Genomic DNA, 532,397 nt, shown 5'->3' on the forward strand with positions numbered 1-532,397 from the left:
CCTGGGGAGGCACGCAGACTGGGCAGGGAATGAAGTGGTGGAACACAGCGTGTCCCGGGGGTTATAGCAGCGTGGGGTGAGGAGGTGGGCAGTGGCGCAGTGCTCTGGGACGGCCTCGTGGAAGAGATGGCCTGCGTGGTCAGCCAGAGGAGGGAGGTGATCCGGGAGAGGCGCTGGCTCTGGCCAGGCAGGTTTAGTTCACAGTTTGTCCCATCCAGCAAGACTACTCGTCTCTGCCTCTGAATTTCTTTCATCTGAACACTCACCACCACTTTTGAGATAATGTAAAATAATTTTTGTCTATAATGGCCTAATTTAGAGTGTTTTTTGTTTGGTTATGGGGCTTGAACTTGGGACCTGGGCACTTGAGCTCTCAGCTCAAGGTGAGTGCTCCACCACTTTGAGCCACAGTGCTGCTTCCAGTTTTCTGGTGGTTAACGGAAGAGTCTCATAGACATTTCTGCCAAGGTTGGCTTTGAACCATGATCCTCAGATCTCAGCCTCCTGAGTATCTAGGACTATAGTTGTGAGCCACCAGTGCCTGGCTTTGTTTTGTTTTGTTTTTGTCGGTTATGGGGCTTGAACTCCAGGCCTGGGTGCTGCCCTAAGCTCTTCAGCTCAAGGCTAGTGTTCTACCACTTGAGCCACAGCACCACTTACAGTTTTCTTTTGTTGGTTGTGAGGCCTGAACTCTGGGATTGGACACTGTCCCTGAGCTCTTCAGCTCAAGGCAAGTGCTCTACCACTTAAGCCACAGTGCCACTTTGATTTTCTGGTGGTTAATTGGAGATAAAAGTCTCATGGACTAGCCAGTCGCCGGTGGCTCACACCTGTAATCCTAGCTACACAGGATGCTAAGATCTGAGGATTGAGGTTCAAAGCCAGGCCAGGCAAGGAAAGTCTGTGAGACTTATCTCTAATAAACCACCAGAAAACCACAAGTGGCACTGTGGCTCAAGTGATAGAGCACTTGCCTTGAGCTGAAGAGCTGAGGGACAGCACCCAGCCCTACAACCAACAACAAAACAAAAAAGTCTTCACCGACTTTCCTTACCCGGGCTGGCTTTGGACTGCGATTCTCCGATCTCAGCCTCCTGAAAGTTAGGATTACAGATGTGAGCCACCAGTGCCTGGCTTATGTTTTTAATGAATTCCAGTCTCAAGCGGGCAGATAATTCAACAAGGACTTACCATGTTCTTTTCTGGAAAACCTGCCGTTATTGGAAGTGTTGGAGGTGGCAGGGAAGCAAGTGTAAAGACATGGAAGCTCCACCAGCAGCGGAACTGCCCCACAGTCAGGGAGAGCCGCGAGTCAGCCCGCAGAGCTTCCCTTGCCAGCCTGGCCTCCACCCTGGGTAATGGCTTTCTGCAGTAGCTTAGCATTGCTTCTAGAACCTCATGTTGCTCCGAGGCCTGTCCTCATGTCCAGCTGGTCACTCCGTGTGTGTTTACACAGCCAGGTTACGTTGTAATAGTTGTGTGTGCTGAGCCGTGTGCCGTTGCAGATGAACCCTCGGCCATTTGTCCCCTTGTTTGTGGAAATTTGGCTTTCCGGTTTTGAATAAAACTGGAATAAAACCATTTTTGTGTAGAAGTATTTGCTTGCAGGTCTTAGTTGCTCAGAGGAACACCTCCTGCTTTTATTGCTGAGTTACAAATATCTAGTCTACTCATGGCTGTAAGCTGGACCACAGGAACTCCTCCCCCACCTGTGGTGGCTGGGGATGGAGATGGGCAGGAGGCGGCCGAGGTGTCTGGTGGGGCTCTTCCCTGGCAGTGGGGTCCTGCCTGGAGCCTTGCATGGCAGAGGGCCCAGGGAACTTTCTCCTGCCTCTTTTTTTTTTTTTTTTTGTCGGTCGTGGGGCTTGAACTCTGGGCCTGGGCGCTGTCCCTCAGCTCTTCAGCTCAAGGCGAGCGCTCTACCACTTGAGCTACAGCGCCACTTCCGGTTTTCTGGTGATTTATTGGAGATAGGAGTCTCACGGTCTCTCCTGCCCGGGCTGGCTTTGAACCGCGATCCTCAGATCTCAGCCTCCTGAGTAGCTAGGATTACAGGCGTGAGCCACCAGCGCCCGGCTTCTCCTGCCTCTTAAAGCCCTTTGTGAGGGCTCTGTCTTCGTGGTCCTTCCCCTCCCAGAGGCCCACCTAGACCAGCGCCCTGGGGGATAGGTGGGTTTGGGGATATGAATGTTCAGATGTAGTCCATTGGGATCCGTCTATTTCTCACTTTAAAAGGAATCACCACACAGCTGTCTGTGGTGCTGCCATTCTGTATCGCCTGTGTTGATGTGCTCCTGTTGCTTGTCCATGCCACACAGTATTGCCAGTCTAAAGATTCTCTGCATTCTAGACTCTCCCTCCTTCCCCCGCCCCCTCCATCTCTATGTTCTTGAGTCCAGCCTCAAACTTGAGATCCTCTTGTCTTCACTCCCAATTGCTGGAGTGGTGGAATATAGTGTGTGTGTGTGTGTGTGTGTGTGTGTGTGTGTGTGTGTGTGTGTGTGTGTGTGTGTGTGTGTGTGTGTGTGTGTGTGTGTGTGTGTGTGTGTGTGTGTGTGTGTGTGTGCGCGCGTGCGCACTTGCTCACACAAATGTACTTCCTGGTCCTAGGTTTGAACTAAGCCTGGGCACTGTCCCTGAGTTTTCTTTCACTCAAGGCTAGCATTCTACCACTTGAGCACAGCACCACTTCCGGCTTTTTCTGTGTATGTGGTATTGAGGGATGGAACCCAGGGCTTCATGCATGTTAGGCAAGTGCTCTGCCATAAGCCACATTCCCAGCCCTCCTTTTCTTTACATCTCATTGTCTCTTGTCCTTTATTGTGAATATTTTTTTCAGGATGGTCATTTGTCTTCTAACTTGTGGTGTAATTTAAAATTTTTCACATTAGTTTTTCTGTCTTTATAAAAATATTATGCCTTTGAATTTTCTTGTCTGAGATTATGTTTTTTGTTTTTGTCAGTTGTGGGGCTTGAACTCTGGGCTTGGGCACTGTCCATGCACTCTTTAGCTCAAGGTGAGCACTCTACTGTTTGAGCTACAGCACTTCTTTCAGTTGTCTAGTGTTATATTAGAGATAAGAGTTTCATGGACTTTCCTGCCAGGCTGGCTTTGAACCGCAATCTCAGATCTCAGCCTCCTGAATAGCTAGGATTACAGACATGAGCCACCGGCGCCTGGCTGAAATTATGTTTTAAACTATAAAAAGCTAGCCAGGTGCTGGTGGCCTATGCCTATAATCTTACCAACTCAGGTGACTGAGATCTGAGGATTGAGGTTCAGTGCTACTTCTGGCAGGAAAATCTGTGACTCTAATCTCCAGTTAATTACCAAAATGCTGGAAGTGGAGGTGTAGCTCCAAACCAAAGCTCAGGGACAGTAGCTAGGCCCTGGGTTTAAGCCCCAGGACCAGCACCAAAAGAAAACTTTATTTAAATTGATTTTCCCAAGTACTTTGCCACAGTGATGAAAAACTGACAAACACTGCTTGCAGAAATTTGGGCAATTATGAATAAGGTTGCTGTAAACATCTGTGTGGACCTAAGATTTCTTTGGTAAAAATACCAAGGAGCTCAGTTGCTGTATCTCATGGTAAGAGTATGTCTAGTTGGATCTTTTTTTTTTTTTTTTTTTTGGTTGGTCGTGGGGCTTGAACTTTGCTTGGGCGCTGTCCCTCAGCTCTTCAGCTCAAGGCGAGTGCTCTACCACTTGAGCCACAGTGCCACTTCCAGTTTTCTAGTGGCTTATTGGAGATAAGAGTCTCATGGCGGGGGGGGGGGGGGGGGGGGGGAGCTGGGAAGGTGGCTCAGTGGTAGAGCACTTGTCTTGCATGCCTGAGGCCCTGGGTTTGATTCCTCAGCACCACATAAGAAAAAAGCCGGAAGTGGCGCTGTGGCTCAAGTGGTAGAGTGCTAACCTTGAGCTGAAGAGCTGAGGGACAGCGCCCAGGCCCAGAGTTCAGGCCCCATGACTGGACCCCCCAAAAAAAGAGTATCGGACTTTCCTGCCTGGGGTGGCTTTGAACCCCAATCCTCAGATCTCAGCCTCCTAAGTAACTAGGATTACAGGTGTGAGCCACCGGCGCCTGGCTAGTTGGATTTTTATTTTTTTGCCAGTCCTGGAGCTTGAACTCATGTCCTGGGCACTGTCCCTAAGCTTCTTTTGCTCAAGGCTAGTGCTGTGCCACCAGAGCCACAGCACCACTTCCAGCTTTTTCTGTGTATGTGGTACTGAGGAATCGAACCCAGGGCTTCATGCATGCTAGGCAAGCACTCTACCACTGAGCCACCTTTCCAGCCCCAGAATCTAATTTTGTGAGAAACCTTCGAGCTGTGCTCCTAAGGTGTAAGCAATGAGTGCTCATCGGTGCTCGGTTCTCCAGGCCTACTTGGTGGTGATCTACAGTAGTCACCACAACTTAGTGTTTCTGCTCCAGCTTTTGATTAAATTTGCAAAGACACACTTTCTGTACTTGCTGGTGAGGTCCCTGTCTTCCCTTCCACACTGCAGGGGAGTTCTAGAAGGGGTTCTCTGTGGGGTGTGCAGCGGAGTGGGACTCAGACCAAGGCAGGAGATGCCACCCCACATGGCAGTCTGCTTGGGAACACCCCTCCCGGACCCGAGGGCGCGCAAGCTGGGGGCTGGGCACTGTGAAGGGGGAGGCGTGGCCCTCCAGCGCTAGCCACCACCCTTGGCTCAGGGCTGTCAGACCTCAGCTGAGGGACTCTGCACAAGAGCAGCAAAATTCCAGAGACCTCACGAACCAGGAAGGGACACGTGGAAACATCTGCACGTGTGCTTTCCCCACAATGCCTTTCCTGCTTGCATGTACTGCACTACAGAAGAGCCTTCTATTGGGGACACTCAGCTATCTATGGGGATACATGTGTCTGCAATGACACACTCAGCCACCCATGGGGACACAGACATCTCTGGAGACACCCTCACAGCTGTCTATGGGGACACGCACGGCTGTCTTTAGGGATTAGGGGCATTAAGTCTTCGACAGAGTCCCAGGCTAACAAGAGAGCAGGGCCCAGGTTAGCTGCTGGCCATGGGGCCGACCCCGTTCTTGCACCTTTGTCTAAGTTGGAAATCGTATTTTCTAAGTTCCCGCAAAGCTCTCTGCAGGCTCAGAGGACAGCCCCTCCGCGGTGCTGGGGATTGCTCCCCTCTCGCGGGCCTCCCGCGCCACGCAGGCCCAGCTTCCCCGGCCCGGGCAGGCCTGGCTCCCGGGGGGTCGCGGGGACAGAGGAACGGGACACCCAGTCGGGAGCTGGCGCGCAGGCGTCGTGCCGGTGCGGGTAGCCCTTTATTACCTCGGCCCGCACCCACCAGTCCGCGGCCCGCCGCTGCCCCGCCGCACGCTCAACTGGAGACAATGTTGACGGTCTTCCTGGGGCCCGGGGCGGCGGGCTCGCCCTGCTCGCCCTGCTCGCCCTGCTCGCCCTGCTCGCCCTGCCGGGACAGGCTGGAGCGGCCGGACTTGGCGGAGGCGAGCGTGTCCTGTGAGGGCCATCGCAGGGAGGACCGTGTGGAGAACCGCGAGCCCTCGCGGGACTGCGCCACGGACGAGGTGTCCGAGCTCCCGGCCGACGGCGTCAGGGATGGGGTCAGCGACGGCATGCGGGAGCTCCGGCGGGACGGGGCTAGGGACTGGGCCCGGGAGCCGCGCTGGGGGGCGGCCGGCGGCGGGGCCAGCAGGCCCTGAGAAGCCGGGCGCGGCTCCGCAGCCGAAGGGACCCGGGAGGCCGTGCGCGAGGACCTGGCCGACTGGTGCCGGGAGGCGGGGCGCGACGGGCCTTCGGTGGGCGTCGGGGAGGCCGGGTGCGTGGAGGCTGCGGACGGGGTCCTGAGGGCCGGGACGGAGTCGGGCCCCGCCGGCTGGGCCGGGGCGGGGGGCTGCCAGAGCTGGGGCCCGCTGGGGCCCCGGCGCAGCCAGCCGTGCACGCGCTCCAGGTTCCGCGCGTCCTCGTGATTGTGCCGCAGCTGCTCGCGCTGCTCCAGCAGCTGGCGCCGCAGGTTGATGAGCAGCCGGTTCCGGTGCAGCAGCGCCAGCAGCTCCTGGCGGAGGCGCCAGTTGTCAGCCTTGATGGCCTGCGTGTGCGCGATGAGCGCGCGCGCCGCCTCCCGCTCCGCGCGCCGCCCCAGGGACTGCACGCGCTGGCGCGCCTCGCGCTCGAAGGCCGCCTGGTCTTCCATGAAGCGCCGCTTCACGCGGTGCAGCAGCTGCGTGTGCTCCACGCGCATGTGCAGCAGCTCGCGCTCCAGAGTCCGGATCCGCGCCAGCTGTTCCAGCTGCAGCTCCTGCGGCGGGAGCGCGGTCAGCGCCGGGGTGGGGAGCGTGCCCCCCTCGCGTGGGCCCCCGACCCGTCCGAGGGCACGCGCGCACTGGCCTTGTAGGGCTGCAGCTCCTGGACCTTCCGGGCCATCCGCTCTGCGCGGGTCTCCATCTCCAGCAGCTGCGCGCGCACCCCGTCCTCGCGACCCTGGTAGAGCGAAGCGAGCTCAGCTCGCTGCCAGTGGATCTGGGCCAGGTCCACGCGATTCTTCTCGTCCAGCGTTATGACGGCGTTGGCGCAGCGCTGCGCATGCACGGTCAGGTAGTTGGCGTACAGCCGGTTCTCATCGCGCATGCGCAGCGCCTCGCTGTCCAGGAAGGCGTTTTCTCGCAGGACCTGGTCCACGCGGCCGGAGCAGGAGTCCATCAGCTCCGAGAGCAGCTGGCACTCGTGCTGCAGGTACTGGGCGCGCTCCGACAGCTGCGGCTCCGCGCCTCCGCCGGCGCGCCCACCGGTCGCCCCGCGCTTCTTCTTGGGCGCCATGGGCTTGGGGCGCCAGGACTCGTGAGGGCACCGTGCGCCGCCCGCTCCACCTGCTCAGCCCCTCACCTGCGTCCGCCTCCAAATCCTAGGCCCTCGTCCACGGTCGGGATGCTTCTCTGGGGCACAGGCTGGGGGCGGGGGGCAGACACAGGGCCACATCCGGGCGGGCGTCTCCAGACTTCGGCTGCGCCCGGGAGCACCCCACATGGATAATGTTGATGCAGAGCGGGCGCGGTTTCCCGGTTTCTGCGGAAACAGAACGTAGTCGCTTCCCCACCCTGCACTGTTCCTTGGGCAACGCCGGACTGCTTCATTCCGGGCAGTTCTCTCCTCCAAGTCCCGTGCGTGCAGAGGGGCGGGACCCGCGTGGGCGAAGGGGCGTGGCCCGTAGGAGGGGCGGAGACACGCGTGCGGAGGGACGGGGCCCAGTGGAGGGGGCGGAGACGCGGGAGGAGGGCGTGGCCCGCAGGAGGGGCGGAGACGCGGGAGGAGGGCGTGGCCCGCGGGAGGGGCGGAGACGCGGGAGGAGGGCGTGGTCCGCGGGAGGGGCGGAGACGCGCGGGGCTTCGGCTTGGCGCCCTGGCCTTCCTGGCCGCCAGCAGTCCCGCAGACCCTTTTTCTGGGGGCCAGGATCTTAGCGTCCTCGTCTGCTGTCTATCTGGTTCCTTCCGTGCCCGCCCGTGCGGGCCCCAGACGTCCCCACGGCCTTTCCTCTCCCGAGGAGCCCTGGCCCTGCGGCCTCCGTGGGACTGGGGTTAGGCCAGCATTAAGTCCCACACACGCCCCGCCGCGGGCCCGGAGCCCAGTGCGTTCTTTCGGCGGCTCCCAAGCCCGCGCGTGTCCGTCAGTGCGTGGGCCCTTGCGGGGCGAGCCGCTGGGGTCGGAGCGTGCGGGGCCTCCGCGCTTCTCGCCGCTTACTCGGGAACGGGCATGGCCGTCCCGGGCGCGGGAGGCGCGGCGTGGCCCTCGACGGCCCGGGGCCAGCGGCGTGCTGGAGGGGCTGCGGGGTCGAGTCCTGGGCCGAGCCAGCTCTGCCGAGCGCGGTACGGGCCGCCCTGCGGGCCCTGGGGCGGCTGCTGTGTGGGTGACGGTTCTCCCGGCGCGGCGGTCCGCCCGGTGCCGCGCCCGTCGCCAGCCCCTGCCCGGCCCGGGGGCGGGGTTCCGAGGCTCGCGACCGCAGGCCGCCGCCGGGGCCGGGCGCTGCGCTTCCCCCTCGCTGCCCCTTCTTGGGCCGCGCCCGGCCCCGCGCCCGGCCCCGCGCCCTCCCGCGCCGCGCTCGTCCTTGGCCGCGTCCTCCCAGCTGCGCTCCCGGGCTGCGAACCTGCGGAGCGGGCCTGGCCCCAAGTAGACACCGCCGGCCGATGTGGGCCCAAAGCCAGGGCGGTACTAGGGGAGGTGGGGGGCGGACGCAGGGCCGGGGCGGGCCTGCCCGTCTGCGGACCGGAGCCGGTGCCATGTCGTGGCTCGGGAAAGGGGTGAGCCGGGGCGCCCGCGTCCACCCGCGTCCGCTGCCTGCCCATGGGCGGGCCTGGTCGCCCGACGCTGGCGGCTGACTCAGCGGCCTAAACATTTCCTGGAGCCCCCGTGCCTCACTTTCCCCAAGGAAGCTGGCTGGTACTCAGGCCTTGTAACCCCTGCCCTGTCCCCTGCCCTCGGGCAGCCTGGCATGTTACCTGCCCCAGGACACGCTGGGGAGGTAGGGTGTGCCCCTCAGTGTACACTGACTGCAGGAGAAAGGAAGAACATTCTGGAAAGTACAAACAGCCAGCACAAATGCGTTGAGGTGGAAGGAGCTTGGCCCCTGTAGAAGTCACAGCGTGAACGCAGGGAGGAGGGAGACAGCTGGGGCCAGGGTCCATGGGGGAGGCAGCTGCTGCTCAACCTTGAGGTCTTGGGCTCTGGCTAGCACGGGCCTGTGGGGCGGCAGTACAGGCTCCCTGGTCTGCACCCTGGAGGAGGTGTAGCCTTCCAGCAGGAGATACTGGAGGCTTGGACCAAGGCTGGGCCTCGGGCATGGAAGTGTCACACTGGATGCATCTGAAGGGAGAAAGCAAGGAGATTTGATTTGCCAAGCAGATCGGACAGGGTGGAGCAAGGGACAGGCCAGGAAGTGGGGGTGGGGGGACAGGGCGTGAGCAGGGGCGGGGTGCTCGGCTGGCTGGAAGGCGAAGAGCTTGAAGCCTGTCAGGGGCAGGTACCCTAAGTGCTCACCATGGCCTCCCATCCTCCCAGGGCCAGCGGCGCTAGCTCTTCCTCCCCTGGTGGCCTCCTCTAAAGGCCTCACCACACCTCCTCCTCCCAGAACCCAGAGGCTGGACTGTGTAGCTCTCCTCTGCAGGTATGACCTTTGTGGGCAGGGGATGGCTGGGCAGGAGGCTGGCGCCGCTGCTGACCGCGCTGCCCCCAGACCTGTGCCATCGTGTGGAGGGCAGTGGCTGGTGAGGTGGTGGCTATCAAGAAAATTTTCCATGTCTTCAGAGACAAGACAGATGCTCAAGTGAGTGCTGGGCAGGGGTTGGGGGTAGGGGTGGGCAGGGCTGGTGCCTGGCCAGGAGCTCAGACCATCACAGCAGTCCTCCTGGCCGGGCTGGCTGGATGTGTGTTTTTGTCTCTTTCAGAGAATGTTCTGAAAGGTCACACTTCTCCAGGTGAGTGGCTCTGGAAGATGCGAGCTGTCTGGCCTGCATCTATCCTCCCAGCTTCAGATCTCTTGAGACAAGGGGGACGCTGGCCCCTCAATGCCCAGAGCACAGCCCAGGCCTCCCAGCAGCAGCAGCTCTCCACAGCCATTCGGGGGTCATCTCAACATCGTCCGCCTGCTTGCGGTGTCCCAGCTGAGAATGACGAGGACGTTATCTGGTGTTCGAGTCCATGGGGAAGAGGGCCTCATTGGCCTCTTCTCCTCTCTGCCCCACCCTGGGCCTTGCCTGCAGCCTCTCTGTCCTTCTGCCTGCGTCTCTTCTGTGGCTAGTGCCCTTGGCCGTGTCACGTACCCAAGGACACAGGGCTGGCAAGTTGGCCTCTTGAGCCTGGTGGGGACCACTGCTTGCTCCCATGGGGCTCTTGCTCTGTCCCCACTTGCAGCTATGTGTTCTTTTTCCCACTCACTTTGTAACACAAGGGTGACATGCGAGTATGAAAATAGATCTGCATGCTGGGCACAGGTGGCTCATGCCTGTCATCCTAGCTACTCAGGAGGCTGAGATCTGAGGATCATGGTTCAACGCCAACCCGGGCAGGAAAGTCCATGAGACTCTTATCTCCAATAAAGCACTAGAAAACCAGAAGTGGCGTTGTGGCTCAAGCAGTAGAGCGCTCGCTTTAGCAGTAGAGCACTTGCCTTGAGCTGAAGAGTACAGAGACAGCGTCCAAACCCAGAGTTCAAGCCCCACGACTGACAAAAAGAAAAAAGAAAAAGAAGAAAATAGATTGGCAGAACTTTATTGTCTACTGGACAGGGAGCAGAATGGAGACTTGGCAGAGTAGCCAAGCAGGGAGCGCCCAGGACGGGTTGAGGGTCAGGTGGGTTCACCCCCAGGCTGACCTGCATGTCCTGCACCGGCTCCCCTGCCTCCCCAGACACCAACCTGAACGCCGTCATCCAGAAGGGCAGCCTGCCGTGCAATGTCCACAGAGCTGCATCTTCCACCAGCCCCTGCCGCCGCCACACGCATCTCCCCCGGGACGCTCATCCACGGAGACCAGAAGGTTCTGCCTCAAGCTGCCTGCAGGCTCCACCCCCATGTGTGCCCACAGCCCCCTGCCCCCGTGTGCACCCGCAGAACCCTGCCCCCGTGTGCGCCCGGCCCCTACCCAGCAGCGCACCACTCTCTCCAGCCATCCAACGTCCTTGTGGACGCCAGCTGCACCATGAAGCTCTGCTACTTTGGCCTTGCCCGCTCCCTGGGCGACCTCCCCACGGGGCCTAAGGGCCAGGCGCTGACCCAGCATGTGGCCACACAGTGGTACCGAGCCCTGGAGGTGCTGCTCAGCTCAAGATGGTAACAGTGGGTCCCCCAGCACACCCGTCCTCTCCACGCCCATCCCGTGTGGCTGCTTCCACACAGGCCTTCCTGGGCCCCCCTGTCTGTACCCCTGCACCCCTGCTCCCACCCCTGAGCAGCCCTTCGTCCACTCCCCTTCCTGCCCCAGGTACACCCCTGGGGTGGACATGTGGAGCCTGGGCTGCTTGGGAGAGATGCTGGGAGGCTGGCCGCTGTTCCCCTGCTCATCTGCCCTCCGCCAGCTGGAGCTGGTCCTGGAGACCATCCCCCTGCTGGTGGATGGTGCCTGAGCCCAGCTGTGGGGAAGCAGCAATTCACCAGGGAGGGGGACAGGGTGAGGAGGCGGCAGGGGTGGACTCGGAGCCCCAGGAGGACTGGAAATAGCATAGGCCGTGAAGATGGAGGGCCCAGTGTGGGCAGCCTAGCACAGGGCCTCAGGGGCCACACAGCTGGGGTCCAGCTTGCCCAGGAATGTGGGGAGCAGGGGTGCTGCTGAGAGTCCAGCCAGGGACCCAGCACTGTGGGGAGAGGTGGAGGAAGGTGTTGGGGAGCGGGTGCAGCCAGGACTGAGGGCCCTCATAGGGGCCGCTTCAGCACAGCCCCGCCAGACAGCCGATGGCCCTGGGTCCAGAAGGAACAGCTGGCTCCAGGCCCTCAGCAGACAGGCCTGGTCACCCTCCCCTCAGGCCTCTCGGCTCTCCGCTCAGACTACACAGCACCTTGGCTCTGCACTACCTGAGGTCTCGGTGAGGGTGTGGGGGGGGCGGAGGCAGGAATGGGCACCGTTCCATAGCTAGCACAAGAGGCCTGTGCACCTGTGCCCTGCTCTCCTGACACCAGCCCTGAATGCAGCAGGTAACTGGGGAGAGAATCTTTAGAGGGGCGATTCCCCTCCTCCATTGAACAGTCCAGCTCAGGGGCTGTGGGAAGCCTCCAGAAGGTCCTGGTGAGGCCGGAGGAGCAGAGGAAAGGGAGAGGTGGTCAGGGTCTCCCCAGCTCTCTGAAGGTCTTGAGGGTCCATCCGGACAGGAAATGGGGAGGGGGACGGGGACAGGTTGGATGCCAGCCCAGGGGCCACAAGCAGGTCTGCAGACAGCGCAGGGCCTGGAGGGAGACGAGGCCGCTTGCCTGCAGGCCAGGGCACACACTGGGCCCTCCTGCCGTGGGACCCCCCCCCCCCGCCACGCCCTGGCCCTCCTGGGCCGGCTCCTGGTGTTCGCCCCCGACCAGCGCCTGGGCACGGCGCGGCAGAGGCTCCAGCACCCCTACGTGCAGAGGCGGGCGCGGGGGCCGCGCGTGCCTGAGTGCGGGCAGGCTGTGCCCGGCGCGGGGTCCCCGGCAGCCCGTGCACCCCCTGCACCCCTGGTCCCGCAGGTTCCACCGCCCGGACGCAGAGTGGACGTGCGGCTCCCGGTGCCCGGAGAGCGGCCTCCTCTACCGGGCGCTGGGCCTCGACCCCGCCGTCCGCCGCCCCGGGCGCCCCCCGCGCTCGCGGGAGAGCTGGAGCGCGGGGTAGAGGGGGCCCGGGGCGCCCCGTCGGGACCCCAGCCCGAGGGCGGCCCCGCGGGTCGGTGCGCCCCGCCGGGGAGGCACCCGGGCTTGAGCCGGGGCCTGCACTTCCCACCCCGCAGAGGCCCCGGGAGCGGCCCGGAGCGGCCGCTGCTCGCTGCCTGCTCAGGGAGGGCCGAGCCCGGGGAACGCCTCGCGGGCCGCTGCTCAAGTGGACGGCGGGGCCTGGTTGGCAGCTACCCGGCCGGTGCAGCGGGCAGGTGAGCCTGGCGCGCCTGCGCAGGGCCCCGGCCCGGCTCCACTCCCCGGCCCGCCCCTGAGGCCCCGCCCCTCCAGGTCCCTCCTCGGCCCGGCCCCGCCCCCTCCTGCTCCCGCTCCGCGCGGCGCAGGTTGCTCCCTGGCCCGCCCCTCCAGGCCCCGCCCCCGCTCCCTGCCCGCCCCTCCTCCACCCCGGCCCCGCCCCCTCCTGCTCCCGCTCCGCGCGGCGCAGGTTGCTCCCCGGCCCGCCCCTCCAGGCCCCGCCCCCTCCTGCTCCCGCTCCGCGCGCAGGTTGCTCCCTGGCCCGCCCCTCCAGGCCCCGCCCCCACTCCCTGCCCGCCCCTCCTCCACCCCGGCCCCGCCCCCTCCTGCTCCTGCTCCGCGCGCAGGTTGCTCCCCGGCCCGCCCCTCCAGGCCCCGCCCCCACTCCCTGCCCGCCCCTCCTCCACCCTGGCCCCGCCCCCTCCTGCTCCCGCTCCGCGCGGCGCAGGTTGCTCCCAGCCGGCCGGGGCCGCAGGATGCTGAGCTCCTGGGTCTCAGGGGCCCGGGGCGCTGCCAGGGCCGCGCTCAGAGGCTGCGCGCAGGCCTACGGGACCTGAGCCGCGGGCGCCCGGCCCCGGCCTGCGGGCCCTCACCGGCCTCCCCAGCGGACCAGCGCCGCCGGGGCGCCCGGGACACGGGCCTGCGCCCCTGCGCCGGCCTGGGCTCCCTGCGCCCCGGCTCGGCAACCTGTCATCCCAGCGGCTCGGGAAGCCAGCCCAGCAGCAAAGTCTTTGAGATTCTTAATGTCCAGTTAACCACTGAGAACCTCAAGTACAGCGGTGGCTCGGGCCGTGCCTGGGGAGCTCCGCAGTGCTCGGGCCGCGTGGAAGCCCAGGCACAGGACGCGAACGCCGTGGCTTAGGAAGGCTTTCCCTCCCAGCAGGATGTGCAGAGGGGTGCAGGCTGGTCGCAGGGGGTCCCGGCTGGACTGCCCGCCCCCGGCCCCTGTTCTTGAAGGGCTTCCCTCAGTGGGGACCTTACCAGCTCTGAATAGTGACGCGGGGGGCTCCAGGCCACACACGTTCCGACAGCTTTGTCCGTAGGCAAGTCTGACCCAGAGTCCCTGCCGTCACCCCTGCCTGGGCCGAGGTCCTGAGACCCAGGCTCAGCTGTTAAAGGAAAGTGAGGCCATGGCCCACGCCCCCCCGGCTGCCTGTCCAGGGGCCTTGGCTCTCTCACTGTTTTTTCCTTCTTAGCTGGTACTGAGGCTTGAACTCAGGCCTAGGACACTGGTTTTTTGCTTAAGGCTAGTGCTCTACCGTTTGACCCTCAATTTCCCACTCTTTTTGTTACTAATTACAGATAGGAGTGTTACAAGATTTCTTGCCTTAGCTAATAATGAATGTAGCTTGGTGGTAGAGTGCTCGCCTGGCATGCACAAAGCCCTGGGTTCCATTCCACACACACATAATGCTGGAAGTGGTGCTGTGGCTCAAGTGGCAGAGTGCTAGCCAACACAAAAAGAAAACAGAAGAGCAACCTTGGACAGAGGACAGATCCTGTGTGCTGGCAACAAATAGGAAAGGGACCAAGACCAGGCTGGGCTGGAGCGCTAGGCGTTGCAGGAGCATGGGGACCACCCATGCCTCTGGGCCGAGGTGGGGCTCAGCCCCCATAGCCCCTGCCCCCCCCCCCCGTGTCTGCGCCTGTGGGGCATGAATGAGGCTGCGGCACAGGTGTCCATCCAGACTTTTATTGTGCTTGTGTTCCCCTCTTGGCTTCTTAGCGCTGCCCAGGGAATGGCTGGAGGGCAGACTTGGGGGGGGGCTACAGCCTGGGGGCAGGGTGGTGCTTCCAGAGCCCCCGCATCCCTGCCCCAGTGGCCTGTCACCCCAGGAGCACCCCAACACTTCCTCACAGATAGCTTTACCTTTACCACAGCAGGAGGGTGGATGCCAAGAAGGTGGCAGGAAGCTGAGAGCACGCAGAGCCCAAGGAGGGTGGAGGCAAGCACAGCAGGGAGCGAGAGGACAGAGCAGGGCCGGGAGGCAGCGTGCCCGGGAGGCAGCGGGATGCCCTGAGACAGGAGCTCCTGAGAAAACAAAAGGCCCGAGACAGATCAGGAAGTCGAGGCACAAAGTGATGAGGACCCTGAAAGACACGGGACCCAGGCAGAGCCAGGTCCCTGAGGTGAATGGCAGCCCCCAAAGGGACCCGAGCCCAAGATGGCGGAGGGGACAGGCCAAGGGTGCTGAGAGGAGCCCTCGGCGGAGGATAGGCCATGGGTGAGAGACAGGGCAGCTGCCAGGCGAATTCAAGTGGAGTGGGGCTTGGGGGACACTCGTTGGGCCCCAGGAGCAGTCTGTGGAATGCTGGGTTTGAGGAATACTCCCGGGCCCCAGAAGTGGAGTCCAGGGACACTGAGGTTGGGAAACCTCCAGTCAGGCCCCACAGAGCCTTAGCACCAGGGCCTGGTGGTCACTACTCAAACACGGACCAGGGCCACCAGCATGACAGACTCGAGGCCGGTGGCAGGGGCCCGGCCCGGTTCGATCACTTCTTGCCCTTGAATGTACCCAGGATCTTGGGCATGAATTTGCCCACCTTGCTGTCCCTGGTGTCCTCCTCGGCCAGGCTGTCCCCTGCCCCGGCCTCCTCCTTTTTGCAGAAGACCTCGAAGCGGCTGTAGACGCGCTTCTCCTTGCGCATGCTCTCCATGCGGCGCAGCAGCCGGTCCCGCTCCTCGGCACTGGCGGGCAGCGTGCGGCTCAGCCGGGCCTGCGGCCCTGTGCCGTCTGAGCGGAAGATGGCCGAGCACTTGTCCTTGTCGGACATATCTGGGGCCAGGTCTCCGGCCGCTGGCGGGCGCCCCAGTTCCGGGCTGCTGTGGGCGGGGACCCCTCGGTGCTTCTGGCCGTGGGCGCTGATCTGCTCCAGGATGGCCTTGGTGTCGTCCCGCAGGTTGCTGCTGTACAGGGCGTTGGCCGTGGCGGAGGCCAGGCGCACCCGCCCGCCCCGCTCCTCCGCGGCCTCGGCGCTGTCGCCCCGGCTCAGCGATGGCCGCCGGGGACTCTCGGGCTGCCCGTTCTCCTGGGGCGCCGCGGCGCCGCCCTCCTCCTCTCCACGCCGCTCGCTCTTGGGGCTCAGCAGCTGCCGGAGGCGCAGCGAGCCCTTGCGCAGGGCCTCCATGGGGCCGCCCGCCGCCTCCTCCGCGGGGCCGGCCTTCGGAGCCTCTGCGGAAGTGAGGCTGCTCCTGCGCTCGGGCACGGGCGGCACCGGGCTTGCCCTGCGCTCGGGCACGGGCGGCACTGGGCTGCCCCGCCGCTCCGGGCCGCCCTTCTGCTCCATAGGCACCGTGGGGGGGCCGCCCCTGCGGGCGGGACAGCCGGGCGCGGGCGGGCTCCCTCTCCGCTCAGGCCGCGTCGTCGGGTGGGCGCCGGGCCCCTCGGGCGGAGGGCTGTCGAGGCCCCGCGGGGACGCGGGGAGGAAGCGGGAGGGCAGGCGCTCGGCCCCGCGGCCCAGCGTGTCCAGCAGCTGCGCGGCGGTGAGCGAGGCGGCGCCCGGCTGCTGCTCGGCCTCCTGGTGCAGGCGCTGCGCGAAGGAGTCGCGCAGGTCCAGCAGGCAGCTCTCCAGGCTGCGCCGCTCCGCGCCTGCCCCGCCGGGCGCCGCCTCCTCCCGCCAGGCCTGGCACGCGAGCGCCCTGCTGTGGCTGGCGACGGCCACGGCGCAGGCGCCGCCCGGGTCGCGGGCCGGGCCCTTGTACTTCTCCAGCAGCTCGGCCACCTTGGTGGAGGCGGCGGAGCGCACGGCCTCGCCGCCCGGGCCAAGCGTCTCGCTCACCGTTTGCTCGCGGTGCAGCAGCTGCACCTTCTCTGTGGCGGCGGCCGCGGGACCGGCGGTGCCCTCGGCCTGGGACGCGAAGATGAGGGAGGAGCGCAGCCGGGAGCTGCGCTGGATGAGCGGCGTGAGGCGCGAGCGGAACGAGTCCTGCGTGGCGAGGCCCGCGTCCTCCGCGCTGCCGCCGCCGCCTGGCCCCAGCGGCCCGCGCAGGGCGGGCGGGGGCGGGTCGCGGGCCGGGCCCAGCACGTCGTCGTCCGAGGCCTCGGCCTCCAGGGGCAGACCCTCCTCGCCCGCGTCCTCGCCGTGGCAGCCGCTCAGGTAGGAAGCCAGGCGCCAGTGCCGCAGCCCTGCGCGGCCCTCGGGGCCGCCCCTGCGCTCAGGCTCCGCCTCCGCGTGCTCCGGGCCCGGCCGGCCCGAGACCTGGCAGGGGAAGCGCTGGCCCAGGTTGGGGCGCAACGCCCCGCCGGGCTCCAGGCCGCGGGGCCCGGGCCCGAAGGCGGGGTCCGAGCCGTGGCGCACCTCGCGGGACGCGCTGGACGGCACGTATTCCAGCCGCTGGTGCCCGGGCCCGTCCGCGCCCACCTCGGCAAAGCGCGGCCCGGGGCCCAGCTCGGCAAAGCGCGGCCCGGGGCCCAGCTCGGCAAAGCGCGGCCCGGGGCCCAGCGCGAACTCGTCGGGGTCAGCCAGGCCGGGGCGGCCGGCGCGGAGCTTCTCGAAGAGCCCTTGCGGGCGCGCGGGCGCGCACTGCGGGTCCCACTGGTAGCCCTGCTGGTAGAGCTGGTCGCGGTGGAAGTGGCTGGTCTGGAAGCGGAGGTCTTCGCCGTGGCTCAGGAACGTCTGCCGGGACACCTGCCGCGCGAAGTTCTCCACCGCGCCCGCGCCGTCGGCGAAGCTGTGCCGCTTGAAGGCGTCCACCTCCAGGTGCCGGGCCTGGAAGAAGCCGCGCGCGCCCGGCTCCGCGCCCGGCCCCGCGTCCACGTCCAGCCGCCGCGGGAGCCGCAGCCCCGCCAGCCCCGCGTGCGGCTCCTCCCGGCGGAAGGCAGACAGGAAGTGGCGGTCGGGGTCCAGGAAGGAGGGGAAGCCCAGGCCCTCGTCCCGGGGCGGCGGGAACAGGAGGTGCGCGCGCTTGGGGAAGGAGAAGGGCGCTGGCGCCCCGAACCCGGGGACGCCCGCCAGGGGCCCGGCCCCCGCGTACGGTGCGACCGCCATGGCGTCCATGCGGGCCAGAGCCCCGGCCGACGGCACCAGCGGCTCCGACTGCGCGAAGAGAATGCGGAACTCCTCGTCGAAGCTGGCGACCAGCTCGCCCTGGAACACGTGCGCCAGGCTGCGGTGGATCTTCTCGAAGGACCACATGAAGCTGTGGGAGGTGCGGGCCGGGGTCAGGGGAGGCATGCGGCTGCCAGGGCCCGCGGGTGGCCGGGGAAGCAGGGGCTCTGGGCTGGGGGGGGCGTCATCCAGGGAGGGGGGCTGTTGGGGAGGGCGGGCCAGGCTGGGGGACTCCCAGCCATGCAGACCTGTAGCTGCCGCTCATCACAACGGCGCAGTCCACGAGCAGAAACTTCTCCTTCACATGGCCCTTGAAGGACTTCCCTGTGCGGCAGTAGTAGGTTGGGCCCGCCACAGTGCGGACACGCAGGAACTGAGGAGGAGTAGGGTCGGTCAGTCAGGCCCAGGCCCAGGCCGCCCCGCCCCCCACCCCCCACCCCTCCTGGCCACTCACATCCACATGGTGCAGATTGACACGACACTTGTCCGCCATGTCCAGGAAATGCTGCGAGTTCATCTCATCCAGCAGAATGTAGACTGGAACCCTGCGGGCTGCTGCCTCCAGTATTTCGTTGAGCAAATCCACATCGGTGAACATGTCCATCACCACAGCTACCACCTGGGGGCGGTGCCCGGTCAGGAGGGTGGGCTGATCCCTGCTTTCCCACCCAGACCCCTACCAGAGGGCTTCTGCAGATGTGCTTGGCGTGGGTCCCAGGACACAGCAGCCAACAGAAGGGAACCCCAAGGTGCGGCCGCTCTGCCCTTGTGCAGAGGGGTCCACTGGCCAGGCCTGCAGCGTTTTTTTTTTCTGGTCGTCGGGCTTGAACTCTGGGCATGGGCGCTGTCCCTCAGCTCTTCAGCTCAAGGCGTGCGCTCTACCACTTGAGCCAAAGAGCCTTCTGGCTTTCTAGTGGTTTACTGGAGATAAGAGTCTCACGGGCTGGGAAGGTGGCTCAGTGGTAGAGCGCTTGCCCTGCATGCCTGAGGCCCTGGGTTCGATTCCTCAGCACCGCATAAACAAAAAGAAAAAAGCCGGAAGTGGTGCTGTGGCTCAAGTGGTAGAGTGCTAGCCTTGAGCTGAAGAGCTGAGGGACAGCACCCAGACCCAGAGTTCAGACCCCATGACCGGAACCAAAAAAAAAAAAAGAGTCTCATAGACTTTCCTGCCTGGGCTGGCTTTGAACCGTGAGCCTCAGATCCCAGCTTCCTGAGTAGCTGAGTAGCTAGGATGACAGGCATGAGCCACGGTGCCTGGCTGACTGCAGGTATTTCTCTGCACAACTATCCCAGGCTAGCAGGGGCCACACACCCTGTGGACACCAGCCATACACACATGGCACCACAGCCTGCACTAACGGGACCTTTGGTGAACTTCTGACAGACATCTGGCCTGTAGCCCCCCCCCAACTCCCCCCACCTCATGAGTTTCTTCTCCCTGTTTCTCCCCCTGGTCTTCCAGGCTGGCTTAGGTAGGCAGCCCTTTCCACTGCCCACCAAGCCCGTGAGGAGCACCTGCTGGGCAGAGCGGATCATCCTCCGCGCCTCGTCCTTGATGCTGGGGCTGTCTGGGGGTGGAGGCTGCACCAGAGTGGTGACCTCGGTCCCCTGGAAGCCGAAGGTCAGAGGCCAGCCCAGGTCAAGCTCAGGCACAGCCTGGTCCGAGTTTACTGGCCAGTAAGTGCCGGAGGAGCCATCCATGTCCACGTCGGGGGGGCTGCCCTCAGGGGGCTCACGGGCAACATGCTGCGGGGGCTGCAGGTGGCGGCTCACGTGCTCCACCTCCTCTGGGCACAGGAAGTCAGGTGCCCCCTCGGATGCCAAGAAGCGGCTGTAGGCTTCTGGCCCCCCCTCGGCGAGCGCGTCTACGGCCAGGCGGTAGTACTCTCTGTAGTGAGGTGGCAGGTACCCAGGTGCCAGCGGGTTATCCCCCTGCGAGGAGCACTGCGAGCGGCGGGCCATGTTGGGGCCGGGGGCCTGGAGGCGCAGGGAGACACGTTACTGAGCGGGGCAGCGGCCCCCTCTTCCTCCCCTCCTGTGGGCACGGTGCAGGAGCGCCGTCAGGGCCCTTGGGAGGACTGGCATTCCACCCTTGTCTGGTAGACTTCCAGGGTTCCAGGGCCTGGAACCTCTAGCCTCTCCACCCTAGTCAGAACTCAAGGATTGGCGGCACCCCACCGTGGGACAGTGGCTCCAGTCTTAAGCCCTCTCCTCTCTTTCAGGATTTCAACTCACACTCTGGCTTTGGGAATCCCTTTTTCTATAAGAAGATATTTTATTCATTGTTATTTGGGCTTAAAGACAAACATAATGCAGACTCATCCTTTTGAGTTCTGTGACACTGTGCCACTCCCGGGAAAGTCGGGGCAGGCCCTCCACACCACTACACCTGGCCTCCAGTGAGTGAAGCACAAAGGGCCGAGACTGACTCATCTGGGGATGGTGTTGGTAAGCCCCACCCACATAATCTAGCCACACCCCCTTCCCATGCACAGGCTGTAGCCCTAGCCCCCCACAATCCAGCCCCAGCCCTCTGATCACTACGGTTTGTCCCTGCCAATCAGCTCCTCTGCCTTTTGCCTCGCCCACTCATCTTGCCACAGTCCATCATAGTAAAACCTCTCAGGGCTACAGCCTCATCATGCCGGCCTCTCGGCAAAGCTGGCACTAAATATCTCCCACGACTGCAAGAACCTTCCAAGCCTGAGCTAACCCCTACACTTGCCACCAGCGGCACTGAGGATGAGGTCAGAGGCTGTACCAGCAGCCCACGCTCCAGTGGGCCTTCCAGAGCCATCAGGCACAATCACTGAACACCTGATCCCTGCCAGCCTCCATGGGGGATGCAGCACTGGGGATGGCTTCTCAGGTGTAGGAGGTGGGGAGCCTCCTGCCTTATGTAGCACACAGGTTCCCAGAAGTGGCTCTGCCGAGGGGACCTGAGAGACCCGAGACGCCCTCGGCCGACAGATGCCACGGCCCAGTGGAAGGAGACCCCCGCCTCATGTGGAGGGTTGAGGCCTGCTGCGTATGACCCAGAGAACCATGCTGATTTGGTGGAAGGGAGCAGGTCAAAGGGTAACTGCGGCGCTAGGGTGCACCTGCTCCAGCATCTGAGGACAGCCGCCGGCTGCAGGCAGGTTCCCTTCCTTCCCGGTGGTACCAGCCCACCGGGGCTGCCAGACGGGCTCCGTGAACAGGGTCAGCCACGCGCTCAAACTTGCGCAGTATGGGACAGTGTCAACAGGTATTGGGGCACTTCCGGGAGTGGGGAACACGCACCGGAAGGGACTCTGCCCTCCGATCTCTGGGGAGGTGGGGTGTAGGTGAAGAGCATGTGGCCCAGGGGTGAGGAGCTTCCCAGACCCTGCTGCGCCCCCACAACGCTCAGTGGCTTCCTCCCTGGTGCTGGAGCGGCGGCACCCTCAGGCACAGGGGAGGACCTGCCGGCCTGCCCCCCACCCCGGGTCCATCCCACCCAGACCTGTGACTCAGCAGGAGGCCGGCACCTCCGACCTGGAGCCTGCGGGCCTCCGGGACCCCGTCCTTCCGGCCGGCAGGAACCAGGGCTCCTGGCGCAGGGCCGCCGCAGGGCCTGGGGCTTCGGGACCCAGAGAGTGGATGTGGCCGGGTCTGGGGCGGGCGGCAGGGCGCAGGGGCGTAGGCGCGGGGAGGTGGCCGGAGGCCGGCCTCCGCCGGGCGGAAGTGGCGGGCTGGGCGCTGCGGGGTGCGGGGGCGCCCCGGGAGCGGGGCCGCCCGGTACCGCACACGGGCTCGGGAGGGGGCCGCCCTCCTCCGGCCCTCCACACGGGCCCCGGCCGTCTTGGGGCGCGTCCCCAGCCTTCAGGTAGGCTGCGGGGGACGGGCGAGCTGGGACGCGGCCGGCGTGCCCTCCCGCTTCCCGGGGCCCCGCGGCGGGCGCCCCCCGCGCCCCCCGCCCGCCGCCCCGGCCTCGCGCACGAGGGTTCGCCCCGCGCCCCGCCCGCCGGGCCGGGAGGGGGCCCTACCTGGCCAGGTGTGCGGGGTCTCGGCACAGGGGCAGCAGCAGCCGACCGCCGCCCAGCGGCCTCGCGGTCCGGTCGGTCCGGCAGCCACTCCCCGGCGCGGCCCGCCCGCCCGCGCGGCCTGATTCACGCGCCGCCCCGCCCCGCCCGCCCGCGCCCGGCCTGCCCGGGCAGCACCTGGGTGGGGCGGCCCCGCCCCGGCGCGCCCGCATTCCTGCGCCCCCCCCCGCCGCGCGGGACCCCGGCCCGACCCCCCGCCGCGCGGGACCCCGGCCCGACCCCCCGCCGCGCGGGACCCCGCGGACCCCGGCCCGCGCCCCACGCCGGGGACCCCTGGCTCGCGGCCGGGGTCGCCCGAGCCTCCCGGGGCCCTACTTGTTAGACCCCGAGCCCCTGCGCCCATGGCGAGCCGCACACTGGAGGGCCCTGGCCAGACCCCCTAGCCCGACCCCCCAACGCTGACCCCTGACCCCCGCCCCGGAAGTCGGGTCGCCTCGGAAGTTCCGGCTCGGTCGCTAGGAGACGCGGCCTGACGCGAGGCGGGGCGTGTGCCGCCGCGGCCGGGCAGGTGAGGCCGGCGGGGCGAGGCGGGCGGGCGCCGGGCCGGGCCGGGCAGGGCAGGGCCGGGACGCACGGCGGGGGCCCGCCACGCGGCGCCCGCACACCCCGCCGTTCCCAGGCGGGCTCCCGCACGCGCCCCGCACGCCGGGCCGACCGGGCGGACCAAGGGTCCTCGTGCACTCGGAGGGCCAGACTCACGGGAGACGCTCACACGCGGGGACCCTCACACGGGAGGCCTTCATGGGAGACCCTCACACGCGGGGACCCTCACAGAGACGCTCACACATGGAGATGCTCACCTGTGCAAGATGCTCACACAGATCCTCACACCGAGAACCCCTCCAGCTGACCACTCACATCCTGTCCCCAGCAGACGGGTCCCCCACTGATACGGAATGCACGCCCAGACACTGAAGGCACGAGGATGCCTCCCTGACACACACACGGCCATCCAGGTCTCACCAGGTCCCTCACCCGGAGCCTTGCCCATTCCAGCCCTGCTGAGCACACACCAAACACACACGTATCACCCCCAGTTTGCCCGTGGAAGCCTCAGATGCCCCAAGGCTGAGCCTGCCACGTTCCACCAGGCCCTCTGTAGCAGCCACCTGCCCCTCCCCCTTTCCTGCCAGCCAGACTCCAGTCCCCTCCGTGCCCATGCCCTGGCTGTCATGGCCCTGTTTTCAAGAGGTCCTTACACACACACACACACACACACACACACACACACACACACACCGCCCCCATTCCCCACAGGGAGGATCTGACCCAGCCTGGAACAAGTGGAGGTGGGGAGCCCCCGGAGGAAAGGAACTTTGGGGTGATTCTCAACGAGAAGGCTGCTGGTTCAGGACCTGACCACAGCATCTACCAAGGTCAGGGCCAGAGAGAAGCTGAGGTGGGGAGGGGCCGGGCTCCAGGACAGACCCCGTCCTGGGGACTGGGACAGGCACCTCTCCGCAGAGGGATGGCATGCTCTCGCCAAGAGCCCTGGCCCTGCTGCCAGGCACTTGTGGGGCAAATGAGGGCTGGGAGCACGTGTTCCTGCTGATCGCTCAGCCAGGACCACAGCGGCGTGCGTGGACGGTCCTCTGTCCTGCTGAGTGCCTCCTCCCTCTCCCAGGAGGATGAGCAGTAGGAAGGGGGGCCCAAAAGCTGCATCGAAGAAGGGGCAGACAGCACCCGCTGGACCCAAGCCACGAGCTGCAGCCGGTGAGTGCACCTCTGAGCCAACACTGACCGGTGTGCCCACCACGGGCAGGGCGGGGCCCCTCGGAGCACCTCCCTGAGAGCCATCTTCAAGGGGTCTCCCAGTTGGCTGTGGTAGGCTAATGCTTCGGAGCTCTGATTTGGGCTTACGCTGCCCTGGGCCCTGAGCCCTGGGCCCCCGGGGCTGATGTGGCTGCACAGCTTTAGGGCCCCTGAAGGTGGGAAGAGGGTCAGAGGGGCCCAGTAGGTTTGAAAGACGAGGGCTTAGATCCACACTGGGCAGTAGGCTAAGTTGCCATCCACTCAGACCCCCGCTTGCTCTCTGTCTGCTGCGTTGCCCTCAGACCACCTTCTCCAAAGCATGTCAAAGAGCAAATGCCAGGTTGTGTCCTGCTGCGGGCTGGGCCGGGCACCTCCCCCCTCCCTTCAACAGTTATCTCCTCCCTGCATTTGCTTTTGTTGTTGTGGTGGTGGTGGAACTTGAACTCAGGGCCTGGGCGCTGTCCCTGAGCCTCTTCATGCTCAAGGCTAATGCTCTACTACTTGAGCCACAGCTCCACTTGGTTTTTTTTTTTTTTTTTGAGTGGTTAATTGGAGATGAGTCTCAGGGGGACTTTTCTGCCTGGGCCAGCTTTGAACCACGACCCTCAGATCTCAGCCTCCTGAGTAGCTAGGATGACAGGTGTGAGCCACCAGTGCCGGGCCTGAGCTGCATTTCTCCAGTCACAGCTGCACACACCTTCCAGGTGTATCTCTTGAGCTGTCTGCTCAGCCTGCAAAGACCCTGTGCACACCCCATAGGGCATCTGTCTAGGCCCCGGCCCAGTCATGTGGTGGGCCTGGCCTAGGCCGTGAGACCCTGAGCTGGGGGGCGGAGCTGACTGCACACCAAGCTGAGGTTGGCTCCTAATTGCCCAAAATAGCCCCAGCCGCGTCTGAGGCCACCCGTCCTCCTGGAATGAGGATAATGGGCACCAGACATGGCGTGCTGCCTCGGGATCCCAAGCTCTGGGTGCTGCGTGCAGTAAACAGGGCGAGGAGCTGGCCAGGGTGGGAGGCCGCGCTCTTCCGCGTTGCTGCCTCCCTGCTGTGTGTACCAGGCTCACCCCCAGTCCTCACCTGCATCCTCCCTGGACAGCTCCTGTGGCTGCGTGTCCTGGCCCCCTGACCCAGGATGCCTGGGCCCCCTGGCCCCACACAAGTGCCTTCCCTCAGCGGTCTCTGCCCCCATGATCTTCCTGGCAGTCTTGGCAGTGTTCTGGGTGGTGAGTGTCAGCCTCCCTTAGCATGGGTAAACAAAGGCCCACAGAGCTCCTGAAACCATCCTGACCTCAAAGCGCACATCTGCGGGATGCTCCGGTGCCCTGGCCACCCGCGCCCCTCCCCGAGCCCTCTCCAGGCCTTACCTGCGCCTCGAGGCCCTCGGTCCGGAGCTGCCCCAGTGCCACGGCCAGCTGCAACCCCTCCATGCGCACCCAGGCCTGTTCCTCCTGCAGCTGCTGCAGCCACAGCTGCTCCTCCTGCAGCTGCTGCAGCCACAGCTGCTCCTCCTGCAGCTCCTGCAGCCACGGCTGCTGCTCCTGCCACAGCTGCATCTGCAGCTGGACCTGTCGCCGCCGGTCTTCCAGCAGCAGCTGTTCCTGGGCCAGGCACAGCTGGACCTCATGGAGCCGCAGCAGCTCTGGGCCCAGGGCAGGCGTGGGCCCCCCTGCTCCCCAGCCCTCCATGTGTTCAGGCCAGGCCAGCGCCAGCTCAGGTCCTGCAGCGGCCGCCTGCACCGGCCCTGGGGCTGCCTGTGGCTGCTCTGACCTGGCCACTCTGAGGTGTGCCTGGGGGCCTGGCTGGGTGCTGGTCACGTGCTCTGTGGGGGCCACCCCCGTCGGGTCCCGAGGGCCCCCTGTGGCAGGGGGTGGGGGACGGGCCTCAGCGCCCGGTTGCCCAGCCGCCCTCTGGGCTCGGCCTGCCCTTCTGCCCCGGGGTTTGCGAGCTCGACCTCGTTTTCCAGACATGGCCCTGGATCCGGCGCCTCTTTGGCCAGGTGTGTCTGCTTCCCGGGGCCCGGCTCATCCACGGTCACCTCACGCAGCTCAGGGGGCATCCAGAGGCTGCAGTGGGCAACCTGCTCCCTGGCCACGTTCGCGCTCAGCCCCGGCTGTCCTGCGGGCCCGCCCGAGGTGCGGAGGCTCCCGGCCTGGCTCTGCCTCAGGCCTCACGGCCCCGCTCTGTGGGGCTGAGCCACGCCAGGCAGTTTATAGAGACTCGGCGGCCGGTGGCTCACCCGGCCCAGAAGGCTGACTAACGCGCTGACACAGGGCGCCGGACTTTACGGGCCACGGGCCTCACTGGCCAGACTGGGAAGGAGACGGAGAAACCGGAGGCGGCTCTCTCGGCACCTAGACGGCAGCAGCATGCCCAGTCCTGCCCGGGTGGCACCCCCCCACTCCCCGCCCCGCCAGCCCTGCTCCCGCGAAACTCAAACTGGGGCCACAGAGCTAGGAACTTCATCCGGGTCTCACTGGCCATCAGGTTCAGACCCTCACTGGCCGTGGGTGCCACGACCCACCTGGAGCGGGTCTTCAGGCCGCTCCCGGGCATTGCACCAGGAGGGGCCCTGCTGGGGCCCAGTGGGCCAGCACAGCCGAGAGCTCAGGCCGCACAGTGACCAGGCGAAAGCCCCCTGCCCCCGAGGCTCTGAAGGCCGAACAGCATTTTGAGGACGGGTGGGGAAGAAAGGAAAAGTCCAGCCTGCCCCCGAGGGCCCGGGGCGCTTGCTGTGGTCTCATTAGGAGGCCACTCCTCTGCCCACTGAATGGAGGCCCACGGGGCCCTGGCCAGCCTTTGGGTGCCAGGGTAGGGGGCTGGGGCCAGCACCAAGCGAGCCTTCCCAGGCTTCCTGTTGGGAAGCCATGCTCCAGCCCCTGGCCGGGGCTGACTCACATCCACACCCAGGGCCCATCCCAGCCGCACTGGCTGGACTGGTTTGCCCGGCCCGGCCCTGCACAGCGCACACCCCTCTGCTCATCCTGGCCCAGGGGGGAGCACCTACCTGGGAGCACTAGTTGGACAGAGAAGAAGCAGAGTGGGGGCCGGAAGTGAAGATGGACGGGGAGGAGCTGGCTAGCATGGTCATCCCAGCAGGGCCAGCAACATCCCGCCCAAGGGCCTATGTGGCCGGTGGTCCCTCTGGGTGCTCAGGGAAGAGGACCCGCGGCTCATTTGAGCGGCCTGCGTGGGCTGTCTGCTGCCTGGGGAGCTCCCAAGTGGCTGAGGCTCGGTGGCCGCGTTAGTGTCCCAGAAGCCTCCCGGGGTTAATGGGGAGTGGGGGAGTCTGACACCCTGACATGGCTGCCACTTTCTCCCAGGGAGACCAGGAGAGAGCAGCCAGCCCCAGAAGAAGGCAGGCCAGCAGGCAAAGGAGCCCGAGAGCCCCAAGGCTCCTGCAGGTAAGAACCTTGGAACCCTGCTTCTGAGGGGGGAGGGGGGAAGCAAGAAAAGCACCACCCTGGGCCAGGCTAGTACGGAAGCCAGGTGTGCGCACAGAGCGAGAACACGCGTCCACGCTGGGACACATGCGCGAAACTGGAGTGTGCCCAGGCACCGCGATGCCCTCTGCTGGCCTGAAAGAGGCCTGGCCTGGGCCGCCCCGGGCCCCGCTGGTGCCCTGTGCTCAGTGCCCTGTGCTGCCCAGCCCCCCAGTGCTGCGTCCCCCCCCAGCTCTGCCTCTCCCCAACACCTCCTGCCCTCCCTCAGGCTCTGCGTCCTCCCGGCTGGCCTCATCTCTGGTCTTGGCGTCAGGGCACATCCCCATGGACCTCCCAGGGCCTGGGGCAGGCTGGGCCTCGCCTGGGTCTGTGCATCCTGACTTTTGCGCAGCTTCGCTCTGGACAGGGCAGGGTGCAATAGGCCAAGGGGCTGCGGGACCCTCCCTCTTCCTGGTGCTGGAGACAGCCTGGAGGCAGAGAGCGCAGAGACTCAGTGGGGCTGGCCAGAGCACCGGGAAGGGGCAGACTGCAGAGGCTTCTCACCATCTGTTCCTGCTGTGCGGGAAACCCTGGTGGGGGGGGGCCGGCCTCTGGTGGCTCAGGATGGAGCCGTGGGGGCCAGCGGGACACTGCGCACCGCCAGCCCCTGCCTTACAGGTCACTTCTGTGGCCAGGCGGGCCTCCGGGCAGAGCAGCCCTGACTGCTCGGGGTGCCCAGAATCACAGATGCACATGGATTGAGGTAGCTAGTCAGCTGGACTAAAGATGAAGAGATGATCTCGCATCATCCAGGCCATCCATGGTAGCACAGGGCAGGAACAGAGGGGAAGATGGGGGGCAGAGGAGAGGACGTGCAGGATTGCTCAGGGTTATGTGACTCGAGTGTCTGGGGAAGGGTTCCGAAAGCTAACAAAGGCAGAAGCCGGCCCTCGCTGCATCCCCTCACACACCCAGAGTTCCTGGGGAGCTGGTGTCTGTGAGCCAGGCTGTGATGAGGTCCCTAGAGGAGAGCAGGCGCGTGTGGAGGTGAGCAGCTTTTGTCTCCCCAGGCAGGAGGCTGGAGGACAGCACTTGCTACCTCAGCAGCTGCCCAGCGAGCGCCAGGACCGTCTGCCGTCCCCGTCCGCTCTGTCAGTAGGGCCATGCTTGCCACCAGTTTAGTTTCCTGTAGTTCCACTTCCACCATTGGTGATCCGTCCTTGCAAAGGCCGGTCCAGTGTGCGTGATGGAGACGCGCGCACACCAGGCCTCCCCAAGACTTCACGTTGGTGTCCAGGGAAGCTCAGCTCCCACGGGTCACTCTCTGAGGGGAAGGAGGAGGCTACGTCACACACCACTGGCCTCCTTCACAATGACCTCCCTCCGTCGGCCAAGGCACTGGCCTGTACCGTTGGGTCCACCGCAAGGGACCTGGCCACAGCGCTACACTGCTGTCTTCCCGTCTACAGACGGAGACTCCTGCTGTTGACATTTTGCTAAAGCTGTGTATTAGTTCCAGCGCATATTGGTTATATATTTAGAGTTTTCTAGATACAATGGAGATATTTTACTTCTTCTTTTTCCTTTCCTTACTTGATTGTCCCAGCAGAGATTTCCAGTTCTGTGTTAAGCAGAAGAGGTGAAAGCAGCCATCTTCCCCCTTTTATTGGAGGGGATGCTGGGATTTGAACTCAGGGCCTTGTGCTTGCTAGGCTGGCACTCTGTCACTTGAGCCACACCCCCAGCCCATTTGATGCTTGAGTTATGTTTCAGCTCTAGCTGATATGTTTGCCGGGGGCCAGCCTGTCCCTACAGTCTTCCTGTATACACCTCCTACATCCTGGAACCACAGCCCCAGCCTCCATACTGCCTTGTTTGTTGAGATAGGAGTCTCCTTTTGCCAGGAAGGCCTTGAACCAGATCCTTTGATCTGTACCTCCCAGGTAGCTGGGACTATAGTTGTGAGCCACCCCACCCAGCTTTATTTTCCCCCTCAAAGGAAAAGCTTTCAATCTTTCACCCTGGAGTAAGTAATTGCCTTTCATCAGACTGAGGATGTTTCCTGCTAGTGTGTGTGTGTGTGTGTGTGTGTGTGTGTGTGTGTGTGTGTGTGTGTGTGTGTGTGTGTGTGTGTGTGTGTGTGTTGTACTGGGGCTGAACGCTGTCCCTTAGCATTTTTTTTTCACAAGGCTGGAACTCTGAAGATAAGAAATTAATGGACTTTTCTGCCTGGGCTGGCTTTGAACTGTGATCCTCGGATCTCAGCCTCTTGAGTAGCTAGAATTACAGAAGAGAGCCACTAGCACCTGGCCTTTTTGGACTTCTAGTTTGCTGAAATTTGTGTGTGTGTGTGTGTGTGTGTGTGTGTGTGTGTGTGTATGCGCGCGCGTGTGCGTGCACGCAAAAAGTGTTAAATTTTATCAAATGCTCTTTATGTATGAATTGAGGCAATCATTTGGCTTTTTCCTTCATCTATTAATACAGTTTTCACGTTGGTTAATTCTTATATGTTAAACTGTCCTTTCACGCCAGGAATAAATTCTACTTGGTAACGGTGTTGAATTCTTTCAGTGTGCTGCTGAATGTGGTGTGGTAGGTAGTGTCTGTCTGAGGAATTTTCCCCCAGTGCTCGTAAGAGGCCCTGGTCTGTGTGTGGCTTTGGTATCAGATAATGTTGGCCTCAAAGGAGGAGTTAGGACACAGTCCTTCCTCTTCAGCTTATTGGAAAGTTGAGGACAAGGACTGGCATTGCTTCCTTCACTGTTTCCTCAAGATTCTTAGTGAGGGGCCAGTGGCTCACACCTGCGATCCTGCGATCCTAGCGATTCAGGAAGCTGAGCTATGAGGATTGAGGTTCAAAGCCAGCCCTGGGAGGAAAGTCCACGAGAATCTTATCTCCAGTTAATCACCAAATTGCCAGAAATGAAGCTGTGGCTCAAGTGGTAAAGAGCTAGCCTTAAACACAAAAAGCTCAGGGATAGCACCCAAGCCCTGGGTTCAATCCCCAGGACTGGCACAGAACAAAAACAAAAATAATTAAAAACAAAAACAAAGGAAAGAAAGAAAAAGAAAAGAATTTACTGATGAACCATGGTGTTCAGGCTTTCTGTGTTGCGTTTTTTTTGTTTGTTTGTTTTAATGAGGGCGAGGGGGAGGAATAAAGAAAGAAAGCCTTTATTCATTATTGGAGAAGAGGAATTTTTTTTTTTTTGTCGGTCGTGGGGTCTGAACTCTGGGCCTGGGCGCTGTCCCTCAGCTCTTCAGCTCAAGGCTAGCACTCTACCACTTGAGCCATAGTCCCACTTCCGGCTTTTTCTCTTATGTGGTGCTGAGGAATCAAACTTAGGGCTTCATGCATGCAAGGCAAGCACTGTACCACTGAGCCACCTTCCCAGCCCTGAGGAAACTTTCTTTACAAACTAGTTTCTCCACACCCAAGGGTTACAGCTAGAGTAGAAATAGGGAAGGAGCAATGTACACTAATAAAGGCATGAGTATGCATGATTTTCTTTTGTATCAATATACATTAGTTTCACAAAGGGGGTTTCCTTGTGACATTTCCACACAGGTATACAGTGTATCTCAATCAACCTCAACCCCCCCTCCCCTCCTCCTCTTCCTTCTTCTTTTCCTGCTCCTGGGGCTTGAACTCTGGGCCTGGGCGCTGTTCCTCAGTTCAAGGCAAGCGCTCTACCACTTGAGCCACAGCACCACTTCCAGTTTTCTAGTGGTTTATTGGAGATAAGAGTCTAAAGGACTTTTCTGTCTGGGCTGGCTTTGAACCACAATTCTCAGATCTCAGCCTCCTCAGTAGCTAGGATTACAGGTGTGAGCCTCTGTGCCCGGAGTTCTTGTTCTACTTTTGAGACAGGGTCTCACTATGTGGCTTAGGCTGGCCTTGAGCTCAGTCCTTCTGCCTCAGCCTGCCTGGTGCTGGGAATCACAGGTGTGTACCCCACGCATCCCTCGCCCTAATAGTCCTCCTTTCCTGTAAAATCCATGGTACATCTGCACTTTCCTTTCTGATTTTAGTAATTTGTGTCTTTTTCTTTGTCCATTTAGTTAAAAGCTTGTCGATTTTGTTGATCTTTTTAAAGAAACAACTTTTTGTTTCATCAGCCTTATTACTTCTTTTCTTTCTTTGCCCTCAAATTCAGGGCCTCATGTTCTTGCTTAGCTTTTTCACTCAGGACAGTGCTCTGCCACCTGAGTCACACCTCTATTTCTGGCTTTTTACTGGTTAAATGAAGAAAAAGTCTGTCAAATTGCCAGGCGCCGGTGGCTCACACCTGTAATCCTAGCTACTCAGGAGGCTGAGATCTAAGGATCGCGGTTCAAAGCCAGCCCAGGCAGGAAAGTCTGTGAGACTCTTATCTCCAATAAAACCAGTAGGAAACCGGAAGTGGTGCTGTGGCTTAAGCAGTAGAGCACTCGCCTTGAGCTGAAGAGCACAGGGACAGTGCCCAGGCCCAGACTTCAAGCCGTATGACCAACTAAAAAAAAAAAAAGTCTGTCAAATTTGTCTGCTGATCTAGCTGTGGGTGTTAACCTCAGGGCCTGGGTGCTGTCCCTGAGCTTTTTAGTTTGAGACCGGTGCTCTACCACTTGAGCCACAGCTCCACTTCTGGCTTTTTGGTAGTTAAGTGGAGATTAGAATGTCATGGGGCTGGTACTGTGGCTTAGTGGTAGAGTGCTTGCTTAGTTAGCATGTATGAGCCCTGGGTTCAATTTCTCAGTACAATATGCACAGAGGAAGCCAGAAGTGGCTCTGTGGTTCAAGTGGTAGAGCACTAGCCTTGAGCAAAAGCAGCTCAGGGACAGTGCCCAAGCCCTGAGGTCAAGCCCCAGGACTAGAGAAAAAAAAAAAAAAAAAAAGAGTATCATGATCTTTCTTGCCTGGTCTGGTTTCAAGTGTGGGTCCTCAGATCTCAGTCTCCTGAGTGGCTAGACATACAGGAACAAGCCACTGGCATCTGGCTTGATTTTCTGTGTTATTTCTACCCTCTATGTCACTAATCTTTGCTCTAGTCTTTTTCTTCTGATAAATTTGGGCTTTAGCTTTTTCCTTAGTTCCTCAAGTTTTTTGTTTTTTTTGTTTTTTTTGGTCATGGAGCCTGAACTCTGGGCCTGGGTGCTGTCCCTCAGCTCTTCAACTCAAGGCTAGCGCTCTACCATTTGAGCCACAGCACCATTTCCAGTTTTCTGAATGGTTTATTGGAGATAAGAGTCTTACAGTCTTTCCTGCCTGAGCTGGCTTTGAACTGTGATCCTCAGATCTCAGCCTTTTAAGTAGCTAGGATTGCAGGTGTGAGCCACCAGCACCCTGCTCAAGTTCTTGACTAAAGATCTTTTTTGCTTAATGTGAACCTTTGTACCTATAATTTCCCTCTCAACATAGCTTTGCTGTATCCCATAAGGTTTGTTGTATATGGTGTATTGTATTTTTATTCCTAAGTATTTTCTAACTTCTTTTTATCATTTCTTCTTTGATCTAGTTCCACAATTTTAAGTGGGCATGGTGGTGCACACCTGTAATCCCAGCTACTTGGTCAGCAGATGTAGGAAGATTGTAATTCAAGGGCAGCATTAACTTCAGACCCTATTTGAACAAACAAACTAAAAGTTCTTGGGGTGAGTGCAGCACCCAAGCCCTGACTTCAGTCCCTTACAAAACCAAAAACCAAAGCACCACTCTCAAAGCCACAGTTCTGGCCATTTTCCAGTTTTACTTCTGTTTCTGACACCCTTCCCTTTTAGCGATGACATACATGGGTTTTATTTTAATTAATTACTGTGCCAGTCCTGGGGCTTGAACTCAAGGCCTGGGCACTGGCTTTTGGCTCTATTCCTTGAGCTTTTTCACTGAAGGCTAGCACTCTAATTCTTTTTTTTTTTTTTTTTTTTGGTCAGTTGTGGGGCTTGAACTCTGGGCCTGGGCGCTGACCCTCAGTTCTTCAGCTTAAGGCTAGTGCTCTACCACTTGAGCCACAGCGTCACTTCTGGTTTTCTGATGGTTAATTGGAATTTAGTCTCACGGACTTCCCTGCCTGGGCTGGCTTGGAACCACAATCCTCAGATCTCAGCCTCCTGAGTAGCTAGGATTACAGGCGTGAGCCACCGGCGCCCGGCTCCAGCACTCTAATTCTTGAACCACCGCTCTACTTTTGGCTTTTTGGTGGTTAATTGGGGATATGAGTGTCATGGACTTTCCTGCCCTGGTTGGCTCCTGAGTAGCTGGGATTATAGGCATGAGCCCCCAGTGCCTCCATCGACAGATAAACAAACAAACAGGAGAAAATGGAAACAAAAGCAGCAGCAAAGGTACAAAACCTCTCATTTCCTGGAGTCGTTTCGATAAATATTGTTCTATATGAGCGCACACAGTGTGTTTTGTGTTTAAGACAAGTTCCGGCTGTGTAGCTCAGGCGGGCTCAGAACGGGGCGTTAGCCCGTTTTGGCCCCCCATGCGTTTGTGGGGAAGTCTGGATAATCTTATGGAGGTCTCCCGTGTGCAGTCCTCTCTCTCTCTCTTGTGCCACTCTTATTATTTTATTTCAGATGTTTGTGATCTGTTTTAGTGTGTGTCCCTTTCATGATGTTTGTCTTGGTGCTGGCTGTTTATATTCATAGCTTCCACAAAATCTGGGAAATTTTCAGCCACTTTTACTTCAATGCTCTCTCTGCTCCACTCCCCCCTCCCTCTCCCTCTCCTGCCCCTCCCCCTCTCCTCTCCCTCCTGCTCTTTCCCTTCCTTACACCCCTCCTCTCCCTCTCCCCCTCCCCCCTCCAAGCCCTGCAGTGTCCTGCTGGGATGGTGCCACACTGACCAGCAAGGCCACTCTCCGCCCGTCCTTTTTCTCTCCATTCTTCAGACGTGGTCATTTCCATTGTCCCTTCTGTAAGCTCATAGATTCCTCTACTCAAATCTAGGGAATTTTTCATCTCAGTAATTGTAACTTTTAGTTCCAGAGGATTCTTTTTAGGTCTTATATCGTGCTTTTGACCTTTCTGAGGTTTTGTGGGGATTTTTTTTTGCCAGTCCTGGGGCCTGGGCGCTGTCCCTGAGCTTCTTTGTGTTCAGGGCTAGCGCTCTACGACTTGAGCCACAGGACCACATCCAGCTTTCTCTGAGTAGTTTATTGGAGATAAAAGTCTCATGGTTGGCTTTGAACTGCTCAGGTTGGCTTTGAACTGCAGTGCTCAGTTCTTAGCCTCCTGAGTAGCTAGGATCGCAGGCATGAGCCACCAGTGCCCAGCAACCTTTCTATTTTGATCATACACCATTTTCTTGACTTTTCCCACCTTTTCCTTTAGTTCTCTGAATGCATGACACATCACCACACACCAGTCACTGAGACCAGGGCACGCTGATGAGATTGTGGTGCCGGTGGGCCAGGGCCGGGTAGAGCCGACTGGGCTCTACACTCAGAGCCTGTAATCTCCACCTGCGTTGGGGCTGTGGCTCATCTAGTCATTTCTTGAAGTTGCACCAGGTTGCTGAGCATTTTGCAGGAACCAGCCATGCTTGGTCTTAGGGGCTGTGCACGGTTGTGACCCATGAACTCTCCACAGGTCCTCTCCGTCATGGCCTCTGCTTCTGTGAGGCGGGAAGGCAGGGGCTGACAGGCAGTCTCTCCCATGGTGCAGTGCGGCATGATGAGTTCCGGTATCCTGTCACCTCTGCCACACTCACCTCTGCCACACTCTTGGTTGAAGCAGGTGGCACACACTGCAGGGGAGCAGCTGGGGTCCCCACTAATGTTTTGGTAGTTACCCTAGAGTTCAGAATCTTTCTTTTCTTTTTCTCAGTTGTGGGGCTTGAACTCAGGGCCTGGGTGCTGTCCATGAGCTTTTTCCGCTTAAGGCTAGCACTCTACCACTTCGAGCTACAGCTCCACTTCCGGTTTTCTGGCAGTTAATTGGAGATAAGAGTCTCATGGACTTTCCGGGGCTGGCTTTGAACCTCAATCCTCAGATCTCAGCCTCCTGAGTAGGATTACAGGTGTGAACCACCAGCACCCAGCTCTGCCACGGACAGGATTCTGTCGGGACGACGGAGGACACCTAAGGGAGGAACCTGGAATAGGATGGGGAGATGGCAAACAGACAACTCACACACAAGAGGAGTGGATGCTGAGTGCGATTTAATGCAGAGGATAGCAAACTTTTATAACAGAAGTCTCCATGAGAAAGGGCAAAAGGTTACACAATCTTGCTGCATGGCTTCATTCTTGGGTGGTCACCAGCTGGGCACCTGATAGGCATTTGTCTCCGGCTTATCTCTAAGGAATACAATGGGTTTGGGTTTCGATGTTTGTCACCAATTAACCATTACCTATTTTTATAGAGGCCTTAACTTTCCCATAAGATCTTTCCTGTCTCTTCTTTAATAGTAAACTTTAAGGAGACCTAGCAATTCTCTTAGTAAATAGCAGGAAATTCTCTCTCCTAAATAATTATCTCAGCAATTGCCATACATTCTTTCTGTTTTAGCTGAGCCTACTGCTTCTTGTAAGTCCCTTACAAATAATTCCTTCCGCTGAAGTGACTTCGTGAAACCCCCAATACTTTTATATTTACTTATAACTTGTCTACTAGCCTTCATAAGAGGGGTTTCAGGGTAGCACTTAACTATGGTGAGTTAGACATATTTTTAAGACACTCATCAGATATTGGAGTCGTCAACACTCTTAAGAAAGAGCTTTGAATAAGGGAACGTTGACAATGAGTAAGTACAAAGAGCAGTAGAAACAGTAAAAGATCAATAGGCACTCTTATGAGGGAAGAAAGACAGAAACACATCTTTTCCCAGGGGTTTTTCCAGCCTTTTCCCAGGAGTAGGCCTCTTAGAAGCCCTATTCTCCGAGGTACACTTCGGTGAAGTCCCAAAACTTGGAGATAGGTTTCTGTAAAGCCCCATTCTCTGAGGTAGACTTCGGTGAAGTCCCAAAACTCAGAGATAGGTCTCTGAAGCCCCTATCTTGGTCTGATAGATGGTTTCCCATGCTAAGCAGACTCCACTGGGGTCGGCGTGGCACAGCTCCTTGTTTTTGTGTCTTAATGGTACCATGTTTGTGTGTTTGCACATATTTATCTCTTGTGGGAGTTCAATGCATACTGAAGCAGTGACTCCATGCCTTTATTATTTGATTTTTGAGCGAGTATTTAGAGTTTGAACTCAGTGCCTTGAGTCTGCTAAGCTGTCACTCTATCACTTGAGTCATGCCCCCAGCCCTGCTTCTTGCTGGTTGTTCATAAGCAAGGCGCTTACTTCCTGCTCTGGCCTGTGCCTATGCTGTGATCCATCTACTTTAGGCTTCCTGCATGCACCATTGTATCCATCTTTCCCCTGTGGAGACATGGGCTCATGGACTTTTCTGCCTGGGCTTGCCTGGAACTAAGATCCTCCCGAACTCAGTCTCCCAAGTAAATAATAATACGGGCATGAACCACCAGGGGTACCCTACTGGAATGATGTCTTTTGTGAATTTTCAAAAATTATCTTCAAATATTAACATTCCATATGCAACTCCAGTTAACTATGTATTTTTTCTTTTGCTGTTTTTATTCTGGATGTTATCATTTGTGTTATGTCCCAAATTGCCAATTCTGTGTTCAGCTATGTCTACTATGCTGTTAAACACATCCACTGATCTCTTTCTACCAGTTTTGTGTCTTTGCACTGTAGAATTACCATTTGATGATTTATTGTTCCCAACACTTTGCCTCAACTTTTCACTTTTGTGACATCTTAGTCGTATCATGTTAAGACCTTTCTTAGTGTATCTTCCAAATTATGTCCTAGCGGGAGCCACTCTCAGCCTTGCTGAATTCTGATTACAGACTTTGGCCCCTTCCTCCTCAGATCTATCAGTAACTGTCTGTTAGCTGCTCACTGAAGCTTTTGCTTTGGGCCCTGATGCTCAGCCACAGACTAAATCCTCCTGCCCATGCTGGGCCCCTCTCAACAGGTCCCTGTGACCCCCGGACCCTCCCTTCCATAGCTTTGCAGTACCTTAGCCCGGATGCAAAAGTTTACTTTGCCTTTTCCTCTTGCTGCTGCGGCAAAGGCTGTCTGGGCCCCGAATCTGCCTTGTCTGGAAGCAGAGTCCTGTAAATAATGGCCAGCTACTCCCGCCCCTCAGGATCTTGTGGACACCTGGCTTTGGTGCCATTACACGAGGTGTTGCTTCCCGGGCTCGGGCAGAGGCCCAAGTCTCAGCTGCACAGAGCCCAAGGCCTGGTTCACATTTTGCCTCTTTTCTCTTACTGGTGTTTACTTACTAGGCTGGAACCCTGTGACTTGAGCCCTGCCCTCAGCCTCGCGCTTCACTGGTTATTTGTATTGGGCCAGTACTGGGCCGGAGCTCAGGCCTGGGTGCACCCAGCCTTTTCACTCAAGGCTAGCGCTCTACCACCTGAGTCACAGCTCCGCTTTGGATTTTTCTGGTGGTTCATTGGAGATGCGTGTCACGGACGTTCCTGCCGGGGCTGGCTTTGAACGCCGATCCTCGATCTCAGCCTCCTGAGTAGCTGGGATGACAGGCGTGGGCCCCGGTCACGGGCCGGCCGCCAGGTCCAGCTTCCCTCCATAAAGATGGAGCCTCCCCCGGGCTCCGCGCCCGACCTCGGCGGGGGGCCTCCTTCCCTGGGCTCGGGGTCAGTGGGTGGCTTGTGTGGCGGGGCCCGGCGGAGGAGGGCCGGGGCACACGGGTCCTCTCCCCACCGCAGGGCCCACGGCTGAGGACCGGGCAGCCACGCTCATCCAGTGCGCCTTCCGGCAGCACCTGGCCCGGAGGGCGCTGGGCCGCCGTCGGCAGGAGCGCCGGGAGTACCTGGAGGAGATGGAGAAGCTGCAGCGGGAAGTGAGCGGGCGGGCGGCGGGCGGCGGCGGGGGGCGGGCGGGCGGGCGGGCGGCGGGGGGCGGGCCAGCGGGCGGGCGGGCGGCCCGGACCGCCCGGGGGAGGCGGCTGAGCCCCGCGCCGCCCGCACCCCCAGGCCTACCTGGCCGTGGTGCGCCGGGAGCAGGAGGCGGCGCGGCGGCAGCGCGAGCAGGAGGAGGCGGCGGAGCGCGCGCGGCGAGAGGAGCTGCAGCGCCGGCGCCGCCTGCTGGAAGCCGCCTTCGATGGCGACCTGAACGAGATCCAGGCCGTGCTGAAGGAGGTGGGCGGCCGAGGGGGCGCGGCGGCCGGGGGCGGGGCCTGCCGGGGGCGGGGCCGGGGGCGGGGCCGGGGCGGGGCGGAGCCCAGGGTGAGACCCGGGTGTGGTCTGACGCGGGAGTGATGGGGGCGTGGCCAGAGCGGGGCCGGGCCTGACGGGGGCAGGACGGGGACGTGGGCAGGGAGCGGGGGCGGGACGAGGGCGGGGCCCGGGGAGGGACGAGGGCGGGGCCCAGGGAGGGACGAGGGCGGGGCAGGGGCGGGGCCGGGGAGGGACGAGGGCGGGGCCGGGGAGGGACGGGGGCGGGGCCTGCCGGGGGCGGAGCCGGGGCGGGGCGGAGCCCAGGGTGAGACCCGGGTGTGGTCTGACGCGGGAGTGATGGGGGCGTGGCCAGAGCGGGGCCGGGCCTGACGGGGCAGGACGGGGACGTGGGCAGTGAGCGGGGGCGGGACGAGGGCGGGGCCCAGGGAGGGACGAGGGCGGGGCCCAGGGAGGGGACGAGGGCGGGGCCCAGGGAGGGACGAGGGCGGGCCCGGGGCGGGGCCCAGGGAGGGACGAGGGCGGGCCCGGGGCGGGGCCCGGGGAGGGACGTGGGCGGGGCCCAGGGAGGGACGAGGGCGGGGCCGGGGCGGGGCCCGGGGAAGGACGAGGGCGGGCCCGGGGCGGGGCCCGGGGAGGGACGTGGGCGGGGCCCAGGGAGGGACGAGGGCGGGGCCGGGGCGGGGCCGGGGCGGGGCCCGGGGAAGGACGAGGGCGGGCCCGGGGCGGGGCCGGGGCGGGGCCGGGCCCGGGCGTCGGCCAGCGGCCCGCCTTGCAGGTGGAGCAGCTGCTCACCCGCGAGGGCGTGGGCCACGACGAGGCGGGCAAGGCCAAGCGGCTGCTGCGGCGCGTGGCCTTGGTGGAGTGCGAGGACAGCCACGGGAACACGCCGCTGTCCGAGGCGGCCGCGGGCGGGCAGCCCTTGGCCATCCAGCTGCTGGCGGAGCTCGGCGCCAGCCCCAACAGCAAGGTGGGCACCGGGGAGGGGCGGGCGGCGCGGGCCGGGCCCCGCTCACGGAGCTCCGCCTGCAGGGCGCCTTCGGCCGGTCCCCGTTGTACCGCGCGGCCTTCGGGGGCCATCTGGAAGCCGTGGAGGTGCTTCTGAAGCTGGGCGCGGACCCGCGGGTGTACGCTGAGGACGGGAGCACCCCCGCGCAGGTGCGTGATGGCGGGGCGGGGCGGGGCCCCTCGCGGCGCGGGCTCCCCTGCTCCCCTTCCCCGCCCCGCGGGCGCGCTCGCCGGCCGCGCGCTGCCCTCCCCTCCTCCGCCCCGCACCAGCGTGCGGCGCGGGCCGCCTGGCCCCGCTCTGCGGGGACGCGCTCTGAGCTGGCATCCCAGCGCCACGGTGGCCCGGAGCAGGGCCGAGAAGCAGGCTGGGGAAGGCCTCCACTTTCGGGAGGCCCTGCCCGGTAACCGGGTGGGTCTGGCCGCAAGCCGCCCGGCTCTCCCGGTGGCTCGGCTGTCAGCCTAGCTACTCAGGGGGCTGAGACCGAGGATCAGACTGTGATGGCAGCTGGGGCGGGAAAGGCTGAGACTCTTCTCTCCAATAAACTGCTCAAAAACAGAATATGCTGCAGGTAGCCCAGTGGCCCAGGGACAGCGCCCAGGCCTGAGTTCGAGCCTAGGACTGTCCCGCGGCGTGCACACTCACGCGCATGCGCACACAGGGCCGGCGGTAGAACCCCCCCCCACCTCACCCCAAGAGGGAGTGCCAGGGCCTTGCAGAGCCTGGTAGGAAGGCCCTGTGTGCCACCCACTGCTGCTCCTGTGGACACTGCTCTGGACCTGGCCCCCCCTCCCCGCACCTTTGGATTCCAAGTGTCCCTCAGGACAGACAGGTGGAGACCGTGCACTCTGCCAGGCACAGAGGGTGAAGGGCGTAGCCTGGGGCGCCCATTGTGCCTGGCTTGTGGCCAGGGGCCTGGTGGCGGCCACAGAGGCAGCAGCTGGCCTTGGGCGCCACCCCCACCCACCATGCTGTGGATGCCGGACATCCACAGTCCAAGAGATGAACCTTGTCCTTCCACCAACGCAGCTCAACACAGACATAAGATTTACATTTAGACAAACACTGGAGGGAATCTTTGGGGCTTAGAGCAAAGCAAAGCACTCCTAGCTACAACACCAAAGGCACCACAAAAGGAAATGAAGAAATTGGACTTCATCAAAACCCCAAATTTTTGCTGTGGAAGTGATTGTACTGAGAAGGAACAGCACAGACACAGCTATCTGACAAAGGACGCGGCTCCAGATTATCTAAACAGCTCTCGAGTCTCCACAGTAGATAAAATGTACCGTCCAGACACAAAGTGAGCAGAGGACAGGAGAAACGTCACTGCAGAGGATGTGAACGTGCAGGAAAACGCTGTGCTGTTCCCTCGGAGGAAGCTGTGTGCACAGCCAGCACAGAAGGTTCACAGGGTGTGCGTGGCACACAGATGGTGGTTTGGGGGGAGGGGTGACTTGGCCCACCTCACTACAGGCTTCAAATTATACAGCACCCCCAATGGCAACACCTCAAATGAAATAGAACCCATAAATAACATAGCACCCCCAAATGACATACCTCTCACAAATGACAGAATCCTCAAAAGGACATAACAGCCGGGCGCCGGTGGCTTGCCTGTCATCCCAGCTACTCAGGAGGCCGAGGGCTGAGGATCTCAGTCCCAAGCCAGCCTGGGCAGGAAATTCTGAGATTCTTATATGCAATTAAACACCAGAAAATCAGAAGTGAGTGGTGCTGTGGCTAAAAGTGGTAGAGTGCTCCTTGAGCAAAAAAGCTCAGGGACAGTGCCGAATTCAAGGCCCATGACTGAAAAAAAAAAAAAAAAGCTGGGTGCCGGTGGCTCACACCTGTCATCCTAGCTACTCAGGAGGCTGAGATCTGAGGATCGAGGTTCAAAGCCAGCCCAGGCAGGAAAGACTGTGAGACTCCTATCTCCAATAAACCTCCAGAAAACCGGAAGTGGCGCTGTGGCTCAAGCGGTAGAGCACTATCCTTGAGCTGAAGAGCTGATGGACAGCGCCCAGGCCCAGAGTTCAAGCCCCATGACTGACCAAAAAAAAAAAAAAAGATAACACATTCAATGTGAAGATTGTAGAAGGCAGATTGTTGGTTTTCAGTGGAAGCAGGAAAGATGAGTGACAGGAGGAGGAGCAGGAGGCCTGGAGGATCGAACCTTTGATTGCAGGAGAGTTGTGCATGTCTGTGTTTGAGGAAATTGTACACACGCGCACACCACCAGGCACAAATGAGCGTCCGTGAGCTCTCTCCATTGCCCCCATTGGGAGCCTTTCCCCTGGGAACATTGCACTTTTGTTGTTATTGTTGCTACTTGGTGCAACTTCCTGTAGTTAATTCAGAATAAAAATTTAATAAGGGCTGGGAAGGTGGCTCAGTGGTAGAGTGCTTGCCTCACATCCATGAAGTCCTGGGTTCGATTCCTCAGCACCACATACACAGAAAAAGCCGGCTGTGGCTCAAGTAGTAGAGCGCTAGCTTTGAGCTGAAGAGCTGAGGGACAGCGCCCAGACCCAGAGTTCAGGCCCCACAACTGACAAAAAACACACAAAATTCAATAAGATTACCAGGCATGCAAACAAACAGAAAACCACCAGAGTTAAGAGAAACAGCAGCAATTAAATCGGACTCCTGAATGAACTGGTGAAAGGATGCGAGGATCACTGAGCTGAGTCCCAGCAACCCCAGCCCGGACCCCGATCCCTGCCCCGACCCAGCGCCTATCCCTACCCCAACCCCGACCCCCACCCCTGCCCCGACCCAGCCCCTACCCCAACCCCGACCCCCACCCCTGCCCCGACCCAGCCCCTACCCCTACCCCTGCCCCGACCCCAACCCCGACCCCCACCCCTGCCCCGACCCAGCCCCTACCCCAACCCCAACCCCCACCCCTGCCCCGACTCAGCCCCGACCCCAACCCCGACCCCCACCCCTGCCCCGACCCAGCCCCTACCCCAACCCTGACTCCCACCCCTGCCCCGACCCAGCCCCTACCCCGACCCCAACCCCAGCCCTGACCTAGCCCCTACCCCGACCCCAACCCCAGCCCCGACCCCCACCCCTGCCCCGACCCAGCCCCTACCCCGACCCTGACCCCCACCCCTGCCCCGACCCTGACCCCCACCCCTGCCCCGACCCAGCCCCTACCCCGACCCCAACCCCGACCCCAACCCTGACCCCCACCCCTGCCCCAGCCCAGCCCCTACCCCAACCCTGACCCCCACCCCTGCCCCGACCCAGCCCCTACCCCGACCCAGCCCCTACCCCGACTCCAACCCCAGCCCCGACCCCCACCCCTGCCCCGACCCAGCCCCTACCCCGACCCTAACCCCAGCCCCGACCCCCACCCCTGCCCCAACCCCTGCCCCGACCCAGCACCTACCCCGACCCCAGCCGCAACCCCGACCCCTGCCCCGACCCAGCCCCTAACCCGACCCCAGCCCTGACCCCGACCCCTGCCCCGACTCCGAGCATGCCCCGACCCCTGCCCCGACCCAGCCCCTACCCTGACCCCAGCCCTGACCCCGATCCCTGCCCCGACCCAGCCCCTACCCTGACCCCAGCCCTGACCCCGATCCCTGCCCCGACCCAGCCCCTACCTCAACCCCAGCCCCTACCCCAACCCTAGCCCTGACCCCGACCCCTGCCGACCCAGCCCCTACCCCAACCCATGCCCGGCCCTGACCCTGGCCCCCACCCCAGCCCTGGCCCCAGCCCTCTAACTCCCACATCTGAGACGGGCTGAGGTACGCCCAGGACGGTTTGCAGAGGGGCGGGTTTCACGCTGAGAAGGCTAATGAAGACAGCCAGAGAAACATCCCAAAGGAAACAGAAAAGCGGCAGACAGGCTTCCGCTTCCAAGGTGGGCACTGGCGCCTTGCTCCTGCACCACGAGTGGCACCGCCTAGACAAGGCCCTGACAGACAACAGAAAACAATCCCCAAGGGGCGGGGTCCCCTGGCGGGGAGAGCTCTGGTTGTAGCGTGCACAGGCGCTGGCAGGGCCTGGGCTGGGCTGGCCATGAGAAGTCAATCCTGAGACCTGAGGATCGCAGTTCAAAGACAGCACGGGCAGGAAAGTCCCTGAGACTTTGATCATCAATGACGACCAAAAAGCCAGAAAGGGAGCTATGGCTCAAGTAGTAAAGCTTTAACCTTGAGCAGAACAGCTCAGGGATGGCACCCAGGCACTGAGTTCAAGCCTCAGGACTGGCACAAAAATATGTTGAAGAAATAAAGACCTAGCCGTGTCCAGATTTGGTGAAACATGGAAGTGCACCTTCTCACACTCTGAAGTCCACACCTGTGAGCCCAGGGAGCTGGAGATCACACCGAGACCTCGCACACGCGCCTCAGAGCCAGTGTAGAGGCCAGAGAGCGAGCACCCGCTCCCAGCCAGATGCCCACTCAAGATGCCTTGCAGAGTGGAAGTGCAGCGGGGACCCCTCCCGACGCACAGCAGAGGCGGCACGCTGGGCAGACACATGAGCAGATACTGCCCGCGCGCACAGTTTGCCAGCTGGAGGCTTGCCCCACGGCCCCCTCATGCTCGCTCCGCCTAAGTCAGTTGGTTTTGCACTGGTTACTTGGGGGAGAGGGTTTTGCTTCCTGTCCCAGCGTGAGCCTGTTTCTCCTTCCATGGGGTAATTGCTGTATGCAACTATGTCTAGCTGTTGGTGGAGAAGGGGTCTCATGATTTTTGCCAGAGTTGGCTTAAGTTCTCAGTAACTTTTTTTTAGATAAACAATTCAGTTTGAAGATGTGAACGTGGCACCACCTCACCGCAGCTGGTCAGGGAGCAGCCTGTGTACACGCCACAGTTTTTACCCCCAACGATTTCCCATCACTTTGGCTTACTATTCTGGATATTTTCTGCTCCTGAGTCTTCTGGCTCACTAGTTCTCTCTTCAGCTACATCTAGCCTGATGTATACTTTATTTTTTATTTTTTTAATTCATTTTTTGGTCAGTCCTGGGCCTGAACTCTGGGCCTGGGTGCTGTCCCTCAGCTCCTCAGCTCAAGGCTAGCGCTCTACCCCTTGAGCCAAAGTGCCACTTCTGGCTTTTTCTGCTGATGTGGTGCTGAGGAATGGAACCCAGGGCCTCATGCATGCGAGGCAAGCACTCTACCACTGAGCCACCTTCCCAGCCCTTATAGTATATTTTTATTGTAGAAACAATTTGAATCCTGACAAAGATACTCTCCCCTCCCGGTGCTCAGCCCTGCCCTGCCGGGTAGCGGCAGCTGTCTGAGCAGACTGCCAGTCTCAGGCTTGGGAGACTTGAAGCTGAGCCATCCCTGGAGGGCCTAACTCGGAGTCGAGAAGTAAGGGTTAAAGCCATTTATTTCTCTAATTTTCATTTATCGATGAATCTCTCCATTTCTTATTTCTCATCTGGCCATTCATACATTAATACAATCAAATGTTTCGTCATTCCCTCAGACATTGATAAACTGACAATTTGGCCCAGATACTATTTTTTTTTTAATTTTTTTATTGTAAAGATACTATACAGAGGGTTACAGTTACATGAGCAAGGTAATGAGTACACTTCCTATTGGCATTGTTACCCCCTCCATTGTTTTCCCCCTACCATCCCTTCCCTCCCTACCTAGATACTATTTTAGATACATGGGGAGAATCGTGTGTGTGTGTGTGTGTGTGTGTGTGTGTGTGTGTGTGTGTGTGTGTGTGTGTGTGTGTGTGTCTGCCTGTCTGTGTACTGGGGCTTGAACTCAGAACCTGGTGCTCTTGGCTTTTTGTGCTCATGGCTGGCATTTGACATGAGTAACAGTGCTGATGCTGGTTAATTGAAGAGCCTCTTGGATTGGTCTGTCCAGGCTGGCTTAGATCTCAGCCTCCTGAATAGCTGGGATGACAGGCATGCTGGGTGAGTCACTGGGCAGTGAGGCTGCTCCCCGTGGAGACAGCGCAGTTACCGCTGCAGGGGCTGGGAGGAGTGGTGGGGACGGCGGGGACCTGGCACGCAGCAGCGCAGCGTTTTAGGGGAGGTGTCCTGGTGGACTTCCGGGAGGGAGGGGCATGCGGGAGACCAGGTGGGGGCCTCAGTGGAGGAGGAAGGAGACTGGCTGCCAGGGAGGAGGAGGAGCAAGGTGGGGGGTTCCAGAATTGGGGTTCCATCAAGGTAGAGACCAGGATGGCAGTGGCCCACGAACTTTATTCAGACGGCCCTGGGGGGGGGGTGTGTGGGGAGAGCTGGCGGCCGGCAGCGGGCTCAGCTGGCAAGGGCAGCGCAGGCTTGCAGGACGTGCGGTGGGCGGCCTCTGCGGGTCTAAAACTGCTGCTCTGGCCCCACGAGTGTGGCTCTGAGGGGCGCGTGTGGCCGTGCTGAGCAGTCTTCTCTCATTAGTGGGGGGCAGGGGAGGGGCGCTCCCCTCCCCCGCCAGGTCCGCTTGTGGGCGTCCGGGCCCCTTAGATTGCAGAGCCAGGCACCAGTGAGCCTGCCCGCCTGGCAGCCGGTTCTGAACCCAGCTGCTGCACACCCGCTGCTGTCCTGGGGAGAGAACCCTGCTTACCAGGGAGGGGACCTCCTGCCCTGGGGGAGGGGCCTTGCTGCCTGGGGGAGCCTGCTTGGCTCATGGTGGCCTTGGCGAGCAGTGCAGAGGCTGTGGCGTGGGGTGGGGTGGATGGGGGAGGAGGGCGGTGCTGGGGCCTGGGCAGCTCTACACGGGAGCTGTGCCTGCTCTGGGTCCCATTGTGCCCTTGGTCGGGCTGCAGAGCCCAAAGGGCCAGCAGGGGGCGCTGCAGCCCTTTCCTCTAGGGTGGGGAAGTTCTTCCCACGCCAAGCACATGGCTCAGCCCTGGCCCCGTGCTGTCTCAGGTGGCCTCTCTGGACACGGTGGTCAGTGTGCTGCGGTCGTGGGATCTGAGCCTCACAGAAGCCATGCTCCAGAACATGGAGGCCGAGCGGCAGCGCAGGGACCAGGAAGCCCGGAAGCACAAGGAGGCTGAGGCCAAGCGGTCAGTGCGTGCGCACACACGTGTGCATGTGCACAGGGGCACACTTGTCTGTGAGAGCGTGTGTCTGGGACAGGGTGGGAGGGGAGGGCTCCTCTGACTCAGCCCCCGGCCTCCAGAATAAATGTCAAGGTGCAGCAGCTGGCCAAGGAGCAGCAGCGGTGTCACAAGGAGGTGAGTCGGGGCAGGCGGGAGCCCCTGGCTGTAGGGCACTGGCCAGTGCCTGAGGTCTACCTGCGTGTCCAGCTGCAGCAGGCCTACTGTGAACTCAACCGGAGGATCACGGAACACGATAAGTGTGAGCGGAAGCACATGGGCAAGACAGAGCTCACACTGCAGGTAGCACCGCACGCAGGGCCCCTGCTCCACGCAGCTCCAGCCTAGGGCTTTTGTGTTCCCTAGGCCCGGGGTGGTGGCCTTGTTTTTCCCTCCTAAACCTGGCGTGTCACCTTGGAGCAGAGGCTACTCCTGGGGTCAGGGTGGGGCAAGGGCTAGGAGGCCTGGGCGGGCCCTGCGCCCAGGTCAGCATGGCCCCTCCTCCAGGCGATCAAGGACGCGGAGGCCCAGGTGGACTGGCTGCGGCAGGAGGCCCAGAAGGCCGAGGAGACACTGGCCATGGCCAGGCTGGAGCTTCGGGAGCAGACCCAGGAGGGTGGGTGGGGCTCCAGGGAGAAGCTGGGGGCCTGGGGGACAAGGCCAGGGTGGGGGCTGACCCAGGGTGGGCGGGGCTCCAGGGAGAAGCTGGGGACCTGGGGGACAAGGCCAGGGTGGAGGCTGACCCAGGGTGGGCGGGGCCAAGGGTAGATTGAGTGATCTGTGTCACGCCCCCAGAGGAGGAGGAGGTGCCGGGGCTGAGGTGCCGTGTCGGCGAGCTCCACGACGTGCTCATGAAGGACGTGGGTGACCGCATCCTCGCCGATGGCCGGTCAGTGCTCCGGCTGGGCGTGGGTGGTCCCTGTGCCTGCAGAGCTGACTGGCGGCTGCCCACAGGTGGCCTCTCATCATCGACCCTTCAGGACAGGCGGCCACCTTCCTACGCTACCAGGACACCAACTACGTGGACACCGTGAACCCCGAGCACCTGAGGCCCGAGAGGATCCGGCTGGCTCTGCTGGGGGCGCTCAGGTGAGGCGGGACAGGGTGCGGCGCTGGCCCAGCCCCGCCCTCACCGGCGCCGCCCACAGGTACGGGAAGCCGCTGGTGTTTGACCTGCGGGAGATGGACCTGTTCCCCGTGGTGCAGCAGCAGCTGGAGGCCGTGCAGCCGGGGCTGGCGCAGGCGCTGCTGAGCCGGGAGTGGCTGGCGCAGGAGCGGTACCTGGAGCTGCTGCGGCCGGCCGACGGCCCCGAGTACGAGCCCTCTCAGTTCCAGGCGGCGCGCCTGGCCCACTTCCGCCTCTTCGTGGTCACGCGGCTGCAGTGGCCGCCGGCGGAGCAGCTGCAGCTGCTGCTCCCCGTGTGGGTGCAGCTGCCCGGCCCAGGCCTCCTGTTGTCTGGCCAATGAGGCAGCCGGCGGGCACCGTGCCCCTGCTGCCTGGCAAGTCCCCACTCCCTGCCAGCCCCACCCGCCGGAGGCCCGGCCTGGGCAGGGACAGGAGCGTCACCTGGACACTTTCAGGGCCCAAGGGAGCCGGGCTGGTGGGTGGACAGACAGACAGGAGGTAAAATGTAGTTAACTTTATTCTCCTTAAACCACAAAATAGAGTCTTTGGTTGTACAAACGTCACTAGTTACAGTCTTGCCAAGAGGTCCTGGCTCGGGGGAGGGTTAGTCGGAGGTGGAGCTCCTGAGGGATCTCTTTAAAATGCTAACACCCAGGTTAAAAGACTTGGGGCAGGAGTGGCGACGGGGGCCCCCACCCCAAGTCCGGGGAGGCAGCCGCCCCTAGGAGGGCACGGGGCCCAGGCCGCGGCGCCCCGGCCGCACGGCCCGGCGGCTGCTGCACAGTGTCACATCTTCGGGGCTTACAGCACCGGGCGAAGGCCTGCCCAGGAGAGCCAGGGCTACCTCCCCGTCCTCCTCCTGTGGGCCTGGGGGCAGAGACAGCAGCCGTGAGTCGGGGTCGCCAGGCACCCTGGAGCCCGCCCTCAGCCGGCCGCCAGCTCACCGGGGCTGGGAGATGGCTCGAGAGGCCGCAGCTCCTCCACGAAGTCTGGAGACTGTGATGGGAAAAAGCAGTCAGTGCCCGGCCTGTGCCCACCGTGGGCCCGGCCCCTGCCCGGCTCCGACGCCCACGGAGTCTGTATGGGGTCAGGGCCGAGCCCGGCTTTGAAAGGGAGGCGGGCAGAGGAGTGGGGCAGGAAACAGGAAAAGGGCGGGCGGGAGCGTGGGCTGGCGGCGTGCATCTGGGCCGGGAGGCCCGAGTACCTGGATGTCATAGACAGGTCTGGAAGAAGGCAGGGCTGCAAACGCCCTGTAGTCAAACTTCTTTCCAGACAGAGGCTTGGGAGGGCAGCGTGAGGGGGGGAGGTAGAGAGTGTGCAAGGAGGAGGTGAGGGGGGAGGCGCGTGGACCCCCCTCCCCCGGGCTGGGGCTGCCAGCTCCTCACCAGGCGTCCGGGGGAGGTGCTGGTCTGGATGCCAAGGTCTGCAGGATGAAGAGCAGCTGAAGCCCCTGCAGGAGGCCGACCCCGCCATGCCCGGCCCCTCCCCCACCAAGCACAGACCTTCCAGGGGAGGAGGGGACGGGGTGGGAGCTGGCGATGGGGACTCGGCCAGCCGCTCCAGGGGCCCTCGCTTGGCCCTGCCCTCCTGGGACTTGCTAAGAACCATCTGTGCTCGGAGAGCATCCTGCTCCAGAGACTTCATCCTGCAAGGATGGAGCGGTGAGGCCGGGCGGGGCCGGGCGGGGCCAGGCGAGGCCGAAGCGGGGCTCACCTGGCGGCCCTCCACAGCGCCCGCTTCTCAGCCTCCAGGGCTCGGCGCTCTGCGGGTGACAGGGCCCGCTCGGGTGCCCGCAGCTCTGGGCTCTGCATGCGCAGCCGCTCCTGATGGCGCCGCTCTGCTTTGGCTGTCCGCACTGGGGCACCGCCGCTCGGAGGTTGGGGAGATGCCGGGCTGGGCCTGGGGAGCCAGACCGGAGCAGTGAGGGGGGCCTCTGCGGGGGGAGGAGGAGGGCTCGCCCGCCCCGTCTCACCCTCTCGGGGGGCCAGGGTCTGCCCAGGGCGGCTCGTCCTCCGGCAGCTCCTCATCCAGTGCCGCCCGGCCCGGGCTGGGGCCCGCGATGCGCTGCGCGGCGGCCTCTTCCTGCAGCATCTGCGCCCGCTTCTGCTGCAGCTTGCGGGCTGCGGGGCAGCGGAGGCTCAGTCCGTGCGGCCCGGGCCCGCCCGGCCTCACGCAACCCACCCGCGCCTCACCTTCCTCTTCCTGCATCTTCCTCAGGTCATCCGCACCCACCAGGGACACGCGCTTGGGGTGGCCCTCGGCCTGGGGTGCCCGCACATCCAGCTCAAAGTACTTCTGCCGCTCTCGGAAAGACAGCTGCTCGGGGGAGGCCGCCGGCCCGGGCGTGGGGGGCTGGACGGGGGCGGGCTCTCAGACTCGGCGGGCCTTCCTCCCGCGGGCCCCCTGTCCCGGGCAGCCCTGCCCCTGGATGGCCTTACCTGACCGCTGAGGTCCTCGGGGGGGTGTGCAGCGGGCACGGCGGCGAAGGCCCTGTAGGCCTGCTTCACGCGGGCGGGCAGCTCGTCCGGGGAGGGCGGCTGGGGGCAGAGTACCCGTGAGCGGGGCTAGCACAGCGGTCCCCACCCCACCCAGGAGGGACACGCTGCCATCCCACCCCGTGGGACAGGCCACTCACAGAGCAGGGGCCACCTCTGTCCCTGGGGGCCAGGGAGCCCCTGGGCCAGGCCTGAGCCAATGGCTGGATCACCCCTGGCTTGGTCTGCACAGGACAGGGGCGGGGCCAGTGGCAGCAGGAATGGAAGGAAGAGAGAAAGACAGAGATGAGGCCAAGCTGCTAGCAGAGCTGGGAGGACCCGCTTCAGGCGCTGGGATGCCCTGCAGGGCGTGGCAGGTGCTTGCGACCGGACGGTCCACGTAGCCGGGCGGGGGCGGGGGGGGGGGGGGGAGGGAGGAGGGGCAGCTGAGCTCTCCGGCTGGGCCCAGCCTGAGCGCATGAGCAGGGAGGGCAGCCAGCAGGCCTGGGAAGGAGGCGGCCCTCAGCATGGCGCCCGGGGCCTGTGGCAGACACCCACCTGCGGGCTGCCTGGAGAGCAGGGAGCCCCCGCCGCCTTTCCTCCAGGTGTTCCTGGCGGCGCCTGAGGGAAGGGAGTGGGTGGGGGAGGGGTCTGGGCCCGGTGCCTGCACCCCCTGCAGCGAAGGTGCCCTCCTCCGTCCCCAGCCCAAGCAAGCCCGGGCTGCCTCCACAGCGGCCTCCCCCTCGGGCTGGGGGTCCCGCAGCCTTCTGCTCTACTGGAGCCTCAGCTGGGAGGCGAGGCGTCTGTTCACAGCCCCGAGCTCTGCTAGAGCTGGGGACAGGGACAGACCAGGGCGGGGCAGCGATGGGGCCTGGGCAGCACCAGCCCGCGAAGCAAGGCGCTGCACCTTCTCCTGAGGACCCCGAAAGCGCTCCCTCCACCCTGGCCAGGCGGGTCCTCCACGGGCCGCTCCCGCGGGCCTCCCTGTGGGAGGGGCCTCCCCCGGCTCACGGCTCCGGAGGCGCCCTCGCCTAAGCCCCTCCTTCCCCATGGTCAGTTCTCCCACACCGCCTGTGCTGTTCCCCAGTCCACCCGTGACGGCTGTGCATCCCGACCCTCCACAAGCCCAGACGGCGCTGGGGTCCCGGCAGCCCCGCTGCCCCCAGCGAGCTGGGCTCGGGCTCCCCCGGCCCGCCGCCGCCCAGCGGCTCCAGGAAAGGTGGGAGGAGAGGTTAGGTCTCAAGGGGCCTCCACGCCTCACACCCCTCACCCTGTGCGTGCTGCCGGCGCCAGGCACCGCAGCCAGGGACCGGTAGTCCAGCTTTAGGGGCTCCAGACTCGGGGCCTGTGGAGAGCGGACACAGGGCTAGCAGAGCTGTGGGGTCAGGGGCACAGCCACTCAGGCCCCAAGGCGGGCCGAAGGGAGACTCACCGCGGCCTCCGTAGGCACAGGCCCCCAGGGAGGCGTTGGGGCGGGCAGCTCCTCCTGTGGGCATGGCAGACGTGGTCAAGGCTGGCACCAGGGCCCCAGCCTCAGTGCCAGCTGCCACAAGCCTTACCTTGCCCGAGCCCTCGGGGCTCAGCTCCCGGTCAACGGAGGAGATGCTCTCCAGGCTGTTCCTGTGCCCGATGCCCGCGGCGAAGGGGTTGGCAATGACCCCCGGGGACACCTGTGGGAGAGGCGGGGGTGGGTGGCACTTCGGGCCTGGGCCCAGCCCATGACACACAGGGACATGGGACCACGTCCTGCCAGGCTGGCCAGCACACACCCGAGGGAGCCTCGGGGGGCCCCTGCGGGCCGCCCGGCCGCGTCCGCGCTCTCGTGCTCGGTGCCACAGTGCCCTGGCCACCCTGCTTGGCGTGGGAGCCGAATGGGCGGACCGCAGTCATCTGGGGAGGAAGGTGGCCAGCGAGGCGGGCCAGGCCTGGGAAGCGGACTCAGAACCAGGGACCGTGCCGGGAAGGCCTGGTCCATTCTGAAGCTCAGACCCAAGCTGGGGCATCGGGACAGGGGTGAGGGCGGCTGGGAGGGTGTGCCCGGCACACACGTGCTTGAGATGAAGTTTCCCAGGCACACGGACCTCCTGCGGCCTTGCCAGGGAGGCCTAGGAAGAGGCCCACGGAGGCGTGAGCCACTGTTTTACACCACTGCAATAATGGGGGGTCCAGGGGACAAGGAAAGGCGGAGCAGCTGCTGAGACCTAGGAAGATGGGCTGGAAGGGATGGCCGCAGCGGCGGCTTGGGCAGGGCAGGGCCCGGGCCGCGCTCAGCACGCAGGAGCGAACATGCCAACGCATGGACGCGAGGAACGGTGCTGGGCAAGGGCAGGCACGACGGAAACGTAACTGTTCCGCTCAGATTCTGACAACACTGGCAGCTCCACCTTCCTCTCACCCTTTAGAACAACCGAGTGAAAAAGGCACCGGCAGGCTGGGGGAAGGGCGGGAAGGGCGGCCAGGCTGAGGGAAGGGGGCAGGGCTGGGTGGCCTCAGGCTTCCTGGAGCCTTGAACCTGCTGGGACCCGCAGCTCAGACGTCACCGCCCGCACCCAGGCACAGTGACCGCAGGGCAGGAGGGTGAGGCGGCCCCCAAAGGGGCTGGGTGAGGACCCGGGCCAAGCCAAGCCCCCAGCGGCCACCAGAGGCCCGGGAAACCAGTCCTGGCTAGCATGGGCGCAGATGGCACCAGTGGCGCCCGCCGCAATGCCAGGGGCGTCAGGAGGGAGGACTCCGGGACCAGGGGCACTGCTGACAGGGGAGAGGTGCAGGGGGAGCTTCCACTGTGGGCCCTGCCCGCAGGCTCAGCCAGGGCGGGCTGGGCCAGGCCCAACAGCAGCACAGCGGGGAGCGACTCTTCTGGGGAAGTCAGGCCCAGCCCTGGCTCAGCAGGTGTTAAGCCCTCAGGGGGTCATGATGTGTCTGTGGGGTTCACCACGCATCTGCGTCCCCCTGGTCAGACCAAGTCCTCCTGGCATCAAGAACCCAGATCCAAGCCGGGCGCTGGTGGCTCACGCCTGTCATCCTAGCCACTCAGGAGGCTGAGATCTGAGGATCTCGGATCAATGCCAGCCCAGGCAGAAAACTCAAGACTCTAATCTCCAATAAACCACTCAAAAAACCGGAAGTGGTGCTGCGGCTCAAGTGGTAGAGCACTCACCTTGAGCTGAAGAGCTGAGGGACAGCGCCCAGGCCCAGAGTTCAAGCCCCACGACAGACCCAAAAAAAAAAAAAAAAAAAGAACCCAGATCCATTCACGGCCTGCAGGAGTCCTGAATAGCATGCTAGGCCTACCTGCTCCCCACAGCCGGGCAGGACCAGTCCACACCACAGCACTGCGGCCCTGAGCACCAGGTGTGGGGGCCACTCAGGCAGGACAAACGTAAGCAGCAGTAAAAACCAGACAGCACACGTCAGCAGGCTCAGAGCCCTTCACTCGCCACTGTTACTGGGTGTGACTCAAGTGGTAAGTACCTAACAAACGCAAGGCAAGTTCAGAGAGAGGAGAGCGGCCTGGGGGAGCGGGATCGCGAGCAGCTCTCCCAGGTCACACCCGACAGCGGCCCCAGCCACGGACGCAGACGGGGCAGGTGTAACCCCTCGGGAAACCACCGCAGCCGCAGCAGACTGCAGCTCTCCGCTGGAAGAACAGCCCCTTAATTACAACACCAGCAGCAGAGCTTTAAGTGCTAGTCTTGAGCAAAGAAAGCTCAGGGACAGTGCCCAGATCCTGAGTTCAAGACCCAGGACTGGGAAAAAAAAAAAAAAAAAAGTTCTAAGGGCCAGGTACGATGGTGCATGCTGCCCATCACCCAAGCTACTTTCGAGGTAGAATCAAGAGGGCTGGGTTCAAAGCCAGCCTGGGGGAAAGTTAGCATCCATCTCAGTAAGCTGGGCCTGGTGTCAGATGCCTGCCACCAGCTACACAGATGGCACAATAGGATCGTCAGTTTGCCTAGGACCCGAGGCCAGACCTAGGCAAAGACCTACACAAACTCGAGATCATATCTGAATAAAGGGCTAGAGGTGTGTCTGAGTGGAAATGCCAAAGCAGCTGCTCAGTAAGTGCGGGGCCCTGAGTTCAAACCCCAGTTCTGCGTGCAACCCCAGCCCAGCCATGTACAAAAGCGCTAGCGCAATCGTGCTGGGGTCAAACATGCAAGTGTCAACGCGAGGCTAGGTCATTGCCACTAGCGGTGCCGGGGCCCTGCGCACGGGCAGGGCAGGCGCGGGAGGACACGCACGGGAGGCAAACCCCCGCCTGGGGTTTGCCCCAAAGCAGCCAGGCCGGCGACAAGCGTTTTCCAAAACTAGTGAAGGAGCAACTTGGGCATGGACGTGAGAAAATGGGCCAAAAAGATGATGCCAGGCCTCATTCAATGTCTTATTTTGGAACCTGGCACATTTGTTCAAAAGAAGAAACACAAAAGAACAAACCGGAGCGGCCCGGCGGCTGTGAGCCACCGACCTGGAGCCGGCAGCAGCGTCTGGGGCAGCTCCCTGCGACCAACGTGGCCCAGGCCCATGGCCTTGCCCACTCAGCGAGTGACCGGAGGACACACTGCTGTCCACCAGATGGCAGAGCTGTGTTTTAAAGGTACAGCAAGCACGGAAAGAAACCAGAACAGACAGGCTGCTGAAGGCATCAGAAGGGAGACACAGAGCAGAGACCAGAGACCAGGATGTGTGTACCTCAGAAGGGAGACACAGAGCAGAGACCAGCACATCTAAAGGAAGTGTGGGAACTCAATTCATAGAAAGTGGGGATTTTCATGACCCCAAAGATGCCATCTGGCGGTGGACACTGCAGGGCCCCACCCTAGGGGGCTGCCGCAGCCAGGGTCTGGAGGGAACAGTGGTCATGCAAGAAGACTCGGCCCCCAGCAGCAAGGACACAGACACTGCCTGAGCTTTAAGACCTCAGCGTGGACCCTTCTGCGAAGATCCCGCCAAGGGTGGACTTGTGGATCAGCTGGGCACTGCCCAGACATCTGCCTGTCCCGGCAGGGACCAGACACACAGCAGGGGGACGGGGCTGGCCACGAGCATGGGTCATGCCAGCGCCCCCTGCTGGTTGACGCTTGCACCCTTCTCTGGAGTAAAAGTTTGAACTAGGTAATGGGTGGAGCGCAGGACCTTGACCACACACAAGGCAAGCCCTCCTGGGACAGGGCCACCCAGAGCAAAGCCCTCCTGGGACAGGGCCACCCAGAGCAAAGGCCTAAAGGAAATCGTCCCTAGGCCACCAAGGCCCTGGGGGATAAGAGCTAGGGGGAGGCACTCCAGTCCCCGCAGGCCCCAGTCCCCCGTCCAGACAAAGGCAACTGTGTCCCCCGGGGGGGGGGGGGGGGACTGGCCTGGGGAATCTCTCCATGTCTGGTGGGAAGCCACCACACCAAAGACACTCTACCAGAGCGATGCAGGGTGGGTTTGCGTCCCCAAGCCCAGTGTGCACCGCAGAGGCCACGGGCATGCACCGGAGACCCCTGTCTAGCCAGGATGACCTCCACAAAGCTCAGCGGCCGCCGCGGGTGAAGGCCATGGGGGCTCAGTGCGGAGGGGACGCAGGAACAGCCGATGGGAGAGGACGGGGGAGGGAGAGAGCCGGGAGAGCAGCCTCGAGCCCAGCCCCAGACCGGGCAAGCTGGGGGGGCCTGGGCTTGACGCTGGGCGCAGCGGGGGAAGCCAGCGATCAGACAGAGATGGTGGGAGTGAGCGCTGAGGGGCTGCCAGATGCCCCTTGGGGTCGGGCAGAGCCAGGGAGCAACCGGAAGCCCTGAGTGGGGACCCTGAGCGCAACCTGGCTGGGTGCTGGAGCTCCCTCCTGGAGGGGCGGGCGGGTGGCCGTCCGTCCGTCCCGTCCAGCCAGCGGCGGCCCGTCCAAGCGCTGCCTGCCGGAGCCCGGCGCGCGCGCAGCACTCACCTCCAGGCCCGCAGCGGCGCTGGTGTCGAAGCCGTCGCACACGAGCACGGTGAGCGAGTCGCCCACGCTGCGCAGCAGCTGCACGGCCTCTGCGTGGGTGAGGCCCAGCAGGCTCTGCTGGTTCACCTCCAGCAGACGCAGCCCCACGCGCAGACGCCCGTCGCGCCCGGCCGCCCCCGCGAGGCTCACCTGCGGGTGGGGGGCCCGTGAGACGCCGTGGGGGGGCCGGTGCCCAGCGCCACCCAGCACCGGCAGGGAGAGGGGCCTCACCTTGGAGATAAAGATGCCCTCGTCTGTGGGGTCGCAGGGGTTGCCTGCGTGGCCCTTGGCGCCCCCCCGGATGCTGATGCCCAGCTTCTCCCCGGGAGCCTTCTGGATACAGAGCTCCCGCATGCCGGGGGGTGGGGGGTCCCTCCGAACCAGCAGGCACAGCTCCAGGCAGGGCCGGAGCAGAGCACTGACAGCCTCCTGGTGCGTGGCCTCGCGGATGTCCTGCCCGTTCACCGCAAGGATCCGGTCCCCAACTCGAAGGCCGCAGCGAGCCGCGAGGCCCCGAGGAAGCACCTGTGGGGGAGGGCGCGGTCCCGTGGGGCGGGGTGCGCCAACCCCGCCCGGCAGCCCGGAGCCCTGCGCCGCTGCCCACCAGGCCCCCTTACCTTGGAGATGAACACACCGGGCTCCTGGGTACCGAACGGGTGGCTGGAGTGGTCAGAGCCACCGACGATGCTGAGCCCCAGCGGGCCCCCCGCCCTGGGCACACGGACCTCCTGGGGACGCAGAGCAGGCCTCAGCAGGGGAGTGGGCAGGGGGGCACTGACAACTCGTATCTGCCAGGGCCCCCAGACCAGGCCGGGCCCCTGGGGCATGCACGCGGAGCCTGTACCCTGCCCGGCGCCACTGCTCGCGCAAGCGGACGGCGGGCAGCAGCTTACCTCCACGGGGTACGGTCCTTCTAAGGTGGCCGCCAGGAGGCCGGGGGACAGCCTGGGCTCCGCGGGGGCGACGGCGCTCACGGCGGCGGAGGTGGCAGTGGGGAGGGCCGGGGAGGCCGGCGCGGGGGGACTCGGAGGGAGGGGGCCCTCAGCCTCCCTCTCCAGCAGCAGAGCGATGGTGGGGGAGGCGGCGGTCAGCAGGGAGACGGCGTGGTCGTGCCTGGCGTCGGTCATGTCCACTCCGTTGATCTGCAGGTCGCATGGGTCAGGCAGGGCGGCCAGGGCGACGGAGGGCATGGGGCAGGCCTCCTCCTCACTCACCGACAGGACGCGGTCGCCGACCTGTAGCGTGCCAGCCCTGTGGGCCGCGCCCCCCTCGGCGATGCGGGAGATGAAGATGCCCTGCAGGGAGGGGCAGGGGCTGAGGCTGGGGGCGGGGGAGGCCGCGGAGAAGGGCCTGGCCGCCCACCGAGGACGTCCCGCACCGCGGGCGCTGCTCACCCCGTCGCCTGCCCGGTACGGCGTGGAGCCTTTCCCACCGGCGATGCTGAAGCCCAGGCCCTTCTCGCTGCGCACGAGGCAGGCGGTGTGGCGCTGGCGGAGGGGCGCCGGGGTGTCGGGCTGGAGCAGGGCCAGGCGCAGACCCCCTCCCCGCCGCTCCCGAGGGCTGGAGTCGTCCTCGGGGCGCAGCGGCGTGATGGTGACTGCGTTCTCTGGCTCCACCATCCGTTCCCGCCACACCCGCATCTGCACGGCCGCGCCGGCCCCCCGCAGCGCCTCCACCGCCTCGTGGTGCTCGGCCTCGTGCAGGGCCACACCGTTCACCTGCGACCGGGACAGAGCCGGGCGCATGGGCCAGCGCGCTCCCACGGGAGCAGACACACGCCCTCGCAGCCGGGCCGGAGTGGGGTCCCTACTCCTAGACACCCCTGGCGACCCAGTGCCCGCCCCGCCCTCGGAGAAGAGTGCATGAACACCAGAGGATTCCCCCGAGGGCCCCGCCCCCGTGCCCACCCCCGTGCCCCACCCCGTGCCCCTCAGGGGCCAACTGCCCAGACGGGGTCTCCCACGCTCCCCAACAGGGAGCCCACCTGCCACAGTGCCACGCCGTGCTTCATGCCCCCATGGGGGTCTCTGGGGCTGCGGCCTGTGAGCGCCTCAGCCTCACCTGCTGGTGTGGCCCCCCTCCCGAGAGTAGCAACCAAGACCCGACATCTGGGACTGCGGAGCTCAGAGACCTCAGCTGCCCTTCCCGTCAGGGGAGAAGCGCTCACCTCAAGGAGTTTGTCCCCTACACGAACTCCAGCGCGGGCTGCGGGGCCTTCTTCAGACACCCGAGAGATGAAAACACCCTGAGGGCAAGCAGAGGCTGTCGGCAGCGCCAGGCCTCTGTCCCGGCCCTTTGGGAAGTGGCCTATGGTGGCTGCGAAAGGCCTTAAAGCCCCTGGGGGGGGGAAACCCACTCCCTGTAGACCCTGGCCTGACCCCCAAGGGCGGGAAGAGGAGTACTGGGCTAGGGCAGAGGGGATGAGCTCAGGTTGCCAGGGGGCCCCGAGACCAGTGAGCTGTGCAAGTCAGCTTTGGAAGAGGCTCGACCCCGCAGGCATAGGAGAAGGGGAGAGAAAGAAGAGAAGAGATGGAAAGAGAGAAAGGAACGCAGAGACAGAGTACACACGCAAAAGCGTCAACAGCTGGCGCACGCCCTGGGCTCCCCCCTTCCCGGGCCCCTCGGTGCCCTGGCGACCCTGTCTTCCCGTTGGGGAGTGAGCACGCGCAGGCATCGTGGGGTGAGCAGACACATCTGGGTGACAGGAGCTGTCAGCAGGGCGAGGGGCTCCAGCTAGCAGGGCCCCGTGGCTGGCGGGCAGCCGCTCACCTCGTCGTCCCCCTTGTAGGGGGTTGAGCCCTTGCCCCCCGCGATGCTGATGCCCAGGCCCCCAGTCTGCCGGACGATGGTGAGTGTCAGCTGGAAGAGAGCAGACGCGGTGTCTGGGAGGATCGGGGCGGCCCATGTGTCCCCAGCAACGGCAGGCCTGGCCATGCCGATGCCACCTCCGGTGGGTGGCCCGTTCTGCCCCCAGGCTGCCTCAGACTGCGCAGCACTCCTCCCGGGACAGGCTGCCCGGGCTCCAGCCCTGGGGGCGTGGCTAAGGTCCAGCTCTGGGGCTTTCTGGAAGGGGTCTGTGCTCCATCCACGGGGTAGGAAAGTGAAAGCCCGCAGCCCAAGCAGCAGTGAGAGCCCTGGCCCCACAGAGCGGCCCCGCGTACAGACCTCTTCCTCCTCAATGCGGGCGGGCTCTATCAGCAGGTTATTGGCCTGGTCAAACGACACCCCCTGTTAGGACAGGAGCAGCGAAGCATGCAGGTCAGCCACCACGGGGACACCACCACTGCGCAACCCTCACCAGGAGCAGACAGGACAGAGGAGAGAGCCCCAAGCTCCTGCGGGCCCAGCCAGCTCCACCCCAGCTGGGCTTGGTGCTGCCCACACCCAGGCTCCTTCCAGTGTGGAGGTTCGAGGCTGTGGACGCGCTGGGTCCTGCCCGGCGGTCTCAGGGTTTGCGTGTTGAGTGGGGAGGCTGGGTCTCTGAGCATTCCCAAGGGAGGTACCAGGGCACCCTCCATGCTCAGCAGGGTCCTCTGTGAGCCGGCAGTGCAAACTCGAGTGTCCCCCCAATTTGCCTGCAGTCGGGGAGAGCCTGCTAGTCCCTGGGTCAAGCCGCGGGTCAGCGGCAGGGCTGATCAGGACACGAGGGGAGACCCTGCCAGAGCCAGTAGCTGGGGTGGCGGAGGGGACCGTGGCTTGGCACCCTGGGTGGGTGCACCTGGCCCCGTGGAGCAAGGCCCCGCCTGGCCTGCCAGCCCACCAGGTGGCTGTGGGCCCACGAAGCTACCACGAGCTCCAAGCACAGTCAGCGCCAGGGGCCTAAGAGGCAGCAGGGAACGCGCAGGGGTGGACTCGAGTGCGGACATGCCCACTGCCCTTCCCCAGGCAGCTGTGGCTCAAGGCTGGAGAGGCGGCAGGCCCGGGCCTGAGAACTACTCTCTACCATAGCACGGGCAGGGGGCGGGACACCCACCTTGACAGAGGGGGCAGAAGCCGCGGCCTCTTCTTTGTCCTCCTCCTCCGTGGTGGCCTCTCCCTCCTCCTCAGCCCTGTCCTCCTCCTCCTCCTCCTCCTCCTCTTGGGCCTGAGGTGCCCAGGGCGCCCGGGGGCCGTTGTGCCAGCCCCCAGGCCCAAGGGGGCCCTCCCCGACTGGCTGTGTCCCCTGCAGCAGGGCCACCACGGCCTCGGGCTGCGGAAGCCTGGAGATCTTGAAGTGCTTCTTGTAGTGGGGCGTGTCCTTCCGGATGAGACGCTGCCGCCCGCCCGGCAGGGGCCAGGCGGCCTCGGGGTGTCCCTCCTCGCTTTCGCCGTCCTCCCTGGGCAGCAGCGTGTCCTCCGCGAAGTGTACTGTGGGCTGTGCGGTGTAAGGACCAGGGGGTCAGCCAGGCCAGGGCGGCAGGGGCCAAGACCCGGAGCCCCCGTGCCCAAGACTCGGGCGGCCAGGGACACGGAAAGGCCGAGGCTGGCGGGGCCTCTGGCAGGAAGCGCCCACAGTCAGCGGAGGAGGGGAGCAGCTGGGCAGTGGAGGGTGGCAGGTGGCGCCCCCCCACCCCGGGTCCTGCCCCCCACGCGTGCACGACCAGCACCGGCACCGGCACCTCTGCTGTGGCCTCGCGCGCTGGGCTGGGTGTAGGTGCGCAGCCCCGCCCCGGCCTCTTCCCTTTACCTGCCAGTCCTCACCTCCTCGTAGCCCTCCTCCGTGTCCTCCTCCTGCCCTGGCGACATGGCTTCCTGCTGGTCCAGCTCCGGCGCGGGCTCCAGGGGGCCCTCGGGCTCCCCCTCCGAGGCCGTGCTGGTGGCCGGGCCAGAGCCTCCGCTCAAGGCGGACTCTGCGCTCAGCCGCTTCTCCTGTGGGGGAAGCGGCAGCAGGCTGTGTGGAGGCTCCGGCCCGCGGTCCCCTCAGCTCCCCAGCCTGAGAAGCCACGGACACACCAGACCGGGGCCTGCCCCGAGGCACACGGCAGCCAGGGCGGCCTGCGGAAGCCCACCTCGGCCGAGGGCTGGTCGAGACGCAAGGCGTGCATGCCCAGCCCCTCTAGTCCATGGGTCCAGTGGCACCCACACTTCCAAAAGCGCCCCAGGTCCTGATGTCAAAAGCTTCCAAATGAGCAGACTGCCCTGCTCCCCCAGCCAGCCACCGATGGTGTCTGGGGGGGATGCAGAGGCCCTCTGGCCACAGGACAGCCCTGCGTGGTGCCACAGACACAGCGCCCTACAGCCCTCGGCACGCCCTGCCCCTCCCACGTGCGCCGGGCAGCCGGGAAGGAAGGGCGGGACGCAGCCCACCTCCTGGGAAGGCGAGGGAGGCCCCGCGTCGGGCCTGCAGGTGTAGGCCTCGCTCCGGCGCTCCTCCATGCCCCTCTTCATCACTTTGAGCTCACTGGGGTGAGGCGTGGCCCGGCGCTGCAAGCCCTGCAGGGGCACAGGGATGAGAGACGGGAATGGAAGGGGGTGAGGGAGGGGTGGGCGGAGGCGCACCGCCCAGGGGCCCCACCCCTGCGTACCCGCTTCACCGCAGCCTCCTCCGCATCCTCGTCCCCGTCGGGGTCAAGGAACTGGATGACGCTGACCCGCGCAGGCGGGGCCTCGCCACAGCCCTCCGCGGGGCTGCGCTGCGGCCCCGCTTCCTCTGTGCGAAACGGGGGTCAGGAGCGCGTCAACCGCTGCCAACCCCCCCCCGCGGCGCCACCCGGGCCCCGCCCACCCGGGCGCATCCACCGGCCGGATACCCAGACTGGGCAGGGGCTGCTGCGGCAGCAGGTAGCAGGTGAGCACTTTCTCCCCGGTCTGAACATCGTCCTCGGTCTGGAATCGGAGCATGGGCTGCGCCTGGTTCTCGGCCAGCCACAGGGCCTTGAGGTTGAGGTGGGTGAGCGCGAACGGCAGGCTCCGGAGCCTGGGCAGGAGGGCAGGGTCAGCGCGCACCAGCCCCACGGCCAGGTCCCCGACCCTCGGTCGGTGCAGACTCACGCTGGCCACCGCGCTCACCGGTTTCCAGCCACGTCAAGCACGTGCAGCTCGGCCGTGTGGGCGAGCTCGGGCGGCAGCACGGCCAGGCGGTTGTCCCTTAAGGAGAGGACGCTGAGCGCCACACAGCCCCCAATCTCAGGAGGCAGGGCTTCGAGGTGGTTCCGGTCCACGTTGAGGTTGGTGAGCTTGGTCAACCTGCCCAGAGAGTGGGGCAGCGCCTGGCCAGGAGAAAGGGACGGAGGTTGTCAGAAACCCCCGCGGCTGGGGGGGAGGGAGGGGGAGCTGGTGCTGGTCAGGGCTTCCCACAGTGACCCACAGTGACCGCAGCCCGTGTCCTCCCCTGCTCCAAGGCCAAGGCACCCCTGCTGGACAAGATCCCCGCCACGCCATCTCCAGTCTGCTCCTTAGATGCTTCTGGCTTTGACCTCCAGGCCTGGGTGCCCGAGAGCCCCTGATGACCCGCCAGCTCTGGCTCCATGCAATGCACCCTTCTGTCCCCAGGCCCCCCTCTCACGCCGGTGGGTCCCACAGACGCTGCCCACATGCAGAGCCTAGCTCCCTGAAATCACCATGGCCACCCCCAACCCCACAGGCTCTGCTCTCCCTGGCCAGCATGGCCAATGGAAGCACCCCTCCTGCCCCCCCCCCCCCCCCCCCCCCCGCTCACGCTCTCTACACGTGGGCCTGCTCTCCTTGGCTTTCCCGTGCCATCCTACGCACCAGGCCCCGTCCTGGCTCACAGACCCCCACCTTGCCCTCCTTTCCCGAGCAGTCTGCACAGGCCACACCACACCCATGGATGCTTTAGCTCCTGTCCCCACGCCGACTGGAGGCCACCACCCCAGCGCTGCCCACCCACCGTTAGCAAGTTCTCCGTGAGGATCAGCTCAGAGAGGTTTTCACAGTCTCCGATGGCCTCTGTCACCTCACACAGCCGGTTCTGGTCCACCTTCAGGATAGACAGCTGCTTTAGCTGACCTGATGTCAAGAAGACATGACGAACACACTGAGCAGGGCCAGGAGCAGACCCACATTGGGTGGGCCACCCCCGGAGTGGAGATGGGTCTTCAGAGTGGCACACTCCCCCGCCCTGTCCCCCCTGCTGCCACAGATCTGTGCTGCCCAACCCCTGCACATCTGACCCGGGGCCTCCGGCTCTCACAGGCCCAGTATCCAACCTCCCATCCTCAGGATGCCCCCAGCCAGGATGTGCAGCCCCCAGCTCCAGCTCGGAACACTGACCGATGCCATCTGGCAGCCGCTGGAGCAGGTTCTGGGAAAGCAGCAAGTCTGTGAGCAAGGCCAGTCCACCCAGCTCCACAGGAAGCTCCTCCAGACGGTTCTCCGAAACATCCAGGCACACCAGACGCCGCAGGTTCCCGAGCTCCTGTGGGGTTGGACAGGCAGAGGGTCAGGGGGTGGCGGCTGGAGGTGGAGGCGGGCCTGCCCTCACTCACCGGAGGCAGCGAGGACAGCTGGTTACGGTCCAGCCACAGCTCCCGCAGGTTGGGCAGAGCCCCCAGCGTGTCAGGCTGCAGAGAGGAAGGGGGCCAGAGGAACCAGTGTGATGCTCTGCCCTCCGGGAGCAGCGGCCCCGCCTCCTCCCTTCCCCACAGCCCGTGCCTACCAGCACCTCCAGGTCATTGCCTCCCAGATCCAGCTGTTCCAGCTTAACCAGGAACGACAGGGACCTGAGGAGGAGACAGGCTCGATGTGGCCAGGCGGTGCCGGCCCCAGCACAGCTCCACCCTGGGCTAGGCGGAGCCCCACACACTCACGCAGGCAGAGACTTGAGCAGGTTCTCCCGGAGCTCCAGGGTCACCAAGTTAGCCAAGCTGAAAAAAGACCAGGGGCACGGGCTGAGGAAGGAAGGCCTGAGCCAAGCCCTAACCAGACCCTGTCACCAAGCGGGCACCCACTTGCCCACGTCCCCGGGCAAGGCCTGCAGGGACACGTCATTCAGGGCCAGGTGAGCCAGGCTGCGCAGCTGCGTGAAGCCGTCGGGGAGCCTGGGGAAAGAAAGCCAGGCATTTCAGACACCCGGAGAGCGGCTGGCGGACATCCCCTGCCCGCTGCCCACCACCACCCTGGGTCACCACCCACCTGGACAAGGGGTTTCCGCTGAAGTCGGCGATCTCTAGAGCCTTGCAGAACTTGATGCTTTCTGGTATCTCAGGAATATCTGTGGAGAAGCATTGCCACGGAGAGACACTCGTAGCCTTCGAAACTCCTCAGATCCTCCAGCCCTCCTCCCACTTCTCTCCCCTGCCTACCATTTCGGGACACATCCAACTCCACCAGCTGCATGAAGTTGGCGACTTCAGGCGGCAACCGCTGGATCTCATTGTCACTGAGGCCCAGCTTGCGAAGGTTCAGCAGCCGGAAAAAAGGCTGTGGGCATAAGGGGTGAGCAGGGGGCACAGGCTCCCTAAGGAGGGAGAAGAACTGAACACGCAGGGTTGTGGCGTGCAAGTCTCCAGACCTCTGCCTGTCACGTCACACAGGGCCCCAGGGTCCAGCCATGACACCCCAGCCTTGCCAGGTTCAACTCCCCATTTGATGCCACCTTCCACAAGCAAAGTACCTCCCCTGTGACCAACCCCAACCGAGAAGCAGCCAACTCCTGACTGTCCCCTGACCAGTGTAGCGTGTCACCCTCAGGAATTCATCACCACCTGTTTCTACCCTCCAGGGGGCCACATGGGTTTTATCTCTGCACCCAAACAATGGGTGTTAAAAACCTGGCAAAAGCCATCAAGGAAACAGTAATGCCGTGACAGTAATGTCATAGGTTCCAAGGCACACAGGGCCCCACACACACGGTTACGGAGCACACGTGGGTCAGGCGGATGACCAGCAGGTAGAAAGTTGCCATATCAAGGCCGCAAGTAGAGTCACATCCTCTGTCACCCAGCCCCCAAACATCAGGCATCTGCCCCCCCACCCAGTATCAGAAGAGGAAATCTTTCATGACCTGCTTCCTCTGCTCTCCTCTCAAGAGAAAAACAAACTGACCGGAAGGAACACAAGCAAACGAGGTGGCTCCTCCAAGAGCGAGAACACAGAACCGCCCGACACCCAAGGCGTCTTAGGAGGCCCCGCCCAGCCGTCAGACCCCGGCGGTAGGCTTCAACTCCAGAGCAGAGCAGCCCAGCCGACTCTCCACCCACCTCCCGGGTCTGCCTTCCACTCGGGTCCCATCCACCTGCCGCGCCCCCACGGCTTTCCGTCCTCGGCTCGTTCCTAGGTCAGCGTCCGCCCAGTGCCCGGCAGGCCCCCGATGACCGCTGCCACCTGGTGCCAGCGCGGGCGGCGGGGGGGGGGGGGGGGCGGGCGGGGCGGGGCGGGGCTCCGGCCAGCAGGAACCAGCAGAGCCGGCTGGAGGCCGCGGCGCCCCGCCCGGGCAGCGTCTGCGGAGGATCGGATGGGGATCGGCGGGCGCGGGCCGGGCGGCGGGGCACCCCAGCGGCGGGCGGGCGCGGGCCGGGCGGCGGGGCACCCCAGCGGCGGGCGGGCGGGCGCGGGCCGGCAGGTGCGGCGGGCGCTCACCTTGGGCAGCTCGCGCAGCTGGTTGGCGTCGAGCAGCAGCTCCTCCAGGCTGCGGCTGTAGCGGTAGATCTCCTCGGGCACCGCCTGCAGGGAGCAGTGCCGCTTGTCCACCGACTCCACGTGCCGGTTGCAGCGCCAGAGCGGGATGCACTTGAGCATGGTGCGGGCGGGAGGCGCGCGCGCGCGGGCTCCGGCGGCGCTCGGCGGGCTCGGGCCGGGGGGCGGGGCTCGGCCCGCATGAGCGCCGGGCGCGGACGGGGTGGCGCGCGGGAGTGGGGGCGGGCCGCCGGGACCGGGACGGGCCGCGGCGGCGGGCAGCGCTGGACCCGGCCCGTACGGCGCGCTCAGACGGCGGAGCTCGGCAGGGCCGCGGCCCGGCGGCGCTCAGACTCTCAGGCGGCGGGGGCGCGGCGGCGGCTGCGCATCCCGCCCGCTCAGCTCACCGCTCGTCCTTCCGCAGCTCCGCAGCTGGAACCACCGCCGCCGCCGCTGCCGCCGCCGCCGCCGCCGCCCGCGACTACAGCCCGACCGCGCAGCCCGCCGGGAAGCCGAGGCCCGCCCTCGCCGCCCAGAACTACAACACCCAGAAGGCCCCGCGGCACGGAACCTCCGAGGATCCGTAGCGCTCGTGCGCACAGCCCGCCGGGAAGCGCGGCCCCGCCCAGGCGTCGGAGGAGCGGGGCGGCGCGGCCCCGCCCGCTCGGCCCCGCCGAGCCGACCAGTGGCCGGGCGGTTGCCAGGGGGCTGGCCGGACCCGAGCCGCCGCGCGCACGCGCACGCGCACGTGGCCTCCCGCGTAGTGCGTGCGGACACCTCAGAGCCAGACCTCCTCCCACAACTCCCGTGTGACCCTCGGCGCCGAGCCCCCGCGGCCCCACCCCTCCCCAGCCTCCTCCAGAACTGATGGGCGGAGAGACAGACAGACAGACACACAGGCAGGCACGCGCAGAATCTGGGTAAGGGACCAACTGTGAAGTTCAGGACCAGCAGCAGCTGCACCTTTATGCACATTACAGGCTGGGTGGGCAGAGCGCCTGGCCCCGGGGAAGCCACTGTTATCACTATAAAACCCAGGGGAAAAGAGGGGCAAGTGCAAGTCCAGGACACGGGCCGAGGTCACGCAGAGAGGTCACTGTTGTCAAAACGCTCTTGGTCATACACTTCGGCCACCACCTTTCGGCCGGCAAACCAGCGGCCGTTGAGGGCCTGGATGGCCTTGTGAGTCTCTGAGGCCATGGAAAACTCCACAAAGATCTTGACGATGATCTCGGCGTCCTCCTCCTCGCCCTGCTTCTCCTGGTAGATGATGACGCGGTTCACAGCACCAAACTTGCCACACTCCTCCGTCACCTCCCCTTCCAGGTCGTCGTCAATGTCCTTGGGGTCCACCATGTTACGGAGAACCATGACTGTAGACTGTGGGGGAGAGGCCAGCTGAGCACTATGGCATACCCGACCCCCCCCCCGCCCCGCCCCAAGCTCCCACTCAGCACTGGAAACAGGCCTGGCCACCTACCTCCTGCTTCCGGAGTAACTTCTGCATGACCATGTGGCGGGCACTGCTGCCCGAGATGCTCATGTGCTCCTGCTCACTCAACATCTCTGGCCGTTCCGACTCTGGGAACAACTCCTCCTCTTCCTTCTCCTTCTTGGGCTCCAGGAGACCCAGCGTTGGGGGGCTGGCCAGGATGGGGTTCACCACTCCCACAGAAGGGATGGTAACCGGAATGGGAGGACGGGCTGGGGTCACACCTGCAGCAAAACCAGGTCCCACAGTCATTCTCTGACTCCCCCGCCCCGCCCCCCTCCCTCCCCCAAAAAGCTCTTTTTGGAAAGCAACAGATCTTTGGTCAGCCATGGCTGGCCTGCCCCAAGCGCAAAGGGTCACACCCGAGTGAGCGTGAGGCCGGAAGTGGAGAACGGCTGGAGGCGGAGCCTGGAGGCAAGGGTGAAGAAACAGAGGTGCCAGTCCACTCACTCACCCGTGATGACTCCAGGAGCCTGGGCAGCCATGACAGCTTGGGGCAAAGCCCCCAGAGGCTGGGCCAGGGTCAGCGCTGGAGACACCAGTCCAGGCGTGGCCAAGGTACCCAGCACCGCTGCTCCAGCCACTGCTTCCTGCAACCCAAAAGACCCCCACGCTCAGTTCCCAGACTGGCCACCTCCACCCAAGACCACATGAAGAGCCAGTCCCCAAAAGAGCAGCAGGTTGGTCCACCCACTGTCAAACAGCCCTCACCTGAGCTGTAATCTTGGCTGTGGCTGCAGCTGCGGCCACAGCAGCAGCAGGCGGGAGGCCTCCAGGTGTGGCAGGTGTTAGCAGGGGCATGGGGGGGGTGACGGCCTTGCCCACCCGCAAGTACTGGCCACCCAGATCAAAGAGGTTCATGGAGGATACAGCATCCTGGGACGACTGGGCCTTCTCATACTCTGCAGGGTGGGAGCAGCAGTGAGGAGGGCCAGCCCTAGCACCAGGCCGTCCTCTCCCCCCCTTGGGAGCCCCCAACTCACCAATGAAGCCATAGCCCTTATGCTTGCCAGTCGTGGGGTCTCGGGCCAACGTGCAAGACTTGATCTTTCCAAAAGCCTCAAATACACTTTTGATATCGTCGTCCGAGAGGTCCTGGTGCACGGAGGCCACGTAGATGCGGTTGAAGGCCCGCGCCTCCTCAGCCAGCTGGTCTATGATGGGCTGGGCCTGTCCTATGTTGCTGGGCCTGCCCACCTGGTGAAGACGCCGGGATGAAACAAACTCTCAGCCCAGGCGGTCACTGCAGGCGTCTGTGGAGCCGCTCTGTGCGCCGGCGTGGCGGGCAACTCGACAGAGCGCTCCACGTCCTCAACTCAGCCCCAAACCGGACTCCCACGCCCTCACCTTGATGTTTCTGCCACCCAACATCACTGAGTTCATCTGCTCCAAAGCCAGCTGAGCCGCCTCTGGGACTTCATACTCCACGAAGGCAAAGCCCTAGACGAAGGGAAGCAGGATCATGCCGAGACAGTCCAAGGAGGAGGCCTGGCCTGGCCTGGCCTGGCCTGGCGCAGCTAGCACAGACCTGGCCTGCTCACCTTGTGCTTCATGGTGACAGAGTCCCAGGACATGTCAATGCTCTTGATGGGGCCAAAAGGGGCGAAGGCCTGGCGAATGGTGTCCTCTCCTAACTCGTAGTAGATAGAGCCCACGTAGACGCGGCACATGATGGCCAGTGCCCGCTGCCGCTGAGCTGCCATCTGCAGCAGGACAGAAGGAGAGAGAGCCACTGGCTTGTCAGGAGGGCAGGAGGCTCAGTAGCCCTTTCCCCTCCTCGTCCACCCACCCAGCTCTGCTGTGGGGAGGGTTCCCCACACAGCAGCAGAGTGTAGGTTCGGCCCCTGCAGGCAGGGCGCAGGGGTCAACAGGACCCCGCCCTGAAGAAGGCAGGCCGAGCCGAACAGCAGGACACAGACACACCCCAGTCCACCTAGGTCCCAGGCACACTGTGCCAGCAAAGCTGACGGGCGGTCAGGAGGCAGGGCTGAAGCCCTACCCCCCAGTCCACCCTTTCAGTCTGGGGGCCGAGTACCCTGGGCTGGGCTGGGAGATCCTCCCACCATCCCAGCCAAGTATTATGTCAGAAGAGGGAAGGAGGTGCTGTCCAGGCCAAAAGGACCCATTGGTATGGCCAGAAAAGAGGGAGGCAGAAGACAGCAGCCACTGCCCAGAAGAGACCCCAGGGGAGGAGTTCAGGAGCCCAGTGGGTTCCTGGGGAGAATGAGGAGCAGTTGCTCAGGCAGGGCTGACTCAGGCGGGAATCAGTGCCCCGCTCTCCTCATCCCAATACTCTCTACCCAAAAGAGAGCTGCCCGCAGCCCTGCCCATGGCCCTCAGAGCTGGCCCAGGCAAGAGCCACTGGCCTGGCCCCCAGGAACATCATGATCATGAGATGGCAGAGAAGCCAACGGAGACGTTTTGGGGCTCCTGAGGGCAGGGGAGCTGACAGGCCCAGCAGGCGCAGGACCCTGGCTGTGAGCTGGCCACTCTAAGTAACAAAGGTCATCCCCGCGGATAGGCCTCGCAGGAGAGGCGCCAGGCTGGGGCTGCCAGAGCCCTGCCTGCACACCAGTAAGGACTCCTCTCTCCCTAAGGAAGGTCCCAGTGGCCAGAGACCAGCTTGCTTCTCCAGACAATAGCAACCTCAGCAGAGTGGAGCCAAGTGAGGCATCTGCCCTGCCCCAGGACCCCCCACGCTGGGGCCTGGCTTTCCTGAAACTAGGAGCTCCCTGAAGTGGGACTGGCCCCTCCGCAAAGCCAGCTCCTAAGAGACCTCAGGTTCCGGCTCAGCCCAAGGACCCTGACGGCAGAACCGGGCTGCCGCCGCCCGGCAGGCTCTCCAGACGGACAGCACGGCTGCCCGACAGGTCAAGGCCCCAGAGAGGGCCATGTGCTCCTTTCAGGGCGAGAGGCAGGCACCCGGCTCTCCTGGCACACCTCCCGCAGCCCCGTTTCCTCAGAGGCGTCCCCACCACACGAAGGCCCCGCAGAAAGAGCCACTTCTTCCCCTCAGGGTCTCCCTAGGACGGGACTGGCCGCCTCAGCCTGCCGCTGGCGAGGGAGGGCACCTTTCCCAGGCTTCCCTGCTCGCGGTGGCCAGCGCCACAGAGCCTCTACCCCTTGCCAAAAGCCAGGCCCCTGGCCCAAGTCTCTGCGTGTCCTTCCTTCCCTCTCTCGCTTGCTTGGGTCCCCTGCCCCCTCCCCATCCCTCCTCCCTCCCTCCAGGGTCTGATGGGGCCAGTTAGGACCTCTCTCTCCTCAGAGGCCTGACCCCAACCCATGAGCCCAGAGTCTGGAGACGGAGAGCTGGTGGCCCACAGAGTGCCCCTGCGTGTGGCAGCGGGGCACAGAGCCCGGCACTGGCAGCTACCCTCCCTGGCTGGCTGCCGCGGCTGCCCTCCGCAGTTACCTGGCCGGTTAGTTTTAAGACGGGCCCTCAGAGCAGATGGAGGCCTCCCCAGGGGCGGTCCCGGGGTGGGTGCCCACACCATGGCCCCGCCATGCCTGGCGCTCTGCTGCGCTCGTCCAGAGCTGGCGGGCAGGGCCGGCCAGGGGAGCAAGGTCCCCAGCAGTGGGCTGCACTGCCCCCCTCTAGCCCTGACTAAGGACATGAGCCCCGGAAGAAGTGAGCATTTCTATTGACCGATTGCAAAGGTGAGAGAGGATCTCCAAAGCCCATTGTCACTGCTGCCATCTGAAAGACAGTAAAGACAGAGTTCAGTCTGTTGGAGCCGAGCAGTCTCCCGCTCTCGTCAATACCTCACGCAGACAGCGGCAAGGCCCGGAGTCCCCGCCCTGCCAGGGAGGCCCGCCTGTCTTCCCACACGGCCGGCCACTCTGGCTGGCCGCCAGCACCTGCCCAGGGGGGGCCTCAGAGCCCCCGGTGCCCCGCCCGCAGCCTTTGCAGAAGGGCTGTTGAGGGCAGAAGGGAGGGAGAAGGGATGGACGAGCAAGTGCAGTGAACAGCCAGGAACATCTCCTGACAGTATTGATATCTCAGGGCTGGGCCTGGGGGGGGGGGGGGGGGGGGAGGGGGACGCTAAAGAAAAGGCTCAAGGCCCAGGAACCTGTTGGTCTTTTACAGGCCTTTTCCCAGAGATTGCAGCCTCCAGCAGAACCACTGGAGGCACTCCCAGACCGTGCCCTCGGTCCTGGGTCCAGCCCAGATGGTCTGGACTACTGAAGGGGTGGGGGCTGACCTCGGGGCAGGAAGGAACACAGCCCCCGTGCCGCCACCAAGTCTAGCACAGCCCGGGGGGCAAGGACGTGGGGCAGCCCCAGAGGCCGCGGGGGGAGAATGCAAGGACGACTGGGCAGCGTTTCAGAGGAGCAGGAGGAGGGGGAGGAGAAGGCCACAGCGAGCAACAGACAGGAGAGGCTGGGCTGCTTGTGCCTCAGCGAGGACCCTGAGGGTCCCGAAAATGAGCCTTGCGAGTCTGAGTCCTAACACCTGTGGGGGCTGCCAGCTGCAGGCACAGGAGGAGAAGAGAAGAGGAGGAAATGGCGAGGCGGTGGGGAGGGGCAGTGAGGGCTTCCCGGCCCAGGCTGGGTGGACAGCTCCAGCACAGCCGCCCGAGGCGGTGGCAGCCGAGTGGGGGGGCGGCACTCACCTGCAGGTTGGTGAGCTGCTGCTGCTGGTGCGCGATGGTCTGCTTCACCAGCACACTCTTGATGCTCTGCTCCATGGCGTACTTCTTGGCCTGCGAGACACAGTGGTGAGAAGCGCTGGGAGGTCTGGCCTGCAGGGAGAGGCCGGCCCCGCAGACCAGGCCGAGCCGCGTGCCACGGCGCCCGGCGGCGCGCTCACCTTCTGGAGGGCCTCCTGCTGCTCAGGCGTCAGGGGAGGCAGCCCCAGCTTGGCGCCTGTACTCTGCCCATTCTCCATCTTGATGGAATCTGTGCCCTGGATGGGAAGCAGAGGAGTGTTCAGCAGCAAACTCAAGGTCTCCCTCACGTGGCCCTTTTCCCCAGACCACGCACGGACTGTCCCCTGTCGGGATGCTGCTGGGCCCATGGGAGAGAGGCAGACGGAGGCAGGTGCCGTGGAGCCCTGGGCCTGCCCAGGGTGCTCGCAGAGCCTGGACCACATGGTCTCCTCAGAAGCCAGGAGAGGCAGAAGTGGTGGGATGGGATCCGGCCCCCTATGGCCAGCCTGACCCCGTCTCCACCTACTGCTCTAGGAAAGCCAGCCTCTTCCTCCAGGGCAGGAAGAGGAAAGAACAAGTCCTCAGTCCCAAGCCATCTAGCACTCTGGCCTCATGGCTTTAAGGCACAGACGTGGCTTCCCTGAGGGCCCCACATGGCGAGGATGAGCAAGGAGCCGCCCGCCCGCCCGCCCGCCCCATCCCTGGCTGGCAGGCACCAGGCACACCTAGACAACCTGGGTGTGCTCCCAGGCCCCGCAAGGCCTGTGTGGGGATGCTCAGCCCACCCCCACCGAGTGTCTGCTTGGGCTGTGCTCAGCTGACAGAGGGAAGCCAGGGGAAGAGTAGCCTCAGGGGACAGCACAGCAGACACGAGGAGAACAGAAGGTGCTGACCACGGCAGCTGTAGACCTGCCAAAGCCATTTCCAAGCTGCTTACAGGCCATGTAAATGGGTAGAGAAGCCCATGTCAGAGCCAGCAGAGCATGGGGTTGGGGAGGAGGAGAAGACACACCAGTGCGCCAGTGTGTGACCTCAAAAAGACCACTACAGCCTGAGGCTTCCAGATGTATTCTTGAGAGGGATGGCAGAGGAGAAAGGAAGGTCCCAACACAAGAGTAATGAACAAAGACCAAACTACAACAAGAGGCAGGCAGAACCCAGCTGACTCAAACCCCAAGAATCCCTTTCTGTCTGCCCAAGTGCTGAGTTTCCAGCCCAGGTCGAAAGATGAAAACTTTACAAGTCCTCCCCCCCAAATCGGAGGCCCACGTGTGCCCTCAGGGCCCTGCGGGCCAGGCGGGCACAGCCATCCGCAGCCATCCTCGGCCCTCCCAGCTGGCCCCAAGCCCGCTCCTCCTCAGTGGGAGAGGGTCCAAGGGCCGGACCGCCAGAGCAAGCTGTCACCATGGAAATCTATGCCTGTCCCCCTTGGCCCCTAGAAACTTTTCAATCTCTTCTTTGTCTTGGAGAACAAAAGGCCCTTTTCCCATCAATGGCTGTCTGGCAGGCCCTGGCTGGCCAGGAGCTTCAGCCCCCACAGCTTCCCAGGATACAAGCTGCGTGCCATGTTCCTGTCCCTCCCCAGGGTGTCTGGGGACCAGGAGGAGGGCTTACCCCAAGAGGTAAGCCCTAGCCACATCCTTGAGGCCTGCTGGGACTCTGTGGAGATGTGCACTGCCTCAGAAGCGCCACACAACTGACTGCCCAGCAACAACAGCCCAGCACCCCGGCCCAGAGGAGCCACTCCCACAGGCGGCAGGCAGGGGAGGACTTGACCCGTGGGCACCCACCCCGAGGCTGGCGTGAAGAAAAGGTGGGGGCTGAGTCCACCACACCTATGTTTAGACTCCCACGGTCTCTGCTCTGAACTAAAACAGAATAGAAATGGCCCCTTCTGCCTCTAAACACAATGGGTCCCATTTGGTTCTGTGCAGTGCTCATTTGGCTAAAAAGGAGCACAGCTGAGGTCTCCAGTGCCCCCAAGTGGCCAACCCACTGCCAGGTCTGGCCCAGAGCAGATGCATTCACAGGGGAAAGGCTGGGCTGGAGCAGGCAAGGCCGGCAGTCTTGTAGGCAGTCTCTGCCCAAAGGCACAGAAGCACCCTGAACTCCTCACCTGCCCCGGGCCCAGGCCACAAATGCAGGCAGGCAGACAGGTGGTTCTGAGGAGGAGGGTGCACAAGGTCAGTACCTGCGGAGGTTTCCATTTGTCTCCTGCTGCCACCACTGCCGCCGCTGCCGCTGGCTCCGACCCCCCTCCTTGCTGGCCATTGACCTGCTGCAGGCAGGAAGGAGACATTGTAACCAACACTCACACAACCTCGTCCAGGCCCTCTCTCCTCTTCTCTTCCCATGGGTGAGTCAAGGTCAGGCAGAGGCACCGATCAGCCCAGCTCCAGCTCACATCTGAGTATTCCCAGCCTTCACTCCCACCCGGTACTGTCTCTCAAGCCCACCTGAAGCTGACAGAAAACAGAGCAGATTCTAGGGCAGGCGCAAACTAGCAGTGCATTTCCAGGAAAAAACAAAAAAACGAAACAGAGAAGAAAGGGCAAGCTGGGCACTAGTGGCTCACACCTTTCATGCTAGCTACTCAGGAGGCTGAGATCTGAGGATCACAGTTCAAAGCCAGCCCAGGCAGGAAAGCTTGTGAAACTCTTTACTGCCACTAAAAACTACCAAAGAAAAGCCGGAAGTGGAACTGTATCTCAAATGGTGGAGTGCGAGACAGCAAACAGTGCTCTAACCCCACACGCAGGAAATCCTCTGGGCCGAGCCCGATGATACGGACACCAGCTGGCTGCGTCCTCCAGCCTCCCCAGGCGCAGGGGTGGTCTGCCCCTCAGCTCTTGCACACGCGGGCCAGGCCTCCCTCCCCAGCAGGCGCTGTTCAGATTCTTAGGAGGGTAATAGCTCGGCTCTCCACCACCCACCAAGACCAACACTCGGAGAAGAGAGGGAGAATTGCTGCGCAGAGACAGCTCTCAGGGAGTAGCGAGCGGATGGCCAAGGGCAGGACAGACCCAGGTAGAGGTGGACCACTGGTGGGAGTGGGGGGACATGGCCCTCAAACCTACTCTGCACTCACCCTGCTCCTAGCTCAAGGATATGACCCGCAGAGGGCTAAGGGCATGAGAGGATACATGCACAAAGAGGAGGGCCTGGTCAGGGCACACCTCCAAAAGACCTCGGTGACCGAGGATGGCTCTGTTAGCACCCAGCCTTGCCTGCAACACTGCCAACGCAGCAGCAGCACTGCTAGAAACGGCACCCCAGAGTCAAAGGAAAGGGGGCCCCTGTGACACAGCCCACTCACAGAGCAGAGACTGCCGACACTCACAATGAAAGCGCGCTCCAGGCCCTGCCCTGGACTCACCAGCAGCAGGTGAGACTGCAGTGTGCAGACCGTTTCCTGCTTTGCCCGGCCATGTCCTAGCCAACACAAGGACGGGACAGAGCTGGGACGACGCGGCTGAGGTGAGAGCTCTGGGAAAAATTGGTCCACTCTGGGACACGAAACGTCATCACCACTCTCGGCAGGAGCCTGGAACTCCTCTCTAACCAGCCACTGTAGAGCCTGGAGAAAGCTGCCACTTTACCAGACAGCACATGCTGTCACCCTGACAGTGGAATTGTAAGCTGTGCAGTCACAGGACTCCCTAGCACCAGGTGTGGGAACCCCCTGAGGGGCAGTGCTGCTGAGGGACTCGGGGGTGTGGCCAATCCCAGCTGCTACCTTCAGAAGCCCACAACAAAAAGTACTGCAACTGGGAAGAAAAGTTAAGTGACCTGTGATAAACAATGAAATTTTGGGCCCCAGGCTCCTCAGTCCTAAAGGGAAATGGTCTACCTCTAGGACAGTTTATAAAGATTTACTGAATCACACCCACCAAGTCCTCCACACAGAAAGACAGCCACAGGTACTTGTTACTACTACCATCAGTAATACCAGCATGGCTGTAAAATATTGCTTCTCATCTGTTAAGGCCCCTTTACATGCTTAATCCATAGCCAGGATTTTTGCTGAACTCTGCACATGCTGCAAAAACAAGGAACTGCGAAATACAATGGTCAAGTGCTGGTAACGAACGCTCCACCGGGTACCCCCTAAGCTAACCCTGTAGGCAGCAAGCACTAAGTGCGGCATGGGAAGAGTTGACTGGGGCATTCTAGGCTGTGGCACCCAGGGAAGGCCTCCTTTGTGAGAAGACATGAGCAGGAACTTCAGGAGGTAAAGGTGGTGGCTGTATCCATGCAAGGAAAGAAGGAACTCAAGGGAAAATACTCTGGGTGGGAACAGAGTGGGTGGTCAGAAAAAAGAATAAATCAAATAGTGAAGACTGAACTTTTTGATTTTCTTTTTTTTGTGTGTGTGTCCGAGACCAGATCTTAAACTTGATATCTGGCTGGTGTTCTACCATGCCTCCAACCCTGAAAATATTCTTTTTTTTTTTTTTGTCGGTCGTGGGGCTTGAACTCTGGGCCTGGGCGCTGTCCCTCAGCTCTTCAGCTCAAGGCGAGTGCTCTACCACTTGAGCTACAGCGCCACTTCCGTGAAGACTGAACTTTTGATGCAAAAGAGCTGTTATTTCTGCAGCTACCAGGCAGGACAGGTCTGAGGGAGAGGAAGTCCTTCTCTGTCTTCCTGTATCCACAACAGATCTCTGTCAGGCAGGGTCCAGGCACTCCAAGAGGTGAAGCACCAGCACACAGAGAACAAGCTCTCATTATGCTCAATCAGGATAATGGGGACTAGAGAACTTTTCCAGACATCTTTCTACCCAAAAGCTGGGCTAGGGTGTAGCTCAGTGGTAGGGTAGACTCAGCATGGGAAAGGCCCTGGGTTCATCCTCAGATCTGTTCTCCTAAAACAAAGGAGGAAAGGGGGGGGGGGGAGTAGGAGAGAAAGGGACAGGGAAGGGGGGAGGGGAGAGGAAGAGGGGCCAGCCTCTCAAGCTGTATAAGCATGGGCCTGGACAGGCAAAGAACAGGTACTAACCTGGAGAAGGTTTGGAGACAACAAACACCTCCCTGGGAACTACTGCTTCGGGGCAGATTTACACCTGTGTCCATCCTGACCCTGACTTGGTGGTGACCTGTCAGCATGCATAGTGCGGCGGTGCCCGGCTCGGCCTCAGTCCCGGGAGCGCAGGGCTGCTCTGCGGAAGCCATCGCTTTGCTACGCCTTCCCTGACCACATCCCGACCTTGACCCTGAGCTTCCTCTCCTCAACCCCGACTGCCAGGTCCTTCCCTGCGGCTTTCTCCTCCAGTAGACCACTCGGCTCTGCTGTGAGGGCCACGTGGCCACACCCCGAGCTTGTCCCTCACAAGCCTGCACCTCGTGTTCCCTCATCCTGTCCCACTAGAGAAAGGTACGGTTCCCAGCCCAGGGCCCAACGGTGACAGCCTCTGTGCACTCTGACCCGGCAGTCCCGCCTCCAAGTACCCGCCCGGTTCTTAGACCTTCTCGCCGGGAGGTGGCCTGCGGTGGGGGGGGGGGGTTCGGGCACCCCGTCCCCGTCCGGCCCGCGAGGTGGGCGTGGAGCCCTGCGACCCTGGGCCCCACCGCCCCGTCGACTCCCAGCGCAAGGCCCACGCTGCTTCCCCTGGACGCCAAGGCCGCGCCGGAGCTCGGAGCAGAGCGGGAGGGCGGCGTCCAGAGAGCGCGGAGCCACAGCGCGGGTCCGGCCCGGCCGGGCGGAGGGGGCGAGGCGCCGGCCCTGCCCCCCCGGGAGGCCCGGCGGCGGGCGAGCCCCGCGGAGCCCGGCCCCACCCCGCCCGCCGAGCCCGGCCCGGCCCACCCCCGGCCGCCGGAAGCTGCTGTCCACAGGCCGGAAGCTCGGCCGCGGGCCCGCAGCGGCCGTCCCGCCCCCCGCGCGCCCCGCGCTGCGCGGAGGCCGCCGCGGCCCCGGGGGAGGCTCTGCGCCCGGACCGGCGGACGACGCGCCCCGGCCGCCCGGGCCCGCCCCGCGGCCGGAGGGGCTCGCTTACCAGAGCTATGGTCGCCGTCGCCATCTTGCGCCCGTCGCGGCCGCCGCGCGCGCCACACACTCCAGCTCCCTCCGCAGTCTCGCGCGATCTGGGGGCCAGCGACGGAATTCTCGCGATAAAAGGTCTTTTTCGAGCGACGTGGAAGGAGAGAGGAAGTCACTTCCGGGGCGGGGAAAGGTGGTCAACGCCCCCGGGGCGGGGCCGCGCCGGGGCGGACCCGGGAGGTCCCCTCCGTCCTGGCGCATCGCGGCGTCGCTCGCGTCCGCTGCCCAGTGGCTTACAGAGCCACCGAGCCCCTGGGCCGGCTCACCGGGTGCGCCGCTCCCGGGACAGCCCGGAGCCGCCTGCGGGAGGGCCAGAGCTCCGGTCCCCTAGGCCAAGCGCTCTTTCCGAAGGCCCCGGGTGTTGCCAGGCCCCGAGGCTCATGCCTGGCATCCCCGCTACCCCGGCGGCTGGCGTCCAGGCAGGAAAGTCTTTTCTCCAGTTAACTACCCAAAAAGCTGGAAGTGTCCGTGTGACTTAAGTGCTAAAGCGCTAGCCTTGGACGGCACCCTGGCTCTGAGTTCAAGCCCCAGCACTGGCACGTGTGCACATTCATAGTCATGCACACACACACACACACACACACACAAGCTCCAGGTGTTCATCTGTGATGTGGGAAGAGCTACCAGACCGCACAGCCCAGTGCCAAGACCCCAAACCAGGTGTCCGTTTGGAAGAGAAGGACTACGTAAACTCCCACAACTCAGCTTCCTGAGGCTAGTGTCAACCCTGGACAGCAGTCTCTCTTCAACTTTGAGTAACTAGAGTGGAATACAGACATCTCTAGCAATATATGACAGTATTTCTGTCCGTAAGCCCCTCTATAGTGACAGAAAAGATTCACAAAGGCAAAGCCTGTGAGTGCAGAGGTGGAATGTTGTAGAACTGAAGGGGTTAGACAGCAGAGCTGCTCCCATCGCTGGATGGAGGAGGTCCCGTCGCAGCGGCTCACGTGATAGTGCTGCTGGAAAAAGCAGGCCTCTTCCCCCACTGCTGGTGCAGGCAGGCACCGCCCAGGAGTGGGTTCTGGAAGAGGAGCCCTGAGATCTGGCTCTGTTTCAAATGTTGGAACATGAGGGCTGGGAAAGTAGCTTAGTGGAAGAGTGCTTGCCTAGCGCGCATGAGGCCCTGGGGTTGATTCCTCAGTACCACATACACAGAAAAAGCCAGAAGTGGCACGTAACTCATGTGGTAGAGTGCTACCCTTGAGCAAAAGAAGCTGAGGGACAGTGCCCAGGCCCTGAATTCAGGCCCCAGGACTGGCAAAACAAGCAACAAAACAAGTTGGAGCATGAGTGAGACTGCTTCCCCTCCCCCGCTCCCGGAGGCTGACCTCACACCTGCCACCCAGGTTCCTCCAAGAGGAGGTCTCTCTGTACTTCCCAAGTTGGAAGGTAAGACCAGCCGCTGGGGTAGCCTAGAATGGCCCAGCCAGACCCTGGCCTTAAATCTTAGCAGGTGGGAAGTTCCAGCCATGAACTCTCAAGCAGCACTGGACAGCACTGGATCACCAGGCACAAAAGGAGGAGGGAATGAGACTCAGAACTAAGGGCCTGCGTTCCCACAACCCCACTAAGAGACATGTAGGTAGGAAAAGCATGGCTCTAGACTAGCCTGAGCAAAAAGTGAAAGCAGAAAGAGAAGGGGGCATGGCTCAGGTGATTGAGCTCTTGTTTAGCAAGGGTGAGGCCCTGAGTTCAAAACCCCAGGGCTGCCAAAAGACAGAAAGAACCAAAGCAATAAAGAAAGCTGAGGAAAGAAAAAAAAAAGCTAAAGGACATCCTCAGAGCTATCCAAGGTGTTGCATCCAAAAAACAAGAACTGACATATAAAGAATACTCATCAAGTGAGTTTTTCCAAATGAAAAGTTTCACCAAAAGAGTCAGCAATTAGATATGCTTGAAAGATGAACTTGAGACCTTCCAGAATGCAAAACAGCAAAACCAAGTAGCAAGAAAACAGAAGCTAGTCTCTGTGGCTTAAGACCAGCCAGAACGCCACAGCCTCGGGGCCAGGACGGCTGAGGGGTGGGGCTCACCACCACCGCTAGAGGGAGCCCTGCGCATGGTGGCAACTTGATAGAGATGAAGAGCACTGGGCACAGGTCCTCGATTGTCGGTCTTGCTTCATCTCACACCTGGAGCTCATAACCGCTGTTGCAGCTGCCCTCTGCAGTGGGTCCTACTGCCACGGCTCCAGCCACAGCACAGAAAGCAGCAGTTCAGTTCTGGAGTCTAGCCTCTCACCCCCATAACACCTCTAGGAAAGCAAATCCAGCAGGGTACCAGTGGCCGGTGCCTATAATCTTAGCTACTCGGGAGATTGAGATCTGAGGATGTGGCTTGAAGCCAGACCAGGTAAGAAAGTCTTTAAGACTTATCTCCAATAAACCACTCAGAAAAAAGCCAGAAGTGGCGCTGTGGCTCAAGTGGTAGAGCGCTCACCTTGAGGAAAAAAAAAAAAGCGGGGGGTGGGGGATGGGGAGGGATAATGGGACCACAAGGGAAGGGAAGGAGTAACTGATCAACACGTAATATATTCATTGCCTTATGTAACTGTAACCCCTCTGTACAGCATCTTTACACACACACACATCAAAGACAAACAGGCAGACTCCATGACTTTGCATGTATCCTCTCAGGAGACAGCCCCTCTTCAAAGGGATGAGAGGAACGCATGGGGTGTAGAGACAACAGGATGGGCTCCGGGCACCCAGGGAAAGTATCCTAGGATGGCAGCGGGGCGCAGGGCTCACTTGATGAGACTCAGGAAAACAAGAAACTGTTTGATTATGCCCATTGCATGGAGAGGTGGTCCATTTCTCAGAGTATCTAAAGATGAATGGCAGACACACAAAACCAAGTCAAAAAAATTATCCACTCCAGGGATACAACAGTTGTGCAAGAGAGAAAATACAACACAGGACACCTTGTTCTCCGGGGACACCCATGACAATGCAGCTGGATAATGCGCAGGTGGCAGTGACCTGGCCCTGCAGGCAGAGGCTCGCTGGGGAGGCAGACCAGCCCTGCAGATGGCACTGCGGACACCGCTGTCCATCCCCCACAAAGCCCAAGACTAAAACATTCTTTTCATTGTTAATTTATTTGGTATGCCTTGGCAATTTTCTTTTGTTTGGGTTTGGGCTTTTGGTTAAAGCAGCAGTGTTTTTGTTGTTGTTGTTGGTGGTGGTGGTCATGGGGCTTGAACTCTGGGTCTGGGCGTTGTCCGTAAGCTCTTCGGCTCAAGACAAGCACTCTACCACCTGAGCCACAGCAGCACTTTTAGTTTTCTGAGTGATTTATTGGAGATAAGAGTCTCATGGACTTTCTTGCTTGGGCTGACTTTGAACCATGATCCTCAGATCTCAGCCTCCTGAGTAGCGAGGATGACAGGCGTGAGCCACCAGCACTCGGCTAGCAGTGTGGTTTTTGAGAAACACATTCTAAGTGCCTGAAGAAAACATAGGAGAATTGAATTTGGGGATGATCAGAGAACAGACTAAATTTCTTAGCGATTGACCCCAAAAGATGATTCCACTTTTAAGACAGTTTACATGTAATTCCGGAAAGATAACACTTAAAAGGAAACTCAACAAAGACTGAACGAAGTTCGGCACTGGAAATGCTGGTGCTTTCAAGCTCGTTTAATCGCTGCTTCAATTGCTTATGGAAACTGTGTAAGACTAGCCAGCTCCCAGAATTCCCATTATATGAGATGTACAATTTCATACTGGAAAGTAGGAGGATCTGAAGAAGTTTATAAAGTTATTGGAATGTTAAAGATAACCTGAAATCCATTCTAGTTCATTTATTTGATATGCCTGCTTTGCAAGTTTTAATTCTGGCTTTTGGTTACGGTGGTGTGGTAAGCAGAACACCCCCCCCAAAAAAAAAATTGTCAGTTCCTTAACCAGAATTACCAGTTGCCGTTAATCTACAGGGTAGAGCGTGCTTTGTGGATGTGGTGGATTTACAGAGCTTGAGAGGGGTTATTGGGTAGGCCTGATCTCATCACAGGAATCCTCAGGGAGAACCCTCCCTCCGGGAGATGGAGATGATAGGTTTACAGCGGATTCAACTGGGTGCTGCTGGCCTTGATGTAGAGGAAGGAGGGAGCAAGATGGTGGGTGGGCCTAGAAGCTAAGAGTGGCCTTCAGTTGACTTAAGAAACCTGGGCCCTACCATGGCCAGGAAGTGAATTTTGTCAGCACTTGAATGAGCAGGAAGTAGATTCCACCAGAACCTCTGAGAAGACATACGATGAAAGTCAACGTAACACTTGATTTAGTCTGGTAGGACCCTGGGTGTTCTTCCCACCCACAGAATCATCATAAGCGTGTGTTTATCTTGAGTCACTAGGTTTGTGATGTTCGGCAGCTATATACAAGTAGTACAGTGGTGAGCCTTCCTGGTTTGACATTTGAAATGCTTAAAAAGGGAGTCGAATGCATGAAGTTTACGCATACAAGTTAAAACACCTTGACTATTTAACTAAGATGGAAACTGGAAGACAGGCAGTGCCAGAAGCCAAGGTGGTGTGAGCATCCCGCGGGCGGCCAGGGGGCCTGGGCCACAGCTGCCGGGGAGCGGGAGCCGAGTGCGAGAGACAGGCGGCCGGGGGGCCTGGGCCACAGCTGCCGGGGAGCGGGAGGGGCGCTTGTCCTCCGGGGGAGCCGTGGGGTGCAGGAGGCAGTCTGATGTGAATGGAAGATCAGGGACGGGGCTCGGGCCCGTCTGCCCAGAGCCCCGGGGTTTTGCTGACTGCAGGCTCCATCCTGCTTCTCTGGCCAGCTGGCTCCCAGCTCAACGCTGCACTCGCACCGGGCCGGGTCACAGCTTGCTCTCCGGGTTCCCGGCCTGGGTCTGTTGTGCCAATGGTGGGTGCCTGCTCTCCCTGCCAGATGTGGCAGGCTCCCTGGCAGAGGTCTGTCCAGGGCTGACCCCTACCCTCCCTCCACCCCTCACCCATGCTCCCTGGCTCTGCTGCGCTCCACCCCCACCCCGGGGCCCACCAGCAGGCCCAGGATTCATTCACTCAGGGGAGAGCCAGCCGAGGGCAGCTCTGGGGGGCGCCAGCCTCTCCCAAGTGGGGCCACCCTGAGCCGCAGCACCACGCTGGGCTTCCAGGGCTGTGTGGGTCAAGCCTGGGTCCCCCGGTACTTGAGGAACGTGCTCTCCAGGAAAGCGGCCAGCTTCGCCCTGTCGTCCTACAGTGGGGAGCGAGGCGTGGCAGACGGGGCTGCAAGGCGGAAAGCGGCCGCCCCCCCCACTGCCCACCTCGCCCACCCATGCACGAAGCCGTAGTGCACCAGCTCTGCCGCGGGGTCCTGGGCGCCCCTCCCACCCCCCCCCACCCCCCACCCTCCTGCCCCTGCTGCCCACCTCATGCACGAAGCCGTAGTGCACCAGCTCTGCCGCGGGGTCCTGGGCGCCCCTCCCACCCCCCCCACCCCCCACCCTCCTGCCCCTGCTGCCCACCTCATGCACGAAGCCGTAGTGCACCAGCTCGGCCGCAAGGTCCTGGGCGCTGTCAGCTGCAGCAAGGACGGGGCAGAGGGTGCGTGAGGTGGCGGCACTGGGCAGCCTGGGCCCCAGCCACCACCCGTGTCCCCGGCCAGCCTACTTGGGAGCAGGTCATAGGTCAACTGCCTGTGCAGCCTGTCCTCCAGCACCAAAAGCAGCGTGAGCTGGAGGCGGGAGAGTGTGGTTGGGCCGGGCAGCGCAGCCCAGCCCGCCTGCCCGGCCCGGCCCAGGGCCCTGCTCACATGCCAGCGCGCCTTGTCCTCGCTCCTCTCCAGGTTACACTGCATCTGGACCACCTGGGAGCAAGGCCACCATGAGGGCAGCTCAGCAACCAGGCCAGAGGGGACAGCTGAGGCCGCGCGTGAGCGGGCAACGTCTTCAAGAACACCCAGAGAGCCCAGCCTATTGCCTGTGCCCGGGCACGAGGCAAACCTGCACGAGGAGGCATCGGGCCTGGGCGCTGAGGGATGAACGGGAGCTTCACTCGGGCACAGAACACTGGACACGCAGGGGACGATGGGATGTGAAGCCAGGGCCTTGTGGACGGGAGGGAGTGGAGAGGAAGGAGACAGGGTGCCTGGCACATGGTCCAGGTGAGGGCTACAAAAGACTTAGCTCAGGGCCGTAGCAGTGGAACACAACGGAGGCCAAAGCCCCTGGAGCCACGGGGTGTGGGCAGGACCGGGAGGGGAGGGGGCCCGGCCATGCCTTGCAGGAGAGGGTGTGGGGACATGTGGGTTCTGGTGAGTTTTGGGGAAGTCCCAGATGCAGGTATTAGGAATTAGCTGGCTTCAGGGGTGAAATCTGACAGATGAGGTTGATACTGCTAGGGATAGGCCGGTATCTGGCTAGGGAGCAAGCGGTCTCTGAAAAGAAGGGTCCCAGTTTGATTTTCAAGGCCTAAGCCCTCCTGGTGGCGTCAGTGTGGGCCTGACCTGTGGCCCGGAGGAGGGCCAGCAGGGTGTGAGGACTCACCTTCCTGGTCTCTGAGTCGAAGGGCTCTGGTGTGGGGGTCTTGGCCTTCTGGGCTTCCTCCGGCGGCGGGGCTAACACACGCGGCAGCCCTAGGGGCCTCGCAGCCGCGAAATTCATCAGCGGGTAGATCCCATTCCTGGGGACACAGCAGAGGGTGTCTGGGGCCTGGGCCTGGCAGCGTTCATGCCTCAGCCTCCTTCAGCGCTCACCTGACATCCTCTAAGAACTTGTCCAGCTCCAGGAACGAGACCTCCGAGTACCTGGCGTAGGTGGGAGACACATGAGGGGCGGGCGTGGGGGGGCACTGGGGAGCTGCCAGGGAGCCTCCGCCCGGCTCCTCACCGCCACTGTGTCGGGGGCCCGTGGGGCTGAGGCATCTCTGCCAGCACTGCGTGCAGATCCATTGCTTTGGTCTTTTCTTCCACCACATTTTCAGGCATGAGATCTGCGGTCGGTAGGAATGCATAGGGCGGTGGCCTCAGGCGGCGAGCCCACAGGTCCTGCAGGGCCCCGCCCCCACCCAGCCCGCCTCCCCTCACACTGGTGCTGGATGAAGCAGTGGGCGGCCAGCAGCTTCAGCGAGTGCACCTCAAAGAGCACACGGTGGAAGAGGAGGTTGTGAGCAGAGGGTCGGCGGGCGGGGTCTCGGGCCAGGCAGGACAGGATGAACTCCTGGGGTGTGGAGAGGAGAAGCAGTTGGTGGGTGGAGGCTCTAGACCCATAGAGAGGGAAAGGGGTGCTGTGAGGACCCCAGGTCTCTGTAATTTGCCCTTTGCTGGGCCTGAGAACCTGGTCCTCACCAAACTCCCTTCCCCAGAGTCCCAATCCCACAGCCCCTCTCTCCCCCAGAGCCCCAGTCCCACAGCCCTCCCTCCCCCAGAGCCCCAATCCCACAGCCCTCCCTCCCCCAGAGCCCCAATCCCACAGCCCTCCCTCCCCCAGAGCCCCAATCCCACAGCCCTCCCTCCCCCAGAGCCCCAATCCCACAGCCCTCCCTCCCCCAGAGCCCCAATCCCACAGCCCTCCCTCCCCCAGAGCCCCAATCCCACAGCCCTCCCTCCCCCAGAGCCCCAATCCCACAGCCCTCCCTCCCCCAGAGTCCCAATCCCACAGCCCTCCCTCCCCCAGAGCCCCAATCCCACAGCCCTTCCCTTCCCCAGAGCCCCAATCCCACAGCCCTCCCTCCCCCAGAGCCCCAATCCCACAGCCCCTCCCTTCCCCAGAGCCCCAATCCCACAGCCCCTCCCTTCCCCAGAGCCCCAATCCCACAGCCCTCCCTTCCTCAGGGATGCCGCTGAGCACACAGGTGAGCACACAGGGGAAGGCAGTACACTAGCAGCCCAGCCAGGCCCTGACTCGAGGGCCTTGAGGACAGTTAGGGCCTGGGCTCAGCAGCCACACTCTACAATCCTTGACTGGCAGGAGCAATGAGCTCCAGTGAGCCCTCCTCTGGGAGGGAGGGCGGGGGAGAGGGTCCTCCAGGCAGCAGCTGGCTCACCCTTAGCTGTCCTGATTGGCTAATCCTTTTAGCCTGCTCCAAGCACCTGGCCGGCCTCCTTGGCCACCTAGAGCCAGGCTCAAGGGCAGGACGAGCACTCACCCGCATGTTGGGGTCACTCAGCGAGTGCCTGGCTCGAGCAATGGCCTCCTCTGTGACTCGGGTGTCCCCGTTGGCCTGGATCTCCAGAACAGCCATCTGGGGTGCAGCCGGGATGGAGCACAGGTAAGGTGGGGGAGAGCCCACTGGAAAGGGCTGGGAGGGGTGCTACTACCTCCAGGGCACACATCCCAAAGGAGAAGATGTCCACCGCCGTCCCATCGTTGACCTCTGCACGGGGGAGGTGGGGGCAGGTGGGAATGGTGGCTGTGTGAGCAGGGGGCGTGGGCCACCCTGGACTGCCCACCCTGGCCTCACTGCCCCTGGCCTCACTGCCCCTGGCTGCCCACCCTGGACTGTCCGCCCCAGACTCACCACCGTACTCCGGAGGGAAGAAGTGCAGGTTCCGTTGCTCCTCACGCTCGGCCCTGATGGGGCTGCGGAGGTCGTCCGGGAGCACTAGGGAAGAGCGTGGGGCTGAGCACAGCGCTTCCCCACGCACCCTGGGATCCCCCCAGAGGCCCCACGCACCATTGGAAAAGATCCTGTACCACACTGCTCAGGCCACAGCAGAGAGGATGAACGTCAGCAGGCGGCGTCACCAACCACTTCTGCCCTAGGCTCCCTGAGATTCCCTAGACCTACCCCCACCCCTGCCCCCTGCCCCCGCTCCCCCCCCTGCCCCTGCCCCTGCCCCTGTCCCGGCCCTGCCAGCACCGGAGCCGATCTTGATGAGGCCGTTGTGCTGAATGAAGATGGTGTCACTGGTCAGGTTTCCGTGGATAATGGGGGGGCTGCAGGCATGCAGAAAACTGGGGACGCGGTGGGGAGGAGAAGGTGCCAGGTCAGAGGGCGGGGAAGAGATGAGGCCCACTGGGACAAGCCGAGCAAACCCAGGCCTCACCTGAGCGCCGACAGGATCTGCGTGCACCAGCGTTTCCAGGCCTGGTGGTGGACGCATGGCTCCGTTGGGTGGGTGCAGACGCGGCTGGGCCTGTGGAGCCTGCCTGCCGCCCTGGCCCTGGCCCTGTCCCGAGCTGCCCTGAGCCCTCCACTGCCCCGCCCCTGCCCTGGTCCCAGACCTCCCAGGTCCCCTCCTGGCCCACTCCCCATACCCGTGTGTTCATGGCCTTGTGATTCTTCTTGGTCTTTTTGAGGAACTGCTTGAGGCTGCCCGAGGACACGTACTCGGTGATGAAGATGAGCTGCGGGGCAGGTGCGCGGGCTCTGCTGTTTCAGGGGGCAGCCCACGGCCCCGCGCCCCAGGAGCCCCCAGCCCCCTCACACGCGCCCCGGCTCACCCTGGCACGAGCCGTGGAGGAGTCCAGCCAGTACTTGTGCAGTTTCACGATGTTGGGGTGGTCCACCAGCGCCAGCTGCTCGAACATGGTCTGGATCTTCTCCTGGGGAGGGGGACGGTCACCTGGCCGCCTTCGGCCTGGCACGGGGGTGGAGGGGCAGCCATTCTCACCTCGTGGGCCGCGAAGGCCTTCCTGTTGCCGAAGTGGAGCTCATTCCACACCACTTCCACCCCCTCCTCCGTGTCCATGGCCAGGAAGGTGCTCTGGATCCCGGGCATGTTCCCCTGGTTCACCTGCCGGTGGGAGCGGGGTATGTGTGCGGCGGGGTGGGGCACGCGGTCCCTGCCCCCCGCCCACGGGCCCGGTGTGCGCCGCAGGCCCAGACCCGCTCCTCGAGGGGCCGGGGCACCGGAGAGGGGCTGGCCCCGGGCGGCGGGCCGGGAGCGGGCGCAGGCCCCGCGGCCCGGCGGCCCCTCGGCGCCCACCTGCTCCCTCCGCTTCTGCCAGCGGCCGCACGGGCTCTCCTCCAGGATGTCGCTCTCGTCCTCGCTCTCGTCCTCCCGCTCCCGCTCGCGGCCCCGCCTCGGCGCCCGCTCCGGAGCCGCCATGGCTCGGCGGGCCCAGCCACCGCCCTCCGCGCGATCCGCCGCCCGGCGCCGCTCGGCTCCTTCGGCGCTGGACCCGCGCCCGGCCGCGCGGCCCGGAACCCGCGGAGCCGCCGCCTCCAGCCCGGGCTCGGCCAGGGAGTCGGCGGTGCGGGCTGGTGCGGACTGGGGGTGGAGCCGGCCCGCCCCTTCGGAGCCGCCTCGGGGGCGGGGCTGGAGCGCCGCTCCGCTCCGGGAAGGGCCGCCCCGGCCCGGCCCGGCCCGGCCCGCCCCGGCCCGGCCGCACAGTCTGCCCAGGTTGTCCAAGCCCCGCCCTGACGTCCAGGCCCCGCCCCAGTCCCAGACTCTGCTCGACGCCAGGGCCCCGCCCATCCGCACAAGTCCCGCCCATACCGCCCAGGCCACACCTATCACAAGGTACCCGCTCGGGAAGCCACGCCCACTAGAGCACCGCCCCTCGTGAAGCCACGCCTCTCGCAGAGGCCCCGCCCAGGCAGCGGGGTGGGGTTCTTGGGGCTCCTTCGGGACCGACCCAGCCCTGCGCCCGCGGCGCACCGTCTCCGCCCGGGTGGGCCCGGCGGAGCCCCCGCCTCGCTGGCAGTGAACCCCCAGAGTCCAAACGGGAGGGGGGACGGCCGCGTTCCTGCGGGAGCCCCGTGGGCCCCGAAGGGGGACTCGCCGTGCGCGCCAGCTCCCGGGGTCCCCCTCCCGAGCTCCCGGCCCCCCTCCCGAGCTCCCGGGGTCCCCCTCCGCGCTCCCGGCCCCACTCCCGAGCTCCCGGTCCCTCCTCCCGAGCTCCCGGGGTCCCCCTCCCGAGCTCCCGGGGTCCCCCTCCCGAGCTCCCGGCCCCCCTCCCGAGCTCCCGGGGCTCCCCTCCCGAGCTCCCGGCCCTCCTCCCGAGCTCCCGGTCCCTCCTCCTGAGCTCCCGGGGTCCCCCTCCCGAGCTCCCGGCCCCCCTCCCGAGCTCCCGGGGTCCCCCTCCCGAGCTCCCGGGGTCCCCCTCCCGAGCTCCCGGGGCTCCCCTCCCGAGCTCCCGGGGCTCCCCTCCCGAGCTCCCGGGGTTCCCCTCCCGAGCTCCCGGTCCCTCCTCCCGAGCTCCCGGGGTCCCCCTCCCGAGCTCCCGGGGGCCCCCCTCCCGTGCTCCCGGGGTCCCCCTCCCGAGCTCCCGGGGCCCCCTCCCGAGCTCCCGGGGCCCCCTCCCGAGCTCCCGGGGTCCCTCCTCCCGAGCTCCCGGGGCCCCCCTCCCGAGCTCCCGGCCCCCCTCCCGAGCTCCCGGGGTTCCCCTCCCGAGCTCCCGGCCCCTCCTCCCGAGCTCCCGGGGTCCCCCTCCCGAGCTCCCGGCCCCCCTCCCGAGCTCCCGGGGCCCCCCTCCCGAGCTCCCGGCCCCCCTCCCGAGCTCCCGGGGCCCCCCTCCCGAGCTCCCGGCCCCCCTCCCGAGCTCCCGGCCCCTCCTCCCGAGCTCCCGGGGTTCCCCTCCCGAGCTCCCGGGGGCCCCCCTCCCGTGCTCCCGGGGTCCCCCTCCCGAGCTCCCGGCCCCCCTCCCGAGCTCCCGGCCCCCCTCCCGAGCTCCCGGGGCCCCCCTCCCGAGCTCCCGGCCCCCCTCCCGAGCTCCCGGCCCCTCCTCCCGAGCTCCCGGGGTTCCCCTCCCGAGCTCCCGGCCCCCCTCCCGTGCTCCCGGGGTCCCCCTCCCGAGCTCCCAGGGTCCCCCTCCCGAGCTCCCGGGGCCCCCCTCCCGAGCTCCCGGCCCCCCTCCGCGCCAGCATGGGGCGGTGGGCTTGGGTTCGTCACTGCGGGCACTCACCGGCCCGAATGCCTGGCTCCCCCCGACGTGTCCGGCCTGCCCAAGCGTCAGCCCCAGAGTCCGCGCCCCTGCGCCCTCGCCCCACGACCCCCCGTCGCCCCAAGCCCCAGCACCTACGCCCCCGCCCCGCGCCCCCACAGAGCCACCCGGCTGGCCCGGCCTCTCCTCACCGGAAGAGGATGGGCTCCGCAGGGTGGGAGGCTGAAACCCAGCGCGTCCACAGAGCCGGGTTCCGCGCCCCGCGTGATTGGTGTCGTCTTTGCGGGGCCACACACACGAGTGTCCGAGCATGAGTGGGGTCCGCGCCTGCTCGGTGCCACAACCAGGGCACGGCGGGGGCTCGCATCGCCAGCCCTTTGCTTGGCCGTGGCAAATGGAGCCTGCGCCCTCGTGCCTTTCTGAGGCCTAGGAGCCCTAATAATGACTCGCCAGAGCCCAGGCTTGTGCTGGGATGCCGGCCCGGCCTCCCCTTCCTTGGAGGACCAAATCCAGGCCCTCAGAGTTGGCCTGACACCCAGCCTTGCTTCCCCTGCCCTTCCCCGTGGCCTGCCCCGCAGCCTGGGCCTCAGCTGTCTGCCCACCAGGCCAGGGATGACAGCAAGGCCTTCCTCTGCCAGCGCTCCCAGCGCACCCTTGGGTCCTGGTCACCTGTCACCCCTCAGGCAGGCAGCACCCCGCTCCCAAGCCTAGCCTTCCACTTTCTCCATGGTGGCTTGTGGTACTCAAAGGCTTCCTTCTGTGTCCCGATTCCTCCTGGAGCTCCAGGCAGGTGTCTGCTCCTTCAAGACAAGGCCTGGCACACAGCAGACCCTCGCAAACATACTGTCCAGTTCCGTGGGTGGGCAGGGCGCAGGCCTAGGCGGGTTATCTAAGGAGACAGCATCCTCAGCCCTGGGACCTGGGAACATGGCCTTGTTTGAAAGGAGGGAGGGTGAACAGAGGAGGAGCCCACGCCAGACGGCAGAGACGGAGGGCGGCAGAGACGGAGGGTGCACTGCACGAACCGGTGACTGTGGGGTGAGGAGAGCCTACAGCCCTGCCCACGCCATGGCTGAGGAAGGCTAGGAGAGATTTGTGTTGTTTAAAGCCTAGACTCACAAGAAGAACAACGACACATGGCTTCATATTCCCTGAGGGTCATTGGGAGCCTCCCACTGGTGTGGGGAGGAGGGTGACTTGCTCTCTCCATTCCTGCCTTTCTGACCCCGTCACACCTGGAAGGTCAGCTGGCTCCTGGGCTTGGGCAGGTGTCCCAGACGCAGGTAGGAAAAAGCCGGGGGGGGGGGAGCTGGAGTGAGAGGCGCCTAGAGGTCCCTCACCATTCTCTGTCTGCCCCGTGGCCCTACTGCCTGGTAGGCAGCACCTGCTGGGGATGGGGAGACTGGACTTGAAGACTCGCTTCTGCGATGGCGGCAGTGGAAGGGGCTAGCCCCTGTGAGAGGAGGGCACGACCCTGCCCTTTGTTCTCATTCTAAGGAAGCCAACATGGAGGTTGTGGTCTGCCCTGGGGGACCAGGTGGCAAGAAACTGCTGCTGCCAGACAAGAGTCCGTGAGGGCCTCTTGGACCCGTCCCTCCATAGCGTGGTGAGCGGGAGGTAGGTTTGGGTGGCGGTGAGCATGTGTTCAGAAGGACCAATGGGATGTAAATGACCAATTGTTTCAAGAGAGATTTCAGGGGGATGTCACCATTCTTAATGTTGTGAAGTGGAGGCAGAAGATGGCATTGTCTAAACAGAAGGCCAGGGGTGCTCTTGACAGCTGCTCCTGTGTTGAAGGCCCTCTGTGATGGAACATCACCATAGTTACCAAATCGCCTGAGGAATATTAGACTTCATGGTTTTAGTCATGCCAAAAATTTGTCAAAAAGATCAAATTGCACTTTGTCAAGAGAGTGGTAAAATAAAGTTGACATGGCGTCATATCATCTGAGGAGCATTTTTTTCTTCTCAAGGTGAGCGCTCTACCACTTGAACCACAGATGCATTTATGGCTTTTTTTCTGGTGGTTCATTAGAACCACAGGGTTCTCACAGGCTTTCCTGTTCAGTTGGACTTAGGACCGTGATCCTCAGATCTAGGCCCACTGAACAGCAGCTTACGGTGTGAGCCGCCAGCGCCCAGTAGGACACCATATGAAGGCTGTGGATGTCAGAATCCTGGTGGAGTAACCGGGATCACCTAGCACTAGGAGTGCAGGATGCTTGCCAGGCTGAGGCTAGACTTTGAGGAGGAAAAGAAAGACCAGCGTGGCCGCCCGTGTCTACAGGCCCAACAGCCGGAACTGCAGCCGGGAATCCTGCGCTCCCAGCAGCCTGAGCTACACAGGAGGAGGCTGTCTCAGAAACAAAACAAAACCAAACCAAACCCACAAGTGGAAACCAAAACCCTGGTAGGTTCTAGTTCCCCTGATTCTGTGCTGGGTGATTCTGGACTTAATTTGGCCCATCTGTTTGTCTAGGTTAGCTTTAACCTGGGCTTAAGCAACCCTTCGGTCTCAGCCTGCTGAAGACCCGGGACTACTCTGAGCTCTGTCTTCAGATGGCCACAAAGATTCCACAATCCCGGTGCCCCCCCCCCCCCCCACTCCCAGACTCCACATCCCCCCGTGCACTCGATACCTCACACCTGCCTGGGCGTCAGCCCGCTGTGGCTGGCACGAGCTTCCTGACCCCCCCGCGGCTGGTGTGGGCCTCTTGACTGAGGACCTGTTGTGGAGTCGGTGCCTGATGTCCCAGCCTGCCCCAGGAACCTGAGTGGCTGGGCCTCCCGGGCCTCCACTCACCATGTGTCAAGTTGGAATTGTAATCCAGGCCCCACCGAGTGTGGCTCCCTGGCCTGGCCTTCCTCCTCCTCGGGATACAGCTGGAGGCTCCCAGAGGCAGCTGGACGGGTGAGGGGCGGAGCTCAGAGACCCAGGCCAGGTGCATCTGCGGGGCTGCGTGCTCCCTGTCACATCAACAGCTTGGGCCTGAGGACGGCGTCGCCCCAGCCCTGCGGTGGGACGGGAAGCCCAAGTCCAGAGAACTCGCTCGGTCCCCTTCTGAGCTGGACAGTATGAGGAAACGGCCTCTCTGTCCCTTGCACTGTCCCAGGCCTGCCGGAGGAGGCCCCTCTGCTCTGCACGTGGCCACCCAACCCTGGGCCCAGCTCTTGGGATTCGTGGCGCCTGGGGTGGAGTTTGAAAGAGAATGGACATGGGGAAGACTGCCTTGGAAGGTGGCCACACAGTCCAAACCTGACCAGGAGGCGCCCTGGCCCAGGACGCCGTCGGCCACGCAGGGCTGCACCGGAGTCCAGCGCGCCCCGGGAGGCTACAGAAACACACAAATGATTGGCCAACAACGACTCAATGTCCCTAGTACTAGAACAAACAAGTCTGGGGAAAGGAAATTGACCAATGGCAGTGTGTCCATGGCCCACTTCAGGTCCACAGGATCTCTGGGTGCTGTGGGGACCAGGAGTGAGGACCTAGACTCCCACAATGGAACCACAGCCTTGTGAAGACCACACTGACAGAGCTCTGAGTTCCCAAGGCTTGACACTGCTGTTTTCCTCATGTTTTCTTCATGTTAAGAATTCATAGTTTTGGGGCTGGGAAGGTGGCTCAGTGGTAGAGCGCTTGCCTTGCATGCATGAGGCCCTGGGTTCCATTCCCCAGCACCACATAAGCAAAAAGAAAAAAAGGCCAGAAGTGGCACTGTGGCTCAAGTGGAAGAGCACTAGCCTTGAGCTGAAGAGCTGAGGGACAGCGCCCAGGCCCAGAGTTCAGGCCCCACAACTGGACACCCCCCCAAAAAAAATTCACAGTTTTGGAGATGAGCTTTCAAAAAGCTGAAATCAAAGTCAGATGCTGATGGCTCATGCCTGTGACCCCAGCTACTTGTGAGGCTGAGAGGGGGTGGATTTACAGTTCCAGAACAAAGTAGGCAGCAAAGTCTCTGCAGCTGCTTTTCGATGGAAGGAAACCAGAAGTGGCAGCATGTGTCACCGGAGGAGCAAGGGAACCTCCCTGGGGGGGGGAGGGGGGAGGGGGCACGGGGGGAGGGGGACGTAGGGGGGTGGGGGGCTGGGGGGAGGGGCAAGGGAACCGCCCTGGGCTAGGGGGGGCGGGGGGCGGGGGGGGCACACCCAGGCGGGAAGGGAAACCCAGAGGTAAACGCAACCCGTGGAAACCAGGGCTGACCTGGCTATGTTTAGGCCAAGCACTGCCAAAAAAAACTGTAAACAAGAGCCGGGCACCAGTGGCCACGCCTGTCATCCTAGCTACTCAGGAGGCTGAGATCTGAGGATCACGATTCAAAGCCAGCCTGGGCAGGAAAGTCCGTGAGACTCCTATCTCCAATAAATCACTAGAAAACCGGAAGTGGTGCTGTGGCTCAAGTGGAAGAGCCCTCACCTTGAGCTGAAGTGCGCAGGGACAGCGCCCAGGCCCAGAGTTCAAGCCCCACAACCGACAACCCCCCAAAAAAAATTGTAAAAAAAAAATCTAATACTAAAAGCAAGCGATTATTGATTGTGTCCCAGTGTAAAGGTGTGTGGAGATGTAATATGGAGCGCCCCCCCACCCCCGTTAATAATATGAGTTAGTAAAAAAGGGAGCTAAAAGGAAATAGTTCTTGCGCTCTTTCTCTCACAGCATGAGGATGTTTGTCAGACTAAGGCCCTTCCCTCTTCTCCCTTGTCAACCCTGCGCCCAAACACTGCTACTTTATTTTAAATTAAAAACAGGGGCTGGGAAGGTGGCTCAGTGGTAGAGTGCTTGCCTTGCATGCTTGAGGCCCTGGGTTCGATTCCAAAGCACCACAAATCAGAAACCCAGAAGTGGTGCTCTGGCTCAAGTGGCAGAGCGCTAGCCTTGAGCTGAAGAGCTGAGGGACAGCGCCCAGGCCCAGAGTTCAAGCCCCACAACCGACAAAAAAAAAAAAAATTAAAAAGAAAACAAAAACATAAGATTTCTATGTATCCATACACATTTCCCAGCAAATAGATTCCTAAGGCCTGTTCCAAAATGAAGCACATCAACCCCAGGGCTGGGAGCGGGGCGGGGGTGTCGTCCAGCGCTGGGCCGGACACAGGGACCCGGGCAGCTGGGGGGCCACTCTCCAGTGCCAAGTGAGACTCAGAGCAAGTGTCGGCGTGGCACAAGTGCAGGCCAACCATAGCCAAACACAACCACAGCCCAAGCGCAGCCAAACTGCCGACAGGGGCAGCAGGAGACATGATGTCGTTCAAAACGGGGACGTCATTCTATCAAAGAAAGAAATGCATTTACTGAAGATCACGCTCCAACTGGCTGGAATCCCGGGGTGACAGGCGGGGCAGAGAGGCACCCCCACACTGAGATCAGGGAGAAAATCAGGGCACACCAACAGAGAAACAGAAGTGTTCACAGGCACAGGCCACAGCCAGGAGAAAGAACACAAAGAACAAAATTGGACTGAGAAGAGAAAGAGACAAAGTACTGTAAACCAGGATGACTTACAGCTCATAAATATTGATGGCCAACATTAAATGGAATACAAAGATCCAAGAATCAAGATAGGAAGAATGAAAACATTTTTAAAAATGTAGCTTTATTGGCACATTTCATCAAGTGAGAGGGAAAAAAGAAAACACTGCTCAGCGCTGGGATAGACAGAGGAACAGAAGCCCGGTCTCCTGGTCCAAGGTGGCTCTCTGTATGAGCTGCCTGTAGGTCAGGTTCTCGTGCGTGTTGGGGTCGAAGAAGCCCTTGGTGTCGTCGCTCGGGTCCTCCAGGACGCGGTTCATCTCCTCGTCGAAGTAGCCGCGCTGGTAGGCCACGTCCACGGGCACGCGGTGGCTGTGCACCGGGTCGATGACGCCGCCCGTGGCGATCTGGGCCTCCAGCAGGCGGATGCCGTGGTCCCGGACGATGAGGTCCTTCTGCATGGCCTGGAAGAGGGAGATCCGCTCCCCGGAGTAGGGGTCAGTGTAGCCGGTGACCGCGCGCTCGGCCGACAGCAGCTTCTCCCGGATCTCGCCGCCCACCACGCCCGCGGCCACGGCCTCCTCCACCGACAGCCTGCGGTTCTGCACCGGGTCGATGATGAAGCCCGTGGCCGCCTGGGCCTCCAGGAGCACCAGGGCGGTGCCGGGCCGCAGCACGCCCTTCCACATGGCCTGGTAGACGCTCATCTTCTCCTGGCGGCCGGGCTCCCCGGGCACGGGCACCAGGACGCCCGCGATGCAGCCGGTGCCCTCCAGGTAGCGCCTGACTGTGTCCATCTCCGTCACCTCCTGTAGGGTCGCGGTGCCCTGGGCCAGGTCCCGCAGGGTGTCGGGACCCAGGATCCCCGAGGTGTGCAGCTCGGACGCAGACACCTGGCGCCTCAAGCCGCGGAAGCTCACCTTGCTGAGCCGCGCCTCAGTCTCCTCCACCAGCTGGGCCAGGATGGAGGTGAGCTGGGCTGGCTGCAGGGAGCCTGTGGCCAGCTGGGCCAGGAGCTCGTCACGGTGGGTCTGGCTCAGGTATGCAGAGAAGAGGATGTCCCATGCGGACACAGACTGGCCCCGCAGTGGACCTGAGCGGACCTCCACGGTGACTGCCCGCAGAGCCTGCTCCTGCTGCCCGCGGGTGGCCTCAGCCTCGGTCCCTGCTGGGGAAGGCCCCGAGGAACCGGCCCCCTGCCCAGGCTGAGAGCCGGGCTCCTGCCGGCTGGGTCTTGTGCATCCTGTCTTGGGTACGTCCTCCTGGGCCTCCTGAAGGATGGTGGCCAGCCTGCGGGTCAGGGCGGGCAGGCCCAGTGCCCCTGACCTGAACTGGGACAGCAGCTCTTCTCGGGCGGCCTGGCTCACATCGCCAGATGCCAGCACGTCCCACACGCGCACCGCAGGTCCCTGGAGGCGGCCCACCTTGACCTCCATGGTGACCTCGCTCAGGGCTGCCCGTGGGTCCTCGGCCTGGGCCAGCAGCGACGTCAGGCTGGCGCTCGCATCCTGCACGGTCAGCGTGCCAGCCTGCATCCGGAGAAGCAGGTCCTGGCGCACGGCCTCCGGCACCTGGCGGTAGAACAGGAGCTCCCACACCGACACGCTGCGGCCCGAGGCGAGAGTCAGGCGGGCGTCACGCAGGGCGCCCCGCAGCTCCTCGCCCAGCTGGTGCACGGCGGAGCCCTGGCCCGCCAGCTGCAGCATGTACAGCCCGGTCTCCGGGTCCCACACACAGCGCTCCAGCAGCTGCCTGTAGGTCAGGTTCTCGTGCGTGTTGGGGTCGAAGAAGCCCTTGGTGTCGTCGCTTGGGTCCTCCAGGACGCGGTTCATCTCCTCGTCGAAGTAGCCGCGCTGGTAGGCCACGTCCACGGGCACGCGGTGGCTGTGCACCGGGTCGATGACGCCACCCGTGGCGATCTGGGCCTCCAGCAGGCGGATGCCGTGGTCCCGGATGATAAGGTCCTTCTGCATGGCCTGGAAGAGGGAGATCCGCTCCCCGGAGTAGGGGTCGGTGTAGCCGGTGACCGCGCGCTCGGCCGACAGCAGCTTCTCCCGGATCTCGCCGCCCACCACGCCCGCGGCCACGGCCTCCTCCACCGACAGCCTGCGGTTCTGCACCGGGTCGATGATGAAGCCCGTGGCCGCCTGGGCCTCCAGGAGCACCAGGGCGGTGCCGGGCCGCAGCACGCCCTTCCACATGGCCTGGTAGACGCTCATCTTCTCCTGGCGGCCGGGCTCCCCGGGCACGGGCACCAGGACGCCCGCGATGCAGCCGGTGCCCTCCAGGTAGCGCCTGATGTCTGCCTTCTTTTCAATCTCTTGCACTGTGCACTTGCCCTGTTGCAGGTCTGACAGAGTCTGCCTGGAGATGATGGTGGAGTTCAGCAGCTCCCCCGCGGTCACCTGCATTCTGATGCCCCTGAACCACAGTTCTCTTCCTCTGGCTTCCTTCTCACTAATCATTTGGAGGATAATTTGCACGACCTTCTCTAGCGCCCGTGCTGTATCTCCTTTGTACAGCCGAACCAATTCGAGCTTCCTGTCCTCCCTCACATACTCAGAGTTCAGCAGCTGCCACACTGACAGCTGCTGGCCTTTGTATCTCCCCACGGTGATTTCCACCTGCTCGGCCTCCAGTGCCTTCCTGGTGTCCTCATCCACATAGTCTGCGTCCTTCACGTCCTTGACCAGTGGGAACAGCGCCCAGCCGGACTCCTCCCGCTGGCACCTGTCCTGGAGTTCTTTGTACGTGACTTTCTCCTGTGTGTTCGGATCCACAAACCTTCTCCTCATGTGTCTCTGGTCAGTAAGGAGGGCCAGCGTGTCCTTGTGCAGACAGCCACGCCTGTAGGCCGTCTCCAATGGGACCCGGTGGTGGTGCCGTGGGTCAATCACGCCCCCGGTGGCCATCTGCACCTCCAGCAGCCTCAGGGCCTCCTCCTGCTCGACCAACTTCTTCTGCATGGCTTGGAACAGCGGGATTATCTCCCCGGAGGCTGGGTCTTCATAGCCTGTGGCGGCCTTCTCAGCCTTCACCAGCCTTTCCTGAAACTCTTTACCCACAATGCCACGGGCCACGGCCTGGTCCACAGTCAGTCTCTGGTGGGTGCGGGGCTCCATCAGGAAACCAGAGGCCGCCTGGGCCTCGAGCATCTGAGCAGCAAACCCTGCGGGGACAAGCCCGGCCCGGCCGGCCTCCTCAAAGGTCAGGACTTCCTGGGTGAGGGGTACGATCACCCCGGCAATGCAGCCGCAGCCCTCCAGGTATGCTCTCACGTGCTCCAGGGGGCTGAGGTCCTGGTTGTGGAGGGCATCCACACTCTTCTTATCCAGGACCCCAGAGTTGAACAGCTCCGCCGCGGTCACGTCCTGCTGGATGGCTGCCACCGTGATGGCTTGGTTTTGTCTCTCGGTTCCCTCTACTGTCCTGGTGAGAACCTCCACCAGCTCCTCCAGGCTCACCTTCTGGGTCTTGTACTCCTGCAGCAGCTCTTTCTTCCGTCCCTCCGTAAAGTACTGAGAAGAGAGCAGGTCCCACACAGACACGGTCTGCCCGGCGAACCTGCCCACGTGCATGTCCATCCTTCTGGAGCGCAGCGCCTGCCTCGTGGCCTCGTCGATGTGCGCGCAGGCCTCTCCTCTCTTCCCTACTTCCAGCATGTACAGCCCGGTCTCCGGGTCCTCCACGCAGCGCTCCAGCAGCTGCCTGTAGGTCAGGTTCTCGTGCGTGTTGGGGTCGAAGAAGCCCTTGGTGTCGTCGCTCGGGTCCTCCAGGACGCGGTTCATCTCCTCGTCAAAGTAGCCGCGCTGGTAGGCCACGTCCACGGGCACGCGGTGGCTGTGCACCGGGTCGATGATGCCGCCCGTGGCGATCTGGGCCTCCAGCAGGCGGATGCCGTGGTCCCGGACGATGAGGTCCTTCTGCATGGCCTGGAAGAGGGAGATCCGCTCCCCGGAGTAGGGGTCGGTGTAGCCGGTGACCGCGCGCTCCGCCGACAGCAGCTTCACATATGTTTCCCTGCCAAACATCCCTGCTTGGAAAGCCTCCTCCACGGTCAGCTTCCGGTTCTGCACCGGGTCAATGATGAAGCCCGTGGCGGCCTGGGCCTCCAGGAGCACCAGGGCGGTGCCGGGCCGCAGGAGGCCCCTCCGCAGGGCCTCGGCAATGCTCATCTTGTCCCCCGAGCCCTGGACGAGGACTCCGGCGATGAAGTTGCCTCCCTCCAAGGACCGCCGCACGCTCTCCATCGCAGTGACCTCCTGCACCGTCTTCTTCCCCTGGCTCAGCTCATCCAGAGTCTGTTTGTTGATCAGCTGCGATCGGAACAGATCCCTGGCCGACACCTGTTTCCGCAGGCCCGGGAAGGTGGCCTGTGAGGGCTGGGTCTCTGCTGCTTCCACCAGGGCCGTTACAGCGCTGACCACCTGCCGCAGGGCCGTGGCGCGCCCGGAGCAGCAGAGCGCCGCCAGCTCTCGCCGCTTGTCGGTGCTCACGTACTCGGAGCACAGCAGGTCCCAGAGTGCCACGCTGCGGCCCTGGAACCGCCCGCTGCTGACCGGCACCTTCATGGCCCTCAGAGCCACGGCAGTGTGCTCGTCCACCTCCAGCACCGCGTCCTCAGGGAGCGGCAGAAGCCACAGGCCGGTGGCGGCGTCCTGCACACACCGCTCCCGGAGCTGCTGGTACGTGACCTTGTCCCGAGTGTTGGGGTCGAAGAAGAACTTGTTGTCCTCCTCAGGGGCCGTCAGCACCTGGGCAGTGTGCTCATCCAGGAGCCCCAGCCTGCAGGCCGCCGCCTGGGGCAGGTGCACCCCATGCGCCGGGTCCACCGCCCCGCCCGTGGCCAGCTGCACCTGCAGGAGGGGCAGGCCCTCGCTCCGGGGCACGAGCCCCTTGTCCATGGCCTGCCACAAGGAGAGCAAGCTCCCCGAGTAGGGGTCCGTGCACCCCGCCACGGCCCTCTCGGCCTGCTTGAGCAGCTCGCTCAGCTCACGGCCCACCAGGCCCGCCCTCACGGCCTCCTCCACCGGCAGTCTCTGGTTGGTCAGCGGGTCGATCAGGGAGCCGGATGCCACCTGCGCTTCCAGCAGCCTCCGGCCCAGGCCTGTGGGGAGGAGGCCATCTCTAGCGGCCTGGGCAATGCTCACCTTCACGTCAGAGGGCTGGAGCAGGACACCGGCCACGCAGCCCGTACCCCAGAGGCAGGCCTTCACGGCGGGCTGCTCCGCCACCTGGGCGGGCGACTGTGTGCCCTCGGCGAGCGCTTCCAACGCGTCCTGGGTGATGATGCCCGTGTCCCGCAGCCAGACGGCGGGGACCTCACCCCGGGGGCCCGGCAACGCGATGCGGGCACGGGCCAGCAGCTCCGACTCCCTCACCCGGCTGCTCAGGGCGTCCCGCAGCTGCGGCAGGGACAGCTTCCCCACCCGCACCGCCTCCAGGAAGCCCCGGCGCTGCTCCTCCGTGAAGTGGCAGGAGGTGAGCAGGTCCCAGAGGGTCGCGCCGGCCCCGTCTGCGGGGGTGGCCTGAAGGGTCTGCTGGACCTGCGCGTCGGTGGGGACCGGAGGAGCCTCTTCAGGCAGGGGCAGGAGGCGGACACCAGAGCCCTCGTCCCAGGGGCTCTGCTCCAGGAGCCGGGCGTAGCTGGTGAGCCCCCGCCCGTCCGGCGTGGGGAACGTCTCAGGGGAGCTGCACAGAGCCGCCTCCATCTCCTGGTCAAGGCAGCCACGCTGGACAGCCACGGGGGTGGGAAGGTGGTGGCGGCCGGCGGGATCGATGACCCCTCCGGTGGACAGTTGGGCCTCCAGCAAGCGGGTGGCCCGATCCACGGGGACCAGGCCCTTCTTCATGGCCCCGAACAGGGACACTCTCTTCCCAGAGAAGGGATCCCTGAAGCCCGTGAGGGAGTCCTCGGCCCGCCGCAGCCTGCCGTGCACCTCCGGCCCCACCACTCCCCGGCGCACAGCCTCCTCCACTGACAGGACCTCCCGACTGTGGGGGTCCCGGAGGCCGCCGGTGGCCGCCTGGGCCTCCAGCAGGGCCAGGGCCACGCCGGGCGGCAGCAGCTTCTGCTTCATGGCCTGGTAGATGCTGAGCCGCTGGTTGGAGGCCTGGAGCAGCACCCCGCCCACCACGCCCGAGCCCTGCAGGTACCGGCGGACGCCGTCCATGCGGAAGAGGGCGTCGGGGCTGAGTCTGCCATCCAGCACCTGGTCCAGGAGCTCCTGGTCAATGATGCGGGCCTCCAGGAGCTGGTAGGCCGTGACCCGGCCCCGCAGCGCAGGCAGCGTGACGTCGGCCCACCTCCTCGACTCGTCCTGCAGCAGCTGCGCCACCCGCTCCAGCGTCACCCTGCGCTGCCGGAACTGTTGCAGCAGCCGCCGCCGCCAGGCCTCGCCGAAGTACTCGGAGTTGATCAGCTCCCACGCGGACACCCGCTGCCCCTGGAAGCGGCCATGGCGCACGGGCAGCAGCAGGCTCTGGAAGGCCTGGCGCGTGGGGCCGTCCACCAGCGGGGGGCGCGCCCGGCTGAGCGGCAGCAGCCGCAGCCCGGTCTCCGGGTCCTCCACGCAGCGCTCCAGCAGCTGCAGGTAGGTCAGGTTCTCATGCGTGTTGGGGTCAAAGAAGCCCTTGGTGTCGTCAGACGGGTCCAAGAGGATCAAATTCAGCACCTGGTCGAAGTAGCCGCGCTGGTAGGCCACGTCCACGGGCACGCGGTGGCTGTGCACCGGGTCGATGACACCGCCCGTGGCGATCTGGGCCTCCAGCAGGCGGATGCCGTGGTCCCGGACGATGAGGTCCTTCTGCATGGCCTGGAAGAGGGAGATCCGCTCCCCGGAGTAGGGGTCGGTGTAGCCGGTGACCGCGCGCTCGGCCGACAGCAACTTCGCAAACACGTCGGGCCCAATGATGCCGGCCCGCAGCGCTTCCTCCACGGAGTGCTTCTTGTTTCCCCTGGCGTCGATGACGAAGCCCGTGGCCGCCTGGGCCTCCAGGAGGACGAGGGCCGTGCCGGGCCGGAGGAGCCCCCGGCCGCGCGCCTCGTAGATGCTGAGGCGCTCCTGGGAGTCCGGCAGCAGCAGGCCTGCGATGCAGCCCGTGCCCTGCAGGTACCTCTGCACGGTGGCCAGGCTGCCCACGTCCTGGGCGGAGGCCTGCCCCTGCTCCAGCTGCTGGAACAGCTCCTGGTCAATGATCTTGGCTTTTAGAAGCTCTTCAGGCGCCACGGTGCCCCTCAGCCCGGTGAAGGCGACTTTGGCGGTGGCCGCCGCCTGCGTCACAATGGTCTTCAGCTCGGCGGTCAGCTCCTCCTCCACCAGGGTCCCCTCCTGGTGCTGCCGAGCCAGGGCTGCCCTCCGCTCCACGGGCACCGCTTCCGAGAAGAGCAGTTCCCAGAGGGACACGGGCCGGCCCTGGAACCGGCCGGCGGCCACGGTGGTGGTGGCTGCGCTCAGGGCCTGCCGGGTGCGGTGCTCGATGAATGTGGGTCCGCGGGCCCCCCCCCCCGCAGGGCGCCCCCGGGAGGGGCAGGAGGGCGAGCCCCGTCTCGGGGTCGGTGACGGAGCGAGCCAGCAGCTGCCCGTAGTGCAGGCGGCCGTGCGCGCTGGGGTCGCTGGGGTCGGAGAAGCCGGGGGTCTGTGAGAGAGCCTGCTGGGTGTCCTCGTCCAGGCAGCCGAAGCGCAGGGCGGCTGCCAGGGGCACCCGGAGCCTGCGGGCTGGGCACACCAGCCCGCCCGTGGCCAGCTGTGCGTCGAGGAGGCGCAGGGCCAGGGGCCGGTCGATCAGCTCTTTCTTCATGGCCTGGAAGAGAGGGATCTGGGAGCCGCTGAAGGGGTCCTGGTAGCCCGAGACCGCCTGCTCCGCCACCAGGAGCTGCTCGTGGAGCTCGGGGCCCACCAGGCCGGCCCTGACTGCGTCGGGCACCGGCAGCCGCCGGCCCGTGGCTGGGTCCACCAGCGTGCCGGTGGCAGCCTGGGCCTCCAGGAGCTGCAGCGCGGCACCCTCGGGAACCAAGCGCTCGGCGATGGCCTGGTAGAAGCTCTTCTTGAGGCCTTGGGGCAGCAGGACCACTCCCACCAGGCTGCCGGTCCCCTGCAGGTAGCGCTGCACCTCGGGGCGCGTGCTCACCTCCGACGCGGCCAGCGTGCCCTCTCGCAGGCCCTGAGCCAGCTCCTCATCCAGGACCCCGGCCTCCCGCAGCTCAGCCACGCTGGCCGCCCCTGCCAGCGTACGGAAGGCAGTCCTGAGGGGCAGCAAGCGCAGCCCTGCGTGCGGGGCCTGCACACACCTGCCCAGCAGCGTGCGGTAGGGCAGGGGTTCGAGGGTATTGGGGTCTGTGAAAGTGGCGGCATCCAGGGTAGGCTCCGGCTCGGTCAGCTCGTGCCATGTCTCCCGGTCCAGGAGCCCCTGTTGGCAGGCCTGCTCGGGATCCACCCGTCCCTCCCGGGCGGGGTCTACCAGGCCCCCGGTGGCCAGCTGGGCCTCCAGCCAGCTCCTCCCACGGGCCTCGTCTACAACTTCCTTTCTGATGGCCTGGAAAAGGGCCAGCTTCCTGCCCCCGTAGGGGTCGGGATAGCCGGTGACAGCTCGCTCCGCAGCCAGGAGCCTCTCCTTCAGCTCCAGCCCCACCAGGCCCTGCCGCAGGGCCTGAGACACAGGGAGCAGCCGGCCCTGGGCAGGGTCCACGAGGCCCCCGGTAGCCGCCTGAGCCTCCAGCAGAGCCAGCCCAAGCCCCTCGGACAGGAGGCCCTGCTTCATGGCCTCGTAGACGCTCTGGGTCTGCCCCGAGGCCTCCAGGTACACCCCGGCAATGCTCCTTGCCACGGTGGGCGGGGAGGCCCCCCCGGAGGGGGCGCTGGCTCCCGACACGGCCTTCCCATCCTGCGGGGCAGCAGCCCGCTCCGTGCCACCCGAGGCCAGGACGCCGAGAGGAGGAGAGATCTGGCCGTTCATGGCACACGGCGGCTTGTGCAGAACTTTCCTGGGGTCCACTGGTGACCTGAGAGGGACAGAAAGGATCTGTCAGGGCCGAGGCAATGCGCAGAGATTGGGGTGGGGCCCAGCCAGGCCAGCGGAGCCCCAGAATGTCCCTGAGCAGTGCCCCGGCTCTGGGTGACAGAGGGCGTGGACCAGTCCCCCGGGCCACAGGCTTCCGCGCTGGGGGTGCCCTCTCCACCCCACGGGGCCCTAAGGTGCGGCGAGAGGCTGCCCAGCGAGCTCACAAAACACAGGTAGCCGCCCTTCAGGACGAGAGCCGTCTTCCCTGGGAGGCACTGACAGCCTCTACCCCAGCCTCCCAGGGCGGAGGAGCCGGGGTCTCCTGATGCCCCCAGCCCCACTCTCTGTGGAGCGGCTCAGCCAGCCCGGGCTCATAGCCCCCTAGCCTCTGACCCACCCATCTAACCCTGGCTGTCTGGTCCCATGCTGGCCTCCTCCAGCCAAGCCCGTCACCTTCCAAGTCGGGTTGCATGGATTGCCCAAAGAGATAACTCAAAGTCCTAAGTGGCAGGACTGGCAGCCGTGGCCTTATTTGGAAAGAGGATCTGTGAATGTAACAGATGAGCTCACAGGGCGCAGCCTGGCCCCAGGCTGGTGAACTTGGTGTCCTGGTAAGATGGGGGGCGGGCAGCCAGTGCCAGCCCTGGGCCCTGGAGCTGGAGGAGCGGGGGTCCTCCCCAGAGCTGTCGGGGGTGGCCTGCCCCGCCCGCTCCGGGCCCCACGGGTGCCCGCCCTCCCCACAGGGCTCTGAGGCTCTCCACGTTCTCCCTCTGGGCCCAGAGCCTCAGCACCGCTGGAACCTTCTCTTGGCTCAGCGTCGGGCCACACCCCCCAGCCTTGCCTCACATGCAGGGTCCAGCGAGGCCCTGGCCTTCCCTCCCCCGCACAGGCTCCACCAGGAGACTCGAAATGCACTTTGGACCCCACTACCCGGGACCTGGGGACTCCTCCGCCACTGATTTGGCTCTGGCTGTGTAGCCGGTGGATCCGAGCCCCTGGCCCGTCCACGCCTGCCCGGTGGTCCCGGCCTGCCCGTGTCCTCCGCCGGGCACTGGCAATCCGGGTGCCCCACACCTGCGCACACGGTGGCCTGGGGGCTCCAGTGCCCCCTCGCGGCTCACTCCGAAGGGCACAGCTGTGCGCTGGCCGCCCTGTCTACCTCATGCCCCCGAGGGCCCTGTGAGAACCCTTCCCTGACTCCTCAGAGCTTGTCCCGCCCCACGGCCCTCCTGCTTGTACCGCCCAGCCGCCACCTCGCGTGGCACAGCCTTCTCTGACCGCTTGAGGCCACGCTCCAGCCCCTTCCAAACCTCGTGCTCAGGCACAGTCATCCCAGAGCGGGGGGGGGGGGGGGCCGACAGTGGCCTCACCGGCACATTCAACCTGGTGCACGTCGCTGCCTGGCCGGGGACGGGGCAGGCAGCCCCCGGCAGCGCCCTCAGGAATTGCTGCCCTGCCAGCTTCCTGGGGTGCAACGCAACGTGGAGCGACTCAGCCGCCACATCCCAATCCAAATGCTCTTGGGATCTCTTCCCCGACAAAATCCGCCGTCCCTCCCGCCACGGGCCTGCTGCGCACTCTCCGGTGTTCACGAGGATCCAGGAGGGCAGCAGCACCCACCCCGGCCGGCCCAGCCCGGCCCAGAGCAGCGAGCCCTGCTCTGGCAAGGGTGGAGCACTCAGGATGCAGAGCAGCCTGGTGGAAGAACGTAGGGGAGGACGGGAGGATGGGGGGTTGTTGCTAAGCAACCAAATTTCGGGAAAAGATGACCAAGGCCCGAGAATGACCAGCTGGATGGCTGTGGGGCTCTTGTCTCCCCCGGAGCCAGGCCGCAGAGGCCCCGCACACAGGGCGCTGCCCGCAGAAACCCCGGGCACAGGGCGCTGCCCGCGGAGACCCCAGCACAGGGCGCTGCCCGTGGGGCACAGGGTGCTGCCCGCGGAGACCCCCAGCACAGGGCGCTGCCCGCGGAGCCCCCCGGCCTGCTGGGGTGGCAGGCACGGCGGGACACTGCCTCCCAGGTGACCCCTGGCGCCATCTCACGAGCCAGGACCTGCGCAGGCGGCCGCCGCCGTCATGCCCGCTGGGAGCCCAGCTCCAGGCTCTGGAGGAGAAGCCACCAGGAAGGCAGTGCCCACAGCAAGGGGTGGGAGCGGCCACCTGCGGGGAGCCGCACGGATCCTGGCAGCTATCTTACAGTAAACGGAACGCGCAGCCACACTGGCCGGAGAGGACGCTTGGAAGAGGGTCTGGTCACGTCCAGCAAGCCCACGCCAGCAGATATGCCGAAGGTCAAGAATGTCCACTCTGGATCGCCGAGGAAGGGCCATGGGTGGTTAGCACCAAGACCTGAGCCACAGACGGCCTAGCCATCCAGACCTTCCTCCTCTGCACTTCTGAGCAAGGGGCCTGTGTTCTCTGGAGGCCGGCTCAGGGCGTGTGGCCATGAGCCTCGGGGCTGGCACCAGCTCAGCAGGGCAGTGTCCCCCCCCTCCCTCCCTCCTTCCCTCCTTCCCTCCCTCCCTCCCTCCCTCTGTTCCATGAGGCTTCCTGGGCCACTCTCTAGTGACCCATGGAGACCACTTTCTGCTCACCCAGCACCGTGGCCACCCTTCCCACACTGCTGCCTCCCAGGCACACTCGAAAGACGCTGGCCTGGTGGGGCGCTGCGGGCCCTGACCTCTGCTAGGGTGAGGGGTGGAGGACAAGCGGCCACTGCCCAGCCACAACGGAGCTCCACACTGGGACCATAGGAGGGGCCAGGATGGCCAGCTGGGCACAGCGTGGGGTAGCCCTTGACCCGGACCTGGACAATCAGGCCAGACGCACCGTGTGCTGTGGAGCAGGCAATGCCTGGGTGGGAAGCCAGAGCGCCAACCTGAGCTTGGGCAGGGAAGCCACGTGAGTTCCCTGGACAAAGAGGAGATTCAGGGAGGGCAGCCACTGAGCTGGCTGAGCGGGCGAGAGGGAGTCTGGGGCGGGCGGCGGCTGAGCTCTGGCGTGCAGCCGGGCTGGGCTGGCTGGCGCTTTGCTCCGTCAGCTGGCATGTGACCTTGGCCCGGATGTCACGCTCAGGTCCTGCTCTGGCCTGGGCTGCTACAGGAAGGTATAGGAGGAGCCGCCTGCGTCTGGGTCTGCAAGACACAGACAGGTATCCAGAGCAGGCTCCACCAGGAGACTGCTTGAGGAGGGACAGGAGACCAAGGCCAAGAATCTGTGTCCCAGGGAGAGGCTGCTGGAGTGAGTGAACTGTGAAGCAGCTGTGGGTTTCGGGCTGGGGAGGGAGGTGGAGCAGATTCCTGTAGCCCCGGCACCCAGCACAGTGAAGAGCCATTCCCGAGGCCAGTGGGCAGGCCCGGGTGGGCCTGTGGCCGGGTGAGCCCAGTAAGGGCCGGGCAAGGACCCGTGGGCTGTCACCTTGAGCAGATCGGGAGGCCGGGCACACTCAGCTCAGCTTGGCCTCTGCCCCACGGTGAGCAGCTGGCTTAAGAACACAGCTCACCAGGCAGGGCTGGCCTGAGGAGGCTGAGTGGGGTCAAGGGTCAGGCCCCCTCTGGCTCCACCACCCTCCGCCTCGGTCCCAAGGTCGAGATAACAGATGGGCTGGCAGAAGTGGGCAGCTCCTGCCGGCTCAGCCCCGCCCCTGCCCAAGCCGAGCCTCTGGCCCTTGGGTCCCTGGGCCTGTCTGTGCCACAGGTGCCAGCCAGCTCCGCGGAAGGCCTAGTCTTGCGGTGAGGATGGAGGAGTCGCCGGGCAGAGGCCAGGGCCTGCCGTCCTGCTGGGGTCCCAGGCCTGTGGCAGCTGGGATGGGGGCTGCAGCCGCTCCACCCTTCCCTACCTCAGGATGGGAGCTGCAGCCGCCCCCAGTGTAACAGCCAGCGGCCCGGGCTCCAGGGTGCGGCCTCTGGCAGCCCTCAGAGCTTCCTGCGGGGCCTCCCGCCCTGTGCTCCCGTCCTGCCCGCACTGTGGAACCCACAGGTCCCCACCTGCCCTCCAGTCCTCACCTGGGCTCAGCTAGGGTCTCCACCCGGGCAAGCTCAGGTCCGCCTTCCTGGTCTGTCAGCAGCTCCCAAGTTTAAATCCTCCTGGCCCCGCCCTGCGTTGGAGGTGGCAGCCAGGTGGGGTGGGCAGGTGCTGGAACGGCTGGCCCGCCCCAGCCCCCCCCAGGAGCCACAGTCACAGCAGAAGAATGCAGGGTGGGAGCGGAGCGACCTTTGTGTGCCCCGGCTTTGAATGGAGTTTGCAAGGGAAATGCAGACCTGCTGGGAGCTGGGTTTAGTTCCCTAAAGGAGTGTGTGTGTGTGTGTGTGTGTGTGTGTGTGTGTGTGTGTGTGTCTTTCCTGGTGTGTGTGTGTGTGTGTGTGTCTTTCCTGGTGTGTGTGTGTGTGTGTGTGTGTGTGTGTGTGTGTGTTTAGTTCCCTAAAGGAGAATTTCTGTGTGTGTGTGTGTGTGTGTGTGTGTGTGTGTGACTTTCCTGGTGTGTGTGTGTGTGTGTTTAGTTCCCTAAAGGAGACTTTCCTGGTGTGTGTGTGTCCCTTTGGGGGGGGAGCTGCCGGGACCTGCCTGGTTCTTGGGGACAGTGCCCACAGCCTCCTGTCCAGTGCTGGGCTGGGTGACTGGGGGCTCTCCTCGGTGGGCCGTCCCCGGGCCTGGGCCTCTGTGGGCGGCTGGTTAGAAGCTCTCTGGGAGGGATGCCAGGCCTTGCCCGGTCTCTCATCTGGGCTCAGGAAAGCCCCTTCCTGAGGCTGGCCCAGCCTCACCAGTGGAGGCTGGTGTCGAGGTGCTGGAGGCCAGAGCCTCAGGGTGAGGAGCTTGGAGGGCCCCTCCGCCACCAGAGCCCCAGCGTAGCAGAGGAACTAACGGCGGGTCTTCTGGCTGGTCCTCCCCCCTGCTGCCCCGACACCCAGGGGCAGGATGGAGGTGGGCTGCCATTCACCCCGGCAGGCAAGGCCCCCTACCCCAGGACCCTTCCACCCCATCCTCACCTCTGCCTGAATCATTCTTGATCAGTAATTCATCCAGAGCCACCCAGCCGTCTCCAGCCCACACCATCAGGGCCCCCGAGCTGGCCAGCACTGCAGAGGGGTGTCCGGCCCCTGCTGGGAGCTGGGCCCAGCTGCTGAGGTTGGGTGGTCCCGGCCCAGGCCACGCCCACACCTGTTGCTCCGGCCACCTGTGTGAACCGCCCCGTCACCTTCCCACTCCAGCTCGCGTGGCTGCGGCCGTTGGAGAGCCCTGCCCTCGACGCTGTGGGGAGCCTGGACGTCGGCCACACTTCTTCCAGGTGCAGCCATGCAGCCTCACCCGGCCTGCCCTGTTCTCCAGCTGCTAGGACGGGGTCTGTAGGGCCCCGTGGGGTGCAGGTGCTGGGGTACGCTCCATGTCCAGTCACTTCCTCCTGTGGCCAGGCTGAGGCCACAGCACCCAGACAGACCAGGCCACGGAATCCAGGTGCTTGGTGTGAGGCTTGCCATTCCTCTCCCCTGTGTCCAGTGGGCAGCGTCCTGTTCCGTCCTGTTCCGTCCTGTCCTGTCCCGTCCTGTCCTGGCCCATCCTGGCCCATCCTGGCCCGTCTTGGCAGCCCTGCTCCAGCGGCACACATTGGCCCTGTCTTCCAGGTCCCTTTCCCTGGCCTCCAGTGTACTCTGCCCACAGCGGCCTCCGCCCACGGCAGCCTCTGCCCGCGGCGGCCTCTGCCCACGGCGATCTCTGCCCACGGCGATCTCTGCCCACGGCGGCCTCTGCCCACGGCGGCCTCTGCCCACGGCGATCTCTGCCCGCGGCGGCCTCTGCCCACGGCGGCCTCTGCCCACGGCGATCTCTGCCCACGGCGGCCTCTGCCCGTGGCGATCTCTGCCCACGGCGGCCTCTGCCCGTGGCGATCTCTGCCCACGGCGATCTCTGCCCACGGCGGCCTCTGCCCGCGGCGGCCTCTGCCCGTGGCGATCTCTGCCCATGGCGGCCTCTGCCCGTGGCGGCCTCTGCCCACGGCGGCCTCTGCCCACGGCGGCCTCTGCCCATGGCGATCTCTGCCCATGGCGGCCTCTGCCCGCGGCGATCTCTGCCCACGGCGATCTCTGCCCACGGCGGCCTCTGCCCGTGGCGATCTCTGCCCACGGCGATCTCTGCCCACGGCGGCCTCTGCCCACGGCAGCCTCTGCCCGCGGCGGCCTCTGCCCATGGCAATCTCTGCCCACGGCGATCTCTGCCCGCGGCGGCCTCTGCCCACGGCGGCCTCTGCCCACGGCGATCTCTGCCCACGGCGGCCTCTGCCCGTGGCGATCTCTGCCCACGGCGGCCTCTGCCCGTGGCGATCTCTGCCCACGGCGATCTCTGCCCACGGCGGCCTCTGCCCGCGGCGGCCTCTGCCCGTGGCGATCTCTGCCCATGGCGGCCTCTGCCCATGGTGGCCTCTGCCCACGGCGGCCTCTGCCCACGGCGGCCTCTGCCCATGGCGGCCTCTGCCCGTGGCAATCTCTGCCCACGGCGATCTCTGCCCACGGCGGCCTCTGCCCGTGGCGATCTCTGCCCACGGCGATCTCTGCCCACGGCGATCTCTGCCCACGGCGGCCTCTGCCCGCGGCGGCCTCTGCCCGCGGCGGCCTCTGCCTGCTGCAGCCTCCAGCTCAGATCGTCTTGGGACCTGCGGGAGGTAGGGGGATCTGGGCTCTACTCCCTGGGCCGCCACGCTGCCCCTGACCAGTGCTTCAGCCCAGCACCCAGCCCTAGGCCCATGCCAGCCAGGCAGCAGGGAGGGGTGTCAGGAGGGGTGAGCCCCCATACCCAATACTGCCCTCACCCACTTGCTGTTGCGTAGAGAGAGAGAACCCCTCCCCACACTACCCTAGAGCCTGCAGCAGCTTCAACTGCTCTGCAGGCCACTGAGCTCCCCACACGGGGCAGGGCACTCTGAAGGTACAGGTCAGGAGATGGGGACCAGGGTCACCATGCTAACCCCAGGCCGTCCTGAAAGTCACTGTGCAGCCTGGAGCACTGGGCCAGAGCCCCGCTGGCCCTGGCTGTGCTGTCCAGAGAGCGTCTGCCCTAAGCTGGATCAGGGGCCTCAGCAGCCCCTCCATGGAGCAACGCCCGCAGAGATGGACAGAGGGGTGCCGCCCGCAGAGATGTGGAGGTGGCAGGGGTGAGATGGGCAGGGTTGGGTTGAGAGGCCAGCCGACCCTTCCCCGCAGGGCTGTGTCAGCAGCGTGGCCGGCCAGCAGCTCCATCAGCAGGCCCGGGGCCCCGCCACACTCAGGCCGTGTCCCTTGGGAGGGCTGACCGCCCTGCCAGGCCACACCGGGCCCATTTGGTCTCCACGTGGTCTTGAGCCTGGTGTCCAGCTCCCAAATCTGGGGCTGGTGTCCCCCAAGGACTCCACCTCTGCCCATAGAATAGCTGGAGAGAGGTATCTCCGGCCCGGCGCACTGCCTCAGGGTGGCCCCAGCCTGGGCCTGGCTCACCAACCGGTAACAGCTCTGCTGCGGGTCCCAGGGTCCCTGACGAAGGACCCTGTCCCCCGACGGGCACGGTGAGTCCGTCAGCCTGGCCAGGGGCCTCTGCCCACCGTGCTAGCTGCTTGTGCTGCTTGGCCACCTGAGCCAGCTGGACACTCATCCCGGGGAGGAAGCCAGCTTCGTCCCGGCCTGGCTGCCAGGGCGGGGGGCACCAGCTCAGGTCGAGGGCGCGCACGTCTGCTCCGGCCCTCAGGTCCTGCGTGCTGGGAGCTGCCTCCTCCAGCTCCTCCAGCCCCAGGCCAAGGGGCAGGGGACGGGTGGCTGTCCTCAGGGCGTGCAGCGGCTGCCGGGCACAGGCAGCACCAACCTCACCTGCTCCTGAGCTGCTCCAGCCGCCACCCCAACAACTGAGCCTGGTTCTCCCACCCGCGCCAGAGGGAAGAGGCCGGGGTTGGGACGTGGCACTCAGGGGACTTGGGGACGAGGGCAGGGAGGTGGGATCTGGGGCTTGAGGCCCGCACCATCCCCCAGGAACACCCAGTCTGCACCAGGAGGCCCAGCCCGTGAGGCCCAGGGCGGGCTTCCCAGTGGGCACCAAGACGAGCACTGCCAGTGTCGCGGCAGGGGGAGAGGCAGCGGGTGGCTGGCCGCGAGCAGCCCGGCCCACCTCAGGCCAGTCTCCAGAGCCCTCCGAGGCCTTGGCACATGTCCAGGCGCCGTTGCCCACGTGCTGCGGACACACGCTACTGAGCCGGTGCCAGCCTGCTGGTGCCAGCCTGCCAGTGCCCAGCCCACAGGTGCCAGCCCACGGGTGCCAGCCTGCCAGTGCCCAGCCTGCCAGTGCCAGCCTGCCAGTGCCCAGCCCGTGGGTGCCAGCCTGCCAGTGCCCAGCCTGCCAGTGCCAGCCTGCCAGTGCCTAGCCCGCGGGTGCCAGCCTGCCAGTGCCCAGCCTGCCAGTGCCCAGCCTGCCAGTGCCCAGCCTGCCAGTGCCAGCCTGCCAGTGCCCAGCCCACAGGTGCCAGCCTGCCAGTGCCAGCCTGCCAGTGCCCAGCCCACAGGTGCCAGCCCGCGGGTGCCAGCCTGCCAGTGCCCAGCCTGCCAGTGCCCAGCCCACAGGTGCCAGCCTGCCAGTGCCAGCCTGCCAGTGCCCAGCCCACAGGTGCCAGCCTGCCAGTGCCCAGCCTGCCAGTGCCCAGCCTGCCTGTGCTAGCCTGCCAGTGCCCAGCCCACGGGTGCCAGCCTGCCAGTGCCCAGCCTGCGGGTGCCAGCCCGCGGGTGCCCAGCCTGCCAGTGCCCAGCCTGCCAGTGCCAGCCTGCCAGTGCCCAGCCCGCGGGTGCCAGCCTGCCAGTGCCCAGCCCGCGGGTGCCCAGCCCGCGGGTGCCAGCCTGCCAGTGCCCAGCCCGCGGGTGCCAGCCTGCCGGTGCCCAGCCCGCGGGTGCCAGCCTGCCGGTGCCCAGCCTGCCGGTGCCAGCCTGCCGGTGCCAGCCTGCCAGTGCCCAGCCTGCCAGTGCCCAGCCTGTCAGTGCCCAGCCTGCCAGTGCCAGCCTGCCAGGGCCCAGCCTGCCTGTGCCAGCCTGCCAGTGCCCAGCCCACAGGTGCCAGCCTGCCAGTGCCCAGCCTGCCAGTGCCCAGCCTGCCTGTGCTAGCCTGCCAGTGCCCAGCCCGCGGGTGCCAGCCTGCCAGTGCCCAGCCCGCGGGTGCCAGCCCGCGGGTGCCCAGCCTGCCAGTGCCCAGCCTGCCAGTACCCAGCCTGCCAGTGCCCAGCCCGCGGGTGCCCAGCCTGCCAGTGCCCAGCCCGCGGGTGCCCAGCCTGCCGGTGCCAGCCCGCCGGTGCCCAGCCCGCGGGTGCCCAGCCCAGGCCTTGCCCGTCCCTGGGCCCCAGCCGCAGCTCAGCCCATGCTGCCCGCCCGCCTCAGCGGGCCCAGGAGACTCTCACAGGCCGCTTGGAACTCCAGGCCGTGGGGCCAAGCTGCTCCAGGAGCCCCATCTAGGGAGCAAGCCGGGAGGGGAGCGGCATCCGCACACTTCCCGCCACCGCGCTCCCTTGGCAGGCGCTGAGGCTCTGCAGGGGCGCGGGGCCAGCAGATGACCGGCGCGAGAGGTGCGTGTGCCCCAGGGGCAGGCTCCCGCGGCACCCCGCGGGTATGCTGGGGCTTGATCTGAAGCTTGGGGGACAACACCCCCGCAGGGCCCTGTCTCCCTCACCTGTACCTCCTGCTCCTGAGCTGGGCCGCGGCCGCAGCAGCCAGGGGCCTCGGGAGGCCTGCAGCTCCTCCATGCTGCCCGGCCAGCCGCTCAGCTGCCCAGGGGCTCGGGGGGGGGCCTACAGGAGGGACACTCAGCCTGCTGCCCCCCACCCCGGGCAACTCCGCCCTCCTCATCACAGCTCCATCTCTGCGGCCTCCGTGCCCTGGCCTCCGCCCCCACAGCCTCCGTCAACATGGTCTCCATCACCTCTGACACCTGGACGGCGTGGGGCCCCTCCAGGCCTGGGGGTTCTCTGGAGACGTGGCCTCAAGGCCGGGTTTCCACGTGGGTAGGCCCTGGCAGCCCTACAGGGCGGTGTGGCCCAAATCAGGACCAGAGTGCCACGGGCCCGTGGGGTCCCCACACCTGGTCACGCGCTGGGGAGGGGGTCGTGCTCCCCGCCTGGGGGCCTGCACAGGCCAGCTGGGCCCTGGAAGAGCCCAGGACGCCCCGGCCCCGGCCCGCTCCTTCCTTCTTACGAGTTTCCTGGGCACTCTGTGCCTGCCCTCCGCCCTGGGCCAGGGAAGCGGCTCGGGCCAGACCACCTCACCCCATTCCCCATAGGCAAGGACTAAAGGAGGGCCTGGAAGACCAGCTGCCAGGCCTCGCCAGGCCCCCACACCAATGTGGGCAAGGCCAGAGAGGAGGGGCAGCTGGGCCGGGTGCTAGAGGAGGCCGAGGCCATCCTGTGCTCCCGGGAGCCACGGGGCCCCAGGCCGCACCCCTCCCGCCCAGCACCCCGGCCCTCCTCGGGTGCCCACCCTTGGGGCCCACACACCCCACCCAGGACTCCAGGAACCTCCCGCCTGTCAGCCCTGCCCGCCCCCTCCAGGCCTGGAGGTGCCAGGAATTCCAGCCCCACAAGGGGACAGGTGGATGCCGTGTGGTCTGGAGGTGCCCCGGAGCCCCGTGGTGACAAGAGCCCCCGTGGGCCAGCCCCGGCCTTCCCGCAGCAGCCGGAGGAGGGGCGCGGGCAGACGGAGGCGCGCTGGCCCCTGAGAGCCCCTGAGGCCCGACGCCAGCCGCGCCCCTCGCTCTGGCCCCCGCCGCGCCCGCCTCTGTGATGGGTTTGTGTTGCTGTTGCCCTGGGAACTTTCCATCGGAAAATGCCGGGCGGGTGGGGAGGCGGACAGGCCGGGGCAGGCCGCGGCAGACGCGGCGAGAAGGGGGTGGACGCCTCCCGGGAGGGCTCCTGGGGCCCACACCCTGGGCGGCCCACCCATCCCGCCAGCCCTGGTTCTCAGCCCCCACCCCAGGCTCGGGCAGACTCTGTGGGCCGAAAGGGGGCCGGCAATGCAGGCGGGCAGGGGAGCGGCGAGTGGGGGAGCGGCGGGCAAGGGAGTGGGGAGGGCAGGGGAGCGGCAGGCAGGGGAGTGGGGAGGGCAGGGAAGCAGCGGGCAGGGGAGCAGTGGGCGGGGAGCAGCGGGCAGGGGAGCAGCGGGCAGGGGAGTGGGGAGGGCAGGGGAGCAGTGGGCAGGGGAGTGGGGAGGGCAGGGGAGCGGCGGGCGGTGGAGTGGGGAGGGCAGGGGAGCAGCGGGCAGGGGAGCGGCGGGCAGGGGAGCGGTGAGCGGGGGAGCGGGGAGGGCAGGGGAGCAGTGGGCAGGGCAGTGGGGAGGTCAGGGGAGCGGCGGGCAGAGGAGTGGGGAGGGCAGGGGAGCGGTGGGCAGGGCAGTGGGGAGGTCAGGGGAGCGGCGGGCAGAGGAGTGGGGAGGGCAGGGGAGCAGCGGGCAGGGCAGTGGGGAGGTCAGGGGAGTGGCGGGCAGGGGAGCGGCGGGCAGGGGAGTGGGGAGGGCAGGGGAGTGGGGAGGGCAGGGGAGCGGTGAGCGGGGGAGCGGGGAGGGCAGGGGAGCAGTGGGCAGGGCAGTGGGGAGGTCAGGGGAGCGGCGGGCAGAGGAGTGGGGAGGGCAGGGGAGCGGTGGGCAGGGCAGTGGGGAGGTCAGGGGAGCGGCGGGCAGAGGAGTGGGGAGGGCAGGGGAGCAGCGGGCAGGGCAGTGGGGAGGTCAGGGGAGTGGCGGGCAGGGGAGCGGCGGGCAGGGGAGTGGGGAGGGCAGGGGAGTGGGGAGGGCAGGGGAGCGGTGGGCAGGGGAGTGGGGAGGGCAGGGGAGCGGTGGGCAGGGGAGTGGGGAGGGCAGGGGAGCAGCGGGCAGGGGAGTGGGGAGGGCAGGGGAGCGGCGGGCGGTGGAGTGGGGAGGGCAGGGGAGCAGCGGGCAGGGGAGCGGCGGGCAGGGGAGTGGGGAGGGCAGGGGAGCGGTGAGCGGGGGAGCGGGGAGGGCAGGGGAGCAGTGGGCAGGGCAGTGGGGAGGTCAGGGGAGCGGCGGGCAGAGGAGTGGGGAGGGCAGGGGAGCGGTGGGCAGGGCAGTGGGGAGGTCAGGGGAGCGGCGGGCAGAGGAGTGGGGAGGGCAGGGGAGCAGCGGGCAGGGCAGTGGGGAGGTCAGGGGAGTGGCGGGCAGGGGAGTGGGGAGGGCAGGGGAGCAGCGGGCAGGGGAGCGGCCAGCAGCCCCCACGCAGGCCTCAGTCCCACACCCCTGCGCCCACACAGCCGCCAAGGGGCCTCCAGGGGTGCAGAGGCCGTGGGGACGGGCTGCCCTGCCCGGCAGCCAGGGGCGTCCCTCTGCCCTGACCGAGTCACTTCCAGGGAAAGGCGGGCGGAGGGGGTGGGTGTGCCTGCTCCATGCCACCAGCCCGGGCCAGGACCAAGCGGTGTGGGCAGCCCGCAGCTCTCCCCTGCACGAGAGGCCGGGGTCCTGCCCTGTACGGAGCCCTCTCCTCCGGGGCAGGGACAGGGCAGGGACGCCACCCCAGGCTGGGCCCCCCAGCACCCCTGCCCAACCCCACCCCAAGGGCAGCCGGCCACACTGCACCCCGGGGTGGGATGGCCCCAGGCCTCTCCGCGGCCACCGTGGTGGCTGAGCCCCAGCGGTGTGACTTGGGGTGTCCTCAGGACCCCTGGGCCTCCACCGAGGCCCCTCCCCCTGACTTCCTCTGTCTCGTTGCTGGGCAGTCAGGACGGTAGCCTGGGCACCCCACAGAAGGACCTGGTGTTGCCCGCGCTTACAGCCCCGCCACCCCAGGGCAGACCGCACCAAGTGCACGGAGATGACCAGGCCTGCACCCGAGCCCGGAGGAGGCGCAGCCCTTCCCGACTGCCGACTGCCGGGCGGGCGCAGAACGCAGCAGGTCTGCAACAAACAGGTGTGGCGGAAATCAATCAAGCCGGGGGACAAGGGCCCCACTGACCGTGCCAGAGGTCAGCGGCCGGCGCCACCGGGCACCAGGCAGCCAGGCAGGAGGTGGGGAGGCAGCAGCACTGTGGATGGAGGGAAACTGTCACTTCTGCAGGGGCCCTGAGCCCTGGGGGCTGCCTGGAGACGGCAGTCAGGCAGAGGCCCTGGGGGGCAAGACGCAAGGCTTTAGTGGGAAGGGAAATAGAACAGGGGCATATTTAGAAAGGCCCAGACAAGGCAGGTGCTGGTGGCTCCCGCCTGTAATCCTGGCTACTCAGGAGGCTGAGATCTGAGGATCTAGGTTCAGAGATAGACAGGGAAGACAAATCTGAAGGACTTTTATCTCCAATTAACCAGCAAAGAGCCACAAGTAGAGGTGTGGCTCAAGTGGTAGAGTGCTATCCTTGAGCAAAAATCCTCAGGCACAGCGTTAAGGCCCTGAGTTCAGTTCCTAGAATGAGCACACATGAGTGAGCAAATGAGCTCATGTATGTGCACGCACACACACAGCACAGACAATTGGGGAGCTGAGCCTCAGGGTCCCGTGCCCGTGGGGTGGTGGAGACTCTGAGCCCCTTGGGAGACAGGGAGACGCAGGGGGGCAGGTCTGGGGCGTGGGACCCCTAAGAGGCAGGTAGGACTTCGAGCAACTCAAAACAAAAGAGAAGAGGGGACCACACAGGCACCTAGCCACAGGGAGGGACACCGGTGCAGAGGCATAGAGCCTCGCCCCAAAGTTCCGGAAAACTCACGTAGGCTCTGGCTGGCTCTGGCTGAGCCACCTGTCCCCCTAAAAGCTTTGTCCCAATTCCAGGACCTGTGAATGCGATCTTATCTGGACAGGAGCGTTTGCAGATGTCACTCACTAAGATGAGGTCACCAGGCCGGGCCTTCATCCAACACGATGCGTCCCTGGGCAGACGCGCGGTGTGGAGGTTTCTGCTAACGTCCACCGCGTCTGCCGCACAGCGCGGACACGTTTCCATCGTGGCCGAGCCCCATCACGTCCTGTACACGCGCCCGCGAGCCCGGCCAGTCCCCACTCCACCCCATCACTGCGGCCCAGGCGCCAGGCCACGTCACCCGGGCCACGTCACACTCCCTGAACATGACCTGGCACACAGGGGAAAGGCCGCATACAGCAGAGACGGCCGCGGGGCCCGTGGGCCAGGACTCTGCCACAGGCCGAGGGGGGACCGGTGGGGACCGGTGGACAGATACTCCGGCTCACGCCGCGGGGAGGGGAGGAGGCAGCCAGTGTGGGCCGGGCTGTGTGGTCCACAGTGGGCTACAGGGCCCCAGTACCCTCCCCTGGCAAGGCTGCCGTCCAGAAACAGCGGCAGCTCTGGCTCTGAAGTAAACTGGGGTGTGCCTAAGGTGAGCAGCAAGTAAGCCTGGGGGTGCTGGGTGGGTCTGGGGTGCTGGGTGGGTCTGGTGTGCTGGGTGGGTTTAGGGGTGCTGGGTGGGTTTAGGGGTGCCGGGTGGGTCTGGGGTACTGGGTGGGTTTAGGGGTGCTGGGTGGGTTTAGGGGTGCTGGGTGGGTCTGGGGTGCTGGGTGGGTCTGGGGTGCTGGGTGGGTTTAGGGGTGTTGGATGGGTCTGGGGTGCTGGGTGGGTTTAGGGGTGCTGGGTGGGTTTAGGGGTGCTGGGTGGGTCTGGGGTGCTGGGTGGGTCTGGGGTGCTGGGTGGGTTTAGGGGTGCTGGGTGGGTCTGGGGTGCTGGGTGGGTCTGGGGTGCTGGGTGGGTCTGGGGTGCTGGGTGGATTTAGGGGTGCTGGGTGGCTTTAGGGGTGCTGAGTGGGTCTGAGGTGCTGGGTGGGTCTGGGGTGCTGGGTGGGTTTAGGGGTGCTGGGTGGGTCTGGGGTGCTGGGTGGATTTAGGGGTGCTGGGTGGGTTTAGGGGTGCTGAGTGGGTCTGAGGTGCTGGGTGGGCTTAGGGGTGCTGGGTGGGTTTAGGGGTGCTGGGTGGGTCTGGGGTGCTGGGTGGGCTTAGGGGTGCTGGGTGGGTTTAGGGGTGCTGGGTGAGCCTCTGCAGATGCCACCACAGCCCTCAGCTTTCCTGGCACTGCTCCACCTGCCCCTGCGGCGCACTGCGGCCCTGGACCTGCCAGCCCTGTGAGCACGGGCAGGGAGCGTCCACAGACTAAGTCCCCAAGGTTCTGGCTGTGGCTCAGTGCTGTAAAGCGGGCCCAGCCGGCTCAGGGCTGTGGGTTTGATCCCCAGCACAGAAAAACAAGTGCACCCCTGCTCTCCAGGGTAGCTGGGAACAATGGCAGAGGCTGAGGGAGTCAGGCAGCCTGGGGGAGACCCCTGGCTTGCAGGGCTGCCCTGGGCCCCCTCTGGGACCAGGCGGGTCTCTGGCATTTTCTGTCTCTGGGTTCTGCACTGGGACCGGGTATGTACCAGGGGGCCACGGAGGGAAGGGGGTGTCAAGACCGAACTCCACTGCTCACCTGCTGGCCGCCAGGGGCTGGCCTACGCCCCCCAGAATTCTGGGGAGGTCTTGGTGCCTGTACCTCAGAACGCGACCTTATTTGGAAAGGAGCAACTGCAGGTGGGAGTGGTTGAGAGGTCTGGCTGCTCCTCCAAGACAGGTTTCCCCACGGGAAGAGCTGCGTGGGGGCAGGGACCCTGGGGTGAGGAGGCGTGGGGGTGGGGCCCTGGGCCACGTGTGCCAGGGCAAGGCGCGCCTGAGACTGGCCACGGCAGACCCGAGGGCGGCAGACCCGGGTCCGCCCAGAGCCTGGCCGCACCCCACCCCACCCCCCACCCCGCACCCCACCCTGGACCGGCCTGCAGAACCATGAGAGAACAAGTCCGTTGTTTTAGCTGCTTGGCTTGGGGGCCCGGGGGCTCCCCGCCCGTTGTCCTCCGCCTGGCCCTGACTGCCCCTCCGGGAGGAGGCTGCCACGTGGGTCTGATGGCCAGGGCTGTGGCTCTCGGCTCCCATTCCTGACCCCTGCAGAGGGCCGTGCTCCGAGCCCCAGCGGCCCCGTCCCCTGGCTTTGCTTCTGTCTTCCACGACCCCCCCAGATGTTCCCAGAGCCTCCACTCCACAGAGCTGCACTGGGCCAACCTCCCTGGGGTGGGAGCAGATGCGTCCAGAACGCCTGCTGCCCACCCTCACCCACCCAGCCGTGCCCGGGCCGGCCGCCCTGCGGTGCCCGTCCTCACAGCCCCACAGACACGCTCCTGCCACCTTCCAGAACCACCCGCAGCCTACCCGCCATCCTTGCTAGGACACCCGGTATGGAGGGCTGGCACAGCCTGAGAGCACGAGGGGGGGGGAGGAGAGGGGGGAGGGGGAGGGGGAGGAGGGGGGAGGGGGAGGAGGGGGGAGGGGGAGGAGGGGGGAGGGGAAGGGGTCTCCAGCACCGGGGCGGCCTCAGTGCTCCCTCTTTACCTGCAACCCGGGAGATGGCAGCCAGTGCCACAGCCCTGGACAGGTGTGCAGCAAATCAAAGCGGAATTACTTCAAGGAACACAAGCAGAGTTGCCGGGAACAAGACGTGAGCGCAGGAACGGGGCCGCGAGCGCCCGCAGACCTGCAGGTGGGAGGCCGGGCAGGATGCCAGCCTGGGAACGCAGCAGGCCTGCCCTGCCGGCGGCTTGAGAAGGAGAAGGAGACCCGACACCCGCCGGTAACTGAGGTAAGAACCAACAGACAGCGACAGCCTACGTGCACACAAAGAGAACAAAACTAAGTGCGTTGCAGAAAAATGGATGGAACTGGAGAAAATAAGCCAAACTCAAAAAGACAAGTATTCAGACTCATATTTCTAAACCTGGAAGAGATAGGAGGGTTGTGGTTCAAGACCAGCTCAGGAAACATTGCCAATAGCCTATCTCAAAGAATACGCATGCGTGGTGGCAGCCAATCAGGAGGCAGGCATAGGAGGGCTGACCCATGGCTGGCCAGGCTGCACTGGCGCAAGCCCGTGACACACTGAAAACCATTGAACTTGAGCAATCTGAAGGGTAAGTTTTAGGTCACAGGATCTATATCTCAATAAAAAAAGAAATATACCCAGCCTCCAGTGGCTCACACCTGTCATCCTAGCTACTCAGGAGGCTGAGATCTGAGGACCATGGTTCAAAGTCAGCCTGGGCAGAAAAGTCCATGAGACTCTTATCTCTAATAAACTACTCAGAAGAGCCAGAAATGGCACTGTGGCTCAAGTGGTAAAGCACTAGCCTTGAGCTTGAAAGCTCAGGAACAGGGCCTAGGCTCTGGATTTAAACCACAAGACTGGCATAAAAAAAAAAAAGAATTTCTCCTGGCATGGGGACACATGCCTATATTTCCAGGAATACCTGGATTGGACGTAGGAAAATGGTGGTTCAAGGCTAATCAGGACAAAAGTTAATGAGACCCTAGCTCAACAAATAAAATGGGCATGGGTGTATGTGTGTAATCTTTTTTTTTTTTTTTTTTTGTCCGGTTGTGGGGCCTGAACTCTGGGCCTGGGCGCTGTCCCTCAGCTCTACCACTCAAGCCACAGCGCCACTTCCGGCTTTTTTCTTTTTGCTTATGTGGTGCTGAGGAATTGAACCCAGGGCCTCCGGCTTGCAAGGCAAGCGCTCTACCACTGAGCCACCTTCCCAGCCCTATGTGTGTAATCTTGGCTACATATGAAGCAGAAGTAGGAGGGTCACCAGACTGGAAAACAAGTATATAAGTGCAAGACTCTGTCTGAAAAACAAACTAAAAAGAACAAGGCCCTGAGGATGTGGTTGGAGGATGTGATGGGGATGTGATGAGGATGTGATGGAGATGTGATGAGGATATGATGGAGGATGTGATGGAGGATGTGATGAGGATGTGATGGAGGATGTGATGAGGATGTGATGAGGATGTGATGGAGGATGTGATGAGGATGTGATGGAGGATGTGATGAGGATGTGATGAGGATGTGATGAGGATGTGATGAGGATGTGATGAGGATGTGATGAGGATGTGATGGAGGATGTGATGAGGATGTGATGAGGATGTGATGAGGATGTGATGGAGGATGTGATGGAGGATGTGATGAGGATGTGATGGAGGATATGATGGAGGATGTGATGAGGATGTGATGGAGGATGTGATGGAGGATATGATGGAGGATGTGATGAGGATGTGATGGAGGATGTGATGGAGGATGTGATGGAGGATGTGATGAGGATGTGATGAGGATGTGATGGAGGATGTGATGGAGGATGTGATGGAGGATGTGATGGAGGATGTGATGGAGGATGTGATGGAGGATATGATGGAGGATGTGATGAGGATGTGATGAGGATGTGATGAAGATGTGATGAGGATGTGATGGAGGATGTGATGGAGGATGTGATGGAGGATGTGATGAGGATGTGATGAGGATGTGATGAGGATATGATGGAGGATATGATGGAGGATGTGATGAGGATGTGATGAGGATGTGATGAAGATGTGATGAGGATGTGATGAGGATGTGATGGAGGATGTGATGGAGGATGTGATGAGGATGTGATGAGGATGTGATGAAGATGTGATGAGGATATGATGGAGGATATGATGGAGGATGTGATGGAGGATGTGATGGGGATGTGATGAGGATGTGATGGAGGATGTGATGGAGGATGTGATGGGGATGTGATGGAGGATGTGATGGGGATGTGATGAGGATGTGATGGAGGATGTGATGAGGATGTGATGGGGATGTGATGGGGATGTGATGAGGATGTGATGAGGATGTGATGGAGGATGTGATGGGGATGTGATGAGGATGTGATGAGGATGTGATGGAGGATGTGATGGAGGATGTGATGGAGGATATGATGGAAAATGTGATGAGGATGTGATGGAGGATGTGATGGGGATGTGATGAGGATGTGATGAGGATGTGATGGAGGATGTGATGAGGATGTGATGGAGGATGTGGTGGAGGATGTGATGGGGATGTGATGAGGATGTGATGGAGGATGTGATGGATGAGTTAGGGAGTGGTAGAGGATGTGATTGACACGGGGTCTCACATTTTGATGAGGGCTCACGGCGTCAGGAGATGGAAGTGAGCGTCTGGCTTTTCTCAGTGGCCAGTCCCCTCTGGGTGAGGATGTCAGCAGTGTTCTCAGACAGAGGCTCCTGGGTGGGGACTGTTTTGGAGGTGACAGGGGAGGAGGTGCAGATGCGGGCTGGGGCGTTGCCGACCCCAGGCCTGGCTGAGGGTCAAGGCTGGGCACCCCGGATGGGGGCCTGGCGTGGGGAACGGGGCCTGGTAGGAGGCGGGGTTATGTGGCACGGCATGTTGGGGATGCTGGATGTTCACAAAGGGGGGAAAGTGGCCATCTTGGCCGGGCCAGCAGGTGGGCTGGGGCTGGAGTGGAGTCTGGGGCTCAGCACGGGGATGGGTGGCGCCGCGCTGATGGGGACAGCTCTGGTGTCAGATGGCAGACCGCGCCATGGAGTCGCGCCGAGGTCTGCCCTGCCGGGTCACTCTCTCTTACGAGCATTGTTCCAAAATGATGTGAACAAACCTCGGCTTTTTGCCTTAAATGCCGGTGGTCCTCACCCTGGCCTGGCCTCACCCGGGCTTCTGTGGCCGTGGGGAGCCCTGCTGCTCCCATATGAACTCCCCTTCCTCCATCTGTCTCTATTACAGCCCCTGGGGAGGCCACCAAACCAAGGAGGAGCTCGTGCTTGTAATCCCAGCACGTGGAAGGCTGAGCTGAGGAGGATCACGGTTTGAGGCTAGCCCAAGTGTAAAACCCCTTGAAACTTATCTCCCTGGACGGAAGCTGGTCCATGTCTGTGACCCCTGCTTGACCCCATCAACAATGGGATCCCTAAAAGTGGGTGGATCACAGCTTAGGCCATGCATGGCAGGAAACCAGACCCTATCCCCAGCAGGGCTGGGGATGTGGCTCCGCGGTAGAGCGCTTGCCTAGCATACATGAAACTCTGGGTTCCACTCCTCAGCACCACAGACACAGAAAGCTGGAATTGGCACTGTACCTCAAGTGGTAGAGTGCTAGCCTTGAGCAAAAAGAAGCTCAGGGACAGAGTCCAGGCCCTGAGTTCAAGCTCCAGGACTGGCGCACGCACACACACACACACACACACACACACACACACACACACACACACACACACACACACACACACACACACACACACACACACACACACACACACACACACAGCAGTGTTGCCCCAGCCAAGAACAAGGGAAGCCTTGAGTTCAAAACCCTAGTAACCGCCCACCCTAGAAGCAGAGCCGCACCGCAGACCCGGGTGACAAGGCTGGACGGAGACTCAGCCCTCAGCCCGCTGAGCAGCGCCACGTCCCACAGGGACACGGTGCTCACTTTAGAGAAGAGGTCTAAACTGAACAGCAAGACCGCACAGCTCTCTGCCAACCACAATGTGACAAGTGCCTTTCACATAATGCCTAAGCAGCGCCCACGAACCCCTCCTCAGCTGGCAGCAGCCCAGCCAGGGCTGCCTGGCGCACAGCCACCCTGCGGGCGACAAGTGGGGGTCATGTGACTCAATTTGGGCCAGAGAGTTGTTTGTGGCCCCCTGGCCGCCACTGTCCCTTTCCCCTTCCCACTGAGCAGGCTGGGGCCCAGGAAGGCGTCGACGGTGGACAGGAAGAGGCGTCCTGGGGCAGCAGAACAGATCAAGAAGAGGCAGGTCTCTAAGGAGCCCAGGCAGCCGCCCCTCCGTCCACACCCCTGCTGCAGCCTCGGTCCTGCTTGGGCCTCCGCATTCCTGGGTCTCCCAGCCCGAGCCCACACCATGCTCCCGTGAACGTATCACACACACTACACACGGTCTCACCGTTCAGCTTTCATGGATGTAAGCGGTCTGCCTCAGCCAAATTCATCCCACTGCTTTAAGAGAAGAAAGAAGGAAAGAAAGAAAGAAAGAAAGAAAGAAAGAAAGAAAGAAAGAAAGAAAGAAAGAGAAAAGAGAAGAGAAGGAAACAGTACATCAAAACCAATCATGAATAACAAAACCAGACATTTATTCTTTGGAATGGTTAACAAGGTAAATGCAGGCTGCAGGCTAGGGAGCAGCTCAAGGGACAGAGTATCCACCCAGGAAGTATGCTGTCCTGTGTTCAAACCCCAGGACTGCCAAAAATAAATCCATAAATATGATAAACAGCTTTCAAGAATAATAAAAATTAGGAAGCAGTGCTTTGGCTCAAGTAGTGGAGCACTTGTCTTGAGCTGAAGAGCTGAGGAACAGCGCCCAGGCCCAGAGTGCAAGCCCCATGACCGACAAAAAAAAAAAAAAAAAGAGAGAAGAACAGAAATTAGAAAAAAGAAAAACAGTAAGACAGATAAAAATGGAAGAAAATACCATGAGATCCTAAAGTAATCACAAAAAGAGACACAAATGCAGTTATAAACAAAATTGTTAAGACAAGCTAGGTGTCAGTGGCTCACGCTTGCAATCCTAGCTACTGAGGAGGCTGAGATCTGAGGATTGAGGTTCAAGACAAGACATTCAAATTCCTATATACAATGGACACATACCTACACGTACACAAACACAAAATTGGAAAATAAGAAACAGACTTTCAATAGACCAGTAAATAAAATGGTCAGTGAAATATTACTCATAGTAAAATCTTCAGGCTCAGAGAATATAATTACTTACAAACAAACTCTATCAGACTCTCAAAAAAAAAAAAAAAAAAAAACCTAGCCAGGCACCAATGGCTCACGCCTATAATCCTAGCTCCTCAGGAAGCTGAGATATGAGGATCATGGTTCACAGCCAGCCTGGGCAAGAAAGTCTGTGAGACTCTTATCTCCAATAAACCACCAGAAAACTGGAAGTGATGCTGTGGCTCAAGTAGTAGAGCGCTAACCTTGAGCTGAAGAGTGCAGGGACAGTGCTCAGGCCCAGAGTTCAAGCCCCACGACCAACCAATAACAACAACAACAACAACCACCTATTATATTACTAATTTCTATTAGTGTGGTAAAGGTAACAGCTACTATGCTCATTTTACCTGGTAAGTATACTATTGATTCTGAAACCAGCTAAGGATAACACAGGACTGAAAAAAGTGAACCCATGCAGCTTACAAACATAGATGCAAATATGCTGGATAAAATACGTAATAATATGCAACGGTGCATCTCAATGCTTAGAGTGGGGAATTCAAGGATGGTTCCATGTCAGAAATGATCATAGTTCACTTTGTTAACAGACTTTGGGGCAAAGGGAACTGATGATATACATTGACACAGAAAGACTGTGTGATAAAGTTTACTACCATTTACAATTTTAAATGTCACAATGAAACTTCTCCCATATAGCTAATATAAAAATTGTTTTAAAACACTAACCAACAAAACTGTCAGCAAATAAAATACAAGATAAAGCTCTTATCCATGAAGTAAACATTTTAGACTGGGTATAGTGGTACATGCCAGTAATCCCATCCCTCATAAGGAAACAGAGAGGTGGTGAGTTAGAGACCAACCTGAGTTACAAAATGAGGCACTATGATTTATATAATTTATACATATAAATTATATATATTATATAATTATGAGGCCAGTTCTTGCTAGATAGATAGCCCAGTCTGGCTTCAAACTCAGGATCCTCCAGTTTCTGATTCTCAAAGCACTGGGATTACAGATGTGTGCCTCTGTGCCTGGTGCCTGACTTTCTTAACTGCTTTGCTACTTGTTGATCCCCTGCCTAGGGAAAACGTTAGAGGCTTCCCTTTAGAACTGGGAGAAGCTCAAGAACGTTGACAGTCATCACTACAGACTACACTGGAGATCTTGGCCAATTCTGTAAGGAAATAAACGAACGGAACAACAAAAGACTTGGGAGGAAAGAGAAGTAATTTATTGTAAATGGCATCATCATATTCCTAAGGAAAAAAGAAACACAGGTTACAGGAAAGTGTGTACATTCTGGGACTCAGTGAGAAGCCAGTGCCTTTCTGGGGTTCCTCGAGCCCCCCAGGGACCTGGCGTGGAGCCGACCAGCACTGCCTCAGGGCAGCTGACCACTGCCGACTGCGCCCCTCCCTCCCGGGACAGTTCAGGGCAGCACTCAGGCCATGGGACCCCCAGTCCAAAGCCTGAGGTTCGGGGAGCCTGCCAAGGCCCTGTCCCCACCCTCCCGACCCCAAGTCAGTCTCTGGAGGAAGGGACAGTCAGGGACAGACAGCGCTGGCCGCCCACGGGGTCTGGCTGGGCAGCGTGGGCCCCGCACATGCCTGGGAGGTCCTGACAGCTCCGGGGGTCAGTGCCAGAGACCAGCGCCGCACGAGGCCCTGGCATGGGGGCTGATGGTGAGGATCGCCCTGTGCAGAATTAACAGTGCGAATAACCAAACAGAGGAAGCACACGGCACTGACGGTTGGGTGAACAGATTCTCCCACTGTCTCCAAGATATCTGTGAGCCCCCCTGGGAACCTGGCGGGCAGGTGGAGCGGGGAGCACTTTACTTGGGGTGAGTGTCACGTCACCATAACAACGTTGAAGAAGGAGTGAAACCTGGCTCCCTGCCCACCTGATCCATGTCAGCTGTGGCCACGCGTGCTTCCCGGGGGATTTATACACATCTTCACTGTCCAAACACAGAGCTTTCTCCTGACTCCATCGAGAGCTCCAGTCACTCTGGGACCTTTAGTCTCTTTTCCTTGGGCCATTTTTGTTCTTGAAATGATTAATCAGGTGCTGCCCAACCCCCGCAGACTCGGCCGGCCGCTGTGCCACCCAACTCAGCCCCATCCTGGCTTAAGGCTGCTGTTGAAAGGGTGTTTCTGTCTGGGGTTGAGAAACAGTCTTCTACCTCATAGGCTACAGGCGCTCCCGCCGCTCACTCCTTCCTCCAAACACGCCTGCTCTTGTTGGAGCACCCGGCCTGCCGCTCGATACAATCCATTCTCACCACCACACCCCTCAGAGACGCACAATGGGAGACTTCCAGGGTAAAGGCTCCAACCATGACCACGCGCAGCTCAAGACATGCTCTTGAGTTGATCCTCCTTGACTGCCTGCTCCAGACATTGCGTGTGAGTGAAATCATACAAGTTTTGGCGGAACTGCGGCTGCACGCAGAACCTCGCTGCACCTGCAAGAAAGGCACTGCCACGTCCCGAGCCGCCGCCAGCCCCCAAACCCTCCCTGCGTGTGTCTGGCTTTGCGCTGCTGCTGCTGCTGTCCCCTTCCCAAGGTTCGGCCACCATGTCATGCACTGGGGCTTATTCCTTCGTGGGTGCACATACCTTCTCGCGTGTGGAAAAGACCCATTTTTTCCATCCATAAGCCCGTCCTAGACAGTTGGCTGTCCCATTTTAGCTAACGTGACTGGTGCTGCCGCACACGCGTGTTTCTTTGTGTGCGTGCGCTTTGGCCTTGTGGGGACAGCAGGACCTGCATCGGTGGGGTTTCCACACGAGGATCCCGGCACTCTCTGAGGGCACCGCTCTGGCCCCACGCTGTGGATGGCTTCACACTCCCTACATTCTCTCCAAAACTTACTTTCTGTCGGTAAAAACCAATTCAGGGGGCTGGGAGGGGGCTCAGTGGTAGAGCGCTCACCTAGCGCGCATGAAGCCCTGAGTTCGATTCCTCAGCACCACATACACAGAAAAATCCGGAAGTGGTGCTGTGGCTCAAGTGGTAGAGCGCTAGCCTTGAGCAAAAGAAGCTCAGGGACAGTGCCCAGGCCTAAGTTCAAGCCCCAGGACTGGCAAAAACAAAACAAACACGCCATCCATGCATACAAGCAGAGTCTCGTGGTGGCTCTGACCTGCATTTCCTAACAAGCAATGGTGCTGAGAGCCTGTGCGCCCTGGCCACTCCAACCCTGTGTCCATGCCCAGATTAGGCTTTCATTTGTTGAGCTGCGTGTGGCTTTCCTTTTCCTCCCCCTTCTCCCCTCCCCCCTCCCCCTCCCCCTCCCCCTCCTGCTGCTGCTGCTGCTGTCTTTCTGCCAATGTCCTTTGAAGTGCCTAAGTCTTTTGTTTAGATGAAGTCTAATTTATGTGGGCTTTGCTTGTTGCTGGCTACTTCTGGTTTGGGCATCACATGGAAGATGCCTAGTTCAAAGCAACAGAACTCTAGGCCTGTTTTCTTCTGAGAACAGAGAGGCCCAGGCTCTTGTGTGTGTGTGTGGGGGGGGGGAGTGCTCATCTCGGACCTGGCGTGGGTGCTGAGGGGATCTGACTCTGACTTGGCCTGCAGCTGCTCCCTGTCTGGCACCATTCGTTGAAAGATTTTTCTCCTGCCAGCTGGCCTTGGCACTTGGGCCCAAGATCAATGGATCGTAAGTGAACAGTGAGACATGAACAGTGAGCATGGTTCCCTCCCACCACCTTCTTTCCCCACGCCCGTCACCTCCGGTGCTTGAAACCCCTAGCCCACTGTGTGTGTGTGTGTGTGTGTGTGCGCGTGCACGCACATGCCCACGTGCCGGGCCTGGGCGCTGTCCCTCAGCTCTTCAGCTCAAGGCCAGCGCTCTACCACTTGAGCCACAGCGCCACTTCCGGCTTTTTCTGCTTATGTGGTGCTGAGGAATCGAACCCAGGGCCTCATGCGTGCGAGGCAAGCGCTACCGCCGAGCCCCCTTCCCAGCCTTCCTACTGTTTTTTTATCGGCAGCTAAACCCCAGCCAGGAGCTGAGCCCAGGGATCCGAGGAGCCAGCGCCCCACGCGGCCGGGGTCCCGCGGGAAGAGCGGACCGGGCAAGGGGCTCCGAGCCAGGCCACCGGGAGGGGGCGGCGGGGCGGGGGCTGCGGCCTCGGGCTGGGAGCCTGGACCAGGACTCGGCCCAGGCTGTGTCTTCAGTGCTCTGGGCAACAACTGAGATTCTTTCTCCGGGGCGCGGACAGAGCAACCGTGGCTGCCTGGCGAGCGCCCTGCGCGCCCCGCCCCGTCCGCGAGGCCCCGCCCCGTCCGCGAGGCCCCGCCCCGTCCGCGAGGCCCCGCCCCGTCCGCGAGGCCCCGCCCCGTCCGCGAGGCCCCGCCCCGTCCGCGAGGCCCCGCCCCGTCCTCGAGGCCCCGCCCCGTCCGCGAGGCCCCGCCCCGTCCGCGAGGCCCGGTGGGGCCGTCGAGCAGGGCCTCCGCCGCCATCTGCTGGGCAAGTCTGGTAACGCAGCCGAGCGTGGCCCGGAGGCCAGGGAGGCCTGATCACCAGGCGGGACCGGGCTGACGGGCCGGGCGAGGGGGGCCGGGAGGACGAGAGGCCCCGTTTAGGAAGAAAAAATAGGAAAAACGCGCCATTCTACACACGCACGCTCAGACACGCAGGCGCACAGGCGCACACACACGCGCACACACATGCGCACACGCACACATACATACACACACACACACACGCACACACGCACACAGGCACGCACGTGTTTTGACTGTGAAACGCCGTGCGGAGGGCCAGGACCCCACTCCTACCGGTCTACCCTCCCCCCCCACCTCCCCAAACCGCATTGTTTTCCTTCATTCGTTTCCTTCAGTTTTCGTTGTTTCCAGGCTCTCATTAGGATTGCAATTGGAATCTGCCGTTGCTGTTTAACTCACACACCCAGGCAGTCGGTCGAAAACATTGAATTCCAAGCGCTCCTCCAGAATCACGAGGCTTCACCCGGGCGGGAGGGGGCCGGGCTCGGGGTCCCCGCGAGGCGGGCTGGGTGGCGCGCAGCCCGGGTAGCAGGTCTGTAAGAGGAAGTGGGCCTGGGAGGCGGGGCACCCCCCACCTCCGGGGTTCCCACGCGAGGCTCAGGGCAAAGGCCAGAGGGTCTGAAGGAGGGGGGGCCGGGTGGGCCTGGCCCGTCCCAGGGCAGCTTGTGGCTCCAGCCCTGGGTGGGTATGGCTGTGCCAGGCAGTTGTCTGGGGATGTCTGTCCTTCCTGCCCTCAGCCGGGCCCTGGCTTGGGGTCGTTTCCATCCCCTGTCATAAGGATGTTTGTCCATCTGCTATTCCCAGAAATCCCAGGCGAACAGCCAGGAGCAGAGACAGATGTCACTAGCACGTCACTGTCAGGCCGCACCCGCCTTCCCTGAACTTACCCTCCAGGTGAGAGGGAGGGTCTAAGAGCCCCAGGGCCTGGAGACCCTACAGCCGCCAGATCAAGAGTAACACAGGAGTGATACAAGAGGAACATAGAGCAACACCGAGCAACACAGGAGTAACAGCACAGAGTAACACAGAGTAACACGGAGTCTCAGCCTTGGATTTCAAGGACTGGAAAATAAAGTGTAGACTATGATGTTGTTCCCTGAGGCCTTCGCAGAACTAGAAAAATAAGCAGCAGATAACACGCAGGCGAGAGAAAGAACGCACCGGTCCGCCCCACGCAGCAAAGAACGCACCGGTCCGCCCCACGCAGCAAAGAACGCACCGGTCCGCCGCACACAGCAGCCAGCAGCGGCAGGCCACAAGGGCCGCCCCACACCGCAATCAGCCGCTGGCAGGCCGCCCTGCCCCTGCTGAATGAGCCCCTTTGTCCAACTCCACTAACCGCGCCCTGCAGGACGGACGCTGGACACTCCTAAAGCTACGCTCGCAGGTTTAACACGAACATTTGCTCAAGCCCAGAGCCACCCCACATCTTTGTCTTCACCCTGAAGAGCACATGAGCACGACAGCACTTTACCAGACACTGCCTTCCGGCTCACACTCGGATCCTCGCTCACTTTTGCTTTTTTCCTGAGTCCCTGCATGAACAGCAGCCTGCTGGGAGGCTCCAGGCCCCGCTCCTCCCCCCCCCCAACACAGCCAGCGCGGGCCTCCTGGTGGTGGTGTTTGTGCTCAGTGGACGCCGACTTGTGGGCGTGCTAGGTTGTAAAGGTTTTTGTGTTTTTGTTTTGTTTTGTTTTTCTTTGAAGCTTCATCTTTTTTTCCCCCCAAATTCTTTATTGTGATTAAGTGGTTACATAATCCCCCAAATTTCACAGTATTGTGGGATAGTGATGCTCAGTTAAAGTCACAAATACATTCTAACTTTCCTGGGGCAAATTGTCTATCATGGTCCATAACATTGATGAGCTCTATGAGCTTTGTGATAGTTATTTCTTCCACATTGGGTGATATGTACATTTCTTTTGTTTTGCATAGCATCAGCTGTTCCATGTTTCCCACTTGTTCCCTCCCTCCCATCGCTGCCATTGAGTTGCTTAGTTCATTTTGGTCAATGTCCAGTGCAGCTGATGGGTCTCGCTGTTGTACGTTTTTCCCTGATTCCCTCTAGTTCTGTGTCGTCCTCCTGGTTTCCCTCCGGTGTGCACATATATACCATATATGTGATCATCAGCATGGGGTTATTTAGTAGTGATTCAACCAGATGAGTGGAAGTCCTTTGTTTCTTAAGTCTTGTTAATTTTGTCGTATCACATAACATTTTGGATTTAACATCCACTTACCAGGGAGACCATAGGCCATTTGTCTCTTCGTTCTTGGCTTACCTCGCTCAACATGATTCCTTCTAGCTCCATCCATTTTCCTGCAAATGCCATTATTTTGTCATTTCTAATGGCTGCATAATATTCCATTGTGTATGGATACCACAATATTTGGATCCGTTCATCTGTGGTGGGGCATCTGGTTGTTTCCATATCCTGGCTATTGTGAACAGTGCTGCAATAAACATGGAGGTGCACGTGTCCTTGTATATTGGTTCCTGTTGTTCAGGGTAGATGCCTAGAAGTGGTATGACTGGGTCGTAAGGGGGGTCTATATTTAGCTTTCTAAGGACCCTCCAGACTGCTTTCCAAAGCGGTTGTATAAGTGTACATTCCCACCAGCAGTGTAATAGCGTTCCTCTTTCTCTGCATCCCCTCCAGCATTTTCGTTGGTTGACTTTAGGATGTGGGACATTCTGACTGGGGTAAGGTGGTATCTCAGGGTTGTCTTTATTTGCATTTCCTTCACAACCAGGGATGGTGAACATTTCCTCATGTGTTTCTTTGCCATTTTTATCTCTTCTTCTGAGAAGTCTGTCTTTAGTTCCGTTGCCCATTTAGTAATTGGTTAGGTTTGGGAGGGATTTGTTTCTTGAGTTCCTTGTATATACTGGATATTAACCCCTTGTCTGATATATTGCTGGTAAATATGTTTTCCCAATTAGTTGGTTGTCTTTTTAGCTTGATAGCTTTAGCTGTGCAGAAGCTTTTTATTTTAAGGTAGTCCCATTTGTTGAGTCTCTCCCCAATTTGTGGTGACCTTGGGACTCTGTTCAAGAAGTTCCTTCCTGTGCCTATAAGTTCAGGTATCTCTCCTACTCTGTCCTGCAGTAGTTCCTTGCATGAACTATGATATGGTCTATTTTGGAGAAAGTGCTATGAGCTGCTGAGAAGAATGTGTACTGTGTTGTTTTAGGGTAAAATGCTCGTTAGCTGTCAGTTAGTTCCACTTGAAGTATGGCCTCACTTAATTCGGTAGCTTCTTTGCCAATCCTCTGGTTGGTAGACCTGTCCTTTGGTGAGAGTGGGGTGTTAAAGTCTCCTAGTATTATCATGTTGGGATTTATTTTATTCTGTAAGTTTGAGAGTATATACTTATCTGGGTACACCAATGTTTGGGGAATATAAGTTGATGAGGGTGAAATCCTCCTCTAGGATTGTTCCCTGTATTAATATGTAGTGTCCATCCTTGTCTTTCTGAATTGATTTTAATTAAAAGTTTATTTTGTCAGATGTCAGGATAGCTACACCTGCTTTCTTACTGGGGGCATTTGATTGGTAGATCCTTTTCCATCCCTTCACTCTGAGTTTGTTTGTATGTTTGGCTGAGAGGTGGGTCTCCTGAAGGCAACAGATGGATGGGTCATGTTTTCTGATCCAGTCTGCAGTTCTTTTTCTTTTGATTGGTGAATTAAGACCGTTAATATTTAGGGATAATATAGAGAGATGCATTGTGGTCCCTGCCATTCCCTGTTTTCTTAAGTTCTTCTGTACCTTCCTCCTGTATTTGCTCAGTTAGATTTCTATTAATGCCTGTCTGGTGCGGGTCCCTGTTCCTGGTTGCTTTCTTCAGGATGTGTTCCCCCTCAGTATTCTTTGTAATACTGGCTTATTGTTTATGAAATTAGTTTTTCTTTACTATTAAAATTTTTCAGGGGGCTGGGAAGGTGGCTCAGTGGTAGAGTGCTTGCCTTGCATGCATGAGGCCCTGGGTTCGATTCCTCAGCACCACATAAGCAAAAAGAAAAAAGCTGGAAGTGGCGCTGTGGCTCAAGTGGTAGAGCGCTAGCCTTGAGCTGAAGAGCTGAGGAACTGCGCCCAGGCCCAGAGTTCAGGCCCCACGACCGGACCCCCCAAAATAATTTTTTTTTCAGTTCTCCATCGAATGTGAATGCTAGCTTTGCCGGGTATCTCAGTCTGTCCTGGCAGTTATTGGTTCTCAGGGCTCGGATGGTACTTTCCCAGGCCTTTCTTGCATTCACTGTCTGTGTGGAGAGATCTGCAGTGATTCTAATTTTTTCCCATTGTAGTATAGCTCCTTCTTTGTTTTTGCTGCATGCAAGATTGTTTCCTTATTCATATCTATCATTTTTACTATAATGTGTCTAGAAGTATTTCTCCTGGGATCCTGCTTGTTAGGTGTTCTATATGCTTCTGTTATGTAGGTAAGATGTTCTTTTTTGAGATGGGGAAATTTTTACCAATTATCTTGTTGAATAGGTGTTGCATTCCCTTGCTTTGATATTCCTCACCTTCGTCCACTCCAATTATATGAAGGTTAAATTTCTTGGCACTATCCACTTGCTCTTGGATTTCCCTTTGGCATAATTTAAGTGATTTTTCCATATCTGTGATTTTTTTGGTCCAGTTGGTGTATTCTGTCTTCTGTATCTGACACTCTACATTCCATTTCATTCACTCTGTTAACTGTGGCTTCCATTGTGGTTTGCATGGAGGAAATGGACTCATTTATGGATTCGATGTTGGTTCTCAAAGTACTAACCTCATCTCTTAGTGAGGTGTGTACTGCCTCTAGTTTTGCATGCACCTCCTGTTTGAGACCCTGTATCTCTTTCAATAGTTTGTCCCTGTGTTCTTTCCATTTCTGGTCTATTTCTCGCTTTATTTCTTGAGTCATTGCCTCCAGCATCCCTTGGACGTAGCTTTTGTCTTCCATTCCTGCTTTGCTCCCACTGGGGCTCTCCCCTGGGTGGCTGCTGGCTTTTGGGTGTAGCTTGCTATCCTGGGTGTTGATAAACCTTGTCATTTTTCTCTGTGATTTTCGCATGGGGGTTCAGGGATTATTGGAGACTAATCTCAAATTTTGTTTTGGTCAATAGGTGTCTGTCTTTGCTTGGTTGCTGTTTCTGGGCTGGTGGAGAGAGTCTGTACCTGGCCTCGGTTCTGTTGGGAGCCGTCCTCTAGCTCCTGGTCTGACCCACGTAGGCCTCTCTGCTCTTTAGAAAGATTGAGTGGCCTAGACTGCTCCTGTTTGCTCCTACAGGTGCTCTTGGAGAGATCGGATGTGCTGGATGCACTCTCCCAGATGCTGGAGTCTGCTATGGGCTCCTGATGTTGTTTTTTTTTGCCGGTTGTGGGCCTGAACTCTGGGCCTGGGCGCTGTCCCTCAGCCATTCAGCTCAAGGTTGGCGCCCTACCTTTGAGCCACAGCACCACTTCTGGCTCTTTCTGCTTATGTGGTGCTGAGGAATCAGATCCAGGGCCACATGCACACAAGACAAGCACTCTACCGCTGAGCCACTTTACCAGCCTGAGCTCCTGACTATTATCAGGTGCTGGCGGCCTGAGTTGTCCAATTCCCGGCCTGGGATATATGGGTCGGGTTCTGGTGGGGTTTGGGCTTCCGGTTCTCTTGCCCTGGACATCCAGGTCTTTTGCTGTCACAGGCGTGCTTCCCAGGAGGTGCAGTTCCCTGTTTTTCTCCCTTCTGCTGAGGCGTATGCTCAGCTTCTGACTTCAGTTGGGAGGAATTGGCTGTGTTGCTCAGGCACCAGACCTCCAGGCGTGGTCCCGGCCCCCCCCCCCCCCGGCCTCGGGCACACCGGTTGGGCCTGTGCTGCTGTGTATCCTGCCTAGGTTACGTAGCCTGGAGTACACAATTCCAGTTTCTTCTATTGTTGGCTATTGTGACCCAGGGGCGCTGTTCCTGGCTTGGGCATTTAAGCTCCCTTCCAGGGGCACTCTTGCTCTAGCCTGGCCAGCGGAGTGTGCTCCACAGGCTGGTGGAGCTCTCGAACAGTTCCCGGTTTTAGTGGGTCCTGTGGTCCAGGTGTTGGGGTGGGGGGTCTGGGTCAGGGTCTGGGGATTCCCTCCAGCTCTGGTCTCCCTTGAGGGATACACTGTCCCCTGCAGGGTGCTCACCCTGGAGATAGTTGTTGTTTCTGTGTGATGTAGGTCTCTGGTTGCTGCTGCAATCAGAGTTCAGTTGAGATGCTTGTGGGCTGGGCCGGGCGGTGGTGGCTCTGTGTTTCTCCTCGTCTCGGCCTCTGTTGATGCTGTTTGGGTCAGCGCCATGGGATGGGCCTCGGGCCAAGGGGTGGGGGAGGGGTCTCCCTGCAGGTCCTGAGCGCTGGGGATTGTCTCTGCACTCTCCAGATCAGCACCAGTACCTTGCAAGTCTTCTGCTCTGGTGTTTTGTGGGAGACCCGTGCAATTCTGGGATTCTCCCCGTGGGGCCGAGTGGCTTTGGCAGGATGGAGCCCCTCTGCTCAGATGGAAAGTGAGGGGTGGCGGTGGGATCTTTGTGCAGGCTCCCGGCTCGGAGGTTTCTCTGTTCATGGCGATCAGCGGGTCTGAACCTGGTACCCCAGGCGGCTTCTGGGTGGGTGATCTGCAGATGACCCCCTGTAAGAGTTGTTTCCAACTTGAACTAATAGGCACAGGAAGGAACTTCCTGAACAGAGTCCCAGGGTCACAACAAGTTGGAGAGAGACTCGACAAATGGGACTACCTTAAAATAAAAAGCTTCTGCACAGATAAAGCTATCGCAACCAAGCTAGAAAGACAACCAACTAATTGGGAAAAAATATTTACCAGCAATATATCAGACAAGGGGTTAACATCCTGTATATACAGGGAACTCTAGAAACTAATCCCTCCCAAACCTAACAAACCAATTACTAAATGGGCAAGGGAACTAGAGAGGGACTTCTCAAATGAAGAAATAAAAATGGCAAAGAAACACATGAGGAAATGTTCATCATCCCTGGTGGTGAAGGAAATGCAAATAAAGACAACCCTGAGATACCACCTTACCCCAGTCAGAATGTCCCACATCCACAAATCAGCCAATGACAAATGCTGGAGGGGATGTGGAGAACGAGGAACCCTATTACACTGTTGGTGGGAATGTACACTTATACAACCACTTTGGAAAGCAGTCTGGAGGGTCCTCAGAAAGCTAAAGATTGACCTCCCTTACGACCCACTCATACCACTTCTAGGCATCCATCCTGAACAACAGGAACCAATATACAAGGACACGTGCACCTCCATGTTTATTGCAGCACTGTTCACAATAGCTAGGATATGGAAACAACCTAGATGCCCCACCACAGATGAATGGATTCAAAAATTGTGGTATCTATACACAATGGAATATTATGCAGCCATTAGAAATGACAAAATAGCCAGGCGCTGGTGGCTCACGCCTGTAATCCTAGCTACTCAGGAGGCTGAGATCTGAGGATCTCGGTTCAAAGCCAGCCCGGGCAGGAGAGACCGTGAGACTCCTATCTCTAATAAACCACCAGAAAATCAGAAGTGGCGCTGTAGCTCAAGTGGTAGAGTGCTCGCCTTGAGCTGAAGAGCTGAGGGACAGCGCCCAGACCCAGAGTTCAAGTCCCACGACCGACAAAAAAAAAAAAAAGAAATGACAAAATAATGGCATTTGCAGGGAAATGGATGGAGCTAGAAGGAATCATGTTGAGCGAGGTAAGCCAAGTACGAAGAGACAAACAGTACATGGTCTCCCTGATAAGTGGATGCTAAATCCAAAATGTTAGGTGATATGACAAAACTAACAGGACTTAAGAAACAAAGAACTCCCACTCATCTGGTTGAACCACTACCAAATATCCCCATGCTGCTGATCACATATATGGTATATAACATGTGAGCACCGTTATATATTACAGACTGTGATAGACAATTTGCTCCAGGAAAGTTAGAATGAACTTGTGACTTTAAATGAGCATCATTATTCCACAATACTGTGAATTTCCAGAAATTAAGTAATCACTTAATCACAATCAAAAAAAAAAAAAAAAGAACCTCGGGGAAGGGAGGGAGGGAGGGGATGGTAGGGGGAAAACAATGGAGGGGGTAACAATGTTCAAGAGGAAGTGTACTCATTACCTCACTCATGTAACTGTAACCCTCAGTATAGTATCTTTACAATAAAAAAATTAAAAAAAAAGAGTTGTTTCTAAATACTCTCTGTCACTACTGTTTATTCCCCTCCAACAAAAATGAAAATGAATAAATATGTAAAATGGCCCACATCATACCTCACAAAGGGCAAGTACATTTTCTCGGCGTTTTCTACAGGAATCAAGGAAGGAAATCTCCAGACACTACTCACCCTTCCCACCTCCACGTTCTCTTAAAAATAAGGAACAAATTCAATTCCAGTGGGGCAGTGGTGGCTCACGCCTGTAACCCTAGCTACTTAGGAGACTGAGATCTGAAGACTATGATTCAAGGCCAGCCTGGGCAGGAAAGGCTAGGAGACTCTTAATTTATTTATTTATTTTGGTTGGTCGTGGGGCTTGAACTCAGGGCCTGGGCGCTGTCCCTCAGCTCTTCAGCTCAAGGCGAGCGCTCTACTGCTAGAGCCACAGCGCCACTTCCGGTTTTCTGGTGGCTTATTGGAGATAGGAGTCTCACGGCCTCTCCTGCCCGGGCTGGCTTTGAACCGCGATTCTCAGATCTCAGCCTCCTGAGTAGCTAGGATTACAGGCGTGAGCCACCAGCGCCCGGCTCACCCCTGTGTTTTTTAAACCCAACAAAACCCTTCTGATTTCCTACATTTTGGAAGTGATGCTGACGTCACAACAGCCGAGCTGGAGCTGTGACGCATCTCCACTGTGGTTCCGCCAAGCCTGGCCTTCCCGCCATGTGAGGCACCAGCAACTCTCCCTCCGGGCTGGAGCACGCCCGGGCCCGGCACGGGCTCCCGCTCTGCCCTGTTGTTTGCTGCCTCCACCTCCAGCTGGATTTATGAGTGTGAACCTCCATATTTGCAATTTAATACTTTCAATAAATATTTAACATTCCCCTGTCTAGTGGAAATACATATGAGTTATTTTCATCCAGGACAAAAGGATTGATATCTCCCATCACCCTTAAAAATTTATTTTAGAAGCCGGGCGCGGGTGGCTCACGCCTGTCATCCTAGCTACTCAGGAGGCTGAGATCTGAAGACTGAGGCTCAAAGCCAGCCCAAGCAGGAAAGTCCATGAGGCTCATCTCCAATAAACCACTAAAAAACTGGGAGTGGTGCTGTGGCTCAAATGGTAGAGCGCTAGCCTTGAGCTGAAGAGCTGAGGGGACAGCACCCAGGCCCTGAGTTCAGACCCCATGACCAAAAGAGAAAAAAAAAATGTTTCAAGGGCTGGGAAGGTGGCTCAGTGGTAGAGTGCTTGCCTAGCATGCATGAAGCCCTGGGTTCGATTCCTCAGTACCACATACACAGAAAAGGCTAGAAGTGGTGCTGTGGCTCAAGTGGTAGAGAGCTAGCCTTGAGCAAAAGAAGCTCAGGGACAGCACCCAGGCCCTGAGTTCAAGCCCCAGGACTGGCAAAACAAAAATCTGTTTCAAGTAATTACTTGATATTTTGTAACAATGGCCCACTTTACAAAGATCATAGAAAGAGGCAGAGGAGGAAGTTATAAAAAGAATGTTTAGTATTTATAGGATCACCATGAAAATTACCACATGGATTTGCGATCTCCTTTTGTGTCTTTGGGGTGCCTGGGTCATGGCTGGGGTGCTGGCACCACGCAGCCCGGGCCGCGCTGCGCGTGGGTGGCTCCAGGTCGCCACATGAGGGAGGGGCGTGTTCTGTTTTTTTGAGGAGGGGGAGGGGGTTCTATGTCTAAAACTGTATATAGGTACAAATATACAGATATGTATATAGAAACTGCACACAGAGAGTCTCTGTGTGTGTGAATAGTCTCTCTATGTGTGGATAGAGGGAGAGAGTATATATAAAATACACTTTAACTTCTGTGGGCGACAGTGCTTTAGGCCTGGGATTATCTCCAAGTCAGGCGGCCACCTGCAGGACAGCGGGCGACCTGTCCACCCAGGACACACTCGCGCGGAGCACGCCGAGTCCACGTGAGCTGCGTCTGGACAGAAGGCAGCCGCTGGAGCCTTTCACCCCGCCCTCCAGGACTCCAGAACATCTGCCATTCCCAAGGCGGCCAATTCCCACCACGGAGCCTCGCAGGGTGCAAGGGCGGCCCGCCACAATGAAGACCCGCCCAGCCGACCCTGGAAATCGCCTGCCAGGCAGGTGCTCGACCGCCTGCGCCGCTCCCGGCCTCGGGCTGGTCTCTGCCTGGCTGAGCTCGGCGCGGTGCTTGTCTGGTGCTCTGAGCTCAGTGGCTCGGCCGCAGGCAGCGAGGCCGCACGGACGGAGGCCTGCGAGCCGCGCCGGCCTTGCCTGCAGTCCGCCGCACTGTGCAGCGCACACGGCTCCCCTGTCCTGGGCTCGGGAAGACCCCGGAACGCCACCGAGCTGCACTGGCTCAGGCCTTTTGCAGACGCGCTTCTGGTCACAGCGTGTGGCCTCGCGCTTTCTGGGGGAGTTTCCTCAGGGTGGCAGCCTCCCCGACGCGGCCTCAGCTCCCGAGGCTAAGGCAGGAGGATCCTGAGTTCAGGGCGGGCCTGAGTCATGTGAGGGGAGGAGAGGGGAGGGGGGAGGGGACTCTGTTCCCTTTCCCTGGCTGTTGGAGTCACTGGCTTAGAACTCAGGGCTGTCTGAGGGCTCCTCGGGGTGTTGGTAATGTGGTGATTCGGGCTGAGGCAGTCACCGTAGCTGAGCGGTGCCCAGCCTGGCGTCTAGATGCCAGGTGTGGGCTCCTGGGGAAGTCAGGGCAGCCAGAATTTGCCTCTCTCCAGGAGGAGGACAGGGCTTCCTTTGTTGTTGCTCCTTTATCTTCCCCTGGCTTTCCATTTTATTTCTCCTGAGAAGACGGTAATAAACCACACTGTTGTGTGTGTGTGTGTGTGTGTGTGTGTGTGTGTGTGTGTGAGAGAGACAATGCATCCTTCAGATTCACTGACTGATGGTTTTATTTCCTTTTTCACAATTTCTGCTCAGATTGTTATGCCTTTTGAATTTAATTTCCTCTTTTTCTAATTTTGGGGGGGCAATTCTGGAGATGGAAGTCAGGGCCTCTTGCTTGCTAGGCGGGTGCTTAACCACTTCAGCCACACCTCCAGCTCCTTTCCAGGTCGGGTGCTCCTCCTTGTGACTCTGGGTGAGAGGCACCCACTGCCCGCCGCCCGCCGCCCACTGAGACAGACGTGGGTGAGCTGTTGGTTTTTTTTTGTTTTTGTTTTTGCCAGAACTGATCTTGAAACTTAACCCCTTGGTCTCTGCCTCCCAAGTGTCCAGGATTACAGGCCTGGGCCACCAGGCCCACCTAGGGCAACTCATTTTTGACAAAAGTGCTGAGAATACACATCGGAGAAGGAGCATCCTGCAGAGAGGGTGCTGGGGATCTCGCGTCCAGACAGCTGTGGTGCCCGCACCTGTCACCCCAGCACCCTCCGTGAGTTCCAGGCCAGCCTCGGCCACATAGCGAGAGCCAAACTCAAGAAGAGGGAGGAAGAGGAAGAGGTGGAAGAGGAGGAGAGATCACTGATAGTAAGTTCATTCCTTACTCTCACGGGTCACAAAGTCCCTATCGTCATGGGCTGAAGACTGGCACGGGTGCCCTGGTATAACAGGACAGCTAACCTGGAGGCTGAGGCAAAGAGCTGGTCAAGCCAGGAGTTCAAGTCCAGCCTGGGTAGCAGCATCAAGCAATGCCAAGCAAAACAACACACATGGAATTTACCAGAGGAAAATAGAGAGGAAAGGAGTCAAACATGGGAATGGATGAGCAAAAAAGTTTTAGGGAAGACCACAAAAGCACAGACTATAAAACGAACAGGCAGCTGAGACTGCATCAAGCAAACAACGATGGAGTGGAGCGGCGGCTACAGCCTGCACATCTCCCGACTGGCACGGGGAGAATACTGTGGGCTTGTCAGAGCGCGCGCGCACACACACACACACACCCCTGAACAAACAATAACAAAAGCTCTTAATTCGTAAGAACTCAAAACCCCCACTGGGCACCAGCGGCTCACACCAGTAATCCTAACTACCCAGGAGACTCAGATCTGAGGATTGAGGTTTGAAGCCAGCTGGAGCAGAAAAGTCTGTCAGATTAACCACCAAAAGGCCAGAGGTGGAGGTATGGCCCATGTAGTCCAGCACCAGCCTTGAGGGGAAAGGCCAAGCGGGAGCTTGAGGTATTGAGTTCGAGCCCCAGTACAGGCAGACACATAAAAAGGCTCAGAGCTGAGTGTGATGCTGCCCACCTGTAATCCCAGCACTCTGGAAGTGGAGGCAAGAAGATAGGAGTTCCAGGACAGAAGAGGCTGAGGCTGTACAGGGAAGCCTTGTCTCAAAAAAAAGAGTCACTAATCCACAGAGAAATGCAAACAGAAGAGCTGCAGTGTGAGGAAGGAGCCCTCGCCCACTCGGGGAGAGCCCCCAGCGGCATGGCCCGGGAGCGCCCAGACAGCCCAGGCCAGGAAAACGACACAGTACAGAATACACTGAGGAAGTGGAATCAGCAGCACTCTGGGACTCCTGCACCCCGAGATGTCTGCACCCCAGAGACATCTGCACCCAAGACGTCTGAACCCTGAGACGCCTGCACCCTGAGACACCTGCACCTGAGACGTCTGCACCCGAGACACCTGCACCTGAGACATCTGCACCCAAGATACCTGCACCCTGAAATGTCTGTACCCGAGACATCTGCACCCGAGATACCTGCACCCTGAGACGTCTGCACCCGAGATACCTGCACCCTGAGACGTCTGTACCCGAGACGTCCGCACATCATCTACCCACTGCAGCTCCAAGAGCCAGAGCCAGTGATGGGCAGAGGTGAGCATGGCACACACACAGGCATTCTTGCTGGAGCAGTGCAAGGCGGCCACATTGGTCCTTGTGATACCTGGGGCAGAACTAGGCCTTAACCCTGAAGACAACAACCAGGCAGGACAGACAGGTGCTGGGATCACACTGGTGAGGATCTGAGTCACAGGGCTCCCATGGCCCAGTGCACAGTGGCGGCTGGGCAGAGCAGCGGGGCTGCCCCTCTGCCCCTCACCCACGGGTGGCCTCCCCCAGTTCCTTTCCTCTTCTTCCCATCATTTTCTTTCTGGCCTTTCACTTTGCTCACTTTGCTATTTTAACTGACTTGACTTCTGCACTGCCTAACGCTTCCTGGAAGCAGAGGCTGCAGCCAGCCGCCATCCCAGTGCCCTTCCGGACACACACATCATCCCAGACACCATCCCTCCCAGACAGACACCATCCCAGACACCATCCCTCCCAGACAGACACCATCCCAGACAGACACCATCCCAGACAGACACCATCCGAGACATCATCCCAGACAGACACCATCCCAGACATCATCCCAGACAGACACCATCCCAGACACCATCCCAGACAGATACCATCCCAGACAGACATCATCCCAGGCAGACACCATCCCTCCCAGACAGACACCATCCCAGAGACACCATCCCTCCCAGACAGACATCATTCCAGATAGACACCATCCCAGACATCAGCACAGACACCACCCCAGACAGACATCAGCACAGACACCATCCCAGACATCAGCAGACAGACACCATCCCAGACAGACACCATCCCAGACAGACATCAGCACAGACACCATCCCAGACAGACATCAGCAGACAGACTCCATCCCAGACACCGTCCCAGCCAGCAGCCCGGCACTTGGCAGTGGTGACACTCAACAACAATGGGCTGTGATGTGAATTTTTGCTTACTTGCATGCCTTATTATGCACCAGGTGTTACGTATTTTACCTTGGGTGGTAGATACTTTTGTGCCTGATAAATACACACACACATACACATACCCCTACACATACCGTGATCTTTCCGTTTGTACTTTCCATGTCACTGGGATTACAGATGTGTTCCACAATGTCCAGATATATTGACTGAGCTGGGGGGGGGTCTTGCTAACTGTTGCCTGGCTGGCCTCAAACCATCGTCCTCCAGCTCCCCACCTCCCAAGTGGTGGGGACTCTAGGTGTCCCAAGCATTTCTCTGTGAGTAGTTTAACACTGGTTCACCACTGTTCTCACTGGAACTTCTCATCCTGCCAGACTCAACTCCATACCTCTTGTTCCTCCCTGCCTCCCATTCAGAAAATGCCTTTCTGTCTCTGTCAATTTGAATGCTGTGGGTATTTTACATGAATGGACTCACCTGGCGCCGTCCTTTTGTGACAGGCTTATTTCATTTGCATCATGTCCTCAAGATTCACTTGTGCTGGACCATGCGTTAGGATTTCCTTCCTTTTTTCTTTTTAGTGTGGTTTGAACTCTCAGCCTGGGCACTGTCCCTGAGCTTTTTTTTCTCAAGGCTGGTGCTCTACCACTTGAACCATAGCTCCACTTTGGCTTTTTGGTGGTTCATTGGAGATAAGAGTCTCAGAGACCTTTCCTGCCTGGGCTGGCTTTGAACCCCAATCCTCAGCTCTCAGCCTTGGGAGCTAGGATGACAGGTGTGAGCCACCGGCGCCCTTCCCTCACCCCAACTATGAATACATGCTTCTCTAAACAGTATCAGAGGGTCACCGCAAAGCCTGACCCCAACACCAGGACACCAAGAAAGCGAACAAGACACAGGTCCTTGGTGCTAACGCACCCCACACATCGGCTTTAACCGCTCAATGACACCAGCAACTCCCTACCAGCAACCAGCAGACAGCTGTGTATCTGCTATGCAGCAAATTACTACCAATGCCAGTGGCTTCTAAGAACAAGTATTTCTGGTCTCACCGTTTGACGGCAGGGTGGGCTTCAGCCTCTCAGGGTGGCCTTGGCGGTGCAGGCCGGGGCGTGGCCTCTGCCCTGGGCTGGCGGGAGGAGAGTGTGTTGGTAGTCAGTGCCCAGTGGGCTGCCCGGTGTGTGCACCCCTCCTCCCGGGGGCCACTGCCCCCCTGGCCTTCCCAACATGGCGGCTCTCAGTGAGAAGCGTCATCAGAGCAGCCACCGAGAGAGCCTCTGGCTCTCTGGCTGCACCAGGCTCCCCTGGGGTTGCTAACCAATCGCCTGGGGTTGCTAGCCAATCGCCTGGGGTTGCTAGCCAATCGCCTGGGGTTGCTAACCAATCACCGCCCGGGGCGGGGGCGGGGCGGGCTGCTCTCGGGCAGCCAGAGGCCTGAGGGAGGAAGCCATATTCCGTCCACGCCCCAGGCGGCGGGTAGGCCGACGCTGGCTGTGATCCGTGCAGCCTGCTGGGGGACATCCACGTTGTCATTTCTCCTGGGCCAGGCCCGCCCGTGAGGAGTCACGTGCTGACTCTGTATGTAACTTCCGAATGTTCGTTTCCAGCAGCCCGCTCTCCGGGAAAGCTTCACCCCGCAGGTTTGCGTGAGCGAGGCATGCAAGCCCAGCCGCTCGTCTGGGCTGAAGGCCGCCGCATGGACGTCTGCGCGGCTCCTGCGCTGTCACTCGTGTGACACTGCCCACGCAAGACTGCTGGCACTTCCCTCTCCAGGGCGGGGTGGGACGCTGCAGTTCACCCCTCCGGCCATGCCAGGTTTCACGGTGCCGGGAATGGCCCTCCCCTCACCGCGCGGCCCACACCCGCGCGGCCCACACCCGGCCCACACCCGCGCGGCCCACACCCGCGCGGCCCACACCCGCGCGGCCCACACCCGGCCCACACCCGGCCCACACCCGCGCGGCCCTCACCTCACCGCAGGGCCCACACCCGCGCGGCCCTCACCTCACCGCAGGGCCCACACCCGCGCGGCCCACACCCGGCCCACACCCGCGCGGCCCACACCCGCGCGGCCCACACCTCACTGCACGGCCCACACCCGGCCCACACCCGCGCGGCCCACACCTCACTGCACGGCCCACACCCGGCCCACACCCGCGCGGCCCACACCCGGCCCACACCCGCGCGGCCCACACCCGGCCCACACCCGCGCGGCCCACACCCGGCCCACACCCGCGCGGCCCACACCCGGCCCACACCCGCGCGGCCCTCACCTCACCGCAGGGCCCACACCCGCGCGGCCCTCACCTCACCGCAGGGCCCACACCCGCGCGGCCCTCACCTCACCGCAGGGCCCACACCCGCGCGGCCCTCACCTCACCGCAGGGCCCACACCCGCGCGGCCCACACCGGCGACTCCCGGCCTCCAGCACTGTAAGTCCCTGCATTGCTAGTGCTTGCAAATTATTGAGCCCGTTTCATTTTGTTAGAGGCAAGACCAGACTACACCATGTAGCGTGTAGCTCAGCAGCAGTCTGTTAAGTTTAGCAAACCCAAGGCTGGGTTTCATCTAGCCGCAAAAAAAGAAAAACACCCCAAAATAACTTTTATTAAAAATGGTCAACTTAGTCGGGCGCTGGTGGCTCACACCTGTCATCCTAGCTACTCAGGAGGCTCAGATCTGAGGATCGTGGTTCAGAGCCAGCCGGGGCAGGAAAGTCCATGGGACTCTTATCTCCAATAAACCACTCGAAAAACCGGAAGCGGCACTGTGGCTCAAGCAGTAGAGTGCTCACCTTGAGCTGAAGAGCTGAGGGACAGCACCCAGGCCCAGAGTTCAAGCCCCACAACTGACAAAAAAAAAAGTCAACTTGTTGGACACAGTGTCTCATGCTTGTAATCTTAGCTACTCAGGAGGCTGAGATCTAAGTTCAAAGCCAGCCCGGAAAAGAAAGTCTATGAGACTTATCTCCAAAAATGACCAAAAAAGCTGGAAGTAGAGTCCAAGTGGCAGAGTGCTAGCCTTGAGCAAAAGAAGCTCAGGGGACAGTACAAAGGCCCTGAGTTCAAGCCCTAGAATGGGCAAAAACAAAAAATCAAAGCACTACACCTTTTCATGTGATAACTGATCACCAGTCTGAAGAAATGTCTAGTCAGACTCATAAGTGATTTTAAATTCTGCTTTAAAACACAACGTGCCGGGCACCAGTGGCTCATGCTTGTAATCCTAGCTACTCAGGAGGTTAAGATCTGAGGATCCCAGTTCAAAGCCAGCCCAGGTCAGGGAAGTCCATGAAACTCTTATTTCCAATAAACCACCAGAAACTGGAAATGGCACTGTGGCTCAAGTGGTAGAGCGCTAGCTTTGAGCTGAAGAGCTGAGGAACAGCACCCAAGCCCAGAGTTCAAGCCCCACAACAGACAAAAAAAAAATTTTTTTTTTTTTTGCTTTAAAACAAGATGAATGGGATCTTATTAAAATGCAGGTTTCTGATTCTACTTCCGCTGGGCCTCGAGCCTCCGCGTTCACCCCGGGCTGAGGCCATTGCCTTTGGGGGGAAGTTTCCAGGTTTGCGTAGTCTCCTGCTGCCAGTCCAACTACTGTCCTTGAACGTGCACTCTGCCTTTCCTCTGGCTGAAGGCTTCTATTCTTTGTCTTTGATTTTCTGCACGTTTGCTACAATGTGTTTTGAAGTAGATACTTTACTTGCTATACTTGAATTATACTGTGCTTTTTAAAAAGTAATAATCCATGCTTTTTATCTACTTGGGAAATAATTACCACCTATTATTTCTTCAAAATGAACCTTTCCTGTCCACAGGGCCTTCGGCTAGAACCAATTAGACTTCACGTATGTGCTGACCTTAGCTTTTCACTCAAGGCTGGCGCTTTACCACTTGAGCCTCAGCTCCTTCTGGCTTTTTGTTAGTTAGCTGAAGAGTCTCAAAGACTTTCTGCCTGGGCTGGCTCCAGACCATGCTCCTTACATCTCAGCCTCCAGGGAGCACCGAGGACAGCTGTGTCTGTGGGCCTGGGCCCCTCTTCCTGCCTCCTCCCTTTTTGCATGTCTTTCTGGGTGGATTCAGAACGGGTTCTTCCGATCCACACGTTCTTCAGGACTCTGGTTTGACTCTGGTTTTCTGAGGGGCCATGGAGCCAGATCTGGCCTGGAATCCACACCCTGCCTCACGGGTCTTTTTTTTTTGGGGGGGGGGTCCGGTCGTGGGGCCTGAACTCTGGGCTTGGGCACTGTCCCTCAGCTCTTCAGCTCAAGGCTAGTGCTCTACCACTTGAGCCACAGCGCCACTTCCAGCTTTTTTCTTTTTGCTTATGTGGTGCTGAGGAATTGAACCCAGGGCCTCAGGCATGCAAGGCAAGCGCTCTACCATTGAGCCAACTTCCCAGCCCCCTCACAGGTCTTATGATGTCACTGTTCCATGGCTAGGCTTAGGACATTCCTTCCTCTCTCTTCTTGGGTTTTTCTGCTTTATTTTGGAAATCCTCCCGGTCCTGGTTCTGCTTTTGTTTATTTGTACTCATGATGCTTGGACCCTACTGTGTTATCATTTGGATTCCCTGATCGGATTTGAAAGCATGGTTGTCGCTCCAAGAACCCTGTCAGGCCTTGTTTGGCAGCAAGGCCTCCCATGAGGATTCTGGGGCACCACACCAAAGCCAGTCTGAATATCTGAATTAAGTCCGAAATTCTACAGGGACTTAATCTTGTGAATAAGATTCTGTTGACTTTGTAGAAAAGGACTTCAGTGAGCCCCTCCAGCCAAGAGTGTGTGCTGACTTCAGTGTTGTCCTGACTGCAGTGTCCTGACTGCAGTGTGTGCTGACTGCAGTGTTGTCCTGACTGCAGTGTGTGCTGACTGCAGTGTTGTCCTGACTGCAGCGGGTGCTGACTGCAGTGTGTGCTGACTGCAGCATTGTCCTGACTGCAGCGGGTGCTGACTGCAGTGTGTGCTGACTGCAGTGGGTGCTGACTGCAGCAGGTGCTGACTGCAGTGGGTGCTGACTGCAGCATTGTCCTGACTGCAGCAGGTGCTGACTGCAGCGGGTGCTGACTGCAGCGGGTGCTGACTGCAGCATTGTCCTGACTGCAGCGGGTGCTGACTGCAGCATTGTCCTGACTGCAGCGTTGTCCTGACTGCAGCGGGTGCTGACTACAAGGTTTGTTGACTGTGGCAGTGTCCTGTCACGGATGTTGACTCTGTCCTCTCTTCCCACATGTATTCCTCAGACCGCCCTGGCACCCCCTGCGTCTGTAAATGCCCTCGCTCAGGTGGAGTTCAGTGTGTGTCCTGTCACCCCATGCCTGTGGGTGGGGTTTCCGGAACACACTGCCAGCTGTGGTCATGTGAGGACCTGCAAGTCACACAGTCCCTGCCGATGCCCAGCCCCCGAGCATCTGGCCTGGCCTGAGGGGGTGGGCAGCACGCTGCCGTGCGTGCAGGCAGACGGAGGCAGGGCTTGCAGAGCAGCCTCCAGTGCCAGCCCTGCGCCGGGCTGTCACAGGCAAAGCCGCGGCCTGGCAGCATCTGGACGCCATGGCCCGCCCTTCCCCCCACCAAGCTGCTGTCCAGGGTGGCCGTCGGCTCTCCAGCCATGGCCTGAGTTTCTCCCCCATGGTTGCCAGCCCTAGCACGGGGCCCAGGCCTCCATTCCAACCAAGACACAGTGGCTGAGCCCGCGTTTCCACCCTGCGCCACCACGGCTCAGCCAGACTCAAGAACCAGGCAAGACCCGGGCGAAGGTTGGAATTGCTTTTATTGAGGGCGGGCGCGGCAAGGCTCCGCCGTGGTCAGGTTAGTGTTCGGCCGGGCGCCCGCCGGCACCAGCTGGGTTAGTGGAACATGCAAAGCTCGCTCAGAGAGTGGGGGCAGGGCTAGCTTCAAAGCCAGGGGGCGGCCGGACCAGGCGTGGGCCCACTGCCTGCCGAGCGCAGACGGCCTGTCCCTGAGCCGCAGGCAGGCTGGGCCCCCGGGGCAGGGCAGCCGGCGGCACCCAGGCTCCAAGGCCACTGGAGCCCTGGGGGAAGGTGAGATCTCCAGAGCCCCACCCCTGCCTGGCCCGAACACCTGACTGTCACGCAGGCTGGGGCTCGGGGCCTGGGCACAAGGGAGGACACAGAAGGCACTTACAAGGAGAGCAGAGACTGGAGGCGAAAGCCGGGGGCTGGGGTCTGAGAGTGGGTGGGGGGCACTGAGCAAGGATGCGCAGCAGCAGTGGCAGAAGCCAGGAAGGGGGCTGGGGTGGGACTCCACTCCCACGGGGAAGCAGCCTCTCTGGGCAGTCTGGGAGCGATGGCCGGTCCAGGACCTTCTCTCCCCAGAAAGAGCCACCGAGCGAGCAGGCCAGGCCAGGAACCAAGCTGGGGAGCAGAGGCTAGGCCGGGAGAGAACCTGAGCGGAGCAAGGACCAGGCCTGACCCTCACAGCGAGGGCTGGCGGCGAGGTGTCCAGTGTGACGGGTGTATGGGGCCGAGAGGCTTGCACACACAGAGCGTTCTCGAGGGAGACAGGAGGGGCAGGCTGGGAGCCGGCTCTGGACCCCCGCAAGGCACCTGGCTGTGGTGAGTGGCAGGTAGAAGGAACGAGAAGCCCCAAGGAGGATGGGGTGGTCAGTGGGCCTGGCCAACCCGTCTCCCAGCACACGGCTGCCTGGGCAGCGCGCGTGCGTACTACATGTTAGTCTGGTCTTTTTGGTTACACTTTAGGCACCGCTTGGGAGGAACACAGCTGCACACGTTAGAGGAAGACCCCAGCGCCTCGGCAGGGAGCCTGGCCACATGCAGAGCGGGAAGTGGGGTGCAGGCAGGGGGTCAGGCCACTGCAGACTCTGGGCCCCCCAGGGAAGAGGAGGACCCTGAGGCATAGCGCCGGCCATAGCCCGAGGAAGAGTAGGAGGAGGACGAGAAAGTCATGGAGAAGCCGGAGCCGGTGGCATCAAAGCTGCCTCGGCGGGAGCCGGCCCGCGAGCCGGTGCGCGAGCCGGCCCGAGAGCCGGCCGCGGAGCCGGAGCCGCTGACGCTGTAGGGGCTGTAGTAGCCCTTGCTGGACTGGGCAGCAGCCTCGAGCAGCCGCAGCCCGGTCCCCTCTTCCACCATGCTGCGGTCCAGCGCGTCCTTGTAAGAGATCCTGAGCTTGGTCTTCGGGCAGGTGAGGTACTTGGAGTACGCGCTGACGTCACGCAGCTTCTGAGCTGTGCGGGCATCCACAGTGCCGCGCTGCAGGGCCTCGTCGAGAGACACTCGGCCCGGCGTGTCGGGCTCGATCAGGCCCCCCGTCAGGTACTGCACCTCCAGGAACCGCTGGCCCGCCTCGTAATACAGCCAGCCCTTCTTCAGGGCCTGGGCAGCCGACATCTTTGTCTTGGTGCGTGGGTCCTCGAAGCCGCAGAAGGCCTTCTGGGCCAGGTTGATGCGGTCCACCATGACCCTGTCCACCAGACCCTTGTTGAGCGCCTCGGTGACGGGGAAGCGCTCCCCGGTGCTGGGGTCGATGATGCCCCCGGTGCAGGCCTGGGCCTCCAGCAGCCGCTGCCCGGTGATGTTGTCCACCAGGCTGCGGTGCATGGCCTCGGTGATGGACACTTTCTCCAGCGTCTCCGTGTCGAGGATGCCGGCCACCGGGCCCGTCTCCTCGGTGGGGTCTGACCAGGAGGCCAGCTGGGTCCTGGAGGCGGCGGGGCTGATGGGGTAGGAGGAGGACGAGCCCACGGAGGAGGAGCGGGAGCGGAAGCCGCCGGCATTGCCGGACAACATGTCGGCGAACTCGGTGATGGAGAGCGTGCCGGCCCGATACTGGTCGAGCGCCGAGCGGTCGATGAGGTTCTTGGTGATGGCGTCGTCGATGTCATACTGGCGGCCGGAGCGGCGGTCGATGATCATAGACTTGACGACGCCGTCCGAGGAGGAGATGGTGATCTCCTCCCACTCGCACTCTTGCTCCGACAGCTCCAGGTACGTCTGGTTGTCGATGAGGCCCTTGCGGTAGGCCTCGTACACCGACATCTCCTTGCCCGTCTCGGGGTCCACGATCACCACGCGCCGCTTGCGCACCGACGACTTGGAGGACGTCTTCCGCTCCCGCTTCCTCTCCTTCAGCGGCAGCAGGCACAGGCCGGTCTGCGGGTCGGTGATGCAGCGCTCCATGAGCTGCAGGTAGGTGAGGTTCTCCTCCGTGTTGGGGTCGAAGAAGCCCTTGGTGTCGTCTGAGGGGTCCGTCAGGATCTCATTCATCTCCTCGTCGAACAGGCCCCGCTTGTAGGCCACCTCCACGGGCAGCCGGTGGCTCTCCTCGGGGTCGATGATGCCGCCCGTGGCGATCTGGGCCTCCAGCAGGCGGATGCCGTGGTCTTTCAGGATGAGCCCCTTCTTCATGGCCTGGAACAGGGAGATGAGCTTCCCCGAGTAAGGGTCCTTGTAGCCGGTGACGGCGCGCTCTGCGGACAGCAGCTTGTCCTTGAACTCGGGGCCCACGATGCCCATGCGCACGGCCTCCTCCACGGTCAGCTTGAGTCCTTTGATGGGGTCGATGACGTAGCCTGTGGCCGCCTGGGCCTCCAGGAGCTCGAAGGCCGTCCCCGGGCGGATGATGCCCTTCTTCATGGCCTGGTACACGGAGAGCCGCTCTTTGGTGGCGTCCACGAAGACGCCCGCGATGCAGCTGGTGCCCTCGAGGAACTTCTGAAGGTTCTTGGTGACCTCCTCGACGGAGGTCAGGCCTTCCTGCAGCTGCAGTGCCGTGGCCTCATCCAGGACCTGGGAGCGCACCAGCTCCTCCACCGTGATCTGCTTGCGGAGGCCGCGGAAGGTCAGCTTCCGCGAGGCCGACAGCGGCAGGAGCATCTGGCCGCTCTGCTCGTGGCGGTGGCAGCGCCGGAGCAGCTGCGTGTAGCTGAGGCGCTCATCCGTGGAGGGGTCCACGTAGCCACGCACCTCGCTGGGCTCCGACAGCTGGTCGTGCGTGTCCTTGTTGATGTAGCCGCGCTGGTAGGCCACCTCCAGCGGGAGGTGGAAACCCAGGCGGGGGTCCACGATGCCCCCGGTGGCCAGCTGGGCGTCCAGCAGCCGCAGGGCCTCCTCGGCGGGGATCAGCTCCTTCTTCATGGCCTGGAAGAGCGAGATGGTCTGCTCGGTGTAGGGGTCGCGGTAGCCGGTGACGGCCCGCTCCGCGGACAGCAGGCGGTCGTGCAGCTCGGGTCCCACCAGCCCCTTCCGCACGGCCTCGTCCACCGTCAGCCGCTCGCCCTTCACCGGATCCAGCAGGAAGCCCGTGGCCGCCTGGGCCTCCAGAAGCAAGCGAGCCACCTCCACGCTCAGCAGCCCCTTCCTCAGCGCCTGGTAGATGGTCAGCGCCTGCCTCGAGCCGGGCAGGTACACGCCAGCCACCGCGCCCGTGCCGTAGAGGAAGCGCCAGGCAGACTCCGCCTCCAAGACCTCGTGCAGGCTCCGGGCGCCCTCGCGGAGCAGGTTGTAGGCCTCGAGGGAGATGATGCGGGCCTCGTGAAGGTCCTCGGCGGTGAGGCGGCGCCGCACGTAGTCGTAGGAGGAGCGGCTCTGCTGCCGGATGATCTCGGTCTTCTCGATGATCTCGATGATGATGATGATCATGCGCTCCTTCGTCACGCGGCCGGCCTGGAAGTCAGCCATCAGGCGTTCCCGCTGTTCCTCGGGGATCAGGTCCGACTGCATCACCTCCCACAGGGACATGGTGGAGCCGCCCCGGCTGCCCCCGGTGGGGATGTCGATCTGCGTCTCCTGGAAGGCCCTGCGGGTCTCCTCCTCTGTGTACACCTGCGTGGTCTCCACCACCTCTGCCTTCTCTGCAGCCTTCAGCGGCAGCAGCCGCAGCCCGGTCTCCGGGTCCTCCACGCAGCGCTCCAGCAGCTGCCTGTAGGTCAGGTTCTCGTGCGTGTTGGGGTCGAAGAAGCCCTTGGTGTCGTCGCTCGGGTCCTCCAGGACGCGGCTCATCTCCTCGTCGAAGTAGCCGCGCTGGTAGGCCACGTCCACGGGCAGGCGGTGGCTGTGCACCGGGTCGATGATGCCACCCGTGGCGATCTGGGCCTCCAGCAGGCGGATGCCGTGGTCCCTCAGAACGAGGCCCTTCTTCATGGCCTGGAAGAGCGAGATGGTGGAGCCCGAGTAGGGGTCCTTGTAGCCGGTGACCGCCTTCTCCGCCGACAGCAGCTTCTCGTGCAGCTCGGGGCCCACGACGCCCGCCTTCACAGCCTCGTGGACGTACAGGCGCTGATTGCGCACGGGGTCCACCAGAAAACCCGTGGCCGCCTGGGCCTCCAGCAGGAGCGTTCCTGTGCTGGGCCGGAGCAGGCCCCGGCGCATGGCCTCGTAGACGCTCACCTTCTCTCCAGCGTCCTCCAGGTAGATGCCGGCCAGACAGCCGCTGCCCTGCAGCAGCGTGCGCACAGAGCCCACCTCCGAGAGATCTCTGACCGAAGTCTTGCCGTCCTTGAGCTGCTCAAACTGGGCCCTGCTGAGGACGCCGGCGGCCAGGAGCTGGCTGGCGGGCACCGGGGCGCGGAGGCCGCTGAACGTGAGCCCTTCCTGCCGCCGGGTCTCCACCTCCTCTATGATGGTGATGAGGATCTTGATGACCTTCTCCACGGTGACCTTGCCCGTGCGGAACTGCCGCAGCAGCTCCTGGCGCTGCTCCTCGGTGAAGTACTCGGAGCGGATCAGCTCCCACACGCTCACCGTCCTGCCTTGCAGGCTGCCCACGGGGACCTCGACCGTGGCCTTCTCGAAGCTCTCTCGGGCCTGCAGCTCCGAATAGACCTCCTCCAGGTGGGCCCGGGCCGCCTTCTCCGACACAGGCAGCAGGCTCAGTCCGGTCAGCTGGTCGGGCCGGCACCGCTGCTGGAGCTGGCCATAGGTAACCGGCTCCCGCGTGGTGGGGTCTAGGTAGAGCTTGGAATCGTCCGCGGGTGCCGACAGGGCCCTGCTGGTCTCCTCATCCAGGTAACCCCGGGCGTAGGCGACCTCCAGAGGCACACGGTGGCTCTTGCTGGGGTCTATGATGCCCCCTGTGCACAGCTGGGCATCCAGCAGGCGCAGACCCTGCTCCCGGGGAATGAGCCCTTTCTTGAGGGCCTGGAACAAGGAGACGCTCTGTGCCGAGTAGGGGTCCCGGTAGCCTGTCACAGCCTTCTCGGCCGACAGCAGCTTCTCGTGCAGCTCGGGGCCCACCAGGCCGGCACGGACCGCTTCGTCCACCGTCAGCCGGGCGCTCGTGGCGGGGTCGATGACATGGCCTGTGCCGGCCTGGGCCTCCAGCAAGGCCACGGCCACCTCTGGCGGAAGCAAGTCTTTCTTCAAGGCCTCGTAGATGCTCAGCCTCTGCGCCGCCTCCTCCAGCCACAGCCCTGCAATCACGTCGGCGCCCCGCAGGGCCCGGCGCACTGCGTCCACCTCGGCCGCCTCCCGTACCGAGCGCTCGCCCCGCTGCAACTGCTGGTAGAGCTCGCGGTCGATGACCTTGCTTTCCAGCAGCTCCGCGGCGGGCACGAGGGTACGCAGACCCTCAAAGCAGAGCTGGCCCTTGCGCTCCTGCTCCTCCACCACGGTGATGACGATCTTGATGATCTTCTCCACCGTGATGCGGCCCGTGCGGAACTGCCGCAGCAGATCCCGCCGCTGCTCGGCCGTGAAGTACTCCGAGTTGATGATCTCCCAGATGGTCACTGGCTTGCCCTGGAACTTGCCAAACGGCGCAGAGACAGTGGCCTTCTCGAACACGTCCCGGGCCTCCGCATCCGTGTAAACCAGCTCACGGCCCTTGGCGGCCTTGTCGGTGAGCGGCAGCAGCCGCAGCCCGGTCTCCGGGTCCTCCACGCAGCGCTCCAGCAGCTGCCTGTAGGTCAGGTTCTCGTGCGTGTTGGGGTCGAAGAAGCCCTTGGTGTCGTCGCTCGGGTCCTCCAGGACGCGGTTCATCTCCTCGTCGAAGTAGCCGCGCTGGTAGGCCACGTCCACGGGCACGCGGTGGCTGTGCACCGGGTCGATGACGCCGCCCGTGGCGATCTGGGCCTCCAGCAGGCGGATGCCGTGGTCCCGGACGATGAGGTCCTTCTGCATGGCCTGGAAGAGGGAGATCCGCTCCCCGGAGTAGGGGTCGGTGTAGCCGGTGACCGCGCGCTCGGCCGACAGCAGCTTGTGGTGCAGCTCCGGGCCCACGATGCCCTCCTTCACCGCTTCGTTCACCGTCAGCCGCCGGTTCCGCACAGGGTCCAGCAGGAAGCCTGACGCAGCCTGGGCCTCGAGCAGGATGAGGGCGGTGCCCGGGCTCAGCAGCCGCCTCTGCAGGGCAGTGTAGATGCTCAGCTTCTCGTTGGCGGGCTTCAGCAGCAACCCTGCGATGCTGCTGCTGCCCTGCAGGTACTGGCGCACATCCGCCCGGCGCGAGAGCTCGTCCACCGTGGTGCGGCCCTCCACCAGCCGCCGCAGCTCCTCTGCACTCAGCACGCCCGCTTCCTGCAGCCGCTGGGCTGCCACCCTCTGCCGCAGGCCCTCGAAGCTGTGCTGTGGCTGGGCCTCCACGGCCGGGCCGTCGGGCGCATCTCGGCCGTTAGGCAGGACCTTCACGGCGGCCACCTCCTCTGAGTGAGCCAGGGCAGCTTGGTGCGCTTCCTCCAGGCGCTGCAGCCGCTCCCGCAGCCTCCGGTTCTCCTCCGCCAGCAGCTTCTCCTGCTGCTCCCGCTGCTGCTCCAGGCGCTGCAGCTCCTCCTGCTTACGCCGCACGCCCTCCTCCGCCTCACGCTGCCGCCGCCGGGCCTCCTCCATGCTGGCCACCAGCTGCTGCTTCTCCTGCTCCATCTGCTGCTGCTGCCGCTGCTGCTCCTCACGCAGCTTCTGGGCCTTGGCCACCTCGTCCTGGAAAAGCTGCTCCAGTTTGGCCTTCTCCTGTTCGATGAAGTGCTCCCGCTGCAGCAGGCTGTCCTTCTCCGAGAGGAAGCTCTGCTGCAGGGCCTGCGTCTCCTGCACCATCTGCTCCTGCTGCACCATCTGCATCTAGTGGAGGTGGGGGAGGAGAGCAGTCAGAGGGGAGGAGAGTCCGGGAGAGCCCGCCTCACCACCCGAGGGTGCCCCGCCCGGCCCGGCCCCCATGAGGACGGAAGGTACCTCCTCGGACTTGAGCTGCAGCAACCTAGCCTCCTGCTTGAGCTTGTCCTTCTCACGCTCCAGCTCCGCGATGGCCTCCCGGAGGCGCTCGGCATCCTGGTCACTCTGCTGCCGCTGGATCTCCAGCGTCTGCACCAGCGTCACCTTCTCCTGCGTGGCGAGCTCCGTGCGGTGCAGCTTCTCCCCGATCTCCTCCGCCTGCTTCCGGAAGCGCTGTGCCTCCTCCTCGGCCCGGGCCTGGGCCCGGCTCATCTCCGCCACGCGCAGCTTCAGGCGCTCGGCCTCGGCGCTCATCTCCAGCTGCCGCTGCCGCTCCGCCTCCAGCGTCCGCTGAAAGCCCTGAGTCTCCTGCTCCAGCTGCTGTGCCATCTGCTCCTTGTCCTCCTGCAGCCTCCGCGCCTGCTCCTGCGCCAGCTCCTTCTGCTGCTGCAGCAGCTCTGCCTCTGCCTTCAGCCGTGTGGCCTCCTGCACCGCCTGCATCTTCTCCTTGAGCATCTTCTCCGCCAGGGCCCGCTGCTGCGCCAGGTCCTCCTCGGCCAGCTGCCGCAGCCGCGCGGCCTCCTGGGCCGCCACGCTCAGCCGCGCGGCCTCCTCAGCCACCTGCTTCATCTTCTCCGCCTCCTCCTCCAGGAAGCGCTGTGTGTTGTCTTTGTCGCGGAGGATGAGCGCGCGGTTCTCGGCCTCAATGCGGGCCTTCAGCTTGCCCAGCTCCTCCATCTGCACGCGCACGGAGAAGAGCTCCTCCTCCACCTGGCCGCGCTGGCGCGCCGCCTCCGTGACCTCGGCCTTCAGCCGCTGCAGCTCCTCGTCCAGGATGGCCTTCTGGTGGTCGGTCTCCTCCAGCTGCAGCCTCAGGGCGGTCAGCTCCTGCTCCACCTGCGCCTTCTGCCGCAGAGTCTGCTCGGCAAACTTCTTGTGTTTCTCCATCTCCGCATCCGCGGCCTGCTTCTGCCGCAGAGCCGCCTGCTCCGCCTGCGCCCGCCGTGCCGCCTCCTGCTCCGCTTCCTTACGCAGCTTCTCCGCGGCCGCCTGGGCCTGCGCCCGCGCCTGGGCCTCCTCCTCCGCCGCCTGCTTCAGCCGCTCGGCCTCCTCTACCTGCCGCCGGGACTGCGCGGCCTCCCGCTCCGCCTGCTCCCGGGCCTCCTCGGCCTCCTCGGCGGCGCGCCGGGCTGCCTCGGCCTCCCCACGCAGGCGCTCCAGCATGCTCTGTTCCTGCTGCAGGGTCTGCTGCAGCTCCTGCTCCCGCTGCTGCACCACAAAGGCATGTGCCTTCTCCTCGGCCTGCAGCCGCTTCTGGGCAGCCTCCTGGGCCAGCTGCAGCTGCCGGGCCGACTCCTGCTCCGCGCGCTCCCGCAGGCGCCGCGCCTCTTCCACCTTGGCCTTGAGCCGGTCCACCTCCTCCAGGGCGGCCTTGCGCTGGCGCCCGGCCTCTTCCTCGGCGGCCAGGCTCTTCTGCACACGCTCCTCCGCCTCCCGGCGCCGCTGCTCCTCCTCGGCTGCCAGCTGCCGCTGCCGCGCAGCCTCCACCTCTGCCTGCTCCTTGCTGCGCAGTGTGTCCTCGGCGTTGCTGCGAATGCGCCCCAGCTCCAGCTCCAGCTCTGCCTTGCCGGCAGCTGCCTTCTCGAAGCTCACCTTCAGCGCCAGGATCTCCTCCTCCACCTGCCGCCGCTGCCGCAGCGTGTCCTCCACCAGCCCCTTCTGCCGCTCCAGCTCGCTCTCCGACGCCTTGCGCAGCTGGGCCAGGCGCTCCTCGATGTCCGCCTTGTGCTGCGCGGCCTGCTCCTCCAGCCGCCGCCGCTGGAAGGCCTCGTCCTCGGCCAGGCGCCGCAGACGCTCGTTCTCCGCCTCCTTCTCTTTGAGCGCGATCTCGGCCTCTGTCTTGAGCCGCGTGGCCTCCCCGATGGCAGCCAGCTTCTCGGCCAGCACGCGCTCCGCCTCGGCCCGCTGCCGCGCCGCGTCCTCCTCGGCCAGCTGCCGCTGCCGCTTGGCCTCCTCGGCCAGCGCACGCAGGCGGGCGGCCTCCTCCGCGAGCTCCCGGAACCGGCCGGCCTCGGCCTCCAGCCTCTGCTTGGACTTCTCGCTGCTGGAACGAGACTCCTCCTCTGCCCTCGCCTTGCTGGCCAGCAGCACCTCCATCTCCGCCCGCACCTTGGCCAGCTCGGCCTCCAGCTCCTGGCGCTTCTGGGTGGCGGCCGCAGCCTCGCGCTGCAGCCGGGCCAGCTCCTCCTCCAGCAGCTGCCGCTGCTGCTCGCCCTGCTCCGTCTCGGCCCGCAGGCGGATCAGCTCCTGCTCGGCCGCCAGGCGCTGCTGCGCGGTGCCCTCTGCCAGCTGGCGCTGCTTCTCCAGCTCCTGCTCGGCCAGCTCCCGCTGCCGCACGGCCTGCTCTTCCGCCTTGCCGCGCCGCCGGGCCTCGCGCTCCGCCTCCTCCTTCTGCTTCTCCGCCTCGGCCTGGGCCAAGCTCTTCTGCTGCGCCACCTCCTCCGCCTGCAGCCGCAGCCGCAGCGCCTCGTTGGCCTTCAGCTGCCAGCGCTCCAGCTCCCGCTCCGCCTCCTCCCGGGCCCGCTCCGCCGCGGCCTGCTGCTGCGCCCGGCGCTCCGCCTCCTCCCGCAGCTGCGCCACCGCCACGTGCTCCTCCTGCAGCGTGCGCTCCAGCTGCGCCGTCTTCTCAGCAAACGAGGCGCGCTTGCTCTGCAGCTCCGCCTCCATGCTGCGCTGTGCCGTCTCCTGGGCCACCTGCACCTGGCGGGCCCGCTCTGCCTCGGCCTGCCGCAGCTGCCGCTCCGCCTCCTCCGCCTGCAGCTTCAGCTCCTCCAGCGCCTGCAGGGCCCGCTGCTTCTCCCGGGCGGCCTCGGCCTCGGCCTTCACGCGCACGGCCAGCTCCGCCTCCGCCTGCCGCTTGCGCTGGCTCTCCTCCTGCACCTGCCTGCGCAGGCGCTCGGCCTCCTCCTGGGCCTGCCGCTTCTGTGCCTCGGCCTCCTCCGCGCGCACGCGCAGCGCCTGCAGCTCCCCCTCCGCCCCGCCACGCTGGCGCTCCGTGCTCTCCAGCTGCAGGCGCACCACGCGGATCTCTTCCTCGACGCGCAGCCGGCTCCGCTCGGCCGCCTCCACCTGTTGGGCCTTGGCTTGGATCTCGGCCTCTGAGCTCTGCCGCAGGTGCTGCAGCTCCTCCTGGATGCTGCGCTTCTGCTGCTGGGCATCCACGGCCGCCTCCTCCCGGCGGGCTACCTCCTCCTGCATGCGCCGTTGCAGCTCCTGCGCCTCCCGCTCCGCCTGGGCCTTGGCCTGGGCGTGAGCCTCGGCCAACTGCCGCTGCTTCTCCAACGCGGCCTCCACCTCGGCCAGCCGCTCCCGCTCCTCTGCCCGCTGTTGCTCAGCCAACCTCTGTGGCCGCGGCGGAGAGGAAGAGAACCAGAGAGAGTGTGAGTGTGGGGCAGGCGGCGGGCGCGCACGGGACACAGTGCCACCAGTTCCCGCAGGCAGCGCGGGGCAGGGGGCAGGGAAGACAGAGGTCCAGCCAAGGAGGGAGACCGCGTGCACCCACCCAGGGCACTCAGCAAGCACCGCCGGCCGCACCGTGCTCACCAGCCCGGGGAAGGAGGCCCAGGCAGCCTCCCCTCTTCCCGCAGACAGGCGACAGAGACGGACAGGGAGAGAGAGCAAAGCAGAAGGTGGCAGGGCCTGCACGCTGCCGCACCACAGTCCTGCCTGCGCTCTGCCCACCCCCGTGGGCTGGCTTCCCGCCCCAAGGCCCCTCTCCCCAATAAGGGGCCATTTTCAAAGCCACGTGGGGTGGGCAGGTGAGGCAGTCAGAGCAGGGAGAAGGCGGACCTGCGCCAGCTCGGAGCAGGTACTCAGAAGCCGGCAGACCCGAGCAGTGGAGGCAGCGGGAGGAACGGATGGCTGCACCCTGCGTGGCAGAGGCACCTCAGAGGTTCCTCCCCAGCCCCCCAGCTCTCCCAGACCAAAGGGCAGAGCGGAACAAACCAGAATCCCCCGGAAGGACACGCACGAGCGAGAGGATGCGGGTGGGGATGGTTGCCAGTGGAGAGAGAGGAGGCGCCAGCGCCGTGGGGAGCGCAGCGCAGTGCCAGGCCAAGGTGCAGCCCAGGCCAGGCCAGCCGGGCAGCCGTGGCGCACAGTGGGCGGCCTCAGGTTGCCATGGAGCTGCCTGTGGGGTACGACAGGAGGGCACCCCCGGCCACACCGCCAACCCTACCTCCTCCTCCTCCATGCGGCGCAGGGTCTCGCTGATGAACTTGATATACTGGCTCGTCAGGGTGGTCAGCTCGCTGTAGCGTGTGCGCAGATCCACGTACTGCGGGGGAGGCGTGGTCAGCCCTGCACAGCAGCCCCCACACGCCCGCCTCAGCCTGCTGCGCTCGGCCGCCCCGGCCTACCTCTTGGATGATGCTCTCCGACCCCGACTGGACCTTGGGCTTCTTGGCTGGAGAGGCCACCGGCTCAAGCTGCGCCTTGTATGTGACCAGCTGGAGCTCATAGTCCTGTAAGAATACAGTGCAGTCGGCGGCCGGCGCTGCCCCGATTGCCTGTGCCTAACTTCCCTGCACCCCGACAGGCCTCCCCCGAGTCCTAACTTCCCTGCACCCCGACAGGCCTCCCCCGAGTCCCGGACCCCAGGCCGGGCAGCGTGGCCTGCGACGCGGCCTCACCTTGATGGCGTTGATGTACTGCTTGGCGAACCTCTGGCACTCCTCGACCTTCTCTCCATAGCGCTCGATCTCCTCCAGCAGGGCCTGAGAGGGCAGAGTGGTCAGCACCGGCGGTCCCGGGCGCCTGCTCCCCCCCCGCCCGTCCCCCGCCCAGGCCCACCTTCTCCTGCCGCAGCTGCTCCCGCGCGGCCTGGCTGTGGGCCATGGGCACGGCCTGGATCTGCTCCTGCCGCTGCTTGGCGTCCCGCAGCCAGGCGCTCAGGGGCTCGGCGCTCTCGCGGTAGTAGCGCAGCTGGCGGCCCAGCTGCTCGAGCTCGCGCTGCCGCAGGTCGTTCTGGGCCAGCACGGCCTGCCAGCGCTCCAGCAGCTGGGCCACCCGCTCCCGCCAGCGCTCCACCTCCACGTCCCGCTCGCCGTGCCGCTGCTGCAGCCGCTCCCCCACCGCCTGCGCGCCCCGCAGCTCCTCCCTCAGCGCGTCAAACACGGGCTGCTGAGCCTCGGCCTGTGCACGCAGTTTCTGTGGGGCACAAGGCGGGCGCCGTTGAGCTGGGCTCCGACCGTCCTCGCCCCGGGAGGCCTGAGCCCTGCTGCCGTACCTTTAGGGAGGCCTTGGTGGCGTCCAGCTCCGGAAGGGTGGCAGGCACGGCCTGGGCCTCCTTGAGCTGCTCCTCATGTCGTTTGAGCACCTCCTCCGCGCCCTCCGTGCTGCGGATCACCAGGCTGATGGTCTTCAGCCTGGGGGAGGGGGGGGCAGGGCACCGTGAGCGCAAGGGCTGGAGGGTCCAAGCCAGACAAGCCCTGGCCTGAGTGGCCTGGTGACCGTGGTGGGCGCGGCCACCAGCTTCGAAGAAGAGGTTAGGGCGGTGTTCGGGGTCTCAGACCCAGCCTGCCGCCAGGCGCCAGCAGCTCACGGCCGGAACCCTAACTACTCGGGAGACCAAGATCTGAGGATCTCCGTTCAAGCCAGCCCTGGCAGAAAAATCTGAGAGACGTTCACCTCTCATTTTTAAAAAGTGGGAAGTACAATTGTGGCTCCAGACTTGAACTAAATGCTAAACACAAATGAGAGGCCCTGAGCTCAAATGCGAGCACCAGGAAATGAAAATAAAGACCCATCCTTTAGACCCAAAGGGAGAGTTCTCTGGCAGAAGCAGCAGGTTCCAAAGTCCTGAGGCAGATGGCAGTGTGCACAGTGCGTCCTCAGCCGTGGGCTCTGGACGGGCCGAGGGCCTGAGGTGGGAATGGCGCTGTGCACCAAGCATTTGCCTGTCCCCGGGGAAACTGCCCACACTACAGCACGCAATCAACACAGACACCAACGCTGACACCTGAACTTCAGGCAGGAATGAGGGCTCTTAGTGGGCTTCTGGAAAAATCCTTCTGAATGCCTTTCGTGCCTCTGAATTGAAAAAGGCTGAAGTAAATAGCCAAGAGCAGAAGAGGCCTTACAGGGCGTGGGGGAGAGGGGGGCAGAGAGGCTAGGCGTGGGGGGCAGGCCGGGGGCTGGTGTTGGTGGCTGGTCTGGGGGGCTGGCAGAGAGATGGACAGCGGGGGCCGTGGGGGGCAGCGGAGCAGGCAGAGGGCTGGTCTCTGAAAGGAAGCTAAGGTCGTCACTGAGAACTCGGAAGGGCTGCTCTCTCCTCCACCGTCTCGTTCAGTGGTTCTCACCCCTGCTCCTCCAGGTCTTCCTCCTCCCCTTCTCTCCTCCCAGGAAGCCATTCTGAATGGTGCCACGCCTTCCACATGCAGATCCCTCCCTCAGAGCCTGCCAGCCTGGCGGGGGCGTTCCTCGCCCCTGGCCCATGCTCTCCCCTCCTCACCCCTGCCCCCATGCTCTCCCCTCCCTCCTCACCCCTGCCCCCATGCTCTCCCCTCCCTCCTCACCCCTGCCCCCGTGCTCTCCCCTCCCTCCTCACCCCTGCCCCCATGCTCTCCCCTCCTCACCCCTGCCCCCCACGCTCTCCCCTCACTCCTCACCCCTGCCCCCATGCTCTCCCCTCCTCACCCCTGCCCCCCACGCTCTCCCCTCACTCCTCACCCCTGCCCCCCACGCTCTCCCCTCACTCCTCACCCCTGCCCCCATGCTCTCCCCTCCTCACCCCTGCCCCCCACGCTCTCCCCTCACTCCTCACCCCTGCCCCCCCACGCTCTCCCCTCACTCCTCACCCCTGCCCCCATGCTCTCATCTCCTCACCCCTGCCCCCCACGCTCTCATCTCCTCACCCCTGCCCCCCACGCTCTCCTCACTCCTCACCCCTGCCCCCATGCTCTCCCCTCACTCCTCACCCCTGCCCCCCATGCTCTCCCCTCACCCCTCACAGGATGGCTCCCCACTGCTACTCTTGCATCCCCGAGACCCCTGTCTGCTCCCACATCTTCAGGACCGCCGTCACAAAGCTCCACTCCAGCTCGGTGGGTCAGACCCACCAGCTCTGGGCCACGTTACCTAACCCCGCACCCACGCCCCGTGCCTCTTCCCACAGACAGGACACTCACTTCTCCAGGTAGATGGCTGACAGGCTGCGGACCTGCTCCAGCTTGCCCAGGGTCAGCTCCAGCTCAGAGCGCAGAACGGGGGCAGCGGGTGAGGGCTCGGGCAGGGCCAGGACCTCGCCGGCTTCAGCCGAGAGCCGGGAGACGCCCTGGCCCAGCCCCTCCACCTCGGCCTGCGTTTTCTGAAGAGAGACAGAGGAGGCGGGCTGACCACCTGGGCGGCTGGGGAGGAGGGGGTGTGCGGGTCCCAGCGCTGGTGTCTACCTGCTGCTCGGCGATGCGCTGGGCACACTCCCGAGCGGGCTCCTTGTCCAGTGGCAGCCGCAGGCGGTGTACCAGACGTGTCTCACAGGCCTCCAGCTGCAGACGGATGTCCTTGAGCTCCGAGATGCAGCGCTGACAGCGGCTCTCTTCCTGCTCCCCTGTGGCAGGCTCCGAAACTCAGTGTCTGGCCCCGCCCCCGGCCCCGCCCCGGCCCTCCAGGCCTGCCTGCAGCATACCCTGCTCCAGGCTCTGCAGGAGCTGCTGGTAATGGTGGCTGCAGGAGCTGTAGTCCCGCTCTGCCGCCAGCCGGTCCTCCGGCCCGAAGCCCCCAGCATCCTGGCTGTCCCTCAGGAAGGCCTGGTAGTGCAGCTCCAGGCTGCGCAGGGCCTGCCGCTGCTCCTCAGGCTTCAGCGTTCGGAACTAGGGGTGGGTGGCACAGAGAGCTAAGCGCAGGCCGGGCCAGTACGGCCTACAGGACAGCATCCACCGCCATCCTCCCCCAGGGCCTCCAGCCAGTGCCCAGCTGTACCGTGACCAGGGACCAGGAGCGGATGAGCTGCACGTCACGGCTGAGGCTCTGCCAGGCCAGGAGGCTCTTCATGTCCACGTGTAGCTGGTGCCACAGCGAGACCAGGGCCTGGTGCTGGGCCTCCAGCCTGGCAGGTCAGAGCCACAGTCAGGGGTGTATGGGACCCTGCCTGCTGCCCACAGACGCCCCCCCACCCCCGCGGCCCTCTCCCACCCCGCTCCAGCCACAGACCCCCTCCCCTGGCTACCAACCTGGAGACAGCCTCCTGGGCCTCCTGGTTGGGCGGGGGCACGAGGAAGCACACCGAGGGCACGGCAGCAGCCTCGCCACCAGAGCTGCCCACCACCTTCCAGTGCGCTGGCTGTGCAGGGCCGGCCAGCTGGTACTGGTCACCCTTGTGCACGGTCACCTGGGACAGTGGAAGGGGAGACGACGTGGCTGTGGTCACACCCCGCCCAGCCCCGCCCAGTCCCCCCAGCCCCGCCCAGGCCACTGGCCCACTCACCTCCACCTGCTTGTAGTCACACACAGCCTGCAGGAGCACAGGGCCCCGCACGGGGTGGGCCGGGTTGCGGGGCTTCAGCTGCACCACGGCCCTGGCCCGCTTGGCCAGGCCAGACAGGTGCCCCTTGTACTCATTCAGCTGCTCCCTCTCCTCCTGGGGGAAGGGCGGCTCGGGGTCAGTACAGCCAGCACCCCAGGATCAGGTCTGGGGTTCTGGTGGGGACACCTGAAGGCAGGCTGCAGGGCTTGGGCCTGGTGACACTCGGCCCGTAGTGTGGCGTCCTCACCCCTTCTTCCCTCCCTTGGCCTCCCCTCCCGACACCCTGCGGGGCAAACCCTGGAGGCCATCCAAGCTCAGGCCAGGCCTGCCCTCACCTCTCCCACCTGCCCACCCTTACGCAAGAGCTGCAGCCACGCCAACCGTAGCTCCACCTCCTCTGCTCCCTTCCCCCTCACGCCCCACACAGCACTACAGCCCGCCTGGACGCCCCAAGCCCATCCCCGGGGTGTGGGGACCACAGCCAGTTGCCCCTCAGCCCTCTACAGCCCTAAAGGCAGAGCCCACTCTAGACCTCAGACCCTAGATGGGCTGGCGGCCTGGGCTGGGGCGGCCCCCGTGCAGGTGACGTGGCGGCAGGGCCAGGGCGCACCCCAGCGCGCCAGCCCGGTCCTGCCCGAGCGCCGGGCGGGTCTGCAGCCCGCTGGCCGGCAGGCCTCACCTGCGCGTCCTGCAGCAGGTCCTCCAGCCGCGTGGTGGTGATGGAGCGGCCGCAGCTGTACTTCCTGCGCAAGGTCTCCTGAAGCTTCCGCAGCTGCTCTTCCGCCTCCCGCACATCTGAGAAGAACTGAGGTGGCAGAACAGGTCACACACTGACCGGCCCGAGTCCCAGGAAAGCCACGCTCATGCAGACCGAAGAGGTCAGGCCTGAAGCAAGGGTGGCGGAGACCCCAGGATCACAGCGACCAGAGCGCGTGCGTGGGTGCTCACCCGGAAGTAGGCCGCATACTCTGCACGTGCACGGGTGCTCACCTGGAAGTAGGCCGTGTTCTCCTTCAGGTGCGCCTCCACACAGCAGCAGAGTTGCAGCATCCAGCTCCACTGCGTCTGCAGGGCCGCCTGGAAGGACTGGGGGAACGCGCTCCTTCAGCGGGGGCCTACCCCACCCAGGGGCCCCCGGGCCCCCCGAGCCCCGCCCTGCTCACCTCCACCGTGGGCCTGGCCGGGTGGTCGTCCCGCAGCAGCCGGTCCCCGGTGCTCTGAATCTCCTTGATCTTCTTTTCCTTCAGCTCCAGCTCCCGCATCAGGGCCTGACCAGGGGCAGCAACAGGAAGTCTGGCCAACCCAAGTCCCAGACCATCTCTGTGGGGCCCGGGCAGAACCTGGGAGGGCAGCTAAGAGGATTCTGACACCCACTTGGACACTCTAAGCCCATCCCTGGGTTTGGGGGGGGCCCACAGCCAACTCCCCCTTAGCCAGCACAGCCCTAAAGACAGCCTACTCTAGACCTCAGAGCAAGAAGTCAGTGTCCACAACCAAGGGGCTGGTGGCCCCCACTCACAGTGGAAGACTACACAGACACCGAGAGGGGTCTGGGGAGGGGGGAGAAGGTTCTAGAAGGCTGGGCTGCCTCACCGAGTAGCTCTCCTTCTTGGCAGCCATGTTGGCGTTGCGGTCACTCCAGTCGAAGCCCACCTCCTCCTCCTCCTTCTCACTGAGCCACATCAGCTCCTTGGTGGCACCTGCCACAAAGCCATGCAGGCTCTCCAGGGACCGGAGGCGGGCCTTGGACGAGTTCTGTGGGCAGGCAGGGAGCAGCTGCAGACCGCGGCGCGCCTGCCTCCTCCCTCCCCCCATGTCTCCACCCCCACTCACCAGAAGCTTTGCGTACTGCAGATCTAGTCTGCCCAGGCAGTCTCGGCAAGCACCCCGAGTGGCGGGAGAGAGCTGGCCCTACAAGAGACAAGAAGGGGGAGGCCTGAGGATAGGCCTGGGAGGAGGAAAGGCCTGGGAGGAGGGTGAGGCCTGGGAGGAGGAAAGGCCTGGGAGGAGGGTGAGGCCTGGGAGGAGGGGTGAGGCCTGCAGGAGGGATGAGGCCTGGGAGGAGGATAGGCCTGGGAGGAGGGATGAGGCCTGGGAGGAGGGGTGAGGCCTGGAGGAAGGGTGAGGCCTGGAGGAGGATGAGGCCTGGAAGGAGGGGTGAGGCCTGGGAGGAGGGGTGAGGCCTGGGAGGAGGGGTGAGGCCTGGAGGAAGGGTGAGGCCTGGAGGAGGATGAGGCCTGGAAGGAGGATGAGGCCTGGGAGGAGGGGTGAGGCCTGGGAGGAGGGGTGAGGCCTGCAGGAGGGATGAGGCCTAGGAGGAGGATAGGCCTGGGAGGAGGGGTGAGGCCTGGAGGAGGATGAGGCCTGGAAGGAGGATGAGGCCTGGAGGAGGGATGAGGCCTGGGAGGAGGGTGAGGCCTGGAGGAGGGTGAGGCCTGGAGGAGGGATGAGGCCTGGGAGGAGGGTGAGGCCTGGGAGGAGGGTGAGGCCTGGGAGGAGGGTGAGGCCTGGAGGAGGGTGAGGCCTGGAGGAGGGTGAGGCCTGGAGGAGGGGTGAGGCCTGGGAGGAGGGTGAGGCCTGGGAGGAGGGTGAGGCCTGGAGGAGGGTGAGGCCTGGAGGAGGGGTGAGGCCTGGGAGGAGGGTGAGGCCTGGGAGGAGGGTGAGGCCTGGAGGAGGGGTGAGGCCTGGGAGGAGGGTGAGGCCTGGGAGGAGGGTGAGGCCTGGAGGAGGGTGAGGCCTGGAGGAGGGGTGAGGCCTGGGAGGAGGGTGAGGCCTGGGGGAGGAGGGGTGAGGCCTGGGAGGAGGGGTGAGGCCTGGGAGGAGGATAGGCCTGGAGGAGGGTGAGGCCTGGAGGAGGGATGAGGCCTGGGAGGAGGAGTGAGGCCTGGAGAAGGGTGAGGCCTGGAGGAGGGTGAGGCCTGGAGGAGGGGTGAGGCCTGGGAGGAGGGGTGAGGCCTGGAGGAGGGTGAGGCCTGGGAGGAGGGATGAGGCCTGGGAGGAGGGTGAGGCGTGGGAGGAGGGTGAGGCCTGGGAGGAGGGATGAGGCGTGGGAGGAGGGTGAGGCCTGCAGGAGGGTGAGGCCTGGAGGAGGGGTGAGGCCTGGGAGGAGGGATGAGGCCTGGAGAATAGGCCTGGGAGGAGGGGTGAGGCCTGGGGGAGGAGGGGTGAGGCCTGGGAGGAGGGTGAGGCCTGGGAGGAGGATAGGCCTGGGAGGAGGGGTGAGGTCTGGGAGGAGGGGTGAGGTCTGGGAGGAGGGTGAGGCCTGGAGGAGGGGTGAGGCCTGGGAGGAGGGGTGAGGCCTGGGAGGAGGGGTGAGGTCTGGGAGGAGGGTGAGGCCTGGAGGAGGGGTGAGGCCTGCAGGAGGGTGAAGTCTGGGAAGAGGGGTGAGGCCTGGAGGAGGGATGAGGCCTGGGAGGAGGGTGAGGCCTGGGAGGAGGGTGAGGCCTGGGAGGAGGGTGAGGCCTGGGAGGAGGGGTGAGGCCTGGGAGGAGGGGTGAGGCCTGGGAGGAGGGGTGAGGCCTGGGGGAGGAGGGTGAGGCGTGGGAGGAGGGGTGAGGCGTGGGAGGAAGGGTGAGGCCTGCAGAAGGGATGAGGCCTGGAGGAGGGTGAGGCCTGGGAGGAGGGGTGAGGCCTGGGAGGAGGGGTGAGGCCTGGGAAGAGGGTGAGGCCTGGAGGAGGATGAGGCCTGGAGGAGGGGTGAGGCCTGGAGTAGGGGTGAGGCGTGGGAGGAGGGGTGAGGCCTGGGAGGAGGGTGAGGACTGGGAGGAGGGTGAGGCCTGGGAGGAGGGTGAGGCGTGGAGGAGGGGTGAGGCCTGGGAGGAGGGGTGAGGCCTGGAGGAGAGGTGAGGCCTGGGAGGAGGGTGAGGCCTAGAGGAGGGGTGAGGCCTGGAGGCGGGTGAGGCCTGGGAGGAGGGTGAGGCCTGGAGGAGGGGTGAGGCCTGGGAGGAGGGTGAGGCCTGGAGGAGGGTGAGGCCTAGAGGAGGGGTGAGGCCTGGAGGAGGGATGAGGCCTGGGAGGAGGGTGAGGCCTGGGAGGAGGGATGAGGCCTGGGAGGAGGGTGAGGCCTGGGAGGAGGGATGAGGCCTGGGAGGAGGGGTGAGGCCTGGAGGAAGGGTGAGGCCTGGAGGAGGATGAGGCCTGGAAGGAGGGGTGAGGCCTGGGAGGAGGGGTGAGGCCTGGGAGGAGGGGTGAGGCCTGGAGGAAGGGTGAGGCCTGGAGGAGGATGAGGCCTGGAAGGAGGATGAGGCCTGGGAGGAGGGGTGAGGCCTGGGAGGAGGGGTGAGGCCTGCAGGAGGGATGAGGCCTAGGAGGAGGATAGGCCTGGGAGGAGGGGTGAGGCCTGGAGGAGGATGAGGCCTGGAAGGAGGATGAGGCCTGGAGGAGGGATGAGGCCTGGGAGGAGGGTGAGGCCTGGAGGAGGGTGAGGCCTGGAGGAGGGATGAGGCCTGGGAGGAGGGTGAGGCCTGGGAGGAGGGTGAGGCCTGGGAGGAGGGTGAGGCCTGGAGGAGGGTGAGGCCTGGAGGAGGGTGAGGCCTGGAGGAGGGGTGAGGCCTGGGAGGAGGGTGAGGCCTGGGAGGAGGGTGAGGCCTGGAGGAGGGTGAGGCCTGGAGGAGGGGTGAGGCCTGGGAGGAGGGTGAGGCCTGGGAGGAGGGTGAGGCCTGGAGGAGGGGTGAGGCCTGGGAGGAGGGTGAGGCCTGGGAGGAGGGTGAGGCCTGGAGGAGGGTGAGGCCTGGAGGAGGGTGAGGCCTGGGAGGAGGGTGAGGCCTGGGGGAGGAGGGGTGAGGCCTGGGAGGAGGGGTGAGGCCTGGGAGGAGGATAGGCCTGGAGGAGGGTGAGGCCTGGAGGAGGGATGAGGCCTGGGAGGAGGAGTGAGGCCTGGAGAAGGGTGAGGCCTGGAGGAGGGTGAGGCCTGGAGGAGGGGTGAGGCCTGGGAGGAGGGGTGAGGCCTGGAGGAGGGTGAGGCCTGGGAGGAGGGATGAGGCCTGGGAGGAGGGTGAGGCGTGGGAGGAGGGTGAGGCCTGGGAGGAGGGATGAGGCGTGGGAGGAGGGTGAGGCCTGCAGGAGGGTGAGGCCTGGAGGAGGGGTGAGGCCTGGGAGGAGGGATGAGGCCTGGAGAATAGGCCTGGGAGGAGGGGTGAGGCCTGGGGGAGGAGGGGTGAGGCCTGGGAGGAGGGTGAGGCCTGGGAGGAGGATAGGCCTGGGAGGAGGGGTGAGGTCTGGGAGGAGGGGTGAGGTCTGGGAGGAGGGTGAGGCCTGGAGGAGGGGTGAGGCCTGGGAGGAGGGGTGAGGCCTGGGAGGAGGGGTGAGGTCTGGGAGGAGGGTGAGGCCTGGAGGAGGGGTGAGGCCTGCAGGAGGGTGAAGTCTGGGAAGAGGGGTGAGGCCTGGAGGAGGGATGAGGCCTGGGAGGAGGGTGAGGCCTGGGAGGAGGGTGAGGCCTGGGAGGAGGGTGAGGCCTGGGAGGAGGGGTGAGGCCTGGGAGGAGGGGTGAGGCCTGGGGGAGGAGGGTGAGGCGTGGGAGGAGGGGTGAGGCGTGGGAGGAAGGGTGAGGCCTGCAGAAGGGATGAGGCCTGGAGGAGGGTGAGGCCTGGGAGGAGGGGTGAGGCCTGGGAGGAGGGGTGAGGCCTGGGAAGAGGGTGAGGCCTGGAGGAGGATGAGGCCTGGAGGAGGGGTGAGGCCTGGAGTAGGGGTGAGGCGTGGGAGGAGGGGTGAGGCCTGGGAGGAGGGTGAGGACTGGGAGGAGGGTGAGGCCTGGGAGGAGGGTGAGGCGTGGAGGAGGGGTGAGGCCTGGGAGGAGGGGTGAGGCCTGGAGGAGAGGTGAGGCCTGGGAGGAGGGTGAGGCCTAGAGGAGGGGTGAGGCCTGGAGGCGGGTGAGGCCTGGGAGGAGGGTGAGGCCTGGAGGAGGGGTGAGGCCTGGGAGGAGGGTGAGGCCTGGAGGAGGGTGAGGCCTAGAGGAGGGGTGAGGCCTGGAGGAGGGATGAGGCCTGGGAGGAGGGTGAGGCCTGGGAGGAGGGATGAGGCCTGGGAGGAGGGTGAGGCCTGGGAGGAGGGATGAGGCCTGGGAGGAGGGTGAGGCGTGGGAGGAGGGTGAGGCGTGGGAGGAGGGATGAGGCCTGGGAGGAGGGATGAGGCCTGGGAGGAGGGTGAGGCGTGGGAGGAGGGTGAGGCGTGGGAGGAAGGTGAGGACTGGAGGAGGGGTGAGGCCTGGAGGAGGGGTGAGGCCTGGGAGGAGGGGTGAGGCATGGGAGGAGGGTGAGGCCTGGAGGAGGGTGAGGACTGGAGGAGAGTGAGGCCTGGGAGGAGGAGTGAGTCCTGGGAGGAGGGGTGAGGCCTGGAGGAGGGTGAGGACTGGAGGAGGGGTGAGACCTGGAGGAGGGATGAGGCCTGGAGGAGGGATGAGGCTTGGGAGGGGTGAGGCCTGGGAGGAGGGGTGAGGCCTGGGAGCAGGGTGAGGCCTGGAGGAGGGGTGAGGCCTGGGAGGAAGGTGAGGCCTGGAGGAGGGGTGAGGCCTGGGAGGAAGGTGAGGCCTGGAGGAAGGGTGAGGCCTGGAGCAGCAGGATCCTGGCCCGGCCTCACCGCCTGGTCCCTGCTGCTCACCTCATCGCTCCGGGCCCGCTCGATCTTGGCCCGGAACTCCTCCGTAGACTGGTGCAGGCCTCGGTGGCTGCCCAGCTGGGCCTCCACACTGGGCAGGTCCACGCCCCACTCGGCGCTGTCCACCCTGCGCTGGTTCTCCTCCACCCAGGCCAGCAGGTCATGCAGGTAGCGCAGGGCAGAATCGTCCAGCTCCGGGCGCCGCTGCGTGCTCTGCAGGGTCACCTGGGTCATGGGGGCAGCCACGCCCGCCTTCAGCCGCAGGTTGTACTCGGTGCGGATGGCCACCAGGCGCTCGTGGAGACGGTACACCCTGGGACGGCAGAGGACGCAGTTCTAGCCCTCAGCGCCAGACCCAGGCTGCCCGGGGAGGGGGGGGCGGGCGCTGGAGGGCAGGCCCCACCTGCGGTACATCTGCTCTCCCTGTGGATGCCGGCCGTCCTTGAGGGTCTGCACGTCGTTGAACAGCAGCCGGATCATGCTGTCAGCCTTGTCCAGGTCTCGCTCCACCTCCCCAGCCCGCTGCGGCGCCTTGCCCGAGGCCAGCAGCCTGACGTCCTGAGGGTGGTTGTGTGTGACCGGGGGGCTTGGCAGAGCCCTGCCCTGCGCAGGTAGCCCCGTGACCCCACTGAGAGCGGGGACTCCTTTGGAGCCTGGTCCTTTCCTCTCCTTCCCTGTGGACCCTACAGATCTTTCCGGCATGCTTCTAAATCTACACCAGCTAACTTTCTGGAAGAACTGGATCCCATCCAAAGGAGCCCTGCCAGGCTCAAAGGTAGAGACCTTCGTGGCCTGTCTGCAGGGCTCCTTCCTGGGCCTCATTCTCCACCATTCCCTCCCGTAACTCCGCCCCGCCCCATCTGGACGGGCAGCAAGTCTAGGGCCTCCCTCCCGCCTCCTTTCCCCCAAGAGTGAGCTGTCAGGGAAGTCGGCTTGGGAGGTGTTGGGGCGGAGGCCCAGTCCTGTGTCATACCCAGAGGCCAGCTCTGCCCGCAGCCGAGGCCGGGCTGGCAGTACCCCAGGAGGGCGGCACTCAGGGTACTCAGGCCTCCCTCCCTCCCGGGCCACCCATGTCCCCACCAGCTGGCCCACAGGCCCCCTAGGCTGCCACTCCCCTGCATCCTGGGGTGCGGAAGGAGGGAGGGCAGCCGGCCCCTCCCTGGCCCCTCCCCCTCACCGACTGCAGCAGGGCGTCGGCCTGGTTCAACTGCTCCTCGCACAGCCCGGCCTCCATCTGCAGTTTGCTCACTATGCGCTGAAGACACTCCAACCTGAGGCGCAGTGCCGGGGGACGGTGCTGAGCCTCGGGCCGCCACACCGCCCGCCCCGGCCCACTGTCCTGCTGGCCCTGAGCAAGCGGGGAGCTGGGCTCTCCCAGCTTGGGGGGGAATTTCCTCCCGGGGCGGTGACTCATCCTGGGGTGGCTCCCCGGCCCGCAGGGCCCTGCCCACAGCCTCCACCCCACCCACCTCTCAAACTCGCTCCGGAGCTGCTTCTCCCGCTCTAGGATGGCCACGTGGAGCTTGCCCCACTCCTTCTCCACGTCCAGCGGGTGGTAGCCGGGCGGTACCTTGAGCTGGCCGGCCTGCACCGGCCCCTGTGAGCAGAGCCCACGCTGAGTGCCCTGCCGCCCAGCCAGGGGCCGACCCCTCCCATGCCCAAGCTCGGCGGAGAGGCCGGGCCACACGGGGGAAGGGTACCAGCCCTGGGGTTTGGGACAGCCACCTGACCTGCCCTCCCAGACGCCTGGGGGCGTGCCTCACCTCCAGGGACTGGTAGATGCCCTTGGACCGGTTTTTGTCGGCCTCCTTGGCTGGAAGCTCCGTCTCCTTAAACTTCAAGAACTGGCACCAGAGGATCTGCAAGCAGGGCGCAGCGTGTGGGCCTGACGCGGACCCGGGCCGGCCCCAGCACCGGCCTGGAGCGCACGGCCCCCGGCTCCAGCACCCACCTCGATCTCCTCGAAGCTGGACGGGAACTTGCGCTCCTCGAAGGAGGCCGTGTGGTGGCGGATCCACTGCAGCAGCAGCAGCACGAGCTCGCGGTACTCCTGCCAGCGGAGCTGCAGCTCCTGGGCACAGGGGTGGCGTGAGGCCGCAGTCCAGGCCGAGACCCAGCTCCCACCCTCCCAGGGGGCGACTCACATTGGCCCCCACCCCATCCTGGGCACTGGGCACCCGGGGCATGGCGTCGTACAGCGACGAGACGTAGGTGATGATGGACTTCTCGTCTGGCTGAGGCACATCCACATCTGCGGGGGCAGGGCTGGGTGAGGGGGGCCTTGCACAGCAGGGAGGGGGAGGGGGGAGGGGCCTGTGTGCAGGGGGGAGGGGGGACGGGCAGGGACAGCTCGCACCCTCCGGGTCCAGCAGCCGCGTCACCCCCAGGTCCCGCTCGGCCACGGAGAAGGCCTGGTCCAGGTTCTCCAGGTTGGATTGCCGATACACCTTGTTCATATCAATGAGCACGGGCCTGAGGAAGACGGTGGGGATGAGGCCAGCCAGAAAAGGGACGGGAGGCCCCGAGAGGCTACCACACACCCCTCAAGTGCGCACGCTCCCCACGTCCGCCCCTGCCCCTCAAGGCCCTACGGCTGCGCAAGTACGGCTGAAACAACTCTCTGTCCACTGCCCGGGGGCCGGGCTGGGAGCACAGAAGCCATGCAGAGGGGCCGCTGCGTCAGCCGGGCTCCTGCAGCCCTAAACCGCCAGGCCCCTCCTGAAGGGTCCTGGAGAGAAGGCCGGGCGGCCCTCTGCCCCCACAGGTCTGGAGGAACACAGGTGCTGCCCAAGGGCCCCCAGGAGGTGAGCAGGGCCAGGCACGCGCCTTCCCCGGCAGGCACGGTCCCGTCGGCAGGGGCCGCCGCCCTCCTGCGTGCTCTCGGCTCGCCCAGACTTGTGGGAAGCCGGCCCTCCCCCACGTACTTGTGCCGGTGGATGATGGCGTTGAAGAGGCGGCCGTCCCGCCAGCTCGTGGTGAAGTTGTCGCAGCGCAGGCCCTGGTAGCCCTCCACCATGCGCTGAGACCACAGGAGCAGCTTCTCCTTCGCCGTCATGTCCTCCGACTGCCCGCTCACCTGGATGTCTGAGATCTGAGCGGCAGGAGGCAGGCGCTCAGCGCGGCCACCTGGCCGTCCTCCCCACCCAGTGCCGTGACCACCTGCCCAAGACGGAGGGGCGTGCCACCCAGCGGGGGCACACGGGCCAACGGGCACAGTGCGGCTCTCAGGGCCGGGAGACGCTGGGACCTGCCACACACCTCAACACCAAGGCCCAGGCGTCTCCGGCCACGGATCGAGTCAGAGCCCCACCCCTGCCACCCACGTGGGTGCTGGGCCCCGCGAGGGGAGGCCTGGGAGCACACGACGCCCAGAAGGGGGCATCGTAGGCAGTGGGTGCACGGTGGGCCCGCGCAGGTCCCAAAGTTGGTCCAGAACCCTAGGTCTAGAGAAGGGGCTGCAACCGGAGGGGTGAGTGGGGGGGTCCTCTCTGGTTGCACGCCCAGCTGGCTTTCTGGGAGCCATGCGTGGTGTATGTGCCAGACAGCCTGGCACGGTCTAATCTCAGGCCTGTGTCTGCCAGCCTGCCTGCCATCAGTACGCCTGCCGGCCTGTTGCTAGCTGTCTGTCGGCCTGCCAGCCCATGTGACTCAGCTGCCGTGCCAGCCTGGCTGCAGCCCCAGTCTCAGATTTGTGGCTTCCTGTGCGGGCGGCACAGGCAAGGCGTGAGTCAGCCAGGGCAGCCCCAGCTCCACGCTCCCCCGCTGCCCGGCAGGCAGCAAAGAGCACATTCCTCTGCAAGGAGGCTCCACAGGCCCCGCCCAGCAGGGGCCAGAGGGCGTGGGACGGCAGGCACAGGGAGAGGACCGGGCCTCAGGCTACACCAAGCTGGCCAGGGGCTGGCAGGAAGGTCTGCCATCCCCAGGGTGCCACCTCCAGGGCAGCCAAGGAGCCGGGGCAGCGCTCTACCTGCAGGCAGCGCTCTACCTGGAAATGCAGGATGATGGTCCAGATCAGGCCAAGGGTCAGCTTGGGGTTGCCATCTGCAATGTCATCATTCCTGATGTTCACCAGCTTCACCTAAGTGCAGGGAGTTGTCAGTCAGGGCCTCAGAGCTGGCCAGGGCCTGCGTCCTGTGGCTGGGGAAGGGCAAGGCGGGGCCTGCGGCCTGTGGCTCCCTAGCAGGCAGGCCAGGGTGTCTTACCTGGCGATGACGCAGGTAGTCCAGGGCAATCTGGACGTTCTGTAGTTTGTGGAAACGCATTCTCCCCTTCTCCCGGGGCTGAGAGAAGGCAGGGCAGGGTCAGGGCCCCCTGGGCAGCCACAGCTCCCAGGCCAGCCCCTGAGCAGTCACCAGAGCAGCACCAGTGACCAAACCAAGTGGGTGACAGCACCTCACATATCCTGGGCCCCCCTCACCCTGAAAAACGGGGACCCCCAGCCCCAGGCCCAGCAGGGGTTGGGAGCCTGCAACCCAAGCTGGAGAAGGAAGGAAGGGGCGGGGAGGAGACAATGGCCGGGAAGCCGAGGGTGGAGGGCAGGGCAGTGGCAGCAGCCACCGCAGCTTCTGCTGGGCCCAGGCCCGGACCGAAGCGGGACAGTGGACGAGAGAGAGGGGAGTTGGACACACAACCGTCTCCCACCCAAGAGCTAGGCGTGGACCGGGCCGGACTGGCCACCAGCCCCACGGGAGCTGCACGGGCTCCGGTCTTGGGGAGCCCGTGTGCCGCTGTGGCCAGCACCACCACTCACCAGGCGCAAGCTCCTGATTAGGTCCCGCTCCCTCGGCTGCCCAGCCAGGGCAGGGCAAAGGGTAAAGGGCAGAGGTCAAGATTCAGAATCCAAGCAGCAGAGAAAGCAGAGCAGAGCAGAGCATGAGGTCATTGTGTTAGGGCTCCAATGCAGAGGACAGCAAAGGCCAGCGCGGCCTGCAGCAAAGGTCAGGGCCACTCACAGGCCAGACCCTCGGCTGGGACGCCAACCAGGACCAGGAGGCCCAGCAGGGGGCGGGGGCTGAGAGGGGCAGTGGACAGGCCCCAAGGAGAGAAGGCGGGGGGTGCTGGGGGAGGGGAGGGAGGCGTGCAGGGCCCCGGACGGCTGGGATGCACGTACCAGGCTGTCCCCCGAGAGGACCTCCAGCAGGGAGATGAGGTTGTGGCCGTCACGGAGGTCTTCATACAGATCGCTGACATGTCTCTGTGCCTGCAACAACAGTGGCGGCTGTGTGGCCCGGTCCCCTCGGCCACCAGGAGCCCGAGGGGAGAGGCAGCGAAGAGCGGGCGCTGCCCCACACAGCCACCTACCTCTGCCCTCCAGTGCTGCAGCAGAGACCAGGAGGGACCAGAAGGAAGAGAGGACAGAAGACAGGAGCGGGCACGGGAGGAAAGGACAGAAAATAAGATCTCAGAGAGGAAAGGGAGCTGGGGCAGCGTGAGGACACGGGCGGGGGGCTCTGGTCCCTCCCCGCAGGCACGGCTGCCACCCACCCACCTTGATGAGATGCTTGTTGACCCACTTGGTGAACGTTTTCTTCTGCACACGGTCCCGCTCATCTGCAGGAGACAAGGCCAGTGTATGTGGGGCTGGGGAGCGGCCCAGGGAGACCCCGGAGGCCAAGTCTGAGGGCCCCAAACCAGGGGCTCTTCCAGGTGATGGAGACCCAGGTCCTCCGAGCCTCCATCGCCACCAAGACAGCAGAGCCAGACCGACCCAGACCCCGGCCCTGGCCCAGACAGGTGCTGCTGGTCAAAGCCTCCATTGTCTTCCAAGGAAGCGTGAGGCGGCAGCCACACCCAGAACTCAGGGTGCACAAGTCAGGACCTGCAGCACCCCAGGCCGCCTCCCACGAGGGGAGCATGGCCGTCGGGCAGGTCAGAGGCTGGCCCTCCCAGCTGCACAGCCAGCGAGCCCTCTCTGGGGGCACCCAGGGCCCCCGCGGCCCAGGCCCCCGCTCAAGGCCCCGTCAGCACTGAGTGCGGGCTGCCGCCCATCTCGGAATGCGTCCCCCAAACCCAGACCACCGGAGCCGGGGCCCCACCCAGCGCCCCGCTTCCTGCCGCAGAACAGGCCCTTCCTGCCAGCCCGCCCCGCCGCGCCGCTACCTTTCTTGCCCTCGGAGGCCCTGAGCACAGCCAGGTAGAGGTTGTCCTCTGAGCTGGTTCTCTTGCCACCCAGGCCCTCTGGCTCGGGGACGCGGAGCCGGTGCTGAGCCATGGCGGGGCCCTGTCACTCGGCCCTCAGGTGCGGTGCTCCCTAGGCCCTGGGCGCACAGGCTGCTGGAGGCTGGCGGCCGCACTGGACACTCGCTCCCCACAGGATCAGCTCAGAGCTGTCTGCCTCACTCCCCAGCCCAGGCAGGGCTCTGGGGGAGCCCCACCCCGCGCCAGGGGGGCGTGTCCCGCGGGAAGGGGGAAGGCCGCCCCTCCCCTGCAGCCACACCCTCAATCCACAGAAACAGGAAGTTGGGGTTTCCTCACCCAGCCCCACAGCAGGATCTGGGGGAAGGCCGGGGTGGGAGCTCCCAACTCTGTGTCCTCACAGCAAGGGAGACGACACCCAATCCTAACAGTGGGGGTGCCCAGGGTGGCCCCCCATCTTCACAGAACACGGCTACAGGCTTCTGGCCACCTCAGCCTGCCCCCCTTCCCCACAGGAGACACCTGGGCTGGGGGGGACATATCACATCCCACCTTCTACTGGGAGGGGCCCATGCCGCCCCCCACAGCGCCCCCAGGCCTGGCCTGCTGGGCTCTGGACCTTGGTCTCCTGCAGAACCCCAAAGCTTCTGCTGAGCCCCACCCAAGCGGAGAACCCCTGGGGCAAGCGAGTGCAGTTCATAGCTGAGCACTGACTCACGCAGGCCGGCCTGCCCCCTCCCTTTTCTGGGGCATGGTACAGAGTGCAGTGGAGGCCCCCCACAAGGGCACACCGCCAGTGACTCAGGCCTGGGGAGGGGGCAGAGTCTGTGACTCACTTAGGAAGGAAGCCCCACCTTGGGGCCGTTTGTGGCCAGGCGGGGCGCAGATAGCAGCTGCAGCCTGTTGTAAAGGTGGACAAAGGGGCAAAGGCGAAATGGCTCAGTACCACCCTTGCATGGCACTGGGAGCCGCCTGTCCAGCCTGCCCCCATCGCTGTGGGAAGGAATGTACCACTAGACCACAAGAATTTTCCAGAAACTGCATCTGGCTAGATGCAATCCAGCTGTGAGCCACTGAGAAACACCCAAAGCACCTCAGGCCTGCGTTCCAGGAAAAGCTCGCCGCTGGCCAGAGCCAGGGCACCTACTGGGCAAGGAAGGAGGCTCCCCTTCCCCCAGCTCCAGGGGCCTGCCAGGGGTCTAACGCCCCCTCCCAGCAGCCACCATGCCTCCACACTCCAATCCCAACCCTGACCCCACACTGTAGGTGCACGTGTTGAGAATAGAGACCTGAGCTGCGCGCGCGCGCGCGCACACACACACACACACACACACTCACACACACTCACTCTGCCCAGTCCCATCAGGGGCCTGTGGAAGTGTTGCTGTCTGTCTCTCCAGAGGAGCAAGCCAAGAGCTTCCAGGAAGCTGGCCTGAGGAGCCGGGACAGGCCCCGCCCTCACTCTGCCCCTGGCGACAGGCCAGAGGTGGGTACAGGAAAGCCCGGAAACCTCTGAGCTGTGGGGCACCCACGGCACTGGAAGACCACCCCAGATTCTAGCCTGGGCCACTCTGCTGCCACTGGCCTCCACTGGGACTGCTTCCACCTCCCCAAGCCGATGCCAGCACCCCTCCACACCTTCCTGGGCTCAGGCTCCCTCCCCTCCCGCCTCCTCCCCTCCCCCTGCCTGCAGACACGGGCCTTCTCATTGACCGGCCCTCCACGCCCGCGTGCCCCCACACCCACGTGCCCGCGTGCCCCCACACCCACGTGCCCGTGTGCCCCCACACCCACGTGCCCGTGTGCCCTCCACGCCCGCGTGCCCGTGTGCCCCCACACCCACATGCCCGTGTGCCCCCACACCCGCGTACCCCCACACCCGCGTGCCCCCACACCCGCGTGCCCGTGTGCCCCCACACCTGCATGCCCCCACACCCGCGTACCCCCCCCGCGCCTCCACATCCGCGTGCCCCCACACCCGCGTACCCCCACACCCGCGTACCCCCCCTGCGTACCCCCACACCCACGTGCCCGCGTGCCCCCACACCCGCGTGCCCCCACACCCACGTGCCCCCACACCCACGTGCCCCCACACCCACGTACCCCCCCGCGTGCCCCCACACCCGCGTGCCCCCACACCCGCGTGCCCCCACACCCGCGTGCCCCCACACCCACGTACCCCCCCGCGTGCCCCCACACCCGCGTGCCCCCACACCCGCGTGCCCCCACACCCGCGTGCCCCCACACCCGCGTGCCCCCACACCCGCGTACCCCCACACCCACGTGCCCCCACACCCACGTACCCCCCCGCGTGCCCCCACACCCGCGTGCCCCCACACCCGCGTGCCCCCACACCCGCGTGCCCCCACACCCGCGTGCCCCCACACCCACGTGCCCCCACACCCACGTGCCCGCGTGCCCCCACACCCGCGTGCCCCCACACCCGCGTGCCCCCACACCCGCGTGCCCCCACACCCACGTGCCCCCACACCCACGTACCCCCCCGCGTGCCCCCACACCCACGTGCCCGCGTGCCCCCACACCCGCGTGCCCCCACACCCGCGTGCCCCCACACCCGCGTGCCCCCACACCCGCGTGCCCCCACACCCGCGTGCCCCCACACCCACGTACCCCCCCGCGTGCCCCCACACCCGCGTGCCCCCACACCCGCGTGCCCCCACACCCGCGTGCCCCCACACCCGCGTGCCCCCACACCCGCGTGCCCCCACACCCACGTACCCCCCCGCGTGCCCCCACACCCACGTGCCCGCGTGCCCCCACACCCACGTGCCCCCACACCCACGTGCCCGCGTGCCCCCACACCCGCGTACCCCCCCCGCGCCTCCACACCCGCGTACCCCCCCCCGCGCCTCCACACCCGCGTGCCCCCCCCCCGCGTGCCCCGTCTGGAGCACAGTGTACCTCGGTGGTGTCCCCCCACCCCCGACGGCAATGGGGGGCAGTCCCACACGCCTCCACCCCAGCACCCCTTCCACACGTGACCAGAGACCAGTATGGTAAGGGGGAAGGGGGAGGGGGGGCTCCACCCGGACCCCTCCCCAGGAGGCCCCGCCCCGAAGGCCCCGCCCCTCCCCAGGAGGCCCCGCCCCTCCCCCGGAGGCCCCGCCCCTCCCCGGAGGCCCCGCCCCGAAGGCCCTGCCCGGTCCAGGAGGCCCGCCCCGGAGCGCCCCACCGCCCCCCCTCCGCACGCACCTGCGCAGCAGAGCCGCGAGTACAAGTAGTCCCTGCGGGCCGGCTCGCCGCCGCGGTCCAGCCAGCCCGGCGGCGCCAGCGCGGCGGCCCTCGGCGGGGCAAAGGCGGCCCCGGGCCCCCGCGTCCCGGCCATGAACGCGCTCCCCGGCCCCGGCGCGCCGCTCCCGGCCGAGCTGAGGCTGCAAGCCCGGCGGCCGAGCCCCGCCCAGGCGGAAGCCGCGCCCCGGGACACGAGGGCTGCGGAGAGGCCGGACGCAGGGGCCAGGGCGGCCCACGGGGCGGGGCGGGCCGGCGGGGCGGGGCCGGCGGGAGAGAAGCCTCCGGCTTCAGGGGGAGGGGGGAGGGCTGCCGGGGACCCCACCCTGTGCCGGGCTTGGGGTGCAGAGCTGCCCGGGGATCCCCCTCTGCGGGGAGGGGGGCAGAGCTGCCCGGGGACCCCCCTCTGCGGGGAGGGGGGCAGAGCTACCCGGGGACCCCCCTCTGCGGGGAGGGGGGCAGAGCTGCCCGGGGATCCCCCTCTGCGGGGAGAGCAGAGCTGCCCGGGGATCCCCCTCTTTGGGGAGAGCAGAGCTGCCCGGGGACCCCCCTCTGTGGTGGGGGCAGAGCTGCCCGGGGACCCCCCTCTGTGGGGGGATCAGAGGTACCCGGGGACCCCCCTCTGTGGGGGGAGCAGAGCTACCCGGGGACCCCCCTCTGCGGGGAGGGGGGCAGAGCTGCCCGGGGACCCCCCTCTGTGGGGGGAGCAGAGCTGCCCGGGGACCCCCCTCTGCGGGGAAGGGGGCAGAGCTGCCCGGGGATCCCCCTCTGCGGGGAGGGGGGCAGAGCTACCCGGGGACCCCCCTCTGCGGGGAGAGCAGAGCTGCCCGGGGACCCCCTCTGCGGGGAGAGCAGAGCTGCCCGGGGACCCCCCTCTGCGGGGAGGGGGGCAGAGCTGCCCGGGGATCCCCCTCTGCGGGGAGGGGGGCAGAGCTGCCCGGGGATCCCCCTCTGCGGGGAGGGGGGCAGAGCTACCCAGGGACCCCGTCTGGAGCCTGCGCCCAGCACCAGCAGGGGGCACCCCCCTCCCAGCGCCAGCCTCGGGCTGAAGTGAGTCCCGGGCAGTCCTTCGGCCCGGAGCCAGGGCGGCACCGCCCGGTCCTCAAGGGCCGCCCATTCGCTTGGCCTCCCCGCCCCGCGCTGGACAGGGCCGGCTCCAGCTGTCAGCCGGGAGCCGGTGACTTTGGGCAGAGGAGGGCAGAGCCGGCTTGGCTGCCCCCCCTCGGCTGGTTCTGGGTCCCGGGCTGAGGGCACGGCCCGGGCTGTGTCCAGACCTGCCCCGGGACTGCAGACCTGCCCGGAGGACAGCAGACCCGCCCCGGGACTGCAGACCTGCCCGGAGGACAGCAGACCCGCCCCGGGACTGCAGACCTGCCCGGAGGACAGCAGACCCGCCCCGGGACTGCAGACCTGCCCGGAGGACAGCACGCCTGCCCCGGGACAGCACACCTGCCCAGGGACAGCACACCTGCCCCGGGACTGCAGACCTGCCCCGGGACTGCAGACCTGCCCCGGGACTGCACACCTGCCCCGGGACTGCACACCTGCCCCGGGACAGCACACCTGCCCCGGGACTGCAGACCTCCGGGGAGGGGGACTGGCACTTCCGGCCTCCCCACCTCCCAGGACGGGCCCTGGCCAGACCCGCCACACCTGGGCTCCTCCACCTGCAGGATGCGTCCCGGACGCAGTGCGGCCCGAGGCCAGCCCTTTCCCGAAGACCGGTGCCCAGCTCGGGACAGGAAGCGGGGCCGCGGGGAAGGCTGGGGGCGGGCGGGCGGGGCGGGCCTGGCGCCGGTCCCGCCCCAGCCTCCCGCACGGGCGGCGGCCGCGGGCGGGGTGGGCGGGTGCTTACCTTGCTGGTCCCGCGCCTGCCGACCCTTGCGCCAGAGCCACACGGCCGCCAGGGTGACCGCGTGGCCCGCGACCACCAGGGAGGGAAACAGGCTGCCCGACGGCTCCATGGCCGCGCGGAGCGGGGCGGCGGGACAGCGCCTGGAGGGAGCCGGGCCGGGGCCCAGAGCCCGCCCCGCTGCGGCCGCCCGGGCGGGACCGCCCTACCGCCGTCCACCCGCAGCCCAGCCCGGGACTGCCCTGCCCGCGGCCGCCGCGCCCGGGCCCAGCCTCCCGCCCGCCTCCCTTCCCACCCACGGCTCAGCTGTCCCTGGCCGGGCCGTGGCGCTCAAGGTTAGCTGGAGCTTTAACCCCTGCCTACCCAGGGCCACACCCGCCGGGAGGAGGGGCCTGCAGCACTGCCCGCAGCCACGTCCCAACCCCCCCCCACGCCACCCACACTGAAGCAGAGCCCAGCCCCCACCCTACCTCCAGGGGTGCCCTCTGGGACAGCCAGCAGGCTCGGGGTATGAGTGCCAGTGCCCTGCCCCCCCCCCAGTTCTCTCAACCACAGGCCTGCAACGGACCTCACCTTGCCCCTCCAAGACATGGGGACTCCCCAAGCCTCAAGTCCCTCTGTGGGGTGGGGGACGGGCTGGGGCAAGGTGGCAAGCTGAGAACAGAGCCCCTGGCCTCCAGCCTGGCTGGAGCCCAGCACACATACAAGGGCACCCCACCTACCGGGCACAATCTTCATTGGGGAGAGCGAGCGGGGCCCACGGGGCAGCCGGGGAGCAGTGGGAGTGGGGAGGGTCACAGGCCCCTCTGGAGGCTGCGAGCGGGCAGTGGCACAGCGGAGCGCCGGAGCGGCCACCGCAGCAGCAGTGTCAGCAAGCCGCGGGGGGAGGGGAGTGGGCAGGGGGCCCAGGCGATATAAATATCCAAGGAAGCGAGCCGGGCCCGCCGTCACTCCTCCCGACTTAGAACATGACGTGCAGGGCCGGGCCGCCCTGGAGGCCACCCTGCTGCCTACCCCAGCTCCCAGGGGCGATGCTATAATAAGGACCTGCCAAGGGGGGCATGAGGGGTCAGGCCCACACCCCATCCACCTGGGGGGGCACATCCTGGGAGGGGCAGCCAGGGCCGGCCGACTGCCTGGGGGCTCTCTGTGGGAAATACCACAGCAGCCAAGCAGGTGCTGCTCCCTACTTTCCCAGAGACCAAGCACCCTCAATACAACACCTGGCCCGAGAGGCCCACAGTCTCCCCAAGGTCACTCTGCAGACTAGAGACCCAGACAGCAAACCATAGGAGGACTCATCTGCTCCACGGCACCGTGCCCCAGGAAGAGCTTTCCTGGTGGGAGGGGGGATCTGGAATGGGGAAGGCTACCCTAGCCCCCCAGCAGGCCTGGTCTGTGCAGACGTGGGGTCGGAGGTCAGCAAGCAGGCCTACACCGTATCCGCTGTGTGGCGGGCTGACCTGAAGCCCAGTGCACCCTGGGAAACAGGATGCAGGTACACATGTCTGGGTGAGGACAGCCCGCTCCCTCCAGGAGGCTGGGCGTTCCGGACCAGGCCCTTCGGCCCCGTGGAGAGCTGAAAGGGAGCTGAAGCCTGGGCCCGCTCACTAGCATTTCCTGTGAGGCCCTGTGCTGTCCAGAGGCAAGACTGAGGCACAATCAGCCACGAGCAGCGCGCTCCTGATACCGTGAAATCGAGAGTCTCTAATGTATGCCTCCACCCTCAGCCTGGCAACCCAAACCAACTTCAGCCCCTGGCGGCGGGGACCAGTCGTGCAAGGCTGGAGGGGAGTGGGAAGACAGACAGACTGCTGGCCAGGCCACGGAACCTGCCATTCTCCACCCCCCACTCCCTGCCATTTCCAAAGGAAACCGGCCCCTTGTGGCAAGCGCTAGGCAGCCCAGATGATCAGGAATGATGGCTGCCCCAAAGCAGACCAGAGACAGCCCAACTCCTGCCAGAAGCAAGGCAACCATTGGCAGCCGTGGGCAGAGGCCGGGCCTGCCTGGCCGTAGGCCCTCTCCGCCCACAATGGGCTCAAGAGCCTCAGAGGGACTTTTGTCTCCAAAGCTTGGGTGACACTGTCCCCCCCCTCCCTGCAGCCAGCGTGTCCTTACAATGGTGGACACCACCTCCACCACCAGCAAGGCCTGGAAACCACCCCCTCCCTCCCCGATGCCCCCACTTCCCACCCCACCCCCAGAGGCCACGCCCTTCCTGTATTCCAGGTTCAGACACCTGAGATTAGCCAACAGTGCAGGCTAGGCTGCCCTTCCCAGCCCACCCCAGCCCTGAGCCCAGAGCCCGGAGCCCTGCGGCAGGCTGGCTGCCGGGGAAGCCCAGCCCCTACCGAGGCCGCAGCGTCTCCCCCTGCTTTTCCCTGGCAGCCTGCCATATCCAACGCTCCTGCCCAGCCTACCTTGTCCCAGCTGGATCAGCTCCTCCATGCTGTACCTGTCCATCTCGAGCCCCTCAGGCTTTGAACTAGGCTGTTCCCAGAGCCACAGAGAGGAAGGCAAAGCAGGAAGGAGGGAGGGGTGGGAGGCAACGGGAGGTTCACTCATACCCTGGCTCCCCACCCAGCTCTGGGGTCATGGCTCATCCTCACAGACCTCCGCCTGGGTTGGGCCTAGGGATGGAGGGCAGGCCAGCTCTGTCCCTGAGCCTGAAGCCCGGAGCCCGGAGCCCGGAGCCCGGAGCCCGGAGCCCAGAGCCCCCATCCACTGCTCTTCTGCTGGCTGCCACACCCAGCCTCCCTGGAAGCCTCCCTTCCCTGCACAGCCCCAGAGCCAACCCAAGACCTCGCCCGTCCACCCACCCACATGCCAAACATCCATGAGGCTGTGCAGAAGCTCGGTCCCATTCTTTCTGGTGCTGGAGGTGGTGGCAATCAAAGACAGGGCCCCAAACAGCTAGGCAAGGGCACAACTCTGACTATAGCTCCAGCCCCACACTTCCCACCCACTGCTCCACCCAGAGCAGACCCCATCCTGGGCCCAGCCTCCCAGCCTGGGCAAACATGTCACCTCCCCACCATCTAAAGCATCCACACCAGCTGGGAACACAGATCTAAGTACAGCTGGGTGTACCCGGAAATGAAAACCTAATTCCACCACAACCTGTGGGAACCTGCTGGAGTTCTTCAGGTTTCCCCCAAATGAGCAAGATGACTGATACGCAAAGCTCTTCACCACCCCCAAACTGCCAAACCCCACAACCCATGCTGGGGGGGGGGGACGGTGCTGGGAAGAGAGCTAGGCACCCTACACCTCCACGATGGAGGGCGGCTGTGATGCCCTGTCCTACCCTGGATAAAATCCTGGGGGCCAACACCCTGAATGTGCTGTCGTTTCTCTACACATTTCTGGGTTTTTTCTGAATTCTGAGCTGGGCAAAACATATTTTTGGAGTATGAAAACTCATAAACACAGACAGAAACCCCAAGCTCTCCTCTGCCCTGGCCGCCCCGCCTCGCCAGTCAGGCCTCAGCTCAGCGGGCGCCTCTTCCAAGGACCTCCCTGATTACTTTTACCACAGTCCCTGCACCCAGTCCATCCCATGTCTGGGCTCCTAGGGCTGAGGCTACGTGTGAGTCTAAGAAGGGCACACCCTCCACACAGGTGCGTGGAGGCCTCCGCCCAACGGAGACCTACGGGGGCAAGGAGGAGTCAGGGCTCCCGCCCACACCGCAGTGTGTCTGGATCCCCAGGCAGGCCTGGATGGACAGAGGCAGGCCTGGATGGACAGAGGCCTCTCTGGTGACCAGCAAAGCCACCCCAGAGGCTCCAGCATTGGGCTCTCTGCAGAAGCAGCACGGTGCACGGTGCACGGTGCACGGCTCACTACTCGCTGGTCTCCTAACTCTGAGAAGCCATTCATGACCGCCGTGTGACAGCTCTCCGAGGTGAGGCCCTTTCTCAAAGCAAACAAAACCAACGACAACAACAAAGACCAGCTCTTGTTGACTCTTTAAGAGCAAAATGGGTTCCCAGCAGCTCCGCTGGGGTGCTCGCTCCTGCTGGGCCTGCTCAAACCCGCAGGTCTGATGTGGGAAGTCTGGGCTCAGCACGGCGGTGCCATCTCTGTGGGCACAGACGGCACGGGCTCTTCTGAGACACTACCCACTGCAAACCGGGGACAGGCATCTGCACAGAACGTGAAGCAGCAGCTGTCCCGGCTTCTGCCCGGGGCCCTGGTATCCCTGCCATCAACAGGCGTCTGGGGCACAGTCCTGGCCCCCAGGCCTCCCGCCCAGCCCCGCAGGGCCCAGTGGAAGGAGGGGGCCTGGGCACTGAGTCAGCCTGGAGCTCATTTCCTGTTGGAAACTCTGAGCTGCCACCGGCGGCTGTGCCTGGGAAGGGAAGACTGAGTCACCTCGTCGGGGACGGGGTGCCCTCTGCTGCCCACCACAGCCACACCCAGAACCCTCACCCTGCCGCCCTGCCGCCAACTGCACACTGAGCCGGCCCTGCTGGCACACAGAACAAGGAAGGAAGGAGGAAAAAAGGGGGAGGGCTTCCTCCCCCTCACCACACCCAGCCCGAGAATGGGAGAGAGCTCAGACACTGCCACCTTTTATAGGGAAACTAGAAAGGCCCCGGGAAGAGCTCAGAGGTGGCCCTCACAGACGGACTCCTCCTCCATCAAGGCCCTAGGGGCCCCAGCAGACACACCAATGCAGACCTGCTCCGCTCCCCGGCACCTGCCAGGCAGCTGTGCCCCAAGTGGGCCATCCCTCACCCAGGCCCTTACCCTGGAGAACGGACTTCTCCTGGGGTGTTAGGCCCGCCTGCTAGCGTCTGGGCTGGCCCCAGAGGCTCCGCACGCCCCCGTGTGCTGGCGTGTAGGGACAGGAGAGTCGCCAGCCTCCGGCCTCTGCCCTCGCTCCTCTCTTCTCTCATCACACCTAAGCCCACCCGGGCCTGGATGCGGTGTCCAGGCCCCGGCCAACTCCAAGCTGGCCGGGGTCCAAGCGCAGAGGATACTCGGCACTGTAATACGAATCTAAGCCACTCAGGCCTGGGGGCCGCGGCACACAGCCCTGCCATGCAGACTCAAGGCTGGGAAGCCAAGCAGTCAGCCCGGGCCGCAGCCGTAGCTACACCGGCTGGGTGCCAGAACCTTTTCACAACCCCAAGGCGCGCCCGGCCGGGCTGCTGGAGGCAGGGGGAGGGCGAAAGCAAGGACAGAGAGAAGGCCCCGCGCTGGGCTCTGCAACTGCCCCAGCAGCTGGCCTTGCCAGTCGGGCCGCGCAGGACCCGCCCACGGGAGCCACGAGGGTCAGCCTGCCAGAGCACCCAGGAGCTTCAGGAAGAGATGGCGCCACCTACTGGTGCGGCCAGAGACCCGGCGCTCCTGCTGCCTACTGGGGCCACCAGGCCTAAGGCTGGGCGCCCCTGATGTCCACAGCCCCTTCCCACCCTCCTCGGCCTAGAGCCAGGATGTGGCTGACCTGTGGCTGGGGTGGGCTCCGGGCCGGGCCTGGCCAGGGTCCCCCGGGCGGTGGCAGGCACCACAGGGGCTTCAGGTGCCTCCTCCTCAGGCTCCTTCCTGCGGTAGACCTGCCGCTCCTCGTGCGTGGGGTCCCTGCCCGGCACGGACCCCCGCTTGGCCGGGCAGCCCAGGGGGCCCCGCACGGACTGCACGTGAGGCGAGCGGCGCACGGGGGCCGCGGCGGCGACGGGGCGGTGCACACGCTGCAGGGAAGCGGGCACAATCTCGGGTGGCAGGTGCAGGTACTGGCGCAGGTGGGCAATGCCCTCGTTGGTCAGATACCAGTAGAAGTGGCGCCAGGCAAAGGTCTCCCGCACCAGGCCCCGAGCCCGCAGGGAAGCCATGGCACGCATGACCTGCAGATTGGTGACGCCAGGCACGTGGGGATGCAGGCTGTGGGGCCTCCGGTCCTTCTTGGCCACCACCACACCCTCACGGAAGAGCACTTCGTAGATGGCCCGGAGCTGGCCCAGCGGCATGAGCATACCGGCCACCATGGCTGCCGGGACAAGACCACACGGTGCGGGGTGAGGGCGGGAGGGCGCGGTGGAGAAGCACGTGAGGCTCCCGGGCACAGGCTGCTGGCACGCTCCGGCAGCGGCGGCGGCGGCGGCGGCGGCGGCGGCGGCAGCGTGCAGCACACACACGGCACTGGGACTCCGGCGCCTGGCTCTGTGAATTCCTGCCTGCACTGCCGCCGGCCGGCCGGGAGCCTCCCGCCCGCCAGGACTCTGGGCCGGCCCCCTCTGACTCAGCAGCAGGGCCGGCCCCTCCCACAGGCAGCCCAGGGGGCCCCCCCGGCAGAATGGGGGGCATCCTGTGGCAGAAGCCACCCCTACAGCTTTTTCCTCCCCTCCCAGGCCCTGCAGCTCCAGTGACAGGAATTCCATCAGTTTCTAAAATGCTTCTCCAAGGTTCCGAAGACCGTAAGGAGAATACAGTCCAAGAGTCCCAGGAAAAGGCAGCAGAAGTGGGCGAGCAAACTGGGGAGGGTGGGAAGAGCCCCCTGGCCAGGGAGCTGACCTGGGGTACAGTCTATAGGGGTCTGTAGGAGGGGGGTGGGTTGTTCAGAATTCAGGGAACTAAGGTTCCAATGGAAAGCTGGTCTCACGGGCAGCCGGGGTCTCGAGGGGCTCAGGTCTGAGGGGAACAGCAGGGGCGGTTGTGTGAGCACCGGACTGGGAACCTCGGACAAACGCGGGGCCTGCGGCCATGAGCACAGGATTTAACACTCTCCATCCAGAAGCAGCGCAGAGCTCAGGGTGGGGCTCGGTGGCGCCGGCTCGCCTCCCTCCTGGGGGACAGCTGTCAGGAGCCAGCTGACACAAAGAACCCGGGGCGAGGCCCAGCCACCCCCCCATGGGTGGTCCTGAGGGCCGCACACCCTTCCCACCCCGCAGCACTGGCGGCCACAGGCACAGAGACCAGGCAGAGACATGGGAAAGCCTCAGGGACCCAGAGGAAGGAGAGAAAGCTGCCCTGCCACACCCACCAACCCCCTCAGCTCCTTGGCACGGAGAGCCGGGCTGTGGACAATCTGTGCCCCTCTCTGCGGTGCCCCCCAACCCCTACTGGGATCTGGGCTCCCCCAAGAGGACACACCGCTTCCCACCAGTCACCCAAACCCAGGAGCTGATTATAAATAGGGCGGGGTGGGGGATCCTGCCGAGGGCGGGCGGCCAGCCCTGGGCCAACGGCCAACAGAGCAGCGCGTGGGACGGTTTATGGGCGTCTCCATGGAGCCCGAAGCAGGCTCCAAACAGCACACCCCAACACACACGGGTCCCTACCCTGGGCAGTGTGGAGAGTGGAAACTCTGAAGACTCAGCCAACTGTTCCCGAAATTCCCCGGCCAGCCTGGCTGGCCAGCCGCAGCCACCCCGCCCCGCCCCCAGCCAGCCGCAGCCACCCTGCCCCGCCCCTAGCCGGCCGCAGCCCCAGGCGGGAAGGGGCCAGCTGCAGGCAGACCTCACTGGGAGGGTGGGCGAGGCGGGGTGGACTGCTGAGCTGCAGAGCCGCAGGAGCAGAATGAACAGCGGCCACACCCCATGGCCTGCAGCATCCAAAGGCCCTGAGCCCCCCCCCCCCCCCCCCCCGTGCCAGCCAGCCCCGGGCCTGCCCTGGTGACAGCGGCAGCCAGCCCCATGCCCTCGGGAGTCCCCACCCTCCCACAGGATCAGCACCCCACCGCGCCACCGCCAGAGCCCTCCTGCACACACCAGAGCCCCTGAACATCCACGCCATCTTTCTGGCTCTATTTCCTAACCTGGTCCTCACCAAATCAACCCACCGTCCCTACAGGCCCCCAAAGGCCCCTGTCTCTCCCAAAGCCCAAGTCCTTGGGCCTAAAACTTCTCCTGCCCAGCTTCTTAGGCGGCAGCCCCAGGCAGGAGGCAGGAGCCCCCGGCTCCAGAGCAGGGTGTTAGGCATGGAGTCTGCTGGCGGGGGAGGCAGGGGGACCTGGGGCGGCTGTGCCCCAGCCTGCTCCCATGGATGCAAAGTCGCCAGGGTGGCACACATGTGCATGGGTGCACTCACCCAGCCCCTTCAGAAGCCCTTCACCTCTCCCTGCGCTGGGAGAGCGCCGGCACTGGCAGACAGAAGTCGGTCCAGCACTGGAAGGAAGGCATGTGGGCTGGGCCCCCACCCCACCACAGCCAGCCCCTACAGGTTTCCAGGGCAACCAGTTGAGGCCTTTGGGTAGCCCCAGCTCCCTAACTCAGGACAAAGAGTCACAGTATGGTCTTCTGGGGCCAGCCCGCCAGGCGCCGGGACACAGATTCCCCAGCCTGACTCAGACCCCCCGCCACACACTTGATACAGCCCCCCATGGATCTGACCCAGCTCTCCATGGACCAGGCCCAGGCCCCCTCATGAGATTGTCCCCCCCCATGGGCCCAGCCCGCCCCCCTATGGACCAGGCCCAGCCTCCCACAGGCCTGACCCAGACCCCATGAGCCCAGCTCCCCATGGTCAAGACTCCCCCCCATGGATCTGACCCAGCTCTCCATAGACCAGGCCCAGCCCCCCTCATGAGATTGGCTCCCCCATGGACCCAGCCCGCCCCCCCAGGTCTGACCCAACCCCCCATGGACCCAGTCCCCCATGGACTGCACCCCCCCCATGGATCTGACCCAGCCCATGGACCGGACCCCCCCCATGGATCTGACCCAGTTCCCCATAGACCAGGCCCAGACCCCCTCATTAGCCTGCCTCCCCACAGGCCTGACCCAGCCCCCCATGGACCCAGCCCTCCCCATGAGCCGGGCCCCCCCATGGACCTGACAGAACTCCCCATAGACCAAGCCCGGGCCCCCCATGGATGCAGCCCCCCCCATGGACCCAGCCCCCCCCATGAGCCCGGCCCCCCATGGACCCAGCCCCCCCCATGAGCCGGGCCCCCATGGACCTGACCAAACTCCCCATAGACCAAGCCCGGGCCCCCCATGGACCCAGACGCCCCATGGATGCAGCCCCCCCCATGGACCCAAACCTCCCCATGGACCTGACCAACTGAGCTCCCCATAGACCAAACCCGAACCCCCATGGACCCAGCCCCCCATGGACCCAACCCCCCCATGGACCCAGCCCCCCATGAGCCGGCCCCCATGGACCCAGCCCCCCAGGGACCCAGCCCCCCCACAAGCCGGGAGCCCATGGACCCAACCCCCCCCCGTGGACCCAGCCCCCCCATTAGCCGGGCCCCCATGGACCTGACCGAACTCCCCATAGACCAAGCCCGGGCCCCCCATGGACCCAGACGCCCCATGGATGCAGCCCCCCCCATGGACCCAAACCTCCCCATGGACCTGACCAACTGAGCTCCCCATAGACCAAACCTGAACCCCCATGGACCCAGCCCCCCATGGACCCAACCCCCCCATGGACCCAGCCCCCCATGAGCCGGCCCCCATGGACCCAGCCCCCCATGGACCCAGCCCCTCAGGGACCCCCCCCATGGACCCAGCCCCCCATGGACCCAACCCCCCCCCCGTGGACCCAGCCTCCCCCATGAGCCGGGCCCCCATGGACCTGACCGACCGAGCTCCCCATAGACCGAGCCCGGACCCCCATGAACCCAGCCCCCCAGGGGCCGGCCGGCCGGCGCAGCGCGGACTGCAGCCCGAGCCCCGCCCCCCACTGCAGAGGCCGAGCCCGGGAAGGCGCGGGACGGGAGCGCGCGGAACACGGGAGCGCCGCAGCCCGGCGCGGGAAGCCACCCGCAGAGCACAAGAGGGCCGGGCGGGGCCGGGCCAGCGACCCCACCGCAGACCCCCAGACCCCGCACCCGGGCGGGGCCCCGGCCGCACCTTTGAGGGAGCTGATCTCGTGCTGAATGGCTCGGGAAGGGTCCATGCTTCTCCGGCCTCCGCGGGCCGAGGGCTGCGGGCCTGGCCGACCGGGCAGACCCGGCTGCAAGGCGGCTCTGCACTGCACCGCACCGCACCGCTCCCACCCGGAGGTGGGCGGGGCCTGGGCGGATCGAAGCCCGCTCGGCGGCGGGGGCGGGGCCTGGGCGGCCGGGGGCGGGGCCTGAGCGGGTGGGGCGGGGCCTGAGCGTCCTGGGCGGGGCCTGAGCGGGCAGGGCGGGGCCTAGGCTCGGCGGCAGCGGGGGGCGGGGCCTGGGCGGCCGGGGGCGGGGCCTGGGCAGATTGATGCCCGCCCTGCGGCCTGTAGCGCAGACAGAACCACCCTGCGGCCGCCGGCCTGGGCCCACCGACCACGCAGGGCCGTCCCCTCCCCTCCGTCCCCTCCTCGGTCCTCTCCTCCATCCCCTCCCACTGTCCCTTCCCCACACTGGGATTACAGGGGTGCACGCGTGAGCCTCAGTAAGGCTGACGGACACCGATAAGAACTTACATACACATACACACACACAAACATACACACATATGTACATACACATATACGTACATACATGCATATGTACGCATACATACACATGTATGTACATACACATATACACACGTGCAGCCATACACGCGTACATACATATATGCACACGTACATACATACACATATATATTCATACATACACATACGTACATACACACATGCATACAGACATATGTGCAAATCAAGAGGGAGTGATTGGGCGCCTGCTTCCCAAGTACAGTTCAATCCCCAATACCAAAAACAACACGGGCAGTGTGACTGGGCGCCCTGGCTCACCCTTATAATCCTAGCTACCCTGGGGGCTGAGACCTGAGGATCACAGTTCCAAGCCAGCCAAGGCAGAAAAGCCCATGCCACTCTTATCTCTAATTAATCACACACACGAAAGCTAGAAGTGGCACTGTGGCTCAAGTGGCAGAGCACTAGCCTTAGCAAACAAGGCTCAGGAACAAGTGCTCAGGCCCTGAGTTCAAGCCCCAGAACCAGCGTGTGCGCACATGTACACACACCAGTGTTGTTTCCAGTTATGTGCATTGTCTCACAAGAGCATGGCTTCAAGCTAGTGAGAAATTAGGGCAGACAGCTGTTCTGAGAAGGCCTGTCCCAGGTGTTCCTGCCCAGACCTCGCCTGGAGCTCCCACAAGTTAGGTGTGGGGAGCTGGGGCCAGGGGCCTGTAGACCACCACAGGAGCCACAATCCCAGCATTTGAGAGGTCCAGACAGTAAGATCTCAAGTGTGAGGCCAACCTGAGCTACATCCATTGCAAGATCCTGGCTCAAAGAAAAGCCACTGCACTGGAAGGTTCTCTGAAGAAGCGCCATCTGCCTTGTCACCCAGCCCAAAACTGCCCCGTGACCTTTGGGAATGGCGCTACAGAGAACAAGGCTCAGGTTGTTTCCTGTGGGTGGGCAGGAAAGAACAGCTTGGCAGTGAGGAAAAGAGGGGAGGCAGCACATACAAAGGCCCTGGGGTGCATCCAGCTGTGCCCAGTGAACCGGGAGGGGGGCAAGGGACAAAGCCATGGAGGGTCTCACCAGGACAGGCGGGGGCCAGGGCCTGGGGAAGAGATGTGGCCGTGAGAGAAAGCAGAGTGGTGCAGGCGTCTGGACCCCATCTTTCCAGCTCTGGCTGATGGAGAAGCAAAGCCTGGGCCCCGGCATGAAGCGCCTCTCCCCCTGGCTGCCCAGACCCGCTGGGCTCTGGGTCCCTGGGACTGGATTGTCCTGACAGGGTGGGCGGGACGCGGTTGCAACCGCTGGGTTCTGGCTGGTTCTGGCTTCCCGAGGGCTGTGCAGAGGGCAGGCAATGCTCCAGCGCCCGGCAGGGACATCGGCGGGCCGCTCGGGTAGGGGACCACACCCTTTAGAGGGCCTGGGCCCCTTAAAGCTTTCTGCAGTGCTCCCCCATGGCCCTGCCCCTGGGGCTCCCGGGCGAGAGGAGGAAACACAGGTGGTGGGTGCAGAGTGCCGGCCACAGCCGTGAGTCCCGCAGACGGCTCCTCCAGAAACCATCCTGCACAGCAGCGCCCCAGGGCAGACCACGGGTGCCGCCAGCCTGTGCCTCACACCCCGGGCGCAAGGGCAGCTGGGTAAAGGCACAGGCATGCGGGAGTGGCTCCCGCGTGGTCAGGGGCAGAGGAGCTCGGCCGGGCCCTGCCTGGGACCTGAGAGCCTCGGCTCCAGCGCAGCACGCGGCTGGGGGTACAGAGACCTGGGGGGCCAAGGCGGGGTCACTCTCCCAGCCAGGAAACGAGGAAGGCGAGCGCTGGGTGGCGTGGGGATAAGCACTGCGTGAAGCAGAGCCGGTCCCCGCACGGGCTCCTTGCCAGCACAGCTCGCTGGTGTGAGGAAGGAGGTGAGGGCAAAGGACACAAGAGTGGCTGTCCCCCCCTCCCCCCCAGCCAGCCTCTCTGGTTCAACATCAGCCCCTCCTCCTGGCGCCCACACAGCCTCTACCCAACCAGAACCAGTCGCGCTCATTGGAGCGGATGAATTCTAAAACGTTTTCCAAAAACCCCCGGGGACTGCGCAGAAGCCAGCATACTAGTTAAGGAACTACAAGAGGGAAAACTTAACAGCGGCACAAGACATAAAAGACTCTGGAACAAGATAAATCAAAAGCAGTCAGCACAGCTGGGTGCCAACAGCTCACCCATGAAGCCTAGCTTCTCAGGAGGCTGAGATCTGAGGATCAGGGTTTGAAGCCAGCCCAGAGAAGAAAGGCCCAGAGACTCTACCTTCAAAATAACCAGCCCAAGGCAGGCTGGAGGTGTGGTCCAACACAGCAAGCGTGCAAGCCAAGCGCTGAGTTCAAACTTCGGTACCAACAAAAACAGAAAAAATCGCCCAGAACTTCTAGCTTGGAAAGCTGTGTGCATAAGCCCCCCTCAGAATGCAGCGCAGAGCTACAGACAACACGGCTACAGCAGCCTAGCCAGGGGCCTAACCACCGCTCCACCAAGCCCCACAGTAACTACCTCACTGCCTGCAAGGGAAGCTGTGTGGCGTGCTTACACTTACACACACACACACACACACACACACACACACACACACACACACACTCTTTTCTCATGGCTAGCGCTCTAGTACTTGAGCTAGTGCCACTTCTGGCTTCTTGGTGGTTAACTGGAGGTAAGAGATGTTTCTGCCCAGGCAGGCTTTGAACTGTGATCCTGGGATCTCAGCCTGTGGAGCAGCTGCGATGGCAGGCGTGAGCCACTGGCGCCCCGCCCCAGCGTGACTCTCGGCTTTCCTCGGCGTAGCACCGGAGCTGGTGCGTCGTCTACCCTCAGCGCTGCCCTGCTTCCCCGCCCGCCCTGAAGGTTCCTGGCTGCAGTGGGACCACAGCCTCACCCCAGCAGGCGCACGGCCACCGCAGCACCCGTCTTCTGCTCCTTCCTGCATACACTGTGTTTGAGAGACACTTTTACCAGTCTCATTCCCACGGCTTCAAGAGTTCCCAGAAGTCCCGAGTTGGGGATTTTTTGCCAATTTGACAGTTGAAAAAAAAATGGTATCTGAGCACAAATATAGCTTAACATTTGAAAAGCATTTGACCCAGAAATTCTTCCTAGTGACAGTCACGGATGTGGCAATAATCCCATTATAAAGCTGTCCACTGCAGCAGTTTCCATACAAAGAATTTAGCCAGGCTTGGTGGCACACACCTTTAATCCCAGCTTCTCAGAAAGTGGAATCCAGGATTGTGGTCAAGGCCAGCCCAGGCAAAAAGTTCATGAGACCCCATCTCAATCAACAATCCCAGCTATCTGGGTCAAAACATAAGATCCTATTCAAAAACATAACTAAAACCAAAAAGGGCTGAGAGTGTGACCAGCATGGTAAAGCACCTGCCTAGCAAGTACAAGACTCTGAACTCAAGCCCCAGCACCACCAAAAACAAAAAAACAAAAAAAAACAAACGCTTCATAAGGTAAGTATAGTAGCACATGCCCATAATCCTGGCACTCAGGAGGCTGAGGCGGGAGGATCATAAATTCAAGGCCAGCTTGGGCTACACAGCAAGACCCTGTCTAATAACTGTAACAGTCAGGCATGGGTGCCTCACCCCAGTAATCCTGGCAATGACTCTACCTCCGGGATAACCAGCAAAAAGTTGGACTGGAGGCATGGCTTGAATGGTACAGTGTCAGCTGAGTGTGTAAGCAAGCTGAGCACACATGAGGCCCTGAGTTCAAACCCCACACCAGCAGGCAATACTAACACTAACATCATCTCCCCTGTGCTGTGACAGGGAGGGCTGGGGTCAGAGGCGGCCCGCTCGCTGCTTGCCGATGGTTTGTCATTTGTCATTTGAGACTCCATTCGCCAGCACGAAGGGGTTGGGGGGTCTCAGCGAGGCAGGGGCTGCCGGTGCGGGCCCCAGGGAGCAGCTTGGCCTCACAGCTTGTGTCGTCCACTGGCTCTCCACACGTCCCTGCCCGTGGCATGTGCCACCACCTCGTGGTGCCCACGAGGCTCACGAGAGGCCAGCCAGACGGGCACCGGAGAGGGGGCTCCAGGCTCCAGGCCTCCCCTCTCCCCCCTCCCTGGCAGTACTGGGGTGTGGGGTGCGGCGTGCCCGGAGGCCGGCGCTCCACTCTCAGCCTTCAGCCCTCTGGCTGCACAGGCTGCTCTTCTTCCTTGTTTAATGGCGCTGGGTTTGAGCACAGGGCCTCGCCGCCCTCAGCCTGCTCGCCCGGCTGATGCCACCACTGTGTTGTCTGAAGACGCTCGCAGACAAGGCCATGTGCTTCTCCGCCGGCTGGCTTCCACCGGGCCCTGCAGACATGAAGCTGTGCCCTCCTATAATAAGGTTACACGGCGAGAGCACCGCGCCCAGCCTGCACTGGGTTTTTGTTGTCAGCTTGGCTGGCTGGGTTTTGGTGTTTTTCCCTTTGTGCCTGTCCTAGGACTTGAACTCAGGGGCTAGAGCTGTCCCTTAGTTGTTGTTTTTTTTCTCAAGGCTGGCGCTCTACCACTTGAGCCACAGCACCACTTCCAGTTTTCTGGTGATTAATTGGAGATGAGTCTCACGGACTTTCCTGCCCCGGCTGGCTTTGAACCGAGATCCTCAGATCTCAGCCTCCTGAGTAGCTAGGATTACAGGTGTGAGCCACCAGCACCCAGCTAAGCCTTTTTTTGGGTCAGTCGTGGGGCTTGAACTCTGGGCCGGGGCGCTGTCCCTCAGCTCTTCAGCTCAAGGCGAGCAAGCTCTCTACTGCCTGAGCCACAGCGCCACTTCTGGTTTTCTAGTGGTTTATTGGAGATAAGAGTCTCACAGACTTTTCTGCCCAGGCTGGCAGAAATCCTCAGATCTCAGCCTCCTGTGTAGCTAGGATTACAGGCGTGAGCCACCGGCACCCGGCTAAACTTCCTTTCTTTAGAATAGTATCCAGTCTCAAACATCTTGTTATAGCCCTAGGAAATAAACTGAGAAAATGAACTAAGTGACATGCCAAGAAACACGACACTAAAGTAATGTGACTCAGATCTAAGAACATGCACAGACATGAGAGGCAGAAGGGGAAACCAAGGCAGGACGTGGAGGGAAATGGCAGGAGCAGAGGACAGGGCCGCGAGGCCAGCAGGCCCTGCCCCGGGCCCAGGGGCCGCACAGCCTGCCCAGCCCTGGACTCTGGACTCCCAGATGCGCGGATCGATGCCTGCTGCTTCACACAACCTTGTTTGTGGTCACTGGTTGTGGCAACCGCAGGAAACTGCCAGGTGTGGGGTGGGGTGCTACTGAGACCAATAGCTAGGAATGGGGAAGTAGCTTTGAAATTGGGCAACAGCAGAGATAGAGATTTTTTTTTTCATACTGAAACTAGACCACTTTAAGGCACATGACGGAAACCACCGAAGAGCCCGGGCGTCAGCCAGGGGTGGTGACAACTACGGTAGCAGCCACCGGTCCCAGGCCGGGAGCCCGAGTCAGCCAGGGGCACAGGCCCAGACAGGTTACTCTAGAGACCCAAAGGCAGAAAAGGAAGAGAGAGGAGGAGGAGAGGAAGAGGAGGAATCATATGGAGGCAAAAGATATTTGCCGGTAAGACCTTAGAAGGAAATGAGGCCGGGCGCTGTGGCTCACGCCTGTCATGCTAGCCACTCAGGAGGCTGAGATCTGAGGATCAAGGTGTAGAGTCAGCCCAGGCAGGAAAGTCTGTGAGACTCTTATCTCCAGGTCACCAGAAAAAAGCCAAAAGGAGCACCAGCCTTAAGTGAAAAAGCCAAGCTAGGGCTGGGAATGTGGCTTAGTGCCTGCCTAGCATGCACAAAACCCTGGGTTGATTCCTCAGTACCACATACATAGAAAAAGCTGGAAGTGACACTGTGGCTCAAGTAGTAGAGTATTAGCCTTGAGCAAAAGAAGTTCAGGGCCAGTGCCCAGGCCCTGGGTTCAAAACCAGGACAAGAAAGAAAGAAAGAAAGAAAGAGAGAAAGAGAGAGAGAAAGAGAGAGAGAAAGAGAGAGAGAAAGAGAGAAAGAGAGAAAGAGAGAAAGAGAGAGAGAGAGAGAGAGAGAGAGAGAAAGAAAGAAAGAAAGAAAGAAAGAAAGAAAGAAAGAGAAAGAAAGAAGGAAAAACCAAGCTAGAGCTTGAGGCAGAGGTCAAGGCCCAGTACACGTACACACACGTAAGCACACACACGCGCACACACATACACACACCCCAGGGTACTGGAAGAAAGGTGGCCCTCACTAGACACTGAGAGACGAGGTTGGCTGAACTGGACCGTGTGTGCCTATCTTTAACTGATGCGACCGTGAAGCAAGCTGTGTCGTAACGGCTTGCTTGTCATCTTAAAGTACAGGAAGCAAGAGGAATTTATTTTTTATTTCTTTTGTGCTGGTCGTGGGGCTTAACCCAGGGCCTGGGGCCTGGCCTGGGTCCTGGCCTGGGTCCTGGCCTGGGCTGGTTTTGCTCAAGGCTACAGCTCCTCTTCCGTTTTGTTTTGTTTTTTGTTTTTTTGTTTTTTTGTTTTTTTTTGGGGGGGGTTGTGGTTAATTGGAGATGGGAGTCTCTCAGACTTTCCTGCCCAGGCCGAATCCTGAATCTCAGATCATGACCTCCTGAGTTGCTAGGATGACACGCGTGAGCCACCACCACTAAAGAAATCTGCTGAAGAAAAGAGAGAAGCAGAAAGGCCGGAGCGCGGCTGGGGCTGGGGCGTGAGGCAGAGGTGCTGACGAAGCCCGCGGCCACACTGACTGCTGACTGCTGACTGCTCAGCCCTTTGTGAAGCCTGTGACTCACGGTCCGCTCAACAGTCTGCACAGCCAGGAGCGGAGATCAGGGAGCAGAGCTCAGCGCGGTGACACAAAGCAGACCTCGGAGTGGTGACAGAGCAGAGCTCTGTGCGGTGACACAGCAGGAAGACCCAGGGGCTCCAGAGCGCTGTGCCGGGAGCAGTAGGGCCAGCCGGGACTAAAGGGGGCAGAGACAGGAGACAGAGCTGGGCAGCCTGGCGTGTCCCCAGCCTCTCCTCCTGGAGTGGCTGCGCAGCCCCCTCCCCCAGCTCACTCAGGTGTTTTCCTCGGCCTCCTCCCCCTCCCCTGCCTCCTGCCCTTGGCACACGGGTGCGTTTCCCTCCTCGGCAGCCCCTAGGCCACTGGGAACACCACGAAGCCTTCCTGGCGGGCTGGACAGGGCCGCAGGACACAGCCCTGCTCTCAGAAGCTGAATTTGTTTAAAATCTTCTCTGAAAGCCATGAATCCACATCCAGACCCCGAGGACATAATTCCCACTGTTCTATATACCTCAGCCCCAAATATATCTGAGCTGAGGCCCTGAGTTCAAGTCCCAGGACAAGCAAAAACAAAAAAAAAGTTCACTTAAGCCAGATGTGGCAATGAGCACCTGTGAACCCAGCTCCAGGGAGGACACAGCAGAAGATCCCCGGCCAAAAAGCCAGAGATCCTATATAGAAGAATAAGAAAAATACAAAGAGCTAAAGGTGTGGCTCAAGTAGTACAGCACCTGCCTAGCAAGCCCCAGACCCTGAGCTCAACCTCCGACAACAAAATACTCTGTAGGAAAATGAATACGGCAAGCTGGGCGCCGGTGGCTCACTCCTTTAATCCTAGCTACTCAGGAGGCTGAGATCTGAAGATCGCAGTTCAAAGCCAGCCCAGGCAGGAAAGTCCGTGAAACTCTTATCTCCAAGAAACCACCAGAAAACCGGAAGTGGCACTGTGGCTCAAGCAGTAGAGCGCTCGCTCTGAGCTGAAGAGCTGAGGGACAGCGCCCAGGCCCAGAGTTCAAGCCCCACAACCAACAAAGAAAAGAAAAGAAAAGAAAATGAATATGGCTTCTGAGAAGGCAAGGTGAGAGGAAAAAAGTCCATGTCAGTAACTATGAAGTGACGCCTGCCTTCGTTAATAGTCAGAGCGCAACATAGCATACGCCAATAAAAACCTTGCATTAAAAAGAATACAAATTAAAGAGATGGGAAGAGGAAACAAAGGAGGAGGCTAAAATGCTTGATAAGAAATGTACTCATTGCCGGGCACCAGTGGGTCATGCCTGTCATCCTAGCTACTCAGGAGGCTGAGATCTGAGGATCACAGTTCAAAGCCAGCCCATGCAGGAAAGTCCGTGAGACTCTTATCTCCAATAAACCACTAGAAAACCAGAAGTGATGCTGTGGCTCAAGCAGTAGAGCGCTCACCTTGAGCTCAAGAGCACAGGGACAGCGCCTAAGCCCAGAGTTCAAGCCCCACAACCGACCAAAAATAAAAGAATGAAATGTACTCATTATCTTGCCCTTGTAACCCCTCTGTACAGTATTTTCACAAAAGAAAAAAAAAATACAAATTAAGTCAAATCAGATTTGTGTGTGTGTTCACATGCCAATACTGGGGCTTGAACTCAGGGTCTGGGAACTGTCCCTGAGCTGAAAGTTTTCACTCAAGGCTGGTGCTCTACCACTTGAGTCAGTGACACTTTCGACTTTTTGGTGGTTAACTGGAAATGAGTCTCACAGACTTTCCTGCCCAGGCTGGCTTTGAACCACAGTCCTCAGATCTCAGCCTCCTGAGTATCTGGGCTGACAGGCGTGGGCCACAGCGCCAGCTCATCATGGATGATGGGCGAGAGCAAGCGCAGTATGCCTCCCGCCTGCTGGACAGCACTCCAGAAAGACCGCCCGTATAGCTAGTGAGTTCAATGTCCATCTAAAAGGGCCAAGCAAACACACTGTGGCAATCCACGCGGCGGGGCTTCTGTGGTCTCAGAAGCTGAGGCTGCCCACACTACGCACCTAAGGAGGAACCTTCTCAGCTCACGACTGGCAGACAGCTGGATGTCCACCTCACCTCAGAAAGCTAACTCAAAACAGATCTCAAGGACCGCATCCACAGGGCTGGGCGTGGGGCCTAGCGGGCCTGGCCTGCCTTGCCAGCCCTGAGCAGAATCCCCACGCTGCAGAACAACAAAAACCTCAAACTGCAAAACCCTCAGAGGAAAACACATGCATTTTGGAACTTTGCTTGAGGCAATGATTTCTTAGATAAGACATCAAAACTACACCCAACCATGAAAAAATAAAAAAAGAAGCTGGACTCATAATGACTAAAACTCACATGCTCAAAGAATACCATCAAGGAAGTTAAATGTACATCCACTGCTCAGGGCTCATTCTTGAAGGAAGGAAAGGAAATGAGAGGAGGGAGGGGGAGGTAACCTATAGCATCAAGAGAGAATGTTTAAAAAAAATGTTTGCTGATTATGTGTCTAATAAGGGACTTACATAGAAAACACGAAAAAGATACAACTAGATGCTCTTCTTTAGAAGTTTAATTTAAAAACTGAAAGAGACCTAGCTACTCAGGAGGCTGAGATCTGAGGATCATGGTTCAAAGCCAGCCCAGGCAGGAAAGTCCATGAGACTCTTGTCTCCAATAAGTCACTCAGAAAACCAGAAGTAAAGCTGTGACAAAAAGTGGTGGAGCAGGGCTGGGAAGGTGGCTCAGTGGTAGAGTGCTTGCCTTGCAAGCCAGAGGCCCTGGGTTCAATTCCTCAGCACCACATAAGCAAAAAGCCGGAAGTGGCGCTGTGGCTCAAGTGGTAGAGCGCTAGTCTTGAGCTGAAGAGCTGAGGGACAGCGCCCAGGCCCAGAGTTCAGGCCTCATGACCGGACCCAAAAAAAAAAAGTGGTGGAGCACTAGCCTTGAGCACAAAAGCTCAGGGACAGTGCCCAGCCCCACAATCAAGCCCCCCTTCCCCCACCAAAAAAAAAAAGACAAGACCAGGCCGAAGTCTCTAAGTGGAGCTAAGTCTTCCTGCCCTCAGTTCTGTAATCCCAGCATCTCAGGAGGCACTGATCAGGAGGCTCTTGGTCTGAGGCTGGCCCCAAGAAAGTTATCAAGACCCCATCTTGATTGAGAAGCCGGGCCTGGTGGTACATGCATGCATCTGTTCTCATCTAGATGGTAGGCATAGGTAGGAGCATCATAGTCTGAGACCACACCCGGACAAAAACTCAGGACCCTGCTGGAAAAAATAAAGCAACAAAAATGTTGTGGTATGGGGGCTGGGAAGATGGCTCAGTGGTAGAGCGCTTGCCTTGCATGCATGAGGCCCTGGGTTCGATTCCTCAGCACCACATAAGCAAAAAGAAAAAAGCCAGAAGTGGTGCTGTGGCTCAAGTGGTAGAGCGCTAGCCTTGAGCTGAAGAGCTGAGGGACAGCGCCCAGGCCCAGAGTTCAGGCCCCACGACCGGACCCAAAAAAAAAAAAAAATGTTGTGGTATGGCCCAAGTAGTAGAGTACCTGCCTAGCATAGCAAGTACTTAACCCTGAGTTCAGATCCCAGTAGTGCCATCCAAATGATAAATAATACAAATATATACAGATAAAAACAGACAGGAGGCCTGGCGAGGCGTGGGGCACACTGTGGTCTCCGCACTCAGTGGTAGAGGCAGGAGGCTCTTGGCCACAGCGAGTACAAGGCCAGCCTGGTGACATGGCCAAGAAACAGGAGCTGGGGATGCGGCGCAGCAATGGGCCGGAGCTCAGCAAGGCTCAGGTACGGCAGGGCCGGGGCCAGCCGGGGTGAAACCACGCACACCAGCGCCCGAGCGCTGAACCCTGAAGCCAGGCTGGAAAACAAGCTGGCTGTCCTTCCTACAGTTAAATATAGAATTACACCCAAAGCAGCCAACCCAGGTACCTACCCAGGAGAAATACATACATCCTCATGAAAGTTTCTATCAGCCGTGCACCAGTGGCCCACGCCTGTCATCCTAGCCACTCAGGAGGCTGAGATCTGAGGATCACCGTTCAAAGCCAGCACAGGCAATAAAGTCTGTGAGACTCTTATCTCCAATTAACCACCAGAAAACCAGAAGTGGCACTGTGGCTCAAGTGGTAGAGCGCTCGCGTTGAGCTGAAGAGCTCAAACAGTGCCCAGGCCCAGAGTTCAAGCCCCATGACTGACAGAAAAAAAGAAAAACAACTTTATATCATTATTCATAATAACCCAAGGGCAGAAACAACTCCAAAGCCCATCAATTAATAAGCAAAAGCTGGTATACCGCTGCGTGGGAAGGGGTGCTCATACCCTATGCCAAGACCAGCCTGGAAGGGAAGGCAGGCAGGCAGACACAGAGCCACATGACTCTCCTCTATGCAATGTCCAACCAGGCCAATCCATAAGGACTGAACTCGGCGTGGCCAGGGGCTTGGTGGGAACAGTGCTCTGGAGTTGACTGCGTGTGTGCTGTCATTGGGTGGACTGTGGTTTCACCCCGTCAAGCTGTCTCTAGCCAGCAACCAATAAGTGCCACAAGGGTGGTGCGCCCTGGGCACGCGCGCACACTGCAGAGGGCCCCGAGCCCTCCCACCACACACACTCACTCTGGAGCACAGACATGGCTTGTACCACTTCTTTTTTAATGCCAGTCCTGGGGCTTGATCTCAGGGCCTGGGTGCTGCCCCTGAGCTTCTTTTGCTCAAAGCGAGCACTCTACCACTTTGAGCCACAGCACCACTTCTGGGATAGTTGATGAGAGATTAGAGTCTCACAGACTTTCCTTCCCCAGCTGGCTTCGAACCTCAATCCTCAGATCTCAGCCTCTGGGAGCTAGGATTACAGGTGTGAGCCACCAGAGCCCGGCTTTGTACCACTTTTCTTCAGATGTTTTTTGGGATATTTTACTTTTGACAGTAACCACAGACCCCAAGCTCTCCCCGAAGCGTTCCAGCCAGCCTCCACCCCTGCCAGCTAAGCCCCACCCCTGCGGACCCACACTGCCTGCGGGTCCATGGAGGCGCCCAGCAAGCCCTCAGACCGGACGGCGGCCGCGGAGCTCAGAGTCCCACTGGCGGAGGGGATCGCCTGCGTGGCCCTGGCAGGCCTGGGCCCCCAGGGAGGTGGGGGGCCCCTTCCGGCACCTTCTCCAGACCAGAGCAGGTCTCCCCATGGGTGCCCCACCCACTCACAAGCTGGCACCTACTGCCCCCGCCACTCTGCATGGACAGGCCCCACCCTGCAGCCTGTGCTGCCATGCGGCTCTGTCCTGACAGCAGCCCATCTCTTGCCCTACAGGAGCCCACTGCCACTGTTGGGGGACTTGAGCTGCCCTGGCTCCCCCAGACATCCCCACCTCCATCCACCCACACCACCAGCTCCATCACCCCCACCTCCATCCACCCACACCACCAGCTCCCTCTGCAGGGTGGCCCAGTCCACAGCCACAGTGGGGAACCTCTCACAGGATGGTCACAGCCCTGAAGCAAGGGAGGCCCCCATGAGGCACCTAGGGCTGTCTGGCCCTGGGCCCCACCACAGGACCAAGGTGGATGGACAGGAGGGCTGAGTCCCAGCCAGATGGACTCCCCAGAAGTCAGGGGAGGAGCAGCACCCTTCAGAGGAGTGGGAATTTCCAGGACAGGGCCAGGAAGGACGCTGGTGGGGGGGGGGAGGCTGAGCAGCTGTGAAGGGTGAAGGTCAGTGGGGTGAGTCAGGAAAGGCCGCATCTCTGCCGGAGAGGGGGTGGGGGCAGGCAGGCCCGGGACAGAGGCTGAGCCTTGCCCGGGTTCACCAGGGGCAGAGACAGCGGGTGCTGAGCTGGGGCAGGGAGGCCCAGCCTGCCTCTCAAGCCCCGCTGCCCACCGCCTGGGCTCCTCGCACAGCTCACGCTCCACCTGGAAATGGAGCACAGGGCTCTGGCCCACTGGGGTGGGTGTGGAGGCCGAGCAGCATGCACAGGGCACCGTTGGTCTCTGCTGGGGGAGTCTTGGCCTCTCCTTGTCCCTTGCCTGAGGCCAGAGCCAAGGAGGCCCAGGCGCCCTCCTGCCCCTCAGCCCTGCTGGAGGAGCCCCAGCACCTGCTCTGTCCTGCCTGGCAACTCGACCTCTCTCGGGCGGCGCAAGACACACGCACATGGGCAGCTGCCCCATCACATGACAATTCTGCTCCAGAAAGACACCCCTGCACCGGTGGCAGAGGCGAGCCCAAGTCCTCCAGCGCCCAATGCCAAGCTCAGAGACAGACGTGGACCAAGCCAGTCTGTGTGCGGGGCAGTGGGGGAGGGGGGGCAGAGGCCCGGCTGGGGGGGAAGCTCACGATGGGGTCTGGGGATGGGTCAGGCCACCCTGCTAGGAGGAAGCCCCCCCACCCCACCCCCGTCAGGAAAGAGGGGCCACCCCTCATGCAGCACAACATCAGGCTCTGGGATGGCCCTGAGGCTGCACAGCACAGCCGAGCCACGCGAGCGGGCGGGCGGCCAGCCCAGGCGGACAGGCGGGAAGCGCCATTCTCACACGCCCCAGGTCAAGCAGGAGTAGCCATGTGACAGAGTCGCTGTCCTGGGGTCTGCAGGAGGGCCGTGCCCCCAGTCGGTGCCGCTGTCCTGCTGGCAGCACCCAGGCAGGCCCTGCAGGAGAACCCGCCGCGCAGGGAGCCAGGCTCGCGGGGCTGCCAAGGCCGCCGGGGGATACAGCGGTCAAGCTTGCAGTCCACCGCCCCGGGAGTGCGGGTAAACGGCTCAGGGAACGCGGCACGGGCAGAGGCGCACCGCAGGGCGGGCGCACCGCTGGCTGCCCACAGCGCCTGGAGCCCCCACCTAAGCCCGGCCCAGAGGCCCGCGGGGTCCACACTGCCCAGCGCCAGGCCCAGGCCCGGCGGCGGGGCTTTCCAGGGGTGGGGGAGCCGGGCACGTTGGGAGGGCCAGGGCAGGGTGTGGGGCCGGCCATCCTGGCCCCTCTGCTCCCCGGGGACAAGGGCAGGGCGCAATGGGGTCCCTGCCAAGGGAGGGTGCGCCAGGCCCGGGACAAACTGGGGAGGTGAGGGAAGGCAGCAGCTATGCACCGCCGCCTGCAAGGGGCGAAGGAGCCGGCCGGGCCCATGGCAGGCACCCCCGGAGGGGCGGGGGCCAGGCTGACCAGAGAGGGAGAGCCGGACTGACTGGCGGGGAGAGGGGGTCGGGCTGACCAGAGGGGGGGGTCGGGCTAACCGGCAGGGAGGGGGGGGTCGGGCTAACCGGCGGGGAGGGGGTCGGGCTGACCGGCAGGGAGGGGGGGCTGGGCTGACTGGCGGGGAGGGGGTCGGGCTGACCAGCAGGGAGGGGGTCGGGCTGACCGGCAGGGAGGGGGTCGGGCTGACCGGCGGGGAGAGGGGGTCGGGCTGACGGGCAGGGAGGGGGTCGGGCTGACCGGCAGGGAGGGGGGGCTGGGCTAACCAGAGGGGGGGTTGGGCTGACAGGAGGGGGGGCCAGGCTGACCGGCTGGAGGGGTCGGGCTGACCGGCTGGGGGGGCCGGGCTGACCCGCGGAGGGGTGCGGGGACGGCTGACCGGCTGGGGGGGCCGGGCTGACCCGCGGAGGGGTGCGGGGACGGCTGACCACCGGAGGCCGGGCTGACCCGCGGAGGGGCGGGCGCAGACGCGGGGGCCGCCGGGCCGCCCGCGCGCCATGTCCTATTACGGTCATGGAGCGAGGGGTCTTGGAGCGCCGGCCGGGCGGCGGGGCGGGGCGGGCGGGCGGGCGGCGGGCTGAGTGCGGGCCGGCCCGGACGCGGCGGCGGCGGCGCCTACCTTTGTACTTCTCCCGCACCTCCTCGTAGGCCTGGATGAAGTCCTGCTCGTCGGGCGGCGGTCCGGGTGCCGGCCAAGCGGCCATGCCGGCGGGAGGGCGCGGGGCGCGGGGCGCGGGGCGCGGGGCGGAGACGGGGAAGGGGGCGCGGGGCTCGGGCCGCTCTGCCCTCGCTGCCGCCGCGCGCCCCACTTAAAGAGGCGGCCCCCGCCCCGCCCCGCCTCGACCCGCCCGCACCCAGGATGCCCCAGGGCAGGTGGGCGGGGCCGCCGGAGCCTGGCCAGCCCCGGCCTCTCCGGCCGCCTCCGACCCGCCCCTGCCCCACCTCCTCGCCTCCGACCCCGCCCCAAGCCCCGCCCCTGCCCCACCTCCTCGCCTCCGACTCCGCCCCAAGCCCCGCCCCTGCCCCACCTCCTCGCCTCCGACCCCGCCCCAAGCCCCGCCCCTGCCCCACCTCCTCGCCTCCGACCCCGCCCCAAGCCCCGCCCCTGCCCCACCTCCCCTCCTTCGGCCCCGCCCCTCGGGCCCCGCCCCCTCCGGCCACTTCCGCCCTCCACCTCACCTGGCCCCCCCTCCTCGGCGCCTGGCTCCCCGGTCCCAGCCCCCCGCTGGCTGCCAGCCTCCCCCCCCTCCCCCTCTGGCTGCCGGCGCAGTTCCTGGAATCCTCCCGCTGCAGGATTGAACGGGAGCTGCTGTCTCTACTATACACAGAGCCCTCAAAGGGCAGCCACAACAAGCTACCTGCATCTAAGAGACCGAGAGAAGTTCGAGGATAAATTTACACAGCGGAAGTGGCCAGGGCTCAAGCGGCGCAGCTGGAGCTGAGGGGCAGCGTCCAGCCCAGAGTTCAAGACCCACCACCGGCCAAAAGCAAAAGGACACTCGTGTGAGTTTAAAAACCACTTCTAGCTGGTGGCTCACCCTGGCACCCCAGAGAACGGCTGGGAGTGAGGCCTAGCGCACAGAAAGCCCTGCTTCATAGGCTCAGCACACACATGCAGAACACGCCGCAAGGGACGCTGCGGCTCTGGTGGCACTAGCCTCGAGTGCCAGCAGCCCAGGGACGTGCCCAGGCCCAGAGTTCAAGCCCCAGGACTGGCGACAAAAAACGCAGCAGCAGAAGCTGAGATCTGGGGATCACAGTTCAAAGCCAGCCTGGGTGGGAAGTCCATGTACTCTTTATTTCCAATTAACCAGCAAAAAGCCAGAAGGGAAACTGTGGCTCAAGTGGTAGAACACTATATGCACAAGAACAGCACCTAGGCCCTGAGTTCAAGCCCCAGTATCTGAGTGTGCGTGCACACACACACACACACACACACACACACACACAAGTAAAAACACTCCTTTCTACCCATCACACTGACAAAGACCTTTGCCAATTGCTGACAGACACCCTCCTTTCTGGATCCCCCTCCCCCACGGCTTCTGCTAAGCTTAAGTGCTACATTCCCTTAAGGGAAGTTCCACTTAGAGGCCTCAGACCTAAGAAAATCATCAGAAGGGAAAGACCCTGCTGGGGCTGCTGGCCCGTGTCTGAGAGAGGTGAGCACTGCAGACCGTGCGGCTGGCAGAGGGGCTGTGGAGACTGCCCCGCCCTCTGTAAAGGTCCATGTTCTATTCAATCAATGCGAGATGAAAGCACCCAGAAGGTGGCCGTGTGCCCGCCAGGCCCCGGCTGTGGGCAGAGGGCGCGAAGGCGACGACTCCTAAGCTGACCCTCTCATCAAGCAGCTCCTCCGCACTGCATCACCTCCTCGGCTGGCACTGGCCTCCGTCCACCCACGGCCTCCAATGAGCCTCACCCTTCCTTTCAGAGGGCGGACTCATTCACCGAGTGACCTCGGTGCTCTGACAGCCTCCAGCTCTTGGTGACCTGCGTCCCACAGGAGCAGGCCGCCCTCCAGCGGGTCACCCTCCAACTGCCCACGGCCTCCATTAATGATACCTTCGGCTGGAAGGCAGGTCCTGGAAGGCATGAAGGGGTTAGGGGGAGGCTGAGGCTCTGGCTGGCCAGGCAGCCCTCCTCCCTCACCTCCTCCAGTGTCCTCTTCCTACACCCTGGTGAGTGACAGCCACCTAGGAGCAGCCCAGGGCCTGCTGGGAGTCTAATCCTAGGAAATGATCGCAATAGGGCTGGGAAGGAGGCCTGGTGGTAGAGCGCTTGCCTAGCACGCTTGAGGGCCTGGGTTCCATTCCTCAGTATCACATAAGCAGAAAAGGTCAGAAGTGGCTCAAATGGTAGAGCGCTAGGCTTGAGCAAAAGACGCCCAGGGACAGCGCCCAGGCTCTGAGTTCAAGACCAGGACAGGGGGAAAAGAAAACGAGAAAAGAAAAGAAAAAGGAAGCGATCACAAAAACACCGGACCCTCGCAGGCGCCGCCCGCGCAGGGTCGCCCGCGCCCCGCGCCGCCCCGCCCTACCTGCGATGCGGATGACCGCCCGCTCCGCGGGGTCCAGGACGCTGCCGTTCGCCCCGGCGCCGCCGCCGCTCCGCCGGCTCCGCTGCGTCTTGCCCAGGTTCCAGGGCAGCGTGTCCCCGGGGCTGGGCGAACCGCTGCTGCCGTTGGAGCCGCTCTCCGCCGGCCTCGCCTCCGAGTCCTCCGCCGACATGGCCTCCTGCGGGGCAGCGGGGCTCTCAGCGCAGCCGCGAGCGGACCGGGACCCGCAGCACCCCCCCTGCCCCGCACGCGCCCCCGCCCCCCCCGTCCCCGGCCTGCAGACCCCGAACGCCCCGCCCCGGCCCGGTCCCCAGCCTGGGCCGCAGCCCCGCATACCCCCCCCTGCCCCGTCCCGCACGTGATCACAGCCGCTCCCTCCAGCCTCCTGCACCGGGCCACGCACGCAGCTCGGCCCCGATGCCTGGTAGGCCCAAGAGGTGAGGGGTCACCGGGGTGACCGGCCCCCCACACCCGTCTCTCCGACCCCGGCCCCAGTGTGGTCCTGCAGCCCGCCAGCGAGCAGGCCCGGCCCCCGGCCCCCAGTCCGGCCCCGGCCCCCCGGCCCCCAGTCCGGCCCCGGCCCCCCGGCCCCCAGTCCCGCCCCGGCCCCCCGGCCCCCAGTCCCGCCTCGGCCCCCCGGCTCTCCAGCCCCCGGTCCCCGGTCCCCGGTCCCCGGCCCCGGCTCTCCGGCCCGCGCCTGGCCCCCTGGGTCGCCACCACCCAGCGCCGCCCCCGGCCCCGCGCACGCCCGCGCCGGTCTCCGCAGCACAAGCCTATAAATAGCTGATGCGGCGGCGTGGGAGCTCGGCTGCGGCGGGAAGGAACCGGGAGCCGGGGGCCGGGGCCGGACTGGGGACCGGGGGCTGGAGAGCCGGGGGGCCGGGGCCGGGGGCCGGGGGCCGGGGGATAGCCGGGGGAGCGGCCGCCGCCCACCCCGCCGGCGGGTGGGGAGCAGGCCTGAGGCGCGCGGGCGGCGGCGGGGGTCACGATGCGGGCTCCGTGCCTCCGCCCTCGGGCCGGGGGGGACCCGCGCCCCGCACCCCGCCGCGTCCGCCGCTCCCGGCCCGGGCCGCGCCGCAGCCTCTCTCCCCGCACCCCGCACCTCCCGTCCAGTTCCGCAGTGTGAGGGGCGCGGGACCGCGAGCCGCCCTAGTTCCGGGTCGACGTCCGCCGACCCCGCCCGCCCCGCCCGCCCCGCCCCGCGGCTCGCGGACGCGAGCCCCTGCTTACCCGCCCGGTGCCCGGGGCCGGTACCGGAACCCGGGGCTGCTCGCGCCGGCGCCGCCGCCGTCCACCGCCTCGCCGCTGCCGCAGACCGCCGGGCGCGGGAGCGCGGCGCGGGCGGGGCGACCCGGAGCCCCGCCCTCCCGGAGCCGCGCGGCGCCGCGGGCCGAGCCCTGGTGCCGCCCGCGTGACCAGCCCGCGCCGCCCGCCCCGCCCCGCCCGCCCCGCCCCGCACGGAGCGGACGCGGCGCTCCTCCGCGCTCGGCGGACCGGTTCGTTTCCAGCCCGCGCGGGCGCGCCGGCCCTCCGCGGCTCTGCTGACCCCTGGCGGCCGGGCCGGGCCGCGGCGCGGAGGCGTGCGGGCTCGGGTCGGCTCGGGCGGGTGCGGGGCGCCCGCCGGGCGGGCTGGGGACGAGCCGGCAGGTGATGCGGAGCGGGGGGCAGCGCCTGCGGGTCCCGGGGTCGCGCACGCAGCCCACGGCGCGGTGTAGCCCGGGCCCTGCCTGGGTCCGCGGGCGTCCCTGCCCGAAGAGCGCGCCTGCGGGCGCACGGGGTCAGGGGGAGCACCGCGGGGTCAGGGGGAGCACCGCGGGGTCAGGGGGAGCACCGCGGGGTCAGGGGGAGCACCGCGGGGTCAGGGGGAGCACCGTGGGGTCAGGGGGAGCACCGTGGGGTCAGCGGGGGAGAGGGGAGCACCGCGGGGTCGGAGGGAGCACCGCGGGGTCAGGGGGGGCACCGCGGGGTCAGGGGGGAGGGGGGCACCACGGGGTCAGGGGGGAGCATCGCGGGGTCAGGGGGGAGGGGAGCACCGCGGGGTCAGGGGGGAGGGGAGCACCGCGGGGTCAGGGGGGGCACCGCGGGGTCAGGGGGGAGGGGAGCACCGTGGGGTCAGGGGGAGCACCGCGGGGTCAGGGGGAGGGGAGCACCGTGGGGTCAGGGGGAGGGGAGCACCGCGGGGTCAGGGGGAGCACCGCGGGGTCAGGGGGAGGGGAGCACCGCGGGGTCAGGGGGAGGGGAGCACCACGGGGTCAGGGGGGAGGGGAGCACCGCGGGGTCAGGGGGGAGGGGAGCACCGCGGGGTCAGGGGGAGGGGAGCACTGTGGGGTCAGGGGGAGGGGAGCACCGCGGGGTCAGGGGGAGCACCGCGGGGTCAGGGGGAGGGGAGCACTGTGGGGTCAGGGGGAGGGGAGCACCGCGGGGTCAGGGGGAGCACCGCGGGGTCAGGGGGAGGGGAGCACCGCGGGGTCAGGGGGAGGGGAGCACCGCGGGGTCAGGGGGGAGGGGAGCACCGCGGGGTCAGGGGGGAGCACCGCGGGGTCAGGGGGAGGGGAGCACCGTGGGGTCAGCGGGGGAGAGGGGAGCACCGCGGGGTCGGAGGGAGCACCGCGGGGTCAGGGGGGAGGGGGGCACCACGGGGTCAGGGGGAGCACCGCGGGGTCAGGGGGAGGGGGGCACCACGGGGTCAGGGGGGAGCATCGCGGGGTCAGGGGGGAAGGGAGCACCGCGGGGTCAGGGGGGAAGGGAGCACCGCGGGGTCAGGGGGGAGGGGAGCACCGCGGGGTCAGGGGGAGGGGGGCACCACGGGGTCAGGGGGGAGCATCGCGGGGTCAGGGGGGAGGGGAGCACCACGGGGTCAGGGGGGAGGGGAGCACCACGGGGTCAGGGGGGAGCATCGCGGGGTCAGGGGGGAGGGGAGCACCGTGGGGTCAGGGGGAGCACCGCGGGGTCAGGGGGAGCACCGCGGGGTCAGGGGGGCACCGCGGGGTCAGGGGGGAGCACCGCGGGGTCAGGGGGGAGCACCGCGGGGTCAGGGGGGAGCACCGCGGGGTCAGGGGGGCACCGCGGGGTCGCCCGCCTCGGAAAGGAAGAAAGGAACATGAGCGTCTGTGCGCGGTGATGCCACTGAAGCCCGCCGAGGACTCCCAGGTGGCGGCCACGGCCGGGACGCAGCAAAGGGGAAAGCGAGGGCAGCCCGGAGGCAGCCGCGGAAGGGGAGGGCTGGAGGGGGGGCGTCTGGAGAGCGGAGGCCGGAGGCACACACCCCCAGGGACAGGAGTGGGAGACACCCGCGCGCGCACCTACACACCTACACACACAGGCACACACACCTACACACATGCACACACCTGCACACACCTACACACACATGCACACACCTACACACACATGCACACACCTACACACACATGCACACGCCTACACACATCCACACACCCACACACATGCACACACCCACACATGCACACACCTACACACATGCACACACATGCACACATGCACACACATGCACACACATGCACACACATGCACACACCTACACACCTACACACACAGGCACACACACCTACACACACACCTACACACATGCACACACCTACACACACATGCACACACCTACACACATGCACACACCTACACACACATGCATACACCTACACACCTACACACAGGGCAGCCTCAGCCTCCTGGGCGAGTGCACACACACGCACACACCTACACACACACACCTACACACACACCTACACACACATGCACACACCTACACACAGGGCAGCCTCAGCCTCCGGGGCGAGTGCACACACACACACCTACACACGCACACACCTACACACGCACACACCTACACACATGCACACACCTACACACCTACACCACAGGGCAGCCTCAGCCTCTGGGGCGAGTGCACACACACACACCTACACACACACACACACATCTACTCACACATGCACACACCTACACACACATGCACACACCTACACACAGGGCAGCCTCAGCCTCTGGGGCGAGTGCACACACACACGCACACACCTACACACACACACACCTACAACACAGGGCAGCCTCAGCCTCCGGGGCGAGTGCACACACACACACACACCTACACACAGGGCAGCCTCAGCCTCCCAGGTGAGTACACACACACACACCTACACACACATGCACACACGCACACACCTACACACACATGCACACACGCACACACCTACACACAGGGCAGCCTCAGCCTCCGAGGTGAGTGCACACACACACCTACACACACGTGCACACACCTACACACAGGGCAGCCTCAGCCTCCCAGGTGAGTGCACATACATGCACGCACACACACACATTAAGAATTTACAAGAAGCCAGGCGCTGGTGGCTCACGCCTGTCATCCTAGCTACTCAGGAGGCTGAGATCTGAGGATTGAAGTTCAAAGCCAGCCCGGGCAGAAAGTCAGTGAGACTCTTACCTCCAATAAATCACCAGAAAACCAGAAGTGCTATGGTGGCTGAAGAGGAAGAGCACTAGCCTTGAACTGAAGAGCTGAGGAACAGCCCCCAGGCCAAGAGTTCAAGCCCCATGGCTGACAAAAACAAACAAAAAAAGTTACAAGAGTGGGCATTAGGCCTTGAATTCCAGGCCATTCTCAGGTAACACAACTTTTTTTTTGGGGGGGAGGTCCAGTTGTGGACCTGAACTCTGGGCCTGGGTGCTGTCCCTCAGCTCTTCAGCTCAAGGCTACCACTCTACCACTTGAGCCACAGCGCCACTTCTGGCTTTTTCTGCTTATGTGGTGCTGAGGAATCGAACCCAGGGCCTCAGGCATGTGAGGCAAGCGCTCTACCACTGAGCCACCTTCCCTGCCCCGCAACACAACTTTAATAGCTAGGATTATTTTTTTACCTTACTATGATTCAAGTTCTCATGATCACCTCTAGCAATAGGAGACATACAAGCGTGGAGGACACAAGATGAAGTTCATGAACCTTCACTACATAAAGAAAAATGTAACTGGCTAAACTGAAAGATGGAAGAGGAAGGAGAGGAAAGGGGAGAGAGGCCTGTTCAACCACCCTTCCACGAGGCAAGCAAGAAGCTCTCTAATCATTTTGGGAAAACTCGTGTGCCATCTGCAGCCACAGTGGTGCTCAGCAGAAGAACCACGTTAATGCCTACACTTCACAAAACCAGCCTGCCATGGGCTGCTGACGGTGACGATGGTGGTGTAATCAAGGTGAGAAACTGACAGTGGTGGTGCTGGTGAGGTGGTGCTGGTGAGGTGGTGGGGATGTGTATGGTGGTCGCAGTGGTGGTGGTGGTGAGGTGGTGCTGGTGAGGTGGTGGGGATGTGTATGGTGGTGGTGGTGATCGCAGTGGTGGTGGTGGTGGTGGTGATGTGTATGGTGGTGGTGGTGGTGATGTATATGGTGGTGATGGTGGTGGTGATGTGTATGGTGGTGATGGCGATCACAGTGGTGGTGGTGATGGTGGTAGTGATGTGTATGGTGGTGATGGTGATCACAGTGGTGGTGGTGGTGGTGGTGATGTGTATGGTGGTGATGGTGATCGCAGTGGTGGTGATGGTGGTGGTGGTGATGTGTATGGTGGTGACGGCGATCGCAGTGGTGGTGGTGGTGGTGGTGGTAGCGTGGGTGCTGGAGCTGGCGGCTGGTGACCGCTGCAGACACCAGGTGATGGGTGAACTCCCAGTCTCTTAAGGTCAGAGGCTCTGCATTTCTGACCAGCTTGGTAGAGACTGATGCTTCTGGACCCAGCTACAACTTTGAAAGTCAGCGGGGAGGACGCGGTGCGGCCACCCGGCTCAGGGGCCCTCGCCCCCTCTGCCTGTTGGGGGCCTGCCCGCTCTATGGTTCTCCTCAGCTCTGAGCACACGCCACCTTCCGGGTGGAGCCATCGTCTCCCTGCGCCTGCTCCCGCCGCCTCTCCACTCACCCCTTCTTACTCTTCACCTTCTCCCTATGACTAACCGGATGGCTTGGCTTCTTTCACGAGTGTGTGTGCTCACATTTCCCTGGCTCCCAAGTCTCGGCCTGCTGGGACAGCTGGAGGCTGCCCGCGTCTCCAGAGCATCGGCACCCACTGTTGACAGCCGTTTTTGGAAACCCGTCCTTCCTCAGGGTCGCCAAATTTAGTAAGAATGCAAGAAAGACGCAAGAAGAGCAGCCCATTTCTGCACACACAGCGTGCATGTGCACACACACGAGACTGGAATGGAATCTAAATTTGAGTGTATAGAGACAGAGACAGATTGAGATCTAAGGCGTATGGGTGTCTAGATAAATGACATGCAGCATGTAGGTGTCATCTACATACACACTATAGAGTCTGCATACTGCAGTATCATCTAGTGTGTGTACACGTGTGTGTGTACACGTGTGTGTGTGTGAAGAGGCTCTGGGAAGCCGAGGAACCCCACCCACACCAGACATTTGTCAAAAATCAGTCATCCTCGTAGCAGCCATGAGATGGCGCTATTACTCCATGCTCCAGACAAGAAACAGGCAGCATTAGGGAGCCTTACTCAGGCCTGCCATAGATCAAGTCCCTCTTTAAAACCTCTATTTTAATGTCGGGGAGGTGTGAACACATTCCCCCCCCCCCCCGGCAGAGAACACGCCCCTGGGGCCTCCATTAGCTTTTAGCTTGTCTGTGCCAAGCCGCTTCTGGCCAGTGGACCCTAATGCATAAAGGGGTGACAGCCCTCAGGCCAAGAGGCCACTGAGATGGGGGGGGGGGGCAGGGGCAGCCGGACGGGGCCAACACTCACCTACCTGTATGATGTGGATCCTGCTGTGGGCCGTGTCCAGGGTGTTATAAAAGGCCTGGACTACGTCCTGGAATTCGGCGGTGCTCTGAGCCAGGGCCTCCCGCGTGCCCAGGGGGCCCTGCAGACTCGCACTGCGGGGGCCAGGGTCACCAAGACCACGTGTGGGCACTGGGCCCCTAGCCAACCCACTCTGCCCTCTCCCAGTCCAAGCCAAAGTCACCGGTGCCGGCCAAGGCCTCTGGAGGGAAGGCCACGCTCCGCTCCTGGGGCCCAGCAAGCAGAGCAGCTATAAGTGGCCAGTGGCCCTGCTGGCTGGGCCCCGAAGCCACGCAGGACGATGCGGTCTCCACGCAGGGCAGCTCGTCTGGCCAGTCGGGGAGCAGGCCCTGGAGCTCCACGGCCATCCCCACCTCCAGCCCCACCTCACAACCCTGGGAGGAGGCCACGGAGGGGCCACCTCCCCTGCCCCCTCGGTGGCAGCCCCCCCATTCCACACTTACACCAGCCACCAGGGCTTCAGCCAGCACTGCAGGGCCTGGGACAGGAAAACAAAGTGAAGCCGAAGGCCAGACGGAGAGAGGGCAGGGCCGCCTGGGCTGCTTTTCCGGGCCAGGCTGGCGGCCCCTGACCTGTGGGAGCCCCAGCCCCAGGCCCCAGCCCTGGTCCTTAGGGCCCTCCGGCAGTCCCTGGCTGATGGTGAATGAGACAGCTGGCCGTCTTCCACTCCCCTGGCCTCTTCCTGTGGCCTGGAAACGGCCCATTACCCTCGCTCCTGGACACACCAAGGAGACCGAGTCCCTGCCTGCCAGGGGTCTCTTCGGTGCCCCTACTCCCAGCATGGGCAGCGCTGTATCTCCAGGGCTGCCCCTGGTTGAGGCTGGCGTTCATACCTGTCACCAGAAGAAGGTGAGGGTGGAGACGCTTCCCTTTAAATGTAGGAACTCACGTAGAGTCCGTGACTTCCATCACAGAATAAGAATTTTGGGACAAGTCACAATGGTAAGAAAACTTGGCAGAGCTTTATTGAGTGAGAAAACAAGCAGGCAGGCGGACAGACAAAAAGCAGACACACACACAGAAAGGCAGAGGCACACTCTGACAAAGTATGGGAGATGGAGACACGCAGCTCCTTGGGCTGATGGAGTGTTTTTAAGATAAAGGCAGAAGGTCTGGCTTCAAAATGATGTAAAGATAGGTGCTTTGTCTTTGCTCTAATCACACCTGGCATTACTCTGGGTTTCTAGGTAAGAATGAATCCTGCCATAAAACAGATCCTTATCCTTGAGATAAGGAGGTTCCCTGCGATCTACATTTTGGGGCAGGAGGTGGCTTAAGTTTGGGGGAGCATTTCTCCCAGAAAGGCATACATCCCGTCAGACAAGTGTTAATTCTTGAGATGAGGAGCGCACCCTTCGGGAAAGCATGCACCCTGTTTCTCCCTTTTCTTTTCTTTTTCTTTCTTTTTTTTTTTTTTTTGTTAGTGGGGCTTGAACTCTGGGCCTGGGCGCTGTCCCTGCGCTCTTCAGCTCAAGGCGAGCGCTCTACCACTTGAACCACTGCGCCACTTCTGGTTTTCTGGTGGTTTATTGGAGGTAAGAGTCTCAGATTTTCCTGCCTGGGCTCTGAACCTTGATCCTCAGATCTCAGCCTCCTGAGTAGCTAGAATTACAGTCGTAAGCCACCAGCGCCTGGCTGTTCCCTTAATCTTAAAGAGAAATATATGAAGGAATATTTCCTATATTTGCTGTAAGCTGACCATTCCTCATTTTCTCTTCATCCATCCTGCTTCATTTCCCCTAAAATGACTTTTGTTCCCTTCTTCTCCAGGGAAGATCAGTCTTTGAATCCCTGGCAGCCACTTACCATGCCTTATTTTCCCTAGGCTATCCTGCCTTGGTACCCACTTAGCCTGACATCTGGGTGCTGGGAGTGAGTGGCTCCATGCGGAAGGTTCACACCCCTCACAGCCCCTGCAGCGTGCCCACTCCCTGCTGGGGTTCTGACCTGTGTCCCCCAGCCCTGCCCATACCTCACCCCTGCCAGCGCCCCACTGTAACCCCTAAGGTGCAGCCACTGCGCTAGCATGCCTTGCCGTGACTGCTCCTCACACAGTCAGGGCCTAGGACAGGGCCAGGCCTTACCCCCAGCCCGAGCCTTTATTTAGCCAGTCCTGGGCCTTGAACTCAGGGCCTGGGCACTGTCCTTGAGCCTCCGTGCTCAAGGCAAGCGCTCTACCACTGAGCCACATTCCCAGCCCAGCCTGTGCCTTTAGGTCCCGCTCTCACCCATCTCTAGTCCCAACCCCGTGGCCTCAACCTGTTTTCTCCCAACATCTCAAAGATGGGTGGAGAATGGTCGCCCATCCCGCTGTCCTGCTGGGCTCCTGCTTGCCTCCTGCCCTGTGCACTTGGCATCATTTTCCTACCATCCTACAGTGAACACAGCGGGCTGGGGGCTGGGTGGGCCTCGTCAGGGCTGCTAATGCTGCCACCGCTCCCAGAGGCAACGATGACACAAGGCGAAGCCCATTCCAGGGCCTGGGGGACGACGCCTGACCAACCTGGGCCCCTGAGTCCCCCCAGCCCCCAGCCCATCCTGATGCTCAGTAGACTCTGGCCTTGCTGAGCTCCGTCTCTGGAGCTGAAGCTGCCCGCCAGCCTCCCCACAGCCTAGCTCCACCTCTCGGGCCTGGCCTGGCCCTTGGCCCTTCGAGGCAGACTTAGCATGAAGCTCAAGGATCCTGACTTGCCCCGGCTTCGTTTTTCTTTCTTCCCTTTCTCTTTTGTGGTCCTGGGCCATGAACTCAGGGCCTCACGCTAGGCTGGGGTCCTACTCTTGCACTGTTCCTTAAGCCCTACCATTTCACTGCTTTGGGGGAGATAAGGCTCAGAGACTTGGCTGTCCTGGCTAACTTCAAGCCACTATCTTCTGGGGCATAGGAGCCTGGGAGAGGCACGGTGGGGGGGGAGCCCAGGAGCCCAGGGGGAGCACAGGAGCCGGGGGGGGGGGCACAGGAGCCTGGGGGGAGCACAGGAGCCGGGGGGGACAGGAGCCCGGGGGTGGGCACAGGAGCCGGGGGGGGGGGGAACACAGGAGCCCAGGGGGGGGACAGGAGCCCGGGGGGGGACAGGAGCCGGGGGGAGGGGACAGGAGCCCGGGGGGGACACAGGAGCCGGGGGGGGCACAGGAACCCGGGGGGGCACAGGAGCGGGGGGGGGAGCACAGGAGCCTGGGGGGGAGCCGGGGGGGGGGGGACAGGAGCCCGGAGGGGGACAGGAGCCCGGGGGGGGGGACAGGAGCCCGGGGGTGGCAAAGGAGCCCGGGGGGGGGGGGGGCCCGGCAGGGGGCGGCGGGGCTCAGCCGCCACTCGGCCCATGGAAGGGCGGCCCAGCCCCCGGCCCTGCCGGGTGGGGGGCTGAGCCCCGGCCCTGCCGGGTGGGGGGCTGAGCCCCGGGGCCGCCGGGTGGGGGGCTGAGCCCCGGGGCCGCCGGGAGAACCGGGAGAAGGGTGAGCGCTCTGCGGCGGAGCGCGGACGCCGCGGGGACTCCCGGCCGGCCAACCGGCCAGGGCAGGCGCCTGCTCCCGGGCGCCGACGGCTCCCGCGCCCGACCCCGGCCGCCGCGGACAGCGAGCGGCGCCGACCCCGCCGGGAGGCGTCGCGCCACGCAGGGCCCAGCGCCGCTGCGTCCCCAGCGCCGGGGAGTCACGGGGTCGCGGAAGCCCCGCCCCGCCGCGGGCCCCGCCCACCTCAGAGCCCGGCGCCGCTCACAGGCCCCGCCCACCGCAGGCCCCGGCTCGTTATCTCACAGGCCCCGCCCCGCCGCGAGGCCCCGCCCACCTCAGGTCCCGGCCCGTCGTCTCACAGGCCCCGCCCCGCCGCAAGGCCCCGCCCCATCACAAGGCCCCGCCCCGCCCCGTCACAAGGCCCCGCTGCGTCCCTGCCAGCCGCCAGCGCAGGCCCAACGGAGCCGGCCGCCCGCGGGTGCAGGTGCGGACGCACCGGCCATCTCCGCGCGGCGCGCAGCCGACTCGGGGCGCATCGGCCTGCGGCGCCCCGGAGCGGTGAGTCCTCGGCCCGAGCCCAGACGGGCTGTCCCAGCCGCGCCAGTCGCCCGGCCGCCCGCCGCCCCCGCCCAGGCCCTGCTCCGCCGAGCGCCACCGGCCGGCCCGTCGGCCCGGCCCGACCGCGGTGCGCGGCCCGCTCGGCCCGGATGGCGGCGGCGGTGGGGGTGGGGAGCTGCGGCAGCGCCGGGAGGAGTGGGGGCGGCGCGCTGCGGCGGGGCGGGGCGGGGCCGCGGCCTGGGGGAAGGCCCGCACCCCGCGCCGCGCTCCGGCCCCCGCCGCCGCCCGCACCCCACCGCCCGCACCCCCGGCCTGCTCCGTCTCCCGCACCCCACCGCCCGCACCCCCGGCCTGCTCCGTCTCCCGCACCCCACCGCCCGCACCCCCCGCCCGCACCCCCGGCCTGCTCCGTCTCCCGCACCCCACCGCCCGCACCCCCCGCCCGCACCCCCGGCCTGCTCCGTCTCCCGCACCCCACCGCCCGCACCCCCGCCCGCACCCCACCGCCCGCACCCCCTCGCCTACTCCCCACCTGCACCCCGTCGCCCGCTCCCTGTCGCCCGCACCCCACGCCTGCTTTGTTCCCCGCACGCCCTCCGCCCCCCCCCCGCCCTCGCAGCCCGCTGTTCCCGCACACCCACGGGCAAACATCCGGCCGCGGGCGCGGGGGGTCAGAGCCCGCGGGGCACAGATGGCCGGGATTTCCTCGGATAGAAATAGCCGGGCCCAAGCTGCTTAGGCGGCCGGCGCACCCCGCACCCACCCGCGCGGCCCGAGCCCCGAATCTGGGACTGGCGCCTCCCCGCCTCCCCTCCTCCCCGCCGGGCTCCACAGCCCCGGGCGAAGGTCGCGGGCTTCCTTGCTCCCCGCGGCCTGGAGCTAACTGCGGCTCTCTCCTCTAGGGGCCGCCTGCGGAACTTGAGGCCATGTCCCATGAAAAGAGTTTCTTGGTGTCTGGGGACAACTACCCTCCCCCCAACCCCGGGTTTCCCGGGGGGCCCCAGCCTCCTATGCACCCCTACCCGCCCTATCCTGGCACCCCCTACCCTCAGCCCCCCTTCCAGCCCTCCCCCTACGGTCAGCCAGGGTATCCTCACGGGCCCAGCCCCTACCCCCAGGGGGGCTACCCTCAGGGTCCTTACCCCCAGGGGGGCTACCCACAGGGCCCCTACCCCCAGGGGGGCTACCCACAGGGGCCGTACCCCCAGAGCCCCTTCCCCCCCAACCCTTACGGACAGCCTCAGCCCTTCCCGGGCCAGGACCCTGACTGTGAGTATGGAAAGGGGCGGGGCTCGGGCAGGGTCGCCGGCACCCGGGGCGCCCTGACCCAGCCCCCTGTGTCCCCAGCACCACAGCACGGCAACTATCAGGAGGAGGGACCCCCATCCTACTATGACAACCAGGACTTCCCTGCCACCAACTGGGACGACAAGAGCATCCGGCAGGCCTTTATCCGCAAGGTGTCCGCAGCCCCCCACGGGCGGGGGGGCGCCCCGGAGGCTGGACCCCGTTCTGACTGGCTCCCTCCCCAGGTGTTCCTGGTGCTGACCTTGCAGCTGACGGTCACCCTGTCCACCGTGGCCGTGTTCACGTTTGTCAAGGAGGTGAAGGGCTTTGTCAGAGACAATGTGTGGACCTACTACGTCTCCTATGCTGTCTTCTTCATCTCCCTCATCGTCCTCAGCTGCTGTGGGGACTTCCGGCGAAAGCACCCCTGGAACCTTGTGGCACTGGTAACCCCAAGCCTGAGCCCAGGTCCCTCGGGCTGGTAGAGCAGGGACAGGCAAGGGTGTGGGGCAAGGGCATGCTGCCTGCGTGCCCAGCACCCCCGGCCTCTCCTCCCACAGTCCATTCTGACCGTCAGCCTGTCCTACATGGTGGGGATGATCGCCAGCTTCTACAACACCGAGGCTGTCATCATGGCAGTGGGCATCACCACGGCGGTGTGCTTCACGGTGGTCATCTTCTCCATGCAGGTGGGTGGCCCCCTCCCCCCTACCTGAGCCAGGGCTTGGGCTCTGGGGCCCAGAGGCCCTCCAGGGCCCTCCCAGCCTCTGCCCTCTCCTAGACGCGCTATGACTTCACCTCGTGCATGGGTGTGCTCCTGGTGAGCATCGTGGTGCTCTTCATCTTCGCCATCCTCTGCATCTTCATCCGGAACCGCATCCTGGAGATCGTGTACGCCTCGCTGGGCGCCTTGCTCTTCACCTGTGTGAGTGGCGGATGAGGCGTCCGGGGCGGGGCGGGGCGGGCAGGCTGCCCGTCGTTACTATGGTGCTTTGTTGCCCCAGTTCCTGGCCGTGGACACCCAGCTGCTGCTGGGGAACAAGCAGCTGTCCCTGAGCCCGGAAGAGTACGTGTTCGCGGCTCTGAACCTGTACACGGACATCATCAACATCTTCCTGTACATCCTAACCATCATCGGCCGGGCCAAGGAGTAGCACCGGCCCGAGGTGGGCGTGGCTGGCCGGGACCCCACCCCTGACGTGACAATGCCACCTGTGTTTTCTCCTGTTCCCCAGGCACAGCTTGGGCAGACAGAGCCCCTTCCACCCCGTGTGTGTGCACTACAGATGTGAATGTGTGGACCCGCCGTGGCCACAGCATGGCCTCCTTTAGTCCTCCTTCCCCACCAAGGGGCCGTGGGGCTGCGTCTCTGTGCCATCTTTTGTCCCCTCACTGTTGCATGAGCCCTGTCTGTCAGCCCCCCCCCCCCCCCCCCGCCCAGCTCCCTGGGGAGAGGGAGTGAGCCAGAGGTGAGGGTGCACGTCTTTCCTCCTGTCCCAGCCCCCAGCCTGGCCTAGAACACCTTTCCCTCCCCACCCTGGAGCCCTGCCCTCAGGGGACATGCAGGGTGGGGGTCTCATTCCTGTGCTGAGCCCTGAGAGCAGAGGCTGGCGTGTTTCAGGGAGAAGGAAGCCTTCCTTTCGTGCTACTGTCATTAAAATCCCAATAAATGGTACCTTCTGCTCTCTGCTTCCCCCGAGCCTCCTCACGCTTCTTCCATGAGGTGGGGAGGGTGCCGCGGGCGCGCCCACTGGCGAGCCCACGAGAGGCCTGGCGTGGGTCAGCAGCCGGCGCCTGGTCTGTTTTTTGTCTGAGACCAGGACTCTGTACCTGGCATGTTCCCTCACTGGCTGACGCTCTACCACGTGAGCCACGCCTCCAGAAGCCAGTGCTCTGCTCCTGCGTCCACCTCCTTCCTTGCCATCTCCTCGGCTGCATTTTCACGTTGGACAGGGACCCTGAGTCTGTCACATGTGGCAAGTGACACGCCCCCCACCGTGGGCCCTGTGGAGTAGCCCGTCATTGCCCCGGACCCAGGCCGGCGCCTGATCACGGGCACGCCCTGACAGCTGCTCGGAGGCAGCTCGCCGCCCCAGCCCTTGGCCTCACCCTCTGTATCTGGTGCGGGCACCTGGCGCTGGCTTGCGGGCCAGGGCTCAATGAAGGGACACGGCCTGTTTTTGCACACTGCCTGCTTTGGTACCCAGGCTCTGGAGTGTGGACCCCACAGGTCAGCCATCCATCCAAATTCTCACCCACTCCACAGGAGGGACCTCGGTGCCCAGAGCCCAGGGCTGAGTCCCCTGCGCTCCTGCAGAGTCCTCGGGCCCAAGCCCGCCCTGCATCTGCCGGGCCCTCAAAGCCCTGGCCGGCTGCGGCACCCAGTGAGCCCATCGGTGCTGCCTGCTGAGCCGGTGCCAGGACCTTCCCACAGCAAGAGGCCTGTATGCCACCCAGGCCCCAGGCATAGCCCAGCCTCGGCCTGCTGCTCCTGCATTATCTCCCCAGGCCAGAAGCGGCTGTGCTCCCCCTCTTCCTTGGCTCCTCTCCCTACGCAGCTTCCTCTGCCTTGCTCAGCATCGCGACGCCTACCAACCTGTCCTGTGAGACATGGGCCACGTGATCTGCTTGCTAGGACACTCCCCAGGCCCCCTCAGGATGGCCCCTGGGCCCTGCGCTCTGCGCACTGGCCGCCCCGCTGCCTGGAGTCCCGCTCAGCCCCAGCTCCCACCTCCCAACCTGAGCCGCAGGGGGAGTCTCTGGGAGGGTGGTGTGCACACAGCCCAGTTCCTCATCCAGGGCACAGCCACAGAGGCCAAGCATGCTGATGAGAAGCTTTGCGCTAGCTGCCACGTCCCTTGGAGTGGAGGGACAGCTGGGGTCTAAGATAATGGGACAAGCAACAAAGGGATCCAGAAAAAAAGTCCTACTAGCAGAGGGAGGCCAGCGGCTGTGGTGACGTGCACAGAACCCGGCTACTCGAGAAACAGAACCAAGAACCAGTTCAAAGCCAGCCCAAGCAGAAAAGTCTTGACTCTTTATCTCCAATAAAGCAGCAAAAAGGCAGAAGTGGAGGTGTGTGGCTCAAGTGATAGAGCTCTAGCCTTGAGCAAAAATGCCAAGCAAAAGTTTAAGACTCTGGGGGCTGGGAAGGTGGCTCAGTGGTAGAGCGCTTGCCTTGCATGCCTGAGGCCCTGGGTTCGATTCCTCAGCACCACATAAGCAAAAAGAAAAAAGCCAGAAGTGGCGCTGTGGCTTAAGTGGTAGAGTGCTAGCCTTGAGCTGAAGAGCTGAGGGACAGCACCCAGGACCAGAGTCCAGGCCCACAACTAGACCCCCCCCCAAAAAAAAAAAAAGCTTAAGACTCTGAATTCAAACCAAAAAGAGGAGTTGGGAATGTGGCTTAGTGCTTGCCTAGCACGCATGAAGCCCTGGGTTTGATTCCTCAATACCACATACACAGAAAAAGCCAGAAGTGGCACTGCGGCTCAAGTGATAGTGCTAGCCTTGAGCAAAAGCAGCTCAGGGACAGCGCCCAGGCCCTGAGTTCAAGCTCAGGACTGACAACAACAACAAAAAAAGAAAAAAGGTGAATAGGGTGGGGCACAGCAGGAGTGGTGGAGAGCAGGTGCTGGGGAAGATGAGTCCAGAGAGACAGGCAAGCTGTAAGCAAATGGAGAGGTGCACAGACATCCATGCAGCAAGCCCTGCCACTGGGGGCAGGGTGAGCACCCGAAGGCTGGGGAGATGAACAACAGGGGCTCACGACAAGCGCACACCTTCACAGAAAAGCTCTAGTTCTCAACACAAACAACAGAATCGGTGGAACCCGATGTTCACATCTCTACACCTTCCCACCCTGCAGAGGAACGCCGCCGCCAGGCTTGTTGAAAGCCCGGTGAGGGCCTGACCAGGAGCCTGTCTCCTGTGCCCCGGCCACAGCCTCTGGCTCACCAGGTCCAGTGTTGGAAGTATCTTTCGGGTGAGCCCAGGGCCTGTCACAACACAGAGTCAAAGAGAATAAACTGTGCACAGCATGAGCCACATAGGCACCAATGCCTCAGGATCAGGAGGGTTGGGCGGCGGAGCTCTGGAATTTGCCTCAGCCTTCATGCTGGTGAGGACGTGGGTCAGGAGCAGCAGCCACAACACAAAAGGCCAGCGGGACACAGAGGCACAGTTGTGGGCACCACCCAATGGAAGGGGCGACGCGGGAGACAGCCTATGGGAGTCGGGGCCACCGGCAGACGGCCACACAGGAGTGCTCAAAACTCCAAAGTGTGTTTCTCAGTGAAGACCCCCAAGTGCTCTGAGCAGAGGCAGGATGATGGGCAAGGACCCCATAATGCACACAAGGCAAAGAAGCCAAGTGGCGCTGTGGCTCAAGTGGTAGAGTGCTAATCTTGAGCTGAAGAGCTTAGGGACAGCGCCCAGGCCCAGAGTTCAAGCCCCAAGACCAACCAAAAAAAAAAAAAAAAAAACAATAGTAAACTGGACACCAGTGGCTCACACCTGTAATCCTAGCTACTCAGGAGGCGGAGATCTGAGGATCGAGGTCTAAAGCCAGGAAAGTCCATGAGACTCTTATGTCCAATTAATCACCAGAAAACTGAAAGTGATGCTGTGGCTCAAGTGGTAGAGTGCTTGCCTTGAGCTGAAGAGCTGAGAGACAGCATCTTGGCCCTGAGTTCAAGCCCCAAAACCGACCAATAAAAAAAAAAAACAATACCAAGCTGGGTGCGCCAGTGGCTCATGCTTATAATCTGGGCTACATAGGAGGCTGAGATCTGAGGGTTGCTGTTGGAAGCCAGCCTGGGCAGGAAAGTCCATGAGACTCTTTATCTCCAATTAGCCACCAAAAAACCGGAAGTGGAGCTGTGGCTCTACTAGCCTTAAGCAAAAAAGCTCAGGGACAATACTCAGGCCCTGAGTTCAAGCCCCAAGACCAGCACCAAAAAAAAAAAAAAAACTAGCAAGAGTAAAAATTTAACTAATGAAATGAAATACTTACAATTCTATATATCTAGTAAGGAATTAGCATCCAGAATGATACAGAGAGAACACTTAAAATTCAACAACAAAACCAACCCAACAACAACAACAAAAACCAGACATCTCTATTCAAGTATGGGCAAAGACTGGAACATAAATTGCTCCAAAGAGAGAAATACCAGTAGCCATAAGAACATGAAAGATGTCCATAGCTCTCATGCTTAGGGAAATGTAGACCAAAGCTGCAACAAGATCACCCCCATACAAGCTGTCCAAGTGGGTAGATCATGCTGATGAGTGAACGGAGGCGGGATTCCTCAGGGGTGTGCTGTGTCCTGTACACTGTGTATGTTTTGTGTGTTGTGTATGTGTGTTCCTACTAGCTGTGGTCAGTTCATCTGAGCGGTATTTTTACGTATTATTTCTTAGGGACCAAATTAGATACAAACACAAAATTTGCTTTCTTTTTTTTCTTTTTTTTTTTTTTTTTTGGTTGGTTGTGGGGCTTGAACTGGTTGTGGGCCTGGGCGCTGTCCCTGCACTCTTTAGCTCAAGACTAGCGCTCTACCATTTGCGCTACAGCGCCACTTCCGGTTTCTAGTGGTTTATTGGAGATAAAAGTCCTATGGACTCTCCTGCCTGGGCTGGCTTTGAACCTCAATCCTCAGATCTCAGCCTCCTGAGTAGCTAAGATGACAGGCGTGAGCCGCCAGCACCCGGCTTCACAAAATTTGCTTTCAAGTCCAATTGTGCCCAAACATATTAATCATGTTGAAATAAATTTGCATTTCAAAGCAGCAAAACTAACAGTATATTTATGTTTAAAACCTAGGGCCTCATGAAATGCTCTTCCTCTTAAGCAATACCCCTGGCCTTAAAAAGAAAAAAAAGTAAGCCGGGCGCTGGTGGCTCAGGCCTGTCATCCTAGCTACTCAGGAGGCTGAGATCTGAGGATCGCGGTTCAAAACCAGCCCGGGCAGGAAAGACTGTGAGACTCCTATCTCCAATAAACCACCAGAAAACCGGAAGTGGCGCTGTGGCTCAAGTGGTAGAGCGCTCGCCTTGAGCTGAAGAGCTGAAGGACAGCGCCCAGGCCCAGAGTTCAAAAAAAAAAAAAAAGTAAATTCCCTCTATTAACTGGATTTTCAATACCGCAACAAATTAAGAGTCCCAAGCATGCCAGGAGGCTTGCTCTCCTCACCCAGTGTGCACTGCGTGGATCCCGCAGCTGGAAGGGGTCTGGAGTTGGAATTCCTCCGAGGATCCTGCCAGACGCTGGCCCAGATCCCGTCCTCAGGAGATGGAGTCAAACTCTGCCCTAGGCAGGGTCAGTGAACTGAGGCAGGAAGATCACAAGTTCAAGGTCAGCCTGGGCTACTTCATGAGACCCTGTCTCAAAGCAACCCCTCCTCCCGAGCTAGGAACTGAGGGCTCATACTCATAATCCTTGCTACTCAAGAGGCGGAGGGCCAAAGTGCAGAAGCCAACCCCAGCAGAAAAGCCACGGACCCCTTGGGCAGTCGAGGGCCAGCTGAATCTGAGAGAACCCAGCCTGGAGTCCCCGGTCAGCCAGAGGAAGTGGCCGCCCGTGGGCAGCCCTGCAGGCAGGGCTAGCATGGCGGCGCGTCCTGGGGTGCGTGGTGGGCAGCCCGGCCTGGCAGAGGGAATGGGGGCTAAATGCTGACTGGAGGCCAACGTCACACACTGCTTTGTGCCTTGAGAAGATGGCTTGAGAAGAAAGTCTGCTCACCCTCCGAAGAACCCCACCCAAGAGGAGGGCAGAGCGCTGGGGGCCGGGCCTGAGCCGGGACACCGTGCGAGTCCAGCGATCCGGACTCCGCACGCGGGAGCAGGCAGCGCCCGCTGAGTCCCTGAGTGGAGAGCTGAAGAGGGCTGCGCGGCGCCCCGCGCAGAGCCAGGCGACGCCAGGCGTGCGGGCGCAGGGGGGCGGGCGCAGGGGGGCGGGCGCAGGGGGGCGGGCGACGCCAGGCGTGCGGGCGCAGGGGGGCGGGCGCCTCTGGGGGGCGGGCGACGCCAGGCGTGCGGGCGCAGGGGGGCGGGCGCAGGGGGGCGGGCGCAGGGGGGCAGGCGACGCCAGGCGTGCGGGCGCAGGGGGGCGGGCGCAGGGGGGCGGGCGCAGGCGTGCGGGCGCAGGAGGGCTGGTGCAGGGCAGGTGTGCGGGCCCAGGGGGCGGGTGCAGGGCAGGTGTGCGGGCGCAGGGGGGCGGGCGCAGGGCAGGCGTGCGGGCGCAGGAGGGCGGTCGCAGGGCAGGCGTGCGGGCGCAGGGCAGGGGGGCGGGCGCAGGGGGGCGGGCGCAGGGCAGGCGTGCGGGCGCAGGGGGCGGGCGCAGGGCAGGGGGCGGGCGCAGGGGGGCGGGCGCAGGGCAGGGGGCGGGCGCAGGGGGCGGGCGCAGGGGGCGGGCGCAGGGCAGGCGTGCGGGCGCAGGTGTGCGGGCGCAGGAGGGCGGTCGCAGGGCAGGCGTGCGGGCGCAGGGCAGGCGTGCGGGCGCAGGGGGGCGGGCGCAGGGCAGGCGTGCGGGCGCAGGGGGCGGGCGCAGGGGGGCGGGCGCAGGGCAGGCGTGCGGGCGCAGGGGGCGGGCGCAGGGGGCGGGCGCAGGGCAGGTGGGCGGGCGCAGGGGGGGCGGGCGACGCCAGGCGCAGGGGGGCGGGCGCAGGGGGGGCGGGCGACGCCAGGCGCAGGGGGGCGGGCGCAGGGGGGCGGGCGACGCCAGGCGTGCGGGCGCAGGAGGGTGGGCGCAGGGGGGCGGGCGACGCCAGGCGTGCGGGCGCAGGGGGGCGGGCGCAGGGCAGGCGTGCGGGCGCAGGGGTGCGGGCGCAGGGGGCGGGCGCAGGGCAGGCGTGCGGGCGCAGGGCAGGCGTGCGGGCGCAGGGGGGCGGGCGCAGGGCAGGCGTGCGGGCGCAGGGGGCGGGCGCAGGGCAGGCGTGCGGGCGCAGGGGGCGGGCGCAGGGCAGGCGTGCGGGCGCAGGGGCAGGCGACGCCAGGCGTGCGGGCGCAGGGGCGCGGGCGCAGGGGCGCCGGGGGAAGGGGACTGGAAGGTACTCCAAGTTTTGGGAAGGGCTTTGCGTTTGTGGTTTGAAGTACCTTGTGCCCGCCTGGTTCCCGGTGCCCGCCGCGCCAGCCCACCGAGCAGTCGGGGGCCAGCCCGGTGCGGCCGGCTGCGGGGACCTTGGACACTGTCACCCGAAGAGGTGGGAGAGCAGACGTCATGCAGAGTCCCCTCGGGACCAGTCCTGCAGTCCTGCGCCATCCCACCCGCAGAGCCAGCCCCCAAGGACTGCGCGTCCCCAGCTCCACTTTCCCTTCCCACGCTACTGGGCGGAGACCGGCCATCCAGAACACTCTATCCCCTCTGCCGCGTCCTCCCCAGGACATTCGCCTCTCCCCCTCTCCCCCCTCTCCTCCTCTCCCCCCTCTCCTCCCCCTCTCCCCCTCTCCTCCCCCTCTCCTCTCCCTCTCCCCCTCTCCTCCTCTCCCCCCTCTCCTCCCCCTCTCCCCCTCTCCTCTCCCTCCTCTCCCCCTCTCCCCCCTCTCCCCTCTCTCCCGCCTCCGGGCGCCCTCCCACCCCACCCCGCGGGCCTCACCGCTCTGGCCCCTCTGGCCTTGCAGCCGTTTGTTGTGGCTCCTCTGGGTTCAAGGCCCACGGCGGCCCCGCCTGTCCTTTCATGACCGTTCCTGGCTGCCTGGCAGCTCTGACTCTGGGACAGCCCGGACGCGTGCGTGGAGAGTCCCCGGCTCAGCAGCGCACCCTCGCCCGCCTCCCCATCGGGCTCCACACATCATCTTCTCCGTGACCAGCCTGCCACCACCGCATGCTGCCCCTCCGCCCGCCCCAGGCCTCGAACCACTGCTCAGCCCGTTCCGTCTTGACCCTTGCTTGGACGTCTGCTGTGGCCCCCTTCCCACACCCCTTCCCTCGAGCTCCGCCAGGGCGTCGGCCTGTCTTTTGCACCCTTTTCCAGCGCGTGTATCTATCCCTGGGCTTCTCGAGGGGTGTGGGTCCCTCCCTGATCCCAGCCGACCTGCCAGAGACAGCCGCCCCGCCTCATTCCCCTCCTGAGACCCCACCTGTGATCACGTCCTGCTCAGCCACTCCACCCACCCTAGGCCTGGGAAGCCAGGGACCCAGCGGGAGGCGGCTCCACACCACCGCTCACCTCACGGGTAGCCATGTATACCCCATCCTAGCATGCTGTGCCACATTAACTGTGCTATATCCGCATATTTAGAAAGGCTACAACAGAAAAATAAAAACACTACCAGTAAGGGGCCTTTCAGATTTTTGCTCTAGGAAGTAGCACTGTGGCTCAAAGTGACAAAGCACTAGTCTTGAGCAGAGAAGCTCAGGGACAGCGCCTAGGTACTAGGTTCAAGCCCCATGACCTACCAAAAATAACTTCCTAAGATTCTTGCTCTTCAAGAGTCCTAGGGATGGTGCTGGGAAGGTGGCTCAGTGGTAGAGCGCTTGCCTTGCATGCGTGAGGCCCTGGGTTCGATTTCTCAGCACCACATAAGCAAAAAAGAAAAAAGCTGGAAGTAGGGCTGAGGTTCAAGTGGTAGAGCACTGGTCTACAGCTGAAGAGCTGGGGGACAGCGCCCAGGCCGAGAGCTCAGGCCCCACAACCAACAACAACAACAAAAGAGTCCTAGGGAAAATGGATGAACCTAGAACAAATTACATTAAAGTGAGGGAAGCCAAACTCAAAGAGACAAACGGCATGGAACACACTAGAACACGAAAAATTGTATAGGAATCTAGGTAGTCACACACAGTGAGACCCAAGGAGGATATTTTTGGTGGAGACACACAGAGGCACGATGCCTGCGTGCATCTGATCACATAAAATAACATTTATTGAAATGAAGTCCAGGCAATAGAAAGAGCGTTTTTCCTTTGTTGCCGTTTTTGTTTTCTTTTCTTTTTGTTTGTTAATTTATCTGTCTTTGGGAGGGGGAGGGGGAGCGCAGAAATGAAGGACAAAGAGTGAACAAATGTAGCAGTGTACTCACTAGACACTATGATGAAAATGAAACACACAAATGTGGGAAAGAAAAACTGGGAGAGCGCGGAGGGGAGAGGTGGCATTGTCAAGAAGAAATGCACTCCTGGGCTGGGAAGGTGGCTCAGTGCTAGAGCGCTTGCCTTGCATGCCTGAGGCCTTGGGTTCCATTCCACATAAGCAAAAAGAAAAAAAAGCTGGAAGTGGGGCTATGGCTCAAGTGGTACAATGCTAGCCTTGAGCTGAAGAGCTGAGGGACAGCGCCCAGGCCCCACGACCGGACCCCCCCAAAAAAAAGAAATGCACTCTTCACACGACTCTTCACATGACTTATGTAACTCTAACCCTGCTGTACTGGCACCCAGCTCTGTACATCACCTTTATTTTATTTTATTTTTTTTTTGGTCTGGTCGTGGGGCCTGAACTCTGGGCCTGGGCACTGTCCCTCAGCTCTTCAGCTCAAGGTGAATGCTCTACCACTTGAGCCACAGCGCCACTTCCGGCTTTTTTCTTTTTGCTTATGTGGTGCTGAGGAATTGAACCCACGGCCTCAGGTATACAAGGCAAGCGCTCTACCACTGAGCCACCTTCCCAGCCCCTGTACATCACCTTTATAATAACAATTTTAAAAAATTCAGAGCCAGTTGCCGGTGACTCATGCCTGTAATCTTAACTACTCAGGAGGTTGAAATCTGAGGATCACAATTTGAAAGTTCCAGTGAGACTCTTATCTCCAATAAACTACACACACACAAAAAAGCTGGAAATGGCCCTGTAGCTCAAATGGTAGAGTAATAGCCTTGAGCATAGAAAGGCTCTGGCTAGCTCCCAGGCCCTAAGTCCTAGCTCCAGGATTGGCAAAAAAAAAAAAAAAAAAAAGATAAAATAAAAAAAGAAAAGTCCAGTCTGGGAAGGTGGCTCAGTGGTAGAGCGCTTGCCTTGCATGCATGAGGCCCTGGGTTCGATTCCTCAGTACCACATAAGCAAACAGAAAAAAGCCAGAAGTGGCACTGTGGCTCAACTTAAAGAGTGTTAGCCTTGAGCTGAAGGGCTGAGGGACAGCGCCCAGGCCCAGAGTTCAGGCCCACGACTGGACCAAAAACAAGAAAAAGAAAAGTCCCAGGGCACAGTAAAAAGAGAGAGACTTAGCCAGGCGCTGGTGGCTCACGCCTGTAATCCTAGCTACTCAGGAGGCTGAGATCTGAGGATCGCGGTTCAAAGCCAGCCCAGGCAGGAGAGACCGTGAGACTCCTATCTCCAATAAACCACCAGAAAACCGGAAGTGGCGCTGTAGCTCAAGTGGTAGAGCGCTCGCCTTGAGCTGAAGAGCTGAGGGACAGCGCTCAGGCCCAGAGTTCAAGCCCCACGACCGACAAAAAAAAAAAAAAAAGAGAGAGACTTGATAAATGGGATTATATCAAACTAAAAAGGTTCTGCGGGGCTGGGAAGGTGGCTCAGTGGTAGAGCGCTTGCCTTGCATGTCTGAGGCCCTGGGTTTGATTCCTCAGCACCACATAAGCAAAAAGAAAAAAGCCGGAAGTGGCACTCTGGCTCAAGTGGTAGAGCGCTAGCCTTGAGCTAAAAAGCTGAGGGACAGCGCCCAGGCCCAGAGTTCAGGCCCCACTACTGGACCCAAAAAATAAAATAAAAAGTTTCTGCCCAGCAGAGGACATAGTTACTAAACTAGAAAGACAGCCAGCAGACTGGGAGAAGATCTTTGCCAGCTATATAGCCAATAAGGGCCAATACCCAAAATATTCAAGGAGCTCAAGAAACAAACCTCACCAAAATTATTAACCCGAACAATAAATAGGCAAAGGAACTAGATAGAGATTTCTCTGAAGAAGAAAAAGTAGCCAATAGACACATTAGGATACCTTCAACATCCCCAGCCATAAATAAAATGCAAATCAAACAACACTGAGAGCCAGGCACCAGTGTCTCACGCCTGTCATCCTAGCTACTCAGGAGACTGAGATCTGAGGATCACAGTTCAAAGCCAGCCCAGGCAGGAAAGTGCGTGAAACTCTTATCTCCAATGAACCACCAGAAAACCAGAAGTGGCGCTGTGGTTCAAGTGGTAGAACATTGGCCTTGAGCTGAAGAGCTAAGGGAAAGCGCCCAGGCCCAGAGTTCAAGCCCCATGACTAACAACAACAACAAAAAAAAGCACTGAGATTCCATCATACCTAGTAAGATCGGTCAGCATTGGGAATTCAAACAATAATAAATGCTAGCTGGGATGGGGAGAAAAAAAACTCTGTTGCACTGTTGGTGGGAATACAAACTAACACAACCACATCGGAAGATGGTTTGGAGGTTCCTCAAAAAACTAAGCATAGATCTTCCCTATGTCCCAGCCATGCCGCTCCTGGGCATCTACCCAGATCACTACATATATCACTGTTACATATATGATATATATAATGGCATTTTACTCATCCATTAGAAAGAATAATACTATGCTGCTTGCAGGGAAACAGATGGACCCAGAATGAATCATGCTGAGTAAGCCATGCTCAAAGAGACAAATGGTGTGTATTTTTTTCTCACAGGTGAAAGCTAGATCTAAAACACAACTGGACATGATAACCTATATAGCACTCAAAACATTTACACACACACACAACTGACTAAAGGAGGGTTTGAAGCCAGGCGCTGGTGGCTCACGCCTGTAATCCTAGCTACTCAGGAGGCTGAGATCTTAGGATCGCGGTTCAAAGCCAGCCCGGGCAGGAAAGACTGTGAGACTCCTATCTCCAATAAACCACCAGAAAACCGGAAGTGGCACTGTAGCTCAAGTGGTAGAGTGCTCGCTTTGAGCTGAAGAGCTGAGGGACAGCGCCCAGGCCCAGAGTTCAAGCCCCACAACCGACAAAAAAAAAAAAAAAAGAAAAAGGAGGGTTTGATAGGGGAGGAATCCAAAGGTGTAAATTCTCTGAACTACTAATGTACTGTGTGTCCAAATAAATACCAGGAAATGGAAACATTTTTGGAGGGTGGGCAGAGGGGGCTCAGGAATGCAGGGAGGGAGGGTGAGCAAATGTCATTATATTCAATATTCACTATGTGAAAAACAAACTATATAACTAACTTGTGGGCAGGGATGGGAGGGAGAAGATGGGGAAGAAAGAAGAGGGCACCACCCACCAAGAAGCACCGCTCTCCTTCCCTGGCCTTGGAAGTGTGATCCCTTTGTACAACTATTTAATAGCAGTTTAAAAAAAAAAAAAAAAGACTTTGCTCTTTAGTCTTCAGCTGACTGGATGAGGCCCTCCCCCCCATACGATGGAAGGCAACCTCTTCTTCCAAAATATGCTTGCAACAATTTCTAGGGCAGTATTTGGCCAAGCACCTGGGCAAGCCGGCCTACCAACACCCGACAACGTGTAACCATCATAGACAACATCAGCTCAAAAAGAGGCGGGGCAGAGATACCTGGTCAAGTTCCAGAGTGGTGGGGTGGGGGAAAAGCCCTGCTCCGTGGGCTGTGGGCCGAGTGACTCAGCCAGCACTGGAGCATCACAGCCCCGCCGGCCCCCCATTGTGAGGTCCGGTTGGAATGCTCAACTCAGACAGACCCCAGGCCTCACTGCCCTCCCCCTCCCGCCCCACCTCCACTCGGTGGGAGTCTGCCCTCTGCCCGCTCGCCTGTGTCCAGACTTCACCCTCTGAGTCCTGTCCTGTGGAAAGGTCTGCCCTCTGCCCACTCGCCTGTGTCTGGACTTCATCCTCTGAGTCCTGTCCTGTGGAAAGGTCGGGGAGCAGACTGCCCAGAGCCAGGAGGGCATGAGGGTCTGGCCTCCCCTGAGTCCCACAGCCAGCTGGTGGCGCCCCGTGTGGCCGGCTCTGAGGGAAGGGAGGGAGGCGGAGAGGACTCGGCGTGAGGGAGGGCATGCCAGGAGTCTTGAGCTCTTAGAGCCAGGTGAGAAAGGCCAGGGAGCAGAGATCCAGGTACAGGGGAGGCTCCGCCGGGATGTGGACCAGGCTGCGGGAAGCCAGGGGCCTGGCTCAGGGAGTCCCAGGACCACCTGCCAACCCGATTCAAGGTGCCCAGGGCCAGAAGAACCTGGGCATCCAAGGCATAGCCTTCTCGGGAGGACACCAGCAGGTCAGATCCAGGCGTGCCCAGGAAGGCAAGAAAAAGGGCACCGTGGAGGAAGGCAGCGGGCGTGTCTCCCTTGGCTACCTACCATGCCAAGCCGGGCAGTTCCGGGGGACTGGCATCACCCTGCCCGCACCGTAACGCCGGGGACAGGGTGAAGAAGCTAATGCACAACACCAGGACCAGCGCTCCAGCATGGGGCACACCCCACACCTCGGGGCAGCAGGGAGCTCCATGCAGGGGAACGGAGGCCTCGGAGGGCACGGAGGGCAAAGCGGGCCAGACAGGGAGGTCTGAGCATTCCACGCCGACCAGGGCCGGAGGCCGGGGCCAAGCCGGCCAACGCAGGGGCAAGGAGGAGGGCACAGCCGCTGACCTCACAATACCCAGCACCTGCTGGGCCAGCCTTGCAGAGCACCAGGTCCTCTTCCAGCCCGGGCCAGGCCCGGGCCCCTGGGCAGCCTCCGGGTGCAGTGCCCACCCCGCTGTGCCCTCACCACTCCCCTGGGGCATGTCTCTACCCATCAATTATGAGGGTCTTCGGCACCAGATAGAGAAGCTGGTGCGGGAAAATGAGGAGCTGAAGAAGCTGGTGCGGCTCATCCGGGAGAATCACGAGCTCAAATCTGCAATCAAGACTCAGGCAAGCAGCTTCAACAGCGGGCTCTGCGAGGTGGCCACAGGGACTCCCCAGAATCCAGGTAACCACGCGGGGCGGGGCCAAGGACAGTGAGGGGGGGCGGGGGGAGCGAGGCTGCCCAGAAAGGGCCGTTTCCTGTGCCAGAGTACACTTGGGGGACACAGACCCACAGGTGGGAAGGGTAAACCCCGGCCTAATTCCACCCCCCTCTGCCCCTCCTCCCCACGCAACACCAAGACTGCAAACTTCCCACCTGTGGAACCCAAGCCTGCTGCCCCGCCAGACCCAGCCTGGCACAAGCCCTGGAGCCCCCCGCTGGGCCCTCCTCCCTTACCCAGCCTTTCCCAGCGCTGGCCACGTGCACGTCCATCTTCCTCCCTGGTAACTTTCCACTTAGAGATGGCCACTCATGTGTGGAATCTGAAACAAGAGCTAGAACTTGAGGCTTGGGATTTGTGAGTGTGTGACCGGTGGCTGAAGCTGGGGCTGCTCGGGGAGGGTGACACAGAGGCAGACAGCAGCTGGTGGTGTTCCTGGGAGAGCTGAGAAGGGGGCTTCGGGGTGGTGTCTGAGGCCTCACTGTGAGGGAGAGGTGGAGGAATGGAAGCCAGGGTCAGCCCGTGACGTCTCGGGAGTCTTGAGCGGCCCTTGGAGCCGGTGTCTGGCTCACGGTGAGTAGGTGGTCACCGAGGATGTGAGCAGAGTGACAAAACACTGGCGCCTATTACTTCCTCGCTGCAATGTCCCTCCTGTGCTAGAGACAGGTGCGTTCCCTCCTCCAAGGGTGGGCACTTCCGCCGTGCCCGCCGTGCCTGACCTCTGTCCATGCCTGTGCCCCAGGGTCCCCTCCCCGCTCATCAGGCCTAAAACTCCCTCCTTGCCGAGAGCAAGACTGCTCTTTTGTGCTCTCTGACTAGTTATGCCTCTCGGGCTTGGTAACACCCCAACACGGACATTCTAGAAAGGTGTTGGGGGCTTCCTGAGGGCTGCCTGAGCCTGCCAGGTGAACGCTGACGGCTCTTCCTGAGGCCCAAGCAGGCCTCACCCTCAGCCAACCGTTCCTGCACCACGGCAACTCTGAGGGCTCTGCAGGCCCCGGGGCCAAAGCCTGGCCTTCTGCACCCCAGACACCAGTCGGAGAACTGCAGTCCGGAGGCCCCTGCTCTCTCCTCTGCCGGCCCCTCCCCCGGCTGGCTACACCCAGCCTGGCAGGGCCAACTTCCCCAGGCCTGGTCGCTAGTGCACCAGCCTCTCCTGGCTTTCAGACAGGAGGGTGCTCCCTTCCTCCTACACCGAAATGGAGCTCTGACCCCGACGCGGACGCCATGCAGACCTGTCCAGTGTCCCCTGTTTCCATAAGCCAAACTCAAAAGACAAATGCCTCACATTTTACTCATTAGCTGATTCTAAACCTAACATACCAACAGCAACATGCCGTAATTGTGACATGATTGAAACAGAGAGGCTGTTCACTGGAGTGACCCACAATGGAGAGAGGGAGAGTGGAAGAGTTGTGAGGGCGAATATCGCAGAGGTGCAGTTCACGCACACGTAAAAACAGCAGAACGGAATGTGCTGAGAACGTTTTAAAGGATGGAGGAGAGGATTAAAAAAGTAGATTTGATCATACCACATCAAAACCCCTTGTACAATCAATTTATGCTAGTAAGAAAAGAAGCTGGGTGCTGGCAGCTCACACCTGTAATCCTAACGACTCCGGAGGCTGACGTGTGAAGATTATCACTCAAAGCCAGTGCAGGCAGGAAAGTCTGTGAGACTCTTATCTCCAGGTAATTACCAAAAACCAGAAGTGGAGCTGCCACTCAAGTAGCCTTGACTAAAATAGCTTAGGGACAGTACCCTGGCCCTGAGGTCAAGCCCCAGAATTGGCCCCCACACACAGACACACAGACACACAGACACAGTGTAAAAAAATAAAATAATATTCCCCGGGAGTTGTGATGTTTAAGAAATCACACAGTTTAAGAATTTAGACTCTGGGCTGGGGTATAGCTCACATTTGCTGCAAATGTGAGGCCCTGGATTCAGTCTCCACGATGGAGAAAGAAGAAGGGAGGAGAAAAGCTAGCCTCTGATTTACTACTCATGTGATGGCCAAACAAGCCTTAGATTTATTTTATTTCTCACTAGATAGCCCCGACTGGCCTCCAATTCATGACTCTCCCACTTCAGCCTCCAGGTGCTGAGTCTATACATTCATGCCACCACTGGCTTTTAGATTTGATTCTTTTCTCTTTTATCTTTTTTGGTGCCAGTCCTGGGGCTTGAACTCAGGGCCTGGGTGCTGTCCTAAACATCTATGCTCAAGGCTAGCATTCTACCACTTGAGCCACAGCTCCGCTTCTGACTTTTTGGTAGTTTATTGGAGCTAACAGACTCTCCTGTCTGGGCTGGCTTTGAACTCTGATCCTTAGATCTGGGCCTCCTGAGAAATTAGAAGGGGGAAGCCGAGAGCATTCCAAAAGGAATGCAATTGGGGGATGGCAAGAATGAAATCTACATGAGTGGGTTTCAGCTCAGACTTTGTGAGCTTGCGCGTGGTATGCCATGATGGGTGAGTGTGGAGCGATCGGTACGGGTACGTGACTGAGACGTGTGTTGGGTATGCACATGTGTGTGAATATGTGAGAATGCAGTGTTTGTGTGTGAGCTAAGTTGTGAGCACGCGTGTGACTGTGTGGTTTGTGGGTGTGTGTTAGGAGTGGTGATACAACAAAGAGCCTGGACTTTTCCCTAGGGAGAAACATGATTTCTAACAGGGAGTAATTATGTTTGCGCTCAGCAGGATCATTCCAGCCGCTGTGTGGAAGTGGTTCTGAGGGGCTGGCGCCAGACATGGTTAGATAGGCTGTGGTCACTCCAATGGGAGTGGACAGCAGGGTGGCAGGTGGGGGCGATGCATTCATTGAGTAAAAACCAGAAACCCTGACTTCTTGACTGTAAGTTGCCACCCTGGCTGAGTGGCCGGGTGGCCAGTGCCGCCACTTCCTGAGGACACACAGCTCACCTCCGCCTGCTAAGGTGGGTCCTTAGAGTTGCTCCACAGGATATCCTGGGGCCATTTCCCCACCCCGCTGCTTCCCCAGCTTGCTTCTGAGCACAACCTTCCTCTTAGAGCCAGTCTCTCTCTCTCTCTCTCTCTCTCTCTCTCTTTTTTTTTTTTTGGTCGTAGGGTGTGAACTTGGGGCCTGGGCGCTGTCCCTCAGCTCTTCAGCTCAAGGCCAGTGCTCTACCACTTGAGCCACAGTGCCACTTCTGGTTTTCTGGTGGTTTATTGGAGATAAGAGTCTCACGGACTTTCCTGCCCGGGCTGGCTTTGAACCATGATCCTCAGACCTCAGCCTCCTGAGTAGCTTAGGATTACAGGTGTGGGCCACCAGCACCCGGCCCAGTCTCTTATTCTTTTTTTTTTTTTTTTTTGATTTTTTTTTTTTTTTGTGAAAATACTGTACAGAGGGGTTACAATTGCATGGGCAAGATAATGAGTGCATTTCTTATCAAGCATTGTAGCCTCCTCCTTTGTTTCCCCTTCCCATCCCTTCCCATCCTCCCCCCCATCCTCCCTGCCCCCCCAGTCCCTCCCCCCCCACCAAAGTTGTAAAATTCGTTTTCGACATAATGACTTGTATATCTCATTGTTGCAACGGGTCCACCTGTATCCCTATTTAAACGATTTGTTTTTCCCCTTCCCCTCCACAAATTATACCGACATCAAATACAGTGAAAGCAGGGGTTATACTGTCGGGGAGGGCCAGTCTTTTATTCTTGAGCCACAGCACTACTTCTGCTTTTTCTGTGTATGTGGTACTGAGGAATGGAATCCAGGGCTTCATGCATCTTAGGCAAGCGCTCTACCACTGAGCCACCTTCCCGCCAGTCTATTATTCTGACTTGAGTGAGCACACGAATTGCCCTTTCCTGTGCCATCTTCCTCCCTTGTGCTCAGATCCAGGGCTCTGCCCCAGGCCCGTTCAGAAGGAAGGATGTAAGGAGAGTAGAACACAGGTGCTGAAGCACGTGAGCCAGGTCCCTGCAGCTCAGGACAAAGCTGAGAGAGAACAGGGGCAGAACAGGGTTCAACTGGGGAGAGAAAGAAGGGAACAGAATGGAGTATAGGATCAGGCATTATATCCCAATCCACTACAGGAAGCACAGATTGGAACTCTGAATTCTAGTCTGACCACCTATGCTGTTACAAAGGTTTATGTGTCAGAGTTAGAAAATAGAACCTAATTTGGCAATTGGCTTGAGTGATAAGTTCCAGGCCCCTGGCATGTGGTATGTGGGCCTCTGTGTGTGCCCACGCACCTGCAAATGCCAGAGGTGAGCCTGGAAAAGGGAAAGGCAGTTCTGGAGAGGGACTGTGAGTTGTATTTTGGACAAACCAATTTTAAACATCCACAAAGCATCCACAGGGAGCGTCAGGCAAAACCAATCCCGAAGCCAGAGAAGAGATCAGTGCTAGACAAACAATGTTGGTAACAGAAACCACAGGAGGGATGAGACTTCTGAAAAGGCCATACACAGTAAGAAGGGACTGGGGCAGGACGGTAAGGAAGTTGGCAAAGCAGTGTCCAGAGAGCCAAAGAGAACTTCAGCGTCTGCTGCCTTAGAAGCCAGGAAACGGCTTCAGGGAGGAGAGTGTCAACAGAGTAATGGCTGCTAAGTGGTCAAGCAGAAAAATGACTATAGGCCAGGCACTGGTGGCTCACACCTGTAATACCAGCTACTCAGGAGTCTGAGATCTGAGCATTATGCTTGAAAGCCCAGGCAAAAAGATCCTGATACCCGTTTGTTTTTTTTTTGTTTTCCTTCCGTCAGTTGTGGGGCCTGAACTCTGGGCCTGGAGGCTGTCCCTCAGCTCTTCAGCTCAAGGCGAGCACCACTTGAGCCACAGCACCACTTCCAGTTTTCTAGTGGTTTATTGGAGATTAGAGTCTCACAGACTTTCCTGCCTGGACTGGCTTTGAACCATGATCCTCAGATCTCAGCCTCCTGAGTAGCTAGGATTATAGACATGAGCCACTGGTGCCAAGATCCTGATACCTTATCTTCTTTTATACTGAAACCCTGTGTTTGGGCAGTGTCCTTGAGCATTTTTTTGCTCAAGGCTAGAGCTCTACTAATTGGAGCCACAGCTCTATTTCTGGTTCTCTGGTGGCTTATTTCCTGCTCCGGCTGGCTTTAAACTTCAATCCTCAGATCTCAGCCTCCTGAGTAGCTAGGATTATAGGTGTAAGCAACAATCATCAGAACTTATCTCTCTTTAAAGAGCGAAGAGGTAGACGGGGTGGTGTGGCTCAAGTGGTAGAACATCATGCTTCAGTAGAAAAACCCGAGTGAGAAGTACAAGGCTCTGAGTTCAAGCCCGGTGCTAACATAGAAACAGAGCCCTAAAAACACCCCCTGCTGCAGCACAGTGGGGGGGGCTGAGCTGAGGGGAGCTGGGGGCAGAATGCCCTGGGTTCCACTCCCAGTACCACACAAAAGGAAAGAGGCAATGGAGAGATGATGGTGACATCGTGGCTTCGGGTGGCAGGGCTGGGGAGGGAAGGCGGTCACAGAGCACAGAGCGTCTGGGCAGAGGGCACAGCGTCCATCGCCTCAAGGCAGCAGAGATAGTAATCTGTTTAGACGTGGAAGGAAGAACCTAGAAGAGAATGGAAACTCACAAGATGAGAAAGGGGCACTCTGGGGGCTGGGGGAGCCCCTGACTGAAGGAAGATCATTTATCCCACTGTCCCGGAAGCCAAGAGCAGTGTGGCTGTCAGGAGATGGAGATGCAGAGATTGCATGTTCTCTGTGAAAACGCCCGCTCTGAGAGCACGTGACGTGGAGGGGAGGTCCGAAACTGCTCTTGGAGGAGGACCTGGGAGGGAGCCTGGGGTGTGTGCTGGCCGAAGGCAGACAGCGCAGAGGGCAGTGGTGTGGTGAGGATGCTTCACCATCCAGGCTCTGCTGGCTGAGAGAGAAACGGAAACCAGGAAGGCTGTCAAATGGAAGGAAACAGACCAAGTGTACTAGTGATCTGGAAAGGCTCAAAGACCAGGTGGCTGGTCGAGATCTTCTAAGCAAACCAGAAGGCACAACCTGTGGTCAGAATGGGCAATCTGAGTGGCAGGAAATAAGTAAATGTTGGCTGTTGGCCGAATTAACCGAACAAACCAGTGCCAAGAGGTTCAGACCTTGGCTCACACGGAACAGATGGTGGTTAAGCCAAGACAGGATCCAAACTGTAGGCCCTCCTGCTCCTCAGAACCCTGCACCTGGGCTATCTCTGCCAGCTAGAGGACACGAGGAGCAGAGGAGAGGAAATGAAGGCTGGAGTGCCCAAGACCCAAAACAGCCACTACTCAGAAAACAGTCCTTCCCTGGACCCGTCAGACCTGGCTTCTCCACATAGAAGTCCAAAGACAGGGGGTCAGGGTGGCACAGCCGGGCAGCGGCCAGCATGGGGTCAGGGTGGCACAGCCGGGCAGCGGCCAGCATGGGGTCAGGGTGGCACAGCCGGGCAGCAGCCAGCACGGGCCAGGCAAGCACGGGCCAGGCAAGCACGGGCCAGGCAAGCACGGCCCGGCAGCGGCCAGCACGGGCCAGGCAAGCACGACCGGTGTCTGTGGAGGCGTGCTGTTCTTGCAGCCCAGTGCACCTCCCGACTCATTCCTCACTCTCACCCCTGAGAGCGGGGCCTGGCTTCTCTCCTTGTCAAAGGGAAGAGGCTTGTTCCCACAGGGGGTAGCATTCCCCTTTGCCAGGAAGGATGGGGAACTAGCCCAGCCCCCAGACTTCACCCTGTCCCAGGAACTTACTCCTCCCCCAAGACCCCACAGTGCCATTCGCCCCGCCCCACCCCAGACTCAGCCCTGCAGCCCCAGAACCCTCTTCAGGCAGAGCCCGCTCAGGAACCCCTTAGACCTTTCCCCCCACAGCACCCTTCCAAACAACCTGTCCTAGACAGACGTACAGAGATTCTCCTCAGAACCTCCTCCTCCCTCAGGAACTCCTCCCTCAGGACCTCCTCCTCCTTCAGCCTCCTCCTCCCTCAGGACCTCCTCCTCCTCCCTCAGGACCTCCTCCTCCTTCAGCCTCCTCCTCCCTCAGGACCTCCTCCTCCTCCCTCAGGACCTCCTCCTCCTCCCTCAGGACCTCCTCCTCCTCCCTCAGGACCTCCTCCTCCCTCAGGACCTCCTCCTCCTCCCTCAGGACCTCCTCCTCCTCCCTCAGGACCCCCTCCTCCTCCCTCAGCCTCCTCCTCCCTCAGGACCTCCTCCTCCTCCCTCAGGACCCCCTCCTCCTCCCTCAGGACCTCCTCCTCCTCCCTCAGGACCCCCTCCTCCTCCCTCAGGACCCCCTCCTCCCTCAGGAACTCCTCCTCCTCCCTCACAACCTCCTCCTCCTCCCTCAGGACCCCCTCCTCCTCCCTCAGGAACTCCTCCTCCCTCAGGACCTCCTCCTCCTCCCTCAGGACCTCCTCCTCCTCCCTCAGGACCTCCTCCTCCTCCCTCAGGACCCCCTCCTCCTCCCTCAGGACCCCCTCCTCCCTCAGGAACTCCTCCTCCTCCCTCACAACCTCCTCCTCCTCCCTCAGGACCCCCTCCTCCTCCCTCAGGAACTCCTCCTCCCTCAGGACCTCCTCCTCCTCCCTCAGGACCTCCTCCTCCTCCCTCAGGACCCCCTCCTCCCTCAGGACCTCCTCCTCCTCCCTCACAACCTCCTCCTCCTCCCTCAGGACCCCCTCCTCCTCCCTCAGGAACTCCTCCTCCCTCAGGACCTCCTCCTCCTCCCTCAGGACCTCCTCCTCCTCCCTCAGGACCCCCTCCTCCCTCAGGACCTCCTCCTCCTCCCGCAGGACCTCCTCCTCCTCCCTCAGGACCTCCTCCTCCTCCCTCAGGACCCCCTCCTCCCTCAGGACCTCCTCCTCCTCCCTCAGGACCTCCTCCTCCTCCCTCAGGACCCCCTCCTCCTCCCTCAGGACCTCCTCCTCCTCCCTCAGGACCTCCTCCTCCTCCCTCAGGACCCCCTCCTCCTCCCTCAGGACCCCCTCCTCCCTCAGGAACTCCTCCTCCTCCCTCAGGACCTCCTCCTCCTCCCTCAGGACCCCCTCCTCCTCCCTCAGGAACTCCTCCTCCCTCAGGACCTCCTCCTCCTCCCTCAGGACCCCCTCCTCCTCCCTCAGGACCCCCTCCTCCCTCAGGACCTCCTCCTCCTCCCTCAGGACCTCCTCCTCCTCCCGCAGGACCCCCTCCTCCTCCCTCAGGACCTCCTCCTCCTCCCTCAGGACCCCCTCCTCCTCCCTCAGGACCTCCTCTTCCTCCCTCAGGACCCCCTCCTCCCTCAGGACCTCCTCCTCCTCCCGCAGGACCTCCTCCTCCTCCCTCAGGACCTCCTCCTCCTCCCTCAGGACCCCCTCCTCCCTCAGGACCTCCTCCTCCTCCCTCAGGACCCCCTCCTCCTCCCTCAGGACCCCCTCCTCCTCCCTCAGGACCCCCTCCTCCCTCAGGAACTCCTCCTCCTCCCTCACAACCTCCTCCTCCTCCCTCAGGACCCCCTCCTCCTCCCTCAGGAACTCCTCCTCCCTCAGGACCTCCTCCTCCTCCCTCAGGACCTCCTCCTCCTCCCTCAGGACCCCCTCCTCCTCCCTCAGGACCCCCTCCTCCCTCAGGAACTCCTCCTCCTCCCTCACAACCTCCTCCTCCTCCCTCAGGACCCCCTCCTCCTCCCTCAGGAACTCCTCCTCCCTCAGGACCTCCTCCTCCTCCCTCAGGACCCCCTCCTCCTCCCTCAGGACCCCCTCCTCCCTCAGGACCTCCTCCTCCTCCCTCAGGACCTCCTCCTCCTCCCGCAGGACCCCCTCCTCCTCCCTCAGGACCTCCTCCTCCTCCCTCAGGACCTCCTCCTCCTCCCTCAGGACCTCCTCCTCCTCCCTCAGGACCCCCTCCTCCTCCCTCAGGACCTCCTCCTCCTCCCTCAGGACCTCCTCCTCCTCCCTCAGGACCCCCTCCTCCTCCCTCAGGACCCCCTCCTCCCTCAGGAACTCCTCCTCCTCCCTCACAACCTCCTCCTCCTCCCTCAGGACCCCCTCCTCCTCCCTCAGGAACTCCTCCTCCCTCAGGACCTCCTCCTCCTCCCTCAGGACCTCCTCCTCCTCCCGCAGGACCCCCTCCTCCTCCCTCAGGACCTCCTCCTCCTCCCTCAGGACCCCCTCCTCCTCCCTCAGGACCTCCTCCTCCTCCCTCAGGACCCCCTCCTCCCTCAGGACCTCCTCCTCCTCCCGCAGGACCTCCTCCTCCTCCCTCAGGACCTCCTCCTCCTCCCTCAGGACCCCCTCCTCCCTCAGGACCTCCTCCTCCTCCCTCAGGACCTCCTCCTCCTCCCTCAGGAACTCCTCCTCCTCCCTCAGGACCCCCTCCTCCTCCCTCAGCCTCCTCCTCCCTCAGGAACTCCTCCTCCTCCCTCAGGACCCCCTCCTCCTCCCTCAGGAACTCCTCCCTCCGAATCCTCTTCTTCCCCTGGAGACCCGTCCTCATTCTCCACTGGCTAGCTGGAGTGAAGTTGGAACAGCCCTTACTGACGGACAGCCTGCTTCTGAACTGCTCCACCCCAGGCCCCGCCCCGGAAACTCCTTGGGTATCCTTGCACAGGCCCCACCCGGAAACACGCCCCAGGTGTCCCAGCCCAGGCCCTGCCCCAGAGCCCCGCCCCCTCCCCAGCACAGGCCCTGCCCCAGAGCCCCGCCCCCTCCCCAGCCCAGGCCCTGCCCCAGAGCCCCGCCCCCTCCCCAGCCCAGGCCCTGCCCCAGAGCCCCGCCCCCTCCCCAGCCCAGGCCCTGCCCCAGAGCCCCGCCCCCTCCCCAGCACAGGCCCTGCCCCAGAGCCCCGCCCCCTCCCCAGCACAGGCCCTGCCCCAGAGCCCCGCCCCCTCCCCAGCACAGGCCCTGCCCCAGAGCCCCGCCCCCTCCCCAGCCCAGGCCCTGCCCCAGAGCCCCGCCCCCTCCCCAGCCCAGGGCCTGCCTCAGAGCCCGCCCCCTCCCCAGCACAGGCCCTGCCCCAGAGCCCCGCCCCCTCCCCAGCACAGGCCCTGCCCCAGAGCCCCGCCCCCTCCCCAGCCCAGGCCCTGCCCCAGAGCCCCGCCCCCTCCCCAGCACAGGCCCTGCCCCAGAGCCCCGCCCCCTCCCCAGCCCAGGCCCTGCCCCAGAGCCCCGCCCCCTCCCCAGCACAGGCCCTGCTCCAGAGCCCCGCCCCCTCCCCAGCCCAGGCCCTGCCCCAGAGCCCCGCCCCCTCCCCAGCACAGGCCCTGCCCCAGAGCCCCGCCCCCTCCCCAGCACAGGCCCTGCCCCAGAGCCCCGCCCCCTCCCCAGACCAGGCCCTGCCCCAGAGCCCCGCCCCCTCCCCAGCCCAGGGCCTGCCCCAGAGCCCCGCCCCCTCCCCAGCACAGGCCCTGCCCCAGAGCCCCGCCCCCTCCCCAGCCCAGGCCCTGCCCCAGAGCCCCGCCCCCTCCCCAGCCCAGGCCCTGCCCCAGAGCCCCGCCCCCTCCCCAGCACAGGCCCTGCCCCAGAGCCCCTCCCTGGCCAACCCGGTCCCCAGAGCCCCGCCCCCTCCCTGGTACGACCCAGTCTCTAGAGCCCCGCCCCAGGTCCTGGTACGGCCCAGCCCCCAGAGCCCCGCCCCCTCCCTGGTAAGGCCCCGTCCCCAGAACTCCGCCCCACGTTCTGGTACGGCCCGGCCCGAGCGCCCCGCCCTGGCCTGTGCCCCCCCCCTGCACCGCAGTGTCTGGCTCCACCCCAGCCCCCCCACCTGGGCTGGCTCTGAGAAGCGGGGTGTGGCTTCAGTTCTCCCTGGCGGTATAGCAGCAGGTGAGGGCTGGAAACAAGAAGCAGTCACACATCTAAGACCTCACGTTTGCTTCTTGCCCTCAGCGGTGTGATGTCACAGACCTACTCCTGGACCCTAACAATTGAACGCGTGTGTGCACCTGACACTCGACAGGCTCCAGTGCTGTGCTCAAACCCAGCAAGATTTTCAACTAAATACAAATCATAGACACATTTCCAATACAGCCACCCCTGTGTGCCTGCTGGATGCTGTAATCCTACTCAGGAGGCTGAGATCTGAGGATCTCGGTACCAGCATAAAGCTAGATGTGGAGCTGTGGCTCAAGAGGGAGAACACCAACTTTGGGTGGAAAAGCTTAGGAACAGTGGCTAGTGAAGTATCCCAACTTCCCGGGGCCAGTGGGACTTGAACCCACAATTGGCAAAAGGAGTCACCAGCACTCAGTCATTGTGGCTGGAAGCCTTTTTTGTTGTTGTTGGTCATGGAGCTTGAATTCTGGGCCCGGGCACTGTCCCACAGCTCTTCAGCTCAAGACAAGTGTTCTACCACTTGAGCCACAGCACCACTTCCAGTTTTCTGGTGATTAATTGGAGATAAGAGTCTCACGGACTTTCTTGACTGGGCTGGCATTGAACTGTGATCCTCCATGTCAGCCTGCTGAGTAGCCATAGGATTACAGGCGTGAGCCACCAGTGCTCAACTTGGAAGCCTTTTATTAGCCATATGGCGTCTGTCCCCAGCTCGCAGGGCTTCGGAGAACAGCCCCATTTGCTTTTCATGGGGGATTTTTATAGGAAAGGGTTTCACATCGGTGATGTTTGCCAAAGCAAGCAAGCAAGGTTACAGGTGCAAAACAGCCTTGAGTCACAAGAGCATAGGCAAACCATAATCTTGACTTGGGCAGCATGATCGATACTATCAATGCTATTGACATTATTAGACAAAGTCAAAACAACCCTTGGCTTACAGAAGTCAAAACTTAACCTTGGGAAGAAATAGTATATTTTAAATCTCAAAACATTAGAAACTCATTCCCATGCATGGGGGGTGCACTGAAATTTTCCTTACTGTAAGCTCCTGGCTAATGCAGCAACAGCTGGTGAGAAGCCCCAAGGTTGTCGGTGGCTTCAGCAATGTTTGTGATAAACTGCAAAGCTGCCAGCCTGGGAAACCTGAGAGAGAGAGAGATGTTCTGCTTTTTAGCAAGGATGGAAAGGGACTAAGTTAGCTTTACCCTGGAGTTTTGTGGGTTTTTTTTTTCTTTTTTTGGGGGGGGGGAGTCCAGTCATGGGCCTGAACTCTGGTTCTGGGCGCTGTCCCTCAGCTCTTCAGCTCAAGGCTAACTCTCTACCACTTGAGCCACAGTGCCACTTGCAGCTTTTTTTTTTTTTTCTGCTTATGTGGTGCTGAGGAATCGAACCCAGGGCCTCATGCATGCAAGGCAAGCGCTCTACCACTGAGCCACCTTCCCAGCCCTGGAGTTTTTCTTTACCAAGAGGTTTTGCCCTTTATCAATGATTTTGTTCTGTTTTCTGATTTCCCATTTTTGTTCCCACGGATATCTTTTTTTTTTGCCAGTTGTGGGGCTTGAACTCTGGGTTTGGGTGCTGTCCCTCAGCTCTTCAGCTCAAGGCTAGCGCCACTTCCAGCTTTTTCTGCGTATGTGGTGCTGAGGAATCGAACCCAGGGCCTCATGCATGTGTGGTGCTCTACCACTGAGCCACCTTCCCAGCCCAGGGATATCCTTCTTTTCCAAGGGAAACGGAGCTCAGGGGAGAGAGTAAGTTTACTGCAGCAGGAGGGACTGAGACTAAACCACAGAAGGAACTTTTCTGCCAGTGAATAGTAATTCAGATACCTTGATTTTTTTTTGGTGGGGATCATCACACTAGGTCATGAGTTCAGGACACAGACACAGACACAGACACACACACACACACACACACACACACACACACACACAAAGCTATGGATCCATAAAGGTTTATTGTCATACATCATCCTTGGTCATTCACTGCTGAGTTTTCTTTGGCTGCTTTCTTTGGATTGCAGATTTGAGCAGTTGTGACAGAGACCACATGGCTGGCAGAGCTGGAAGTATTCACCACCTTAACTTCTGCAGAAAATGCTCGCCATCCTTATCTATGTAAACATGTTAAGCACATTTTCCAAGAAATAAGGTTTAGTCTCTGATAATGACTGACCAGGTCTACCAGTAATTCTTTTTTTTTTTTTTTTGGGTCCGGTTGTGGGGCCTGAACTCTGGGCCTGAGCGCTGTCCCTCAGCTCTTCAGCTCAAGGCTAGCGCTCTACCACTTGAGCCACAGCTCCACTTCCGGCTTTTTTCTTTTTGCTTATGTGGTGCTGAGGAATCGAACCCAGGGCCTTGAGCATGCAAGGCAAGCGCTCTACCACTGAGCCACCTTCCCAGCCCGCTACCAGTAATTCTTATTCTCTCTCTCTTTTTTTTTTCATTTTTCTGGTCCTGAGGCTTGAACTCATGGCCTAGGTACTGTCCCTCAGCTGTTGTGGCTCTACTCCTTGAGACACAACTCTGCTGCCAGCTTTTTTTAATTAATTGGCGATCAAGAATCTCAGACTTTCCTACCCGGGCTGGCTTTGAACCACAGCTCTGAGATCTCAGCCTCCTGTATAGCTAGGGTTACAGGTGTGAGCCACTAGTACCCAGCATTATTTGTGCTCATCCCCTATTTGCGCTCAGCTATAACCACATACTTATTGCTTTTATAACAGTAACAACCAGTTGGAAATTTCCAGGGACTGGAGGTGTGGTTCATGCATGAGGCCCTGAGAGCTATCCCCAGCACCACAAATTGAAGGGGAAGGAAGTGAGTGTGTGTATGTGTGTGTGTGTGTGTGTGCGCGCGCGCGCACGTGCTTGCACATGCACACGCGAGTGCATGTGCACGTCCACTTAGGAGATTCCCCAAGTACAGAAACTCTCCCTGCTCTCTGGCCCACTAGCACTTGTGCCTCCAAGGGGCTTCTCCCCAAAGCAGTGGTTCATCTTCTCCAGAGCTGATGGAGAATGGAGAACGGCTGGGGCTCCCAGCCCCGGGCTGGGCCTGGCTGGTTCATGGCTGGGTCCACTCTGCCTTCATGCACCTGCCTTCCCGGTCAGGTGGCCTGTGCGGTCCAGGACCACCCGAGGCTCTGCCTGCTGACCCAGGCCCCTCGGGAGGACCTGCCTTGTAGAACCATCAGGATGAGGGTCCGAGGCCTAGACCCTGCTTGCCAGCTTGGCCACCTGAGAGTCCAACCACTCAGATCTCCTCTCCTCCAGCTCAGCACAGGGATTCAGCTGAGGGTGGGTTCCAGAGCACAGGTACAGAGGAGGAAAGCCCAGAGAGGAAGGGCTGGGAACTGAGGCCCAGCGGCTGACTCACCTGCACCCTCTGATGTGGAAGCAGCAGATCTTCAAGTCTTCAGCTGCTCAAGTCTCCTGGGGCGTCACCTAAGAAGGAAGGCTCCCAAGGGGTTAGGTCAGAGGCAGATCAGGACCTTGGCTAGGCCATGCCAGAGAGCCAGGGTCTCCCCGGGGTCCCAGCTGGCTCCCTGAGGGCCTCCCCTGGTGGTCCCCCCAGGGCTTCCCCCTGGTCTCCCCCCCAGGGTTTCTCCCTGGTCTCCCCCCCAGAACCTCCCCCAGGACCTCCCTCAGTTCCTCCCAGGACCTCCCCCGGGTCCCCCCCAGGACCTCCCCCAGGACCTCCCTCAGGACCTCCCCCGGGTCCCCCCCAGGACCTCCCCCAGGACCTCCCCCGGGTCCCCCCCAGGACCTCCCCCGGGTCTCCCCCAGGACCTCCCCCGGGTCCCCCCCAGGACCTCCCCCAGGACCTCCCCCAGGACCTCCCCCGGGTCCCCCCCAGGACCTCCCCCGGGTCCCCCCCAGGACCTCCCCCAGGACCTCCCCCAGGACCTCCCCCGGGTCCCCCCCAGGACCTCCCCCAGGACCTCCCCCGGGTCTCCCCCAGGACCTCCCCCGGGTCCCCCCCAGGACCTCCCCCAGGACCTCCCCCGGGTCTCCCCCAGGACCTCCCCCCCCCAGCCCAGTCTCAGCGCGCTCTCTGCCCCCCAGGTGTCTTCCTGCCCGCCGTGGCCGCGACCGAGCCGGCCTTGGAGGAGCTGGGGGTGGTGGCGCTGGCCGACATGCTGAGCGGCCCGCAGCCGGGCCCCTCGGCCGGGCCGCTCGTGGGCGCCCTGGGCAGCCCGCTCGGCCCGCTGCTGGCCGGCCCGGTGCCCGTGCAGCAGGCCGGCCCGTTCGCCGGGCTCCTGGCCGCGCCCCTGGCCGGCCCGGGGGCGGCGGCGCTGCCCGGCGCGCTGGGCCTGGCCGCGGCCGGGCCGGTGGCCGCGTCGCTCAGCAACCCGCTGGTGGCGCCCGCGGCCGGGCCGGTGTCCGTGTCGCTCAGCTCCCCGCTGCTCGCCGCCGCGCCGCCGCCCGGGGCGCCCGCCCGAGGCCCGGGGCTGCCCGAGGCCCCGCGCGTGCGGCTGGCGGAGCCGCCCCGCGCCGCGCCCCCCGCGCCGCACCCCTCGGCCAGCGCGGGGCTCGCCGCCCCCAAAGGTAACGGGGGCCGGGGCCCGCGGGCGGGGGACCCCCGCGCCCCGCCCGCGGTAACCCTCTCCTTTCTGCCCCTCCACGCCACTAGTCACACGGTCCGGCGATCCCCGGCCGACCTGGGACCCAGAGCCGCTCAGCGCGGCGCGGGTGGGCGCGCCCCGCCAGGCCTCCCCCGCGGGCGCCGCCCCGGCCCCGGCCCCCGCGCCCCCGCCGTCCCCCCGGGCCGCGCCGCCCCGCGCGCACCGCCCCGCCCGCGCCAGGCCCGCGCCCCGCACCCCCCCGCGCAACCCCCACTCCCCGCCCCGCACCTCCTCCTCTCCGGCTTCAGTCAACGACGCCCGGGGGCCCCGCGCCACGGAGCCGACGCCGCGGAAGGCCGTCCAGGAGCCGGACCGGAAGGCGGCGCACCGCAAGGCCGGCAGGTTCCCCGACGCCTCCCGAGGTGAGCGCGGGGCCGAGCGCGCGGCCCGCGGGGCCCCCGGCCGCCCGCGCCCACAGCGGCTCCTGTCGCCCCCAGAGCCCAAGCAGCTGGCCTGGGAGCGGCTGGTCGGGGAGATCGCCTTCCAGCTGGACCGCCGGATCCTGTCCAGCATCTTCCCCGAGCGCGTGCGCCTCTACGGCTTCACCGTCTCCAACATCCCGGAGAAGATCATCCAGGTGCGCGCGCGCGCCCGCGCGGCCGGGGCAGGACGGGGTGGGGCGGGGCGCCCGGAGGGCCGGGACCGTCCCCCACCGCCAGGGCCCCGGGGACGCCCTGCCCCGCCCCCGCGGGGGTCCCCGGGGACCGGCCCCTCTTAGAACATGCTGGAACATGTCTCAGTCCTAGGGCGAATGGCTAGCTGTAGACGGCTGGTGGGGGTCAGACAAGGGCCAGACGGGGGGGGGGGAGCAGACGGCTGGGGGGGGTCAGACAAGGGCCAGACGGGGGGGGGAGCAGACGGCTGGGGGGGTCAGACAAGGGCCAGACGGGGGGGGGGAGCAGACGGCTGGTGGGGGTCAGACAAGGGCCAGACGGGGGGGGGGGAGTAGACGAAGGCCGGAGGGCGCTGGGGCCGATGGCATGGGGGGGAGCAGACGCGCGGGGCGGGGTCTCACCGCGGGGTCTCCCCGGGCGCCCGCGGGTCCGGCCTGAGCCCGCCCTCTGCTTGAGCCGCGGTGGTAGGAAGTGCGGAGGAGATTTCCGAGTCCCGGAGGCGGGCGGTGAGACGGTCTCGCGGGACTCCACCCGCCTTCTGGGTCCCTTACAGCTAAGGTCTCCACTAGGCAGGCAGGCAGACAGACAGGCAGACAGACAGGCAGGGTCAGCTGAGGCAGGGTCTGGGGTAGTTTGTCGCGGGAGTGGGGCAGGCTGGCAGCAGGGTGCAGATGGGACCTTACCTGTGTTACAGGAAAGGGCTTCTGGGGCTTGTGTTTTCCTGCATCCGGGTCCTGGGGCTCGAGTACAGCATCTGCTTTTAGCAGACATGTCTACACCAAGTACGGCGCTCAGCTGGCAGCTGCAGGGTGTGCCGGGAGGGGAGGGCAGGGGAGGGAGGGAGATCATTCTATTCGATCCAGCAGGTCTGCAGCGAGGGCAGTGCTAAGATATGGCGGTCGAAGGGAAAGGTGAGTGCTTTTAGTTTGCCATTTTCCATCGAAAACATCCTTCAGCTAGGTGTTCAGAATTGCCCACCTTTTCGCTTACATTTTGTATCTTGTTTAAGAAATCCTTCTGGCCAGGCACCAGTGGCTCATCCCTGTAATCCTAGCCACTCAGGAGTCTGAGATCTGAGGATCACAGTTAGAAGTCAGGCGGGAGAGTCCATGAGGCTTGCATCTCCACTAAACTACAAAAAAAAAAAAAAAAAGACAAAACAAAAACAAGCCAGAAGTAGAGCTGTGGCTCAAGTGGTAGAGCACTAGCCTTGAGCAAAAGAAGCTCAAGAAATCCAGCCAGGCACCAGTGGCTCACACCTGTAATCCTAGCTACTCAGGAGGCTGAGATCTGAGGATCAAGGTTCAAAGCCAGCCCAGGCAGGAAAGTCTGTGAGACTCTTATCTCCAATAAACCACCAGAAAACTGGAAGCAGCACTGTGGCTCAAGCGGTAGAGCACTCACCTTGAGCTGAAGAGCTAGGGAAAGCACCCAGGCCCAGAGTTCAAGCCCCACGACTGACAAAAAAGAAATCCAACAGAAAATCCTGAAAGTATTCTAAGATTCTCTCTCCCTTTTCCTTTCTTTTCTCTCCCTCCTTTTTTTTCTTCCTTTTTTGTGTGCCATCCCGAGGCATGAACTCAGGGCCTGGGCACTATCCCGGAGCTTTAGTGCTCAAGGCTAACACTTTACTATTTATATTCTGTATCTTGTCCTAAGGATTTGAAGTTTAGTTTCTTGGGTCTTTGGCTCTGCCTTGTCTTTACTGTGGACGGTATACAGTGGGGTGGTCACTCGTTTGAGATGGACACCCTTTGCCTGACTCTTGAGGCTCCCCCGCCCGGTGGGAATGGCCCCAGAGTAGCACAAAGCCACAGTGCGAAGCCTCCACAGGAAGGAGCAGAGCAGGGCCTGGGACAAGGGGCACAGAGACCAGCAGAGGGCGCTGTGGGCAGCGTGGCGGCAGCAGCTGAACTCTTCCTTGGAGGGCCTGGACAGCCTGTGAAGACCCCACCAGCATCCACCAGTGCTGGCACTGAGCCAGCCTTCTGGAGCTTCGGGATGTAGGACCCAGAATATCCACGCCCTGAGAGGCTGTCTGGGGGCCGTCTGCACCCGCCCTCCTCCCAGGCCTGCCTTGCCCAGCTCTAGTTCACACTAACCTCGTCCAGGGGGTGATCAGAGATGGGGCATTACTTGAGGCAGACCCATCCTAGCTCTTCTCCCACAGCATCTTGGCTCCTCTTCCATCTGACTTCAATAAGATTGCTCATCAGTGTCGTCTGTTTAAGTTACAGGAAAACGTAGTCCAACCTTTGAGTCGTTTTTCATCACTTTATGGACTGAAATGCAGGATTTACAGGTTGCACATCGTTACAAGGATGGCTGTCCCCAACACCTGAGGTTCTGTTGCCAGTGGAGGCCCTCTTTGAGGTTCTGGATGGCATCCAGGGCACTGCTGCTCTATCCCTCTGTCAGAGAGACTTAAAATTCAGCACACATGCTGCAGAAGCATGATGTTTGTTTCTGGGTGTTGCCATCTGGTGTCTCATTGGGAAAGGCTATATTTGATTATAAACAAATCTCCATAGTTGCCCATATAGACATTAGTTTCCTGTTGTTTGAAAATGGCTGTTCAAATGGCCTTTGACATAGGGATCTTTTTTGTAATGCTTTTGTTGGTGGTGGTTGTGGTCATGGGGACAGTCTAGGGGAGAGCCAGGGAAAGGAGAAGTGATCTATGCACGCAACATCTCTCTCTGTGTGTGTCTGAGACAGTTAAGGCACCGATGAGCCGCAGAGGCGGTCCCTGGGTCTCTGGGTCACTAGGGTTTGGCATGATACCCCAGTCATTCAGCCTAAGAGTCTCCAACCCCAGGTCTAGACCGGCTACCCACGCTGTCATCCACTGTGACGGGCTCTGTGGGGATCATGCTTTTCTGCCCAAACCCAGAGACACCCTTACTGGGAACACAACCCTGGCTGGATGCTTCTAGATCTACACTTGAGTTACACCAGGCTGGCAGATCACAGCCCCATTTAGGAGTCAAATTTGCCTCCTGACCTGAAAGCCCTCCACCATCTTGCTTGGGACATTTTCTGTTTCCATATGTGTCAAATTTCACTTTTGCCAGACTCCAATTATCTTCTTTTTCTTCACTCCACTGCCAGTGGGCACTAGTGTGCCTAAACTCTACCCATGCATGCAACACAAATGCTCACAAAGCTGTAGCCCAGCCCTGCATCTCACCCACCACCACAGATGCCACTGGATAGATCCTTAGGGGGAGTACTTTCAAGTGTGGGATCACATGGACCTGTCTCTGCATCATTCTTGATGAGAAACACTAATCGCATTAGGTAGGAAGTGGGTTCCAGGCTGCTTGATTTTTCCTTGACAAATTACCGTCTTTGCATGCAAATTACAGAATTCATTGATGAAAATGCAAGAGGCTTTATTATACTGTAAATATTCAAGTGGTCAGAGAAGCTGCAGGCCACACACACACACTGGGTTTCTGTGCTACACTTCCAGGAAAAAAATGCCCCCCACACCAAAGGCTTTGCTAGTTCCCTGCCTACATAAGCCCAAGCTCCCAGGCCAGCCTGCAGACACACAAACACCCCCATGCTGTCACCCTGATGGTGTTCCCCAAAGCCCTGCTCCCCACAGAGCACCACCTCTTCCAGATGGAAGCATCACTCCGTGTCTACCTGCTTGAACAGGTGGTGTGGAGCAGGTGGTGTTCAGAAGGCCATAGCTGGTGCTGAAGCAGAAGCTGGTAGGTCAGCATATCTGCACTTCAGGTTAAAGCTTTCCTTCAACTCCTCATTGAGAGGTTTTCTTTTTCTCTTTTTTTTTTTTTTTTTTGTCCGGTCGTGGGGCCTGAACTCTGGGCCTGGGCGCTGTCCCTCAGCTCTTCAGCTCAAGTCTCGTGCTCTACCACTTGAGCCACAGCGCCACTTCCGGCTTTTATTCTTTTTGCTTATGTGGTGCTGAGGAATCAAACCCAGGGCCTCAGGCATGCAAGGCAAGCGCTCTACCACGAGCCACCTTCCCAGCCCCTCTTTTTCTTGTCAGTTGTGGGCCTTGAACTCAGGGCCTAGGTACTGTCCCTGAGCCTTTGTGCTCACGGCTAGTGCCCTCCCACTTGAGCCACAGCGTTACTTCGGATTTTTCTGCTTATGTGGTGCTGAGGAACCGAACCCAGGGCCTTGAGCATGCAACACAAGTGCTCTAGCACTGAGCCACCTTCCCAGCCCTTCTCTGGAGCTGTTTCCTAATTCCTGCTCTTTGTTACTTCCTTGTCTTTAGGTCTGCTTTGAGGTTTTTGTGTTGTTTTTATTTTTCTTTCTTGAGACAGGGTCTCATTATGTAGCCTTGACTGGCCCTGCTCCCACTGCTCCCAGTCTTCCTGCCTCAGCTGGCAGGTGGCACTGGGCTGGCAGGTAGCACTGGGCTGGCAGGTGGCACTGGGCTGGCAGATGGCACTGGGCTGACAGGTGGCACTGGGCTGGCAGATGGCACTGGCAGGTGGCACTGGGCTGGCAGATGGCACTGGCAGGTGGCACTGGTCTGACAGGTAGTGCTGACAGTGACACTGGTCTGACAGGTGGCACTGGGCTGGCAGGTGGCACTGGGCTGGCAGGTGGCACTGAGAGGTAGCACTGGGCTGGCAGGTGGCACTGGCAGGTGGCACTGACAGGTGGCACTGGCAGGTGGCACTGACAGGTGGCACTGGGCTGGCAGGTGGTACTGACAGGTGGCACTGGGCTGGCAGGTGGTACTGACAGGTGGCACTGGGCTGGCAGGTGGTACTGACAGGTAGCACTGGGCTGGCAGGTGGCACTGACAGGTGGCACTGGGCTGGCAGGTGGTACTGACAGGTGGCACTGGGCTGGCAGGTGGCACTAGGCTGGTAGGTGGCACTGACAGGTGGCACTGGGCTGGCAGGTGGTACTGACAGGTGGCACTGGGCTGGCAGGTGGTACTGACAGGTAGCACTGGGCTGGCAGGTAGCACTGGGCTGGCAGGTGGCACTGGGCTGGCAGGTGGCACTGACAGGTGGCACTGGGCTGGCAGGTGGCACTGGCAGGTGGCACTGGGCTGGCAGGTGGCACTGGTCTGACAGGTGGCACTGACATGTGGGTGCCATCACATCCATATCTGGCACTGCAGTTTATTTTGATCTCGTTATTTTATTTTTAAATTGCTATTATAAAGGTTACGTATAAAGGGGCTACAGTTCTGTAAGTCAGGTAGATAATGTCACCCTTTCCCTCGTATATCTCTTTTATTTACTTCTTTTGTTTTTGAGTAAGTACATTTAAGAGGTGGGGACATGACTCAGAAGTAAAATAGCGGGCTGGGAAGGTGGCTCAGTGGTAGAGTGCTTGCCTTGTATGCATGAGGCCCTGGGTTCGATTCCTCAGCACCACATAAGCAAAAAGAAAAAGGAGGGAAGTGGCGCTGTGGCTCAAGTGGTAGAGCGCTAGCCTTGAGCTGAAGAGCTGAGGGACAGCGCCCAGGCCCAGAGTTCAGGCCCCACGACCGGACCCCCCTACCCCCCCAAAAAAAGAAGTAAAATAGCTCCGAGCAAGCACCACGCCCTGAGTTCCAATCCTGAGAGCCAGCAAAAAATAAATTAAAAAAATAAAATATAGCTGGGTGCTGGTGGCTCACACCTGTAATCCTAGCTACTCAGGAGACTGAGATCTGAGGATCACAGTTCAATGTCAACCTGAATAAGAAAGTATTCTCCAATTAAAACCACCAGAAAACTGGAAGTGGTTCTGTGGCTCAAGTAGTAGAGTGCTTGCCTTGAGCAAAAGCAGCTCAGAGACAGCACCTAAGTCCCAAATTCAAGCCCCATGAGTGAAAAAACAAAAACAGGGACTGGGAAGGTGGCTCAGTGGTAGAGCACTTGCCTTGCATGCATGAGGCCCTGAGTTCAATTCCTCAGCACCACATAAGCAGAACAAGCCAGAAGTGGTGCTGTAGCTCAAGTGGTAGAGCGCTAGCCTTGAGCTGAAGAGCTGAGGGACAGCGCCCAGGCCTGGAGTTCAAGTCCCACAACCGACGAGAGAGAGAGAGAGAGGGAGAGAGAGAGAGAATGAAGTTCCCTCAAATAATAATAAAAATAGTTAACAAGATAACAAAACCAGGAGCTGGTGGCTCACATCTGTAATCCTAACTACTCAGGAGGCTGAGATCTTAAGATCTCAATTCAGAGCCAGCCTAGGCAGACAAATCCATGAGACTCTTATCTCCAAATAACCAACAAAAAGCCTAAAGTAGTGACAAAGTTAAGTGAGAGCGCCAGGCCGGAGTGCAAGCCCCAGAACTGGCACAAAAAAGTGACAGACACCGAGCGGTGAGGCGAGGGGGGCTCAGGCCGCAGCGCAGCTCTGCGTGGCTGGAGGCCCGGGGTGAGGGAGGGGTGGGGCGCCAGGTCCAGGCACCAGGTTTGGGAGGGGGGGCCACTGAGGTGATCAGTTCCTCGTCCCAGGAGGCTGCACAGAGCAGAGGCCTAGGACACACAGGTGGAGGGACCACAGGACAAGGTGCTGCTCACGAGGCCGGCACCAGGCTCGAGCGCAGGTTCAGCTTCCCCTCACCTCCTGGGACAGCCAGGGTCACCTTGGGGACATCGGGAGCTCCTCCCTCTGCTCAGCCTCCTGTGCCCTTCCCCAGCCTCGTGGGCCTCTCCCTGTGCACCCTTGATTGCCGTCAGCCACGGCTGACAGCCTCGCTCAGCCTCTCTGGCCCTGCGTCCCCTGATGGCCGCTCTCCCTCGCCACAGGCCTCCCTGAACCCCACTGACCACAAGCTGGATGAGGAGCTGTGCCAGACACTCACGCAGCGCTACGTGAGCATCATGAACAGGCTGCAGACCCTCGGCTACAACGGCCGGGTGCACCCGGCGCTGACAGAGCAGCTGGTGAACGCCTATGGCATCTTGAGGGAGCGGCCGGAGCTGGCGGCCTCCGAAGGCGGCTGCTACACGGTGGACTTCCTGCAGCGCGTGCTGGTGGACACCGTGCACCCCAGTATGCTGACCGACGCGCTGCTGCTGCTCTCCTGCCTCAGCCAGCTCGCCCACGACGACGGCAAGCCCATGTTCATCTGGTAACACCGGTGCCAGGCCGGCCCCGGCTCTCCACCACACTCTCCTGTGCATGACCATTAAAGCTTCCCACACACGCTAGCCTGGCGCCCCGCCGCACTCCTGCTCAGAGCCTCTCCACACCCACCATGGGGCTCCGAAAAGAATGGTCAGAAGAGGGCTCAGCGGCTGTCGGCAGGGTGGAGAGGAGGCCCAGGTCCTCTTCGCCTGGTGATGAGGGCAGCAGAGGGAGGGGAGCCAGGAGAAAGCAGTCTCCCCAAGATACCCTAGGTGGAGGAAGAGGGGGCCCTCATCACAGGACTGCTGCTCAAGCTGGGAAGGAGGGAACCACCCACAGCAGGGGATGGACGGGAAGCAAGACAGGCAGAGACCGGGGGCTGTAAGACGGGTGCTGGCCGAGCCCCACGGACTGGGGGGGGGGAGGATGGGGGAGGGCTGTGGCAGGGCAGAAGGCCCAGGCACAAGGAGAACCCGCGGGGCAGGGGGGAAAGGCCCAGGGGCCTCAGGACCGCACAGGCCACGCAGTGTAAAGAACAGGGCTATGGGGGCTGGGAAGGTGGCTCAGTGGTGGAGCGCTTGCCTTGCATGCCTGAGGCCCTGGGTTTGATTCCTCAGCACCACATAAAGAAAAAAGCCGAAGTGGTGCTGTGGCTCAAGTGGTAGAGCACTAGCCTTGAGCTGAAGAGCTGAGGGACAGTGCCCAGGCCCAGAGTTCAGGCCCCACAACCTGACCCCCCCCAAAAAAAAAACCCAGGGCTATAGAGAGAGGGCTGAGGCTGGAAATAAGGACTACTCCGGCTGAGGAGGGTCTTGAAGGCTGGTGCGTGCCAGTCAGGGAGTGGAGGCACTACAGGCTCCTGTGGGCAACCAGGAATCCAGAGACAGTGCAGATGTGTGGGGTGGCTGAGCCCCATTTGCTGCCTTCTACCCCTTCCACGCCATGTTTACAGAGAAGTTACAAGCAGACAGCTCAGTCTTATGCTCAACCCTGAAATAAGGCAAGGGAGAACTCAGGCCACAGAGTGACTTTGGGGCCCGCCAAGAGCAGCTCAGAACGGCCCCCCCCTTCCAGGTGAAGGGATGGAAGTGTTGCCTAAATCTTTAGGGGAATGTAAGAGGCACTGGCCCCAGGCTGGCAGGGTGTGGATACGGACTCTGCTGGAACTAGAGAGCCTCAGCCCACACTCCAGTGGCTCAGGCCTGTAATCCTCCAGGCTGAGATCCCAGGATCTTGGTTGGAAGCCAGCCTGGGGCTCAAAAATCCAGGAGTCACTTGTCTCTAACCACAGATTAGGCTTTAGTGAGAGTGTGTTAGCCTTGAGCAAAAAGTAGCCCAGGGAAAGTGTTTGGGGGCGGGGGAGGGCGGCAAGCCAGGCACCTGTGGCTCACACCTGTAATCTTAGCTACTAAGGAAGCCGAGACCTGAGGTTTGTAGTTCGAAGCCAGCCTGGATGGGAAAGTCCATGAGGCTTCCCCCCAGTTAAGCACCCAAAGGGCCAGAAGTGGAGCTGTGGCTGAAATGCTGGAGAGCTCCAGAACAGCATCCAAGCCCTGGGTTCAAGCCCCGGGACTGACACAAGAGACCCAAGGCGAGCCACACAAGGCCTGCGGCTCCGAGAAGCCTGGGGGGGCGCGGGGCGCCAGGGCGGGGCCAACGGTCCCGCGGCCGGCGCGTGGGCAGCGCCGCGGCCCACGCTAACGCCCTCGGCGCCTCCCTGGGCCTCCGCGGCGCTGCCCGGAGGCGCGGGCCGGGCCGGGCTTCGAGGGGCGCCCGGCATCCCGCGTCCGGCAAGTCGCGGGAGGCGGGCGGGGCGCGGCCCGGGGCGGGTCTGCCGGGAGGGGTCCCCTCCGTCCTCCACGGCCACGCGTGGGGCTCGGCCCCGCGCCCCTATGGCGCCACCGCCCGGCGCGCCGGCCCCCGCGGGCCTGCGGGCCTCGCCCTTCCCGCACGCGGCGCTGCACGTCCTCCACCGCGCCGCCCTCCTGCTGCTCTTCCCGGCCTACTGGCTCCTGGACCGGCTCCTGGGCCACTGCGCGCCGGCGGGGCCCGCGGGCGGGCGCGGGTGGCTGCGGGCCGTGGCGGGCGGCGCCGCGGCGCTGGCGCTGCTGCTGCTGGCCGGGCTCCCGCTGGCGCTGCCCGGCCTGCTGCTCTGGCTGCCGCTGCAGGCCCTGCGCCGGCCCTTCCGCTACCGGCCGCCGCCGGCCTGCTGGGCGCCGCCCGCGCCCTGGAGCCCGCGCGCGGGCCCGCGCCGCTTCGGCTTCCTCACCGCCAACCTGTGCCTGCTCCCCGACGGGCTGGCGCGCTTCAGCAACCTGCCGCACAGCCAGCGGCGGGCCGAGGCGCTGGGCGCCGCGCTGGCCTGGGCGGCTGCGAGTGCGCCCCCGCCGCCCTCGCCAACCCCGCCGCCCTCGCCGGCCCCGCCGCCCTCGCCGCCCTCGCCAACCCCGCCGCCCTCGCCGCCCCGCGCCCCCCGCGCGGCCCTGCTGGCCACCCTGCCCGCGGGCCTGGACTTCGTGTGCCTGCAGGAGGTCTTCGACCTCCGGGCCGCGCGGCGCCTGGCACGCCGCCTGGCGCCCAGCCTGGGCCCGGTGCTGTGGGACGTGGGCGCGCTCGGCCTGCGGCCCGGGCCGCACCTCAAGCTGCTTGGCAGCGGGCTGCTCCTGGCCTCGCGCTACCCGCTGCTGCGGGCCTCCTTCCGCTGTTTCCCCGACTCGAGGCGCGAGGACGCGCTGGCCTCCAAGGGCCTGCTGTCCGCGCAGGTACCCGCCGGCCGGCCGGCTGGGGGGGGGGGGGCCGGGGGCCCGGGAGAGCCGAGCCTTGAGTGCCGTTGCAGGTGCAGCTGGGCGCCCTGGACGGGCGGTGCGTCGTGGGGTTCCTGCACTGCACGCACCTGCAGGCGCCCGCCGGTGAGCACCTCGCCCAGGCCCCCGCCGCCCCGCGCTCCCAAGGAGCTCTAGTGGGGTCAGACCCAGACACGAGGGGAGGCAGAGTGTCCAAGGCGAGGGTCCTGAGCTGAGCCTGCCACCCCCCCCACCGCCCTGCACTCCTAGAGGACGGGGCCCTGCGCTGCGCACAGCTCACGCTGCTGCTGGACTGGGCAGAACAGTTTGAGGAGGAAGGCTGCCAGAGCGGAGAGGTGGTGGCCTTCAGCGTGCTCCTGGGAGACCTAAACTTTGACAACTGCTCCAAAGGTGAGCTGACGCTGGGATGGGACAGAACCGAAAGGCCTGGGCCCACCCACCAGGCACCTGGGTTTTCTCCACAGAGCACAAGCAGGAACAGGAGCACAAGCTCTTCAGTTGTTTTCAGGACCCCTGCCGGCTGGGCACGGGCCAGGAGCAGCCCTGGTCCCTGGGTAGGACACCCGGGGAGTGGCCAGGGAAGGCTGTAGGCAAAGCACCGGCTGATTTTGCCTTCCAACCCCACAGGGACGATCCTGAGCACCTCCATGCTCCACCACTCGGTAGCCAGCTCCCCGGAAATGCTCCGCAGGTGAGTAGTAGCCACTGTGTGTGTCTGCGCACTGAGAGGGATGCCTTGCCTCCATCATACCATCCCTCTCCCAGGGCCCTGGAGCAGGAGAAAGATCGCCACATCTACATGGCAGGCTCTCCCCAGGGTAGCCGGAGAGCTAAACCCTGGAGGGGCCGACGCCTGGACTACATCATGTACCGGGGAGTGCCGGGGGGCCTACTGAACCCAGTAAGTGCCAGAGCTCAGGGCAGTGGGCCCGCTGGCCGAGACCACACCTCAGCCTGACTCCCACCACCAGGAGGTGGAGCAGGTGACCTTCAGTACCGCCTTGGCTGGGCTCACAGACCACCTGCCCGTGGGCCTGCAGCTCCGCGTTTCCCAGGGTTCCGACACTGGCACGTAAGGTGCACCACGGGGATGGTCAGCGACACGGACGGACCAAGACGTACGCAGTGTTGGGTCTGGCCTCTGCCCCAGAAGCAGGCGATTTAATTTATGGCGAAGTCCCTCACACGGCCTCCTGGGCACGACGGTACTCATAAACGCTGCCCCGCTCAGGGAAGGCTGGGGGCTGCGGAGGAGAACCGGGAGGGGGGCCGGGGTCCTCTGGGTCACCGTAGCCCCCGCCGCCGGGCGTGTGAAGGCAGAATACGTCCTGTGGAAGGAGGCGCGGGGTCAGCGCGGGGGCCGCCGGGGCTGACTAAACCCTGCCTCTGACTACTTCTGCATCGCGGTCCCTCCTTGAGGGCAGGGGTGGGGTGAAGGCCAAGGCCGCATCGCTCACCCCAGGGTACACGGACACGGACGTCTTCCCGCCCAGGTTCACCGTGCGGCCATCCTTGCGGATCAGCAGGTTTAACCCGCGGGCGCCAGGCTCGCCCCCTGCGGGGAAGGCAGGGCCGGGGTGGAGGCGGGGCCGGGCCGGGCCGCGGCGGGGGAGGGACGGGGCGCCGCCTACCGTGCAGGCCGTACGGCCGGAAGGCGCGGCGCTCGGTGAGCACCGACAGCAGCGCCTCCTCCCGGAACAGCAGCTCGCGGACCACGCCGTCGCCGCCCCGGAAGCGGCCGCGGCCTCCGGAGCCGGGCCGCAGCTCAAAGCGGCGCAGGATGACGGGGTACCTGCGCGGGGCAGGCGCTCAGGGCGGCCGCGGCCCGGGCCCCGCCCGCCCCGCCGGCCCCGCCCGCGCCGGCCCCCGCCCCCGCCGGCCCCGCCCCGCCCCCGCCGGCCCGGCCCACCGGCTCTCCAGGATCTCCGGGTCGGTGATGCGCGTGTTGGTCATGTGGGTGTGGACGCCGCTGCGTCCGTGCCAGCCAGGACCCGCTCCCGCGCCGCCCGCCACCGTCTCATAGTAGCCCATGTGGGCGTTGCCCAGGGTCACGTTGTTCATGCAGCCCTGGCCGGGTCAAGGGGCAACGGCGAGGTGGCACTCGCTCCCGGCCAGGCCCCGCCCCGCCGCCCCGCCCCCTGGCTGGCCCTCGCCCCGCCCCGCACGCTGCTGGCTCCGCCCACCGTACCTGCGAGGCGGCACAGGCCCCGAAGGCCCCCAGGATGACGTCCACCACGCGCTGCGACGTGAGCACGTTGCCGCCCACCACGGCGGCCTCCGCGGATGGATCCAGAATGGAGCCTCTGGGAATCACCACGCGCACGGGCGCCAGGCAGCCCTGCGCCCCGCGAGCGGCTCAGGTTCCAGGAAAGCCCACCCCAGGCCCGCGCTGGGGTGACCCGCACTCCGGGACCCGAGCTCGCCTCTGCCCACCTGGTTGAGTGGGATGTCCCGGCCCACCAGACACCGCAAGCAGTAGATGAGCGAGGACAGTGTGATGGCGCGCGGGGCGTTGAGGTTGCCGAACACCTCAGGCCCGGTGCCGGTGAAGTCAAACACAGCGCTGCCCTGGCCAAGGGGGGGGAACATCAGGGGTCGCGGGGCCACGCCCCACCTTCCCTGACCACTGGGGCCCCCACGGGGAGATCAGGGGTCACGGGGCCACGCCCCCGCCTCCCGCCAGGCCCCACCTGATTGAGGTTGACCTGAACGCGGAGGCGGATGGGGGAGCCGTCGTCCATGTAGTCCTCGGCCAGCACCTCCAGGGGCAGGCCCCGGGCCTGCCGGGACGCGCCGAAGGCCCGCAGCATGTCCCGCACGGCCAGCTCGGCGTTCGCCTGGCAGGGAGAGGGGCTCAGACGCGCCATGCCACCCTGAGGAGCCCCTGCACTGCCCGTGCACCTGCACCCAGGCCCACCTGAATGTGGCCCATGTACGCCTGCACCACATCCAGGCCGTACTGCCCAATGAGCTCTCCCACCAACTGGATGCCCTTCTGGTTGGCTGCCACCTGGGCGCGGAGATCGGACAGGTTGTCATGTAGGTTCCTGGTTCCGCTGCAGCCGGAGATCTTGCCCGGTGCCCGCAGGGCCTCTGTCACCGCTGGATGGACAGGGTCTCCACTGAAGCACTACTCCCTGCTCAGGCCGCCTGGTGCCCTTTCCTACACCCGCTGCGTCCTACCCAGTGGGTCTGAGACCTCCTGTTGTCCCCTCCCTCCCCGCTCCCTGACTCAGGGCCCCTGAGGACGCCAGCCTCCACCCTACTCTTCTGCTGACCACTATCCCACGGCATGTTGGGCAGCAGCTTTGCCAATGACCTCACTGAAGCTGGAGGTCATTGCCTGGGGGAAGGGGACTCCTTCCTGCCTTCTCTGCATCCTCCCTTTCTCAGGACAAAATCCACTTCCCTGACACTCCCCAGCTTGCCCTGCTCACGGGCCTGCCCATGTACCAGGTACCTGTCTGATCTCCACCCTCCTATCTCTGACCTGAGAGGCTCCTTTCCCACTCATACCAGCAAGAGAGGTCTGCCCAGCCCCTCCCACACCTCAGCAGGAGAGGTGGGCCCAGCCCCTCCCACACCTCAGCAGGAGAGGTGGGCCCAGCCCCTCCCACACCTCAGCAGGAGAGGTCGGCCCAGCCCCTCCCACACCTCAGCAGGAGAGGTCTGCCCAGCCCCTCCCACACCTCAGCAGGAGAGGTGGGCCCAGCCCCTCCCACACCTCAGCAGGAGAGGTGGGCCCAGCCCCTCCCACACCTCAGCAGGAGAGGTGGGCCCAGCCCCCCCCACACCTCAGCAGGAGAGGTCTGGCTCAGCTCCTCCCCTACACCTCAGGAGAAACCTCCTGCCCCGCCCCCCTCCCCCCACAGAGCCTGGCCTCTGGCCATGTCATGTGTTTGCACTTGTCTGCCCGGCTTCCGCTGACCAGGTCACCTTGTCCACGCCCCTGGCACCCTAAGGACCTGTGGCGCGCGCAAACACACACACACACACACACACACACACACACACACACACACACACTACCCTGTGTCTCTTCACACTGTTGCCCTGCCCTCAGACCCCTGCAACCTCAAAGTAATGCTCTTTCCCACGGCCTCCATCTCCCAGCAGCTGGCTCTGTACCAGGAACTCCATCCTCTAGTTGTCCAAACCTGACACCTCACTTCCCCCAAAATTCCATCCAACACCCACTCTGAATTTCCACCCAGCACCTTCCATCCTCCACCCAGCTTCACACTCAGTATGATCCAGGGCCACTGCCGCTGGCACACCCGACCCCTCCCCCCATCCAGGACTCTCTGGAACCCGCATCCCCTGCAGGGATGCAGGCAGCAGTGCCAGCCGGGCCAAAAATCCTCATCCATGCCTCGCTGCTGGACAGCCAGGCCCAGCTGTACTGCCCAGCCCCAGCCCCAGTGTGGGTGGGAACAGCCATCCGTCTTGAAATGGACCCTGCTCCCTTCTGCACGCTGCTGCTTGGATGTCCTGGACAATTCTCACCCCAAACCACCTTCCCAGGGCCTTCCAAGGCTCAGGTGGAATTCATCTCAGTCCCCCCGGTCATGCCTGAGGATCTGCACTGGCCCAGAGGACTGAGGGTTCATCAGGACAGGCCTGGGCTGTGGGCTGGATCCCAAGGGCCAGCTCAGCCAGGCCTAGCGCAGCCCATCCCAGCCAGCTGGACGCTCACCACGGCCCCCCTCCCACTCACCTTCCTCCTGGAAGACTCCCCCCTGGACCAGCTTGAAGGACAAAAAGACAGCGCCCTCCTGCTGCAGTGTCGTGGAGTGGGGGGGCATGGAGCCCGGGGTGATACCCCCAATGTCAGCGTGGTGCCCACGGCTAGCCACATAGAACACAGGCCGAGTCTGACCTGGCCAAAACACCTAAGCAGGGGAGAGCAGTGGTCAACCGTGTCCCCAGAGGTAGTCACCCCAGCCAGCCAGGCAGCCCTCTTACGGGAGTGATGACAGTCAGGTCCGGAAGATGGCTGCCTCCCGCACTGGGATGGTTGCTGAGCAGAACGTCGCCAGGGTGGAGATTGGAGCCCAAGTGCTGGATCTGAAACCAAGAGACAGGTGCAGAGTGGGGGAGGAAAGCAGGGGCAGGTCAGGGTGGGTGAGGAGGCGCTCTCCGTACCTGGAACTGCACGGTCTCCTGCATCGCGCCCAGGTGCACAGGGATGTGCGGGGCATTGGAGACCAGACCCCCGTCGGGCCCAAAGAGGGCACAGGAGAAGTCGAGACGCTCCTTGATGTTGGTGGAGATGGCCGTGCGCTGCAGGATGCGGCCCATCTGCTCTGGGGACACAGAGTAACCAGGTGCCTGCCGGCCCCGCCTCCCCACGCCTGGCCCCGGGGAAGGGGGCTGGGGCAGGATGCCACCTGTGCATCCTGCGATGGGACCCCCAGGGTCAGGCTCTCCGATGCCCAAACCCGGGACCTGGCACGCCCCACAGAGGATCAAAGTGGCCACATGCCCATGTGGTCGCCAGGCTGTAGCCGTGCCCATGTAAGAGAAGCTAAGAACTCCTCTGCTACCTCCATCCTGTCTGGCCCAGCAATGGCTTGGTCCCCAGGCACAGTCTCCCAGGTTCCAGAAAGCCCCTGGCCTAATCCCACCCAGATGAGCTCGTGGCACCTGCCTCTCACACGGCGTTTGTCCTGCCTGAGACATGCCCGCCCGCGAGTTGCTAGTAAGAATTGTTCCCCTCCTCTTGGCCAGGGGATGAGAGCTGATACAGTCCACCAGCCCGCCTGCGCCTCTCCCACGTTCGGTCCCACAGCAGCCAGGCCTCACCCGACAGTGGTGGCCACTCACCAGCGATGCTCATGAAGCGGTGCGAGAAGATGGACAGCTGGATGGGATCGAGCTTGGTGCTCACTGTGCTGGGCGCCTCGGCCCCCACAGAGATGCGGATATCCCCGGTCTCCGTCACTTCTGCCTGGCAGCCAGGCTCCACAAGTATGGTGCTGGGAGAGCGGGTGCAGGGGAGCTGCCAAGGGGCACCCCAGAGCGCCAGGCAAAGCGGCACGCCCACTGCAGTCCTAACAGCTCAGGTACCCCCCGCCCCCCACGCACACACACACACCAGCCCCTGGAAAGGCTTCCTCTACCTATTGCTGTCGATGATGAGGCAGGGCCCGTGGAGCTGGTGCCCATAGCCCAGCTCTCCTAACAGGTACACTGGGGTCTCCTGGTAGCCTCCCTCAAAATAGCACTGGGTCACCTGCAGAGGATGTAAAGAAGCCGGGCTCCGAGGGCCCCCGAGCGCCCCGCGGCCCCCACCGCAGCCTGCCCTCCCCACAGGCCTCAGCCATGTGCGAGCCAGGGCGGGGAGGGTCACAGACCTTGTCCACGCGGGGAGGCCCGGTCTGCACTCTGGGCGCGTCCTCCAGCCGGAGGCCACTGCGGCCAGTGCCCCTCACCCTGACGTCGTCTACCACCACCGGCCTCTCGGGGATGACAAAGCCAAACTCCCTCATGTACCTGTACCCCACCCAAAGACACCACGAAGGTGAGGGAGCCGAGGAGTGGCTGCCCCCCAGCTCCCAGGAGGAGGGCTCACAGACCTCTCCACAAAGGCTGCCCCGAAGTCTCCGGCATGGGGGGAGTGGGCTGTGGCTGGGTGCTGGTGGGCAGACACCATGAGGGCACAGTCCGTGCCCTGGTAGCGCAGGTGCAGGAAGCTCTCGGTGCTGATCTGGGATCTGTGGCACACGGTGGGGCGCTCACCCAGAGCCACCCAGGACGCCTGTCTCACTTCCTCAGGCACTGAGAACCCAGGAGTCCTCTCCTGACCACAAATCGCCCTTAAGGTCCCTCAGGCAGTGACCCTGCCAATGGCATGGCAGGAACAATCAGACCCTGTGCTGGCACCGCCGGACCCACCTGGGGAAGCCCTGGGCCTGCAAGGCCTCCACACACTGCTCCTCCAGGCGGCTCAGCCTCTGGTCCAGCTGCACGAAAGTCTCAGGGGTGTAGGAGAGGGAGCAGGGCTCCTGAGCCTCGTGCACCACATCCGCCAGGGCCAGCCCCAGCGCCGACAACAGCCCGCTGTGCCTGCAGGAAGAGAAGCACACAGTGAGGGCATCTCCAGAGCCAGCTCCCCGGCCACGGCCCCGCCCAGGCCCACCTGTGAATCCAGAGCCGGCTCCCCGGCCTCACCCCCCCCCCCCCCCCCGGCCCAGGCCCACCTGTGAATCCAGAGCCGGCTCCCCGGCCTCGCCCCCCGCCCCCCTCCCCCTCCCCCCCCCTGCCCAGGCCCACCTGTGAATCCAGAGCCAGCTCCCCGGCCTCGCCCCCCGCCCCCCTCCCCCCCCACCCCCCCCCCCCGGCCCAGGCCCACCTGTGAATCCAGAGCCGGCTCCCCGGCCTCGCCCTCCGCCCCCCTCCCCCCTCCCCCCCCCCACCCAGGCCCACCTGTGAATCCAGAGCCAGCTCCCTGGCCTCACACCCCCACACCCCCCCCACACCCCCCACACCCCCGCCCAGGCCCACCTGTGAATCCAGAGCCAGCTCCCCGGCCTCACCCCCCCCAGGCCCACCTGTGAATCCAGAGCCAGCTCCCTGGCCTCACCCCCCCCCCCCCCCCCCCCGGCCCAGGCCCACCTGTGAATCCAGAGCCAGCTCCCTGGCCTCACACCCCCACACACCCCCCACACCCCCGCCCAGGCCCACCTGTGAATCCAGAGCCAGCTCCCTGGCCTCACACCCCCACACCCCCCCCCCCCCCGCCCAGGCCCACCTGTGAATCCAGAGCCAGCTCCCCGGCCTCACCCCCCCCACCCCCCCACCCCACCCCCCGCCCAGGCCCACCTGTGAATCCAGAGCCAGCTCCCCGGCTGCGGCCCCCGCCCAGGCCCACCTGTGAATGTGCACGCTGTCCATGCCGAGCGCCCGGGCAATGGCACAGGCGTGCTGCCCACCGGCTCCCCCGAAGCAGGCCAGCACATGGGCTGAGGGATCGTGGCCTCGAGCCTGGGGACCAAGAGAACGTCAATAGCACCCCTTCCCCCAGGCCAGGCAGCCTCTGTCTCTACGCGGTGGACAGGGCTGGGCGAGAGGTGTGGGGTCAGGGGCAGGGCCCACGGGAGATGAGGCGGGCATACCTGGGTGAGGGCCCGGATGGGGCGGCACATGGCCTCGTTGGCCACGCGTATGAACCCCATGGCCACTTCTTCCAGGCTCAGCGGGGAGGCGGGGCAGGGGCCGGTGGTCAAGAAGCTGTTGACCTCAGCGGCCACAGCTTCCAGGGCCTTCCGGGAGGCCTCGGGGGACAGTGGCTGGTCCTCTCCAGGCCCGAAAATGCAGGGGAAGGAAGCAGGCAGCAGGCGACCCAGGACTAGATTAGCATCCGTCACGGTCACAGGGCCCCCTGGGAGGTGGGCATGGTGTGGAGGTTGGGGACTGGGGACAGGTGGCCCGGAGTGGGAGGCTGGGATGGAGCTGGAGGAGCAGGGCAGGCCCAGGTGACTGTGGAGAGGGCAGGGCAGGCGTCCAGGGCTGGGTCACACCTTACCTTTTCGGTAGCAGGCGGGGCCTGGGTGGGCACCTGCAGACTCGGGCCCAACAGCAAAGAGGCCAGACCTTGGGAGACAGAGGACTAGACTTGGAGGCGGGAGAGAGAAAGGGTGAGAGATCCAGAAGAGAGGGGTGGAAACCCACCTGAAGAAGAGGCGGGAGCCCCCGCCAGCCGCCACTGTGTTGATATCCAGCTGGGGGGCCTGCAGGGTGACGCCAGCGGTGCTGGCCTCGAAGACGTGCTCAAACTCCCCGGCATAGCGGCTCACGTCCGTGGACGTGCCTGGTGGACAGCATGCTGGGAGTTCCCCGACGCGGCCTGGCAGGGAGAATATTCCCCAGGCCGCCCTCCGCCCCGCCCGCTTCCGCCCCTGTACCTCCCATGTCAAAGCCAATGACGGGCTGACCGCCCTCCAGCTTGTAGGTGGTGGTAGAGTAGCCAACCACGCCGCCCGCGGGCCCCGAGAGCACCGCGCGGGAGCCTCTGAAGGTGTCCATGGGCGCCAGGCCTCCGTCTGAGCGCATGAAGAGCACCTGCACATCCTGTGAACCCCGGGGGGGGGGGGAAACAGGGCATGAGCATCTGGGCCGGCACAGCACCTGGGCCAAGGGCGGGCCTGCACACCAGGCCGCCCCGGGTACGCCAGGCCGCCCTGGGCCTCACCTTGAGCTGGCCCTGGAAGCCTCTGCGGAAGCCCTGCACATAGCGCTGGATGGCGGGAGTGAGGTAGGCATCGGCGCAGGCTGTGTGCCCCCGGGGAACGATCCGCACCATCGGCATGGCCTCCGAGGACAGGGACACGTGCGTGAACCCCAGCTCCCGGGCCAGCGTGCCCACCTGCTGCTCGTGCTGGGCCCACCTACAATGAAAACTCAGGGTCACTGTGCCCGCCAAGACCCCAGGCCCTGGCGGGCCTGCCGCCTCCCGCCGCCGGCTCCTCACTCACGTGTACGAGTGCATGAGCACCACGGCGAGGCTGCGGATGCCCCGCGCCAGCAGCCCCTCCAGCTTCCCACGCAGCGCCCCCAGGTCCACCGGCTGCTGCACCTCCAGCAGGTCCCCTGTGCGGCCTGCAGGACCCCATGGAGCCCAATTAAAGGATCTGCTTGCCTCTAGACCTCACCGCCGCTGGGGCGTTGGTGAGTGGTTTGTGCCAGGGGAGAAGTGTGACACAGAGTCCCTCCGCACAGCCCATGCTAGCACCAAATGGGTGGCCCTCTTGCCCCAGCCTCCCAAAGGCTGGGATGACAGGTGTATTTGTAGGCATGGACGCTATGCCCAGTCAACTCTTCCTTAACTTTGTCAGTGGCAGGGATCAAACCCAGGGCTTTGCGCATGCCTGGCAGGCACACCTTTCACTGGAGACCGGGCGCCTGGCTCTCCCCGGTACAGCACCACTCGCTCCTCCACCTCCAGCACGTCCTCGTACAGCACCTCCGGCATGGGCACGGCCTGGGCAGGGAGAGTGGGTGGGGTAGGGTTGGCAGGCCAAGCCGAGCAGGCCAGGGCCTGCTCGGCAACTCCACAGGCCCAGGAAGCAGCCCAGCAAGGCCAACGGTGGGGGGAGGGTTCTTTGCCCTGGGGCATCAGAGTGTGCCCGGGGCCAACTGCCCCACCACCACGGAGGCCGCTCCTACCAGGAGCCCAGCCACAGCGGTGGGGCTTCCACCTCACCCCACACAGGGCGTGGTGGTTAGCCCGGTGGGGAGGGGTAGAAGCCCCCTGCTCAGCATGCAGGTGGCGGGTAAGAGCTCACCAGGTCAAAGAGGTCGGGGCGGGCCTGCGTGCCAATGTGCAGCAGGTCTCGGAAACCACGTGTCACCAGCAATGCCACCCGCTCTCCCCGCCGCTCCAGTAGCGCGTTGGTGGCCACTGTGGTCCCCATGCGGATGCTGGCGATCTGACTGGTGTCCAGAGGCTGGTCTCGGGGCAGCAGCAAGCCCCCCTCCTGGGGGTCACCAGGCCGGCATCAGGACCCGCTGAGCTCCCTCTACGCCCCACCCTGGCGCCTTGGCCCACCTGCTCCAGGATCCGACGGATGCCCTCCGTCGGCGCGTCTGCGTAGTTGGCGGGATCCTCTGACAGCAGCTTCAAGACCCGCACGTGCCCTCCCGGGCACTGGGCAAAGACGTCTGTGAAGGTGCCTCCGCGGTCGATGGCAAAATGGAAGCGGCCCTCGGGGGTGGCCATGCTGGTGTGGCTGGAGTCCGGCTGCAGCTCTTCGGCGGGGAGCCCTGGGAGAACTGGACAACAGGGAGGCTGAGGGCCACGCCTGGGGGCTGATCTGCACGGACCGAAGCCGGGCACCCGCGGCCGACCCGGGCAGGCTCACCCTGGGCCCTGGCCTGCGGGCCGCAGCCGCCGGGCAGGGCGGGGCGGGAACCGTGCAGGCGGGGCGGGGCGCCCGGCCGGAGCCGGAGCCCACCAGGAGCGGGCCGAGGAGAGAGGAGGGCAAGACGGGAGGAAGGCGCTGGGGCGGGGGTCGAGGGCCCACCTGTCCGTCGAGTCAGCTCCGGCTGGCAGCGATCTGCTCCCCTGCCCGCCCCGGGGCCGGGCCGGGGGGGCGGGGCCGGGCCTGCCGCGGGGCGGGGCCGGGGGCGGGGCCTGCCGCGGGGCGGGGCGGGGCCTAGCCCCCAGGTCCGGGCTCAGCCTGCGGATTGCACAAGCACTGCCCGACCCGCCCCGCCCCGGCGCCTCCGCCGCCCGGTGTCCCCGGCGACCCCTGGCCCAGGCTGCGGGCAGCGGGCGCTGAGCCGCGGCTCAAGGTCACCCTTCCCGGTGCCCCGGGCCGTTCCCCCGAGGCGGGCCTCGCTGGGATTGCGCTCGGGCAGCCGGGCGACCAAAGGGCGACTGGAGAGCAACGAAGGGGAGCCCCACCCCGGGAGCGCGCAGGCGCGCGAGGGGCCGGACCCGCCGCCGCCGCGGGAGGCCCGAGCCCAGACCGCGTCGAGGGGCTGCTGTCCTCCCAACGCGGGAGGGCCGCACGGGTGGGGCAGGCGGGGGGATCCGGAGGGCTCCGGTTTCCTTTTGCTGTTGCTCAGGGAGTTGAGTCCCAGAAAGCAGAGGCCCGGCTCCACCAGCCCTCGTCCCAGGGCCCTGCAGGGGAGGAGGCCAGGTCCCCGGCGGCCAGGGCGAGCGGCTCACACCCGGCAAGGGCGGCGCTGCCCCACGCAGGAACCGGGGAGGTCAGCGAAGCCCCGGCCTCGCCTAGCAGCGCCGGCCACGAGCACAGCCGAGGCCCCCGCGGCTCCCCGCCCCAGCCCTGCGGGGCCTGGGAGGCAGGGTGCGGCAGGGTGCGCTGGGCTTGCTGTGCGCTGCGGTAGTGGACTCTGGGCTGCCCGGGGCTCACGGCTCCCTGGCTCCCTGTCGTCCCGGAGCAAAAGGAAACGTGGTACTCCCTGAACAACTAAAGTACCACTGACCAAAATGAAGACCAGGAAGTGGAAACATGTTTGGGGGAGTGGGCAAAGCGAGCACAGGAATGCCAGGAGGAAGGGCGACCAATGTGTCTTTACATTCAATGTACACTATGTGCAAAACAAACTATCTAACTTGAGGGTAGTGATGGGAGGGGGGAAGAAATGAGGCATAACAAGAGGGGCGACATTCGCTGGGCCCTGGTGGCTCGCGCCTGTCATCCCAGCTACTCAGGAAGTTGAGATCTGAGGATCACAGTTCAAAGCCAGCCCTGGCAGGAAAGTCCGGGAGATTCTTACCTCCAATAAACCACTAGGAAAACGGAAGTGGTGCTGTGGCTCAAGTGGTAGAGCACTCACCTTGAGCTGAAAAGTTGAGGGACAGCACCCAGGCCCAGAGTTCAAGCCCCATGACATTGTACTCAAAGCCTGAGTTATAGAATTGTAACTCCTTTTTACAACTACTTGATTGCAACAATAATAACAATAACAATGAAAGGACACAGGGCTAGAAGGACCAGATCCAGTGCCTAGTCCAAGTCAACACAGGGCAGACAGAGGTCTGACTGATTCAGAGCAGCACGGTGGTATCTGATTCCACTCTACCTGACATCTCCTGTGCACCCAGGGATGTCCTCACCCCACACTCAGTCCCCTGGTGGCTGTTCCTGGCAGTAGTTCGTCTCCTGGCTCCCTTTCCCGGGGGTCTCACCCCTCTGGCCTTCCCTGGGTCATGTGAGATGGATTCCAGCTCCCTAGAAGCTGTGGCCCGGCAGCATGCACTCAGGACCTACCTCCCCCGTGGTGGGCTGGCCGAGCTGTCCAGCCTCCTCCAGATGGCCACCCAAGTGAGAGGTGCCTCCGACAGTGCTGCTGCCAGACCCTCGCCCTTTCCCTTCCTGCTGCCCAGCCCGCTCCTGTGCCCAGTGGGGGCCCTAGACCAACACAACACAGCAAGGAGTGGGAGCCCCCCCCCCGTCTCCCCTATGGGCAGCTGTGGGAGCTCTGGTCAGCGGCCTCATGTCAGTGCGGGTCCCCTATCTGACTCAAGGCAGACTTCTACAGAACGCAGCGCACCTCTGGCCCTGCACTTAGCCTACTTTTTTCTTCTTCTTTTTCATGCTGGTCCTGGGGCTTGAACTCTGGGCTTGGGCACTGTCCTTGAGCCACTTTGTACTTAAGGCTAGTGCTCTAACACTTGAGCCACAGCACCACTTCTGGTTTTCTGGTGGTTTATTGGAGATGAGTCTCATGGGCTTTTCTGCCTGGGCTGCCTTTGAACCTCAATGGTCAGATCTTGGCCTCCTGAGTAAGGCTAGGATGACAGGCGTGAGCCACCAGTGCCTGGCTTCAGCCTACTTTATTTTTATCCAGTCCAGACTTATGGCCCAGACCACAAGCTCCTCTCCAGCCTCTCCATCTCCTGTCTTTGCCCCAGATGTAGTTCCTGTGAGGTCAGAGCATTCTAGGTCTTGTCCCCCCAGCAATAGCCTAGCTGGCCCTCTCCCCCTCATGAGGCCACGCCCCCTTCCAGATGTCTACCTGCACTTGCACTAGCTTCACAGCAACCTGACTGACCACAAGGCACCAAAGCTGCAGAGCAAAGGTCCCTGCTGGCTGCTCCCAGTCCGCCTCCTCCGCCAGCCTCACGTGGTCACCTCTGCCCCTGAGTGTAGGAATGCCTAGCTCCCTCTGTGCTGCACTCCTCCTGGGAGCTCAAGGGAGGGAAGGAGGTGCCAGGCCTCACAGGCCCTGCCAGCTGCCTGCTCCAGTACCCCAGGCTCTGGATGGAAGGCCTTCCCAAAGCTCAAGGGCAACTTCCCCTCTCAGGGCAAAGCCACCCAGGCCTCCCACTCTTTCTCATCTGGAGGGCGTCCAGCCTGCCTTGGCCACTTCAACTATGTAAGTGTGTGTGTGTGTGTGTGTGTGTGTGTGTGTGTGTGTGTGTGTGTGTGTGTGTGTGTGTGTGTGTGTGTGTTTCCAGAACCTGCCTGGGGTTTACGGCTTCACCTTGGCCAACTTTCAGTCCCTTCTCTCTAGGAATGGGGCTGAGCTGTTCCCTGCCCCATCTTTTTTTTGGAGGGGAGGTGAGAGGTGGGCCTTGAATTCTGGGCCTGGGCGCTGTCCCTCAGCTCTTCAGCTCAAGGCTAGCGCTCTACCATTTAACCACAGCACCACTTCTGGTTTTCTAAGTGGTTTATTGAAGATGAAAGTCTCATGGACTTTCCTGCCTGGACTGGCTTTGAATTGTGATCCTCAAGTCTCAGCCTCCTGAGTAGCTAGGATGACAGGCGTGAGCTCTCAGACGTGGGGCAGCTTCCCTGACAATCTTAAAGTCCAGGGAGCACAGAGCAGGGGGCAGCGTAACCTCCAGCTCTCTGCCCTGAAGGCCTCTCCTGTCCTGCCTACCTCACGTTCTTGATCAGTCTTAAAAACAAATCGCTGCCGGGCTGGGAAGGTGGCTCAGTGGTAGAGCACTTGCCTTGCATGCATGAGTCCCTGGGTTCCATTCCTCAGCACCACATAAGCAAAAAGAAAAAAGCCGGAAGTGGCTCTGTGGCTCAAGTGGTAGAGTGCTAGCCTTGAGCTGAAGAGCTGAGGGACAGCGCCCAGGCCCAGAGTTCAGGCCCCACGACCGGACCCAAAAAAAAAAAAAATGCCTGCCAAGTCAAAGCCTCCACACCATCTGTTCTCTTGGCCTAGAAAGCCAACCCCAGCCACACCATTCTCTTCTTTTTCTGCAGCTCCACTCAGATATCACTACGTCAGAGCTGTCACCTCCTCCCTGCAGTAAGAGCTTCCTGAAAGACCCCCACACACACTTGTCCATCTCGGCTGCCAGCACCCAAGGCCTTGTACTCAGCAGCGGTCAGGTCTGAGCTGGCTGAGGCTCACCTCTGTCAGCATCCTTGAATTTAATTGTCTTGCGCCTGGGCACCCGGGTGCCTCCGGTGACCTCCGCCAGAAATCCTGAGCTGCAGAAGCCCAGGCCGCTGCCCCTGCTCCGGAGGACCAGCTTCAGTTCCTGGTTCTCCTGGATAAGCTGTACCAGCCGCCGTAGCTCCTCATTCTCCTGTGCCAGCCGCTGAATCTCCTGCCGCAGGCCCTCATAGCTGCTAAGAAGGGACATGACCAACAGAACGTGGTAGCAGCTACTTCGTGGCTGGTATATTGGCCGGGGGCAGTTCCGCCATTGTGAGGTCAGCGGCTGCCCCACCCCTGCATTCTGGGGCTTCAGGCCTGCGGCCCAGCCATCCCACCGCCACAGCACCACCCGATCTCTGACTTCTGGCCCTGAGATCTGGCCCGCCATTCGGGCCCAAGCCTCTGTTCCCTTCTGGAAGCCCCTCATGGACACAAACCTTCTCTGTCCCAGCCTGGCTCAGGTGTGCTGTCGGAGAAGTGTGGGACTCAAGCACACCCAGCATCTACCTGGCACCCACTGGCCCGCCATGCAGCCCCCATGCCAGGCCGTGAGTCTGCACAACTTGGGGCAGCCCCTGAAAAGACGAGGGCATTTCTCACCCAGCAGCAGCAGGAGCTGGACATCCATGGCGGGACAGGCCGGGGTGAGCAAGGAGATGATCAGGAAGGAGCACCATCAAGGCAAGGGCGCCAGACACCGGGGCGGGGCCAGCCCTCCTCAGGAGGATCTTGGGTCTGTGGTTCAGATCATGTGAAGGACTTCTTTTTATCTGCTATCTTTTTGTTGTTGTTGTTGTTGTACGTGGGGCTCCATCACTGGGCCTGGGTGCTGTCTTTGGGCTCTTTCAAGATGAGCACTCTAACACTTGAGCCACAGCACCATTTCTGGTTTTCTGATGGTTGATTGGAGATAAGAATCTCACAGAAGGCAAGCAAGGTGGCTCACGCCTGTAATCCTAGCTACTCAGGATCTTGAGATCTGAGGATTGCAGTTCAAAGCCAGCCCAGGCAGGAAAGTCCATGAGACTTGTATCTACAATAAACCACTAGGAAAAAAAAAAAAAACGGAAGTGGCACTGTGGCTCAAGTGGTAGAATGCTCGCCTTGAGCTGAAGAGTACAGGGACAGCGCCCAGGCCCAGAGTTCAAGCCCCACAACCCACCAAAAAAAAAAGAATCTCCCAGCTTATCCTTCTGTGCAGTTGTTTTGTAGTCATATTATAATTATTTACTTGACATCATCATTTCCTTTTTGCTTGCTTGATGAGTATGATTTTCACTCTGGAATTCCAGGGGACAAACCCTGGTGTGTCCTGTCCTGTGGTGATCGGGAGCGATGGAGAAGCGCTGAGCCTGAGAGCTGACCTACCGGAGGCTCTGCTGCATTCATTACAAGTGCAGCAGTGACAATTTAGTTTCTATAATTAGGAAATAATCCCAACCCCAGGAAATGTGAGTGAATATTCACATACTAGACACATTCAAGAGCCGGGCGCTGGTGGCTCACGCCTGTAATCCTAGCTACTCAGGAGGCTGAGATCTGAGGATCGCGGTTCAAAGCCAGCCCGGGCAGGAGAGACCGTGAGACTCCTATCTCCAATAAACCACCAGAAAACCGGAAGTGGCGCTATAGCTCAAGTGGTAGAGTGCTCGCCTTGAGCTGAAGAGCTGAGGGACAGCGCTCAGGCCCAGAGTTCAAGACCCATGACGGACAAAAAAAAAAAAAAAAAACTAGACACATTCAAGACCCATAGAAACTGGGAACAGGGTAATGGACATTTCCTCATGGATTGAAAAATCTCCTCAAGCCCTGGCCTATGACAGACTGTCCCCTAACAGGAGCAACTATCACAGTGAGAACTAACAGGAGCAATTATCTCATGATGGGGACTGAATTACCCCTGTACAGAATGTGGGCTTCTTCACAACCAGACCTGAAATAGTGACTAGCTAGACCACAGCTGACCAAGACTTCTTAACCATGCTCCCTGGCCCAATCCTTTCTTTATTAAAACTTGAGTCCCAAGCAGTTAAGATGTGGACGCTTAAAATGACACAGATTTATTCTACTGTTCTTCAACCAAGTCAGAGCTGGATCAATAGGACTAAAGGGTTAACAGGATGGCTCCTTCTAGAGATTACAGGAATTCATCCTCTGCCTTTTCTACCTCCCAGAGATGCCAGTGTTCTTGGCTTATGGCCACTGCTCTAGTTTCTGCATGTATAGTCACATGGCTTCTTCTTTTGCAATCAAATTCCTGTTTCCCTCTTTTTTTTTTTTTTTTTTGTTGTTGTTGTTGGTCGTGGGGCCTGAACTCTGGGTCTGGGTGCTGTCACTCAGCTCTTCAGTTCAAATCTAGTGCCCTACCACCTGAGCTACAGGTCCACATCCAGCTTTTTCTGCTTATGTGGTGCTGAGGAACCGAACCCAGGAACTCATGCATTCAAGACAAGCACTCTACCACTGAGCCACCTTCCCAGCCCCTCTGTTTCCCTCTTATAAAGATTACACTTAAGGCCTACCCAGATGCCTTTTGCCAAATAAGATGAGATTCACCAGAGTTGGTGTCCTAGATAGTCATGACTTAGTCCCTGACACTGGGCAACAGACTGGAACATATTCCTGCCACACAGATAAAGGATAAAGAGCAAAGACAGGGCTGGGAAGGTGGCTCAGTGGTAGAGTGCTTGCCCAGCATGCATGAAGCCCTGGGTTCAGAGAGAAAGCTGGAAGTGGCACTGTGCCTCAAGTGGTAGAGTGCTAACTTTGAGCAAAAAGAAGCTCAGGGACAATGCCCAGGCCTTCAATTAAGTCCTCGGACTGACAGAAAAAAAGTGGGGGCAAGACCAAAAGAATAAAGAGCAAAGGACAGGAGCCTCATCAGCAAGGAAGTTTAAGCATGACCTTTGGCCACTCAATGGCTAAAAAATAAATTGCAACTTTTAGAAAAGTAGAATTTTTGTTGTTGTTCTGTGGGGACAGGACCTCACTACCGAGCTCAGGCTTGCCTTGAACTCAAGATTCTCTTGCCTCAGCATTCCAAGTGGTGGGATTATAAGCTTATGCCTAGCTTAGAAGTTCTTAAAAATAAGCAGGCAGGGGTGGGAGGAAGTGTGTGAGAGCATACTGTGAGGAAACAGACTTTATAAAACTGGTCTGGAGAAATGGGAAGGTGGCTTAGTGATAGAGCGCTTGCCTAGCATGCATGAAGCCCTGGGTTTGATTCCTAAGTACCACATACATAGAAAAAGCTGGAAGTGGCACTGTAGTTCAAGTGGTAGAGGGCTAGCCTTGAGCTGAAGAGTACAAGGACAGCACCCAAGCCCAGAGTTCAAGCCCCAGGACTGACAAAAAAAAAAAAAAAAAAAAAAAGCCCAAGTGGCTTGTTTCACACCTATCACCATCTGCTCAGGAGTCTGAGATCTAAAGATCCCAGTTTGAAGCTAGACATCCAAATCCACAAGATTCTTATCTCTAATTAACTAGCAAAAAGCCAGGAAAGGCATGGTTCAGGTGACAGAGTGGGGGTTGTGGGGTAAAAGGCCTGAGTGTAAGGCCTTACGCCAGCTGTGCATACACAGGCCTTGGGGATGAGCCATGGACACACAAAGGTCCTTGAAAGGGGAGGGGGGAGCAGTGGACACATGGGCCCAAGGTGGGACATTTCAGATCCAAGTGTAACACAGGGGCTCACTGCCTACCCAACCGTAGCAACAGAGCCCAGCCACTCCATACCCCTTGCTTTTTTTTTTGTCAGTTGTGGGGCTTGAACTCTGGGCCTGGGCACGGTCCCTCAGCTCTTCAGCTCAAGGCGAGCGCTCTACCACTTGAGCTACAGCGCCACTTCCAGTTTTCTGGTGGTTTATTGGAGATAAAGCGTTTCATGGACTTTCCTGCCCCGGCTGGCTTTGAACCACAATCCTCAGATCTCAGCCTCCTGAGTAGCTAGGATGACAGACGTGAGCCACCGGCGCCCAACATACCCCTTGCTTCTTGACAGGAAGAGCTTTGTTAGAATTGTCACCTACTCTGGATTTGACTTTGCCCTCCTGCCTGCAAACATCTCCACCTCAGTCCCTGAACACCTCACCTCCAGGACAACGCTGCACACCACGAAACCCCTTGGGCTTACCTGTGGCAATGAGCTCTTGACTTAGTGCTCCCTCCTCACAAATTCTCAGTGGCCTACTAGAATGGTGGCACACTCTGCTGAAGGGGCTTGCCCTTCTGGGCTGGGCTTGTCTGCTAAGATGCTTCTGTGTGCCCTAGAAAGCTGGGCTTCAGCGTCATGTCTGCTGTGAAACTGCACAGACCAGCTCCTTCCAGGCTGGGGAGCTGGCAACGCGGTCATATGTTCAGTTTGGGAGGGGGTCGTGCTAACTGCCCAGGTAATATGGAGACTCAAGTAACCCTCCCACCTCAGCTTCCTGAATATCTGGGACCACAAACACATGCCATTACACCACCCCACTTGGGAAAATTTGAAAGAGTAAAATGACTACAAGCAAGACTGCCTCTCCCCCCAGAACCCACTCCCCTCGGCTGTGTGGATCTGCTCCAGGGAAGCATGATTCTGTGGGAAGTCATATCCTATTTTTTTTTTTTTGGTTGGTCGTGGGGCTTGAACTCTAGGCCTGAGTGCTGTCCCTCAGCTCTTCAGCTCAAGGATAGCGCTCTACCACTTGAGCACCACTTCTGGTTTTCTGGTGGTTTCTGCGAGATAAGAGTTTCACGGACTTTCCTGCCCAGGCTGGATTTGAACCTCGATCCTCAGATCTCAGCCTCCTGAGTAGCTAGGATTACAGGCGTGAGCCACTGGCGCCCGGCAGTCATATCCTAAGGATCAGTAAACTGCTCTTTCTGCTGCATAGGGGAGGGCAGAACTGGGACGAGCTGCTGACACTGACTGACTTATGTTGGCTATTGAAGGAGAACCTAGACTCACCAAGAAAACCCAAAAGGCTCTGAGATCACAGGACTGATGTGTGAAACACATTGGATAGTTTCTCAAGTGTAATACCTCTCACCATGTGTGTGTGTGGGGGTGTTGATGGTGGGGCTTGAATTCAGGGCCTTGGCTCTGTCTTTAGTGTGTGTTTTTTTTTTTTTTTTTTTTTGCTCAAGGCTGGCATTCAACCACTTGAGCCACAACTCTACTTCTGGCTTTTTGCTGGCTAGTTGGAGGGCTGGCTAGGTGGCTCAGTAGTAGCGTGCTTGCCTTGCAGGCATGAAGCTCTGGGCTCAATTCCTCAGCACCACATAAGCACAAAAAAACTGTGATACGGTGGCTCAAGTGGCAGAGCACTAGCCTTGAGCTGAAGAGCTGAGTGAGAGACAGTGCCCAGGCCCAGAGTTCAGGACCCATGACTGACCAAAAAAAAAAAAAAAAAAAAAAAAAAAATCTCATAGATTTTCTTGCCTGGGCTGGCTTTGAACCGTGATCCTCAGATCTCAGCCTCCTGAGTAGCTAGGATGACAGGCGTGAGCCAGAGGCACCCAGTACCAGTTAGTCTTACTTTCAACTTTAGAGGGCCTTTCCACAAAGGCAAGCTCACAGTTGCCTGGTATCTGGGAAAGTGGTTTTGGAAGGATTTCCACCATTCAGAGAAGGGTGGCTCACTGTGCTGGAATTGTTTGTACAAACACAGCTTATGCTTAATACACTCTTCCCTTCTTAAGAGTCAGAAATTTGTATCCAGAAACTCTTCTGGTTACCACCTCCAGTGATAAGCTGTGGGGCACTAGAAACCATGGCCCAGAGTTCAAGACACACACACGTTACTCATAATGATGAGGCTGTCCAGATGTCCAGATTGCCCCTCAAGTGATGAGTTCCTCCGAAATCTCTCCACAATGGTCACCCAGGTCACAACTGTAACCCAGACTATTTAATGATTATGGATACATTTAGCCTCTGCCCCAATTCTTTATTGGTCGTGGGGCTTGAACCCAGGCCTGGGCGCTGTCCCTGCGCTCTTCGGCTCAGGGCGAGCGCTCCACCGCCTGAGCCCCAGCGCCACGTCCTGTTTTCTGGGGGTCATTGGAGATCAGAGTCTCACGGACTTCGCAGCCCGGCTGGCGCGGCACCGCGATGCTCAGGCCGCCGGCGCCGGCTGGGACTTCTCCAGAACCCCCACTCCGGCTCCGTCTGGAGTTTTCGGTGGCTGTACGGGGGGGGGGGGGGGTCCCGTTCCACGTGTCCATGTGAGTCCGGCGCGTTTTCTCAGCGTTCCCAAAGGGGTGCCGCGGTGCTCGGGAGAACACAGCGCCTGCGGTTTCCACAGAAAACGCGGCCGGGCCGGGCGAGACGGCGGCCGTGCTTCCGCCGGGGGGGGGGGGGTGGCGGACGCGGGGGGGGGGCGGCCGTGCTTCCGCCGGGGGGGGGCGGCGGACGCGGGGGGGGGGGCGGCCGTGCTTCCGCCGGGGGGGGGCGGCGGACGCGGGGGGGGCGGCCGTGCTTCCGCCGGGGGGGGGCGGCGGACGCGGGGGGCCGAGGAAACCCACGGGCCCGGCCTCCCCTGCGGCGGCGTCACGGCCGGAAGCCGGAGCCCCTGGGCCCCGGCCGCCGGAAACCACCCATCGGCAGGCCGGTTCCGCCGAGAGCCCGAGGGCCCCGCAACCGGAAGGGAGAGAAGACGGACCGGGCTGCCGGAACCCTAGTTCACAGGACCAGACCGGGCCGTCGGAAGCCGTAGAGCCAGGGCCGGAAGTGGTCCGACCCGCCGGAAGCCGTATGGAACCCGCGGTCTCCGGAAAGTAAAGAGCCGGGCTGCAGGATGGCGGGCCTGGAGCTCCTGTCCGACCAGGGCTACCGCGTGGACGGACGTCGCGCGGGAGAGCTGCGCAAGATCCAGGCGCGGATGGGCGTGTTTGCGCAGGCGGACGGCTCGGCCTACATCGAGCAGGGCAACACCAAGGCGCTGGCGGTGGTCTACGGGCCGCACGAGGCAAGTGGGCGACGCGGGCGCGGCGCGGCCGGGGCCCAGGACCGCATCTCGCCGGAGCGCCGGGTCCTCGCACTGCGCACGCGCACACGCGCGCGCTCGGCGACCCGGCCTTCCACGCGCCCGCCCCTCGGCGGCGCCGCACTCGCTCAGCTTCCTCACCCGCAGGTCTCCACGCCCCCAACAACAGGCCAACCGGCCTGTCGGCAGCTACCACCTCAAACGTCAACTCCATTCATTCCGTCGTGTGACTTCTCTCCCGGCCATACACTCCTTGAGCATAGGGGCTTAAAAAAATCATTTCGGCTTAAAGTGGCGCATCTTCAGCACTTTTAACAGTGTCTGGCCAACGTACGAATGTGGGAACGTAGCTTCCTAGATGGAAGAAGCTAGGTAGAAGGAAGACACGTGTGGCATCTGTGCAGAGCAGAAAGTCTATTAGTAGGGAGAAGGGCAGGAGCTCCAAATTCAGTTGAGGGGTTTACACGGAGATAAGAATCTAGGGCTTAGTAGGCCTGGGGGGAAGGATTTGGAGAGTGCATAGAGTGTAGGTATGAAGGGGACACTCAGGTCACCCTGTGGAGATTAGTTTTGGGGGGGATGGAGCAATCAGAAAGAGTCAAGCAGGTCAGAGGTGATGTGGCTTAGACTGGCAAGTGACCCTCCCTCCAGTATGCCTTGGAGGTAAAATAGCTGCACTACTCTGAGGTGTTTGAGGAAGAAAGGAGGTGGGATGAGCCATGTTAAGATTGGAGAATGTAAGACAGGAGGGGTAGGTCTGACTCACATCTTTTCTCCTCCAGATCCGGGGCTCCCGTTCAAGAGCCCTGCCTGACCGAGCCCTGGTGAACTGTCAGTATAGTTCAGCCACCTTTAGCACAGGGGAGCGAAAGCGACGCCCACATGGGGACAGAAAGTCCTGCGAGATGGGGCTGCAGTTACGTCAGACCTTCGAAGCAGCTATCCTTACCCAGCTGCACCCACGTTCTCAGATTGACATCTATGTGCAGGTGAGCAGCCTCAACCCAAGGAGGGAGAAGGGCTGGAGAGTATGAAGGTGGGCTGAGGTGCCAGAGCGCAGAATGGCAATCTCAATCTGATGCCTTGCACCCTGTAGGTGCTGCAAGCAGATGGTGGGACCTACGCAGCTTGTGTGAATGCAGCCACTCTGGCAGTGATGGATGCAGGGATACCCATGAGGGACTTTGTGTGTGCGTGCTCAGCAGGATTTGTGGACAGCACAGCCCTGGCGGACCTCAGCCATGTGGAAGAAGCCGCTGGGGGTCCCCAACTAGCCCTGGCCCTGCTGCCAGCTTCAGGCCAGATTGCTCTGCTTGAAATGGATGCCCGGCTGCATGAGGATCACCTGGAGCAGGTGCTAGAGGCCGCGGCCCGGGCAGCCCGAGACGTGCACACGGTGCTGGATCGCGTAGTCCGGCAGCACGTACGCGAGGCCGCTATCTTGTTAGGAGACTGAGCTCCCAGCCACCCCTGTCCAGAATAAAGGCCTGTTTCTCTACTCAGTGCACCTCATGGTATACCCCTTGCAGAACAGCTCAGAGCCTTCAGGGCCCAGCCTGGTGCTCAGTGGGGGTGACTGGGGGGAGCCACCAGCCCAAGAATTCAAGCTAAGGAAGAAAGTAGGGGTAGGGGGTTCGCTGGGTAAGGACTAGAGCTCAGGCGCAGCTTTGCGCGCTCCGGGAACCACCGGAGACGCAGAGCCCATGGACTGAACTGATGCCTTCCCCCCGAGTCACCAGTGCTCTTGTCCTCCCCGCCTCCGGCGACTTCTCTGCGGCTCCCTGCTGGTCCTCCGCGGAGCCTGTCCTGCCCCTCGCTGTGCCAGGGACCTGGCTGGGCCGCACACGCCGTACTCCGGGGCGGGGGCCGTTTCGGCCGTCGTCCTGCAGTCTTCATTTCTGGACCCGGCCGCCAGGCGGCTCCACTTCGGTGCGCCTTGGGGGCGGGCAGGAACAATGCCGGGTCTTCCGAGTCCTGAGCCTCCGTTCGCAGCGGGCTCCTGGGCGCGCGCACCGCGGCGCTTCGCAGCCCCAGTCAGCGAGTGGCCCGAGTGGCCCGAGTGGCCCGCGCCGCCCGCGCCGCCCGCGCCCGCGCCGCCCGCGCCGCCCGCGCCGCCCGCGCCGCCCGCGCCGCCCGCGCCGCCCGCGCCGCCCGCGCCGCCCGCGCCGCCCGCGCCGCCCGCGCCGCCCGCGCCGCCCGCGCCGCCCGCGCCGCCCGCGCCGCCCGCGCCGCCCGGCTCCGCCACCCCCGGCTCTGCGCGGCGCCGCTCTCCCGGCCCCGCCCCCTACGCCCAGCATCCAGTTCTGAGCATGCGCGCCGAGCGGCCACCGTTCTGGGCCTGCGCGGCGGCGGGCGGGGCCGGAAGCGCAGCGGAGTCCTGGTCCGCCAGCGGCCGCGAGCGCCGGGCCGCCGCTCCGTGGGACCCGGTGCGCCGGCGGCGGGAGCCGAGCGCCCGCCGCGCCATGGGCCTCCTGTCGGACCCGGTGCGCCGGCGCGCGCTCGCCCGCCTCGTGCTGCGTCTCAATGCGCCGCTCTGGTGAGGGCCGGGGCCGGGCGGGGCGGCCGCTCGCGTCCTCCCCCCTCCACGCCGCCCCGCGTCCCCGCGCCGCCCTCCCCCCCGCGTCCCTGCACCGCACACGCCGCCCTCCCCCGCGTCCCCGCGCCGCCCTCCCCCCGCGTCCCCGCACCGCACACGCCGCCCTCCCCCCGCGTCCCCGCGCCACCCTCCCCCCGCGTCCCCGCACCGCACACGCCGCCCTCCCCCGCGTCCCCGCGCCGCACACGCCGCCCTCCCCCCGCGTCCCCGCGCCACCCTCCCCCCGCGTCCCCGCACCGCACACGTCGCCCTCCCCCCGCGTCCCCGCACCGCACACGCCGCCCTCCCCCCGCGTCCCCGCGCCACCCTCCCCCCGCGTCCCCGCGCCACCCTCCCCCCGCGTCCCCGCACCGCACACGTCGCCCTCCCCCCGCGTCCCCGCACCGCACACGCCGCCCTCCTCCCGCGTCCCCGCACCGCCCTCCCCCCCCGCGTCCCCGCACCGCCCTCCCCCCCGCGTCCCGCACCGCACACGCCGCGCCGCCCTCCCCCCCTGCGTCCCCGCACCGCATCGCCCTACCCCCGCGTCCCCGCACCGTACACACTGCGCCGCCCTCCCCCCCACCGCGTCACTGCACCGCACACGCCGCGCCGCGTCCCCGCACCGCACCGCCCTCCCCCCCCCCCCCGCGTCCCCGCACCGCACATACCGCGCCGCCCTCCCCCGCGTCCCCGCACCGCACACACACGCCGCGCCGCCCGCCCCCCCCGCGTCCCGCACCGCACACACACGCCGCGCCCCCCTCCGCCCCCCCCCCCCCGCGTCCCGCACCGCACACACACGCCGCGCCCCCCTCCGCCCCCCCCGCGTCCCCGCACCGCGCACACACGCCGCGCGCCCCTCCGCCCCCCCCCCCGCGTCCCCGCACCGCGCACACACACGCCGTGCGCCCCTCCGCCCCCCCGCGTCCCCCTCCGCCCCCCCGCGTCCCCGCACCGCACACACACGCCGCGCCCCCCTCCGCCCCCCCCCCCCCCCCGCGTCCCCGCACCGCACACACACACGCTGCGCCGCCCTCTCTCTGAGTCCCAGGTCGCACTCAGGCCTGCGGGGACGGGTGGGCCGGCGTCCCCGCACCGCCCGCACTCCGGCCCTCGTCCCTCCCGCAGCGTGCTGAGCTACTTGGCCGGCATCGCCTGGTTCCTGGCGCTGGCCTTCCCGCCGCTGACCCAGCGCACGTACATGTCGGAGAACGCCATGGGCTCCACCATGGTGGAGGAGCAGTTCATGGGCGGAGACCGCGCCCGCAACTTTGCCCGGGACTTCGCTGCTCACCGGAGGAAGTCTGGGTGAGCGACCGAGCTTGCGGGGTGGGGTGGCATCGGGAGGGCTGGGGCAGAGCCGGGGTCCGGGAGGACGGGGGAGGCGGGGATGCTTTGCCTAGAGGCTGCCCTTGTGTCCCCAGGGCTCTGCCAGTGGCCTGGCTAGAGCGGACAATGCGGTCCGTGGGGCTGGAGGTCTACACGCAGAGTTTCTCCCGGAAACTGCCCTTTCCTGATGAGACCCACGAGCGCTATGTATTGAAGGGGGCCGGGTGCCTGGGACAGAACACCACCTGGAGGGGTGGCTTGGGAGGGATGACCTGAGGAAGTCCCAGGTGGTAGGCATTGTGCCCAGGAACAGTACGGGAGGGGCTTGAGACCTGTGCCCGACTACCCTGTGCCCGACTACCCTGTGCCCGACTACCCTGTGCCCGACTACCCTGAGACATTGCCGCCCTGAGGCTTCCCAACAATGATTTTTGCAGATGGTGTCCGGCACCAATGTGTATGGTATTCTTCGGGCCCCACGTGCCGCCAGCACCGAGTCCCTGGTATTCACTGTACCCTGTGGCCCTGAGTCTACCAACAGCCAGGCTGTGGGACTGCTGTTGGCACTTGCATCCCATTTCCGAGGTGAAGCTCAGAGACCACTGGCCAAGGAGGGTTTGGCCAGTGATCCAGGACCTGCTGACCCTGCCTCTCACCTCCAGGTCAGATTTACTGGGCCAAAGATATCATCTTCCTTGTGACAGAGCATGACCTTCTGGGCACTGAGGCGTGGCTTGAAGCTTACCACGACGTCAACGTCACTGGTGGGTGCTCATGTCAGGGTCAGCTGTCTCCCCAGCGCCCCCTCTGGAGCTCATCTGTTTGCTGTCCTCCCCAGTGTCCCCTCTGGTGCTCATTTGTTTGGTCCTACAGGCATGCAGTCCTCCCCTCTGCAGGGCCGGGCAGGCTCCATCCAGGCGGCTGTGGCCCTGGAGCTGAGCAGTGACGTGGTCACCAGCCTAGATGTGGCTGTGGAAGGACTCAACGGGCAGCTGCCCAACCTTGATCTGCTCAACCTATTCCAGACTTTCTGCCAGAAAGGCGGGCTGCTGTGCACACTTCAGGGCAAGGTGGGACCACCTGCCTGGGATGGCGGGCCGGGGGGAGGCCCTGATCTGATCCTGTCTTCATGCCTCCAAAGCTGCAGCCTCAGGACTGGACATCAGTGGACGGACCACTGCAGAGCCTGCAGACACTGCTGCTCATGGTTCTTCGGCAGGCCTCTGGCCGCCCTCACGGCCCCCATGGTCTCTTCCTACGCTACCGGGTAGAGGCTCTGACCTTGCGTGGTATCAATAGTTTCCGCCAGTACAAGTATGACTTGGTGGCAGTGGGAAAGTAAGTGTTTCTGGTTCCTCCTTTTTCTTTTTTTTTTTTGGTCGGTCGTGGGGCTTGAACTCTGGGCCTGAGTGCTGTCCCTGTACTCTTCAGCTCAAGGCGAGTGCTCTACCACTTGAGCCAAACGTTTTCTAGTGGTTTATTGGAGATGAATCTCACGGACTTTCCTGCCTGGGCTGGCTTTGAACTGCGATCCTCAAATCGCAGCCTCTTGAGTAGCTGGGATGACAGGCGTGAGCCACCGCGCCCGGTTTCTGGTTCCTCCTTTCTAGCTGGGAGCAGTGTCCCCAGGGCAAAGGCGATGGCTGCCGCTGACCCTTCCCTGTGATCGCCAGGGCTCTGGAGGGCATGTTCCGCAAGCTCAACCACCTCCTGGAGCGCCTGCACCAGTCCTTCTTCTTCTACCTGCTGCCTGCGCTCTCCCGCTTCGTCTCCATTGGCCTCTACATGCCCGCGGCCGGCTTCTTGCTCCTGGTCCTTGGTCTCAAGATATCCTCCAACCCACACTGACCAGCCCCAGGGCCCTCCACTCTAGGCTGGGCTGGTCCTCCACCCTGTCCTGAGGGTGGGAGCATGAGTGAGCCCTGGGTCTCCCACAGGCAGATCTCATCACAGCTCTTACCGGGTCCTTGACTCAGGCCACGCACTAGAGCTATGGATGCAGCTGCACGAGGCTGGAGTGGGCCCTGAGGAGGCTGGCAGGGCCTCTGGCCCCCGCCCGCCCCTCCCCCCAGCACAGGTGACAGCGCCCTCTTCTACTGTTGGGTTGAGCTTGCGGGTCCCCAGGGGTCCTTACTACTGTCACTTGGCTTCAGCGGGAAGGGGCAGAGTGAGGGTCCTTGGGCCTTCCCTAGGTTCCTCATCCAGGTGCCTGTGTTCCCTGCAGGGTGTGGGGCTGGCCTCACTTGTGGCGCCTCTGCTCATCTCCCAGGCCATGGGCCTGGCCCTCTACATCCTGCCTGTTTTGGGTCAACATGTGGCTGCCCAACACTTCCCGGTGGCTGAGGCGGAAGCCGTGGTGCTGACGCTGTTGGCTGTTTATGTGGCTGGCCTGGCCCTTCCACACAACACCCACTGGTAAGAGGCTGGGCAGGCGAGGCCAGACACCCTGGCGCGCCCCCCGTGGCTCCTGTGCTGCCTCTTAAGCTTCTTGCCTTGCAGGGTGCTGAGCATACAGACCCCAGACAGGGGCTGGATGGCCCTGAAGTTGGTGGCCCTGATCTACCTAGCACTCCAACTGGGCTGCATCGCCCTCACCAACTTCTCCCTGGGCTTCCTGCTGGCTGCCGTCATGGCCCCTGCTGCTGCCCTCACCAAGCCCAGCGGGTCCCGGTGAGTGCCGTTTGCCTACCCATCCAGTCCCGGCCCCCACCTCAGCACCCACCTGAGCGCCGTCTCTCTGCCAGGCCCTTCTATGCTGCCCTGCTCCTGCTCACAAGTCCAGCCGCCATACTCCTGGGCAGCCTGTTCCTGTGGTGGGAACTGCAAGAGGCACCAGTGTCGCTGGCTGAGGGCTGGCAACTCTTCTTGGCAGCTCTGGCCCAGGGGGTGCTGGAGCACCACACCTATGGTGCCATGCTCTTCCCACTGCTGGCCTTGGGCCTGTACCCCTGCTGGCTGCTCTTCTGGAATGTGCTCTTCTGGAAGTGAGGCCTGCTGCCCAGGCGCACACAGAGTTAAGGGCAGGGCTTCCTGCACCCCCTTTCTACCTCCTTCCTGGGAAATAAACAAGTGCTGTGTTCTAACTGTTCTCTGGGTCACTGGACTGCCATCCACAGGGGGCTCCAGGCATGGGCTGGCGTTCCTACACACCTTCCTGGAGGGGAAACCCTGGCCCAGTTACTGGGTGGCATCTCTGCCAGGCCCTGCTGGCGGGCCTGGGAGCTCAGCCCCATCAGCACTGGGTCCTGCCTTGAGCTCTGAAGAGACAGTGCGGCCCCAGCCCCGGATGCCTGCTTCGCACTGGAGCGTACAGCTGGGCACAGAGGGCTCTCAGGTGCCGCTGTCCAGGGCCATGCTAGACGGTGCTAGGGCTTAAGGGCCTCACAGGAGCTGGACCACCCAGAGACCTCCATTCTCACTTTGAGTGCTGGGCCGAGGGGCGGAGGAGCTGGGGCCCTGCAGGGGGTGCCCAGGGTCCAGGCCATGGGCCCAACGAAGGTCACGGGGAACTTGGCATGGACTTTATATGGATAGGGAGGGTGCCAGATCTGCTTCCTCAGATCCACCTCACCCAGGGGAAGCAGGGGAAGTGCCCTCTAAGAACAGACTACCTTCACAGTGTGGCTGAGGTGATGCTTAACCTTGTGCCCAAGAGCACCAAGCCACCGGCCACGAGAGCCAAAGCCAGGAGGTCGCTGACAGGCCAGCGCAGGAACAAGAAAGTCATTGCTCCCGGGTTCTCAGAAGGAACTGCAGCACCCACTCTGGAGGACAGGAAGAGCAGAGTGCAGCCCGTGGGTGACACCAGATCTGTGTCAAAGACTTGGCGCTGAGGCTAAAGAGACCTCACAGGAAGGCAGAGGTGTCTTGGACAGGGTGCCCTGTAGCGGCTCCAGAATTGGGAAGAGAAACACTGCTACCCTGTCTAGAGAGACCAAAGCATCAACTAAAGACAGTATGCGTTGGGTGCTGGTAGCTCACATGTAATCCTAGCTACTCAGGAGGTTGAGATCCAAGGATCATGGTTCAAAGCTAGCCTGGGCAGGAAAGTACATAAGTGCCGCAGACCGGGTTCTGTCGGGACGACGGAGGATACCTAGGGGAGGAACCTGGAATAGGTGGGGAGATGGCAAACAGACAACTCACACACAAGAGGAGTGGATGCTGAGTGCTGAGTGCGATTTAATGCAGAGGATAGCAACCTTTTATAACAGAAGTCTCATGAGAAAGGGCAAAAGGTTACACAATCTTGCTGCATGGCTTCTTTCTTGGGTGGTCACCAGCTGGGCACCTGATAGGCATTTGTCTTCGGCTTATCTCTAAGGAATACAATGGGTTTGGGTTTCGATGTTTGTCACCAATTAACCATTACCTATTTTTATAGAGGCCTTAACTTTCCCATAAGATCTTTCCTGTCTCTTCTTTAATAGTAAACTTTAAGGAGACCTAGCAATTCTCTTAGTAAATAGCAGGAAATTCTCTCTCCTAAATAATTATCTCAGCAATTGCCATACATTCTTTCTGTTTTAGCTGAGCCTATAGCTTCTTGTAAATCCCTTACAAATAATTCCTTCTGCTGAAGTGACTTTGTGAAACCCCCAATACTTTTATATTTACTTATAACTTGTCTCCTAGCCTCCATAAGAGGGGTTTCAGGTTAGCACTTAACTCTGGTGAGTTAGTCATATTTTTAAGACACTCATCAGATATTGGAGTCGTCAACACTCTTAAGAGAGAGCTTTGAATAAGGGAACGTTGACAATGAGCAAGTACAAAAAGCAGTAGAAGCAGTAAAAGATTAACAGGCACTCTTATGAGGGAAGAAAGACAGAAACACATCTTTTCCCAGGGGTTTGCCAGCCTTTTTCCAGGAGTAGGCCTCTTAGAAGCCCTATTCTCCGAGGTAGACTTCGGTGAAGTCCCAAAACTTGGAGATAGGTTTCTGTAAAGCCCCATTCTCTGAGGTAGACTTTGGTGAAGTCCCAAAACTCAGAGATAGGTCTCTGAAGCCCCATCATGGTCTGATAGATGGTTTCCCATGCTAAGCAGACTCTACTGGGGTCGGCGTGGCATTTGCCCCTTTTTTTTTTTTTTTTTTTTTTTTCACCAGTCCTGACTCCGTGTATCAGTTAACTCAATTTTATGCCAGCTGTACTTGTAAGCTCCAATTTTAAGACATACTCATACCATTTGCGACATACTTAAACTTTCTGAGGTTTGTCTTAAAGACAATCCTTACTTTTCAAATTTCCCCAATTCTCTTTCCAAGGCTTTCTTTACTTCCTTCTTTCTTTACAATTCCTTTCCCAAGGCTTTCTTTACCACCCTCTTTCTTTACAATCCCTTGAGCATCTTTGTGGCTGGAGTTTAAAACTGCCCAATTTTCCTTTAGCTTGCGGAACCTTTATCTTAGAACAGCCTTAAGGCACCACTGTGATGCAGAAGCTTGCTAGATTTTAAGGCTAAGAGTATTACCTCCATTGATAACACACTCAGGTTATTACCATATCAGAGTCAAACTAGGCTGAGACCCTAGAGTGGATTTTCAGTCACTATGCACTGAAGTGCCTAAGACAAGCAAGCCAGTGATATCCATGTCCCCAATATCCACTGTGGGAAGAGAGAGGATTTCTGGATATCTTCCAAAAGAATGTCCCACAAGATTTTAGATTTAGCAGCAGTCAACCAGGAAGCAGACTCAGGTGATGGAATCAGGCAGGAGTTTTTCCAGGTGGCTGTCAGGCCGTCGTTGAACTTTACCCATTAGGGTATGCAGCAACAGCAGCAGCAGCAGCAACCGCAACAGCCAGGTCTCTCAGTGGCTCCAAGGGACTGTCACACCTCATGCTGGGCTGTAAATTCCTATACAGACTGGTTAAGGATACATTGCATAGGCTTGGCAGGCTTTGATCCTGCTGGTTTTTAAGATCTTTAAACAATAGCTCAGGACAATTTACTAAAACCACAACCTTTTTTACTAACCAGATATTTTTGTAAATCTTAGTCTTGTAATCATCTCTGACAGATGCAGTTTCCACACCTTGAACACCTACAACAGTTAACACTATTTTTTATGCCTTCTTCTTTTTTTATTTTATTTTATTTTATCTATTTTGCCTCATTTCTCCAAAATTTCTGACTCTGGACCCTTGATCTTAAAATGGGGGTAGAAGGGCGAAGGTCAATCTTCTGTAACTTCTTCAAGCTGACTTCAGGGGCGTTGATCTTACCTAGCCAGGAACCTATAACCTTAGCCTATTTTACAAAGAGGCTATCAGGGTTAGATGTCATTAAGAACAATATTTAACTTTTGACAACTGCACAGACCTTTTCTCCGGCTACAGCAGTGTAGCTTGTTTAGTACTCTGGTTTGTAAAAGCATCTTTCTAGATGGCTTAGGAATGTGATCTCTAATGATCCCAAATAATGCCTAAGTTACCTTTGCAGGCCTTTAGACAGATATCAATAGAAACACTCTCTCAGGTTTACAAACTTTTTCCTGGGCAGATGAATTTCATGTAACTAGTGTCAGCTCAATAGTTACTGCCAATTAGAGCTTTTGGCACATAAAGGGGTTGAGATTTAAACTATCCCCCACATTTTATAACATTAGCTTTTTACTATCACAGAGGTCTGGCAAGTTCCTGTCCCTTACAAGTAGTCATGAACATTAGGCATGCTTTCAAACTATCTTCCTATGACCTCCCGGCTCTGACCAGTTTTGAAGGGCCACGCACAAATGACTCTAGGATCTGACATTTCTGCCATCCAAGCAGTGGCTTTACTGCCTCTGGATGCTCTTCCATTGCTTTTGTCCCAGGAGTGTCTTCTTCACATTGGGATAAATGCCTCATTGGCATTTTCCTTAGCTGGTTGCTGGACTCAAACTTGGGGCCTGAGCACTGTCCCTCAGCTCTACAGCTTAAGGCTAGCACTCTGCCGCTTTGAGTCCCAGACTCGGGGCTTGAATGCTGTCCCCTAACTCTTCAGTCCAGGGCTAGTACTCTGCCACTGTGAGTCTCGAGCTTGGGGCTTGAGTACTGTCCCCCGACTCTTTAGTCCAGGGCTAGTACTCTGCTGGCTGAATAGAGGTGACAGTCTCACAGGGACTTTTCTGTGCCCGGGCTGGCTTTGAACCAGTTTGCAGATCAGTGAGTCTTACAAAAGGCCATTTTACTCCAATTGAAAGCAACAAGGTGGTCAACAAAGAAGTAGCTTTTAAGCATGCTCTTACCTGAAACTTATTAAGAGTCAAAGTTACATCTGACAACTTGTAAGAATCCTCTGTGCTTTGCTCTGGTCTTTGCTGGAAACTTAAAAAACAACCTATAAGAGCAAACTAGAATAGCAATTATTTTGGTAATCCTAATTTTTTTCTTTGTGCACATTGAGGCCAATGTTAAGAACAATTTTACATTTAAACTTTATATCCAAAAATCCATTCCTAATTTTTTTAAACCTCTTATTAATCACCTTTAATATTTTATACTTTAGTTTTTATTTGCATATGAAAAGATCCCTTGAAATCTTGAGGCCAAGTGTCACTCATTGCCTCTTGGTTGCTTGTTTTAAAACAGATACACATTAAGATTTTTTAACTCAAATGACAATTTTTCCTTAATGCAAGAATTACAGTCACCTTTACTATATCACGAAGCTAGACTTAACACCTTTATAACTTTTAAAAACATCCTAATTGTAGAACATAATTGAAAGTAAGCCATATTATAGAAATAACTTTTTGCCCTCTTTTTAAGGCCTTCCTAATTTTAATGTTAACACATCCAAGGGGAAGTTTTTCCAGTACTAATCAGATCATCACACCACTCATTTTAACCATCATGTTTTCAGTGTCTATCTGCAGGGAAAAGAGACAGAACAATGATGGGCCACTTGGCCCCTCCTATGGAATGGCCACACACTCAATCTGACTCTTTAGGGTTAGATGAACTGCGTTTGTGCCAGTTTGCCTCACCATGCGTGGACTCCTCCCAGGGCCTGTCCCACTGCATGACCAGCTGAACTGCACTTCTGCTTGTTCACCCCTTACCCCTAAAGATAGGTCTTCTGTTGGTTTCTAAGTTTTTCCCCGTCTCTTCTCTTGGTTCTCAAATGAAATACAGTTTTAGATAGACAGAACAGGTAACATCTTTGACAGTGTTAAACTAACCTTTACATTTAAAATTTTAATATTTATCCCAAATTTTAGCCAAGGGAATTAGATCGCAAACAGCCAATGCATTTTTGTTAAGCCAGATAACTTGATTACAGTATAAACAGTCTTATGCATTTTAAAACATTAGTCTTTAAAATACCAGATTTTCTAATTTGCAAGTTAAAGAATCTTTAAAAAGCCATTTAAAACAATGTGAAGTTTTTTTTTTTTTTTTTTTAAATTTTGGTAATGTCCAAACCTCATAACCTTTTGTTTTCTTTTTTTTTTCTTTTTTTTTTTCTTTTTTTTTTTTTGGGGGGGGGGGTCCGGTCGTGGGGCCACAGCACCACAGCACCACTTCCGGCTTTTTTTTTTCTTTTGCTTATGTGGTGCTGAGGAATCGAACCCAGAGCCTCATGAATGCAAGGCAAGTGCTCTACCACTGAGCCACCTTCCCAGCCCCATCAAACCTCATAACCTTTTGAATTTTAAATTTAAACTCACCCAATTGTTACAGCATGCTGACAATTCTTATCTTTGAACACGTTCACAGACACACACAAAACACTTACACAGATCTTAAAGCCTGCAAAAATCAAAATCAGTTGTACATACACCTTTTAAAGTTTTTAAACAAAAATTTAAGACAGTATTCCTTTTAAACCAGGTACCTTTGTTGGGCTTCATTTTCCCAGAGCTTGCTTGTTAGCAAGGCAATTCACTAATTAGTCTTTTGGATCTCTGTGCTGTTCTCATTCAGCAAGCTGAATCCAGAGTCTGCTGAGTGAGCCTGTCACACTCACCCAAATCTTCCCTACCTCAGAAGACATAAAACGAACACACACACTAAACAAGACAAACAAGTGGCCACAAAGACAAAATCAGGTCTCAGTGAATGGGATGACATCTCACCACTTACCAGGGGACTAGAACCCCCTCTACCCGATCTCGAGGACAGCCCCACCCAGGGGTCCAGGGGACGTCTCCCACTGGCCCTGCTGGCAGTCTTAGAGCGCGTCCGCCAAGACTCTCCGCCAGCCCCAAGACCACACCTGCAGGCTTTCACCATTCCTGAAATATGAAAGTTGTATCAAATGATCTAATTGTTTCTTATTCTCTTGGGGAGGGGCTGGTTGCCCCTCTGCCCGTTTTTTGTTTCCTCTGGAAGGAGGAGTTCCCTCTTTATGGAACTTAGATTTACATTCACTTTTTCAATGGTTCCCTTTTTCCTGTGGGAACCAAGGATTAGTTTGTTCTCCCACTCCTGCTGTGGAGGCTTTAGTGCCTCGTGCTTTTAGCATATGTTTTAAAATAGAGACAAACTATCCTTATTTTTAGAAGATGAACTCCCCATGATTTACTCGTTATCTTTCTCAGTCACAACTGAGGGGCCTGCAGCACCCCAACGAGCTTCTGACTACTATTCCAGGTGAAAAGAAAAGAAAGAGAGAGAGAGAGATGCTTACCTCCCAAGGTTCCTTGACTGAAGAAACTGCTTCGTGCCCCGCTCTGAGCCCCACGTTGGGCGCCACCTGCCGCGGACCGGGTTCTGTCGGGGCGACGGAGGACACCTAAGGGAGGAACCTGGAATAGGTGGGGAGATGGCAAACAGACAACTCACACACAAGAGGAGTGGATGCTGAGTGCTGAGTGCGATTTAATGCAGAGGATAGCAACCTTTTATAACAGAAGTCTCATGAGAAAGGGCAAAAGGTTACACAGTCTTGCTGCATGGCTTCTTTCTTGGGTGGTCACCAGCTGGGCACCTGATAGGCATTTGTCTTCGGCTTATCTCTAAGGAATACAATGGGTTTGGGTTTCGATGTTTGTCACCAATTAACCATTACCTATTTTTATAGAGGCCTTAACTTTCCCATAAGATCTTTCCTGTCTCTTCTTTAATAGTAAACTTTAAGGAGACCTAGCAATTCTCTTAGTAAATAGCAGGAAATTCTCTCTCCTAAATAATTATCTCAGCAATTGCCATACATTCTTTCTGTTTTAGCTGAGCCTATAGCTTCTTGTAAATCCCTTACAAATAATTCCTTCTGCTGAAGTGACTTTGTGAAACCCCCAATACTTTTATATTTACTTATAACTTGTCTCCTAGCCTCCATAAGAGGGGTTTCAGGTTAGCACTTAACTCTGGTGAGTTAGTCATATTTTTAAGACACTCATCAGATATTGGAGTCGTCAACACTCTTAAGAGAGAGCTTTGAATAAGGGAACGTTGACAATGAGCAAGTACAAAAAGCAGTAGAAGCAGTAAAAGATTAACAGGCACTCTTATGAGGGAAGAAAGACAGAAACACATCTTTTCCCAGGGGTTTGCCAGCCTTTTTCCAGGAGTAGGCCTCTTAGAAGCCCTATTCTCCGAGGTAGACTTCGGTGAAGTCCCAAAACTTGGAGATAGGTTTCTGTAAAGCCCCATTCTCTGAGGTAGACTTTGGTGAAGTCCCAAAACTCAGAGATAGGTCTCTGAAGCCCCTATCATGGTCTGATAGATGGTTTCCCATGCTAAGCAGACTCTACTGGGGTCGGCGTGGCACATAAGACTCATATAATTAACCAGCAAAAAGCCAGAAATGGAGCTATGGCTCAAGTGGTAGAGCACTAGCCTTGAGCAAAAAGGCAAAAAGTTCCTGAGCCCTGAGTTTGAGCCACAAGACCAGCACAAAAAAATAATACCTCAGGTGTAATTGCCCCCCCACCCCCACCCCAGTATGCTTTCCCTGAGGGGTCTGTGGTCTCGGGGTCTTGGGGGAGGGGCACTCACCCCAGGCTTCACTTTCTCCAGCAGGACTGTCTTCCCCTAGGAAGCCTCTCAACCCTGAGGGCCAGGGGGTCACAGGGTGAGCAGCCCTGGGGAGTCTATCAAGTTTATCTCTGGTGTCTTTAGAGGAAACCACTGGTTCCCATTAGTGGAGCCTGTGCCCTAGGTCCAGAAGAGAGAGCGCAAAAGGGAACCCAATCTGATGAGCAGTCTTGCCATTGACTTGGCTGTCTTCTGCCCTTGTCCTTCTTAAGGCCCAGTAAACACCCCATCTCTGCTGGCTGCCAACCTCTCCGTGCTGTCCAAACACGTTTCAGGGCTCTGCCATGCTAAGTGAACCAGGGATGCCGGTCCAGAACTTTAAAGTCTTTGTGAGCTGGCATCTGATGCAAAATCTCCCTCCTGGCATTATTGCTGGATTTGACCTTAACATTTTAACCAGATTTTTGACAGTCAAATTAGAAGTGGAAAAAAAAAAATCAAAGCCAGCCATGCAAGAAAGTCTATAAGGCTCTCATCTCCAGTTATCTTAACAAAGCCTAAAGTAGAGCTATGGCTCAGTGGTAAAGTGCTAGCCTTGAGCATAAAAGAGCTCAGGGCTAAAGCTGGGCGCTGGTGGCTCACACCTGTAATCCTAGCTACTCAGGAGGCTGAGATCTGAGGATCACGGTTCAAAGCCAGCCCGGGCAGGAGAGACCGTGAGACTCCTATCTCCAATACACCACCAGAAAACCGGAAGTGGTGCTGTGGCTCAAGTGGTAGAGCGTTCACCTTGAGCTGAAGAGCTGAGGGACAGCGCCCAGGCCCAGAGTTCAAGCCCCACGACCGGCCCAAAAAAAAAAAAAAAAAAGAGCTCAGGGCTAGACACCGGTTGGTCACACCTGTCATCCTAGCTACTCAGGAGACTGAGATCTGAGGATCTCGGTTCAAAGCCAGCCCAGGTAGGAAAGTCTGTGAGACTCTTATCTCCCATAAACCACTTGAAAACCGGAAGTGGCTCTATAGCTCTAGAGGTAGAGCGCTTGCCTTGAGCTGAAGAAGAGGTAAAGCACTCGCCTTGAGCTGAAGAGCTGAGGGACAGTGCCCAGGCCCAGAGTTCAGGCCCCACAACTGACAAAAACAAAAACAAAAAAAATAGTTCTATGGAATGAATGACTTAGTTGGAGAAGTGGATTTCTGCCCTGATTTATCAGGAATATTACTTGTACATCTTTTTTTTTTTTTTGGTCGGTCATGGGACTTGAACTCTGGGCCTGGGTGCTCTTCAGCTCTTCAGCTCAAGGCAAGTGCTCTACCACTTGAGCCACAGCGCCACTTCTGGTTTTCGAGTGGTTTACTGGATATAAGAGTCTCACAGACTTTTCTGCCCAGGCTAACTTTGAACCGTGATCCTCAGATCTCAGCCTCCTGAGTAGCTAGGATGACAGGCGTGAGCCAACGGCTCCTGGCTTACTTGTACATCTTTTGAAAGGGGGTGTGGGCATGATGGTACACACATGCAATCCTCGCTCTTGAGAGGCAAGAGGATCACAAGCTCAAGCATAGACTGCCCCAGACCATGCCTCAGAATAAAAAGGGTGGGGGCTGGGAAGGTGGCTCAGCGGCAGAGCGCTTGCCTTGCATTCACGAGGCCCTGGGTTCAATTCTTCAGCACCACATAAGCAGAAAAAGCCGGAAATAGTGCTGTGACTCAAGTGGTAGAGTGCTTGCCTTGAGCTGAAGAGCTGAGGGACAGCGCCCAGGCCCAGAGTTCAGGCCCTACGATAGACAGGAAAAAAAAAATAAAAAGGATGGGGCTCGCAGAGTGGCACACATCTGTGATCCCAGGTACTTAGCGAGGCTAGGCAGGAGGCTCACTTGAGACTAGGGTTTAAGACAAATCAGTTAATATTGTGAGACCACATCTCAAACAAATACTAAAAAGTTTAATACAAACATAAAATATTATAATGCCCGGGGCTGGGAAGGTGGCTCAGTGGTAGAGTGCTTGTCTTGCATGTATGAGGCCCTGAGTTGGATTCTTCGACACCACATAAGCAGAAAAAGCCAGAAGTTGCGCTGTGGCTCAAGTGGTAGAGCACTAGCCTTGAGCTGAAGAGCTGAGGGACAGCGCCCAGGCCTAGAGTTCAGACCCCACAACCGCCAAAAAAAAAAAAAAAGATAGATAGATAGATAGATAGATAGATAGATAGATAGATAGATAGATAGATAGATAGATAGATTATAATGCCCTAAACCCAACTTGAACATGAGTACAGGCCATCCTGAATGAGAACTCTCCCACAACTGGCCAGTCGTGAGTGGTCCATACTGTGATTGGCAGGGTATAAGCAAGGGCAAACTGTAGGAACAGACCTTCCACAGAAAGACTGCCCTCTAGCCACATTTACCTCCGGAGGCCTCAGATGGAGCATGAGAGGTGTGGGCCATACCCTAGGGCACCCAGGCTGGCCTGAGCCTCACACCTCCTGGCCACAAAACAGCTTCACTAGCAGAAGGAAAAAGAGAAATTGTGCTGGAACTGGCCCAGGAACTCAGAGCCTGGTGTTATCCCTTAGCTTTTTCACTCAAGGCTGGCACTCTACCACTTAAACCACTGCTTTTTACTGGTTAGAGATAAGAGTCACAGACTTTCCTTCTTGGGCTTGCTTTGAATCATGATCTTCAGATCTTAGCCTCACTAGCTAGGATTACAAGCGTGAGCCATCAGTGGCTAGAAGGGTTAATAAATTTTTACCTCAAAATGGATTTGGTGTTTTCCGACCCTCTTGGAATTCATGAAAGGGAAGCATGGATCGAAGCTGTTCCGAGCTCCTAGAAGTGCACTTCTCTGCATCTGAATGGTCCAGGGAAAGTGGAAATGGGAGATGTGGAATGATAACTGCCCTTCACAAAACATCTGGTTAGATTAGTTACTGAGTTAGTTGGGGGGAAAGCAAATGCACAAATCATTACTGAACATAAATACTAACTGTTATTGTTTGGCACTCAACAACCCAGGCCAAGTTAGAAGAACAATAAAGAGTTAGATTGGCTGCTGATGTGTGGTTAAACATTCCTGTGAGTTTTTTGTTTTGTCGCAGCACGGGCATTTGAACTCAGGGCTTTGTGCATATTAGGCTGTCACCATGCTTCCAGCCCTGCTTTTTGCTCAATACTTAGCAAACTTCTCCCCAACCTGGACTTGAATGGAGATCCTCCAGATTTCAGCCTAAGTAGTTAAGATTGCAGGTGTGATTACAGAGGCTCAGCCATTCCTGGTTGCTTGCTAAGTGACAGGAGAGAGGCAGGAGGAGTTGTAGGCATGAGCCTGGTAGAGCCTGGGGAGGACAGTCTAGAAGGGAGCCCTGGGGCAATTCACAGCATTATTGTCAGCTGTGTCCCTGAGGGGCCCTGAAGGACAGCAAGGCATCGTGGTTGTGGGGTCCACGGGCCTTGAGTTCATTTCTTCCCACACATGCTTCCTGAGCACCTTTGCTCAGCAGTTGAGTAAGTAGGATGAAGCCTTCCCAGCCAGACAGCAGGGTTTCTCTTCCTAGGCAGGAGGGCCACAGAGCCTGTCACAACAGTGCCAGGGTAGCCTCTCTGGGAGGAACTGGCTGTGCTTGGAGGGAAGGGGTCATGGTCAGTGTGGTGCTGGGAACTGTGGCTCCCTGTGGCTGCTGGGCAGAGTTCTGGGGCTGGAACTCAGAGGCCGGGTGCTCTGAGTAGGTGCAGGGTTAAGTGGCACTTCCTTCTCTAACCCCCAGAAAGTCTGAGGGACATGATTACAGCCTGAGGTGGGACATACATAGGTAGCCACACCTGGCTGGGAAGATTACAGGTCCAGAGACCAGGTTATTGCCATAGGGGAGAAAAGAGCCTGCTGAGGTGGCTTGCCCTGGGGGGAAGGGCACTGGGATCTCAGGATGAGGTCTGGGAAGGCCTGGAGCCCCCCAATCCCCCCACCAGTCTTCCCACTGCCAGGCCTTGTGCAAACACCCTCCTGGGACAGCATGCATCCCTGCACCCAACTCGGGCCCTTTCCAAATCACCCTGTACACGTGGGGCTTCTGGGTGGCACTGGTGAGTCCTCTGGACTTGGTGTTCTCCACTCTTTCATAAGTTGAGCCTGCTTTCCCCAGGGTCCAGGCCAGACTCCACTTCTGAGGCTTCCCTGTGTGACATGTGTGCCGTACACCCGCCGGGACCTCCCCAGTGCCTGCTTCCCTCCCTCATCTGCCCAGTCATCACAGGAGCTCCTCTGTTCTCTCTCCATCTCCATATGCACCACCTGCTGCTCTTCCTCCTTCGCCTGTAGCAGTGACCAGTTCCTGCCCTGCTGCTGTCAGGCATCGCTGCCTCTCTAGTGTCTGTTCAGCAGCTGCAGCAGTCCTCAGTGACACTGCAGTGGGCTGACTGTGCTGGTTGCCCAGTCACAGACGCTTTAGGAGTTGCCCATTGAGCCCCAGTAAATGTGTGACTCCAAGGCTTGTGTTGCCAACTCCTGTCTCTTAACGTTTTTCTCATCCCAGGGGTAAAGCCATTGTGCCCAATCAGCATTCTCCATTCTCTGCTCTTCTCTCCTCCCAGCTCCAGCACTGGGGTTCCATACTTGGGACTCCTCTCCGAGTCCTGGGGCTTGAACTCAGGGCCTGGGCACTGTCTGTGAGCATCTTTTTGCTCAAGGGTAGCACTCTACCACTTGAGCCACAGCACCACTTCGGGCTTTTTCTGTTTATGTGGTGCTGAGGGCCTCATGCATGCTAGTCAAGCACTCTACCACTAAGCCACATTCCCAGCTCTTCTTTTTTTACTTTAAGTAGTTTGGAGTACTGGATTTGAACTTATTAGGCACGCACTTTTTCACTGAGCCACACTTCCAGCCCTGGATCCACATCTTTATTTCTCTTGGGTATATACCTACATATGAATTACTTGACCGAATAGTAAATCGTGTTTAACCTAGGGAAGAAGGGCCGAACCATTTTCCAAAGCAGTTACATCATTTTACATACCCACTAGCAATGTCCAAGGGTTCTACTTTCTCCACATCCTCCTCAAAACTTGATACTGTGCATCTTATTTATTACAGACAGCACAGAGGGCGTCAAGTGATAGCCCATGGTGGCTGTGATTTACATCTCCCTGCTGTCTGACGGCAAACATCCCCTCCTGTGCTTTTGTTACTTTGTGCATATCTTGTGCCTTTTCGGAACCTGGAGATCATACTGGAGAGTACTGTAGCATCTTAGTGATACTAACTTGAACCATTTGTAAGCGAACTGATTTTTCCTTTTTTTTCTTTTTTAGAGTGTATGTGTGTGTTGTGCATGTGTGTGCGTGTGCGTGTGCGCGCGCCTGTGCGTGCGTGTGCGTGCGTGGGTGCTGCTCAAGGCTGGCACTCTACACTCGAGCCCCAGCTCCACTTCCAGCTGTTCGGTTGCCCCGTGGAAGTAAGGCTCAGGTCGGCCTTTCCCGCCCAGGCTGGCGTGGACAGCCGTCCTGGGCCTCAGCCTTGGGAGCCGGCCTGCGGCGCGCGCCGCCCTGCCGGCCTCTTCTCCTCCTGCCCCTGGGAAGGCGGCGGCCGCGGCTCACCCTCGCCGCGGCACCCGCGCGCCCACCCCGCGTCGCGCTCGCGCCCGCCCCAGCCCCGGGTCACGTTTCCGGCGGCAGTCTGCGCCGACCGCATTCAGCTCTTCCGAACGCACATCTCGGAACACGCCCGGAACGGGCGACGCGAGGAGCGGCGGCGGCGGGGTGCGGGAGGCGCGGTGAGCAGCCCCGCCCGAGCGCCCGTCTCCAAGGCAACGGGGAAGCGCGGGGCGGAGCCTGGCGCGAGGCCCCGCCCCCGCCCGGCTCTCGCGCGGTTTGAGCTCGCGTGGCGCCGCAGGGGCCGACGGGAGCGGCGGCCGCGCTGAGGAGGGCCGACATGGCGGCGGCGGCGGCTGCTTCTTCGCTTCGCGGGGCGGTGCTGGGGCCGCGGGGCGCGGGGCTCCCGGGCGCGTGTGCCCGGGGGCTGCTGGGCGGCGGGCGGCCCGGGCAGCTTCCGCTGAGGACGTCTCAGGTGAGCGCGGGCGCGGGCCGGCCGCCGCGCGCCCCTCCGCCCGTGAAGGTCACGGCGGGGAGGCCCGGGGCGCGCGCCGACGGCGGGGGGCGGCGGCCGCCGCGCGGAACCCGGGTCCCGGCGCGGCCCCGAGGCCGGCCGGGCGCCCGCGGCCCGGAGTGCGTTGCGGCCGGGCGCGGGGCCGGCGGGTCCCTCGGAGGGCGCGCCGCCCGCCGCCGCCGCCCAGCCGGGCCCGCGTCCCGGGGTGACCCCGGCCCGACCTCGGCCAGCCGCCGGTGACCTTGGTTACCTCGGCCGATCGCGGGCTTCGGAGCCGAGAGCGCCTCGTGCCCGCTCCCCGGGGCCGGATTCGGGGACCCGCCGCGGCCGGGCGGGCGGGCGGGCGGGCGCCCCTGGCGCCCCGCGGGCGGTGGGCCGTGGCCCGTGCCGGGTGAGTGGCGCTCTGGCCGGCGCTGAGCGGAGCTCTTGCAGGCAGTGTCCTTGTGCTCGAAGTCCGGCCCTTCCCGGGGCCGGAAGGTGACGCTGTCGGCGCTGGGCGTGCTGGCGGCCGGCGGTGCGGGCCTGGCTGTGGCCCTGCATTCTGCTGTCAGCGCTAGTGACCTGGAGCTGCACCCCCCCAGCTATCCGTGGTCGCACCGTGGCCTCCTCTCCTCCCTGGACCACACCAGGTGTGCAGCTCGCTGGCTCGGGGGAGTTCGGGGTGGATCGGGTGGGGTGGCATCTTCGACGCCCCTAATCCTTTCTCTCTCTCTCCAGCATCCGTAGGGGTTTCCAGGTATATAAGCAAGTGTGCTCTTCCTGCCACAGCATGGATTATGTGGCTTACCGCCACCTGGTGGGCGTGTGCTACACGGAGGATGAAGCGAAGGCCCTGGCTGAGGAGGTGTGGGGGTCAGGAGATAAGGCCGGCAGGGCTTGGGGCGTCTGCTACAATGGGACTGCAGGATCCTGACCCTGCTCTCCGTGGTAGGTGGAGGTCCAAGATGGCCCCAATGAAAATGGGGAGATGTTCATGAGGCCAGGAAAACTGTCTGACTACTTGCCAAAACCGTATCCCAACCCGGAGGCTGCCCGAGCCGCCAACAATGGAGCCTTGCCCCCTGACCTCAGCTACATCGTGAGAGCTAGGTACACGGCCTGTCCACAGGGTGGGGCTGGAGAGAAGGAGGGGAGAGGTAGGGCTGCCTGTGCCAGAGGCTGAGGAGTCATGGATCTGGTTCCAGGCACGGTGGTGAGGACTACGTGTTCTCCTTGCTCACCGGCTACTGTGAGCCACCCGCTGGGGTGTCACTACGAGAAGGTCTCTACTTCAACCCCTACTTCCCCGGCCAGGCCATTGCCATGGCCCCTCCCATCTATAACGAAGTCTTGGAGTTTGATGATGGTGAGTTTTTCAGGAAGCCCTTTCCCATCCCCAAGGATGCTATCTCCCTGTGTTCCTGGTCCTGCCTGTGCTGCCCACTTCTCGTTTAGGCCTAGCTGAGCAAGCTCTGGAGTCCTGGCACTCTGAAGCCTTGGGTAGGGCCGGTCTGCCTCCGTGGGACAGGTAGCTCTCACCGCTGTCCTTGTCCCAGGCACCCCCGCTACCATGTCCCAGGTTGCCAAGGATGTGGCTACCTTCCTGCGCTGGGCATCTGAGCCAGAGCACGACCATAGAAAACGCATGGGCCTCAAGGTGAAGGGTTGTGGAAGGGTCACAGTTGGCACCTGAGGGGCTGGGTGGGTCCTTCCTGCCTCCCTCTTCTGATCCTGCTTTGTCCTTAGATGTTGATGATGGTGGGCTTGCTGCTGCCCTTGACATATGCCATGAAGCGGCATAAGTGGTCAGTCCTGAAGAGTCGGAAGTTGGCATACCGGCCACCCAAGTGAGCCTCTCCAAGGCTGGCTTCCGTCTTGCCTGAGCAGACCCTCGAGCCCAGGAGCCATCCTAAGGCATGTTCAGGCCTCAGCGGCACCATGTGGCCCAGCCCATCTTTATTTGGGACAGGAGGGGGAAGGAGACCAGGCTCTCACTCCAGATCTTCCTTCAGCCCTCATCATGGAAATAAATTAAGTTTCTCAACATTCACCTTTGCACTGTTCTGTGGTAGGACTGCATGCTTTCAGGGGACTCTGGGACTAAGACCTGTACCCCGTGTGTCTAACTGTGCCCTGTCCAATATCTGAGTCCAAACAGTGGTGAGTATGAGATGAAAACCAGAAAACTGAGCCAGGCGCTGGCGGCTCACTTCTGTAATCCTAGCTACCCAAGAAGCTGAGATCTCAGGATTGTGGTTCCAAGCCAGCCCAGGCAGGAAAGTCCATGAAACTCTCTTATCTCTACCCAAAATAGCTGGAAATGGAGCTGTAATTCCAGTGGTAGAGCCCTAGGCTTGAACAAAAGCAGCTCAGGTACAGTGCCCAGGTCCTGAATTCAAGCCCCAGGACTGACACAAACACAGGAAACAAACCTGGCTGTTAGGCTGCAGTGCTCAGCAGGGTGGGTGTGACCTGGCACAGAGGTATAAAGGTCATGGCTCAGTCGTCCATGATCCAGGGACTGCTTGGATAAACAAAGTGTCAGATTATTGGACCAATCTGCCTCCATACTGAGGCCTGTATCTCAGCAAGGGGAATACTGCAGATGGCTTAGCAGAGCTGAGTGGTATCTGGAAAGGGGGCTGGGTCAGACAGACACACCTTGGTATATTTCCCCAGCTTTGACCGGATAGCTGGAGGGTCACGTGAGTGTATGTGGTGTTGGGGCCTACTGTATGGAGTGACACATAGTGGTGCAGATACGGGGACCAGGCTTGACACAGTGCCTGAGAAGACAGCAGAAGATGGTGTGGAGGCACGGCAGCAGTGGTCTGGTGTCGGGCTCATGACTTTATCTTTTTGCCAGTCTTGGGCCTGGGCGCTGTCCTTCAGCTCTTCAGCTCAAGGCTAGTGCCCTACCACTTGAGCCACAGCGCCACTTCTGGCTGCTTCTGCTTATGTGCTGCTGAGGATTTGAACCCAGGGCCTCATGTATACAAGGCAAGCACTCCACCGCTGAGCCACCTTCCCAGCCCCATGGTTCACAACTCTCTTTTGGGGTGGGGGGGGTCCGGTCGTGGGGCCTGACCTCTGGGCCTGGGCGCTGTCCCTCAGCTCTTCAGCTCAAGGCTAGCGCTCTACCACTTGAGCCACAGTGCCACTTCTGGCTTTTTTCTTTTTGCTTATGTGGTGCTGAGAATTGAACCCAGGGCCTCAGGCATGCAAGGCAAGCGCTCCACCGCTGAGCCACCTTCCCAGCCCCGGTTCACAACTCGAATTCTGAACTTCCCTTGGCCCTGTGAGGGGAAGGGAAGCACCTACTCCCACTATTGATGTCATCCTGATGAGAGTGCTGGTGACCAGGCTGGGGAGGGCAGCAGAAGCCAAGGACAGTGACTGACTGGAGCTGACAGCTAGGCTGTGTGGACCTCCTTCGGTGGGGTCCTGGGGCTTGAACTCAGGGCCTGCCTACTGTCCCTGAGGCTTTTGCTCAAGGCCAGTGCTCTACCACTTGAGTTATAGCTCAAGTTTACTGGAGAGTTTACTGGAGATAAGTCTCGGATTTTCCTGCCTGGGCTGGCTTTGAACCACAATCCTCAGACCTCAGCCTCCTGAGTAGGGATTGCAGGTGTGAGCCACCAGTGCCTGCCTGAGTCCACTCTAGTAAGTACCTAAGCCGGTGGGGGGGGGGAATCCATCTGCTGACGAAGACCTTGTCTCATTCCCAAGCCCTGGCAGCTGAGGCCCTGCATAGAGACACAGAGAAGGGGACACCAGGCTGGCTTTTAAGTGTTTAATGACTGGCTGTTACAGCCTACACCCCGTCCCTGGTGGCTCTGTCCTCAGCAAGCAGTTGGTAGAGATCCCTTAGTTTCAGGAGGTAGTCCTGGGACTTGGGCCTTTGAAAGGTTTCTGTTCTCATAACCTGGGGGTCAGGGAGACAGGTCATTCATGCTGGTCTGTCCTGTTCCCCCACCCATGCTGCCTCTCATACCTGTGGCTCATTGGTGGGGTCTGCAGGGAGGGCGTCCTAAGCACCCGGCTTCTGGGTGCTGCACATCTCACAGCCAGGACGGCTTGGGGCATTGATGAATGTGCAAGAAGGACATGGCCAGCCAGGCTAGAGGAACAGGGGAGATGTTGCTTCCCTGCTCCCACAGCTGCCTAGGCCTTCCCCTCCCCCGCAGCTCTGGTCCCCTACCCACCTGAAGGGGACTGGGGAGGCTGGGACTCACTGGCTTGGGGGCAGAGGGCAGCCCTGCTGGCTGGGGAAACAAGCATCTTGGTTCTTCGTCCATCTTCTGAGAGTGTTGAGTACCGCCTCCTATGGCAGAGGAGGCGGCTCAGGGCTGTCTCAGGTTGCACCCCACTCACCTCCTGCTCCCTATCAAGAACTGACCTGGGGCTTCTCGGGGGACTGAGAGCAAGTAGAGATAGGCAGGGTCTCCATCCTGCCGGACCCCATAGGAAGCAAGGCTACGCTCAGGCATACAGAGACACTGCCCAATGATCCAGCGCTGCACAGCTGGTGGGAAACCAAATTCCGAGAACACCTGCGGCCAAAGGACCAGGCTAGACAGTGGCACTGGACTCCCTCCTCCCCATGTGGGCTCTGAAGTCCATGCTTACCTGCTCCTGAAGAGCTGCGATGGTGCAGTGGGGGTGGATCTCCAGTGAAATGTGGGCGGGAGAGGCAGAGGACGCAGCAGATGTGGCATCCTCAACCGTTACTTGCAGCCTGGGTGAGAGTGTAGGTCAGGGTTGCACAGGCAGCCGGAGGGTGGGGTGAGGAGGGCCAGGCCTCACCTGATGGGACCGGGTGGGAAGCAGGTTTCCAGGAGCTGGATACTGAGAGCCACCTGACGCTGGGCCAGGATCGCTGCCACCTGGGCTGCCCCTTTCTGGTCCCCACCTGCAACAGCTTGGGCCAAGCGCTTGGCCAGCTCTTCTACAGGGGGAGGGGAGGGAAGTGTCACAGCCAGACAGCAGCCACTCTAACCCGCGCCCCCCAGCTGCCTTCCCCTACCTTTTTCAGCCAATTCTCCAGAGCTCTGGGGAAGGTCCACCTTGAGGAGTTGGGACACTGTGGGTGTTGGGCACTTCTCTGCACCCAGGGCTAGGGCTGGACTGCCACTGCCTAAGAAGGAAGATGTGGAGTTGGCTGCCAGCCTCCACCCAGACCTCTCCCAGGCCTCACTCCTCATTTGTCTGCAGGCTGTATTTCCAGGCGAAGGCTTCCCCTCCCAGCTTGGCCTTCAGAGCTCCTGCCTGACTTCTTTGGTGCAGAAGCTACAATTTTTGGCAAAGTGAACCTGGAGTCGTCCTAAACCTTTCTGGTGCCTGGCCCTACCTGTGCCCCATCTCCACAAAGCAGATCCAATAATAGGTCTGCAGTGGGTGACCTCTCCCTTGGTGTCCTGAAGGATCCCTGTTCTCCTGGTCCCCCTTCTGCAGAGAATACATTTGTAGTGCCTGTCCTGGACCTCTGGACCACTTCCTCTACCCCACACTCGAGCCCAGCAGTGCAACAAGGGGTCTCCAACCAGTGCTGACGCAGCTCCTGCAGCACCCTCAACAGTCTCCCCACTATAAGTAGAACCCTCTAAACACTGGTGCTGTACCTGTGCCCTAAAGATTGCTGCACAGATCTCTCAGGGCTGTGTATGTACACTGGTTCTGGGGTTTGAACTCAGGGCCTGGACACTGTCCCTTAGCTGAATTCATTCAGGCTAGCACTCTGCCTGCCACTTGAACACAGCTTGCTTCCAGCATTTTGGTGGTTTTGTCCAGTTGGACATAAGACTCTCACAGACTTTCCTGTCCAGGCTGGCTTTGAACTACGATCCTCAGCTCTCGGCCACCTGAGTAGCTAGGATTATAGGAGTAAGCACCTGCTTGCTTCTTACCCAAGGTGTTCCTTTGCCACCCTACTATTTTAAGTAGCATTCCTCTCTGCTAACATTCTTTCTGTTTTTTTGTTTTTTTGGGTCCGGTCGTGGGGCCTGAATTCTTGGGCCTGGGCGCTGTCCCTCAGCTCTTCAGCTCAAGGCTAGCACTCTATCACTTCAGCCACAGCGCCACTTCCGGCTTTTTTCTTTTTTCTTATGTGGTGTTGAGAAATTGAACCCAGGGTCTCATGCATGCAAGGCACATGCTCTACCATTGAGCCACCTTCCCAGCCCCCCTGCTAATATTCGTAGATCTCATTTTCACCATTTAACTGAAACTTATAGAAATATAAGCTCCAAGAGGATGGAAATTTGAGATTCTGTCCATGTTAAAGTGCTCAGTACAGAGCAGTGGCCAAGTACAAATGTTTTGTGGATAAATTACTGAAATAAGCCTCCTTTTACGACACTGAGCTTCCTGGGGCTAGCTTTCCTACCCTCCTCCTGGAGCACTGTCTTTATTTATGCCAGGCCCTCTCTATACTTCTGGTTTATCTCTCCAGAGTCCCTAGCACCTCATGCCCCCCACTAATGGGACCTATGTAGGACCCCTGCACTACCTGGTACTCTCCTCCTCAATCATGACCACTGACTCATGTAGATAGTAGCCTCTTCCTTGGTGCCCTGAAACTCTCCTGAGAACCTCTGGAAGCATCCTTTTAGTCATACCTGCACCACCTCATTATGACTGCAGAGATTCCTGTCTTAAAGTAGCGCAGACCTGAGCCTGCCCTGAACACCCTCTTCTGAACGCATTCATCTTCTCACCCTGGGCCTGCTTGCTCTTCCTTTTCATCATTGTCTGATATTCCAGGCGCTAGCTCCTCAACCTCTAATCTGTCCACTTTCACCCTCCTGGAAGCCTTCCCAGATGCCCAGCTTGTCCCATCTCTGTCTCCAGCCACGGTTACTCCAGATGAGACCTCCTTCCAGGGCACTACCATTCTGTCCCTCCGCGGTGGCACCTTGCACCAGGGCTGCCCACCGCTGAGCTTCCTGAGGGCTGAGGAACTGCAGGCTGAGGGGTCCGGGTGCTCCTGGAGGCTGCAGTTCATGCTGGCTGGGGCCACGGACCGTGTAGGAGACAGACTCCAAGGGCCACTCCAAGCCGACCTAGAGCGCAGGAGTCCAAGGTCAGTGTTCTTCACTGTAAACAGTGAGATGGCTTTTTGGGGGTGGGGCTGTCTCAGACGTTTCGCTCAAGGCCAGCGCTCTACCGCTTGAGCCAAGCTCCACTTCCGGTTTTCTGGTGGTTCATTGCAGGTGAGAGTCTCACGGACTTTCCTGCCCGGGCTGGCTGTGAACCGCGACCCTCAGATCTCAGCCTCCTGAGTAGCTGGGATGACAGGCGTGAGCCACGGCGCCCGGCTCCGATTCCCTAAGCTTTCACGCTACCATCTTGCCAAGTCCTCACAAAAACTGCCCCGCCGGTGCACGCGTGACAGGCCGGGTCGCCGCTGGCCCCGGCTCCGGCCCCGCCCTACTCACCCCGGCTCCCGACCCCAGCAGCTCCAGGCGGAAGCGCCCGGGCCGCTCCGGGTCCGCGCTCAGCTGCAGCCTCCGAAGCTGCGCCTCCACTGCGGGCCCGGCACCCAGCGGCCGCACCGCGGCGTGCGCAGCCCCGAGCACCGCCGCGGGGCCCGAGCCCGCGGGCGCCGCCGCCCCGCCCGCCGGCGGCGCCATCTCAGCTCCTGCGGGGTCCAGACTCCCGGACGGCTTCCGCGAGCCCGGGCGGCGCAGCACTTCCGCCGGCCAGAAAGCGGGGCCCCGAGCCCGGGTTCCGGGCGGGACGCGCGCAGCCGGCGCCCGACCCTCCCGCGGCGTCCGGGGACGGGCACTGCCCGGCCGCGCTGGGGCCACTCGGCTACGGCCGGAGCAAGCCTCGGCCCGGCGCGCGCGCCCCGGCTCTCCCCACCGGCCTTGGCTTTGGGAAAATCCGCGACCCTGGAGGCGGGGGCTCGAGGCGTTGGCCAATGAGCGTCAGGAGAGTGGGCGGGCTCGTACGCCCGGAGAATGACAGACACGCGTTCTAGCCAGCAGGAATGGGAGATGGGCCTGAGTGGCGGGGAGCGCGTCCAATGGCTGCTCTCTCTCTGGTTGTCTTGGTTGGAGCGGGCCATTCACAGGCGTGGGGCCGGGCCTGGCCGCCGCTTGTTGTTGTCCGGCTGGGGGAGGCGGAGGTCGCTGGTTCGCTTGCTGGCGGGTGTGATCGGTAGCGGCCCGCGGCAAGGTGGTCGCGAGAGCGGGCGCGGTGCAGGGGGACGAGGCTATGTCGCGGTGGCAGCCCGGAGGGGCCGGCAGGGCCGGGAGTAACGGGACGTCGCTGCGGAGCTTCTTCCCCCGGATACAGCGCGGCCCGAGCGGAGGCCGCGGCGCCGCCCTGCGGTCCTGAGGAGCTCGCGCCGCGCCGAGACCGTCCCGCCTTCTCCGCGGCCCCGTCGCCCGGCGATCGGGCCGGCCCAGCCCTATCCGGCCCAGCCCAAGCAGGTGGGTGTCCACTCGGTCCCGCGCCGTCTCGGGCTGCCGGAACCACAGCCCCCGGCAGGCCTCGCGCCGGCACGCTGCCTCTTGGGACTTGTAGTTTCGTCACGGCCCGATGGGATCCTGTGACCCCGCGAACTGGTTCCCGGGATTTGTAGTTCCTTCGCGCTTCGGCCGGTGCCCCTTGTCCGGCTGGTGGACCCAGCAGCGAGCAAGTGGAGCCCGGCCCTCCCTCCGCTCTTCCGGGTCTGAGGGACCTAGGCGTCCTTGCAGTAGAACAGAGAAGCTTGCGGTTCTCTCCCCCTTTTGCCAAGAGCAGCCCCTAGAACAGGGGGGAGCGCCGCCCGTCCAGGGGCCGCCGTGCCCGCTCCCGGGTGTGCCAGTTCCTGAAGCAGAATGCGGCCTCTCACCCTGGCCCGCCGCCCGCCGCTTGTTGGTGGCATGGTTCTCTTCTTCCGGGGGGGGGGGGCGAGGGCTAGGTTGGGGCGCAGCCTGGCGCGCAGGCTCGCGAGGTGGCGGAGGTGTGGTTGAGATGGAGCCTGGACTTGCCGCCTTCAGGTCATGGAATCTCATCTCCTTGCCAGCTGGGTGTTTGGCAGGTAGGGAAAGGAGAAGAGCGGTGTGAAGCCTGGTCTCAGGCCAGACTCGATGCACGGGGATCAGCTGGCAGGGTAGACACCCATGGCGTGGCTTCCCACATCCTCAGGCAGCGCTCCGTGCTCAGAAGCACAGCTCCTCTCCAAGGACATGAAGCTGTTGGAAAACTCCAGCTTCGAGGCCATCAACTCACAGCTGACTGTGGAGACTGGAGACGCCCACATCATTGGCAGGTGACGGAAGCTCCAGGGGTTGGTGTCTCAGAGGTCATTGCTCTGGCCTCTGGGTAGAGAATGCGTCATGGTTCTGCTTGCTACCCACAGGATTGAAAGCTACTCATGTAAGATGGCCGGAGACGATAAACACATGTTCAAGCAGTTCTGCCAGGAAGGCCAGCCCCACGTGCTGGAGGCGCTGTCCCCACCACAGACGTCTGGCCTTAGCCCGAGCAGGTGAGCTGAGGTGGGGTCTGCCCTGTCAGAGTTGTGTGGGATGGTGGGCTTGGCTGATGGTTTGTCTCTGCGCAGACTGAGTAAGAGTCAGGGAGGTGAAGATGACAGCCCCCTCAGCGACAAGTGCAGCCGCAAGACCCTCTTCTACCTGATCGCTACGCTCAACGAGTCCTTCCGGCCCGACTATGACTTCAGCGCAGCCCGAAGCCATGAGTTCAGCCGGGAGCCCAGTCTGAGCTGGGTAAGGGTTGTATGAAGGGGCCTCTGCCCACTCTCACTTTCTGTGGTTCCTGGGCTCCATCTAGTCCATCCCTGCTGTCCTGGACTCTGGTCAGCCCAACTGTGTCCTGTCCTAGGTGGTCAATGCAGTCAACTGCAGCCTGTTCTCCGCTGTTCGGGAGGATTTCAAGGCCCTCAAGCCACAGCTATGGAATGCAGTGGATGAGGAGATCTGCCTTGCTGAGTGTGACATTTACAGGTGTGCTGGCTTCTGTAGATGCTCCCCCAGGTCAGTGTGAGACCCTGGGGTCCTCACACTGCTGTTCTTTACACCCCTCAGCTATAACCCAGACCTGGACTCGGACCCTTTTGGGGAGGATGGTAGCCTCTGGTCCTTCAACTATTTCTTCTACAACAAGCGGCTCAAGCGAATTGTCTTCTTCAGCTGCCGCTCCATCAGGTCGGTATTACCCACCCCCTCCCCAGCTCCTGGTTAGGCCCAAGCCATTCTTCACCCATGCCCATCTGCTCTCAGCGTTACTCTGCCCAGCGTCCTTGGCAGTATAAGTCCAGCAGCAGGCCTGGGAGGGGTGGTCCTGAGACCAATTTCTCCAACCCCCACCCAGTGGTTCCACGTACACGCCCTCGGAGGCAGGCAACACACTGGACATGGAACTAGGGGAGGAAGAAAGCGGAGGCCGAGGCAGTGAGGTTGGGGCCGAGGAGACCAACACCATGGAAGAGGACAGGTATGTGATGGTGGTGGCTCCAGTCCCAGGAGCCTGGGAGGGGGGTTGAGGGAGTTGGGACAGGTCAGGTGCCCCTCTGCCTGATCTCCTGGGCTCCTGGGTGGTAGCTCCTTAAGGCCTGCTGTGTGCCCACCTCTGCCCAGGGTCCCGGTGATGTGCATGTGACCAGGAGCCGCGGAGGTCCCAGCTTCATCCAGCTTCAACCAGTACCTGGACCTGCTCACCTGAGGGCTGCCAGGGTCTGCCTGCTGCTGGCCGTACCCTGGAACTGCCAGTTTTGGCACTGCCCAAGGCCACACCTGCCTAGCCTTTTGGCTCCAGCCTGTGGGTGTCCACTCACCCCCCCCCCCACACACACACAGGCTCCTACTGCCCATGCTGTGACTGGACTAGACTGAGCAGGGCCTGGTGGGAAAAGTGACCACCCGCCCAAACAGACTGCCACAGGCAGGGACAGCTGGACCACAGAGTTTATTTTTGTATTTCCTACTGGGCCTGTACACTCCAGCTGCAAGGGACCCTGGTGCCTGCCTGCCCCCACCTCGCCTGGTGGGCCACGTGCACTGAGTGTCACTTTGCTGCAGCTCATCTGTTTCCAATAAAAGTTTCTGTGATTCAACTGTGGACCTGGATGGTGTGGGGGCGGGGCCTGCGGGGGGCGGGGCCTTTAGGGGGCGGGGCTGCGGCATCGGTGTCCTAGCAACTGCCTGGGCCTCGAGGCCTGTAAGTCCCAACAGCTGTTGGGCGCCTACAGCGCGGCGGAAATGGAGGCAGAATCGTTGGACGCAAGCCGCAGCTATAAAGCGGAAGTTGGCGATCTGATCCCGGACTCAGACTTGTATGATGCGGACGTCTACGATGTCCCAGTCGCTGGGCTTCTCTCCGAAAAGAGCGGTGAGGGGACCGGCCTGCGCGGGGGCGCACGCAGCCGGGGCAGCCTTCCGGGCTGCGGCCAGCGGAGGCCCCGGGCTGGCCTCGGGGCGGGCCGGCCTCGGTGACGGCTGCCCCCGCTGCCCGCAGAGTCCTGGTCCTCGGAGCCCGGGGTTCCGCAGCTCCGCCTCAGGAGCCGGCGAGGTCGGGCCCGGTCCCTGCGCGCCCGCCACCTGTGGCTGACCCTGCGCGCACAGCTCCGCGAAGCGGTGGAAAAGGTGCGTGGGCCGGCCTGCACGGGGGGCCTCTCCCCCGGGCTCCCCCCGGGTCCCTCGGGCTCCCCCCGGGCTCCCCCGGCCCGGCCGCCCTCTGACGGCCGCTCTGCCGCTCTGGCCCCAGGAGAAGAAGGAGGAGATGCAGGTCGCTCGCCTGGCGCACGGGCTGGAGCCGCTGCGCCACCTGGAGGTGGCGGCCGGGCTGTGCTCCGTGGCTCAGGACAAGGCGGCCCGGCGCTTCGTGGTGCTGGACCGCGCCGGCTGGCTGCACCTGCACACCAGGGACGGCTGGGCGCAGGGGAAGCTGCAGGCCCCCGTGCCGCTGGCGGGGCTGGTGGCAGTGCCCCCCCCTCTGGGTGCAGTGGGCCGCTTCATAGGCTGGGGCCCGGCTGCGCTGGCCATCCTGAGGCCGGACCTCAGCCTGCTGTGGCTGAGCCACTCACACGTGGACGGGGCGCTGGGCAGTGAGCCCACCTGCTGCCTGCCAGTGCCCAGTCTTGGGCTGCTGCTGGTGGTTGAGGTGGGCGGCAGCCTGACACTGTGGAAGTTCCGCTCCGGGGGCCGCCGCCTGGTGCCTCACAGGTCGCCCCTGCAGCTGCCGCAGAGCCTGAGCGAGACATTCAGGCGTCTGGCTCTGGGGCCTCCGGACCTCCACAGCCAGTACTGCTTCGCGGTCTATGGCTCCACGGTGCTCACCTTTGATCTGGACGCCTGGGCTCTGGTCAATGTGTGCCAGAATCTGCACAAAACGTGAGCAAAACTAGGGCACGGAGGGACTTGAGATAGGTCCTCTGAGGAGAGCCAGTGGGGAACACACGGGGGCCACGCTGCGTCCACACAGCCGCTCCATCTCCCTCACCCCTAGAACCATCTTGGACCTGGTTTACTGCAAGGAGATACGGGCTGTGGTGACTGCCTCCCGGGACAGCACAGTGAAGGTGTGGGAGGCGGACTGGCAGATCCGGATGGTGTTCGTGGGTCACACAGGTGCGCCAGATGCTGGCAGCTCTGGTGGTGCCTTCTCTCCACACCCGTACACACCTCTTGGAGTCCTCTGGGCTGTCTAGGCCCTCCGCCGGCCAGGCTGTGGGTGTGTGTGCACGTGGACTGCATGCATGCACGTGTGTGTGCTGCTTCCCGGGCACACAGCTCCCTCTCCCTTGGTCCTTGCTATGACCAGCTTGTCTCCTGCAGGCCCAGTCACGGCTATGGCCCTGCTACCAAACACCAGCCTGCTGCTGTCAGCCTCGCAGGACAGGACGCTGCGGACATGGAACCTGCAGACTGCAGAGCAGGTGGGCGAGGCGGCGCTGGACCACTGGGGCCGGGAGGAGCACGCGGAGCCGGCCGACTGCCTGCTGCCGCCCATAGGTCCTGGCTGGCCGGTGCTCTCACTGTGCCCCACCGGCGTGGACCTGTGGATCCTCCGCGACCTCTACTCGCCCTTGGCGCAGCTGCCTGCACCGGTGCTCCACCTGCAGGTGGCGCCCACGCTGCCCGCCCCGTCTCAGCCGCCCCTGCCCATGCGCTTGGTGTGTGCCTGCGCCGACGGGTTGGTGTGCCTGGTGTCAGTGGTGACCGGGAGGATGGTGAGCGCCCTGCCGCTGGGGCCCGAGGACCGCGCGGCCGCCGTGGCCTACTGCCTGCCGCGGGAGGCGCTGTGGCTGCTGACGCACGAGGGGCACCTGATCCGCGCCAACGCCGCCCGCAGCCCCATGGAGGTGCTGCACCGGCACCACCCGCCGCCGCGGCCCGCGCCGCAGCCCTGCGCCCTGCACCTCTACAGCCACCTCCTGGACGCGGCTGGCGCCGCCACCTGCTGGGAGACCGTGCGCCAGCACCGGGGGGACATGAGCTGCGGGGCTGTCACCTGGGCCTGGAGGAACAAGAACAGGTGGGAGCGCATGCCCGGCCAGGCCAGGCCATGGAGGGCCGTGGAAGGCCGTGGAGGGCCGTGGAAGGCCGTGGAGGGCTGTGGAGGGCCGTGGAGGGCCGGGCCAGGCCGTGGAAGGCCATGGAGGGCCATGGAGAGGAAGGCCGTGGAGGGCCGTGGAGGGGAAGGCCGTGGAGGGCCATGGAGGGCCAGGCCATGGAGGGCCATGGAAGGCCATGGAGGGGAAGGCCGTGGAGGGCCAGGCCATGGAGGGCCGTGGAGGGCTAGGCCATGGAGGGCCGTGGAGGGCCAGGCCATGGAGGGCCGTGGAGGGGAAGGCCGTGGAGGGCCATGTAGGGCCAGGCCATGAAGGGCCGTGGAGGGCCAGGCTATGGAGGGCCGTGGAGGGCCAGGCCAGGCTGTGGAGGGCCGTGGAGGGCCAGGCAGCACCCCCCACTGCCCAGCCCCTGCCTCGGTGCACTGCCCACAGGTACCTCCCGGTGCTGGGGCACACAGACGGCACGCTGTCGGTGCTCCACCTGCGCACCTCCAAGACTGTCTTCCGCACGGAGGCGCACAGCCCGGGCCCTGTCACCGCCATCGCGTCCACCTGGAACAGCATTGTGTCTTCAGGTCAGTGCCTCCCGCTCCTGAGCCAGCCCACAGCCACCCCCACTGCGCCTGACCCCCAGCCCGCGCCCCCAGGCGGAGATCTGACGGTGAAGATGTGGCGCGTGTTCCCCTACGCCGAGGAGAGCCTGAGCCTGCTGCGTATCTTCTCCTGCTGCCACCCGGCTGTGGTGCTCTGCGCGCTGGGCAAACGCATCACCGTGGGCTTCGAGGATCCCGAGAGCGCCACCTATGGCCTGGTGCAGTATGGCCTGGCCGACAGCCCACGCTGCGACCACCAGCCCCAGGACGACCCTCAGGACCACATCACTGGTAAGGGGGAGGAGCCGGGGGGATGCGGAGGAGGGACCCCCATCCTCTCCAGGCCCCCGACCCTGAGCACCACCGCCAGGCCTGTGCTGCTGTCCCACGCTCAAGCTGTATGCCTGCTCCAGCCTGGACCGCACCATTCGCATCTGGACTGGGGAGAATCAACTGTTACGGTGGGCAGGGGAGACGCAGGGGGGACCACCCACTGCCCTGGGCAGGGGAGACGCAGGGGGGACCACCCGCCGCCCTGGGCAGGGGAGACGCAGGGGGCAGGGGGACCACCCGCTGCCCTGGGCAGGGGGGAACCACCCGCTGTAGTGGGCAGGGCCCCGGGCGGCAAGCGGGGCAGCCCCTCGGGGATTCCCAACCTCTTTCCCACCAGGACCCAGTGGTTGGACTGGGGGTGGGGACAGGACTGCCGCTGCCTCGGTTTCCCACTCTGAAGCAGGGTCTGGACTCCAGGCTCCTGCAGCTGGATAGTGCCCCTCAGGCTCTGGCCTTCTGCAGCGATGGTGGCGACCTGGTGCTGGCGCTGGGCTCCCGCCTCTGCCTGGTGTCCCACAGCCTCTACCTACCCACATCCTATCTGGTTAAGGTGTGTGGTGGGGTGAGGGCGGGCGAAGTGGGGCTGCTGCCCCGATAGGTCCCTTATGCTGGAGCCCCTGCTCCTCTCCCTTCGCAGAAGCTGTGCCAGATGTCCCCGAGTGTGGTAGATGACCCTCCGCTGCCGCTGAGCAGCCAGCAGTCGCTGACAGACGCCCAGCTGCAGACGCTCTCTGACCTGCAGGAGAAAGCCAGCCTCAGGTCTCTAGGCTGTCAGCCCTGCTCACGGGGAGGCCCCACCCCTGGACTGGACTGGCTCTGTCCCCCAGCACAAGGGCTCGGGACTCTGGGGCTCCCGTCCTGCGCTGGCACCCCTCCTCGGGCTGGTCCTGTCCCGCTGGCAGTGCTCCCCAGCACCCCACCTGTGCGTGTCACCTGTCCGCAGTGCGGCCCTGTCCTTCATCCACCTCCAGACACCAACGCTTGAGCAGCCAGTGTCGAAGGAGGTGGGTGGGCAGGCCCTGCCTCCTCGCCACTCCAGGCCCCGGCCGCAATCCTCGAGTCCCTGGGCGGCCCTGGGACCCCCTGGGCAGCACAGAGCAAGTCTCAAAGAAGCCCAGCCTGATCTCGCATACCCACTGCAGGATTTACAGGCCCTGCTGGCCCGGGACAAGGACCTGCAGCAGTTACAGCGGGGGCTACTGGCCTCCGCAGCCCAGCCTCCTCTCTCCTTGAAGCAACAGCAAGAAGCTTTTAACAATTACCTGTGTCTGATCTACGGCCGTGGCCTGGCGGTGGGTGTAGGGCCAGACCCTGCCCTGACCCTGGGCTCCCCCTCACCCCAGGCCTCACAGAGCCCCCTCCTGCCTTCCCCAGGGCATGCTGTCCAGAAAGGAAGACCATCAAAAGGACACCTTAGACACCACCATGGCCAGAGAGCTGGAGGACAAGTACACCACAGCCAGGGCCGCCTCCTGTGCCAAGCAGTCTGCAGTCAGCAGCGAATCCCAGACATTGCCCACACCCCCAGTCCCTCAGGCCTTAGGAGCCCTGGACCAGCGCTCTGCCCACCCTCCTCCAGTTTCCTTGCCCATTCCACCCGTCGGGCAGAGGGTGCACAGCAAAGCCTCCGAGGTAAGACCTCCTTTCCCTCCCAGGCCTGTGCCTGACTTCATAGCGCCTGCCTCTGCTCCCTGTAACTCTGCTGCGCCCTAGCTCCTGGCCAGATCCTCCCTGAGTTGTGTCCTGGGTCTTAGTCTGGACCTGCAGCTGAAGTCAGACAAGCTCCAAGGGAAGATGACCACGGTGGTGGGTGTGCCGCCGTCCCCGCAGCAGAAGGTGAGCGGCCACACGGGCGGGCATCCCCTGCCCAGGCCAGCTGCTCCTTCTGCTCTGAGCCCCTCCCTTCCCCAGGCCCCACGGTTGCCACATAAACGGCGCAAGGAATCACTCTCAAAGCTCAAAGGCTTCTTTCCCGCCACCACAGAACCCTACAAGGTGAGACCCCCGTCCCGCTCTCCCAGAGCAGTCCCCTTCCAGGGTTACTCTTCCTGCATGCCCCATCTCCCTTCCCCAAAACCTGTGTGTTCAATAACCCCCAAGGCTCATACCTGCCTGCAGCCCGGACAGCCAAGCGGCAGGTCCCTGCGTCCCCTCCCTGCCTGGCCCCAGTTCTGGTATGGCCACGTCTACAGGCATCGGCTCCTTGCTATCTCCTGAGCCAGGAGTCCCACACGCCCAGCTTTGCCTGCACATCCACCACGTGGCTCCTACGCGTCCCCAAGCCAGGGCTTGAGCTGCGTCCTCTGGAAAGCATGGGAGGGCTCAGGGCTCTCCACAGTCCAGCTCACCTGATTTTGGTCCTCATTTCCAGCCCGTGTCCCCTGGACTGCCCCCCCCCCACTTTGCTTTATAAGCTTGCCTGGCCCTCCTGTGTGGAGAGGGACTGGCAGCCCAGCCTGGTTCTTGGGAGCCTGGCAGGCAGAGCTGAGCCACTGGGGATGTGTGGCCCCGAGGGGCCCACGTGGGTGTCCCGGGCAGAGGGTCGGGCCCTCAGCCGGCCCTGGTGCTGCCTGCAGCGCCACCCACGGCCCATCAGCTTCCCCGGCTACGTGCCCAACTCGGTGGTGCTGCAGCGGATGTGGCTGTCTGAAGAGGTGACCATGGCCCACCTTGTCTCGGATAGACTTAAGGTACAGGCAGGGCGAGGGGTGGACAGAGGGTGCTCCGCTGGCCTCACAGCCGCCCAGACGCCTCCGCTGCCTTCTCCCGCCTGCAGTCCAGCCTGTACTCCCAGTGGCTGCGGCACCACCGGCACTCCCAGAACAGGTGGCGGCGGAGGCTGGCCCACTGGCTGTGTAGCATCCTCACAGGGAATGAGGAGGAAGAGGAGGAAGAGTCCAGGGACTGGGAGGAAGACCAAGACAAGCTGAAGTTTGACTGGTCTTCACCTTCTCTGGACCAGAAGCAACGTACTTCCGGGAAACCCAAGGTCCCAGCATGGCCGGCCGCCAGGGCGGGGGGGGGGGGGGGAGGGGACACCCCAGCCTGCGAAGCAGAGCCTGAGGCTGCTGCCGCTTGCCCTAGACTTCCCCGGACTTAAGCCTGAGGCCCAGGGGCTTCACAAAGGAGCCCAAGACCTCGCTCCCCCACCGCCACTCCCAGCACCACCAGGAGTACTCGCCCTGGGAACAGCGCTATGGGCATCTGCCAAAGTTCCTACAGTTTCTCGTTATGCAGAACTGGTTCAAAAAGCTGTTTCCCAACTTCACTCTGGAGGTTTGGGGGATCCTGGGAGGCTGAGAAGCCCAGGCTGGAGGTGGGTGGGGGGAGAGGAAGAGCCCACCTTTGGGCAGAGTGGGAGGCAGGGTCTCAGGACACTACCTGCAGGCCTACCCAGAGATGGGCACCGTGGAGGGCCTGGCCTCCGTGTTGGTGAACCTCCTGCTGGAGGCCTCCTGGGAGGACCGTGTGAAGATCCTACTCTCCCTGGCGAGACTGCTGCCTGACGTGACTGGGAGATTCCGTGAACGGCTGCGGAAGGTCCTCCTGCACCTGCTCAACCTGGACCCACCCCCCGGCTTCGAGGTGAGCCCCTGCGCGTGCGCGCCCCCCCCCCCCCACTGCCTCTGCCAGCCACAACCCTCCCTCCCTGTGCTCAGGACCAGATGCAGAAGCAGTTTGTGGTGCTGGCGCTGCAGCTGCTCCTGGCCTGCTCAGAGGACTGCAGAGACGTGGTTGTGGAGCTCATGTCCTACCTCCTCTGGTCTCCGGCCCGCTACCTGTGAGTCCTGCTCGGGTGAGGGCCTCTGCCAGCAAGGGAGGCCCAAGTTAAGTCACCGACCCCATGCACCTGTCCCAGGCCGGAGGTGAAGGAGCTGCTGCACAGGCTGGGCCTCCAGGACCCAAAGGACTTACTGTACGTAGAGATGCTGACCTGGGTCCGGAACCAAGACATCCGCTCCAAGGCTGTGGTGCGAACGTACTGCTGTCAGAAGCTTGATGACATCACCCAGCAGCTGGAGGTTTGGGAGTTAGGGCCAGGTGGCCTTCCCAGAGGGAGCTTCGCCCCTTCCCCAGAGCCCTGAGGAAGCACCAAGTGGGGCCCCAGGAATACCAGCTCATGCTCCGTGCCTCCATGTTTCTCCCGCTGCAGCTTCTCTCTGGATCTCCTTGTTAGGCTGAACTTCAGGCAGGCCGGAAGTCTGGAACCCGGTCAGGGCAGGGTACCCTCCAGGCGGGCCTAGGGCTCGGGCTCAGCCAAAAGGGAGTTCCAGCTCAGGAGGAACAAGGGTCCTTGCGCTCTTGGCTGCTCTTGGCCGCTCTTGGCCGTTCCTCCACAGACAGAGACCTTGAATGCACCTAGTTTTGTCCCTGGTGACGTGCCCGAGTCAAAGCTGTTGACATCTCTGTCCCTCCAGGAGTTGGTGCCACCCAGCGTGCAGGAAGCGGGCATCTTGAGGGTGGTCCCACAGGTCTCCGCACAGCTCTCTCCGGCTGAGCAGGCGATGCCAGACCCAGAGCAGGAGTTCTGGCGCATGCTGCTGCAGTTTCGTGCTGGACCAACCAGGAAAGAGCTTTCTGAGGTTCTGCAGGCCTTCTGCTCGGTGCCCATGCCTGCCGCCTCCGTCCTCCTTGAGCTTCCTAGTGTCCTCCTGCCACTCGAGAAGACCCTGTGGGCCTGCGCGCGGAAGCTGAACATGGGCCCCATCAATGTGCTCAGTTTGTTCTGCCAGCAGCAGTGGATGCAGCTGCAGAGCACCACGCAGGAGGCTGCGCTCCAGCCTCCGTTACCAGCCTCACCCGCAGACCAGCTGGTACCCAATACTGTGGTGCGACCGCCCCGGGCACGCTGGTGCGTTGGGAGAGGATGGGGGCGTGCTGCTGCCTGGGGCGGCCCGGCAGGACTCCCTGAGCTTGAACCCTCCCTCCAGGTTCCACCCTATCCTCCGGCTGCAGGAGACCAGCCCTCAGAGCTTGGGCATGAGACTGCGGGGTGAGTGGGCCCAGGGATGAAGAGTGGACGCGGTTCCCCGGCCCCCACACCCCAGCCTTGCCTTTGGCCTCACTGCTCTGCTTCCAGGCTCCTTCTGCCCCCACCACACCCGCAAGCTGGACGGCTCGATCCGGGTGCTGAAGCTGCCCCTGCCTCGGATAGACCTGCAGCCCTTCCCCCCGGGCTGGCCCAACCCCCCCCGGGCGCTGCCCCCCCTGCTCCTGCAGCCCACCCTGCAGCGGTACTTTCTGCCTGAGGATGCCGACCCTGACAGCTACCAATGATATGGCAGCGACCTCTGGTTCCCCCCCCCCCCCCCCCGAGCCTGGTGAGTCCCAACAGCAGGACCTGCCTCACTCTCAGCCAGGCACCCACCTGGAATAAAGCCCAGAGGCTTTCGCCAACATACCAGATGCTTCTTCCATCCTCCAGGCGAGGGCTCTCGGTGGGCGAGGGGGTACGGCTGCGGGTCGGAATAGGAAGCCCCTGCAGACAGTTAGCTGGCGGAACATGTGGAGTGGTCACTTCTGGTGCGGGACAGCACCTGGGACATGGTGACCACGGGGGAAGAGCAGTCCTTCCGGTGGAGGGACCACGTGTCTATAGAGAAGCACGTGTAGCAGTTACCCAATGGTAAGGAAGCAGACTGACCCTAGAGTACAAGTGGTCTTTGACTTCTGGCTTTTTCTGGTTAATTGAAGAGTCTCACTGACTTTCCTGCCCAAGCTAGCTTTGATCCACCATCAGACTCAGATCAGACTCCTGTGTACCTTCGTAGCTAGGATTATAGGCATGAGCCACTAGTGCCTAGTTCCATTCTAGCTTTTTTAGTTATCTGACTGTGTGTGTGTGTGTGTGTGTGTGTGTGTGTGTGTGTGTGTGTGTGTGTGTGTGTGTGTATTGTGTGCTTTTACTGAAAGAGGCTTAAAGTCAAGGCCTTGGCTTTTTTGGGGGAAGTGGGGGCTGAGTACTGTTCCTCAGCTCTTCAGCTTAAGGCAAGCACTCTACCACTTAAGCCACAGCACTACTTCCAGTTTTCTGGTGGTTTATTGGAGATAAGAGTGTCATGAGGAAGTGTCGCTATGGCTCAAGTGGTAGAGCGCTAACCTTGAGCTGAAGAGCGCAGGGACAGCGCCCAGGCCCAGAGTTCAAGCCCCACGACCGACCAAAAACAAAAACAAAAACAAAACAGGAGTGTCATGAACTTTCCTGCCCAGGCTGGCTTTGAACCATGATCCTCAGATCTCAGCCTCCTGAGTAGCTAGGATGATAGGCATGAGCCATAAGTGCCCAGCTTTGTGAGACTCTTATAACCAATTAACCACCAGAAAACCGTAAGTGGTGGTGTGGCTCGAATGGTAGAGCACTAGCTTTGAGATCAAGGACAGCACCCAGGCCTGGAGTTCAAACCCCATGACTGACCAAAAAAAAAAAAAATTCTCACAGGCTTTCTTGTGTAGGTTCAGCCTTCTGGGTAGCTAGGAGCCTAGTAGCATGAGCCATCAGAACCCAGCAAGAATGTTTTATGTGTGTGCCAGTATTGGGATCACAGCCATGAGCCTCTGACACCCAGCTGGCTTTCTAATTTTTTTCTTTTTAAAAACATTGTTGAGGAGCTGGGAAGGTGGCTCAGTGGTGGAGTGCTTGCCTTGCATGCATGAGGCCCTGGGTTTGATTCCTCAGCACCACATAAGCAAAAAGAAAAAAGGTGGAAGTGGCGCTGTGGCTCAAGTGGTAGAGCGCTAGCCTTGAGCTGAAGAGCTGAGGGACAGTGCCCAGGCCCAGAGTTCAGGCCCCATGACCGAACCCCCCCCCAAAAAAACCCCAAAAAACATTGTTTATTTTTTGTGCCCAGCCTGGGACTTGAACTCAGGGCTTGGGTGCTTTCCCTGAGCATTTTTGCTCCAGGCTAGCATTCTACCATTTGAACCACACCTCCACTTCTGCCTCTGTGTGTATATAGTTGGAGTTAAGAGTCTCAGACTTTCTTGCCAGGCTGGCTTCAAATTGTGATCCTCAGGTCTCAGCCTCCTGAGTACCTAGGATTATAGGTGTGAGCCACTAGCATCCAGCTAAAATCTATTTTTGTGTGTGTGCTGGTACTGGGGTTTGAGCTCAGGGTCTGGCCAGACCTTTAGCTTTTTCTTTTCAAAGCTAGTGTTCTAACACCTGAGCTACAACTCAACTACCATCTTGATGGTGATTAACTGGAAATAAAAGTCCCACAGACTTTAATGCATAGGCTGGTTTTGGATGGTGATTCTAAGATCTCAGCTTCCTGAGTAGTTAGGATGACAGGCGCCAGGCCAGCCACTGGTTCCTGGCTTGGGTACTGTAGTCTTTGTGTATGTGGGGCTGGGGGTGGGGGTTGTGGGGCTTAAACTCAGAGCCTGGGCACTGTCCCTGAACTCTTTTGCTCATGTGACTTTGAGCCTCATTGCTACTTCCAGGTACTGTAGTCTTATGAGATGTGGATAGGAAGAAGCAGTTCTTGCCAGGAGGGGACCAAGTCTCTTTTTTAGATAGAGACTGCCCAGGGAAAATTGCTCTGATGAAATGTTGCCAGACTTGTGCATGGTTGGAGAAAGAGCATTGCAGGCAGGAACAGTGCAGATGCCCAGAGCAGCCAGCCCTGTGTCTGGCCGGGAGTAAGTACATAAAATCGTTGGCTTTGGGTAAGTGCCTTCCTTTGCCTGGTGTAATGGAACTCAGTCGGCAAGAAACGGAGAAGTCACCTTCTGAGAGGTCGAATTGGGAGTCTTTGTTGGGGAGCCAGTCTGCGAAGACCTCAGCCCGGACCAAAGCTTGAACGAAGCTTTGTTTTTTTGGCCATGGGCCTGAGCTCTGGGCCCGGGGAAGCACTCTAGCGCCACGTCCGGCGTCTGGTGTTGGCTGCCGGGCTGGCGGTGGGCGCGACCCTCGGATCTCAGCTCGGGCGCCGCCGGCCGGTGACCGCCTTGGACCCGGCTGCGTGAGCGAGGTTCCGGGTCCGACCCTTGTCGCGGGCACGGCTCATGTCCAGCAGTCTGGCGCGGAGCCGGGCCCGTGGGCGGTCACCGCGGAGGCAGCGCGGGGCGGCCGCCGGCCCCCCCCCGCCCGCGGGGCCCAGCCGCGCCCGACCCCGCCCGCGACACGCGAGGGCCGCAGGCCCCGGCTCCGGAAGCCACGCCCCGCCGGGTTTGTCGCTCGTGACTGAGGTCCGCGGCCCGAGCCAGGGCCGGCCGCGAGGCTCCCACGCCGACCCGCAGGCTCCTTCCGGCCGACGGCGGACAGCCGGAAGGCCGCCGCGGCTAGCCCCGCCTCCGGGGCTAGCGCCCGCCCCCTCCGCCTGCTCCCGAGCTTCGGATTGGCCGCCGCGGCTTCCGTTGCTCGGGTGGGCGAGGCCGAGGCCCTGGGCGGGCGGCGGCGGCGGCGGCGGCGGCGCCGGTGCCGGGAAGCATGCGGGAGGCCGAGGCGGACGCGGGTGTGTCGGGCGGGTGCGCGCCGGGAGGGCCGGAGGCGGAGGCCGCGAGGCTGCTGCCCTTCCTGGCGCCGGGCGCGCGGGCCGACCTCCAGGCGGCGGCGGCGCGGCACGTGCTGGCGCTGACCGGCGCGGGGCCGGGCCGCGGGCTGCTGGCGGCGCACGCGGAGCTGCTGCGGGCGCTGGCGGCGCTGGCCGCGGCCCCGGCCCCGGCCCCGGCCCGCGACGCCACCCGCGCGCTGGTGAACCTGGCCGCGGACGCCGGCCTGCACGGGCCGCTGCTGGCGGCCGAGCCCGGCCTGCCCGCGCTCCTGCTCGGCCGCGCCTTGGACCCGCAGTGGCCCTGGGCGGAGGAGGCGGCCGCTGCCCTGGCCAACCTGAGCCGCGAGCCCGCGCCGTGCGCCGCGCTGATGGCGGCGCTGGCGGCCGCCGAGCCGGGGCCGCCGGGCCTGGAGCGGCTGGTGCGCGCGCTGTGCACGCCCGGCTACAACGCGCGCGCGCCCCTGCACTACCTGGGCCCGCTGCTCTCCAACCTCAGCCAGCAGCCCGGAGCGCGCGCCTTCCTCCTGGACCCCGGCAGGTGAGGCCCCGGCTCCCGCGCGGGCGGCGGCGGGCCCGAGCGGGATGGCAATGCGTGGCCCCTCCCGACAGGTGTGTGGTCCAGCGGCTGCTGCCCCTCACGCAGTACTCGGACTCCTCGGTGCGCAGGGGCGGGGTGGTGGGGACGCTGCGGAATTGCTGCTTCGAGCACCGTGAGTGGAGGGCGCGGGGGCTGGGGAGGGGCTGGGCCCCGAGCCGCTATGGATCGACCCTTTTCTTTCTTTTTCTTTGAATATCCACGCCGTCAGGACATCACGAGTGGTTGCTTGGGCCTGAGGTCGACATTCTCCCCTTCTTGTTACTGCCGTTGGCTGGGCCTGAGGATTTCTCGGAGGAAGAAATGGACAGTGAGTGGATAGATGGATCCTCAGGACTGGCAGGCAGCAGGGGAAACAGCTGGGGGGAGAGGGAAAGGAAGTGTCCAACGGAAGCCTTCCAGGAAGGAGTTGCTGTGCACCGGGGAACACCCCTCAGCTCCTACACTCCCCCTTAGGGCTGCCTGTTGACCTGCAGTACCTGCCTCCAGACAAGCAGCGTGAGCCTGATGCGGACATCCGGAAGATGCTCATTGAAGCCATCATGCTGGTGAGCAGTGGTCCTTTATGCTAACTGCACCCCATGTCGCACATGGTGTATACACTGACAGCTGAGCAACCGCTCCCATCTCCCCAGCTGACAGCCACTGCCCCGGGTCGGCAGCAGGTGCGGGACCAGGGAGCCTACTTGATCCTTCGAGAGCTACACGGTTGGGAGCCTGAGCCTGAGGTCCAGGTGGCGTGCGAAAAGCTCATCCAGGTGGGTTCGGAGTTGGGGAGGCTGGAGAAGTTGTGCTTTCAGCTGGCTGCTCATCTGCCTCATCTGCTGGCAGGTGCTCATTGGGGATGAGCCAGAGAGCGGCATGGAAAACCTGCTGGAGGTACAGGTGCCCGAGGATGTGGAGCGACGGCTTCAGCAGCTGGACCAGCTGGAGCAGGAGCAGAAAGACCTCCGACCAGAGCCGCATGCCGAGGGGGCCCTGCCCACCTGAGGCCCCTGCCCCCAAACACCAGCTCTAGGCCCGCCTTCCTCTTGCTTCTCGCAGGCTCCTTTGTCCTTGTTTGGAGGCTGCCTCCTCCTGAGAAGCAGAGCTATACTTTTTTCATCTTTTTTTATTTTTTTGGCCAGTCCTGAGGCTTGAACTCAGAGCCTGGGCACTGTCCCTGAGCTCAAGGCTTGCACTCTACCAATGAGCCACAGCTCATTTTTTGGTTAATGGGAGATAAAAGTCTCTTGAATTGTGTGAATGTGTGTGTGTGTGTGTGTGTGTGTGTGTGTTGGTTCTGGGACTTGAACTCAGGGCCTGGGCGCTGTCCCTGAGCTGCTTTTGCTCAAGACTAGCACTCTACCACTTGAGCCATAGCACCACTTCCAGCTTTTTCTGTGTATGTGGTGCTGAGGAATCAAACCCAGGGCTTCATGCATGCTAGGCAGGCACTGTACCACTGAGCTTCCCAACCCCAGAGCTATGCTTGTATCCAGTCCATGCCAGGGTTCTGGGGTAAATGTCCAGGGAACACTGGAGGCTTGACAGCATGTTGCCCCTTTGCTACCAAAGAGAGGGAAAGTTGCTCAGAGTTACCCTGTGGAGCAAAGATGACCAGGCCTGGGCTGTAAATGAGGCAGATGATGGCTAGTAGAGCCACAAAGAATCTGCTTCCAGGCCCAGTGGAGGCCCAGACAGGAAACACTGCACGCTCCAGTAGCTGGAGTGGAGTTCCCTCTTCCGAGGGTGCCACGGGGTGCAGGTACAGTTCAGGCTGTGGGTGTACACATGCTTCCGCCATCAGCCCCATGTCCCTTCATCCTGCTTCAGACCTAGTCTCGGGGCCGATCATACTTGAATCTTGGGATCTTCCTGGAATTCTATCTTTGCATCACTTGCTGGGTCCTGCTTCTCTTCTGTCTTCTATTTCCTTGTCTAACCTGTACCCCAGGGCCCTTGTTGGTTCCCCCAGTCCTCTCTGCATCCTGTTCATCTTCCTTGGCCTTAGCTGCTTTGCAAGACATCAGACCCTCCTCCTAGAGTGCTCTGTCTCCCCTGCAGAATGCTCCCGAGTACCATGCAGCCTCCTCTGCAGAATGCCCCCGAGTACCAGCAACATCTGCCTCCCGGGCAGAATGCCCCCAAGCACCATGCAGAATGCCTCTGAGTACTCTGCAGAATGCCCCCGAGTACCCTGCAGAATGCCGAGTACCCTGCAGAATGCCCCCGAGTACCCTGCAGAATGCCCCCAAGTACCCTGCAGAATGCCCCCGAGTACCATGCAGCTTCCTCTGCAGAATGTCTCTGAGTACCAGCAACATCTGCCTCCTCTGCAGAATGTCCCCGAGCACCAGCTGCCTCCTCTGCAGAATATCCCCCAGTACCCTGCAGAATGCCCCCGAGCACCATGCAGAATGCCCCCGAGCACCATGCAGAATGCCCCCGAGTACCCTGCAGAATGCCTCCCGAGTACCCTGCAGAATGCCCCCGAGTACCCTGCAGAATGCCCCCGAGTACCCTGCAGAATGCTTCCGAGTACCCTGCAGAATGCCCCCGAGTACCCTGCAGAATGCCTCCGAGTACCCTGCAGAATGCCCCCGAGTACCCTGCAGAATGCCCCCGAGTACCCTGCAGCTTCCTCTGCAGAATGCCTCTGAGTACCAGCAACATCTGCCTCCTCTGCAGAATGTCCCCCGAGTACCCTGCAGAATGCCCCCGAGTACCAGCAGCCTTTCTATCTGAGCAGCAGCTGCTCCCTTGGAAGTGGGCCCAGGAGCTTTATGCTCTTTTCTCATGGCTCGAACTGTGTGTTCACAGCCCCCAATTCTAGCAACTCTTACCCATTGTTCTTCCCTGCTGGGCCTCTCCTCCCCAGCCAGTTCTGGGACCTGACTGCAGAAGCCTAGCTAGCCTCCTAGGACACCCTGAAGCCAGGGGCCTCTCCACCATGTGTTCCCCCTTACCAATTAAAGCTCTGGTTGTGGTAGCAGATACTGTGACTGGTCACCCTTCCTCTTTTGACCAGCAGCCCCAAGATGTGGTAGCAGAGCCTCAGTCTAGGAGGCTCTGGAGGTCATCTGCTCTGTGTGCGCGTGTTGGGGATTAAACCCAGGATCTGGACACTGTCCCTTAGCTTTGTCGCTCAAGATTGGTGCTCTGCCACTTGAGCCACAGCTTTACTTCCAGCTTTTTGCGTGTCTCACATACTTAACTGCTCAGGCTACTTTCAAACCACAATTAAATCTCAGCCTCAGCCAGGCGCTGGTGGCTCACGCCTGTAATCCTAGCTACTCAGGAGGCTGAGATCTGAGGATCGCGGTTCAAAGCCAGCCCGGGCAGGAGAGACCGTGAGACTCCTATCTCCAATAAACCACCAGAAAACCGGAAGTGGCGCTGTGGCTCAAGTGGTAGAGCGCTCGCCTTGAGCTGAAGAGCTGAGGGACAGCGCCCAGGCCCAGAGTTCAAGCCCCGTGACCGACAAAAAAAAAAAAAAAAATCTCAGCCTCCTGGGTAGCTAGGATTACAGGCATGAGCCATTGGCACCTAACCCATGCGCCTTTTTGCTCAGATAGCAGCATCATTAGTTCCACAGAATAAATGTTTTTATCTGCCTCACCCACCCACCCCCAGCTGACCAAGTTGTGTGCCCAGGCATGTGCTTGATAGCAAACATGGAGTTCAGAGATAAGCAGCTGCCTGGTATCCCTCCTTAGTGAGCTGCCTGCCATGGTGCTCTGGAGCATCTTTCCAGAAGAGCTTCCTCCTCGTCTGGGGCAGGCTTCCAGAGAGCCGGTTCTGAGGTGGTCCCCTTGGGGGCATCCTGTTGCTGAGGGTGCCACGCTCTCTGCTGCTTTGGGTACAGCAAGTCTGGCTCTAGCTTTGGCTTGTCCTGGGACACTGGATGCTGCGAACTAGTCTGTTGACCTGCGTCATAGCACAGTAGGGGTCAGGGAGCACAGAACCCTCCTGCCTACCACTCCACCCCACCTCCACCCCCCTGGGCCATGCTGCACCTGGTGTCTCATGGAGTACACAGAAGAGTGCATGCCCTCCAGACAGCATCCAGCGGTGAGCCGCCACCTGCTGCAGGTCCAGGCGTGCACAGGGGCGCAGCTGAAGCAGCCCCCGAATCAGGTCCCGGCATTCTGTGGGAAGGGCCTGTGGCTGTGACTGACTGCTCCCCCACCAACTGCCCCTGCCACACCTACCACTACCAACAATACTGACAAAGTCTGGAGATGATCTGCATATCAGGTGGAGAAGCAGCATGCCCTAGGCTAGCGCACAAGGCGATTGCCCTTCTCGGTGTTGAGTGAGTCGGTCCCTCCCTCACCCAGACCAATTTTCTCCATCTTGCAGTGCAGTGTGCCTGCTAAACGCTTCCATCCTTATCAGATCAGTCTCTCCACCTTGGAGTGGCTCTTCCTGCAGCCTTGGTCTGGCTGCTGTCCAGAGAGGGCTTGGGAGGGATGTGGGGGGTACTCACCAGAGGACAGGCCCCGCTGGAAGATGGGGCCACGGCGCATCAGGTGCAGCATGCGGTGGGGCTGGCGCTCTTTGAAGGGCAGCTTCCCGGACACCATGGCGTGGAGGATGATGCCTCTGGGGACATGGGGTCCTCAGGGTGCCGCCCCTCCCCAGCCCTCCCGTGGCTTCAGGGATGCTCCTGGAGGCACTCACAGACTCCACAGGTCAGCCTGCTCCCCCTTGTACTTCTTGCTCATGAGGATCTCAGGGGCCGTGTAGGCCACAGAGCCGCAGAAGGTACTCAGCAGCGAGTTCTTAGGCCCCGTGCAGTTGGCGAAGCCAAAGTCTGCATCAGGCAGCAAGCAGGGCAGCATGTGGACAGGGTGAGGGAGAAGGGGCTCAGGAGGGTGTTGGCCTTCAGGGAGGGCTGGGAGGGATGTGAAGGGGCAGAAGACGCATGAGGTTGGACCCGAGGGTCTGGGCTGGATGGAGGGTAGGCTACAGGCCTCTGGGAGCCCTCAGGGTTAGACCTAGATCAGAGCTGAGGGGAGGGGCCTTTCTGGGACAATTGGAGCCTGGGGCTAAGAGTGTTGGGGACTGGGGGAAGAGGCCGCTCACCGGTCAGCTTTAGGAAGCCCTGGTCATCCAGCAGGATGTTCTCACACTTCAGGTCCCTGTGGGGGAAGGGGAGAGGAGATGGGCCTGGGCTGGAATGGGCAGGGCGGGCGGGCAGGGCGGGCGACACCCTCACCGGTGCACAATGCCGACTTTGTGGCAGTGGGCCACGGCGCTGACCAGTTGCCAGAACAGCCTTCGGGCCTCCTCCTCCTCCAGCCCTGGGCAGCACCGGTGGTTGGAGACGGTGTTGATGTGCTCCAGCAGGTCGCCTCGGGCCGCCAGCTCCAGGACCAAGTAGGAGCGCTGGCTGTTCCGAAAGGTCTCATACAGCTGCACCTAGCAGGTACACCCACCATCACCACCCTGAGGAGGGGCCGGCCAAGGGGCTGGCAAGACTGGCAAGTGTGCCGGATTCTGGCTTGAGGGTGAGACTGGCCCTGAGTCCAAAGGTCAAAGGGAGGTTCTAGGAGAGGAATAGGGCAAGAGGCCTAAGGTGGGCAGTGGGTGGGGCCAGGACGGGCCTGGGGCCTGGGGAGGGTGGGAGGAGGTACAGCAAGGCCCACCACATTCACGTGCTTGTAGGTAGCATTGAGTGATGAGATCTCACGGGGTAAGAACTTCTGAGAGAACTCCACTGGAGCCTCAGTCAGGGAGACAATCTTGATAGCCACCTGTGGGAAGTGCAGGGCAGACCCTGTGCAGGCCACCATGTTTGGTGATGGGGCGTCTCAGGCCCCGTCCTTTGTACACATTGCTCAAAAGTTTTGTCCTAGCCGGGTGCCAGCAGCTCACGCCTGTCATCCTAGCTGCTCAGGAGGCTGAGATCTGAGGATTGTGGTTCAAAGCCAGCCTGGGGCAGGAAAATACGTGAGACTCTTATCTCCAATTAACCACCAGAAAACCGGCAGTGGCACTGTGGCTCAAGTGGCAGAGCACTAGCCTTGAGCTGAAGAGCGCAGGGAGAGTGCCCAGGCCCGGAGAAGGAGGTGAAAAAAAAAAAAGCTGTGTCCTCCAGAGGGCAGTGCTGGCCTTCCCTTCCCCTTGTGTTCTGGGTACTATGTTCCAGGGGTTTGGGGACAGGAAGTGGTCAGCCTGCTGGAGCCTGGGGCTCTAGGAGGAGACTCGTGCTGCTGGAGCAACCCTGGGGCACCCCAGGGAGCCCCATGGGGGGGGGGGCGGGCTGGCCTCACCATAGTGTGGTGCTTGCCCCGCAAGTCAGAGGACAGCTTAGGGTTGTGCTTCATGCGCTCATGGGTAGCATAGGCCAGGTACACTTTGGAGAAGGCCCCAGAGCCAATCTTCTTGGAGGAGAGCAGGTAGCCATTGCTCATGCACTCTCGAACCTGGTCCATGAAGGTTCTCTGCTCCAACTTGCGCCTACCACTGCCCTTCATGGAGGGCAGGGAGCCACGGAAGAGGGCTTGGCGGTCCAGTCTACTGTCAGTCTCAGTTCGGGGTGTGGGCAGCGCGAAGGCTCGACTGTGTCAGAGGGCAGGGGCTGGGGCAGCAGGGGGCCGGGCGGACTGCACCCCCCACTTGGGGCAGCAGCCAAGTTTCTGAAGACTTGCTGGGCGTGAGGCTGAGAATGTGGTCTAGGAAGCTTCGGTGGGAGGCTAGGAAGGCTGCGGACTAAGCAGGGAGAGCAGGCTCTTGAGAACTGGGACAAGTTCTAGAATGGAAGGTTCTAGAGCAGCACCTGCATTGTGCCCTCAAAAAAGGTGGGCGCTTATAGAATTCATAAACTTTATAGACCAAGATAATGGCAATTTACCTTCTGAAAGTTAAAATGTGTTTGTGACTTTAAGTATCACTATCCTTCAATATTGTGAAATTTATGGAATCAATCGCAATTAAAAATTATTTTTTAAAAAAGTAGATGTCTTCTCAAGACCTTCTGCCTCTGTGGGCTCTGGGTTGGATTGGCCCTGTCTTGTGTGGTGGTCTTCTCTGTGACATGGAACCCAATTCAAGGGCTGAAGTCAGAACATGCTGTCATGTGCCATCCTGCATTTGGCTGGCCACAAAGGGCTTTAAAGAAACCTGAGGGAGGGGCTGGAGATGTGGCTCAGTGGTAGAGCGCTTGCCTAGCATGCATGAAGCCCTGGGTTCGATTCCTCAGCACCTCATACACAGACATAGCCAGAAATGGTGCTGTGGCTCAAGTGGTAGGGTGTTAGCCTTGAGCAAAAGAAGCTCAGGGACAGCATCAAGGCCCTGGGTTCAAACTGCAGGACTGGCAAAAAAAAAAAAAAAGAAAAAAGAAAAAGAAAGAAACTTGAGGGGAAGGGACAAATAGGTGTAAAAGTCGTAGGTCAGCCTTCTAAGAACACAAGGAATGGAACAGGAACAAAATGTGTCATCTGCCATTTCAGCTGTGCCCTCATCCTCTGAAGGGGGGCGAAGGCCAGAGCCGGCTGAGCCAGAGAGGGACAAAGCCGGTAACCTCCCTCCTGGCCACTAGAGCCTCAGCTTTTACACTGGCTCTGCAGGCTCCGTCAACGTCCCCAGGGCCAGCAGTAATTCCAGGCATGGGCTTCAGACCATCCAGCTCAAGGAGCTCTGTCTCCATAGACTCGGTGCAGCAGCTGGAGTCCTTGCCATGTGCCAGGCATTCTAAGCAGTTACAGCAGTGACAGCTGGCCCGTCCTGTCCCAGTCACAGAGCATACCAGAGTGCCTGTCCCACAAGATGCAGCTCACACTCAAGATTGCAAATCTGAACGCAATCAAGCAATGCACATGTGGGTCTTTCTTCTGGAAAGTCACAAGAGCCCCAATAGCGGCCAGTGAGTACTCATCTCTTTCACAAGCGGCCAGGCTGCTACATGATACAGGTCTAGTGAGTATTAGAATTTGCACCTCCTGGACTGTGGTCTGTGGTGGGTGTGAGGGCACATCTATGAAGTGAAGGTTGGAACAGGCTTGCCTGGGCTACTCAGTCATTCATATGTATGTGTGTGTGTGTGTGTGTGTGTGTGTGTGTGTGTATACATACATATATATGTCTATATAGACATATACATATACATACCATATATATATGTGTATATATATACATACATATATATGTCTATATAGACATATACATATACATACCATATATATATATATATCCTTGTTGGACCATGACTTCTTTTTGTCTTTTTGTCCAAGTCCTGGGACTTGAACTTGGGCCTAGGTGCTGTCCCTAAGCTTTTTTTTTTTTTTTTTTTTTTTTTGGTCATGCGGCTTGAACTTAGAGCTTGGGCACTGTCCTTGAGCTTTTTCACTCAAAGCTAGTGTTCTACCAATTTTTTTTTTTTTTGTGCCAGTCTGGGCCTGAACTCTGGGCTGGGCGCTGTCCCTCAGCTCTTCAGCTCAAGGCAAGCGCTCTACCACTGAGCCACTTTCCCAGCCCAGTGTTCTACCATTTTGAGCCACCGTGCCACTTCAGGTTTTCTGGTGGTGAAATTGGAGACTTTCCTGCCCAGACTGGTTCTGAACAGTAATCCTCAGATCACAGCCTCCTGAGTAGCTAGGATAACAGATGTGAGCCACCGGTGCGTGGTTTGTCCCTAAGCTTTTGTGCTCAAGGCTCGCACTCTTACTTGAGCCACATTCACTTATGGCCTTTTGGTATTTAATTGGCGATGAGCATCTCACAGATTTTCCTGCCCAGGCTGACTCTGAACCACAATCCTCAGATCTCAGCTTTGTGGGTAGCTAGAATTACAGGCGTGAGCTGCCTGTGTCTAACTTGGTAGGACCATGAGCTTTAAAAACAAATCACAAGAAGGCTGGGCACCAATGGCTCACACCTGTAATCCTAGCTACTCAGGAGGCTGAGATTTGAGAATTGCGGTTCAAAGCCAGCCCAGGCAGGAAAGTCCGTGAGACTCTTATCTCCAATTAACCACTCAGAAAGCTGGAAGTGGCGCAGTGGCTCAAGTGATAGAGCACTAGCCTTGAGCTGAAGAGTTGAGGGACAGGGCTCAAGCCCAGAGTTCAAGCCCCATGACTGACAAAAAAAAAAAATAGGAAGGCTGGGAATGTGGCTCAGTGGTAGGGTGTTTGCCTTGCATGAGGCCCTGGGTTTGATTCCTCAGCGCCACATAAGTAGCAAAAACTGGAAGTGGCACTGTGGCTCAAGAGGTAGAGTGCTAGCTTTGAGCACAGACAGGCTCAGGGACAGAGCCCAGGCCAAGAGTTCAAGGCCCAGGACTTGCAAAAAAAAAATAGGGGCTGGGAAGGTGGCTCAGTGGTAGAGCGTTTGCCTTGCATGCATGAGGCCCTGGGTTTGATTCCTCAGCACCACATAAGCAGAAAAAGCCAGAAATGGTGCTGTGGCTCAAGTGGTAGAGCACTAGTCTTGAGTTGAAGAGCTGAGGGACAGCGCCCAGGCTCGGAGTGCAGGCTCCAGAACTGGCAAAAAAAAAATAAAAAATAAAAAAAATAAAGCCGGGAGCTGGTGGCTCACACCTGTAATCCTAGCTACTCAGGAGGCTGAGATCTGAGGATCGCGGTTCAAAGCCAGCCTGGGCAGGAGAGACCGTGAGACTCCTATCTCCAATAAACCACCAGAAAACCGGAAGTGGCGCTGTAGCTCAAGCGGTAGAGTGCTCGCCTTGAGCTGAAGAGCTGAGGGACAGCGCCCAGGCCCAGAGTTCAAGCCCCACGACCGACAAAAAAAAATAAAATAATAAAATAATAAAAAAATAAAAAAAATAACGGAGCTGGGCATCAGTGACTCATGCCTGTAATCATAGCTACTCAGGAGGCTGAATGAGATCTGACATTCACATTTCAAAGCTAGCACAAGCAGATAAATCCAAGAGATCCTTACCTCTAATAAGCCACCAAAAGAGGAGGTGTGGCTCAGGTAGCAGCATGCCAGCCTTGACATAAAAGCCAAGCAAGAATGTGAAGCCCTGAGTTCAAGCCCCAGTGCTGGCATGAAAAGAAAATAAAAATAAAAAGCACCACTTATGCCTGGTATTCATTCATTCAGGCACAGCCCTTGTCTGGCTGGACAAATGACTGGAATATAGAAAATATAAGCACCCTAGCCTATATTTTATTTATTGATTTATTTTGGTCAGTCATGGGGCTTGAACTCTGGGCCTGGGCACTGTCCCTGCACTCTTCAGCTCAAGCGAGCGCTACTGCTTGAGCCACAGCACCACTTCCGGTTTTCTAGTGGTTTATTGGAGATAAGAGTCTGATGGAGGGGCTGGGAAGGTGGCTCAGTGGTAGAGCGCGTGCCTTGCATACATGAGGCCCTGGGTTCGATTCCTCAGCACCACATAAGCAAAAAGAAAAAATCAGAAGTGGTGCTGTGGCTCAAGGGGTAGAGTGCTAGCCTTGAGCTGAAGAGCTGAGGGACAGCGCCCAGGCCCAGAGTTCAGGCCCCACAACCGGACAAAAAAAAAAAAAAAAAGTCTCCTGGACAGGCTGGGTGCCGGTGGCTCACGCCTGTCATCCTAGCTACTCAGGAGGCTGAGATCTGAGGATCATGGTTCAAAGCCAGCCCGGGCAGGAAAGTCCGTGAGACTCTTATCTCCAATAAACCACTAGAAAACTGGAAGTGGCGCTGTGGCTCAACCAGTAGAGCGCTCGCCTTGAGCTGAAGAGTGCAGGGACAGCACCCAAGCCCAGAGTTCAAGCCCCAAGACCGGCAAAAAAAAAAAAGAGTCTCAGGGACTTTCCTGCCTGGGCTGGCTTTGCACCTCCATCCTCAGATCTCAGCCTCCTGAGTAGCTAGGATGACAGGTGTGAACCACCGGCGCCGGACTAAGCCTATATTTTATATAACCCTAACTTGGGGGGTTGGAAAAGGAAGACTGCTCTAGGGATTTAATGTGGGTCAGTAACATAGGCGTTAGAACTAGGATGGCAGAAGTTGGGTGAAGGTGGCGGAGGGTGAGTGGCACAAGGATTGTCACCTATACAGCAAAGGAGCCAAAGGGAACCATGTGGCCCTGGCCAGGGATGACTGCCACTGAGCTGCTCCTGTCCAGTCAGGGAGCCCATGCCTTCCAGTGTGCTCTGCTCTCTACTCACTGCCCCCAGCTATGCTGAACCCAACTAGAAGCTGAAGGGGCTGCAGTTGACTGATGACACGCAGGGTCCAGAATGGACCAGCTCTGTCCACCCTTCCCTCTTAGCACCATCACTAACCAACCAACTCCAGGGAGCTTCACTGAATACCATGTGTGAATACCAACGTGTGTGTGTGTGTGTGTGTGTGTGTGTGTGTACACTGGGAATTGAACACAGAGCCTCATAATCTCCTTTAGCTTTTTCACTCAAAGCTGACACAGCCACTTCTAGCTTTTTGCTGGTTAATTGGAAACAAAAGTCTCAGACTCCTCTCCTCTTCCTCCTCCTCCTCCTTCTCCTCTTCCTTCTTCCTCCTCCTCTTCCTCCTCCTCCTTCGTCCTCCTCCTCCTTCTTCCTCCTCTTCCTCCTCCTCCTGCACCTCCTTTCTCCTCCTCTCCTCCTCCTCCTCCTCCTCCTCCTCCTCCTCCTCCTCCTCCTCCTCCTCCTCCTCCTCCATCTTGGTTGTTGGTTGTGGGGCTTGAACTCTGGGCCTGGGTGCTGTCCCTTAGCTCTTCAGCTCAATGCAACCGTTCTACTACTTGAGCCACAATGCCACTTCCAGTTCTCTGGTAGCTAATTGGAGATAAGAGTCTCATTCCTGCCCAGGATGGCTTTTGAACTGTGATCCTCAGATCTCAGACTCCAGAGTAAGTATGATTACAGGCATGAGCTACAGGCACCTGACAAGTCTTGTACTTTTCTGCCTGGCCTGGCTTGGATCCATATTCCTCAGATCTTAGCCTCCTGAGAAGCTGTTACATGCTTAATACTATAGTAAAAGTAAAAAATGAAGTGGTAAATGCTGCAGCTGTGTGCTTGAGGATGACCACTGTGGCTGGGGAGGAGCAGCAGCAGTGGGGAGTGTTAGGCTTTGGCCATAGGGTGTCTCTGCAGGACATTAGCCAGGGCAGTAAGCTGTAAAGGGAAGCTACCCTGGTTAGTTTTTCCAGATTGCTACCCTGGCCAGGCCCTTTCTGCAGAGCACCCCACTCTCGGGCATATGTTTTCTGTTCTGCTCTCTCTTGGGCTCCATCCCCACAAGAGAAATAGTCTCAAGTCCCTCTCCAAGTGGAAAAAGAAGTTCCTTGTTTGCAAGGACCACACTACCTGCTCTTAGTTTATTGCCACAGCAGCCGGATTTCCACAAGTGAGACAATGTTGGGCCTGAGCACAGGGCTGGTGGCCATTTCCTGTTTGTACAAATGACTCTTTTACTTCTTTCCAAAATGCTACCCCCCCCCACGTGCCAGTCCTGGGGCTTGAACTCAGGGCCTGGGCACTGTTCTTGAGCCTCTGTGTGTTCAAGGCTGGTACTCTACCACTTGAGCCACAGCGCCACTTCTGGCTTTTCTGTGTATGTGGTGCTGAGGAATGGACTCAAGGCCTCATGTGTGCTAGGCAAGCACTCTACCACTGAGCCCCCTTCCCAGCCCACTACTTTTTTTTTTTTCCCTTCTGAACACACTCAGGTGATCTTGGTCTCTGGGGGCACCCAGTTTTCCCTGTTCTCTTCCTCTAGCTCCCATTACTTTCCCACCTTCAGGGGCTCCCGCAGCTGCCATGCCTTCGCTGCACCTGTGTGTGTTGCCTCCTTACTCTTTTATTTAGAGGTGCCTGTGTCCTCCACCTAAGGGCCCGAGCAGAGGGGCCGTCTGAGGTGTCCGGCACTAGCCTGGGGGTGACGGGGATCCTGGGGGTCCTGGGGTGCCAGTGGTCCTGGGGATCCTGGGGTGCTGGAGGTCCTGGGGTACCCAGTGTTCACCTGGGGGTGCTGGGGTTCCTGGGGTGCCGGGGGTCCTGGGGTCCCGTGGATCTTGGGATGCCTGGGGTCCTGGGGTGATGGGGATCCTGGGGTGCCGGGGGTCCTGGGGTGATGGGGGTCCTGGGGTGATGGGGGTCCTGGGGTCCCGGGGTGCCGGGGGTCCTGGGGTGATGGGGGTCCTGGGGTGATGGGGATCCTGGGGTGATGGGGGTCCTGGGGTGATGGGGGTCCTGGAGTGCCGGGGATCCTGGGGTGCCGGGGATCCTGGGGTGCCGGGGGTCCTGGGGTGATGGGGATCCTGGGGTGCCGGGGGTCCTGGGGTGATGGGGATCCTGGGGTGCCGGGGGTCCTGGGGTGATGGGGGTCCTAGGGTGCTGGGGGTCCTGGGGTGATGGGGGTCCTGGGGTGATGGGGATCCTGGGGTCTCGGGGATCCTGGGGTCTCGGGGATCCTGGGGTGCCGGGGATCCTGGGGTGCCGGGGGTCCTGGGGTGATGGGGATCCTGGGGTGCCGGGGGTCCTGGGGTGATGGGGATCCTGGGGTGCCAGGGGTCCTGGGGTGATGGGGATCCTGGGGTGATGGGGATCCTGGGGTCTCGGGGATCCTGGGGTCTCGGGGATCCTGGGGTGATGGGGATCCTGGGGTGCCGGGGGTCCTGGGGTGATGGGGATCCTGGGGTCTCGGGGATCCTGGGGTGATGGGGGTCCTGGGGTGATGGGGATCCTGGGGTCTCGGGGATCCTGGGGTGATGGGGATCCTGGAGTCTCGGGGATCCTGGGATGATGGGGATCCTGGGGTCTCGGGGATCCTGGGGTGCCGGGGGTCCTGGGGTGATGGGGGTCCTGGGGTGATGGGGGTCCTGGGGTGATGGGGATCCTGGGGTGATGGGGGTCCTGGGGTGATGGGGATCCTGGGGTCTCGGGGATCCTGGGGTGATGGGGATCCTGGGGTCTCGGGGATCCTGGGGTGCCGGGGGTCCTGGGGTGATGGGGGTCCTGAGGTGATGGGGGTCCTGGGGTGATGGGGATCCTGGGGTCTCGGGGATCCTGGGGTCTCGGGGATCCTGGGGTGATGGGGATCCTGGGGTGCCGGGGGTCCTGGGGTGATGGGGGTCCTGGGGTCCCGGGGTGCCGGGGTTCGCCTGGGAACGTGACCACGTCGCCCCCGGCGTACAGCTCGGGCGCGCGTGCACGCGGACCTATCGTCTCGCGCGCGTTTGAGAGCCACGACGCGCCCAGCGGCCCCCTTCGGGGCGCGGGGAACAAGCACAGGCCCCGAACTCCCGGGGAGAGCCCAGGTGGGACGGGACCCCGCGCCGGGCGCGAACGCGGCGTGGGACGGCGTCCGCGCGGACGGCGCCCGCGCTCGGCTCCGCCCTCCGCGGCCCGCGGCGGCGCGGCGGCCGCAACAGTCAGGTACGCCAGTCACGAGACGGCCCCGAGGAGCGCGCGCCCGGACCTCGGCGGCGTCACGCCTGGGGGCGGGGCTCCGGGGGGCGGCTAGCGTGAGGGATGTGACTTCGGCCAATGAGAGCAGAGATCGCGCGAGGGCGGGAGCAGATTGCCGCGCGCCACGTCGCGGTTGGCCAGAGCGCTGGGAGAGGCCCGCCCACTCCGGTCCGTGAAGGGCCGGGAGGGCGGCGCCCGGGCCGCGGTGGCGGCGGCCGCTCAGGTAAACGGCGGCGGGGGACGCGCCCTCGGGAAGGCTCGGCCGGAGAGCCCGGGAACTGCTGCTCTTGCCGAGCTGCGCGGGAAGTCGAGTCCGGGGCGCTTCTCCAAGGTCAGCGGGCCAGCTCCCGGAGGTCCCGGGAGTCTTGGCCGGGGCCCGCCCTTCCCTTGGCTCCGGTGCGCCCAGAGCTTCGGGGCGGAACGGGATGCGCCACACCCGGAAGGGAGACCTGGGAGCTTGCGACCCCGTTCCGCCCGTGTGCGTGGCCCGGGTCCTCGGCCCTGCCTCGCGGGGCGCGGGGTCCAACCCCGGCCCCCCGGAGCCCGCTGGGCCCCGCGCCCCACCCCGCCTCTGGGGTGCGGGGTCCCGGAGGCCTGGTCGTCCCAGGCCGCTTCCTCGCGCCCGTTCGCGGGGTCCACGGGCTCCTCTCTGCGAGAAGGTCAGCCAGACCCTGGAAGTTGGAAAGCCAGGGCCGCCGTGCTCAGTGAAAGAGCGATCCTGGGCGAAGTTATCCGGAGAGCCGGGGACGCCCTTGGTGATGCTAGCGCAGGCCCGAGGCTGGGGCCAGGTGCTGCGGGCTGTGCTGAACCGAGCCGCCCCTGGGCCGGCCTTCTGGCTAGCTGCGGCTGCAGGGCTGCTCCCAGGGCGCCATTCTGCACACTTCAGGATCACTTTGCCCGCTCGGGTTGGGGAGGGACCCCTGAAGTCATGTACAGGACAGAAGGGCTGCCCTGGGAATGTGACCCGGAGCAGCTTTTGCAGTGTAGGTGGGCTTTGGGGGCTAGTGCGGGAGGCAGGAACACTTGGGCAGTGGATGATGGTAGAAGTGGAGAAGCTGGGAGGGACTTGGAGGAACAGGTCATTGATGCTGGTTTCTGGCCCAGATAACCGAGTGATGATAATGCTGGGAAGAGATAGTTGGGATTAGGGCTGGCAGGCGTTGGGGTGTGGTGGCTGTGACCTTCTAGACAGAGACCCTTAGAAGGTTGGGGCTCTGGAAGAGGTGAGGGCTGGAGACATTGTGTTGGTGTTTTTTGTTTGGTCATGGGGCTTGAACTCTGGACCTGGGCTCCGTCCCTCAACTCTTCAGTTCAAGACGAGCGCTCTACTGCTTGAGCCACAGCGCCACTTCTGGTTTTCTGGTGGTTTATTGAAGATAAGAGTCTCCTGGACTTTCCTGCCCAGGCTGGCTCTGAACCACGATCCTCAGATCTCAGCCTCTTGAGTAGCTAGAATTACAGGCGTGAGCCACCAGTGCCCGGCAGGATCATGTTTTCTGATCCAGGCTGTTGCTTTACATCTTTTGTTGTTTTTACTATAAAGATGATGTACAGGGCTAGGAAAGTAGCTCAGTGGTAGAGTGCTTGCCTTGTATGCATGAGCACCTGGGTTCCATTCCTCAACACACATAAGCAGAAAAAAAAGGAAGTAGTGCTGTGGCTCAAGTGGTAGAGCAGCGTAGAGCTGAAGAGCTGAGGGACAGCGCCCAGGCCCAGAGTTCGGGCCCCATGACTGACAAAAAAAGTGATATACCGAAGGGTTACAGTTTCATAAGTAATGAGTACATTTCTTTTTCTTTTCTTGTCCGTCCTTCCTTCCTTCCTTCTTTCTTTCTTTCTTTCTTTCTTTCTTTCTTTCTTTCTTTCTTTCTTTCTTTCTTTCTTTCTTTCTTTCTTTCTTTCTTTCTTTGGTTATGGGCCTTGAACTCAGCCTGGGTGCTGTCCCTCAGCTCTTCAGCTCAAGGTGAGCGCTCTACTGCTTGAGCCACAGCGCCACTTCCAGTTTTCCAGTGGTTTACTGCAGATAAGAGTTTCACGGACTTTCCTGCCCGGGCTGGCTTTGAACCACAATCCTCAGATCTCAGCTTCCTGAATACCTAGGATTACAGGTGTGAGCCACCGGTGCCCGGCTTAGAGACTCTGTGAAACCATTTGTCTGTTGTAGGATGGTCCCTGTGCATGTGATTATGGTATGGTTACATGTGTAGTCTCTGCATCCTGCACGTTGGGGATCTTCATTCCTGGGGTCAGCCCAGGAATGTGAACAGGGATCTCTGGAGTCAGAGGGCAACAACCTGAGCCTGAGCTATCTTTGTTTTATTTATTTATTTGTTTGTTTGTTTTTAAATGCCAGTCCTGGGTCTTAAACTCAGAGCCTAGGGCTTGAACTCAGGGCCTGGGCACTGTCCCTCAGCTCTTCAGCTCAATGCAAGTGCTCTACCACTAGAACCACAGTGCCACTTCTGTCTTTTTCTGTTTATGTGGTGCTTCGGAATCGAGCCCAGGGCTCCATGTATGCTAGGCGAGCACTCTACCACTTAGCTACATTCCCAGCCTTTCATTCACTTTAAGCTTATGTCCAGCCCACCGTGGCTTGTTCAGCTTTGCATGAACTGCCACTGACTGTTCAGTACAAAGAGAGACCAAGAGTCTGAGGTAGAACCTATGGGACTTGCGCTTGCTCATGCTCATAATCATGTATGTGGGGAAGCAGGGATCTGTGCTTAAGTTTCTTTTTGAGGGTCCCCACAAAGGCAAAAGCAAAGTTGTTCTTTATGACCTGCAACTCCAGACATTCTGACCTTTCCCTGAGCTGAGTTGTTTGGAATCATAGACATGTTCAGCCTGTGCCAGCTCATGTGACTTGATTCCCTTGGGAAAGCTCCCATGGCTCTTTGGCCATTGCTCAGGGACTGTCTCTGCGAACCTCTGCTGAAAAGTAGGAGAGTCATACTTTTGTCACTGGGATGCCGGGGGCCATCTTGCTCTGGGATGAAGCTCCAGTGTGAGGAAGCCCAGTGACCCAGCACCACGTGGCTTATGTTGAGAAATCATGTTCTCAGTGGGTGGTGCCTGACCACATCACCCTGGCTCATCAGCCCAGGTTCTTGCTGGTGGCTCTGGAAGTTGGCTCTTTTCTGTGCAGTACTACCCCATGCCAAGGTGGGGTGGGGTGGGACAGCTTGAGACCATATATGTTTGAACTTCCAGGCTGGCTTATTGTTCCCTGTGGGCTATGGTATGTGTGGAACTGAAACAGAGCCTAGCAGGGATTACTAAATGTGCAACCAAGAGAATTAATCTTCATTTCATGTAATGTTAACTATGAGCTGGGTATAAAGGCACATACATGTAATCTTAGCACTCAAGAGGGTGAAGTGAGAGGAGCAGAAATTTGAGGCCAGGTTGGGCTACATAAAAACCTTCTAAGGAAAAAAGACCCCTTCTACCAACCTCCCATTAGATTTACTTTTGCTTTTAAAATTTACCTACTCCTGCAAGTGGCGCTGTGGCTCAAGTGGTAGAGAGCTTGCTTTGAGCCCAGAGTTCAAGCCCATTGACAAAAAAAAAATTACCTACTTCCTATTGCCCCCTAAATACATATACATGCTGCACAGGTGACCACGCCTGTAATCCTAGCTGAGATAGGAGGATCACAGTTTGAAACCAGCCTGGGAAGGAAAGCCCATAGATTTTTTTTTTTTTGTCGGTTGTGGGGCTTGAACTCTGGGCCTGAGTGCTGTCCCTCAGCTCTTCAGCTCAAGGCAAGTGCTCTACCACTTGAGCCACAGCGCCACTTCCAGTATTCTGGTGGTTTATTGGAGATAAGAGTTTCACGGAACCGGGCGCTGGTGGCTCACGCCTGTAATCCTAGCTATTCAGGAGGCTGAAATCTAAGGATCGCGGTTCACAAGCCAGCCTGGGCAGGAGAGACCGTGAGACTCCAATAAACCACCAGAAAACCGGAAGTGGCGCTGTAGCTCAAGTGGTAGAGCGCTCTCCTTGAGCTGAAGAGCTGAGAGTTCAAGCCCCACGACCGACAAAAAAAAAAAAAAGAGTTTCACGGACTTTCCTGCCCAGGCTGGCTTTGAACCGTGATCCTCAGATCTCAGTCTCCTGAGTAGCTAGGATTACAGGAGTGAGCCACCAGCACCCGGCTGTCCATAAGATTCTTGTCTCTTTTTAACCACCAGAAAACTAGAAGTGGAGCTGTGGCTCAGTGGTAGAGTGTTAGCCTTGAGCAAAAAAGTTCAGGGACAGTGTCCAGGCCCTGAGTTCAAGCCCTATGACTGACAGAAAAAAATACATATGCATACATGTACAAGTGCACATTCTTGCACTAGTACTGTGAAAAGTACTTGGCCATTCAGACACATACCGACCACTTCTCAGACTGCCACTGGTGCCATCTTCCAGCACGCAGAATAGTTCTTGTTCTTATCACATTGGATGCACTTGGAGCTTGTTGTGGGTCTGTCTTTATTCCAGGTGTTGATCATTAGCACTTACAGATGGTAGTACAGGCCCAGGGAGCTGTGTAGTAAGTGGCTCTAGTGTTGAGTCCTTAGCAAACCACAGCACTACACTCCCTGTCTGCTTTGGAAAGAGCAGTACAGATCTCACGCATCCTAAGAATGGTCAGCTCAGTCCCTATATGTCTCTTGACTATCTTTTCTAAGAATTCCTGTGTATTTTTCCTTTTTGTTGCTTAAAACATCTTAATGGTACACAGCCTTTGCATATTATTAGGCAAATCAGCTTTTTGTGTTGTGCCAGTCCTGGGGCTTGAACTTGGCCTGAGCACTGTCCCTGAGCTTTTGTGTTCAAGTCTAGTACTCTGCCACTTGACCCACAGCTCCACTTCTGGCTTTTTGGTGGTTGATTGAAGAGTCTCATAGACTTTCCTGCCCCTGCTGGCTTCAAACCATGATCTTCAGATCTCAGCCTCCTGAGTGGCTGATTATGGGTGTGAGCCACCAGCATCCCAGTGCTGTACCAATTTACCTTCCCACTGACTGCTTGTGCAAGGGTTCCCTTTTCTCTAGTAGTTGTTGTCTTTCCTTTTAGGTAATAGCTCCTTCCTTCCTTTTTTCCTTCTTTGCTTCCTAACTTTTCTTCCTCCCTTTTCTTCTAATTGTTAGAATTACAAGTATGAACTATCATGTCTAGCTGGATGGCCTTTTTGATTTTCCATATATCTAGGAAATCTCTTTTGGGTACTCCAGGTCCCTTTTATCAAGTCGATTTTATCCCTGCACATACACGGAATATATGTTTACATGGTATGTTCATTTTCAGGTATCATTTTGGTGAAGTCTTTAGTTGACATTATAGCTATCATCAAGGCACAAACTCTTGAATGGGGGTCACAAGAGGCTTTTGAGCTTCACAGGGTATTTCCTGTGTGTGTGTCTATCTGTGTGTACCTGTGTGTGTCGTGGGGGGGCAGAGCTCATAGGAGATGAGAAGCTCTTGGATTTTTCTGCCTGGAGTAGCTTGGATCTTTGATCCTTAGATTTTAGCTTCCTGAATAACTAGGGTTACAGGCATGAGCTACCCAGTTCCTGACTCCCTTGTAGTTTTAGTGTGCATTTTTCTTTTTCTTTTTCTTTTTTTTTTTGGGGGGGTCCGGTCGTGGGGCCTGAACTCAGCCTGGGTGCTGTCCCTCAGCTCTTCAGCTCAAGGCTAGCACACTACCACTTGAACCACAGCGCCACTTCCGGCCTTTTTTTCCTGCTTATGTGGTGCTGAGGAATCGAACCCAGGGCCTCATGCATGCAAGGCAAGCGCTCTACCACTGAGCCACCTTCCCAGCCCCTGATGCTGGACTTTTTATTCACATACCTATTGGATTTTGATATCTCTCTTTTTTTTTTTTGCCAGTTGTGGGGCTTGAACACAGGGCCTGGGCACTGTCCCTGAACTTCTTTTGCTCAAGGCTAGCATTCTACCCCTTGAGCCACAGCACCACTTCTGGCTTTTTCTGTTTATATAGTACTGAGGAATGGAATCCAGGGCTTCATGCATGCTGGGAAAGTATTCTGAGTAGCTAGGATTACTGGCATGAGCCACTGCACTGGACTGGATTTATCTTCCTCCTCCTGTTCCCCTCCTCCCCTCTCCTTCCCTCCCCCCTCTTATCCCTCCTCCCCCTCCCCCTTCTCCCTTCCTCTTCTTCCTCCTCCCCCTCCCCCTTCCTCCTCCTCCTCCTCTTCCTCTTCCTCTACTTCCTATTCTTCCGCCTCATCCTGGGGCTTGAACTAAGGGCCTGGACTTTGTCCCTGAGCCCGTGTGCTCAAGGCTAGCAGCACTCTACCACTTGAGCTATAGCACCACATCTCGCTTTTTCTTTTTCTTTTTTTTTTTTTTTTTTCAGGGTCCGGTTGTGGGGCCTGAACTCTGGGCCTGGGTACTGTCCCTCAGCTCTTCAGCTCAAGGCTAGCACTCTACCACTTGAGCCACAGCGCCACTTCCGGCTTTTTTCTTTTTGCTTATGTGGTGCTGAGGAATTGAACCCAAGGCCTCAGGCATGCAAGGCAAGCGAGCGCTCTACCACTGAGCCACCTTCCCAGCCCCACATCTCGATTTTTCTGAGTATTTTATTGGATATAAAAGTCTCATGGAAGCTGGGCGCTGGTAGCTCACGCCTATAATCCTAGCTACTCAGAAGGCTGAGATCTGAGGATCACAATTCAAAGCCAACCCTGGCAGAAAAGTCCGTGAAACTCTTATCTCCAATAAACCACTAGAAAACCAGAAGTGGCGCTGTGGCTCAAGCGGTAGAGTGCTTGCCTTGAGCTGAAGAGCGAGGGACAGCGCCAAAGCCCAGAGTTCAAGCCCCATGACTGACCCCCCCCAAAAAAAAAGTCTCATGGACTTTCTTGCCCGGGTGCTTTGAATTGTGGTCCTCAGATCTCAACCTGAGTGGTTAGGATTATAGGTGTGAGCCTGGTTAGGGCTTATTCCCTTGTTATTTCATCAGAGGTTAGATCAAGAGGGTAAGAGGGTAAATGCTTTGGATCAGCGCGCGCGCGCGCACGCTCTCGTGTGTGTGTGTGTGTGTGTGTGTGTGTGTGTGTGTGTGTGTGTGTGTGTATGTATTGCTACTGGAACTTGAACTCAGAGCCTAGTCACTGTCCCTTAGCTTTTTGCCATACTTCTACTTTCTTCTGTGTCTCTTCTCCCCCCACCCCACCCCTGCCCCCAGGTCTGGGGCTTGAACTTAGGACCTTTTTTGGGGGGGGTCAGTTGGGGGGCCTGAACTCTGGGCCTGGGCACTGTCTCTGAGCTCTTCAGCTCAAGGCTAGCACTTTACCACTTGAGCCACAGTGCTACTTCTGGCTTTTTCTGCTTCTGTGGTACTAAGGAATGGAACCCAGGGGCTCATGCATGCAAGGCAAACACTTGATATCACTCATCGACATTCCCAGTCGCATGGGGGATATCTTGAAGATGTTGTTCCTGGTCAGGAGCTGATCATGGCATCTTGTCTTCATTTTTCCCTGGCATAAGTTAGGCAGGAGTGATGGGTAGGAGGTGATCAGGGGTGGAAGAGGCTGGTGGAATCATCAGAGAACAGAGGATATGGGCATTATAGTGAAGCTAGCTGCTATGCCAGAGTGGGGCAGTGGACTGTCCAACCTTCCAGTTCCTTGGAGAACATGACCTAGGACTTGAGTGTGATACTGTGTGGAGATGAGGCCTTTTGTATTCAAAGGACTTTGTTCTCTGGGACCATACATGTAAGTGGTACGCAGAGGCACATAATGTGTGCAAGGTATGGTACCTTCTGCTTATCTCCTTAGAGTGAAAGGGAAGGTGCTTTAGGTGGATGAGCTGCCATGCTAGCCAGGACTCAGAGTGTGTAGGTGCCACCATGTGCCAGTCCTGGATATACTGTCCGCTGACACCTTGCTGGTGGAGGTTGCCAGTGCAGCAATGAAGGGGAGCTGAGAGCTATCAGGGATTATGGGCCTTCATTTCACGCTGAATGGCACAGAAACTGTGGCAGAGCTATTTCGTAGGACAAATTTGTTTAAATTACGTGTTTTGCACAAAGCTAATAACTGCCCAAGAACTTAGGTATTGTGGAGGCTTTTGAGTTAAATCCTGTGTTTGTTATATCAGGTTGGAGAGGACACTGCACAAGTTCACACTGGGCAAGCAGAAGCTGAGACCACGGAAATGACAGAATCCTATGTGAAGAGTGAGTGTGACGCACTTGTGGGCTGGGGAGAGCGTCTGCCTTCTGGCTGCTGGGCAGTGAGGCTCTCATTGGGCTTGACTCTCATCAAGGGAGGTGGGTGGTGTGGCAAGGTTGGGCACCATTGAACAGGTGTGGGGTTCACTTGCTGGTACTGAATTTGAAACCCACATGAGTATATGGCATTCAGAAATGTGGTTTGCAAAAAATCACCATTGAATAAGTATGCTTTCTCCAAGTTTTTATTAAGAGAGAAAGTAAATTTTCCTAGTCTTTTGGACTGCTATAACAAAGTATCTTATGGTGGGTAATTTATAAGCAATAGCAATTTGTTCTTACAGTGTAGAAACTGGGATTCTCCAGGTCAAGGCCCAGCAGAACTATCCTCTGGTGAGGCCTGGGTTCTACTTTGTAGATGGTACCTCTGTGCCCGCCTCATGGAAGGGGATGGTGGACTAAAGCACACACTAAGCCCTTTTTTCCTTTTCGTGCTAATACTAGGGCTTGAAATCAGGCCTGAGCATTGGGGAATATCCCAACTTCCTGGGGTTGGTGAGACTCAACCCACAACTGGTGAAAGGAGTCACCAGCACTCAGTCAAACTGGCTGCCTTTTATTAGCCACATGGCGTCTGTCCCCAGCTTGCAGGGCTTTGGAGAACAGCCCCATTTGTTTTTCGTGGGGGATTTTTATAGGAAGCAGTTTCACATAGGTGATGTTTCCCAGAGCAAGCAAGCAAGGTGGTGCAAAACAGCCTTGAGTTGCAAAAACCATAGGCAAAACATAATCTTGACTTGGGTAGCATGACTAATACTATCTATGCTATTGATACTACTGATCCTTGATTACAAAAAGTAAAAACATATGCTTGGATTACAAAAGCCAAAACATAACCATGAGTGGGGATACTCTATTTTATTTTTGTTTTTTTGCAGAGACTATGGCCATTTATTGATACCTATTTTGTAGAAATTATTTGTATTTTATTCATTTTTGTCACTTGTGGGGCCTGAACTCTGGGCCTGGGCGCTGTCCCTCAGCTCTTCAGCTCAAGGCTAGTGCTCTACCACTTGAGCCACAGCGCCACTTCCAGCTTTTTTCTTTTTTTGCTTATGTCGTGCTGAGGAATGGAACCCAGGACCTCATGCATGCAAGGCAAGCGCTCTACCACTGAGCCACCTTCCCAGCCCTCAGAAACAATTTTTATTATAAGCTCCTGACTAATACAGCAACTCAGTACAGTTGGTGATAAGCCTCAAGGTTGTCAGTGGCCTTCACCAAGTTTGTGGTAAATTGCAAAGCTGCTAGCTTGGTAAACTTGAATGAGGGAGAGATTTTCTTTTGCTTTTTAGCAAGGATGGAAAAAGGCTTGGGCTGACTACTGGCCATTTAGCCTGAAGTTTCTCTCTACAGAGGTGTTTTACCTTTAGTATTTGGCCCAATTTTAATAATAATTTTGTTCTGTTTCTGATTTTACATGTTACATATTAGTCCCTTAGTTTTTTCACTCAAGGCTGGTCCTGTATCCCCTGAGCCATAGCTCCACTTCCAGCTTTTTGGTGGTTAATTGGAGATAAGTCTCATAGACTTTCCTACTCTGGCTGGTTTTGAACCATAATCCTAAGATCTCAGCATCCTGAATAGTGTAAACCATCAGTGCCAGACTCCGCTCAGACCTTTTTACAAGGCACTAATGACATCCTCTTTCATGATCACCACCACCCCAAAGTCTCTTTTTTCAAAACCACTGCTCTGGGGCTTAAGTCACACATAAGTTTTGTCAGGATCGAATATCAAGGCTGCTGCAGTAGCATCCATGGGAACAGTGGGTTGAAGCCATAGGTTTAATGAAGAACTCCTGGATGCTTTGGCCTTTACCTCTTTGTACAGAAGCCCTGGTATAGATCCGGCCTCCTCAGCCAGGGCCAGAAGTTAATTGAGAGCCAGTTCTGCTCTGTCCCTGAGCTTTCACCAAGTGGCCATTCTTGGTCCTGTCCTCTGAGCTTGGGGGATGCTAGAGGCCTGGAAGGGAATGGAGACCTGGACAGGTGGAGATTGGCAGTGAAGAATTACGGAACAGATGTGGCCCATTGGCCAGCAGGGGCAGGGTAGGGCAGGGTACGAGCAAAGTTGGGAGGAGGGAGGAGGCACATATGTACTTGCCATCCATAGCACGGACCTCTCATGCCTCCAGAAGCCAATTGGGAGAGGTTCCTGTGGAGGAACAAGTGCAGGTGTTTTGTAGAAGTGCCAAGTTTAGTTTACTGGGAGGAGCTTGGCCTTAGAAACATCCAGATTTTACTAATTGGATCAGACTGCTTGTATAACTATTGAACCATGGGGCGGGGGAGAGCCTGGGAGAAGTGCTGTTAAAAGTTCACCTTGGGGCCGGGCTCACGCCTGTCATCCTAGCTACTCAGGAGGCTGAGATCTGAGGATCACGGTTCAAAGCCAGCCCAGGCAGGAAAGTCCGTGAGACTCTTATCTCCAAGAAACCACCAGAAAACCGGAAGTGGCACTGTGGCTCAAGTGGTAGAGCGCTCGCCTTGAGCTGAAGAGCTGAGGGGTAGCCCCAGGGCCATAGTTCAAGCCCCACGACTGACAAAAAAAAAAAAAAAAAAAAGTTCACCTTAGGGGCTGGGAAGGTGGCTCAGTGGTAGAGTGCTTGTCTTGTATGCATGAGGCCCTGGGTTCAATTCCTCAGCACCACATAAGCAGAAAAAGCTGGAAATGGAGCTATGGCTTAAGTGGTAGAGAGCTTCCCTTGAGCTAAAGAGCTGAGGGACAGCGCCCAGACCCAGAGTTCAGGCCCCATGACCAACAAAAAGAAAGAAAGAAAGAAAGAAAAAGCTCACATTGGCCTGGTGTTGGTGGCTCACACTTGTAATTCTACCTATTTACAAGAGGCTAAGATCAGAGGATTATTTTTCAGAGCCATCGCAGGCAGACAAATCTATGAGACTCTTTTTGCCAATTAACCAGAAAAAAAAAGGCCCAAACAAACACACCTGGAAGTGGAGTTATGACTCAAGTGATAGACCACCAGCCTTAAGTGAAAAAGCTAAGCGGGGGGGAAAAAAAAAAGCTTACCTTGGCAGGCCCTGGCGGCTCCACTCAGCTTCCCTTGCTGTTTAGAAGGAATCCCTTTCCAAAAAGGAGATGAGCTATGATCTGGTGCCTTTTTGTCCTGCTGCCTTTGGCAGATGGCCTCCTTAGGGGTATATGGCATGGTGTCTATTGATGCAGAAAATCTTGTGGTGGGCACTGTTTTGCATGTTTCCTGAATGCTCATCCTGCCTTTTCAAGTACATGGCTTGATAATCACTTGACTGTCTACAAAGCTGCACGTTCATTCCTTCATTCCTTAATTCATATCTTGTTCTGCTACGTGGCATGCTGGGGGTAGGGGTTGTGGCTCCCCCACTCTCCCCTTTGGTCATGGTGCTGGAACCAGGGCCAGGGCACTGTCCCTCAGCTCTTTTGCTCAAGGTAGTGCTCTATCACTTGAGCTATAGCACCACTTCTGGTTTTCCAGAGGTTAATTGGAGATAACTCTCGTGGACCTTTCTGCCTGGCCTGGCTTTGAACTGTGATCCTTAGATCTCACCCCTTGAGTAGTTAGAATTATAGGTGTGGGCCACCAGTGCATGGCTTTTTGTTTTTGGCGGGGGAGAAGTGGAGGGGACTGTGGTTATGGCTTTATTGCTCACTTCTGGTGTTCCTGTCCCTCTGCCTGCCTAGATACTACACATGGGAGTTGGATTATAGAGGATCCAGCCTGCTCTGAGCACAGAGCTTCAGGGAACATTCCCAAAGAGATACATCTGTGCAGGTTCTTGGTGAAGCATGGTGGGTCTGGCCAGTCCTGGCAGATGACCTGATGGTCTTATGATCATGGCTTAGACAGTCTTGTGAGTGTTCATGCAGGAGGTGAACCTTGTTGTCTTTGACAGGGCCTGATGGCCTTAATTGTATATCCTGGGACCTCAGTGGCAGCCAGAATGGGGTGGGGTATGGTCAATACATCCAAAGGGAGGGGCTTACACGAGAGAAGGCTGCAGTAGGTCAGCGTGCTGAGGCCAGCAGGCCTGGCCATTGTGCAGGGTGGTCAGGGCCACTGGGCCCTGAGGCTTGGTGGATGTTGGAGGCTGCCATCTCCTGTGCTGAGTCTGTGACTCCACCAGCTGATGGGATGACTGCTGGAGTGTGTCATGAAGGCTTCAGCTCTAAGGACTCTGACTGGGCTTTGTCACTGCAGAGCTGTCCTTCACCCTGCTGGATGCCATCACTGACAAGGACCCTGTGGTACAGGAGCAGGTCTGCAGCTCTCTGTGCTCCCTCGGAGAGGCACAGCCAGGGGAGATGCTCCATGCTTGTGAGAAATACCTGCGGCAGCATGATAAGGTACCTCTCTCCTTTGTGACAGGAATGCTGGGAGCAGCCTTATCTGGAAGAGTTGAAAGAGTTGGAGAGTGAAGAGTAGAGGGTTGGGTGCCTACTTGAACTGTTAGCAGAGCGGTCCCTTGAGGCCAGATGCTTGAGGGTGATGATAAAGGGTGTAGCTGAGTCCCTCCCGAGCTGGTGAGCCCAGCCTGAAGGGAGCAGGGCTGTCCCTGTGGCAGTCAGGGACTGAGGAGAGGTCATTTGCTGGCTTTTTTCCCACTGAATGGCAGTGGGGCTGCTCCTCTGTGTTTGATCAGCAGCTCAGGTGCCCTGAGCTTTTACCAAGGCCCAGAAGGCCCTTAGAGGTAAAGAGCTCACCTGCCATCCCCTACCATAGAGCTGTTTTCAGAGGGAAAGGGCCATGCTGCTCTGGAGTAATAGACCGTCCCTCACACAAACATAGAAAACTTGGCAGAGGCCTGAGAGACTTAGATTTCTCTTTTTGGCCTTGTAGAATATCAAATCACTGGCTCAATCCACTCTCAATGTCATGTTCTTTGTTCTTGTTTTGTTTTGAGATAAGGTCTCACTATTGTAGCCTAGGCTGGTTATAATCCTTCTTCCTCAGCTTCCTGAATACTGGGATTACAGGCATGGACCACCATGCTCACCTACCTCACTAGCTTTCTGTCCTGTACTAGCCCTTGCATAAAGCTTCACTGTGACTACCCATTGTTCTGGCTCTCTGCTGTCTGTCTGAAATTTTATTTTATTTTATGTATGTATGTATGTTGGTTGGTTGGTTGGTTGTTGGGCTTGAACTCTGGGCCTGGGCGCTGTCCCTGAGTTCTTCACCTCAAGGCTAGTGCTCTACCACTTGAGCCACAGCGCCACTTCCTGTTTTCTGGTGGTTTATTAGAGATAGGAGTCTCATAGACTTTCCTGCCCAGGCTGACTTTGAACCGTGATCCTCAGATCTCAGCCTCCTGAGTAGCTAGGATTACAGGAGTGAGCACCTGGCTGGACTTTTTTTTTCTTTTTGGCTGGTCCTGGAGCTTGAACTCAGGGCCTAGGCACTGTCCCTGAGCCTCTTTGTGCTGAAGGCTAACACTCTACCACTTGAGCTATAGCCACACTTTTTCTGAGTAGTTTATTGGAGATAAGGGTCTCAGACTTTTCTACTCAGGCTGGCTTTGAGCTGTGATCCTTATGTCTCAGCCTCCTGAGTAGCTAGAATTACAAGGTGTGAGCACCAGTGCCTAGCTTACTACTTTGTTTAGTTTCTTTCTTTCTTTTTTATTTTTTGGGTCTGGTCGTGGGGCCTGAACTCTGGGCCTGGGCGCTGTCCCTCAACTCTTCAGCTCAAGGTTATCGCTCTACCACTTGAGCTACAGCGCCACTTCTGGCTTTTTTTCTGCTTATGTAGTGTTGAGGAATCAAACCCAGGGCCTCATGCATGCAAGGCAAGCACTCTGCCACTGAGCCACCTTCCCAGCCCTCTTTTTTTTGGTCGGCCGTGGGGCTTGAACTCTGGGCCTGGGCGCTGTCCCTCAGCTCTTCAGCTCAAGGCGAGCGCTCTACCACTTGAGCTACAGCGCCACTTCCGGTTTTCTGGTGGTTTATTGGAGATAGGAGTCTCACGGTCTCTCCTGCCCGGGCTGGCTTTGAACCACGATCCTCAGATCTCAGCCTCCTGAGTAGCTAGGATTACAGGCGTGAGCCACCAGTGCCCGGCCTCTTTTTTTTTTTTTTTTTTTTTTTTTTAATTTAAAACTTTATGTATTTATTTTGCCAGTCCTGGGCTTATTTTATTTTTTTTATTTTTTTTATTTTTTTTTGTCGGTCGTGGGGCTTGAACTCTGGGCCTGGGCGCTGTCCCTCAGCTCTTCAGCTCAAGGCGAGCGCTCTACCACTTGAGCTACAGCGCCACTTCCGGTTTTCTGGTGGTTTTTATTTGAGATAGGAGTCTCATGGTCTCTCCTGCCCGGGCTGGCTTTGAACCGCGATCCTCAGATCTCAGCCTCCTGAGTAGCTAGGATTACAGGCGTGAGCCACCAGCGCCCGGCTAGTCCTGGGCTTAAACTCAGGGCCTGGGCACTGTTTCTGATCCTCTCTGTGCTTAAAGCTAGCGGTCTACCACTTGAACCACAGTGCCACTTCTGGCTTTTTGTATTTATGTAGTACTGAAGAATTGAACCCAAAGCTTCAGGCATGCTAGGCGAGCACTCTACCACAAAGCCACATTCCCAGTCCTTGTTTAGTTTCTCCACCAACATAAAAACAAGTTTCATATCCTACTGTTTACACAACTGTTGAGTTGGGAGCTCTGGTCTTGATCCCCTAGGGTCTGACCTTTCCCAGCCCTCCCGTGCCAGCCCCTGCACAGGGTTCTGGGAGGACTGAGCTGAAACAGTTGCCTTGCTGCATTTCTTCCTCATTACATTTTATCTGACTGATCTTGCTAGACAGCATGCATACCTCAGATCCCCACGAAATTGCTACAGGTAATGAGGAATGTTGTACTCCTCTGCCGCCAGATGAATTTGTATTTTGGCTATACAATAATATTTGCTTTTTTTTTTTTTTTTGTCGTGGGGCTTGAACTCTGGGCTTGGGTGCTGTCCCTCAGCTCTTCAGCTCAAGGTTAGTGCTCTACCACTTGAGCTACAGTGCCACTTCCAGTTTTCTGGTGGTTTATTGGAGATAAGCGTTTCACGGACTTTCCTGCCCGGGCTGGCTTTGAACCATGATCCTCAGATCTCAGCCTCCTGAGTAGCTAGGATTACAGGCGTGAGCCACCGGTGCCCGGCTATTTGCATTATTGTATCTGGGTTATACAATGTATTTCATGGTATTAGCTCCTATCTGGAGTCTATGTGTGTATGGTTCTGGGGGTGATACCCAGGAGCTAGGACTAGTTGGGTATGCTGGGCAGGCTCTCTCCCACTGAGCTGCATCCCTAGGCCAAGTACAGAGGGCATGACTGAGTGCAGAGGACACTCTGATATGGTTATGTCTGTTACACCCATCCTCCTAGTTTTCAGCACGTCCAGTCTCATATACTTCAGCCGGGGTTCAGCATGACCACATAGGCAAGACTCCTTTAGAGAGTCAGGCCACAGGGAGGGAGGATTTGGACAGAAAAGATAAAAATAGTAAAGCAAATTTTCAAATAGTTATTTTCTCTTCCTTCCCTCCCTTTAATTTTCCTCCACTTGAACAAGTCCTGTCTGGTTTTCAGTTTCTAGAGTCCCTATGTGGTACTCACAGCACACACGTGAGTATGTAGTTCAGAGTCACTCTGTGCAAGGCTGGTGATGGTAGCTGCCATAATATTGCTCATGTGAATCCAGCTAGAAGTAGAATTGATTGCAAGGGCATATAAAGGACAACTTCAAAAATAAATGAATACTTGATAATGCTTCGGTTGGAGTAGAGACTTTATTCTGGTCCTGGGTTGTCCTGTTAGATTTAGTAATAAAAGCAATCTCAATAGCCCTCCTACATTCTGCTAACATAGTACACCTCTGTGAGTAAAGGCAAGCACCAACTGGATGCCTTGCGGTTCAGCTCTGACCTCGCGTGGAGATAGCCTCAGATCCCACAGGGGAGGGATGATCACCAACACAGAGCCACTTTATGTTTAAATTTAGTTAATTAATTTTTGCCAGTCCTGGGCTTAAACTCAGGGCCTGGGCATTGTCCTTGAGCTTCTTTTGCTCAAGGCTAGCATTCTACCACTTGAGCCACAGCACCACTTCTGGCTTTTTTTGTTTATATGGTACTGAGGAATCGAACCCAGGGCTTCATGCATGCTAGGCAAGCACTCTACCACTGAGCCACATTCCCTGCCACAGAGCTACTTTATTCTTTTTTTTATTATTATTATTTTTTGGGTCCGGTCGTGGGGCCTGAACTCTGGGCCCGGGTGCTGTCCCTCAGCTCTTCAGCTCAAGGCTAGCACTCTACCACTTGAGCCACAGCACCACTTCCGGCTTTTTTCTGTTTGCTTATGTGGTGCTGAGGAATCGAACCCAGGGACTCATGCATGCAAGGCAAGTGCTCTACCACTGAGCCACCTTTCCAGCCCCACAGAGCTAGTTTAATAGCAAACTTCTGTATAGTTTTTTTTTTTTTTTTTTTGTTGGTCGTGGGGCTTGAACTCTGGGCCTGGACGTTGTCCCTCAGCTCTTCAACTCAAGGCGAGCGCTCTACCACTTGAGCTACAGCGCCACTTCCATAATAGCAAACTTCTGGTGAGGCCTTTGCTTTTGCTTGGTCAGCTACAAATTCCCATACTTCCTTAGATTCCATTAATTTGCTAAAGCAGCTCACAAAACTGAGGACACTCCCTTGCATTTTACTAATTTTCATGGACATGACAAAGGATACTTATGAACACCACCAGCTGGTGAGACAGGAAGGTTGAGGCTGTGGGAGGGAGCAGAACTCCCATGCTCTCCTTGGTGTACTTCCTTTCCACTCTCCTAAACCTTCAGAAGCTCCCAGCATTGTTGGTTTGGGGTTTTATGTAAGCTTCACTATGTGAACGTGACTGATCACATCATTGGCCATTGGTGGTCAGCTTAATTCTCAACCCCTCTGGGTTGGGTGAGGCTGCAGGTCCTCCCTCTAGTCCTGCGTGGGCTTTCCTGTGGCCAAACCCAATCCCAGAGCCATACCGGGGAACCCCAGCAGCAGTCATCTCATTAGCTTACAAAAGATTATTGGGCCGGGTGCTGGTGGCTCACGCCTGTCATCCTAGCTCCTCAGGAGGCTGAGATCTGAGAATCACGGTTCAGAGCCAGCCCAGGCAGGAAAGTCCGTGAGACTCTCATCTTCAATTAACCGCTAGAAAACCAGAAGTGGCGCTGTGGCTCAAGTGGTAGAGTGCTTGCCTTGAGCTGAAGAGCTGAGTGACAGTGTCCAGGCCCAGAGTTCAAGTCCCATAATGGAAAAAAAAAGAAAAGAAAAAGAAAAAAGATTATTGGAAGAATTAAAAGATTTTAAGAGTTGTAGTTGTGTGCCAGAAAACCAGATGAAAACTATATATTTCACTCTGACATATTGTATGAGAGGTTAAAATTGGAATCTACTCAAGTAACACAAACAACCTTTGACACTCTAGTTCCTAGACCAAGAGTGCACGGATAATCCTTGTGTGCAGGGGACAATGTGGCTACCCTGTGACCTTTGAGACATACGTGAAGGTCATTTTTAGGCTCACGACCATCATTTCAGCCCCTGACCACATCTGTGAGGTTTGGAGAAGGGCAGAGGTAGTTCTTTGGTGACATGCCAATCCAAGGAAATGGAGCAGAATTTTGTGTGGAGCTACTGTTTGCCTATCCCTGCGCCCTGCACCTGTACTTGTATGAGGTAGAGGTGGCCAGCTTCCCACTGGAGTACCCCCAGGCTGTGATCACTCACTTAGCACAGAGCATTGGGCCCTGATAGAAAATGCCCTGGGAATGTTGGGCCTTTGACTTCAGTCCCTGTCCAACAGAGCAGCATAAAATGGAAAATAAACCTTACAAAAAATTAGCAGCTAGGGATAATTCCACCAGGATACTTTCATTTTTTCTAGATAAGAGTTTTGCCCTGTATTTCCAAAAGTGATTACCACCCTTGTCTTCCATGAGAAGAGGTCCACAGGGAGCCCTGCTGAGGTGCCTACCCATAGACGGGCAAAGGGTGACACATTCTGAGGTGATAAAGGCTCAGGGTGGCCGGGTGACCCTCTGCGTTTAAGGCACGCATGACCTTTGTGGCATAGTCCCTCTAAGAGAAAGTAAAAGACTCTTTTGGATTGTATGACCTTGTGGCTCAACCCTACGCCCTTCCCCGGCGGCTTCTCTCCTCAGCTGGCCCATCCTTACCGCGCAATGATCCTGAGGGCCATGGAGACGGTCCTGAGCAGCCACATCCACAAGCTGGACAAAGACACAGCTAGCACTGTCATCCTCCTGGCTTCGAGTGAGATGACCAAGACGAAGGTACGGGCCTCCAGCTGGGCAGGCTTACTCTTGCTGTCAGAAGGGTAGTTCCTCTCCTTGCCCTCTCCCTCAGACTATCAGGAACAGAGCTTGTGTCTGCCTGGCAGAGGCTAGCAGTTTTCAGAGGCAGTAGCTGAAGCAGAGAATGAAGTGTGTAAAATCAGAGCTGAGAGCTCAGGCCAGAGGCCATGTGTAGGGTTTGGGGTATCCGAGTCCTCCCTTGGACGGGAGGCTGTGTGGCCAGCCTCCCTGACGTACATCCATGGGATGCTGGGACTGGGGGGCGGGTGGGGGGAGGTAGCCTTGGCTGGCAGCTGCCAAGGGACTGTCTTGCTGGTGCCTCCTGGGAGGGTTCCGGGAAAGTTCTACCCATGATTTTTTTGGGTACAGGAACTAGGCTGTGACTGGCAACAGGCTGCAAGCAATGTCCTGGTGGCTGTGGGGAAACAGTTTGTCAACCAGGTGATGGAGGAGGTTCTCAGGAGGTTCCAGCCTGGGGTTCTGCCTCACTGCTCAGTGCTACAGACACTTGCCAACCTCTCAGTGTCCAATGGTAGGTACCAACTTTATCCTGGCCTCCTGGTGCCCCTAGTAGGTCTGAGAGCCCCTGGGGACCAGTTGGTGGTCTTAGCATTCTGCCTCCTGCTCAGGCTGGCCCAGGTGTGCGAGGTGTGCGGGTGGAGCTCTAAGAGCCCTCCTTGTCCTGTTCTGAGGAGGGCAGAGATTGGCAGGGCCCAAGGTCCATTTGAAACCCTTCTCTTGTAGTTTTTGGCATGGTCCCCTTCCTGCCGTCTATCCTGAGCACCATGCTGCCCATGCTGGGCATGGCAAAGCAGGACGCGATGAGGGTGGTGTTCTGTTGCGGTAAGACAGTGGGACCTTTTCTGTCCCGGGGACCTCATGTGGGGGTTGTGCATGAGAAGCGCCGGTTGTGGTGGACACGGGCTATACAATGGGTACAGGAAAGCAGGTAGACAGTTGGACAGAGGATCCTTCCCTGAACGAGCCACTAACAGACTCCTAGAGTGACCTGGGCCACAACTCTCCATATCTCTCCCCATTTCCAGTTGGCAAGGTGACCATTTTCTTGGTGTCTTGGAAATGTGTTATAGAAAATCTGCCTTTACTGTCCTCTATCCTCTAAATTGCTGTGCCCTTGAGGCTGGTATCTGTAGCCTTCTGTGTGCTGACAGAGCACACGGGCATGTCACAGTATGGGCCCTATATCAGCAGGCAAAGAGGCCCCTGGAGGTGGGAGAGCTATACTTCTTGCTGAAAGAGGGAGCAGAAGGTTCCCAGGACTTGAGACCCTGGGCCTGCAGCAGCCTCCTAACATACCCTTTGGCTCTCCATGTCCCTGCCTTCCTTGGCAGCAGAGCTGTGGCTGTGGTACCTGGTGGAGAGATACCCCTAGGGCTCAGCTTCTTATTCACACCAAGCCCTCCAGAGCAGAGTTCCTTAGAAGGTTCCCTTTCTTGCGCTAAGCCTGAGCATCCAAGCCTATAATTCTACTTGGTAGGCAGCTAGATTGGGTGAGTGGAGGCTAGCCCAGGCAAAAATGTTTTCAAGGCTTCATTCTGACCCATGGCTAGACACGGTGGTGTGAACTTGTCATCCTAGCAACATGCAACATGGGGGAAGTGAAACTCCTATCTTGAATGAACAGCCCACAAAATGGGCTGGTCGAGTGGCTCAAGTGGTAGAGCACCTGCCTTAGAAGTGTGAGGCCCTGAATTCCAGCCCTAGTATCCTCCCCCCACATACACACGCAAAAAGGTTCCCATCTCAGCCGGGCGCTGGTGGCTCACGCCTGTAATCCTAGCTACTCAGGAGGCTGAGATCTGAGGATTGCGGTTCAAAGCCAGCCCGGGCAAGAGAGACCGTGAGACTCCTATCTCCAATAAACCACCAGAAAACCGGAAGTGGCGCTGTAGCTCAAGTGGTAGAGCGCTCGCCTTGAGCTGAAGAGCTGAGGGACAGTGCCCAGGCCCAGAGTTCAAGCCCCACGGCTGACAAAAAAAAAAAAAAGGTTCCCATCTCATTCTCCTGTGATGGGTGAGGCTTGGTGTCTGGGAGGGTGCCAGGAGTGCCTGAGCTTTCTGTAAGCAGGTGAGGAGGAGGCCTGGGGCCCGCCCCAGCTCCAGCAGCATCGGTATGGAGTCCTGCGTCCCCGACCCCAGCAGAGGCTCCAAGTCCTGCTGACCCTACCTCATGGTCCTGGGGTTGTCTACCTCTCCCCTTACGGCCTTATATTCATCTGTTCATGGCTGGGAGCAGGGCGAAAGAGGTGGAACCCTGCCTGCCTTGGACCTGGGGTAACCATACATGCAGACTGTGAGGACACGGATTGGGGGTTAAAGGGGCTCACCCAGGTGGGGGCCACCGAGGTTCTCTGAGGAGGAAGAGGAAGAGGAGAAAGAGCAGGAGGAGGATGAGGATGAGGAAGAGGAGGAGGAAGGGAGGAAAAGAGGAGGAGGAAGAAGAAGAGGAGGAGGAAGGGAAGAGGAGGAGGAAGGGAAGAGGAGGAGGAAGAGAAAGTGAGGAGGAGGCGGAAGGACACAGCGTAGGGCACTGGCTACTCTTCTTTGGTGTCCCTGCTAGGCAGTACTTGCTATAGGTCCTTCTGTCTGCAGCATGGAGGCAGACTGGCCTGCGAGTCGCTGTCCAGTCCTGCCTCGTGGTCACTCTTGTAGAAATGTGTTTTTTTTTTTTTAAACTCTTCCATAAAGTGAGGAAAATAGGGAAAAATGTCAACCATCTGCATCAGTAAATAATAACTATTAATATTACATTTTTTTTTTTTTTGGTCTGGTCATGGGGCCTGAACTCTGGGCCTGGGCGCTGTCCCTCAGCTCTTCAGCTCATGGCTAGTGCTCTACCACTTGAGCCACGGCGCCACTTCCGGCTTTTTTCTTTTTGCTTATGTGGTGCTGAGGAATCGAACCCAGGGCCTCAGGCATGCAAGGCAAGCACTCTACCACTGAGCCACCTTCCCAGCCCAATATTACATATTTTCATTAATTAAAAAAAATAATAAAACCTATTGGAGGTGCAAGGCAGGAGCACATGGTGGCTTCAGAACTCAGCCTCCTCCCAGTGCACACTTGAATGTGGTCACTTGTGAACTGCAAACCTTCCCACACATACTTCTATTTATTTTTATATTTTTTTTAATTTTTAAAATTAAAAAAAAATTTTTTTTGGTCCTGGGGCTTGAACTCTGGGCCTGGGCGCTGTCCCTCAGCTCTTCAGTTCAAGGCTAGCACACTTGAGCCACAAGACCACTTCCAGTTTTTTTTTTTTTTTTTGGGTCCAGTCATGGGGCCTGAACTCTGGGTCTGGGTGCTGTCCCTCAGCTCTTCAGCTCAAGACTAGCGCTCTACCACTTGAGCTGCAGCGCCACTTCCAGCTTTTTTCTTTTTTTGCTTATGTGGTGCTGAGGAATCGAACCCAGGGCCTCATGCATGCAAGGCAAGCACTCTACCACTGAGCTGCCTTCCCAGCCCTCACTTCCAGTTTTCTGAGTGGTTTATTGGAGATAAGAGTCTCACGGACTTTCCTGCCCGAGCTGGCTTTGAACCATGATCCTCAGATCTCAGCCTCCTGAGTAGCTCGGATTACAGGTGTGATATTTTTACCTGGTGATATTTTGATTTTATGAGCTAAGGTCTGGTTATTTAGCTGAGGCAGAACTGGAACTTACAGTCCTTCTGCCTCAGCCTCCCAGGGCAGGGATTTCAGATGTGCATCAGCTCCGCAGGGACTCTTTAGCTGCCTTCTTGTCAGTTATGCTGTCCACACAAGTGGAGCTCCTGCAGTGCTGTTGGCTGAAGCAGTCTGCAGCCAGCATCATCCATGGTGACCAAGCATGAGACCTGGGTGGGTCAGTGAGAACAGAGGTAACTGGTTCTGGACATAAAGGGGGCTGGAGCAGAGGAGGCTGGTGATGCTGTGAAGAATAAGAGCTGGTCACACTGAGGCCAGATCGGATTGGCACAGCCAGTCTGATAATGCCACTCCATAGGCCAGACAGCCTCTGTCATCTGAGGGAAGTCTGATAGGGAAGGTGGCAGTAAAATAAACAGTGGCCAGGTATACATACAGTGCAGGGAACAGAAAATGGCCAAGGGGGAACCCTGGTTAGTATCCCCAGGAGATCAAAGGAGAGAAAGCAAGAGCATGTCACTAGGAAGAAACAATATCCAGAGGATAAAGCTGTACTTTATGGAGTTAAAAACTGTAAGAGAAGTGGAAAACGGGAAGACCGGGAAGAGAAAGTTGAAGAAGCCTCTGAAAAAGTCAAGATGCGGAGTTGTAGGAACTGGAGAGGAAGAGCAGAGAGAGTTAACAGGTGAGAAGACAGTGCTTTTAGTCCCAGGCACCCAGCAACTGCACACCTGTTCTGCATGCTGGTGAGGAGCCAGGACAGCCTGGGGTTTTGGCAGTTCCCTCTACTCAGTGGTCAGTACTGCACAGTGCCATAGGAGCCTATATGCTAGATCATAACCACCTTATACTGTCCACCTGAGGTAGAACAAAAGCTTTTCACAGAAGTGGAAACTCAGGTGCATCTCCGTTGAGTCTTTCCCAGAGCAACTAGAGAGTGAGCTGTATTTCCCTGTCAGACTTAGAAGCAAGATGCCTGGGCATATCCAAGCCTGCATGGTGTGGGGGACTGGGGCACATAAGTGACAGCTACTGGCAGGGCCACACAGAGGCCAGCATGAGAGAATGGATCCAGCGAAAGCACAGTTTAAAGAGTGAGTGCATGTGAGCAGCCACCTCTGAACTGTGCTCAGGGTCGGCCAGGCCAGCGTATGGTGCCGCAAGGTTGATGACTGAGGCACCTAGCCTTGGAGCAACTATGTTACTGGGAGGGATGAAGTCCCACCCAGAAAGATGTGCATTGCTCTCTGAATCTGAGTGTGCAAATCTTTGATTAAAACTTGAAACTTGCAGCTAGGCACCGGTGGCTCATGCCTGTAATCCTACAGGAGGCTGAGATCTGAGGACCATGGTTTAAAGCAAGCCTGGACAGGAATATCTATGAGACTGTTGTCTCTATTTAACCACCAGAAAACTAGAAGTGGCTCAGAGTGGCAGAGGGCTAACTGTGAGCAAAACCGTTCAGGCCTGGAGTTCAAGCCCCACCACCGACCAGAAATAAAACAACAAAACCTTAAAACCTGCAGAGTAGCAGTAGCTTACATCTGCAACCTTTCAACTTAGGAGGCTGAGATCCAGAGGTTTTTGGTTCAAAGCCAGCTGGGGCAGAAAAGTCCATGATTATGTCTTTAAAATGAGTTTAAAAAATGAGTTAAAAAAAAAAGCAATGGAGATGTGGCTTAAGTAGTAGAGCTAGCAGCTGAGAAAGCTTGCTGAGTGAGTGTGAGGTCCTGAGTTCAAACCCCAGTATCGCAAAAAAAATCCAAACAAAATACCCCAGACAACTCAAAACCTAACTGGGGGTGCGTGTGCGTGTGTGCGTGTGTGTGTGTGTGTGTGTGTGTGTGTGTGTGTGTGTGTGTGTGTGTGTGTGTGTGTGTGTGTGTGTGTGTGTGTGTGGTTTTGTTGTGGCTAAGGGAGACCTCTGGTTAATATCCCCAGGAGATCAAAGGAAAGAAAGCAAGAGTACTTTGATTGCCTATTATTTGGAAAAGGCTTCCTGCTGCTAAGGAGCTGGTTGTGCCTGCCAGGCTACTAGGGTCCTTTGGATTGGAAAGGGAATTGTGGGGCCCATGGAGGATACAGGAAGCACCAAGTTCCCTCCTAAGAATTGACACCATGGTTTATTCCTGTGATAGAAGGTTCAGGCTTATCCCTCCTGCTAGACTCTGTGTGTGTGTGTGTGTGTGTGTGTGTGTGTGTGTGTGTGTGTGTGTGTGTGTGTGTGTGTGTGTGTGTGTGTGTGTGTGTTGCTAGACTGTGTGTGTGTGTGTGTAGTGCTAGACTGTGAGTGTGTGTGTGTGTGTGTGTGTGTGTGTGTGTGTGTGGTGCTAGACTGTGTGTGTGTGTAGTGCTAGACTGTGAGTGTGTGTGTGTGTGTGTGTGTGTGTGTGTGATCCCTGGCAGAAGCCTCACAAGGGAGCTGATTTAGTGTTCTGCTGAAGTCAGCTGAAGCAGTGGACCTGGGCCCTGGCTGAGGGAAAGCTGTCAGTCATCATTACACACATGTCAGCCCAGTACAGAGCAGCTCTGCGAAAAACAAAACAACCAAAACGCTTGGAATGATCCAATCTAGCATAAGACAGTAGGAAGGAGCCGGGTGCCGGTGGCTCACGCCTGTCATCCTAGCTACTCAGGAGGCTGAGATCTGAGGATTGGGTTCAAAGCCAGCCCCAGCAGGAAAGTTCGTGAGACTCTTATCTCCAATAAACCACCAGAAAACCGGAAGTGGAGCTGTGGCTCAAGTGGTAGAGTGCTCGTCTTGAGCTGAAGAGCTGAAGAACAGCGTCTAGGCCCAGAGTTCTGGCCCCATGACTGGCCAAAAAAAAAAAAAAAAAAAGACAGGAACAAACTAAGACATGAGCATGTTCTATCACAAAAGGGCCAAATGCAGGTTTCAGAACTAAACCTCCTAAGTGTTCTGTTAGAGTAGTAAGTGGATAGTATAGATACTAAGCAGGACCAGGCAGGGTCTTTGAGACCTGGAGGACAGAGACTCCAGTGGGTCTCCGGTGCTTTTGGAGTGTCCCTACAGGAAAGATGGACCCTAGTGGGTGCATATGTTTGCACTGGTGCATTCAACAACGTGCACTCTGAAGTAGCCATGGGATGCTGTTGGATGCCATACCCCTGACCACTGACCCCTGAGCCAAGGACCTGTCCCTGGAGCCCTGAAACCCCAGGGCAGGAGGAAGCCATGAGACTGAAGAAGAGTTCACCATAAGAGCCACCATCTGTGGGGCTGGGAAAGAGGCTCTCAGAGTCTTGAGCCAGTGAGATGGGGTGCATCGCAGCCCGCAGCCCACAGCCAGTGTGAGGCCTGGAGTGTGGCCTTGGAAGGAGGACCACACCGTGAACTTTCCTCTGTGCATAAAAGTGTTGCCTGGCTCTAAAAAGCATCACTGCAGGGCTGGAGATGCATCTCAGCATTTCCCTTTGCCATAGGCCCTGCCAACCCAGAGCAAAAGAAGACAGTTGCCTTGTTCTTTCTGATCCGAGGATGGTATCACCTGCTAGTGTTCGTGGGATAGCTTTGGATCCATGAGTCAGGGCCACTTTGGCAGGACACAGTAGCCCTTGATGTTCTAACTAGCTCCAGAATGTGAAAAACAGATGTTCCTGCCTCAGTGGTCCCCTGGGGTTCTGTGATCTCTTCCTTGATCCAGGGCCCACCCCCGCAGATCATTAGCAGATCTTCACATGAGCCAGGTCCTTGCTTGATCTGTCACATAGGCTCTGCAGAGCCTGGTGTAGGAGGCCACCGTCCAGGACTCCACTGTGCTGGTGGTGGTCTCAGGCTCCACACCCCAGCCACGTTGCCCTGCTCTGACAGTCCTGGTGGTGGTGTCGGGCCTGCTGCCTGGCTCTGTGCTCCCTGCAGCTCCTCCACACCTCAGCCTGGGGTGAACACAAAACCTTTTGGACAGTGTGTGGCTGGAGCCTGTCTGGGGGAGGGTGGGCTGATGCTACTTTGTTTTATCTGCACAGCAGAGGAGGGGGTAGAAGGTAATGCAGGAACGTTGACCTTCAACTTCCTGGGACCGCTGTAAGAAACCACAAAGGCTGGTAGCAGACGCTTCACTGTCTTAGTTCAGGAGGCCAGAAGTCCAGAAGAGGATGCTGATTCCTTTTGAGGGGCTCAGAAGAAGAAAATGTATTTCCTGTCTCTAACTGACTCTCTCACACACACTCTTTTTTGGTGGTGGTGGTATTGGGGCTTGCACCTCATGCTTGCAAGGCAGTTGCTTTACCACCTGAGCCACACCCACTCTCCCACTATGCTTTTGGATTTTTTTTTTTCAGAGAGGTTCTCACTTTTTGCCCAAGCCAGCCTTGCATCATAATCTTCCTACTTACCTATACCTCCTGCCTAGCTGGGATTATAGGCATGAACCACTACACCTGGCCTCTCCAGACCTCTAGTGATGGTTGTGGGTCCCTCTGCTTTAGTGCATCCTCTGATCTCTGCCCCTGTTGCACATGGCTGTCCTCACCCCTTTTTTCTCCCTCCTTCCCTCCCTTCCTCCTCCCTCCCTCCCTCCCTTCCTCTCTCTCTCCCTTCCTCTCTCTCTTTCTTTCTTTCTTTCTTTCTTTCTTTCTTTCTTTCTTTCTTTCTTTCTTTCTTTCTTTCTTTCTTTCTTTCTTTCTTTCTTTCTTTCTTTCTTTCTTTCTTTCTTTTTTGGCTAGTCCTGGGGCTTGAACTCAGGGCCTGGGCACTGTCCTGAGCTGCTTCAGCTCAAGGCTAGTGCTCTACCACTTGAGGCACATGCACTTCTATGTATGTGGTACTGAGGGCTACATGCATGCTAGGCAAGCACTCTACCACTGCACCGCCATCCCAGCCTTTTCTCCTTTTCATTCAGGCAATGTCCTATAGTGTTCAGGACCCTCCTCCTCTGTACAACCTGTCCTAAGTTCTATCTGCAGCTACCCTGTTTCCACACAAGGACACATGCTGAGTTTCCTGGAAGAACGTAAATTTGGGGAATCTTGATCATCCTAGTGTGGTCCTAGGGTCTCCACTTGCCCAGTTGTTCAGGGATGCCCCTGGGCAGTAGGGAGCCGGCATGGCCCAGGTTCCATCCACTCACTGGGCCATCTCAGCTCTCCAGCACTTCAGCGAGAGCACCCTGGAGTACTTGGCCAACCTGGACCAAGCCCCGGATCCTACCGTCAGGAAGGACGTCTTTGCCACTGACATCTTCAGCGCCTATGACATCCTTTTCCACCACTGGCTGCAGAGCCGAGATGCTAAGGTACTGTGCTGGCCCTACAGAGACCTGGAGCCTGGGCTTAACCTAGCTACCCCTCTCCTTCCCTAGGCCTGGCCCAGGCAGCAAGGGCTCTTGAGGTCCCCGCTCTGCTAGGTAGTCCCCAGTTGGGGAAAGCAGGCCAAGCCATCTGCCTCTGCCTGCTGCTGGTGCCCTATCCATATCTGCCAGCCTGCTCTAGAGCTTGTCCTGTTCCCAAGAGCATGTAGTCCCGAGGCTCAGTCATTGTGGTTCTTCCCTGGCTGCCCCTCTGCTTGGAAACTTGTGGGGCCTGGGGCAGCATCGCCTCCTACCTGCCCCCAGCACTGTGCAGCCCTTTGTCGGGCCACCCTGTAGCCAGCCTCTAGCTACTGGATCTAAGCACTTCATATCTTAGCACCATCAGGACCCACTGGTGCCTTTGTGTTTCCTCTAAATGGAAAAGCTCTGGTTGTCTCCTCAGCTTCGGCTTGCAGTAGTGGCAGCTCTTGGGCCCATGAGCCACCTACTGCCCAGTGAGAAACTGGAGGAGCAGCTTCCCAAGCTCCTCCCAGGAGTCCTCAGCCTCTATAAGAAGCATGCAGAGACTTTTCAAGTGTCCAAGGTATGCCCAGGGACCTGAGGACCCCCAAGTCGGGCCCATGGGGTGGCCCTGAGGTAGGACTGGGAGGGGGGGTGAGGGTTGCCCCTCTGCATTTCTCTACCTCTGTATCCTTTGGATTCTGGAGGTCAAGGTAGAGCCTTATTTGAGCTCCCAGGTAGGAGTCTGGGCCTCCGGGGCCTCTCCTTGTGGCCGGCATGCTGTCGTTGGTCCCACAGTCACCCTGAGAGGTAGGAGCTGGACTGAAGCCCTCTCCTCCCTGTCGAGCAGAGCCTGGGCCAGATCCTGGAGGCAGCAGTGAATGTGGGCAGCCGTACCTTGGAGGTTCAGCTCGATGCCCTTCTGGCGGCTCTGCATGTTCAGGTAGCTGCATGTTGAAGGCAGGCGGGGTGGATGGATAGATCAAGTGCTGCAGAGCTGGTCCCCTCAGGAGGTTCCCTCATGAAGGGCGCGGGAAGGGTGATTGGGAGGTTCAGCCATACAGGATCATGGAGTGAGCTTCCCTGAGGCGAGTGTGTAGCCCAGCAGGGTCCACAGAGGTCACATGGAGCCCCGCGTGGAAGTGGAAGGATTGGATGGCCTGCTAGGCCCAGTGTGGCGCTAGAGGCTGACTCAAGAGGCCTCAGAGAGAGTGGCGCATGCTCAGCAGCATACTGCTGTGTGGCAGTAGTCCAGAGAGGTCAGGCCTTTCTGGGTCCCTGAGGGTCTGAGCCAAAGGGCTGAGGGAGAGACCTGGGGGCTGCAGTTAGGTGTATCCAGCTGAGGAGCTGGGTTCCAGGGCTGAGGGCAGGGCCCAGGGTTTGGAAGGCTCACTGTGGGAAGCGTTCTGAGAGGAGGACTGCTAGATGTAGTGTGTGGAGGCACCTGTGAGCCAGCAGTACAGCTGAGGGCCCGTGGGACTTTGTGGGTGAGAGAAGAGGAGCAGGATGGTGGGCAGCACCGTGGTGGGCCCTCAAGGCTGCTTTGTGGGACGTGGTGTGCACTCCCACCCCTGCCCGTTCCCTGCCCAGCTCCTTCATAAGTGCCACCCTGCCTTGCCACTTTTGTGGTGGTGGGGCTTGAACTCTGGGCCTGGGCGCTGTCCCTCAGCTCTTCAGCTTAGGCGATCACTCTACCCCTTGAGCCACAGCACCACTTCCAATTTTCTGGTGGTTTATTGGAGACAAGAGTCTCATGGAGCCGGGCGCTAGTGGCTCACGCCTGTAATCCTAGCTACTCAGGAGGCTGAGATCTGAGGATCGCGGTTCAAAGCCAGCCCGGGTAGGAGAGACCGTGAGACTCCTATCTCCAATAAACCACCAGAAAACCGGAAGTGGTGCTGTAGCTCAAGTGGTAGAGCGCTGGCCTTGAGCTGAAGAGCTGAGGGACAGCGCCCAGGCCCAGAGTTCAAGCCCCACGACCGACCAAAAAAAAAAAAAAAAGAGGCTCATGGATTTTCCCGCCCAGGCTGGCTTTGAATTATGATCTTCAGATCTCAGCCTCCTGAGCAGCTAGGATTATACGTATGAGCCACCAGCACCCCGCTTTCTTCCTTTTCCTTCTTCTTTAAAAAAATATTCTGAACGAATGGAATCAATAAGTGTTCTGACTTCAGCTGGTGGCTCTATGACTAGAAGTGCATTCTATGGTAGTATGAGACTTCCCTTTCTAATGAGATGTCCCTTAGGGTCTGTCTTTCTGCTGATAGAAGAGATGGAGCTTTCCACTGAGGCTTGAGGGCCTGCCATGTGTCCCTGAGGTGCCGTCCCTTCCTTTCCCTAGCTGCCCGTGGCCAGAAGCCCAGAAGCCCTTCTGCTGATGAGCATATGTATTCTGTAGCTAGGGCCTGGGCATTCCTACTCCCAGGTGAGGAGGAGCTAGAAAGTGACCTTCCCAGAGCTCTGGGCTCAGCTCCTCAGCCCAGCACCAAGAGCGGACACATCTTTCTAGCACAAACAATCCCTGAAAATGTAGTGATTGCTTTCTATAGTGAGTGCTCTCTATAACCTCTGCCTTGCTTCCTGGAACAGATTTGTGTGCCTGTGGAGTCCACTAGTCCCCTGGTGATGAGCAGCCAAAAGGAAGTTCTACGCTGCTTCACGGTACTGGGTGAGTAGCTGTGGTGGGGGAGGATCTGTGCACAATGTGGGCCTTGGAGGACATGCTGGGATCATTTACCCTCTGTGTAGTAGGAGGTAATAGCTGTACATGTTCGGAGGTGGGTGAAAGGGCTCTTTCATTAGGCACTGGTGCCCATTCCCTGAGCTCAAGTCCTAGGACCAGTACAGAGAGAGAAAAAAATGACTTGACCAAAAAAAAAAGAAAAACAAAAGGCTCTTTCTACCTCTGTCTGAGGGTTCAGGAACCACAGCCAGGGTCTGTCCTCAGCGGAAACCCTACGCGCCTGTCACCACGGGCATGCACTTGCTGGCCTTGATCCTGTCCTTCCCCCGCTCAGCCTCTGTCCTTCTTCCATGGCCTGCTCCTTTGCACCTCTCACTCTGGCTTCTGGTCAGCACATGACTGCCTCATCCTGGCCATCAGTGTGGCGTCCCTGACAGCTAGAGATAGTGTTGTCAGCCAGTGCCACCATTGGAGCCAGAGGTCTCAGCAGAGCACTGGTCCGCCAGCCCCGTCCCTGGCCGCTGCACCTGCTCAGGGCCTGCAGGTCAGGCAGACACACAGGACCTTCTAGCTGTCTTAGGCCAGTGGCATCATCATCCACCCAGGCCCAGGAGGGCGGGGAGGCCAAGAGACTGTTCACCTGGCCCTAGGTGTGGTCAGGGGGAAAACATGTCTAACTGATTTGCAAAGGTGAAGGAACCTGACAAGGTTGTTGCTGGAAAGTGGCCATTAGCAGCAGTCAGAGGTCCAGACTAGTGGCCTATAGTATAGTGTGGCCTGCTTTGGTCCTGTGGAGGCGAAGAGAGAGAGAGAGAGAGAGAGAGAGAGAGAGAGAGAGAGAGAGAGAGAGAGAGAGAGAGAGAGAGAGAGAGAGTGTGTGTGCATGCACTGAAGTAATTATCCAACTATAGACCAGATTGGAGCCAGTATGGACACTGAGAGACTCCTTGTGGGCTCCCATGAGTTTGGGAAGCTAAAATGGCTCCCACATCCTTCTAGGTCCTGAGTCTGAGTCTAGGTGCACTATATATTACTGACCCACCTGTGCCAGGTCTGCCTGAGTTCCAACCCCTCATCTTTAGATGAGCACCCCAAGAAGGCCTCAAGGTGTAGCTGATTGGCCAGGGAGTTACAACTTCCCACAATCCCCACAGTGAGTCTTTGCTCCTCCTTGGTGCTGGGAAACTCTAGGTATAGTATTATCAAGACAGACAAACTTGAGTACAGGCATAGAGCAAGGAGCAGAGACCATTAGGAGCAGTGCCTGACATGCGTGTTGCTCTGTAGCCTGCTGCTCACCTGACCGCCTGCTGGCCTTTTTGCTGCCCAGGCTGGACACCAATAATGAGAGGCTCCGTGTGGGCACCCTACAGATCCTGAGGCACGTCATCAACTCAGCTGGTGAGTATACCTATGGGCATGCACCTACACAAGCTGTGTCCTAGGTGAGGTTGGGCCAGGAAAGTTGGATGGGTACTAGTCATCTTTTACTTGAAAAGGCACTGAGCTTTAAATTCTCCTTTTTTATTTTTGTGGTTCTGGGAATTGAACCCTTGGCCGTGTGCATGCTGGGCAAGTGTTCTGCTGTTGAGCTACACCCCAACCCTAAATTTTCTGCTATAAGGCTACTTGATGAGCCTCCTGCCTGGAAAAGGTGATCACCTGTTTCCATGTGTCTTTGTGTTTCATATCCTCTTACAGGAAAGGTGTTAGAATAGGAGGTTGAGCAAGGTGGAGCTCCTTGCTGAGGCTCATCTGGCAGTAGCACTCTACCCAATAGCACTAGAAATTGAATTCTCATGATGTGGTGGTTGTTGTTGTTCTTTTTTTTTTTTTTTTTTGTATATCTACTAGAGTTTGAACTCAGGATCTTGAGTCTCTCTCTGCACTTTGGCTCAAGGCTGGTGCTCTGTCACTTGAGCCACAGCTCCACTTCTGGTGTTTTAGTGGTTAATTGGAGATAGTTGTTACAGACTTTCTTGTCTGGACTAGCTTCAAATCATGTTCCTTACTCAGATCTCAGCCTCCTCAGTAGCTAGGATGATAGGCATGAATCACTGCTACCTGGCTCAGTTCTGAGTTTGTATTGGTTAATTTTGAGTCTTGAAGATTTTTCTGTTTGGGCTAGCTTTGAATTATCCTCAGATCTCAGCCTTCTGAGTAGCTAAGATTACCAGCATGAGCCAATGGTGCCCAGCTTGTTTTAAAATTATTTATTTTGGAATATAGCTCATGTATAGAAAAAAATTCAGCCAGGTACTGGTGGCTCATGGCTATAATCCTAGCTACCCAAGAGGCTGAGATCTGAGGATCTCGGTTTGAGGCCAGCCCAGGTAGGAAAGTCCCAAAAGACTCTTATCTCCAGTTAACTACTAGAAAACTAGATGTAGCACTGTGGCTAAGAGTGGCAGAGCACTACCCTTGAGCGAAAAAGTGCCCAGGCCTTGAGTTAAGGTCCCATGACTAACACCTCCCCCACCCCCCCAAAAAAATCAAGCCTTCTCATGAAACTCCTCTTAAACTCAGAAGTTCCAAGCCACCTAATAGCAAATTGGTAGAAATTCTAGCAACAGTTCCATCTTTATTTTCTTCATGCCTTGAGGAAAAGAAGGAATAAAATGAAAAAAAAAAAAAAGGTTAAGTGCAAGCCAGGTGCTGGTGGCTCAGGTCTGTAATCCTAGCTACTCAGGAGGCTGAGATGTGAGGATCGAAGAGCTGAGGGACAGCGCAGAGTTCAAGCCCCATGACCGACCAAAAAAAAAAAAAAAAGTTAAGTGCATAGCTGCTATGATTCTTTGAGAGGAAGGAGAAAGTTCCTCCTTTCTAATTCCTTTAATACAGACTCCTTAATCCAGTACCTTTAAAAACAGACACGTCAGCCAGGCGCCAGTGGCTCACGCCTCTAATCCTAGCTACTCAGGAGGCTGAGATCTAAGGATCAGGGTTCAAAGCTAGCCTGGGCAGGAAAGTCTGAGAGATTCTTTTATCTCTAACTAACCACCAGAAAACCGGAAGTGGGGCTGTGGCTTAAGTGGTAGAGTGCTTGCCTTGAGCTGAAAAGCTCAGGGACATTGCTCAGGCCCAGAGTTCAAACCCCACAACTGACAAAAAAAAAAAAGAGACAGATTATATTATTACATAATAAATATTAATAAATATACAATTGGTAGGTGTTGGTAGCTCATTCCTGTAATCCTTGCTACTCAGAAGCCTAAGATCCTGAGGATTGGTGTTCAGAACTAGTCTGGGCAGAAAAGTCTGTGAGACTCTTAGCTCCAATTTAGCAGCAAAAAGTAGGAAGTGGAGGTTTGGCTGAAGTGCTAGATTGCCAGATTAGTGAAGAAAAAAAAAAATCAAGAGTGCAAAACTTGAGTTCAAGTCCCAGTACCAGCAAAAGATAAAATAATAAGATAAACATGTAGTGATCTCTGAGGAAGGCATCCACCGTTAGCACTGCAGCTTCCGAGTTCTGTATCACGGGGGCTTCCCAAGCTTCCCACTTGGCTAGGGAGCCCAGTTATGTAGGCACCTTTAAAACAAATGTGGTGGAACCAGCGTTTCAATGCTTTTCTTTTCTTTCTTTTCTTTTTTTTTTGGGGGGGGTTGGTAAGGGGGAGTTCGGTCATGGGCTTGAACTCTGGGCCTGGGCGTTGTCCTTCAGCTCTTCAGCTCAAGGCTACACTCTACTACTTGAGCCACAGCACAACTTCCGGCTTTTTCTGCTTATGTGGTACTGAGGAATCAAACCCAGGGCCTCATGCATAAAAGGCAAGCACTCTATCACTGAGCCACCTTCCCAGCCCCGGATTTCAATTCTTAAATGATCTCTTTACACATAATTTTGACATACATATATGACAAAACAGATTAAAATTTACGTACTAGATTAGCCAAAGTTTTTTCAATGTTGGTCCTGGGGAAGAGAGTAGAATAGTCCCTCTTGTCAGGTGCCAGTGGCTTACGACTGTAATACTAGCCACTCAGGAGGTTGAGATCTAAGGATTGAGGTTTGAAGCCAGTCTGGATAGCATGGTCTGAGATATGCTTATCTCCAGTTAACTACAAAAAACCAGAAGTAAAACTGTGACTGAAATGGTGTAGCAGTAGCCTTGAGCAAAAGAGGCGGGCTGGGAAGGGGGCTCAGTGGTAGAGCGCTTGCCTTGCATGCCTGAGGCCCTGGGTTCATTCCTCAGCACCACAGAAGCAAAAAGGAAAAAGCCAGAAGTGGTGCTGTGGCTCAAGTGGTAGAGTGCTAGCCTTGAGCTGAAGAGCTGAGGGACAGCGCCCAGGCCCAGAGTTCAGGCCCACGACCGGACCCCCCCCCCAAAAAAAAAAAGATTAAAAAAAAAAGACAAAAGAGGCTCAGGGACAGTGTGAAGGCCCTGAGTTCAAGCTGTAGGACTAGCAAAAAAAAAAAAAAAAATAGGGGCTGGGAAGGTGGCTCAGAGGTAGAGCGCTTGCCTTGCATGCATGAGGCCCTGGGTTTGATTCCTCAGCACCACATAAGCAAACAAAAAAAAGCCGGAAGTGGCGCTGTGGCTCAAGTGGTAGAGTGTTAGCCTTGAGCTGAAGAGCTGAGGGACACGGGCTGGGAAGGTGGCTCAGTGGTAGAGCCCTTGCCTTGCATGCCTGAGGCCCTGGGTTCGATTCCTCAGCACCACATAAGCAAAAAGAAAAAAGCCAGAAGTGGCTCTGTGGCTCAAGTGGTAGAGCACTAGCCTTGAGCTAAAGAGCTGAGGGACAGTGCCCAGGCCCAGAGTTCAGGCCCCACGACCGGACCCAAAAAAGAATAAAAAATAAAAAAAAAAAAATTGCTGAGGGACAGTGCCCAGGCCCAGAGTTGAGTCCCCACGACTGGACCCCCCCCTAAAAAAGTAATACTCCCTTGTAAAAGGGGGTATAACAGGAGTGGAGCTTAACTTCTGAGTCTTTCCCTTTGTAGTATGATTTTCTCATCTCTTGGCCTATCCTGTCTCAGTGCATCCAGTTGTTTTTATCCCTTTCTCATGAGGACTAAGCTACAAAGGGCAGGGCTGCAGGTGCCTTGCTGTATGTCTGAGCTGAGTGCTCTGTAGAGGACTTGGCAGGTACTTGGCCTTCATCCGTTGGAAGAAGTAATAAATAATAAAAGGTTGCCAACCAAACATACCACATGTTAAACATCATGTGTGGCAAGATGACCATGGCTTCTTTTCTTTGGACTTTTTATGGTTATTTTGAACCTTCAGAGACACGGGGCTGGGGCAGAAGTCCTCTGGCCTTTTGCCAGAGGTACACCTTCAGCCTGTGCTTTCATGAAGGGACCTCCCGAGCCTGGTCCTGTGTCCCTCACGTCCTCCTTTGTGCTCTTCTGGGAGGCGCCTGCTCAAAGCTCATGCCTGTTTTTATTTTTTATTTTTTGGAGGGGGGCCATCATGGGGCTTTACCTCGGGGCCCGGGCACTGTCCCTGAGCTCTTTTGCTCAAGGCTAGCTCTTTACCACTTTGAGCCTGTTGTTAACCACAACCAGGGGTTGTGGTTGCACAATGGGAGAAGAACCGAGAAAGGAGAGAGGATAGGAAAGCGGGCAGCATTGTGTCCTGCGTTCACCAGCTTCTGAAGCCTGAGCTCCCGCTAGGAAGCTCATTTATTTTTATTTTATTTTTTTTTTGTCGGCCGTGGGGCTTGAACTCTGGGCCTGGGCGCTGTCCCTCAGCTCTTCAGCTCAAGGCGAGCGCTCTACCACTTGAGCTACAGCGCCACTTCCGGTTTTCTGGTGGTTTATTGGAGATAGGAGTCTCACGGTCTCTCCTGCCCGGGCTGGCTTTGAACCGCGATCCTCAGATCTCAGCCTCCTGAGTAGCTAGGATTAGAGGCGTGAGCCACCAGCGCCCGGCTTGGAAGCTCATTTATTTAGCTCAGTACTGGGTGACTACAGGTACGTGAAGAAACCAGAGTATCGTTCTGTGGTTACGACCATTGGCATGAGGTCTGTTTTGTATGCATAGTGATAACTGACTTCCTGGTACTTAGGGAGCAGAGGGGAGCAATATACTTTCTTTCTTTTTTTTTTTTGGGTCCGGTCATGGGGCTTGAACTCTGGGCCTGGGCGCTGTCCCTCAGCTTTTCAGCTCAAGACTAGCGCTCTACCACTTGAGCCACAGAGCCACTTCCGGCTTTTTTTGTTTGCTTATGTGGTGCTGAGGAATCGAACCCAGGGCCTCATGCATGCAAGGCAAGCGCTCTACCACTGAGCCACCTTCCAGCCCCTACTTCCAGCTTTTTCTTTTTTTTTTTTTTTTTGGGGTCCGGTCATGGGGCCTGAACTCTGGGCCTGGGCGCTGCCCCTCAGCTCTTCAGCTCAAGGCTAGCACTCTACCACTTGAGCCACAGCACCACTTCCGGCTTTTTTTCTTTTTGCTTATGTGGTGCTGGGGATTCGAACCCAGGGCCTCAGGCATGCAAGGCAAGCGCTCTACCACTGAGCCACCTTCCCAGCCCCACTTCCAGCTTTTTCTATGTATGTGGTACTGAGGAATCAAACCCATGGCTTCATGCATGCTAGGCAAGCACTCTACCACTGAGCCACATTCCCAGCCTGCCTATTTCGTTGTTCTCCTCCTCCTCCTCCTCCTCCTTTTTCTGAGAATGCATTTTATATTTTATTTACATTTTAAGACCAACTTTAATCTCAAAAGTCACATATTTTGCCAGGCTCTGTGGCTCCCACTTGTAATTCCAGCTACCTATGAGGTTGAGATCTGTGGCCTGAGATTCTAAGGCAGCTGGGTATCTCCAATTAACAAGCAAGAAAAACTGGTCTGGGGGCTGGGAATGTGGCTCAGTGGTAGAGTGCTCCCCTAGGATGCGTGAAGCCCTGGGTTTGATTCCTCAGTACCCACATACACAGAAAAAGCTGGAAGTGGTGCTGGGGCTCAAATGGTAGAGTGCTAGCCTTGAGCAAAAGAAGTTCAGGGACAATGCCCAGGCCCTGAGTTCAAGCCCCATCACTGGAAAAAAAAATGGACTGGAAGTATGGTTTTAGTGGTAGAGTCCAACCATTATCAAAAAAAAAGCTGAGGGAGAATGTGAGGTCCTCAGTTCAAGCCCTGAGATCAAGCCCAGGTATCAGCACCAAATAAATAAATATTACCTATTTATACCTATTTCCTTTTTGTTGACTACACTTAAATGCATGGTTTATTGAAGACTATGAATAAATATTAGTCATGACTGTTATATGGAACATAGGAACAGCACTTAACAGAGCATCTTTCTTTGTGTGCAGGCACTGGGACCTGAACTTAGCTAGAATGCTGTCCCTGAGCCACATTACAAGCATGTGTTACCACTGCCCAGCTCCCAGTATTTGTGGTGGTGGTGGTGGTGGTGTGTGTGTGTGCGCTCATGCGCTAGTCCTATGGCTTGAACTCAGGACCTAGACAGTGCCCCTGATCTTTTATGCTCAAGACCAGTGCTCTGCCACTTGAGCCGCAATTCCATTTCCATCTCTTTTTTGGTAGTTATTTGGAGGCTGGCTTCAAATTATGATCCTCAGATCTCAGCTTCCTGAGTAGGATTACAGGTATGGGCAATTGGTGCTTGGGCCCCAACATCTTTTTTTGTTTGTTTGTTTTGTTGGTTGTGGGGCTTGAACTCTGGGCCTGGGTGCTGTTCCTCAGCTCTTCAGCTCAAGGCTAACTCTCTACCACTTGAGCCACTGCACCACTTCCGATTTTCTGGTGGTTTATTGGAGATAAGAGTCTCACAGAGTTTCCTGCCCAGGCTGGCTTTGAACTGTGATCCTCAGATCTCAGCCTCCTGAGGAGCTAGGATTACAGGCGTGAGCCCTCCGTCGCCCCCTCATATTTTTGATATTACTAATAATCAGTCAATCTCAATTTTTGATTTTCAATGTCGTTACTTTGTAACAACATCCATTATGCCTGCCACTTTAACTCTCACTAAGATGGATCTAGCATACTATTTCTTTTACTCCTTCTTAAGATTTTACATTTCAAGAAATGCGCACATTGGGGCTAGGAAAGTGGCTCAGTGGTAGAGTGCTTGCCTTGCATACATGAGGCCCTGGGTTTGATTCCTCAGTACCACATAAGCAGAAAAAAAGCCAGAAGTGGCTCTGTGGCTCAAGTGGTAGAGTGCTAGCCTTGAGTTGAAGAGCTGAGGGATAGCGCCCAGACCCAGAGTTCAGGCCCCATGACTGGAAAAAAAAAAAAGAAATGCACACATTAAGCCAGGCACAGATGGCTCACGCCTGTAATCTGAGCTACTCAGGAGGCTGAGATCTGAGGATCATGGTTCAAAGCTAGCCCAGGCTGGGAAGTTGGCTAGACTCTTGTCTCCAATTAACCACCAGAAAACCGGAAGTGGCACTGTGGCTCAAGTGGTAGGGTGCAATTCTTGAGCAGAAGCACTGAGGGACAGAGCCCAGGCCCAGAGTTCAAGACCCACAACTGACAAAAAAAAAAAAAAAGAAATGCACACATTTCTTTTCTTTTCTTTTCTTTTTTTTTTTGGGTCCGGTCCTGGGGCCTGAACTCTGGGCCTGGGCTCTGTCCCTCAGTGCTTCAGCTCAAGAATTGCACCCTACCACTTGAGCCACAGTGCCACTTCCGGCTTTTTTCTTTTTGCTTATGTGGTGCTGAGGAATCAAACCCAGGGCCTCAGGCATGCAAGGCAAATGCTCTACCACTGAGCCACCTTCCCAGCCCCTTCTTTTCTTTTCTTTTTTTTTTTGTCGGTCATGGGGCTTGAACTCTGGGCTTGGGTGCTGTCCCTGTGCTCTTCAGCTCAAGGTGAGTGCTCTACCCCTTGAGTCACAGTGCCACTTCTGGTTTTCTTGTGGTTTATTGGAGATAAGAGTCTCATGGACTTCCTGCCTGGGCTGGCTTTGAACCTCGATCCTCAGAACTCAGCCTCCTGAGTAGCTAGGATGACAGGCGTGAGCCACCGGGCGCCCAGCTCCCACTTCCAGTTTTATAGTGCTTAGTTGGAGATAATAGTCCCATGGACTTTTCTCCCCAGTCTAGCTTCAAACCACAATCCTTAGCCTACTAGATTAAGGCATGAGCTACCAGCACCTGGCACTTTTAACTTTTTTTTTTTTTTTTTTTTTGGTGGTCCGGTCGTGGGGCCTGAACTCTGGGCCTGGGCACTCCCTCAGCTCTTCAGCTCAAGGCTAGCACTTCCGGCCTTTTTTTTTCTGCTTATGTGGTTCTGAGGAATCGAATCCAGGGCCTCATGCATGCAAGGCAAGCACTCTACCACTGAGCCACCTTCCTAGCCCCACTTTTAGCTTTTTAATTGGGTAAAATAATGTTATTTTGGCAGAAAATTATTTGTTTTTTAGATGACATGGGCTTATTCCCCATCTTCTTCCCACATGGAAATCCAGGCAGGGCTGGATCTCTTGAGACACGGACCTCAGTGGAGGCGGACGCAATGGCTGGTCTTCTCTTAGTGGAGACTGAGTTGTCTTTGTCATTTCTTACAGCTGCTCAAATGGAAGTTAAGAAACCCTTCATCCTGTCTTCCATGAAGCTTCCTCTTCTGGACACTAACAGCAAGGTAAGCTGGACAAGTCAGCCCAGTCTTCAGCAAGAACAGACTTAGAGAGAGCGTCCAAAGAGAGTGGCCAGGCAGGACTGAAAAAGCCTCACCTCGCTAGTCACTGGCACAAACCCAGGGTATGCACATGCTCAGTGTGACTAGCACCTTTCCACACCATGCCTTGACACAGAGCACAGCTACCTTCCAGCCGCTGTCTATCAGGCTCAGAGTCCCCAGCACTTCTCTCAGGTTCAGCCCTTTACCAGTGTTTTGTAAACCCAGGAAGCAGTTACACTTGTGGTAGTTTATTATAGGGAAAACATTGCGGTTAAAATAAGCTGGGGAAAGCTGGGCACTGGTGGCTCACACCTGTAATCCTAGCTACTCAGGAGGCTGAGATCTGAGGACTGTGGTTCAAAGCCAACCTGGGCAGGAAAATATGTGAGAATCTTATCTCCAATTAACCACCAGAAAACTGAAATGGAACTGTGGCTCAAAGTAATAGAGCACCAGCCTTGAGCAAAAAAATATCAGGGACAGCTCAAAAAAAGAAAAAGAAAAAGAAAGAAAGAAAGAAAATAAATCCCACCAAAAACAAAAAAAAGCCAGGGGGAGTCTAGGAAGATCAGACCTGCCGTTGTCCTTGGGCTTGGATAGGGGCCATGCCAAGCACATGCTCTCTGCCCTGCCCACACCATGTGTGAGAACACGTAGAAGCATTTCTGACCAAGGCTGCTCCTCAGCCTTGGAGTCCTGAGTGCTCCCTGGAGCCCTGTCCGATACACCTGCCTGATCACCCACGTGGCTGTACTCTGCTTCCAGTCCCCCTGGGGCTCATGCCACATGACTCGAGGCCTCACATTATGACACCACGTAGTGTGGCTCCATGTCAGTGGCTGTTCTTACTATGTAGGGTATCCCAAGGCTGTACTAAATCCTCCCCCCAGAATCCCAGGCCAAGGTCTAGGAAAGCTGGGTCCTTCAGGGCCCAGGCTAGCTGAGCACCACCATGTTCACAGGGTTTGCTTGTTCCAGGCAGCAGTGGCCTGGCTCTGTCTAAGGTTGCTGAAGCCTTTGAGTGACTGGCCCACTCCTTGGGACCTTATGCCTTTATTGTGTTTACCCAGAAGCTACCCGTGATCCCTCATACTCAGGGTGGTTCTCCACACTCTCTGTAAGGCTCTGCAGGAGGCTTGTTACAAGTGTCTGAACTGTGTGACAGCTCTTAGTTTTAAGGGGGCAAATGCATGCTTAGGTTGGACAATCAGCTGCCAGTACAGATCCCCTTGTTCCCAGATAGCCACGTAAGAATCATGTTTCACTGGGGTAGACATGAGTAGGGAATGGACTAAGAGGTCTCCTTTTTTGGGGAGGAGGGGCGTGGGGGTGGTCTGTTGTGGGGCTTGAACTTGGCCTGGGCACTGTCCCTGAACTTTTTAGCTCAAGGCTAGCACCCTACCACTTGAGGCACAGCTTTATTTCTGGCTTTTCTTGGTGATTAATTGGATATGAGAGTCTCAAGGACTTTCCTACCTGGGCTGACTTTGAACTTTGATCCTGAGATCTCAGCCTACTGAGTAGCTAGGATTGCAGGCGTGAGCCACCTGGTTTTGACACCTAGATTTGGAGCAGTTATATTTGACCTGTGATCCCAGGAGCAGAGGCATGCCCAGGAAAAGGAATATCCTGGAGGTGGGGACAGAAGCTAGCATACATATGCTGAAGCTGGGCTGGGAGGCCAGCTTGGTGGAAGGCGTCCTTGGTGGAAGGGCTGGCTGTGATCATATTTGACTGGCTGTGTGTTTATGTCATTGGGTGTTACTGGCTGGGGATGGACCTGTAGGCTGAGAACTCTGGGTAATGCTTGGGTGACCATTATCTGGGGTGTGAAGCAGAGCTATGGAACGCTCCAGGAAGCCTCTGGCTGTCACATGAGAGAATCCCGCCTAGAAAGACACCAGTTCGAGAGCCTAAGGCCAGGTGGACACCAACCAGTGGACAGGCACATATCTGGCAGCAAGGGGTTGTGATTATAGTGTCTGGAGGATTGGTGGCTGGAGGACAGGACAGTTTGGGGTGGGCCTTTTAACAGAGCTGCTGTCAGTGACTTAAAGTGGGCAGAAGAAGGAAACCAGCAAGATGAGGTGACTTCTAAGAGGGCTGGAGGAGGGAAGGGGTCTGTAGTGGACAAGAGGGAAAGAAGCCCCCTGCAGGCCTGTGCCGCTGCCCGAGAGCTAAGAAAGCTACATGAAACCAAGGGACTGAGCAGGAAGCCAGGGCTGAGGCAGGTGTGGGCATGCGCACGGGCACAGGAACAGGTGTCTGCAGCGAGCTCCAGGCGGGGAAAGGAGTGAAGCCCCTGTCGTGCGCTCCCTCTGTGGCCCTCCTGACCCGCTGTTCATTCTGGGCAGGTGAAACGGGCTGTGGTGCAAGTGATCAGTGCTATGGCCCACCACGGCTACCTGGAGCAGCCCGGAGGCGAGGTGCTGGTGGAGTACGTGGTGCAGCAGTGCGCACTGCCCCCCGCACAGGAGGTAAGGCCTGCGACCCCACCGCCACCCTCCCCCGCAGCTGCCGACGTCCTCAGCCTGGACTCTGCTGGCGCTGGTCCCCACAAACGGCTGGCCTGGCAGTGGGTGGTCTCTGTGTAACAAGGCTCCTCTTTCTTCTGAACCTTAGGAGTCCACTCAGCAGCTTTCTAGACTCAGAAGCAAAAGCAGAGAGCAGAGACTTTCTTTTCCCTGGGGATACTCTTATTTCAAAAGTTAATAAAATGAGCCGGGCATTGGTGACTCACGCCTGTCATCCTAGCTAATCAGGAGGCTAAGATCTGAGGATCGTGGTTCAAAGCCAGCCCAGGCAGGAAAGTCCATGAGACTCTTATCTCTAATAAACTACTCAGAAAACCAGAAGTGGCGCTGTGGTTCAAATGGTAGAGCGCTCTCCTTGAGCTGAAGAGCTGAGGGACAGCACCCACGCCCAGAGTTCAGGCCCCATGACTGATCGGAAAAAAAAAAGAAAAATTAATAAAAATAAATGCTGATTTATTATTGAAAAAGAACCAGGGGAGCCGTTACTCGCGCCTGTAATCCTAGCTACTCAGGAAGCTGAGATTTGAGGACTGAGGTTTGAAGCCAGCTTGGGCAGAAAAGTCCATGAGACTCTTCAATAAACTACTCAGAAAAAGCCAGAAGTGGAGTTGTGGCTCAAGTGGTAGAGTACTAGTCTTGAGTACAAAGAGGCACAAGGACAGCGTCTAGGCTCTGAGTTCAAGCCCCAGGACCGGCCAAAAAAAAAGAAGAGCAAGGGAAAATGTGGTCCAAACAGACACAGGTGGGTGCTGGGGATACCGATTAGCTTATCTAGCATATGGGAAGTTAGGTCAGAATTAAGTTTAATAGTTTGGGGCTGGGAATGCGGCATAGTGGTAGAATGCTTGCCTAGCATGCATGAAGCCTTTGGGTTCGATTTCTCGGTACCATATAAACCGAAAAAGCCAGAAGTGGCACTGTGGCTCAGGTGATAGAGTGCTAGATTTGAGCAAAAGAAGCTCAGGGAGAGTGCCCAGTCCCTGAGTTCAAGACCCAGGACAGGCAAAAAAACCAACAACATTTTGAATGGGATGAAAATTAGTAGGTTTGGATATTTTTGACAGTGAACCCCTACTGTGCATGTGTGTTACCAAAGGCTGGGGCTGGTTGGGCCGGTGAGATTGTCCTATCAGGATTTACTTTAATGGATTTCAGTTTTCCATGATAAAATACTTACAAAATGAAACAAAGCAAGCAGGACCTACTGTTCTGAGATGAGTGGACCTGGGCTACTGGCCAGCCTCACTGTAGAGGAGGCCACAGCAGTGGCAGGCTACCTGCAGCCCCCGCAAGTATGCAGGAGCTACCCCCTCTGCAGGGGAGGTGTACCGAGGTGAGGGGCCATTGGCGGCGGCTGCAGCAGTCAGGCGTGAACCCGGGCAGAGGAAGGGAGGCCCCAAAGCCTTGATAGCCATTCAGCCTCCCCCTGAAATCTTTTAGAGAAATATTAAAGAGGAGAAAACCAGAAGTGGTTTTGTGTCTCAAAGTGACAGGACACTAGCCTTGGCAAAGTAGCTCAAGGACAGCACCCAAGCTGAGTTCAAGCCCTACAACTTACACATACATACACAAAAAGAATTATTTAGTAGCATATTTTCCCCCCTAAGTTTCTCTCTCTCTCTCTCTCTCTCTCTCTCTCTCTCTCTCTCTCTCTCTCTCTCTCTCTCTCTCTCTCTCTTTCTCTCCCTCCCTCCCTCCTCCTTGAACTCAGGGCCTGGGCATTGTCCCGGAACTCTTCAGCTCAAGGCGAGCACTCTACCACTTGAGCCACATTGCTACTTCTGGTTTTCTGGTGGTTAATTGGAGAGTCTCATGGACTTTACTGCCCAGGCTGGCTTTGAACTTTGATCCTTAGATCTCAGTCTCCTGAGAAGCTAGCATTACAGGCCTGAGCCACCGGTGCCCGGCTAGTATGAGATTTTTTACAAAACCCATTGGTGTACCTCAGTAAGCACTCCCCATGGGTGGGACTCCTAGAGCAAGCATGGAATGTAGGCAGCCATGCTTTCAGAAACTTTCAGAGTATTTGCCAAAGAAGCTGTGTCGTTTTGCATTTCTAGTGGTATGTGGGAATTCCTATTGTGCGTAAGTACTCAGGCAGGATTTGTTTCATTCATTTATGTGCTGTTGGTTGGCTGGGTGGTTAGTTGCAGTGATGGGTCTAACCCAGGCTTCCAGCAGGCTCTAAATTCCATCTCCTGTCTAAGGTTTTGTTAAGCCCGGCACTCAATTGGCAACTCACTATGGGCTGAATTTGCATTTCCTTAATGACTATAATGTTGAACGCCTTCCTATGTGCTGCTTTGCCATCTGTACTTCTTTAAGTGTTTGCTCATGTATTATGCTCATTTATGAGCTGCTTTTTTCTAACTGATTTTTAATATGTTTGTGTATTCCAAATGCAAGATTTTTGGTCTGTGAATGTTTTCTTAGAAATCTATTGCATGCTATTCATATTCAATTTATGTCTTTGAAAGAGCACAGATTTTGTTTACTTTTTAAGGAGTTACTAGTATATATTAGTTGTTCAAGGGAGGTTTCATTTCCACACATGTGCCTCATCGATTTCATCTCTTTTAGCAGTCTCCCTTAGCTTCTCATCTCACCTCTTAAAAACAGATTTGTTTTGTGGTTAATGGGATTCAAACTCAGGCCTCACATGTGCTAGGCGAGCACTCTACCACTTGAGACACATCACAGGCCCTTGTCCTTATTTTTTAGGTAGGTCTCATGTTTTCCCCACATAGGCCTCAATATTCCAACCTGCTACCTCCCTCATAGCTGGAACCATAGATGTGAGCCAGCAGGACGTGAGTGCTGTCTTTGCAGGAGTCCTGGGAGGTAGTATCATTCCCAGTCTTACAGGATCTTGTAAAGGCCTAAATGAGCTGACTAAAGAAGGCATCGTGGCACAGTTGGGGTAGAGCCCCGATGGGAGACCTGGCCTTGTTTGTTTGTTGGTTGGCCCGGAGAAGGTGCAGCCAGAGTTGGGAGTCAGCTCACCAGGGGCGGCACACAACCAGTACGCCGAGGAGGAACCGCCGTCCTCCTGTCTCACAAAGGTCCCTCTTCCACACCTGCTCTGTGTGGATGTAGGGTGGGCTGTCTGGGACATCAAGAGAAAACATTTGTGTCATACAAGAAGGGCTGTCAGCTAAGCTTTACAAGAGACCTACAATAGACTGTATCACACCCACTCCGTCTTGAAGCCATCCGGACTGCCTTGTGCACTGTGGCATCCTGGGAGCGGCATCCCCAGCCAGCCCTGCTGTGTGTAGGCCCAGCTTGTCAGGCCAGGTCTGAGTACAACTGGGTCCACTTCTCCCAGCCCACCTTCCTAAAACCATGTCAACAGGTTCCATTGCTCTATCTTCATGCATGTTCAGAGTCATAAAGTACTTTGCCCTTATTTTCCCTCATTCATCCTCTCACTGGTACCCAGTGCCATATCAAGCCTGTTTTACTTTACCTTCATCTGTTTTTTTTAGGAACAGGTGAATTGTACCAAAGGTACAATATGATACACACACATGTGTATCATATATGCCTTTTATCGTTATTATTAAGGAACTGTATAGAGGGTTATATTCCACAAGTGCAGGTCATAGGTACAATACTTAGTGTCATCCCTTCCTTCACTTTCCCCCATTTCCCCTTTTCCATCCCTGCCCACAAGTTGCATAGTTCATTGGTTTTTGTTTTGTTTTGTTTTTGTTTTTTTTTGGTTGGTCGTGGGGGCTGAACTCTGGGCCTGGGAGCTGTCCCTCAGCTCTTCAGATCAAGGCTAGCACCCTACTACTTGAGCCACAGTCCCACTTCTGGCTTTTTTCTGCTTATGTGGTGCTGAGGAATCGAACTCAGGGCCTCATGCATGCAAAGCAAGCACTCTACCAACTTCCCAGCCCCTGTTGTTTGTTTTTTTGTTTTTTTGTTTTGTTTTTTTTTGGGGGGTCTGGTCGTGGGGCCTGAACTCTGGGCCTGGGCGCTGTCCCTCAGCTCTTCAGTTCAAGGCTAGCGCTCTACCACTTGAGCCACAAAGCCACTGAGCCACCTTCCCAGCCCCTATTTCATTCTTTCAAATGTTTTTCTTAGGTTAGCTTGAGCAGTACAGTACTTGCCTAGCAAACTCAACACCTGAGTTTGGTCCTCAGTAGTACCCAGAAAACAAGCTGGGCACCAGTGACTCAGGCCTGTAATCTTAGCTACTGATAGAAGGCTGAGAGCTGAGGATTGAGGATTGTGGTTCAAAGCCAGGCCAGGCAGGACAGTTCATGAAACTCGTCTCCAATAAACTACCAAAAAAAGCTGGAAGTGGAACTGTGCTCAGGTGGTAGAATATTAGCCTTCAGAAAAGAAAAAGAACCAAAAAAATCAAAACAAAACAAAAAAATAAATCCAGAACAGAGCTCAAACCCTGAGTTCAGGTCCTGGGACCAGCACATCTCCCACCCCCACCCCCACCCTGCAAAAATAAATAAATAAATAAAGCTGGGCATTGGTGGCTCTCACCTATAATCCTAGCTCCTCAGGAGACTGAGTCTGAGGATAAACAGCTCAAAGCCAGCCAGGGCAGAAAAGGCCATGAGACTCTTCTGTCCAATGAACTATTCAAAAAAAAACCAAACCTGAAGTGGAGCTCTGGCTCAAGTAGTAGAACACTAGCCTTGAGCAATAAAGCTCAGTAATAAACTGGGCGCTGGTGGCTCACGCCTGTAATCCTAGCTACTCAGAAGGCTGAGATCTGAGGATCGCGGTTCAAAGCCAGCCCAGGCAGGAAAGTTCATGAGACTCTCATCTCCAATAAACCACTTAGAAAACCAGAAGTGACGTTGTGGTCAAGTGGTAGAGCGCTAGCCTTGAGCTGAAGAGCTGAGGGACAGCGCCCAGGCCCAGTTCAAGCCCCAGGATAGGCACCAAAAATAAATAAATAAAATTTTCTTTTTTGAAACCTTCAGTTTGTTCTTCCAAATTAGTACTTTCTTTCTCAGTTATATCCATTATATTATTTCCCTACCTGAACTCTTTTTTTTTTTTTTTTTGGTCCAGTCATGGGTCCTAAACTCGGCCTGGGCGCTGTCCCTCAGCTCTTCAGCTCAAGGCTAGCACTCTACCACTTGAGCCACAGCGCCACTTCCGGCTTTTTTGTTTTCTGCTTATGTGGTGCTGAGGAATCGAACCCAGGGCCTCATGCATGCAAGGCAAGCACTCTACCACTGAGCCACCTTCCCAGCCCTCCCTACTTGAACTCTTTATGTAATATTTCATGGAATATTTTCTTCCCTTCCCTTCCCTCCCATCCCTTCTCCTCCTCTCCCTTCCTCTCGCCTCCCCTGCCAGCCCTTGTTCCCTGTTCCGTGTGTGTGTGTTCCCTGTTACCTCTGTGTGTGTGTGTGTATATGTGTTCCCTGTTCCCTGTGTGTGTGTGTATGTGTGTGTATGTGTTGCTATCTAGGCTTGAACCCAGGATTTTGTATTCTCAGTCTTTTTTTTTTTTTTTTTTTTTGTCGGTTGTGGGGCCTGAACTCTGGGCCTGGGCGCTGTCCCTCAGCTCTTCAGCTCAAAGCTAGTGCTCTACCACTTGAGCCACAGTGCAACTTCTGGCTTTTTTCTGCTTATGTGTGCTGAGGAATGGAACCCAGGGCCTCATGCATGCAAGGCAAGCACTACCACTGAGCAACCTTCCCAGCCCTCTCAGTCTTCTTATGACTGAGTGCTATACCACTTTAGCCAAACCTCCAGCCTAATTTTTTTGCCCCTGGGTTTAAACTCAGGACCTGGGAACTATCCCTGAGTTTCTTTTTGCTCAAGGCCAGTGTTCTACCACTTGAGCCACAGCGCCACTTCCAGTTTTTTCTGTTTATGTGGCACTGAGGAATTGAACCTGGGGCTTCATGCATGCTAGACAAGTACTCTACCACTGAGCCACATTCACAGCCCAGCCTAGTTTTTGTTTTTTTTTTGCTATTTAATTGGATATGGAGTCTCTTAAACTTTTTCTCTCAGGCTAGCTTTGAACCATAGTCCTCATGTCTTATTAGCTCCCTGAGTAACTAGGACTACAAATATAACCACTAGTACCAAGCTTGAGTATTTCCCTTATATAGTTCATTTTTTTAGGTTAAGTATATGTCACTGAATTGTGGCGTATTTCTACTCCTGGTAGGGTGTTTTGTTGTTTGTTTTTATGCTGGTCCTGGTGCTTGAACTCAGGGTCTGAGCTGAGTGCTATCCCTGAACTTTTTTACTCAAGGCTAATACTCTACCGCTTGAGCTACAGTTCCACTTCTGACTCTTTGTGGTTAATTGGAGATAAGAAGAGTCTAAAGGACTTTCCTGCCCAGGCTGGCTTCCAACCATAATCTTCAGATCTCAGCTTCCTGAATAGTTAGCATTACAGACATAAGCCATGTTACCTGCCTCCTGGTAGTTTTTGTATGTGTTGTCAGTGCCATTTTCATATGTCTAGTTTCTGTATTGGCTCAAAGATTTCTCTTGTGATTTTAAAGAATTTAAAGAATTCTGGGTGGACAGTTTGTCATAGCTTTTGTAGATTACCTATGTGATTGCCTGTCAAAGTGAATCTGGCCAGGTTCATTTTTGCTTGTTTGTTGGGGGGAGGGCAGAAGTACACACACACACACACACACACACACACACACACACACACACACACACACACACACACACACACACACACACACACACACACACACACACACACACACACACACACACACACACACACACACACACACACACACGTATGTATATATGTGTATACACACACATATATTCTCTTTGCCCTAATAATCAGGCTTTCATTGTTTGTGTATATTTGGAGTAAAATTTTTATCTGTATTTTTTGGGGGGGGTTGGTCGTGGGGCCTGAACTCTGGGTCTGGGCACCATCCCTGAGCTCTTCAGCTCAAGGTTAGCGCTCTACCACTTGAGACACAGTGCCACTTCTGGCTTTTTCTGCTTATGTGGTGCTGAGGAATCGAACCCAGGTCCTCATGCATGCAAGGCAAGCATTCTTACCGCTGAGCCACCTTCCCAGCCCCTGTATTTTTTTTGTCGGTTGTTGGGCTTGAACTCTGGGCCTGGGCATTGTCCCTCAGCTATTCAGCTTAAGGCTAGCGCTCTACCACTTGAACCACAGTGTCACTTCCTGTTTTCTAAGTGGTTCATTGGAGATGAGTCTCATGGACTTTCCTGCCTGGGCTGGCTTTGAACCGTGATCCTCAGATCTCAGCCTCCTGAGTAGCTAGGATGACAGATGTGAGCCACCAGCGCCCAGCTCTATCTGTATTTTTACAGCATACTTTAAAACATATTATTCAAGGTTCACTGTTTATACATGACCCTTGGTTTCTAAGACAATTAAGAGGAACTGGCAAGCCTGCCATGACTCTGGGAGACTTTTAGTATCTCTGTCTTAGAAACCAAGGGCCATGACAAAACCAGCTTCTTGGTGTTTCCCAGCAGGAGTGGAAGATGCCAAGGCATTCAAAAGTAGTCATTTTCCTTTTTTTTAAAAAATTATTTAAGGAGTTGTTCAAATGGGTTACAGGTAATGAGTACAACGCCACACCATAGAAGACATTTTCTTTCTTTTTTCCTTCCTTCCTTCCTTCCTTCCTTCCTTCCTTCCTTCCTTCCTTCCTTCCTTCCTTCCTTCCATCCTTCCTTCCTTCCGTCCTTCTTCCCTCTCTCCCTCCCTCCCTCCCTCCCTCCCTCCCTCCCTCCCTCCCTCCCTTCCTCCCTTCCTCCCTCCCTCTCTCCCTCCCTCCTTCCCTCCCTTCCTCCCTCCCTCCCTTCCTCCCTCCCTCTCTTCCTTCCTTCCTTCCTTCCTTCCTTTCTTTCTTTCTTTCTTTCTTTCTTTCTTTCTTTCTTTCTTTCTTTCTTTCTTTCTTTCTTTCTTTCTCTTTTTCTTTCTTTCTTTCTCTTTCTTTTTCTTTTCTTTTTTGGTTGATCGTGGGCCTTGGACTCTGGGCCTGGGCACTGTCCCTGCGCTCTTCAGCTTAAGGCCAGTGCTCTACCTCTTGAGACACAGCACCACTTCTCTTTTTCTTTTTTGTTGTAGAGCTTGAACTGGGGCCTGAGCACTGTCCTGAGCTTTTTCTGCTCAAGGCTAGCGTCCTTCCACTTTGAGCCACAGTGCTGCCTCTGTTTTTCTGGTGGTTAATTAGAGAGCCACCAGCACTCAGCTAGAAGCCATTTTATTGCAGAAAGCTTTAAGCATTGTCTCACTAGCAAGACTTCTCGGGAGAAACTCACTAGCATTTCCTAGCTGGCCAGGTCGGAGTCCACAGGTAGAAAGCAAGAGCTTCTTCCCATCGTTTCCACAAAGGCAACCCCATTCTCTATCAGTATTGCAAATCAGTTTAATGCCATCAGTAGCTTAAAAGGAATGAGAACTGCCAGGCACCTGGAATCCTAGCTACACAGGAAGCTGAGAGCTGAGGATTTCAGTTCAAAGCCAGGTGGAGCAGGAAAGTCTGTGAGACTTTTTTTTAATTTAATTTAATTTTATTTGTGAAAATACTGTACAGAGGGGTTACAATTATATGGGTAAGATAGTGAGTACATTTCTTACCAAGCATTGCAGTCTCCTTCTTTGTTTACCCTTCACATCCCTTCCCAGCCTCCCCCCTCCCGTCTGTGAGACTTTTATATCCAACTGATCACCTGTGGCTCAAGTGTTAAAGTGTTAGCCTTGAGCACAAAAGCTTAGAGACAGTGCCCGGATCCAGAGCCCAAGCCCCAGTACTGGCGTGCGTGCGCACGCACACACACAAAATGAGAAATGAGCCAGGTAGGCCTGTCTTCTTGCATGATTTTTGTTGTTGTTGTGTATGTTCTAGTATTGGGGCTTGAACTCAGGGCCTGGGGTGCTGTCCCTTAGCTTTAATTGTTCAATACTGGTGTTCTGCCACTGAGTCTCAGTTCCACGTCAGCCTTTTTGTTGGTTAACTGAAGATAAGGTCTCACTGACTTTTCTGCCTCAGGCTGGCTTTGAACCACCACCCTTAGATTTCAGCCTCCTGAGTACCTAGGACTACAGGCATGAGCCACCGGCTCCTGCAGGTTTGCCTGCTTCCTTCCCTGCTGCTATGTTTGGCTAAGCTAGTACCTGGACAGCCATCCCTATGAACTCTTTCCTTGTGCGCCTTCTTTAAGCCTGGGAGGCCAGGAGCCGACGGTGAGGACCAGGCGACAGACAGTGTGCGTGCCGTCAGCGTGCGCACTCTTTACCTGATCAGCACCACGGTGGACAGGATGAGTGACGTGAGTGTGCACCTCCGCAGGCCCAGACGCCAGGCCTGCGGCCTCCTGCTCTGCCAGAGTTCCCCACCCTGCCCTGGGACTTGGCCCCTTCCCTGTCCCTGCCCCTGGTGACAGGTGGACAGTTGGCCTCAAGGCGGCGGCAGGCCAGCACCCTGAGGCCTTCTCAGCCTCAGCAGCAGAACCGTCTGCCCACACCTGAATTCCTCAAAGTGGTCCTGCCCCTGCACGTGTCCCACAGGCAGGAAGTGAGCCCTCTAGGTGTCTGGCTGTCCTGCAGGCCACCTTCCGCCAGCTGCATGGCAGACCAGGGCTCTCCACTCCCCAGGTCCTCTGGCCGTACCTGCTTGAGTTCCTCACCCCTGTGCACTTCACCGCAGCCCTGACCCCACTCTGCAGGAGCCTGGTGCATCTGGCTCTGAAGAGACAAGAGACGGGTGCAGATGCCTTCTTGGTCCAGTATGACACCCACGGTGCGCAGGCCCCACATCCCAGCACTCTGCCCCTGCGCAGGACCCCCAGCTGCGCGTCCCACACGGCCCTGCGTGCGACCCCACTCAGTAACTGTTTCATGTCTCTTGTCCAGCAAACCTCCCATCTCCCTACGCTGTGACCACGAGACTGCTGGTAAGGGAAGCATCGCTCTTTCCAAGCTCACTGGTTACCACCCCTAAGGGGGAGACACTTGTCGGTTGTGGCCCTGGTGCCTCTGAAGAGTCAGGAGAAGAATGGGCTCCCTCTGCCCCATGCCTGGTGGGCTGCATGCAACCCTTGCTGCCTCCTCAGCGTGGCATGTTCCTCCAGCCATGGCCAGGCTTCCGCGTGCCGGGAGCCAGCTGCTGCAGCTTCAGCTGGAGGCTCAGGCGTGGGCATGGGGACCAGTTCCTATCTCATACCCCTCAGGTGGTGTCTTCTAGCCCCTACCTGGGGGATGGGCGGGGGGCAGCCTCCCTGCGCCTCCTGAAGGTTCTGCATGGAAGCATCTACCCTTCTCTGGGCCAGCGGTGGGAGACAACTGTGCCTCTGCTGCTCGAGTACCTGGATGGTAAGAGTGGAGGGGTGATGGGGCCTGTGGTCCCGGAGGGGAAAGGCTCGCCCGTCCCCGCCACCCCAGCTGTGCCTGGCGGCATTAGGGCTTGCTGGCATAGACCAGGGTTTTATCATTTCATGGAATCACCTTACTGGTGATGGAAAGGGCCTGGGCATAGCCAGGCGCAGTGCTCAAGCCTGTAATCCTGGCTACTCAAGAGGCTGAGAGCTGAGGATTGAGATTCAAAAGCAGCCCACTCAGACAAATCTCAGAGACTCTTATCTCAAGCCAGAACTAGAGGCGTGGCTTAGCTGGTAGAGCTCCAGCTGTGAGCATGGAAGCTTAGTAAGAGTGCAAGACCCTAGATTCAAGCCCCAGCAAGTATATGAAGAGGCCTGGGCAGCGTGGATGCCCTGTGTGCTGGGGTGGGTGCTGGGTGGCTGCTCGCTCTTTGTGGAGCCTCAGCAGCCAGGGAGGTGCAGGGTGCTGCCGCCCTCGCGGGCTCCTCCGGCGGGCCTGCCCGCGGGACCCAGGCTAATGAGGCTGTGGTTGTTTCAGAGCACACTCAGGAGACACTGTCACAGAAGGAATGGGAGGAGAAGCTGCTGGTGGTGAGATGGGCGAGAGGCCGAGGGCCTGTGTGCTGGCGCTGACACGCTGTCCGCCGCGCAGCTGGGTGGGGCCGGGGGAGGGGCAGGGGCCACCTTTAAAGATGCCGGGATGGGCCCCCACCCTGTGGTAGCTAGCACCAGACGGAGGGGCTTTCGGCCAGCCTGGCCACAGAGTGTTCTCTCCCCTCTTCTCTGGCCCAGAGCCACCTGTGCCCTGAGCCTGCTGCAGGGCTGCCCACCCACCCATGGCAGGCTCTCCCGGCCCGAGCCTCAGCTCAGAGGCTGCGCTTGACCAGCAGGCGGGGCCCGCTGGTGTGGTCACGTGGTAACACGGCCAGGCCCAGGCCTCTCCTCACTGGTGCCCTCACGCACAGTTCCTGCGGGACACACTGGCCGTCGTTTCTGACAACACGTGGATTTGCCAGCTCAGCCAGGAGATGTGCAGGCAGCTGCCCTGTTACAGCAAGACACCCCAGGAGAAGGTGCGGGGAGATCTCGGCATGGCTCCCAGGACCCTGGTTGACCCTGGTGGCCCTGGCGGAGCGCAGAAAGGAGGGCTGTGCCCCTGCTCAGAGTGGCCGGCAGCTTCCCACAGCTGTGCTCTCTGGCTTGGTTTTAGAACTTCCTGTATAAATGCATAGGAACTGCCCTGGCTGCTGCTTCAAGCAAGGAGGTGGTGGGGAAACACCTCCGGGAGCTGCTGGAGACAGCCAAGTACCAAGAGGAGACAGAGCGGGAGGTGCAGACTGGTGCCTGGGCTACCTGTCAGTGGCTACCACTGTCGTGTGTGTGTGTGTGTGTGTGTGTGTGTGTGTGTGTGTGTGTGTGTGTGTGTGTGTGTGTGTGTGTGTGTGTGTGTGTGCGCGCGCGCGCTTGCACGTGTGTGCGCGTGTGAGCGTGTAGATAAAAGGGCGTGCATGGTGGGCCCTCCCCATCACTCATGTATGTGAGTTCATGCTGCGTGCAGTGGGCATGTGCACAGCAAATGGGTATGTGGGGCCTCCCGCCCAAGAGTGAGCACCCGGGGCCTCTGCAGGGCCTGGCCTGTTGCTTTGGGATCTGTGCCATCGCCCACCTCGAGGACACTCTGGCACAGCTGGAGGACTTTGTGAGGTCGGACGTGTTTAGGAAGTCTACTGGCATCTTCAGCATTTTCAAGGTATGGAGGACTGGATGGGAAACATGTCCTGTTTGCATTGCTCTGCGCGCCAGCGTCTTGGTGGTCTTCCCCTGAGGGCAGCCCTGCCTTTTCATCACAGCAAGGCCCGAGGCAGAGCGCTGTGTGCTCAGCGCAGAATCAAAAGCCAGCACCTTGTGCTGCAGCAACGTTCTTTGTGTGTGCCAGTTCTGGAGCTTGAACTTGGGGCCTGGACACTGTCCCTGAGCTTTTTTGCCCAAGGCTAGAGCCCTACCACTTGAGCCACAGCACCACTTCTGGCTTTTTTTGTGTGTGTGGTTAATTGGAGATAAGAGTTTCATAGACTTTCCTGACCAGTCTGGCTTTGAACCATGATCCTCATCTGTCTCTTGAGTAGCTTGGATTACAGGTGTTAGTCACCTGCACCCGGCTTCTGTAGCAACTTTGCTTCCTGTGCTCCCTCTCCTGAGCACTAGCCCCTCCCAGAAGAGAAAATAGAAAACTCCCCCAAAAGCAAACCCACCTAGCGACAGGCTGCTCTGGTGAGTGATGACGGCACCCTGGGTGGCAGGATGGTGTGTTAGTTTTCCATGGCTATGACAAAATGAACTTTAAGGAGGTAAGATTCATATTGGCTTGTGCTCTTAGAGACTATGGTCTGCCTCCACCCGCCTTGCTGCTTTTCGTCCTATGGCGAGGCAGGGCAAGGTGGTGGAGGGTGCTGCTCACACGGTGGCTGGGAAGCCGCAAGGGCTCCATTTGATAAAGCCCACTAAGCTCTGGCTAGGTGAGAGCATTCGTGGAGATCACCTCCAAAGGCCCTGCCTCTGAACACTGCTTCCCTGGAGACACTTCAGATAAGAGTCCTCACGGGGAACCCTGGAAGCTGGCTCGTGCTGTGTGGCCAAGCGGCCTGCACCACCTTTGCTTCCTGGTGGCCAGCAGAGGCTGCGTTCTCTCCAAGGTCTGACTTCAGAAAGTGGTGGGCTTCCCCACCTGTCCCCACCCTGCCATTGTCCTTTCCCGTCCCTTCTTTTGCTACGTAGCCCAAGCAGACCTTGAACTCAGGATGTGCCTGCGTCAGCCTCCCCGGTGCTGGGATGGTGGATGGGCCCCTCTGCGGGCTCTTCTTCCTCATCTCTGCCTGGGGTAACTGCACAGGTGTGCCAGGCCCGTGCACTCTGGTACAAGTTGATAGGCCAGCACGGGGCTGGTGGTGTGCAGGCACATCCCATCTCCATCCGTTTCCAGCGGTTCCCCTCCACTTGCACCTTGTCCCCGGTGGCCCACCCTCCCGCCCTGGTTGGCACCTGAGCTGTGGGTGTGGCGCTGCTGCTTTCCCTGGATTTGGCCCTTCAGGACTGAAGGAGCTCAGAAATGCTGTTTCCATCTAAGGCTTCCGTGGGGGAGTAGGTGAGGGTCACTGGCGTCTGCTCTGTGGGCTGTCTGCCCAGATCCTTGACCTGGTCCCAGGAGGCTGCCTTGAAGGCTCCAGGACACAGTGGCTGCGTCTCTGGCTGCACCGGAGAGGAGGGGTGTGCGCCGGCCTCTACCGAGGCCCGAGGCCCTGCGGCCCATCGAGGCTGAGCAGCACTGGGAGAGGAGTGGGCAGCCTCTTGCAGCCAGATGTCTTTCCAGGACCTAGGGTAACAGTTCCTCTGCTTGCCAGGATCGAAGTGAGCACGAAGTGGAAAAAGTAAAGAGTGCTCTGATTCTGTGTTACGGGCACGTGGCCGCCCAGGCCCCGCGAGAGATGGTGCTGGCCAAGGTGGAGTCGGACATCCTCCGCAACATGTTTCAGTGCTTCAACACCAAGGTGGGTGTGGCCGTCGCCTGTGGGTGGGCCACAGGACACCAGGCTTACATCTTAATTTGTTTTACTCTTTGTCATTCAGGTTCTGGGAATAAAGGTAGAAACCAAGGTACAGTGTATAGGAATTGCGTGGGAACTGTGCTTTTCTGTCTTTCCTGTGGGCTGGGCTTTGGGGCAGAGCCAGACCCGGCGCTCACCGGGCTTCCTAGCCACAGCTCTAGGGGAGCAGCTTTGAGTGTGGTTCTGGGGCCTGTCCCGCCTGCCGCCCTTTTCTAAGGCTGTAGTCCCACTCCCAGTGGCAGCCCGAGGCTCTTCTGGCTCTGCTCCCTAATACCTTCAGGGGTGCCCTTCTCTAGCAGCCAGCACCACCCAGGGGAGGGCTGAGCACAGGCTAAGGGCCGGGGGTGGAGGCTCGCCTGGCCTCACTAACACGCTTCCCTCCTGGGACCTCTGGCACTAACCTGTCAGCCTCCTGTGAGGAGCAGAACACTCCCCTGTGAGGCCACAGGCCAGCTGGCCCCACGGCGAGGCGTCTTCTGCTTCAGGGTCTGGGCTCATCGCAGGGCGTCTGCTCTGTGGGCTGTCTGCCCAAATCTTTGACCTGGTCCCAGGAGGCTGCCTCGAAGGCTCCAGGGCCACAGTGGCTCCACCTCTGGCTGCACCAGAGAGGAGGGGTGTGCGCCGGCCTCAGCCGCGGCCCGTCGAGGCTGAGCAGCACTGGGAGAGGAGTGGGCAGCCTCTTGCAGCCAGGTGTCTTTCCAGGACCCAGCCCTGAAGCTGTGCCTTGTCCAGAGCCTGTGCATGGTCGGCCAGGCCATCTGCAGCAGCACACAGGCCAGCTCCTTCTACTTCTCAAGGAAAGCGGAGCTGGTAGCGCAGATGTTGGTGAGCACTGGGCAGTGAGTGCTGGCTGGGAGTAGAGGAGGTGGCCGGGGAGGCCCAAGGGGTGTGTGCATCTTGGGATGCAGAGAGGAGCTCCGTGGGGCTCCTGGGCCCCCTTCGTAAGGGCCAGGCCTGGGAGGCTGGTGCCTGCTCCCGGGTCTGAGTGCTGCGCTGCGTCACACAGGAGTTCATCAGGGCAGAACCCCTGGACGCCCTGCGAACACCCATTCGGAAGAAAGCCATGCTCACCTGCACTTACCTAGTGTATCCTTCTCCGTGGCCGCGTGGCCGCCGTGGGCCCGGGGTCTGTACACGTAGGCATGGCTTTGCAAGGTGAAGCCGTGAGTCTGAACTTAGCTGTGTGGCGTGGCAGTCCGCCCACGTGGGGTCGTCACCTGGGCCCCTTAACTTGCTGCTCAGCCACCTGGAGCCAGCGCTGGAGGAGCCTGCCCAGGCCGAGGTGATGCACAGCTGCCTGCGCAGCGTCATGGCCCTGCCTCCTGAGCCTCAGGAGGAGGATGGCACCTGCCAGGAGGTACTGCCACGCGTCCTCTTCACGTCCCTGCGTCTGTGGTGGCTGGGGGGAGGCACTGTAGGTGATGGCTCTTGTATCCTTCCAGCCCCTGTATCTGGACACGGTCCACGCCCTGGAGGACTTGCTGACCAGCCTGCTGCAGCGGAACATGACCCCCCAGGGCCTGCAGGTCATGGTCGAGGTACTGTGCCTGCACTGTTGAGGGCTTGGGGACCCCCTCGCTGCCAGCCAGCCCCTGTTTTGTCAGCCCACCATTACCACCCCCTGTAGGTGCTACAGGGCATTTGTAAGGGGAGCCGAGGGGCCTGACTCAGAGCCCCCGAGGCCCCAGCCCCTGGTACTAGAACTCTTGCCTAGTGAGATGGCGTGGAGCCCGTGCCTTCCAGGGCTTCGGGGGCTGAGGCAGCACCAGCACCCACCTTGGTGCCTGAGCCCGACGGGGGCCTGGCTGGCTCCCCCTGCCCGTGGTGGGCAGTGTGTGTGAGCCACGTGGAAGGGAGGGATGGCAGGGGAGGCTGCGGTGGCTGCAGAAGCAGGAGGCATGCCGGGTCCCTCCTTGCGGGGACGCAGAGATGGGGGTTCCTGCCCTTCTCGGCTGCCTCTGGAGCTGCCACCCTCTGCCCCAGCACCTGAGCCCGTGGATCAAGTCCCCGAGAGGCCACGAGCGAGCACGGGCCCTTGGTCTGAGTGCCTGCCTGCTGCAGTACTTCCTGGGGCACCTGCAAATCAGTGTGAGTGCTTGGGCCAGAGGCTGTCCCGCGGTGCCCATCCCTGCCCCTGCCTGGGACCCTGTGTCTGCGGCTCTCCTGTCCCAGCGCATGCTCAGGGCCCCTGGGCTTCCTCCTGCCATTGTCCCTGCTCATCCCGCAGTCTCTGGCTGACGGGGCGGAGGACCTGTCCTGGCCGGGAGCTGCCCCTGCCCGGCTTGGGTTTAGTCACCAGTCAGGCACGCTCAGGCCTTCACTGCCATGCTAGTTGGCTGAACTGGCAGTGTTACTTTTCTGCATGTTCCAGAAACACCTGCACGTTTGTGATCATGAAATCTTTGACTTGGAAGAGATGCTACATGTGTACTGGGCTTTCTGTCACCTCTCAGAATTACTTGTTTATTATTCATTCCCTTGATAATTGTGCTTGTTTGTAATGTGCCGGAACTTTCGCTGGTTTCTTGATGTTTTGCACTTTTGTACGTACTTCAGTGGGCTTTCCCAGCATGCCCAGGTGCACTAGATCTGGTCAGCTGAGCAGAGCAGATCCCACCCCATGCTGGGGGGGGGGAGGAGCAGCTCACCGGGGGCCATAGCAGCCAGAGAGGAGCCAGGCTGGGGAGCACTCCTGCCCTGGCCCCGAGGCATGGGCTGTGCCTACCTACATCCCCCACGCTCTGTCTCCATCCCAGGCCCTGGTGCCCTTCCACAACCTGGGCCTCCTTGTTGGCCTCTTCTCCCCACGATGTGCGGACATGTGGCCTGCTACTCGCCAGGAGGCAGTGGGCTGTGTCTACTCCCTGCTCTACTTACAGCTGGGCTATGAGGGTGAGCCCTGTGGGGGGGAGGGGCAGAGGTGCTAGGAGGTCACTGGGGAAGGTCTGTGTCTGACCCCGTCTGCTGCTTAGGCTTCTCTAGAGACCACCGTGATGACGTGGCTGAGCGGCTCCTTGCTCTGAAAGACGGCCTTGCGCACCCGGACCCCACCATCCTCTTCCACACTTGCCACAGCATCGCCCAGGTGCCCGCTGGGATGCGGAGGCAGGAGGAAGCCAGCCGTATCTGTGAGGGAGGGGCTGAGGGGCCCAGCTCCTCGCAGCAATCCTGCTGGGGCCGTCTCTGACTTAAGCCCACCTGCTGGGGCACCACGACCGTGCAGGAGAAGGGTACTGTGTGTGAGGCCAGACTTGCCCAGCAGTTCTTGCCACCTGTTCCAGCCGTGTGCTTACTGAAGACAGGGTCAGGCCCAGACCCTGTGTGCAGCCGAGTCTGCAGGCCCCACGGGAGGGCGGCCCTGGCCCTGGCAGGCCTCAGGGCCTTTGCTTCCAGCTGACTGCAGGGCTCAGTTGGACTGCAGGCGGCAGGCTGCGCGGTCTCTGAGGCCTGGCGAAGTTCTGAGTGGGGCACGTTGCCCCTCTTCATTGGCACTTCCTTGGCCCTCACACTGAGCTTTGCTGTGCTTCCTGACGCAGTCCTCTGGGATCAAGGTCCTGGGCAGAGGAGGATGGAAGCCAGGGGAGGGAGTTCATCAGGATCCTTGTTGGGAATTGGGTGCTGGGCCAGGCGAGGTCAGGCGAGGTCAGGCGGGCACTTGTCAGCCGTGTGATGCTGCCTGCCGTTGTTTTTGAAGTGCATTTTGCCCTTCCTTGACCTGGGTGCCCTTCCTGCCTTTGCTTCAGGCCCATCATCTGTCTAAGGAGAGCAGGAAAGGGACTTTTGTCGGGTGCTAAGCAAAGGGAGTCACGCCCTTCCTGGGGTGCCCCGGATGCCACGGCCACCTGCCTGCCCTGGGCTCCCTGCGGTCTGGAGAGCCTGGAGCGGCCCAGCCACGGCCCTACTCCACGCCTTGGTGGGGAGTGCCCGCTGCGAGCTGGCCCGGCTGCGGCTGCGTGGGGAAGGCAGGAGGGGGGACAATACGGAGCACTCGGTCTTGGAGGGCTGACCTTGCCTCCTTGTTCTTCTGACACCACCCTCCTCCAGATTATTGCCAGGCGCCTCCCACCTGACCAGCTCATCAGTCTCTTGCTAACCATGTTTGAGAGCCTGGGGGACCCTGTCAAGAACTGCTCCCGAGCGGCTACTGTCATGATCAACTGTCTACTGAAGGAACGCGGCAACATGCTGCTGGAGAAGGTGCGAGGCTGCAGCTGGGAGTGAGGCAGGGCAGGGCAGGGCAGGGCAGGGCAGGGCAGGGCTGGGGCAGGGCAGGGCAGGGCAGGGGGCAGGGGGCAGGGCAGGGCAGGGCAGGGCAGGGCTGGGGCAGGGCAGGGCAGGGCCAGGCAGGGCAGGGCAGGGCAGGGCAGGGCAGGGGGCAGGGCCGGGGGCAGGGCAGGGCCAGGCAGGGCAGGGCTGGGGCAGGGCAGGGCCGGGGGCAGGGCAGGGCCAGGGCCGGGGGCAGGGCCGGGGGCAGGGCAGGGCCAGGCAGGGCAGGGCTGGGGCAGGGCAGGGCAGGGCAGGGCAGGGAAGGGCAGGGCAGGGCAGGGCAGAGCCAGGTAGGGCAGGGCAGGGCAGGGAAGGGCGGGGGTGGGGGTGGGGCAGGGGGAGGCAGGGCCAGGCAAGGGGCGTGGTGACCCCCCCCACACACACACACACCCTGATTCCCCTGCCTGGCCCTGGCTTGGCTGTGACCGCTCTGTCCCCTTTCACTCAGGCCTGGTATGAACCAATCTTTTTCTTCTATCTTATGACAAGTTAGAATTTCAAAAAAGAAACTCTGCTAAGGGCTGGGAAGGTGGCTCAGTGGTAGAGCGCTTGCCTTGCATGCCTGAGGCCCTGGGTTCGATTCCTCAGCACCACATAAGCAAAAAGAAAAAAGCCGGAAGTGGTGCTGTGGCTCAAGTGGTAGAGCGCTAGCCTTGAGCTGAAGAGCTGAGGGACAGCGCCCAGGCCCAGAGTTCAGGCCCCACGACCAGACCCCCCCCAAAAACAAAACAAAACAAAACAAACCTCTGCTAAGAGATTAAGGAGTGGGGAATCCAAAGGAAAATGTGCATTGGGCACAGAGGTGCCTGTCTGTAGTCAAGGCTGCTCGGGTTTAGGCTAAAACAGGAGAATCACCCGAGCCCAGCAGTTACAGACTGCCTAGGCAAGGCTGTAGCAAGGCCTGTCCTGAAGAATAAACAGGCAGCACTGAGAGCCGCTGAGTACTGCACTGATCCCACGGCTGGCGGACTCCCAGCCCTGTGACTGTGGAGGACTCTGCGGTTCCCAGGGACCCCACAGGCCCGGGGCTCTAGCCTCCCACACGGGGGCTGCCGCCCTGGCCCCTGCCAGACAGGCGTGGAGGGAGCTGCGAGCGCAGATCCATCTGCACAGCCCTGGGGTCGTAGAGAGGGTGCTTGGGAGTCCTGGATAGCAGAGGCTCCCTGGGGAGTGGTGAGGCCAGCTCCAGCTTCACGCCCCAGGGAGCTTCCCGAGCTCTCCCGAAAGAGTCGGGGTTAGATGCCACCTCAGGGGATCCAGGAAGAGGGCGAGCAGGAGGCGGAGGAGGACAGCTGTGACACCTGGGTGTTATGGCTCCCCAGGTCAGGGAAGGACCAGGCTGCAGATGGTGGCTGCCAGCCATGTGCTAGGCCTGCTCTCGGCAGGACGTCCACATGCAGGACGTGCGCATGGAATAGGCGCACTCTGGTCATTCCTCACTTGTTGGGGGACACTTGGGTCTCTTGTCTATTAAGAGTTCTATGACAGTGAATGCCTCTCTTCCCTCCCTCCCTCCCTCCCTCCCTCCCCCCCTCCCCCCCCTCCCTCCTTCCCTGCCCACTCACTTCCCCTTTCTCCACTTGGACTGAAGATTGGACCCAGGGCTCCTTGTTAGATGAGAGCTTTACAAATTGAGCTGTGTCCCAGGCCTCTTATTCTTACTTTGTTTTTGAGATAGAATCTTGCTACCTTTGTCCAGGCTGTCCTTAAACTTGAGATTCTTGGGCTGGGAATGTATCATAGTGGTTGAGCACTTGCCTAGCACGCAGGAAGCCCTGGGTTTCATTCCTCAGTACCACATACATGGAAAAAGCCGGAAGTGGCACTCAAGTGGTAGATTGCTAGCCTTGGGCAAAAGCAGCTCAGGGATAGTGCCCAGGCCCTGAGTGCAAGCCTCAGGACTGGCAAAACAAACAACAAAACCTTGAGATTGCCCTGTCTCTGCCTTCCAAGTACCAGGAGTACAGGCGTGAACTACCACAAGCAGCTGCACACCTCTCTCATCGCTGCTTTGGTCTGTCAGGTGTGTTCCTGGAGGTAGAGCCTGCTTGTGTCTTCACAGCCTCCTGTAGTGTACAAGGCTCCACTCTTGTTTCTTGTTAGTCTTTTTTCTTTTCTTTTTTTTTTTAAATTTAATTTAATTTTATTTGTGAACATACTGTACAGAGGAGTTACAATTACATGGGCAGGATAATGCGTACATTTCTTACCAAGCATTGCAGCCTCCTCCTTTGTTTACCCTTCACATCCCTTCCCAGTCTCCCCCCTCCCCCTTGTTAGTCTTTTTTCCACAGTGGCCACTTGGGTAGTGTAGTATCTTACTGTGGTTTTGATTTATATTTCTGTGATGGGTAATGATGTCAGGCTTATTTGCATGTCCTTTAGCTGGTTCTATATTATTCTTATTTTGTTGTTGTTGTTTTATTTTTCCAGTCATGGGGCTTGAACTCTGGGCCTGGGCGCTGTCCCTCAACTCTTCAGCTCAAGGCTAGTGCTCTACCCCTTGAGCTACAGAGCCACTCGGTTCTATATTGTCTGAAAAATATCCACATCCTTTGCCCATTTTCTGATCAGCTTAGTTATTTCTTTTGTGGGTCCTGGGGCTTGAACTCAGGATCTGAGCACTGTCCCTAAGCTTTTTCTGCTCAAGGCTGGCCCTCTCCACCTTGAGCCACAGTTTCTACTTCCTTGTTTCTGGTGGTTAATTGTTAGGGTTTCATGCACTTTCCTGCCCAGGCTGGCTTTGAACTGTGATCCTCAGATCTCAACCTCCTGAGTAGCTGGGATGACAGGCGTGAGCCACGGCGCCCGGCCAGTTTAATGTTTTTGTTGCACTTGTAGTGTGTTCTATATATTTTGAGATACACAACTTGCGAATGTGTATTCCATTCTGTGTAGTGCCTTTCACCCTGTTGATTAGTCTATTATATACAAATTTCTAAGTTTCGCCTGGTTCCAGGCCCTGAGTCTAACCCCCAGGACTGGCCAAAAAAAAAGAAGAAGGACGTGTGCTCCATTCATGCTGTGGAATGGCATCGGCCCCGTCCATTCATGCTGTGGAATGGCATCGGCCCCGTCCATTCATGCTGTGGAATGACATCGGCCCCGTCTAGGAGCGAGGCGTCAACATCATGCCAAGTGCGTTGGCCCCATGGGAAAGGCCGTGGCGGGCGCTGTCTGCGCAGGACATGGTCAGAACAGGCAGGGCCACGTTGTTTCTTGACGTCTGCACTGACTACTCCCAAGGACAGTTTCCTTAGGGTTTATGGGGTGTTCAGGGTTTGGCTGTGTGATGGGTGCACAGGAACCACTCATGATGGCCGCCACAGAGCTGTCTCCAACAACAGCAAGACGGGGCTGACGGGAAGGTGAGGGCCTGCCCCAGGAGTGCAGAGTGAAGTGGAGGAGCAGAGCCCCAGGAGGGTCAGGCTGCCAGGGTGTGGGCCCCAAAGAGCCTGGGCATGGGGTGCAGACTCCTGCCTGGCACGGTGGGCAGCTACCGTGAGGCCCCTCATCCGGGGGGCAGGCGTCTGCACGGGGCCCAGGCTGAGGGTCCTAGCCTGGGAAGTGGTATGGAAACTCTCCCCACCCAGCCACTGCGGGGCTTGGTCACCGCCATGCAGCAGGGCCCGGCCGGAGCCAGACCCGAGCCCGAGATATCTTTGTGGGAGCTGCAGACTCTCCTTCCTCCCAACACGTCAGATGGGGTTGAGAGTGTGGGTCAGCGGCAGAGAAAACAGGCCAGACTTCTCCAGAGCAGCGCACAGAGGAAGACGGTTCACTTGGCAGTAGGCAGATTCTACCACCTGTGGCAGCCGACCTGTCGGGTCCTGCAGCAAGCCTGGCAGGCCGTGCATGCAGAGGCTGGGAGTGAAAGGTGCTGTGGAGGGTGGGATCAGGGATCCCGCACGGCGGAGTGCTGAGCAGCGAGGGGGTTGCTGCTCTTGCACCCGGTGCCCCTGCTTGGCACCTCCTTCCAGCGGGGTGCTTTCTGCCTTTCCCAGCGTGGCAGGCCCCAGGGCAGCGCGAGCTGCTCCCACGTCCGTCGCTGCTTGGTTTCTTGGTGATGGTGGTGGGGCTGTGGCTGGCCAGGGGACACTACCAGTGAGCCCGGCCTCCTGCCCTTCCTGGTACGGGTTAGGTTGAGATGCCATCTTGCCATCTGCTGTGTCCCACACCTAGACTTTGACGCTGCCTTGTGCCTCTGCTGCAGCTGGGTGACGAGCACGTGCCACTGCCCTGCTCCCTCCATTCCCAGGCAGCCCAGACGCCTGCGGGAGGATCAGCGCCAAGATACTGGCCAAGATAGTCTAAACTCGGCCGGGGCTGGTGGGCTGCTCTCCTCCCCTCTTCCTGAGTAGACAGGATTCCAGGCATCAGCCCCGGCTCTCGATGTCACGTTTCACACTCTGCCAAGTCAGGCCCTTCTCTCTTTTCTGGCGTCACGGGATGACTGATGGGTTGTGACCCGGCCCTGCCACCCCTGCTGAATGTCGCCTCCCACTCCAGTGTCCCCCAGTCCCACAGCTTCAGCTCTTTGGAGGAAGCAAGCCAGCATAGACGTGGGGCCCACAGGAGACTGCGTAGAGCCAGGCCACTGGGCTTGGCGTATTTGGGTAGTCCCAGGACCAGAGTCCTCCCTGCTCGCCTGCCCATATTCCCGTTTTTCCCTGGAGTCCGTTTCTCCTTCCCTGGTGCCCCGGCCCCCGGCCGGACGCACAGTGTGGCCCTGCTTCCAGCAGCCAAGAACTGCACTGTGGCGTGCGAGGCACCGACAGGTTCTGTTGCCCTGGCCTGGCCCGCTGGCTGGGCCCCACAGCCGTGTTCCACGTGCTGCACACTTACCTGCCAGCAGCACTAGGCATTTTTTCTTCCCCTCTCACCTATTTCCTTCCTTCCTTCCTTCCTTCCCTTCCTTCCCTTCCTTCCTTCCTTCCTTCCTTCCTTCCTTCCTTCCTTCTCCCCCCCCTTTCCCTCCCTCCCTCCCTCCCTCCCCTTCCTCTCCCGTTTTCGGCTGCACTGGGAATCTAACCTAGAATGTCCAAACAAGGCAAACGAACGCTGTGTTCTGAGCTACAACTCATTTGTCTCTGTGTGTGGCCTGTTCCAACACCACGGTATTTAGCTGGTCGTGATGGGATCGGCTTGGGCTTCTCTGCTGAATGCCTGTGGCTGCATCTGTAGGGACTTGGCCCCTCATGGCTCATGGGACTCACCAGGGTGCTCTAGGGCCCCACATCCTTGGGCCTGGCATGAGTGAGTGTCCTGGACCATCCCTGCTCCATAGCCTGACTGCCATCTTCCATCCCTCACCATCCGTTCCTGTCTTACCCGGTCCACAGGTGCCTGAGATTGTGAGTGTGCTGCGCTCCAAGCTCCAGGAGACCCAGGAAGACCATGTCCTGCCCGCTGCCCAGCACAGTGTGTATCTCCTGGCCTCCCAGCACTGCGCGGCTGTGGTGTCCAGCCTCCTGGGTAGCCCTCTGCCCTTTGACAGGTACCCAGTGCCCTTCAGCCTGCTGGGTGGTGTCCTCCTTGCCTCTGCCCCTGTCCTTTCTGACCTGTGACCATCTGCTGATGGAGCTGCAGAGCTCCGCCTCTCAGGTGTGCCCTGATGTGGCCCCCAAGGCTGCCCGACCTACCGGCTCACTGATGAGTGGGTGATGCCAAGACTGTCCTTGCAGACAGCACCAGTGCCTCGTGCCTGTACGCTACTCAGGAGGCTGAGATCTGAGGATCGTGGCTCAAAGCCAGTCTACGCAGGAAGTCCATGAGACTTTCACCTCCATCTGGAAGTGGAACTGTGGCTCAAGTGTTCGAGAGTTAGCCTTCAGCAAAAAGCTCAGGAAGGGCTGGGAATGTAGCTCAGTGGTAGAGTGCTTGCTTAGCATAAATGAAGCCCTGGGTTCAATTCCTCAGTACCACATACACAGAAGCCAGAAGAAGTGCTGTGGCTCAAGTGGTAGAGTGCTAGTCTTGAGCAAAAGCAGCTCAGGGACAGCGCCCAGGCCCTGAGTTAAAGTCCCAGAACACACACACACACACACACACACACACTTCATGAGACTTTTATCTCCAATTAACCAAAAAATGAGCTGTGGCTCATTGGTAGAGTGCCAGCCTTGAGTGAAAAGCTAGGGACAGCACTTCAGTCCCGAGTTCAAACCCCAGTGGCCGCCTGCCCCATCCCGGCCAATACTACTTGCTGTCTCCATTCTGCTTTTCAGGCTTGTGTCGGCAAACCACGCCAGGCAGTGAGCACTCTGGTGACTGTACCAGTGCATCCTGGAAGCGGCCAGCACAAGGCCTTGGGACTCCTGTGTTAGCACGCTGCCTCTGAGCCCTGTAGGGTGGTTGCCCTCCACTGCGGGAGTGCTGCCGTGCGCTGGCACGCTGGGCCCGTGCATCCCAACCAGGGGCCCAGGCCTGTTAAGCTGCCTGCCACGTGTCCACACAGCCTCTGGATTTTGTCATTTGATTGGTGTGTGCTGGTCCTAGGGCTTACACTCCCGGCCTGGGCACTGTCCCTGAACTTTTTTTTTTTTGGGTCCGGTCATGGGGCCTGAACTCTGGGCCTGGGCACTGTCCCTGAACTTTTTTTTTTTTGTCCGGTTGTGGGGCCTGAACTCTGGGCCTGGGCACTGTCCCTCAGCTCTTCAGCTCAAGGCTAGCGCTCTACCACTTGAGCCACAGCGCCACTTTCGCCTTTTTTCTTTTTGCTTATGTGGTGCTGAGGAATCGAACCCAGGGCCTCAGGCATGCAAGGCAAGCGCTCTACCACTGAGCCACCTTCCCAGCCCAGTCCCTGAACTTCTTTTGCTCAGCTAGTGCCCTACCACTTCAGGCAGAACTCCACTAACAACTCTTTTATTTTCCTTGATGGGGGGAGGGATAGTTTTTATATAAAGAGTCGCAGACTTTCCTACCGAGGTTGGCTTCAAACGCAGCAGCTCAGATCTCAGCCTCCTGAGAGGCTAGGGCCCCCTGAATGCGGCATTGCTACTACTGAGGGTCTGGGACATCTATCCGATGTCTCGCTGGGGTGGGGTTCCCATTTACTTGTTAGCTGCTGGGCTTGTTCAGAAGGCTAGCATCTCCTGCAGGTCAGAAAGCCACTGGTCTGTCCTGTGCCAGTTCATTCCCCTGCTCCAGACCACCCCCTCCCCTCCCCCACGCTCACCTGACGTGGTCCTGGGTGGCTTCTGTCTGCCCTCCAGCCTACTGCTTCCCTTCTGCTGTCCCACCCTGGCACCAGAAGTGTCCACTAAGTGCACTTCTCTGGTTCCCTTCCACGTTTGCCATTTCTGAGTCTCTAGTTTGCAGCAGCTATTGTGAAGCTGGTCCTGTGTTTGTGCAAGCGCACGGGCACGTGGCTTCCCTGGCCAGTCGGAGCGCCACTGCCCGCTGTGTGGGCTCCTCCTCAGTGCTCGACCGACACTGCCTGTCTGCACACCCCTAGTTCTCGGCCGTGTGTGGGCCCTCGCGCCTGGGATGCACACAGCTGCTACTTTGCGTCTGCAGCTCCCCGGCACCTTCTACCCTGCCCCAGGCCCAGTGTGCAGGCCTTGATTTCTCTCTGTCCTTTATTGCCAGCTGGTTCTGGAGAAGGAACGACTTCAGGTTTGGGATCCGGATGCGTTTCCGCTCAGCTGGCGCTGAGGGTGGAGCTGAGGGTTGCAGGACGAAGTGCTGGCGGGCAGGGCCTCATGGTGTTCTCCCTTCTCCTCCTCCAGCCACACCTGCGCCCTGTGGCGGGCCCTGGCCGTGGAGCCCAGCCTCACCACCCAGGTCCTGGGGCTGCTCATGGAGAAGATGCGCAGGGATGTTCCGTTCAAGGAGAGCCGGACTTTTCTGCTGGGCAGCACCCCTGACCGAGTGGCCACGCTGCTGCCCCTCGCGGTGAGTAGGGCTCCCACGCCGCCCTGCCCCCACGGGAGACCCAAGCACCCTGGAGGTGCCTGGCAGCTGTGGAGGCCAGGCTCATAAAGCCAGGCAGGTGTCGGCCCCCAGGGGAGCCTACTCCATGCTTTATCCTGCAGAAAAAAATAAACCTAGCCTAGCCACATTTTAAGCAGTAAAGCAGCTGTGAGAATTTCCTCCCCTTTCTAAGGAACTAAGAACAGATGGTCCTTGCGAGACTGTACCACCGTCAGCCTGCCTCCTTCCAGTCCAGCCCTTCGCACAGCCCCAGGCCCCTTCCACCCCGCCCTGGGGACAGGATCCTCCAGTGATGCAGCTAAGGCCCCCACGGACCCGGGGTGGGAAGGACGTCACTGTGGCCTAGGAGCCTGACCCTGTGTTGGCTCCTCCCCAGGCTACCTGCGCCCTCTACGAGGTCATGTCTGCGCCTGCGTCTGCGCCTGCCGTGCTTGAACTCTACCCCCAGCTTTTCGCAGCGCTCTTGCTGCGTGTCAGCTGCACTGTCGGCGTCCAGCTGCCCCGGAACCTGCAGGCCAAGGAGAGGAGGAGCACGGGCCCTGCCCGGCCGGCCAGGAACCTGGAGCCCTGCAGGTAACGTGCCACACCCTTGTGCCTGGCGCCGCACACACTGGAGGCCAAGTTCTTCCAGAGCCTCTCCTGGGCTCTGGACCGCTTTGGGTGGGGTGGGAGGGGTGACCAAGCCACGTGGCTGTGGACAGTGGCAGTGGCAGCTGCTGCTGGGGGGGTGGGGACTGTGCTGCTCCCAAAGGCGGACTGCAGGGGCCCTTTCCGCTGTGAGTTAGGGCCTGCATGGCTTGCAGCCCAATGCCAGAGCTGCCAGGAGGCCTTGGGTCTCATGGAGGACTGCTACGCGGTGCCACATCCTAGGTTAGGTGGTAAGCTGCTTTGATGATGGACTGCGCCCTTGCCTGCTGGTCCTGGTCTTGCTAAGTTGTGAGGCCACAGCTGGGGCGTAGGAAGCTGACCCCTCGGGGAAGGCCAGACAGAGCTGAGCCACAGGGCCAGGTGCTGTCAGGTTGCATCCCTGCCTCAGTGGCTCCACTGCATGGGCTGGCTGTTGGCTGGGACCCAGCTCACCGAATCTGCACATCTGCTGCTCGTCCCTCTTCCTTCTCATCTATGCCAAACCACCAATCTTGGGGTGTGCCTAGGGATGGAACCTATGCACATGGCCCCGGGGGTCCTGGCACGTCTGGGTATGGCTAGGCAGCTCAGCCTGTGATCACCAGGCCAGTTAACGCCAGCCCTGCTGAGCCCCTACTCATGCTCACCAGAGCCCGGTCCCCTGATGGAGGCCGGGCGGGACAGCTGTTGTCACGGGCCTTCCCCACAGCTCTGCAGTGGACGCCCTACAGGCCCTGCTGCTCTGCGGAGGCAGTCGGGACGTGGTGCAGTGCATGGAGCAGGAGGGAGGCTGGGAGATGCTCAGGACCCCCGCAGGACACGAGGACGGGGTCACACAGTTGGCCAGGTAAACAGGCCAGATGCTGCCAGGCTGTGTGGGCGGCCTGGAACCCTCAGCCCGGCATTCTGTAGGTGGGAAGTGGGAAGCCGGCCAGGCGGGGGTCCGCCAGCACCCGGCACAGGCAGCTCTGCTTTGTACGCTTTCCAGTGCCATGGCCAGGTGTGCAGGCCCCCGGCTGCCGCTGGTGCTGAAAGCGCTCACATGCACGCAGAACGGGGTGTATGAGGTGCAGAGGACCACCTCCACAGCCTTCCTGGCCCAGGTAGGAGCCTGGGCAGAGGCTCCCTGTTCTCAAACAGTGTTTCCGCCTGTTGCTCATAATCCCACGGGGGGGGGGGGGGGGGCGCGGAGGGAGGAGGGAGACGACCTGGCAACTCCTCCTAGAAAAGCCAGGCTAAAAGCCCAGCCAGGGCGGTGCCGTGGGAGGTGGGAGGACAGTTCACCAGCACACCTGAGAAGCCTGGGTGGGGACCAGTGGGCCCACGTGGTCTCAGCAACTCTGCCTCCAGCTGCTTAGCAGCAATGTCGTCAACGACCTCATGCTTCTGGAGTCACTGCTGGAGAGCCTGAGAGCCCAACAGAAGGACCCTAGCGCCAGCGTGCGGCGGCTGGTACTTCGGGGCCTGGCCAACGTTGCCTCTGGCGCCCCTGACAAGGTGGGTCTCGGGCCTGGCCTTGGGGTGCCTCTCGGGTGGGGGCTGGGACGGACTAAGCAGAAGGGCCCCTCCCTCCAGGTGCCAGCCCACGGACCCCAGCTACTGACAGCCATGATCAGTGGGCTGGACGACGGGGACGACCCGCAGAGCCTGGTGGCCCTGGAAGCCATGCTGGGGCTCGCACGGCTGCTGGAGCTCGTGGAGCCCGGGGACCGGCGCTCGGTGCTGCTGCACACGGCCATCCGCATCCGGCCCTTCTTCGACAGTGTAGGTGGGGGTGCAGCGAGCACCCAGCCCATCCTACCACTCCCCCGTCTCAGGAGCTGTGCTCCGGGCTGCTGCAAGGCTCTCTGGGAGGTGGAGGCCCCCCCGGCACCCACAGTTGCCCCAGATCTGCCCCAGCTGTGGGCCGCACCCCGTCCTTTCCCATCCCACCACCAGAGGGAGGGGAGGCAGGGCGGGCGTAAGGTGACAAGGTCGCATCTCTCCCAGGAAAAGATGGAGTTCCGGACTGCGTCCATCCGCCTCTTTGGGCACCTCAACAAGGCCTATCACGGCGACTGTGAGGATGTTTTTCTGGAGCAGGTTGTGGGTGGGCTGGTGCCCCTCTTGCTGCATCTGCAGGACCCTCAGACCCCTGTGGCCAGTGTGAGTAGCAGAAGGGGACCCGGGCCGGCAGCCTGGCGGGGGCCCGGGCTAAGCACCGCTCTCCACAGGCCTGCCAGTTTGCCCTGTGCATGTGCATACCCCACCTGCAGTGTGAAGAGCTGGCAGCGGCCTTCCAGAAGCATCTACAGGAGGGCCACAGCCTGCACTTTGGGGAGTTCCTCAACTCCACCTGCAAGCACCTGGTGAGGTGGGCCCGCAGGGAGGGGCCCTGCCTTGGCTGGACTGGGGGCCCTGACCCCGGCCGCCTCCCCTCCCCCACAGATGCACCACTTCCCCGACCTGCTGGGCCGCCTGGTAAGCACCAGCCTGTTCTACTTCAAGAGCAGCTGGGACAGTGTCCGAGCTGCAGCGCCCCTGTTCACAGGTGAGCACCTCCCCGCCACCCCCCTCCCCCCACCCCAAGTGTGCACTTGCACACCTGACTCAGCTGTCCACCAGGGTTCCTGGTGCTGCACGCAGAACCTGAGCACAGGCCACAGGTGGACCTGGAGCAGCTCATTACAGGTGAGCCTCTGGCCAACGCACAAACTACCTGTGCTGCCCCAACCTGCCCAGCTCTGCTGGGGCCCCGCTGACCCTGTGGGCACCCGCAAAGACTAAGTGATTTTCCTGGATTTTAGGATTTTCTTCCCTGTCACTGGTGACCTCATCGTCCTAGTAATTCACGGAAACTTCTTAACCGTTCCAAAAGAGCTTAAAAAACACTAAAAAAGGAAAAACTATCTTTCCGTTGGCTTTCAAGCCCTCCCAGCAGAGGCCTGTGTGTTGAAGAAGGCAGTGGGCGGCCCGGGGCCCAGGCATGTGTACTAGCAGCCTCTTCTTCCTCCCCAGCACTGCGTCTCCTGCTGCGGGACCCAGCACCCGGGGTGAGGGAGAAGGCTGCGGAGACGCTGGGCCGCCTGGTGAAGTTTGCCTGAGGCTGGGCACGCCACACAAGCAAGACTAGCCAGGAGTTACCCAGCTTGCCTCATTCTCAATAAAGCCATTTCCTCCTCAGCGCTGCTGAGGGGGGGAGAGGGCCCTCGCCCCAGTTTTTGATCATTTAGTCCGGTGAAGATTTCGCGCTGTGGTGGGGAGCTTGCAGGGAGCTTGCTCCTGCTGCTAACTATCCCAAGAAAGCAGCAGCGGTGGGGAGAAAGGCATCTATTGAAGAACCCTGGGCACCCCCCCCTCCTGCCTCAGTCCAGGCCACCCAGGCGCTGGGCGGCAGCCTTAGGTGAAGAGGCGGACGGTGCCGTCTGCCCCTGAGGAGAAGACCCAGGGCTGCGTGGGGTGGAAGGCCACGTCCAGGACGCCCAGGTCTCGAGCCAGCGTGTGCCCCTTGAGCACCTTGACCGGCACCAGCAGCGGATTCTGCAGCAGGTCGCTGTGGAAAGACGGGGGGGTTAGGGCCCCGTGAGACACAGTGCTCCACAGAGGCCCCAGGGCCGCCAGGGCAGCACTCACCTGTACACCATGCCGTGGCAGACAATGACACTGCCGTCATCTGAGCCAGAGGCAAAGAGCGGGTACCGAGGGTGGAAGGCCACGGCCCGCAGCGCCTTCTTGTGGTGCCTGAGGGAGGGCTGGATTCAGAGTGGGCTCAGTGGAGGGAGGGGCCGCCGGCCGCCCCAGCCTCCCCCAGCTCACCGCAGCACTTTATATGGCTTGGTGGAGAGATCCAGGTCGAACCACACCAGCTTGCTGTCGTAGCTGCCACAGATGATGTTGTCACCTGTGGCCAGGGGCAGACGGGGGTCCTCACTCGACCTGCACGACGCACCCCTCCCCTCTCACCAGTGGGGTGGCCCGCCCCTCACCTGCCGGGTGCACAGCCAGGCTGGACACCCACTTGCAGTTAGGCATCAGCTTCTTGGTGAGCTCTTGGCGCAGCAGGTGGTAAATGCGGACGCTGCGCTGAGAGGCCACCAACAGGAAGGGCCGGGTGGGGTGGAAAGCCACCCTCTGAACCTGGCCATGGCTGCGGCGGAAGGGGCTCTGGCTACGACGCCGGCTCAGCTGGTGGATCAGCACCTGGGTATGGCCTGGACTGGCCAGCACCACGGCCAGGTAGTCTCCTCGCCCGTGCCAGGTTACCTGTGTCACCGGCTGCAGAACGGTGCTGGCTGACTAGCTGGGCTGGGTTGCATGGACCCCGCCCTCCTCCACGCCCTCCTCCCCTTACCTTGCTGTGGCAAATACGAAGCCGCAGGCCCCACTGACACTCCTCCTCGGACGCCTCCTGCCAGCGGGCAGTCTGCAGGACGGGCTCCTCAGGGGGGGTGAAGGCACCCAGGAGCTGGTCTGTGCTGCCCACCAGCAGTCGGTCCCCCAGCGCCGGGTTTATCAGCAGCACCGTGTCGTCTCTGCGAACCAGAGCCAGATGCAGCCCCTCGGCACAGCGCCCACCCGCCAGCCGCCTCACCCAGGGTGGGTGGCACACTCACATGGCTGCGGCCACCAAGCACACGGTGGGGTTGGGGTTCCAAGCAACGCTTCTCACCACGCCCCCCACGGGCAGCGTCCTCATACAGCGGGCGGTGGCAACCTCCCAGAGCCGCAGTGAGCCATCGTCCGATCCTGGGTAAGCAGGGAAGGCCCTCGGCATTTGCTCCTCCCACCCGGCTCCCCCCCCCCCCCCCCCGCCGCTCTGGGCTGCCCCCACCCCAGGCCCACCTGACACCAGCCACTGGCCCCCTGGGGAGACACTGAGGCAGCGGACAAGGTCGCTGTGGCCCCTGTAGACCTGCAGAGGAGGAGCAGTGAGACAAACTGACCTCAGGGACTTGGCGCCACCCCCCCAACCGAACCCCAACTCACCAGTGCTTGGCACACAGGGAAAGGCTGCAGGTCCCTGGGTCGAGGCAGTTTGGGGATGAGGTCCTCGGGATCCACATTGACCTGCGGCAGACAGGACTCGGTCACCCCTCCCCCCCTCCTCCCACCCCCTCCCCCCGCAGGCTTCACCTACACACCCTCATCTTCCGCTGCCGTGGGCACAGGTACAGATCCAGGCAGCGCTCAAAGCGCTCTTGGATGAAGCGATCGTACGCAGGCACAGCCCGCAGACTCAGAAACTTCTGCGGCAGGAAGTTGAGCTTCCGCTCACCAGGCTCTTGCTGTGCCCATGCCATGCGCTGGGGAAGAGAAGCGAGGTGCGCGCTGGGAAGGGGGCTCATGGTAGAGCACCCGGCTAGCACGCATGAGACCCCGGGTTCAATTCCCAGACAGCTGCCAGTGGCACTGTGGCTCAAGGGGTAGAGCGCTGGCCTTGAGCACAGAGAGGCTCAGGGACAGCGCCCAGGCCCTGAGTTCAAGCCTCAGGACCAAAAAGACCCATGACAGGCAAGCGGGGAAGTGGTACAGGGCTACCTCCTCTTCACTAGGCAGGTACTCAGGAGGGGGGTTGTAGGACTCCGCGTGGCCAGGCAGGGCCAGCTTGGGTGCAGGCACGTGCATCTTGTGACGCCCCAGCACAGCGCTGGGGTCCTCCTGGGCCCATAAGTCATAGAAGCGGGGGGCGGGGTCTCGGGGCCGACGAGGTTGGATCCAACCCATCTTGATGGCGTGCACCATGCGGGACACCTACACACACACACACACACACAGCCGAGGTCAGCAGGGCACCTGCCCACACAGCCCGGCTGGCCGGGGCGGCTCCAGGGCGCAGGGGACCAGGCCCACCTTCTCCTTTTCCACCAGGGATGGGATGAAGCTTCGCTTGTCAGCAGGGCGGTTGGTCACTGGGTGGATCATGAGGTCCCCACTGAAGAAGTCCACGGCCGGCTGAGGAGACAAGCCCGGGGCTGAGGCCCAGCCCACACCCACCCGCCTCGGGCCTCGACCTCACGCCGTTCCTACCTCACACGGGCTGAAGTCCACATCCCCAAACTGACCCCTCTGCAGCCGCCGCACCAGGGCCACCTGCTCGTCGGTCAGCCTCAGGTCGTGTCCGGTCGTCCGGTCCTGCACAGTGCGCCTGTGGGGTGGCCGGTCAGAGCCACGTCCGGCCCCGGGGACCCAGGGGCCTTCCTGCAAGAGCCAACTCACCAGAAGTCTGGATCGTCCATCTTGTCCAGAAACCGGTCCAGCTCGTCCCGGGTGCGGAGGGGCTTGTAGATGCGCTTGCCATCCAGGTCGTAGCCCACGTGTGGGAAGTCCTCGTACCACGCCAGGGGGACGTTGCCCACTGTGTTCCGGATGTCCTGCGGCAAGGGCACCTTGTCAGCACCTGTCCCCCACCCCAGCCTCCTGAAAGCCACCGGGGGCTCATCAGAGAGGGCCAAGGGCCGGCCTCGGGGCCCCTGGACATGTGCCCCTGCTCTGGCCCTAGGGTCTGACGTGGCAAACCAACCGGCACCCCCCCCTTGCCTCCACCCCAGGCCCTCGGAGGCGCCGCAGCTTTACCTTCACATTTTCCACTGAAGTGATGCCAACCCGAGCCTCCCCCTTGTCGGATTCCTTGGCAAGGGCTCTGGGCAGCCACAGACACAGATGACCTCATCGCTCATGGGCTCCCTCCCCTGGCAGGGACCTTAGAAGTGGGCAGCTAGGGAACAGCGACCAAGGAAGACCCCATCCCACCCATCCCGGGGGACACTTCTGCCCTCTGCCCCACAGGTGGCAGGGACCCCCCCCCGCGCCCCCTCCCTCCCTGTGCGGTAGGCAGAGCAGCCGCATTCCGGGACACACATTCCTGGTTTCAGCCCCTGCCAGCCGCCACCCTCACTCCTCCCAGCCTGGGGACGGCTGCCCAGGCAGCCGCTTCCTGCAACAGTAGCCACAGGGGAGGGAGGCAGCAAGAACAGCAAGCATGGTTGGGCGCTGCAGCCCCCTGCAGAAGAGCCAGGCAGGACCCCGCACCTGCCCACTCCCGCCCTCCCAGCAGGCTGCCGGACCCCCGCCAGGCCCGACTCTCCTTCCTGTAGACCTGGTCTTACACAGGTGTGCCCTCGGCAAGAGCCAGCCCGGGAGTGAGAGCAGTGGGGGACGGTCTCCCCAGCACAGCTGCTGCCCAGCCCAGAGTGGGGAGCGGGCAGGTGCAGGGTGGATGCGCTGTGCCCCCACACACACACACGTGCCCGCTGCGGCTGACTCCGGGGGCTGCCAGGCAGGCGGCGGGGAGGACCCAAGTGCTCCGAGAGAGAGAGAGACAGGGTGCGGCCAGGCACCGGCTAGCCGGGCCAGGCGTGTCCAGCCGCGGGGGAAGGGGGGGGACCTTGCTCTTGGGGCTCCGGTACCTCGGGCACTCCCACCCGGCCCGCATCCCCACGCCAGCCTGATGCTCGGGACCCCTGGGCACGGCCCCGGGACGGCGCCGGCCCCGCTGGAGCCCGGGGGCCGGGCCGGGAGGCGGCGGCGGGCCGCGGGGGAGGGGCCGCCGCTATAAAGGCGCCGCGCGCCGGCCCGCCCCAGCCCGGACGCACATGTGCTGCGCGCGCCCGGCAGCCGCCACCGCGGGGCGCAGCCGAGACCCGCGCCTGCCCCGGCCCGGCGGCCGGCGCCCGCGGGGGGCGGCATGCGCGGCGGCCGGCGGAGCTGACGGCGCGCCCGGCCCGGCCCCGGCCCCGGCCTCCGCCATGCTGCGCTCGGCGCCGCCGGGCCGCTACCTGTACCCCGAGGTGAGCCCGCTGTCGGAGGACGAGGACCGCGGCAGCGAGAGCTCGGGCTCGGACGAGAAGCCCTGCCGCGTGCACGCGGCGCGCTGCGGCCTGCAGGGCGCCCGGAGGCGCGCGGGGGCCCGGCGGGCGGGCGCGGGGCCCGGGCCGGCGGCGCGGGCGGGCCGCGAGCCGCGGCAGCGGCACACGGCGAACGCGCGCGAGCGGGACCGCACCAACAGCGTGAACACGGCCTTCACGGCGCTGCGCACGCTCATCCCCACCGAGCCCGCCGACAGGAAGCTCTCCAAGATCGAGACGCTGCGCCTGGCCTCCAGCTACATCTCGCACCTGGGCAACGTGCTGCTGGTGGGCGAGCGCGGCGACGGGCAGCCCTGCCTGGCCGGGCCCGCCTTCTTCCGCGCGCGCGCGGGCAGCCCCCCGCCGCCGGCGCCGGCGCGGGACGGCGGCGAGAACGCCCAGCCCAAGCAGATCTGCACCTTCTGCCTCAGCAACCAGAGGAAGCTGGTGAGCGGCCGCCGGCCACCTGCCCCGCGGGGCCCCGGGCCGGGACGGCGGGTGACGCGGGCGCACTCCCGCACGCCAGCCTCTCCCAACCCCCGCCTCCTCCCCAGTCCGCGCCCGGGGCCTGCTGGCCTGGGAAACCTAATTTCACAGCCCGGCTGCAGGGCAGCTGCCCCCGCGGGAGGCCGGGGAGGCCGGGCCGGGGTGGGGTCCCTGCCCAGGCCCTGACCCCCCTCCCCTTACGTTCTGCAGAGTAAAGACCGAGACAGAAAGACGGCCATCCGAAGTTAGGAGGATGGCCCGCGGCCACGAGGGGTGGACGCCGGAGAGCCCACCTCAGAGCGGACCAACCAGGCCGGCCCCACGCGGGCTGCGAACAGGGCCGATGGACAGGCAGACGGACAGATGGGCAGTGACTTGACTGAGTAGCCCAGCGCTTGCCCAGACCCACTGGAACTTTCCATGCTGGCTCTCGACCTGGGCCAAGTGTTGGCATCTTGCATCTCTGATATGATAATATAAAGTCTGGAAGTTTTGTAATAATTAAAAACGAAGCAGTATCTTCCAAGTGTGGAGGCAGACTGTCCTCGGGAAGGAGCCGAACCCCCATGGCTGCCCTCAGCCAAGCCTCGGAGCCCATCTTGTCCGCCTGGCCTGCCCGGGGCATCTCCCTTCCAGGGGCCGAGGCAGGCGCGCCTGAATACCTGACAGCGGCTGGGACCTGCGGGGCAGGGCGGGATGGAGGGAAGGCAGGGCAGAAGCAGGCCCCGCACCCCGAGGAGGACACAGCCAGGCACCAGTGTGCGGGTTCTAAGCGGACACAGGGTTGGACAGGCAGCAGTGCTGGCCAGCAGAGTGAGTTACCAAACTGGGGGCTGAGGCTGGGTCTGAGGGGCCACATCCCACCCATCCCAACAGCACAATAGAAGGACTCCTGGCCATCAACCTCTGTCCCACCCAACTCCCCCCAAACACCTCCCTGGCCCCTAAGGAGGCTGACTTAGAACCCCACCAGGTGCTGTGCACAGCTGGCCAACCATTAAAATCCTGCAGGTGACCATGAGTTCAGTGGTGGAGGGAGCTCTGTGGGCACACTAAGAAAAGGGCCGCCTCCCCACTGAGCCAGGCCAGCAGCCTGGCTTCCGGCGGGGGCTGAGCAGGGGATGGCCAGAACACCAGGTGCTGGGTGGCTGGCAAGGCCCAGGCCCAGGCCCCCGGCCCCCAGCCCGGCAATGACACCTCCCCATCCCAGGGGGAGACCAGGTGCTGAGAAATATGTGGGCATCCTCACCGGGCAGAGACAAAGCTGCCCCTCCTCCGCATGGATGGGCTCCAGGGGACTACGGTGCAGGAAGCGGTGGTGTAATTTTGGAGGAAATTCTCAAAGCCAGAGCCATTAAGGCTGGGTTGGGGCGGGGGGGGGAGGGAGGGCTGTGTCCAATCTGATAGAAATATAACAGGATAAAAAGTCACAGCGGCAGGTTTCGTTCAGAGAGAAACCCAACCCCAAATTTCCTCCCCTTAATCCTGCAGGAGACCACAGCTGGCTGGGGGGGGGGGGCACACTGGGTTGCTGGAGGCCCCTGCTGCCCGAGACCCGGGGCTACGGCTGGGGCCTGAGGAGGCGCCCTTCCCTCCACCTCTCTGGGCAGAGCCTTGTCCGGGCAGCAAGGTTTCTGTGACACACGCTAACTAAGGAAGCAACCTGGCACGGAGGGGCCTGCACGGGGCAGGGGGCAGCGGCCCCCACCCTCGTCCTCAAGCCAGCCCCCGCATTGGCCAGCCCCGCACTGGCCAGCCCCGCACTGGCCAGACACCGCACTGGCCAGCCCCGCACTGGCCAGACACCGCACTGGCCAGCCCCCGCACTGGCCAGCCCCGCACTGGCCAGCCCCGCACTGGCCAGACACCGCACTGGCCAGCCCCGCACTGGCCAGCCCCCGCACTGGCCAGCCCCGCACTGGCCAGACACCGCACTGGCCAGCCCCCGCACTGGCCAGCCCCGCACTGGCCAGCCCCGCACTGGCCAGCCACCGCACTGGCCAGCCCCGCACTGGCCAGCCCCCGCACTGGCCAGCCCCGCACTGGCCTGCCAGTGTCCTTCAGCGAGAGCACCACTTACCCACAGTCCTCACCTGTCCAGATCTGGACCCAACCTGAGGAGGATGGATACCAGTGGACATCCACCTCGGTGGTCAGAATGGCCTGGCCAGGGTCAGGACCGACCAGAGGAACACACGTTGAAAAAGGCAGAGAGCAAGCCAAGTCATGCGGAAAGGGACCCCTCAGCACAGAAGCCGCCAGCCGTGGGGAAGGCCATGAAGCTAAACAGGAGCCAGAGCGATGGGGTCTCTGTGGCACCGGCACCAGTGGGCAGCACCTGGTTAGGGCCAGTGCGAGGGAGGGCTGGCCCAGAGGAGGGCCCGGTGTGAGAGGCCAGGGAAACCCGGGAGCAGCTGCTGGGGGCTGCGCAGGTCAGAGTCTACCAAACAAGAGCTGGAGATGGGGTATCAACCAGAGCCAAATCAAAGAGACAAGGACGGACATGGAGGCTTTGGGGCTAGAAGGCTCCCCAGGGGCCCAGATGCTTGGGGTACGGCACGCGCCCGGCCAAGGCTTCAACTGCAGGGCCTGACTCTGACGAGGCTGCAGCTTGGCCAGCCTCAGACCTGGGCAAGCAGCCCAGCCGCTCCCAAAGCTGCACCGGTAGCAGGGGCCGAGGGCCTGGCCCGACAGCCAGCAGGGGGAGGGGAGCGGAGGGGAGGGGCTGGAGGAACACTCAGTTACCCTCCACGGCTACAGATTCAAACCAGAGACCAGACCGGGGGCGGTGTGCGCCGCCCCAGCAGTGGCCCCACACGAGCCAGCCCACGGCTAGCCCACGCTGACGGGTGGCAGGTGCTACCTGCCCGCCACAGCCAGAGCCCTGCCTCACCCTCCACCACACTGAAGAGCCACAGCACAAAGATCCAGGGCTCCCTCTGCGTGTGCCCCACAGAGACAGCTGGGAAGAAGGCCCCCGCCTCCTCCAGCCGGCACCCTGGGCCAGCAGCCACCCCTGTGAGCTGAGCTGGGCTGGAAACGCTCGCTCGGCCTCAGCTGTCAGCTCCCTGTCCCCAGGCTGGGGAACCAGCGGCTGGCGGCACCACATGATTCATCACCACCAGGCTGCCTGCGCGGGACCAGCCGCCCCCACCCTGCTCAGCACCTGCAGGCTGCCAGGAAACACATGTGACCCCTTCAGGTCAGGCCCGACACCGAGACCCCAGACCAGGTTGACTGAGGGCAGGCAGACCCGAGTCCTTCTCTGGGGGGTCACCCAGCCCCAAAGACCAGCGCGTGGATGAGGCCGGGCACCCCCTCCCCTCTGCCCGGACACAGCCGCAGCGCGCTGATGTGTCGGCTGGGACTTTTCCGCTCTCGATGAGCCCCCTCCCCCTCCCCAAAGTGGCTGCAGCTGTCAGGACCACAGATTGGAACTGCAGGTACGGCGCTGGCCCGCTGCCCAACTCCCTCCCGTGTCTGTCTGCAAGAGAGGAAGCCGGCCCACCTCTGGAATCCTTCACTCTCTCCTCGTTCCGCCTCTCCCACCTGTCCCCCGGGAGCGTGGGGTCAGCTGCCTTGCTCCGTCTCTCTTCCCCGGCCCCTCTCCGATTACAATGTGGGTAGTGTTCAGTGTTGCTCAGCTCCCCCGGCACCGAACGCCCTCCTGTCTCCGAGCCCGTGGCCTTCCTGTGCGGCTGCCTCCCCCTTTTGGGATGTCTTATCTCTGTCAAAGTGCTCAGGCCCCACAGCCGCCCCAGGCTCACCTGAGGCCCACGCCATCAGCGGAGACGCTGGGTCCCAGCGCTCCCAGCACGGCCCGGGTGACAGACCAGGCAGGCAGCCTCTTCCAGCCCAGGGAACTTGGAGGGGTTAGGGCCACCTCACCGGGCCACCCCAACTTCGACCAGGACACCCTCACTGCTCTGTCCCTCCCGACACCAGTTGTCTGCCTGTGAGGGGCTGGCCATCGGGGTAAGGGCCACTACTGGACGGCTGCCAGCACGTTGTCAGACAGGGAGGGCAAGCCACTCCCGCGGGGTCTCCAGGGCAGGCAGAGGCCCCCTTGTGTAGGAGGCCGCCGAGGACCCGCGTGTCCAGCCCTCTCCTGGAGTGGATGTTTCTGGAGGTGTCCCTACTTGCAGCAGCTTGTAAGCAGGGAATGGCAGAGCCCCCCCCCAAGTGTCTAACCCACGACTCACTTGGCCCGAGGAGGCTCACAGGGCCTGTTCTGCACCCCACTGTTTAGATACAGCTGCTGCTTCAAGTTGGGAGGGGTCCCAGACACCTCCAAAATCCCACTCTGGAGCCTTTTCCCAGCCCCGAGCACCGCCCTCAACTGGGACTCCAGTCCCCAGACTGCGACACCGCCTCACGAAGGGCCCCATCAGGCCCCCTGCTCCCCCGCCCCCCACGCCTGCTCTGCCCCCCAGCAAACCCTCCTCCGAGAGCCTCGGGCCCGACAGCAGGCAGGGCCGCTATGGCCCACTTGCAGAGGACGCATGCAGCTCGGAGGAGGCCCTCCCCCGCCAGCCACTCCGGGACACTGAAGGGCTCAGCGCCCTGTGCGGGCAGCTGGCTTCCTCGGTGTACCCAACACACCCTCCTCTCTGTCAGCTAAGATGCCAGACAGAGTGGCTTCTGGGGAACCACTGGACAAGGAAGACAGCGATGATGTGCTGGGGGAGACGCTCCACCCACCGTGCCCTTCCTGCAAGCCTGGCGAGGGCACAGGAGCAGGACGGGGGCAGTGCAGAAGGGCTGTCTGTCTCCAGAGCAGCTCCGCTCTGAGGCAGGCACGCAGGCTGGCCTCTGGTGGACCGTTGCCAGGGCAGCCCACAGGCCCTGGTGCCTTCCACACACAGAGCAGGGAGGGCTCTGCACGCTCCTGCTGGAAACCCGAGCCCAGGGCTCCCCTGCCAGCAACACAGGCAAGCAGCACCGAGAGTGCGCGGGCAGGCGGAGGCCGGGACGCAGGCGGGCGGGGGCGGCCCCCGAGGAGCAGAAGGCCGCCAGCACTGGAGGCAGCTGCCGGTTCAGTAGCTGGGAGAAGCCATTAACGGCGTTTGGCGAGAGAGCAGAGGGGATAGCAGGTTCTGGATGCAGACACGCTGGGCCGTGTCCCCGCGGGATCTGAGTTACAGCCCAGGCAGGGCGAGAGTTGCTGCAGAGCTGGCCAAGACGGCAACCCATCCCCCTGACCTGGCCCGGCCAGGCCAGAGGCCTGACTAGGGATGGCCTGGGGCCCATGCTCAGCAACGGGGGGAGGTCCCCCCACGTCCGCCCTGAACCCTCGCGCTGGCCACACTTCCCAGTCAGAGCAGGCAGCTGGACTGTACTTCTTCCTGACCAGGCCTCAGTTTCTCCCAGTTGCTTGACACAGAAGAGGACAAGCATCAGCCACTAACCCGCCCCTCTGCCGGGCCCACCTCCCGGGGGTCCTTATGGCTGGATGAGATCACGTCTATGAAGCCGGGTGCTGTGGGGAGGGGTGAGGTAGCCGCGTGGAGGCGGGGCAGCCGTACAGCAGCAGCTCCTCAGGGCCTTTCCCCCTCCGCAGCGCCAGCAACTCACTCAGGGGCTCCAGCCCCCACCCCCAGCCCACACAAGGCTGCCGGGCTGAGGTCTGAGAGAAGGCCTGAGAAGGCCAAGTGAGTGCAGTCAGGAGCCAGTGCCCAACCAAGAGACCCTCAGTGAAGAGAGCCCACGCCCCAGGGCACGGCCTGGCAGGCCTCAGGAGGGCCCAAAGCCCCTCCCCCCCCCCCCCCGCCCCAGCCCAGACCCCGGGAAGGCAGGCAGGGAAGAGGCGGGGGGGGGGTGAGGGCCAGGGGCGCTTCCACCCCCAACCCAGATGGCCAGACTGGCCTCCCTAACGCGGCCTTGCTCCCGTCCCTCTCGGGTGCAGTGAAGGTCCCTGCTCCAAGGGAACAGACCCCACCAGGCCCCTCCCAGCCCCACCCGCAGAGCTCTCCAGAGGCCAGTGACTGGCACAGCCCACCTGGCCAGTTCTGACACCTCCAGCTGGCCAGGGAGCTCCTGAGACTCTGGCACCATGGGCTCCAACCAAAGACACGGACAGAGGGACGTCCCACTGGACACTCGGCCAAGGCGGCCCCACGCAGCAAGTGGCGCCACAAGGGCCACACCAGGGCCCGGCCAGAGCGCAGGCGAGGCTCGGAGGCGCACAAGCACGCCAGGCCTCACTGTCAGAGCCGCAGCAGGCCGCCCGGGGGGACCGGCTCTCCTCCCTGACCTGCCGCTCGGCTCTGAGGACCAGGCGGGACGCAGCCTGAGCCCCACACATGGACGCCCTGGACGGGGCGCATCTACCCGGGCCCGGCCTCCCTGCCTCCTGAAAGCTGAGCTCTGCCGCCCCCTCGAGCCACTGGCCGGCTGTGCTGGCGGAAGTTCAGGCAGATGGGCATCTGGGCTGCGGGGCTGTCACTCAGCCTGACACATGCAATAGTCATCACAGGAGGAGGAAGCGGCCCCCGCACCCCCTGCTTCCTTGCAGCCCAGCGGGGGGCTGCCCAAACCTCTCCTCGGGCACTGGACAGGAGAGCTGGGGTACCCCTCCCTGCGGACAAGCAGAACCAGGCAGGCCCTGCTCTGCAATGCCCATCCCCCGGCCCCGCGCTCCGCTTACAATCATCATCGATTTCTCAAAATACCAAATATAAAAAAGTAGCCGACAGGATGTGGCTGCCGACAGCCAGAGCCCCTGGGGGAGGGGAGACAGGCAGGGAGCAGGGCTGTGCAGCCCCCCTCGCCACCGCGCCCGCTGCTCCGGCCAGGAAACCAATTTATTTTGTTTTGTCTCTGTTCTCTGAACGCGCAGCAGAGACTGGATCGGGCTGGCGGCCAAAGCTCCTGCAGACACTGCCAAGAGAGCTTGAAGGTGGGGAGGAAGCCCGGCGGGAGGGGGTGCCTGTCTCCCCCAGCCTCCCATCAGACCCCGATAAGCAGGCAAAAAGGGCTCCTGAGGGCCAAAGACCATCCCTGTAGGAGGCACACAAAGGCCCCCACGGCCTGGAGAGGCTCACAGCGGCCGGCCACCGCCCTGCCGCAGGGGGCTGCTGCCAGCCGCGCAGCAGCCCGCGTGCTCAGAGCTCCCGGCCCCTCCCAGCCTTGGTGTCGCTGCCTCCGCTCTCCGGAGGCCCCAGCACACCCCAGCCCCGCACACCTTCCTCTTCACACCACAGACTCCCTGAGCCAGAAAAGGGCCTGCCCCTGCTAAGTGCTCCTGCAACTCCATCACAAGGCGGCCACGTCCTGTGAGCCACTCCCTGGGGAACACCAGGGCAGGGAAAGCAGATACCCACCCCTGCCTGAGGCCTCTCCACTGATCAGAAGCCTGGGTCTGCTCCCTGCCCTTGAGCCCGACACCCCAACAGAGACAGGAGGAGCACACAGGGTCTTAGACACCTGTCCACAGGACAGAGCAAGGGGCTGCAGAGCCACAGCCCATCTCCCCCCACCCGACACCACTGATGACAGACATGTGCTGCTCTAGTCATGTGTCTCAGACCCCACAATCACTCTTCCAGATGGGGCAGGGCCCCAGCCAGGACGCCCACTCAGGCCAGCGGGCCCGCGCCTTCACAAGGCCCCGGCTCCCTCTACCCGGGGCAGCAAGCTCGGCAGCGGGACACTCCAGCATACCCTAGGGCAGCCCCGGCCACAGAGCAGCCAGCCCAAGGTGCCACCCGGCCCGGAGGAGGACCTCCCACCCTGCACGCCTACCTCCTCATCAGAGCTGTCTTCCGCATACTCGTTCCCCTTCGGAGAGCTCACTGCCTCTGTCGTCGGGCAAGGGGCGCCGGCCTGCGGACCAGGGAGAATGAGTTAGCTCAGGGGCACGTGACATGGTCCTGGACATCAGGCTGTGCTAGCACACAGCCCAACCCTCGGCTTGAGAACAGAGGCCTGAAGCCTATGTAAGACGCCCCCCGTGACCGAGCAGCTCCACTCCAGCCCCAGGCTTCGGCCTAGCCCAGAACTAGACCTCAGCAGACCTCCGAAGGCCTCTGCCGTTATGCCCAGTACACAGTCCCTGCCTGAGGCTTTTCCCTCATAGGCTATACAGCCTCTGCCTCTGGCAGTCCTGGTACCAGACTGGAAAGAAGACCACCCTAGAGCAATTTGCAGTCAAGCCTTGTTGAAGACCAACATTCCCACTCTTCTGCCCCCACACTGCGAACACCACCAGCAGCTACAGGGCCCCTGGTCTAGGGCCTGAGGCCAGCCCAGATCCAACAGAAGAGACAGATCTGGGGTCCAGGACAAGGCCAAGGGGAGAGAGCAAGGGAGCAACGCAGGGGCCGCACTATCCTGGGACAAGTTCCGGGGGAGGGGGGGCCTGCCACGGGCCAACATGGCCAAGCAACCTCGAGTCAGAACCCCTTCCAGCCTGCTGGGCAAGAGCTCTAAACCCACAGAATACCTAGAGCCCACCCCCATGGCCACCACCCTACTCCTGGCACGCTCCCGCCGTGGTGGCCATGACCCTAGGCTAACCCTGTCCACCGGGTCAGAGCGGGCACCACCGAAGACTTACACACCAGCCTGGAAAACAGATTCTCCCTGACTGGGGAAGCGGATGCTCCAACCAGATCGGATTTACTGGTGGAACCAGGGCTGATGGGAAAAACAGGCCCACCTCTCACCCCCGGGGGCAATAAAGAGCCTGGAGCAGGAACCCCAGCGCGGCGCCCCCGCCTGAAGCCCTGCTCCCTCCTGCCCAGGCCGGGGCCAAGGCCCACTCTTCCTCTCGCCTGTTTTTTCCTTCAATAGAAAGAGGGATAGGAGACTAAGTCTTTCTGCAGGCCAGAAACAAGGTAGGATTCAGTTTCCACATCTTCCCCATCCCTAGCTCCCCTGCTGACTGTCCAAAGTGGGTCAGCTCAGCCTGGCAGGGGACGCACAAAGGGTGAGCCTAGAGTGCCCCGCAGGCCAGGGGGCAGCCCCCACCCCTTTACACGACAGCCCCTGCTCCAGCAGCAGCAACCAGGAAGCACAGTGGCCCTGGCCGGCCCGTGGAGGCCCAGCGTGTCAGTCAGGGCTGTGGCCGCACTCAGTGTGGCCTCAGGCGGCGCTCCCTGCTTCCCAGACCTCTTCCGGGGGTTCCCGGGGCCTGTTTTCACAGGCACTGTGCCTGAAAGTTACAGAGTGCCCACACATCATGAGCAGAGACTGAGGAAGATGAGAGACCTGATGGGCGCTGGTGGCACACACCTATAGTGTTAGCCACTCAAGAGGCTGAGATCCGAGGATCCTAGTTTGAAGCTAGCACAGGTAGAAAAATTCCTGAGAGGGGGAAGGAAAGGATAGTAGGAGAACAAGGAAAGGGGTAACAATGCTCAAAAAAATGTATACTCAATGCCTTACTCATGTAACTGTAACCACTCTCTACAGCATCTTTACAGTAAAATAAAATTTAAAAAAGAAAGAAAAGAAAAGAAAAATCCCTGAGACTCTTATCTCCCATTAACGAGCAAAGAGCTAGAAGTATAGATGTGACTCAACTGGTAGTGTGCTAGTTTTGAGTTAAAAAGTGAAGCAAGAGGGGCTGGGAAGGTGGCTCAGTGGTAGAGTGCTTGCCTCGCATGCAGGAGGCCCTGGGTTCGATTCCTCAGCACCACATAAGCAGAAAAGGCCAGTGTGGTGCTGTGGCTCAAATAGTAGAGTGCTAGCCTTGAGCTGAAGAGCTGAAAGACAGCACCCAGGCTCAGAGTTCAGCCCCCACAACCGATAAAAAGAAACAAAAAGTTCAAGTACTGGCACAGAGAGAAAAAATAAACACGAACATAAAAAGATGACAGGTTTGTCATTCTGTACACTCCTGAGGTTCCAGTGTTGGGCAGAGCGGGGCTGTCAGCACAGCAGTGTAGACAGGGGTCAGACACAGGCAGATACTTAACAAGGACGGGTTTCTCTAAGGGCAGTGTTTGGGGTTTCCCAATAAATGTGTTAGTCCCAGCACCCAAGATTCCAAACTGTAACATCCTACCCATACTCAACTGATGCGGGGACAGGTGGTGTCCACCAGAGGGCAGCACCGACACCATACTCAGGCCCAGGTCTCTGCGGGGAGGTGTTCCCTATGCTTAGACAGAGTACGGGGCAGATGTGTTTTTGTTGTTGTTGTTGTCTGAGACAAGGTTGAGAAGGAGGCACGCACAAGCTCTTGCTAAGTAGCCCAGTCTGACCTTAAACTTACTACCTCCAGAGTACTGAGATTGCAAGCCTATGCCACATGCCTAGCCCACCCATTCAAAGAAAGTCTAGGGGCTGAGAAGGAGGCTCAGTGGTAGAGCGCTTGCCTTGCATGCGCAAGGCCCTGGGTTCGATTCTTCAGCACCACATAAGAAAAACGAAAAAAGCCGGAAGTGGCGCTGTGGCTCAAGTGGTAGAGCGCTAGCCTTGAGCTGAAGAGCTGAGGGACAGCGCCCAGGCCCAGAGTTCAGGCCACACGACCGGACCCCCCCCCCAAAAAAAAAGAAAGTCTAGAGACAAATGCTCTCCAGTTAGGTATTGAATGTTATTTTAAACCTTATTATTAATAACAAGTCCAGCCAGGCACCAGGCACCAGTGGCATATGCCTGTAATCCTACTACTCAGGAGGCCAAGATCTGAGGATCATAGTTCAAAGCCAGTCCGGGCAGGAAAGGCCCTGAGACTCTTATCTCTAATAAACCACCAGAAAACTGGAAGTGGTGCCGTGGCTCAAGTGGTAGAGCACTGGGCTTGAGCTGAAGAGCTGAGGGACAGCGCCCAGGCCAGAGTGCAAGCCTCACGACCGACAAAAAATACAATAAAATAAAATAACAAGTCGGCTAAAACACAGACAATGGATGCAGGTGCACGACCTTATCGAAGATGCTTTCTCCTCTGGGAGCAGATCTTCAGAGCTGTGGAAGGTGTGCTGCTCATGCCTGGACCTGTGTAAACACAAGGCCTCAGGATGCGCTGCAAGGACCACAGTGGGAAATCCCCACACTAGAACAGCATCCCCCGCGCCCGCAGCAAACACTTCTAATGAGAACACAAAGTTCACACCAGAGGCATGTTCTGGGGAATGTAAGAAATAATCACAAGTAGTTACTCTAACAAATTTCTTCTTATAGTAGCAACAGATCCTCCCCTTACCCACCATCAGCACCACCTGGCCATCCCCAGTGCTGCTGCCAGCCCAGCAGGGGACAAGGCCCATCCAGTCTCCCATACAGCAGCACACTCAATGCACAAAGGCGACTAGAACTGAATGCCATTCCACAGGCCCTGACACCGTATAGTCAGCCACAGACTTCACTGTCCATATCACCCAGACAGCGAGACACAGAGGCACAGGTACCAAGAGGCCCTGTATACATGGCATCCTACAGAAAAAGAAGCAAACTAAAAAACCCAGGTAACAGGTGAGCAGCAGGGAATAAACTGGGCAGACAACACAGATGAAAAATGGGCCCTTGTTTCTCAGGGAAAAGGGAACGCACTCAGGGCCTCCCAGGAGGGGAGGCCAGCACACACAAGCGGCCATCTCACAGCAGCAAGGCCAGTGGTTGCCCCACACCTGCCTCCTCGTCTTGAATGGAGGTTCCGTGTGGCCCAAGGTCCCCCAATCACACCAAAGCCTGAGGTGAGCCCAGGGCTGGCCCAGAGCTAACATGCAGGGCGCACAGTCCTGAGAGGTTGAGCGCCATGGCTGTGAGACAGCCGTGAGGGCTGGCCCACTCCTGCAACCCTAGAACTCAGGAGGCTGAGGTCTGAGGATCAAGATTCCAAGTCAGCCCAGGCAGAAATGTCGGAGACTTTCATCTCCAAAAGCTGGAAGTGGAGGCAGACAGATAGTTCAAGTGGTAGAGTGCCAGCCCTAAGTGAAAAAATCCAAGCAATTCTAAATGGACCAAAGACCTCAATGTAAGGCCAGATACCATGAAAATATTACAGGAAGGAGTAGGGGAAACACTAGGGCTCCTAGTCATGGAACACAACTTCCTAAGATCCAGAATCACAACAAATCAAAGGATGAAATAAATGGGATTGATTCAAACTGAAGAGCTTCTACACAGCAAAGGACATAGCTAACAAGACAAACAGATAGCCCAGAGTGGAAGATTTTACCAGCTATGCCTTCAGACAAGAGCCTCATATCTAAAATATACTCAGATCTCAAAAATTTAGCCCCTCAAAAATTCAATAACCAGCCAGGCGCCCAGTGGCTCAGGCCTGTAATCCTAGCTACTCAGAAGGCTGAGATCTGATGAGCACGGTTCAAAGCCAGCCTGGGCAGGAAAGTCCTTGAGACTCTTATCTCCAATAAACCACTAGAAAACCGGAAGTGGCACTGTGGCTCAAGCAGTAGAGCGCTCGCCTTGAGCTGAAGGCCTTGAGCTGAAGAGCGCAGGGAAGCGCCCAAGGCCAGAGTTCAAGCCCCACAACCAACCAAAAAAAAAAAAGAAAAAGAAATGTACTCATTACCTGACTCGTGTAACTGTAACCCTTCTGTGCATCACCTCTACAAGAAGATTAAAAAAAAAAAAAAAGCAAGAGTTGAGAGGCACTGACTTTAAGCCACAGGATCAACACCAAAAACCAAGTCATGGCTGTGAATCTTTGCACCTCTTTCCTCACCACCCCCAAGGGCCGTCACGCAAACTGCCTGGCCCCTCATACGGAGTTCGAGGGCCACTCAGCTTTACCCAGTGTGCAGGACCACTTACTTCAGAGCGGGACGTGCTGTTCTCACTAGAACCCCACAGAAGCAGCAGAACACAGACAGGACCTAGTGACCATTTTTCCTGAGCAGATACCAGAGCCCTATGGAACACCCATCCCTACCCACGAGACACTCGATGGCCCCGCGTCCTGCCTGAAAGTTGACCTCTGTACATGGCTGACACTGCAGTGCTGTGTGACGGGGGGAAAGTTAGTTGCTGCCTATCTCAGGGGCTAAGAAGATGGGTGTAGACCACGGAAGAAGTCAAGGTGAGAACAGCCAGCCAGGCACTGCCTCACACGCCGCGACGCTTGCGTCCCCTCTGCAGCTGCCCGTCACCTCCAACCAACAGCACCCATGTGTGACACTCCCCTTCAGGAACTCGGAACAACACCTCAGTCAAGTCCAGGACTCTGAAGGCAGCTACCGCCCGCCCCGCCCCCAAGCTCTGCTGAGACCCAAAGAGATCCTCCGGCCAGAGATGGCATTAAACACCGGGAACACACACAACTCTTCTTTGTCTTTCATTCTTCAAAATAGCAGGCAGGCAGCAATATGAACAGACAGAAACTCGGACTTGAGCACAAAAGAGTAAGAACAAAAAAACAAAACAAGCCTCTCATATAAGCTACGAGTAGATCATAGAGCATGTTTGTACTTTTAGCGCTCCAGAGGCTGAGGTCGGGTGGACAGGGGCCAGTTAAGGTGTCCAGCCACTGGAAACACTATGGTTCTATAAAGAACCACAGTTAGCAAGTCAACAATGAGTAGGTGACATTATAATGAGAAGCACAAGGACTTTACCTTGTCTTCTAGGTAAGGAAAAAGCTGTCCACTCCCAAAAATCATATATAAGGCCGGGTTCTGATCATACTTGTAATACTAGCTACTCAGGAGGCTGAGGAAAGCAGTTCAAAACCAGCCCAGGCAGAAAAGTCCCCATGAGACTCTTATCTCCAATTAACCACTCAAAAACTGGAAATGAGCAAAAAGTACAAGGACAGCACTCAGGCCAAGTTCATGCCCCATGACTAACAGAAAAAATAAAAAAATAAAAAACATCACCAAGACCACACATAAATAAAAATAAATAACAGGCCTGGGAATGTGGCTTACTGTTAAAGTGTGCTGACCTAGCATGCATGAAGCCCTGGATTCGATTCCTCAGAGCCACATACACAGAAAAGGCCAGAAGTGGTGCTGTGGCTCAAGTGGTAGAGTGCTAGCCTTGAGCAAAAGAAGCTTGGGGACACTGCCTAGAACTGTTCAAGCTGGCAAAAAAAATTAACAAATAACAAGTAAGTAGCAAATAACAAAACTGCTTACAGCTAGTAGGAAGGGTGCCATCCATGGCTATACACCTACCACCAGCAGGCTAGATCTAAGACAGTAAGCAGAGAGGCACAGATGACGAGTCACACAAGCCCACCACACCCACCACACCCAAGGATATGCCCATGTCCCTCCCAACTTCGCAAGCCCATTCCCATGCCTCATTCCTACCCACTTATCAGCCCCCAAGTACCATGCTCACCCAAGGCCTCCTGCCAACAGCCAGGTGAAAAGCTTAGAGGGGCAACCTTAGCCCCCACTGTACTCTGATAACATCTCCCAAAGCACCAGGGTGCCAGCCTCCTGTGACAGTGAAGTAGTGAAGATTTGTTTTCTTGTGCTGGTCCTGGGATTTGAACTCAGAGCCTGGCACTTGTCCTTGAGCTGCTTTTGCTCAAGGCTAGCACTCTACCACTTGAGCCATGCTAGATTTATGGTTGTTAACTGGAGATAAGTCTCACTGATGTTACTGCCTGGGCTGGCTTTGAATTATAATCCTTAGATCTCACCCTGAGTAGCTAGGATTACAGGTATAAGCAGCCAGTGAAGACCTGTCAAATGAAGCTAAAGTTTGGGGTAACCTGTTACAAGTGACAGATAACTGACACAGACAAACAGCACAGGGTTCCTGGTCCAGCAACTCAGCCCAGCCTCGCAAGGGTGAGTCTAGTTTTCCTGATAGATGTCCTAAATAAGGACATTTTTACTGGGCATGTGTGCTGTGGACATGAAAACAGCAAGAGGTCAGGCAGCACAGTAGGTGTCAGGGGAAAGCCCTAGATGAGGAGAGGGAGGTTAAGCTGTTTAATCCATCACAGAAAAGTAGTCTCATTCTGTAGTGGGCTCCAGCAGACACTGCTTACTTAAGAGACCCACAACATAGCCTGTTAACAAGACCACACAGGAAGATGTGGCTGTGGCCATGCATGGCCAGGCACCCCACGATGCTGCGTTTCTATTAAAGCACTGAGACACCTAGCAAGAATCGATGCTGACCTGGAGCCCTGCAACGATCAGGAAACACAAATTCTAGAAGCCGCTCAGTGGAATGTATTCTGGGGTTGAGGACTCAAACCCAGGGGAATGTCAAACGTAGGGCAGTGGAGTGTGACGTGGCAACCAGCCATCACATGACAGACCCGAAGGCCGGGACATAAGTTGGAAGAAGATCACAGGCACATACCTCTTCAGGGTGTGGGACACCCAGGATGTCAGGCCAGGCTCCTGAGAAACCAAGAACATTCAGGAGGCAGTACTGGCCAACAGACTGCGACATAGCAGCCAGCACGGCAGGCCACAGACTAGGCAACAGCCTCAGAGGTGGAGGTATAACTGGGACTTTCTCTCCTGTCAACCCCTTTCTCTGAGCCTGGGAACCCAGAGCTCTGAAAGCCTCCTTAACCTGTTGCTACTAAAGCGTCCCTGGGGCAGAGGGGCAGATAGATGGGGGCTACATTTAACAGAGCAGATCCAGTAAAGTCCAGTCACAGGAACCTGAGCAGAGAGCCCGATGGGACAAACCAACACAGAGTTCTGGAATACAAGGGATGCCCAGGGAGAACCCAAGGCCCAAGAGAAGATGCATCTTCTACTAGGCTCCACCAAACACCCTCTTGTACCTGAGGTACATGCATACATCACTTCAAAGACTTGCATTAAGAAGGAAAGTTGAGGCTGGGAAGGTGGCTCAGTGGTAGAGCACTTGCTTTGCATGCATGAGGCCCTGGGTTCGATTCCTCAGCACCACATAAGCAAAAAGAAAAAAGCCGGAAGTGGCACTGTGGCTCAAGTGGTAGAGCTCTAGCTTTGAGCTGAAGAGCTGAGGGACAGCACCCAGGCCCAGAGTTCAGGCCCCACGACTGGACCCCAAAAAAAAAAAAAAAAAAAAAAAAAAAGAAGGAAAGTTGAAATACCTAAATGTATGGATCTTTAATTCTAAAAGGCCCAGAAAGATATACAATAAGCTATTATCTATGCTTGTGAATTCGGAACAAGGACAATAAATTGCAACTTCTGTACTTTATAAAATGCTACTGATGCAGTATCTAAATCATTTTTCAAGGAAGGCTTATAGCTGGGAGTCAACGGCTTGCACCTGTCATCCTAGCTACTCAGGAGGCTGAGATTTGAGGACCGCGGATCAAAGGAAAGTCCATGATTTTTATTCCTAATTGCCAAAAAAAGCCAGAAGAGGCATTATGGCTAAAGTGGTAGAAGGCTAGCCTTGAGCAGAAGTTCAGGGCAGTGCCCATGCACTGAATTCAAGCCCCAGGACTGGCACCAAAAAAGAAAAAAAAAACAAACAACTTTAAAAAAGGTAGAGAGATAGGGGCTGAGAATGTGGCCTAGTGTAGAGTGTTTGCCTAGTATGCATGAGGCCTTGGGTTCGATCTGAACACCACATAAACAGAAAAAGCCGGAAGTGGCGCTGTGTGTCAAATGGTCGAGCACTAGCCTTAAGCTGAAGAGCTGAGGGACAGCGCCCAGACCCAGAGTTCAGGCCCCACCCACCTGCTCCCCAGAGGTCTCTTCCATCCCTCTGCGGCTGGCTCCATCTTCTCCTTCACTGCTGTCCTCACTACAGTCACTGCTGGAATCTTCTAGGCCTGAGAACACACTCTCTTCGCTGTCAGAGAGGCCGGAATCACTTCCATCAGCATGGCTGGGAGCAGAGTCACACAGGAAAGGAAGCTGCAAAGACACCTAATGTTAGTAACTGCCTACCCACAGGCTTGTCCTGCAGGCACCCAGAGCAGCTGACCAGACACTGTGCAGACAACCTCTAGTTATAAGCCTCCACCTCCACTAAAACCATCTGCCCCACCCGGGCCTTCCTCATCTTCCTCCGGTTATGACAGCTTGACTGTAATCCTCAGGACACCTTGTACCCAGTGTCACAAGGGAGGGCCTTTTCAAGGACACAACTCCTTTTCAGAGCCCAGTCTTGACTATACCACCAAAACCAACTCTCCTCCGTCCACACACTCTAAATCCTACCCTGGCACTCAAGGTTCCCAGAGCTGGAAGGGCCAGAATGGCAGGGTTGGGGCCCAAAGAGGATCACTATCCCTGAGGGCTTCTACCACCATAGCATCCTCCACACCCAAAGAGACTGGGGCCCATCATGATAGGTAGGCTGGAAAACAAGAGTAATGGAAGTAATGTGAACTTTTTCAGCCCAGCTGACTGGACACCATGTCATGCCTAACTCTACAAGACATAACGATACATAAACTGGGGGGGAGGGGGCTCCCCCACACTGATGCTGGGGCTTGAATTCAGGACATGGATGCTATCACTAAGGATGGTGCTCTATCACTTAAGACACAGCCCCACTTCCAGCTTTTCTGGTGGTTAATTAGAGATCAGTCTTTCACAGAATTTCCTACCTGGGCTGGCTTCAAATCATTATTCTCGCTGGCTTCAAATCATTATTCTCAGATCTTAGCCTCCTAATTTTTTTATTTTTTTATTTTTTTTGGTTGGGCATGGGGCTTGAACTCTGTGCCTGGTGGTGTCCCTCTGCTCTTCAGCTCAAGGCTAGCACTCTGCCACTTGAGCTACAGTTCCCTTCCAGTTTTCTGGTGGTTTATTGGAGGCAAGTCTCACGGCCTTTGCCCAGGCTGGCTTTGAACCATGATCCTCAGATCTCAGTCTCCTGAGTAGCTAGGATTACAGAAGTGAGCCACCAGCACCCAGCTCTAAGTAGATTTTGTTAAATTATTTGTTTTATAGGTGATATACAGGAGTTACCTTTACATATATCAGATAAGAAGTACATCTCCGGGGCTAGGAACATGGCTCAGTGGTAGAGTGCTTGCCTTGCATGCCTGAAGCCCTAGGTTCGATTCCTCAGCACCACATAAACAAAAAAAAAAGCCGGAAGTGGCACTGTGACTCAAGTGGTAGAGCGCTAGCCTTGAGCTGAAGAGCTGAGGGATAGCGCCCAGGCCCAGAGTTCAGGCCCCACAACCAGACCAAAAAAAAAAAAGTGCATCTCCTTCCTTTGTGTAGTATCATCCATTCCCTCATCCTCTCCCATTCTCTCCCTCCCATCTCCGTCCACAAGTTGCATGGGTTATCTTCATCAAAGTCCAGTGCACGGAGTGAGCCCTGACGCTGCGCTTCTCACCCGTTTTCCACCGATTCACTTGTCCTCTCCCCACCTTCCCTCAGATGTGCACACAAATACATGGCGTATGAAGAATCCAGAGTCAGCCGAAAATGAAAAGACAAATTAAGAAAAAGTCCTTTCTGCCGGGCGCTGGTGGCTCACGCCTGTAATCCTAGCTACTCAGGAGGCTAAGATCTGAGGATCGCGGTTCAAAGCCAGCCCGGGTAGGAGACAGTGAGACTCCTATCTCCATTAAACCCCCAGAAAACCGGAAGTGGCGCTGTAGCTCAAGTGGTAGAGTGCTCGCCTTGAGCTGAAGAGCTGAGGGACAGCGCCCAGACCCAGAGTTCAAGCCCCATGACCGACAAAAAAAAAAAAAAAGAAAAGAAAAAAGAATAAGTCCTTTCTTTGGAGTTCATTTCAGTGTGTGTATTACTTTATATATGTATGAAGATGCTCTTGGGTATTACAACTTGGTAATTTTCTCCTAAGACTATCCTCTTTTGGTCTCGCTGTATATGGGTGTCTAAAATCCTGTATAATTTGTCATATCCCCTTGCATTTTAAATCTAACTTCCACATATCAGGGAGAACGTGCACCATTTCTCTCCTTGATCTTGGCCTACCTCGCTCAACATGTGTTCTAGTTCCATCCATTTCTCTGCGAATGGCATTATCTTACTCTTTCTACAGGCTGTGTAAAATTCCATTGTGTATAGGTACCACATATTTTGGATCTACTCATCTGTGGTGGAGCATTTGGGCTGTTTCCATATCTTGGCTATTGTGAACAGTGTGGCAATGAAATGGATGTGCAGGTGTCCTTAGCAGATCCTGGTTCTTGATGCTCAGGGTAGATGCCTAGGAGTGGTATGGCTGGGTCATGGGGAAGATCTGTTTAGTTTGAGGAACTGCCAGACTGCTCTCCAGAGTGGTTTTATTAGTTTACATTCCCACCAGCAGTGCAGCAGGGTTCCTTTTTTCCTCCACATGTCCACAAGCATTTGTTGTTGTCCGAATTCAGAATATTAGCCAGTCTAACTTGGGTAAAATGGTATCTGTTTTTGGTTTGCATTTCCTTTAAGGCCAGGGATGATGAGCATTTCCTTGTGTGTTCTTTGCCATTCTTACCTCTTCTTCTGAAAAGTCTCTCCTTAGCTCCCTTGCCCATTTACTGATTGGCTTATTAGATTTGGGAGGGGTTAGTTTCTTGAGCTCCCTGTATGTATTGGCTATTTGGCCTTCGTCTGATGTACTGATGGTAAAGATGGTTTCCCAATTGGTTGGCTGTCTTTCTACTTCAGTAGCTACGTTTTTAGTGGTGCACAAACTTTTTTATTTTCATGTAGTCCCATTTGTCGTGTCTCTCTTATCTGTTGTGCCCCTGGGACTCTATTCAGGAAGTTCCTACCTGTGCCTAAGTTCTCTTACTCTGTCTTGCAATTGTTTCAGAGTTTTGTGGCTGATGTTGAGGTCTTTAATCCATTTTGAGCTGATGCTAGTGCATGGTCACAAGCAGGGATCCACTTTTAGTTTTTTGCATGTGGCTGCCCAGTTTTCCCAAAACCAGTAGTTGAAGAGGCTATGTTTTTTCTGAGTAAATTTAAGCCACCAGTGCCTGTCCTGTCCTTGGCTTCTGAAAAGTGCAACAAGAAGTTGAAAGCTGAGGAAGCATGTGAGTGCAGAACTTTTTTTTTTCTTTTTTGCCAGTTCTGGGGCTTGAACTCAGGGCTTGAGCAGTCCCTGAGCTTTTTTGCTCAAGGCTAGCACTCTATTGCTCCAGCCCCAGCACCAGTTCTGGCTTTTTCTGTGTATGTGATGCTGAGGAATTGAACCCAGGGCTTCAAGCATGCTAGGCAAGTACTGTACCACTGAGCCACCTTCCCAGGCTGAAAGCAGAATTCTTTTTTTTCTTTTTTGTTGGTTGTGTGAACTCTAGGCCTGGTCACTATCCCTCAGCTCTTCAGCTCAAGGCGAGTGCTCTACCGCTTGAGCCACAGTGCCAATCCCGGTTTTCTAGTGGTTTATTGGAGATTAGGGACTTTCCTGCCCAGGCTGGCTTTGAACCGTGATCCTCAGATCTCAGCCTCCTGAGTAGCTAGGATGACAGGCAGGCGTGAGCCACCGGCGCCCGGCCTGAAAGCAGAATTCTTGATGTCACTATTTGTCTAACAGTTTAGAGGTGTCATCTAATTCTACATCCTGCATTGCCAACTATTTCATAGAACCCAACCTAGTTTCCGCATAAGTGACTTTCGCATTCAGCACTCGTGACTTACATCCAATATCCAGCTTCCAGTTACACATGAACAGAGCGAGCAAACGGCCGGTCACAAACAGCTCAGGGCCCAGTACTCAGAATCGCCGGCTGAACGACGAGCCATCAGCTCGGAAGACCCGCCCGGTGCGTCCGCCGCGGCCGGCCTCCCACCCGCCGACTCGCGCGCCCACACCGCGCCTGGCCCGCGTCGGGGCGGCCGGGGCTCCCCGGCACGGGCAGCGCCGGGGCGGCGGCGCCGACCGCCAAGGCCGAGACGCCGCGGGGCCGCAGACCCGGCGCCCCGGCGGGCGTCCCCGGCGCGGCCTCCGGCTTCTCCCTCCTCGGACCCCCGCGCTCCCCGCCGCGGCCGGGCGTCCGCGAGGCTCGGGCGATGCGCGGGCGCGCGCCCGCTGACAGGCGGCCCGGCCGCCCCGGCGCCCGCCACGTGCGCGCCCGGCCCTCGGGAACCGTCCCCGCCACCCCGCGGTCACCTCCTCCGGCGGCGGCTCGCGCTCGGGCTCGGGCTCGGGCTCTGGGCGCCGCTTCCTGGGCTGCGCTCCGGACGCCTTGCGCTCTGGACCCCGCGGCCCCGCCATGCTACGCCGCGCGCCGGCTCCACACGGATCGCCGCTTCCGGCAGCGAGCGCGCCGCGTGCGCCGGCCCGGCCCCGCCCAGCCCGGCCCCGATTGGTGGGTGGCGGGCGTGCGCCTGGCGGTGGCTCGCGGCGGAGCCGGCGCCGGGGGCGGGGCGGGCCATGGTGCCTGCGCGCGTGCGCGCGGCGTCGGCGGGAGCGCGCCCGTCGCAAGATGGCGGCGGCCATGCGAGCGCTCGGGGCCGTGTGTGCGCAGCGGGTGGCGGCGCGGCCCGGGCGGCAGGCGTGGCGACGCCACTAGCCCAGCCTTCAGCCCGTCGTCGCCGCCACCGCGCCGGTCTGCGTCCGCCTCGTCCGAGATGGACCTGCCCCTGGGCGCCGTTGCGGCGGGCCCCAGCAATGTCCCGGCGTTCCTGACCAAGCTGTGGACCCTCGTGAGCGACCCGGACACCGACGCGCTCATCTGCTGGAGCCCGGTAGGGGTCGGGGCTGCGCGGCCTGGGCGGCCTGCGGGAGGGGCCCCCGGGGAGGGGCCGCCCGGGGTCCGGGCGCCCGGGCCCGCGCCCCCGCGCCCCGCGCCCCGCAGTAGGCCGCCCCGCCCCCGGGCCCGCGCCCCCGCGCCCCGCAGTAGGCCGCCCCGCCCCCGGGCCCGCGCCCCGCAGTAGGCCGCCCCGCCCCCGGGGCCGCGGACCCGGGCCCGAAGTTTGTTGGGACGCGCCGGACTCGGCTTCCGGCCCACGGGCCCTCGGAGCGGTGAGCGCCGGCGGGCCCGGGCGGCGCGCGGCGGGGCGGGGGGTTCGGGGCTCCCGGGGCCCCGCGCGGGCCCCGGGCCGGGCACCCCGCCCTGGCCGGGCGGCGCCGCCCGCCTCCGGTTGCCTGGCAGCGGGCTGTGCGCGGCGCGGAGCCCGGCGGGACCGCCGCCCCGGCTCGCGGGGCCCCGGCCGTGACGTCGTTCCCGGGAGGCCCGGGTGCGGGGCCGGCGGGTGACGGCCTGAAGACCCGCCCCGGGGAGCCGCGCGCCGCCGCCCTCCTCCTGGACCGCAGGCTCCCGGCCGTCCCCCCGCGCCCCGCACCCCCCCCCCCCGCACCCTGCCTTGTTCCCTGGCGCTGTTTTTTTTGGCGGAGGGCGGGAGTCGGTCGTGGGGCTTGAACTCAGGGCCTGGGCGCTGCCCCTGAGCTCTTTTGCTCAGTGCTCCACCACTTTGAGCCACCACTCCGTTACCAGTTTTTGAGTCGTTAGTTAGAGATCAGAGTCTCACGGACTTTCCTGCCCAGCTGGCTTTGAACCGTGACCCTCAGATCTCAGCCTCCTGAGTAGCTAGGATGACAGACGTGAGCCACCGGCGCCTGCCTCCCCGGAGCTCTTCAGGGGAGCCCTTGTCCACTTACGGTGGACACCAGAGAACTTCTGGAATATTCTGAACTCCATCCTACTAGGAAAACTAATTTGTCTGCTGTCTCTGCTTGTAGAATAGGAGGTGTGTGGTGAAGTGGTGGTGTGCGTTCTTCCAGGACCCACGCGGGTGTTTTAGGGAAGGCACAGAGTGGCATCACCTGTGGGACCTTGTTGGCAAGTTCTCCCCAGAAGGTGGTGGGGAGCTGCGGCTGCGCAGAACAGAAGTGTTGAGTTCTATCTGGTTTGGACAGAGTAGCTGTTGTTGGTTTGAGACACAGCAGTGGGGACTGGCGTGACCATGAGCACAGAAACCCAGGTCTGGCTAGAAGAGGAAGGAAGCCCCTATCTGTGCTGAGCAAGATTGGCGGAGCTTCTGCAGGTTCTGGAGTCCACCCTCAGGTTCTGCTTGGTTTCCAACTGGAAAACTCACCATTCTGCCCCAAAACGTGATCTCTGCTTGATGAGAATGGAGGCTCATTCTCAAGGCCAAGTACCTAGGGAGACCTTGTAGCCTTAACTGAGCTAAACCAGGTCTGCTTCTATGTGGCCCTGCCCCAAGGAGACAGAACTGGCCACCACACTGACCCCAGCTTTGTGGTGTTTGTTTCAAACCCCCAACCCCCCCCCCCCAATAGGAAGAGTTTAAAGTAATACAGGTGTTCCTCAGGCAGTTCCTGGAGGGCAGTGAGCTTCAACTGGGAGCTCCATTTAGTGACCGGAAGGCAGATCTGTGCTTGGATACACTCAAGTATGCGGATATGGACATGGGTGGTTATTCCTCCACCTTGAATCCAAAGTGTCCCCAGCTGTAGTACCCAGAAGTGTTTACAGAAGGGCTGTGTGCCTAGGTAAATGGAGTGTGGGACCTGGGCCTCCTTTACCACATCCCTGCACAGTATCTTGAATCCCTGGCTTCCTCCCCCTGTGTAGCGCTCTTCTGTTCTCCAAGTAAGCCTCTTACTAGGATGGGGGTGGCTCTGGAGACCTGCAGTCTCTGTGAGCAGCAAGAATGGGGAAAATATCTAAACTAACTGGAAAATTTGCAGGTTTTACAATCTGATGGTGTGGTTCCAATACTTTATGTGGTCATTTTATTCAGTCTTGTTTTAAAAGATTCAAAGGAAGCATGAGCAGGAATCTTAATTACCCCTGGATAGAGAGTATGATTTTTTATTAAATTTTTCTTCTAGTTCTTAAAAGATGAATACATGTTCATAATCAAAAAAAGATGTTTCGGACCTGTTAACTAGTCCATGAGTCACTATCCAATGGATCTAAAAAGAGCCAGTCCTGACCCCACTTACCCTTACTTATAACCAAGGTTGATTGTGGTACTCAGTCCCAGAAGTTGGCTGGGTACCTGAGAACAAGCACAAGGTCCAAAACTTTGTGCCAGACAAATGCTGGGGCAGTTGAGCATGAAGTTAGGGATGGGGGGACGATGGCCTCAAGGTCAGAGACAAGATATAGGGGTATCAGATACAAAATTTGAGGAGGCATTCCTTTTTTTTTTTTTTTTGGCCAGTCTTGGGCCTTGAACTCGGGGCCTGGGCACTGTCCCTGAGCTTCTTTTGCTCAAGGCTAGTGCTCTACCACTTGAACCACAGCACCACGACTGTTTTTTTCTGTTTACATAGTACTAAGGAATTGAACCCAGGGCTTCATGCATTCTAGGCAAGCACTCTACCTACCACTAAGCCCTATTCCCGGCCTGCCTCCTTCAGTCCTCAGCCTAGTCCTACCTTGGTGGTAACTCTCTTTGGGGGAGGAGGGATAATAGTGTAGGTTGAGATCCCAAGAAGCCCTGAGATGAAAGAGGCTGATGATCACAGTGACCAAGGGCAGTCAGTCAGCCATTGTGGAGGGCCTAGACTCTGGGTGGCCTACAGGGCAGAGCTGCCCCTCAGGTCTTCCTCATGAGATCACATGAGGAATTTCAGAGCAGCACCCTTGACCATGGATTGTGTCCAGAAGCCCTGGGACAGGCAAGGCCATTCTTGTCTGGCTCTGACAGCCAGGTGAGCTCATCTTCAGAAAGCCAGCAGGAACTGACAGGCCCACTGGCCCACACTTGGATACCTGGCAGTACATGCAAAGTGCTGGGGGCCATATCTCCTAGGAGCAGGCTGTAACACATGACACATGATACACAGGCTACCGAGCCTCCAAAAATGACTGTCAGAAGCTATATGGCAGAGCAGTTTTCGTTCAGAGTCTCTGTTACAGACAAGGTTGAGCTTCTGTGCATTTATACTATTCTGTCCATAACCAGTCAAGTATGTGCCATAATTTCCATTTTATAGTTTTAAAATGCCCAGGACCAGTGGCTCACACCTATAATCCTAGCTACTCAGAAGGCTGAGATCTGAGAATCAAAGTCCAAAGCCAGTCTGGGCAAACAAATCAATGAAGTTTTTTTTTTTTTTTGGTCGGTCGTGGGGCTTGAACTCTGGGCCTGAGTGCTGTCCCTCAGCTCTTCAGCTCAAGGTGAGCGCTCTACCACTTGAGCTACAGCGCTACTTCTGGTTTTCTGGTGGTTTATTGGAGATAGGAGTCTCACGGTCTCTCCTGCCCGGGCTGGCTTTGAACCGCGATCCTCAGATCTCAGCCTCCTGAGTAGCTAGGATAACAGGCGTGAGCCACCAGCGCCCGGCTCCATGAAGTTTTTATCGCCAATTAACCATAAAAAAGCCAGAATTGCCAGGCACCAGTGGCTCATACCTGTAATCCTAGCTACTCAGGAGGCTGAGAGGCTTCTGGCTACCCCAAACAGAAAATTCTATTAGGCCCCAACTCTTTTTTTTTTTTTTTTTTTTTTTTTTTGTTGGTCGTGGGGCTTGAACTCTGGGCCTGGGCGCTGTCCCTCAGCTCTTCAGCTCAAGGCGAGCGCTCTACCACTTGAGCTACAGCACCACTTCCGGTTTTCTGGTGGTTTATTTGAGATAGGAGTCTCACGGTCTCTCCTGCCCGGGCTGGCTTTGAACCGCGATCCTCAGATCTCAGCCTCCTGAGTAGCTAGGATTACAGGCGTGAGCCACCAGCGCCCGGCTTTAGGCCCCAACTCTTAAAACTAGCAAAAAGCAGATATGGAAGCATGGCTTAAGTGGTAGAGCACCAGCCAAATAAGCAAGCCATGTTCCTGAGTTTTGGCCTCAGGACTACAAAAAGTGCGGGCGGGGGGAGTACTGAGACAGGGACAGGTGATCCCTGAGAGGATGCGGTAGCTGCCCTTCCGCACCTGCTCTACCTCATGCCCCACACTGATTGCCCTGCTCTTTCCTTGCAGCTGCAGAGCCAGGCCACCCAGAGTTCCCAGGTCAGATGAAACATAGGCAAGTGCATACAGACATCCCCGCTACTGGGACCCAGGGAGGGAGCAGCCAGGGAGGGAGCCCAGGAAATTAGAGCACATAACCAGTCTTGTCTTAGGACTTATGAGGGGACTAAAATGGAGAGCCTGTGGTAGGTACTGGAAAAGAGCTTGTAATTGTTGACCTAGTATCACAGAACCTTTTGAGAAGATAAGCAGAGTCATACACCTGCCTCCTGCCTTATATAAATGTGTACATACGGGGGCTGGGAAGGTGGCTCTGTGGTAGAGCGCCTGCCGAGCATGCATGAGGCCCTGGGTTCCATTCCTCAGCACCACATACACAGAAAAAGGAGGAAGTGGCGCTGTAGCTCAAGTGGTAGAGCGCGAGCGTTGAGCTGAAGAGCTGAGGGACAGCGCCCAGGCCCAGAGTTCAGGCTCCACGACCAAAAAAAGAAGTATACATATGGAATCTTGTGATGGTATGGTAAAAAGTAAAGCCAACGATGTCATTCACTGACAACTGTGTTTCAGATTGCAGGAGCATTGTATACTAGCAGTAGCTAGATAGCTAGCAAAAACCTGGAAGTAGAGATAGGGCTCAAGAGATAAAACACCAGTCTTGAGTGAAAATGCATACGAAGCAAAATCACAAGGCCCAAAGTTCAAGCCCTAGTAGTACTTGCACACGCATGCACACATAAGTGTGTAAAGCACATGAGACCTAGGGAAGTGAGACTGTCATATAGCCCAGAGAACCTAAGGAGGTATGATGACTGGCGTGAAGGTCAACTTATTGTTTTTTATGATGTCCTTAGAGCAGAGGACATAGTAGCTGTGACTGAAGCACTGTATCTTATGTTTCTGGCGGATGTACCTTACTAAGGCAAGGTGGACGTAGAGGGGAAATGGGGAACTGCATTGACATAATGTCTTCCCAACTTTTCTGTTCCTTACATGTATTCCAAAATCAAAAGTTATTTCTAGGGCTGAGAAGGTGGCTCAGTGGTAGAGTGCTTGGCTTGCATGAATGAAGCCCTGGGTTCCATTCCTCCATACCACATAAGCAGAAAAAGCTGGAAGTGGCGCTGTGTTTCAAGTGGTAGAGCGCTAGCCTTGAGCTGAATTATTCAGTGACAGCCCCCAGGCCCAGAGTTCAAGCCCCACGACCAAAAAAAAAGTTATTTCTCCAATTAAATAAAGAAAACTGTAGGAAGATTGGGAGTATGCTGCAAGAGGTAGATGATGCAGGAATGTCACGCTGTGAGTTCAACCCTAAACACCAGAGAGAGAGTGTGTGTGTGAGAAATGATCATGGGGGGGGGGGTGCTGGGAAGGTGGCCCAGTGGTAGAGCGCTTGCCTTGCATGCATGAGGCCTGGATTCGATTCCTCAGCACCACATAAGCAGAAAAGGCCGGAAGTGGTGTTGTGGCTCAAGTGGTAGGGCACTAGCCTTGAGCTGAAGACCTGAGGGACAGTACCCAGGCCCAGAGTTCAGGCCCCATGACCAGCAAAAAAGAAAAAGAAAAAAGAAATGATCACAGGCTAAAGAATGTAATAAAAATGATGCACAGAGAGGAAAAGATTGAAAGAAATTAGGGCCTTGTTAGGATAGCACATGGTCTGACACAGCGTTCCAGAGGAGAAAAGGGAGAGAAGGATGTAGGCATAAATAATGGCCAAAGCTTTTCTGAAATTATTGAAGAGTTGTAGACCACAGATCCAAGAATATTTGTAAATCCTGAGTAGGACAAGAATAAAAAAAGCCAACTCAGGTCTATCAAGATCAAATGGCTAAAAAGGACTGATGAAAATTCTAAAAGCAGCAAGAGAAAGAAAATTTGATTCAGAAAAAACAATGATAAGAACAATTTCAGACTTTTTTTTTGTCGGTTGTGGGGCTTGAATTCTGAGCCTGGGCGCTGTCTCTGAGTTCTTCAGCTCAAGATGAGCTCTCTTACCACTTAAGCCACAGTGCCACTTCCAGTTTTCTGGTGGTTAATTGGAGATAAGAGTCTCACTGGGCTGGGAATGTGTCTTAGTGGTAGAGTGCTTGCCTTCAGCAAAAAGAAGCTCAGGGATAGTACCTAGGCCTGAGTTCAAACTCAAGGACTGGCAAAAAAAAGGTCACACTTTCCTGCCCAGGCTGGCTTTGAACCATGATCCTCAGATCTCAGCCTCCTGAGTAGCTAGGATGACAGGCGTGAGCCACTGGTGCCTGGCCCATCGTAACTCTTAAAATGAAAGTCCGGTTCCACATTCATAACTGATTGAATTCACCAAATCTACAGAAGGGGGTAGGGGATAGCCCAGCGCCAGTGGCTCACACCTGTCGTCCTAGCTATTCAGGAGGCTAAAATCTGAAGAGCGCAGTTGGAAGCTACCCTGGACAGGAAAGTCTTCGAGAATCTTCTCTTCAGTTAATCACCAAAAAGCCAGAATTGGAGCTGTGCTGTGGCTCAAATGGTAGAGCAAAAAAGCTAAGCAAGAGGGCAGGACCTTGAGTTCAAGCCCCCTTAATAGTACCAACAAAACAAAAACCAAAAAGAGCAACCTCATCATCTTCTCTTTTGGGGGGTCGGTGGTGGTTCCTGAACTCTGGGCCTGGGCTCTGTCCCTCACCTCTTCAGCTTAAGACTAGTCTTTACCACTTGAGCCACAGAGCCACCTTCCCAGCCCCAGCACCACTTCCTGATGAAACTCAGCAGAAGAGTGGAGGGGATATTTTTCTAATAATATGCTGACATGCTTGATTGTAAAGACTATAGAGTGTCTACTTAATTTTGGATTATAATTGGAGTATGAGAAATAGATTTGGGCTGGGCACTGGTGGCTCATGCCTGTCATCGTAGCTACTCAGGAGCTGAGATCTGAGAATCATGGTTCAAAGCCAGCCCTCGCAGGAAACTCAGTGAGATTCTTATTTCCTATAAATCACCAGAAAACTGGAAGTGGCACTGTGGCTCAAGTGGTAGAGCGCTCGCCTTGAGCTGAAGAGCCCAGGGACAGCTCCTAGGCCCAGAGTTCAAGCCCCACAACCGACAAAAAAAAAAAAAAAAAAAAAATAGATTTGAGGCTGGGAATGTGGCTTAGTGGTAGAATGCTTGCTTAGCATGCATGAAGTCCTGGTTTTGATTCCTCAGCACCAGATAAACAAAAAAGAGCCAGAAGTGGCACTGTGGCTCAAGTGGTAGAGCACTAACCTTGAGCACAGAGAGGCTCAGGGATGGTGCCCAGGCCCTAAGTTCAAGCCCCAGGACTGGCAAGAAAAAAATATTTTATACAGATTGAAAAAGACCATCTCCATTTATAGATAGCATGATCATTTACTTCAAAAATCCAAAAAAAAAGTCTACAAGTTAATCGAATGAAGAGGTAAATTTACTGAGATTAGCTGGGTGCAGGTGGCTCACGCCTGTCATCCTGGCTACTCAGGAGGCTGTGATCTGAGGATCCTGGTTAAAGCCAGCCCGGGCAGGAAAGCGGGAGATTCTTATCTCCAATAAACCACCAAAAAGCTTGAAATGGAGCTGTGGCTCAAGTGGTAGAGCATTAACCTTGAGTAGAATGACCCAGGGACAGTGCCCAAGCCCTGAGTTCAAGCCCCAGGGCTGGTACCAAACAAAAACAAAAAACTGAAATCACACAATCGAGGATTGATATACATAAGTGAGTTATTTGTGTTCTAGCAACAAATGATTACAGGGTGGAGTATTTACAGTAATTTCCAAAAGCCACAGTAGAGGACTCCTCCTGGCCTCTTTTTTATTTATTTTATTTTATTTTTTGTCGATTGTGGGCTTGAACTCTGGGCCTGGGTGCTGTCCCTCAGCAAATCAGCTCAAGATGAGCGCCATACCACTTGAGTTACGGCGCCAATCCAGCTTTTTATGAGGAATCAAACCCAGGGCCTCATGCATGCAAGGCAAGCGAGCACTCTACCACTGAGCCACCTTCCCAGCCCCTCCTGCTTGCCTCTTACCACTTGTGATATCTGCTCTTGGCCTTGGCCATTCCTGTGCTTTTAGCTGCCTGACTCTAGTCTCTGCCTTTGTCATCACATGGCATTCTCTTTTGTGTCACTGTCTTATAAGAACATTAATCCTACTGGATTAGGGGACCGCTCTATTCCAGTATGACCCCATATTATCTAATTACATCTGCAACAGCCCTACTTCCAAATAAGGTCACGTTCTGAGGTACCAGGGGTTAGGACTTGAACACATTTTTTTTCCTTTTTGGAAAAACCCATAGGCTAAACCTATATTACTACACAGCAAACATACCGGGAAAGCATAAGACAAAAAGATGCCAGCAGCTGAGATGGCCGAGCTGTAATACTATCTATCTTGTCAAAGACTAAAGCGGCAACTGTGGAAATACTTCAAGAGCTAGAAACTGGTGGCTCACACCTACAATGGCAGCTATTCTATTCAGAGACTGAAGTTTGTAAGATTGCAGCTCAAAGCCAGCCTGGGCAGAAGAATCTTAAGAAAGTCCATCTCCAGCTAAGTAGCAAAAAGCTGGGTTTGGAGGCATGGTTCAAGTGGTAGAGCATGAGCCAGGAGTGTGAGATGCTGAGTGTATTCATTTATAAAATGAGTATAAGCAAAGTATTTTTGTTTTTTGTTTTGTTTTTTCTCAGCCATGGGTCTTGAACTCTGGGCCTGGGTGCTGTCCCTGAGCTTTTCAGCTCAAGGCTAGTGCTCTACCACTCGAGCCACAGCATCACTTCCGGTTTTCTGGTGGTTAGTTGTAGATAAGTGTCTCGTGGGCCTGGTGTTGGTGGCTCACACCTGTAATCTCAAGAAACTGAGATCTGAGGATTGCAGTTCAAAGCCAGCCCAGGAAGGAAAGTCTGAGAGACTTATCTCCAATTAACCACCAGAAAACCAGAAGGCTTGAGTGGTAGAGCACTAGCCTTGAACTGAAAAGCTCAGGGACAGCACCCAGGCCCAGAGTTCAGGACCCGCAACCAACAACAACAACAACAACAAAAGTCTCACAGACTTTCTTGCCTGGGCTGGCTTTGAACCATGATCCTCAGATCTCAGCCTCCTGAGTAGCTAGGATTACAGGCGTGAGCCATCAGTGCCTGGTTAAGCAAAGTTTAGAAAGAAAACATAATATGCAGGTAATAACATAATTGAAATTTCAGAACCCAAAATTAGGGTAACTAAAGAACCCTGAAGAGAGTCAGCAGCAAAGGGGAGGAAATGGAGGAAAGTCGGTGGGCCTGGCGAAACTGTCCGTATCTCAGAGAACTGAGAAGAGGAGACAGAGGCTCGGAAATTGTGTCGGAGTTCCCAGGAGTCTGTCCCATGTGTTCAGAGTTCCAGAAGGAAAGTAAGAAAACAGGAAAAAGCAGTGACTGGAATGACGTATGTCTAATTTCAGTGCTTGCCTAGCATTTGCTGGTCACTGGTGGCTGGTACTTGTAATCTGCGCCACATGGAAACTAGGGATTGGGAGGATTGTGGTTCAAGACCAGTCGAGGCCAAGCTAGGGAGAGGACATCTTAACCAGCAGCTGGTGTGGCACAGCATGGGCCATCCCTACCATAGAGGGAGCATAAAACGGAGGAGGAAGGCTGCCATCTAGGCCAGCCTAGGCATGCGCGCAAGACCCTATTCCAAAAACAATGAATGCAAGCCAGGTGCCAGGGGCTCACCCTATGACCCTAGCTTCCCAGGAATCTGCGGTGCAGGGATTACAACTCAAAGCCAGTTGGACAGGAAAGTCCATAATGATCTTACTCCCAATTAACCACCAAAAACCATGAAGTGTAGCTGTGGTTCAAGTGGTAGAATGCTAGCCTTGAATGAAAAAACTAAGGGACAGTGCTCAGGCCCTGAGTCCAATCCCCAGTACACAAAAATAACTAAAGCAGCCAGGCGCCGCTGGCTCACGCCTGTCATCCTAGCTACTCAGGAGGCTGACATCTGAGGACCAGGGTTCAAAGCCAGCCCGGGGAGAAAGTCTGTGAGACTCTTATCTCCATCCAATTAAACACCAGAAAACAGGAAGTGGTGCTGTGGCTCAAGTGGTAGAGCGCTTGCTTTGAGCTGAAGAGCTGAGGCCCAGAGTTTAAGACCCACAACCGACAAAAAAGAAGAAAAAAGCTAAGGGACAGTGCCCAGGCACCAAATTCAAGCTATAGTACTAGCACCAAGGGGGGAAAATGCCTCTAAATGCTCTCACAAACATCTCTACAGAAAAGGTTTTTGACACTGGAGAGCAAAACCACCTTGCTTGTGAAGCTTCAGTGAGCTTCCAGACAGCCGGTGTTGAGCCTCGAATGTCTCCAGCTCCTGCCAGTGTTCCCACTACAGTTGCAGCGGTGGCTTTTCACGGCTGTGCAGAAAGGGGGACGGCAGGTCATGTGCGGAGCTTGTTGCTCGCGGTGAGCTGCAGCCGCTCTGGAGGAGGCGCTTTGCTCTGTTTGGATGCCCGCTCAGCTCCTGCCACTCTTCTCCTGGTCCTTGGAGTCCACAACCCCACTTTTTAATGCTTAGCTTTGCCACACTGTGTTGAGAAGTTGTCGTGCTAACCATGGGCTCTTTCTGCTTTTTTCTGCCCGTGTTGTTCCCATCCCCAGCCCGAAGAAGCCTGTTCCCCCTATCCTTTGCCATGGGTACCCGTCAAAGTGCCTTCCTGTTGCCCCCGAGAGACCTTCCCACCCTGACTCGCCCCTCTGTGTGGCTCCTGGGCTGCATTCTAGAGGGGGGTGGCTGAGAAGGGACAGCCGTGCCAAGAGTGAGGTTGTGTTTCTGCACACTGTGTGTCTTGCATTTGAGACTTGGAGCCCATTTCCTGGGCTGCCTCAACTCGGAATCTTAGCCATTCTTAAGGAAAATTTGCTAATGAAGGCTAAATGCCAATCCCTTCTAGGGAATGGCCACAGTGTTGTGGTCATTCATGAATGGAAACCCAGCAACCAGGAACTGCTAGGGAAGAAGACCCTGCCTCTGCTGTGTGGGCCATGGCCAGGGTGCAGACCAGGGAAGGTCTTGGGCTGAGCTCCCGTTGGCCACGTTGCCGCTCTGCGCTCGGGGAGTCGGGGCGGGTGGCTCGGGTCACGGGCAGCTGTCCTCACTGCTGCAACATGCCCCCTCCCCCCCCCCCCCCCCCCCCCCGTCTCCTCACAGGGCGGGAACAGCTTCCATGTGTTTGACCAGGGCCAGTTCGCCAAGGAGGTGCTGCCCAAGTACTTCAAGCACAACAATATGGCCAGCTTCGTGCGGCAGCTCAACATGTGTGAGTGCCCACCAAGAGGGGGGTCTTCCAGGGGGTCTGGACGGCCGGGCTGTGACCTGGGTGGCAGACTCCCAGCACGGTGGGGTCCTGGGTGAACCAGGACATGGCCTTGAGCAGCTGAGAATGTCCTGCTTCTGGAGGGGCCCCAGGGAAGAATGTGCAGCCCTAGCTATACTTGCCCACACTAGAGGGGCAGCGTGTGAAGCAGAGGCAAAACCACTGCAGAAACAGGTGGACGCTGGCCAGAGCTGCACGCTCTTCCCCAGGAGAGCCCCTCACCCGCCCCGGCAGTGGCTAGGCTGGAGGGTCTGGTCCCCAGCACTTAGACAGACCTGCCCTCCCCTGCATGTACAGATGGCTTTCGGAAAGTGGTCCACATTGAGCAGGGTGGCCTGGTCAAACCAGAGAGAGATGACACCGAGTTCCAGCACCCGTGCTTCCTGCGGGGCCAGGAGCAGCTCCTAGAGAACATCAAGAGGAAAGTAACCAGTGTGAGTCACCGGCCCTGAGTACAGCCCCCCCCTTCCTGAAGGGACCTGCAGCCGCTGTCCCTCTGACCCCACTCCACTCGGCCCCTCCCCCAGATATCCACGCTGAAGAGCGAAGATGTGAAGATCCGCCAGGACAGCGTCACCAAGCTGTTGACAGACGTGCAGCTGATGAAGGGAAAGCAGGAGTGTATGGACTCCAAGCTCCTGGCCATGAAGCAGTAGGTCCTCCTTTGGAGCTGGCTCCAGAGTGCTGCGGGCTCAGCTGGGGGCAGGGCGAGAGGCCACTGTCCCCGCTTCCCCCCCAGCTCCCTCTGACAGAGCCTCCACACAGCGTGGAGTGGGAGGTCCCCTGCATCCGCATGCGCCAGGCTGTCAGTTCCAGGAAGTTCGCCTCCCCTTGGTTGGGTTTTTTGTTTTTTTTTTTTTGGGGGGGGGTCAGGTCTTGGGGCCTGAACTCTGGGCCTGGGTGCTGTCCCTCAGCTCTTCCGCTCAAGGCTAGCACTCTACCACTTGAGCCACAGCGCCTCTTCTGGCTTTTTTCTTTTTTCTTTCTTTTTTTTTTTTTTTTTGTTTGCTTATATGGTGCTGAGGAATCAAACCCAGGGCCTCATGCATGCAAGGCAAGTGCTCTACCACTGAGCCACCTTCCCAGCCCCTCCATTTGGTTTTTATTTCTTTTTCTCCTCTTTCTCCTTCCTTCTCAACTCCTTCTTCTTTCTCCATTCTTCTTCCTTCTTTCTTCTTCCCTGTCCTGGAGCTTGAACTCAAGGCCTGGGCACTGTCCCTTCCCTGAGCTTCTATTGCTCAATGCTAGTACCACTTGAGCCTCAGTACCACTTCCAGCCTTTTCTCTTGTGTGTGGTACTGAGGAATCGAACCCAGGGCTTCATGCATGCTGGCAAGCACTCTACCACTAAGCCACATTCCCAGCCCTGCCCTTGGTTTTACAGCAAGGGCCAGCTGGTTCTCCTCACGCACACACTATGCCCTGGAGACCCTCCTTGAAGAGGGGCTTGTAGAAGCTGGCCAGGCAGTCCTCAGGCCTGGCCCCTTTGCTTCTGTTTTCAGTGGCTCCCGCTGTCCCAACATTACTCAGCACAGGGTGTCACCACTGCCAGCTGCCTGCACCCCAGACCTGGGGACAGGGAGCAACTCAAGCTCTTTACCAAACATCCATCCTGCAAGTGTGTAGCCACTCAAGGACCAGCCCTGTAAGCCCTCCTCAGCCAGGACCTGTTCTGAGAACACCCCAGCAGGCAGCCTAACACATGTATGGCAGTGAGAAACCGGCACGAGGTCTCCTCTGGCCCATTTTGGGGCAAGAATCACCCTCAGCTCGTGAAAAGTCCTGACGCCTGTGTGGTAGAAGGCCCTGGCTCAGACCACAGGCTGTTGACAGCAAAAAGCACTGGCTTTGTGATACCTACGGATTGCTAGGTAGACTTGGCCTTTGTCAGGATGTAGCAAGAGGATCAGCTCTGTCGGGAGAGCTGGCAGGAGCATGTCTTTGCAGCCCACCAGAGCGGCTAACGTGCATTATGGCCAGGTGCTTATGGCTCATGCCTGTAATCCTACTCAAGAGGCTTGAGAGCTGAAGATTGCAGTTCAAAGCCAGCCCAGGCAGATAAATCTACAAGGTTCTTACCTCTAATTAACCAGCAAAAGGCCAGAAGAGAGACTCTGGCTCTACCACCTTTAAGCAAAAAAGCCAGAGCAAGAAGACCTGACTTCAAGCCCCAGTGTGAGCACACACACACACCAAAAGATGAAAGTATGTGGCAGTACGTGCTGAACGGGAGCTGTCCTGCAGCTCATTCCCCCTTCCACGTCTCCAGACGTGGAGCAGACAAGGCCACCCCTGAGAAACGGGCACTCCTATGTGCTGCTCTGCAACCTTCTCAAGCCTGGTCCCTTAGGCTCCAATGGGGACAAAGATAGCTGGTGGTTGAGGGCTGACCTCCAAGAAGGCCGAGAGGATTCAGCTAGCGTTGATGCTAAGATCTTGGGGGTTCAATAGGCAAGCCTTTCCGCTATTCTAACAGTCACGATCAAACTCCAATAGCCTTTTCTTCCACTCTGGTACTGGGAAGTTCAAGTCCTTGCTCAGCTTTTTCCACTCATAACTAATGCTATATCGCTTATTTTTTTTGTTTGTGTTTGTGTTTGGTTGGTTGGTTTTGTGAGTTGTGGGGCTTGACCTCAGAGCCTGGGCGCTGTGCCTGAGCTGCTTTTGCTCAAGTCTAATGCTCTACCACTTTGAGCCACAGAGCCACTTCCGGGTTTTGTTTTGTTTTGTTTGGGTCCGGTCGTGGGGCCTGAACTCTGGGCCTGGGCGCTGTCCCTCAGCTCTTCAGCTCAAGGCGAGCACTCTACCACTTGAGCCATGGCTTTTTTCTTTTTGCTTATGTGGTGCTGAGGAATCGAACCCAGGGCCTCAGGCATGAAAGGCAAGCGCTCTACCACTGAGCCACCTTCCCAGTCCCCCACTTCCAGTTTTGACAAAGTTAGATATGAGAGTTTCACAGGGACTTTTCTGCCCCAGCTGGCTTTGAACCAGTCTTCAGATCTCAGCCTCCCAAGTGCAGGGATTACAGGCGTGAGCCACCAGAGCTACACTTTCTCTTCCAGCTTTTTCCTTGTTAAAGATCAGAGTTGGGTTTCATTGAGGTTTGAACATCAGTCCTGAGATCTCAGCCTCCTGAATAGCTAGGGTGACAGGTGTGATCACTGCACGTGACTCCACTGGACCTCTTTTGTGTGTGATGTGCCAATCCTGGGGCTTGAACTCGGGCTGGGCACTGTCCATGAGCTTTTTTGCTCAAGGCTAGCATTCTGCTACTTGAGTCACAGCTCTTCTTCCAGCTTTTTTGGTACTTAATTGGAGATTAATGTCTCACCGACTTCCTGCCCAAGCTGGCTTTGAACCGCAGTCCTCAGCTTTTAACCTCCTGAGTAGCTAGGATTTTACAGGTGTGAGCCACCAGCATCCAGCCATTTTCAGATTTTTTTTGTCTCAAGTATTTTTGTTTATTGTGAAAATACCATGTAAAGGGGTTAGAATTACATGGGCAAGGTAATGAGTACATTTCTTATCAAGCATTGTTGCCTCCTCCTTTGTTTCCCCTTCCCATCTCCCACCCACCCCCATTTTCAGATTTTTTAATTGGAAATTAAATTAATTGGAAATAAGAGTTTTACAGCCTTTCCTGTCCAGACTGACTTTGAACCTGGATCCTCAGATCTCAGCCTCCTGAGTAACTAGGATGACAGGTGTGAGCCGCTGGCCCCTATCTCCCCTGGAAACCCAGTGGAGCTGAGGACAAGGATGCCAGCAGACCCTCACCTGGCCCAGCCCTCCCTCCGGTCCTCGTCCCCTCCCTACTCTCCTCTGCACTTGGCTGGGGGTAGAGGCTGTCTGGAGGGGCTGTCTTGGCGCCTGGGCCCCACTGACTCTGGTGTGTTGCAGTGAAAACGAGGCCCTGTGGCGAGAGGTGGCCAGCCTGCGGCAGAAGCACGCGCAGCAGCAGAAAGTGGTCAACAAGGTAGGCAAGGCTGGTGGCAGGTGGGTTTCCCCACAGGGTGCCAGGGTGACTGTGTCCTTTCTGCCCTACAGCTCATTCAGTTCCTGATCTCACTGGTGCAGTCAAACCGGATCCTGGGGGTGAAGAGAAAGATGTGAGGCGCTGGGAATGCCCGCACTGCTGGCTCGAGCCCCGGGCCTCTGTCTCCTCTGCCTGCTGTGTCCTGGGCACCCTCAAGGTCCAAGGCAGGCAGCTGACTCTTGCTCCCTCCCTGCAGCCCCCTGATGTTGAGTGACAGCAGCTCAGCACACTCTGTGCCCAAGTATAGCCGGCAGTACTCCTTAGAGCATGTTCATGGCCCAGGCCCGTACTCGGTGAGCCACAGGCTTCTCGGGACTGCCACCAGATGTGCAGAGAGGGTGCTGTGTGGCAGAGGCTGCCACAGGCTCACTCTGCATGTGGCCTCGGCCTCTGATTGCAGGCTCCATCCCCAGCCTACAGCAGCTCCAGCCTCTACACCCCAGAGGCGGTCACCAGCTCTGGACCCATCATCTCCGACATCACCGAGCTGGCGCCTGCCAGCCCCTTGGCCTCCGCAGGCAGGAGTTTAGACACAAGGTGAGCGTGACACTTGCAGCCAGGGTAGAGCTGGGAGTGGGCAGGGCTGCTGGAGCTCCTGCTAACATCCCTGCGTGTCCAGGACTCTGTCCAGCAGCCCCCCGGTGCGTGTCAAGGAGGAGCCCCCAAGCCCACCTCTGAGCCCCCGAATGGAGGCAGCAAGGCCTGGACACCCACCCTCTGTGGACACCCCTTTGTCCCCGACTGCCCTCATCGATTCCATCCTGCAAGAGAATGAGCCTGCCGCTGCGGCCGCCACCACCACCGCCCCCGTGGACACCAGAGCCCACAGCCCCGCACACTTACCCTCCACCCCTGAGAAGTGCCTCAGTGTAGCCTGCTTGGACAAGTGAGTGCTGTCCCCGGACGCCCGGCCCGAGCCTCTGCTCAGCCCACTCTGGCTGGAGGGCTGGCACTGGGTGGCTCAAAAAACCCCATGCCCTGAGTATATGAGGATTGGTTGGTGTAAGCAGGGTGAATTTATTCCGCGAAAGAGCTGGAGCTAGGGAAAAAGAGTACCAGGAGCCAAGCACATGTGGCAGTGCAGGCAGAGTGGCCTTGTCTGGTGTCCCGGGAGTCCTGGCCCTCTGGACCCCCCTCGACACTGCCCTCCCCACCCCCCCCACCCCCACCCCGGCTGCGTAAGCTACAAGGTCCTTGCATCTGTCAAGCTTCCTAAACCTGGGGCCGGAGACGGTGAGCCAGGGCCCCCTTCCCCAACACTCAGCCAAAACCGAGAGGCTGAGTGAGCGAGGACGGCGGGCTCCGACCCCCGGCCCCCGCCTGCAATGGGGGGCTCTTGTCTTTGTATCTTGCAGTTTGGCTCGTGCTCCACAGATGTCTGGGGCCGCCCGCCTCTTCCCCTGCCCCTCCTCTTCCTTTCTGCATGGCCGAGTCCAGCCAGGGTTAGCGCTGCCCCCGGGGAGGGAGGAGGGCTCTGCCAGAGCTCGGGCCCCTCCAGCATAGCCCAGACATCAACTTGGCACGGCACTACTCTTCTACCCAGGGGAGGGCCTCTTCTCTCACGCCCCTGGGCGTGGTCCAGCAACTGTGGTCAAGACCTGGCCCCACCTGGCCTAGCCATCAGTGCCAGGCAGGATCTCAGGCCACCCACAGAACCAGCCCAATGGCTTTACCCTCGGTTCAGGCAACCCAGAGCCATGTGCCTTCCAAGCAGCCCTAGGGAGATACAACAGACCACCCCCATCAACTCAGCCTCTCTTCCCTCCTCACTGCCTCCTGACTACAGTGGCTAGACACTGCCCCCCCCCTCCCGTCTCTAGCCCTGAGTCCCTCCCGTCTCTAGCCCTGAGTCCCTCCCGCCATCCCCACCCCCACCCCCACCATTCCCAGCCAGGCCCCCAGGGCCTCCAGCAGCCAGACTCCCTGCGGGCCAGGCTGCCCTCACCTCAACCGCCCTGGAGGACCTCAAGCTCACCAGTGCCTCTGCCAGCTGCTGCTGCACCCCATCCTACAGCCCATGCGGACCGTCCGGAGTGGCCTTGTGGGGGGGACACACCAGAGGGGAGCCCTTCTCCAGCCCAGGGGTGGCTGGGTGGGGGCGCCGGTTCACCTTCCCATTCACTCTGGGTCAGGAATGAGCTCAGTGACCACTTGGACGCCATGGACTCCAACCTGGACAACCTACAGACCATGCTGACCAGCCATGGCTTCAGTGTGGACACCAGTGCCCTGCTGGACGTGAGTCTGGTCTCCCCCACCCGCCCTTCCCCGCCCGTCCACCGGCCGGCCCTGACTTCCCTCCCTCCTTGGCAGCTGTTCAGCCCCTCGGTGACCATGCCCGACATGAGCCTGCCTGACCTTGACAGCAGCCTGACCAGCGTGCGTAGGCGGGCAGGGTGGGGGGCGGGGGAGCTCGGCGGCAGCCCTCACTGGACCCCTCTCCTACACAGATCCAGGAGCTCCTGTCTCCCCAGGAGCCCCCCAGGTCTCTTGAGGCCGAGAACAGCAACCCTGACTCAGGTGAGTTGAGCCCTGAGCCCCACTCCCCTTCCTTCATCCACTTCCCCTCTTCTCCCACCTCCACCATCCTGATCCTTGCCCCACAGGGAAGCAGCTGGTACACTACACCGCGCAGCCCCTCTTTCTGCTGGACCCTGATGCTGTGGACACGGGGAGCAGCGACCTGCCTGTGCTCTTTGAGCTGGGGGAGGGATCCTACTTCTCTGAAGGGGATGACTACACGGATGACCCCACCATCTCCCTGCTGACGGGCGCCGAGCCCCCCAAAGCCAAGGATCCCGGTGTGTCCTAGAGGCCCAGGCAGCCCGTGGCCTGTCTCACCCACCCCCAGGGGAGGGCCGGCCCCGGCAAGGCATGCGGTCCTGGGGCAGCCTTCACTGCCTCAGTAGCTCAGAGAGGAGGCTAGGGGCCGGGCTGTGTCTCAGGTCTAGGAGCACCTCGGAGCCCACACACCTGCTGCCTTCACCCCAGCCCTGCGTCCCCTGGCTTGGTTGGGGCTTGCTTCATAGCCACACTCGGACTTGGCCCTGAGGGTTGTTCATAGAAGTGTATTTTGGATTTTTATATGAGGGTCCTCCTTTTCCCCTTCACAGAGAATATATACACACAAATGAACAGACAAGATAGCAGAGCTCTATAAATGGACATGCTCTACGCTGTGTATTCTGTGTGCTTCCTCGTGCTGATCACTGGACGGGGCTGTGTGACCTTGGGAGGCCCCACCTGATGCCACAGACGGTTAGGTGCTCACAGCTTTTTATTGAGGGGACCCTGGTTACCAATAAGACAACTCTTTCCCGCCCCCCCCCCCGATGTATTTTCCCACGGTGCATCCATTCAGGGCAGGGGGCACAGGTGGCACATGGGCTGTCATCTCAGCAGAGCCACCTCATGTATGTCCAGGAAGCGTTAGACTCGCTCTGGCCCTGCTCCTGCTAGCAGACATTTGCATGGGTTCTCAGCACCAGATGGGGAGGTGGCGTCAGCCAGTGGGCATTCGAACATCCCTGCATCAAGCTCTCCTGGTTAAGAGCGGGGAGGGGAGGCAGGCCCCCTTCTGTCCCAGCAAGTCTGAGTTATGGCCATCGGGGGCGGGGAGGTCAGAGATGCTGTCTGTACACAAACACGTTTGCAGGACTCCAAGAAGAGAGCTCTCAGACAGTCCCCTCCCCAACACCGCCGTGCCACAGGAGACAAGGCGCCATAGATGGGGGCTAGGCAGGCTGCCGACAGGGCAGCCACCCGCCCTGCAGATAGCAGATAGCCATGTTACTGGACCTCGGACAAAAGTTTTTAAATGACCACCAAAAACAAAAACAACCCGGGGGGGGGGGCGGGGGGAGGGCGACGAACGGCTAGGATCCCTGGGCTACCTCCTACTCTGGCCTCCGCTCCCTCCCTGACTTGGTAGGACTAGGCAGGGTCTAGGGACAAGGCACCCCTGATGTCACAGGGCTATCCCCCTTTGCCAGGAAAGCTACACATAAGTAAGGGGCGGAGGGCAGGGTTCCAGGAAGCAGGAAAATGACTGCTCTGCGGGTGCCTAGTCAGCCCCTCACTGAGCAGTCCAACTGTGGGGAACCCACAAGACTGATTCGCCAGGCAGGTTCATCTTCCATTGGCATTAGCAGGACAATTGTACTTCATCTGATCTTTCCCAAACCACAAGGTGGCCCAGGAACCGCCCTGGCCTCTAGCTGCAACGGTTGGCCACTTCTGTAGCTAAGCAGTCGTTCACACAACCCAGAAGAACATCCATTTACAGATCCACCAACACCACAGCCTTGGCCAAGAACCTTGAGCGTGTCCAGGCTTCCAGCCTGTGGGCCTGCTGCCCACAGCACTGCCGCTAGCCAGGGTGGGATGGGCCGTCACCCACTGACCCCCGCGCCCCCACCAGGCTGAGGGAGGTCGCCTTGGACAGCACTTTATTGACACCCTTGGTCCCTGGACAGCACAGACCCGGCACTGGCTCCCGCCAGCTGGTGCGGTGTCACCACCCCTAAGGAGAACAGCAGGGCACCGTAGGGGCGGACGGCCTCCTGAGGCGGGAGCAGGCCTCGGCGCTCCGGGCCGAGGTGCCCTGCGCAGGTTCAGGCTCCTGCCCCGGGGGCCTCGTAGTGGAGCACGTAATAGTCGTGGACATACATGAGCACGGCCACCGGCTGCCCGATGATGAGCGTCAGCCACACAGCCGCGTTGCCGTAGTTGCCCTGAAAGAAGTTGCCCACAAGCCAGGCCAGTGGGACCTGGGGGCATGTGGGGCCAAGGTCAGTTGGCTAGAGTGGCGCCCGGGAGGGCTGCTGGGTGAGGTAGCCAGCCGGGGCTGCTCACCTGAGCCATCATGGCGGTGAATGCCCAGAGGCGGAACATGCGCAGGGGGATGCTGACCAGGTACTGGAACAGGAAAAGGGGGTTCGAGTCTCAGCCGTGGGCCACGTTCGTACCCAGAGACAAGGCAAAAGAAAAGAGCAGAGCACTCACCTCGTGGAAGAAAGCCGAAGCCATGAATACCCCTGCCCTGGCCAGCCACTTGCTGCTGCCCCGTCGGAGCAGAGGCTTGTAGAAGTGTCTAGAGCAAACAGGCCAAAGTTGAGGCCCTGGGAAGTGGCCCAGGTCAACACCCACCCCCACGCGCGCACAGGCCACCCACCTGCTGCACCACTTATGTACTGGGATGTTCCAGTTCTGCCAGAAGTAGGTGACAGACTCAGAATTCCTGGGGTCAAAGAGACAGGGTGAATAGAGCACAGTGGCCTGCCCAGGCCCCAACGGGAAGACCACCCTTCAGTACCCACCACCAGTCCCTGTAGAACTCCCGGTCTCCAAACTGCATAAGCTCCGCCACCGCATTCAGGCAGGAATGGAAGAGCCAGTAGAAGAAGATGAGCCAGATGAGGTGGTTGGGGACCTGTGGGGGGAAGGGCTCCAGGTTCCAGAACACCACACACACCTGTCCCTCAGGCTCACCTCGCTGCAAACCACAGGCACTCACCGCCAGCTTGAGGAGGCGCTCTATGATGCGCGAGTACTCCATGTCCTGTGGAAACAGGCTGCCTCAGCCGGACAGCTCCTCCCCCACTCCTACCCCCTCCAGCGGGGGGCCTAGGCTCACCTTGAAGGTCTTCATGGAGTTCTGGATGGTAGGTACCATCCACTGCAAAGGAAGGTTCCATGTGTGGGTCTCCAGTTGTGCTGAGCCTCCCCACGCCCCCACTCGTCCCTCTTACCTGCTGTATCAGCCCCACCTGGAGCTGGATGAAGAACAGCTGGGGAGAAAGCAGAGCAGCCACCTGAGACCGCAGCCACGGCCCCCACACCAGGCCATAAGTGACTCCTCCCCGTCCCCAAGCCTCACCATCTCAAGGACCCGCCGCAGCAGAAACCGCTTTCGGATTCGGGGAGAGCGGGGAAAGTTGAGTTCATAACACAGAGTTGGGGCAAAAATGAAGTAGTAGAGGTCTGGAAGGGAAGAGAGGAGATTAGAGCCAAACCTGCCTGATCTTGCCTCTGGCCCTTGCCCTGGGCAGGCCCTGCCCACTGGGCCCTCACCCCGGTAGGTCAGGTTGTCTGGGTAGCTCACAGCGCTCTGTGTGGCAGTCCCATTGGCCTTCTTCGCTGCAGAGGCTGCAAGTAAAGCCCACGTAGGGGAGGATGGGGGGGCCATGCTGCTCAGGCCCAGCCCCAGGTAAGCCCCCGGAGTCAAATCCTACCAGCCTTAGCCTTGGCCCTGTGCTGACGGCACCACAGGTTGACATCCCGGTAGGAGAAGAGCTTGAGGAAGAGGATGGAGTACGACGCCAGAGCCAACACGGAGCCCACTGCAGGAGAGGCATCTTAGCCCACAGCCACCCACAAACAATAGGAACCACAGAGTAGGGGCTCAGCCTCAGAGACCCATGCACCCCAGGGACCGCACCCACCAGACTGAGCCTGGAGCTGCCCCAGGGGCTGGAGCGGTTGGGGCGGGGGCAGCTCCCCAGCTCACCTGGAGTGATGGACTCCACCAGCAAAGCCACCGCTGCTGGGAAGCAGATGATGGTGGCCAGGTTGGCCACATGCAGCAGCAGCCCCACCTGCTCTGTCAGGGCACCCTGGGGAGGGGCAGAGCACTCAGCCAGGACCCGCCAAGGAGAGCCTGCCTCCAGCAAACCCAACTCAAGCAATTATGGCACTTACCACTGCCAGGCGCTTCTCAATCTGGAATGCAGCCACAGCAAAGACGTTGGCCACTGAGGACAGAGATACCCATGAGGAAGGTTCAGGCCGGGCCAGCCTGGTGCCCACCCAGGGCCCTTCTCTGAGCCCGGCTCACCAATAACCAGGCATGGAGCAGGCCAGTTGTAGGGGTCCTTTAGAAACAGAGACACCACCTGGATGGGGTCCACCAGGATGCCGTACCTAGAAGTGGGGGGGTGGAGGCCTGAGTGGTGGAGGCCTGGTCATTCCGTAGGTGGGGTAGGGAAGGGCCTAACATGTTTACTCACTTGATAAGGTTCTCCAAAAACAACCGTGCATTGCTCAGGATCTGCAAGAGACAGAAGGCTCGGCCCTGTGATGCTGGCCACTCTTACAGATCAGCATCTCCCAGCTCTTACATCTCTGAAGCACAAACTGTAGGCCTGGGGAGCAGCCTCAGCTTTAAAGACTCAGCCACACTATCCCCCCCCCCCCCCCGGGTCATGAGGCCTGAACTCTGGGCCTGGGCGCTGTCCCTCAGCTCTTCAGCTCAAGGTGAGCGCTCTACCACTTGAGCCACAGCGCCACTTCTGGCTTTTTTTGCTTATGTGGTGCTGAGGAATCGAACCCAGGGCCGCATGCATGCCAGGCAAGCGCTCTACCACTGAGCCACCTTCCCAGGCCCAGCCACATTATTCTTTAACAGCAAGCTCTGAGACTCACCACCTACCTGACCACACACCAGAATAAAGACAAAAGTCTCTCATTGCCCTCTGTGCGGAAGAGACTCCTCCTGCTAGCAGACTCCTCCCAAGTGCCGCACCTTTGGTAGCAGACAAGCTCGCCGTGCAGCCGCCCTGGTCGCCTCCCATTCCCAGTGGTGACCAAGCCCCCACACCCACAGGGGGGTCTGTCAAAGCTGAGCTCCAGGTCAGGCCCTACTGGAGGGCCAGGCTGAGGAGGGAGGGCTGCCCAGCCCAGCCCAGGGTACAGATCCTCCAGCCAGGACAGCTGCTATGGAGCCCAGCTCCACCAAAGTGGTCAAGGATGAGGTACTCTGCCCCAGTTGCTCTAACAACACTCCAGTCCCCAGCAGCTGGGTCCTGATACCACCAACTTAGGCTACCTCCCCAGGCTCAGGTCCTGTGATACAGAAAGGAAACATGGGCAAAGGAACATGTTTAAAGCTGGGCGCCGGTGGCTCACGCCTATAATCCTAGCTACTCAGGAGGCTGAGATCTGAGGATCGAGGTTCAAAGCCAGCCCCGGCAGGAACATGTTTAGGCCTCTCGCCTGGGTGTTCTCACAGAAGGCTTCATGGAGGATGTAAAAAGCCTAGAGATGAGGGCTAGGAAGGTGGCTCAGTGGTAGAGTGCCTGCCTAGCACGCATGAAGCCCTGGGTTCAATTCCTCAGCACCACATACACAGAAAAGGCTCTAAGTGGCGCTGTGGCTCAAGTGGCAGAGCTCTAGCCTTGAGCAAAAGAAGCTCTAAGACAGTGCCCGGGCCCTGAGTTCAAGCCCCAGGACTGGCAAAAAAAAAAAAAAAAAAAGGGGGGGGGGCTGGGAAGGTGGCTCAGTGGTAGAGCGCTTGCCTTGCAATGCATGAGGCCCTGGGTTCGATTCCTCAGCACCACATAAGCAAAAACAAAAAAGCCAGAAGTGGCACTGTGGCTCAAGTGGTAGAGCACTAGCCTTGAGCTGAAGAGCTGAGGGACAGCACCCAGGCCCAGAGCTCAGGACCCACAACCAGACCAAAAAAAAAAAAAGCCTAGAGACATAAGGGCTGCTACCTGCCCACCTCCGGCTGGCAGCCTGACATGAGACCCTACAATATCACTCAGCAGAGAGGCCTCTCCTGAAAGCCTGAAACAGGTGAATGGGAGCTAAGGTGCACAATCCCCTCTACAGAGCGGACACAGGAAAAGGCTGCAAGGAAACACTGTACAGGCTGCGCACCTTCCTTACCCAGAAGCCTCTTTTTCAGATCAGACTGGGCCAAAAATGAGATAGCTCATCTCCCGTGGAGCCAGGCTGGACTTGGGCCCAGTGCTCCCTGCACAGCTGGCTGAGACTGCGGCATCCCCAGGGCAAGGACGCCCAGAGCCTCGGGCCCTTCCTGAGATGCAGCCGCGTGGTGCACAGGGAACCCTTCAACCCTGGCGGCCAGAGGAGGCACACTCAAAGCGGAGACAGACACTTGTGAGTAGGTTCAAAGGCCTCAGGCCACATCAGCCTGAGGAGCAGACTGGGCACAAGTTGCCCCTTGCCCTGCCCTTCAGGCTGCCCTTTGAGCCTCCAACTGCACTGCTCCAAGGGTGGGGTTTCTGCCACACCCCCACAACATGCGTGCGTGCATGCGTGCATGGGAGCAGGCCCCGAGGCCAACGTGGTGCGGGGCTGTCCAGGCGGACCCATGGCTGAGAGTTGGGCCAAGAGGCCCCCGGTGGCCAGGCCTTCTGGAGGCTCCAAGCCTATAAGGCCACGTGGCACCCGATCCCTCAAGACTCCTTTTGCATTGTGCCGGGGAAGTTGTGTGACCACCAAATGCCGCTGCCTCATCCTCCTGGCTCAGGTGTGGGACAAGAAGGTGGCTGTTGGTCCTCTCTCTGCCTTCCCATGCCAGCCAGGGTACCATTCAACCTCCCACTATCCAAAGGGCTCTCCCGGAATTCAACCTAAGCCCATATGGCTTGCCAGGGACCGCCTCGCCTCCTTCTGCCAGCCAGGGCTGGCAGCCACTGGGACTAAAGCAATCAGACACAGACCCCAGATCACCCACACAACAGAGACTACACCACGGCAAGACAAATGGGGAAGAGTCTAACACACCTGTCGAGGCTGGCCTGCCCCACACCCTGTCCTACTCACCAGCATCACCACACACCAATTCAGGATGCCACGGTAGTTGCTGAAGCCACTATCTGAGCTGAACAAGGAATCCTGCAGGCGATGGCATCTGGCAAAGAAAGTACAGGCCCTACCTGTGAGCAGGTGCTACAAGGCAAGGCCTGCCACCCTCCACGCTGTCTCTTCTGTCCACACACCACTCATTCCCTATCTGTAAGTGGGAGGAAGGGCCAGCCAGGCAGGGTCCTGCAAGCGGCCACACAGCTACAGTGGGCCAAGTTCTCAGACCCCCAGGCCTCGATGAACCCTCTCAAAAAGCAGGAGGAGCCGGGCGCTGGTGCTCACGCCTGCCATCCTAGCTGCTCAGGAGGCTGAGATCTGAGGACCGCAGTTAGAAGCCAGCCCGGCAGGAACGTCTGAGACTTAGGACTGTGTGGGGAAGGGGAGTCCTGGGGTTTAAGATGTTGGGTGTATGTTGCGGAGAAGGGGGAGCTAGGGCTTGAACTCAGGGCCTGGTGCTACCCCTGGGCTTTTCTTTCTTTTTTTCTTTTTTTCTTCCTTCTTTTCTTTTCTTTTTCTTTTTGTCAGTCATGAGACCTGAACTCTGGGCCTGGGCGCTGTCCCTCAGCTCTTCAGCTCAATGCTAGCGCTCTACCCCTTGAGCCATAGCACCACTTTCGGCTTTTTCTGCTTATGTGGTGCTGAGGAATCAAACCCAGGGCCTCAAGCATATAAAGCAAGCACTCTACCACTGAGCCACCTTCCCAGCCCATCCCTGGGCTTTTTGTGCCCAAAGCTAGTACTCTACAAAGGCTAGTACTCTACCACTTGAGCCACAGCTCTGCTTCTGTTTTTTGTGTGGGTTTTTTTTGGGGGGGGAGGGGAGAGGGTTGTTTAATTGGAAATTACAGTCTCATAGATTTTCCTGCTGGCTCCAACCACAATCCTCAGATTTCAGCCTCCCCGATAGCTAGGATTATAGGCATGAGCCACTGAGCCCAGCAGCGAGAAGACTTCCATCTCCAATTAACCATCAAATAGCCAAAGGTATCCAGGTGTTGGTTATCCACACCTAGCTACTCAGGAGGCCAAGATCTGCTCATCACAGTTAGAAACCAGCCAGGGAAGGAAACACACACACACACACACACACACACACACACACACACATGCACACACGTATGCGCACACACGCACACACGTAAAGTTGTGGTTCAAGTGGTAAAGCCCTAGTCTTGAGTATGAAAAGCTCAGGGACAGCACCAAGGCCCTAAGTTCATGCCGCAGTACACACACAGAAAAGAGAAAAGAAACAAAATTTTAAAAAATTATGTGTGTGGGCTGGGAAGGTGGCTCAGTGGTAGAGCTCTTGCCTTGCATGCATGAGGCCCTGGGTTCAATTCCTCAGCACTACATAAGCAAAAAGAAAAAAGCCGGAAGTGGTGCTGTGGCTCAAGTGGTAGAGCACTAGCCTTGAGCTGAAGAGCTGAGGGACAGCGCCCAGGCCCAGAGTTCAGGCCCCACGACCGGACCAAAAAAAAAAAGTGTGTGTGTGTGTGTGTGTGTGTGTGTGTGTGTATAAAATCTCAGGAGTAGTTGTCCAGGCCTATATAGGGCTCAGGCATTTTAAGCCAGGAAACTGGCTCACCAGAAGACCCAGACTATAACCAGGCTCTTAGGCCACTGATCAGAGGATCTGTGAAATCTACAGGCCTACCTGGAACCAGCTGGCATTACTGGGCAAAGGGTGAGGAATGGAGTCCACACTGTTCCTCTGGCCCACACTATCACCCATGGTAGTGCCTGGGGCCTCCACCACGGCCAAAACCCCTTCTCCTCACACACAGCCACACAGGCACCAGGCCCAAGGCCAGCCAGGTACGCAACCCAACAGGCACCTTTCTGAGTCAATGGCCTGGCTCTTGCAAGTTCCAAGTTACTGCTTGGGCTGAGGCTGCAGAGTGAAAACATTCAACAAGACCAGGCACCTGATATTAGGGAGACCCTCTATTGTGGGAAACTCCCAGATAGTTCTGAGGTTAGGGACATCCAGTGAGACCCTGCCGATCCAGGGAAGGGATCGCTGTATGGCTGGACAAGGCCCAGCCCAGGCAGAAACAACAGGAACAGACCAGAGCCCAAATCCCAGGAAGCTGCACCTGGCTCACTCATACCAGCTGAGCCCCACCTTTCCCTCTGGCTGCTGTGCCACCAGGAAGCCCCACAAAAGAAGAAGGAGGAGGAGGAGGAAGAAGAAGAGGAGGGGGGAGGGAGAGGGAGAGGGAGAAGAAGAAGAAGGAGGAGGAAAGAAAGTAAAGGAAATTGAGCAAGGTCTTGGTTTTGCAAGAGGAGAGGCAAATGTCTCCTCTTCCTTCTCACCACACACATGCCTGCCTTGAGACCTCTGAGCAGGAGAAACGCCTGGGCTGCTGCAGCTACAGATGCCCTCTTAGGAAGACCTCACCTCAGTGCCACAGGGCATGCCTGGCTCTGGTTGGGCCAGGGGACGGGCCAAGAAAGCTGAGAGGCAATGCCAACAGGCCACCCTTTGCCCCCCAGACCAAGGTCTGCTTTGTGCCTAGTCCATCCACATTAGCTACCAGAAGGTAGCCCTAGGCTGACCATACCCTCCTTAGTGGTCATCTCAGACAGCAAGTCCAGCCTTTAGCCTCTGTCTTTGTCCAACCCCCCCCCCACACCCAAATGTAGGCCTGGCCTTCCTGTATCTGTCCAACAGCCCGTCGAGAGTTCTACCTGACCCCTTTTTCTCCCCATGTCTGCATTTGACTTTCTAAAGCACTGATACCCTTGAGGCAACATTTCGCCAGCTCTGCTCGCCGCCGGCATCTCCAACCGGCTAGGTGTGCGTCTCCCCGGAGTCGCGGCCCCAGGAGGCCGGCAGGAGGCTGCTTCTCTCGGCCCTGCCATGCCGCTTCGCCCCTCTCCACTGAAGCTTGCTTGCTTTCACCTGCACTATCTGAAGCTCACACCACCACCAGTGTTTCACAATAATATGACCTCCCTCCCCTTGGGCCTTGGGGCCACCAAGGGGCCCCAGCTGCTCTAGCTCTGGCTGTCTCCAAGAGGAGGACAGAAGTGGGGAAAGGGTCTTGGTTTCCAAAGCTGACAGCACATGTCAGAGGAGCTTTGTCCAGGTCCCTTCCGTTGGGCTCTCAAGATCTTCCCCAACGGCTCGTACTGGGACACTCCCCCCGGCCCATGACACTCCTCCCTGACCAGATGGGGGCTATCTACCAATGCCCATGGAGGTGCTCAGCACACCACAGGGACTGGAGGACATGCCACAAGATGTGAGCAGGGACAGAGAAGCAGCCCAGTCTTTGTCGCCCTCTCACCTACTGAGGACCTACCACGGCCTGCATCTCTCGCTCCCTGGGGCCAAGGAGCTGTGGAGCAGCCCTCCTCCTTCCTTCCCACAGCCACCAGGCTCACAGAACGGGATGGAGTGCTCCTCGCCTCTCCCGTGGGCAGGGCAGGAACCTGGCCATCTCACACCCCACGCCCCCAGGTCTGCGCTGCCCCCAGTGTGGACCTCCTCCTAGGACCACATGGTCCAGGGCAAGGAGGGGCGCAGAGACGAGACTTCTACCCTCCGGGCAACCCTCCCTGCACTCCTCCAGGCCATCCTCAACTAGGCCCTGGGTACAAGATGACTGGGGCAGGCTCCCCAAACTTCCCGGGCCAAACAGAGAGCCCAGGCAGCAGGATGGGCACCTTTCCTCCCAGCCTCGCCTTGCCACAGGGCAGAAGCGAGCTCACCCCCAGAGCCTGGCCACCTACTCAGCCCAAGGTGAGCAAGAAGGGGTGTGGAGGGGAGGAGGCAGGAGTTGGCAGAATCAGGAGGAAGGCTGGCCTGGGCCAAGAGCGGCAACAAGCAGGGAAGAGGAGCGGCTGGCAAGGAGTGACAATGGAGTGAGCTACACACAGGCCAAGCCCCAAAGCACCGAGAGAGCCTGGCCTGGCCAGCACTGAGACCTGGGAGCCTGCAAGTCCTGGAGACAGGTCGAGAGGCTGGAGCAGCCTCGCTGCCATGTTCCTCACTTCCAGAGGGGAGGGCATCAGGCTGATGAGCTGAGGCAGCACAGCAGGACTGCAGCCCAGGGAGACAACAACTCCAGGCAGAGGACTCTCCCGCCTCCCCTCCCAGCTCTGCAAAGACCTCACACCATCAGGGACACAGAAAAGGCGCACTCACCAATGTGATGTAGGTAACACTGCACTCCCCTGCCTATCCCAGGTGGTACAGTTGAGACCACTTTCCCAGTCTCATGCAAAAGGACCCCAATTCCCACCCTCTCCAAAGTCCAGCTAAGCATCCCCCTGGGCCTTGAAGAGAGGGGTGACTGGGGCAATCATAAAGGGGAACTCCACAACTCCCTCAGCACCACCCCAGACCTCAGGAGGACCTCCCCCATCCACCAGTGTCTTCAGGGAGTCTGTACCTGACCTTTGTCCATGCCGAGCCACACCTGCCTCACACTGGGGTTTATCTTATCTCCCAAGTGAACTGTGAGCAGTCCAAAAGGCAGCCTTTGAGCCCCTTCCCCACAGGACACCCACAGACTCCCCCTGCCTACTTCCTCTTCTTTCCTCAGCTTCTCTCTAAGCCAGTCACGTAGGCCAGGATTAACCCTGGAAAAGGTCTGAGTGGCCTGGGGCCAGCTTGGAGCAGGCAGCAGTGTCCAGGTCGGCCACCTCCTCCCAGGCTGGGCAGGGTGTGGTCCCAATCGCTCCGTCCTCCCCTTCAGAGCAGCAGGTCCCCTCCTGTGGACACCCCCATCGCCTCTTCCTGCACTCTAACCAGGGAATCCAAGTCTCCACACCGGGTACAGCTCTGTCCCTACAGTGAGCACTTTCTAGTGACACCGAGGGCCCTCCTGACCGCTAATGAAGAATAGATAAGACACGCAGGCCCGCTTGGGAGGGTCTGCAAGGACAAGAAACCCTTCTGCACGGCCCCCTGGCCCAGAGCGGAGGGAGAGGCTGGGGAGCCAGCCCGACCTCACGCGCTCCCTGCCGCCCAGGAGGCCCGGGGGTCCCGCGGCTCCCGCGCCCCGCAGGCCCGGGGGCGCCCCGCCCCGCCCCGCCCCCGCCGGCCCGAGGCCGCCCCCCACCGGGGTGACCTTGACCGGGGACTTGCGAAGCCTCAGCGTCCGAGCGGGGCCCAGAGGCCCCCGGGTCCGCGGCCGCCCTGGGGGCAGGGGGCAGCGCGGGGTCTGGGGTCAGGGGTGAAGGGTCAGGAGCCCTCCGCTACCTCAGATCCGCGTGGCCGCCGCCCTCGGTAGCGCCTCCGTCCTTGTCCCGGGCAGACCCCGGGGCCGGCGCGTCCCCCGCGGCGCCCACGTCCGGGCCCGCGGCCCCGTCCCGAACCGCCTCTTCCGCCGCCCCGGGCCCGCCGCCGCCCTGGCCCGAGGGCCTGGAGCCGGTCCTCCGGCGCCGGGAGCCGCCCGCGCCGCCGCGGTCGCCCATGGCCTCGGCCCGCTCCTCCGCCGTGGCCCAGCCGCGGGCCCTCGGACTCTCAGCGCCCGACCCCCGCGGCCCCGCCTCCGAACCCCGAGTAACGGCCGCCACCGCCCCCTGCCGGCCGCCGTAGCCCGAGCCGTGCAGCGACGCCCACCGGGAGCGCAGCGGCGCGCAGGCTCCGAGCTTCTGCCGGCGCCGGCGGCCCCGAGCCCCGCTTAGTAGGCCGCGGCCGGGGGCGGGGCCTGGAAGGGGCGGGGTCTGGAGGGGCGGGGCCTGGCGCGGGGCGCGGCCTGGCGCGGGGCACCCTGGGACTTGTAGGCGACACGGACTGCGCCCCCGCTGCGCCCGGAAGGCGGAACTGGGGCCGAGGGAAGCCAGGTTGAGGGAAGCCGCGGCCCGGGGGGAACCGGGGCCGGGGCGCCCCAGGACTAGGCCTAAGCCCTCGAGGACACCGGAGCCCTGCGGAGGACGGACAGATGTCTACCTGGCTCGTGGCGCAGGCCGCCCGAGCTCCGCGCAGGCGCCCGGCTACCTGCCAGCTGCGCCTGGCCCCTGACCTCTTGCCCTTCGGCCCACTGAGGTTTCCGCATCCCTGACCGCGAGCGGCTGGGGCCTGCGGCGCCCCGGGCGCACCGGAGGGAAAGGCCCGCTTCTGGACCGAGAGGGACTTCTCCCCAAGGCCAGGGCCAGGCGAGAATGGGGCGGGACTCCTCCGCAGCTGAACGGAGCCATCGGCCCAGCCCCAGACCCCGGCCCCCAGACCCCAGACCCCGGCCCCCAGCCCCAGACCCCGGCCCCCAGCCCCAGACCCAGACCCCGGCTCCCAGACCCCGGCCCCCAGACCCCAGACCCCGGCCCCCAGACCCAGACCCAGACCCCGGCCCCCAGACCCAGACCCCGGCCCCCAGACCCCAGACCCCGGCCCCCAGCTCCAGACCCCGGCCCCCAGACCCAGACCCCGGCCCCCAGACCCAGACCCCGGCCCCCAGACCCAGCTCCAGACCCAGACCCCGGCCCCCAGACCCCAGACCCCGGCCCCCAGCCCCAGACCCCGGCCCCCAGACCCCAGACCCCGGCCCCCAGCCCCAGACCCCGGCCCCCAGACCCCAGACCCCGGCCCCCAGCCCCAGACCCCGGCCCCCAGACCCAGCTCCAGACCCAGACCCCGGCCCCCAGACCCCAGACCCCGGCCCCCAGCCCCAGACCCCGGCCCCCAGACCCCAGACCCCGGCCCCCAGACCCAGACCCCGGCCCCCAGACCCAGACCCCGGCCCCCAGACCCAGACCCCGGCCCCCAGACCCAGACCCCGGCCCCCAGACCCAGACCCCGGCCCCCAGACCCAGCTCCAGACCCAGACCCCGGCCCCCAGACCCCAGACCCCGGCCCCCAGCCCCAGACCCCGGCCCCCAGACCCCAGACCCCGGCCCCCAGCCCCAGACCCCGGCCCCCAGCCCCAGCTCCGGCCCTCAGACCCCGGCCCCCAGCCCCGGCCCCAGACCCCGGCAGGCCTCGGAGAGGGACTTGGACAGACCGCCTGCCCCTCCAGAAGCCAGGAAGCGCCTCGTCAGGGGCGAGGCCTCCCTGTGGACAGCCGCCGCTTCCTTTGCGGTCGGCCTGCTTCCCTCCCCGGTGCAGGCCGTGGTGGTTGGCAGAGTTGCTCCACTACCCCCTTGACACAATCTCCTCACCAGAAGCCATTGTGGGCTGATGCCAGGCTGATCGGGCAGGTGTATTCTTGCAGCCTACAAAGGAGGGCGACAGCTGGAGAGTCCCTCACACGGGTACTGTCTGTGGGTCACAACCGCCTCATCACCTACCCAGTCTCCCCAAATGCCGTCTCTTCATCAAAGCTGCTGGCCCAGGGGCTGGGAAGGTGGCTCAGTGGTGGAGTATTTGTCTAGCATGAGTGAAGCCCCGGTTGCATTCCTCAGCACCATATCAACAGAAAAAGCCAGAAGTGGCACTGTAGCTCAAGTGGCACTAGCACTAGCCTTCAGCAAAAGGAGCTCAGCAACAGTGCCCAGGCTCTGAGGTCAAGCCTTAGGACTGGCAAAAAAGAAAGAAAGAAAAAAAAAAAGATGCTGGCCCTGAGCCTGAAGCAAACAAGGCTAAGCCTTTGTGTGAACTGATCCAAAAGGAGGCTGGGTAGAGGAAAATGTACCTTGAGAGCCTAAAACATAGATATGAGTTGTGGGACTGCTACCCACTCCCATTCTCCTTTTTGGTAGTGAACACAAAACCTCTACATTATGTGTCCCTGTGTCAGTGGGCTCTGGTGGTGCCATCTTCCAACATGGGACCAAGAACTGGCAGACAAATCCATGGCTAGGTGAGTGAGCAGACAACCAACGGCTCAGCTTACCACTAAGTCCAAAGACACCTTGCACACTGACTGACGAAGAGCAAATGGCCATGTTGGGGCAGCTGCTTCAGCCATGTCTGCTCTGAAAGCTGTCCCAGCAAAGGGCCATGGGAGTGAGGTGACCTCATGTGACCAAGAGCTGGGGCCTGCGGCCAGGAAGCTGGCCAGTATGGAAGCCTGAGAACAGGTTACCTGGTACTGACAAGCTCTAGTATCCTGAAATAGAGTGTAAGGTGTGGCCCAGAGCATTCAGGAAAAGAAAGAGTAGGTGAGATTGGTTGGAGGGAAAAAAGTGTATATGGCATAGTGACAAGAAAACCATGGTTCAATGCTTCCTACTGAGTAACAACAATAGAAAAGGAGGATCCAGGCTTGAAAGACTGGTGGAATAAGGAAACTAGGGTTTTGTTTTGTTTTGTTTTTGTAGGTTGTGGGGCTTGAACTCTGGGCTTGGGCGCTATCCCTGTGCTCTTCAGCTCAAAGCGAGCACTCTACCACTTGAGCTACAGCGCCACTTCCGGTTTTCTGGTGGTTTATTGGAGATAGGAGTCTCACGGTCTCTCCTGCCCGGGCTGGCTTTGAACCGCGATCCTCAGATCTCAGCCTCCTGAGTAGCTAGGATTACAGGCGTGAGCCACCAGCGCCCAGCTCCACTTCTGGTTTTCTAGTGGTTTATTGGAAATAAGAGTCTTACAGACTTTTCCTGCCCAGGCTGGCTTTGAACCACGATCCTCAGATCTCAGCTTCCTGAGTAGCTGGGATGACAGGCGTGAGCCACCGGTGCCCAGCACTCGAGGGTTTTGAGGTTTAGAAAGGGTCACCAGCATCTTTGGGCTGTAAACAGAACAAGGCAGTCTATTAGGGAGCAATGATCCTCCCTAATGATACTCAGCAGCTTAGGCCACCTAGTCTGTGAATAGAAAGTTGTGCCCAAGCATGGTCAGGAGGGATGGAGAGGCGAGTTCATCCCAGGTCTCCTGGAGGTGGCTTCCGTCCTTCACACCAACTCTCAGACCCAGTCAATCCCTGAGACTGTGAAGTCCTGAAGAAAGCAATAGGCATGAGGAGACTTCCTGGCTGCCTTTGCCACCTGCCAAGGTACAGATCTAAATAGAGGGGTTGGTGTAGTACTGAAGCAGAGCTATGTCAAAAGCAGTGCTAGGGTATCCTTGGACAAGGTGTTTGTCTACTCCCTGAGATCCTGAGATGTCTGCTCCACCAGGGACAGGGGCCCTGGCCACTGAACTCTCCCAGTACCAGGTATGTTTTTACTGTGACAGAAACCCCCAGATGGGTGTACCCACTCCCACTGAAATCCTTGGCAAGCACCAGGCACACACAGATCAGGACCTACTGGAGACACAGTTACTGTGCTCTCCATGGGAGTCTGAGAGGATCTGGTCCCTGTCATTGCCAGGGTGAGGGCGGCTGTGCTGGCTTTGGCTTAGGGCTGATCTCATTTGGCCACATATGCAAAATCTCTGGACCACTTAGCTCATGCCTGCCTACCTGGTCGCCAGGGGTGCTGCTTGGCAGGGTGATCGCTAGCCCCTGTGTCTTCCCTATATGTAGTATAGCCCTTCCCCCTATTTTGTCATCTCCATTCACCCTGTTTAGAGGCTGGAAGGAGGCTATGGGAAGCCTCTCTGCCCCTGGGCATCTCCTTCTTGGAACTGGCTCCACCCAAGCTATCCTCAGAGGCAATGTCCAGTGATGGAGGAGCGTAGCTCCAGGTTCTAAGGCTCAGGATAGAGATGGCAGGTCACAGAGAGGCTACATCTCCAAACTTACAGTGTTCCCATTTTTTCCAAGATCTCCAAGTGCTCCCTAAAGAAGGACCCAGAGCTACTGATGTAGTTGCCTGCAGGTCAGACCTATGGAAGAAGCAGAAACCCCTATGGGGAAAGTAGAGCCACCCCAGGCCCGAGGCCCACTGGCCCTGTGGTACACACTGTGGCATTCTAGGTCAGCTTGGGCTAGACCTGATATTGAACTAGAACCCACAAGTGCCCTCAGTTCCTGGTATGGAGCAAATTCACTTGTCACAGGAGAAAAGCCTTCAAACAAGTTGGTCCAGTTAGCTCATTTGGCCATCTTCAGCAGGAGAAAGGCCTGGGCTGTGGTTGGAGCTGCAGCTCCCCACGCTGGGACGCCCGCCGAGGACACATCAGCCAACACCCCAAATTCTATCAAGAGTGGCATTTATTCTCCTCGTGGAGGTGCGGCGCTCCGGGGAGCTGGTGCTATTGTGCTTAGGAAGGAGGTCTGTCCGTCCGTCCGTCTGTCCAGCCGGCCCGGCCCCAAAGGGGGGCGGAAGAGGGGCGCGGCCCGAGTAAAAATCCCGGCCTGTTCCGGGCGGGCATATGTACAAGGCGGCGGGGCGCAGGCGGGGTGGGAACAGGGCGGGCCGGCAGCCACAGCCCCCACCCGAGGGCCCCGCACCTCGGGCCCTACTTGTAGAATCAGTACAAAATAGGTGCTACCTAAACGTTCCTTCTACCTGAATTCTCTAAGTCGGTTATTGTGCTGCTTAGTTATGGGGGCGGGAGGGGGCCCATGGCTTTCCACGGCGGCAGGGTGTGGGCTAAGCGAGGAATCCTGGCAGGCCCGAAGGCCTCAAGGCCTTCTCCACAGGTAGGTAGACAGGAGTGCGGGGGAGGGGGGGCCTGTGTGTGCGTGTGCATGCGACACAGGCGGGCAGGCCCGGCGCGCGCGCGCGGGGTCCCCGCGGCGGCCTAGCTCGTGCTGGGGACGCGCGGGCCACGCCGGGGTCCCGGCTCGCGCCGCCCCGGCCACGCGTGGCTGGGCCTTGTCTGTCAGAGTTAGAGGAGTGGGCGCCGGTGTGGAGGGCCGTGGGCCCCCGGTCGTCCTGCTCGGGCTGGGGACCCAAGGCCCCCGCCAGAGCTCTCACCCACTGCGCCTAGCAGCGACCCGGCCGGGGCCCCGGCGGGCGGGAGGAGAGGCCTGGGCCCGGGACCCGGTGCTCTGACCCACCGAGGCCCGCGAGGGCCTGCCCTGTACGGTCCCCCCCCCCCCCGGCGGGGGGACCCCGCCCCCGGGACCTGGACACGCGCCGGGCCCTGCCGTGGGGGGGAGGTCTGCGCGGCCGGCCCCGCGCACATCCCTGATCGAGGGGCCTGTGGGGCGGAGGGCGGGGGATACCTGATTCTCAGTACTCTAGAGGCTGCGGCAGCTTCGCATGCAGTGCGCATTATTGCTCTATAGTCGGCTTCGGACTAACTAAGGGGAAGGGAGCGGGCAGCCCCGGGGAGGGTGGGGGGGGTGGGGCTGCATGCAGTGACGTCACGACGGCGGCGGCCAATGGGGCGGGCCCTGGGGGCGGAGTTGCCGCCGAGGCTTTGGCATAGACGGGCAAAAGTTGGCAACGGAGTGGGGGCGGGGCCTGCGCCTCGGGGGCGGGGCCGGGGCGGGGCCAGGCCGGGGGCGGGGCTCGGGGCCGGAGGGAGCCGTCCCGCACGGCCCGGGCGCGGCCAGGCTTGCGGCGGGAAGGACGGAGAGGTCCGGGGGCCCTCCCTTGACCCGAGTGCAATCCGTTCAAAAATAAAACGTATAAATACAGAAGGAGGGAACCCCGGCGCGTCCGCACCCCGGGGGGCTTTACCCGCAAAGTGAACGCAGAGGTGGGGGCGGGGCGCGCCGTCCTCCGACCCCGCAGGCCGGGGTGTGAGGGCGGGCGGGGCGCCGGGGCGGGGCGCCGGGGTCGGAGGAGGTCGGAGGAGTCCATGCGATTCGATATGCGTCGTTATTATTCGTGAAACTGGGCTGGAAGAATTCGGATTTGGCAGAGGATGCGAGGCGAGGGTAGGAGGGCGGCCGTGCCGAGGCCCCGAAAGACCCCGAGGGAGCGGGCGCCGCCGTCCTGGCCCCTCCCCGGCCCGCCTCGCCGCTCGCCCTGGCGCCCCTCCCCGGGCTCCCTGGACGTCTGGGCGGAAAGGCCTCCCTGGAAGGCTGGAGCGGGGTGGGGAAGACCTGAGTCTCTGCCACGCGATCTGGGGGCGCCGAGGGGGGGGAGGAGGAGGAGGGCGCTCCTAACCTCGCCTCACCCCGGTCTTCAGAGACTCAACTGAGAGATGAGGTTCGGTTCTGGGTCTGGTCGACCCTATTGCTGGGAGAGAGCCTGGGGCACCCTGGAGGAGAGGGGAGGGCTGGGGTGGGTCTCCCCTCAGGACCCTATTGCTTGAAGGGGCCGGTGCGGCCCCCGGCGGGCGCGGCGGGGCGGGGCCCGCCCTCCCGCCCCCCCCCCCAGCGCCCGTATTGCTGAGAGCCGACCCGGCCCGCGCGGGCCGCGGCCTAGGCCTGCACGGGGCTGAGCGGCGGCGGCGCGGGGGCCGCGGGGCCGGCCGCGCCGCCCTTGAAGCAGGCGGACTCGTAGTGCTTGTTGAGATAGGACTTGAGCGCGAAGCTCTTCTTGCAGCGCTTGCACTGGAAGTGCTTGAAGGCCGAGTGCGTCTGCATGTGCGCGCGCAGGTTGGAGCGGTCGGCGAAGGCCTTGCCGCAGTGCGCGCAGCCGAACGGCTTCTCGCCGGTGTGCGAGCGCATGTGGCCCTGCAGCAGCCAGGGCCGCGAGAAGGCCTTGCCGCACACGCCGCACTTGTGGCGCAGGTCGTGCGTGAGCAGGTGCATGGCCATGGCCGGCATGGACACGTACACCTTCCCGCACGTCGGGCAGCGCCGCGCCAGCTGGCTGTCCAGGCTGCGGTGCGTCTGCTTGTGGCGGCTCAGGTTCGACGACGTGGCGTACGTCTTCCCGCACTCGCCGCACGCGTGCCGGCCCCCGACCCCCGCGGCGCCCGCGCCCGGACGCGCCTCGCCGCCCGCCCCCGCGCGCGCGCCGCCCCGGCCCCCGGGCCCCGCGCCGCGCGCGCCCGCGCCGCCCCCGCCCCCGGCGTCGCCGTCGGGGGCCGCGGCCGCGGCGGCGGAGGGGGCGGCGGCCGGGCCGGCCTTGCGGCGGGAGCGCCCGTCGGTGATGAAGAAGGCGTCGGCCGCGTAGCCCTCGCTGACCGCCGCGTCGCCGTTGATGTAGCCGCCCGCGGCGGTGGCCAGCTCCGGGCGAGGGGTGGGCGGCGGCGCCGAGCCCGCGGCCGCCGGACCCAGCTCTCCGCGCACCGCCGCCGCGTACATGGGCTCCGGGGACGGCCCTTTGAGCAAGGCCGCGTCTGCGTCGCCATCGTAGACCGACGCGGGACCCACGTAGTCGCTGAGGTATCCTGCAGGCCAGGCGGACAAGGGGCGGCGGGAGGGGGGACAGGGCGGGGGGCAGGGGGCAGGACGGGGACAGGACGGGGGGCAGGGGGCAGGACGGGGGGCAGGGGGCAGGACGGGGGCAGGACGGGGACAGGACAGGGATAGGATAGTGGACAGGATGGGGGACAAGACACACAGGACAGAGATGGGGAGGACAAGACGCACCCAGGACGGGGACAGGACAGGGGACAAGACACCACAGGACCAGGGACAAGACGCACAGGACAGGGGGCAGGGGACAGGCCGGGGGACAGGACACCACGGGATGGGGCAGGGGACAGGCCGGGGGACAAGACGAGCACAGGACACGGGCAGACACGGACACAGACGGGAGACCCGGGTGGAAAGAGAGTGGAAGCGGAGGACAAAGAATGGAGCAGGGACCGCAGGGAGGGATGGAGAAGGCGGGGAGGGGAAGAGGGAAGGAGGAAGGAAGACGGGAAGAGAGAGCGGAGAAGAATGGATGAGCAGCCCGGGCTCCGCCCCGCGGGGGGAGCGCGTCCTCGGGCGCGGCCGCCCCCCCAACCTCAAGGTCAGGGGGGAGGGGCGGCGCTTCCCTCCGCCGCCCCTCCCCCTCGGGTTCTCCCCACTTCAGCAGTTTTCCCTGATTATGCAACACACTGCAGCCCCGCCGCGCACAAAGCCGGGACGGGGCCTCCGCGCGGCCCGGGCTCTCCGCCGCCGCCGGCGCGCGCCCTGCGCCCGGACGCCGGCCCCCTCCGCCCCCTCCGCCTTCCGGGCCCGCTGACAAGCCCCGCGGGCCCGCGCCGGCGCCTCCCTCTCCTCTCCTCTCCCCTCTCTCCATCGTTCTCCGCACCGGCTCCCTCTCCTCGCAGCCTAAGCCCCGCTCATCACCCTTCTCCCCGCACCCCTGCCATCCTGTGTCCTCGGGCCCCACCTCTTCCAGGGAGAGGCCCCTCCGAGGCCTTCTCCAACCCCAGCACCGCCACCCAGGGAGACTGTGGCAAGGAGTCCGCTAGGACACGGCCCACGGCCGCAGCCGCAGGAAGGAGCGGCTGGAGGGCAGCATGGCTCAGGCTGGGGACTACAGGTATTCTCACGGTACAAGATGGCCTCACAACCTCCAGCGCACAGTGCACACCCCTCAGGAGGCAGGCGCCGGCTCGGTCAGTGCCAGCCTGGGGTTCCCGCAGCGCGTGAGACCCCGGCACCCCCACCCACTCATGCGGGGTCACAGTCACATGGTGCACAGCGCCCTCGAGTCACATGGTCCCATGGAGTGGCACACAGGCAGGCACACACACACAGGGTCACACACACACGAAGTCACATGGCCACGCGCAGTCACATGGGCCCACACAGGCTCACGCTCCTGAGGTCACACTGGCTCTGCCACCTCCACGGCTGGCACTCGGGCCTCCAGCACTCTTGCTAAACAGTTGTCATTGAACTTGGGCGGCCTCACACAAAGAGCTGCCCAGGCCTGGGCACCCTGGGCTTGCTTTCCCCACATTTTCCGTCTCCTCCTTCTCCCCCCCCCTCCTCTACTTCAGGGAAGACACTGCTGGCACCTTGGCCCTGGCAGGTGGGCCACCCCCTGGACCCCAGCTCTGCGTCTCCGCAGAGCGCCCAGCGAGCTCCTGTCAGGGCCCTGGGGTGCAGGGAAGGACAGGGAGAGGGTGGCGGCGTGGGCCCGGGTCTCTGGGTGCGGGTCTGCACGCGCCGGCGGCCCGGCGGGTCGTGTCAGCAGGTGTCCCTCCGGCTGTGTGTCCTGGCCCAAGCCCGGCGCGGGTCGGTGGTGTCTCCTTCCCCACCGCTCCTCCAGCCGCCTCTCCCAGGCTTGGCCAGGGTTTGGCCTGCTCCGCTCTCCCCGCCCCCTCTGCGGTCCTGGCTCCAGTCTCAACCTCCTGCCTGCCTGCTTCTCTCTGGCCGGATCCTGCCCGCCCGACCCGAACCCCGGCCCCCGCCGCAGCCCCACGCCCGGCCCCCGCCGCAGCCCCACGCCCGGCCCCCGCCGCCCCTCCGCCCCGACCCCCGCCGCAGCCCCGCGCCCGGCCCCTCTGCCCCGACCCCCGCCGCAGCCCCGGCCCCCGGCCCCCGCCGCCCCTCCGCCCCGACCCCCGCCGCAGCCCCGCGCCCGGCCCCCGCCGCCCCTCCGTCCCGGCCCCCGCCGCAGCCCCGCGCCCGACCCCTCCGCCCCGACCCCCGCCGCAGCCCCGGCCCCCGGCCCCCGCCGCCCCTCCGCCCCGATCCCCGGCGCCCGCCGCAGCCCCGCGCCCGGCCCCGGCCCCCGCCCCAGCGCACCTTTCTCGTGCAGCCGCGCTCCCAGGTCGCCGCGGGCGCGCCCGTAAGAGCTGTCGAGGTCTGCCGAGGAGAACGTGTCAAGTTTGACCTTCTTCACCAGGAAGGACCTGGGCATGGTTCCTGCGGGGCCTGCGGGGCCTGCGGGGCCGGGGCTCGGGGGGGCTGCGGCCGCGGCGGGGCCCCGTCACCCTCCGGCGCGCGGCGGGGGCGGCCCGGTGCCCGCGCCGGCTCGGGGACGCTCCGGGCGGCCGGCCCCGCGGCTCCGTCCCGGCGTCGGCGCGCGGGCTCCGCGTCCTCGTCCGCGCGGCGCTGGCCCGCTCCGCTCCTCGCTGCTCTGGTCCCGGCGCCCCAGCCCGCAGTGCCGCCCCTGGACAGGCGGGGGAGGAGCGGGGGAGGGGGGGCGGCTCCGTCCCGGGCCCGGAGGCTGCGGATGGGTGCGGGGCCGGCCGCGCCCCCGCCCCCCGCCCGCGCCCCCCCCGCCGCCGCGGCGGAGCCTCAGTCAGCGGCGCCCCATGCCCCCGGGGGCGGCGGCGCGGGGCCGGGCGGGCGGCGGCGGGTTCAGCACCGCGGCCAGCGCCGGCCCGGGCAGCACCGCGGCCAGCGCCCGAGCACGCTCAGCCGGCGCGGGCGGGCGGGCGGGCGCGCGCGGGGCCGGGGGCCGGGCCGCCCGGCGGGGTCCTCGGCCGGGGTCTCCGCGAGCCTCGCTTTATTGTTCTGCAGCCCGAGAGCGCGGCGGCGGCGGCGGCGGCGGCGGCGGCGGCGGCGGCGGCGGCGGCGGGGGGCGGGGGTCCTCGGGGGGAGGGGTGCGCGGGGAGGGCGGGCCGAGGGAGGGAGGGGCGGCGCGGGGAGGGCGGGGGTCCGGGGGCGGGGCCGGCGCTCGGACGGCTCGGGCCGGCCTGGCGAGCCCGCGGCGGCCTCTGCCCGCGGCCCGGCTCAGCCGCCGGCTTTTAAGGCCGGGCGCGGGGGAGGGGGCGCGCGGGGCGGGGCGGGGCGGGGGGCCGCCGTCCCCCGGGAGGGGTCCCCGGGCCGCCGCCCCTCGGCGCGCGGGGTTCCCCCGGCCCGCGCGGGGGGGGGCCTCGGCGGGCGCGCGGGGAGGACGCGGAACAGGCCCGGCGCCCACGCATCCCCGCGGCGGGGGGACGCGGGCGGACCCTCGGGGTCCGGGCGGCGCGGGCGGCGGGGGCTGGGCCGGGGACGCGGCGCGTGCGCCCGAGCCGCAGTGCCGGGGCCGCGGTCACCCGGGCCGACCCCGCGCCTCCCGAGGCGGGGCGGGCGCGGGGCGGGCGCGGGGCGGGCGGGGGACGGACGCCGGCCCCGCTCCGCAGACCGCGCCCGCGGTGGCTTCCGTCCCGGCCGCGGCCCCGCCGGCGTTCGCAGCCGCGTGACGTCAGGACCGGCGGCCAATGGCGGGCGCGGGGCCCGGGCCGCACAATGGCCGCGCGCGGGCGCTGCGGTCCCCAGTGAGGCCGGCGCCGCCATTGTCCGCGCCCCGCGCCCGCCCCGCGCCCCGCGCCCTCCGCCCGCGCCGCCCGCTTTGTGCCCGGCGGGCCCGGCGTCCGTCCCGCGGGGCGGGCGGCCCCCTTATCGCGGCGCCGCAGCCGCCGACCCCGGCCCGGGCCTCGCCCCGGCTCCCGGGGGACGCGAGCCGCAGCCGGAGCGCGGGGCCGATTAGCATTTTGATAGCGGGGCTGCGGGGGGGGGGGCATCTGGACCGCGGCCCGATCACCCGCGGGGCGGCGCGGGCCTTCCCGCTCTGCCCTCCCCCAGCTCTGCCCTCCCCCAGCTCTGCCCTCCCCCAGCTCTGCCCTCCCCCAGCTCTGCCCTCCCCCAGCTCTGCCCTCCCCCAGCTCTGCCCTCCCCACTGCCCTCCCCAGCTCTGCCCTCCCCTTTGCCCTCCCCAGCTCTGCCCTCCCCTCTGCCCTCCCCCAGCTCTGCCCTCCCCCAGCTCTGCCCTCCCCCAGCTCTGCCCTCCCCAGCTCTGCCCTCCCCTCTGCCCTCCCCCAGCTCTGCCCTCCCCCAGCTCTGCCCTCCCCCAGCTCTGCCCTCCCCAGCTCTGCCCTCCCCTCTGCCCTCCCCCAGCTCTGCCCTCCCCACTGCCCTTCCCCAGCTCTGCCCTCCCCCAGCTCTGCCCTCCCCACTGCCCTCCCCAGCTCTGCCCTTCCCTCTGCCCTCCCCCAGCTCTGCCCTCCCCACTGCCCTCCCCAGCTCTGCCCTCCCCCCTCTGCCCTCCCCCAGCTCTGCCCTCCCCTCTGCCCTCCCCTCTGCCCTCCCCCAGCTCTGCCCTCCCCCCTCTGCCCTCCCCCAGCTCTGCCCTCCCCCCTCTGCCCTCCCCGCTCTGCCCCCCCCAGCTCTGCCCTCCCCCCTTCTTCCCCTTCCCTGCAACCTCCCCACTGGCCTGGTCTCCCACAGCGTCCTTGCTCGCCCCAGCCCTTGGCCTCTCTTGCCTGCCCCATGCCTACCCTTTCCCCAGGTCCCATGGCTCAGTCGCCGCCTTCAGCTCATTTCATCTCCTATTGCTTCTTCCAACCTCTCTCCTCTCACTGTTCAGGTCCTGCCTTTGTCCATCTTCCTCTTGGGCCCCCAACTCCCTTGGCAGGGAAAGATACAGAGCGCAGACGCCCGTGGCCCGTGGCCAGGCTCTGCTCCAAGAGGACTGTGGGGCAGACTTGCTCTTGCTCCGGTGGACCCACAGCCTCCCGCCTGCAGGGTGCCCTGGGAAGGGGCAGCTGGATGCGGGGCCTTGGCCATCAGTCCACTCAGGCCTCCACGCAGAGAACATAGGACCTGGGCCCTCCCCCCTTGCCTCCTGTGGCCGCTGGCCTCTGCGTGGGGCCACAGCCCCTGGCCCGGAGATCTGGGCCTCCCCCCTCGCCTCCTGTGGCCACTGGCCTCTGCGTGGGCCACAGCCCCCGGCCAGGAGAGTCTGGGAAAGGACAGTGGACTGTCCTCAGCTTTGTCCACCCAAGGCCCTCGAGCCTCCAAGGAGAGTGAGGGCTGACCAGGCTTCGCTGCAGGAGAGGAACCTCCCAGGGCGCCCAGCAGGCGCTCCGGCCCGGCCTCCGCTTGCCCTCCTAGTGGATCCTTTGTATGGAGGCCTCGTTCCGCTCTCCTGCTTCAACTTGCTGTTCTGCCCAGTCCCTAATCCATTCCTGTAATCATTCTCTCTGTCTCTCTGTCTCTCTCTCTCCCTCTCTCTCCCCTTCCCCCTCCCTCTCCCTCTCTCCCCCCCTTTCTCTCCCTCTCTCTCTCCCGCTCTCTCGTTCTCTCTCTCTCCATCCCCCCTCTCTCTCTGCTGCTGTTCTAACCCTCTCCACCCATGTTGCAGAAACGTCTCTGGGGAGTCCCCCTGTGGTGTTCCCGAACTCAGTGCCAAAGCACCCACTGCACCCTGCTCAGGCCCCACGGTCCTGTCCTCACCCTCGGCTGGTTTTGTGTCCCCCTAGGGAACCATTGGATAGCCAGGACGGAAGGGTCCAGTCCAGAGAGGAGAGGAGGTGATGGGCAGAAGCAGAGGAAGGCAGTATGACAAGATGGAGGAGGCTATGTAGTGACTGGGGGAGGGTGTAGTTGGGACAAGAGGACAAGGTCATTGGCAAGAAGAGGACACCGGTCATCCCAGCTACTCCGGAGCTGGGATCTGAGGAGCGCAGTTCAAAGCCAGCCCGGGCAGGAAAGTCCGTGAGACTCTTATTTCCAATAAACACTCAGAAAACCGGAAGTGGTGCTGTGGCTCAAGTGGTAGAGCGCTCGCCTTGAGCTGAAGAGCTGAGGGACAGCACCCAGGCCCAGAGTTCAAGTCCCATGACTGACAAAAAAAAAAAAATCTATGAGAATACTTAGACCAACAGGAATTCAGCCATAATGATGGTATGTGTGTGTGTGTGTGTGTGTGTGTGTGTGTGTGTGTGAGAGAGAGAGAGAGAGAGAGAGAGAGAGAGAGAGAGAGAGAGAGAGAGAGAATGTGTGAGTGCAAGCAAGCGCGGGGCAGGGCTGGGCAGGATGGCCATCACAGTCATGACTTCTGTCTGCAGCCTCACTGGGAAGGGCCTGGGCTAGCACCCTCACACCCTGGGGTTGGATAAACTTCGCCCAGGAAGAGCTGCAGGAGTGGGGAGGCCCCTCCGGAGAGGACCAGGGCTCCATGGGAGGCTTCAGAGAGGGTTCTGTGCTCCAAAAGGCAGAGATGGTCCCGGCTGAAGTTACAGCTCTTCTTTCTTTATGTTTTCCTGTGTAAGTCCTGCAGCTTGAACTCAGGGCCTGGGAACTGTCCCTGAGATTTGTTTTTTTTTTGCTCAAGGCTAGCACGCTGCCACTGGAACTACAGCTCCACTTCTGGCTTTTTATTGGTTCATTGGAGATAAAAGTCTCACAGAATTTCCTGCCCAGGATGGCTATGAACTGTGATCCTCAGATCTCAGCCTCCTGAGTTGGTAGGTGGGGTTACAGGTGTGAGCTACCAGTGCTCAGCCAGCCAGATAGTTCTCAGTGGTGATTGTAAGGAAAGTCCCTAAGACTTTTTTTTTCTCTCTCTCTCTCTCTCTCTTTTTTTTTTTTTTGTTTTGTTGTTGTTGGTCGTGGGGCCTGAACTCTGGGCCTGGGCACTGTCCCTCAGCTCTTCAGCTCAAGGCTAGCACTCTACCACCTGAGCCACAGCGCCACTTCCGGCTTTTTTCTTTTTGCTTATGTGGAGCTGAGGAATCGAACCCAGGGCCTCAGGCATGCAAGGCAAGCACTCTGCCACTGAGCCACCTTCCTAGCCCCTCTGGTGGTTTATTGGAGATAAAGAGTCTCACAGACTTTCCTGCCCAGGCTGGCTTTCAAATGCGATCCTCAGATCTTAGCCTCCTGAGTAGCCAGGATGACAGGCGAGAGCCGCCGATGCCTGGCTCCATGAGCCTTTTATTTCCAATTAATCATGGAAAAAGCTGGAAGAAGTGTTGTAGAGCTCTAGCCTTGAGCAAAAGGACTCAGGGACAGCAGGCCCAGAGTTCAAGGCCCAGGACCGGGTGGGGGAGAGCGGAGGCACGACTTGAGGGCTGTAGGAAAGAAAGGCGTGTGCGGTGAGAGGAGAAATGGCTTCACCTCAGCTACCAGAGACAGCTTTGGCGGTAGACACCGTGAAGGTCTGGAGACCAGTAAGCCCTGCCCTGCCCCAGCCCTGCTCTTCCCGCGCACCCTCCCCTCCTCAGCACCTTCCTTTCTGCCCTCAGTGTCTCCCTCTAGTGGAACTTGTCCCCTTGGGGACCTGTGTGCTCCCCTGGGAAGCTGCCCATCCATCTGCACCCTCCTTTCCTGCCCCGTGCTGCCTGATCCTGGCCAAATTGCCTGCCAAGGAGAGACGTCCACTGCAGAGAGCACTCAGCGTGACACTCCAGCGCCAGCGTGACACTCCAGCGTCCGCGTGACCCTCCAGTGTCCGTGTGACACTCCAGCATCAGCATGACACTCCAGTGTCAGCGTGACACTCCAGCGTCAGCGTGACACTCCAGCATCAGCGTGACACTCCAGCGCCAACGTGACCTTCCAGCGTCAGCGTGACCCTCCAGTGTCCGCGTGACACTCCAGCATCAGTGTGACACTCCAGCGTCAGCGTGACCCTCCAGCGTCAGCGTGACACTCCAGCGTCAGTGTGACACTCCAGCGTCCGTCAGTGTGACACTCCAGCGTCAGCGTGACACTCCAGCGTCAGCGTGACACTCCAGCGCCAGCGTGACACTCCAGCGCCAGCGTGACACTCCAGCGCCAGCGTGACACTCCAGCGTCAGCGTGACACTCCAGCGCCAGCGTGACACTCCAGCGCCAGCGTGACACTCCAGCGTCAGTGTGACACTCCAGCATCCGTCAGCGTGACACTCCAGCATCCGTCAGCGTGACACTCCAGCATCAGCGTGACACTCCAGCGTCCGTCAGTGTGACACTCCAGCGTCAGCGTGACACTCCAGCGTCAGCGTGACACTCCAGCGTCAGTGTGACACTCCAGCGCCAGCGTGACACTCCAGCGTCAGCGTGACACTCCAGCGTCAGCGTGACACTCCAGCATCCATCAGTGTGACACTCCAGCATCCATCAGTGTGACACTCCAGCGTCAGCATGACCCTCCAGCATCAGTCAGTGTGACACTCCAGCATCAGTGTGACACTCCAGCGTTCGTCAGTGTGACACTCCAGCATCAGTGTGACACTCCAGCGTCAGTGTGACACTCCAGCGTCAGTGTGACACTCCAGCATCCATCAGTGTGACACTCCAGCATCCATCAGTATGACACTCCAGCATCCGTCAGCGTGACACTCCAGCATCCATCAGTGTGACACTCCAGCGTCAGTGTGACACTCCAGCGTCAGTGTGACACTCCAGCATCAGTGTGACCCTCCAGCACTCAGGGTGACACTCCAGCATCAGTGTGACACTCCAGCATCAGTGTGACACTCCAGCGTCAGCGTGACACTCCAGCATCTGTCAGCGTGACACTCCAGCGTCAGTGTGACACTCCAGCATCAGTGTGACCCTCCAGCACTCAGGGTGACACTCCAGCATCAGTGTGACACTCCAGCGTCAGCGTGACACTCCAGCATCAGTGTGACACTCCAGCGTCAGCGTGACACTCCAGCGTCAGTGTGACACTCCAGCATCAGCGTGACCCTCCAGCATCAGTGTGACACTCCAGCGTCAGTGTGACACTCCAGCGCCAGCGTGACACTCCAGCATCCATCAGTGTGACACTCCAGCGTCAGTGTGACACTCCAGCGCCAGCGTGACACTCCAGCGTCAGTGTGGCCCAAGGCTGTCACTGGTGAGACCGGCCCACAGCCCACAGCCAGCAACAAAGCCGCAGGCGGCCCCGCGAGACCTCCTCCACAGGCCCCGCAGAGCACGGCTCGCCCACCTGCTGTGGAAGGAGAGCAGTGATCGTCAGGTGTGATCCTGGATGCTCTCGCAGGGCGGAGGGTGGCCATCCCCTGTCCACATGAAACCGCACAGCGCACTGGACATCGGGGTCAGTGCTCAGAAAGCTCTCTCCCATAGCGAACCCAGACGCTCTCTAGGCACACCAAACAATGACAGTGGTTGCGTTTTTGTGCTGTGTTGTTTTTGTCTGTTGTAGGGCTTGCACTCGTGGCTTGCATGCGGTCCATGCTAACCCTCCCTTCCCCCTAGGCTAGCACTACCATTGAGCCACAGCACCACTTCCAGTTTTCTGGTGGTTCATTGGAGATAAGAGACTCATGGCCAGGCGCTGGTGGCTCACATCTGTAATCCTAGCTACTCAGGAGGCTGAGATCTGAGGAGCATGGTTCAAAGCCAGCCCAGGCAGGAAAGTCTGTGAAACTCTTTAATTGGTTTTTGGTTTTTTTTTTTTTGGTCTGGTTGTGGGGCCTGAACTCTGGGCCTGGGCGCTGTCCCTCAGCTCTTCAGCTCAAGGCTAGCACTCTACCACTGTGAAACTCTTTATGTCCAATAAACCACCAGAAAACTGGAAGTGGCGCTGTAGCTCAAGCAGTAGAGTGCTCGCCTTGAGCTGAAGAGCTGAGGGACAGCGCCCAGGCCCAGAGTTCAAGTCCCATGACTGACAAAAAAAACAAAAAGAGTCATGGACTTTCCTGCCCAGTCTGGCTTTGAACCATGATCCTCAGATCTCAGCCTCCTGAGTAGCTAGGATTACAGGCGTGAGCCACCAGCACCCGGCCATGAGACTCTTATCTCCAATGAACCACCAGAAAACAGGAGGTGGGCTGTGTGGTGCGGCACTAAACTTGAGCGAAAGAGCTCAGGGACAGAGCCTAGGTCCTGAGTGCAAGCCCCACAACCCATCAAAAAAAAAAAAATCAAGGAGAGGGGCATATGGAGCGGGGAAGGTGGCTCCGTGGTAGAGCACTTGCCTCACATGCATGAGGCCCTGGGTTAGATTCCTCAGTACCACATACACAGAAAAAGCCAGAAGTGGCTCGGTGGCTCAAGTGGTAGAGTGTTAGCCTTGAGCAAAAGAAGCTCCAAGACAGCACCCAGGCCCTGAGTTCAAGCCCCAGGACTGGCAAAAAAAAAAAAAAGAAGAAGAAGAAGAAGAAGAAAGGGGGCCAGCTTAAGTGGCAGAGCGCTTGGCTAGCATGCACAAAGTCCTGACACAACACAGCACTCCAAACACAAGGGAAGACACAGATATCCTAAAATCAGTTAGGAGAAAGGAAAAAAAGTCACGCTAGATGGAGAAAGAAAAGAATGACAGCAGATTTCTTATAAAAGAGAAAGCAAGCTAAAAGGCATGCAACTTATGAAATGCAAAAAATAAAAAACTCCACCAACCAAAAATTATACATCCAATTGATATATTTTCCAATAAACCAGATTGTAAGCTGGAGTCAACATACCATCAGACTTCAAAATGTACGACAAAGCTCGGGCTGGGAAGGTGGCTCAGTGGTAGAGCGCTTGCCTTGCATGCATGAGGCCCTGGGTTCGATTCCTCAGCACCACATAAGCAAAAAGAAAAAAGCCGGAAGTGGCGCTGTGGCTCAAGTGGTAGAGCGCTAGGCTTGAGCTGAAGAGCTGAGGGACAGCACCCAGGCCCAGAAGAGTTCAGGCCCCATGACTGGACCCCCCCAAAAAAAAAATGTACGGCAAAGCTATAATCAAAACCGCATAAATGGAGCTGGGAAGGTGGCTCAGTGGTACAACGCTTGCCTTGTATGCATGAGGCCCTGGGTTCAATTCCTCAGCACCACATAAGCAAAAAAAGCCGGAAGTGGTGCTGTGGCTCAAGTGGAAGAGCACTAGCCTTGAGCTGAAGAGCTGAAGGACAGCGCCCAGGCCCAGAGTTCAGGCCCCACGACCGACAACAACAAAAAAAACCCCACATATATTCAAACAGACTAATGGAACAACAAAGCTTAGAAATAAACTTATAAGTCTAAAGTCAGCTGATTTTGCGCGTGTGCACACTCACACACTTGTGCTGGTACTAGAGCTTGAACTGTGGGCCTGGGTGCTGTCCCCTCAGCTCTTCAGCTCAAGGCTAGCGCTCTACCACTTGAAGCACAGTGCCACTTCTGATTTTCTAGTGGTTAATTGGAGATAAGAGTCTCATGAACTTTCCCTGCCCGGGCTGGCTTTGATCTCGAAACTCAGATCTCAGCCTCCTGAGTGGCTAGGATTACAGGCCTGAGCTACCGGCATCCAGCTTTGTTTGCTTTTTTTCTTGTTTATTTTCATCATCATCATCATCATCATCATCATCATCATCATCATCATCATCATCATTATTTTGCCAGTCCTGGGGTTTGAACTCAGGGCTTGGGCACTCTCCCTGAGCTTCTTTTTCCTTAAGGCCAGCACTCTACCCAGCACTCTACCCAGCCCTTGTTTTTTGTTTGTATGTCTTTGGGAGGGTAAGGAGAGGCACAGAAATGGAGAGACAAAAGGTAAACAAATGCAGCAGTGGTACTTGGTGGACACTATGTTGAAAATGAACTATACATCTATATATATTATATATATATATATATATATATATATATATATATTTTTTTTTTTTTTTTTTTTTGGTTGTGGGGCTTGAACTCTGGGCTTGGGCGCTGTCCCTGCACTTTTCAGCTCAAGGTGAGTGCTCTACCGCTTACGCCACAGCACCACTTCCAATTTTCTGGTGGTTAATTGGAGATAAGAGTCTCACTGACTTTTCTGCCTGGGCTGGCTTTGAACCATGATCCTCAGATCTCAGCCTCCTGAGTAGCTAGGATTACAGGCGTGAGCCACCGGCGTCTGGCAAAATCTTTTATCTTTCACAGGTAAAAAAAATTAATAATAATAATAAACTAAATTAATTAAAAAAAGAAAATGAACTATACAACCTGTGGGTGGGAATGGGAGGGAAAAGCTGGGAGAATGCAAGGTAAGGGGTGTCTTTGTCCACAAAGAAATGTATTCTTGGGCTGAGAATGTGGCTTGGAGTAGAGCGCTTGCCTAACGTGCATGAGGCCCTGAGTTGAGTTACTCAACACCACATAAACAGAAAAAGCTGGAAGTGGCGCGTGGCTCAATTGGTAGAGCGCCGGCCTTGAGCAAAAGCAGCTCAAGGATAGTGCCCAGGCCCTGAGTTCAAGCTCCCACCCTCCAAAAAAAAACAATGCACTCTTTACCTGACTTACATAGCTATAACCCCTCTGTACATCACCTTTATTACAATTTTTTTTTTGGTCAGTCGTGGGGCCTGAACTCTGGGCCTGGGCGCTGTCCCTCAGCTCTTCAGCTCCTGGCTAGCGCTCTACCACTGACTAGCGCTCTACTACTTGAGCCACAGTGCCACTTCTGGCTTTTTTCTGCTTATGTGGTGCTGAGGAATTGAACCCAGGGCCTCATGCATGCAAAGCAAGCACTCTACCACTGAGCCAACTTCCCAGCCCCACCTTTATTACAATTTTTTTTTTTTTGTCGGTCATGGGGCCTGGGCGCTGTCCCTCAGCTCTTCAGCTCAAGGCTAGCACTCTACCACTTGAGCCAAGGCACCACTTCCAGCTTTTTCTGCTTATGTGGTGCTGAGGAATCGAACCCAGGGCCTCAGGCATGCAAGGCAAGCACTCTACCACTGAGCCACCTTCCCAGCCCCTTTTATTACAATTTTTTAAAAATTAATTTAAAAAATAAATTGAGTTAGAAACTAGAGATCCACATGAAGAAGAATGAAACTGAACATGTCTTTCACCATATTAAAAGAAATCAAGCTGAGCTGTGCACTGGTGGCTCATGCCTGTCAATAACTACTCAGGAGGTTGAGATCTGAGGATCGTGGTTCAAAGCCAGTCCTGGCAGGAAAAATCCATGAGACTCTTATCTCTAATTAACCACCAGAAAACTGGAAGTGGTGCTGTGGATCAAGTGGTAGAGCGCTCACCTTGAGCTGAAGAGCTGAGGGACAGCATTGAAAGCCCAGAGTTCAAGCAACAACAACAACAAAAATAGCAAGCCAGGTGCTGGTGGCTCACGCTTGTAATCCTAGCTGCTCAGGAGGCTGAGAAATCGATCACAGTTAAAAGCCAGCCTAGGCAGGAAAGTCTGTGAGACTCTGATTTCCAATTACTCACCAGAAAACTATGGCTTAAAGTGGTAGACTGGCCGGGCACTGGTGGCTCACGCCTGTAATCCCAGCTACTCAGGAGGCTGAGATCTGAAGATCGCGGTTCAAAGCCAACCCAGGCAGGAAAGTCCGTGAGACTCCTATCTCCAATAAACCACTAGAAAACCGGAAGCGGCGCTGTGACTCAAGCAGTAAAGCATGCGCTGGAGCTTAAGAGCTGAGGGACAGCACCCAAGCCCAGAGTTCAAGCCCCACGACCGACCAAAAAAAAAAAAGTGGTAGACTGGTAGCTTTAGGCAAAAAAGCTTAGGCAGCACACAGTTCCTGGTTCAAGTGCTAATAAGGGCATATGTGTGTGTGTGTGTGCGCATGCGCACACACACAGACAGAATGCCAGAGTTCCACTAGAAAGGTATTTATTTACTGTGTCAAGGTTAAGTTCAGGGTGTGGGTATTAAAGGTTCCCATTTAGAAGGCTGCCAGATGGGAGGCAGGGTTTACTCAGTCAGACAAAAGGGATTCTGGCAAGGCGCTGGGGGCTCACACGTGCCATCCTAGCTACTCAGCATGCTGTTCTGAGGATTGTGGTTCGAAGCCAGCCTGGGCAAGGAAGTCTGTGGGACTTTTTATCTCCAATTAACTACTAGAAAACTGGAAGTGGAGCTGTGGTTCAAAATGGTAGTATGCTAGCTATGAGCAGAAAAGCTGAGGATCAGTGCCCAGGCCCTGAATTCAAGCCCCATGACTGACCAAAAAAAAATTTATATATATATATATATATATATATATATATATATATATATATATATATGGGATTTGAACTCGGCCTGGGCGCTGTCCCTCAGCTCTTCAGCTCAAGGCTAGCACTCTACCACTTGAGCCATGGCACCACTTCCTGTTTTCTGGTGGTTTATTGGAGATAAGAGTCTCACGGACTTTACTGCCCAGGCTGGCTTTGAACCACGATCCTCAGATCTCAACCTCCTGAGTAGCTAGGATGACAGTGGAAGCCACCGGTGCCCAGCTGCTGTCTTCCCATGATTTTCACTACCGTGGTGTTTCCAGGGATGCTGCTCAATTTTGTGGGCCGTCTTCAGATGGGGCTCTGTGCTGTGCTCTTGTGATGAAGTGCATGGGCTTGGGGAGAGCAGCTAGGCTCGCAGCATGCTGGAGCACAGGACAGTGCTGACTAACCACTGCTGATGTCCACCTGACCCAGGCGGCCCCACGCTTGATCAACTCAGCCTTTGCTTCTTTGAAAGCCATTCCCAATGAGCAGCCCACACTCCAGCTCCACTGAAGACCCCATCTCTGTGCCAGGAGTGTGTGTGACGTGGAGGGAAGATGCTTAGCACCCACGGGACTCTGGACCTCAAGACCCCATGGGAAGGCTGTGCATAAGGAATCTCTTGTGCACCTGCCCTCGACTCAGAGGTCCCGACCCTGGACTTGGGCTGACCGGAGGACGGCCGTGAGGTGAGAAGTCGGGGGCAGAGGGGCCAGGGCGTGTGCTCCGCAGTGGGTGAAGCCCAGGCTGCACTGCACTGCAGTGTCTACCATACGGGCCCACGCTGCCAGCCAGCCCCTCGTGCTGGCTTTCCTGTGTGGCGTTGGCACAGTGGAAGGCCGGTGGGACCAGCTTCCTGCAGCCCGGTCCTCGTGTCACGCGCCCCCAGCCAGCGGCCGAAAGAGGCCCTGCGGGGTGGGAGGCGGTTTTGTAACGCTGACCAAGTTCCCAGCTGGTGCAGCCACATGAGAGACCCCAGCTACACAGATGAAGTGGGCCTGCCCAGCTGAGCCCGGCCGGCTCAGGTCATGAGGGATATCGCTGCTGCGTGCCGGCCCCGCATCTAGAGCAGCTGCTGACGCAGCAATGCTAAGCAGAAGCCCCTCGCCTATTGTCCTGGCTCTGCGTCCAGCTGGGGCTGCACAGGCCGGGACAGAAGCCGCCCTGCAGGGCTCTCCTGGCTCAGCACTCAGCCCTGTGACGACACCGCAGCCAGGCAGAGCCCTGCGGCGGGCGCAGCCCTGTGACGACACCGCAGCCAGGCAGAGCCCTGCGGCGGGCGCAGCCCTGTGACGACACGACACCGCAGCCAGGCAGAGCCCTGCGGCGGGCGCAGCCCTGTGACGACACGACACCGCAGCCAGGCAGAGCCCTGCGGCGGACGCAGCCCTGTGACGACACCGCAGCCAGGCAGAGCCCTGCGGCGGGCGCAGCCCTGTGACGACACGACACCGCAGCCAGGCAGAGCCCTGCGGCGGGCGCAGCCCTGTGACGACACGACACCGCAGCCAGGCAGAGCCCTGCGGCGGGCGCAGCCCTGTGACGACACCGCAGCCAGGCCGAGCCCTGCGGCGGGCGCAGCGCCCACCCCCTGCCCGGCTCTTTCCGCGGGGACTTACCGCTCCTTGCTTGATTCCTTTCCTACTCTGTAGAAAGAACATTTCACGGTCCTTTTTTGCTGCTGTTGTCAGTTGTGCAGCTTGAACTCCGGGCCGGGCACTGCCCCTGAGCTCTCTTGCTCAAGGTGAGTGCTGTACCGCTTTGAGCCTCAGCGCCACTTCCCGCTTTTTTCTGTATATGTGGTGCTGAGGAATCAAACCCAGGGCCTCATGTACTCAAGGCAAGCGCTCTACCACTGAGCCACCTTCACAGCCCCCTCTTTACATAAAAAAAAAAAAAAATAACCATTAAAAAATAACTAAAGGGCTGGGAAGGTGGCTCAGTGGTGGAGCGCTTGCCTAGCACGCAGGACACCCTGGGTTCGATTCCTCAGCACCAGATACACAGAAGCTGGAAGTGACGCTGTGGCTCAAGTGGTAGAGTGCTAGCCTTGAGCAAAAGATGCTCAGGGACAGCGCCCAGGCCCAGAGTTAACACAAAAGTTACTGAGACCCCATCTTTATCAACATTCTGGGTGAGGTAGTGACATCTGTCTGTCCAAGCTACTGGGAAGACAGGCTATAGGGTGTGAGGACTGCCCTGGGAAAGCCTGGGACTCCATGAAAAACCAGTAGAACAGATGATGCGCAGCTAAGTGCTCGAGGGGCAAAGCACCTGCCTGGTCCTCCTGAGCCCCAAGTTCAAACCCTAAACCTGCAAAGCTCAAACCCTCTCATTCCATTACACCTTGAAGCCTAATAACCTTGTCAGAATCAAGCTGGGCAGCCAATGTCAGGAAATTCCAAACAACAGCAGTTTTCCTCTTTTACAAGAGGAGTGATTACTGTGAGCCACTCAGGATCCTTAGGTCCTGAACTCAGGGCCTGGGCGCTGTCCCTGAGCTCTGTGTGTGCGCTGTAGGGTCTGCGCTCAGGGCCTGGATGCTGTCCCTGAGCTCTGAGTGTGTGTGTGTGTGTGTGTGTGCATGCGCTGTAGGGTCTGCACTCAGGGCCTGGATGCTGACAGCTGTGTGTGTGCATGCGCTGTAGGGTCTGCGCTCAGGGCCTGGATGCTGTCCCTGAGCTCTGTGTGTGTGTGTGTGTGTGCACTGTAGGGTCTGCACTCAGGGCCTGGATGCTGTCCCTGAGCTCTGTGTGTGTGTGTGTGTGTGTGTGTGTGTGTGTGTGTGCGCGTGCGTGCGCTGTAGCATCTGCACTCAGGGCCTGGATGCTGTCCCTGAGCTTTTTCACTTAACATTAGCATTCTACCATCTGAGCCATACCTCCATCTCTGGCTTTCTTGTGGTTAACTGAGTATGAGTCTCACAGGCTTTTCTGCCTGGGCTTGGCTTTGAACATTGGTCCTCAGCTCTGAGTCTATGGAGTATCAAGGATTATAGGCCTGGCCACTGGCACCTGGCTCATACCTCTTATCTTGCTGCTCTGCCATCCTCAGCATATCTATTCTACCTCATGGTTCAAAATGACTGCTTGAGCTCCAGCAATTGTGGGTGTTTTTCAGTCAACAAAAACAATGGCAGACTGTAACCTTTTCCCTTACAGATACTATTTGAAGACACGGATTACTATATTGTTTGGTCAGGAGCACTCAGAGAGCCCCTGTGTGGGTCTGCAGCACAGACTGTGGAGTTCATTCTATGTGACTGTGCACATTTCACGAATTTTTTTTTTTTTTGGTCAGTCCTGAGTCTTGAACTCAGGGCCTGGCCACTGTCCCTGATCTTCTTTTGCTAAAGGCTAGCATTTCTAACACTTGAGCCATAGTGGCACTTCTGGCTTTTTCTGTGTTTGTGGTGCTGAGGAATGGAACCCAGGGCTTCATGCGTGCTAGGCAAGGACTCTACCACTGGGCCAACTTCACAGTCCCAGGGAATTCTTTTCTTTTTTTCTTTTTCTTCTTGTTGGCCATAGGGCTTGAACTCTGGGCCTGGGTGCTGTCCCTCAGCTCTTCAGCTCAAGGCTAGTGCCCTACCACAGTACCACTTCTGGTTTTCTGGTGGTTTATTGAAGGTAAGAGTCTCACGGCCTTTCCTGCCCAGGCTGGCTTTGAACCGCCATCCTCAGCCTCCTGAGTAGCTAGAATTACAGGTATGCGCCAGTGGTGCCCAGCCAGGGAATTCTTTTCTAAGGAAGACATAAGACAGGCAGTACCCGTACAGCCTTCTGTGCCTCTTAGCCCTCCTTTCTGTCCAGCCAGGTGTCTTGTTCCTACAAATATCTGTCACCTGCCTCATAATAAATGCCTGTTGTAGTCAGGTACTGGTGGTCATGTCTTCAATCTTAGCTACTCAAGAGGCTGGCATCTGAGGGCTGCTGTTCAAAGCCAGCCTAGGCAGAAAGGTCCTCGAGACTTATCTCCAATTAACCCAAACAAAAGCCTAAAATGAAGGTGTAGCTCAAGTCTTGAGTGAAAAAGCCTACATGTTTCTCTCCATTTTCACTAGACTTTTCTCCCTCTTCTCCCAATGGGTGCAGTTAGTGAGCCTCTCCCCGAGGCCGAGTCCCTTCTCCCCCTCTCCAAGGGCTCTCCTGTCTCTGGGCTCCAGTGCTGTCCTTTGCCTGCTTCACCCCCTGGAGGCATCGCCAGAAGCACCTCACCCAGGCTCCGGCTTAGGGGCCCTGGAGGACATGGCTCAGGGTCTGATGATGCCTGGAAAGGCCCCTTCCCAAACAAAAACCAAGACTTGGCTAAAAGCCAGAAGCAACTTTAGTGAAGGGAGCTGGTGGGTGGGATTTGCCTGCAGGCAGCCCCCAGCTGGGGGTGGAAGAGCTCACAGGCGGGATGATGGGGGGGGGGGAAAGGCCTGGGTGGAGGGAGGGGGAGAGGTGGGCTCAGACTTGGGGGTCACACCTCCAGTTCTGAGGCGCTTGGCTTTTCATAGATGCGGGTCTTGCGCTGCACGATGCCTGGGCTAAAGCTGGCCCCCAGTGGCCAGTGCCGGACGACATGCCGGTAGGATGTGGCCAGGTAGTCAAAGTAGTTAATGTTGAGCTTCTGGGCCATGCGACGGCCCAGGTATTCCATTTGCTGTGAGAGAAGGTGGCGGCCAGATTTCCCGAGGCCCCAGCCAGCACACCCTTTTAGTGTCCCTTCCTACCCTGCGTGGTTCTTCCTACCAGCAGGGTACGGTGCTGCAGTGGCCCTCTGTGTGTGAATGCCCCGCCACAGACCCCACGCAGTAGTCTGCAAGCACTCTGCTCAAAGCGGCGGCAACATATCCAGTGGGACTCACCTCATAGCGCTCCGACATCTGCACCAGTACCAGGGGCTCCAGCTTGTGGCCACCCAGGACCAGCTGGAAGAAGCACCTTCCATAAGCTGCCCAAGGGTGAGAAACTCAGCCAGAGCCATGGCCCAGGCCAGTGGGATGGCCAGATCACCTCCCACCCCCACACCGCCATCCCGCCCTCTCCCCATCGCTGGCTTCACCGTCAGAGCTGAGCGCCAGGCGCATGTAGACCAGGTGCATGGGCCCCTGACACACGGTGCGGCCTTGGATGGAGAAGTGGTACATGCCTCGGGTGTGGTTCAGCACCAGCCGGCGCCGAGGCAGAGACGAGACCAGGAGCCACAGGCCCACGCCCATGCCGTAGGCCGAGAAGCCCCAGGTCTGCTGCTTCTGCACCTGTGGGCACAGGGGCCGTGGGCACAGGGGCTGTGGGGGCTGCCAGGGCCTGTGGGGGCCATGGGCACAGGGGCTGTGGGGGCTGCCAGGGCCTGTGGGGGCCATGGGCACAGGGGCTGTGGGGGCCGTGGGCACAGGGCCTGTGGGGGCCGTGGGCACAGGGCCTGTGGGGGCCGTGGGCACAGGGGCTGTGGGGGCTGCCAGGGCCTGTGGGGGCCGTGGGCACGGGGCCTGTGGGGGCCGTGGGCACGGGGCCTGTGGGGGCCGTGGGCACGGGGCCTGTGGGGGCCGTGGGCACGGGGCCTGTGGGGGCCGTGGGCACGGGGCCTGTGGGGGCCGTGGGCACAGGGGCTGCGGGGGCCGCGGGGCACCAGGCCCGCTCAGGCAAGGGGGGCAGGGACGAGGGCACACCTGCTTCAAGAAGTTGGTGGAGACCAGAGTGAAGCAGATGAGGAAGAGCAGCGCCCCCTTCCAGACTGTGTCCAGGTAGTACTCGAGCACAAAGACTGAAGGGGGCATCACAGGGGCATGAGGCACCAGGAATGGCCCTCCCCCCCCCCCATGGGGGCCCTGCGCCAGCCCGGCCCTGCACCTCCAGGCTGCTGCTGCGTGAAGGGGTAGAAGCTGTTGCTCTTGAGCCGTTTGGCCAGGTGCCGCTCTGTGCAGAAGAATCCCAGAGCCCAGAGCTGGAAGCGCTTGCCGCCAAAGGCTGTGGGCAGGCCGCTGACCTTGCCTTTGGGAACCTAGTCAGGCGAGGCGGTCAGCCTGGTGGCTCCCTGCTGCCCGCGGCCCACTGCGCTAAGTTGCCCTTGTACCTGGGAGAGTAAAGTGTCCAGGGCTGCAGGCCACAGAGGAGGAGCTCGTTCAGACAGAGACCAGGGAGGACATGGAGGCCGCGGAACAGGCGGGCAGTGTGAGTGGGTTCTAGAAGGTCTGTGCCAGGTTCTAGAAGGCTTTTCTGTTGACCATGCCTCCGTGACGGGGGTGCACTTCCCAGCCAATCCCCCCCACTGACTACCCCCTGCACAGCTCGGCTGACAGTGCTCACTGGAGCGTAGGCAGCTGGACACAGAGCCCATACTGGAGAGCACTGCAGCCAGCGCCCCGCACCGAGCCAGGAGACTGGCAAGGGCTCCTGGCTCTCCGTCTCTGCCCCCTCCACACTCTCCAACAGCTGGGGACAGACCCAGAGCCCCGGACTCAATGCAGGGAGCAGGGAGCAGGAATAGAAGTGCGGGTGCCAGTGTGGGCCAGGCACCGCCCCAGCCCCCCCCTCCCCACAGGACCACACACAAGTCCTAGAAATATTTTATTGTAACAAAACGCTCAAATATGGAAAACAGGGAAGGATACAGGAAAGCCTATCAGAAGCCTGGGCCAGGCTAGCTAGCGGAGAGGGGGCTGGCGAGCAGCTGTTCCAGACACCACTGGACTTCGTCCAGGCCCCGGTAGACACGCTTTAGGCCCCTCGGGAGGCACCGGCAGGACTCCAGGTTGAGATACAACAGGCCAGGGCAGCTGCTGATCACAGAGCTGTGGGCAAGGCAGGCCACAGGGAGGTGAATGGTGCCCAGAAGACCCAGGACGCTGGGGTCTCAGGGGAGCTGTCTGCCTGCCCTCCACCGAGCCTGTCAGCTACAGGCTACACGGGCCCCAAGCCAGTACCCATGCACCCCCAAGCACGGGCGGGGGTGTACCCGCTCTTCTCTCTGACCCTGAGGTGTGAGCAAGGCAGCCTACCCAGCGTGAGCCTGGAGCAGGGCATGAGCAGTACTGAGCCCGAGGGACGGGGGTACTGACCTGACCATGCCGGGGGTGACGCGGGTCCCCCTGAGGTTGAGGCGGCTCAGGGCTGGGAGCGCGGGGGCGCCCGAGAAAGCAGCCAGCGCCTGCTCCAGGTCCCCCTCACCGAACCCCTGGCCACTCAAGTCCAGTTCTCGGAGACTGTGATGCCATTTCTGGGTCAACAGAGGGCTGCCCTCCTTGGCCATAGTCAGCCGGTCTGACATGCCGTACAGGCCCAGGTGCAGCTGCTCCAGCTCTGCCACGAGAGGAGGAGGTATGAGCCAAAGGCAGGCAAGGACCCGCGGCCTGGCCGCTCAGCCCCTCCCAGGAGCGCTGACCCTGACATGGCAGGTCACGCAGGCCCTCGGGTGTGATCCGGTCACAGCCTCGAAGATCAAGGAGGCGCAGACTGGGAGAGCCGTGGAGCAGCCGGCCCAGGACCTCATTGCTCACAAAGGCACAGGTAGAACCAGCAAGGCAGAGCTCCTCTAGGCAGGGGAAGCCTGGACCCAGAGCCGGCCTGCGCCCCGAAGGCTTGGGCATCCACATCAGGTTTAGCAGCCGGAGCACCTGGGGGCAAAGCAAGACTACAGGTAGGGTGCGTGTGCGCGCGTGTGCGTGCGTGCACGTGTGACACAGAGACAGCCAGCCAGGTGGGAGGGCAGCGCAGCGCACCTGCAGCTGGGGGCAGGCTTTCTGCAGAGCCTCCACCGGCAGCTGCAGCGGAGTACTGTTGCGGTTGATGCCGGTGCTCACCTCCAGGACTTGGAGTTGGGGACAGCAGCTGCCCTGCAGAAGTACACGCCAGGTCACCAGCTGGCTGCCTCCAGCTCAGCAGCGAGCTGTGCTCGTGCCCAGCGCCTCCTTACCAGCAGTGCGCCCACAATAGCTGTTGTCTGGGAGCTGTAGGTCAGCCACAGCTTGCGCATTCGGGGTCCCACTGCCTCCAAAAAGCTCACCACCGCTGTGGAGTCCACCTAGGGGCTTAGCACAGGGGTGCCGGTCACCTTCGCCCGGGCTTGCTCAGGGCCTCGTGGGGTCCGGGGCTCACCATGGAATGCTGGAGGTCCAGGCTGTGGAGCTGCCGGCAGGACTTGGCCAGCGCGAGCAGCGTGTCTGTGGTCACACCGTGGCAGTCTGAAAGCTTCAGGAAGGTGAGCCGGCGGCAGCACGCGCTCACCAGCTGCGGGGAGACAGACGCCACGGAGGTGGGAAGCAGGGGAGGGTTCCCGGGAGAGACGCTGGAGCCCCGTGCCACCCCCTCTACCGCTACCCCCCCGCGCTCACCTGTGCTCGGGGCAAGCTAGACCGACCTCTGGAGAGCCGGCCGGGCGGGCAGGCTTTCCAGGGGAGCCGGTCTGAGGCCCCTCCCCGGACGCACTGGGTAACCCCAGGTGCAGAGCTGGTGTGCTCACCTTCAACACGGGCTGCACCTGAGACTTCCAGTGTATGAGCGTCAGCCGCTGGAGCAGCGAGAACCTGGAGGACAGCGAGGCCTGGCTGCCCCGGCCGGTGCGGGGCCCTCCGCCCGTCCCCCCCGCGCGCCCGTCCCCCCGCGCGCCCGGTCCCACGAAGCACCGGGGGCCTCACCGACTGGGCACCAGCCACTCCAGGGAGGCCAGGAGCTTCTTCTCCGCCTGGGCGCCGCTCTTGGCGCGGCCGGCCAGCGGGGGCGACAGGGTGGCGGTGTGCCAGAGCGCGGGCTGGGAGGCGGCGCGGCGCCAGAGGCGGCACACGCGCGCGGCCCTGCGGGAGGCGCGGGGCGTCACCGGAGCCCGGAGCCCGGAGCCCGCGCCGGGGCCGAGCCCTGCCGGCGCCCTCCCGCCCGCGCCGGGGCCGAGCCCTGCCGGCGCCCCCCCGCCCGGCCCGGGCCCTGCCCGGCGCCCCCCCGCCCGGCCCGGGCCCTGCCCGGCGCCCCCCCGCCCGGCCCGAGCCCTGCCGGCGCCCTCCCGCCCGGCCCGAGCCCTGCCGGCGCCCCCCCGCCCGGCCCGGGCCGACGCACCGGCCGAGGAACGGCACGGGCCCCTCGGCGGCCACCAGCAGCCCGAAGATGTGCACCAGGACTTCCAGGGGAGCGCGGTCCCCCCAGCCCGCGTCCGGGCCCTGCTCGGGCGCGGGCGGGGACGCGGGCTCGGGCCGGGGCCGGGGCCGGGGCCGGGGCCGGGGCGCCGTGGTCGGCCGGGGCGCGCGGCGCGTGGCGCGCCGGGGCGCCCGCGTGGGCCCGAGGCCCGGCAGGACGAGCAGCATGCTGTCCGCCTGCATCAGGTGGCAGCCGGAGCCGCTGGGCGCCAGCCGGTCCCACCACCAGTCCTCGGCCGAGCGGGCCCGCGTCCCGGCCGGCAGCGACGCGCGCGCCAGCCGCCGGGCCCGCCGGGCCGCGGCCTGAGCCATGGCTGCGCCGGGCGGAAGGCGGAAGGCGGAAGGGAGGGCGGGCCTGCGGCTCCCCGCCCGCCCCTCGACACGACTTCCGGGGCGGGTCCTGCCGCCCGCTCGCCCCGGGCGGACGGCAGCCGGGGCTCCGGGCGCGCCGCGGGCGGGAGGCTGCGTTCCGCCCGGACTGAGGCCGCGCGCGGTTCCCGGCCCGGCGGCTCCCGCGGAGCGGAAGGGCCGAGCGCGCCGGCCGGGCGCGGGGTCGTCCGCCGCGGCTCGGGGGCCTCCGGCGGGATGGCGGCGCCCCCGCTGGCGCGGCCGGGGCTGACCCACCTGCTGGTGGCCCTCTTCGGCATGGGCTCGTGGGCCGCGGTGAACGGGATTTGGGTGGAGCTGCCGGTGGTGGTGAGAGACCTCCCCGAGGGTGAGTGCGGCCGGGGGGCTGGGGAGGCGGCCGCGTCCCGAGCCCCGCGCCCGGAGCCCCGAGCCCCGCGTCCCGCGCCCCGACTCCAGCGTCCTGATCGAGCCCCGCGCCCCGATCCCAGCGTCCTGATCCCCGCGCCCCGATCCCAGCGTCCTGATCCCCGAGCCCCGCGCCCTGCCCCTCAGCCCTGACCGGCGTCCTCCTCCTGCAGGGTGGAGCCTCCCTTCGTACCTCTCCGTGCTGGTGGCGCTGGGGAACCTGGGTCTGCTGGTGGTGACCCTGTGGAGGCGGCTGGCCCCGAGCCGCGGCGAGCAGGGCCCCATCCAGGTGGTGCAGGGGCTGAGCATAGCGGGCGCGGCGCTGCTGGCCCCCCTCTGGCACCGTGTGGCCCCCGTGGCAGGACAGCCCCACTCCGTGGCCTTCCTGACCCTGGCCTTTGTGCTGGCCACGGCCTGCTGTGCCTCTAATGTCACTTTCCTGCCCTTCCTGAGCCACCTGCCGCCTCCCTTCTTACGGTCTTTCTTTCTCGGTCAGGGTCTCAGTGCCTTGCTGCCCTGTGTGCTGGCCCTGGCCCAAGGTGTGGGCCGCCTGGAATGCCCCCCTGTACCCATTAACGGCACCCCCGGGCCTCCCATCAACTTCCCCGAGCGGTTTTCTGCCAGCACCTTCTTCTGGGCTCTGACTGCCCTGCTGGTGACCTCGGCCGCCGCCTTCCACGGTCTTCTGCGGCTGTTGCCCTCACCGCCGTCCCTACCCCCAGGGGCCCCAGGCCCGGTGGGGGCCCCCGGAGCAGAGGAGGAGGCCTCGCCATTGCAGGAGCCCCCCAGGCCAGCTCCTAAGGCCCACCAGCTGTTCGCCGTCCAAAGCGCCTGCCTCCTGGGCCTGCTGGCCGCCACCAACGGCCTGACTAACGGCGTGCTGCCTGCCGTGCAGAGCTTTTCCTGCCTGCCCTATGGGCGCCTGGCTTACCATCTGGCGGTGGTGCTGGGCAGCTCTGCCAACCCCCTCGCCTGCTTCCTGGCCATGGCTGTCATGTGCAGGTGCACTTGGGTCTCAGACCCCCTTGGTGGGAGGAGATTGGGGTGCAGGACCCTGGGCCCCGTTGAGCCAGACCTGAGGCTTTGCCCATTCCTGGCAGGTCCCTGGCAGGGCTGTGTGGTCTTGCTCTGCTGGGCGTGCTCTTTGGGGCCTACCTGATGACACTGGCAGTCCTGAGCCCCTGCCCTCCCTTAGTGGGCAGTTCTGCAGGTGTGGTCCTTGTGGTAAGTATGCTGGGGACAAGAGGAGTGCCAGGCTTGCCCTGAGCAGGGTGCTCCATGCTCCCCTGCTGTTGGATGCTCCCTGCAGGTGCTCTCCTGGGTGCTGTGTGCTGGCGTGTTCTCCTACGTCAAGGTGGCGGCCAGCTCCATGCTGCACGGCGGAGGCCGGGCTGCGCTGCTAGCGGCTGGGGTGGCCATCCAAGTAGGCTCCCTGGTCGGCGCTGTTGCCATGTTCCCTCCCACCAGCATCTACCGTGTATTCCGAAGCGGAAAAGACTGTGTGGACCTGTGTGGCCTCTGAGCCTAGGTGGGCGTGAGCTCCCTCTGCCCAACCGCCTCCACTTGGAGCCTCCACATGGCCTCGGGCACTGAGGCCCACGAACCTCCTCGCACCGCCTCCAGACCTGGCACCGCATGCCCGCAAGCCCGGGTGAGGACCAAAGAACAGGCCTGGAGCCAGGGACAGTTTGGGGCTGGGGCTTGGCCCAGCCATTTTCATGGGATTTGCACAATAAAGCGCCTTTATTCAGCTGGTGGTTAATCCTCTGGGCACTTCTTCCTGGTCAGGCTGGCCTGCCTCACCCCAGGGTCCTGGGCAGACATCCAGCCACCCCGGGCTTCCCGCACAGGCCCTGTGACACCCCGGGATGCCCGCACAGGCCTGTGACTCCCCGGGATGCCCGCACAGGCCCTGTGACACCCCGGGATGCCCGCACAGGTCTGTGACTCCCCGGGATGCCCGCACAGGCCCTGTGACACCCCGGGCTTCCCGCACAGGCCCTGTGACACCCCGGGATGCCCACACAGGCCTGTGGCACCCCGGGATGCCCGCACAGGCCCTGTGACACCCCGGGCTACCCACACAGGCCTGTGACACCCCAGGATGCCCACACAGGCCTGTGACTCCCCGGGATGCCCACACAGGCCTGTGACACCCCGGGATGCCCACACAGGCCCTGTGACACCCCAGGATGCCCACACAGGCCTGTGACACCCCGGGATGCCCACACAGGCCTGTGACACCCCGGGATGCCCACACAGGCCTGTGACACCCCGGGATGCCCACACAGGCCTGTGACACCCCGGGCTTCCCGCACAGGCCCTGTGACACCCCGGGATGCCCACACAGGCCTGTGACACCCCGGGATGCCCACACAGGCCTGTGACACCCTGGGATGCCCACACAGGCCCTGTGCCACTATGGGCTGCTTTCCCTGTTTTTTTTTTTGCCAGTCCTGGGGCTTGAACTCAGGGCCTGCTTTTGCTCAAGGCTAGCATTCTAACACTTGAGCCACAGGGCCACTTCTGGCTTTTCCTGTGTATGTGGTGCTGAGGAATGGAACCCAGGGCTTCATGTGTGCCAGGCAAGCGCTCTACCGCTGAGCCACCTTCTTCCCCACCCCCGTAGCTTAGAGGCAATCTGATGCTCCACTGTGGAGTTGAGTGACACACAGCTGGACCTCTGCTCTGGACCTCTTCAGGGCAGCCTGAGGATTAGGCACGATTAGTCTGGGACCCACTAAGCTGATGGCTGGGACTGCGATTGCCCAACTATCTGGCTAAGAAACATCCTGCCAGAGAGTTCACACCAAGGTTTGGTGCAAGGCCCAAGCACAAAACAGGGTGGGGGCGGGGGACCTAGGAGAGGCAGTCTGAGTTCTGGCCCATCTCAGGACCACTCACATTGCTAACCTATCCTTAAGTCCTCAGCCTGGGTTTCCGGGTCCTGGGATCAAATCTCCCTCTGTGCAGGCAGCCGCGCTGCAGCTGCCTTGTCTCCCTGGGCGGCCGGCAGCCGGCTGGTCCTGAGCAGACGGTCCCTTCTTTACATTCACAGGGAGTGCCTCTCATTGCTGCCTGTTCTCCCCTGGGTGGTAAAAAGGCTTGGAGCCCCTGAGCCGGGCAGGTTCCGTGAGGAATCCAGCAGTACCCTGGGCGGCGGGCAGGGCAGGTCTGCGGGGACACAGCCTCCCCATGAGTGGGGCACTCAGCTGTGGCTCTGTGGACGGGGCTGGCTTGGGGCCTCACAGATGTCTTGTGGCTCAGGCATCTGGAGCTCAAGGGAAAGTGGTTCGTTCCCACACCTACTTCCCTCTTCCTTCCTTTCCAAACATCAGGAACTTGTCCCTGTCTCGGCCCTGTGGAGCTCTGGCCTTCCACCATTTTGACCAGAGCGCTTCTGTGAGCTTTGAGTCGGGCAGCCGTCGGTGGCTCAGAGCCTGCTCTGAGGAAGGGCAGTGGTGTCGTCACGGGCTCCTCTGCCAGCCTGGGAGGAGGGTAACAGGCTGGAATCCTGTGGTGAATAGAACCAGGGTACTGGCGTGAGGCAGGGGAGCTGCTCCCGATGCGGAGTTTCCCCCTCTTCTGCTGGCATTCTGCCCCTGTCCATTTGTCCTGCCCTTGGGGCCTGCCCTCCTCTGGCCTCCTCCATCCAGCCCGGGCTCATCCCCTAGCTCCTTCCTGCCCTTCCTGCCACAGGCCAATGAGCAAAACCACTCCCTGGCCCAGCCTGGGCTTATGTGCATTTATGCAAGGCACACAAGCCTGAGTGCCACAGGCAGCCAAGGCGGGGCGACCCCACAGCCTTGTGCTCTGGAGAGCGGCAGCAGGTGCCTCAGAGCTGGCCAGCCTGGGCTGGACATGCGCTGTCCCAGGAAGCTATGGTTCTCTGAAGTTTCCAGGCCCTCCCTGTCCTGCCCTAGGAAAGGGCCACAGGCCAAAATAACAAGTTGAGAAGGACAGCAAGCCTAGGGCTCAGGCAGAGCTGTCCTGTGGAGCCGTGAGTGTCTGTCAGAAGGCACAATACCCCCCACCTCCAGCTAGATAAGGTGGGGGTCCTCAGACCTGGGGCTGGAAGTTTGCAGGACGCTCCACAGGAAGACTGTGGCTGAAACAGGTGTTAAGGTGCCCAGCCATCCCAGAAGACAGCTTTCCCCAAGTGGGAGCAAAGCTGAGTCCTAAGGCCCACTGCTTCTTGTCCCTTTGAGCTCATGGGAGAGCTAGCCACAGGCCTTCCCAGGTGTGTGGCCGCCTGGCTGAGGTTGAATGGCCAGAGGTGAAGCCTTCACCTTCCTGTCGTCCTGGTCCTGGCCTGCTGGGGACCCCAGACACCCGAGGGCCCCAGTGCAGCTACAGATGACAACCTGATTTACATCTGCTTAGGAACACCATCCACTGGCCTGGGGACCGGGACAGCAGATCTGAGGGGCCACTCCATGGAACTCAAGGGGACCCCAACTTCAATGGCATCTGAAAATAAGGGTGCGGGAGTGGCTCAGAGGTGGAGGTAGGGTACCAGTGGCTTTGGAATCAGCCCCACTGGCCACCCACCTCCTACCCTGGAAGGACTTGCTGCCCGTCCACAGGGGCCTACTGGGGTTCGGCTCCAGTTCTCCTTGAGCGTCAGGGCCCAGCCCTCCGGTGGCTGGGGGTGTGACCTGCTCTGCCCACAGTGACACCTGTGGGCAAGTCACACTCCACCTGATGAAACCTCGCTTAGAATCAGTCATCTCAAGAGCTACAAAAATGGCTCCAATTATTCAGTGAGCCCATCGGAGAATGAAGGCACCCAGAGGCAAGCAGAGCTGAGCGGTAGAGGGGAAGGCCGAGCTCCGTGCCCGGAGTTGGCTGGACCAGGCTGGGAGAGCCAGCCTCTCTTGGGCTTGGGCCCCACAGGTCATCCATCCCAGTTCCCATAGTTCTCTGGTTTTCTTTTTTCTTTTCTTTCTTTTCGTCAGTTGTGGGGCTTGAACTCCAGACCTGGGCCTTGTCCCCAAGCTCTTTTTGCTCAAAGCTAGTGTTGTTTTTTTTGTTTTTTCTTAAGGCTAGCATTCTACCACTTTGAGCCAGAGCACCACTTCTGCGATCCTCAGATCTCAGCCTTCTGAGCAGCTGGGATTACAGGCGTGAGCCACTGGCACCCCGAAAATTCTCGTTTTCTTCTGAGTCACTTAATCCCAGACCCTGCCCCAAATTCTCATCTCCTGTGTTCTCATTCCATTTCCAGACCTTGTTTCCTCCAGTGCCCTGCTTCTCCTAGCCTTCAGACTCCCAGCTCCAAGGGTACGCCCCAGGACCTAAGACCAGACCTCCATTCATCTTAACCAGGCCCGGACATTCCACAGTTACTATTTGGGAGAGGAGCATGCCCACTGGTGGCTAACCCTTGGCTTGATGAGAAATGGGTGGTGACTCCTTACCTAGAGAACGAAGTTTCTTGTGCATGTGGATAGTCCTGCTGCCAGACCCATGACCCTGCTCACAGGATCCTCACACTCAACCCCCACCTTAAACAAGTCAAGGTCAAGCTTCCCTCTTCAGGTCATCCCAGAGTTTTGTCAGGCTGGTCCATCCAAGGGAGCTAGCGGCATGGTCCAGGACTGGGAGGGTCACTGGGAGTGGAATGGGGTATGTCAAAAGAATGGTTACCTTGCCAGGCGCTGGTGCTCACGCCTGTCATCCTAGCTACTCAGGAGGCTGAGATCTGAGGACTGAGGTTCAAAGCCAGCCCGGGGAAGGAAAGTCTGAAACTCTTATCTCCAATTAACCACTAGAAAATTGGAAGCGGTGCTGTGGCTCAAGTGGTAGAGTGTTCACCTTGAGCTGAAGAGCGCAGGGACAACGCCCAGGCCCAGAGTCCAAGCCCCACGACAGACAAAAAAAAAAAAAAAAAAGAATGGTTACCTTTGCCCTCACAGGGACAAAGGTCTGAGCCCTCTCAGTGAGCCAAGGAGGAGCCAGGAGGCTTGAGTTTCCAAACTCAGCTCTGACAACATTCTTTAAATGCACAAGGAATCTGTGAGCCATACAAGTGGGCAGACTGAGGAAAGGCCTGCCCTGCAGAGGAGGAGTGGGCTGTGAGGAAAATGGAGGGGGCAGCTGGAAGTGGAGCTGTGGCTCAAGTGGTAGAACACTAGCCCTGAGCACACAAGTTTAGGGACAGGGCTGGGAAGGTGGCTCAGTGGTAGAGCGCTTGCCTTGCATGCATGAGGCCCTGGGTTCGATTCCTCAGCACCATATAAACAGAAAAAACCTGAAGTGGCGCTGTGGCTCAAGTGGTAGAGCGCTGAAGAGCTGAGGGACAGCGCCCAGACCCAGAGTTCAGGCCCCACGACTGACCAAAAAAACAAACAAACAAACCCAAAAACCTAATATGAAGTGCATGAGATGGAAGAAATAGGCAGAGGGAGGCCTTCACTGGGAGTCTGAGGCAGAAGTGGAGTCCTGGGCATAGCAAGGGCCGAGTCTCCACACGCAATCTGAGTCAGAAGTCAGGGTGGATGTCATAGGTCAAAGATGACTCCCTCTGAGCAGGAATGAACCTGGTTTATCTCAAGAGAAAATCAAGGGCATCGGGCATGTTCTTGGAGCTGGCGGTGCCAGGGTTCAGCCATAAAGCTCCACACACCACTCTGATGGTGTTCCTCATGTGCACATGGTTTTCTATTCCTAGAAACTGGTGGGGAAAGCAAAGCAAGGCTTCCAGAGCAGTCCTGGCAACTAGGAATCAGGATGACTGCAGTCACATTAAACTGTGTCACTAGGGACAGAGCCGTACAAGCATGCTCTCTGACTGCAATTCACAAAATATTTTTTAAATATTAGAAAGCAGCTAGATGACAGTGTCTCACATCTATAATCTTATCTGGTTAGGAGGCCAAGATCTGAAAGATCACAGTTCAGAACCAGCCTGGGCAGAGGTTAATACTCCAGCTCTGAAATAAGAGGCTCTCCCGTTCCTGCTTTTGAAGTGATTTCGTCACTTCATGTGGACAGAATCTAGCATTGTTTATGATTTTGGGGGAATGGTTTTGCTATATAGCCAAGGCTGGCCTCCAAGTCCTGAACCTCTAATCTTTGCCTCCAGTGTAATTGAATTTCCATGTCAAAGCCACTGCTCCTGGCTCAGAATGCTAATTTTGGTGTTTTTTTTTGGTTTTTTTTTTTTTTGCGGGGGAGGGGAGAGATTGTTTTTGTGCAGGTGCTGGGGGCTTGAACTCAGGGCCTGGGCACTACCCCCGAACTTCTTTGCTCAGGCTAGCGCTCTACCGCTTGAGCCACAGCACCACTTCCAGCTTTTTCTGTGTATGAGGTACTGAGGAATCGAAGCCAGGGCTTCATGCATGCTAGGCAAGCACTCTACCACTGAGCCACCTTCCTAGCATATTACCATTGGTGGTGGTGGTGGTGGTGGTGGTGGTGGTGTGTGTGCGCACGTGTATGCACACTGGACCTGGGTCTTAAATTCAGGGCCTGGGTATTGTCTCTGAGCTTCTTTTGCTCAAAGCTAGCACTCTGCCACTTGAGCCACAGCTGTTCCTGAACTTTTTTTGTATAAGGCTAATGGTCTACCACTTGAGCCACAGTTTTGTTTCCAGCTTTTTGGTGTTTAATTGGTTTTGTTTTTTATTTTTGTTTTTATTTTTTATTTTTGTCAGTCATGGGGCCTAAACTCTGGGCCTGGGCGTTGTCCCTCAGCTCTTCAGCTCAAGGCTAGCACTCTACCACTCCAGCCACAGTGCCACTTCCAGCTTTTTTCTGCTTATGTGGTGCTGAGGAATCGAACCCAGGGCCTCATGCATGCAAGGCAAGTGCTCTACCACTGAGCAACCTTCCCAGCCCGGGAGTCAAAATTATTGATTTGAGTTGGCAAAGTATCCCCAGCCTGTAACCACATCCACTCAGGAGGAAGTGGAGATCGGGATGGTTGAGATTTGAAGCCAGCCTGGGGAAAAATTAACAATACTTCCTCTTCACAAATAAGCCAACATAGAGGCTGGGAAGGTGGCTCAGTGGTAGAGCGCTTGCCTTGCATGTCTGAGGCCCTGGGTTCGATTCCTCAGCACCACATAAGAAAAAAGAAAAAAGCCAGAAGTGGCGCTGTGGCTCAAGTGGTAGAGCGCTAGCCTTGAGCTGAAGAGCTGAGGGACAGCGCCCAGGCCCAGAGTTCAGGCGCCATGACCGGACCCAAAAACAACAACAAAAAAAAAACAACAAATAAGCGGACATAGTGGTCCACATCTGTAATCCTAGCTATGCAGGAGGCTTAGAAGGACCAGTCTGGGGCTGACTGATCCTAAGCAAAAATGGGTTACCCTACTAGAAAAATGACTTTTTAAATAGTTGGGGAGCCAGGTGCTGGTGCCAGGTGCTGTAATCCTAGATACTTAGGAGGCTGAGATCTGAGATCTGAGGATCACAGTTCAAAGCCAGCCCGGGCAGAAAAGTCCGTGAGACTCTTATCTTCCATTAACCACTAGAAAACCGGAAGTGGTGCTGTGGCTCAAGTGATAGAGTAGTAGAGTGCTTGCCTTGAGCTGAAGAGTGCAGGGATAGTGCCCAAGCCCAGAGAGTTCAAGCCCCATGACCAAAAAAAAAAAAAAAAAAAAAAAAATGTGTATGTGTGGGGGGAAGCTAGGGACATGGTTCAAAGAAGAGTGCCTGCCTAGTGTACACTCAAATCCCAATCTCTCTCCCTCCCTCTCTCTCTCTCTCTCTCTCTCTCTCTCTCTCTCTCTCTCTCTCTCTCTCTCCCTCTCTCTCTCTCTCTCTCTCTCACACACACACACACACACACACATACACACACACACATGCACACATGCACACAAAGGCTTTGCTTGCTGGGTACTAGTGGCTCACACGCCAGTAATCCTAGCTACCCAGGAGGCTGAGATCTGTGGATCAAAGTTCAAAACCAGCCTAGGCAGGAAAGTCTGTGAGACTCTTATCTCCAATTAACCACTGGAAAAGCAGAAGTGGTGCTGTGGCTCCTGTGGTAGAGTGCTAGCCTTAAGCTGAAGAGCCGAGGGACAGCGCCCAGACCCAGAGTTCAAGCCCCACGATCAATAACAACAACAACAACAATGACAACAAAAAGTTTACTAATGATAGAAACAGTATATTTCAAACCAAACTGCAGTTACATTCTTGAAATACACACACACACACACGCAAAAGGGTCCTTGTTTTCATATGGTTACATTGTCAATTCCATTACAGTACCATTATTATTATTTTATTATTATTATTATTTTTTGTTGGTCATGGGGCTTGAACTCTGGGCTTGGGTACTGTCCCTGTGTTCTTCAGCTCAAGGCGAGCGCTCTACCACTTGAGCTACAGCGCCACTTTGGTTTTCTGGTGGTTTATGGAGATAAGAGTTTCACAGACTTTCCTGCTTGGGCTGGCTTTGAACTGCGATTCTCAGATCTCAGTCTCCTGAGTAGCTAGGATTACAGGCATGAGCCACTGGTGCCCGGCTCCATTACTATTATTCTTCAGGGCTGGACTGCCTTTGCTCTTGACACATTTGTTTGTGACATGACCAATTCCATGTCCTTAACCTCCACACCTGTTTCATTAACCTCTTCCTCTTCCCTCGTCTCTTGTACAGTTGGAGTCTGTGTCTTTCCTTGAATGTTTGAGACAGCTTCACCTTGAACTTTACATTTCTCTGTAGCTGCTAACTGTGCTTGCTGAGTAAGTCCTCAATCTTAGCTTCGCCCAAAACTATGTAGATGTCTGAAGCTGGGCCCTTGTTGATTTTGTGATGACAAAGAAGATACTCTTAGATTTCTGGATAGTGATTTTAGTAACCCCTGAAACTTGTCAGAAGACCCAGTCTGGACATAGTCTTTCGTGCTTTCCCTTCACTCCTACTCTGTTTGGCTTTACTCACTGGTTCTTCATCAATTTCTACTGTGTGTGGATGCTTCTGTGCAGTCTTTTTTTTTTTTTTTCCAGTTGCGGGGCGTGAACTCAGGGCCTGGCACTATCCCTGAGCTTTTGCTGAAGGCTAGCACTCTACCACTTAGCCACAGCACCACTTCCAGCCTTTTCTGTGTATGTGGTTCTGAGGAATCAAACCCAGGGCTTCATGCATGCTAGGCAAACACTCTACCACTAAGCCACCTTCCCAGCCCTTATGTGGGGTCTTGTTCCTGGACCTCTGGTACTGATTTGTCACTGTCAGATTCTGTTCCAGATCCTGTCTCAGCCTGGGGCTGTAGCATTTCCTGCTCTGTAGCAGAGATGGTTTCTGTGGTTTTATTGGGCATTTCTTCCTCTTTTTTTTTCTTTCTGTCAATTGTGGGACTTGAACTCAGGGCGTAGGTGCTATTCCTGAGCCTCTTTGTGCTCAAGGCTAGGGCTCTACCAATGAAGCCACAGCTCTACTTCCAGTTTCTTGTGTGATTAATTGGAGGTAAGAGTTCATGGGGACTTTTCTGCCCAAGCTGGCTTTGAATCAATTCTCAGATCTCAGCCTCCTGAGTAGCTAGGATTATAGGTGTGAGCCACTGGTGCCTGGCTTCTTCCTAACTCTAAGTTCTCCAGGCAGTCTAGCCTGGAAGGAAGCAGATGACATGGACAGCATGGCAGTGAAGACAGCACTTACTAGGCAAAGCCCACAGTGTTTATTTTGTTTCTGTTGGCTGGTCCTGGGTCTTGAACTCAGGGCCTGGGCACTGTCCCTGGGCATCTTTTGCTCAAGACTAGCGCTCTACCACTTAAGCCACAGTGCCACTTCCAGCTTTTTCTGTTTATATGGTACTAAGGAATCAAACCCAGGGCTTCATGCATGCTAGGCAAGCACTCTACTATTAATCCACATTACCAGCCTGCCAACTGTGTTTTTAAAAGTTAAAAACTTGCCAGGTGCCAGTGGCTCACACCTGTAATCCTAGCTACTCAGGAGGCTAAGACCTGAAGATTGCGGTTCAAAGCTAGCCTAGGCAGGAAAGTCCATGAAACTCATCTCCAATAAACCACCAGAAAACCAGAAGTGGTGCTGTAGCTCAAGTGGTAGAGTGCTAGCCTTGAGCTGAAGAGCTGAGGGACTCTGCGCCCAGGCCCAGAGTTCAAGCAAGAAGAAAGGAAGAAGAAGAAGAAGAAGGAGAAGGAGAAGGAGAAGGAGAAGGAGAAGGAGAAGGAGGAGAAGGAGAAGGAGAAGGAGAAAGAGAAGCAGCAGAAGCAGCAGCAGCAGCAGCTGCAGCAGCAGCTCAGGCCCTGAGTTCAAGCCCCAGAACTTGCAAAAAAAAGAAAAGATAAAACTTTCCACAAGGAAATGTGCATGCTCCTATGACATCCCTGTCAACCCTGTCACACACTTAAAGAATTAGAGGAACATTCCTAGGAGCAGAAGGGGGGTTGATCCGTCTCAATGCATTTTTTCAATGAAACTTGTGAGACTATATTACTGTCATCAAATCCACACAAAGCAAAGTGTTGTGGCTCACACCTGTCATTCTAACTACTCAAGACCTAATATCTGAGGATCCCAGTCCGAAGACATCACAAAGCCAGCCAGTTGTGGTAGTACACACTTGCATTCTGTAATCCCAGCTATTCAGCACAGAAAGATGGTGAAGGCCATGATTCCAGGGCAGTCCAGGTAAAAAGTTGGTGAGATCCCATCTCTACCAACAAGGTGAGTGTGGTAGATGACCTGTCACCCCAGCTTTTGGGAAGCTAGGAAGATAGAAATCTAAGTCTGACCTAGATAAAAAAAAAAATGGGTGAGTCTACCAAAAAATAACTAAAGTCAAAGAAAAAAAAAAGTGGGAGTGTGGCTCAGCTGGTAGAACTCGTCTAGCAAATGCAAGCCCTGAGTTCAAACCCCAGAACGGCTGCACAAAAAAGGTATCAGAAGTCAAACACTACAGACCAATGTTTCTTGTGCATCTAGATGTGAGTATCAACACAATGCAAGCAAAATGTGACAGCAGCGTACACCAAGGGCTGTGTGTACCCTGAACATGGTGCATCCATCACAGGAACACAAACTTGGCTTAAGATAAGAAGAGCAGCCCGAGCCGGGCGCTGGTGGCTCACCCCTGTCATCCTAGCTACTCAGGAGGCTGAGATCTGAGGATCGCGGTTCAAAGCCAGCCCGGGCAGGAGAGACCGTGAGACTCCTGTCTCCAATAAACCACCAGAAAACCGGAAGTGGCGCTGTAGCTCAAGTGGTAGAGCGCTCGCCTTGAGCTGAACAGCTGAGGGACAGCGCCCAAGCCCAGAGTTCAGGCCCCAGGACCGACAAAAAAAAAAAAAAAGAAGAGCAGCCTATGCAATACATATATTAACAAAGTAAGGGACAACAACATCTCAATATATTCAGAAAAATAATTTAATAAAACCTATTGTCCTCAGGCATGGTGCTCCAACTTGTGGTCTCTGCGTCTCGGCATGCCGGCAGGAAGGCTGCTGGAGGCCGGGGTTCCAGGCCAGCCCCGACGCCATGTGAGACACCCTCCTTCAGCTCATTTTGCTTTTTTTTTTTTTTTTTGGGTCCAGTCGTGGGGCCTGAACTCTGGGCCTGGGCACTGTCCTTCAGCTCTTCAGCTCAAGGCTAGTGCTCTACCACTTGAGCCACAGCGCCACTTCCGGCTTTTTTTCTTTTTTGCTTATGTGGTGCTGAGGAATCGAACCCAGGGCCTCAGGCATGCAAGGCAAGCACTCTACCACTGAGCCACCTTCCCAGCCCCTCATTTTGCTTTTTTTGTAACAGAACTGAGGCTTGAAGTCAGGGCCTCATGCTTTATCTCTTGAGCCACACCTCCAGGTCTAGGTTTTTGCTAACTGAAGGGAAGAGTCTCACAGATTTGTTTGCCTGGGTTGTGTGTGATTCTCAGATCTCAACCTCCTGAGTAGCTGGGATTATAGCTGTGAGCTGCTATGCCCAGCTGCTAATTTCACTTTTTTTTTCTTTGCCAGTCCTGGGGCTTGAACTCAGGGCCTGGGCTCTGTCCCTGAGCTTTTTTTTGCTCAAGGCTAGCATGCTACCACTTGAGCTAGCTCACTTCTGGACTTTTGGGGTGTGTGTGTGATTAATTGGAGGTAAGAGTCTCACATACTTTCCTGCCCAGGCAGGCTTCACACTGAGATCCTCAGATCTCAGTCTCCTGAGTAGCTAGGATGATAGGTGTGAACCACCAGCACCTGGCACTCATTTCACTCTTAACGATGAGACTAAATACTTCATATTCTTCCCCTAAGATCAGATTGAGCTAAGAATTAACACTTTCTTTTTTTTTTTTTTTTTTGGGTCCGGTTGTGGGGCCTGAACTCTGGGCCTGGGCGCTGTCCCTCAGCTCTTCAGCTCAAGGCTAGCACCTACCACTTGAGCCACAGCGCCACTTCTGGCTTTTTTCTTTTTGCTTATGTGGTGCTGAGGAATTGAACCCAGGGCCTCAGGCATGCTAGGCAAGCGCTCCACCACTGAGCCACCTTCCCAGCCCCAGAATTAACACTTTCCAACTCTACTCAGCCTTGTACAGGAGGTCCTGTCCAGGGTAATTCAGTCAAAAATAAGAAAAAGTAACCCAGATTGGCAAAGAGGTAAAAGTATCTCTGTTCACAGCATACATCTTCATGGATAGAAAATTCTAAGGAGCCTGGGCACCAGTGTCTCATGCCTGTAATCTAACTTACTTGGGAGGACCTTCGTTCAGAGACAGCCTAGGTGGCAAAGTTTTTGAGACTCTTATCTCCAATTAACCAACAAAAAGCCAGAACTGGGGCTGGGAAGGTGGTTCAGTGGTAGAGCGCTCGCCTTGCATGCCTGAGGCCCTGGGTTCAATTCCTCAGCACCACATAAGCAAAAAGAAAAAAAGCCGGAAGTGGCGCTGTGGCTCAAGTGGTAGAGCACTAGCCTTGAGCTGAAGAGTTGAGGGACAGTGCCCAGGCCCAGAGTTCAGGCCCCATGACAGGTTTAAAAAAAAAAAAAAAGCCAGAAGTAGAGCTATGACTCAGTAGTAGAAGGCCAGCCTTGAATGAAAAAGCTCAGGGAAAGCACCCAGGTCCTGAGTTCAAGCCCTAGTAATGCCACAAAAATTAACTAAACCCTCCTTGGAGATCTCCCAGAGAAATCTCCACTGTTCTGCCGCTTCTGTTCTCACCAGCGCTCCTCAGTGGAGACGTGTGCAGAGTCCTGCTCTGTTCTGTGCTGCTATAATAAGAACGCCACGGATGGGTAATTTTCCAGGAACAGGAATTTGTCAACTCATGGCTCTGGTGGCTGAAGTCCAAGACTGAGGGCCAGAGCTCCTAGGGGCTGTTTTGCTCATGGAAGAAGTTATCATGTGGTGAGAGGGAGGGAGAGAGAGGGAAGGGAAAAGTTGACGTCACCCCTCATCACAGACGCGCTGCTTTGGCAGTGCAGGAGCCATTCAGAGGGCTTCGCTGCCACTTGAGAGCACCCCTTCCCCCACGCCATCTTTTGGAAATTTGCGCTATCCTTTGGAGATGTGTTTCCAGCACATGAATTTGGGGGCCACATTAAGACCATAGAGGGGCCAGGCACCAGTGGCTCACACCAGTGGCTTACATCTTAGCTACTCAGGAGGCTGAGATCTGAAGATCGAAGTTCAAAGCCAGCCTGGACAGAAAAGTCCCCGTGAGACTCTTATCTCCAATTAACTACTGAAAAACCGAAGTGGCACTGTGGCTCAAAGTGGTAGAGTGCTAGCCTTGAGCAAAAAGAGCTCAGGGACAGTGCCCAGGCCCTGAACTCAGTTTCCACTACAAAAAAGACCATGGAGGTTCAGCTGCCCCCTTTAACTGGGAGCGGAACCCCCGCCCAAGCTGTCACTCTGAGGGGCAGCTGCTGGGAAACAGGCTGGTAGGGTGGGAGCATGCGCAAGCCTCTCCAAGAGCTTGCAGGTGGAACCAATGCAGGAACGTAGCAATGCACTTAAACTAGAGGTCTTGTCCCTAACTGTTTAGCAAACAGGGTGGTTTGGAAGCTCCAATTCAATCTAAGATTTTCATGGAAACTTTCAGCAAAACAGACTCAAGGGGGCCTTGCAGCTTGGGGCCCTGACCACACCTGTGTAAATACTGGCACACTTACAGAACCAGCCTTCCTTTTTGGCTGCGCCTAGGCTGATTTTTTATTTTTCTTTAGATTTTTTTCTAAGTCAAAAAGAATTGAGAAGTCTAATGAAAACTTCTAACATGCACAGAAGTTTCTAGGGGAAAATAACACTTTTGGAGCACACGCTTCCAGGCTGCTGATTCCAGCTGCTGGACTCCTGCTCCCCCTGTGGAGCTGGGTCCGTGCCAGAAGCCACAGACTTCCAGGCAGGACAGGCGCTTCCTGTCTGCAGGCCTGCGGAGAACTCCAGTGCAGGGGCCATCATTGTTTCTTCTTGTTTGAGAAAGCTGGTCTTGCGTCGATCTGTAACCTCACTGCAACATCCCTTTACCCCATATAAATAGCATGGTTCTTGAAAGTCCCCCCCCCCCCGTGTGTGTATGTGTGAGAGAGAGAGAGAGACAGAGAGAGACAGAGAGACAGAGAGAGAGAGACAGAGAGAGAGAGACAGAGCTAAAACTCAAGGCCTTGCACTCTCGATCTTAGCCTTAACCATGCAAGGCTGGCACTCTCCACTCTAGCTTCAGTTTCTTACTAGATACTTGAAGATAAGAGTCTCTTGCATTTGTCTGCCAAGACCAGCTCCAAACCTTGATCCTTAAATCTCAGCCCCCCGTGCAGCTAGGATTACAAGTGTGAACCACTGGTGCCCAGCTTGAATGTCTCTTTTGAGCTGGTTTTAACAACTGTCTTGACTCTTCAACTAGCTAATGAGTTAGTTAAACCTTTAACACACTGTCCTAGTTTCTCAGGAATGTCAGAACACATTACTATTCCAAAAACTTTAACAACAGACATTTACTTGCTCATAGTTCCAGAGGCCAGAGTCTGAAGTCAAAGAATCAGCCATCCCCGTTTCCACAGAAGGTGGAGGAGGAAAGCTCCCTTCCACAACACTCCCTCATGATCACAGCACAGACCTCCTTCCCATCCTCCTGGGGAACACCAACCACTGGGCTTAGGGCCCTTGACCTTCAAAGGTTTCTATCTAAAAGCCCTTGAGTTAATCACATCCATCAAGATCCATTTCCAAATAAGGCCCTGAGGACAGTGCCCTTTTGCGGGAGACACTGATTCACCCGCGCACACACGTTCCTTTCACCTCTGTGTGGAAGCCCCGCTTCTTACTGCTATTTAAGCTCTTTTTTCTTTCATATCAGTTATGAAATCTGTGGGGACTGGGGACATGGGTTTGTGGGAAACGTGAAGTGCTAAAATTAGGAAGATGACCTTTGGCGGAAGGGTTGTCGTGGCACTAGAATGGGGCACGCATGGGAAGGTGTCGTGGTGCCCTGGAGAGGTTTTCTTGGTGTGATGGGCCCAGCAGCACCCACACATCCAGTCCAGGGCACGTGCTGTCCATCTGGAGCAAAACACTGCGGCCTAGGACAGGGTTTGGGTCTTTGACATGGAAACAGGATAGGATTCGTTCTTCTTTCAGAGGAGTTCTTAACCCTTTCCTTCCTGGTCTCAGAGGTGGCAGTGGCAGTTGGTTGGTGGACAGGCGTCCAGTGGAGTCTGTGCTGGGTAGTGCATGATTATAGGGCATGTAGCTCTTCCTTTCTCCTGACATGTCAGCCTGTGTGTCACCTTACAGTCTCCTGGACCTGTGTAGGTACAGGGCTAAATGGGAGCATTCCAGAAGTCCTAATCCTAGGAGGGGCGCCATGTTCCTCTGGCCTGGACTTGGAGGATGACAATCAAGCCTCAGTCCTTCTGGCAAGAGTGAGGACAGTGGCCTACTACACAGCCAGCCATGGAGTCCGGAATTCAGTCTCCTGGAGAAAGGTGACAGTACATACTAGGCTTGTCATACAGTTGAGGAGAGGGGTTTTGTACCAGACTTCTCTTTTATGGGCCAAGGATTACATACTGCAGATTGCTGAGGGGCAGCAGGGCAGACACACAGGGGATCGCGGGCCTTCCTGCAGGAGCAGGAGACTTCTTCAGTCTTTTCCTGACCCGTGCTTCCTGAGCCCTGGAGGTGGGTCCTCAGTAAAGGACAGGACTCAGGACTCCACTGCACCGCTCCACACGCACACGGATGCCTTGAACCTCCTCAAAGCTGATCAGTCACCTTCCTGTACCATCCATGCCTACCTGCTGTGCTAGCCTGAGCCTGGGGTATCCTGAGCCCCAACTCCTCTCTCCATCTGAGAACACTTTGTGTCCTCTCGGGGTGTCTCCCACATGGGGTCACTTCTCTGTGTGTCCTCTGGCCCCAGCTCCCAGCCTGGCTCTCAGGTCCACTGCTGGAGCCACCAACCACTGCTGTCACTGTGAGGTGACAGATGTCTACAGCATTCATAGTTTTGAGCCCCTATGTGGCTACACAACTTCATCTACAAATCCTGACATTTGGCATCAGAAGTACCACATGATATGAATTTTTTTTTCTTGTCTTTCTCTTTTGGTACTGGGGATTGAACTCAGCAAGCGCTTTGCCACTGAGCTACATCCCAGCCCATGATACCAACTTTTTTTTTTTTTTTTTTTGGTTGTGGGGCCTGAACTCTGGCCCTGGGTCCTCAGCTCTTCAGCTCAAGGCTAACCCTCTACCACTTGAGCCACAGCGCCACTTCCGGCTTTTTTTCTTTTTTGCTTATGTGGTGCTGAGGAATCGAACCCAGGGCCTCAGGCATGCAAGGCAAGCGCTCTACCACTGAGCCACCTTCCCAGCCCCTTGTGAGTTGTTTACTGGAGATAAGAGTCTAACAGACTTTCCTGCTGGGGCTGGCTTTGAACCATGATCCTTAGATCTCTGCCTCCTGAGTAGCTAGGATGACAGGCCTGCGCCACCGGCACCAGCCACGATCTGAACTTCATAAGACAGCTGCAGATGCTCAAGGCCAAGCGACCGGCTGACACCACGTGCTGTCTGGAATGCACCCTATGGTGTCAGGGTGAGCAGGGGTCCTGGAGCTTCCAGGTGTTTCCATGAAGCTCAAGGCTTTTTATTTATTTATTTATTTTTTTTTTTGCCAGTCCTGGGGTTTGAACTCAGGGCCCGGGCGCTGTCCCTGAACTGCTTTTGCTTGAGGCCAGCATTCTACTACGTGAGGCACAGCGCCACTTCTGGCTTTTTCTTTTTTTTTTTTGTCGGTCATGGGGGCTGAACTCTGGGCCTGGGCGCTGTCCCTCAGCTCTTCAGCTCAAGGCAAGCGCTCTACCACTTGAGCTACAGCGCCACTTCCGGTTTTCTGGTGGTTTATTGGAGATAGGAGTCTCACCTTCTCTCCTGCCCGGGCTGGCTTTGAACCGTGATCCTCAGATCTCAGCCTCCTGAGTAGCTAGGATTACAGGCGTGAGCCACCAGCGCCCAGCACTTCTGGCCTTTTCTGTTTCTGTGCATGGGAGGCAAGCTCTACACCAAGCCACATCCCCAGCCCTGAAGCTCAAGATTTTTAAGCAGAGCTGAAGCCTCTGGGTGTCTGGGGGCTGTCTCGGGCTGCAGGCCCAGGGCTGCGGGTTGGCCCCTGCTGGCTGCAGTCAGCTGCATCCTGCTATCCACTGCGTGGCCCTGTCCTGGGCCACAGAACCCACCTTCCCTGCCTTGGGGTGATGCCGGCCCAGACTGTGAGGGGGGCGCTGGAGACGGCTGAGCAGAGCCTGGGGGGGACACCGGCGGGGGTCAGGGGGGACACCGGCGGGGGTCAGGGGGGACACCGGTGGGGGTCGGGGGGGGGACACCGGCGGGGGTCAGGGGGGACACCGGTGGGGGTCAGGGGGGGGACACCGGCGGGGGTCAGGGGGGGACACCGGCGGGGGTCAGAGGGGACACCGGCGGGGGTCGGGGGGGGACACCGGCGGGGGTCAGGGGGGGACACCGGCGGGGGTCAGGGGGGACACCGGCGGGGGTCAGGGGGGGACACCGGCGGGGGTCGGGGGGGGACACCGGCGGGCGGGGGGGGACACCGGCGGGGGTCGGGGGGGGGACACCGGCGGGCGGGGGGGGACACCGGCGGGGGTCGGGGGGGGACACCGGCGGGCGGGCCGAGGCTGTCGTCTCCGGGTCTCCGCACACGGGGCGCCGGCATTGGCTTGGAGCTGCTCCGTCCCGGCCGGGTCGGCGGCCACGCGGGGCTCGGCCTAGGCGGCGAGGCCTTCCAGCCAGCGCCGGGCCTGGCAACCCCAGAGCCACACGGGAGACTCACCGGCGCCCGCCGGTCCTGACGGCTTCGGCTGCGGCCCGCCGCGGAGCGGTCGGAAGGCCGCTCCCGCCCCGGCTCTCCCGAGCGCGCCCTTCCGGAGCTACCCCGCCGGTGACCGCCAGGGGGCGGGGCGGGCGCGGACGCGGCTCGGGTCCCCGCCCGCCGCCCAGCCCCCGCCCGCCGCCCAGCCCCCGCCCACCCTCCCGCCCAGTCCCCGCCCACCCCCCCGCCCAGTCCCCGCCCGCCGCCCAGTCCCCGCCCACCGCCCAGTCCCCGCCCACTCTCCCGCCCAGTCCCCGCCCGCCCTCCCGCCCAGTCCCCGCCCACCCTCCCGCCCAGTCCCCGCCCGCCGCCCAGTCCCCGCCCTCCCTCCCGCCCAGTCCCCGCCCACCCTCCCGCCCAGACCCCGCCCACCGCCCAGTCCCCACCCACCATCCCCCCAGAGCCCCGCCCACCGCCCAGTCCGGGGGGGAGGAGCCCGCGAGCCGAGCGCGCATGCGCACCGCGCACCCTCCCGCAGGGCCTGCTGGGCGCCGGGACGCCTGCGGCGGATCCTTGGAGCGCGGCGGGGACATGTGGCGGCCGGTGAGGACCCCCGCGCCTCAGATCCCGCTCCAGACCCCGACCCGCACGCCCCGAAGCCCCCCCCGGGCCCGACCCCCGCCCGCGCGCCGCGCAGCCCCCCACGCGCTCCCCGAGCCCCGCCCCGCCGCGCCCGGCCCCGCGCCCGGCCCCGCGCCCCGGACTCGGACCTGCGGCTCTGGCGGCCGCAGCCCAGACCCCCGCGTCGACCAGGCCCCGCCGGGCCCAGCGCCTCCCGTCCGCGAGAACCTGCCGGGCCCTGTGGGCGCGCCGCGCGGCCCCCGCCGTCCCCGTCCTCCCCCGTCCTCCCCCCCGCCGTCCCCGTCCCCCCCCGTCCTCCCCCCCGCCGTCCTCCCCCCCCGCCGTCTCCGTCCTCCCCCGTCCCCCGCCGTCCTCCCCCCCCGCCGTCCTCCCCCCCGCCGTCGCCGTCCTCCCCCCCGCCGTCCTCCCCCCCGCCGTCCTCCCCCCCGCCGTCCCCGTCCTCCCCCCGCCGTCCCCCCCGTCCTCCCCCCGCCGTCCCCCCCCGTCCTCCCCCCCGCCGTCCCCGTCCCCCCCGTCCTCCCCCCGCCGTCCCCCCCCGTCCTCCCCCCCGCCGTCCCCGTCCCCCCCCGTCCTCCCCCCCCGCCGTCCCCGTCCCCCCCCGTCCTCCCCCCCCGCCGTCCCCCCCCCGCCGTCCCCGTCCTCCTCCTCCATCTCCGGGCTCCTCCCACACACCCCCCATCTCCGGGTCTCCCCCCCCCCCATCTCCGGGTCTCCCCCCCCCCCCGTCTCCGGGTCTCCCCCCCCCCGTCTCCGGGTCCCCCCCCCGTCTCCGGGTCTCCCCCCCCGTCTCCGGGTCTCCCCCCCCGTCTCCGGGTCTCCCCCCGTCTCCGGGTCTCCCCCCCAGTCTCCGGGTCTCCCCCCTCCCGTCTCCGGGTCTCCCCCCCCCGTCTCCGGGTCTCCCCCCCCGTCTCCGGGTCCCCCCCCCGTCTCCGGGTCTCCCCCCCCGTCTCCGGGTCTCCCCCCCCGTCTCCGGGTCTCCCCCCGTCTCCGGGTCCCCCCCCCGTCTCCGGGTCTCCCCCCCCCCCCCGTCTCCGGGTCTCCCCCCGTCTCCGGGTCTCCCCCCTCCCGTCTCCGGGTCTCCCCCCCCCCCCCGTCTCCGGGTCTCCCCCCGTCTCCGGGTCTCCCCCCGTCTCCGGGTCTCCCCCCCCCCGTCTCCGGGACGCCCCGCTGGCCCTCCCCCAGCCAGCCCGGCCCCGCGGTCTGCACACTGACCGCCGCGGCATCCGGTTGGCGGTGGCGGCGTCCGGGCGCCCGGAGCGCTTTGCGGGGAGCCGGGCAGAGCCCTGGGGGCGGGCGCCCGCACCCCGAGCGGCCCCGGCTGGATCCGGGGTCTCTGTCAGGAGCACTTGCTCCGGGGGAAAGGGCTGGTGGTGGGTCAAGGTCCTGGGCAGACAGGTGGAGGCGAGCTGCTGCCTGGCGGCGCCCGTGTGGCCGGGGCCCTGGCGCGGGGCCCTGAGATGGTGCCGCCCTGACTGGCCGGCGAGCAGGGCGCTGTCAGCACGCCTTGTCCCCTCGGCATTTTGTCTGGGGCCAGACTGCCATCCCTCACTTGGCTCTGGCCTGTGGTGGGTTTGGCAGAGACCCTGGCTTTGACCAGGTTTCGGTTCATCCCATGTGTGCCCACCGTTGTCAGGAGTACTTTCTGAGTACCTGTGTGTGAACTCCAGCCCTGTGCTGGACCCAAGAAGGGCAAAGGTGATTTCCAGGTGGCTCCTGACTACAGTCTAGCCAGGAGTCACCCACCGCTGTCCGCTCATTGTCCTCGCAGTCTGAGATGAGGACCATGGGAGAGAACAAGAGCCGGCACCTGTGGGGGTGAACGGTGGGGCCAGAGTGAATTGAGGGGATAGAGAGCATCGCACACAGCACAGCACCTGAGATTCTGTTGGAAGAGTCTGGGTCCTCTACGCTGGTGGGGAGTGACAGGCATCCTGCTGCTGAGTCCTCAGAAACCAGGGGCGTGGATGGGCCCAGCAGAGAAGCACTGCCCTCCCCGGACACTGGGGATGGGCTAGGGCTGTGTGCCTCAGCCTAGGCTCCCAAGCAGCGCTCTGCCAGAAGCAGTCACCGGGGGCTGGGGAACGCCCAGAAGCTCAGCTGTTTCTCTTTTTTTTTTTTTTTTTTTGTCTGTCGTGGGGCTTGAACTCTGGGCCTGGGCGCTGTCCCTCAGCTCTTCAGCTCAAGGCGAGCGCTCTACCACTTGAGCTACAGCGCCACTTCCGGTTTTCTGGTGGTTTATTGGAGATAGGAGTCTCACAGTCTCTCCTGCCCGGGCTGGCTTTGAACCGCAATCCTCAGATCTCAGTCTCCTGAGTAGCTAGGATTACAGGCGTGAGCCACCAGCGCCCGGCTAGCTCAGCTGTTTCTCTTTTGAGAGAGGGTTTTGCTTCCTAGTCCAGGCTAGCCTTGAACTGAGCATACTCCCGCCAGCCTCCAAGTGCTGGGAGGGTACCCCACTCCTGCTGAGAATGCATCCTAAACCAAGTCCAGCTGGGCACCAGGGGCTCATTCAGATGGCTGTGATCTCGGATGTGAAGCCAGCCTGGACAGGAAAATCCCTGAGGCTCTTATCTCCAATGAATCACCAAAAAGCTGGAAGTGGAGGACACTATTGTAGAGCAGAAAAAGTTAAGGGGCAGCTGGCGCCAGTGGCTCACGCCTGTAATCCCTAGCTACTCAGGAGGCTGAGATCTGAGGATTGTGGTTCAAAGCCAGCCTGGGCAGGAAAGCCCGTGAGAGTCTTATCTCCAATAAACCACTAGAAAACCGGAAGTGGTACTGTGGCTCAAGTGGTATAGTGCTAGCCTTGAGCTGAAGAGCTCAGGGACCATGCCCAGACCCAGAGTTCAAGCCCCACTAGAAAACCGGAAGTGGCACCGTGGCTCAAGCAGTACAGTGCTAGCCTTGAGCTGAAGAGCACAGGGACAGGGCCCAGGCCCAGAGTTCAAGCCCCAGGACCGACAAAAAAAAAAGAAAAAAGCTAAGGGACAAGACCATGAGTTCAAACTCCAGGACCAGAGTGCACCTATTTCCAGCCGTCTTCTTGCCCTTTTCACTTTATATTTTGAGACATGGAGATACTTAGAGAAGTGTCTAAGGGCACCACTGGCTGCCAAAGCCGCCAGGTGGTATGTTGGAGAAGGTCCCACTCCGGTTGGCTGTTGTTTTTCAGGGTCATGAAGATGTCTGTAGTACCTTGAACGCAGTGGGTGGGGCTCCCTTGCTCGTGACACGTCTTGCTGAGGGGTTAGAATGGTTGTAGAACTTTAAGACCACTCGAGCGGGCAGCAGGGGTACACTGGAATGCAGCCCTGTGCATGCACTGGTTTCACAGTTTGCCCTGGGTCTACTTGGCTCTCCCCCTCCCCCCAAGCTGGAGACATCCCTACCTCCTTGGGCCCTTCCAGCCTGTGCCTGCTACCCGGAATCCCCTCACTTTCTCCCCGCTGATGAACCCCACAAAACATCTAGCCTAGCTCCAGCTTGCCTGTGTGAGCGTCTCTTTTAGAGTAAACTTCCCATCATCCTCAGCACAGTGCAGCTTTCCAGCCTCATGGGCCTCTCTCATTTTCCTAGTCTCAGCCTCAGGACAGCGCATCCCGGTGGAGTCCCAGCCACTACCCAGTTCAGAGCTCCTCCCCTCCCCTCCCCTGCTGTCCTGCCCAGCCCTGCCGCTCAGCCTGCTCTTCTCGGAAGGCAGCGCTCTTTGGGGCAAGTGCCACAGGCAGTGTGGCACTGAGAACAGGACCAGGAGTTCTGGGCTGAGGCTCCCTGAGCTCGCAGCTGAAACCAGCTTCCCCGTATACCGTACCAGCGCACACCCTGAGCAGCTCCACAGCTGGGGCCACAGTAGTCTCAGCCTCGGTTTCTTCTGTGCACGTGCTGGCACTGGAGGTCGTCGGGGTCAGGAGGGCGCAGAGGTGATGGCACCCAGGAGTCCTCGTCTGCCTGGGACTGCTCTCTCTTCCCTCTCGTGTTCTGGAAGCCAGCCTGCAGCGTGTGGCTGAACACTGGGTTCAGCCAGCCTCTGTCCTTGGACGTAGGTCCTGGACCTAGACCTTCGCGTTGTTTTGTGTCCTTGCCAGTGACTCTGCAGAGCTAGGTCCCTTGTCCAGAAAGAGAGGAAGAATCAATCGGCTGCCTGTTTGATGCCATGTTCACATCTGTACCACAGGGCAAAATGGGATGCAAAGGTTTTTTCCTCAGTACTTAAAATAATTCAAACTTTTTTTTTTTCCTAGTCCCGGGGCTTGAACTGTCCCTGAACTTTTGCTCAAGGCTAGCACGTTACCATTTGAGCCACAGCTCCACTTCAGGCTTTTCTTGTAGTTTCTTAAGAGTCTCATGAGCAGGATGCTGGAGGGTCAAGCCTGTCATCCTAGCTACTCAGGTGGCTGAGGTCTGAGGATCACGGTTCAAAGCCAGCCTGGGCAGGAAAGTCCATGAGACTCTTATCTCCAATAAACCACCAGAAAACCAGAAGTGGCACTGTGGCTCAAGTGGTAGAGCGCTCGCCTTGAGCTGAAGAGCTGAGGGACAGCACCAAGCCCAGAGTTCAAGTCCCACGACCAAAAAAAAAAAAAAAGTCTCATGGATGTCACTACCTGGTCTGGCTTTGAACCGTGATCCTCAGCTCTCAGCCTCCGGAGTAGCTAGGATGACAGGCGTGAGCCGTCGGCGGTGCCCAGTTCACAGGTCAGATAAGAGGAGCCTTCTGCAGTGTCAGGACTACTTGGAAGGCTAAGGTGGGACAATGATTGGAGTTTGGGACCAGCCTGAACAAGAGTGAGACACCCTTGTCTCAAAAGGCCATGGAAACCAGCATGGAGAGCAAGGCTGCCCTGGAGGGGCCCCAAGGGTGGGCCACCTCTGAGATCTTAGTAGATTATAATCCTTGTACTTTTTTCTTCTTTTTCTTTTGTGCAGGTCCTGAGACTTGAACTCAGGGCCTAGGTGCCATCCCTAAGCTCTTTTGCTCAAAGTTAGCTCTCTACCACTTGAGCAACTTCTGGGTTTTTGCTTTTTTTTTTTTTTTTTTTGGGGGGGTCCGGTCGTGGGGCCTGAACTCTGGGCCTGGGCGCTGTCCCTCAGCTCTTCAGCTGAAGGCTAGCACTCTACCACTTGAGCCACAGTGCCACTTCCGGCTTTTTTCTTTTTGCTTATGTGGTGCTGAGGAATCAAACCCAGGGCCTTTAGCATGCAAGGCAAGCGCTCTACCTCTGAGCCACCTTCCTAGCCCCTGGGTTTTTGCTCTTTAATTGGAGAGTAGTCTCATGGATTTAACTGCCTGGGCTGGCTTTGAATCACGATCCCTCCTGAGTAGCAGGGATTACAGGTGTGATTACAGGCTTGAGCCAGCTTTGTACTCTTTGATTTCAGAACAATGACCTACACAGGACAGCTCTCCTGTCTGGGCCTCCCCCTTACAGGCCGTCTCTCCGAGGAGAGCTGATGCTTCCTTTGACAGTAGGGCTGCTCACTTGTGGCCACTTGGGAAATTGTAAATGAACAGTCATGGTGTTGACGCAAGAGAGATAACCTGTCTTGACAGGGAAGCCAGGTGGTAATTTAGCTTTCTTCTGCCGACAGTGAGAGGACGCCCAGAGAGGTTATGTTGCACAGGAGGTCCACACGCCCCTCCTGCCTAGGTGCACTGCCCCTGACGGCGGCGCGCCGTCTCTTCGCTGCTTTGCCCTGACGCACGGGCAGTGCTGATGACAGGCTCGGGTCGGGGTTCAGGGCAGCACAGGTTCCCGAGCTTGGCTCCAGGCCTGCAGAGGGGCTGCCTGGCACCGAGGCCTGAGTCTGCGCTCCTGCCCCTGCTGAGCTGGAGCCATCCGCTCTGTTCAAGGTGCGACTGTGCCGCTTCCACTCGGCTCTGCTGCAGAGCAGGCAGAAGCCCTGGCCATGCCCCGCCGCGTTCTTCAGGAGAAGCCTCAGGGGCCCCCCTGCAAGGTAAGCAAGCCCCCCCCCCCCCCCCCCGCTGTGGAGGCGGGAGGATGGGCACTGCTGGGGCCAAGCTGAGCTTCGGGAGGAGCTACAGCTTTTTGTTCTCCTGCCTGGAAACATCTCCAGCTGGGCAAAGGGCCTTCCAGAACCCAGGGAAGGCCTCGGCAGTCAGCAGGTGGCTGCCTGAGCTGAGCCCTCTCCTGCGCCTCCAGGACAGGATGCATCCTGAACATGAGGCGTACTCAGGGCAGACACTGGCAAGGCAGGAGCTGTTCAGAAACAGCCTGCACTGTGCCAAATAAATCGGGCGACTTGTGGGGCACAGAGGGGTGGGGTTGCTGTGGGTTGGCCATGCCAGGGGGAGCGGCTCCCGAGACGCCGGTGATCTGTGTGAGCTCGTTGGCAGTGCGCTGTTCTCTTCCTTGTTCTCAACTCTAATTCGTTCTGTGCCAACCTCAGTGTATCCCTTGGCCATACCAAGGACTTAAGCTCTAGTCCAGCCATCCTGGTGGCCACAGCGGCGGGGCTTCTGAGCGTGCCTAGCGGGGAGTTCTCCCCTGGACAGCCCAGGAAGACCCGCCCCTTAACCTGCCTGGCGTCTGTGCTGCCGCAGGGGCTGCTGGCTGTGTGCCCAGTGCAGACCCCCAGCTCCCCCGTGTCTCCTCAGGGCCTTGAGACCCGCCCCGCTCTGGCGGAGGGTGCTCCCTGCTACCGTAGTGGGGGTGCCTCTGCTCTTTGGCGTCTACTACTTCACAGCAGAGGCGCGGGAGAAGAGGAGGCTGCGGCTGGCCGTCGACGGCATCGGGCGCTTTGGCAGGTAGTCTGAGCTGGCAGCGCCTGGGGTGGGCAGGCGGCGCGGCTTCTCCTTCGGCTGACCTGGGAGGGCCGCAGGGCTCCCCCGGGACGGTAGCCACCATCTAGGGGTCCTGTGTTGTGCAGGGCAGGCGTGCTGCGCCCTGGGGCCCTCAGAAGGGGCCCACCCTCACTGCTCCTTCCCACATCCGTGTTGGTCACAGGGTGTGGGGAGAGTCCGGGCCCTGGGTGGGGGGTGATACCCTCTGCACCCCCCATCGTGGAAGCCGCTGTCTTGGACAGGGTGGGCTCAGCAGCACAGCGGCCCCTTTCTGATGTGCCGAAGGCCTGTGGGACTCCTCTCCCAACGCAGAGCCCGAGCACTCCCACAGTCGCCAAGCGCGCGGCGTTCCGGGCATCAGCTCTTGGCAGCTGAGAGAACGCCGCTGGCGTGCGGCCCTCTGGTTCCCGCTCCGCTGGGCTCTGAGCACGGCCTCCCTGGCCCGGGCCACCTTCTCAGGGAAAGCTCAGGACGGCCAGGCCCTCGACTCTTCATCAGAGCCTCACCCAGGCGAACTCGAGCGGTAGTGCGTGCATGCAGGTGGCTGGGTGCCAGGGAGCTCCAGCCCCCAAGTCCTTAACCCTGCCCGCCTCCTGGGCTGGTTTGGTTGGAGCTGATGGATGTCCC

At 59.9% G+C, this 532,397-nt stretch overlaps 34 protein-coding genes, 2 long non-coding RNA genes and 1 pseudogene across 87 annotated transcripts in view; 20 read left to right on the plus strand and 17 right to left on the minus strand.

The window, feature by feature from the left end:
* Positions 1-5,315: 5,315 nt before the first annotated feature.
* Positions 5,316-7,069, minus strand: LOC138829553 (coiled-coil domain-containing protein 166-like). The gene is made up of 2 exons (XM_070025904.1): positions 6,397-7,069; positions 5,316-6,307 (listed from the first exon to the last, which is right to left on the minus strand). Exons 1-2 carry the CDS (start codon positions 6,823-6,825, stop codon positions 5,369-5,371), a joined length of 1,368 nt encoding a protein of 455 aa, XP_069882005.1. The 5' UTR covers positions 6,826-7,069; the 3' UTR covers positions 5,316-5,368.
* Positions 7,070-10,373: 3,304 nt separating this feature from the next.
* On the plus strand, positions 10,374-11,119 carry LOC138829564 (mitogen-activated protein kinase 15-like). Its single transcript, XM_070025912.1, is given in 4 exon segments — positions 10,374-10,487; positions 10,489-10,533; positions 10,663-10,826; positions 10,978-11,119. Coding segments are annotated over 4 exon segments (465 nt in total).
* A 3,191-nt stretch (positions 11,120-14,310) lies between these two features.
* LOC138829643 (protein FAM83H-like) lies at positions 14,311-22,120 on the minus strand. Of its 3 annotated transcripts, none has more exons than XM_070026093.1 (5): positions 22,067-22,120; positions 19,203-19,664; positions 18,142-18,306; positions 17,936-18,060; positions 14,311-17,778 (listed from the first exon to the last, which is right to left on the minus strand). In XM_070026093.1, the coding sequence occupies exons 2-5, from the start codon at positions 19,647-19,649 to the stop codon at positions 15,132-15,134; spliced, it is 3,384 nt and encodes a 1,127-aa protein (XP_069882194.1). In that variant the 5' UTR covers positions 19,650-19,664; positions 22,067-22,120; the 3' UTR covers positions 14,311-15,131. The 3 variants fall into 3 exon arrangements, with proteins under 3 accessions (XP_069882194.1, XP_069882192.1, XP_069882193.1); XM_070026091.1 differs by lacking the exon at positions 22,067-22,120 and adding an exon at positions 21,695-21,762; XM_070026092.1 differs by lacking the exon at positions 22,067-22,120 and adding an exon at positions 21,172-21,301.
* Positions 20,797-47,828, plus strand: LOC138829647 (IQ motif and ankyrin repeat domain-containing protein 1-like). Of its 4 annotated transcripts, none has more exons than XM_070026110.1 (15): positions 20,797-20,934; positions 23,009-23,127; positions 23,376-23,464; positions 26,824-26,904; positions 37,654-37,787; positions 37,921-38,085; positions 38,900-39,091; positions 39,154-39,279; positions 45,987-46,126; positions 46,243-46,297; positions 46,370-46,462; positions 46,667-46,775; positions 46,955-47,048; positions 47,114-47,248; positions 47,308-47,828. In XM_070026110.1, the coding sequence occupies exons 3-15, from the start codon at positions 23,380-23,382 to the stop codon at positions 47,624-47,626; spliced, it is 1,728 nt and encodes a 575-aa protein (XP_069882211.1). In that variant the 5' UTR covers positions 20,797-20,934; positions 23,009-23,127; positions 23,376-23,379; the 3' UTR covers positions 47,627-47,828. The 4 variants fall into 4 exon arrangements, with proteins under 4 accessions (XP_069882211.1, XP_069882210.1, XP_069882213.1 ...); XM_070026109.1 differs by lacking the exon at positions 20,797-20,934 and adding an exon at positions 22,052-22,259; XM_070026112.1 differs by lacking the exon at positions 20,797-20,934 and adding an exon at positions 22,052-22,259 and having other exon boundaries at positions 47,140-47,248; positions 47,308-47,393.
* Positions 47,785-65,727, minus strand: LOC138829642 (protein scribble homolog). Of its 8 annotated transcripts, XM_070026082.1 has the most exons (38): positions 65,238-65,727; positions 63,962-64,079; positions 63,792-63,870; positions 63,608-63,697; positions 63,467-63,523; positions 63,316-63,379; positions 63,146-63,220; positions 62,931-63,075; positions 62,548-62,666; positions 61,707-61,906; positions 61,448-61,614; positions 61,223-61,347; positions 61,005-61,130; positions 60,399-60,566; positions 59,692-60,072; positions 58,884-58,946; positions 58,488-58,577; positions 57,886-57,963; positions 57,113-57,436; positions 56,933-57,013; positions 56,612-56,860; positions 56,336-56,446; positions 55,950-56,243; positions 55,680-55,868; positions 51,319-51,429; positions 51,192-51,245; positions 51,030-51,104; positions 50,318-50,380; positions 49,921-50,004; positions 49,724-49,822; positions 49,478-49,637; positions 49,258-49,405; positions 48,999-49,184; positions 48,788-48,930; positions 48,671-48,708; positions 48,490-48,564; positions 48,230-48,281; positions 47,785-48,152 (listed from the first exon to the last, which is right to left on the minus strand). In XM_070026082.1, the coding sequence occupies exons 1-38, from the start codon at positions 65,394-65,396 to the stop codon at positions 48,007-48,009; spliced, it is 4,986 nt and encodes a 1,661-aa protein (XP_069882183.1). In that variant the 5' UTR covers positions 65,397-65,727; the 3' UTR covers positions 47,785-48,006. The 8 variants fall into 8 exon arrangements, with proteins under 8 accessions (XP_069882183.1, XP_069882184.1, XP_069882187.1 ...); XM_070026083.1 differs by lacking the exon at positions 58,884-58,946; XM_070026086.1 differs by lacking the exon at positions 51,030-51,104.
* Positions 65,728-66,208: 481 nt separating this feature from the next.
* Positions 66,209-77,490, minus strand: LOC138829597 (poly(U)-binding-splicing factor PUF60). Of its 13 annotated transcripts, none has more exons than XM_070025987.1 (13): positions 76,414-76,817; positions 74,791-74,920; positions 73,531-73,692; positions 71,576-71,671; positions 71,379-71,468; positions 70,412-70,462; positions 68,307-68,468; positions 68,113-68,205; positions 67,749-67,962; positions 67,477-67,667; positions 67,220-67,355; positions 66,754-66,989; positions 66,209-66,653 (listed from the first exon to the last, which is right to left on the minus strand). In XM_070025987.1, the coding sequence occupies exons 1-13, from the start codon at positions 76,767-76,769 to the stop codon at positions 66,354-66,356; spliced, it is 2,217 nt and encodes a 738-aa protein (XP_069882088.1). In that variant the 5' UTR covers positions 76,770-76,817; the 3' UTR covers positions 66,209-66,353. The 13 variants fall into 13 exon arrangements, with proteins under 13 accessions (XP_069882088.1, XP_069882090.1, XP_069882094.1 ...); XM_070025989.1 differs by having other exon boundaries at positions 73,606-73,692; positions 76,414-76,815; XM_070025993.1 differs by lacking the exons at positions 74,791-74,920; positions 76,414-76,817 and adding an exon at positions 77,408-77,490 and having other exon boundaries at positions 73,606-73,692.
* Positions 77,491-80,563: 3,073 nt separating this feature from the next.
* Positions 80,564-87,622, minus strand: LOC138829599 (nuclear receptor-binding protein 2). 2 transcript variants are annotated; one of them, XM_070026001.1, is made up of 18 exons: positions 87,333-87,622; positions 87,018-87,140; positions 86,848-86,949; positions 86,662-86,751; positions 86,451-86,491; positions 86,264-86,358; positions 86,078-86,101; positions 85,922-86,005; positions 85,722-85,777; positions 85,550-85,645; positions 84,489-84,621; positions 84,292-84,394; positions 84,159-84,209; positions 83,950-84,085; positions 83,217-83,270; positions 83,075-83,138; positions 82,930-82,985; positions 80,564-80,902 (listed from the first exon to the last, which is right to left on the minus strand). In XM_070026001.1, the coding sequence occupies exons 1-18, from the start codon at positions 87,453-87,455 to the stop codon at positions 80,810-80,812; spliced, it is 1,524 nt and encodes a 507-aa protein (XP_069882102.1). In that variant the 5' UTR covers positions 87,456-87,622; the 3' UTR covers positions 80,564-80,809. The 2 variants fall into 2 exon arrangements, with proteins under 2 accessions (XP_069882102.1, XP_069882103.1); XM_070026002.1 differs by lacking the exon at positions 80,564-80,902 and adding an exon at positions 81,921-82,658.
* On the plus strand, positions 87,454-89,655 carry LOC138829565 (uncharacterized). Its single transcript, XM_070025913.1, has 2 exons — positions 87,454-87,869; positions 88,065-89,655. Exons 1-2 carry the CDS (start codon positions 87,454-87,456, stop codon positions 89,653-89,655), a joined length of 2,007 nt encoding a protein of 668 aa, XP_069882014.1.
* Positions 89,656-94,807: 5,152 nt separating this feature from the next.
* On the minus strand, positions 94,808-107,750 carry LOC138829600 (epiplakin-like). The gene is given in 3 exon segments (XM_070026003.1): positions 94,808-102,216; positions 102,218-103,703; positions 107,707-107,750. Coding segments are annotated over 2 exon segments (8,784 nt in total). The 5' UTR covers positions 103,658-103,703; positions 107,707-107,750; the 3' UTR covers positions 94,808-94,872.
* A 5,847-nt stretch (positions 107,751-113,597) lies between these two features.
* On the plus strand, positions 113,598-118,020 carry LOC138829566 (collagen alpha-1(I) chain-like). Its single transcript, XM_070025914.1, has 4 exons — positions 113,598-113,689; positions 114,237-114,464; positions 115,944-116,596; positions 117,443-118,020. The coding sequence occupies exons 1-4, from the start codon at positions 113,598-113,600 to the stop codon at positions 118,018-118,020; spliced, it is 1,551 nt and encodes a 516-aa protein (XP_069882015.1).
* A 1,619-nt stretch (positions 118,021-119,639) lies between these two features.
* Positions 119,640-126,192, plus strand: LOC138829554 (uncharacterized). The gene is made up of 3 exons (XR_011372670.1): positions 119,640-119,872; positions 120,043-120,275; positions 123,249-126,192. It is a non-coding gene; the product is annotated as an uncharacterized lncRNA (long non-coding RNA).
* A 23,181-nt stretch (positions 126,193-149,373) lies between these two features.
* Positions 149,374-210,634, minus strand: LOC138829601 (plectin-like). Of its 13 annotated transcripts, none has more exons than XM_070026006.1 (33): positions 210,439-210,634; positions 177,340-177,401; positions 176,962-177,051; positions 176,602-176,637; positions 176,054-176,131; positions 175,837-175,929; positions 174,776-174,942; positions 174,208-174,323; positions 173,996-174,102; positions 173,803-173,922; positions 173,615-173,710; positions 173,321-173,448; positions 173,029-173,122; positions 172,255-172,409; positions 171,855-172,164; positions 167,094-167,171; positions 166,854-167,015; positions 166,424-166,528; positions 166,251-166,346; positions 165,940-166,065; positions 165,222-165,374; positions 164,968-165,125; positions 164,717-164,843; positions 164,424-164,607; positions 164,188-164,345; positions 163,927-164,105; positions 162,027-162,165; positions 161,591-161,947; positions 161,431-161,514; positions 161,158-161,262; positions 160,977-161,075; positions 156,761-160,141; positions 149,374-156,649 (listed from the first exon to the last, which is right to left on the minus strand). In XM_070026006.1, exons 1-33 carry the CDS (start codon positions 210,626-210,628, stop codon positions 150,446-150,448), a joined length of 13,737 nt encoding a protein of 4,578 aa, XP_069882107.1. In that variant the 5' UTR covers positions 210,629-210,634; the 3' UTR covers positions 149,374-150,445. The 13 variants fall into 13 exon arrangements, with proteins under 13 accessions (XP_069882107.1, XP_069882105.1, XP_069882110.1 ...); XM_070026004.1 differs by lacking the exon at positions 210,439-210,634 and adding an exon at positions 188,544-189,084; XM_070026009.1 differs by lacking the exon at positions 210,439-210,634 and adding an exon at positions 183,091-183,219.
* A 10,527-nt stretch (positions 210,635-221,161) lies between these two features.
* Positions 221,162-224,279, plus strand: LOC138829603 (protein lifeguard 1). Its single transcript, XM_070026019.1, has 7 exons — positions 221,162-221,299; positions 222,202-222,568; positions 222,647-222,759; positions 222,832-223,032; positions 223,147-223,275; positions 223,368-223,511; positions 223,591-224,279. The coding sequence occupies exons 2-7, from the start codon at positions 222,226-222,228 to the stop codon at positions 223,738-223,740; spliced, it is 1,080 nt and encodes a 359-aa protein (XP_069882120.1). The 5' UTR covers positions 221,162-221,299; positions 222,202-222,225; the 3' UTR covers positions 223,741-224,279.
* An 11,955-nt stretch (positions 224,280-236,234) lies between these two features.
* Positions 236,235-260,809, plus strand: LOC138829567 (speriolin-like). The gene is made up of 5 exons (XM_070025916.1): positions 236,235-237,402; positions 252,291-252,773; positions 253,099-253,212; positions 253,288-253,427; positions 260,208-260,809. The coding sequence occupies exons 1-5, from the start codon at positions 236,868-236,870 to the stop codon at positions 260,535-260,537; spliced, it is 1,602 nt and encodes a 533-aa protein (XP_069882017.1). The 5' UTR covers positions 236,235-236,867; the 3' UTR covers positions 260,538-260,809.
* A 1,612-nt stretch (positions 260,810-262,421) lies between these two features.
* LOC138829568 (sphingomyelin phosphodiesterase 5-like) lies at positions 262,422-264,474 on the plus strand. The gene is made up of 7 exons (XM_070025917.1): positions 262,422-263,291; positions 263,366-263,438; positions 263,583-263,723; positions 263,798-263,887; positions 263,961-264,024; positions 264,099-264,234; positions 264,305-264,474. The coding sequence occupies exons 1-7, from the start codon at positions 262,422-262,424 to the stop codon at positions 264,407-264,409; spliced, it is 1,479 nt and encodes a 492-aa protein (XP_069882018.1). The 3' UTR covers positions 264,410-264,474.
* LOC138829604 (5-oxoprolinase) lies at positions 264,462-278,424 on the minus strand. Of its 2 annotated transcripts, none has more exons than XM_070026020.1 (27): positions 278,175-278,424; positions 273,883-274,106; positions 273,620-273,811; positions 273,216-273,315; positions 272,810-272,933; positions 272,527-272,722; positions 272,240-272,405; positions 272,007-272,145; positions 271,861-271,928; positions 271,451-271,716; positions 271,207-271,319; positions 270,231-270,401; positions 269,912-270,049; positions 269,690-269,828; positions 269,456-269,568; positions 269,160-269,311; positions 268,479-268,639; positions 268,299-268,400; positions 268,051-268,225; positions 266,251-266,435; positions 266,024-266,170; positions 265,767-265,901; positions 265,522-265,671; positions 265,243-265,400; positions 264,965-265,125; positions 264,791-264,888; positions 264,462-264,661 (listed from the first exon to the last, which is right to left on the minus strand). In XM_070026020.1, exons 1-27 carry the CDS (start codon positions 278,407-278,409, stop codon positions 264,515-264,517), a joined length of 4,155 nt encoding a protein of 1,384 aa, XP_069882121.1. In that variant the 5' UTR covers positions 278,410-278,424; the 3' UTR covers positions 264,462-264,514. The 2 variants fall into 2 exon arrangements, with proteins under 2 accessions (XP_069882121.1, XP_069882122.1); XM_070026021.1 differs by lacking the exon at positions 278,175-278,424 and adding an exon at positions 274,358-274,419.
* Positions 277,009-279,439, plus strand: LOC138829605 (uncharacterized). Its single transcript, XR_011372676.1, has 2 exons — positions 277,009-277,181; positions 278,024-279,439. It is a non-coding gene; the product is annotated as an uncharacterized lncRNA (long non-coding RNA).
* A 5,242-nt stretch (positions 279,440-284,681) lies between these two features.
* On the plus strand, positions 284,682-286,671 carry LOC138829606 (exosome complex component RRP41). Its single transcript, XM_070026023.1, has 3 exons — positions 284,682-285,151; positions 285,952-286,158; positions 286,266-286,671. The coding sequence occupies exons 1-3, from the start codon at positions 284,981-284,983 to the stop codon at positions 286,623-286,625; spliced, it is 738 nt and encodes a 245-aa protein (XP_069882124.1). The 5' UTR covers positions 284,682-284,980; the 3' UTR covers positions 286,626-286,671.
* Positions 286,672-287,548: 877 nt separating this feature from the next.
* On the plus strand, positions 287,549-292,159 carry LOC138829607 (glycosylphosphatidylinositol anchor attachment 1 protein). The gene is made up of 12 exons (XM_070026024.1): positions 287,549-287,705; positions 288,876-289,055; positions 289,172-289,283; positions 289,514-289,661; positions 289,739-289,840; positions 289,950-290,146; positions 290,218-290,414; positions 290,750-290,903; positions 291,058-291,153; positions 291,301-291,491; positions 291,576-291,746; positions 291,821-292,159. The coding sequence occupies exons 1-12, from the start codon at positions 287,632-287,634 to the stop codon at positions 292,062-292,064; spliced, it is 1,866 nt and encodes a 621-aa protein (XP_069882125.1). The 5' UTR covers positions 287,549-287,631; the 3' UTR covers positions 292,065-292,159.
* Positions 292,160-305,888: 13,729 nt separating this feature from the next.
* LOC138829608 (cytochrome c1, heme protein, mitochondrial) lies at positions 305,889-308,114 on the plus strand. The gene is made up of 7 exons (XM_070026025.1): positions 305,889-306,050; positions 306,522-306,718; positions 306,807-306,933; positions 307,021-307,178; positions 307,274-307,434; positions 307,625-307,725; positions 307,815-308,114. The coding sequence occupies exons 1-7, from the start codon at positions 305,916-305,918 to the stop codon at positions 307,917-307,919; spliced, it is 984 nt and encodes a 327-aa protein (XP_069882126.1). The 5' UTR covers positions 305,889-305,915; the 3' UTR covers positions 307,920-308,114.
* Positions 308,115-309,847: 1,733 nt separating this feature from the next.
* On the minus strand, positions 309,848-314,051 carry LOC138829609 (sharpin-like). Of its 2 annotated transcripts, none has more exons than XM_070026027.1 (9): positions 313,505-314,051; positions 312,940-313,129; positions 311,095-311,205; positions 310,875-311,016; positions 310,698-310,806; positions 310,468-310,621; positions 310,304-310,392; positions 310,063-310,188; positions 309,848-309,993 (listed from the first exon to the last, which is right to left on the minus strand). In XM_070026027.1, the coding sequence occupies exons 1-8, from the start codon at positions 313,697-313,699 to the stop codon at positions 310,099-310,101; spliced, it is 1,080 nt and encodes a 359-aa protein (XP_069882128.1). In that variant the 5' UTR covers positions 313,700-314,051; the 3' UTR covers positions 309,848-309,993; positions 310,063-310,098. The 2 variants fall into 2 exon arrangements, with proteins under 2 accessions (XP_069882128.1, XP_069882127.1); XM_070026026.1 differs by having other exon boundaries at positions 310,274-310,392.
* A 164-nt stretch (positions 314,052-314,215) lies between these two features.
* LOC138829610 (repressor of RNA polymerase III transcription MAF1 homolog) lies at positions 314,216-317,133 on the plus strand. Its single transcript, XM_070026028.1, has 8 exons — positions 314,216-314,503; positions 315,204-315,327; positions 315,418-315,546; positions 315,622-315,787; positions 315,903-316,024; positions 316,106-316,225; positions 316,392-316,514; positions 316,658-317,133. The coding sequence occupies exons 2-8, from the start codon at positions 315,245-315,247 to the stop codon at positions 316,677-316,679; spliced, it is 765 nt and encodes a 254-aa protein (XP_069882129.1). The 5' UTR covers positions 314,216-314,503; positions 315,204-315,244; the 3' UTR covers positions 316,680-317,133.
* Positions 317,134-317,209: 76 nt separating this feature from the next.
* On the plus strand, positions 317,210-325,793 carry LOC138829569 (WD repeat-containing protein 97-like). Its single transcript, XM_070025918.1, has 24 exons — positions 317,210-317,408; positions 317,535-317,662; positions 317,784-318,409; positions 318,525-318,646; positions 318,854-319,553; positions 320,023-320,165; positions 320,238-320,474; positions 320,554-320,644; positions 320,934-321,066; positions 321,154-321,275; positions 321,460-321,520; positions 321,659-321,808; positions 321,891-322,148; positions 322,230-322,352; positions 322,428-322,511; positions 323,093-323,206; positions 323,293-323,505; positions 323,601-323,792; positions 323,904-324,101; positions 324,176-324,297; positions 324,376-324,538; positions 324,935-325,368; positions 325,448-325,509; positions 325,597-325,793. The coding sequence occupies exons 1-24, from the start codon at positions 317,279-317,281 to the stop codon at positions 325,791-325,793; spliced, it is 4,803 nt and encodes a 1,600-aa protein (XP_069882019.1). The 5' UTR covers positions 317,210-317,278.
* Positions 325,794-328,947: 3,154 nt separating this feature from the next.
* On the plus strand, positions 328,948-330,848 carry LOC138829611 (protein HGH1 homolog). Its single transcript, XM_070026030.1, has 6 exons — positions 328,948-329,549; positions 329,621-329,721; positions 329,818-329,916; positions 330,063-330,154; positions 330,242-330,364; positions 330,438-330,848. Exons 1-6 carry the CDS (start codon positions 328,948-328,950, stop codon positions 330,594-330,596), a joined length of 1,176 nt encoding a protein of 391 aa, XP_069882131.1. The 3' UTR covers positions 330,597-330,848.
* Positions 330,849-333,187: 2,339 nt separating this feature from the next.
* Positions 333,188-336,289, minus strand: LOC138829612 (testis-specific serine/threonine-protein kinase 5-like). Of its 3 annotated transcripts, none has more exons than XM_070026032.1 (8): positions 335,867-336,289; positions 335,240-335,347; positions 334,810-335,006; positions 334,677-334,732; positions 334,272-334,404; positions 334,078-334,193; positions 333,605-333,736; positions 333,188-333,515 (listed from the first exon to the last, which is right to left on the minus strand). In XM_070026032.1, exons 1-8 carry the CDS (start codon positions 336,068-336,070, stop codon positions 333,301-333,303), a joined length of 1,161 nt encoding a protein of 386 aa, XP_069882133.1. In that variant the 5' UTR covers positions 336,071-336,289; the 3' UTR covers positions 333,188-333,300. The 3 variants fall into 3 exon arrangements, with proteins under 3 accessions (XP_069882133.1, XP_069882132.1, XP_069882134.1); XM_070026031.1 differs by having other exon boundaries at positions 334,810-335,012; XM_070026033.1 differs by lacking the exon at positions 335,240-335,347 and having other exon boundaries at positions 334,810-335,012.
* A 6,131-nt stretch (positions 336,290-342,420) lies between these two features.
* LOC138829570 (collagen alpha-5(IV) chain-like) lies at positions 342,421-346,648 on the minus strand. The gene is made up of 3 exons (XM_070025920.1): positions 346,626-346,648; positions 343,714-345,087; positions 342,421-343,612 (listed from the first exon to the last, which is right to left on the minus strand). The coding sequence occupies exons 1-3, from the start codon at positions 346,646-346,648 to the stop codon at positions 342,421-342,423; spliced, it is 2,589 nt and encodes an 862-aa protein (XP_069882021.1).
* LOC138829613 (maestro heat-like repeat-containing protein family member 1) lies at positions 344,123-416,262 on the plus strand. Of its 7 annotated transcripts, none has more exons than XM_070026035.1 (43): positions 344,123-344,186; positions 352,091-352,169; positions 356,425-356,570; positions 362,414-362,545; positions 362,936-363,098; positions 363,311-363,409; positions 371,315-371,466; positions 371,924-372,064; positions 372,332-372,424; positions 374,071-374,149; positions 375,452-375,565; positions 383,658-383,731; positions 386,125-386,247; positions 395,485-395,592; positions 395,918-396,062; positions 396,176-396,216; positions 396,493-396,634; positions 397,178-397,230; positions 397,605-397,712; positions 397,850-397,969; positions 398,267-398,389; positions 400,038-400,184; positions 400,264-400,290; positions 400,944-401,066; positions 401,248-401,327; positions 401,484-401,598; positions 401,684-401,779; positions 402,225-402,329; positions 402,998-403,133; positions 403,214-403,326; positions 404,286-404,438; positions 409,850-410,004; positions 412,241-412,406; positions 412,822-413,018; positions 413,782-413,919; positions 414,061-414,175; positions 414,423-414,569; positions 414,648-414,836; positions 415,062-415,217; positions 415,286-415,420; positions 415,500-415,602; positions 415,677-415,742; positions 416,070-416,262. In XM_070026035.1, exons 2-43 carry the CDS (start codon positions 352,148-352,150, stop codon positions 416,153-416,155), a joined length of 4,926 nt encoding a protein of 1,641 aa, XP_069882136.1. In that variant the 5' UTR covers positions 344,123-344,186; positions 352,091-352,147; the 3' UTR covers positions 416,156-416,262. The 7 variants fall into 7 exon arrangements, with proteins under 7 accessions (XP_069882136.1, XP_069882135.1, XP_069882139.1 ...); XM_070026034.1 differs by having other exon boundaries at positions 344,125-344,294; XM_070026036.1 differs by lacking the exon at positions 344,123-344,186 and adding an exon at positions 346,009-346,071.
* A 102-nt stretch (positions 416,263-416,364) lies between these two features.
* LOC138829615 (ribosome biogenesis protein BOP1-like) lies at positions 416,365-442,422 on the minus strand. Its single transcript, XM_070026041.1, has 16 exons — positions 442,298-442,422; positions 437,944-438,123; positions 429,125-429,205; positions 419,268-419,422; positions 419,079-419,196; positions 418,902-419,003; positions 418,590-418,802; positions 418,193-418,354; positions 418,038-418,118; positions 417,894-417,963; positions 417,665-417,797; positions 417,403-417,583; positions 417,038-417,326; positions 416,868-416,952; positions 416,685-416,792; positions 416,365-416,604 (listed from the first exon to the last, which is right to left on the minus strand). The coding sequence occupies exons 1-16, from the start codon at positions 442,400-442,402 to the stop codon at positions 416,451-416,453; spliced, it is 2,217 nt and encodes a 738-aa protein (XP_069882142.1). The 5' UTR covers positions 442,403-442,422; the 3' UTR covers positions 416,365-416,450.
* LOC138829555 (basic helix-loop-helix transcription factor scleraxis) lies at positions 420,797-422,092 on the plus strand. The gene is made up of 2 exons (XM_070025905.1): positions 420,797-421,342; positions 421,592-422,092. Exons 1-2 carry the CDS (start codon positions 420,797-420,799, stop codon positions 421,628-421,630), a joined length of 585 nt encoding a protein of 194 aa, XP_069882006.1. The 3' UTR covers positions 421,631-422,092.
* A 168-nt stretch (positions 442,423-442,590) lies between the features above and the next one.
* Positions 442,591-461,630, plus strand: LOC138829616 (heat shock factor protein 1). 4 transcript variants are annotated; one of them, XM_070026042.1, is made up of 15 exons: positions 442,591-442,875; positions 454,255-454,363; positions 454,718-454,854; positions 454,948-455,072; positions 458,321-458,396; positions 458,468-458,529; positions 458,653-458,749; positions 458,857-458,993; positions 459,076-459,342; positions 459,812-459,898; positions 460,589-460,694; positions 460,770-460,835; positions 460,907-460,976; positions 461,063-461,257; positions 461,570-461,630. In XM_070026042.1, the coding sequence occupies exons 1-15, from the start codon at positions 442,759-442,761 to the stop codon at positions 461,614-461,616; spliced, it is 1,698 nt and encodes a 565-aa protein (XP_069882143.1). In that variant the 5' UTR covers positions 442,591-442,758; the 3' UTR covers positions 461,617-461,630. The 4 variants fall into 4 exon arrangements, with proteins under 4 accessions (XP_069882143.1, XP_069882145.1, XP_069882146.1 ...); XM_070026046.1 differs by lacking the exon at positions 442,591-442,875 and adding an exon at positions 452,162-452,452; XM_070026044.1 differs by lacking the exon at positions 459,812-459,898 and having other exon boundaries at positions 442,592-442,875.
* A 1,260-nt stretch (positions 461,631-462,890) lies between these two features.
* LOC138829617 (diacylglycerol O-acyltransferase 1) lies at positions 462,891-473,581 on the minus strand. The gene is made up of 17 exons (XM_070026047.1): positions 473,281-473,581; positions 468,027-468,114; positions 465,464-465,504; positions 465,292-465,377; positions 465,156-465,208; positions 464,965-465,070; positions 464,690-464,797; positions 464,529-464,603; positions 464,335-464,438; positions 464,207-464,245; positions 464,092-464,133; positions 463,972-464,016; positions 463,775-463,887; positions 463,630-463,695; positions 463,461-463,548; positions 463,311-463,373; positions 462,891-463,225 (listed from the first exon to the last, which is right to left on the minus strand). Exons 1-17 carry the CDS (start codon positions 473,493-473,495, stop codon positions 463,070-463,072), a joined length of 1,488 nt encoding a protein of 495 aa, XP_069882148.1. The 5' UTR covers positions 473,496-473,581; the 3' UTR covers positions 462,891-463,069.
* Positions 473,582-478,036: 4,455 nt separating this feature from the next.
* On the minus strand, positions 478,037-483,890 carry LOC138829618 (transcriptional repressor scratch 1). Its single transcript, XM_070026048.1, has 2 exons — positions 483,383-483,890; positions 478,037-481,080 (listed from the first exon to the last, which is right to left on the minus strand). Exons 1-2 carry the CDS (start codon positions 483,495-483,497, stop codon positions 480,164-480,166), a joined length of 1,032 nt encoding a protein of 343 aa, XP_069882149.1. The 5' UTR covers positions 483,498-483,890; the 3' UTR covers positions 478,037-480,163.
* A 15,663-nt stretch (positions 483,891-499,553) lies between these two features.
* Positions 499,554-501,713, minus strand: LOC138829622 (cation channel sperm-associated auxiliary subunit TMEM249-like). Its single transcript, XM_070026052.1, has 6 exons — positions 501,295-501,713; positions 501,072-501,222; positions 500,891-500,985; positions 500,284-500,479; positions 500,087-500,172; positions 499,554-499,881 (listed from the first exon to the last, which is right to left on the minus strand). The coding sequence occupies exons 1-6, from the start codon at positions 501,556-501,558 to the stop codon at positions 499,699-499,701; spliced, it is 975 nt and encodes a 324-aa protein (XP_069882153.1). The 5' UTR covers positions 501,559-501,713; the 3' UTR covers positions 499,554-499,698.
* Positions 501,714-501,775: 62 nt separating this feature from the next.
* On the minus strand, positions 501,776-504,678 carry LOC138829619 (F-box/LRR-repeat protein 6-like). Its single transcript, XM_070026049.1, has 9 exons — positions 504,267-504,678; positions 503,855-504,010; positions 503,680-503,743; positions 503,316-503,447; positions 503,134-503,241; positions 502,940-503,053; positions 502,603-502,834; positions 502,280-502,520; positions 501,776-502,012 (listed from the first exon to the last, which is right to left on the minus strand). The coding sequence occupies exons 1-9, from the start codon at positions 504,653-504,655 to the stop codon at positions 501,862-501,864; spliced, it is 1,587 nt and encodes a 528-aa protein (XP_069882150.1). The 5' UTR covers positions 504,656-504,678; the 3' UTR covers positions 501,776-501,861.
* A 92-nt stretch (positions 504,679-504,770) lies between these two features.
* Positions 504,771-506,846, plus strand: LOC138829620 (solute carrier family 52, riboflavin transporter, member 2-like). 2 transcript variants are annotated; one of them, XM_070026051.1, is made up of 5 exons: positions 504,771-505,058; positions 505,270-505,385; positions 505,593-506,098; positions 506,197-506,320; positions 506,406-506,846. In XM_070026051.1, the coding sequence occupies exons 1-5, from the start codon at positions 504,929-504,931 to the stop codon at positions 506,616-506,618; spliced, it is 1,089 nt and encodes a 362-aa protein (XP_069882152.1). In that variant the 5' UTR covers positions 504,771-504,928; the 3' UTR covers positions 506,619-506,846. The 2 variants fall into 2 exon arrangements, with proteins under 2 accessions (XP_069882152.1, XP_069882151.1); XM_070026050.1 differs by having other exon boundaries at positions 504,772-505,058; positions 505,270-506,098.
* Positions 506,847-514,364: 7,518 nt separating this feature from the next.
* Positions 514,365-515,654, minus strand: LOC138829556 (nascent polypeptide-associated complex subunit alpha-like; annotated as a pseudogene).
* Positions 515,655-524,858: 9,204 nt separating this feature from the next.
* The window catches only part of LOC138829624 (uncharacterized aarF domain-containing protein kinase 5-like), a 12,955-nt gene continuing 5,416 nt past the window's right edge, over positions 524,859-532,397 (plus strand). The window contains exons 1-3 of the mRNA XM_070026054.1: positions 524,859-524,929; positions 530,820-530,923; positions 531,585-531,734. Coding sequence (XP_069882155.1) covers positions 524,918-524,929; positions 530,820-530,923; positions 531,585-531,734 — 266 coding nt within the window. The 5' untranslated portion in view covers positions 524,859-524,917. The remainder of the gene's footprint in view (positions 524,930-530,819; positions 530,924-531,584; positions 531,735-532,397) is intronic.

This window comes from Dipodomys merriami, unplaced genomic scaffold (assembly GCF_024711535.1).
Source record: "Dipodomys merriami isolate MVZ:Mamm:240054 unplaced genomic scaffold, mDipMer1.0.p SCAF_174, whole genome shotgun sequence".
NCBI lineage: Eukaryota > Metazoa > Chordata > Mammalia > Rodentia > Heteromyidae > Dipodomys > Dipodomys merriami.

What these genes read in the sequence shown, in the direction of transcription:
- LOC138829553 (XM_070025904.1), bottom strand. Translation starts at nt 6,825, where the DNA reads ATGGCGCCCAAGAAGAAGCGCGGGGCGACCGGTGGGCGCGCCGGCGGA. An exon ending in AGGAGCTGCAGCCCTACAAG is followed by an intron (nt 6,308 to 6,396) that starts GCCAGTGCGCGC and finishes CTCCCGCCGCAG; the next exon opens with GAGCTGCAGCTGGAACAGCT.
- LOC138829643 (XM_070026093.1), bottom strand. Translation starts at nt 19,649, where the DNA reads ATGGCCCGCCGCTCGCAGTGCTCCTCGCAGGGGGATAACCCGCTGGCA. An exon ending in TGATCCGCTCTGCCCAGCAG is followed by an intron (nt 18,307 to 19,202) that starts GTGCTCCTCACG and finishes CACCGCCCCCAG; the next exon opens with GTGGTAGCTGTGGTGATGGA. An exon ending in GTGATGAGCGGCAGCTACAG is followed by an intron (nt 17,779 to 17,935) that starts GTCTGCATGGCT and finishes CACCTCCCACAG; the next exon opens with CTTCATGTGGTCCTTCGAGA.
- LOC138829647 (XM_070026110.1), top strand. Translation starts at nt 23,380, where the DNA reads ATGAGCAGTAGGAAGGGGGGCCCAAAAGCTGCATCGAAGAAGGGGCAG. An exon ending in TCCAGGCCGTGCTGAAGGAG is followed by an intron (nt 38,086 to 38,899) that starts GTGGGCGGCCGA and finishes CCCGCCTTGCAG; the next exon opens with GTGGAGCAGCTGCTCACCCG. An exon ending in AGACAGAGCTCACACTGCAG is followed by an intron (nt 46,463 to 46,666) that starts GTAGCACCGCAC and finishes CCCCTCCTCCAG; the next exon opens with GCGATCAAGGACGCGGAGGC.
- LOC138829642 (XM_070026082.1), bottom strand. Translation starts at nt 65,396, where the DNA reads ATGCTCAAGTGCATCCCGCTCTGGCGCTGCAACCGGCACGTGGAGTCG. An exon ending in CTTGACGTGGCTGGAAACCG is followed by an intron (nt 61,615 to 61,706) that starts GTGAGCGCGGTG and finishes CCTCCTGCCCAG; the next exon opens with GCTCCGGAGCCTGCCGTTCG. An exon ending in CCGAGGACCTCAGCGGTCAG is followed by an intron (nt 49,638 to 49,723) that starts GTAAGGCCATCC and finishes GCCCCCGTCCAG; the next exon opens with CCCCCCACGCCCGGGCCGGC.
- LOC138829597 (XM_070025987.1), bottom strand. Translation starts at nt 76,769, where the DNA reads ATGAGGGAACACGAGGTGCAGGCTTGTGAGGGACAAGCTCGGGGTGTG. An exon ending in TGCAGTCTCACCTGCTGCTG is followed by an intron (nt 73,693 to 74,790) that starts GTGAGTCCAGGG and finishes TCCTGCCTGCAG; the next exon opens with CAGGTCAATGGCCAGCAAGG. An exon ending in CTGTCACCATGAAGCACAAG is followed by an intron (nt 68,206 to 68,306) that starts GTGAGCAGGCCA and finishes CCCTTCGTCTAG; the next exon opens with GGCTTTGCCTTCGTGGAGTA.
- LOC138829565 (XM_070025913.1), top strand. Translation starts at nt 87,454, where the DNA reads ATGGCTCGGCGGGCCCAGCCACCGCCCTCCGCGCGATCCGCCGCCCGG. An exon ending in CAGGCCACACCTATCACAAG is followed by an intron (nt 87,870 to 88,064) that starts GTACCCGCTCGG and finishes GTGAACCCCCAG; the next exon opens with AGTCCAAACGGGAGGGGGGA.
- LOC138829599 (XM_070026001.1), bottom strand. Translation starts at nt 87,455, where the DNA reads ATGGCGGCTCCGGAGCGGGCGCCGAGGCGGGGCCGCGAGCGGGAGCGG. An exon ending in AGGCCTTCGCGGCCCACGAG is followed by an intron (nt 86,950 to 87,017) that starts GTGAGAATGGCT and finishes CCCCCTCCCCAG; the next exon opens with GAGAAGATCCAGACCATGTT. An exon ending in AGGACAAGGCGCGCTGGCAT is followed by an intron (nt 83,139 to 83,216) that starts GTGAGCAGGGCC and finishes TCCCGCCTCCAG; the next exon opens with CTCACGCTGCTTTTGGTGCT.
- LOC138829566 (XM_070025914.1), top strand. Translation starts at nt 113,598, where the DNA reads ATGGTCTCCATCACCTCTGACACCTGGACGGCGTGGGGCCCCTCCAGG. An exon ending in CCCCCGCCGCGCCCGCCTCT is followed by an intron (nt 114,465 to 115,943) that starts GTGATGGGTTTG and finishes GCGCCCACACAG; the next exon opens with CCGCCAAGGGGCCTCCAGGG. An exon ending in AGCAGGTCTGCAACAAACAG is followed by an intron (nt 116,597 to 117,442) that starts GTGTGGCGGAAA and finishes TCCCAATTCCAG; the next exon opens with GACCTGTGAATGCGATCTTA.
- LOC138829601 (XM_070026004.1), bottom strand. Translation starts at nt 189,081, where the DNA reads ATGGTGGCCGGTATGCTCATGCCGCTGGGCCAGCTCCGGGCCATCTAC. An exon ending in GGAGCCCACCCCAGCCACAG is followed by an intron (nt 177,402 to 188,543) that starts GTCAGCCACATC and finishes TGTCTCCTGCAG; the next exon opens with ATGAGCGGGACCGTGTGCAG. An exon ending in TCCTCTCGGGGGACAGCCTG is followed by an intron (nt 176,638 to 176,961) that starts GTACGTGCATCC and finishes CTGGCTGGGCAG; the next exon opens with CCGAGGGAGCGGGACCTAAT.
- LOC138829603 (XM_070026019.1), top strand. Translation starts at nt 222,226, where the DNA reads ATGTCCCATGAAAAGAGTTTCTTGGTGTCTGGGGACAACTACCCTCCC. An exon ending in CCCGGGCCAGGACCCTGACT is followed by an intron (nt 222,569 to 222,646) that starts GTGAGTATGGAA and finishes CTGTGTCCCCAG; the next exon opens with CACCACAGCACGGCAACTAT. An exon ending in CCTGGAACCTTGTGGCACTG is followed by an intron (nt 223,033 to 223,146) that starts GTAACCCCAAGC and finishes CTCCTCCCACAG; the next exon opens with TCCATTCTGACCGTCAGCCT.
- LOC138829567 (XM_070025916.1), top strand. Translation starts at nt 236,868, where the DNA reads ATGCACAACACCAGGACCAGCGCTCCAGCATGGGGCACACCCCACACC. An exon ending in GGGGCTCGCCGCCCCCAAAG is followed by an intron (nt 252,774 to 253,098) that starts GTAACGGGGGCC and finishes CTCCGGCTTCAG; the next exon opens with TCAACGACGCCCGGGGGCCC. An exon ending in TCCCGGAGAAGATCATCCAG is followed by an intron (nt 253,428 to 260,207) that starts GTGCGCGCGCGC and finishes CCCTCGCCACAG; the next exon opens with GCCTCCCTGAACCCCACTGA.
- LOC138829568 (XM_070025917.1), top strand. Translation starts at nt 262,422, where the DNA reads ATGGCGCCACCGCCCGGCGCGCCGGCCCCCGCGGGCCTGCGGGCCTCG. An exon ending in GCACCTGCAGGCGCCCGCCG is followed by an intron (nt 263,439 to 263,582) that starts GTGAGCACCTCG and finishes CTGCACTCCTAG; the next exon opens with AGGACGGGGCCCTGCGCTGC. An exon ending in CTTTGACAACTGCTCCAAAG is followed by an intron (nt 263,724 to 263,797) that starts GTGAGCTGACGC and finishes TTTTCTCCACAG; the next exon opens with AGCACAAGCAGGAACAGGAG.
- LOC138829604 (XM_070026020.1), bottom strand. Translation starts at nt 278,409, where the DNA reads ATGTCCCTTCTTAGCAGCTATGAGGGCCTGCGGCAGGAGATTCAGCGG. An exon ending in TCCGTCGGATCCTGGAGCAG is followed by an intron (nt 273,812 to 273,882) that starts GTGGGCCAAGGC and finishes GGTGACCCCCAG; the next exon opens with GAGGGGGGCTTGCTGCTGCC. An exon ending in CAGGCCCAGGGCTTCCCCAG is followed by an intron (nt 270,050 to 270,230) that starts GTGGGTCCGGCG and finishes CGTGTGCCACAG; the next exon opens with ATCCCAGATCAGCACCGAGA.
- LOC138829606 (XM_070026023.1), top strand. Translation starts at nt 284,981, where the DNA reads ATGGCGGGCCTGGAGCTCCTGTCCGACCAGGGCTACCGCGTGGACGGA. An exon ending in TGGTCTACGGGCCGCACGAG is followed by an intron (nt 285,152 to 285,951) that starts GCAAGTGGGCGA and finishes TTTCTCCTCCAG; the next exon opens with ATCCGGGGCTCCCGTTCAAG. An exon ending in AGATTGACATCTATGTGCAG is followed by an intron (nt 286,159 to 286,265) that starts GTGAGCAGCCTC and finishes TGCACCCTGTAG; the next exon opens with GTGCTGCAAGCAGATGGTGG.
- LOC138829607 (XM_070026024.1), top strand. Translation starts at nt 287,632, where the DNA reads ATGGGCCTCCTGTCGGACCCGGTGCGCCGGCGCGCGCTCGCCCGCCTC. An exon ending in ATGAGACCCACGAGCGCTAT is followed by an intron (nt 289,284 to 289,513) that starts GTATTGAAGGGG and finishes TGATTTTTGCAG; the next exon opens with ATGGTGTCCGGCACCAATGT. An exon ending in ACCAAGCCCAGCGGGTCCCG is followed by an intron (nt 291,747 to 291,820) that starts GTGAGTGCCGTT and finishes TCTCTCTGCCAG; the next exon opens with GCCCTTCTATGCTGCCCTGC.
- LOC138829608 (XM_070026025.1), top strand. Translation starts at nt 305,916, where the DNA reads ATGGCGGCGGCGGCGGCTGCTTCTTCGCTTCGCGGGGCGGTGCTGGGG. An exon ending in CGAAGGCCCTGGCTGAGGAG is followed by an intron (nt 306,934 to 307,020) that starts GTGTGGGGGTCA and finishes TCTCCGTGGTAG; the next exon opens with GTGGAGGTCCAAGATGGCCC. An exon ending in AGTCTTGGAGTTTGATGATG is followed by an intron (nt 307,435 to 307,624) that starts GTGAGTTTTTCA and finishes TCCTTGTCCCAG; the next exon opens with GCACCCCCGCTACCATGTCC.
- LOC138829609 (XM_070026026.1), bottom strand. Translation starts at nt 313,699, where the DNA reads ATGGCGCCGCCGGCGGGCGGGGCGGCGGCGCCCGCGGGCTCGGGCCCC. An exon ending in TGGTAGTGCCCTGGAAGGAG is followed by an intron (nt 311,206 to 312,939) that starts GTCTCATCTGGA and finishes CTTCCTTCTTAG; the next exon opens with GCAGTGGCAGTCCAGCCCTA. An exon ending in TGGAGAATTGGCTGAAAAAG is followed by an intron (nt 311,017 to 311,094) that starts GTAGGGGAAGGC and finishes CTCCCCCTGTAG; the next exon opens with AAGAGCTGGCCAAGCGCTTG.
- LOC138829610 (XM_070026028.1), top strand. Translation starts at nt 315,245, where the DNA reads ATGAAGCTGTTGGAAAACTCCAGCTTCGAGGCCATCAACTCACAGCTG. An exon ending in TCTGGCCTTAGCCCGAGCAG is followed by an intron (nt 315,547 to 315,621) that starts GTGAGCTGAGGT and finishes GTCTCTGCGCAG; the next exon opens with ACTGAGTAAGAGTCAGGGAG. An exon ending in AACACCATGGAAGAGGACAG is followed by an intron (nt 316,515 to 316,657) that starts GTATGTGATGGT and finishes ACCTCTGCCCAG; the next exon opens with GGTCCCGGTGATGTGCATGT.
- LOC138829569 (XM_070025918.1), top strand. Translation starts at nt 317,279, where the DNA reads ATGGAGGCAGAATCGTTGGACGCAAGCCGCAGCTATAAAGCGGAAGTT. An exon ending in TGCACAGCAAAGCCTCCGAG is followed by an intron (nt 322,149 to 322,229) that starts GTAAGACCTCCT and finishes GCTGCGCCCTAG; the next exon opens with CTCCTGGCCAGATCCTCCCT. An exon ending in TGGTCTCCGGCCCGCTACCT is followed by an intron (nt 324,298 to 324,375) that starts GTGAGTCCTGCT and finishes CACCTGTCCCAG; the next exon opens with GCCGGAGGTGAAGGAGCTGC.
- LOC138829611 (XM_070026030.1), top strand. Translation starts at nt 328,948, where the DNA reads ATGCGGGAGGCCGAGGCGGACGCGGGTGTGTCGGGCGGGTGCGCGCCG. An exon ending in CTCGGAGGAAGAAATGGACA is followed by an intron (nt 329,917 to 330,062) that starts GTGAGTGGATAG and finishes ACTCCCCCTTAG; the next exon opens with GGCTGCCTGTTGACCTGCAG. An exon ending in CGTGCGAAAAGCTCATCCAG is followed by an intron (nt 330,365 to 330,437) that starts GTGGGTTCGGAG and finishes ATCTGCTGGCAG; the next exon opens with GTGCTCATTGGGGATGAGCC.
- LOC138829612 (XM_070026031.1), bottom strand. Translation starts at nt 336,070, where the DNA reads ATGAAGGGCAGTGGTAGGCGCAAGTTGGAGCAGAGAACCTTCATGGAC. An exon ending in GGGCTTCCTAAAGCTGACCG is followed by an intron (nt 334,405 to 334,676) that starts GTGAGCGGCCTC and finishes TGCCTGATGCAG; the next exon opens with ACTTTGGCTTCGCCAACTGC. An exon ending in CAGGCTGACCTGTGGAGTCT is followed by an intron (nt 334,194 to 334,271) that starts GTGAGTGCCTCC and finishes CCATGTCCCCAG; the next exon opens with AGGCATCATCCTCCACGCCA.
- LOC138829570 (XM_070025920.1), bottom strand. Translation starts at nt 346,648, where the DNA reads ATGAGCAAGCGCAAGTCCCATAG. An exon ending in AGCAAGCGCAAGTCCCATAG is followed by an intron (nt 345,088 to 346,625) that starts GTTCTACCTCAG and finishes ATCTCTTCCCAG; the next exon opens with CATTATCATCACTCGGTTAT. An exon ending in AAACGCGCGCGAGACGATAG is followed by an intron (nt 343,613 to 343,713) that starts GTCCGCGTGCAC and finishes CCATCACCCCAG; the next exon opens with GACCCCCGGCACCCCAGGAT.
- LOC138829613 (XM_070026035.1), top strand. Translation starts at nt 352,148, where the DNA reads ATGACAGAATCCTATGTGAAGA. An exon ending in CTGTGACCACGAGACTGCTG is followed by an intron (nt 396,217 to 396,492) that starts GTAAGGGAAGCA and finishes CATACCCCTCAG; the next exon opens with GTGGTGTCTTCTAGCCCCTA. An exon ending in CCACAGCCTTCCTGGCCCAG is followed by an intron (nt 414,176 to 414,422) that starts GTAGGAGCCTGG and finishes CTCTGCCTCCAG; the next exon opens with CTGCTTAGCAGCAATGTCGT.
- LOC138829555 (XM_070025905.1), top strand. Translation starts at nt 420,797, where the DNA reads ATGCTGCGCTCGGCGCCGCCGGGCCGCTACCTGTACCCCGAGGTGAGC. An exon ending in TCAGCAACCAGAGGAAGCTG is followed by an intron (nt 421,343 to 421,591) that starts GTGAGCGGCCGC and finishes TACGTTCTGCAG; the next exon opens with AGTAAAGACCGAGACAGAAA.
- LOC138829615 (XM_070026041.1), bottom strand. Translation starts at nt 442,402, where the DNA reads ATGGCGGGGCCGCGGGGTCCAGAGCGCAAGGCGTCCGGAGCGCAGCCC. An exon ending in GGGCCAGTGGCTGGTGTCAG is followed by an intron (nt 417,798 to 417,893) that starts GTGGGCCTGGGG and finishes CTGCTTACCCAG; the next exon opens with GATCGGACGATGGCTCACTG. An exon ending in CCTGGCTGTGCACCCGGCAG is followed by an intron (nt 416,953 to 417,037) that starts GTGAGGGGCGGG and finishes CCCTGGCCACAG; the next exon opens with GTGACAACATCATCTGTGGC.
- LOC138829616 (XM_070026042.1), top strand. Translation starts at nt 442,759, where the DNA reads ATGGACCTGCCCCTGGGCGCCGTTGCGGCGGGCCCCAGCAATGTCCCG. An exon ending in CTGGGGGTGAAGAGAAAGAT is followed by an intron (nt 458,530 to 458,652) that starts GTGAGGCGCTGG and finishes CCCTCCCTGCAG; the next exon opens with CCCCCTGATGTTGAGTGACA. An exon ending in TTGACAGCAGCCTGACCAGC is followed by an intron (nt 460,836 to 460,906) that starts GTGCGTAGGCGG and finishes TCTCCTACACAG; the next exon opens with ATCCAGGAGCTCCTGTCTCC.
- LOC138829617 (XM_070026047.1), bottom strand. Translation starts at nt 473,495, where the DNA reads ATGGGCGACCGCGGCGGCGCGGGCGGCTCCCGGCGCCGGAGGACCGGC. An exon ending in AGGTGGGGCTGATACAGCAG is followed by an intron (nt 464,134 to 464,206) that starts GTAAGAGGGACG and finishes CTTCCTTTGCAG; the next exon opens with TGGATGGTACCTACCATCCA. An exon ending in AGCGCCTCCTCAAGCTGGCG is followed by an intron (nt 463,888 to 463,971) that starts GTGAGTGCCTGT and finishes TTCCCCCCACAG; the next exon opens with GTCCCCAACCACCTCATCTG.
- LOC138829618 (XM_070026048.1), bottom strand. Translation starts at nt 483,497, where the DNA reads ATGCCCAGGTCCTTCCTGGTGAAGAAGGTCAAACTTGACACGTTCTCC. An exon ending in AGCGCGGCTGCACGAGAAAG is followed by an intron (nt 481,081 to 483,382) that starts GTGCGCTGGGGC and finishes CCTGGCCTGCAG; the next exon opens with GATACCTCAGCGACTACGTG.
- LOC138829622 (XM_070026052.1), bottom strand. Translation starts at nt 501,558, where the DNA reads ATGGGCTCTGTGTCCAGCTGCCTACGCTCCAGTGAGCACTGTCAGCCG. An exon ending in CCTGGCGCTCAGCTCTGACG is followed by an intron (nt 500,173 to 500,283) that starts GTGAAGCCAGCG and finishes ACCCTTGGGCAG; the next exon opens with CTTATGGAAGGTGCTTCTTC. An exon ending in AGATGTCGGAGCGCTATGAG is followed by an intron (nt 499,882 to 500,086) that starts GTGAGTCCCACT and finishes CTTCTCTCACAG; the next exon opens with CAAATGGAATACCTGGGCCG.
- LOC138829619 (XM_070026049.1), bottom strand. Translation starts at nt 504,655, where the DNA reads ATGGCTCAGGCCGCGGCCCGGCGGGCCCGGCGGCTGGCGCGCGCGTCG. An exon ending in CCCGTGCCGTTCCTCGGCCG is followed by an intron (nt 504,011 to 504,266) that starts GTGCGTCGGCCC and finishes CGCCTCCCGCAG; the next exon opens with GGCCGCGCGCGTGTGCCGCC. An exon ending in CTATTGTGGGCGCACTGCTG is followed by an intron (nt 503,054 to 503,133) that starts GTAAGGAGGCGC and finishes GTACTTCTGCAG; the next exon opens with GGCAGCTGCTGTCCCCAACT.
- LOC138829620 (XM_070026050.1), top strand. Translation starts at nt 504,929, where the DNA reads ATGGCGGCGCCCCCGCTGGCGCGGCCGGGGCTGACCCACCTGCTGGTG. An exon ending in GGTGAGAGACCTCCCCGAGG is followed by an intron (nt 505,059 to 505,269) that starts GTGAGTGCGGCC and finishes CTCCTCCTGCAG; the next exon opens with GGTGGAGCCTCCCTTCGTAC. An exon ending in CTGCAGGTGTGGTCCTTGTG is followed by an intron (nt 506,321 to 506,405) that starts GTAAGTATGCTG and finishes TGCTCCCTGCAG; the next exon opens with GTGCTCTCCTGGGTGCTGTG.